The sequence below is a fragment of the Lepidochelys kempii genome, chromosome 2, assembly GCF_965140285.1.
Source record: "Lepidochelys kempii isolate rLepKem1 chromosome 2, rLepKem1.hap1, whole genome shotgun sequence".
NCBI classification, from domain to species: domain Eukaryota; kingdom Metazoa; phylum Chordata; order Testudines; family Cheloniidae; genus Lepidochelys; species Lepidochelys kempii.
This window is the reverse complement of record NC_136381.1, coordinates 20,909,380-21,486,095: the sequence shown is the minus strand read 5'-3', so window position 1 is coordinate 21,486,095 and position 576,716 is coordinate 20,909,380. Positions and strand designations below refer to the sequence as shown.

Below are 576,716 nucleotides of genomic sequence, written 5' to 3'. Positions count from 1 at the left end.
GGTAATCATCAAGTGATCCTAATCAGCTATTGGCTATTTTTACTTTACATCAGTGGAAATTAAATTGTTGCTTGCCAAGATTCTTCTTAGGCTGACAGATTTAGAAAATGGGCCCAGGCCTGCAGCACATTTTCAAGCAAAACTCCCATTATTCTCAATGGGAGTTTTGCCTGAGTAAGGACTGCACGTTGGGCCTCTAGAAACAGCTGTTACATATTCCCAGACCTGTACAAGCATGACATATTTGTTTCCCATTAAACAATTCATTGTATCTCATCTATCAGAAAACAAAATAGGTTCAAAAAGACTTGTGTGTGTTATTTATTAAAAATAAGGGGGGAAAACCAAACTCTGGTCATGGGAAATTTGCAAAGTGAGAAAAAAGGGAGCTGCGGGAAGCAGCAGCCAGCTCATCCCTGGGGCCCTCAGCTCCCGTTGGCCAGGAATGGTGAACCGCAGCCACTGGGAGCTGCGGGGGGCTGTGCCTGCGGATGGTCAACGACAGCAAAATGTCTTGTAGCCTGCAATCGGATTACCCTGATGGGCCGCATGTGGCCCACAGGTGGCAGGCTGCCCACCATTGCATTAAACACTTAAGTAGTTCCAGACTACACATATGCTTGAAGTTAGGCACCCTGCAGAAGAGGTGCCTGTGATGAGTGTCACTTTCCCAAACAGTCAGTGTGTTCTTTTTTCAAGCAATATTGATATTTTCTTTTAAAATGATGACTTTACCTCTCCAATACATCTATCAGTCGAGCACTTTTCATACAGCCTCTTCTTCCTCTTCAACCTCTGGATGCCATTTCCTACAAACACTAATTATTTGGGATGATATCAGCTTGAACTGAATTTCTTCTGTACTTCTCAGCAGGCAACAATTTTTAGAAGGTCATTTTTCCTTTACAACTGCTTTAATTGTTGCTAGAACTCTCTTTTGTGACCCATATTTATTGGTATGCACTGAAATTAACATGTTCATCCACAACTGTACCTGGTGATGTGAAGCATTATAGAATGCTTCCTCCTCTAAAGAGAGGGCTTTATTCTCCAGGCCTGTAAATCCAGCACCTTTCATGAGCATTACATTCATATGGAAACAGTTTAGAAAAAAAATAGGTGAATGTATTTCTGTGGGCAGAAATCCAGCTATACTATACATGCAATACAAATAATAATAATTAATATGCATAATTTTGGACTAAACAGGGTTATACTTTTTTTTAAACTGATTAAAACACATGGATCATGAACCTTTTTCTACAAAGCTATACACTTAAGATGTCAATAGGACAGATTGTTATCCATAAGTTACACCTGACAATTCAAGTAGATGTTCTACAGCAAATTCTACAAGAGAAAGCATTTGTAAGTAAATAAGGTCAGACCATGAGTCTGCTAGTACATAGCTTCTACAACAAAAGCGACAATAGAAACACTTTGGAATTAAATAACAGGAGCCTTTCCAAAGAGATATGGAAGATGGACAAAAGAAAAATCTATTCTAGTTAGGCAAATAACACGGGCAGTCCAGCATGTAGTGGAATTTGGGACCCAAAGTAAAGAGAACTGACATGGAGACATTCTTCAGGGAAAGAGAAGTATAGCAATGAATGGTGCTATTGTGGGACTGCTTTAATTAATTTTTGTAATGAAGCCAAAGTACTAATTTACCACATCCCAAAAGTAAATAGGAAAGGTTATTCCCATAATTTCAGAGGTGGAGAAAAAAATCTAGTTGTCAAGCAGCCGGTTGTCACTCATTATTGCAACTTGACTGATAAGTCTGTTGTATTACTTTGAACGGTACCGAATGCTAAAATAATGAATAATGTAAGTTTAGTGTTCTCTCTCTCCTCCCCAATTATAGTTTCATAGAAATCATAGAAATGTAGAGCTAGAAAGGTCATCAAGAAGTCTTCAATTCCAGCCTCCTGCACTGAGGCAGGACCAAATAAACCTAGGCCATCCCTGACAGGTATTTGTCCAACCTGTTCTTAGAAACCTCCAGTGATGATTAGCTAAGATTTGTATCAGCTGATGTCTGTATACCATGAAGACAAAAAAAAAAATGACTAGCCCATGAGATTCCAAACCAAGCATGCCTGGGCCTGTGATTATTCTTTTGGAAGAATAGTCTGTAGATGTTGACCTTTTCTATTGAACTCTCCCCTGTCAGTCTCGATCACATATGATCTGGGTCCTGAATTCTTTTTCTTCACTACAGCTGGAGTTCTCCATCCTTTTTCTCCAGCCGATTCGACATGAACAAATCTGAACTGTAATTCTGGGTTGTCTTCCCATCAGGAGTAGTGCTGGACTATATTCATTATCTTCTTGGTGTTGATCTGTAATTCAGAAGAGCAAGGAATAGATCTTCTTACTGTAGGATTTTCTTGGCTGGCTGTACAGCTCTCTCAGCCTCTTCATTAGCTTGTGGGTAATGTGGGCTGATAGTAATATGATCAAGATAATTCTTGAATGACTTAAATTCTGCTGCAGTGAATTGTGGTTTGTTGTCCTTCACTAGTTGTTCTGGAATACTAAAGAGAGCAAGAGTGCACTTCAGTTCTCAATAACACTGTGACATGGTATGTCTCTCAAGTACATTTTTTCCGTATCCTTGGAAAAATAGTCCATTATGATCTGATAATGATGTCCTCAGAATTTGCATAAATCTGCAGCTAGTCTCTTCCAAGGTCTGTCTGGTAGAGGTTTTGTTATTAAAGATTGTTTGTGTTGTATTGGTCTGTTAGTTCTGCAGTGTTCACATGCGGATACTTCATTCTTTAAGTCCTTGCTGCTGCCTGGCCACCACACTGATCAATCAGCCTGTTCACAGGCTTTAGTTAATCCTTGATGCACCATAGAGACTAACAAATTTATTTGAGCATAAGCTTTCGTGAGCTACAGCTCACTTCATCGGATGCATTCATCGGATGCGAAAGCTTATGCTCAAATAAATTTGTTGGTCTCTGAGGTGCCACAAGTACTCCTGTTCTTTTTGAAAATACAGACTAACACGGCTGCTACTCTGAAAATTAATCCTTGATATCCTTCATAGATTAGGTTTAGGATTTCTTCTCTCAATTCGTATGGAAATATGATACAATTGCATTTAATCATTAGTCCATTTGACTTGCTTATTTGTCCACAAACCGCAAAGTAGTCTCTTGTCCAGGGGTGGGCAAACTTTTTGGCCCGAGGGCTACATCTGGGTATGGAAATTGCATGGTGGGCCATGAAGGCTCACAAAATTGGGGTTGGAGTGCAGGAGGGAGTGAGGGCTCTGGCTGGGAGTGCAGGCTTTTGGGTGGGGCCAGAAATGAGGAATTCAGAGTGCAGGAGGGGGCTCCAGGCTGAGGCAGGGGGTTGGGGTGTGGGGGGGGTGAGGGCTCCGGCTCCAGGTGTGGGCTTTGGGGTGGGGCTGGGGATGAGGGATTTGGGGTGTAGGAGGGTGCTCCAGGCTGGGACTGATTGGTTCGGAGGGCGGGAGGGGGATCAGGGCTGGGGCAGGGGGCTTGGCTCAGGGGTGCAGGCTCCAGGTGGTGCTTACCTGAAGCAGCTCTCGGAAACAGTGGCATGTCACCTCTCCGGGACCTATGCGGAGGCATGGCCAGGTGGCTCTGTGCACTGCCCTGGCCTCAGGCGCCACTTCTGCAGCTCCCATTGGCTGAAGTTCCTGGCCAATGGGAGCTGTGGGGGCGGTGCTTGGGGCGGGGGCACCGCACAGAGCCCCTTGGCTACCCCTAAATGTAGGAGCCAGAGAGGGGACATACTGCTGCTTCCGGGAGCTGCACAGAACTGCGGCAGGCACGCGCAGAGCGGCTGCCGACCCCACTTTCCGGCTGGAGCATGGGACCAGGGCAAGCCCCAGGCCCCGCTCCCCAGCAGGACCTTGAGGGCTGGATTAAATCGGCTGGCGGGCCGGATGTGGCCTGCGGGCCATAGTTTGCCTACCCCTGCTCTTGTCACTTCCTTAGTGTCCTTTAGATACTTGGACCAGCTGCCCCAGTGTAAACTTAGAACTTACTGAAATTGCAAGTCTGTGAAGCTTTGCTTTTTGTAGCAGGAGTAGGCTCTTTTCCTGCACAGGTCTGTATGTGTCTAAAGCATCCATGTACATTTTTACATCATCTTTGAGCTCATGGGTAGTTGAATGTGATGCTAAGATCTGTAACAGAGTGTCTGCTACTACCAGATTTTTCCTGGGCAGGAAAAATCTACCAGGAATATGTTTAGCAAGTAGGTTAAATATCGTTAACCTTAGCAATAGATGTTGGCATCTCAGCAGTGGTTGATCCAGGTCTTTTCTGTTGATGAAGGTTACAAGCAGTTTGTCGTCTGTTATCAATGTAAACAAATCCAGTCCACATAGATATCTGTAACAGTTCTCAGATGCCCATATGCTTTCCAGGCACTCCTTTTTAATCTGTGCATATCATTTTTCAGCTTCTGTAAGTGTGTGAGAGCAAAATGTAACTGTCTTCCACATAGCGCCACGCTGTTGGAACAATGCACCCCTTAGGCCATAACTGTTTGCATCCACGCTGACCCACATTGTGGGTTTGTGCACATTGTGGTACCCAAGAACTGGAGCTGTTGAGATAATTTCTTTTAGTCTTTTAAAGGCAATTTCTTGATTTGGCCCCCATAGCCAAAATGTGCTGGATTTTAACAATTCATTCAGTGGTTTTGTCACTGTAGAAAGGTCTCATAGGTATTGACCAAGGTAAGTTACCATCCCCAGCATACATCAGAGTTCTGGTCCATTAGGTGGTGCATTCAATTCTTAAATTGCTTGTACTTTCTTAGGGCTAGGACTGATTTCATCTTTGTTTATTGTCTGTTCCAAAAACTCAGTCTGGGGTAGACAGAAAATGCATTTTCCTTGTTTAACTTCAGTCCAGACTGGCTGATTAGGCTTAGAGCTTCATTGAGGATTTTGTTGTTTTTTCATCGAAGATCCATATATCAGAATATCATCCATTAAAACTACAACTGCATTTTTGTTTGTTAACAGTTCTGCCACATTCCTTTGGAAAATTTTAGGTACACTGGTAGCAGGGGTGACGGATTTTTCCTAAAAGTATGTGGGGGGGGGGAGGGGAGGTAGAGGCATGAGGCCCCACCCTTGCCCCTCCTCTTTCCTCTGAGGCCCCAGCCAACTGGGAAGCTGGAGCTGGGCCAGGGACGCCGGGCCCTTCCACCTGCCTCGGGTGAGGGTGGGGGGCCCAAGAGCAGCCCTCGGCCCATGTCCCTGCCCCCTGTGCCCCTGCCCAGGGCAGGTGGAGGGTCCGCAGCTCCCGACAGCTGCCCGCATGGCTCTTACACTGACCCGGCTCTGGCTTCTGGCCTGGGCTAGGGACGGAGCCTCTGGGGCTGAAGAGCTGCAGATGGGCCATCATAAGAGCTGCCTGGTCAGTTGTGGGGAGCTGTGGCTCGCCATCTGCCCTGGGCAGGGGGCCCAGAAGGTGGGGACACGAGCCAGCGGCTGCTCTCGTCCTCCCCTCCCCCACACCCTGGGCAGTTGGAGGGTCTGTGGCTGCCCACAGCTGCCCCGGGTTCCCCTGGCCTCTCTTACCCAGCCCAGGCTCCAGCTTCCAGCCTGGCCAGGGGGCAAGGCCTCTGGGGGGAAGAGGAGGGGCAGGGGGTTGGGCCCGTGGCAAAAAGTGGATGTGCCAGGCCCGTCCACTTTCAAAAGTGGGAGGGCCAGGGCTCCCCGCCCCCCTGGTTCCAGCACCCCTGACTGGTAGTTCCAAAACATAATCTTCAAAAGCAAAATCTCCCAAAGGGTGTGATAAATTTAGTCAGTTTAGCACTTCCTTTGGCTAAAGGAATTTGCCAGAATCTGCCTGAGGCATCCAGCTTGGAAAAGACTGTAGCTCCTGTCATCTTGGGAAGGAAGTCGTTCTGTCCTGTTGGGAGGATATTTTTCTCTTACTGCTGCTTCATTAAGTCTTTTAAGATCCACACAGATTCATATTTTTCCATTTTTCTTTATAACTGGCACCATTAGAGCACACCACGCTGTTGGCTCAGATTTTCTCAATTATTCCAACCTGCACCATTCTCTAACTCATTCTCCACTTTATGAAGTCATGGGATAGGAATTCTGTGAGGTGTATGTACAATATATGGTTCAGCCTTGTATCTTAAGGCTATTTGTATTGGATCTCCTTTCAGAAGTTCAGGATCACCCAATATTCCAACGAGTTCTTCCACCTTTCTCACTAGGCCCACCGTGGCCGCCATGCTGTGGCCAAAAAGGCTGTTGGTCTGTGGTGCTTTGATCACGTACAAAGATAAAAGCTTTGCATTCAGAGTGTTAGTTGATTCTATGGCGAACTGGCCCATGCAACACTGTGTTACACCAACACTGCATACGTGAACTGGCCCATGCAGTTCAGAATAGCGATTCGTTGGAGGGGCACGAAGGGTCAAGTGCCCCCGCCCCCCCAGCAGCCGGCCTGGGTGGGGAGAGGAAGGGGCGGGGCCAGAGCCCCTTCCAGCCACACTGCCAGGGACTCTGCCCAGTGCAGCACAGTGCCCGGGCTGACTGGGAGAGCACCTGGCTGCGGCAGTAGCAGGCTGCCCTCCGCCCACGCTCAGCTTCTCGGGACAGTGGCCAAGTGAGCTGGAGCTACCCCCTCTGGAGCACAGAGCAGGCTGGCTGTGAGAGAGCCTGCAGCCTGGCTTGGGGGGGCATCAGCGGCAGCCCTCTCCCTGCCCACGCTCAGCTTCTGGGGACAGGAGCCAACATGAGCACGCTGCGGAGGAAGTGGGGTTGGGGGACTCCGACTTGCTCATCCCAGAAGTCAAGCCAGGATGGGAGGCAGCCCGCTGCTGCCACAGCCAGGCACTCTCAGGGAGTGGCTCTGTCCCACTCCCTGCCCAGCTCTGGGTGCCAGGAAGAGCAGCCGAATGTGCCAGGGGAGGAGCCAGCGCAGGGGGAGGACAGAGACACCACCCCCTCCAGGTAACGTGGGGTGGGGAGAGCATGGGGGCTCCGGGCTGGGGCAGAGACATGTGGGGAGGTCACATGTCCTCCCCTTCAGCTGGGGGGCACCAGTCATTTATGCCTTCAGGGATAGTCAGAGCCATGTCAGCTGACTTCAGCTCTGGGAGGGGTTCAAAGTGATTGTAAGTCCTTTCTGAGATGACTGTAATGTCAGCTCCTGAGTCAATTTTAAAGTCAACAGTCTTGCAATGAATATTCAATTTCACTCTTCGGGCAGGCTCTATGTCATCACAAATGTTTTGGTTGCCTGTAATATGAAGCAACTCTGTGACTGCTTTGGTGTGGCAATCAGCTGCCAAATGGCCGTACTTCATGCATGTGTTTTATGCTGTGTACCACTGGCTGGACATGCATCATCTCTTGGGATATGACTTTTTCCACACCATGTGCCTGTAGGCTGGAATTTGTCTCTCTTAGTCTGGGAGTTCTCTTTCCTTGCTTCAGGGGTTTTATGATTATGACTTTTAACACTCAAGTGTCTGTTTGGAGCTTCTCAGCTAGTTTCAGGTTTTTCAAGTTGCTCCTGTCTTTTGCTCTGTTTTTTGATTAATTCTGACTGCCTTGCTATCTGTACAGCTGTGTCTGGGGTTAATCTCTCTTTCACTGTAGCTGCTGTGAGAGGTTTTGATTTGTTAACCCAATAACCAGCCTGTCTCTGATATTTTCATGTCTTGCATCCCCAGAATCACAGTTTTCTGCCAATGTGTGCAGAGTCTTACAAAGCATTCAGCATTTTCCCCTGGTTCTTGAATTCTCTGGTGAAAACATGCTCTTTCATAAACCACATTTCCATGAGGTATAAAGTATGCATCAAACATAGCCAGACCCTTTCATATGACCCTTTCATAGTCATCTTCGTGACTGTCTTCACTAAAGTCAAAAGATTTAAGATATGTTCGGCCTGCTGCTCCATAGCATACATTAAATAAGATACCTGTATATCTCCAGTTTCTTTGTGCAGTTAGTATGCAAAGCGAAATCTTGCAGAATATTGTTTCCACTTTGTCCATTCTGAAGCTTTGTCAAAGCTGAAGTGCTTTGGGGCATTGAAGAGTAGAATTTAGATGAGATCCTATAGCCTTTGTTGCTTTGTTCCTTCTGTCTGCAACCTTTGTTGCAGTTTTCCTTCTGTTTCTGTTTTTAGCTTACTCCTAGCACCATGCCATATTGTTCTGTACCAGATATGGACTGATCACAGAGCTTGCTTATACACACCAGATGTGTTCATCATAAGATCCTTTAATGCTCTTCCAGGTATGGCTGAGAGTCCTTTAAATCAGGTATAGTTTATCTGAGCCTCCATTATCCATCTCTCTGTATTAGCCAAACCAGGCGGTGGGGCTTGAGCTGTCAGTCCTGCTGCCTGGGGCTGACAGCCCAAACCCTGCCACCTCTGGGGCTGACAGCCCGAGCTTTGCCCATTCTCTTTGTTATTTGAATTTTTGATGATCTGTTCTGGCCCTGGTCCCAATTACATTAGATAAATGGGGTTCCACTGTATTTTACACACAGTGCTACCTAGAGGCTGCACGATGAAACAATTTAGCATTCCATCACAATTACTCATAATCCATCCTGCCTTTTTATTCATTGTTTGCTGTGGGAATCGATTAAATTCCTATGCAAAAGACAATTACAGAAAGAGAGTGAATCAGAGTAACATGTCTGCAAGCTAGATTTAAAAAGGAGCAGAAGCAGTATTTTTCCAACCACTGCCACTTAAGAATACTTTATTTAATCAAAACTGCATTGGGTGCTGTTCAGAAATTGTCTCTGTTCCCATCATATAGACTTAGCACAACAGCTGTTTCTCTGGACTTGTCTATGCAACAGTATTATGGGGTTATTTTTATGGGGCATGAGAAATACTCATGGACAAGTCTGAAAACAGAATTCTGTAACAGGATTTGTGCGTGCACCTTCTCATCTAATGGCGATAGCTAGTTATTTGACTCCCTCTTTCCATATGCTCCCAAACAAAAATAATACAGTACCAAGCTATCACTAAATATGGGGGTTTGTACTCTGCATCTTTTTTGCAGGTACATTATGATGATTGGTATCAAAAAGTGTGGGAAATTCTGGTATTAGTTTTAATTTTTCTATCAGAATTGTACAAGGAGAAGGAAAAAAGGCAACTACTTAGAAGTCTGGTGGAACTTTTTGATGTTTGCTGGAAGAGGGTCCTCACTCGCCACCAAACCTGACAGTATAATAAAATAGGATGGGAGAAACCCCTTCAACAATAGTCAGATGTAAACACAAAATTAAGACTTTAACAAGAAGAAAATAGGAGGAAAAAGAGAAAGGCTTAGGCTTAGTATCATGCAGAGTTTGATAGGACAACTAATAAACAGGTTACACATCTAAATGTAAGAAAAACCAGAAGTTTGGACCTAAACATGAGATGATCAAAGACTTTAACACTACCAACTCACAAGACAGAAGAGGAAGACAAAGAGTAGAGAAGCATCAACCACAATATGTGATCAATACCACAAAGCTGAAGAAAGTGACTGGTAGCAGGTCTCATCATGACAGCTTTAAGGACTTCTATAGGCTAATTTATAATTGTGTATCTTTTAAGTTTATCTCCATTTAAGTTGTAAAAAAAAGTTTTATGAGATTTCCATTCTAAAATAAATGAACTGTTAATAGATAATGAGCTGCTCAGATTTGAAGGTGATGGGGGCCATTTAAGTACCACAGATACATAAAAAAGTGACTGTAAAAAACTGCACATTCATACTCATCCCATCTACTTGCTTTGGCTATTTGGAATCATATTTGCTGTCTTTAGTGCCCAGTTATTTAGAAATAGCCCCAATCTCTCTCTCTCTCTCTCTCTCTCCTTCTTTCTTCTTAGTCTGTAGGAGAAATAGTTAAAGTATAGCACTTTTTAATTGTTTGTGAGTGAATGAGTGGGTTGTGTGTGTCTGTGAGTATATGAAGAACTAATTGAGGGAAAGCTAAATCAAAGAAACTTAGTTTGCATTTAATTCTAAATGCAGTGAAGCCTGTGACGATCCTTATCTCCCATAGGAGTGAACTCCATTGTCTAGATCCAGCTCCTGTCACTCACACTTATCAGCCTTCACCCTTGGCGGACAGTTTGTGCCAGTGGAATGCAACTCTCATGAGAGGCCATGGTCACACAAGGAAAGGTGATCTCTCAGGTAGCAGGGTGGTCCCATGGAACATTTGACTATCATTACAGAGACCTTGACTTAGACTTTGTATTCATTGAGACTGAGAGAAGAATCCCGTGAGACACTCACCAAGAGAGGATGAGAGAAAGAATACTCATTGTTTGCACATACTCTAGCAGTTTAATCAAATAAGAACAAAATAATTGGAGGGCAAAATAATAAAAATCATAATTCACCTGACATCATATGCAAAGCAAAGTGAATAATACAAAAGTAGAAAAACAATGTGGCATTATTCCCCAGAAGAATAAAAACAACTTCAGAGCCAATTGCTAATTTATCAGAATAAAAAAAATACTGTCAGAAAGTAGGCTCATAATAGAGGCAAGTGTCTCCTTGGTATCAGGAGGCAGTTTTAACACCAGGGCAAAAAAGAAATAAGAGCTGACATTTCTGCACCTTATTTCTCAGTCTGTGCCTTTTCTCTTTCTAATAATAATTTAAAAAATCAAATATGCCCTTACTGACAGAGTGACTGTGACGCCGTCTCTGCCACACTCACTGAAAATCTCAGGGCAGGTTTAGGGAGATGAGAAGTCTGTCAGTCCCATTTTCCATTTCATGTCACTAGATCTGCTTCTCCCTCCCTCAGCAGAATGGTAACTGTATTTTGTATGTGTAGTATGACAAGGGCCAAATTCTCATCCCCTGTGTACAGCCTGAATAATTGGGCTCAGAGGAGAAGGGGGAAAGCTGCGTGGAGAACAAAGGAGCAGACACTTGCCCTAACTCAAACCCAGGCATAGAGCAGCCATACGGTTACTCAGCATTCATTGCCAAAGACTCCGAGTTATAATAAGAATTGCGGCCTGCTAAGGACCCTCTTCACAGGTGCTTAGCCAATGGATGCATGCAGTTTTTGGATGTATTGACCATTTTCTTGGCCCACTGCTAATTCCCCTGTAATGGAATCTACAACTGTTTTATAATGTTTAGCCTCTAGGAGGTGACATGTTTAACATAATTTACCTGATCTGGTAATAGTTAGAGCAATGAGTGCATTAAAGTGTCTTAAAAAGAGAACACATCTCTTGTATCTCTCTCTCATATCTGGTACATGACATGGTGTCAGAAGTAATGGCAACCTAACTGCCAGAGGAGAACAGAAACAGAAGGAAACTAGCAAAGGTTACAAGCAGAAGAAGAAAATAATTTAAAAAAAGCAACAAAGGTTGAAGGATTTCTCTCATCAATATGCCATTCTTAAATGCCCCCAGTTAACTAAGAAAGAAGAAGTGGGGCTGCTAAACACTGAGGATGGAGTGGAGTGGAGGTTAAGGATCATCTAGGCATGGCCCAATATCTAAACAAATACTTTGCCTCTGTCTTTAATAAGGCTAATGAGGATCTTAGGGATAATGGTAGCATGACAAATGGGAATGAGGATATGGAGGTAGATATTACCATATCTGAGGTAGAAGTGAAACTGGAACAGCTTAATGGGACTAAATCGGGGGCACCCAGATAATCTTCATCCAAGAATATTAAAGGAATTGGCACATGAAATTGCAAGCCCATTAGCAAGAATTTTTAATGAATCTGTAAACTCAGGGGTTGTACTGTATGATTGGATAATTGCTAACATAGTTCCTATTTTTAAGAAAGGGAAAAAAAGTGATCTGGGTAACTACAGATCTGTTAGTTTGACATCTGTAGTATGCAAGGTCTTGGAAAAAAATTTTGAAGGAGAAAGTAGTTAAGGACATTGAGGTCAATGGTAAATGGGACAAAATACAACATGGTTTTACAAAAGATAGATCGTGCCAAACCAACCTGATCTCCTTCTTTGAGAAAGTAACAGATTTTTTAGACAAAGGAAACAGAGTGAATCTAATTTACCTAGATTTCAGTAAGGCATTTGATACCGTGCCATATGGGGAATTATTAGTTAAATTGGAAAAGATGGGGATCAATATGAAAATTGAAAGGTGGATAAGGAATTGGTTAACAGGGAGACTACAGCGGGTCATACTGAAAGGTGAACTGTCAGGCTGGAGGGAGGTTACCAGTGGAGTTCCTCAGGGATCAGTTTTGGGACCAATCTTATTTAATCTTTTTATTACTGACCTCGGCACAAAAAGTGGGGGTGTGCTAATAAAGTTTGCGGACGATACAAAGCTGGGAGGTGTTGCCAATTTAGAGAGAGACTGGGATATCATACAGGAAGATCTGGATGACCTTGTAAACTGGAGTAATAGTAATAGGATGAAATTTAATAGTGAGAAGTGTGAGGTCATGCATTTAGGGATTAATAACAAGAATTTTAGTTGTGAGTCAACCCCTGAATCTGGGACCTCCCAGAGGGGAGTCTATGTCCACTGCCCTGGGCTACTTCCTACTGCTGTCCTTTCAGATTGGGACATGGCCCCTATAATCTAAGTCTCTGTGGTGGCTTGTCTCTAGTAATGCCCCCTCGTGGACCTTGGACAGTGTTCTGCTGTGGTCCCAGGTTCCTCTGGGCAGGGCAGCCGTAAGTTCGGTGGGACTAGAACCCTACAAGGTCTCTGTGTTTTGGTCACCCAGTTATCTCTTAAGTTGGGTGCTCCTAAGTCTCTTCCAAGGTCTCCTTTATCCAGGGAGACAGTATTTATTTCCTGGTGGCTGCCTTGGCTGACAGGCTAGTGACCCTTCCCCTCAAGTAGAGAGGCAGCTACCTCCTGCCTTGTCACTAGTCAGTTCCAAATTGAGCCAGGCTCTATCCTTTTCTCCCCACGCCAGCCTGGCATTGGCTGTAGGTGTAACAGGGCGGGACTAGCTGGACCCAAAGGCTCCTTTAACCTCTTCTGTACCAGCAGGGGTTTCTCCGCTTCATCACAGTGTATTATAATTTTCAGCCATAAGGTGGTGACATACTTTACCTGAGCTGGTGATAGCTAGAGCCACCAGTGCACTGACATGGATTAAAGAGAACACATTTCTTCTATGTCTCTCTGGAGTGGAAGCTCTGTAACCAGTCCATATCTGGTACATGATACCCCCTCTCTCCAGTTTGATATGGAAAGAGTTGCCTCAGAATTCTGCTCCTTGTGTATGCAGAGGGATGAAATTTACCCCTGTGCAGAGGACCAGCACAAGGCATAGGCACCACTCAAGCCTTCGAAATAGGGCCACGTGCTGGACTTCTGCACAGAAGCAGAGTTCAGCTAGCATGATGAATCCCCTTGCATCACCTCTCTGTGGTCTACTGCCACATACACACAATGAAGGTGAACTGGAGGGTCATCTGCTTGTAGCTTATGAGCACCTACACCAATGAGGGGCATAACCTATTTCCAGTTTCATATAATCACGCATTTTTGAGTGTTGTCCTCTGTCTTTTGCACTGTCCCGTGAGAAAATGCACGCGGTACCCAGGTCATTGCACATTTCTATCGATGTCTGAAAATATTGTCAGATGAAGAAATTGCTAGCAAACCTTAGCAGTAGCTTTGCTCAGCTTACTGAAATTTAAAATGATATAACTGAATCGCATTATCTTCTCCTGCATATGTAATTTGGGAAGCCCTTGTACCAATGTTCTTTTTTATTATAAAGGATTCTTACTTGTATATGAACCAACTTTGCATGGGCTGCACAGTGTTCTTTCTTCTGAGCAGGTATATGTTGATTAGTCTAAATCATGCACAAAAATACACATGGTACCTTCTATCCTTTAAACCAGGGGCGGGCAAAGTTTTTGGCCTGAGGGCTGCATCAGGTTTCGGAAATTGTATGGAGGGCTGGTTAGGGGAGGCTGTGCCTCCCCAAACAGCCAGGCATAGCTTGGCTTCCGCCCCCATCTGACCCCCCACCCCCCCGCTTCTCGCCCCCTGATGGCTCCCCCAGGACTCCTGCCCCATTGAACCACCCCTTCTCCCTGAGTGCCCCCGGAACTCCTGCCCCTGGCTGCCTCCACCGTCCCATCCAACCCTCCCCTTCCTGACTGCCCCCCGGGACCCCTGCCCCCGTTCAACCCCCCTTCCCTGCCCTCTGACCGCCCCGACCCCTATCCACCCCCTCTGCCCACCCCACCCCCCCGAACTCCCCTGCCCTCCAGCCAACCACCCCGCTCCCTGCCCCCTTACTGTGCTGCCTGGAGCACCGGTGGCTGCGCCGCCAGTGATGAGCTGCCGAAATCTTAACAACGGGTTCCCTCCTCACCCCACGAGGGGGTCGTTGCCCACCCCCGCCCCCCGGGACTCCTGCCCCATCCAACCCCCTGCGTTCCTTGATGCCCCCCCAGGACCCCTGCCCCATCCACCTCCCTCCCCTGTCCCCTGACTGCCCCCAGAACCGGGCAGGAGGGTCTCATGGGCCACCATAGTGGGCGCCCACCCCTCCCCTAAGAGCCAGAGGGACCTGCCGGGGGGCGAGGTGGGGAGTCCCGGCGGTGCTTACCTGGGGCAGCTCCCAGGAAGCATCCGGCAGGTCCCTCTGGCTCCTAGGGGCGGGGGAGAGTAGCTAGTGGGGGAGCAGGGGGAGCGGCTGCTCCCCCCACTGATCACGTCAAAAGTGGCACCTTAGGTGCCTACTCCGTGGGTGCTCCGGGGCTGGAGCACCCATGGCGAAAATTTGGTGGGTGCAGAGCACCCACCAGCAGGTCCCTGCCCCGCGCCCGGCCCCAGGTGACCTCCGCTCCGCCTCCGCCCCTGAACATGCCGCCCCGCTCTGCATTTCCGGCCCCCCCCAGCTTTCTGTGAATCAGCTGTTTGGCGGGAAGCCTGGGAGGGCTGAGAAGCAGGCAGCGGCTTCACTCAGGCCGAGGGTGGCGGAGGTGAGCTGGGGCGAGGAGCGGTTCCCCTGCGCGCCCCCACCCTGGGTTACCTGCTGTGGTGTGGGCGGCCCTCCTCGTGCGTTCCCGCCCCAGCTCACTTCCGCCTCCCTGGGCCTGAGTGGGAAGCCGCCGCCTGCTTCTCAGCCCGCCCTGGCTTCCCACACAAACAGCTGATTCACGGGAAGCCTGCGGGGTGGGGGGCAGAGAAGCAGGGCGGGGCGGAGCGGAGGTGAGCTGGGGCCGGGGGTGGGGTGGGACGGGGAGCTGCCGATGGGTGCTCTGCACCCACCAAATTTTCCCCTTGGGTGCTCGCACCCGTGGAGTCAGCACCTAAGGCGCCACTTTTGACCGGTTAAATTTAGAAACCCTTTTAGAACAGGTTGTCCCTCGCGGAACAACCAGTTCTAAAAGGGCTTCTAAATTTAAGAACCGGCTTCAGTTCACCACCGCGGGCCGCCCAGCTGGAGCCGGGCCACGCCACCACGCAGCACAGAGCACGGGGTTAAGCCAGGCTCTGCAGCTGCGCTGACCAGGAGCTCGCAGCCCCACTGCCCAGAGCATTGCACCGGCGGCGCAGTGAGCTGAGGCTGTGGGGGAGGGGCCGGGGGCGAGCCTCCCGGGACAGGAGCTCAGGGGCCTGGCAGGAGGGTCCCGCGGGCTGGATGTGGCCCGCGGGCCGTAGTTTGCCCACCTCTGCTTTAAACCCTGAGACTAGGCTATAAATGAATTTATTAAATCATCAGCCCAACAAATAGTTGTCACTGTGTGCTGTCTGAAATAAGATCGGGAGAGAAGTAAATTAAGGGGATTGTGATGGCTGCAAGTATGGAGGGCTTTCTGCACTAGCTTCTGATAAGTTTCTGAGTGGGCCATGAGGTGCCAGTTTTAACCTACAAAACCCTAAATACTTTGGGACCTGCTTACCTGAGAGATTGCTTCGCTCTTTGGGCCACTCTGCTGCAGTGGAGATCAGTGGAGGCATTCGAGCCAGAGCTCGTTCTCTAGAGAGCGAGCCCCTGTGTGGCTTTCTTTCACAAGGGGGTCTCAATTCTGGAATTCACTTCCCTCTATTAATCTTCTGGGCATATTGCAAGGCCCCACTTTTTTCTCAGGCCTGGCTGCCTGGTAGATGGTAGATAAGGGGCTGGCGACTGCAGGATGATTTAAGTGGCCTCCTGTGATACAACTGGGTAGAGTGTCTTCAGTTTTCTGGTCTGCAAAGAGAAGCTTTTAGCTGATCTCTGATTAAGCAAAGTGTCAGATTGAAAACTGTAGATGTTCTAGATTTGTGTATTAAATTTGGGGAGTTGTCTAGAGACCTGTAGAGGCATCAGCAAAATAACAAATATGCAAATAAAAGAGTCCAGTGAATTGGAAGGTTTCTTCTATCATCTGCCAGTCATTTAATGGCTCAGTTTGAATCAGCATCTCTGTGCTCATAGATACTGAGCTTTCCAAACAATAAATAAAAGTTTTGAGACTCCAAGCCACACATTTTAAATATTCATTCGTACACGAGCACTTAACTTGCCATTTCCCCATTCTTATTTATGTATTTACTTAAAATACTGCAGGATGAAGCAAATGTATAGTGGCTTAGTATTCACTACTCATGCATTGATTGCCAATCTACTTTAAAATATTGACAACAAAGAACAAATAGGAAGCAAACTTCCAGATTTTGTTTACATCTGTCATCCTGTGATCATCCAGTGGATCTGTTTTCCTTGCCCATCCCATCTCTACACATCAGACAAGGAGCCGACAATGACACACAGGAACAGTGCTTTAGAATTCATCTGTTCTGTGGAAGCTGGCCCTTCTGCTCCCATAGTAGATCATACAGACAGGGCACATTACACACACGGCTATCACAGGATAATTTCTTTGGAACAGCTTGTCCTGGTGATATCCTAATAAACCAGAACTTCTGGAGCATTAATTTTTCAAGACAAATATGGTTGCTTAACCTGATGCTGTAGCCTCCAGTGTTAAGTCTGTGGCTTGTCTTAGTTGATTATTATCTGACTCTTTTAGGGCTCAATGCTGCTTGCACTGAAGTCAATAGCAAAATACTCACTAATGTCACTGAAAGCAGGAGCAGGCTTTTTGTGATAGTAGCATATCGTACACGCAGTGTGACTAAGAATTTTGTGGATCAACCCATTGCTTTGGTTGATCTACTATAGTTTCCCTGGATTGACATTGATCATATCCCTCTTCTGTTTTACTTTTGAAAGGAAATTAGATCTTAGTCTAACCGTTTTCATATTCATATACTGAAACCCCAGCTTTTATGCTCTGTTTCAACAAAGCACTGAAGAATGTGTTTAACTTAAATAAGAAGTAACTTTCATAACTGATAAAAGGAAATACTTTTTCACTCAATGCACACAGATTGTGGAACTCATGGTCACAACATGTTGTTGAGGCCAATAATTTAGCAAGATTCAACCTAACAAAAATATCCAGAGTTACAATACTTCATTGTAAAAAAGAAAAGTTTTGGAAGGGAAATAAAAACTCCTTCAGGGTTTAAACAAGTCTCAAACTATAGGGATTAGGATGAGACTTTCCTGGGGGACAGGGTATCCCACCTTGCCTGTGCTTTTTCTTTACCAAAATTTCGGATTTAATCAGAAAAGGCAGAGAGATGTGAATAGGATTGATCCCACTGAGAGAGGGAGGAGAGTGCAAATGGCGGGTGAGGATGGGGCCGTGGCTGGAGCCAGAAGGCCTGCTCTAGGGCTTCCTCAGGCTGAGCCTTCAGACCAGATCACTATGAGAAAGAGGGAAAGAAGGGAACAGAAATGTGGGAGCTTAGGAAAAAAGAAACCAGACTCTCCCCCCTCAAAAAACAAGGGAACAGATAGTGCTGCATCCTTTCTCCTAAACTCCTGTGTTTTCTTTTGCTTTTCCTATGGCCCTTTCACCCCTACAATTCTCATCCCCGGCCCCACAGGGAAAACACTACTGTTAAAACAAAGCTCCCACAAGCAAAAAAGTAATAGGAATTCTTTGCATGAAGTCCTGGCTCAGTTAATGTTAATGAAGGTTGTTGCCATTGACTTCTGTGGAGCCAGGATTTCACTCTTCGTGACTATTTTTAGATCTGTATTGAATCATAGAATTATAGAAATGTAGGGCTGGAAGGGACCTTGAGAGGTCAGCTAGTCCATTCCCCGTCAATAAATGAAGACCAAGACTATCATCCCTGATAGGTGTTTGTCTCATTTATTCTTAAAAACCTCCAATAACTGGGATTTCACAATCTCCCTTGGCAGCCTATTCCAATATGGTACTTAATCCTTATAGTTAGAAAGGTTTTCTTAATGTCTAAATCAAATTAAGCAGATTACTTCATATTTTAAGACTCTTCTCAGCTGCTTAGTCTTATTTTCTCAAGACTAAATATGCCCTGTTTTTTAACCTTTCTTCACAGGGCTGGTTTCTAAATCTTTTATCAGTTTTCCCTCACCTCTGGACTCTCCCAGTAATAGATGAGGAGGTGTCAAGGAGTGGACCACATCCACCCTGATAGAATTGGCCCTGTAAACGCTGGTTCTCCACTTGTGAGGTAACTCCCTTCTCTTCATGTGTCAGTATATTTATGTCTGCATCTGTAATTTTCACTCCATGCATCTGAAGAAGTGGGGTTTTACCCATGAAAGCTTATGCTCAAATAAATCTGTTTGTCTTTAAAGTGCCACAGGACTCCTTGTTGTTTTTGTGGATACAGACTTACATGGCTACCCCCTGATACCGGATATTGTCCTATGAAATTTGCCAATTTTTTTCCAATTTAAAGGGCCTTTTTCTGCCCCTAGAAAAAAAATACAGCATTATATATCAAAAACCTCATGAGCTGTATCAACAGTTTCATCTATCATTGTGCATCATGAAGAAAAAAACAGATTTTAGTATTTTCAGAGGGAAGCGACTGGAAATTAAATGTTCTTCCAGAAGTTCTGTTTATATGACAGCAAAATTCATATCTTTCTGTGTTCCAGACTTAGTTATTTTTGGGTTGCCTTTCCATGGGGAACCAGCAACCTATTTAAATTCTGGGTTTGTGACTAGCTATTAAGGTTTAGGTCCACTGGAGTTGTGCTGAATATATTTTAGAAACAATGTCATGCTCTAAGTAGCAGACACAGCTATGCCACAGTCCATGTAAATGAAAGACTTGTGCTTCCTCCCACCCCCACTCCCCCCTTCATTCTGCCCTGTGTTCTGGCTTTTTCCTGTCTTTGGCAGTTTTATTGCTGGCATGGAACACTTCAAAACTGCTTTTTAGGAACATAGGAGATGCCATACAGAATCAGACCAGTGGTCCATCTAATCCTTTAGCCTGTGGCCAGTTCCAGGTGCTACTATTTAGGCTAAGAAAGCACATATATACCTCTTCTGCCAGGTGGTGCTGACAGCAACAAGGGCCAGGTTCAATATCTAGGGGCTCCTCTTCACATTATAAAGTAGAACCAGCTTGAACCTTCACACAGAAATGTGAGAAAGTGAAACATCACTTTTGGGCACTTCTAAAAGGCAACAGTTCCCCACTCGCAAGCACTGAGTCTGTGCATATGTAACTCTGACAGACCCCCGTCGGCAGCGTGTGGCTTGAACCTGGGTCCTCTGGAGCTTAGTGCATGAGCCTCTCATGAGCTAAAAGCCAATCAGCTGTTAGCTAAGGCTGTAGAGCAGACTTATTAATCTCTCTCTCACTAAGTGGTCTCAGTGCCACTACATGGGTCAGAGTACCACACCCAGGAGATGTGTGGGTTACACCTATCAACAACAAAAACATATTAAGAGAAGAGGGAACACAGAATTAATTTGTAAAAACATAGCAGCAATGATTCAAAAGAATGCAAACAATAAGTAAACACCGGCCCCACAGTATCTTAGGCAATAGTCCTTTGCCTCAGCTTCCCACCTTGCAGTTTGAAAGTCCCTTTAATATGCCACACCTCTTTTTCCCTCCACTGCATCCTGGTTCATTGTCCAAAGTCAATGAAGTCCCAGAATCCAGCTGTGTATTCAGGTGGGCTCCCCTCTCACCATGGAGAGGTGGTGATGGTGAAATAATGTCTCCTCCTCTTCTGCTGATAACCACTGTTGCTGCTGCTGCTGTCATTGCGCACCACTGTTGATGCTAACTCAGCCACCACTCACTGCTGCCACTAGTCATGCTATCATGTTCTGAGGTTACTCTACCTAGCCCCCTCCTTAGTGATTTCACTGGATAATAGAGAAAAGCTGCTCTAGGGGGCTGAGTCTTTGACTTAACAAGGGGAGAGTGTTAGGGCGAATGACAACATAGCAGCAGGGATTATCAGCTATTTCAACTCTAGTAATCGCTGAAAAGAAACAAGGACTTTCACCTAGTCCAATCAGCCCTGTCTGTTAAACATTGGAGGGGAAAGGTTGGTTGGTCACCTGCCTGCCATCTCCTCTGACCTTCACTAGGATTTGGCATCACTCCCCCCGTCCCGCTTAGTGAGTGAGGTTAAATGTAGGGTGATCCCCACTGCCAATTAGGACATATTAAATACAGTTCTGCCACCCTTTAGTCATACAATAAGGATAACAACATTTCCTTACCTCTGCTAAGGCTTAAGTGAATCTTAACCCAAAACAGCCAGAATTTATCACTTTGGCAAAGTAGGTATATTTGTTGGTCATCCAGACAGAATAGGTGTGTCTATGCAAATGTTGTCTGCTCCTGAAGTCTTTCCCCATCAGTAGATGGCAGGGGAGAGCTCATTCAGGCCAGTGTCTTATACAACCATTGGCAAGTGTAATGCCGGGGTACACAACAATGTGCCAAGTACAAGCTTCTTTTCACACTATGCTAGGCCAGGCTATACCTTTGAGGATCTGGGACTTAGTACCCACATCTTCAAAAATACACCGAGATTTTGATCCACAACATCAATTTCAGAAGTGTTGAACATCTAAAACATCTATAGCTCTCAAGCTGAGGGTACTTGGCACATCTACAAATCAAGCCCATGGTCTCTCAGAAATGAGACCTGAAGATTGAGGCATCTAAACCAAAGAATTTAGGTGGCTATGCTTGTGGGTAGTATTTGTGTGGAATGGAGCATGATTTCTTTCCTCTCACTCCTCTTCTTCCCAAAGACGTTTAAGAGCACCTTGCAGTAACTCCACCTTCACTAACCCACAAATGATCTAGGACATGAGAGTGAATCAGCAGAGGGAAATAGTTTCTAAGTACAGCAGCGCCACCCACCAGAACACTGAGGGGTGAGTAATCATCCTTTGCATATATTCAGCGTTATTTTAGGGTAGGCGGGATAAAATGGCAATTGGTCTTCATTCAAACAGCTTCATACATTCCTGCCACACTTGTGCCCCTGCTGTCACTGCCCGGCTGATGCCCACTGCAATATCACTCATAAACAGGCCTGCAGGCAATGAGGAAGATTCCCCTTAAGATTCTCCTCCTAGAGTCGGGGCTTCTAAGCAAGCAGCTAAGGCTTCCTCGTTCTCCCCATCTCACTGCTTCATCCGCTTGTGCCCTCACTCCCATTCTGCCTTTCTGCGCAGCACAAGTCGGGAGGAATGGGTAGCTAGCATTGTTGCTTCCTGGCCCTGACCAGCAGCATTTCCTATCCCCCAGGAGATAGCCAAGGGCTGAGGGAGACAGGACCAGACAGCCTACTAAAAAATTCAGGGAAAGAAAAGACTTGGGGAGACTGACCGTAGTGGGAAATGGTCCAGCTGAAAATGTAGAGAAAGGGCCAGGTGGTAGACACAGAGAGACATGATGGGGAAGAAGAAGAAGAAAAAAGAGAGATATGAAAGAGAGATTGGGACCACACCAAGGCAAGGGAAGAAAGGAAACGCTGCAGGACAACCAAGGGAAGGATGGGTATGGTGGCTATGGCACAGAAGTGGGAGTCAAGACTTCTGGGTTTTATTCCTAGCTCTACTGCTGACTGACTGCATGACCTTGTGAAAGTCATGGTGCCTCAGTTTACCCATCTGTAAGAGTGAGACAGCAGTACTGACCTACCTCACAGGTAGGTGAAGCCCCTGAAGATACTGTGATGGATGTCTTATTAACTGTAGTTAGAAAGGGGGAGACAGGCTGAATCAGTAAAAAGTCATTCATCTCACATGCGCTGTCTGCAAAAATGTCATATGGGAAGCTACTTAGAAATTGGCAGCTCTGAGTACAACTGCCCTCTAATTCCCACAGTCCCTGAGGCCTAAATACTTTCAAAAGGCCTAGTGTCTTACTAGCATAAGCAAAAATCTATATTAGTGGTTTGTCCTAGGAGCTCTTCCATGCACCAAGAGACACAGTTCTGAGGAAATGCACAGGAAATCCTGGCAGGTGGCTGCTGCTAAAAATAAGCGTGGTTAAAAATATTTGCAATCCACAAAGGCGATAATAAATCAGACCTTAACACAGAAAGGGCCTGGTCTTGATCACTTGGACATCAGTGGCCCAGCTTCAATTGTCTTCAGTGAGAGCCAGAGCTATTCATTTTGCAGGGCCCAAACACCCACTCTCATGGGAAGCCCTGTAGGAAGGCGGCGAAAGGACTGGAGATTGCTATGAGGTCACATGTAAACCATGACCAACTAAAGGTGCTAAGCTATGTCTACACTAAGTGCTGTTACCAGATGTGCCCAGTACTTTGGGGTATGCTCATTTATTAGGGTTACTCTTCTCGGGGGGGGAGGGAGGGAGGGAGGTTTCTGTAATTCTATTAATGTACTGCTTATGTCACTTGTATGTTCATATGGAGCTCGACTCCTTCCTTCTGCAAGTCCCCTCCCAATGGAGCTATCCTGGAGTACCTAGGTTCCCCAGGACTGGGTTCCTCCAGCCTAGAACTAGATGAACACACACACACACACACACACACACACACACTAACAGAGCAAGTCTGAGCGAACCTGGTCAATGAGCACTCTCAAGCTGTCTCCTTCATGTGCCCCTGGGCTCAATAGGCTGGGCTGAGCAGCACTTTCAGCTGTCCCCCCCCCCCATATGCCACAGATTTAACACGTCCCTATCCCACTTTCACCTCACAATTGTACTGGTAGTAACCTACTTGATGAGCAAACCCCACAGTATTTTGGGGCACTACAGGGATCTTTAGCTTAGGTAAAAGAAGCGTTGCTGCAGAGTAAATGGGGGAAGCTAAAAACACAAAAGAGTAAAGTTCCAAGAGACAGAGAGAGGCAACCAGCATAACCATAAAAGTTATTTATTGAATAATAGTCATAACGACACAAGGAGGGCTAAACCAACATAACACACATTATTAAAGGTTAATACCTAAGGTAGAAAGGAAAACAGAGAGAGAGAAAGAAGGGGATCTCACCCACTCCATGAGGCTTGAACTGGTCGGGGTTCCCAGGTGATGGGGCTAGCTCAGGGTCCTGAGTGCTGGAGACAGGCAGAGCCCCCAGCATGATCAGTCAGGAGAAGATGGATTCCCAGTGGAACTGATGCATAGTTTGGATCTAAGCATCAGAACACTTGCTTGGGCATAGGTAGGGGTTTTTATAGAGAAAATACAATGGTTCAAGGGAGAACACTAGATTTGTTTATGGGTAACCTGATGACTTAAGGGTTTTCTTTAGACTAGACAATAGGAGCTGAACACTCTTGGCTATGGGTGGTGTTTTCTTCCAGGGAGCTCACAATGCAGCTAGGCTGCTTCAGTATTTTGGATATCAATCAAAGATTTATTACTAGAATTGGTCTGATAATTGCTGAGCTGGGTGTGTACAGGCATAGGCCTTCATTAACATCTGGAGCAGATATTCCCATGATGCAGTGCGTCCCTGCTTTTAGTTGTCTCTGTTTTCCATTCTGAGTGCTAATGGAGATGTCTTAATCTTGTCACCCTTGTCAGGAGGGGTCTAGGTGCGTCTCCCAATGCCCTCCACTGCTCTCTGCAAGCCTTTTCTCTGATCGGCTTTGGTTCAAGAAGAGACTGGTGGTGCGGGGGTGTCTTTCATGAGTCAGACAGGCTAGATACTGTGCCCTAGGTCCGCAAAAACACAGAGCTGACCGGTATCAGTGCTAAGGGGTGTTTCAAATCATGTTAGCTAACTCAATTGTGTAAGGAACAGTCTCTTTCCTAGCCTAGACAAGGCCTTGGTGTTTACAGGGTGTCATGTCTTTTCTACCTGAGCTGTAGAGTGAAACAAACTGGCTTTTCTGAGCTGGTCGGCTACACCAACATCAAAAGGAGAGGCTGAGTGGTCTCTGTTCAGTTCTTAGTGGATGTCACTAAAAGCACTATGCCTCAACTGGCTGAGTATGAGGGACTCACCAAAGAGGCTAGGTAGCCAATGGTCACAGAGGCTGAATGTAAGACATGGTCGCAGCTATAGTGAGCACAGGTGGGAAGATGTGGAGAGGTGGCACTGCCTTTTCCTGTGCTGTACCTATTCTGGATACTTTCGTGCTACGAGGAGACAGAACTACTGGTAACTAGCGTGCGCCAGTTTTGTGGGGAAAATGATCTGCTAACAAATCTATCACCCTCTCACATTTCTCTGTTGTCACTATGGCTGCACACGGTGGCCACTCAGAGTGTCATGGCAACAGCCAGAGGGGACAGAGCAGAACTTCTCCTGCTGCAAAACACACAGGCCCCTGCCACTGAAAGCAAAGGAGAATCTCTTGGCTATTAGCAGCCTCTGCTAATAAGGCCGGTGACAAGCAATTGAACAGTTCTGATTCCATCCAGTACAGGGTAATGATACTAATACGCACTAGACAGTTTACTGCAATATCAAAGTGGGAGAAAGTTGGGTAGAGAATTTTAGAGTGGAAAGCAATCAGAGGTTGAGAAATTAGACATGAATGAGCAATGAGATGCTGGTGCAAAAACAAAACATAATCCCATTTGTGGATGCGTCTAAACAGTTGAAATACCTCAAAATATTTATTATTATTTGTTTTTCAGTGCCCCAAAGTGTGTCAGGTGCTTCCCAGAGACATATGATCATTAGACAGGAGCCTGCCACAAAGCACTTACAAACGAAGGCCCCTATCCAGGAAAGACTTGTGCAAGTGCCCAACTTTAAGCACATTCATTATCCCTTTGGATTTAGTGGGATGTCTGATGTGTTTAAAGTTAGGCACCTAAATCTTTCCGGGATCACGGCCTAAGTAGATAAAAAGAACGAGTGAGCTGAGCACAGGGATGCAAAAAATAAACAAATAACTGATGTCATGTTTGACACATGTCATCTTGGTCCCACTTTTTATTAAAATACTGTTTTTTCTCCGCTCGCCCCTGCAATCCCTCAGTGGATTCCATTTCCGTGTTTTCCCTCCAACTGTCAGCAACTCATTGCCTAGTTTTAATTCTTTCTCTCCACACCCTGATTTAATCTAGCAACACCCCTAAAAAAACCCTCAGCTACATTCAGTCTCAGCCTCAGTAAGCTCTTTCCAGCTCTAAAATCTATAAACCTATTTATAGCTCAGAAGCTTTGAAAAGGGATCATAAAAAAAAGAATCTTGAAGGTGCAGGACAAAAAAACCTCTTATAACCTTTTTTAATACAATATTGGCTAACTATACATAGTAATGCTTGCCACTTTGCATTCCTTTCATATGAAAATCTCAAAGCACTCTGCAAGAGAGCATTTATTAAGGCTATGTAAACTGCGTGCAAGTCCAGCTTAAAGGGGGCACAAGTCATTGTGCATCAGACAGAAGTGCTCCTTCTGGTGCTTATGCTGATACCATGTTCAGCTGTACAACGGTTTGTTCTGATGAATTCACTGATTTCTGTTCACTCTTCTTCTGTGTGCCTTCATTAATGCATCTTCTCAGTTTGTAGAGAAGTGTAACATAAATGGGATGAACCTACGTAGATTCAAGTTATATTGAAAATACAGCTCCACAGCTTTTAAGGCCGGCATTCAAGTGGAGACATGTTGATTCATTCATCTATAAAATATAATACAGTTCCACACCCAGGCAGAGAACTGGAAGTTTTGGGTGGTTTTTTTTTGGGGGGGAGGGGCGGTATTTCTTAATTTCTGGATAGCATTATTTCAATATGAACATCAAAGTCACAGTGCTCATAGTCATCTTCAGCATATTCTGAAATGAAGGACAGTTAACACTTTGCACAAATTGTGTTTTGTCATATTACACTTATCTCACCAATGAGAACAAAGAAAGCTGCAATTAGTGCCCGAGTATCAGCTTTAAGTTTGAAAATGCATACACTACGTATAGGACGGAATGGCACTTAAATTTAAAAAAAAACTTAGTTACAACATGTCTGATAGATTCCGTCTCCACATTGTGAAACCTTTACTTGGTAAAAAGGACAACTCTGAAACAGGAATCAGGTTGGGAACTGAGCCAAGCAAGCACGGTAGTGTGTCTTGTATTGCCATGTTAAGACTCTTTCTTTTCCCCATCATCCTTCAGTTATGGGTATCCTCTTGCTTCTTGTCTCTAACACTTGACAGTGATGCATGCCTGTCTGCAGTTTCTTTTCAGTGGAAAAGACAAGCCAGTGATACAGGAACAACCACATTGACTTAACCAAGCAAAACCTTCACCTAATACAGCCTGACAGTTACTGTAAGCACAACTAAGCCAGAGGTTTCAAATACTACATACATTCTTTCATAACTTTTTTGCCCCCAAACTATATTCTTGAACTTCAAGACAATATTCTGTTGACAAGTGTCTCATTGTAGAAGGGATAATGGGCCCTGAGAAGTTTCTCATTGCCAATCCTCTGCATATCTAACTCCATTCTCATGATGGAGGCTTCATCTACATCAAGTTTAATGTTGCTGAGCTCCCATCTACTAGCAAACTAAAGACTCAATCTTGCAGAGTGCTGAGCCCCCTGGTGTGGGATGGGGTATCCAGGGCACCCAGCATCTCGGAGAAGTGCTTACCAGCTATAGGATCAAGTCTTAAAGCTGAAATCAGTAGGAGTTGCATGTAGATATGAAAGGAGAATTTAGCCCTAATTATGAAATTGCTTTGGAATCCAGGCCCCACTTAGGAAACATTAGGCTAACTAAAGCATGCACTTCATTTTAAGGGATAATGGTTTCAATAAAACTACTAATCTCTTTAAAGAAAAGCATATGTTTAAGTTATTTGCCAAATTGGGGCTTTAGTGCTTTCTGACTGGCTACCATTGATATCATGGTGATATCAGTGACGCTTGCAAGGTTTGACCCTGCAGTGGTACAAATGATGCAAGTTAAATTGAGCTTGCTTGTGTGGCAACTAGGTGAGTTTTTCTGGAGGTTGCCATCGTGTACTATCAAACCTGAACTTTGTAACCCAGCATCCAAAAGGTGAAGTTAATTGAAGGGAATGTGCTGGTGCACCAGCAAAACACTGTGCCCTGCGTACATTGTGGGGCACTGAACAGCTGGTCATGAGGGATACCCTTTCCTCTGAAATACTGCTGGGTTGGCTGCTGGCACTCAGGTTGCCCTCGCTATCAGTGTCTATTAAATGCAGCTCATAAGCACACTTGAGTAGCCACTGCACCTAGTTGGCAGCAGGAGTAAGAGAGACTCTTTAAAATGGCAGCTAAGCACATCATTGCATTTGCTGAATTGTTTTTATGCATCTGTGCCCTGACCATCTGAAGTCACATCTAGAAAAAGGATGACGATGGACCCAACCTGAACTGATCAACCATCTTATTTCAGCTCCTGTTCTCCCTCACCTCTTCCCCCCACCTTTTGTTTGTCTACTGCTTTCACCCCTACAGACTCAAATGAAGCTCTTTGGGGCAGGGACCTATATTTTATGTGCTCTACAAAGCACCTTGCACACATTTATGTTCTGTAAAAACCCAACATTCTCATCAAATTGTTGAGGATTGGGAATGTTTCTTGGCCCTATCAGGCAGCCTTTCCATACAGGCAGTGTCGGCAACCAAGTCATGGGCAGTCTTGCCCAGTGGTGGCAGCAAGAGTCCATCTTATTAGTGAGAGCTGAATCCAGAGGGGGTGGGTCCAGAAACAAAGTCAAGGGTCATAAATGGGTGTCAGAAACCAACGTCTAAGCCGAAGAGTTAGCCAGAGTCAGTCAGAAGGTGTGATGGAGAGTCAGAGCTGGGAGTCAGAAACCAAAACCTAAGCCAAAGGGCTAACTGGAGTCACAGTCAGAAGGCAGATCTCAGGGTCTGAGCCAGGAGTCAGAAAGAAGCCAGGGTTGGGGCAGAAGCAAGGCCAGATAGGGCCTTGCACAGCTGCAGGCTAGAAATGCATTGAGCAGCCACTGAACTGCTGCTGCTACTGAGCTGAGGTATCAGCCTGCAGACTCCTTCAGCCAGCCAGGTGGTGCAGTCAATTGACAGCATCTGTCAGGGCCGGTCACACTCATTAGGCTGCCAGGAGACTGACTGTGCCGCAGGCTAGGCCCCTGACAGGTGCTGAGCAAATGCTGACTTGCTCAATGCCTTGGCAGCATTTTTCTGGAGAGGTTGAGGAGATTTTTTTTTTCCCCTTTCAGTTTGTGTTTTGAGGAATTATTTGTGCTGTTGGATATTTTCCTTAGGATTTGTAATGCCTATTTGGTCAATTCCTATCTACCCTTTGGTACCTATATGGACCCCATCACTGTAGTATATGAGTGCCTCTCAATCTATAATGTATTATGCTCACACCACCCCTGTGCCATGTACCAGATATGGACTGGTTATAGAGCTTCCACTCCAGAGGGATACGTGGAGATGTGTTCTCCTGAAGACATTTTAATGCGTTGCCAGCTTTGACAGTTCTCAGCATAAGGTATGTCACACATGGCGCTCCCCTAGTGGCTAAACATTATAATACAGTTTAACATTCCATTACAACTTCTCCTTTAAGTTTTACATTCATTCCATTTACAAACTTTTACAAAATGTACACTATCACACTATCTTTAAAGTTCAGTACATACCACTCTGTTAAGCATCTCTGAATCATTTTGATATTCCGACTACACAACCAAGTGCATAACAACTTGGTCATCTGGCTGCCCATTAGTTGCAACGGCCCATTAGTTGCAACTGGTCAGTTTCAAATCTTTGAGTCTTCTTCTTTTTGTTCTATATCTACCATCTGTAGAGTTTGCTCTATTGATTGGTCTTTCAGAGGAACAAACTATGGGTGTCGACAGTTTCTGTTGAACTCCCCAGTGTCGGTCTGGGTCAGATATGATCTTGGTGATTAATTATTTTTTTACAAGAGCTGGAATTGTCCATTCTTTTTCTCCATCCAATTTGTCATGAACATGGTCACCAGGTTCTAGACTCAGCAGTTCTCTAAGTGAGCGACATCTGTTGTAAGTGTTCATAAGTTCTTTTAGCCTTTTTATCAGACTTGGCTGCTTTCTTCATGTCTGGCCACGTTGGAAATAGCTTCCTTTCCAAAGTTGGAACTATAGTTCTGAATTCTCTTCCCATCAGGAGTTGTACTGCACTATATCCAGTAGCTGCTGCTGATGTTGATCTGTAAGTCAGAAGAGCAAGGAACAGATCTTCCTGCTGTAGGATTTTCTGGGCTGGCTGTACAGCTCTCAGCCTCTTCATTCATTTGTGGGTGATGTGGGCTTCTAGTAATATGATCAAAATCATATTTCGTTCAGAATAACTTAAATTTTGCTGCAGTAAATTGAGGCCATTGTCTGTCACCAGTTGTTCTGCAATACCAAAATGAGCAAAAGTGCACATCATTTTCTCCATAACACTCTGAAATTTTATGTCTTTTAAGTACATTATTTCTCTATTCTTGGAAAAACAGTCACTCTGACCAGGTAATGATGATGTCTGAATTTGCATAAATCTGCAGCTAGTGTCTTCCAAGGTCTATCTGGTAGAGCTGATGTTATTCTATATGGTTTAGCATTGTCTCTTAAGGTTATTTATATTGGATTTCCTTTCAAAAGTCCAATATCCCCAAAGAGTCTGTTGAGTTTTTCCACCTTTCTCATTAGCCCCAACATAGCTGCCATGCTCCAACTGAGAATGTTGTTGGTCTTTGATCCTTTGATCACATACACTCTGAATGCAATGCTTTTGTTTTTGTAAGTTGTTTCTGTGGTGAAGTGGCCCATGCAGTTCAGAATACCTCTAGGGCTAGTCATGACTGTGAGAGATGATTTCAGCTGTAGAAGGCATTTTAAGTCCTTTCTGATATGACTGTCATATCTGTTTCTGAGTTGATTTTAAAGTCAATCACCCTTCCATGTCAGTTTCACTCTCCAGGCAGGCTGTGTGTCATCAGGTGATAGATCCCAGAAATGATGGCTCTTGGCCGTCTATAGCATTAAGTTCCCTGATTGTCTTGGTATGGCAAACAGCCCGATTTATATCCATATTTTGTGCATTTATTACATCTTGCACTGTTGGCTGGCCATACATTTCTTGCATTATGATTTTTTCCCATATCTTGTGCATTTAGCCTGAAAGATTTGTAGTTAGCCTAGAATGTGTTCCTCTTAGCCTCAGAGGTCTTATGATTATGACTTCTAGCACTCAGACTGTGTCTGTTTACAGTTTCTGGTTTTTCAAGTTTGGTAAGTTGCTCTCAGTTTTTCTGTTTTACTAGCTCAGATTGCTTTGCTATTTGAATATCTGTGGATAGGATTAAGTCTGTTTTTAACTGCTGTAAAAGATTTTTAAGTGCAAGCCCTATGGCTAGCCTGTCTCTGATATTTTCACATTTCACAGGCCCAAAATCACAGTTTCCTGTCAATGCATGTAAAGCTCTGAAAAAAATGTTAACAGATTCCCCTGGTTGTTGAATTCTCTGCTGAAAACATGCCCTTTTATAAATCATATTTCTCTGAGGCATAAAGTATGCATCAAACAGAGCCAGAACCCTTTCACAGTCATCTTTGTGACTGTCTTCAGTGAACGTAAAAGTTTAAAGGTATGCTCTGCCTGCTCCCCCTTGGAATAAATTAAAGATGATACCTGAATAACTCCTGTTTCCTTGAGGAGTTTGGTTTCAATGCAAAATACTGCTTCCAGTCTATCAAAGATAAGTTCTCTTGGGCACTGAAGAGTGGTATGAGTGATCCTGCAACCTTTGTTGCTTTTTTTTAATGTTTGTTTACAAACTTTACTGCTGCTTTCCTTCTGTTTCTCTTCTCCTCTGGCATCGATTAGGCTGCTTTCACTTCTGATACCATGTCATGTACCACGTATGGACCCATTACAGATCTTCTATCCCAGAGACACACATGAAGATGCGTTCTATTTTAGACACTGTAACATGCTGCCAGTTATGATATGTTATGTTGCCAGGTATGGTAAGATATGGTACATATGGCACTATCTACTGGCTAAACATTATAATACAGTTTAACATTCCATTACATGCTGTGATGATGTAGGGAAGTGCCATTATCCCCATTTGACCGATGGGCAACTGAGGTACAGAAAGACTAAGTGACTTGCCCAAGGTCATACACAGGAAATCTCTGGTGGAACAGGGACTTGAAATCATATCTTCCAAGCCCAGAGCTTAACCACTGCACCATATTTCCTTTCTCATTTACTAGATGATAAGACCTGGTTACGCTTTGACATTTTCTGCCCTATAGGTACACAGGAATTGTATGAATGCATGAGGCCTGTACCAGGAAGAGGGCCTGAAACATAAGGCCTTGTATTAGAGGCCTGGTATGAGGCCTGAGGCCTGGGCTAAAGTAATGGTCAAAACTTGCTAATATAAAGCAAAGTTAAGTTGTGAGCAAGAGGCAGGCCCTGCTCACAGAATCTGGAAAGAACAGGGCTAATATTGCAGAAACACACATTCCTAAGTAGTGCTAGGCATAAGAATATATATGCAAACACATTCCAGAAGGGTGGTACCAGAACACCTCAATACCAGCACATTCCCCAAACATAACAGGAACACACTAACCCATCTTAAAGATAAGGTCAGGATGACAGCATGATGGATAGAGATGTTTTGATCGAACCTACAGGTACAAGGCAATGGGTGGCACCCTAATACGTCAGAGAGTGGCACCCTGATATGTCAAGGGTGATATGTAACTTGTTTGTATTGGTGTATAAAGATGTATCTCAGAGGGAGTGCCTTTGTCTAGCCTAGGGAGCAGTGGAAAGTCCTGCCACTGACTGAGGTGCATCCATCATCATGGGCATACATGTCTTAGTATCCTCGTAGAGTCTGCCAGTGCTATTACCGTGCTTCGTCGACAATAAGCCTGGCCGGGTGCCTTCGCACCTTAACGGATTTTGTGGTCATTGGGCAGTTTGCTCCTTCCAGATCACAGCTTCCCACCCAAACTCATATGTGGGGAGTGGAAGCCAAACGGTAGTTGTGTGACATTGGAAAGGCTTAACAGTGGATTACATGAGTCTCTCCCAAAATAGGTTTGTTTTATAAACACAGCACATCTTATGGTGGGGCCACATTTGATACATAGCCACCCTCATGTTCAACGTTGTGACTTTTGTTTAGATTTTTTGTAGGATAAATATGAAATTAAAGAATTAGGGTTAGCTCATGTTTGGTTAAGGAAATAAGTGTAGTAAAGAAAGGCCCTGACTAGCAAGTAGAAGGAAGGGCTTGAAAATAATAAGTTATAAGGCCAGAAAGAACAAAGTAGGGAGAATGTCTGGTTCAAAGAATAACTAATGAAATAAGGGGAAGTTTATAAAAAGAATGCCTCTGACCGATAGGGGTGACTTCAGGTTGTTTTATATAAGACAAAGAGAATCTGTCATAAAATGAGTCAACACGGCCCTTCCCCACCCCACATACCAGGGTTATCTCAAAAATTAGGGCCTATGTGAGCCCAGGTGCAAAGGGAAAACTGTTGGTCAGCAGAAGAAGGGGAGGAAAGAGCAATGAGAAGGAAGGAGCTTTTAACTCTTATATGGATTAAGACTGGAAATAAGGGTGAACTGCCTCTTTCCAGTGTTGCTCAGGGAAGGGGGCATAAGCTGGAAAGAGGTAGGGCGGGAGCTTAGGGGAAGGGGTGAAATGGGGGTGGAGCAGGGGCGGACTGGGGCTGGGGCTGGGGCTGGGTCGCTTGCTGCTGCCAGCACCAGGTCCCCCACTAAACCCCCAGGCCGCCCTGGACGCTGTGTCGCCCTGAAGCGCGGGGCCCCACAAAGCACAAAGATCCAGAATGTAAATTACAGTGTTATGATTTATGACTATGGGCTCTTGGAGCACAAATCAGTTCAACCTTGGGATATACACCTCTTCCTAGCGTAGATCATTCACATAATGCCAATAATGTGCAGAACTTTGTATGAATATGCTCTGTAAATACGGTTTGTTTTGTTTTAAAAACAAATATGGAGAGGTTGAAATGCATAAGAGTGTTTGCAGAGGCACACAGCACACAATACTGAAAGTCATGCACCAACCTGTATGATATATTAACTAAGTTCAGCTGTTCTGTGAGGCTGAGATTTTCAAAGGAACTGAAGGGAGTCGGGTGCTCACATCTCACAGAAATTCAGTGCACCTTGGATAGCTAAGTCTCTTCAGCTCCTTTCAAAATCCCAGAGCTATAAACTAAACTAAAAACTGTGTCAGTGCAATTTTTATGTTGCCCAATTAGGGTTTGATCCTGCTCCCATTTAAGCCAATGATTACTGATTTCGAGGGGCGCAGGACTGGGGCAGTAAAGTCACAAAATGTCAGGAAGGTAATTATTCATTAGTAGTAGTAGTAGTTATATGGAAGTAGTGTTCAAAAGCTCCGTTCAGGACCGGGGCCCCATTGTGTGAGGCACTTCACAAACACAGAGGAACTCGTTCCCAGGAGGTGCTCCAAACTTTCCCGGATCAGGTCCTACCAAGAGATATGACATTTCTAGGATTCACCGTGCCTTAATTACAGCAGTCCGCTCAGTCTGGTCTTCTGCCTCTGAGACTACATGTACACTGTAAGCGAGGGATGTAATTCCCCTATTCCTGTAACCATACTGCCATTAGCTCGCATAGAGCTCACATGAGTATGAAGAGCAACAGAGGCACAGCTGAGCTGTGTTGAATACAAACCTGCCTGAAACCAGTGGGTAGGTGCCTCTGCCACCACCAGTGCTACCGTGGCCACACTGCTATTTAAACTTGCACTAACTCGATGCGTACTGGTGCAAGTATGCGTACACAAGCAGGGAAATCGCACCCCTAACTTGCAGCGTGGAAGTAGCCTGAGGGACCAACATCTGATGCTTCAGTGGGAGGTGAACTCCCCCCACAACTGTGCATCTAGGCCATTGTGCAGTACTGTGTGTGGAAGGAGAATTCCTTCCTGACCTCTACAGCAACCAGTTTATGCTCTGAAGCATGACATTTGATTATCCTGATCTCTTGCTATGCCAGCTACCAATGTAATTTTTGTTCAGCTCCAGCTGCAGTGTTTAAGTCCAGGCGCCCTGAAGCAGTGAATGCCTCAGGCTGACAGCATGTAGTGTGAATAAGTATTTTTTTGCCACAATTATGACAAACCGTGCTGCCCAGAGCTCAGTGATACAGGTCATAGTGATAAAATTCAACCAAAGAGTAAGTAGCTGGACTCAGATTCTGAACTCATTTATACTGGTGTAAATCTGAAGTCGCTCCACTGACTTCCATGGAGGTATGTCGGATTCAGACCGTGTAAGTTAGATCAGACTCTGGACTTTGGACTGTTTACCAACCATTAATAACAGCAAGTATATTTTTATAGCAACATGCTGGTCCCTTCATAGTTAAATTTGACACTAACTTCTCATTAAAATATAAGATGATGAAAAAGGGCCAGTTTAGAATATTTTACCCAAACTGGCTAGTACCTTACTCCACAAGTAGTCCATTGACTACTAATCATATCAGGTGCTATCTGATGTAAGAGTATTGTCCCTGCCCCTCAGTATATTACTCATTTAATAAACAGCATTCATTTCAGTCCAGACCAGCCTACAGGTAATGGGACCTGATTAAAAACGCAAGATTTATGGAGCGAAATTCTGTCCTCAATTGCATCCTACTCAAACCAGAGATATACATGGGGTGGCCCAGGCATAACCAAGAGTAGAATTTTACCAGAGGATATTTATTTCACTAATTTCTCTTTCTAGGTTAACATGGTTTTGTTTTTAATTTGTAGAGTATTGTTGATGGACCATGTCTGGTTGCACCAGCCGGGTCACTTTACAACCCAGTATGTAACATTACAGAGGGATGCATTACAGAGAAAATTATACAAGTGTAATTTTCTATCTTTTTGAATAAAAGCAACCTTGTTTTTTTACCTTGCCTACATGAAGATATTGGCCAAATGTTATGAATAAATTATCTAGAGCAAGACAGTAATTTCCCACTGACTGCCAAGAGATCTACATAGCAGGATACAACAATAAGGCCCAGCTCTAAGTGTATTGTTGTAGCCTGTGGGTCAAATTATGTGTTCAAAATTAGCTTATAAATCTAAAGATAAGGTACAGGTATAAGGCAGGAATGCAAGAAGCCTATAGGCCCCAAATCCTGGAAGACATTAGTTTGAGCATTTAAGGAAGTTAGGCCTATTAAGGCTTAGCATAAGTAAGATGAACAACAATGAGCTTAAGTCGCAAGGTGGCACAAAATATAATTTTGCAATAAATCTGCTGAAATTGTGCATACTATGCTGACAGGTAACCAAAATGTCAGTTGATGCCAGGTTGAGTATTTTAGGATAGGAACATCAGCAGATGTTCGACTGCACAATTGTTATAGTAACCCCTTGATGTGTATGCTAATAAGTTTGAGATAATTCATATACTAACCATATACTAACCTATAGAATAAAGACATCCCAACAATATCAGGTTGAGGATGCTAGTTACGGGCAAAGGAGACTGAACACTCTTGTGAATATTCTGGTAGCCATCAGAACCTATAATAGGGCTAACCACAGCCTAGACCGTCTAGACCTTGACTGTTGGACTCATTTGGCACCCCTGTGGACCACCACCTGCCTCCCTACTCCTAGGTCTCCCCAAGGATTGTGTGAGTATGCATATGACATGACACTGGCCATAAAATTAATATTGCATGATTGCTACAGTCTTCTTTGGATCAGAACCTTTGTGTGTTTACTAACCTTTTAAATAAAACTCTTACCAATTCAGAAGCTTTTTCCTAAGTGTGAGTTTGGAGCCGTGCTCATTGGGGTTTCCAATGTAACTGGAATTCTAATAACTCTGGGCCTGATCTTGGAACTGGAACCTCAGAATGTTAACTGGGAATTCTTAAGTAACTATAATCAATACACAAGCAATAGATCAGGCAACACTGTGCAAGTTCTAAGGTAAGTGCTTAAAATATTTTTATGATAAGCATTATTATTTGTATTACAGTAGCATTTGTAGGACTTAATTAAGATCAGGCTTCATTGTTCTAGGCACTGTACAAAAACAGAGGAAGAAACAGCCCCTCCCTTGAAGCTATTACAATCTAAATTGATAAAGGATGGCATTACCCCCATTTTACAGACAGGGGACCTGAGGCACAGAGAGATTAAGCCCAGACTTTAAAGGGATGTGGGTGCCAATGGGAATTACGCACCTACATCTCTTTAATGATCTGGGCCAAAGTAACTTGCCCAAGGACACAGGGGAAATCTGGCAGAGCCAAAGTCCCAGTCCAGTGCTCTATGCACAATATCATCCTTTTCAAGAATGCACACATAGCAAAGAAAGTTACTGTAGTTCGGGCTTATTGCCAAGTGCCATATGCCACAGGATGTGGGGAGTGACTGAACATATGCAGAATCATTCTTTCAATTGTCTGGAGCTTAACTGGCAACCTTTTCTGTTGTTTTTCTTTGTTGGTTTCTTCCTGTTCCATGGTGATTACTTGTGTTTTATTCTTGTCTTGTGGTTAATGAGTCACCCCTGAGTGGACACGACTTTCATCTGAAAACACAAGCAAGGAGCAGGAGCCTAGCAATGATCAGCAGATAAACTCAGTTTCAGAGGAAAGTCATGTGGTTGCTTTTTTGTTTTGTAATATCAAAATGGTCTCATCAAAGGGAAAGTAACATTCTGATTTGTCTAATTGTTGGGTTCTCTTTTCTTCCATGCTGTGTCTGCTCTCTTCTTATCCAGAGAGTGTTGAAGGGGACTTCACTCCATCTTTGCTGTTATATTCCATGTCCTCATCAGCCCTTCTGCTCTGTCAGTGGTGTAAGCCTTGCGCACCCATTTGACATGGTCCCACACAAACATCTGGGGGTTTTCTCCCATGCTGCCCTTATGCAAGGAAGGACCTTTCTGAACTCATTCTCTTCACAATCAAGTTCCTTCTGAAAGTCCACCGCATCATGTCTATGAGATGTTTGCTGACAGTGACACATAGAATCATAGAATCATAGAATATCAGGGTTGGACGGGACCTCAGGAGGTCATCTAGTCCAACCCCCTGCTCAAAAGCAGGACCAATCCCCAATTAAATCATCCCAGCCAGGGCTTTGTCAAGCCTGACCTTAAAAACTTCTAAGGAAGGAGATTCCACCACCTCCCTAGGCAACGCATTCCAGTGTTTCACCACCCTCCTAGTGAAAAAGTTTTTCCTAATATCCAACCTAAACCTCCCCCACTGCAATTTGAGACCATTACTCCTTGTCCTGTCCTCTTCTACCACTGAGAATAGTCTAGAACCATCCTCTCTGGAACCACCTCTCAAGTAGTTGAAAGTAGCTATCAAATCCCCCCTCATTCTTCTCTTCTGCAGACTAAACAATCCCAGTTCCCTCAGACTCTCCTCATAAGTCATGTGTTCCAGACCCCTAATCATTTTTGTTGCCCTTCGCTGGACTCTTTCCAATTTATCCACATCCTTCTTGTAGTGTGGGGCCCAAAACTGGACACAGTACTCCAGATGAGGCCTCACCAATGTCGAATAGAGGGGGACGATCACATCCCTCGATCTGCTGGCAATGCCCCTACTTATACATCCCAAAATGCCATTGGCCTTCTTGGCAACAAGGGCACACTGCTGACTCATATCCAGCTTCTCGTCCACTGTCACCCCTAGGTCCTTTTCCGCAGAACTGCTGCCTAGCCATTCGGCCCCTAGTCTGTAGCTGTGCATTGGGTTCTTCCGTCCTAAGTGCAGGACCCTGCACTTATCCTTATTGAACCTCATCAGATTTCTTTTAGCCCAATCCTCCAATTTTTCTAGATCCCTCTGTATCCTATCCCTGCCCTCCAGCACATCTATCACTCCTCCCAGTTTAGTATCATCCGCAAATTTGCTGAGAGTGCAATCCACACCATTCTCCAGATCATTTATGAAGATATTGAACAAAACCGGCCCCAGGACCGACCCCTGGGGCACTCCACTTGATACCGGCTGCCAACTAGACATGGAGCCATTGATCACTACCCGTTGAGCCTGACAATCTAGCCAACTTTCTACCCACCTTGTAGTGCATCCATCCAGCCCATACTTCTTTAACTTGCTGACAAGAATACTGTGGGAGACCGTGTCAAAAGCTTTGCTAAAGTCAAGAAACAATACATCCACTGCTTTCCCTTCATCCACAGAACCAGTAATCTCATCATAAAAGGTGATTAGATTAGTCAGGCATGACCTTCCCTTGGTGAATCCATGCTGGCTGTTCCTGATCACTTTCCTCTCATGCAAGTGCTTCAGGGTTGATTCTTTGAGGACCTGCTCCATGATTTTTCCAGGGACTGAGGTGAGGCTGACTGGCCTGTAGTTCCCAGGATCCTCCTTCTTCCCTTTTTTAAAGATTGGCACTACATTAGCCTTTTTCCAGTCATCCGGGACTTCCCCAGTTCGCCACGAGTTTTCAAAGATAATGGCCAATGGCTCTGCAATCACAGCCGCCAATTCCTTCAGCACTCTCGGATGCAACTCGTCCAGCCCCATGGACTTGTGCACGTCCAGCTTTTCTAAATAGTCCCTAACCACCTCTATCTCCACAGAGGGCTGGCCATCTCTTCCCCATTTTGTGATGCCCAGCGCAGCAGTCTGGGAGCTGACCTTGTTAGTGAAGACAGAGGCAAAAAAAGCATTGAGTACATTAGCTTTTTCCACATCCTCTGTCACTAGGTTGCCTCCCTCATTCAGTAAGGGGCCCACACTTTCCTTGTCTTTCTTCTTGTTGCCAACATACCTGAAGAAACCTTTCTTGTTACTCTTGACATCTCTTGCTAGCTGCAGCTCCAGGTGCGATTTGGCCCTCCTGATATCATTCCTACATGCCCGAGCAATATTTTTATACTCTTCCCTGGTCATATGTCCAACCTTCCACTTCTTGTAAGCTTCTTTTTTATGTTTAAGATCTGCTAGGATTTCACCATTAAGCCAAGCTGGTCCCCTGCCATATTTACTATTCTTTCGACTCATCGGGATGGTTTGTCCCTGTAACCTCAACAGGGATTCCTTGAAATACAGCCAGCTCTCCTGGACTCCTTTCCCCTTCATGTTAGTCCCCCAGGGGATCCTGGCCATCCGTTCCCTGAGGGAGTCGAAGTCTGCTTTCCTGAAGACCAGGGTCCGTATCCTGCTCCTTACCTTTCTTCCATGCGTCAGGATCCTGAACTCAACCAACTCATGGTCACTGCCTCCCAGATTCCCATCCACTTTTGGTTCCCCCACTAATTCTACCCAGTTTGTGAGCAGCAGGTGAAGAAAAGCGCCCCCCCTAGTTGGCTCCTCTAGCACTTGCACCAGGAAATTGTCCCCTACGCTTTCCAAAAAGTTCCTGGATTGTCTATGCACTGCTGTATTGCTCTCCCAGCAGATATCAGGAAAATTATAGTCACCCATGAGAATCAGGGCATGCGATCTAGTAGCTTCCGTGAGCTGCCGGAAGAAAGCCTCATCTACCTCATCCCCCTGGTCCGGTGGTCTATAGCAGACTCCCACCACTACATCACTCTTGTTGCACACACTTCTAAACTTAATCCAGAGACACTCAGGTTTTTCTACAGTTTCGTACCGGAGCTCTGAGCAGTCATACTGCTCCCTTACATACAGTGCTACTCCCCCACCTTTTCTGCCCTGCCTGTCCTTCCTGAACAGTTTATAACCATCCATGACAGTACTCCAGTCATGTGAGTTATCCCACCAAGTCTCTGTTATTCCAATCACATCATAGTTCCTTGACATCACCAGGACCTCCAGTTCTCCCTGCTTGTTTCCAAGGCTTTGTGCATTCGTATATAAGCACTTGAGATAACCTGTTGATCGCCCCTCATTCCCAGTATGAGGCAGGAGCCCTCCCCTCACAGACATTCCTGCCTGTGCTTCCTCACGGTATCCCGCTTTCCCACTTACCGCAGGGCTTTGGTCTCCTTCCCCCGGTGAACCTAGTTTAAAGCCCTCCTCACTAGGTTAGCCAGCCTGCTAGCAAAGATGCTCTTCCCTCTCTTCGTAAGATGGAGCCCGTCTCTGCCCAGCACTCCTCCTTCATGGAACACCATCCCATGGTCAAAGAATCCAAAGCCTTCTCTCCGACACCACCTGCGTAGCCATTCGTTGACTTCGACGATTCGACGGTCCCTACCCAGGCCTTTTCCTTCCACGGGAAGGATGGATGAGAACACCACTTGCGCCTCCAACTCCTTTATCCTTCTTCCCAGAGCCACGTAGTCCGCAGTGATCCACTCAAGGTCATTCTTGGCAGTATCATTGGTGCCCACGTGGAGAAGCAGGAAGGGGTAGCGATCCGAGGGCTTGATGAGTCTCGGCAGTCTCTCCGTCACATCGCGAATCCTAGCCCCTGGCAAGCAGCAGACTTCTCGGTTTTCCCGGTCAGGGCGGCAGATAGATGACTCAGTCCCCCGGAGGAGAGAGTCCCCGACCACCACCACCCGCCTTCTCCTCTTGGGAGTGGTGGTCGTGGAACCCCCAACCTCAGGACATCGCATCTCATGCCTTCCAACCAGCGGAGTCTCCTTCTGCTTTCTTGCCCCAGAGATATCATCTGGTCCACTCTCCTCAACGGTACCTGTGGAGAGAACATGAAAGCGGTTAGTTACCTGTGTCTGTGTTACTGGAACCCGGACATTCCGCTTACCTCTTCTGGAGGTCACATGTTGCCAAGCTTCTTCACTGACCTCTTGGCTCCTCTGTGCAACCTGCTCTATATCTTTAGAGCTTTGTGCCCCTAGAAGCATATCCTGAGTTTTGTCCAGAAAATCCTCAGTTTCTCGTATGCAACGCAGGGTTGTTATCTGTTGCTCCAGACCTTCAATCTTCTCTTCCAATATGGAGACCAGCTTGCACAGTCGAAGTCTGCTTTCCTGAAGTCCAGGGTCCGTATCCTGCTGCTTACCTTTCTTCCCTGTGTCAGGATCCTGAACTCAACCAACTCATGGTCACTGCCTCCCAGATTCCCATCCACTTTTGCTTCCCCTACTAATTCTTCCCGGTTTGTGAGCAGCAGGTCAAGAAAAGCTCCCCACCTAGTTGGCTCCTCTAGCACTTGCACCAGGAAATTGTCCCCTACGCTTTCCAAAAACTTCCTGGATTGTCTATGCACCGCTGTATTGCTCTCCCAGCAGATATCAGGAAAATTAAAGTCACCCATGAGAACCAGGGCATTCGATCTAGTAGCTTCCACGAGCTGCCGGAAGAAAGCCTCATCCACCTCATCCCCCTGGTCCGGTGGTCAATAGCAGACTCCCACCACTACATCACTCTTGTTGCTCACACTTCTAAACTTAATCCAGAGACACTCAGGTTTTTCTGCAGTTTCATACCGGAGCATTTGAGAAGTAACTTGGGTACAGTTTACATATCCAACATAATGTAGCTATATATTTGTTAACATAACTGTATGTATATTGCTCCTCCTCACCTACCCCCTGTCTGTTCATTTACTGGTTCATCTTTAGGTTGTGGAGACCTCAGGGCTGAGAACTTGCTTTCTTCTCTGTTTGGGAAGCACCTCACAAACTATGGGCACTACCAGAAATAAATAAAATTGCTTCCCACTTCTAATTGCCTTTGCCTTTGTGTTCTGGGTGAGAGAGTTGGGACAAAGTGAAGGATAATCTTTGAACTGTGCAATCTTTGTCTTGTTTCCCCTAGCTGTTGTGACTTATTAAATGGAGTTTTCATCCCACAAGAATCAAATGAACCAGATTCTAGCTTTGTCAATTCATGCCAGTTTGGAGTCTGGCCCAAATATCTTTTAGGATGCAGACCCTTTAAAATTCTTGTCTATATGGTAGATTTGTAGGCTGGATTAGGACATCCAGGCAGGTATAAACAAGGTCTGATTGAGCTCTCCCCTGACATCTAGTAATGAACTGGGAGAAAAGACCTCAGGAGCAGATTGTATCTGCACAAACACACCTACTCTGTCTAGGGCAGAGGTGGGCAAACATCTGGCCCACGGGACCCTCGTGCCTGGCCCCTGAGCTCCTGACTCGGGGGGCTGTCCCCAGACCCCTCCCCTGCTGTCCCCTCTCCTCCACAGCCTCACCTCACTGCGCTGCCAGCGCAATGCTCAGAGCAGCGAGCTCCTGGGGCAGCATAGCTGCAGAGCCCGGCCTGACCCAGTGCTCTGAGCTGCGCGGTGCGTGGCTGGTTCCAGCCAGGCTCCAGCCACCGGTGCTCCAGGCAGCACGGTAAGGGGGCAGGGAGCAGGAGGCTTGGATAGAGGGGAGTTTGGGGTGGGGTGGGGTGGTGTGGACAGGGGTCGGAGTGGTCAACAAGTGGGTTGAATGGGGGTAGGGGCCCCGGGGGGGCAGTCAGGATGGAGGGGGAGTTGGATGGGGCAGTGGGGGGCAGTCAGGGGCAGGGGTTCCGGGGGCAGTCAGGGAGAAGAGGTGATTGGATGGGACAGGGGTCCTGGGGGGGCAATCAGGAATGAGAGGAGGGGTTGGATAGGGTGGTGGGGGGCAGTCAAGGGTGGGGGTTCCGGGGGCGGTCAGGGGACAGGGAGTGAGGGGGGGGTGGATGGGGCAGGGGTCCCTAGGGGTCAGGAGGCAAGAAGCGGGGGTGGGAGGAAGATCCGGGGCGGGGGCCTGGCCATGCCTGGCTGTTTTGGGGAGGCACAGCCTCCCCTAACCGGCCTGGCATACAATTTCCAAAACCCGATGCAGCCCTCAGGCCAAAAAGTTTGCCCGTCCCTGGTCTAGGGTATCAGCAGATAGATTTGTGTTACCAAAGTGATCAAGGTTGGCTGTTTTGGGTTAAAATTCACTTTACTCTATGTATCATATGACTTTTAAAAACAAGCTCTGTATTTGTGGATAATCTAAGCACTCTACCCAGATATACAGACACTCTTTTCTCAACCTGTGCGTTACATGTTTTTTTTAACTTTCGCTTTAATAAATTTTTTAAATTTGAATGCCCACGTAATGAAATGTTGTTATCCTGATGGCATGAGTAAAGGACAGCAGGACTGTACTCAATATGCCCAGATTGAGGGGTTCATCCTAACTTTTAATCTCCCTTGCTAAGCATGGGGTAGCGATGCCAATGCCAAGGGAGACTTCAGCTTTGACTCTCCCTAATACTATTTGATCTCCTTCTCTAGTGTTTGAAGACAGAGTTGGCTAATTTCATTTGAGCGTTCTGGTCCATTCTCAGTGACAATTGGAGCTGAGTTTGCTGATAGGCTGATTTAAGGGGGCTAAGCTGTAAACCTAGTATAGAGATAGCATTGTTGTGAAAAGACAATGTAGAACAGAGCGCCCCCCCCCCCCGGTCCCCTATCCAATGACATCACTGACAACTGGGCTAAAGGGTGGAACCTCAGAACACGGTATTGAAGAAAGAGGACATGGTGATGGTGGTAGCTGTGTGCAGAAGTAGTGACTACAGCAGGGATCGGCAACCTTTGGCATGAGGCCGGGCCGGTTTGTTTACCTGATGCATCTGCAGGTTCGGCCGATCGCGGCTCCCACTGGCCGCGGTTTGCCGTCCCAGGCCAATGGAGGCTGCGGGAAGCGATGGCCAGCACATCCCTCGGCCCGCGCTGCTTTCCGCAGCCCCCATTGGCCTGGAGCGGTGAACCACGGAACAGTGGGAGCCACGATTGGCCGAACCTGTGGATGCAGCAGGTAAACAAACCAACCCTGCCCGCCAGGGGGTTTACCCTGGCGGGCCGTGTGCCAAAGGTTGCCGATCCCTGGACTACAGCAATGACAGCAACAAACAGTGGCAGAGATTGCAGTGACACTGATGAGCAGAGGCACCCTTAACCATCAAGGGCAGGGAGGCAAACCCACCCAAATGCATCTGCAGACTCTGGGGACATTGCTGACTTCAGACAACAAACTGTGAGTTGGGTGCTACAGAGAGAAAAGGGGAGTGCCAGTGGCAGATTAGCCACTGGGCCAACGGGGCCCGTGCCCAGGGTCTCCAGCCAATTGGGAGGCCCTGGAAGAATGGGCACCCCCATGTTCTGCTTCGCCTGCCTGCCTGCCCGGTGCTCCTGCTGGGGGGGGGAGCAGAGTAAGGGCGCGGGAGCTTCCCCTGCCCCCCAACCCGGCAGTCTTGCTGGAGAATGGGTGAAGCCTCAGTGCCCCGACCCTGTTTCCCCTGGCAGGAGTGCTGGGTGGGCAGGCGGGGGCGGGAGAAGCCCCTGGGCCCCAACCCTGCTCCCCAGCAGGAGCTCTGGGAGGAGGGGTGGGGGAGAAGCCTGCAGGTGGAAAGGGTGGGGTGGGTCCCCCACTTGCTCTGGCCGAGGGCCCCCCAAAACCGTAATCCACCTCTGGGGAGTGGCATGTTAAAGAGACATTTGTCTCTTGAACTTTCACAGTGCAAGGTGGAAAATAGAGAAAAACTACACTGCCCAAGATGCTATTGGGTGAGAGTTTTACTTATTGGTTGCCTACTTTCAAGTCATTGTTGCAGTATTTTGCCAAATTAAAACTGTGTTTTCTTCTTTTAATAAAGGTTTTATTTTGTTATACCCAGACTCAATGCTTGTGAGTGGGGAAGTGTTGCCCCTCCCCCCATGCTGGTGTTTAGTTTTCCCAGATTGCCGAGTGGGGTTCCGTCCCGTTCTGTTTTATATTGTTCAGAGGAACCCCTGGCTATTGAACCCATCACTCCCTAGCAGAAGAGTTACATAGGTACTCAATGAGTCCCTTCCAATGTAATTCCCAGGAGCCTGATTTCCATATATGGAGATCAGTCTGGGCAGAAGTCACTGATTCTTCCTCTGGAAGACCACCAGCAGCTGACCATACAGCACAGCAGTTTATGGTGCTAGAAAAGAGGCAGCCCCCTTCCTTTGCAATAAGGAATAGTCTTCATGGGTGCAGAATACTGTAGACTAGCAAAACAGCTGTTGGCTAACAGCACCACTGGTTGGTTTCCGCTGAAAGAGCACACGTTAGCGGAGCCGCTCCCCCACCCATCACATCAAAAGTGGCACCTTAGGCGCCGACTCCCTGGGTGCTCCGGGGCTGGAGCACCCACAGGGAAAATTTGGTGGGTGCAGAGCACCCACCGGCAGCTCCCCGCCCCACGCCCGGCCCCAGCTCACCTCCGCTGAACGCACCGCCCAGCTCTGCTTCTCTGCGCCCCCCCCCCCCCCCGGCTTCCCACAAATCAGCTGTTCGTGCAGGAAGCCTGGGAGGGCTGAGAAGCAGGCGGCGGCTTCACACTCAGGCCGAGGGTGGCGGAGGTGAGCTGGGGCGGGGAGCGGTTCCCTTGCGTGCCCCCCCTCCCAGGTTACCTGCTGCGGTGTGGGCGGCCCTCCTCATGTCCCCCCGCCCCAGCTCACCTCTGCCTCCCTGGGCCTGAGTGGGAAGCTGCCGCCTGCTTCTCAGCCTGCCCCAGCTTCCCATGCGAACAGCTGATTCGCGGGAAGCCTGCGGGGGCAGAGAAGCAGAGCGGGGCAGAGCATTCAGGGGAGGAGGCGGAGTGGAGATGAGCTGCGGCCAGGGGTGGGGCGGGGAGCTGCCAGTGGGTGCTCTGCACCCACCAAATTTTCCCCTTGGGTGCTCCAGGGTTGGAGCACCCACGGAGTCGGCGCCTAAGGCGCCACTTTCGGCCGGTTAAATTTAGAAGCCCTTTGAGAACTGGTTGTCCCTCGCAGAACAACCAGTTCTAAAAGGGCTTCTAAATTTAAGAACCGGTTCTAGCGAACCTGTGTGAAGTGGCTCCAGCTCACCACTGCTTAAAGTGCTGAACCTCTCAAGGAGAGCAAGTTTCCAGCCAAAGATGGCAGCATTGTCATCACTCACATGTTATTTTCAATAATCTTGGTTTGGACAGCCACAGACCACACTTTAAAGAACAACAAATGAACAAGCAAGCAAGCAAACAAACAGATTGACAATGTCACTCACATAATGGCTTTGGGGGTAAATTTCACCAACAATTCATTCAAACCCACCACGGTAAACTATTTTCCTCTTTACAATTTCAATTTTCACAGGGAAATAAACATGAAGAAACCCCTGTTCCTGAGTGGAAAGAGGACAGAGGGCAGAAGCTCAAGCCTTATTCAGCTTCATAAGTGAAAAGAAGGTGCTGTGAATGGTTGGCTTTAAAGGTGCAATCAAAAGAAAATAATGGACGTGGTTAGCCTTTCCCCCAGGTTTAACAGATTTAATGGAAGAGGCCAGTTTGTCATGCTTACACCATGTCCCAAAGGGACCCTCCAAATTTGGGTGTCCAACCTGAGACACTTTTGAGTGTGGTTTTTTTGGTGTGCCCTCCCAGCTACTCTTAAGGTCACCTGAAGTGGCGGGCGCTGAAGTTCTCTGAAAACCAGTCCCACAGGGTTTCAAGTTAGGCATCCAAAAATCCATGGCCACATTGGGTGCCTATTTATTTTTCCTTTGTAGAAAGAAAAGTAGGAAAAACAAGAGTCTGATCCTATTTGATGCTGAGCACCTTTAATGTCCCGTGAAGGTGTTACAGTAGGACTACACCTTGCAGGATGCATGTAAGTGTAATGGTTCTTGACTTCTGGAGCTCCCTGGAATGCTGCGGAAACATGCTCCTCAATAACCTCTGAATGAGGGACAGCCTGCTGACTTCTGTGCCAAGGACCCACTCCATGGGCAGGTGGGCAGGTCCATGGCTCCATATTTTCCCTGTATAACCCCATCCCCTGCTGGGCACTATGTGCCCTGGGGGGCAGTAGGCATGGAAAAATCTCTATGGTTTCCTGAATGCAAAAGCTGCAGTTCTTCCTAGCCCTTGCATAGACAGCGCAAGGTAGAGGCTGTCGTCTTGTGCCCCACCCTTCCTCATTGCACACTCATGTAAGTAAAAGACACTGAATAGTCAGACTATAAAAAGAGGCGGAGAAACGTCTGGCTGCAGGTTCAGCCTCATAAACCCTGGGGTTTACAGCGCTGTTTACAGTGTCTGAATTTGCCATGACAATCATATGATATTTCATGTCCTTGTAGTTTCCATTTTTCTGAACTTGGTCATTGTAAATCATCTGCTGTTATGGAGATAGACTTGGGTTTTCACAGCTCTGCTCTCTTTGGCTGCAATCTCATCTGAATTTTTAAATAAGAAGGCTAGCAGATGGGTGAGAAAATTCCAGGAACACCTAGACATTGCAAGAAGTGATGCAGATGATTTTATATGCCTCACTCTGAGTCAGAGCTGAACCAGTGATGCTCCCTTTATCCATGGAGGGTAGGGGACACAGTGCTAATCAAGCTGCCATGTTTTGTATGAGATGTAAAACCATGGTACCGAACACCTTAACTGTGTGGACATAAACTTCTTGAAGAAAGGAAATTTTGGGCAGTGATGCAAACTGGAGCCAAAATATGGCCTTTTTTGTTTAGATAGATATTCCAGCCCATAAAAAAGCAAAGACAGAAATATGCTTGTAAATAAATATCACCCCCACAACGAAACAAAAACACCAGTTTATGAGATGAGGTACACAAAGGTTTGAAAATTAAGAAAAATATAAAGCTGAGTCTTAAAATAAAAAATGATTGGAAGTCAGGATAGGGTTCATAGTTAAGAAGCTGTGAACACTCTTAATTTATAAATTAATATTGGCTGTGTGCTAATACCTACTTGTCCAAGCACAATTGTGCTAGGCACTGTACAAACACATAACAAAATGATGGTCTCGGCCTCAAAGAATTTGCAATCTAAGAATAAGACGAGACAACAGATGGATACAACAGACAGACAGGGTGAGTACAATGTGACAATGATATTCTGTTTTCTAGATTACCCTTGTGGTCCATTCTAGCCCTGTGATTCTATTCTATTTAACCTAGACACTGTATTTTATCTTAGGGTTACCTAGAGTAACTCATCACTGTAGTGTCTAGGCTCAGATCCAAAAAGGGACTTGGGCATTGCAATCATCACTGTTGTAGAGCCTAACTGGAACAGTATTGGGATTCACAAAGCCTGAAGTTTGCAATGTACACTCCTGGCCCAGTGTTTGCAAGCCCAGGCTTGCAGATGGTGAATATTGACCCCCGCTTTAGAATTTCTGGACCTGGGTCTCTCAGCCATGCTCAGGCATCTACACTGCATTCCGAAAACCTGAGTCAAACCAGCCTATCACAAGCTTCCTAGCACCCTCACCAGCTGTAGCCTCTCTAGCCCTTTGTTTGTGATGCAGTGTGGGAAAACGTGTATGTCCACTCTGCATGTTACAGGAAGTGGTTGCAGGCCACCAACATATGCAGCTGAGCCGTCTTTTGGGTCTCCATGCTCCCTGCAACTGAAGCCAGCAACATGGAGGAGTCACCATTTGAAGAACTTGTCTTGCTAGAGCTTTCACTTCTGCTTCAGGAAATGGGCCGAACCTCCATGGGATGCAGGTGGATGTTTTGGTGGCGTTTTCTGACCCAGCGAAGGCACCTGTCGGAGGAGGAGGTTGAGAATGATAAAGACATGGCAGACTTGAACAGGCTGCTGTGCTCATGACTCCTGGTAGAGCCGCAGATGCCCCCTGTGTAGACCAGCATATCTGGTGCAGAGTCACAAGGACAGACTGGTGGGTTCACATCATCATGCAGCCCCATCAGTGGGAACAGAACTTTTGCATCAAGAAAGCTACATTTCTGAAGCTTTGTAAGCTGCTTTCCCTGATCCTCTAATATCACAACATATGCATGAGGGCAGCCTTGCTGGTCCAGAAACAGGTTGCTATAACCAGCTTCAAGCTGGCTACCCTGGACTGCTACAGGTCTGTTACTAACCAGTGTGGTGTTGGAAAGTGGACTCTGGGAAAAGTGGTGTCTGATGCAATCAGGTGTGTGATTGACCCAGAGGTGGTGGGCATAAACCATATTCCTGAAGTAAATGCTGGTTTTGAGAGAATGGAGTTTCCAAACTGTGCTGGGCCCATTGATCATTGATAGGACTCATGTGCCTATAGTTTGCCCTCCTCAAGGATCACATGAGTACATAAACCACAAAGAGTACTATCCCATTGTTATGTAGGCCCTCATGGACCAGAGGCCAAGTTATGGACACCAACATGGGCTGTATTAGAAAAGTTCATGATGCTATGGTTTTCCACTGATCAGGAGTGTACCTTCATTGTCAGGCTGGGACACCCTTCCCACCAAATGACAACTGGAGTTACTGCTCCACTGTTATTCTAAGGGAGTTTGTGCCCCCCCTTTTGCCTTGGCTTATGAAACCTTCTGATCTCAGAGGACCTGCCAAAAGAAGGTTTAATTACACCCTCAGTCAGCGTAGAATCGTGGTTGAACGTATGTTTGGCAGATAGAAATCCCACTGGTGCTGTTTACAGAACTGTTTGGACTCCAGTGTTGTCAATGCTGTCTGCATTATCGTAGCTTGCTGTGCTCTCACAATCTTTATGAAGCCAAAGGTGAGCCATTTTCCCCTGAGTTGAGCTATGACAGTAATGGATTACTGAACCGGTATACTCAGCCAGAAAGGGCACCTGTCACAGCTGGAGAAGAATGGATCCAGCTAACGGAAATCAGGGATGCTCTATCCATTATGGCCTTGCATGGACCAATAGAAGAGGGATGATAGTACATTTATGAATGTGTTTGTACAACAAAGTAAACAGTAAATAAGGTACTGTCACTGTAGGCAATGAATGGAGGGGTTGATTGTCATGATTTTTAATTATGGGTGAGATGACTGTGTATGAAATGGGGTCAGGTGCACTGTGTGGCAAGAAATGTGGGTTTTCATCATGGACTGCTGTAAATAGATATATGGAGAAATTGTGTTTGGAAACAGCTTCCCAGTTGTGCCGTATCATATATTTGTCTTTATTATTCAAAATACTGTTGTCAAGGTTCCTTCCCCACTCTGAACTCTAGGGTACAGATGTGGGGACCTGCATGAAAGACCCCCTAAGCTTATTCTTACCAGCTTAGGTTAAAAACTTCCCCAAGGTACAAACTTTGCCTTCTCCATCTCCAGTGCATGCTTCCTCTCTTTTTCCTTCTCCTCCAGTTCTTTTTCCCTTGCCTCCATAGCTCTCCTGTGGGCAGCCTCCTGGGCTTTTTCTGCCTCTTTCGCTGCCTCCATAGCTCTCTGATGGGCAGCTTCTTGGACTTTTTCTGCCTCTTTCGCTGCCTCCAGTCTGGTTAACTCCAGTTTGTGTTGTACCTTGGTTTCTGTCATCCTAGCCTCTCTGTTTTTAACTAACATTATACTGGAGAGTTAAAAAGAAAACCACAAAACAAAACCAAAAAACCTGGCTTGTAAAATTTTGCTGTGCTGTAATGTGATACCTGTGTTCTCTGATAGCAATTCTCAGCTTACAGAAAAATCCTTTGTTATGCCTGCTGCCCTGTCCCCCAGGCAGAGACACAGAATCTACAGCTGCAATCCTCTTTTACAAAACCTTTTAAAATTCTGCTGTGCTTCTGGTTCAAAATGATCTCAAAATGATCCCATCTGCCACCATGTCAAGGTTCCTTCCCCACTCTGAACTCTAGGGTACAGATGTGGGGTCCTGCATGAAACACCCCCTAAGCTTATTCTTACCAGCTAAGGTTAAAAACTTCCCCAAGGTACAAACTTTGCCTTGTCTTTGAACCCTATGCTGCCACCACCAAGCGTGTTAAACAAAGAACAGGGAAAGAGACCACTTGGAGACATCTTCCCCCAAAATATCCCCCCAAGCCCTACACCCCCTTTCCTGTGGTACGCTTGATAAAAATCCTCACCGATTTGTACAGGTGAACACAGACCCAAACCTTTGGATCTTAAGAACAATGAAAAAACAATCAGATTCTTAAAAGAAGAATTTTAATTAAAGAAAATGTAAAAGAATCACCTCTGTAAAATCAGGATGGTAAATACCTTACAGGGTAATCAGATTCAAAACATAGAGAATCCCTCTAGACAAAACCTTAAGTTACAAAAAGACCCAAAAACAGGAATATACATTCCATCCAGCACAGCTTATTTTACCAGCCATTAAACAAAAGGAAATCCAACGCATTTCTAGCTAGATTACTTACTAACTTTACAGAAGTTCTGAGTCTGCATTCCTGATCAGTTCCCAGCAAAAGCATCACACAGACAGACCCTTTGTTTTCCCCCCTCCAGTTTTGAAAGTATCTTGTCTCCTCGTTGGTCATTTTGGTCAAGTGCCAGCGAGGTTATCTTAGCTTCTTAATCCTTTACAGGTGAAAGGGTTTTGCCTCTGGTCAGGAGGGATTTTATAGCACTGTATACAGAAAGGTGGTTACCCTTCCCTTTATTTTTATGACTCCCCCCCGCAATCACAGATAAGGTGAAAACACGGTCTGTTATTTCTTCCTGGAGCTCGAGAAGAAAACAGAATTAATAAGACACATGCACCTCTAAATACACTTCCAACTGTATAAAGACTAACAATATTTTCCACATCTCAAGGACGATTTTAACCAGTTGATTCTGGGAAACTTTCACGGGAGAGTGCATCAGCCACTTTGTTAGAAGCTCCTGAAATGTGTTGTATGTTGAAATCAAAATCTTGGAGAGCTAAACTCCACTGAATAAGTTTTTTGTTATTTCCCTTGGCGGTATGAAGCCACTGTAGCGCAGCATGGTCGGTTTGCAGGTGGCAACGCCATCCCCAAACATATGGGCATAGCTTTTCCAGAGCATAGACAATGGCGTAACATTTCTTTTCACTGATTGACCAGTGGCTTTCCCTCTCAGACAGCTTCTTGCTGAGAAACACGACAGGATGGAACTCTTGATTTGGTCCTTCCTGCATTAAGACTGCTCCCACACCACGCTCGGATGCATCTGTGGTTACTAGGAACGGTTTGTCAAAGTCTGGGGCCCTTAGCACAGGTCAGACATGAGTGTCGCTTTAAGCTGGTTAAAGGCCTTCTGACACTCTTCAGTCCACTGAACGGCATTTGGCTGTTTCTTTTTGGTTAGGTCTGTCAGTGGGGTGGCAATTTGGCTGTATTGTGGTACAAATCGCCTGTAATATCTGGCCAAACCTAAGAAGGATTGGACCTGTTTCTTTGACTTTGGGACAGGCCACTTTTGGATAGCATCCACTTTGGCCTGTAGGGGGTTGATAGTTCCTTGACCCACCTGGTGTCCAAGGTAAGTCACTCTGTTTAGGCCTATTTGACACTTCTTAGCCTTAACAGTTAGTCCTGCCTCCCTTATACTCTCGAAGACTTTTTGTAGATGTTCCAGGTGTTCTGCCCAAGAATCCAAAAATATGGGCACAACGTCAAGGTAGGTGACTGCATATTCTCCTAATCCCTCTAGGAGACCATCTACAAGTCTTTGGAAGGTGGCAGGTGCATTCTGTAGCCCGAAAGGGAGCACATTAAATTCATACAGCCCGACATGTGTGGTGAAGGCTGACCTTTCCTTGGCGGATTCATCTAGCGGTACCTGTCAGTACCCCTTGGTTAAGTCCAAGATAGAGATGAACTGGACCCGTCCCAGTTTCTCTAATAGTTCTTCTGTGCGTGGCATTGGATAGTTGTCTGGGCGAGTCACAGCATTTAGCTGACGGTAGTCCACGCAAAAACATATCTCCCCATCTGATTTGGGAACTAGAACCACTGGAGTTGCCCATGCACTGCCAGAGGGGTGGATTACACCCATCTATAGCATATCCTGGATCTCCCGTTCTATAGCAGTTTTAACTTGAGGAGACACCCAGTAAGGTTGGGCTCTAATTGGGTGAGCATTACCTGTGTCAATGGAATGGTATGCCCATTCAGTCAGTTCTGGGGTGGCTGAGAACATCGGCACATAGCTAGTGCACAGCTCCTTGATCTGCTGTCGCTGCATACGCTCAAGAGTCAAGGAGAGGTTAACCTCTTCCACGCCACCATCACTTTTCTCTTCGTAATAGACACCTTCAGGCCACTCAGCATCATCTCCTCCGTGGGCTGTAAACTGACAAACCTTTAATTCTCTGGAATAAAAGGGCTTTAGAGAATTAATATGGTACACCTTAGGCTTTCGGTTGGAGGTGGGGAATGCTATGAGATAATTAACAGCTCCCAGGTGCTCTTGGACCGTGAATGGCTCTTCCCATGATGCTTCCATTTTATGGGCCTGGAGAGACTTTAAGACCATGACCTGGTCTCCTACTTTGAAGGAATGCTCTCTGGCATGTTTATCATACCAGGGTTTTTGCTCTTTTTGAGTATCCTTTAGGTTTTCTTTAGCAAGGGCTAAAGAGGTTCGGAGGGTGTTTTGTAGGTTGGTTACAAAGTCCAGAATGTTAGTTCCTGGAGAAGGTGTAAACTCCTCCCATTGCTGCTTCACCAAATGTAATGGCCCCTTAACCTCGTGGCCATATACAAGTTCAAATGGTGAAAACCCTAAACTGGGATGGGGTACAGCTCTGTAGGCAAAGAGCAACTGCTGCAACACTAGGTCCCAATCATTGGAGTGCTCATTTACGAATTTACGCATCATGGCCCCCAAAGTTCCATTAAACTTCTCCACCAGGCCATTTGGTTGATGATGGTAAGGGGTGGCAACCAAGTGATTCACCCCATGAGCTTCCCAAAGGCTTTCCATAGTTCCTGCATCTGTGAGGATGTCGGAGGGTCAACCTACCCTGGCAAAAATGTCCATTAATGCCTAACACACACTTTTAGCCCTAGTATTGCTTAGAGTTACAGCTTCTGGCCATCGGGTGGCAAAATCCATGAAAGTCAGTATGTACTGCTTTCCCCTGAGTGTCTTTTTCAGAAAAGGACCCAGAATATCCACAGCTACTTGCTGAGGAAGTGGTTCGGGACTATTTAGAAAAGCAGGATGAGCACAAGTCCATGGGGCTGGATGCGCTGCATCCGAGAGTGCTAAAGGAGATGACGGATGTGATTGCAGAGCCATTGGCCATTATCTTTGAAAACTCATGGCGACTGGGGGAGGTCCCGGATGACTGGAAAAAGGCTAATGTAGTGCCCATCTTTAAAAAAGGGAAGAAGAAGGATCCTGGGAACTACAGGCCAGTCAGCCTCACCTCAGTCCCTGAAAAAATCATGGAGCAGGTCCTCAAGGAATCAATTCTGAAGCACTTAGAGGAGAGGAAAGCGATCAGGAACAGACAGAATGGATTCACCAAGGGCAAGTCATGCCTGACGAATCTAATTGCCTTCTATGATGAGATAACTGGCTCTGTGGATGAGGGGAAAACAGTGGACATGTTGTTCCTTGACTTTAGCAAAGCTTTTGGCATGGATACTCTCACAGTATTCTTGCCAGCGAGATAAACAAGTATGGGCTGGATGAATGGACTATAAGGTGGATAGAAAGTTGGCTAGATTGTCGGGCTCAACGGGTAGTGATCAATGGCTACATGTCTAGTTGGCAGCCGGTATCAAGTGGAGTGCCCCAAGGGTCGGTCCTGGGGCCGGTTTTATTCAATATCTTCATAAATGATCTGGAGGATGGTGTGGATTGCACCCTCAGCAAGTTTGCAGATGACACTAAACTGGGAGGAGAGGTAGATACGCTGAAGGGTAGGGATAGGATACAGAGGGACGTAGACAAATTAGAGGATTGGGCCAAAAGAAATCTGATGAGGTTCAACAAGGACAAGTGCAGAGTCCTGCACTTAGGACGGAAGAATCCCATGCACCACTACAGACTAGGGACCGAATTGCTCGGCAACAGTTCTGCAGAAAAGGACCTAAGGGTTACAGTGCACAAGAAGCTGGATATGAGTCAACAGTGTGCTGTTGTTACCAAGAAGGCCAATGGCATTTTGGGATGTATAAGTAGGGGCATTGCCAGCAGATCGAGGGACGTGATTATTCCCCTCTATTTGACATTGGTGAGGCCTCATCTCAAGTACTGTGTCCAGTTTTGGGCCCCACACTACAAGAAGGATGTGGAAAAATTGGAGAGAGTCCAGTGGAGGGCAACAAAAATGATTAGGGGACTGGAACATATGACTTATGAGGAGAGGCTGAGGGAACTGGGATTGTTTAGTCTGCGGAAGAGAAGAATGAGGGGGGATTTGATAGCTGCTTTCAACTACCTGAAAAGAGGTTCCAAAGAGGATGGATCTAGACTGTTCTCAGTGGTAGCAGATGACAGAACGAGAAGTAATGGTCTCAAGTTGCAGTGGGGGAGGTTTAGGTTGGATATTAGGAAAAACTTTTTCACTAGGAAGGTGGTGAAACACTGGAATGCGTTACCTAGGGACGTGGTGGAATCTCCTTCCTTAGAAGTTTTTAAGGTCAGGCTTGACAAAGCCCTGTCTGGGATGATTTATTTGGGGATTGGTCCTGCTTTGAGCAGGGGGTTGGACTAGATGACCTCCTGAGGTCCCTTCCAACCCTGATATTCTATGATTCTATGAAATGGAACCTCAATGATGGGGAGTGGCTGGAGAGGGGCTTTGACCTGGTCTTGGGGTTTTCCCACTCTTTGGCACACCTCACAAGACCGGACATAGGTAGAAACATCCTTGCCCATTCCCTCCCAATGGAATGATTTTTCCAAATGGTCTTTGGTTCTGTTCACCCCAGCATGGCCACTAGGATAATCGTGGGCTAAGCTTAATAGCTTTACCCGGTATTTAGTTGGAATTACCAACTGTCTCTGAGGATGCCAGTCTTCCTGGTGTCCACCAGAAAGAGTTTCTCTGTATAAAAGACCTTTTTCTACAACAAACCTGGATCGATTAGAAGAGCTGAGAGGTGGTGGGTTGCTTCCAGACAGCCCCACAACCTGAAGCAAATACTCACCAGCAACCATACACCACACAACAGAACCACTAACCCAGGAACCTATCCTTGCAACAAAGCCCGTTGCCAACTGTGTCCACATATCTATTCAGGGGACACCATCATAGGGCCTAATCACATCAGCCACACTAACAGAGGCTTGTTCACCTGCACATGTACCAATGCAATATATGCCATCATGTGCCAGCAATGCCCCTCTGCCATGTACATTGGTCAAACTGGACAGTCTCTACATAAAAGAATAAATGGGCACAAATCAGATGTCAAGAATTATAACATTCGAAAACCAGTTGGAGAACACTTCACTCTCTTTGGTCACTCGATTACAGACCTAAAAGTTGCAATTCTTCAACAAAAAAACTTCAAAAACAGACTCCAATGAGAGACTGCTGAATTGGAATTAATTTGCAAACTGGATACAATTAACTTAGGCTTAAATAGAGACTGGGAGTGGATGGGTCATTACACAAAGTAAAACTATTTCCCCATGTTTATTCCCCCCCTCCACTCCCCACTGTTCCTCAGATGTTCTTGTCAACTGCTGGAAATGGCCCACCTTGATTATCACTACAAAAGGCTCCCCCCCCCCCGCTCTCCTGCTGGCAATAGCTCACCTTAAGTGATCACTCTCTTGTTACAGTGTGTATGGTAACACCCATTGTTTCATGTTCTCTGTCTATGTAAATCTCCCCACTGTATTTTGCACTGAATGCATCTGATGAAGTGAGCTGTAGCTCACAAAATCTTATGCTCAAATAAATTTGTTCATCTCTAAGGTATCACAAGTACTCCTTTTCTTTTTACTGGGCACAAAGACAGTGTTTTACCCAGGAATTGAAATTATGGGGGTGTTCCAATCTACAGGGGGTGAGGGCCGATGAGGGGTGAGACCACAAGAGCGCAGCTGGGCTGTATGGCACCATAGTAAAAACTGAAAAATGTTTCACGACCATTTTATTACATTTAACTCATGTTTTTAAATCATCACAGAAATTAAAATTGGCTACTCAAGCCTACTATGAAGCACTACATCTACAGGCTTCTTGGTTTCTTGTTGTAATTTTGCACAGCTCTGTTAATTAACTTCTTGAATGCAATGCGTTCATCTTTGGTGGCTTCTTGTATGTCCATTACTTCCAGTCCTTCATGATATGCTCATGATCAGGAAGGTGACTTCTTTCAGAACACAAAATTCTATTCAATGAGGAAAAAGAATGTGTTGCTCAACTGTAGCTGTTGTGACTGGGACTAGAAAGAGATGAATTCCTACTTCTTTCATCCCAGGAAACACAGCATAACAATTGGGTCGAACCTCTAGTGATGATAAAGAAGAAGTTGAAGTTAAATCTTCATTTGTTCGTCGTATGATATTCCACTCTGTGTTCAAAATTCTCTATTCTGTCCTGATCACATGGCAGTCCCATTGCTGGGAGTGCCTCACTCCACTCAACTGTAGGTGTTTTATAAGACAGGCATCTGTAAAAGCTACGTGGAGGTTGAGTAGAATCCAGAAATCGCTATTATTGATTTGTAAGAATCAAGTCTGTGTACTTTTTCAGCTGGCTTAACAAACACTTCTTGTCCTCTTCACTTAAGGATTCAATATAAGTGCCTTCTTTAGTCAACTTCTGGACTGAAGTCTTTGCTTCTTCAAGTATGTTTTCAGTGGATATCTCTCTGATTGATCCAAGGGTAGCTTCTATTGTTGGACAAAGATCTACTACTGTTGTAGCAGATTCCTGTATGGCATTAATGACCCAAGTGGTTTCAACAGTAGACTTAGAAGAGAGAGAATGGCGATAGTCTTCTCTGAACTCAGTAACAAAAGTAGTCTGGTAGCTGCACTACTTAGATCTGTCCTATGTTGGCAGATACTTTCCAAAGCCAGTAATAGCGGGTGCAGTAATTTTAAGACAACAGCCAAAGATTTGTCATGAGAAAGCCAGCAGGTTTTCCCAGGTTGGACTAATTTGACCTTCAGTTCCAGTGTATCTTCTATTTTTTTTCCAAGATGTTCCGACCTTTTGGATTCTTGCTGAAAAAAAGAGTATAACAAAGCCATTACATGTATGGCTTTTTAATGTTTTTTGAAGAGTCTGCAACTCATATTAATGCTAGTTGGAGTAGATGCCTCTGCAGTGTGTATAGGAGAGATTAGAGTTACACTTTTCTCTGAGCGCAGCTTGTACTCCACTATGTCTTCCAGAGAGGTTTGCAGCTCCATCAAATGCAATGCTCAGCGAGAAATGGGAGACGACCGTGACGCGTAACCTAAACCCAGATGTGTTTGGTACTGAATATCCTTTTTGGGATGTTATCCAGGTGTTTTACCCCCTTCCCGAAGGTGAAATTTGCAGCAGACTATGACTGTTATGCCAGAGTGGTTCAACTATTTGCCACTAAAATTGAACTTTCAAATCTGAAAGGGGAATTTACTACTTCCACGAACTTGCCTAACCCTGACAATGCAAAACTGGATGTGCTGGCTTTTTGGAACAATCATCAAGACACACTTCCCAACTTCAGCAAAGTGGCACGGTGAGCTTTGAGTGTATCCCCAGATCTGCTGATGCAGAGTGCATATTTTCCAAGTTGGACTACCTCCAAGCCAGGATGAAGCTCAACATGAATGAGATCCTTTAAAGAAAATTATGCGAGCGTACGCAAACCAGGATTTCTGGAAAAACTGCTACCTCTGAGAGAGACAAAATACACCTTTGTGCATTTAAAAAAGGTTTCAGTTATACTGTAGTAAAATGTACATATTACAAAATATTTTTATTTTTATTCCCCCCCTGATTTTTCCCGATTTTTAATTTTTTTTTTAATTTTTAAGATGATTTCATCTTGGTTTTAATATTTGGAAAATAAACACTGAAAAATTCCCAGATTTTTTTTAACAAATAAAAACTGAAAATGCAGAACCACTAATTAAATCTAGGATATAGAGTCAAAGGCTTTCCTTTGAACCAGACCAGAGTCCGGCTAACCCCCATCAAAATGTCTAATTGCTATTTGCCTTGAAGAAAGTCGCCCAGCAGCATGTAACCTAGAGTGATGTGTACAAGGCTTCTCAGAGAGTGCTTCAACAGCGCTTCAACAGCAGCCCTGGGAACTACAAGTTGTGGACTACAAACTGTGGCATTTTGGGAGAACTTCCTGATTCCTCGCAGGATGTACCCTCTGTCCCTACAGCAGGTTTCAGCACTGACTGAGCTAGGAGCAAGTGGCAGGCAAGCAGTGAAGAGGCTGCTGGAGTGTAATCCTGTTCTATGATCTTTACAGAATAAAGCCTTGTTCCTGGTGGTTTGTCTGAGTGGGTGTGGTCTGAGGTGACACACAATGCAGAGCACAAAAGGAGCCTGAGACCAAGTTTCCCAAGGTTGTGTAAAAAGTCGCAAGGCAGGCTTCCCCTATCTTGAACAACCTCACTCTGGGCCAGTGAACCCGGGGGGAGGGGGGCGGGGGAGGCCTGGGGGCAGGGAGAAAGGCTACATGAATCGTGGGACTACTGGCCACGGTTCTCCTGATCTCCACAATGCCAGGTGGGAACAGACAAAATCTTCCCAGGCAGCAGTGGCTCCAGTGGTGCTTTAGAGAAGCATCATCCATTCTTCTCCGCGTGGAGGACAATCAACAAGTGCCATGGGGACAGTAACTGTCAGACTTAGTGGAGGAACAGAAATAGTTATGAACACTATAATCCCACTATACATGTAAGCAGAGTCGGGATGAGCTCCACCCTGACATCTGGTGGTGAGGTGTGGCAAGTTGTGGAAAAGAACTTCAGGGGCCGATCTCATTTGCATAGGCACACTCATCCCGCCTAGAATGAGGCCATAGCTGCCCAAATGGTCACTTTGGCTGCTGTGGGATCCCCAGTGTCTCTGTTATTGGGGTAGGAAGAATAAATTGTTATTACCCTGATTATGGGAATCAAGGACAGTGGAACTGTACTTGGCCTTTTGTTATGATGGAGGTACTCACCATCAACTAAGTAGTACTCGCTAGGCAAGGGACATGGGTTCCAAAACTCTGTGAATTGAGAGAGGCTTGAGACAGGCATCAGTACCTGGTGGGGTGGGCTCTTTTGTGAGGGCCTGAAACACCAATTGCACCTCTGTTTCTCTCCACGGTGGAATGTCAGAGCTAATTTTGGGTCTATTAAGAGTCTTGCTACAGGTGCTGTCCTGAGTTCACTTTGGCCTTATGGTACATCAGTACTAAGGCTCCCACTACTATGAGCTGAAATCACTGAGCACTGTGTCAAGTAGTGGGGAGCCGGAAGATCTAGTGTGCAGTGGTGCTGTTCATGGATAGGCTGGTGGAGTGTCTGTGAGATGGCGAGTGGAGCAGAGCTGTTCATGAGACAGCGGAGCAGAGCCCTGTAGAGCTGTGGGGCAGTCAGCTTCAGGTCATGTAAGGTGCACCTTACCTCTTCCCCTCCCCCCACTGGCACATTTTTAGCCAGACTGGGGAGTAACACTCTGCAGATGAACTTTTGAACTCTGGGGCTGGACTTTTTGGACTTTGGGTGATTTTTTTGATTGCTGGACTCAAGAGACGTTTGGGTTGTGGGACTCAAGAACCCGAGGGAAAGGATGTGGCCCAATTTGCTGGGGTGGGTCTTTGCTCATGGTTTGGTTAATGAACACTAGTTGTGGTGTTTCCCCAATTTAGTGCTGATGTCGTTTACTTCATGTTATTAAAGATTCTCTGCTGCACCGAGACCCTGTGCTTGCGAAAGGGGAAGAATTGCCTCTTTGAGGCACCCAGGGGGTGTGTAGGATTTTCCCAGGTCACTGGGTGGGGGCTCGAGCCAGTTTTGCATTTGCTTTGATGAGAGGGAACCCCTGTGTACTGAACCTGGCCCTTGCTGCTATCAACTTGGCCTGGCAGAAGGGTTACTTACATATAAAATGATGGGGTCTAAATTAGCAGTTACCACTCAAGAAAGAGATCTTGGAGTCATTGTGGATAGTTCTCTGAAAACATCCACTCAATGTGCAGTGGCAGTCAAAAAAGCGAACAGAATGTTGGGAATCATTAAGAAAGGAATAGATAATAAGACAGAAAATATCATATTGCCTCTATATAAATCCACGACATGCCCCCATCTTGAATACTGCGTGCAGATGGGGGTGCCCCATCTCAAAAAAGATATATTGGAATTGCAAAAGGTTCAGAAAAGGGCAACAAAAATTATAAGGGGTATGGAATGGTTGCCATATGAGGCGAGATTAATAAGACTGGGACTTTTCAGCTTGGAAAAGAGACGACTAAGGGGGGATATGATAGAGGTCTATAAAATTATGACTGGCGTGGAGAAAGTAAATAAGGAAGTGTTATTTACTCCTCATAACACAAGAACTAGGTGTCACCAAATGAAATTAATAGACAGCAGTTTTAAAAGAAACAAAAGGAAGTATTTCTTCTCACAATGCACAGTCAACCTGTGGTACTCTGCCAGAGGATGTTGTGAAGGCCAAGGGCATGGCTACACTTACAGATGTAGAGCGCTTTGAATTAAGCCCGCCTTCGGAGAGCGTAGTAGGGAAAGCGCTGCCGTCTGTCCACACTGACAGCTGCAAGCGCACTGGCGTGGCCACATTTGCAGCACTTGCAGCGGCATTGGGAGGGGTGCATTATGGTCAGCTATCCTACAGAGCACCTCTTCCCATTCTGGTGCTGTGGCCTGTGGGAAGGGAGTGGGGTATGTGGGGCACTCTGGGTCCTATCCCAATGCCCCGTGATGCATCAGCTCACATCCCAGCAATCCCTGTGCTTCCGTCCACATTTGGTGCCATCTTTCAACATTTTTTGTACTGCGCACTCTGTCTTCCCTTTCGGTCTGCGGGAATGGCGCCCAAACTGCTGAGGAGTCTGCTGACGAGTCTCATCAGCACGTCATGTTTGGCAGTTGAGTTATTCCTAAAGATCCAAACTGACGGTGAGGACTCCAACGATGATATCGACTTGAGTAACGCACACGACACGAAATTGCTTGTGGCATTCATGGACATGCTCACCACCATGGCATGCTGCTTCTGGGCTCGGGAAACAAGCACTGAGTGGCGGGATCACATCGTCATGCAAGTCTGGGATGACGAGCAGTGGCTGCAGAACTTTTGGATGAGAAAAGCCACTGTCATGGAACTGTGTGATGAACTCGCCCCCACCCTGCGGCACAAGGACACGAGATTGAGATATGCCCTGCCGGTGGAGAAGTGGGTAGCTATTGCAATCTGGAAGCTGGCAACTCCAGACAGCTACCGATCGGTCACTAACCAGTTTGGAGTGGGAAAGGCGACCTTTGGAATCGTGTTGATGCAAGTTTGCAGGGCCATTAATCGCATCTTGCTCACAAGAACCATGACTCTGGGAGGCATGCATGACATTGTGGCTGACTTTGCACAAATGGGTTTCCCTAACTGCGAAGAGGCCGTAGATGGGAATGCATATTCCAATTCTGGCACCAGCCCACCTAGCCTCTGAGTACATTAATCGAAAGGGGTATTTCTCTATGGTTCTCCAGGTGCTTGTGGATCACAGTGGGCATTTCATTGACATTAACGCAGGCTGGCCCAGAAAGGTGCATGACGCACGCATCTTTTGGAACACTGGCCTGTTCAGGAAGCTGCAAACCAGGGCTTTTTTCCCAGACCAGAAGATCACCGTAGGGGAAGTCGAAATGCCTATTGTGATCCTTGGAGACCCCGCTTACCCTTTAATGCCATGGCTCATGAAACCCTACACAGGGAGCCTTGACAGCAGCAAGGACCGGTTCAACAATAGGCTGAGCTGGTGCAGAATGACTGCCGCGTGCTGTACCCTCCATAACATTTGTGAAGGGAAGGGTGAAAGATTCACTCAGGCATGGAACTCGGAGGTTCAACTCCTGGAGGCTGAATTTGAACAGCCAAGGAGCAGGGCTATTAGAGGGGCCCAGCACGGGGCTGCAAGGATTAGGGATGCCTTGAGGGAGCAATCTGAGGCTGAAAGCCACCACTAATGTTTGGTGCCCTGCACGGGAGTGAAGAGCAGTGGTTCCAATGTTAGTAGGAACCTGTGTTTGCTACGCTGACTTGCAGTGCCTGTTTCTTTCCTGGGCTAAGGTATCTTTTACTTTATGCAATAATAAAGAATATTTTCAAAGCCAAAAAATCCATTTATTGAAAAGAAAATTCATTTATTGAAAAGAAACACAACTACTTGGGAAACAGAAAGGGCAAGGGGGTGGGGTGGGGAACGGTACAATCACAGATTTGCGTCTGTCCTGTTATCGTACTCAGCCTTCCTGTCTGGAGTGCTGCGCAATGCGTGCTGCACTTCAGGATGGCGACACTGCATGGCGATGGGGGTTGAATGCAGAGGGTCAGGGTTGTAGTTTTCAGGGCTGGGTGGTGAAGCTACAGGTGTTGGAGGCAGCTGGTGGCGGTAAGAACCCGGATGTTGGGGAAAGTGGGGTGGAGGTGACCTGGGGGCACAAGGGAAAGAGTTTTGGGACAAGGGCTGCAGTGGGGGGCGGGCACAGTAGTGCTCCATCTGCATGGGTACGAGCGCCTGGCTCAAGTCTGCTTGGTGCTCCGTGATGCTTTGCTGCCGGAGCTCTGCACTTTTGTGCTGGTGCTCCTCATTCTGCTGGCAGATCTTCCTTTCACTCTCCCTCCACTCCTGCATTTTTAGATTCTCGTTAAGGGACTGCTGCATTACTTCATGCAGCATATCTTCTTTGCTTCTACATGGCCACTTCCTAATTCTTTGGAGTCTTTCGGCTGGTGATAACATGGACGGCTGAGATCTCAAGGTTGCATCTCTAAAGGCAAAATGCAACACTTAACAGAGGCTGCATTGTTCACACCAGACAGAGCAATGATTCCCCCATACTTAAGGGCAAGCACAGTCTACACAATAGCATAATTTGCCCATCCCAAAGCGAGTGCACAAAACCCATGGGAGCCCCAAAATGGTGAGTAAGCACTGGGTCAAGGGGGACTGATTGTTTCACGGCTGTGCTATCCTCTGGGTTTCTGTGCCTTGGGGAGAGCCAACAGCTGCAGGGGGCCCCTACACTGAACACTCTCCCCACATTTTCTACAGGAGTTCATCCTGGAAGATATCTCGCTGCTGAGGGTGACCTGGGAAGCAAGGGAGGGTCTTCTACTACAATGCGGCTTCCTCCCTGGCCCATATGCAGCTTGCCTGTGTGCAGCAATGGTCCTCCCACCCCCCACAACACAATGGCACGGACATGTTAGCCTGACTGAGACAAGGACCACAGTGGCTCTCCCAAGAAACCTGTGCAAGCGCATTGCCCAAGTTCTGGATGAGACCTTTGAAGGGATCACTGAGGCCAATTACTGCGATGTGAGAGAGCACATCAACGCCCTATTCCGCATCTAGGCATGCATGCAGCCCCAACCCTCCTCGCCCCAAGAGCCCGCACCAAATAACTTCCTTCTCAAAATAAAAGCCGCTTACTGGGAACCTCCTCTGGTATTTGTCCTTCCCCAAGCACCAGCAGCCACAACTGGCTACCTTCCTCCTGGCTTGAGAACAGCTCCTGGCTGCATGCTTCTAGGGATTCTGGAGTGTCTTCCTCCCTTAGCACCCTTGCTCCCATTTTCCTCCTCCTCCCCGTGCCTCGTTGAACTGAGCTCTGAAGTGTCCATGGTGGTCTTCAGAGTGGAGGTGGGGTCGCCCCCAAGTATCACGTCCAGCTCTTTGTAGAAATGGCAGATCGCAGGGGCAGCACCGGAGCGGCTCTTTGCCTTGTGGGCTTTGCGGTAGGCATTCCGCAGCTCCTTCACTTTAATCCGGCACTGCAGTGCGTCCCGGTCATGACCCCTTTCCAGCATGTCCCTTGATATCTGCCAGAAGGTATCGTAATTCCTATGGCTGGAGCGCACCTGGGACTGGACAGCTTCCTCCCTCCAGACACTGATGAGGTCCAGCATCTCACCATTGCTCCATACTGGGGATTGCCTGGTGCGTGGAGGCACGGTCACCTGGAAAGATTCTCTGAAGCATTCCATGCCTGGAAGGGGATTTTCAAAATTCCCAGAGAATTTAAAGGGCAGATCTGATGGTTGGTCATCTGAGGGCAGGGCAGTAGAGTTCAAAGTGATGACCAGAGTGGCTAGAACAGGCATTGTGGGACACTTCTGGAGGCTGATCAGAGCTCAACAGACCAGAGCGTCCACACTGGCGCTGCGGTGCTCCAGCGGGGGCGCATCAAACGTTATTCCACTCGCCGGGGTGGATTACCAGGAGCACTCGAGCCGCAGAATCCGGGTGCCTTATGTGCCTTGCCAGTGTGGATGTGTCGTGAGTTAGGGCACCCAGGGCTGCTTTAATGCGCTCTAACTCGCAAGTGTAGCCATGCCCCAAGACTATAACAGGGCTCAAAAAAGAACTAGAAAAATTCATGGAGGGTAGGTCCATCAATGGCTATTAACCAGGATGGGTGGGGATGGTGTTCCAAGCCCCTGTTTTCCAGAACCTGGGAATAGGAGCCAAGGTATGGATCACTCGATGATTACCTGTTCTGTTCATTCCCTCTGAAGCATTGATCATTGGCCACTATCGAAAGACAGAATACGAGGCTAGATGGACCCTTGATCTGACCCAATATGGCTGTTCTTAAAGTAAATCCCTTAAGCACAGAGACATAATGGAAACACACTACAGACATAAAGAAAGCCCTGGTCTAAACCCTGTGGAAAAATACTACCCAAACACATGGCAACTAAAAGCAGACAAAACACTTCATTTAAAACCCACAGATAGCACAGCTCAAAATCATCACACCCAAGCTCTTTTTCACACCCAGCAAGACAAACCAAAAACTAACAACTCAGACTTAAAAGCAAGTGTACATAGCCATAGGCTTTCCTTTGAACCAGACCAGAGTCCAGAGAAACCCTGCCAACATTTCAAATTGCTATTCATCTGTATGACCTGTGTTGTCTAGGGAAGCCTATGCTGAAAATGGCATATCTTGTAAGATTCATTGCAATTTTGTAAAATTGGTATCAATAATATTATAACTGGTCACCCACATGCCATACAGCATCACAGTCTGGAAGAAAGCTGCTTGGCAGTGTGTCACCTAGAGTTGATGGTGTGTTTTAGGCTCCTCAGAGAGCAGGAATGGTGGGCATACAGGCTACTGTCCTCCTGTTCTAAAAAATGCCAGGCGGAAACAGACAAAATCTTCCCAAGCATCAGTGACTCCGGTGGTGTTAATAGGGAAGCATCATCCATTCATCCCAGCGTGCAGGACAACTGACAGACACCATTGGGAAAGGAACTGTCAGACTTAAGGGAGGAACAAAAATCGCTCTGAAGATAAAGCAGAATAAGCAACAGAGAAAAGACAATTGTTTTATGGTAAATCTACTGACTACAAAGATTGGGAGCAAAGACATAACAAAAACACAGTACCTACACGAAGAAAACCCTTCTCTAAAGTCTTTGGAAAAGAGCAGCCCCATCATGAGAGCAACTGAAACCGGACATGGGGCTTCACTGCTGGGGTTCAGCACACCAAACCCACAAATAGCACAGCTCCTAAGAACCACACCCAAGCTTTGTTCTCCCCCAAAGCAAAACAAGCACAAAACTAACCACTCAGACTGTGCACCTTTCCCCTGCTCTTCTCAGGAAGAGCAAGACACTCTTCTACAGCAGAAAGCAGCTGCCATAGAACAGCACTCTCCGCCATTTTCATGCTCAGAAGGAAACACTGCAGCTCCTCATTGTGGCTAGCAAGATCAGCTTGTCACAGCTTTTCACTTATAACCCACAAACAGGACCGATTTAAAGAACTATACAGGAGCTCTTTTTCACACCCAGCAAAACAAGCTCAGAGCTAGCCACTTAGACTATGTTTCTTTCCCCCACGTTTCTCAGAAAGAGCAAGACACTCTTTTACAGCAGAAAAATGCAGCTGTTATAGAACAGCACTCTCTGCTACTTTTATTTTTGGAAAGAAACACCTATAACTCCTCATTGTGGCTAGCAAGACCAGCTTTTCACAGCCACTCTTCTCCAGTCACCGACTAGCGAGATGATCCCCGAAAGCATAGTTTTAACTAGCATACCCCCGGCCAGTCACAGGCCATTCTAACACATTGTCCTCTAACTGCTCGTTGCTACAATTTGGCCTTCACGAGACAGAGAGCACTACCAGAAGCCCCATATGAGCAGAACCTGGCTCTCAAGTCTGCCCTCCGTGGCTCCCTTCCGTAGGCTGCCTCTCAAAGCAAAGCGGTGCAAAGCAGCCATCCCCTTTCATTTGCATAAACTGAAGACACAGACAGGCCACTCCACCATCTTCTCCTTCTCCCTTCTCTGTGATGCCTAAGTCAACAATCCTGTAGAGTCCTTCTCACAGGCTTTCTCTGGCTCAGTGACTCTACATATTTATCCAAGGTGGATAAAGAGCTGGGCTAAAAAAGGGAGTGTGGCGGGTCACAGTGGTGTCTAAAACTGGGACTTAAGTATTTAGATCTGGGCTTCATCTACCTATCTTTGTGGATCTGGGTCTAAGTGCTATTCCTGCTCACCGTCATCTATAGACCAGTAAGAGCAGGTATATATGGTAACCCTGATGACACTGTTGCTGCGTAATTTAAGACAGGATGGCGGGGCGGGGGTTTATAACTACAGAGAAATACCTCGCTAATTTGGACTTTAATTTTCACCCTTTATAATTCATTCAAACAGTCTGATCCAAAAATCTGTGGGAGTCCCAGCTCTCCTGCCCTACCATTACGCAGACCACATGAGGGAAAATGCCTAGCAGGCACAGGGCTCCTGGCATCACAGCTTGCCCTGCTGTCTCTACACCCCAACATTTATCTGCATGGAGGAAGCAGGGCTAAATGAGAAATCTGAATGCCCGCCCCCCGCCCCGCTACGCGTTGACTCTGAAATGTATCCAGTTTCGGGGGAGCAATGCAGTTTGAGGGCACACAAATATAAATGATAATAATTAAATAGCTGCCATGTTTCTCCCTCCAAATTGGGGGTTCCCTATTATACAAATGTTTTCATCATTTTGTTAATCTAATGTTTCAAGTCTTTCTAACAATGAGAAATGATGTGAAATTCTATAAAATTTGCTGTTTAAATTAAAAGAGGTATGCATGTATTGCTCATTGTTCAAGATCCAGAGCTCTTTATACGCCAACAAAAAAATTAGCTAAGCACCAAAAGCTGCTTGAAATAGATAAACTTTAAAGCTGTGCATGAAAAAGTGGTGTTGACTTAGCAATCTAAATTGTATTCGGAAGAGTATTTTATCATCAAACCATCAGGACATAACAAAAGGCTCCTGCCATAAAAGATTGACACAAATTGACCCTTGTTGCAGATTTCCTCCCTCAAGCATATAACATGTAAAAAAAGCTACAGAAGCTATTTAAATATACATATTTTACCATGACAAGGTGTGTGAGATAATATCTTTTATTGGACCAACTTCTGTTGGTGAGAGAGACAAGCTTTCAGGCCACATAGAGCTGTTCTTCAGGTCTGGAAAAGGAACTCCCAGCGTCACAGCAGAATGCCAGATATAACAGATTGTTTAGCATAAGAAGTTAGCACATATTGTAAGCCCCCTGCCCCAGCCCAGTGAAAATGAGTGAGTAAGGGCAAGCAGCACCGGAGGGAGGGGGAATGGAGGGAGTGCGGGGTGGGGTGAAGGAGAAGGAGAAGGAGAAGGAGCAGGGCTGGGGTGGGGCAGGAGGTGGGGCAAGGGTGTTCAGTTTTCTGCACTCAGAAAGTTGGCAAGCCTATGAAAATATCATGGATGTATCTCAGGTATATCATTGGTTTCGTGGTGCATTTGTCCAGAAATTCTTCGTCAAGGTGGCCCATGAAGATTTTGACATATTGAGGAACCATACTAGTATCCATGGCTGTTCCTGTGGTTTGTACAAAGTGTTTATTGTTGTAGGTAAAATTGTTATGGTTGAGGATGAAATGGATGAATTTGGCTATGTGTTTGGGGTGGATATCTGAGGGTTGCCCATGGTCTTGTGAATGTTTGAGGCAGTTGCAAAACCTGCAGTCATATCTCCACTGCTACAATGATCAACACCCCCCAGAGCACACCTTTCAAGATCCATGTGTTCTACACATGCCTATCACAACATGCGGTGTACCTCATCCAGTGCATTAAATACCCCAATAACAATTATGTGGGTGAAACCAGATAATAATTATGCTCTCAAATGAATTCACACAGGAAAATGATAAAAGACAAAACCCTTATCACCTGTGGGTGAACACTTTTCACAAAGTGATCGCTCTATATCTGACCTATCAGGTAGGCTTACCATTTGCCCGGGTTTTCCCAGACATTGCCTCTTTTTTGAGTTTCCTTTCTCTGTCCAGGTTTTTCAAATAACAGGAAATGTCCCGGGTTTTTGCAGAGCAGACAAGCTGCAACTCAGAAAGAGGCCTGATTGGTCTGCTTCCCGAATGGTCCCTCCCCTGCATCCACAGCGGTTTGGTCCATTCCCCTGCAAGCCACAGCTGCTGGATCCCACCCACCCAGGCTCCAGCTCCCAGCCCTGGGAAGGGGTCCTGCAGGAAGGTACTGCCTGATAGCTGTCTCTGCATTTTGGGCTCCCACTTCAGCCCCTTTCCACTAGGAAAAAGGGCCAGAATGGCACAAAAGGATTCCCCAGATGTAGGCACTGTGGAACATAGCTGTAAAAGGCTGCCTTCTGAGCACCTCCTACAAAGCCTTGGTGTATGGGGCAATGCCAGGGTCAGGGGTGGGGATGTGAGGAGTGTGGCAGGACAAGGTCACAGCACGAGCTTTACAGACACTCTGAGTAACTCTGAGGCTCAGGAGAGCGCAAAGATTATTTAAAACCACTATAACATCCCCTTTGTCTAGGCTGCGGGGTGTGTACACTACCCAGCACAGAATCTCACTTCTGCATTTGTTGATGTCACTAAGGGCTTGATCCAAAGCCTGCTGCTGTCAATAGGATCCTTTCCATTGACTCTGGATCAGGCCTTAAGCCCTGACTCAGAAAAGCATCACTATTCAGGAAAGCACTTAAGCATGTGCTTAATTTTAAGCATGAACTTAAGTGACTTCCTGACTAGGGATGAATTTGAGAATATGCTCAACTGCTTTCCTTAATCAGGGCCCTAAATCCTAATGGCTGCTGAGCCCCAGTGACTCCCAGGGAAGACAGCAGGAACTAGCAAGTGCTCAACACCTCTCCACATTTAGCTGTAACTCCCATGCAATGTGCACCCACTGACAGGTCTGAGACAAGGCTCTTTTCAAAATCCAAACTCCTTCCAATAATTGGCAGCAGCACTGTAGGAAGCAGGGGGGAGCAAAGGTTCCATCTGAAAAGGTGTGAAGACTGTGCCACCCCCTCACATCATTCCCCCTGTCAACCGTCCTTTTATACTATTGTTCCTTCAACCTCAGAGTTTATTTATCCCTGGATAAAGTTATTACCAGAGAACTGGGAAGCATCCTCCAGTTATTATCCACAGTCAGTACAGATATGATTTAAGCCCAAAGGGACAAAGGTTTCAGAATCTTAAGACTGTGCCCCGCTCATTACAAACAATGAAATAATATGCCACCTGTTTTGATCATGCTCTGCATGTGCTTTGCATCATAGTTGCAGACATCTGATTGAAAGTCTTTAAAGAATCATACGGACAACCTCCAGGGTGCTACATTAAAATAAAGAATTAGCTGGATTTCATAACTTGCTTTGAGTAATTTCTTGGTATAATAAAACTTCTGACCACACCAGTCTATAACCCATCCATCCCTTCACATGTACTTCACTTCTAAGTATTATCCAGCACGTTTTACAAAATGTATGTGTCGGAATGAAGAATGGGCAAAAAGGTCTGTGCAATATGCTCCACGAGCAAAGGAAGAAAATGCTGTGTTTTTTAATGATAGCACTGCAAGGACATCGGGGGAAGATTCTGGATGTAACAGATTTAAAAAAAATCCACATATTTATCTATAATAGCATCTAGAGTGTGCTAGCCACTGTAAAAAAACAACACACATGCAGAGAGAGAGAGAGAGAGAGTAAAAGGCAATCTACATAGAACAGGGGCACAGTGACCTGCCCAAGGTCACACAGCAGGCCACTGACTGAGCTAAAAATAGAACCCAAGAATCTTGGTCCAGTGCCCTATACACACTGCCTCTCAGATCTGCCTTGCACACTATATGCTACAGGTATTTAATTTAATAGGTTTGTTTTCTTATTGTTGAGGAAGTCAAATCAAAACAAAATGAATACATTTGTAGATTTTCAGTCATGATCCTCTAGTCTGAGCTTCTGCATAACACAGGTCGTAGAAACTGAATTTTGCAACATACAGTGTCTTGGGGAAAAAAGGTGTGATTCCAGCTAAACATCGTGTGATATGTTTCATCCATGTAAACACATTTACATGTATGTTAAGTCACACACTCTGTTCATGGCTATCCTTGAGTATTAATAAAATATTTTTTGCATATAGAAAACAAAAGTTGTGCTCTCTGTGCCTCAGTTTCCCCATCCGTAAAATAGGGATAATAGTACTTCCCTACTACCCAGCTGTGTTATCTGAAGCTTTGGTAAAGCTCTTTGAAATCCTAGAATGGAAGGAATAGATAAGTGCTGAGTATTATTGTGAGACCAAGGAAACACCCAGCGTGCATGAGAGCCACACAGAACATGAGAAAGTGGTTGCTCAGACAGAAGGGGCCAAATTCTGAAACTCTTACTCAATCTTCATTTTAGGTAGACTGTCCTGTGACTTCCATGAGAATTTTGTCTGAGTTAGACCTCAGCAAAAATGGAATAAAAACATCCACATTTGATCCTATTAAATAAGTACATATGAGACATTTACTATGGGTCTAATTCAGGGATCTCAAATGCAAATCACCACGAGGGCCACATGAGGACTAGTACATTGGCCCGAGGGCCACATCACAGACACCTTTACATATAAAGATACAAAAGCTCCCCGCTTTGCCCCCGGCCCTGCCCACACCCCACACCTTCCATGAGGCCCCACTTCTTCCTACCCCTTCACCGCCCCCATCCCAACCCCTTCCCCAAATCCCCGCTCTGGCCCCGCCTTTTCTTCACCTCCTCCCCTAAGCGTGCGGCTCCATGCTCCTCCCCCCTCCCTCCTGGAAAGCACTAAGTGCCGCCAAACAGCTGTTTGGTGGCAGGAAGTGCCTGGAGGAAGGCAGAGGAGCAGGGACACAGTGCGCTGGGGTGGGGGGTGGCGGGTGAGGGGAGCTTGGCAGCAGCAGGAAATAACTCCAGGGGAGTGGGGAGCTTGGTGGGCTGTGGGTCTAATTCCTGAGCACCTGATGAGCATCTATAGTTCCCATTAAAGGAAATCCAAATTGTAGAGTTTTAGCACTTTGCCTAATAGTGCTGTGTATTATTTGTTATTTATTGACCATCATCACTGTGTTAAGAACTGGTCTCTGTAGTGAGCTTACACAGTCTAGCACTTATAAAGAGAGAGAATCAACTCCATAACTCCAAACAGTAAGGAATGACTCCAACTTAACTGTGTTTCAGAGCACATCTTTCACATGTCCACATCAAGAAGATGGAATGAATCCAGTGCTTGATATGAAGTTGCACACCACCTTTCTAACACTGAAAGGTTATTTCGATGGCTGATGTTGGCAATATGTCTCTTAGTTTCTGGTATAAATAGCCATATGTTCTGTTAAAAATATTGGAATTTGAAAGCATAGTCCCTGCAGACAAATATGTATGCAAATAATTGTTTTAAATCTTATTACAATTCGCTTATTCTTTAAATCCAACCTGTGCTGGACCAAACTTTCAAGGGACAACAATCAGTGGTGTGTGTTTTGAGGCCGGTGGTGGCTAGAGTAAGAATATCATAATCTGACTCTATATTTGCATTATTAAGGAACTAAATGCTTTTCTGTTAAAGATTTTATATTTGGAAGTTGAGCCAAGTATCTCTATGTGTAAAGGGGAAAATATTCAAAAGCATGTAAGTGACTTAGGAGCCTATGTCCCATTTTCAAAAATGACTTAGGAGGCTGAAAGTCAAGGAACCATAGGTATTTGGAAGCAGATTGTTAAAGGTATTTAGGTGCCTAAAATGGCAGGTAAGGGCCTACTGAGATTTTCAAAAGTGCCTAGGGGCTAGATTCGCTAGGGGGATTTACAGACCTAGATTTTTCTGGTGGACGTCAGTGCTTAAGTCCAACGTTTAGGCACCACTGCCATTCACAAAACCATTGATCAGCTGCCGCCTAACCCTGTAGGCACCTGAAGTCCCTAGGCACCTCAGTTTCCACTGGGAAAGTCCCTTAGGCACTTAAATTGCTTCTGCTGGGCATGTGCACAGCCACCTCAGTCCTGATACCACTGTGCACTTCGGCTCCCACCTAAGCTAAGGAAGGATTCACAAGCTGGCTGTTCTGCCTACCTCACCTGATCCAGTGGGCATGCTCAGAGGCCGCCTAAGAGCATGCCTACCGAATTGGGCCCTGGAAAAAACACTGCCAAGGCAGAGCTAGAGTTGCCCTCGGCACTCAATAGCTCAGTGGGTTAGAGCCCTCATCCAGGACATGGGAGACCCACGTTCAAATCCCCATTCTCCCTGAGAGTTAACTAGGGACTCGTACTTGTGTTTCCCAGCTGCTAGGCACATGCCCTAACTACTGCACTGCAGGGTATTTAGAGGGGGAAAGACTTCTCTCAGTTGCTTCTGATAAAGCTGTTCCACTTTGTATGAACTAGTCAAATATTCATTGGCGCAGAGACTGGGTCATATTCACTGGGCCAGAGAGACTGACTATGCAGCTTAGTGGTTAGCACAATTAGGAGATCTGATTGTAGCTCACGTAGGCATACCCTGAACCTAGCTTTGATCTAGTTAAAACCTTAGATCAAAACTAGCTTGAGTAACAATAGCAGTGTAGCTACAGCAGCAGCATGGGCTAGCCTCCCGACAGGGCTGTCCCTAGCTATTCTGGGGCCATATGCAGCCTCCTTGCAGGGGGGGAGCAGGCCTCCGCGGAGGGGGTGGCGGGGCTGGCTTGGTGGGCAGGGGGGAACTGCCCCCCAGCACTCACTGGTAGCACAGCTGGGGCTGGGTCGCTGCACTTCCCGCCTCCTGTGAGTGCAGGTCTGGCCCCGCTGCACTCCTCAGGGGAGTAGGGGTGGAGCAGGGCGGGGGCTTTGGGGAAGGGGTGGGAGTGGGAATGGGGGTGGGGGTGGAGCAGGGGCAGGGGCCATGGGGAAGAGGTGGAGCATGGACTGGAGCAGCACACAGCTGCATAGGGCACCAGGAAATTTGTTCAACACTACCCTGCATACATACTAAATTCAAAGCTATTTTGGGTACACCTACTTGAACTGCAGTCACACCTCTAAGTGCTGTGTAGACCTACCCTCAGAAGCCTAACACTTTCCATGCATCAGACAAGGAGCCGGGGCACCTAATTCAGGGTAGTGAATTCTACCGGGCACCTAAAAGGTAAGTGCTGTAATGCTGAACCCTGGTGTTATGGCAGTATAACTACATCGCTCAGGGGTGTGGATTACCCCTAAGTGACACAGTTATACCAGTTTAAGTCCCAGTGTAGACAGTGCTATGTTGATGGGAGAAACTCTCTCTCATCCGTGTAGGTAGCACCTTCACTAAGCACTACAATGGCGCAGCTGCACCCGTGCAGCCGTGCCGCTGCAGTGCGGTAAGTGTAGACAAGCCTTGAGCATTGCAGTTCTTAGGTTCCTCAAGTGAAGCTAGCCCAAGCCACCTAAGTCACCACTGGCACGTTGGTGCTTTTGAAAAACGTTGTGAGATGCTCATCTTCATCTTTAGGCATCTAAATCTTTTTACAAATCTGGCCCATAGAGGCTTCCGAAGACTTTAGCCCAACTCTGTAGCTATTAGAAAAGTGATCTAAAGCTAAACAATTATAAAGGACAGTTCTGCTCTCAGTTACACCCATGTAAATGTTAATTTGCATAGTGGTAGAGCTTAGGGGGTCTCCAGGAGGTCAGGGCCCCATTGTGCTAGGAACCGTACAAACCTATAGTAAGTGAGCATTCCCGTCCCAAAGAACTTACACATTGCCTTCAGTAAAATTAAGCAGGTGTAACTGAGCACAGAATTTTGCCTTTAGGGAGTAGTTCTCCTTAGAAGAACATCACAACTTTTTGCTAATTTGTAATAACCCAATTGCTATAAAGGTTAGAGCATGGTTTCTGTGTGCTTGTCTTTTCTACTTTTCAGGCAGGGACCCAAAATGGTCAGTTTGTCATATGTTTATCTACACCTAGGTACAAACAGGAATGTCATATATTAATTTGCCTCCAGTGGGATATTGCTTTGTTGATCCTTCAAAGGGTCCTTCTAATCCAAAACCCTAGGGGCATCTAAACTGAGTGAAAAGAGGCTTTCCAGGCTATAGTTATAAATATAGGTAATACAAAAAATAAGTGAGTTGGTACTTTCATTCATATACATTTGCCCAGAGGTAACAGAATCTACCTGCACAATTCTCATATGAAAGTTACAGGAGCTTTTGGATGAAAGGGATTGAATTCAAGCCTGGTGTAAATGGATGAAACTCACTTGACATCAATGGAGTGACACCTATTTTCACCAAGCTGAATCTGGTCTGGTTTTCCTGTTGCTTTATTCCTAGTTCAAATGTTTTCTGTGGGGCTGGAGATTATTTTTGCTCCTACTTGATAGCTGGGAGGGGGCCAGCCGAGGCTCAGAACTGCTCCTTTCTCCGGCGCCACTGGGAGTCGATAGGGACCATACTTCAGGAGCACAGCACAGGGGCCCTATTCCAGGCCCACAGATGTGCTAATCCACATGTCAGGTGAGAATTTCTCAAAACTATATTGAAACCAAAGATAAAATCCCAGATCTAATATAATCAGCCAGCACACCATGACTCACCAAACCAGCACTACCCTGGTAAGACAAGATGTTGTGAAAAACAAAACCTCTCCAGCTTGGAAAAAAGATGATGATTTTCATATAATAAAACTCTTAAGACCTGATTTTAAAGTATTCCTGCACTCTGTGTTCTATTGTCATGCAAAAACATTCCATAAATTTTAGGGATTAGCTGGAATTCCCTCTCCTCGATCTTGCCCTCATGTAAAATTTGCTTTTAATAACTTCCAGCTTCCTGAACCACAAAGCTATCTGATCTGTTGCACTGTTATTCACCATGACAAACTATAATATTCTAAGGGGAGAAAAATGCAGGTGTGTTTACTCTAAGTCAGAGCAAAATAAAATTTCACTCTAGCATGAATAGAGGGACAGACCAGGGGCTAATGTGTGGTTCTTCAGCCTTTACCTGCTGTAGAAAGGGTGCAATGGATGATTCTAGAGACTGGATCACTGGGGAGCAAGATCCAGAGCTGCACCTGCCGTCTCTTTGGAAGAGTGCAGCATGGTCTCCACTCTCCACACTGTCAGCCCAGCTGGCCAGAGTGAGGACAGGGGGTATGACCAGGGCCTCCCATCTTTCCCCTTTGAGGAAGACAGCATTTGTGTTGCTGCTAGCCTTAAGCATTCAGAGAGCAAAAGGGCTGCCATTGTGAGTAGCCCCAGTGCATGTGTACAGGGGATGGAGGGAATGCTTCTGACTAGTCACAAGCTAGCCCTAACTTTATTTTTCTGATTGAAACCTCATCAATATGCACGGGCTAAGCTTCAGAGAGAGATTTGACCATAGTTCATCCTGGAAATTAAAGGCATAGAAACAGCACAATCTAACACCAATATGTTAGACTGTAAGTGCAAAAAAAGCTCACATTGACATTAATGGACCTTGGATCAGGCTCTAAATCCTCCTTGGTCACAAGCAAAAATATCATTATGAAGGAGCCCTGTGGAATTCAATAGGGATGAAGGGACCAGGTTTGTAAAAATATTTAGGTGCCTAAAGATGCAGATACGTTTTTAGTGGGATTTTCAATCTGCATCTTTAGGCACCTAAATATTTAAAATATCTGGTCCCAAATCAGTGGGGTTCTATGGACATTACTAGAAAAGCCCACTGCATTTAATGGAGAGGGAAACTGCTCAGGTATCCTGGCAAGGGGTGCGGTTTAAGAACCTGAATAAGAAATAATAGAATTTCTATTTTGAATCATCCTATAGAATTCTATACAAAGGATATCTTTTTTGTATTAAGTTATATAGGATGGTTCAAATAATCTATAGAAAGATGCTCATTTTCTATTGAATTCTTTAGGATATTTCCATAAGAATGTCTAGTGGTCTGAGTCTAAGACCCAATTGCAAGCTTTTCCAAGTTTCCCTGTTTCTCCCATGTAGGCACATATCAATGCAATTAGCAGTGTACTCTTGTGAGAGACCCAGGACTAGAAAAGCAGAGGGTGTTGCATTCAGGGGTGAGATTCACTGGCAGAACTGGAGCACATGGAGAAGTTTACACAGCACCTGCCCTGCACTATGACTGTCTCTAATCAGCATTAGAATCTTTCTCTAAAGGTCAGATTTTCTAAGTTAAACATATATATTTACATAACCCTAATGTATGGCACAAATACCAATCTGTGCATGCTTATGAGATATTTGCATATGTGCGTTGCCAGTTAGCTGCCTAGCTATTTGAGTGTGTTAATACCTGACTAGAATGCAAAAACATTGCATTCCTTTATGTGCAAACATCCATATAAAATGTACACCCCTAATTAAAAAATTAGGCCCTAAATAATGCCCCAAATATTGTGAAGTAAAGCTTGATCAATAATAGAAAAACTTCACTTCAGTGCTAGATTCTAAAATTGTTTTTCACTTGAAAGAGCCATGCTGCCTGAGGTTAATCCAGCCATGTTTTGGCCTTCTGCTAATAGAATGGTCCAATTGTTTATGTGTCAAAGAAATTGTAATTCTTTTGATATAAAAGGTGTTTCCTACCGTTCGCTTCTCAGTGCTTATCTCCCTACCAAGGAAACACCAACCTTATTCTCTACCTAAACCATGCCACCACCTCAAAGGAGGCAGGTGTTTGCTTTGTGAATATGAGGTGCAGAATTGGGGACTTCATTTCTGCATTAAAAATAAGAAGGAAATGTGAAGATGCATGGCTCAACAGGCTAGGAATGCCTTATGCCTGTAGGTCCTTTGTTCCAACTAAGTCCTAGCCAGTAATGGTTAAAAGTCATTACTATAGTTAGAGAAACACTACAAAAATGTTTCTATGCACATGTTTTTGGCATTTAAAGAAAGTCGTGTTGACTATTTTAGTAATCTTTTCTACTTTGTGAATATTCTTGCAAATGAGTTTACTGAAATAGCAATTTTTCAGCAAATGTTGCAAAATATCCAAAGAAAAGGAATTCTGCATTTAAGTGTGAGGGTTTGCACCAAAAGCCCAATTCCATGAGTTATGCTCACGAATTCAGGCATAGAAACTGCCCAACCCAAACAGCTCAAATGTTGACTATGAAATGTTTGCAGCACACTGTTCACAAATAAGCTACAAATCAAGAATAATTTGCAGAAAATATTAAACAAAAAGTGTTAAACCAGATAAAATTATTATCTCTTTAGGGATAATTTGCACATAGAAAAAAAAGAAGGCAATCTTGTTGAATAAGTTATTCATTATAGATTATTCAACAATTACCATTTTACATCCTTCAGAGTAGCAGCCGTGTTAGTCTGTATTCGCAAAAAGAAAAGGAGTAGTTGTGGCACCTTAGAGACTCACAAATTTATTTGTAGCTCACAAAAGCTTATGCTCAAATAAATTTGTTAGTCTTTAAGGTGCCACAAGTACTCCTTTTCATTTTACATCTGTTGTCATTGGCCTCTGTGAAATGAGTTGATGGCCATAACCCATTTGTTGGGCACATTCTCAATTGACATCCTAGCTGACATTTGAATGCCAGGGCTGAACCATGCTATCATTCTTAGGGCCTGATCCAATGCACAGTGAAATAAATGACATGCTTTCCACTGACTTCACTGGGCACTGAATCAAGTTCTTGGAGCTCATCCCTTCCAGAACAAGGTTGGTGCACAGTAGGGAAATGTGCATGACACTGCCTTTGCAGTCCTGTGGTTAAATGCAGGACTTGAGCGTGATTAGTCTGGCATTTTTCAAAAACGTTAAATTTACTTCCAGTTAAAAAACACTACCTTCCAAAATGAACAAGGAAAGGCTTTCCCCTAATCAGCTGTGGAGTTCGCTAGGCTTCTCAGATTGAGATGGAGCATCTCACACTGAGACCTGTATTCTACTGGCCACAAATGTGTAAAGATGACAGCAGCCATCGTAGAACTCTGAGGGCTAGGTTGGGCCAACAGGCTGCAGTCTGATTTTTATATTTGATATATAAAATGATTTCAACAGAGGAAAAACACTGGTAACAGATCACATACAGGTAACTATAGAGAAGTCAACCTTGGCAGTTTGGCATTCCCTTTGCAGTTAGTGATGAGAGAACAGGTGACTATGAAAAGCAACTGAAATATTTTCCCCAGATCACTCAAGGACTCCCTGCTGCTTCTACTATATTCTCATGGTGGTTTTTTATCTGGGGCAGAGAAGGGAGGGAGGAAGGAAGAAGGGGAAGGAAAATGAAGATAAGTGAATACGCTTTGCTATTTCCAGTTACAGCAAATTCCTCTGTGATCTTGAATTGTTATTCCATGCAGTCTAAAAAGACATATTCCAACACATCCCACACAGAGTACAGCATTCACATGTCAGAACCAGAGTAAAATATAGAGGTATAAAAACAGGGTTTAAATGAAAGGCAGCAGATAAGATGTAAACTATAGTCTAGACAATGGTTTATGCAATTAACAGCCTATGTAATTTATGATATCAAACTGTCACTGCATGCACCCGAAAATGAATAATCTAGCACAAAGATCAGAAAAATCACCTGTAAGGGCATGGAGGTTAATAGAGAAATAGGCAAACAATGGGCCAGACCTTCACCTGATATAAATCAGCAAATGCCACTGAAGCAAATGGAGCTTTTCCAGTTTACGCCAGCTGAGGATCTGGCCTGTTGAACATTTTGGGTGGGAAGTACAATGATAAAGTCTAGACATTGTTATTCAGAACTCCTTCAATCTTCATCTTTTCCTAAGTACATTCTGTATGAAAAGAAAAAAGAAATATATGTCGCCAAGCAACATTTCACCTGGAACAGTAGGGAAAGGCTGGGCAGTAACCCAATTAAAGGCAGAGTAGAAATCTTTCAAAGACATTTATAAAGAAGCATAAGCCACATCTCAGAGTCCTCCATGTGTCTGTGACAGAATGAAAAGAGATTGCATGGAGTGCAGAATCAGGTGACTTGCCTCTCAAAAGCTGCATCGCCTTAGAGAATAAAATTCAAGTGTCCATTTCATCTGCCTTGCTCTCTGGCTCACAGAAATGATTTTCTGCTTTTATCTTCCTCAGTAAATGGCCTGGCAGACTTAACGTCATAGAAAATGAAAGTCTCGTTACTGCACACTTCTCTAAATGTGCAGGGAAACAATAACGTATTAACGTGCTTCAGCAGTTAAAGGCTGTTTCACCAGCAAGATCTCCTTGCCCCTGGCCTGCTTACTAGGGATGTTGTCTGGCGTGAAATGGGTTCTCTAATCCCTACATTTTATGTCCTTTTTGGCCTCTGATGCCTTTAGGTCTGACAATCACAAATGGATAATTATCAAAACTGTACTTTTGGCTTCATCCTCCTTATATATCATTCCTGGAAGAATTCAGCAGCCTCTTTCCACATAGAAATCTGTACTGAGGCATGAGGATACGAGGGCTTCTTTGAAAAGGAGAGGAGCTACATCTGTGAGTTCTTTGTGCTGTGGTATCCCGAAGGCCCTGGCATCCCGCCTTTTCATTTGGGGCTGCATCAGTTTCTTGTCTCTCCACATGTAGCTATTAAGTACATTTATAGATATTTGAATAGTTCGGTTTGTCTAGAGCAGTGGTGGGCAACCTGTGGCCCCGCAGGTCGCATGCGGCCAATCAGGGTAATCTAATTGTGGGCAGCGAGACATTTTGCTGACGTTGACCGTCCACAGGCACGTCCCCCCCGCAGCTCTCAGCAGCCACGGTTCTCTGTTCCCGGCCAATGGGAGCTGCGGGAAGTGGTGGCCAGCACGTCCCTGCGGCCCACTGCTTCCCTCAGCTCCCATTGGCTGGGAATGGTGAACCGTGGCCACAGGGAGCTGCGGGGGGTGATGCCTGTGGATGGTCAACTTCAGTAAAATGTCTTGTGGCCCGCAATCAGATTACCCAGATGGGTCGCATGTGACCCGTGGGCCACAGGTTGCTCGCCACTGCTCAAGAGCTTCACACTTACACTTAAACTTGGGCCATGATTTTCAGAAATGGGCGCCTAAAGTTCGGCTCCCAAGTCCATATTTAGGCACCTAAATAAGTGGCCTGCTTTTCAGAAAAACTAAGCTCCCAGGTCCAGATCATCAAAAGTATTTAGGTTCCTAACTTCCATTGAAATATCTAATGCCTTTGTGGATTTGGGTCCTATTGACTATGTTTGAAACCATTTATAGTTCAGACGAGAGATGGGCCCATTCATTAGAAAAATCCCAGGCGCTGAATGCCAAAAAACTAAAAATGTTGCACAAGTTACTGAAATCTTATCAGTAAAACAATATATTAAACAAATGTATCCCATAATATACAGATTAATGGGAATGGACTAATGTAACTAAGAGAATTTGGCCCATAAAAATCCTAAGCATGTGACACAATATGCAAACAAAGTCACCTGGGAAGAATTTAACCAACTGCTTCCCTCACTGATCTGCCAGTCACCTCTCAGTTCTACCCCTACAGCAGGGGTGGCCAACCTGTGACTCCAGAGCCACATGCAGCTCTTCAGAAGATAATATGCAGCTCCTGCTAGGAGTTGACTAGGGGGAAACAATGGTGGGTGCTCAGCACCCACTGGCAGCCCTATCACCCCCCAACTCCCCCAGCACCTCCCACCCACCGGCTGCCCCCCCAAGTCAGCGCCTCCTCCTCTCTCCCCCGTGCCTCCCGCCTGCCACGATCAGCTATTTCGCAGCATTGAGGAGGCTCTGGGGGGAGAGAGAAGGAGAGAGGACATGGTGCGCAGCCTCCCCCCTCCCTCCCCCAACACCTCCTCCTCCCTCTCTGTGCCTCCTGCCCGCCGCGATCAGCTGTTTTGCAATGTGCAGGAGGCTGGGGAGGAGTGAGGATATGGCTCACTCAGGGGAGAGGGTGGGAAGAGGCGGGGCGGAGGTGGGGACTTGGGGAAAGAGGTGGAGTGGGGGGTGGGGCCTGAGATAGAGCCAGGTGTCCAGCACCCCCTGGCTGGCACCAGTGTCTCCTTGAATAAAGCACATGGTGACTAGCTGGTGTGGAAATTTTTAATCAAAATTTTTCTTACACGATCTAACAATGGAAAGCAAGTGCAAGTGAAAAAGAAAATACACAGATGAAAATCAAGGCTTCCAACAGGAGTGGGAGAATAAGTACTTTTTTTCTGAATGTAATGGTAAGGCCATGTGTTTTCTTTGCCAGATGTGTATCTCTCAGTTCAAATCTTCAAACTTGCAGCGTCATTTCACTTTGAGCCATACACATATGGATCAAGAATTCCCACAAGGTTCTGAACTCCGCACTTTAAAACTGAAAACTTTGAAAAAACAAACAGATGTAGAAGCCCAGTTCTTCACCAGATTTGCCAATCAATTGCAGACTGTAACCTTAGCCTCCTATTGTGTGGCGCGGCACATAGCCTGTGCGAAAAAGCCCTACTCTGAAGGAGAATTTATAAAAATGTGCCTCACTGATGTGGTTTCAATCCTGTCACCAGAAAATGAGAATCTACAGAAGAAAATTTCTGGCCTGCAGCTTTCACGCCACACAATAGAATGCAGAATCTCCGACCTGAACAGTGACATCGAATTGCAACTGCACTCGCAACTTCAGCAGTGTGAGTATTTGAGCATCACTTTGGATGAGTTGTGCCATGCATAGGATAAACCTTATTATCGGTATTTGTCTGCACTGTGTCTGACCACTGTGTTGTAAGGGAAAAACTCCTTGATATCGTGTCACTAAATGATAGAACTCGTGGACAAGATCTAAAAGAGGGGCTGATGTTGGTACTTGGTAGTAAAGTGAGAACTTTTAAAAGCCAGGCAGAGCGGGACCTTGCAAAGGAAACTAAATCAATAGTAAAAGGTTCTGTAGCCATATAGATAAAAAGAAAACAAGGAAAGAAGAAGTGGGATTGCTAAACACTGAAGATGGGGGTGGAGATTAAAGATAAACTAGGTATGACTCAACTCCTAAACTTCATCTCAGTTTTTAATAAGGGTAATGAGGAGTGGTGGGCAGTGGCAGGGTGGCTAATGGGAACAAGGATACTTAAGTAGAAATTACCACATCCAAGGTGAAGCCAAACTCAAACACCTTAATGCAGAGGTGGTGAACCTGAGCCTGAGAAGGAGCCAGAATTTACTAATATACATTGCCAGAAAGCCAAAGTCATATGTAATGAGTATGTACGTATATATGTGTGTGTATACACACACACACACACACTCTCATTATATAAGTTAATCATGTATATTTATTACACATTTATAATATATAGTTAACAATAATAACAACTTGATCTTTTACTTAGTGGGACTTCTGGCAATCTTTGCTTTCAACAATTCCCTTGAAGTTTGGTTTGTGTTCAGTTGTGCTCACACACAGCAGTTCACTTAAGTGGCTATCTGTCAAAATGGTTCAGTGCTTGGATTTCACGTTTGAGTGTTGAGAAAACAGACTCACAAAGATAGGTCTAGGCAAACATCAAGATTAATTTTAGGGCTGCACCTCTGATGTTGGGGTATTTATCCTTTGGTACAGATTTCCAGAAAGTAAGGGCCCCCTCTGTCTTCTGAACAGATTTCAATCTGTCATCTTCCAGAAGTTCTATTATTTTGGTCTGGGATGTTGCTTCATCAGTGACTAAAGGGGGCTTCAGACAATCTGCTTCAGCACTAAAAGAGTCAATCAGAAATCTGATTTGAGGTCTTTTCTGCTGCAAATCTTGGAATTTTTTCTCAAAACTGTCCTTAAGATCTTCAATCACGCTCGCATACCTAGTTGTGGTCCGTTTTAGGGGTTCTACTGCATCTTCTGTTGATCTGGCTTGAAGTTGTGACATTGAGGGAAAGTGCGTCAGCGCTCCCGCAAGCATTTGTCTGTGAAACAACTGCAGTTTGTTCATGAACGCAAATATGCTTTGCACTAGATCAGACAGCACTCAGAATTTTCCTTGTGAGTTCACATTTAGTTTATCCAAATGCAGCAGCATGTCTGCAAGAAATGCCATTTGAACGTAAGGAAGTATTAGAAATAGGGTGAAATTTAAAAGTGCAAAGTGCGAGGTCATGCACTTATGGACTAACAACAAGAATTTTTGGTTTAAGCTGTGGACATATCAGTTGGAAGCAACAAAAGAGGAGAAAGGCCTGGGTATATTGCTCAATCGGAGTGGGTGGGCAAGGTTCTGTGGCCTGCAATGTGTAGATGATCGTGATGGTCCAGCCTTAACGTCTGTGAATCTAAGGGGAATCAGCCTTGGGGAGACACAGAAGCAGAAGGGTCTGTGACCACTAAAGCACACATCCTTCTAGAACCTGGAATGCAATCCAAGATTCCCATGTCTCACCATTCCTCTGCTGTCAGCAAATATTTAGGAAACCCTCTTGCAAAGTGTGTGTCTCATCTCCTGCTAGTGCTGGTCCATATAGAGGATGACAGCAAACTATGGCTATCAGTTAATCCTTTAGCTCAAGTGGAAGAGGTCAGTGTGCTGGATCTAAAGGTTCCATTCCTGCTGTTGAACCATGTGAGTATCAATATTATTTTTCAGGTTTTTTTTAAACCTAGGAAATTTCACACAAAAAATACACTAAAGGAACAATAAGGTTGCAAAATCAAGCACTCATAAATTAGGAAATTCCAGAATTAAATGTTGCCTGTGAAATCTTAATTTGGCTTTCTTGTTTGTAAGCATAATGATGCAAACTTTAATTCTATGATCACATATTTTTTCCTAGGACCCTGCCTCATTTAGTTCACAGGAGGGACTAAGCTCAGGGCATGTATCCGGGCTGTATACTAAAAAAGTCTGTTGTCTGTAGGACCCTGTCTGTCTCATTTGTTGCAGAAGTGGGAAATTATGTAGTGAGTGAGGCAAGGGATTGCAGAAAGGGAAAGGATGGCCTCATGGTTAAGGCAGTTGAAAGTTGTCCTAAAGAACTGGACTCTATCATTGCCTCTGCCACAGAGTTCCTTAGTGATGCTGGACAAGTCAACTAAACCAAGCCTCTCACAGGTAATCACTAATTCGGCGTACTTCATTTTATGAGTGGCCATCTTGAGGCCCTGGGAACTGATGTGAGCACTCACAGCTGCAAACTGAAGTCAATTGGACCTGAACTTTGAACATATGGAGTGCTACATAATGCTAAGTCCTCTGACAAATCAGACTCTAGGTGTCTCATAACGGGCACACAAAATTAGTGGATACATTTTACTTCAATTTCTGTGCCTTTTCTCCATATCTGTAAAATGAGGATACTACTACCCCTTCATCTCGGAGGAGTATGGTGAAAATAAATTCATTAATGTCTGTGAAGTAGTCAGATAGTCTAGTAATGAATGTCATAGAAAAGCCCATGAGGAAATTAATAATTCTGTCTTCAGAGCAACATTTGAATAGTGCGTAGTAAATAATGCACAGTGCCACATATTAAATAATGAGGACAATACGAAATATAGAATAGCTTCTTATAAAGTGAGCACTGTCCATTCTGTGCGCTGAAAGAGGCAGGGGTCCTGTGAAAAAAAGAAGAATGTGGTCATGTAATTAGAGACTGTGACATAATGCATATGCACAAGAGGGCTGAAAGAAGATAGAACAGACAACCAAAATTTTGACATTTCCTAAAAGTGCTTGACTATGCAACCTCAATGTTCTGTTAACATACTATTTTTGTAAAATAAATATAAGTTAGTGAAAAGGAAATTCAAAACAGACACTGGGAAATCATTTTTTCTCTGAGGAATGATATGTTCGGAATGGTCCAGTGGGCAAAGGCATAATGGTTATTCAGAAAGCAATTAGATTCTGCCCCAAGGGGAATGTGTTCTGAATGGGATGAACTTTAATAGACTAGACTAGACCCAATAGCTCTTTTTGTTCCACTGTTTCTTATATAAGACACATTTTTTTCCCCATGGAGTTGAGATTTGTGTTAATGTTGAACGTGTTATTATATATTGCATATCACGTACTTCACCATGAACTCAACATATACATGACAAATGCACCTGCTTTCTAAAATTAAGTTAATAACTTTTTAATTTATTTCTAAAGACATTTTGTAAAATAAAAGTACTTGTACATGCCTTTAACCAGAAACAGTCAATTCTGTTTAAACATCTCCAGTAAATGTTTAAGCTTTTTCATCTACAGGAACAATCATCATACAGGCAGCTGGTATTTTGTGTTAAGGGTGTGGCACAAAACAACAAAGCAAATGGAATTCAAAGTCAAAGCTACAGATTCACCTTTGAGAGATTTTAGTGACTTAGAGAGACAGATTTTTTTTAAAGGTATATAGGCACCCAAAAGGTGCAAATAGGCACCAGGGCCTCAAAAGTATTTAGGCTCCTAACTTCCACTGAAATCAAAGGAAGTTAGGAGACTAAATATCTCTGAGGATCTGGGCCCTAATACCTAGGTATTTTTGAAAACTAGGCCCCTACCTGCATCTTTAGGCACCTAAATACCTTTAAAAATCTGGCCCATAGTGGATTTTCTCTCAATTGCTCCCCCCACTCAAAAAAAAAATTAGCAAGACATTGTAGGATAAACTTGATTTGCTACTTCCCCCCCCCCTTTTTTTTTTTTGTACTAATGACTAAGAGGACAAAAACTGCTCTCACTTACAGGATGAATCTTGCTGTGAGGGCAATTGGGTTGCATGGTTTGTAACACTTCTGTCAGGTGAAGTCGGCAACAACAAGGGCTGGGTTCGCTATCTAGGGGTTCCTTTTAACGCTACAAAACAGAACTGGCTAGAGCTCCCACCCCTCGGCACTTCTAAGAGGCAATAATTCCTCACTTGCAAGCATTGTAGGTGTGTATAGAACAAATAAGAACTTTTATTAGAAGGGAAAGGGAACCAAGTATTAGTTTGAGAAAACACCACAACCACATTCAAAACCAAGCCATTATAAGCAAAACATCCACCCCAGAGTACGCTGGGCAGTATCCTTTACCTTAGTTTTTCACTTTGCTTGTGAAACTCCAACAAACAAATGTTCCCTTAACACACAACTCCCCTCTCCCTCCACTGCACCACACTCACAGTTGCAGTGTTGCCAACTCTTATGATTTTGTCATGAGTCTCATGATAATTATTGTTTTCCTTAAAGCCACTGGAGTAAGTGGCTAGGTGTTGATTTCAGCCTTCATTTTTAAAGAAAAAGGAAGTTTCTAGCCCTTGTGGCTGTGGAGAAAGCTTCAAAATGTGACCCCCCAGTGCACCCTAAAGGCTCGAAAAGCAGAAGGCAAATAAAAAGAACCCCAAATCTGTTATTTTAACATCATCTCATGATTTTAAAGCCAATCTCATGATTGTTGGTGAGCCTGACTCATGCTTTTTGAACATTTTGGGTTGGCAATATTGTCCTTGGTCAGCCAAGACCCAGAATTCATAGGTGCAGACACATGAGTTCACCTCCCAGCCTGGGGAGGGGAAGGCATCCAGTCATGCCTCTGCTGCTGCAGCTGGCTCACAGTTGCCACCATCCACTCCGCACTGCTGCCCACAGCCGCCCCGAGCCATCCATGGGCAGTGCGTGACTCCTCCAATTTGGGGAGACTGTGTACGCCTGGACTGTGGACCTGCACCGGGCCCGCTCCCACTCGGCCTCCTCCCCCTGAAGCCCTGCTCACACTCCATCCTCGGCCCCCCTCAATCCCCACCCCGCTCACCTCTTCCCCGTAGCCCCCGCTCGCAGCTCACGCCTCTTGGCCCCTCTCCCCGAGATACCCCCCACCTGCCTGCCCGCCGTGGGCATCTCTTTGCACCCTCCTCTGCCCCCCCCTCCCCGCTGGCCTGCTGGCTGGCCGCTCACCACTCACCTCTTTGCCCCCTCCCCCAGTTTCCTTGCCCGCTGGCCCGCCAGCCAGCCACTCACTGCTCCCGCTCCCCCGAGACCCCCATGCGGGCAGAGCAGGGATGGGAAGAGGTGGAAGGAGGGCAGGGCCTCAGGGAGAAGAGGACAAGTGAGAGCAAGGCCTCAGGTCGGAGCATGGGCAGAGCCACGGTCGGGGTTTACTTTCAGTGGTGGTGCACTCCAAAGGTGGCGGACTGACTGTTGGGTGAGGCTGAGCCTCCACTGGCCTCTTATGCCCACCGCCCATAGCGCCATCATTCGCTCCACTGCCATTGGCTGCTGTGCAGTCACTTTCTCTGCTTCTACATGCCTCTCTCCTGCAATGCCACATCCTGAGGTCCTACCTCTCAGTGATTTCAGCAGTTAGTGTGGAACTTCCCCACTAGCACAGACTGTGCAATCTCTTGCCCTGAAACCCCACCACACAGCAGGCCTAAGGCTTAGCGCTTACAGCTGGTTATCAGTGATGTCAGCTCTAGTGATCACTTAACAAAGCAGAAGATGCCTAGTTGAGTCTAATCAACTTGCCTTTTAAACAGCAAAGAGAAATGTAGTTAAATAATACCCAAAATTCTTAGGCAAAGCCCACACTACCAGGTTGAAACTAGCTATCACTAGATGTGTATATTCTTCTTCCCCATCCACTCCCCCACCCCCTTCAGGGGGTATTTAGCATCCCTAATCCCTGTTTAGCAAGTGCAGTTCAGATGAGGGTGACCCTCTCAGTCAGGGTAGGCTAAGCACAGTTCTGCTGCTCTTTACTCATACAATAAGGATAACAACATTTCATTACCCCTGCATTGAAATACCAAAGCAATTTGTAACCCAACACTAGCCAAAATTGACCATAATGGTAACACAGCCTGTCTGCTGAACCAGAGTAGGTGGGTTCATATAAATATGGTCTGGTCCTGAAGCCTTTTCTTCCTGGCTCATCACTAGATGTCAGGGGAGAGTTCATTCAGACCCTGCTTACAGATGAAACTGGGCTAGTGTGCAGAGCACTGTATGTTCCCATTATCACCATTACAGGATTTCCTCAGGGCTGAGAGTTGGCAGTGCACAATAAGGCTGCCATGAATTGGTGCCTGATAACATAGGCAGAGCGTGGTGTTTTCAGATACTGATATAATGACAAATTGTACAGCTCAAAGCTACAAATTACAGGCAGGTCTGTAGACTGGCCCTGACTAGCTGCTCTTTGTGGTGAGAGAGCAAAGAGCTTCCCTCTCAACTTCTTGTGTCAATGCCACCATGCAAGGGGCAGCCACATTTACAGTCTTTGGACTTTCCTTTGCACTTTCCCTGCTGATGCCCCCATGGATGCTGCCCAACCCAAAAGAGACTAAGAGCAACAGAGAAGAGGCAGCAGGAGGCCATCTCCTACCTGGACCCACCAGCATTGCTGGCCTCTTGTGGAGAGGTAAGTACATTGCACTCTCAAGAGGCATAGCAGTGATCCTCCTCTACCTGCACAGCCAGTTGTGCAGGGGACTGTTGAAACTGGCGTTCCTGCTGGTGCAATGCGGTTCTGCCTTTCCGCAACATAGGCCAGTGCCTTATGGGCTTGACTGAGCCCTACATGAGCACAGCTCATGCCACACCTCCCTGTTTTCAGCCATCATCCCTGTATTCATTTATATTCGTTACTCATGTGTGGATCAATTCATGCAGGCTTGAGTTTACGAGTTCTTGTTTGTCTTCACACAGGATCAACTGCAAGTGTCTGTAATTAGTTGATGAGATCAGGTGCTGTCAGAAGAGAGCACGATGCCAGCTCAGGTTATTGGCCCATCATGTCCGGTATCCTGCATCTTGCAGCAACCCAACGCTTGATGTGTGAGAAGAAAGTTAAAAAAAAAATCCCATAATATCTGTCCTGTTTGTGCAATACTGCACATAAGGTGGGAGAGAATGCTAAAATGTTTGGTGCAGGCTTGTGTTTAATTTATTTCAGATATAACACGGAAGAGACAGATCCAAAATGATACAGATAGAGATTCTTAAGAAGCATCCTACCAAACTAGTACAACACTACAAGGGAACTAATTTTATTGAAGTCTGTCATTGGATTAGGTCCCTATAATTTAGAATAAATGTTATGGATACCTGCCTGTGTGATTTCATTTATCCCGTATCCATGGGTTATGTATGTTAAAGTGCAGCTGTACAGTGATCAAGTACAGCAACTTCTTAGTTCCCCTGGCTGCTGGGAGGGGACTCCCCTTCTTCACCACTGCCTCCAAGCTGGGGGATTCCATTCTTTCCTCTCCATCTCCTCATCACTGTCCTCTGGTCTCCCCCCCGCCAGCCTCCCACCTTATCCCTCTGCAACCCCTAAATCCACCTCGTTCTCTAGCCTGCCCACATTGCCTTGATTCCCCCAAACTCTCTGGCTGCTGGGAGGGGACTCCCCTTCTTCACCACTGCCTCCAAGCTGGGGGATTCCATTCTTTCCTCTCCATCTCCCACCTCATCACTGTCCTCTGGTCTCCCCGCCGCCAGCCTCCCACCTTATCCCTCTGCAACCCCTAAATCCACCTCGTTCTCTAGCCTGCCCACATTGCCTTGATTCCCCCAAACTCTCCCCATCCATCTTTCACAATGTTTCTGCTGCCCCGCACAGTCCCTGTGTCCTGTCTAGCCCCCTGAACTGTTGTGTACAGCATTCTGTCTGTTGGCATGCCTTCAATCTCATTGAAACAGTGGGAGTTGGGAGCCAACTTGACTAAGAACAGCCTGACTCCCACATACAGATAGACTGTGGGAAATGGCAGCCATTCTGCTGGCTTCAGCCCCATTGACAGTAATAGTAGATGGTGGTCATTTCGAACAAGGGAGAGTTCATGAGTTGGTGCCTTTATTGTGTTTTTATGAGACAGGTAACCCACCCCCCCAATCATTTCAACTGCAATAAAATCATGAGAGTTGGCAATACCGATATTCAGTCATATCTGCTCACTTAAGTGACTAAAATAAGCATTACAGCTTTTTACTCATGTTAGCTCTGTCGAGCCAACAAAACCAGAAGAAAGAGCCTGGCTGTATTTTGGCTCATACATCAAAGGAATTGTTAAATATGTTCTGATTTCCAGGCCAAGTTTTAGCTCATTAACATCTGCTGGAGATAGTGGAGTTACATGGGTGTAACTGAGGGCAGAATCTGACCACTTTTATCTTTATTAGTTTGCAGAATATGTAAAACCCACATTGTTACTTGCAAGTCAACCTCATGTGATATGAAATTAACAATGGTGTGGGAACGAGGGGTGCTGCTGCACCTCCTGGTTTAAAGTAGTAATAACAAAGACCAAATACATGGTATCCATGGTTTCCATCATCAGCGCCCCCACTATAAAAATTGTCCCAGCTTCCCTGGAAGTTACTGAGGATGAATAACTATAGAAATCTATGATGACATTTTACAGCCACTTTTCACGGTGTGGCTACCCTTTAACGAGAAACATCAGGATTATTTAACAGGGTGCTTTGGAAGGGCCTTAGTACATACATATATAAAGCTATGTAGTCTCCATATGTACAAATCACTTCTAAGAAACATTTAAAGAACATGGCAAATTCATTTTCATTTTTCTCTAGCTCTCTGTGAAAGTGAGCATGTTTCTTTATTGCCATGTATGCTGCTTTTTCAATCCTTCCTTGCATCAGCTCTCTGAATCTCATCCGAGTAGATGTGCACATTGAGCAAATAGGTGGAAAGTTTTACATAGTCACCTGCCCTCTGCAGGGTAGACCACAAGCAAATCAGTGGTGGAGCCTTCAGTGTAGCTAATTTGGGATTTTGGAAGTTTCAGCCCCGTGCTCAAACATTTTTGGCATTGCATGGCCTGCAATAACTACAGAGGAATAAGTCTCATAAGCATTCCTTGCAAGGTATTTTGTACAGTGATTCTCGGCCAAATGAAAAGAAGGGCAGAGGAAATTCTTTGAATCAGAAGCTGGCTTTAGATTTTGACGTTCCACTGTAGATCAGATATTTACTTTTTGTCAAATCTTGGAGAGCCACAGACTTCAACAAACCACTGTTTTGTACATACATTGACTGACTTTAAGAAAGCATTTGACTCTGTTAACATAGAGGGCCTGTGGAAAGTACTTACATGGAATAGCTTTGGCAGCAAGCTGATTCAACTAGCGTGCAGCCAGAGTCAATGGTGCACTGACAGTATTTGAAGTGAAAACTGGAGTCAAACAGGGATGCATTCTCAGTCCAGTTTATTTATTTTTTTGCTATATATGTAGAAAACATCTTGTCCTACTGCCTTAGTAACACTGATGGAGGCTGCATGATGCTGGGGCAGGTTATCAATCGGCTTGACTTTGCAGATAGTATTGTAAGAATAACGCCTACTATCAAGAAGCAGCAACAAACGGTTATACAACAGACAGAGAATGGGGATTACAAATGAATGAACAAAAGAACAGACTAAAGGTAACATAAAAAAAAATCAAGAAACTGTCTCAACTAGTCATTAACAGTGTAGGCATCGAACAAGTGGGTGGCTTGAATTCCATCATAACACATGACAACGACTATGAAAATGACTTCAACAGGTGGATAGCTACTACCAGGAGAGCATTTGCATGCCTGAACCTTAAAAGTTTGATACCTTACATCAGTGTCAATGACCAGATTATATATGATGCTCATTGTACCCACATTGGTTTATAGTTGTGAAAGATGAGTACTGAAAAAGCACCTAGAACAAAAGCTGCAAACATCTGAAATGAGGTACCCGCGCCATATCCTAGGTGTGACAAGAAAGTCTAAGGGCGTGTCTACACTTACTGCACCACAGCTGTACCAGTACGTGTGGTGAAGACGCTTTATGCCAATGGGAGAGCACTCTCCTGTTGGCATAATAAAACCATCTTCGCGAGCAGCAGAAGCTATGTTGGCGGGAGAAGCTCTCCTGCTGACGTAGTGCAGTGCACACAGCCTATGTTGGTGTAACTTATGGCACTCGGGGGGTGGAATATTCTGACTCCAACCCATAGGGGGAAATATTTCATGCTGGAGTCAGAGTGAAAAGAGTCTCCTACAGTCCACATTAAGGGGCAGAGAGGATACTAAGAGCAACAGTTTTGTTCCCATAAGAAAACTTGATGCTGGCTTTCCCATTCCTCATTTCCTTTTCTCATCTCTTTCTGTCCCTCCCTGATGTCTCGCCTACTGGGCTGGCTCTGTTTCTTCTTGCAGTCAAAGGTAGGGTTACCATATGTCTGAGTTTTCCCGGATATTGCCTCTTTTTTGAGGCTTCGTCCTCTGCCTGGGTGAATTTTTCAAATAACAGGAAATGTCCAGGATTTTTGCAGAGCAGACATTGCAGCTCAGAAAGAGCCTGATTGGTCTGCTTCCTGATTGGTCCCTCCTCTGTATCTGCAGCTGATTTGTCCATTCCCCTGCAGCCACAGCTGCTGGATCCCACCCACCTAGGTCCTGGCTCCCAGCCCTAGGGAAGGAGTCCTGCAAGGAGGTGCTGTCTGATGGCTGTCACTGTGCCCTGGGCATGTGCCAGCTGCCTCTGTGACAGAGGAATGACGCTGCCCCCCACCTCCAGCTGCCCCCCACCCCTGCCACAGGTACCCCCTCCAGCACCCCGCTCCTCCTCTTCCCCATGCAAGCTCCCCCCTCCTCTTTTTGGGAACCTGAAATATGGTAACCCTAGTCAAAGGAGTTAATGCCATCCTCACTATGACTGCTTTGTGACCCCACAGCCCAGGAGCCACCTTACATCTCACCTCTAGTCACAGCTCTGAGGAAGAGATTGCAGTCTTGGGGTGCATAGAAAGCCTGTGTTAAGTAGCCAAGTGCAGTATCAGAGAAGCAGAGTGCCATACCAGAGAAGCAGCGAGCTGTTTAATTCTTGACAAGATGGATGGGTCATCAGGAGCTGAATTCAGGTAAGGGGCCCAGAGCAAAGACAGATGGGAGGGAGGAAAACAAGTAGCTGCTAACAGACACAAAGAGGGAATGGCTAGCTTGGGCCCCACTAAGTATAAGTTAGCTGCACCCCAAGAAGACTGTCATGGTTAAAGGGCTGCTGCATGTGGTTTCAAGGGATTTTCTTTTCACTCAGTTGTGTAATTAAATATTGTGTGTGTTTCTTTTTAGGGAGAACATAGCAATAATTTTAAATATATATTTTCTTTCATCTTTCCCAGACCCTTCTGGGAATAGTAGTATCTCTGCAAAGTTTTGACATGCATACGTCAAGGGCATCCTAACCTCTCTCTCTCTGTCTCTGTAAGCAGAGTCTGAATCAGTTCTCCCCTGACATCTAGCCCTGGTCTACGCTAGGACTTTAGGTTGAATTTAGCAGTGTTAAATCGATGTAAACCTGCACCCGTCCACACGATGAAGCCCTTTATTTCGACTTAAAGGGCTCTTAAAATCTATTTCTGTACTCCACCCCTGACAAGTGGATTAGCGCTTAAATCGGCCTTGCCGGGTCGAATTTGGGGTACTGTGGACACAATTCGACGGTATTGGCCTCCGGGAGCTATCCCAGAGTGCTCCATTGTGACCGCTCTGGACAGCACTCTCAACTCAGATGCACTGGCCAGGTAGACAGGAAAAGAACCGTGAACTTTTGAATCTCATTTCCTGTTTGGCCAGCGTGGCAAGCTGCAGGTGACCAGGCAGAGCTCATCAGCAGAGGTGACCATGATGGAGTCCCAGAATCGCAAAAGAGCTCCAGCATGGACTGAACGGGAGGTACGGGATCTGATCGCTGTATGGGGAGAGGAATCCGTTCTATCAGAACTCCGTTCCAGTTTTCGAAATGCCAAAACCTTTGTCAAAATCTCCCAGGGCATGAAGGACAGAGGCCATAACAGGGATCCGAAGCAGTGCCACGTGAAACTTAAGGAGCTGAGGCAAGCCTACCAGAAAACCAGAGGGACGAACGGCCGCTCCGGGTCAGAGACCCAAACATGCCGCTTCTATGATGAGCTGCATGCCATTTTAGGGGGTTCAGCCACCACTACCCCAGCCGTGTTGTTTGACTCCTTCAATGGAGATGGAGGCAACACGGAAGCAAGTTTTGGGGATGAAGAAGATGATGATGATGATGAGGTTGTAGATAGCTCACAGCAAGCAAGTGGAGAAACCGGTTTTCCTGACAGCCGGGAACTGTTTCTCACCCTGGACCTGGAGTCAGTACCCCCCGAACCCACCCAAGGCTGCCTCCTGGACTTGGCAGTCGGAGAAGGGACCTCGGGTGAGTGTACCTTTTAAAATACTATACATGGTTTAAAAGCAAGCATGTGGAAGGATTAATTTGCCCTGGCATTCACGGCTCTCCTGGATGTACTCCCAAAGCCTTTGCAAAAGGTTTCTGGGGAGGGCAGCCTTATTGCGTCCTTCGTGGTAGGACACTTTACAACTCCAGGCCAGTAACACATCCTCGGGAATCATTGTACAACAAAGCATTGCAGTGTATGCTTGCTGGTGTTCAAACAACATCCGTTCTTTATCTCTCTGTGTTATCCTCAGGAGAGTGAGATATCATTCATGGTCACCTGGTTGAAATAGGGTGCTTTTCTTCAGGGGACATGCAGAGGAGCCCGTTCCTGCTGAGCTGTTTGCCTGCGGCTGAACAGAAATGTTCCCCGCTGTTAGCCACAGGGAGGGGGGAAGGTTGAGGGGGTAGCCACGCAGTGGGGGGAGGCAAAATGCGACCTTGTAACGAAAGCACATGTGCTATGTATGTAATGTTAACAGCAAGGTTTACCCTGAAAGAGTGTGGCCACTGTTTTATAAAATGTGTCTTTTTAAATACTGCTGTCCCTTTTTTTTTCTCCACCCGCTGCATGTGTTTCAATGATCACAGGATCTTCTCCTTCCCAGAGGCTAGTGAAGATTAGAAAGAAAAAAAAACGCACTTGTGATGAAATGTTCTCTGAGCTCATGCTGTCCTCCCCCACTGACAGAGCACAGACAAATGCGTGGAGGCAAATAATGTCAGAGTGCAGGAAAGCACAAAATGACCGGGAGGAGAGGTGGCAGGCTGAAGACAGGGCTGAAGCTCAAATGTGGCAGCAGTGTGATGAGAGGAGGCAGGATTCAATGCTGAGGCTGCTGGAGGACCAAACCAGTATGCTCCAGTGTATGGTTGAGCTGCAGCAAAGGCAGCTGGAGCACAAACTGCCACTACAGCCCCTGTGTGACCAACCGCCCTCCTCCCCAAGTTCCATAGCCTCCACACCCAGACGCCCAAGAACGTGGTGGGGGGGCCACCAGCCAACCAGCCACTCTGCCACAGAGGATTGCCCAAAAAAAAAGAAGGCTGGCATTCAATAAATTTTAAAGTTGTAAACTTTTAAAGTGCTGTGTGGCATTTTCCTTCCCTCCTCCACCACCCCTCCTGGGCTACCTTGGTAGTCGTCCCCCTATTTGTGTGATGAATGAATAAAGAATGCATGAATGTGAAGCAACAATGACTTTATTGCCTCTGCAAGCAATGATTAAAGGGAGGAGTGTAGGGTGGTTAGCTTGCAGGGAAGTAGAGTGAACCAAGGGGCGGGGGGTTTCATCAAGGAGAAACAAACAGAACTTTCACACCGTAGCCTGGCCAGTCATGAAACTGGTTTTCAAAGTTTCTCTGATGCATACCGCGCCCTCCTGTGCTCTTCTAACCGCCCTGGTGTCTGGCTGAGCGTAGCCAGCAGCCAGGCGATTTGCCTCAACCTCCCACCCCGCCATACACGTCTCCCCCTTACTCTCACAGATATTGTGGAGCACACAGCAAGCAGTAATAACAGTGGGAATATTGATTTCGCTGAGGTCTAAGCGAGTCAGTAAACTGCGCCAGCGCGCCTTTAAACGTCCAAATGCACATTCTACCACCATTCTGCACTTGCTCAGCCTGTAGTTGAACAGCTCCTGACTACTGTCCAGGCTGCCTGTGTACGGCTTCATGAGCCATGGCATTAAGGGGTAGGCTGGGTCCCCAAGGATACATATAGGCATTTCAACAACCCCAACAGTTATTTTCTGGTCTGGGAATAAAGTCCCTTCCTGCAGCTTTTGAAACAGACCAGAGTTCCTGAAGATGCGAGCGTCATGTACCTTTCCCGGCCATCCCACGTTGATGTTGGTGAAACGTCCCTTGTGATCCACCAGAGCTTGCAGCACTATTGAAAAGTACCTCTGGCGGTTTATGTACTCGGCGGCTTGGTGCTCTGGTGCCATGATAGGGATATGGGTTCCGTCTATGGCCCCACCACAGTTAGGGAATCCCATTGCAGCAAAGCCATCCACTATGACCTGCACATTTCCCAGGGTCACTACCCTTGATATCAGCAGATCTTTGATTGCGTGGGCTACTTGCATCACAGCAGCCCCCACAGTAGATTTGCCCACTCCAAATTGATTCCCAACTGACCGGTAGCTGTCTGGCGTTGCAAGCTTCCACAGGGCTATCGCCACTCGCTTCTCAACTGTGAGGGCTGCTCTCATCTTGGTATTCGTGCGGCTCAGGGCAGGGGAAAGCAAGTCACAAAGTTCCATGAAAGTGCCCTTACGCATGCGAAAGTTTCGCAGCCACTGGGAATGGTCCCAGACCTGCAACACTATGCGGTCCCACCAGTCTGTGCTTGTTTCCCGAGCCCAGAATCAGTGTTCCACATCATGAACCTGCCCCATTAGCACCATGATGCATGCATTGGCAGGGCCCATTATTGAGAGAAATCTGTGTCCATGTTCTGATCACTAACGTGACCGTGCTGACGTCACCTCCTCGCCCGGTATCGCTCTGCCAGGTTCTGGTGCTGCATATACTGCTGGATAATGCGTGTGATGTTTAATGTGCTCCTAATTGCCAAAGTGAGCTGAGCGGCCTCCATGCTTGCTTTGGTATGGCGTCCGCACAGAAAAAAGGCGCGAAACGATTGTCTGCCGTTGCTCTGACGGAGGGAGGGGCGACTGACGACACGGCTTACAGGGTTGGCTTCAGGGAGCTAAAATCAACAAAGGGGGTGGCTTTACATCAAGGAGTATTTCAGGCAGGACTTCACGGAGGGTTCCAATAAGAAATGGTGCACCTAAGTTATTGTTCTTATTGGAACAAGGAGGTTAGTCTGGCCTCTGATTGATACATGGCTAGATTTACTTCGCTGCACCTTCTCTGTGAGTGACTGCAGTGTGACCTAGAGGAATGAGTCCCCTAGACAGGGGGCTGGGGGGGGGGTTTGCAAATGAGTACAAAACAAATCTGGTCTATTTCTTGTTTTGATACACTCCATCTATCTTTTACATGTTTGGCTGGCAGCAGACGGTGCAGAAGGACTGCATGCCATCTACATCTCATGGCTGCCCGGCAGAAGATGATGTAGTAGGACTGCTAGCAATCCATATCGCCTGCCTGCTCACCATAAGACGGTTCAATAGGACTGACTGAAAGACTAAAGAATATGACCTGGTCAAGTCATTCCAAATTTAGTCCCTGCGCCCATGTCTGCCCAGGCGCTCCTGGCCGACATAGCCAGGAGCACCTCGGACATGACGATGACGGCTACCAGTCGTACTGTACTGTCTGCTGCCACAAGGCAAGGGGTTGATGCTGCTGTGTAGCAATGCCGTACCACGTCTGCCAGCACCCAGGAGACATAGGGTGACGGTTACCTGAGCGGGCTCTTTGCTTGCAGTGGTATGGCGTCTGCACAGGTAACTCAGGAAAAAAGGCGTGAAACGATTGTCTGCCCTTGCTTTCACGGAGGGAGGGAGGGAACGGGGGCCTGATGATATGTACCCAGAACCACTCGCGACAATGTGTTAGCCCCATCAGAGTGCTCCATTGTGACTGCTCTGGACAGCACTCTCAACTCAAATGCACGATTGTTTGCCATTGCTCTGATGCAGGGAGGGGCGACTGAGGACACAGCTTACAGGGTTGGCTTCAGGGAGCTAAAATCAACAAAGGGGGTGGCTTTACATCAAGGAGTATTTCAGGCAGGACTTCACGGAGGGTTCCAATAAGAAATGGTGCACCTAAGTTATTGTTCTTATTGGAACAAGGAGGTTAGCCTGGCCTCTGATTGATACATGGCTAGATTTACCTCGCTGCACCTTCTCTGTGACTGACTGCAGTGTGACCTAGAGGAATGAGTCCCCTAGACAGAGGGCTGGGGGGGGGGGTTTGCAAATGAGTACAAAACAAATCTGGTCTATTTCTTGTTTTGATACACTCCATCTATCTTTTACATGTATGGCTGGCAGCAGACGGTGCAGAAGGACTGCATGCCATCCACATCTCATGGCTGCTCGGCAGAAGATGGTACAGTACGACTGCTAGCCATCCTCATCTCTTGCCTGCCTGGTAGAAGATGGTATAATACGACTGCTATCCATCCTCATCTCTTGCCTGCCCGGCAGAAGATGGTACAGTACGACTGCTAGCAATCCGTATCGCCTGCCTGCTCACCATAAGACAGTTCAATAAGACTGACTGCAGGACTAAAGAGAATGACCTGGTCAAGTCACTCCAAATTTAGTCCCTGCGTCCATGTGTGGCCAGGAGCACCTCGGACATGACGATGATGGCTACCAGTCATATTGCACCGTCTGCTGCCAGAATGCAATGGGTTGCTGCTACTGTGTAGCAATGCAGTACCACGTCTGCCAGCACCCAGGAGACATATGGTGATGGTTACCTGAGTGGGCTCCATGCTTGCCGTGATATGGCGTCTGCACAGGTAACTCAGGAAAAAAGGCGCAAAATGATTGTCTGCCCTTGCTTTCACAGAGGGAGGGAGGGAACGGGGGCCTGATGATATGTACCCAGAACCACCCGTGACAATTATTTATCCCCATCAGGCATTGGGATCTCAAGCCAGAATTCCAATGGGCAGCAGAGACTGCGGGAACTGTGGGATAGCTACCGACAGTGCAACGCTCCGGAAGTCGACACTTGCCTCGGTATTGTGGAAGCATGCCGCCGAGTTAATGCACTTAATGCACTTACAGCATTTTCTGTGGGGACACACACACTCGAATATATAAAACCGATTTCTAAAAAAACAACTTCTATAAATTCGACCTAATTCCATAGTGTAGACATACCCCTAGTGATGAACTGCAGGAATAAACTTCAGGAGCAGAGTATTTGCATAGTGACACTTACTCTGCCAAGGGGATCAAAAGACAGACCTGCGTTGCCAAAGTGATCAGGTAGGGCTGTTAAAATTCACTTTAGTCTTGAATGCAGGGGTAATGAAATGTTGTTATCCTTATGGTATGAAAAAAGGGCAGCAGGACTCTACTTAGTGTGCCCTGACGGGGGGGTGGGGTAGGGGGTGGGTTGTCATCCTGATCATTATCTCATTTGCCAAGCAGGGGATAGCAATGCCAATGCCAAGCAAGAGTAATAGAAAATAGGGATAAATGGTTTGGGGGAAGCTGGTGTTGTTCTGTCTACAAACACAACTGAGGAGCGACTTTGCTCATGTGAGAGTAGTAGACTTTTTTCAAGGATCATTAGAGCTCACCTCAAAGGGGCTGAACTTTACACCCGATATGGAGTCAATGGTGTGGGGAAAAGGCAACGCAGAAGAGGCAGCTCCAAAGAAGCCCCTACCACTGAAATAACTGAGAATGGGGATAAGTGATGGACCACAGCAGTGACCAGCAGTAGCAGAGACTGCAAATGCTGATGAGCAGAGGCAGAAGCATCACTCAAACACTCTCTTCTCTCAGGGGTGGAAAGGAACTCACCCAAATGTATCCCTGGACATTGGCGATTTTGCTGACCCTGGAAAACAAACCCTGAGTGGGGCGCAGTGAAGGAAAAAAGGGAGTGGCATGTTAAAGAGACATTCCTCCCTTGGACTTTCACACACCAGGTGGGAAACCATGAAAAAAGGACACTGCCCAAAATACTATGGGACAGGTATTTTACTTATTGATTACATACTTTCAAGTCATTGTTGCAGTGTTTTCCCAAATTAACACTGTGTTTTCTTCTTTTAATAAAAGGTTTCTCTCGTTATACACAGACTCAGTGCTTGCAAGTGCGGAAGTATTGCTCTTAGAGGTGCCTGGGGGGATGTTTAGTTTTCCCGGATTACTGGGTGGGGACTGCAGCTGCTTCTGTGTTGTATTGTTAAGAGGAACTCCTACATAGAGAACCCAGCCCTTGTTGCTGCCTACACCACCTGGCAGGTAGATAGATGTGTAACCCTTCTAACTAGCAAAAAGAAAAGGAGTACTTGTGGCACCTTAGAGACTAACTAATTTGTAGCTCACGAAAGCTTATGCTCAAATTAATTGGTTAGTCTCTAAGGTGCCACAAGTACTCCTTTTCTTTTTGTGAATACAGACTAACACCGCTGCTACTCTGAAACCTTCTAACTAGCCATACTTTCCAAGCAGAGCTTCCTTTTATCAGGAAGAGAGCGGAGCGGAGAACTTCATGCAGTCCACTAGGGACATCACTATCCAAGCTATTTTTCCTTTAGCGTGCTTAGATGCTATAGAACTGAATGCTATTATAAACCCTAGGATAGATACACAGAGCTTGTTCCGGGCACTGTTTAAAAGATGAAAGTGTTACACAAGGCCACTATTCTCTTCTCATTTGTATCCTTCCTTCACGCTGACTTCTTCCATGATGCCCACAAGACAAAAATCAACCATGATATTCAGTTTATATATATTTAAAAGAAGAAAAAACTCAACAATCAACAAGTTTGTTTTACCAGGATGTGTACGTGCCTTAGCTGAGTAACTGTGCAATCATCTTTCTGTAAGCCCTGCCCTTCTTAACCCACCCCTTCTTACTCTTCCTTGTTGAGTCAAGTTTGACATTCCAATGGTTCTTCTCACATGCATGAAATTACTCATGTGTGCAAAAAAGTTTCCAAGATCCAGGCCGCAGTTTGTAAACTCATGGGTCATGGACAACACCATCTTTTCTGTACTGTAAGAGGTCTTTCACACATCTGGGCACTGTGAAATAATAAATGATTAATGATAATATGTAGCCATGGGTGGCAGTGCAGAAATCCATGGTCCGCAGATTGCCCAACCATGATGGGTTTTATCTTCTGTGTTAATCCTGGAATATGTTTTACATTTAATTTGAGCGTCTTCATGACTTAATTTGTCGTGTGTTATTAATTCATGAGTCCAAACCATTCTTGATATTTTTTTTTTATTTCACAGCAGTTGGACAAGTTAGAAAATGTTGCAATGACATTGCTGTTCTTCATCTGTACCTGTAACCTTCTTGCTGCTGTATATTTGGTGCTTAAACTGTGTCTTTTTCTCCCCTTATTCTGCATTTATCAGTCTCTTACTGTACTTAATCCAAGAAACACTAAGAATATAAAACATGTAATTATGATATTAACTCTTTAACCTACTGAGTGATATGACAACACACATATTTCCCCAACCCTGTGAGTGTCAGGGCTGAGACACAGGTAGTTAGGCCAACCTAATTCCTAATTAGCAACCTAATTCCTGAGGATTGTGTTCAGGTTACTGGGAATCAGGCAGGAGCCAGTTGAACTTGTTCATATGGCTTCGGACACCAGATGTGTCATCCGGAATGAGACATGTCAGAGCTTTAAGCACTGGGTGAGGGAGTCAAAGCAGCAGCCAGGTAAGGCCTAGTTGTGTGGACAACTTCCTGTGGGTTTAAATAGGAAGCCCTGACCAATCAGAGATCCCAGTGTTCTTTCATTCAGCGCCCAGAGGAGGTTTCCCAGACGTAGTTTCAGGTTTCATGGGCTCTCTTCTTGGTCAGCGAGTAGCAAGCCACTGAATGTGAATAAGGAGGCAGCAACTGACTGGTAAACCCCAGTGACCCAGGTGTGAGATCTGTGGGGTCATGACAATAAGATGCTGAGTGAGTGTGGGCTCAACTCCAGGCTAGCAACAATAACCAATATTTTCAATGTTGAGTTAGGCTTCTAAATACATGTTAATGGTGCTAAATAAAAGTGACCTGATTTTCAGAAATGCTAGCCACCAACACATTCCTATTAAAGTCAATGAATGAAATTCATTAAGATCCATGAGTGGCAAATAGAATCAATGGGCTACATCTAGCCCTTGTGTCATTGTGGTGCATGGCACCTCCTTACACCATGGCTGAATTTGGCCCAGAAGCTCTTTTCACACATCATATTACAGTAAAACAGCAGCTTTTAGTTTTGGGGTTGAGACTCCAACTAGGTCACCAAGGGGCAGCTGCAGGGTAGTACCCCAAAATTCCACCAATAAACAAGATTTCAGCCAGCTCCTCAGCTGTTACAGAAAAGAATCATGGAATTTGATAGGGATGAAACCAACAGGGTTGGATAGAATTCTGTAAAAATGTAACAGGGCTTTGTAGAACTTACTCTAAACACCTACAAAATTTAATAGAGAATGTTACCCGCCTTGCAGATTTTTTGAACCAACCTTTAGAATTCTAGAGTTTGGTTAAATTCTAAAGAAAAGATGGAATTCTCTAGTAAGTGTGACAGGATTTTCCCTCAGAGGGTAGCCAAGAGAACCCAGCTGGAGAGAAAGGAAGAAGAGGAGAATTATCCCTGCCACCTTAGCCTTTCCTTGCCCCTCCTTCCACCTACATTGTGCTCAGCTAGAGGAGGAATATGCCTCTTTGATCCCCAGGCCTCTACGGCTTAGAGCACTCAACCAGCTCTTAAAAGGTACCTCCTCCAAAACATAGCATGGTGGTGTTTCCGGTATGGGGAGAGGAGTGAAGAAGAACGGGGTGGGGCAGGGCAGCAGCAGGAGAAAGAAGCAACTTCCTCTAACCTCTGCCCAACTTCTGGCAACTAGCAGCCCCCAACCAGCGCATTCATCCAACCACCCCAACACCAGATTAGCTATGTGTTTTAGCTCACCTTTGGTACCCCATACATGCAAGCTGCATTATCTGCCTGTGTCACTGTGTGTGCTGTGGCTCAAGTCCATGCATGCCAATCTCAGGGCAGACTGTCAAGAAACAGGGCACAAACCCTAAATTGGTTGTGTGTTCTATACTTCTATTTCACCAACCAAATATCAAATATTAACCCCTAAAGTGCTGGAACAGCCTTAACATAAAGTCAGACAGTCCCCTCGGGCACTCTGGTCTATCTTGCCACCCATGCAAGCATGTCTTTGTGATAGATGGTCCCTTACACCAAAAATCACATCAATATTCAGGTTACTTCCAGTCCCAAAAGACCAGTCACTTACCCCTGGTCAATTGTACCTTAGATCTCTCACCAAAGACAGTGCTTGTAGCCAGTCCTGTAATTAACTAAAGGTTTATTAACTAGGAAAAAGAAATATGAGAGTTATTCATAACATTAAAGCAAGTAAACACACACACACAAATGAGTTACAATCAGGTTTCAAAAGGTAATAGAAACTGCTGTAACATGCCAGTTCCACAGGGCTAACCCAAGCTAAACACCTTGGGACTGCTTGCTTATGCTTAGAAATCTTCGCCCTTTCAAGCAGCATAGGACCACCAGTTTCTCCTTAATAGGCATTTTTATTTCCTTCCTTCAGTGTCCAATCTGTGATGGGATGAGGACTTGTGCACGTTCTCCTATGCCCCTGAAGGTACCTCTTCAGGGGTATAGGAGAAGCAATCAACTGTCCACAGTGGTTTGTCTGGTGTCCTTCTTTTGTTAGGGAGCGGATAACACCTCTCATGGTAAGCTAGTATTTCACACTTGGCAATGCTTCTCCCCTGACTGTGGGGGATTTACAGTCTTAGGCCATGTCTCTACGTACAGCACTGCAGCGGTGCCGCTATACCTCTGCGCCCCTGGAGCATGTGTGGTGGAGAGAGCTCTCCCGTCGGCATAAAAAAAATCACCTCCACACGTGGCAGAAGCTATGTTGGTGGGAGAAACTCTCCAGCTGACATAGTGCTGTGCACACGAGCACGTATGTTGGCTTAACTGATGTTGCTCAGGGGGGTGGAATATGCACAACCCTGAGCAACATAAATTATGCCAGCATAAGTTGTATTGTAGACATAGCCTTAGCAAACATTTGTATAGTTACAGAACATACATTTAAACATTACCTTATAACATGGGATACAGATATTATAAGTAGGATTAATCCATGCAGCATCCTACAAGCATTCCATGAAGTCTAAACACATTCTTATAACTCTAATATCTATTTTAACTATACTAGTACAAAGGTGAGTCAGACTGGTTTTCGGCTAGGCATTTGTCAGTGTTCAGTGAGACCTGGGGCCTTGGCATGAGCTGGCATCAGGTCTGCGAGCATCACAGCCTGGATTTACATTTCCCTACTAACACAGTCCAGCCGGCCAGGTCTTGGTGACCTCACCTGGCAGCTCTATAGTACTGAGAGCCTTTGCTCCCATTACATAGGTATACTGTGGTATGCTGTACCTTTAAATCAAGCGCTGAAATAACAGTATCGTTCATGCAAGGGTCAGAGATTTGCTTGAGAGTTGTGATTAATTATATTTAAAGTTTTATAAAGGCTTAAAGGCAATGTAAGCCAGAGGCAGTCTTTTCATTCCTGCCTCCCTTGTGCAATTCTGATGTTCAGTTCCTTTACTTTAGTGCTAGTCTGTATAGATAGGAAAGACTTCAGCCTGTTCCCCTTCTCTGGTATAGCAAGACGCAGTAATATCTTCACTGGGTTCTGATGATTTCCTCACTTTCTAAGACAGCAGTAATCTGGGGTGTAAATATGTGACAGAATCACTGAATTATGACTGGTTTCAGAGTAGCAGCCGTGTTAGTCTGTATTCGCAAAAAGAAAAGGAGGACTTGTGGCACCTTAGAGACTAACCAATTTATTTGAGCATAAGCTTTCGTGAGCTACAGCTCACTTCATTGGATGCATTGAGTGGAAAAAACAGTGAGGAGATTTATATACACACAGAACATGAAAAAATGGGTGTTTATCATGCACATTGTAAGGAGGGGGGAGAAGAAAACTATGGAAGATCACTCTCCTCACTCCATCTCTGGAGGGGAAGAGAAGAGACTAGGACCAGTGCTGAGGTGTGGGGAAAGAGAAGAGCTCCTTGCACAGTCATTTCCTAATCTAAAGGAAGTCTGTTGCTGAAATCAGCTGGCAGGTCCCTAGGTACCCCTTGTGGAGCAAGGAGAGAGTGGGTTGTAACATCGAACACATCACCTGCCACCGACCGTACCAGGAGGTGTGAGCTGGTACGACATTGTGCATCAACTATGAGAAAGGACTGAGAGACTTTTTCCATTGGACCATATGAACTGGAACCATAAACTCACTGAACATTAAATCTCACCAAATGATGGTAAATCCATCCTCATCATCGTATCCACTCATTATACTCCACACCTGAACATAGCCATCATCTGAACAACATACCCCCATATCTCAATGTCTGTACTTTGACCTGTTAACCTTTTACACCCAATCGGGGAGATTGCAGATGATGTATTCCTTACGCCACCTGTTCCTAAACCGAACTTTGCACCCCTTGATAATCTGTACCTTATTCCCTGATAACCAGAAACTTCTATGTTTAAATTCTGTACCGTTTTCTTTTTATTCTAACATCATCTTAATAAAATTATTAAATCTGTCTTAACTCCCCATCCCTAAAGACCCACCCATCATAACAGGAGTACTTTGGTTGATGGGTTGGTTGTGTGCAGGGGATAGCCTTGCATACCATAAAGACTTGGGTTCAAGGTGAGGCTTCAGAACAGGAGTAACTTTACATTAATATGTGTAGCAATGCATTAAATGTACAAGTCCCAGCTCTTCCAGGATTTATATATATCAGCTTTTAGGATTAGCAGGGGCTATTCACTTGAGTACATTTAGGGTCTGATTTGCCACAGCATTGGCACACTGGGCATAAATGCTGCCAAAACAGAATTACCCCCTAATTTACACCAGTGGTAGTGTTTTCCAGCCATTTTGCACAGGTCTAAATGACGATACGTAGTAAAAGGCAAAACAGAATTTTGGCTGACAGTATTTGTGGCAGGTATTGGATTACTGTACACTGTTTCATTTAGATTTTGGTACTAGAAACTAAGGGTCAGATTCTGATCTGACACTGCTTTTACACACATGTGACTCCATTTACTTCAATGGAGCTACCCCAAGTATATACCAGTGTAACAATCATATCCTGGCCACTCACTCAGGAACCAATCTGATCTTTTCAGATGCTTGTTTGTGGGGCCACCTGCTGGTTTCCTTGGATATTTTCAGTGGGTTGTACAGTACTAAGGCAGCTAAAAAATTAAATCTTAAACTGTGACACTTGTTACATTTTCATTAAACAACCATAACATTTTGACTTTGAAATCTGGGAAACTGTCTTTCTTAGTAGGTCTGTACTGCTCTTTATTGACATTTTTTTCTGTCTTTCACGACTGGCTTTCCTATGAGTAGTCCCTCAAAGGACTACCAAACATTTAACAGGTGTCAGGGTGGATAAAAATCAGGGATTTTTTTAAAATCAGATTTTGATTTAAATTGGATTTTTTTTTAAAGTTTGCAGTTTATTTTTTAAAAACAAACCTATTTATAATTAAAATTGTGTAAGCAAGATCTGAATGAACTATCCCCTGACAGCCAGTTCAGGATGGGGAGAGACTTCAGGAGCAAACTGTATTTACATGAACACACCTACCTTCCTTACCTAGGTATCTAATAGACAGGAGTTGTATAGCTCTAAGTGATCAGCTTTGGCTGGTGTTGGGTTACAAATCACTTTAGTATATTGAATGCAGGGGTAGTGAAATGTTGTTATCTTCATTGTATGATTAAAGGGGAGCAGAACTGTGCTGAGCTTGCCCCAATTGAGGTGTCACCTTCAGCTGAAAGAAACTTGCTAAGCCAGGGCCTCAAATGCTAGAGGCCTGTGAAAGCAAGAAGGGCAGAGACAGGTATTCTAGTTGGGGTCCGTGAAGGGGTCCTGGTCTAGTTTAATCTCTTCCTTCCTACTTTTCAAAGGCAGAGCTAAATAGGTTTTATTAGGAGCCTTTTGTTATGTTAAAGTTCTCAAAGGAGACCTGTAATAATGTGTTTCTGCCCAGTTGGGAAAGAGCTGAAAATCACAGAAAGACTGACCTACAGAGCTCACAGCAGAGAGGTAGGTGGTAGCAGAAGGTAACTGACAGTTAGCTGATGAATTAGTGGCTAGTCGGCTAGCAAAGAGGAACGACAGCTGGTGGGGTAGCCAGCTAGAGCAAGTGCACAAATGGTGGAGCAAGTAAGATGCTTTCTTCCCTGGGTGGGAGGTGAACTCACACAGATGCACCTTGGAACCCTGGGGTCTCACTGGTGAAGGACAACCACTGTGAGTCGGGTATGGTGAGGGAGCAAAGAGGGGTACAGAAAAGGAACTTTTAATTGTAGAACTCAAGAACATGAGGCAAAAGGCACTGCCCCACGCACTGTTGAGTGGGTGTCCTGCTCATAATTTTATGATTATGAATCCTGCTTGTGGCATTTTCCCTAATTAATGTCGGGTGACTTCTTTTCTTTCATTAAAAGTTTATTTTCTACACTCAGATGCCGTGCTTGTGAGTGGCGAAGTATTGCCTCTAAGCAGCACTCAGGGGTGGTGTGTAATATTCTGAGATTACTGGGTGGAGGCTCGAGCCAGTTCTGTGCTGTATTGTTGAAAAGGAACACCTAGATATTGAACCTGGGCGTGGTTGCTGCTGGCTCCGCCTGGCAGAAGGGTTACATTTGAAATTATGACAGCCTATGTTAAGTCCTGAACTTACTATAATCTATTAATAATTTAAATTAATTAAAAATAATATTAAGTAGTACATGTTTGCTGTCAAACTTTAAAGAAAGTCAGACCACTGAACTGGTGGAAGTCACTGGCTAAGCACCTGAAATTAGGTTTTGTTGAAGTGCAGAACCAGCTTTTGACATCAGTAGCCTCTCTACAGGTGCAGAGAAAATATTTTCTTATTTTAGTTTATTCACCTAGTTCAGTTCAATGACTAGTTAGTTCAGAGTTAAGAAACTATAAGTAGGAAAGCTTTTTGTTCTCTTCAACTGCTGAATAAAAACCAGTGAGGGATCCATCGGTTCAAAAATCTTGAAGGGCATGGTGACCACAAACAATCACTAACTACAGATAGTCCTTTTTGGGTTTAACTATTCAGTTAGTTTTAAATTTTCTTATGTATCCAGCCCATAAGGTAGTTTCATTTAACTAATAAAAACATTTTAAAATGCTGGTTTTGTGTGTTTAACTTGAATTTTAAATTTCTAGACACATAGAGCTTGACAGAAATCGCAAGGAAAAAATTAATCTAGTAATAAAAAATGTAAAAATTAAGAATCTGAATAAATGTGAATTAAGCTATGTAATTGCTTAAATAAATGTGCATAGATATAGTGTATTCTTCTAGTTAGTATAACCCTTCTGCCAGGCGGAGTTGGCAGCAATGAGAACCAGGGGTTTCTCTTAACAACAGAAAATAGAACCATCTTGACCCAGTAATCTGGGAAAACAAAACACCACCCCTGGGCGCCTCTAACAGGCAATACTTCCCCTGTCACACGCATTGAGTCACTGTGTACAACAAAATAAAACTTTTATTAAAAGGGCAAAGGGGACCCAACAATAATTTGGGGAAAACACCACAACCACATTTCAAAAGCACCCACCCCACAATGCACTGGGCAGTGTCCAAGCATGTGACTTTAAGGAAACACCCACTACACAGTGCACTGCTCTTTACCTGCGTGTCTCACCTTTTAGTGTGAAAGTACAATAAATGAATGTCCTATGACACACCACACTTCTTTCCCTCTGTCGTACCCCACTCAGAGCTGGCAGCCCTTGGTTAGCAAAGACCCAGAGTTCAGAGGCGCATTGGCAGGGGAGAAGAATTGATCAATATCTGTACTGCTGCCGTCTCTACAACTAGCTCACAGCTGCTGCTCTTCCCTAGTGCTACGACACCCTATTCTGAGATTCTGCTGCTTCACTTATCTCTCAGGGCCAATGCCGCTTTCGCTGTTCCCATAGGAGATCCAAGGGTTAGGTCCTAGATTTGCTCAGCAATAAGGCCGGCTCCAAGAACCACAAACTAGAAATAAGGACTCCAAATCAAATCAAGTCTTCTTTGGAAAAAATCCACACTCACCACTCAGCTTTACTAGCATTTGGCATCCCCACCCCACCACCATTTAGCAAGAGAAGTTCAGTTTAGGGTGACCCACTCAGTTAGGGCAGGCTAACCCCAGTTCTGTTGCCCTTTACTCATGCAATAAGGATAACAACATTTCATTACCCCTGCTTTCAAATATTAGATTTGTAACCCAAACCAGCCAAAATTAATCATTTTGGCAAAGCAGCTCCATTATGCTGCATACCTAGGCTTGTCTGTGCAAACACATTCTGCTCTTGAAGTCTTTCCCTTCCTCCCCAGCGCATCACTAGATATCAGGGGAAAGCTCATTCACACCCTGCTTACATCAGCAAAATGAAGTACGAAATATAGCATAAAGACTATATTTAGTTGTATATTAACATGTTTTAATGGTTACCAACCAACGAGAATCAGCCTTTCTTTAGGAAAATAACTAAAAAGCACAAATGCAAAACAAGATTAAAATTGATGATTTACATCAAGGTTTCCTGCTTACTTATTCAAATCATGATTAAAATGGGTGATTTAACTCACTTTGATTTAAATCAGTCCTCTCTCACAAGCATTAATTAATGAAGCCTCACCACCCCCCTGCAAAGTAGATCAATATTACTATACTCATGTTGTTAAGCTGTAAAATAAAAGGACAGATTACTGGAGTGGGGGAGGAGTCCAAGCAATCTTCCCTTACTGGCATTCCCTGTGCAGGGGCATCCATTAGCTACAGCCCCTCTACTTGGAGTGCACAGAGCACTCCTTGCTAGTGCTTCTTGAGTCACTAACCCCAAAGGGAAGAAGCAGACAGATATATGCTGTGCTGATTCCCAAAGGGGTATACTAGCCTTCATGTTCCTACTGTGCACCTGGGAGCCTCTTCCTTCTCCTCTCTGTTCTTTGCCCTTCATCCACTTCTACCCTGTTTCTGATCTTGAGGTTTCTTGCCTATTCCCCAGTTCAGCCTCCATACTTGCCACTCAATGCAAACCCCTCCAGACTAACCTCCCTTGGCCCTCCCTTACTCCATTAACCTACCTTCTCCCTCACTTCTGGCTCCAGCCCTTCTGTGTACAAACAAGCCCTGGTTTCCTCCATCCTTACAAAACCCATCTGTCACCATGCCTGTCCCTTCAATTACCATCCCTTTTCCCTTTCATTTCCAATATGGTAGGAAGTGGAAGGAAACAGTCAAGTAAAATACAATTGCATAAGAAGCCTCAGTGGTCAAAACAATCTGTGGCCCCTACACTCCACAGATACTGCTCTCACCAGTGTTCCAGAAAACCATTTTCTAGTCAAATCTAAAGGCCTACATACTCCATTGCCATTTTCCCCAACAGGTCTGCTGTCCCACTGTTGATAATACTCTCCCCTTTGATATCCTGTCTCCCATTGGCTTCCATAACTCTGTCCCATCTTGATTCTCCTCCTAAACCTCTAGACACTTTTTCAGCATCTCTTCTTGATGTTCTTCCTCCAGCTCTCCACTTCCACTCACTAGTGAAGTCCCTCAAGGCTCTATCCTGGGCCCCTTCCTTTTCTCTCGCTACACCTTATCTTTGGGTGGCTACTTCTGCTCACTAGCACTTCTATACTAACGACTCAAAAATATTTTTGGATTCCTGACCTCTCTCTCATTGTCTCTCTGACATTTTGACTTTGAGCTTGAGATGGTGGCAAGCCATCCCAAGCTCAATGAGAAACAAAAGGAAGCTCATAGAATTTCCTTCCAAGCCCTCTGTCAGTTGCAATGGAGAACAGATGCAGCATAACCCCAACATGTTCCCTTACATCCAGGCCTGTAATTTAGGAGTTCTCTTGGGTTAGGGTTAGGGTTAGGGTTAGACTCTACTCCATCATTCAGACTATAACCAAGTCCTCTTCCATTCTGTCTCCACTGCCATCTCACTTGTACATGCCCTGATCATCTCTGCTTTGATAATGGAATCGGTTCCTCTTGGCTCTGTGATAATAACCTCACAGTCCTTCCAACCCATCCAAAGAGCTGCTGCTGCAATTCTCTGCATGCAACAATTCAAACCTGTCATCCTCTTCCCTTTGAGTCATTTCATCAGCTCCCCATTGTCCTAGGCATTAAATTCAAACTACTTGTCCGTGTCAGAAAAGGCCTCATTGTCATGTAGTCCCAGCCTTCATCTATGGCATTGTCACCTTTCTCATTCCCGCCTCACATTCTTTTCTGCCCTGATTAAACCAGCCTTGATACTCTCTTCATCTCCTCTCACAGGCATCTGTCTTCTTCCCTGCTGCTCCTTGTGCTTGTGTATGGCTGTGGTCTGAATTTCTAGAAAGAAGGAGCTCTCTGCTGCCATCTATTGGTGAACTGGAGAGAAACAAAAAGCCAACCTCCTTTTGGTCATTTTGTTTAAAATTAATTTACGTTTTTGGTACAGGGGTGAAGAAATATTATCCTTATTGCATGACAAAAAGGCAACAGAGATATGTCCTGAGAGAGGATATTAAATCATTCCTGCAATGTTGGGTAGTGGAACTTAGATACAAGCCAGACAGATGGGTAAAGGGATTTCTACCTTTGTCTAGGAGCAAATCCCTGGTAGCAAGGACTCTGCTCAAGGGTCCTCCAGGAAACCCACCTACCCACCTTCCACGTGCAATGGCAGAATGCAATGGCTAAGTGAATTCTGATAAGAGCCCTCCAACCTAGCAGCACTAGAGCTGTAATCACTATAGCTGGGTTAGGTGTTGGAGCTTCCAGAGCTGGTGCAGAGACCATATTGCAGCAAGAGATGATGCAAAGATGGCTGTAAGGTGTTTTGCCACAGCAGATGCTTCTGCTAGGCAAAACTTCCCCCTTCCCCCTAGCGGGGTTGGAGGGACCTGCCTGAGTGCACTCCTGGACTTTACCGGCAACAAAGCAGCAGCATTTTCCTAGAACATTTACACTGGCAGGTGGGAAAACTGAGGCAGGGGACTACTGCCAAAGACATTGTGGGAATGAATGTTTTACTTATTTTTATACAAAGGTGAAGTTGGTTTGTTGTTGTTCTCCTCTCCCAAAAATGCTGCTTCTTTTTATTCTTAATAAAGTTATTTGTTTTATATAGCAATTCAGTGCTCGCAAGAAGAGAAACATTCATTGCCTGTTAAAGGCACCCAGGGAAGGTATTTAGTCCAGGTTTCGGGGTGTATGTGTGAGGGTTCAAGCTGGTGTGTTTGTTAATTTCAAGAGGAACCCCTCGATATTTGAACCTGAGTCTTTTAGCAGCTGACAACACCTGGCAGAAGGGTTACACTTAGAATAGCTTTCCCAAACCTGTTCATCAGGTCACCTCCCTTGCAGCATTCAAATCCATCCTAAAAACTATGTCTCCTGCAAAGCCTATAAGAAATTGAGAGAAATCAAACCATAAGCCACTCCTTAACTGACTAAATGGATAATATGATTGTCATCTTTCTCTTCCTGACTCTTGTGTATCTAATGACATGTCAAATCAAGATGGTCTGCCCTTTCTGGGCAGGAGCTTTCATTATTTGTTTGTGAAACACCTAGAACTTTTTGGGAAATAAATGTCTCCAGGTACTTGTGGGGGCCTTTCACAGCACATTGGGGAAGAGAAACACACTTTAAAAGGGGAATATGATTATAAAACTGGACAAATTGGCATGGGAACTCCTAGGCAAGTGAAGTACCTGAAAATACTATACTTCTATCTCCTAGATTGGTTACTCCTGGTGGGAGGGCCTGTGCATACTCCAATGTTACTAATATTTAAAACATCCTGACATAACCCTTGGGATGCTTTAATAAAAGCAAAAAAACCAAACCAAAAAAACCCACTACCAACCAACCAAACATAAAAAACCCCAAAATGATATTGGTCTCCAGGAGGTACTTACTGCAGCATAGCTTTATTGCCATCAAATTTTAATAAGGAAAAATGAGCATTAAAGCCTTTAATCAATTAGTCATTCTGTTCTAGTAATAAAGCCAAGTCATATAATTCTAGATCTTAAATCTTATTTTTCATTGAATTTCCTTAGTTCTATTTTGAGGCAAATGCTATGAAAAATTTATTTTTAGGACCCAATCCTGCAAACACATAAGCATGTGCATAACTTTACTCACGTGTATTGCTCCACTGAGCAGTATGGGGTTATTCACATGGCTAAAGTTACGCATATGCTTAATTATTTCCAGAATCAGGGACCGAGATGCAAACTGGTAGAAAGTATCACGGCCTAGGCTAACGGTCTGATTCACAAGAAGCTTTTTGACTAGGGAATGATTTTTATGAATGACTGCAGAACACGCTCCTTTTTCTTTTTTTATAGTTATTCCACTTTTGTGCAACAAAGCTTTCCGGTGGCCTGTGGAGGGGAAATGCCTTTTTTAGCTTCTCCGAAATACCCAGTCAGGAACTGGATTAGAACACTTCCTAAAAATACAGCTTAAAATAGTTCTGTTGTAGGTGATTTGGCACACATGAAACGAATGAGAGAGACAAGGTGGGTGAGATCATATCTTTTATTGGACCAGCATCTGTTGGTGAGAGAGACATGCTGTCATAAATATAAAGGGAAGGGTAAACCCCTTTGAAATCCCTCCTGGCCAGGGGAAAGCCCCTCTCACCTGTAAAGGGTTAAGAAGCTAAAGGTAACCTTGCTGGCACCTGACCAAAATGACCAATGGGGAGACAAGATACTTTCAAAAGCTGGGAGGAGGGAGAGAAACAAAGGGTCTGTGTGTCTGTCTATATGCTGGTCTTTACTGGGGATAGACCAGGAATGGAGTCTTAGAACTTTTAGTAAGTAATCTAGCTAGGTATGTGTTAGATTATGATTTCTTTAAATGGCTGAGAAAAGAATTGTGCTGAATAGAATAACTATTTCTGTCTGTGTATCTTTTTTGTAACTTAAGGTTTTGCCTAGAGGGGTTCTCTATGTTTTTAATTACCCTGTAAGATATCTACCATCCTGATTTTACAGGGGGGATTTCTTTATTTCTATTTACTTCTATTTTTATTAAAAGTCTTCTTGTAAGAAACTGAATGCTTTTTCATTGTTCTCAGATCCAAGGGTTTGGGTCTGTGGTCACCTATGCAAATTGGTGAGGCTTTTTATCCAACATTTCCCAGGAAAGGGGGGGTGCAAGTGTTGGGAGGATTGTTCATTGTTCTTAAGATCCAAGGGTCTGGGTCTGTAGTCACCTAGGCAAATTGGTGACGCTTTTTACCAAACCTTGTCCAGGAAGTGGGGTGCAAGGTTTTGGGAAGTATTTTGGGGGGAAGGACGCGTCCAAACAGCTCTTCCCCAGTAACCAGTATTAGTTTGGTGGTAGCGGCCAGTCTAAGGACAACGGGTGTAATATTTTGTACCTTGGGGAAGTTTTGACCTAAGCTGGTAAAGATAAGCTTAGGAGGTTTTTCATGCAGGTCCCCACATCTGTACCCTAGAGTTCAGAGTGGGGGAGGAACCTTGACACACGCTTTCCTGCTACACAGAGCTCTTCTTCAGGTCTGGGAAAGATACGCAGAAGGTCACAACTAAATACATGATCAAACAGATAGTTCGGCATAAGTAGCTCTCTGTTTTGATCTTATATGTAGCTGTGACACTGAGTACCTTTCCTAGGTCTGAAGGAGAGCTCAGTGGAACAGGAAAGCTTATCTCTGTCTCCAACAGAAATTGGTCCAATAACAGATATTACCTGATCCACTTTCTCTCTAATATTCTGGGACCAACACATCTACAGCAACACTGCATACATGAAATAAATGACCATTCCTGCCAACAAACCAAGGACTTACTTCTGTTTGCCATTCAGTGTTAAGTTACATTGCTATTTATAAGCTGCTCTGAGATTTTTCAAGAATTACACTTGTTTTCTAGGTTATGAATCCTTCCTTTAGGGCACAGACTAGAGCCATGGGCAGTGCATGACACGTCCATTCAGGGAGGCTAGCCCCCAGCCCTGCCCCTTCCACACACCCCCACCGGAGCCCAGAGCTCTCCCACCAAAACCACTGGTCCTCCTGCCCCAGGTGGCCCCAGAGCACCAGGTGGGTGGGCAGTGCGGCCCCAGCACCCCGAGCCACAGCATGCTGGTGGGTGGCCAATAGGGCCCCAGTGCCATTAGCTCTGGAGCACCAGGCAGGTCGGTGGCGGGACTCCAGCGCCCCCAGCCCCAGAGTGCTGGGTGAGTGTGCGGCACGGCCAAAACTCCACACACACACACACACAGAGCCCTGGAGCGCCAGGCAGGTGGCGTGGGCTAGGGTTGCCAACTTTCTAACTGCACAAAACCGAACACCCTAGCCCTGCCCCTTCCCCAAGGCCCTGCCTCCCATTCACTACATTCCCCCTCCCGCGGTGGCTTCTCTCCCCACCCTCACTCACTTTCACTGGGCTGGGGCAGGCGTTAATGTCTGGGAGGGGGTGAGGACTGTAACTGGGGGTGCAGGATCCAGGGTGGGACCAGAAATGAGGGGTTCAGGGTGAAGAAGGGGGCTCCGGGCTGGGGCAGGGGATAGGGGTGCAGGAGGGGGTGAGGACTCTGGCTGGGGGTGCAGGCTCTGAGGTGGGGCTGGAGATGAGGGGTTTGGTGTGCAGGAGGGGCTCCGGGTTTGGGAGGTCTCAGGGCTGGGGCAGGGGGTTGGGGCTCGGGGTTGGGGCACAGGTTTACCTCTGGTGGCTCCCAGTCAGTGGCACAGCTGGGGCTAAGGCAGGTTTCCTGCCTGCCCCGACGCTGTGCTGCGCTCCGGAAGCGACCAGCAGCAGGTCCAGCTCCTAGGTAGAGGTGTTGCAGGGGGCTCTGCGCTCTGCTCTCACCCACAGGCACCGCCCCGCAGCTTCCATTGGCCACAGTTCCCAGCTGATGGGAGTGTGGAGCTGGCGCTCGGGGCGGGGGCAGCATGTGGAGCCCCCTGCCTTCCCTCCACCTTTCCTAGGTGGGGGTGGGGTTCTGGGAGTCTTGTACTAGAAGAGGCAGCAGTACAACAAAGAGAGGTAGAGTTGATATCTGGTTTGCATCTCCCTGTAGAGTGAGCCCAGGGGAATGGGGAGCATGTGGGGCAGTTTGTTTATGCATGCAGGGATGGCCCTTGTACCCTGCGGAGAGAGCTCAATGCAACTTTCCTGGAGGTACTCTACCATCCTCTCCCAAAGCTTTTTAGGGACGGCAGCCTTATTTCTTCCCCGCGGGAGGATACTTTCCCACCCCAATCGGTAATAACTTCAGGAGGCACCACTGCAATAGACAAGCTATTGGCAGACTGACCTGGGCAGCTTCAGGACAGCAGGAGCCTTTGTTACCCTCAGGAGTGAGATATCAGCTAAAATTGCCACCACCTGTGGAAAATGGGGCCAGTATTCAGTGCCATTGCCCTAGACTGCGTTTCATGCAACCAAAGAATTCCCTCCTCATTTCCCTCACCCCTGGCGGACCATACACACCATGGCTGGTGCTGAGAGTGGGGCAGTGCACAAGCATAGACGTGACAATAAGCATGTCTTGTTTAAAATTTCAGGGGAGAAAGGGCTAGGCTGGGTCCTCCAGGGTCATTATGGGCCTTTCGACATCACCAATGGTAATCCACAGATCGGGAAGAAAGTCCCTATTTGCAGCTTTCTGAACAGTCCTGCGCTTGCATAACTACAGAAAAGTAGCCCTTTCTGCTGACACATGCTGGGTGGGCTGCTGACAGAATAGGTATATGCATGCCATCTATTGTTTTACCGCAGTTTCGGAACCCCATTGCTGGAAATCCATCCACTATGTCCTCCACATTGCTGAGAGTCACAGTCCTGTGCAGCAGGAGACAATTAACTTAATTACTCCTGGGGGAATTCTGTGCCACTGTGCAATGCAAAATTCTGCAGAAATTAATGTTGGGTGCTCAGAATTTCCTTTTTTCTCCACAGAAATGGGCTGTGGAGATTTTAGCTGCCATTACAGGCCACTGGACCCAACAGAGTAGAAGATAAGGCCGGGGGAAGGGGGAGGGAACTGGAGGATTCACAGCAGCTGTAGTTGTGAGCATATCCTGAAGGAAGGAGGCGGAACCAGAACTCAGCATGTGGCTGTTTCTCCCTCTTGATCCTTGGGCTCTAGGAGTGTAGGGGGTGTGAGTGTCTGGGCTGGGGGGCCTGCAGCTGGCCTCTGGGGGTTAGGGGTGTGAGTGTCTGGCCTCCTGGCTCTGGGAGAAAGGGGGCAGAAAAACAAGAACTGGGTTGTCGTAGGGGTTTCTTTAGCTCTCTGCTCCCGAGGGGATTTTTTTTGTGGGTCTGTAGTGTTACAGACATACTTGCTGACAGATATTCTGAAATAAATTACCAAAATAATTGAAACTGGCATGGTTATATAGTCTTATTTTGACAAATAAATTGTGCAAAATTTTGCAGAATCTTAAAATATTGTGTGCAAAATTTTTAGTATTTTAGCACAGAATTCCCCCAGGAGTAATTAATGCCACTTGCATGACCCACCATAGGTGCCGCTCTGTGGGTATTCCAGCCCTGGAGCACCCACAGAAAAAAATAATGGATGCTCAGCACCTACCAGCCATAGTGGTTTTGCAGCCCTGGCCATGGATCAGCTGTTCTGGGGTGGTCCTGCCCCCACCCATCAGCTGTTAGGCATCTGTGCTTATTAGCTGTTTGGCGGGCTCCATCGATCAGTCATTTAGCAGCTCCTGGCTTCAGCCAGGTTGAGCGAGGGTGGGAAGCACAGGGCTCGCTCTGCTCTGCAGAAGCCAAGTGTGATCAGCAGCATGAGACCCTGCCCACCTGGGGCCGCCCCGCCTCCTACCTGCATCTCCTAGGCAGGCTCCCTGTGTGGCTGCAGCTCCCAGCCCGGCTACAACCGCAGGCAGCAGGTGCATCCCATTCCAGACGGAGAGAGCTGGGCTGGGGGTGGGGCCTGCTGCAGTGTTGGGAGATGGGGAGGGGAGTCCCTGGGTGCAGTTTGGGGGGCGGGGATGGGGGGCATTGACCCCCCCCATAGAGGCAAGGCATGGTGTGTGTGGGTGGAGCTGGCAAACTGACACTGCCCCCCCACTTTTGTGAATGAGGAACTGCTCCGCTCTGCCTGGGGGGTCTGTCCTCAGGGACACCATTGGGAGGGGAGTGGGGAGCTCCCGGCCTCCCCTTGAGTTTCCTACCGGCAGAGACATGCCCTAGCCCCAGATGGAACTCTTAAATGCGGCCCAGTTTGAGTGTGTGGAATGTGAGATGAGTTCTGTGCTACTGCCTTTGGAGCAGGGAGTTTGTTTATAAACAGAGGCAGGATGATTAAGCTAACAAAGGGCTTGTTATTAAATTAAATTAAGGATCGTTAGAAAACATTGCCAGGGGCTCCAGTTAAAAGATAGGAAACAAAGGGTAGGGATAAATGGTCATTTTTCAGAACGGAGAGATGTAAATAGTGGTGTCCTCCAGGGGCTGTACTGGGATCTGTGCAAATGACAACATATTCATAAATGATCTGGAAAAAGAGGTAAACAGTGAGGTGGCAACATTTGCAGGTGATCCAAAATTACTCAAGACAGTTAAGTCCAAAGCTGACTGCAAAGAGTTACAAAGGGATCTGACAAAACTGGGTGACTGGGCAACAAAATGGCAGATGAAATTCAATGTTGATAAATGCAAAGTAATGCACGTGCCAAAATATAATCCCAGCTATACATACAAAATAAGGGGGTCTAAATTAGCTGTTACCACTCAAGAAAGAGATCTTGGATTCATTGGGGATAGTTCTCCGAAAACATCTGCTCAATGTGCAGTGGCAGTCAAGAAGGCTAACAGAATGCTGAGAATCTTTGGGAATGTTGGGAATCTTATCTTAAGATAAATTGATAATAAGACAATAATGTAGCTTTCCTTAACATGCATCAAGACCATACCAATGACAGTTTCATCCAGAAAGCTACAGTCAGATGTAATGTTGCACCATATTGTGCACTAAGCACTCCTGGTGAAGGAGCCAAGTGTGCATGTGCATGAGTGATATATTGGGTCAGCTTTATGTTGACATAACTTGTGTCAGCCCAAGTTTGTGGTGCAGACATGGCCTAAGTCTTGTCTTACTGTTCTTGCCTTTGGTCTCTTATAACAAATGGGCCTACAAGTTTACCGTAATTGTAAGCTCAATTTTACAAAGTGAGTGTGAGTTCATAAGATGCCACAATATCTCATAACAAGAAAAGTTAATGGGAGAAGGTGCAAAAAAAAAAAAAGAAAGAAAGAAAGAAAAGCAAAAGACTGAAAAGGTTCAAAGGAAAAGGCCTGTTGACATAATTCAAGGACTTTGTTAAAAGCATGCCTGGTAAACAAGAAAAATATGGGACCGGAAATTAATGAATTAAAACTGGTGTATTGGATTAGGCCTAACTGGTGGACAAAATAATGAGGGGATGGGCTATTCCACTCATCACTTCATTTTGGGGTCCTTAAAGACTTCACCATCATGGCTGCCACCACCACCATTGCCTGGGACCCTCTTCATTTTATTCTGGAAAGATGTCCTGACTGGACTAGGCCAGTGAGAGGGAGTCAGATCACATTGCCACCTCCAGCTAAATCTCAAATACCACCTGAGATGTGAGACTTGGTCACACCCCACCCCCTCCTGTGTGTTCTTTTCCTTCCCTACATTTCTGTTCTTTCCTATCCTGCTCCTTTTTCCTTCTGTCTGCTAAGAGTCTGGTTTAGCCAGCCAAGACTGTATATTATACAACACTTTTGTGCATCCAATGAAGTGAGCTGTAGCTCACGAAAGCTTATGCTCAAATAAATTTGTTAGTCTCTAAGGTGCCACAAGTACTCCTTTTCTTTTTGCGGATACAGACTAACACAGCTGCTACGCTGAAACCTTTTTGTAAATCTGTGACCAGAAAGAGGTAGCTAAATGCAATGACCTAGACAGCCTGGTGCTGATACAAATTTGTCAGGACTTGGAGTGGCTGACAAGACCTGCTGTGCCTGTGTTTTTCCAGCAGTGAAAGTCAACACCAGAGACATAATCTGCATGTTTTATCTTTGCTGTTCTTTTTCCTCCCCTTTTTGGTGTGTTTATCTTTTCTTTGAAAATTGGCTTGGACTTTTAACAACAGCAATAACAGCTCCAGCCTGTGTCAACTAACTTCTTCTCTTTTCCCCAAAAGGACAGGTTTTACCATCTTTAGTAACATCTAAGAGACTGTCAAAAAAGGGGGTTTTCCTTCTAGACATTCTCTCCAGCTAAAGGGAAAAAGGGACGTTCTTAAAATGAAAGACTCACTTTATATTTTATATTTCAAATGCTTTAACCATTTTTGCTGCTTTTCCTGTATCTTTAATAACAGGTTAAAAATATGTTTAATTGTGTGTTTACCATGATACTAAGCTGGCAAGGTCTCTGTATACCAAACACAAAACTTTGTTTAATACTATTTAATGTGGGACAGTAACTGGGTTATGTTAACACCCTTGACTCTTTTAAATGCAACATATGGGCCCAATTAATTCAACAGGCACTACCTCAGCTGAGGAAAGAGACAGATTTCCTACCTGAACTGATGTCCGCCATATCAATCAGTCCAGCCTCCTAAATATACAGGAATGTTCTTGGCTTTCCTTCTCTTCCTTTAAATCTTCTGAGTAAGTTTAGAATTTTGTTTCATCATACAATGAAAATTAGTCTTGCTTTCCCCCCTTCCTGCTATTTTCCTTGTATGCGTAAAGGAAGAGAAAACAACAAATATCAATAACCCTCTGAGGAGTTAAACTCTCAGCCACAGACAAGGCCCCTACATTTCCTAAGCCCTAGACTCGGAGTGTATACTGTACCATTAGCCACAATTAAACACAACATGGCTCATGCACAAGAAGAGATGGCCAGGAAGGACCAAAAATGTATGCCCTATTTTCTTCATCACCAAAACCTGCAGTGTTCATACTCCATGGGTTGTGTGCACCTGGAGACAGGGCACACAGGAGGTGTGGTTTATGAACCTGTACCTACGCTCTCCAAATCTCTTTTGCAACCACCTTTGTTGCAATTATTTATGCTTCTAACATAAATCATCGCCACCAGCAGCCATGAAGTGAATGGGCTTCCATTTCTTGGCCCATTTGAATCTTGCTTAGGTCTGAATTCATTCATGAAAGTCCTAATCCTCCAAAGGTTTTCCTGCTATAAACTAATACAAACTGCTTTATATTACTTTGCAGTTTTATCTGGTAAATCATATAAAATATTGGTCCAGTTTAGAAAATTTATTTTGTGCTTATAATTCAAAATACATGTTAAACCTACATATTATTTCTATAAGGCTTCAAGGGAAGGTTTTATATTGTTATGCAGAAAAGTGCTAATGGCTGCCATCAGGGAGGCCTCACATCCAAAAACAATCATGGATTTGATTAAAGCCAATGCAGGTGCCACGCCCTCTTTTAGGGACAGCAGAAAGAACAATCAAGCCAGAGGCTTCCCAGGTGCAAACCCAGGAGCCAGGATATTGATTGTAGGCAGAAAGCCAGGAGAAGGCATGTGAGTGATCCTGAGAAGGAGCAGAAAGACACAGCTTCCGGGGCACAGAACTTTAGAGTGGCAGACCTGTGGATTTTTGTGCTAGGAAACTGCCTGCTATTTGTTTCTACTGAGTTTGAGGACTTTGTGTACATTAATTACAGCAAGAAAATTCATGATTTGTATCACTAATTTCTCATCCTAATGGAAAAATCTACTAGGCCCAGAATTTTGGCTAAACAGTTGAGCTAGAAGGCACTTAAGTAAGATAAAAGGAGAATCAATTTTAATGAATTCTGAAACATTTTAATGAGTTGATTAATTTTTAAAATTTTTGTTTGACAACAGTCACAAACGGAAGTGAAATATTCAATTTCCCTTACATTCTATTATTCGGAAGTCAAAACTAACTAGGGATTGATTGTTAATAACATGGGTGTGGCATTCCCCAGGATACAATCTGGACTATTGAACAGCTGTGTCCCCTTAATTGTCTGGCCTGGGGTGTCTCTTACATGACTATGCTGTCAGAACATCCACACCTGGCCAGCTCACACAACCTTCATCATGCAAGTTCACTCCTAGCTAAACACACAAGCACTCTAACCAGTCACTCATGAATTGCACATAGGGGGACACCCACAAATTCTTATTTCCAGACTTTCCCCTAGAAATGTGCATCTTGTACTGTGTAGCACACTACTGAACATTGCAAGCTCATAGAAAGTCTGTCATTTCATCGAAGGAAAATTATATGTCCATCAGCTTTGCTTGTCCCAAATGGATATTCCTACACACTTTAATCCAAACACACTTGTTAAGATAAAACAATAAGAGAAGTTTATTAACTACAAAAAGATAGATTTTAAGTGATTACAAGAATTGATGCATAGAAGTCAGAATTGGTTACAAAATAAAAGAATAATATGCAAGCTAATACCTAACTTAACAAGACTTAAAAGCAAAGGTTTTGTCTCAACATATGCTGCTGTAACTTTTACAGGCTGTATCTCCTTTCAGCCTGGGACCACTCCCCACTTACTTCAGTTCTTTGAGAGCTGTTAATGTCATGAACAGAGAGACAGGAAGAGGGGAGGTGAAGTCAAGTGTTTTCCTGCCCTCCTATAACTCCATTGCTTGTGCTAGAAACATCCTTCCTGAGTCACAGTGATAGGCAATCTGTTGTGGATGTGAGGTTTGAAATGTTGCTGTGATGCAATGTAAATTGCTTAGTCACATCTTCTCATTGCTGGAGAACGACTGCTTGTCTTAACCTTAGAGCATGTTACAACAATTATACATAATGGAATCTAATAACTTCCCATACAATGTTGATATACTAATTTTACCAGGAGAACAATATTCAGCACTTTATGAGTTTTCAAGTGATATCTTACAAGGCAACTTTGTACAAAATGTATCATACTTTGGAAAAGTGGTGAGCATAATAGGATAGACTGTCACAATGTGTGATTATAAACATGTTATAGTATATCAGGAAACAAAGGAAAATTGCTCAATCAGTGATGTGAAAATCTGGGGATAAATTCATTTTGTACAAACTTGGGTACCCAAAATAATCAAAGAAATTGAAAAAGTTGTGATCAAGAAACTAATAAAAATCCTTGGGCAGTTTGAAAATGGACTTAAAAAAAACCCCAGAATTGACGCTACTGATATGTAAAGGACCTTATGCAGTTTTAACTCTTACAAATTTAAATTTAAATACAAAGAGTAAGTTTCAGGAAAACAAAATACTGAATTACCATCATCAGTTGTGAACAAATTTCACATGCCCTAAATCCTGATAGAGAAAACAATTTTTCTTGGAGAAAGGCAATTACTCAAAGTAAAAGCCAGTTTTATTTGTGTATGATATACTTCAAAGCATGGGACTAACAAATTGGGACATACCATAGGTCACTCCACCCAGGAAGTACCAATGTGCAGCTTTTATAGAAGTCAGTGAGTTAGGATTCTCTTGCATTTTATCTCTTGCACCTGCAAACTAGACTCCAAAAAGGAATCTCCAGCTCCCAAAGAAGAAGAATAGTCAGTCAAGAAATATCTCTGGACAAGGGCATCTGCGAGGAAAACCCCATGTTTAAGACACAAGCAAGAGAGCTACACTGAAAAAACACTACAGCACAGTTGCAGCAGCTGATGTGGTTAGACAAGTTTGTGGGTGTAACCAAGTGTCCACAAAGCGCTACAAAGGGATTAGTTTGTCTTTATTCATAAATCATCCACCTGTATCTGGAACAGGTATTCTGACTTGGAGGAGGCAAATAATAGTATTACTCAGAAGGCTAGATTCTATTCTGGGATCCAGATCCTTTGTGCTGCTCTGTTTGCATGAAAAGGAGCTGGATCTCCCCAGCCTTGTATTTCCCTGGTGTATTTCCCCAGGCATAGCCAGCTCTTGCATCCCCTGCCTTCCACTACAGTTCCTGGCATAGGCAGCAAGCATATAGGCATTGTGTTAGGGCAGCCATTCCTTGCAATTCCCAACGTAGGGAGTGTGTAAGGCACATTAAAAGTGTGGCCAGAATAATAAGCTCTGGCTGTTCTTGAGTGGTGTAATGGCCTGGGGGGCCATAGTCAGCCAGCATATTGAGCAACAGCAGCTACTGGTCATAGTTGAGAATCTGGACCATAATTAATAATTGCTCTAACTACATTCCAGTTCCATGAGGTGTCTGAGGGCTTAGAAATCAGAGGACTTTGGCCCAAATCCACAAAGGGCCTTGCGTGTTGTGATGTTGTCACTGGACAATGGGTTGTTCTGCTGATGGTCCTTATCCAGCTCTCCAGCTAAATGATTGAATAATTAAGAATCAATTGGGCCAGAGAATGAGAATTGCTCTATAATCAATGGCAGTCACCTGAGAGGTTGGGGAACCCCTGTTCAAATCCCTTCTCCACATCAGGCAGAGGAGGGAATTGAACCATGGTTTCCCAAATTCTGGGAGATTATCTAGCAACTGGGCTCAAGATTATAAGGGAATCCTCCTCCTACCCCCACCCCAGCTGTTGTGTGGAGTTAGGTGCCCTGTGGGCAACCCTACCAGATCAAGCCAAGCATTCAAGATAGGGACTCCTTTGCCCATCTTCTTCCAGTTTGTGGATCACGCTGGGGCTGAGGTGGGAGATAGGTGCTAGGGTGCCTAGTGTGAGGCAGCAATGCGCATGTCCAGAATCAGAAGCATAGGTTTCTAGGGAATTTTTACTGCAAAAGTTAAGGTGCCAAGTGAGTTTGGGTACCTACAGGTTAGATGGCAGCAAAGTGGGGATTTTGTGGTGCCTAACAATGGGATTTAGGTACTTCAGTCCCTTTGTGGATCTGGACCTTTAAGTCTAATGATCCTTTACTTTGCTGACCATTTGAGCCTATGCTTTGTCTGAACTGACTAATGAAAGGGGGTTCCACCAATAATTAGAGACTCACATTTAAAAGTAGGGGTTCCATTTAAATGTCCACTTGTGAACACTGGGTTACAAGATATAGAATAAGTTATATTCAACATTAAACAAATAGAATAACTGAAGTGTTGAGTACTGAAGCATTAGCTGAAATAAACTGTACTAGCAGTCACAGTATTGGTAGTTACAGAAGTAGCTATTAATGTAGTTTCTCTTTGTCTAATAATTAGGTAATTACTTTGAGGTCAAAGAATTCACATAAATTAGTAACTGATGTGGGGAAATGATGTTGTAAGCTAGTTAAGACTTTTGTTAATTGAATCTCATTGTCAATTATTTTTCTGTATATTAAACTATCTCAAGGATGAACTCTAGCATATCTAATGTATTCTGATCATTTGCTTCAGAGGTACCTTTTAAATTGCATCTGGACAAAAACCACGGCACTCTAATGATTTTTGTAGAACTGATCTCCACAGTAAAACACCCCAATTCTCCCTGTTATTACTTTTCTCTACAGGCACAAAATTGATGCTTTCAGTTGGGGAAAACTGGTGGTTCAGAAATGTTATTCTCCCTACATTCTGCAGTGTTGTTTCACATACCAAGCCCAGGTTTTCCATCAGTGGTGCTATATATAACACAATCATAGTAGAGTATGAATAATAGATAATAATAATCTTCCTTTACTTAACACTTGTTTTCAAAAGATTTCACAAACATCCGTTAATGCTTGCAACACCCCTATGAAGTAAGTATTATTCTCATAGTAAGGCAGGAAGGTTAAGTGACTTTCTCAGCCCTGGTCTACACTAGGACTTTAGGTCGAATTTAGCAGCGTTAAATCGATGTAAACCTGCACCCGTCCACACAATGAAGCCCTTTATTTCGACTTAAAGGGCTCTTAAAATCGATTTCCTTACTCCACCCCTGACAAGTGGATTAGCGCTTAAATCGACGTTGCCGGCTCGAATTTGGGGTACTGTGGACACAATTCGATGGTATTGGCCTCCGGGAGCTATCCCAGAGTGCTCCATTCTGACCGCTCTGGACAGCACTCTCAACTCAGATGCACTGGCCAGGTAGACAGGAAAAGAACCGCGAATTTTTGAATCTCATTTCCAGTTTGGCCAGCGTGGAAAGCTGCAGGTGACCATGCAGAGCTCATCAGCACAGTGACCATGATGGAGTCCCAGAATCGCAAAAGAGCTCCAGCATGGACCGAACGGGAGGTACGGGATCTGATCGCTGTATGGGGACAGGAATCCGTGCTATCAGAACTCCGTTCCAGTTTTCGAAATGCGAAAACCTTTGTCAAAATCTCCCAGGGCATGAAGGACAGAGGCCATAACAGGGACCCGAAGCAGTGCCGCGTGAAACTGAAGGAGCTGAGGCAAGCCTACCAGAAAACCAGAGAGGCGAACAGCCGCTCTGGGTCAGAGCCCCAAACATGCCGCTTCTATGATGAGCTGCATGCCATTTTAGGGGGTTCAGCCACCACTACCCCAGCCGTGTTGTTTGACTCCTTCAATGGAGATGGAGGCAATACGGAAGGTTTTGGGGACGAAGAAGATGATGAGGAGGAGGAGGTTGTAGATAGCTCACAGCAAGCAAGCGGAGAAACCGGTTTTCCCGACAGCCAGGAACTGTTTCTCACCCTAGACCTGGAGCCAGTACCCCCCGAACCCACCCAAGGCTGCCTCCTGGACCCAGCAGGCGGAGAAGGGACCTCTGGTGAGTGTACCTTTTAAAATACTATACATGGTTTAAAAGCAAGCATGTGAAAGGATTACTTTGCCCTGGCATTTGCGGTTCTCCTAGATGTAGTCCTAAAGCCTTTGCAAAAGGTTTCTGGGGAGGGCAGCCTTATTGCGTCCTTCATGGTAGGACACTTTACCACTCCAGGCCAGTAACACGTACTCGGGAATCATTGTAGAACAAGGCATTGCAGTGTATGTTTGCTGGCATTCAAACAACATCCGTTCTTTATCTCTCTGTGTTATCCTCAGGAGAGTGAGATATAATTCATGGTCACCTGGTTGAAATAGAGTGCTTTTCTTCAGGGGACACTCAGAGGAGCCCATTCCTGCTGGGCTGTTTGCCTGTGGCTAAACAGAAATGTTCCCCGCTGTTAGCCACGGGGAGGGGGGAAGGTTGAGGGGGTAGTCACGCGGTGGGAGAAGGCAAAATGCGACCTTGTAACGAAAGCACATGTGCTATGTATGTAATGTTAACAGCAAGGTTTACCCTGAAAGAGTGTAGCCACTGTTTTATAAAATGTGTCTTTTTAAATACCGCTGTCCCTTTTTTTTTCTCCACCCGCTGCATGTGTTTCAATGATCACAGGATCTTCTCCTTCCCAGAGGCTAGTGAAGCTTAGAAAGAAAAAAAAATGCACTCGCGATGAAATGTTCTCCGAGCTCATGCTGTCCTCCCACACTGACAGAGCACTGATGAATGCGTGGAGGCAAATAATGTCAGACAGCAGGAAAGCACAAAATGACCGGGAGGAGAGGTGGCGGGCTGAAGAGAGTAAGTGGCGGGCTGAAGACAGGGCTGAAGCTCAAATGTGGTGGCAGCGTGATGAGAGGAGGCAGGATTCAATGCTGAGGCTGCTGCAAGACCAAACCAGTATGCTCCAGTGTATGGTTGACCTGCAGCAAAGGCAGCTGGAGCACAGACTGCCACTGCAGCCCTTCTGTAACCAACCGCCCTCCTCCCCAAGTTCCATAGCCTCCACACCCAGATGCCCAAGAACGCGGTGGGGGGGCCTCCAGCCAACCAGCCACTCCACCACAGAGGATTGCCCCAAAAAAAGAAGGCTGTCATTCAATAAATTTTAAAGTTGTAAACTTTTAAAGTGCTGTGCTTAAAGTGCTGTGTGGCATTTTCCTTCCCTCCTCCACCACCCCTCCTGGGCTACCTTGGTAGTCATCCCCCTATTTGTGTGATGAATGAATAAAGAATGCATGAATGTGAAGCAACAATGACTTTATTGCCTCTGCAAGCGGTGATTGAAGGGAGGAGGGGTGGGTGGTTAGCTTACAGGGAAGTAGAGTGAACCAAGGGGCGGGGGGTTTCATCAAGGAGAAACAAACAGAACTTTCACACCGTAGCCTGGCCAGTCATGAAACTGGTTTTCAAAGTTTCTCTGATGCATACCGCGCCCTCCTGTGCTCTTCTAACCACCCTGGTGTCTGGCTGCGCGTAACCAGCAGCCAGGCGATTTGCCTCAACCTCCCACCCCGCCATAAACGTCTCCCCCTTACTCTCACAGATATTGTGGAGCACACAGCAAGCAGTAATAACAGTGGGAATATTGATTTCGCTGAGGTCTAAGCGAGTCAGTAAACTGCGCCAGCACGCCTTTAAACGTCCAAATGCACATTCTACCACCATTCTGCACTTGCTCAGCCTGTAGTTGAACAGCTCCTGACTACTGTCCAGGCTGCCTGTGTACGGCTTCATGAGCCATGGCATTAAGGGGTAGGCTGGGTCCTCAAGGATACATATAGGCATTTCAACATCCCCAACAGTTATTTTCTGGTCTGGGAATAAAGTCCCTTCCTGCAGCTTTTGAAACAGACCAGAGTTCCTGAAGATGCGAGCGTCATGTACCTTTCCCGGCCATCCCACGTTGATATTGGTGAAACGTCCCTTGTGATCCACCAGAGCTTGCAGCACTATCGAAACGTACCCCTTGCGGTTTATGTACTCGGCGGCTTGGTGCTCCGGTGCCAAGATAGGGATATGGGTTCCGTCTATAGCCCCACCACAGTTAGGGAATCCCATTGCAGCAAAGCCATCCACTATGACCTGCACGTTTCCCAGGGTCACTACCCTTGATATCAGCAGATCTTTGATTGCGTGGGCTACTTGCATCACAGCAGCCCCCACAGTAGATTTGCCCACTCCAAATTGATTCCCAACTGACCGGTAGCTGTCTGGCGTTGCAAGCTTCCACAGGGCTATCGCCACTCGCTTCTCAACTGTGAGGGCTGCTCTCATCTTGGTATTCATGCGCCTCAGGGCAGGGGAAAGCAAGTCACAAAGTTCCATGAAAGTGCCCTTACGCATGCGAAAGTTTCGCAGCCACTGGGAATCGTCCCAGACCTGCAACACTATGTGGTCCCACCAGTCTGTGCTTGTTTCCCGAGCCCAGAATCGGCGTTCCACAGCATGAACCTGCCCCATTAGCACCATGATGCATGCATTGGCAGGGCCCATGCTTTCAGAGAAATCTGTGTCCATGTCCTGATCACTCACGTGACCGCGCTGACTTCGCCTCCTCGCCCGGTATCGCTTTGCCAGGTTCTGGTGCTGCATATACTGCTGGATAATGCGTGTGGTGTTTAATGTGCTCCTAATTGCCAAAGTGAGCTGAGCGGCCTCCATGCTTGCCTTGGTATGGCGTCCGCACAGAAAAAAGGCGCGGAACGATTGTCTGCCGTTGCTCTGACGGAGGGAGGGGCGACTGACTACACGGCTTACATGGTTGGCTTCAGGGAGCTAAAATCAACAAAGGGGGTGTCTTTACATCAAGGAGTATTTCAGGCAGGACTTCACGGAGGGTTCCAATAAGAAATGGTGCACCTAAGTTATCGTTCTTATTGGAACAAGGAGGTTAGCCTGGCCTCTGATTGATACATGGCTAGATTTACCTCGCTGCACCTTCTCTGTGAGTGACTGCAGTGTGACCTAGAGGAATGAGTCCCCTAGACAGGGGAGGAGGCAAATGAGTACAAAACAAATCTGGTCTATTTCTTGTTTTGATCCACTCCATCTATCTTTTACATCTTTGGCTGGCAGCAGACGGTGCAGAAGAACTGCATGCCATCCACATCTCATGGCTGCTCGGCAGAAGATGGTACAGTACGACTGCTAGCCATCCTCATCTCTTGCCTGCCTGGCAGAAGATGGTACAGTACGACTGCTAGCAGTCCGTATCGCCTGCCCGCTCACCATAAGACGGTTCAATAGGACTGACTGCAGGACTAAAGAGAATGACCTGGTCAAGTCACTCCAAATTTAGTCCCTGCACCCATGTCTGCCCAGGCGCTCCCAGCCGACGTGGCCAGGAGCACCTCGGACGCGACGAGGACGACTACCAGTCGTATTGCACCGTCTGCTGCCAGAAGGCAATGGGTTGCTGCTACTGTGCAGCAAAGCCGTACCGCGTCTGCCAGCACCCAGGAGACATAGGGTGACGGTTACCTGAGTGGGCTCCATGCTTGCCGTGGTATGGCGTCTGCACAGGTAACTCAGGAAAAAAGGCGCGAAATGATTGTCTACCCTTGCTTTCACGGAGGGAGGGAGGGAACGGGGGCCTGACGATATGTACCCAGAACCACCCGCGACAATGTTTTAGCCCCATCAGGCATTGGGATCTCAACCCAGAATTCCAATGGGCAGCGGAGACTGCGGGAACTGTGGGATAGCTACCCACAGTGCAACGCTCCGGAAGTCGACTCTAGCCTCGGTACTGTGGAAGCGCTCCGCCGAGTTAATGCACTTAATGCACTTAGAGCATTTTCTGTGGGGACACACACACTCGAATATATAAAACCGATTTCTAAAAAAACGACTTCTATAAATTCGACCTTATTCCGTAGTGTAGACATACCCTCAGGGTCTCAGCATCAGATCCAGGATTAGAACTCCAAGTTCCCATCTCATAGTTGGGTGCTCAGAGCACTAGATCATGCCTTTCTCATTATGCAATTTTAAAAGAGAAATGATCAGATATAGAGGTTTGAGGGTGGAACTTGTGTAAAGTAATGCTACTTCCCCCAGCCTCCTGTACTCTGGGTCTCATTTCTCTCACCTGTAAAAAAAAGAGAAGGCAATGATACATATCTATCTTACACAGGTATTTGTGAGACAAACTATTTGAACGGGTCGGAAGATAAGGGCCTGATCCAAAGTCCACTGAGGGTATGTCTACAGTGCAGCTCATGGGTGTGATTCCCAGGCCAGGAGGACATAAACACATTAGCTCTACTGGAGCTAACGTGCTAAAAATAGCAATGTGGATATGGTGGCAGCTCGGGCTAACCACCCGAATACAATCCTGCCCAACATATTTGGGTAGCTACACCCTAGCCACACTGCTATTTTTAAGATGTTAGCTGAAGCAAAGTTAGCGTCTGTCTACCCACCCAAACTGGGAATCTCAACTTCTATGTGAGTAGACATATCCTGAAGTGAATGGCAATTTTTCTACTAACTACGCTGTATTCTGGATCAGGCCCTAAATGCAAAGAATTATTTTTATTTATTATAATTAGAAATAATATGGAGATATAACCCTTGAAGATGTTCTACCATAAAGGAATTTCTGTCAAGAAAGCTGGAAGCAGGGAGGAAGCCATCTGGGGCTTCTCATCCCCCTTGCCCCGTTATGCAGCATCAAAGCCGTAGAGAGAGTTTAGACACTAAGGGCTAAATCCACAAAAAGACGTAGGCTTTTTGACACTCAGCATTGCAATGCCCAACATTTATCACCTAGAAGATCCGTGGAGTTCAAAAAGCCTGAGTGAGGGGCTCAGGCTTCCTACACAATGACTAGAGATTGGCACCTACGAATGGGATTCACAAAAGCCAGCATGCACTTAAATAAGTGGGGAGGGGGCTGTCCTAAGCCCCAAGCCCCTCAGAGTGTTCATCACCTAACTCCACTTCTTCAGCTGCGAACCCTCTCCTGGAGTTAAATGCCTCAGGGCTGATCTACACTACCCAGTTAGGTCAACATAAGGCATCTTAGACACTACAGCCTTCCTCCCATGGATGTAAGTGCCCTACTACACTGACATCATAACTCCGCCTCCACGAGAGGCGTAAGGCTTATGTTAGTGTAGTTAGGTCAACGCAGTGTCTGTGTAGACCAACGGTCCCCAAATTGTGGGGAGGAAATCTTGGGCGGGGCATGGTGGGCCTGATCCAGCCCCCATGAGGGGCAAGGGAGTGCCACCCAGCCACACTCTCCCTCCAGCAGCGGTCCTTGCTCCTGACCCCTGCCCAGGGCTCCTCTCCCAACCCCAGCCCGGTGCTCCAGCCAGGGCTCCACTCCCGGCCGCAGCCTCAGCCCCTGGCTGTGGCTCCATTCCCGGCCCCCTTACCAGGGGCACCATTTCAGATTTTTTTGGGAGGGGGAACTTTAACCATGATTCCAAGGGCTGCTTAGGCACCTGGAAACTCTAGGGTTTTTTTGCAGATAACTTAGTAATTAGCTTATAGAAGCACTGTATCTAATTCCTATATAAAAAAAGAGGCTTTAATAAATATTCGATCCACTCAGCTCTAATACTAACATGTTCTCACATCTTGTGTCAAGTCACTTAAGTAACACTGGTTAGGTTTTAAATTTTAATGTATATTCTTTGTTACTAACTCTTGAATATAACAATTGAAACAACTGTTGAAAATTTGGATTACTGACCCTCCCAGCCCCACCCCTTCCGCCCAAAGCCCTGCCCCTTCCAGGGGCTGGAACCGGCCCCCCGTACCTGTAAGAATTTATTATTACTTTCACCCCTGGCCTTTAGGGTGCACTGGGGTCACATTTTGAAGCTTTCTCCACAGCCACGAGGACTAGAACCTTCATTTTTCTTTAAGCACGAAGGCTGAAATCATCACATATCCACTTGACTCCAGGAGCTGGGGCTTTAAGGAGAACAATTATCATGAGACTCATGACAAAATCATGAGAATTGGCAACACTGCTTTTACTTCTGTTGAAAGGCTAGTTACTTTCCAGAAGGCTCTTAAACACAACACTACAGCGACTGAGTTACAGTTCTCACAGAATATTTAAAACCAAACACCAAGAAAATTCTATATTTTAAAGTTGAAAAAACCCCTGAGACTTCTAAGGTATATCAGGGCCACCGCAGGCAGGAAAGGAAAATAAACTGGCACAGGAACTCTGGACAGCTTTTCCTTTAGAAAAAAAGTTGGAGGGTCAAATCTTCTAACTAAAACTTCTATTGCCATCAGTGCCTCCACTCATAGATATAAACATCACAGTGACCATGTGATAACATGTTTGGTCAATAACTATACACTTCACACTTAAATATCCGAGTCATCTTACCCAGAGTTACACCTCTTATATGCATTTGGCTTAGGGACTGGATTTTCTGTCATATTCTGAACAGTGCTGAATGGTGCCCAGTGAATAATGCTAATCATGACACTAATCGTTGACTTTATGGACTCTGTGGATGCAGTTTCTGTTCTTTGTTCTGGAATTGACCTGAATACAGCTGAAACCCTAAGAATTTGAGGCATAAACACATCTGATACTTATATGACACTTTCTTATTCCTTTCTTTTCTCAAACTCAGAACAAAAAATGACTGAACAAAATGGTTTTCAGTTAAAAAGTAAAATTGCACAGCAGCCATTGCTGTACAACCCAGCATGCGGCTGAACCTACCACCCCTTGGGAGTTAAGTGATTTCCTCTCATCTGACTCTCATTCTCCCTAACTTCTGTGCTGCTTTTCATGCTGTTAACCAGGACATCTATCCTGGGACCATTTGCTGGAATCTCAGAGAACTGGCTGCCTTGGTTTTGCTCCAGTCTATCAGAGTCCTCTTCTTTTGCAGCATGCAGCAGAGAGAGAGAGTGGCTGGTCTGCTGGTTTAGGGAGCTAGCTCAGAAAGACCTGGGTTGTGTCCACCCCATGGACTTTCTGTCTGACCCCAGGCCAGTGCTTTAAGGACAGAATTTCAAAGGTTTTTAGGCACCCAAAGATGCAGCTAGATATCTAGTGGGGTTTACAAAGCACCAAACCTTCTAAGTGCATTTGAAAATCTACTAGGCACCTAAATACCTTTGAAAATCTGGCCCTTAGTCTGTGTGTGCCTCAGTGCCCCATTTGTACTGCGGGGCTGGGAGGAGAAACAGGTTTGAGATTGTGAAGTGCAGCCTTAGATACCATGGTGATGGGGCCACATAAGTACGACAGGTAGAGTGGGAACTTCTCTATACGCTGCTAGCCCTTCCCTGGGTTTGACCCCTTCTTTTCATCTATGCCCCCAAATCTCCCCCTTTTCTGCATGTAACCTAGGCTCAGCGCTTTGTGTATTTTTTCTGAGTCCCCGCAGTGTTCTCTCTAAGGCCTTCTCCACACTGGCAAGTTACAGCGCACTAAAGCAGCTTTCTGTGGTGTAACCCCCGAGGCGCCCACGCTGCCAAGCCACTCAGCACGCAGAGACTGCGCAGTTGCAGCACTGTAAAAAAAAAACCACCCCGACAAGAGGCGCGGAGCTTTCCGTGCCAGGGCTACAGCGCCGTAGTGCCACTGTAGACACCCTGGTCGATGGCAGCGCGCAACTGGCCTCCGGGAGGTGTCCCACAATGCCTGCTCTCGCCTCTCTGGTCTTCGATTTGAACTCTTCTGCCCTGCCCTCAGCTGACCAACCATTAGCCCCGCCCTTTACATTCCTTGGGAATTTTGAAAGTCCCCTTCCTGTTTGTTCAGTGACGCGTGCAGTGGGCTCTGGGCATTTTTCCAGGTGGCCAGGCCTGCTCCACGCACCAGGCAATTCCCCGCTTGGAGCAATGCCGAGCTGCTGGAGCTCATCGGCATTCGGGGACAGGAGGCTGTCCAGTCCCAGCTGCGCTCCAGCCGTAGGAAATATGATACCTACGGACAGATTTCACGATGCATGACAGAAAGGAGTCATGACCGGGACACACTGCAGTGCAAGGTCAAAGTGAAGGAGCTGCATCCGCCTACCACAAGGTGCAGGAGGCAAACCGCCGCTCCAGTGCTGTGCCCACGAGCTGAACGTGATACTCGGTGGCGACCCCACCTCCACTGTGAAGGCCCCTGTGGATAATTCATTGGCTCACATGTCAGTCGAGAGTGGACTGAGCCAGGAGGAGGAAATCTTGGATGAGGATGTGGAGGGGGACCCAAAGGCAGAGGACGACTAGGAGGTCAGAGATTCAAGCAGCCAGGAGCTCTTCTCTACCTCGGAGGAGGCTAGCCAGTCACAGCTGTCAGAGAATGGCGAAGCACAAACAGCAGAGGAGGCCCCTGGTAAGTGGTTTTGATTTTGGGAATCGCTGAAATGAGTTGCTGGGGGAAGGAGGGAGCAGAAAGCAGGCTTGTGTCTGTATGATGTGCGTACCACCACATTCCTAATCTGAGCGGCGGAACAGGGTGTTGATTGACTCTCTCACTTCACAGGAATCTGCCTCAGAGATCTCCACAAAACTCTCCTGGAGTCTAGATACGGGGCAATCCGCTGCCGCAGGTTTTTTGCCAGAGCTGCTTTGTTTTCCCATGCCACTCTGCTGTCATGGGGGGCGGGCGGAGCTGGGAGGGGCAGGGGGAGGGACCATTGCTGTACACAGGCGAGCCGCATAAGGGCCAGGGCAGAAGCCGCAGTCTTGGGGAAGACCCTCCTTTGATTCCTTGCTCACCCTCATCAGAGAGATATCTTCCATAATGAACACGGCCTGTGGAAAATGTGGGGACAGTAATGATTTCAGGCCCCCCCTACTGTGCTGGCTCTCCCCAAAAGCCATGTGCCCAGAGTACAGCAAGGTCCTGGAACACTGATTTACCCTGCCCCTGCGATTACTCACCATTTTGGGGACTTGTGGCTTATACGTGCTTGCCTGGGGTCAGCAAGTTAGTTACAGGTATGTGAATACTGCCTGTGTTTTAAATCACTGAATCAGTGGTCTGTGTGTTGCAAATAATACTGCTTCTGTAAAATGTTGCATTTTGTCTTCACAGATATGACCTTGGGAGCCCAGCCTTCCTCTTTGTTATCGCCAGCTGAACAGCTGCGCAGAATTAGAAAGCGGCCACAAAAAACTAAAGAGGACTTTCTGTATGAAGTTATGATGCACTCCACGGCTGAAAAGCAAGAATTGAAGGAGTGGCAGGACAGCAAGGAGAGGGACCGAAAGGAGAATGCGGAGTGCCAGAACAAAGCCACGGAGCGGCTCTTAAACGTTATGGAGTGCCAGGTGGACACACTCCGGGTGCTACTAGCATTGCAAATGGAGCAGCTCCGTGCCCGCCCTCCCCTGTAGCTGCTGTTGCAAACTCCCATATGCCCCCCAAACACCATCAACATGCTGTTATCAACCTCCTGGCTCCAATCTGTACCCGCTGCATTCCACTCCTGCCCCATCAGTCCAGCCCTGCGGACTCCCAGTACCCATGGCACTCAACACCCGTCCCTCTGAAGTTTAGCCCTGCTGAAGTACAGTACCTGCTGCACTGTATTCCAAAGGACAAGGTTCCATACGATACCTGGACATACACAAATCTTTAACAGTCCCAGGACTCCACCTCCTCCTGGGACCCTCTCTTCCCTCATCCCCCACAGTGCTCATGTGTTTTTTTGTTTGTCTCTCTGCCCCCAATTGTTGTTTTTTAATAAAAGAATTGTTTTGGTTTGCAAGCAATCTTTATTCCATTCATTGAAAGCAAACAGAGCCCTGAAAAGCAACAGGCAAGTTTCTTAAATCTTCACAGTGCATGGTCTGCACCAATCACAATCACCTCCTAGCATTACAAGCACTGCACTCCCAAGCATAGCAACAAATATGAGTGGCTTTCAGTTTCAGATTGCTGCCTCAAGGCATCCTTGATCCTTATGGCCTCACGCTGCACCCCTCTAATAGCCTGGTCTCTGGCTGTTCAAATTCAGCCTCCAGGGGCGGAGCCTCAGTGGTCTAGCCCTGAGTGAAGCTCTCACCCTTCCCTTCACAAATATTATGGAGGTACAGCACGCGGCTATAAGCATAGGAATATTGTCATCGGCCAGGTCCAGCCTCCCATATAGGCAGTGCCAGTGGGCCTTTAAATGGCCAAAAGCACACTCAACAGTCATTCTGCACTTGCTCAGCTTGTTGTTGAACCGCTCCTTGCTGGTGCAAGGTTCCCCGTGAATGGCTTCATGAGCCACGGCATTAAGGGATAGGCGGGGTCTCCCAGGATCACAATGGGCATTTCCACTTCCCTTACAGTGATCTTCTGGTCCGGGAAGAAAGTCCCTGCTTGCAGCTTCCTGAACAGACCAGTGTTCCGAAAGATACATGCGTCATGCACCTTTCCGGACCAGCCTCTGTTAATGTCCGTGAAACGCCCATGGTGATTCACAAGCGCCTGGAGAACTATAGAGAAAATCCCTTCCAATTGATGTACTTGGTGGCTAGGTAGTCTGGTGCCAGAATTGGAATATGCGTGCCATCTATCACCTCTCTGCAGTTAGGGAAGCACATTTGTGCAAAGCCATCCACAATGTCACGCACGTTGCCCAGAGTCACGGTTTTTCAGAGCAGGATGTGATTAATAGCCCTGCACACTTCCGTCATCACGAGTCCAAACTGTTGACTTTCCAACTCCAAACTGGTTAGTGACCTATTGGCAGCAGTCTGGAGTAGCCAGCTTCCACAGTGCAATCGCCACACACTTCTCCAACGGCAGGGTAGCTCTCATTCTCGTGTCCTTGCGCTGCAGGGCTGGGGTGAGCTCATCACACAATCCCATGAATGTGGCTTTCCTCATCTGAAATTTCTGCAGCCACTGCTCGTCATCCCAGACATGCATGACGATATGATCCCACCACTCAGTGCTCGTTTCCCGAGCCCACAAGCAGCATTCTACTGTGGTTAGCACCTCTGTGAATGCCACAACCAGAGTCCAGCGGAAGGCACCAAAAATTATTAGAGGGCTGAAGCACATGATTTATGTGGAGAGGCTGAGGGAACTGGGATTGTTTAGTCTGCAGAAAAGAAGAATGAGGGGGGATTTGATAGGTGCTTTCAACTACCTGAAGGGGGGGTTCCAAAGAGGATGGATCTAGACTGTTCTCAGTGGTACCAGATGATAGAACAAGGAGTAATGGTCTCAAGTTGCAGTGGGGGAGGTTTAGGTTGGATATTAGGAAAAACTTTTTCACTAGGAGGATGGTGAAGCACTGGAATGAGTTACCTAGGGAGGTGGTGGAAACTCCTTCCTTTGCGGTTTTTAAGGTCAGGCTTGACAAACCTCTGGCTGGGGTGATTTAGTTGGGGATTAGGTCCTGCTTTGAGCAGGGGGTTGGACTAGATGACCTTCTGAGGTCCCTTCCAAGCCTGATATTCTATGATTCTATGAATCTCATGTCGTAGCTACTACGCGTGGTGAGATCAATGTCAAGCTCCTCTTGCCTTTGTAGTTTAAGGAATAATTCCACTGCCACTCATGACGCATTAGTGAGAGCAAGCAGCATATTGGTCAACACTGCGGGATCCATTCTTGCAGACCAAAGAGGCAGAGTGCACAGTACACAAACCGTTGAAAGATGGTGCCAAATGCAGCCGGAAGCACAGGGATTGCTGGGATGCGAAGCAATGCATCACAGGTTATTGGGACAGGACCAGTATGCCCCGCGACCCCATCTGCTTTCCCACAACTCTTAGCAGCAGAAGAGGAAAAGATGCTCTGTGGGACAGCTGCCCAGACTGCATGGCTCCGAATACTGATGCAAGTGCCTCAAGTGTGAACACACATCAACGGTTTCCCTTCAGCGCTCTCTGAGCGGCAATGTAACTGCCAGCGATGTAACTCTGCCAGTGTAGACATATCCTAAAACAACCCCTCCTCCCTCCTGCCCCTCCACAGAGGGATTTCTTTTCTACAGGCTAAACTTCATATCCTTAATTTAAGTACCAGCCCTTTCTTATCTTAATCACCATGCCTCTGATTGTAAACAAAATACTGATGTAAGCAGAGTCGGGATGAGCTCCACCCTGACGTCTGGTGGTGAGGTGTGGCAAGTTATGGAAAAGAACTTCAGGGGCTGATCTCATTTGCATAGGCACACCCACTCCACCTAGAATGAGGCCATAGCTGCCCAAATGGTCACTTTGGCTGCTGTGGGATCCCCAGTGTCTCTGTTATTGGGGCAGGAAGAATAAATTGTTATTACCCTGATTATGGGAATCAAGGACAGTGGAACTGCACTTGGCCTTTTGTTATGATGGAGGGACTCGCCATCAACTAAGTAGCACTCGCTAGGCAAGGGACATGGGTTCCAAAACTCTGTGAATTGAGAGAGGCTGGGGACAGGTATTAATACTTGGTGGCATGGGCCCCTTGGTGAGGGCCTTACATGCTAATTGCACTTCCTCCTCTCTCCACTGTGGACTGTCAGAGCTAATTTTGATTCTATTAGGAGTCTAGTTACAGGCTGCTGAGCTGAACTCACTTTGGGCTAATGGTGCACCAGCACTGAGGCTCCCCTACTACAAGCTGAAATGACAAAAGAGCTGAACTGACTAAGAGCTGAAATCACTGAGTGTTGTGTTAAGTAGTGGGGGAGCCTGAAGCTATATGGTGGAGCAGTTTGTGGGATGGTGAGTGGAGCAGAGTGGCTGGTGGAGCAGAGCAGTTTGCAGGATGGCGAGCAGAGCAGTTTGTGGGACAGTGAGCAGAACAGAGCGGCTGTGGGGAGCAGAGCAGTTTGTTGGATGCCTAGAGCAGCTCATGGGGTGGCTGGCAGAGCGGAGCCCCATGGAGAGGTGGGGCCATCAGCTTTGGACCACATAGGGTGCCCCTTAACCCCTCCCCCAATCTCCACCCAGGTTGGGAGGTAAAACTCTGCAGGTAAACTTTTGAACTCTGGGGCTGCCCTGACCAGGGGCAGAGACTTTTGGGTAGTTGGACTTTCGGGACTTTGGGTGATTTTGGGTTGCTGGACTCAACAACTAAAGGGAAAGGACATGCCCCAATTTGCTTGGAGTGGGTTTTGCTCGTGGGTTGTGTTATGAATCCTGTTGGTGGTGTTTCCCCAACATAATGCCACATTGTTTCTCTCTGTTATTAAAAGGCTTTTTGCACTTGCGAGAGGGGAAGTCTTGCCTCTTGGAGGCGCCCAGCGGGGGTGGTATATATTTGTCCCAGGTCACTGGGTGGGGGCTTGAGCTGGTGTTGCATTGTGTTATTGGAATGGATCCCCTAGATATTGAACCCGGCCCTTGTTGCTGCCAACTCAGACAGGCAGAAGGGTTACACTGACTCCCTGCCCCAGGGGCACCTCTCCTCTGCAGAACTTATGTTTCACACTAATGCTGTAGTTAAGAGCTCCACCTGAGAGCTTGCACACCTCCTGCATGAAACTCAAGTAGGAGGGCTTCTGCCCTCCTCTGTCCCCCCCCCCCCAATTAGCACCCTTGCCCCTTACCCCTGTCCCCTCCCTTGAGACATGGCCATGCTCCCGGCCCCAGCTACTGTGGGGGGGGCATGACCCTGAAAAGTTTGGGGACCACTGGTGTAGACACTGGTCTTTTACATCAGCTGTCTTCTCAATTTCAGGGCAGGAGCCATGAAACTGACAAGAAAGTCCCCACTTCTGTGGAGAGCTGAATGGCTGGACCCTGCTCCCAGCTGGGAGCTGGGGTTAGAAGCCCAGGGGGCTTTCCCCGCTTGTAGCTAGGAGCTTGTAGATTTGGTCCTCCCTCCCAGCTGGGAACTGGGGCGAGAAGCCGGGCCGGCTTCAGACTCTGCTCCCAGCAGGCAGCTGGGGGAAGTTGAAATGAAACTAAATATCATTATAGTGTAGTAGAAGAAAGAAGCCTATTCTGTATTATTATACACAAGATATTATTTCAGCAACTTCCAGAATACACTAAATTGAAAGTAATTAAAATAATACTTCTGTGCTACAATTCCCTGAGGACAAGATCTGTCCAGATTACATGCCAGTTTACAGCCCCTTTGCCACTACAGAGCAGTGCATAAGGGCAATGGCAGACTGCAATGTGAATCGGGCCTTCTGTTTACTAAATTGTGAAGGGTGCTTTGGAGTATACTTTAACATAGTTACTCAAGAACTACTCACTACCAGCAAATATTTTAAAAAGGTAGCAGCAAAGATTAGCTAAATCAACCGTTCTGTGCAGAGTTTTGCAATGAAAACTATATAGCATAGTAACTTTTTTGAGAAGCAGAAAGTGTACTGCTTCTATAGCTCACTCAGGTGTACTAGGAGAAAGGTGTGTTATTGTTAATACACTAGCTGCAATCTGTTTAATCATTACTATTTTGGTGAAAAGAAAAGGAGGACTTGTGGCACCTTAGAGACTAACCAATTTATTTGAGCATGAGCTTTCGTGAGCTACAGCATCCGATGAAGTGAGCTGTAGCTCATGAAAGCTCATGCTCAAACTGGTTAGTCTCTAAGGTGCCACAAGTACTCCTTTTCTTTTTGCGAATACAGACTAACACGGCTGTTACTCTGAAACCTGTCATTATTTTGGTGAAGTAATACTTGAAAATAGCATAATATCACTCACTCCTATTTTAAAGTCACTAAGACCCAGATTCTGAATCAATGGGATAACACAGCTGTTCCTGCAAGTTGGCCCCATGTCTGCACCCAAGAGAGAAAAATGAAACCCTTTGGCCTCTGGTTAAAACTTTCGAACTTGGAAGCCTGGAGTTAATTTCATAAATCTACAGTTAGTCACCTTTGGTGTTATTTTCAGAATTGGTGAGCACTCAGCAGCTCCCGCTTTCTGTTGTTGAGAACTCATTGTGATGGGTTTGGTCACAGAGACCCCCCCTTGGGACTGTCACCTGATGTGCTGAAATTACCTCTGAGCCCATTTCCCTTGCCAGCTTGGGACTTCAGAACCCTGTCTTGTTGAGCCAGACACGCTAGCCTGCTGCAACACAGACCCAGGGTCTGAACCATGCCCCCAGAGCTGCAGACTTAACTGAAAACAGCTCAGCAAATATTCCTGTTTCCAGCATCCAGACACCCAGTTCTCAATGGGATCCAAACCCCAAATAAATCCGTTTTACTCTACATAAAGCTTATACAAGGTAAACACATAAATTGTCCGCCCTCTATAACACTGATAGAGAGAGATGCACACACCTGTTTGCTCCCCCCAGTATTAATCACTTACTCTGGGTTAATTAATAAACAAAAGGGATTTTATTAAGTGTAAAAAGTAGGATTTAAATGGTTTCAAGTAATAACAGACAAAGTAAGTTACCAAGCAAAATAAAACAGAACATGCAAGTCTAAGCCCAATACATTAAGAAACTGAATACAGGTAAATCTCACCCTTAGAGATGTTTTAATAAGCTTCTTTCACAGACTACACTCCTTCCTAGTCTGGGCCCAATCCATTCCCCTGGTACAGTTCTTGTTAGTTCCAGCTCAGGTGGTGACTAGGGGATTTCTCATGACTGCCCGCCCCCTTTGTTCTGTTTCACCCCCTTTTACAGCTTTGGCACAAGGCGGGAATATTTTGTCTTTCTAGATCCCCATCCCTCCTTCTAAATGGAGAAGCACCAGGTTTAAGATGGCTTCCAGTATCATGTGACATGTTCTCATGTGCTGTGAGTCTTCATTACCCACTCACTGGCACACACCTATACAGGACGACTTACAAGTAAACAGAGCCATTTACAACCAATTGTCCTAGACAATGGGAGCCATCAAGATTCCAAGCCACCAATAATGACCCACACTTTACACAGTTACAGTAAGACTTCAGATTTATACTTCATATTTCTAGTTTTAGATACAAGAATGATGCATACACAGAAATAGGATGAACACACTCAGTGGATTATAAGCTTTGTAAATGATACCTTACAAGAGACCTTTTGCATGAAGTATACTCCAGTTACATTATATTAGGGTGACCAGATGTCCCGATTTTATAGGGACCGTCCCGATTATTGGGTCTTTTTTTAATATAGGCTCCTATTACCCCCACCCCCCACCCCTGTTCTGATTTTTCACACTTGATGTCTGGTCACCCATTATATTCACACTCATTAGCATATTTTCATAAAACATATGGAGTGCAATGTCACACTCATCACTTCTGTAAATCAGGCCACTTGTTTAAGTGCCTAAATATGATGTAACAGGGCTGCCCCCAGGGCTCAGAATAAGTCACAGTGTAAAATACAAAGATGTTACACTCTGGGGTGCAATCCAGAGCAATGAAGAATTATGTCCTGCCCCAGCTTGCTTTCCTCCTTCCTTCCTGCCCCTGTGCCCCATCTCTCATCCCACCTCGTTCCTGCCCTGTCTCTCTTCCCACCTTGCTCCTGCCCCCGTGCTCCACCTCACCTCGTTCCTGCCCCGTCTCTCTTCCCACCTTGCTCCTGCCCCTGTAACCAACCTCACCTCACTCCTGCCCCGTCTCTCTTCCCACCCTGCTCCTGCCCCCGTGCTCCACCTCACCTCGTTCCTGCCCCGTCTGTCTTCCCACCTTGCTCCTGCCCCTGTGCCTCACCTCACCTCACTCCTGCCCAGTCTCTCTTCCCACCTTACTCCTGCCCCTGTAACCAACCTCACCTCGCTCCTGCCCCGTCTCTCTTCCCACCTCACCTCGCTCCTGCCCCATCTCTCTTCCCACCTTGCTCCTGCCCCGTGCCCCACCTCACCTCGCTCCTGCCCCGTCTCTCTTCCCACCTTGCTCCTGCCCCGTGCCCCACCTCACCTCGCTCCTGCCCCATTTCTCTTCCCACCTTGCTCCTGCCCCGTGCCCCACTGCACCTCGCTCCTGCCCATATCTCTTCCCAACTTGCTCCTGCCCCGTGCCCCACCTCACCTCGCTCCTGCCCCGTGCCCCACCTCACCTCGCTCCTGCCCCATTTCTCTTCCCACCTTGCTCCTGCCCCGTGCCCCACCGCACCTCGCTCCTGCCCATATCTCTTCCCACTTGGCTCCTGCCCTGTGCCCCACCCCACCTCGCTCCTGCCCCGTCTCTCTTCCCACTTGGCTCCTGCCCTGTGCCCCACCTCTCCTCGCTCCTGCCCCGTCTCTCTTCCCACCTTGCTCCTGCCCCTGTAACCCACCTCACCTCGCTCCTACCCCGTCTTTCTTCCCACTTGGCTCCTGCCCTGTGCCCCACCTCACCTCGCTCCTGCCCCGTCTCTCTTCCCACCTCACTCCTGCCCCGTCTCTCTTCCCACCTTACTCCTGCCCCTGTAACCAACCTCACCTCGCTCCTGCCCCGTCTCTCTTCCCACCTCACCTCGCTCCTGCCCCATCTCTCTTCCCACCTTGCTCCTGCCCCGTGCCCCACCTCACCTCGCTCCTGCCCAGTCTCTCTTCCCACCTTGCTCCTGCCCCGTGCCCCACCTCACCTCGCTCCTGCCCCATTTCTCTTCCCACCTTGCTCCTGCCCCGTGCCCCACCGCACCTCGCTCCTGCCCATATCTCTTCCCAACTTGCTCCTGCCCCGTGCCCCACCTCACCTTGCTCCTGCCCCGTGCCCCACCTCACCTCGCTCCTGCCCCATTTCTCTTCCCACCTTGCTCCTGCCCCGTGCCCCACCGCACCTCGCTCCTGCCCATATCTCTTCCCACTTGGCTCCTGCCCTGTGCCCCACCCCACCTCGCTCCTGCCCCGTCTCTCTTCCCACTTGGCTCCTGCCCTGTGCCCCACCTCTCCTCGCTCCTGCCCCGTCTCTCTTCCCACCTTGCTCCTGCCCCTGTGCCTCACCTCACCTCACTCCTGCCCAGTCTCTCTTCCCACCTTACTCCTGCCCCTGTAACCAACCTCACCTCGCTCCTGCCCCGTCTCTCTTCCCACCTCACCTCGCTCCTGCCCCATCTCTCTTCCCACCCTGCTCCTGCCCCCGTGCTCCACCTCACCTCGTTCCTGCCCCGTCTGTCTTCCCACCTTGCTCCTGCCCCTGTGCCTCACCTCACCTCACTCCTGCCCAGTCTCTCTTCCCACCTTACTCCTGCCCCTGTAACCAACCTCACCTCGCTCCTGCCCCGTCTCTCTTCCCACCTCACCTCGCTCCTGCCCCATCTCTCTTCCCACCTTGCTCCTGCCCCGTGCCCCACCTCACCTCGCTCCTGCCCAGTCTCTCTTCCCACCTTGCTCCTGCCCCGTGCCCCACCTCACCTCGCTCCTGCCCCATTTCTCTTCCCACCTTGCTCCTGCCCCGTGCCCCACCGCACCTCGCTCCTGCCCATATCTCTTCCCAACTTGCTCCTGCCCCGTGCCCCACCTCACCTCGCTCCTGCCCCGTGCCCCACCTCACCTCGCTCCTGCCCCATTTCTCTTCCCACCTTGCTCCTGCCCCGTGCCCCACCGCACCTCGCTCCTGCCCATATCTCTTCCCACTTGGCTCCTGCCCTGTGCCCCACCCCACCTCGCTCCTGCCCCGTCTCTCTTCCCACTTGGCTCCTGCCCTGTGCCCCACCTCTCCTCGCTCCTGCCCCGTCTCTCTTCCCACCTTGCTCCTGCCCCTGTAACCCACCTCACCTCGCTCCTACCCCGTCTTTCTTCCCACTTGGCTCCTGCCCTGTGCCCCACCTCACCTCGCTCCTGCCCCGTCTCTCTTCCCACCTCACTCCTGCCCCGTCTCTCTTCCCACCTTACTCCTGCCCCGTCTCTCTTCCCACCTCACCTCGCTCCTGCCCCATCTCTCTTCCCACCTTGCTCCTGCCCCGTGCCCCACCTCACCTCGCTCCTGCCCCGTCTCTCTTCCCACCTTGCTCCTGCCCCGTGCCCCACCTCACCTCGCTCCTGCCCCATTTCTCTTCCCACCTTGCTCCTGCCCCGTGCCCCACTGCACCTCGCTCCTGCCCATATCTCTTCCCAACTTGCTCCTGCCCCGTGCCCCACCTCACCTCGCTCCTGCCCCGTGCCCCACCTCACCTCGCTCCTGCCCCATTTCTCTTCCCACCTTGCTCCTGCCCCGTGCCCCACCGCACCTCGCTCCTGCCCATATCTCTTCCCACTTGGCTCCTGCCCTGTGCCCCACCCCACCTCGCTCCTGCCCCGTCTCTCTTCCCACTTGGCTCCTGCCCTGTGCCCCACCTCTCCTCGCTCCTGCCCCGTCTCTCTTCCCACCTTGCTCCTGCCCCTGTAACCCACCTCACCTCGCTCCTACCCCGTCTTTCTTCCCACTTGGCTCCTGCCCTGTGCCCCACCTCACCTCGCTCCTGCCCCGTCTCTCTTCCCACCTCACTCCTGCCCCGTCTCTCTTCCCACCTTACTCCTGCCCCTGTAACCAACCTCACCTCGCTCCTGCCCCGTCTCTCTTCCCACCTCACCTCGCTCCTGCCCCATCTCTCTTCCCACCTTGCTCCTGCCCCGTGCCCCACCTCACCTCGCTCCTGCCCAGTCTCTCTTCCCACCTTGCTCCTGCCCCGTGCCCCACCTCACCTCGCTCCTGCCCCATTTCTCTTCCCACCTTGCTCCTGCCCCGTGCCCCACCGCACCTCGCTCCTGCCCATATCTCTTCCCAACTTGCTCCTGCCCCGTGCCCCACCTCACCTTGCTCCTGCCCCGTGCCCCACCTCACCTCGCTCCTGCCCCATTTCTCTTCCCACCTTGCTCCTGCCCCGTGCCCCACCGCACCTCGCTCCTGCCCATATCTCTTCCCACTTGGCTCCTGCCCTGTGCCCCACCCCACCTCGCTCCTGCCCCGTCTCTCTTCCCACTTGGCTCCTGCCCTGTGCCCCACCTCTCCTCGCTCCTGCCCCGTCTCTCTTCCCACCTTGCTCCTGCCCCTGTGCCTCACCTCACCTCACTCCTGCCCAGTCTCTCTTCCCACCTTACTCCTGCCCCTGTAACCAACCTCACCTCGCTCCTGCCCCGTCTCTCTTCCCACCTCACCTCGCTCCTGCCCCATCTCTCTTCCCACCCTGCTCCTGCCCCCGTGCTCCACCTCACCTCGTTCCTGCCCCGTCTGTCTTCCCACCTTGCTCCTGCCCCTGTGCCTCACCTCACCTCACTCCTGCCCAGTCTCTCTTCCCACCTTACTCCTGCCCCTGTAACCAACCTCACCTCGCTCCTGCCCCGTCTCTCTTCCCACCTCACCTCGCTCCTGCCCCATCTCTCTTCCCACCTTGCTCCTGCCCCGTGCCCCACCTCACCTCGCTCCTGCCCAGTCTCTCTTCCCACCTTGCTCCTGCCCCGTGCCCCACCTCACCTCGCTCCTGCCCCATTTCTCTTCCCACCTTGCTCCTGCCCCGTGCCCCACCGCACCTCGCTCCTGCCCATATCTCTTCCCAACTTGCTCCTGCCCCGTGCCCCACCTCACCTCGCTCCTGCCCCGTGCCCCACCTCACCTCGCTCCTGCCCCATTTCTCTTCCCACCTTGCTCCTGCCCCGTGCCCCACCGCACCTCGCTCCTGCCCATATCTCTTCCCACTTGGCTCCTGCCCTGTGCCCCACCCCACCTCGCTCCTGCCCCGTCTCTCTTCCCACTTGGCTCCTGCCCTGTGCCCCACCTCTCCTCGCTCCTGCCCCGTCTCTCTTCCCACCTTGCTCCTGCCCCTGTAACCCACCTCACCTCGCTCCTACCCCGTCTTTCTTCCCACTTGGCTCCTGCCCTGTGCCCCACCTCACCTCGCTCCTGCCCCGTCTCTCTTCCCACCTCACTCCTGCCCCGTCTCTCTTCCCACCTTACTCCTGCCCCTGTAACCAACCTCACCTCGCTCCTGCCCCGTCTCTCTTCCCACCTCACCTCGCTCCTGCCCCATCTCTCTTCCCACCTTGCTCCTGCCCCGTGCCCCACCTCACCTCGCTCCTGCCCAGTCTCTCTTCCCACCTTGCTCCTGCCCCGTGCCCCACCTCACCTCGCTCCTGCCCCATTTCTCTTCCCACCTTGCTCCTGCCCCGTGCCCCACCTCACCTCGCTCCTGCCCCGTGCCCCACCTCACCTCGCTCCTGCCCCATTTCTCTTCCCACCTTGCTCCTGCCCCGTGCCCCACCGCACCTCGCTCCTGCCCATATCTCTTCCCACTTGGCTCCTGCCCTGTGCCCCACCTCTCCTCGCTCCTGCCCCGTCTCTCTTCCCACCTTGCTCCTGCCCCTGTAACCAACCTCACCTCGCTCCTCCCCCATCTCTCTTCCCACCTTGCTCCTGCCTCTGTGCCCCACCTCACCTCGCTCCTGCCCCGTCTCTCTTCCCACCTTACTCCTGCCCCGTCTCTCTTCCCACCTCGCTCCTGCCCCTGTGCCCCACCTCTCTCCCCGCTTCGGTCGGCCTGCCCAGGTGCCCCATCTCGCCCCATGGGGGAACAGATCCTGCGCCCAGGGGCAGGGTCGGGGACCGGCTGCTGGCAGGGGGTCTCGGCTGTGCGGATGGAGAGCAGGACACAGCACCGAGAGCTCGAGCCAGCGCAGATTCTCCCGGCCGCGGCGGGGCGGCCAGAGGCGGGGGGCGGCGCCCGAGCGCCCCCGCCCGCACGCGCAGCATCCTCCCTCTCCGTGCGCCTGGCAACCGCCGGGCGCAACCCCTTCTGCCTGCTCGCAGCCCCGCCCGCTCGTTTCGTCACATCGCACTAGGGGACCGGAAGGCGTCAAGCCCCGCCCTCCGCTCGCTGCCATTGGTCGCTCCTCAGTAGCGCCATCTCGGCCTAGCACCGCCGGTTGGCCCGAAGCTGCTGGGGCACCGGGCGCGCGGCGCTTGCAAGAGGATGGAGGGCGCCGCTCATTAGCATAAACCCCGCCCCTCCTGCTGGTACTGCGGCTGCTTGGCTGCTCGCCCTGAAGGCTGTAGCCTTGGCAGCGGCAGCGGTCTCCGCTGGAGAGGGCGCGCCGGGGGGCCTGGCTCCATCCCCGTCAGCCTGGGCGAGGACCGGCTCCGCCGAGGGGAGCCCGGGAGAGGGGCTTGGCCGGGCCGAGCGGGAGCCGCCACCCAGCGAGGGGGCTGGGGAGCCACAGCCCGGCCAGGGTCCATTGCCGGGCGCCCCATTGCCGGGGAGCCGCTGACCGGGATCGCTCCTGTCAGAGCCTGCGGGGGGCTTGTGGTGAGGGCGAAGAGCGGATTTCTGAGGGGCTGCGCCGGCATATTTAATTCGTCGCTGGATTTCGGGGAGGAGCCCGTGTTCAGCATGCGATTTAATCAGATTTGATAGTTAACAAGAAGGGTCCCGTCCCCCCCCGCTTCTTATAAATCCCCTCTTGTGGCTACCGCTACTAGCTTCATTTCAGGCCACATGGGATAATATGTCTGTCTAATTATTTGTGTGGGCGAGAGCACCTGCTGCTGGAGAAGAGAGCCTGTGAACCCCAAAGAAGATATAGTCACAACAACAAAAAACCCCAACCCAGCAATGAATTTGGCCCCCATGAACATCAGGCGGCAGTAGCTGAGGCTAATGTTGTAGTCCGTTTTGTAGAATTTCAATCATTTGAGTTGCTGTAACTCTCTCTCTGGTTGTTGAAGAGGAGATCTGTATTGGATTCATACCACTTTTTGGAGCATCCTTGTCTCTGGGATGCCATGCCCCAGTAAAGCTGCAGTTGCTGCCTTTTGCGGGGCTTTGTGAGGGAGTCTTCCTTCTCTGTAACCACGTACATATTTTTAAGAGGATATTTGTATTTTTATCATTTTTATAGCTTGTGCAAAATCCCTTTTTCAGAGAACTTCAGTCACAGTACAAGTGTTAAAGGGAACCACCGGCGACAGTTACTTGCCCTTGTCACAATGTGGACTTTTCTGGGCATTGCCTCCTTCGTCTATGTGTATAAGAAATGTGGAGACTTGATGACTTATGTCAACAAAGAGGTGCTGCTGACTATGTTGATGTTTTTCTCTCTTGGTTTGCTGCTGTCTTATCGGTATCGTTCTGGGTGGCTAAAACAACAACAGTGGGGGCAGCAGAAACAGTCCCACTTTGGGATGCTCTGTAGTGTTCTCTCAGCTTTGCCACTCATCGGTTTTTTCTGGGCCAAGTCCACCCCTGGATCGCCAGAGGCAGAGCAAACCAAATCCAGAAAGGTAAGTTCAGTTCAAACCTGGGAAATAGGATGGATTCCTTTCACTTTTTGTTTTTACGTTAGGGCTCCTTTGTCAGTTTGAGGGAAAAGCAGCTAATGAAAGGTTGGAGAGGATTTATCTTTGTGGTCCCCACCTAGGGATTTGTTAGATTTTATTTCAGTTTTGGGTGACAAACTCATAGATGGAGCCTGCTTAATCAAGACACTTGGGTTTCAAATTAAGTTTAAAGGTAAACCTTAGGAGAAATCTCTGTTTTTAAGTTGATTTACAGTTTCTGTGTTTGTGTAATTTCCAGTAAATTATTTTTCCCACATTGGAAACAAATTAAATTGTTAGTGCTGTGACATACATCAGCTTTCAGCATCTCTACATTTGAAAGAAAAACATTTATCAAGACCACTGGCAGACCTAAAAAAAGATCTGCAGATACATATGATGAAATCCAAAGAATTCTGTAGATAATAATAATGAAATATCACATGTATAGGGCTTTACATCTTCAAAGGCTTTTAGAATATTGGGCAGAATCTCTGAGGCAGACTGCCAGCTTGTCTGCCAGTGGTATCATAGCAGGTATCTGTTTGGTTTTTTTGAGGGGAGGTTTCAGCTAAAATGGTTCAGCCATTCTCAGAACAAGTTTGTGCAGAAATGCATTTTGACCATGTTAAAAGAAATTCTTTCAACTTTTGAGAAGTTCTAGTGCCCCTGCTTTGCAGCAGGGACTTGAAATTTGGCAGGAATGTGCTTTTTGCCATCCCTGTGAAAATTCTCCCAAATCTGACCACGTTTATAATTGGCCTCAGAAAAATCTCTGTCTCCAGACCAATGCTGTCCTGTCATCCATGGCCCTAATATGGCTTAGGACCCACTGCTACAAAACCTTTATATTGAGCTTAATGGCTACTACCAGGAATATGACACTTACTACTGTTGAGTACCCTCATTGAATTCCAGTGGGACTACTCATGTCACTAGGCTCAATAGTAATGGTTTGCAGGATTAGGGGAGTTGATATTCAGACCTAGACCTAGGAAAAAACTAACTAATTTTTAAAGCGACAATCATTCACTATCATTCAATTTTTATATTATATTGTCTATTATTATTTGTAAAATAAAGAGTATAAATGCTAGATATGTTACTTGTGTTTTTGTTGGTCTTAATTTCTACATAGGGTAAAAGAGGGGTAGACTCAAACACTGTGACAGAGCCTGCTACAAATACAATATTAGCTCCCCAGTCTGATCCAGAGGTTATCATCGTGGGTTCAGGTGTACTTGGTTCTGCTTTGGCTGCAGTGCTGTCAAGGGACGGAAGAAATGTGACAGTAGTAGAGAGGGATCTGAAGGAACCTGACAGGATAGTTGGAGAATTGTTACAACCTGGAGGATATAATGCTCTTAAAGAACTGGGTCTTGAAGGTAAGTAAATCTTAAAACTCAGATATTTTGTTGCAAAGGTATTTACTTGACAAGGACAAAAACCCCGTGTACCAAAGAAAAGCATGCTTACAAAGAAAATTTAAAAATACAACATATTCTGGACATATTTGAATTAAAACTGCTTGTTTTGATGTTTCCTGTCCACCATTTTGAAAATGTCCCCTTCTGTGTTGTTAAAGAAATAGAATATTCTCGGTGTAGAGGTCAATTTTTACAGACTAATGCATATTTCTTGTTGTTCTTTATTCTTTCACTAATATATTAGGATTTGTTTTCCAGATTCAGTGGAAGGTCTTGATGCTCACATTGTAAATGGTTACATAATTCATGATCTAGAGAGTAAGTCAGAGGTTGAAATTCCTTACCCAAACTCTGCAGATGGTCTGGTGCAGAGTGGAAGAGCATTTCATCATGGGCGCTTCATCATGGGTCTCCGAAGGGCAGCCATGGCAGAACCCAAGTAAGACAGCTGGCTTAAAATTTTAATCAACATAGTATAACAATTTTAGGTCTTGTTCCTGCATCAGGATCCAATAGCACAGTTCCCTGCACCTCTGAGATGCTCCATTTACTTCAGTGGAACTCTGCAAGGGTGCAAAGGTCTGCACTAGACAATCCTGATGCAGGAACTGAAGCATTAATAATTTTTTTTGTTTCAGTATGCACATAACATATTTTTGTAGATGTTTATAAGAGGTACATTAATTACACCATAATCAACTAAAAGAGCACATAAGTAAGCAACTGTGCATTGGTCTTTGGGACATAATTTGGTCTTGGATTTATGGGAATACAGATTTTAAACATTGAGCGGAGACAAAATATTGGACCACATGAAGGAGTATCCCAAGTCTCAGAGGTTAATTCTTCACTTGCATCTGTTGTAGTCATTTATATCTCTGCAAAGAGGTCGTAAAACACTACCATGTATCAGTAGTGTGCTGTCTATGTATGCAGTGCTTGCACTGCATGCCACAGAAGTCAGAAATGCGGTCCAAATGGTAATCTGTGGAGTGGATCTTGATTCTGATTCAATGGGGAAACAGGCCTGTAATGCATAATGTATACTTTAATGAATTGGGTCAAAATGAGCCCTGCTGCAAATGTTAGTAACTTGGATGAAGTTGTACTGGTGTACACCAATGCTGATCTGGGCTATCTGCGAAAAAGAGCCATGCTCTATCAGTGAATAATGCACAGAACTACCTGGGTTGATCAGAGAAGCAAGTGGTAGAGCTGACTCATTTCATGCTCAGGAATTGTAAATACATGGAGTTATTTAGGAATAGTCACTGTGCTTTAAATTCACACCCCGCCTTAATCTTCATTAACTTTCAAGTATAGACAGACCCTAAGCATGTTGATCTTCCTGGTGATATGATTCATGATGCTGGAAAAGAAGCTTGCCTTAGCAAGAATGAGGATAATCATGATCCTCTTTTCTCTACTCCTCCACCTTTTCCAATACTACATATACAAGTACAATTGTTGGAAAAGAGTGATGAACATCTCCAATAGTTTTGATATTCTAGAGTCTTGAAGGCAACCCCTTCTTCCCTAAAAACATTTGTAACAAACTTCTTTATATGATCACTGCCTTTATATAAGACGGGTGTCAAGAAACCTAACGTTAATTGAAAGTAAGGTCTTAAGGTCTTATTGCTTTACCATGCAACATACCACAGTAAGCTATATATTTTTAAAAATAAGAACACAGGTATGGTATGAATCATTGTTCTTTATTGAAAACCTGTTTGTTTCCATTAAATCTATTAGATTGGATGAATTAATTATTTTGAAATCATTTTTAAAATATCAACCCTGCAATACTGCTAAAGGTTGGTGCAAGCTGAGGTGATCTGCTGCATTTGTGATAATTATGAAAGTTTAAGATGCCTGGGCATATTTTTAATTTCAATGGGATTTGGGCACCTAACTCTTCTTAAAATCATTGAAAATTCTGTTATATCTGCTTTACACATTTTTCTAGCAGAAATTTAAAAAGCATTTGTAACAAGTTCATTTCTTCCTTTCTTGGTTCATTTTGAATATGTTCCACCTCTCCATGTACCAGGGAAGGGGAAGTTGAATATTTAATTATAGTTGGGAGATTTCAAACATATGTAATTTTGAGTGCCATGGAGTCTTACTTTTTCTCTCAGAAGTCTTAAAAAATGTGTCATGGGGAGTGAAAGGTTAGTGTCACTACAAGTGAATATATTCTTTTAATATGTACTAAACAATAAGTATTTATTTTCAGATGAATAAAAGTAAAATTATACACAGGGTAAAGAGGTGGTCCTTTATCAATATTATTACTGTTTATTTGTTTAGTTCTAACAATGTGCTTAGTGCTTCACTAGACTCAAAGATAGACACTCCCTGCCCTGAAGAGTTTAACTTAAAAGACAGAGCCTGTAATTGAATCTGTGTAGGTGGATCCTTGCACCCATGTAAAATCCCTCTGACAAGCCAGTTGTTGGCAATTCACTTGAGGAACTCCTTTTACTGCCATAGGACTTATTTTAGTAGGTTTATGAACAACGGATGAAACCAAGTCATGCAAATATGTATTAATTTTGGTAATGTACACACCTTTATTTTGAAGATACACTGAAAATATACTTTTAGTTTTAATATTGTTAAAGAAAATGGTTTTGAAAATCTTTTCCTAGGAAATAAAATTTATTTTAGTAATTTTATTAAAAGATAAAAGAATTAAGAAGATAAAAAAGTCTGGCTTTTTTTTTTTTTTAATCTGAAACTCTAGCCCCATGAAAATGTGGTGTTTTTTTCCCCTTCTTCCCCCATACTTATAAGGAGCATACACTTATGTGTGAGATAACGGAGCAGGAAAGCCGTGTGGTAACATAGCGACCTGGTCTACACTATGAAGTTTTACTGAAAAAACTATGTCCGTTAGGAGTGTATGAATTTCAATGGAATAAATGGGCCCAAAGAGTCAAAGGTGTTAACATGACTCTTATCGAACAACATGATCAGCTATAAACATAGTTTGGGGTTCAGAGTACAGAGACCCGCTTAGTACCATGGCAAACACATTTAAAAATTCATGCCAAAGATTAGAAGTTTATTGATTGAAACACTCAGAAGGCAAAATATCAAAACAAGCCAAAAAGCATTCAAATTGCAATTAAGTGATTATGTAAAATGAACATAATCAAAACCCATTAAAATCTCTCTTTAAAGAGAGGAAATATTGATTAAGTCCAGGCTGTTGCAGTTGCACTTTCTGGCTGAGTGTACTTGATCAGCAGTCTGTCGCTGTCATGCATCCACTGAGGGGGAACTGGATCACATTTGGCTTTACAAAGATTATGAAGAGCACAGTAAGTTGGGAGAGAAGAGATAGCATAATTAAAAATGGGGGATATTTGGCTTTTGTTGGTGTTCTCAGGATGCATGGTAGGTAGCCTATTTCCTCTTGTTTTTTCCTACCCCCCCCCAGATGTTCTGGTTTAACTTGGATTTAAACTTGGAGAGTGGTCAGTTTGGATGAGCTATTACCAGCAGGAGAGTGAGTTTGTGTGTGTATGGGGGTGGGGGGGATGTGAGAAAACCTGGTTTTGTGCTGGAAATGGCCCACCTTAATTATGCACATTGTAGGGAGAATGGTCACTTTGGATGAGCTATTACCAGCAGGATAGTGAGTTTGTGTGTGTGGTTTTTGGGAGGGGGGAGAGGGGGTGAGAGAACCTGGATTTGTGCAGGAAATGGCCCAACTTTATTATCATGCACATTGTGTAAAGAGTTGTCACTTTGGATGGGCTATCACCAGCAGGAGAGTGAATTTGTGTGGGGGGGCGGAGGGTGAGAAAACCTGGATTTGTGCTGGAAATGGCCCACCTGATGATAACTTTAGATAAGCTATTACCAGCAGGACAGTGGGGTGGGAGGAGGTATTTTTTCATATTCTCTGTGTATAAATAAAGTCTGCTGCAGTTTCCATGGCATGCATCCGATGAAGTGAGCTGTAGCTCACGAAAGCTCATGCTCAAATAAATTGGTTAGTCTCTAAGGTGCCACAAGTACTCCTTTTATTTTTAATCAGTCATGGGCAGCCATGACAGCTATTGCTCTAGACCCAAGCTCACCTCTGCAGTCAGGACATCATCTGCATGGTCTGGTTAGGTCCCTCTCCTTCACTGGTCTTTCTCAGGCTGAGGAGAACTGGATGGGCCATCTCATCTCTTGCAGGGTGCCATGCAGTTTAGCTGGTTTCAGGATATGGAGGAATCAAGAGGAGGAAGATAGTGGGGATCAGAAAGAGACACACGAGGGAGGGGAGGACAGAGCAGGATCTCACAGGTATCAGGCTGGGGTCCTTCCTGGTGCAGCAGTGATGATCAGGTGTTCCCACTGATGTGTCAAGGTCTGGATGTCACGATAAAAATCCTTCTGCTGCAGCCATAGTAGTGGTGATAGTCATCCTTCCTCCCCCATCTCTTTTTGTAGGGCCCCCAAAACAGATGATGGATGGAATAGCTAATCCCCCTCATTATTTTGTCCACCAGGTAGGCCTAATTTCTGGTCCCACACACCTCTTTTTCGCCACACATGATCTTAACACAGTCCTTGGGTGGTATCAGGATTTCTTGTTTAAATTAATTCAGTCTTTCTGTCTCCTCCTTATGTCTTTTCTTAAACAATTTTGTATAATGTGTCATTGTAGCAATTCATGACCCTTTACTCATTTTTCACTAGTTAGGCTAACCACTAAAGTAGGCCTGTTAGTTCCCAATTATTCCAACAGTGAAAAAATCACAACCCCTACCTTACTTAGCTATGCCTGAAAACCCTCTAATGTAGATGCAACTATACCAACAGAACAGTGCTCCTGTTGGCTTAGCTAAAGTCATTCATGGAGGTGGTGTGGCTATGCTGTCAATAGAACTCTTTATGGCAGCTTACACCATGGGGGTTCTGCCTGCATAGCTATACAGGCCAAGGCTCTGTAGTGTAGTGTAGACCAGGGGTTCTCAACCTTTTGCTTTCTGAGCCTCCTCACCCCCCCATAAAAAACTCCACGGCCCACCTGTGTCACAATAACTGGTTTTCTGGATATAAAAAACAGGACTGGCATTAGGGGGTAGCATGCAGGAAAATTGGCTGGGGCCTCATGCCACTGGGACCCCCGCAAAGCTACATTGCTCAGGTTTCAGCTTCAGCCTCAGGTGGTGGGACTCAGGGCCTGGGCTTAAACTCCACACTGTGGGGCTTTCTGCCCTAGGCCCCAGCAAATCTAATGCTAGCCCTGCTTGGTGACCCCCCTGAAACCTGGTCGTGGCCCCCCAGGGGGCCTTGGACTCCTGATTGAGAACCACTGGTGTAGACAAGCCCACAGACCCCAGTCTTGTAAAGGCTTCCATGTGTATTTTACGTGATAAACTATGAAGTCAATGGGACTAATCACCACGTATAAAGTTGAGCCTATGTGGATGTCTTCGCAGGATCAGGGCCATAGCGTTCAGTGACACTTGGTCTTGCCCATAGATTTCAAGAAAATACGAACCGTTTAATACTGTGTCTGAAACTGGGCAGAACAATTTTATATGTTTAAATGAATGTTTTTATATGCAGTAATGAGATCATGAACAACTTGCATTCTCTATGTCATAAGTCAGTTTGAAACTTTGGCCCTAAATATTCTTTTATTTTTTTCCTGTACTTTTAAAAGTTCTGGTTTATTTCAGCTCAAAATTCATTGAAGGGACTGTGTTACAACTTCTCGAGGAAGATGACTGTGTGGTGGGTGTTCAGTATAAGGATAAAGAAACTGGAGATATTAAGGTGAGACAACAGATTTCACTGTTCTTTGTGTTTAACTATTGTATTGTATGGTCACAGATACAGCATTTAAGAAGATTTGGATATTTCAGAACATTAAAAAAAAGTGCATCAAGCATTAGAAATAAAGGGAGGTTTTGTGGCCATGTGGATAGAGGGCTTGACTGCGTCACGGTTTCAATTTCTGGCTCTGCCACTGGCCTGCTGGGTGATCTTGGGCAAGTCACTTCACTCCCTGTGCCTCTATTTCCCCATCTGTAAAGTGGGAATATATGGTGATTTGTAAAGCATTTTGATCTATCAATGAAAAGTGCTATATACAAGCTAGGTATTTTTATTTTTTTAAACAAGGAAGCAGTGACTTCCACGTATGGCAGTACAGGATAGTACATTACATTAAGAAATTTGTACAGTCTCTTTATTTGGGGGGAAAAAACCCAGTTTCGGTCACCTTCTAGTGCTGAAGATTTTTTTTTCTTCAAATACAATCCATTTAACATTTCTGCAGTTTCAATTTCAGAAAATCATTGATGTATTTTCAGACTGTATTGTGTATTTTATTATGGCATTTTTGTGCTTTACAACTTTTTAAGCTTTGTTGCTCTTTTGCCATAGAGGATTTTAAATGTGGCCCACTGGACTGGGAGTCACTCCACCTCTCTAAGCCTACAGGGGGATAAGAATATTTAACTTTTAAGGACACACACACACACCCCCTCACCCTCACCCATGTTCTGTTAGGAGGCATGTTCCCCACTGAGAAAAGGCTACAGGAGTCATCCCTAAATCTGGTGGATATCAGGAGACTACAGCTGTCTGTGTGGAAGTCCTGTCAGTCTCTGCATAGGCTCTGGCTTCCCATGTAAAACCTTTCTGTTCCTTGGGAGCATGGCTTTTGTCGGCGGTTGCCCCCAGTAATTTTCAGAGCTCACAAAAAAGATAATGCAGCTCCAATCCATATCTCCTTTTTGGACTAATGTCCAGAGGTCCAGATAGTGGGTGATGTGCATCTTTCTGGCCCACCCATTTCTCTCTCTGGCCTGCCCACTCTGTACTCTCTCCAGCATGAACCTTCTCTGGACGGGGAGATGATGCTACAAAGGTAGCGGAGTCCTACTTCTCTGTGGGAAGGGGGAGACTGGAACCTAAAGGGGATCCTCCGTGCACAGATCTAGGGGGTATGAGCTGGTTCATTATTCATAATAAAAGAAGACATTCCTATCCAATAATAAAATATCCAATAGTATTAGCCTGGTTATCGGTCTACTTTATAGACCAATAAACGTTTGAAATGGATTCGTCTGAGGGTTAGCCCTCAAGGTAAATCTTATTCAAGCTGTGAAGTAGGTGACCTGAAGTCTGGTGGTGAAGGAAGCTCCATGTTCTTTCTTCCCCCACTTGTTAGTTTAACAGCTTTGTAATATGTAAAAATGGACCTTCATTGTCTTTGCCTGAATATCAGGCTGGTCAGAGATTCAAAAACACATTCCTTTATACTTTATTTACAAACTCCCCCTGATGTGCCTAGCTTGAACACATTTTAATTATCATTCCAGCAGATGTCCATAAGTCTTAATACACATTGTGTACATACAACACCCAAGCATATTAATATCAGTGAGTTTTTAAATGATACCTCTCAGGGCATATTTTGTACAAAGATTATTACAGTAGTGTGTAGGGTCTGAATATAGGGGTGCTTAGTGTCACAGTCACTCTTCCATGATTATTTTAACCTCAAAACCAGTAAGTGATTGAAAAATATAGGGCTTGGAGTGGTTTGTTGATATTAAATAATGTGGTATCCTAAAACAAGTAGGAGATTCTACGTAACTCATTTTGATAAATTGCCAGTGATTTGGTCAATAATTCTGGAATTAAATAAAAGTGGTGGTGGGGTATTGTCTGGAAATTACATTCTCATCTTATTTTTTGTTTGTTCCTTTACAAGAAAAATGAACTGAGGAATCTCAGCAGAAATCTTGTATTAATTTATCGGTGTGTTACTGTTGTAAAAGATGTTCCATTTTTGTTTTGCTTATTTATATATAGACTTTCCGATTCTTCAGTAAAAATAAGTTAAATGTCAAGAAGCGTTTTCCACTATAAGCTTCTCATCTTCTTAAATTGCTCATAATGTCTCAAAGTTCTTATGGGGTTGAACTCTTCCATACTTTCTCTCATTCCAAAAGTGATTTATTGTGTTTTTTTCCCTTTAAAATTGAGATAAATTAATTCAGCTATTTATATCTTAATATCAGATCTAAAATAATATAGGATCAACATATGATTAAAGAGATACTTTATCCTTTCTATCTTTTTGAGATAAATATCACATTTTCATGTTTCAGGAACTGCATGCGCCTCTGACTGTTGTTGCTGATGGACTTTTCTCCAAGTTTAGGAAAAATTTGGTCTCCAACAAAGTTACTGTTTCATCCCATTTTGTTGGCTGCATTTTGAAAGTAAGGACCTTGTATGTATAGTACAGGAAGACTTACGACTAAAAACTCTAATGTATGTTTTTTCTCTCCAAATTCAACCATATCTCCCAGTAGCTGTTATGAGAGTTATATGTATGAAATGAGAATTTATCCTTATGGAAGACATTTAAAAAAATCTATGCTTTATTATTTTCTGTTACTCAGCAAGTACTGACAGTAAAGTCTCTTGAATTATATTATTAAATGGCCTCCAAAGCATCCATTAGAAGAACATGCTTTTAAATATGCATTAAATAAGCATTAAATAAGCATTAAATAAGCATTAAATAAATGCTTTTATCTGGGATAAATACCAGAGAGGGAGAGGAATTATTTAAACTCAGTACCAATGTGGACACAAGAACAAATGGATATAAACTGGCCACTAGGAAATTTAGATTAGAAATTAGACGAAGGTTTCTAACCATCAGAGGAGTGAAGTTTTGGAATAGCCTTCCGAGGGAAGTAGTGGGGGCAAAAGATCTATCTTGCTTTAAGATTAAACTCGATAAGTTTATGGAGGAGATGGTATGATGGGATAACATGGTTTTGGTAATTAAATATTCATGGTAAATAGGCCCAATGGCCTGTGATGGGTTTTTAGATGGGGTAAGATCCAAGTTACCCGGGAAAGAATTTTCTGTAGTATCTGGCTGATGAATCTTGCCCATATGCTCAGGGTTTAGCTGATCGCCATATTTGGGGTCGGGAAGGAATTTTCCTCCAGGGCAGATTGGAAGGCCCTGGAGGTTTTTCGCCTTCCTCTGTAGCATGGGGCATGGGTCACTTGCTGGAGGATTCTCTGCTCCTTGAGGTCTTCAAACTACAATTTGAGGACTTCAATAGCACAGATATAGGTGTGAGGTCTTTTTTAGGAGTGGTGGGTGAAGTTCTGTGGCCTGCGTTGTGCAGGGGGTCGGACTAGATGATCATAATGGTCCCTTCTGACCTGAGTATCTATGAATCTATGAATCTATATTTTAACAGGAGTTCCATTAACTTCTTTTTCATTTCGGCTTTGGGAATTATTGGACCGTGGTAAGAGTAGCGACATTAAAAATTGGATTGTGTGTTTTTTACTCTTAAATTACTGGACTTGTCTACATGAAAAGTGTATGGCAACCCAAGTGTGAATCTCTAGCTCACTAGCTTGCTGCGCATTAACTGGCCATGTGGACTGTGATATTGTGCACTAAAAGTTCTGCAGTGTGCTTTGGTGCACTCTCATTTTAAATGTACTGCAGAACTTTTAGTGCACAGTAGCAGGGTCCACATGGCCAGTTAAGTGTGTGGCAAGCTAATGTGCTGTAGATTCACATCTTGGTGTTACCATGCATTAACTTTCTGTGTAGACAATCCCACTGATGTGTACCCAGACTTAACATCATTTTTTATCTGGGAACATTATAGTTGTAATGTCAAATATAATATACTAGGTACAAATTCATACCAACTCAAATTTTCAAAGTTCTCAAAACATTACCCCTATTGAAGTCAATGATAAATTTCTCATTGAGTTCAGTGAAAGAAAGATTGGGCCCATAGTCCATATTGAGGACTGGTGCCCTTACTTGGTTTGAAAAAACCCTGGTTTTTATTTAACAATATTAAAACCACTTAAAAATATTTACTATTGATTATAACCCTGATTCAGCAAGGTACATAAGAACATACTTAATTTTAAACATGCTTAACTACTCACATGCTCAAAGTTAAATACGTACCTATGGGCATTTCGTCTCCTCATCTCTTTTGTTCATTTAAACAAAATCCTAAATTGGCCACTTTACACATAAGTAATAAAGGATTTAATGAAATCTGTAGCTTAATATACAAATTAAAATGTATTGTCATAAAATATTCAGAATATGCAAAGAAGTCAAATTATCATTGTTTTTGGAACCTTAGCACTTTCATTGCCCAACCTGCAATCTTAATGTTAAATTAATGTGACTTGTTTTGCATTTAATACACTTTAAAGGATGTTAGGAAATGATTCAGCAAGAGAACAACTTTTGGCCTTTTTACTAATCAGTTTTTTCCTTCTTTTTTTAAAGAATTCACCACAGTTTAAAGCCAATCATGCTGAACTTGTTTTAGCTAATCCTAGTCCAGTCCTTATCTACCAGATTTCTTCAAATGAGACTCGAGTACTTGTTGATATTCGAGGGGAAATGCCAAAAAACATCAAAGAATACATGACTGAGAATATTTATCCACAATTACCTGGTAAGAATATAAAGATTTGTGTATGTACTCTTTAGAATTATAATGTATTATCCTCCAGGGTGTGTGTGTTGGGCGGGGGTGGGAGGGAGGGGAGGTTGGTTTGGTTTTGGCTTTGTTTTCAATTTGTTGCTGAATTGTCCATTTGGAAAGTCAGACATCTGATAAGTCGCAATGTGTATTGTCAGGGAGCTTTCTGTGGCATCCAGAATCCTTGGATGGATGGGGAAGGTGGTGATCTTACTATTGAGGGTCCTACTGCAGCCACTTGGTAATTTGCTCCCTGTTGGCTGAATGTCATTTGACTCTGGAAGTACCCAACTCTTTTTACTGGGACATTAGTGCATCTTTAGATGTAAGTCCTATAAGGTCAGGTCAACAACAGAAGCCTTTGCCATATAGTAATGTCTATTGGTGTGTGAGTGGATGTGTTTGGGTTTTTTTTTTTCTACCCCAGCATATCTATACCAGCAAATGCCTTAGCGTAGATGCAGTTATACTGGCATAAAAGTGCTTTTGCCTGTATAGTTCAATTCTCTCAGGGAACTGGTATGAACTATACTGATTTAAAGCACCCTTTTGGGGATATAAATTGCATCTACACTAGAAGGATTTGCCATTACAGCTATACCACGTTTTGTAGTGGAGAACTTTTCTAAACTTGACTGTCATATGGGCTGGATTGAGATTCTGACTCTACTCTTAGAAAGGGGTCTGTTGTGGCACAGGAAAACCATGCTGAGATCAGGGTGGGGAGTTGAGACCTGGTAGACTTAGCGTATGGAAGACCTTACTTTAACTGTGAATTCTTTGGTTTTCAGAGGTTTAATTAAGCTTTGCCTTTCCTTTCTAAAGGGGGCAGAGTGAAAGGTATGTAGTCTTAACTCTGCATTTCCTGTTTTTTCTAATGTTTTGGCTTCGTTTGGTTGAGCGTATTTCCTAGACTTCACATGTTTCTCTTTCAGCTGCCAACATCCACATTCTTGATGGGTACTAGGCATCGTTGAGCAGCTATAACACCCCTTTAACAATGTTTTTGATAGTGAATAAACCAGCGGTTCCTAAATTATGGGTTGCAACCCCAAGTGGAGTTACGCCACCAGTGGAAAGGGTCATGAATGCACCTGGATCTGATCTACAAAATGGTGTCCTCTGTGCAGTGTGGAGGATGTCATTTTATAGAACAAAATGGTGTCTTCTGCACAGCATGACCTTGCACACATTGTACTGGTGAGGTCATGCTGCAAGCCCATGTTGTTTTGTTGCTGTCTGGGGTGTGGAATAAGTAAGTCTTAAAATGGGGTCATACAGGCAAAAAAGTTGGGAATTGCTGTAATAAACCATAATACAGTGTCTACATGTAAACATAATATTCAATTATATCATGTAATGGCAGACAGCTAAAAAGTGACAAGTTTTTAAAGTGCTTATAGACCAATGCTAGAAGTCTAATTAATAAGATGGGTGAACTAGAGTGCGTCATATTAAATGAGGATATTGATATAATAGGCATCACAGAAACTTGGTGGAATGAGGATAATCAATTGGACACAGTAATACCAGGGTACAAAATATATCGGAAGGACAGAACAGGTCGTGCTGGTGGCAGAGTGGCACTATATGTGAAAGAAAGTATAGAATCAAATGAAGTTAAAAATCTTAAATGAACCAAACTGTACTATAGTATGTCTATGGATAGTAATTCTGTGCTTGAATAATAAGAATATAGCAGTAGGAATATATTACAGACCACCTGACCAGGATGGTGACTGTGACTGTGAAATGCTCAGGGAGATCAGAGAGGCTATTAAAATAAAAACTCAGTAATAATGGGGGATTTCAGCTATCCCCATACTGACTGGGTACATATCATCTCAGGAAGGGGTGCAGAGATAAAGTTTCTGACACCTTAAATGACTGCTCATTGGATCAGCTAGTCCTTGACCCCACAAGAGAAGAGGCAATTCTTGATTTAGTCCTAAGTGGAGTACAGGATCAGTCCAAGAGGTGAATATAGCTGGACCGCTTGGTAATAGTGACCATAGTATAATTAAATTTAACATTCCTGTGGTGGGGAAAACACCACAGCAGCCCAACACTGTAGCATTTAATTTCAGAAAGACTAGATACACAAAAATGAGGAGGATAGTTAAACAGAAATTAAAATGCACAGCACCAAAAGTAAAATCCGTGCAAGCTTCATGGAAACTTATAATAGAGGCTCAACTTAAATGTATACCCCAAATTAAAGAACACAGTGAAAGAACCAAAAAAGAGCCACCATGGCTAAACAACAAAGTAAAAGAAGCAGTGAGAGGCAAAAAGGCATCCTTTAAAAAGTGGAAGTTAAATCCTAATGAAGAAAATAGAAAGGAGCATAAACTCTGGCAAGTGAAGTGTAATAATATAATTAGGAAGGCCAAAAAAGAATTTGAAGAACAGCTAGCCAAAGACTCAAAAAGTAATAGCAAAATTTTTTTTAAGTACATCAGAAGCAGGAAGCTTGCAAAACAACCAGTGGCTCCACTGGACAATCGAGATTCTAAAGGAGCACTCAAAGACAATAAGGCCATTGCGGAGAAACTAAATGAATTATTTGCCTCTGTCTTCACAGCTGAGGATGTGAGGGAGGATTCCCAAACCTGAGCCATTTTTTTAGGTAACAAGTCTGAGGAACTGTCCCCGATTTAGGTGTCATTAGAGGAGGTTTTGGAACAAATTGATAAACTAAACAGTAATAAGTCACCAGAACCAGATGCTATTCACCCAAGAGTTCTGAAGGAACTCAAATGTGAAATTGCAGGACTACTAACTGTCGTCTATAAATTATCATTTAAATCAGCTTCTGTACCAAATGACTGGAGGATAGCTAATATGACACCAATTTTTAAAAAAGGTTCCAGAGGTGACCCTGGCAATTACAGGCTGGTAAGCCTGACTTCAGTACCAGGAAAACTGGTGAAAGTATAGTAAAGAACAAAATTGTCAGACACATAGATGAACAAAATTTGTTGGGGAAGAGTCAACTTGGTTTTTGTAAAGGGAAATAATGCCTCACCAATCTATTAGAATTCTTTGAGGGGGTCAACACGCATGTGAACAAGGGGGATCCAGTGAATATAGTGTATTTAGATTTTCAGAAAGCCTTTGACAAAGTCCCTCACCAAAGGCTCTTAAGCAAAGTAAGAAGTCATGGGATAAGAGGGAAGGTTCTCTCATGGATTGGTAACTCGTTGAAAGATAGGAAACAAAGGGTAGGAATAAATGGTCAGTTTTCAGAATGGAGAGAGGTAAATATTGGTGTCCCCCAGAGGTCTGTACTGGGACCAGTTCTATTCAACATATTCATAAATGATCTGGAAAAAGGGGTAAACAGTGAGGTGGCAAAATTTGCAGATGGTACAAAACTACTCAAGATAGTTAAGTCCCAGGCAGACTGCGAAGAGCTACAAAATGAGTCTCAGAACTAGGTGACTGGGCAACAAAATGGCTGATGAAATTCAATGTTTATAAATGCAAAGTAATGCACATTGGAAAACATAATCCCAACTATACGTTTAAAATGATGGGGGCTAAATTAGCTGTTATCACTCAAGAAAAAGATCTTAGTGTCATTGTGGATAGTTCTCTGAAAACATCCACTCAATGTGCACTGGCAGTCAAAAAAGCTAACAATGTTAGGAATCATTAAGAAAGGGATAGATAATAAGACAGAAAATATCACATTTCCTTTATATTAATCCATGGTATGTCCACATCTTGAATACTGTGAGCAGATGTGGTCGCCCCATCTCAAAAAAGAGATATTGAACTTGAAAAAGCTTCAGAAAAGGGCAACAAAAATGATTAGGGGTATGGAATGGCTGCCGTATGAGGAGAGATTATTAAGACTGGGACTTTTCAGCTTGGAAAAGAGACGACTAAGGGGGGATATGATAGAGGTCTATAAAATCATGATCGGTGTGGAGAAAGTAGATAAGGAAGTGTTATTTACTCCTTCTCATAACATGAGAACTAAGGGCCACCAAATGAAATTAATAGGCAACAGGTTTAAAACAAACAAAAGGAAGTATTTTTTTACACAACGCACAGTCAACCTGTGGAACTCCTTGCCAGAGGATGTTATGAAGGCCAAGATTATAACAGGATTCAAAAAAGAACTAGATAAGTTCATGGAGGATAGATCCATCAATGGCTATTAGCCAAGATGGGCAGGGATGGTGTCCCTAGCCTCTGTTTCCTAGAAGCTGGGAATGGGCGACAGTGGATGGGTCACTTGATGATTACCTGTTCTGTATGTTCTCTCTGGGGCACCTGGCATTGTCCACTGTCAGAAGACAGGATACTGGGCTAGATGGACCTTTGGTCTGACCCAGTATGGCTGTTGTTAACGTTCAACGTGGAATTGAATTTATTAAGGGTGCAGATTTAAGTGTTTTTCTCAATTAAATACTTGGGGAAATCCTAAAATATGCAGAAATGGACAGCATATATCTAGAGACAGATTAGGCTGCTGCTGGGGAAGGTAGAGCAGGAATGATTTTATCAGTCGCCCTGAAAGGGGTCTTTTTTTGGCTGATTTGAAAAGTATTTTGAGTGACCATTTTGAAGGAGGCAATTCATTGTGCTCTTTCATTGCCTGTCTTAGTTTCACTGATGTTTTGCCGTGGTAACTGTTCTATGTCCTGATCCTGCATTACCAAAGTTATTGTGAGTTTTGTCACTGATTTTTAATGGGACTGTGGTAGGGTCATTTGAAAACAATAGCTAAATTTTAGTGTGCTCATTCTGATTAAAATGCCAGAATTATTGTTTGTTCTTTTCAATTTTCCTCCCCTCTGCAAACTAAATGCCTGATGCTGCAAACCTTATATGTGATGAACTCCAATTTACTTTCACACTTGGGTACGGATCCTATGAGGTGCCGAGCATCCTGTACTCCCAATAAAAGTCAGCTGCAGTTGAGGGCACTCAGCGTATCACAGGATTGAGCCATTGTAGAGTTTGCAGCATTGAACCCTAATTTTATATTACTTATAGATACCATAACATCAAACAGTAGTTTGTTCAGTTTACATATGTAACACTGGCGATTCAGAGGGGTTTCATCTCTGAGAACTATTTATGAGTAGTTCTGTGCAAATTATTTGACTTGATTTTCATATACGTAATACAGTATAACTAAATAGAGTTTCATTACTGCAGAGCACCTAAAGGAACCATTCCTAATAGCAGTTCAAAATGATCGTTTGAGGACCATGCCAGCAAGCTTCCTACCTCCGTCACCTGTTAACAAACAAGGTAGAGTAAGAACAAAAAATATTTAAAAGTATAGGGTTAATGACCATTAAACAGATTTAGAAATATTTTTGTTTGTTGTCCGTGCTACTTTCCCAGTCAAGTTTGTTTTATCTTTTGTGAAAATGGTACTTTAAAAAACATTCCTGAGTGTGTCTGACACCTATAAACAGCATATTGATAGTGACACTAGAATTAAGGTTGTTGGTTGGTCCATTTTAAACCCCTATTTTAAAACATGCAATTTTTTGTAAAGTCTATTTCAGGCTGGTGGTTTTTCATGCTTATCTGTCAAAAGTGGCTTATTTTTTAAAGGAAAGTATAAAGAAATTCTTGAGCTGTGTGTTTAAAAAAAACATTTCCAAGCTTTAAGTTGTTCAGATGCATTTTACACTGTGATTTTAAGCTTGTGTATGGAACGGTGTACTTTTCAAGCAGCAATGCTTTCTTTGCTAAAGCTTAGCAAATTTGATAGAGAAAGAAAAGTTTTGATTTCTAAAATAGAGTACTTGGCATGTGTTTTATGCCATTATTTTTTTTCTCCCATCTAGGCGTTCTTCTTTTGGGAGATGCATATAATATGAGGCACCCTCTGACAGGTGGAGGAATGAGTGTTGTTTTGAATGATATTAAAATATGGAGAAGCTTGCTCCAGGATATTCCAGATCTTTATGAGGATTCTGCTATTCTTCAGGTGAGACATTATTTTGAAGTTAGAATAATAATTGTGCTTTTTGGGTAGGGTTGCCGACATTGTATTTCAAAAATAAGGGACTGTTTTCTTAGCACATCTACCCCACCCCTTCTCCTAATGAGGATGTTGTGAATAATAATAATTAATAACTAAACACATTCTCCTGGGGTATTTCTTGCTGCTTTTTGCAGCGCTCAGCAACTCCCGATCTTGTTGTATAGAGATGAAGAAATAAAGGACGTCCCTTCTAATAAGGGACTGTTGGCAACCCTATTTCTGGGATATGCCTAGGCTTGTGTTTATGCAATTTCTTTCAGTTACTTAAATTGTCTCCTAACTTGAGGGTAAGGCAGTTTAATAGTTCTTTGCCCACCTAGTCAAAGCTGTTTTTAGATGTTACTGTGAACCATTAAACTGTTGTGGATGGTGGGAAGGTAAAATGGGGCCCAACAGGGGCCATCCCTCCCTCCCTGTCTAGATTCAGAACCATGCAGGGCAGGCACTCCCTCCCCATCCACTCTGAGGAAATTAAGACCCCCACTCTTGCTTCTTGCTATGTGGCATTTGGGTGGGAGTGGGAAAGAAATTGGAGAGAGGAACCAGCCAGAGACTCTAGCTGGTAGGAGCAGTTGCAGAAGAAGCCAAATCAAGGACCTTTTGGACACTTAGAGAAGTTTCTAAAATTTTGACTGTACTTTTTCTGCCCTGTGGTAATTGGCTGTTTGCTCCATCCCTTCCCCTTCCCCTCTCTGTCTCTTCACCTCAGCATTGCTCTGTACCTGCACCTCTTTTCCTTTGCCCTTCTTCCTTCAGCATCTCCTCTCCCTTCATTTTTTCCATTTTTAGCTTCTCCCCTCCTAACCAAACCCATCACAAATAATTGTGGCACTAACTTGAAGTATGCCACCATCACATTGTTCACTCTGCTTGTGTGTTATATCCCATTTCCCATTCCTGTTCCTGTCTTGTCTATTTAGATTGCAAGCTCCTTGGGACAGGGATTGTCTGTGTTCGTACAGTGCCTCGCACAATGGGGCCTCATTTGGGATTGGTCTTTAGGCACTGCTGTAATAAACATGATTAATAATTCGTTTTGCCAGCATCTTTTATTTGTCACTTCATGCTGTGATCTAATCAGATCTCGCGTATATGGTGGGGTAATGAGCTCTGCAGGAGTGAGATTTCTAAAGCACACTAAGGTGTTGCACATTAATTGGTCTCTGTAGACCCTACTGGTGCACTCTAAAGGTTCCCTAGTGTGCTTTGACATAGTACTGTTTCAGGCAGCACTATGGTTAACCACACCAGAAAAATCTACACAGACCCATCTGTGTGCTTTAACAATCACACTCCTGTAGAAGGCCTTCCACCACTATGTAAGGGCTATATTTTTCAAAGTGTTCATGGGTATATTTTTCAAAAGTAACAGGTACTTCAGAGCTTAAATCTCATTGATTTTCAAAGTCGCTAGTCACCAAGGTGCTTTTGAAACTTTTACCTTACATCTCTAAATACAGTACACTCTTCAGTTTCAGTTGAATGTGATATTCTTCTTCACTTGTTCCTAAACTGTTGTTATGCACAATAAATATTGTTTTCAGTTCAGAAAAATGTACACAAATTGGGTCCAGAAAGAGTACCGTTAGAGGAAAGAATCAAAAAGTGATGGTGGGCATAGTTCTGCTGTTTTGAAAGAGTCTACCATTTTAAGCTATACATTCCCTACATATATAAAAACTAATCCAAAGCCTATTGAAGTTGATTGAACGACTCCATTGATTTCAGTGGGCTTTGGAATAGGATTATAAGAGGGAAATTATATTAAAAATAGTAGAATCATCCAAAACAGTACAAAATTTTTAGAGTGGCCAGTTAAACAATGTTTAGTTTGGCAAATCAATGTGTAAAAGAGGGAAGAGTAAATGTTTACAAATATTTGGAGGGTGTAAATACCCAGGATGGAGAGCAATTATTTAGATGGAAAAGGGGGATATAACTGGGAGGAATGGATGAATATCTGAAACAAATGTGTGTATACTATATGATATAGTCTTCCAAGGAAATAATGAAAGCCCCGTTAGTTAGAACATTCTTCCTGTTTCTTCTCTATTTTTAAGAGATACCATAAGTGTTGGCAGGGGGATGGACTTTATGATGTAACAGGTCTCTTCTATATCAAAGTTCCATGATTTTATTATCCTACTGGCTATAGCAGAATGGGGGAAGAGGAGATCTAATTGGCTTTTAAAGAGGCTGATGTCAATATTACAGTTGAGACAGATCTTTATCTTTAAATACAAAACATGTACAAAATCTGTTGGAAGATAATGCAGCAGCACCAGTATAACTTTGAAAAGGAAGTCATTCCTATACATATTTTAGAAGAAAAAGGGTATTTTCCTGTGCCCTGATATAAAGATTTTTTTTTAACTTTTACAGGCAAAAAAGACATTTTACTGGTCAAGAAAAAAGTCTCATTCTTTTGTAGTGAATGTTCTTGCTCAGGCCCTTTATGAACTGTTTGCTGCCAGAGATGGTAAGTACATTTAAGAGAACTTCTGTAATTAATTGCAACTTATTAAATAAGTACACTCTCTGTGTGTTTTCATGCATGAGCATGTATTGCATTTATAATTTTCAAAATATTTTAGAAATACTTGTCAGTGTTAGACTATACCTCCAAAACTGTGAGTAGTGCTGGTGCCTGGTGTGAGCTGACATTTTGCTGGTAATGTCTCAGCAAACAGCCCAGGGACAATTGGTATAAAGAATTCTATTTAAAAAAACTGAATGTAGTACTCACAGACTAGTAGGTGTTTTGTAAGATTATTCTTTACTTAAATAGTAAGGCCCTATCCAAAGCCCCTTGAAATCAATGGAATGACTCCCACTAACTTCAGTGGACTTTTGATCACAGCTTTATTTGGTTTTAAGTGGTTTTAGTAGTAACTGAAGATAATTTTAATTCCTTTTCTAGATTCCTTGCATCAACTAAGGCAAGCATGTTTCCATTACTTCAAACTTGGGGGAGAGTGTGTCTCGGGTCCAGTTGGATTGCTATCTGTGTAAGTTATATAAAATATCAAAACACCTACTGTACTGTATCAAGAACTAGCATATACCATAGTTAATGGATTGCGATCTACTAATGCAAACCCTCGCTCACCCTGAGTCGGCAACTGATTGGGCAGAAGGGTCCACATTAGCAAACCTCTTTAGGATTTTCATATAAAATATGTCCCAAAATGCTGAACAGTTAGAAGATTCAACTAAAACAGTTTGGAGAGGGAGTAAGATACATGGGCACAAGAGTTTCAGTGAGACAGAGGTTTAGGATGACTGAAGACTTGATGATTGCAGGCACAATTCATTCACCAAGACCTGAGTTTATATAAATCTACACAAGAGGCCAGTTCCAGATGAGTGAAGGGAGCACGGATGGGAGCAGAGAGAGGAAAGTTCTTTGAAGAAGATTGGTGTGAGTCTCTGGATGTTTTTTTTTTTTTAAATGGGACAGTTTTGAACTGCACCCTGAACTGGATAAACAAACAATAGATCGTCCTTCTTTGAGCATGGAGAAGGAGGGCTGCTGTATTCCTCACTCAGTGGAGTCATGAGAGCTGGACCTATCAAGAAGGGAGTTTAAATAATCCAGATGGGAAGTGATAAAGGCAGGGATGAGGACTGCAGCAGAAATGGAGCTGAGGCAATGGTGTATCAGGGTAATGATGTAGGAGGAATTACTTAGCACACAGCAGCTCCAAGTTATGCCAGATTCTTCCACTGTTGTAGACAGCAGGGCTGGGATTGTTTAGATCAAACAGATGTGAGTAGTGTGCTAACAAAAATCTATTGAATTAATATGTAAGACTGAAAATTCTATAGCGCTTCAAATTTCTCTTTATTAATGTGTTTTCTCTTCTGTCCATACAGCTTATCTCCTAAACCAATGGTACTGATTGGCCACTTCTTTGCCGTTGCGCTATATGCTGTTTATTTTTGCTTTAAATCAGAGTCCTGGGTCATGAAGCCACGAGCGTTTTTCAGTAGCGGTGCTGTACTTTACCGGGCTTGCTCTGTAATATTTCCACTTATTTGCTCTGAAATGAAGTATATAGTCTATTAAATATTAGAGGAAAGCGAATGGAGGAAGAATATGTGAAACTCACCAAGCCTTTACAATCTTTTGGACATATACTGTTCAATACTGTATGATGTTCACCTCTGTTTAAAGTGCAACCCCCTGTTCAGGATTTGACTTAATTTTATTCTTGTGGGTATATATACATATGTAAATATATGTTCCTTTACCATGTAAGTTTAAAAATGACTTAACTGTTTACAAGGACCATAATTAACTATTGACATGTGGTAGAAAAGGCAGAGGATAATTTCCTCACTTTATCTATTGCATAGAATGCACCGTTAAGGTTGATGATGTTAATAAAATGAAGAGTGAACAGTTTAAGTCATTTGCTGCTGCATCCTTCAATATTTCCATGGAATGTTTGTTTTCTTTATTACTGTGAAATATTGTAAGACAATTTTCATTTATTTCATTAAAAGTCTTTGCCTCTATTTTATTTCAGTTACAATTAAATAGCAATCTACTGACACTTAAGAGGACACTGTCAAGGGGTTTCAGGTTAAAAAAATACCATATATTTAAACTTCATTACTGAGGCAAATGTCATCCTATATTAAGTAGCTAATTTAAAAAATCATTCTCTTCACCAGAATTACTTTATACGAGAGGTTACCAGGTCAGAATTTGTTTAACAACTCTGTATTTCATTCAAGCTACCTTCTTCCAGTTCCACAGTCTCACTTCATTTAAAAGACTTACTTTTCATTTTGCTTGTGCAACAGAAGTTAACAGATATTGACCATTTAACAGAAGTATAGCCACAAGTTGTACACACCAAAAAAAATTCAGTCAGGAGCTATTCCAAGTGGATATTAAAAATAGTAGTAAAGATTATTTAAAAACTCATGAAAAATACTTCGAAAGTGTCCTTTTTAATACTTGGGTTTTTGTTTTTCTTCTACAAGTTATTGCATGTGACCAAAAACATTTAATGCCTTTTACTGACAATATTCCTCTCAATGTTACCTTTAATAATGTCCTTTCCTTTGCTGTGTATTTTTGTTTTGTCCCTACCTTTCTTTTGACTGTATTATGTAGCACTGGATGGCTCTTTCATTTTGGCTCACCCAAAAACCCATATATCAGCACAGCCAACAGGTTGGAAAGTAATGACATATCACTCTTTTTTTCCTCTACAATTTACAAAAAATTTGAGTATGTATCTTTAAAAAAAATGACAGATTTACATAGCTGTATATAAACATAATCAACTTTTCTGTTGGACTCTGAAAAATATTTATGGAGAGACTTTTAATACTTTATTTGATAAATATTTCAAATTACCTTTTTTCCAGTGAAAATAGAAATATGTATATTTTTCTAACCAATATCATTCTTCATACCCTATTGAAATTAAACATTGCTACATTAATAACTGATAACTTTACACAAAGGGAAAACAGTAATATTTTCAAATACGTTTATATATAAAAATTAAACAATGCCACTCTAAGGGTTTTCAAAGTTTTCAGCATTTAAAGTATTTTCATAATTTGTGGAGTCTAATTTTTGAAATATTATGGATTAGTTTAATGTATTCTTAATGTATGTTTTATATTTAAATATTCTTTGCAATCAGTCTCCTGTAAATCAGGGGTTGAAGATCCTGAGCCAAATATGCACCCCCAGCTAACTAACTTAAATAAAGTTATGATGCTTATTGTTCATTTGTAGATTTGTCACTTTCTCTGGGTAATGAATGTTGTAAGGCCCTGATTTAGCAGGGACCACTAACATGCTTAAAGTTACACACGTGTTTAAGAACCTTTCTGAGTCTGGGCCTAAGGACGGATACTGAAGGAAAATACTTATTAGAGTTTGTAATAGGGAAACAGGAAATCCTGTGTGTGCTTGTGTTGAAGAGCAACTTGCAAATGTAACTTAATTAAATGGATGTATAATTTGTCTACAGAACAAGATACAAAACATTTCTTAACAAACATAATGAGGTGTTAAATGAACTGGGATCTATTTAAAATAGGTAACAGTGACATAAACCCCCGTGTGTTACTAAAAATACAAGCACCACATAACATCCCATTACCACCTGAAAGTAAAAGCTGAACTTACTCCCATGGTTGTATTAGATGCTCAGCAAATTCAGGCTAAACAATGTAGTTGCTATAATAAAGGTTCGTATAAATCTAAAAGGTTTGAGTTAGATCATCAAATACTAGAACTATCCTATGAGAAAAGCTGAAGAGGTCTTATCTAGATTTTAAAATGAAGAATAATTTCAGTTTTGCGTGCAGTTTTGACTTGATAAAGAAAGGGCATAACTCTGCATTTTCAACTCCCCTTTTTGAAGCTGTGTGTTGGATTTAAGCACTCACCCGTGGCCTAACTTTCCTCCCATTGAAGTAAATTGAAGTTTTACTACAAGGATGAGCTCCACGCACACTCAAACAGGAAATTCCCCTTTAAGAGTGGTATCCCCCATCAAGGGGCACCAGGGACCCATACTGCCCTATCCCTCCTCCTCCTGAGCACTTTTGAAAATCCCACTTGACAGGTGAAATCCTGGCCCCGTTGAAGCCAATATGAGTTTTGCCATTGCTTTCAATAGGATCAGGATTTTTCACCCTGTAGGTTTAACCAACATCCTTTCAGAATTGCCAAAGCACCTGAGGGGTATCAGGCTGAAACTCATACCAGAGTCTTTCTCTCGGGCCTGAGGATTTTAAGTCACATCAGGATCTTCTGAGGCGAATGGCTTCAATCTTGGGTATTCACGCTGAGTTTGTGCAGGAAAATACACAGAAGTTGGTAGACATTCTGCAGTCCTTGGCCCCAGAAATGGTAGCTCTCCCTATAAATGAAGTACTATTGGAATCCGCAAAGATCGTGGCATACCCCTGCTTCCTTACCTGCGACAGGGACAAATGTACTGCCAAATGACACTATGTTCCTGTGCAAAGTTCTGAGTGGTCCTATTCTCATCCAACCTCTAACTCCCTTGTTGTAATGACAACTAAAGAGAGATTGTTTCATGGGAGATATAAATCCATGCCTAAGGACACGCATGTAAGAGGTTGGATTTGATGGGGAGGAAAATTTATTTGATCTCATCCTTACAACTGAGCACTGCAAATCAGCAGGTGCTGTTCTCCCCATTCACAAAATCATACTTTGAGATTAATCAGTCACAGACAAGTTGCCTGAATCCTCCAGAGAAGAGTTCAGGATATTCATTGCAGAAGGATGACTGGTTGCCAAGACGTCTTTGCAATCGGAATGGGGATGCAGCTTCCAGAATTAATGTCTTTCCTCCTCTACTAAAGTCCCTGTGTGACCCTGAAATATGCTGCTTCTTCCTGTTGACAGTGCCATTCTGACATGCCTCCATAATCAAAACTGCCAAAGATAGAGTTCAACACCATCACTGGCAGCTATGGTGTGCTGGTGAGATTCTGCTCCTGAACCTCCCCTTCTTACTTTGAGCCCGTATGGCTGGAGCATGGGAAGGGCAGCATGGTGCCCTGAGTAGGGGCTTTTCCATCCACAGTTCTGAGCCTGTGTAGAGCTGTTCCTTATACTTTCCACACCAACAAAGGGCCACATCACCCACATACCCAGTGCCCATATGTCAACAGTAAATATATGCAAAGGCTGCTGAGGTTGGCATTAAGGCTATGGGTTACAGAAAACTTTAATATCAAACTCAGCAATGACAAATATTTGCTGTTGATATCTGTGCCCTGGATAAGTGCAGGATGAGCTCTTTGTGTGGGCAGTATGAGTTGCTTGAATTTGGGGTGTGTGGTGAGTTGCTGTGTCTACTGGAGCCAGAAGTGAAAGGGAGGTCCCTGCAGAGGAGGGAATCTGTGGTGTGTTTCTCTTATTGTGTCATTATTTCCCTTTTTGGGTTTGTGAGGGTGTTCTTTGTCCTTAAGTTTTTTTTAAGAAACCTTTTGTTTATTGCAATGGTATCATTTAATTATAGGTTTAAATGCATTTTATTACTATTAGTGCATGGGGATAATAACTCATTATTCTTTGGGTGCTTGCTTATTCCATTTCAATGTAGGGGTGGGCTTGCCCCGAGCACTGCCGGCAGAAGGTTTTCCCTCAGTGGTATCCATCGAGTCAGTCCTGCTGCCCCCTGGAGTTGCACCCTCAGATGTTGCTATAAAGGGGCAAACACTTTTCACAATGCAACATTCCATGGTCATCTTTCAATACTTATCCTCAAAGAAAACCTGCACAACACCTCAAAAGGCGAGCCTGGGAACTAAAATTAATAACACTGTTAGACACCAAAAATCATGGACTTAACAGGAACTCTCTTTTAATGGCTTTTTGCAAGAATTTGTAACACACCAGACTGACTGGTATCCTGAAATGCCCACTTCAAGCCCTTTATGCTTAAACAATTAACCCTCAATCAACCAATTCATTACAAGTGACTGCCTCCAAGAAGCCGTACCACTCTTGGTTAAAAAACTGTCTAAATGTATATTTTGCTCAAAATCTCTCCTGCCCTCTCTGGAACTGAAGAAGAGCTCTGTGCACCTAAAAAATTAACTAATTTCATCCAGCAAAGGCTGGTACAAGAAACAATATTATCTCACCCTCCTTGCTCCCTCATATTCTAGGAACAGTAGGATAAAAAAACAAACACTAAAATTATTGTTGTCCTTTTTGTTATTAAAAATGTTGACTGGGTTTATCCAGACTCTGGTCTGTTTAAAGGAAAGCCTATGGCTATGTATACTTGCTTTTAAGTCAAACCTTCTGGGGTGGTTTCCAGAAAAACTGGGAGCTCCTGCTCCTTGGAGAATGGTAAGACTGGCCCTCAGGTTCAGAAAACACCCCTCCTTGGAGAGCCTGGCTCCCCATGGCTGACTTTCTCCAGTTTGGTCTCTGGTGCCAAAGAAATGTGCTCTGAGTGTCCCAAACTGCATAGGCTGTAGTTCGAGAGAACTCTTGGGTTGGCCAGCTAGAGGACTGTTGTCTTAGGCATTGCAGAGAAGGGAGCAGGGAGAAGATTGGTGGAGTGGCCTGCCTGTGTCTTCAGTTTATGCAAATGAAAGGGGATGGCTACTTTGAGCAGCTTTGCTTTGAGAGGCAGCCTACTGAAGAGGGCCGTGGAGGGTAGAGTTGCGAGCCAGGTTCTGCTCACGAGGCTTCTTGTAGTGCTCTCTTGCGAAGGCCAAATTGCAGCAACCAGCACTTAGAGGACAATGCACTGGAATGCCCTGTGACTGGCGGGGGTGGAGGGTGCTGGTTAAGGCTGTGCTTTATTGGATTATTTCCTCTAGGTGATAATTAGAGAAGGGTGATTGTGAAAAACTGGTCTTGCTAACTGTAATGGAGGGCTATCGTGTTTCTTTCTGACTATGAGAATAGTAGTGAGTGCTGTCCAATAACAGCCACTTTTATGGTGGGGAAGGCTATTCTTTTCTGTAGGGAAAGGGAGTCCAGTTTGAGTGGTTAGCTTTGAACTTGTTCTTCTGGGTGTGAAAAATAGCTTCGGTATAGCTACTGAGAAATACATTCCTTGCAGCTTTGGTAAACTAAGCCCCTGGCGGTCAAATGTTCTGTTTGCATTTCAGTTGCTATGTGACTGGACTGTCATTATTAATAGGCTCTAGAAAAGGGCTTTCTTTCCACGTGTACTGTCTCTCTGTCTTTGTTCCTAACCTCTGCAGTCAGCAGATTTACCATAAGAAGATTCCTTTTTCTCTTGTTGGTTCTGCTTCACCCTCATAGCTATTTCTGTTCCTCCACTAAGTCTGAGAGTTTCTGTCACCATAGCACCTGTCTGATGTGTTCCACACTAGAATGGATGAATGACGCTTCCCTGCTAACATGGCCAAAACCATTGGTGCTTGGAAGATTTTGTCTGTTTCTGCCTGTCATTTTTGAGATCAGGAGGACAGTGGCCAATATTCCCACCATTCGCTCTCCCCGAGGAGCCTAGAATTCATCACCAACACTAGGTTATATACTGCTGAGCAACTTTCATCCAGGTCAATTGCAATTAGAAATTTTGACAGGGTTTATCTGGATTCTGGTCCAGTTCAAAGGAAAGCCTATAGCTCTATATACTTGCTTTTAAGTACTATTCCTTATTTTCAGTTTTTATTAGTAAAAAAAAAAACCAGGATTTTTTCCAGACATTAAAACTGGGATGAAATTAGGTTAAAAATAAAAAAACAAACAGGAAAAATAGAAAAAAATATGTTGTAATATACACATTTTACTACAGTATAATGAAACTTTTTATATTTTGTATCTCTCAGAGCTAGTGGTTTTTTCCAGAAATCCTGGTTTGCGTATGCTCGCATAATTTTCTTCAAAGTATCCTTACTCATGTGGAACCTCTTGCTGGCTTAGAGGTAGTCCAAGTTTCAAAATATGCACTCTGCATCAATAGATACAGGGGGTACACTCAAAGCTCACCATGCCACTTTGCTAAAGTTGGGCAGTGTGTCTTGATGACTGTTCCAAAAAGCCAGCACATCCAGTTTCTCATTGTCAGGATTAGGCAAGTTCATGTAAATAGTAAATTCCCCTTTCAGATTTGAAAGTTCATCTTTAGCGGAAAATGTTGAAACACTGGCATAATGGTCTGCTTCTCCTTCAGGAAAGCGGTAAAACACCTGGATAACATCCCAAAAATAATATTCAGTACCAATACGTCTGGGTTTAGGTTACGCGTCACGGTCGTCTCCCATTTCTTGCTGAGCATTGCTTTGACTGTTTTGAACACTTTTTTGGTTTTCTTGTGTTCTGGGGTCAGAAGTATTTCCAGAAACAGCTGGGTTTTCTCACCATATGTGTCTGCTGCAGCTAGATGATTGAGCATCCCCAGCACAGACCGCCCCCCTCCCCCGCCCCGCCAGCTCTTGCTGCTGGTGGGACAGATACTTGACCGGTTCTGGCAAAGGAATGGGGTCTATTGGTTATAGCGGGGCAGGGGGGACTGGGAGTCAGGCCTGCTGGATTCTCTTCCCAGCTCTGTCAGGCATGGGGGAACTAATGGTTAGAGCAGGTTGGGGCTGGGAGTCATTCTGAGATCAAAGCAAGAGGGGCATTTCAAAGCTTACCTTACTACACACACAGCAGTCACAAGAAAGTTCAGAGCAGGATGCCAAAAATACATTAGCAGGCACCACACAGAAATCAACACACATTACCATAGGTCATTATTAAAATGTTTTGTCAAAGGCTCCCTGAATTGCATAGCTCACCACTGAGCTCTTCTAAAGCCCTGGTATCTGGTTGCTCAAAATGAGCAGATATCCTATCCGCATCTATGCCCCACCCCTGGGGAAACTTATCCCTCTTTGCTTCACAGATATTATGAAGCACACAGCAGGCAGTTATCACCATGGGGATATCTTTTTCGCTGAGGTCTAAACTCGTGAATAAATTGCACCAGCACCCCTTCAAGTGGCCAAAGTCATATTCAACCGTCATTCTGCACCTGCTGAGCCTATTGTTGAAGTGCTCCTTTCTACCATCCAGATGTCCGGTGTGTGTCTTCGTGAGCCACAGAAGTGAGTGGTAGGCTGTGCCTCCCAGAAGCATTATTGGCATTTCAACATCTCCAATGGTGATTTGGCCATCTGGAAAAAAAGTCCCTGCTTGCAACTTTCTGAACAGGCCTGTTTTCTTAAAGAAGCACACATCATACACCTTCCTGGACCATCCCACGCTGATGTCAGTAAAACATCCACAAGTGATTGCAACACCATAGAAAAATAGCCCTTTTTGTGTATGTACTCTGTGGCAAGGTGATCTGGTGCCAAGATAGGGATATGCATACCTTCTATTGCCCCACCACTGTTTGGGTGCCCCATTACAGCAAAACTGTTTAGTATCTCCTGCATGTTGCCCAAAATCACAACCCTTTTTAGCAGAAGGCAATTAATGGCCATGCATTCTTGGATCACAGCAACCCCAACGGTAGATTTCCTGACTCCAAATTGATTCCCCACTGACGAGAAGCAGTCTGATGTTGCAAGCTTCCATGCAGTAATCGCCACTCACTTCTCCACTATGAGCACATAGTGTCATTTTGGTGTCACTGTGGTGCAGGGCTGGGGCAAGCTCCATACCAGATCCAGGAAAGTGGCCTTGTGCACACAAAAGTTTTGCAGTCACTCCTTCTCATCCAAAACTTGCAAAACGATGCAATCTTCCCAGTCACTCCTTGTTTCTCGGGAGGAAAACCACTGCTCTACCGCGTTCACCTGATGTACAACTGTTAGTGTTAGAGTTTAACAAAAATAAGTACCTGAAAACAACATTGAGTGGTTTGATAAACAGGTGTAAATCAGTAAAACCTGAACTCCTTTAAAAAATAAGCCTGCTAATTTATCAGTGCAAATTGGTAAAAAAAACCAAAACACCACCCCAAAAATGCAGGATACTCCTTTTAAGTCTGTGCTTCCGGAGTGGTTCCCAAACATTTTTCGATGTCAACGCTCCTGCTCCCTGAAGAATGGTAAGGCTGGCCCTCAGGTTCAGGAAACACCCCTCGTTGGAGAGCTTGGTTCCCCACTGCTGACCGTCTCCAGTTTGGTCTCTGGTGCCAAAGAAACATGCTCTGGGTGTCCCAAACTGCATAGGCTGTCGTTTCTAGAGAGCTCTTGGCTCGGCCAACTAGAGGATTGCTGTCTTAGGCATTGCAGAGAAGGGAGCAGGGAGAAGATTGGTGGAGTGGCCTGCCTGTGTCTTCAGTTTATGCAAATGAAAGGGGATGGCTACTTTGAGCCGCTTTGCTTTGAGAGGCAGCCTATGAAAGGGAGCCATGGAGGGCAGAGTTGAGAGCCAGGATCTGCTCACGTGGGGCTTCTCGTAGTGCTCTCTGTCTTGTGAAGGCCAAATTGTAGCAACCAGCAGGTAGAGGAGAATGTGCCGGAACGGTCTGTGACTGGCAGGGTGGGTGTTGGTTAAGGCTATGCTTTCAGGGGTCATTTCTCTAGTTGGTGACTGGAGAAGGGTGGCTGTAAAAGCCTGGTCTTGCTAACCACGATGAGGAGCTGTAGTGTTTCTTTCTGAGCATGACAAGGGCAGATAGTGCTGTTCTGAGGCAGCTGCTTTCTGCTGTGGAAGAGTGTCTTGCCCTCCCTGAGCAGAGCAAGGGAATGAAACAGTCTGAGTGGTTAGCTTTGAACTTGTCCTGTTGTTGGGTATGAAGAAAAGCTTGGCTGGGGCTGCTGGGAGCTGTGGCCCTGGTGGGTTTTGTGTACTGAGCTCTCAGCAGTGAAATGCTCCATGAGCTTTCAGGTGTTGTGTGACTGGGCTGTATCTCTCAGAAGGCTTTAGAGAAGGGCTTTCTTTGTGTGCATGCTGTGTCTCCATTATGTCCTTGCTCCTAGTCTCTGCAGTCAGCGGGTTTACCATCAAAAGCTTGTCTTTTTACTTTTGCTTGTTCTACTTCATCTGAATAGCTATTTCTCACTCCTTCATGAAGTCTGACCATTCTTCCCACCATGGCACCTGCCTATTGTCCTTCACGCTGGAACAAATAGATGACGCTTCCCTGCTAACGCCACCGGAGCCACTGGTGCTTGGGAAGATTTTGTCTTTTCCCGCATGGCAAAGCTGAGAGCAGCAGGATAGTAGCCAGTATTCCCACCATTCTTGCTCTCTGAGAAACCTAGAACCTGTCACCTACTGTCCTCTAGGTCACACACTGCCGAGCCACTTTCATCCACGTGAATAGCGATTAGAAGTTTTGACAGGGATTATCCGGATTCTGGTCCGGTTGAATGGAAAGCCTATGGCTCTATAGCCTTGCTTTTAAGTAGTGTTCTGTATTTTCCCTTTTTATTTGTAAAAAGAAAATCTGGGAATTTTTCAGTGTTTATTTTCCAAAGTTTAAAACTGGCATGGAATCTGGTTAAATATAAAAAAAGGAAAAGATTGTGAAAAATTGGCTGTGGGGTGGGGGGGCGGGGGGATGTGTTGTCAGTACAAAAGAATGAGGTTTCATTCAGTTTGAAATCAAAAGAGGAAAAGAAAAGGCCAGGAGTCGGAAGGTCCAAAGCATCAGGAGGTTCATGAAAAATCAGACTAAACACTACATCTCTATCAACTCGTCCCATTATTTATCTACGAAAGAATTGTTATTCTCTTTCAGATATTTACTTTTGTCCCCAGTGGTTTTGCCAGTATTCCTGACTATTTCTGGGGCTTGCTAATTGCTACCCCAAACAGTTTTCATGAAGGTGGTTAGGGACTATTTAGAAAAGCTGGACGTGCACAAGTACATGGGGCCGGACGAGTTGCATCTGAGAGTGCTAGAGGAATTGGCGGCTGTGATTGCAGAGCCATTGGCCATTATCTTTGAAAACTCGTGGCGAGCGGGGAAGTCCCAGATGACTGGAAAAAGGCTAATGTAGTGCCAATCTTTAAAAAAGGGAAGAAGGAGGATCCTTGGAACTACAGGCCAGTCAGCCTCACCTCAGTCCCCGGAAAAATCATGGAGCAGGTCCTCAAAGAATCAATCCTGAAGCACTTACATGAGAGGAAAGTGATCAGGAACAGTCAGCATGGATTCACCAAGGGAAGGTCATGCCTGACTAATCTAATCGCCTTCTATGATGAGATTACTGGTTCTGTGGATGAAGGGAAAGCAGTGGATGTATTGTTTCTTGACTTTAGCAAAGCTTTTGACACGGTCTCCCACAGTATTCTTGTCAGCAAGTTAAAGAAGTATGGCCTGGATGAATGCACTATAAGGTGGGTAGAAAGTTGGCTAGATTGTCGGGCTCAACGGGTAGTGATCAATGGCTCCATGTCTAGCTGGCAGCCGGTGTCAAGTGGAGTGCCCCAGGGGTCGGTCCTGGGGCCGGTTTTGTTCAATATCTTCATAAATGATCTGGAGGATGGTGTGGATTGCACTCTCAGCAAATTTGCAGATGATACTAAACTGGGAGGAGTGGTAGATACGCTGGTGGGCAGGGATAGGATACAGAGGGACGTAGACAAATTAGAGGATTGGGCCAAAAGAAATCTGATGAGGTTCAATAAGGATAAGTGCAGAGTCCTGCACTTAGGACGGAAGAACCCAAGGCACAGCTACAGACTAGGGACCGAATGGCTAGGCAGCAGTTCTGCGGAAAAGGATCTAGGGGTGACAGTGGACGAGAACCTGGATATGAGTCAGCAGTGTGCCCTTGTTGCCAAGAAGGCCAATGGCATTTTGGGATGTATAAGTAGGGGCATAGCGAGCAGATCGAGGGACGTGATCATTCCCCTCTATTCGAGATCGGTGAGGCCTCATCTGGAGTACTGTGTCCAGTTTTGGGCCCCACACTACAAGAAGGATGTGGATAAATTGGAGAGAGTCCAGCGAAGGGCAACAAAAATGATTAGGGGTCTGGAACACATGACTTATGAGGAGAGGCTGAGGGAACTGGGATTGTTTAGTCTGCAGAAGAGAAGAATGAGGGGGGATTTGATAGCTGCTTTCAACTACCTGAGAGGTGGTTCCAGAGAGGATGGTTCTAGACTATTCTCAGTGGTAGAAGAGGACAGGACAAGGAGTAGGTCTCAAGTTGGGGGAGGTTTAGGTTGGATATTAGGAAAAACTTTTTCACTAGGAGGGTTGTGAAACACTGGAATGCGTTACCTAGGGAGGTGGTAGAATCTCCTTCCTTAGAAGTTTTTAACGTCAGGCTCGACAAAGCCCTGGCTGGGATGATTTAATTGGGGATTGGTCCTGCTTTGAGCAGGGGGTTGGACTAGATGACCTCCTGAGGTCCCTTCCAACCCTGATATTCTATGATTCTAAGCTCTTCTTTGGCATTAGTGTGTAGAAAACAGAGAGCGTCATTTTTTTGGTAATGATTAAGGCTCTGTGACTTCTGCAATGGCCAGTGCGGCTAGCTCCGGGACTGCCTGAGCAGATCTGGCAGCCCTGGAGTCAGCTAAATCAGCCGCTGCTCGGGCATTTGGGTGTGTGTGGGGGGGCTAAGGCTGGGGTTTGGGGCGACGTTTACGTCGAGGGGCTCCCCGGATGTGGCCGGTATGTCCCTTCTGTTCCTCGGCAGAGGGGCCAAGGGGCTCCATGCGCTGCCCAAACCGGCAGCCAATGGGAGCTGCGGAGCCAGAGGTCATGATGGGGATAGGGTGGGGAGCCCCCCTTTGCCTTCCCTCCCCCCTAGGAGCTGCAGGGACATGCTGGTTGGAGCCAGGGAGGAAGCCTGCGAGCCTCCCTCAACCCTTCCCCCCCAGCACCCGCAGCACCTCCAGATTGCCCTCCCCAGAGCACCTGAGGCCTCTTGGCCCAGGTTTTAGTTTGGAGTATATAGTACAAGTCATGGATGGGTTATGGGCCGTGAATTTTTGTTTACTGCCAGTGACCTGTTCCTGACTTTTACTAAAAATACCTGTGACTAAAACATAGCCTTACTAATGATCTATTGTTAGCGGATCTATACTCACCATGTTTTCTATCTCATTAAGAAGTCGCTAGACAAGAAGATTCAGTCTCTTTGATGATACAGACATCAATAAGGACAAGTAACCCTACTCACTCAGATATGTAAACAGGGTCTGCATGAGCGCTCCTGCATGAAGGGCCTAGACACCATTTGACCCTTCTTTTCTCCACTGTGCAATAACAGAGCTGATTAAGCATCAATTTAGAATCTTGTTATGTGTCACATCACTGAAATCACGGATAGTCAGTAACCTGCTTTGGGACAGTGTCTCTGACACAAGAAACTGTGCATTCGGAGTGAGATGCTAACAGCTGAACTCAGCAAGAGCTGTGTTGAGCGTTGGGCCCTCAAGACATCCCAGAGTGGCGGGCAGAGCAGGGCAGTGAGTGGAGTGGTGAGTTAAGGGCTCTGACAGCAAGGCAAGCCAGGTGCCACTCACCCCCAGCCAGGGTGGGAGGTGAACTCTGCAGCTGCATCTCTGAACTCTGGGTCTGCATTGGCAGAGGACAACAACTGTGAGTGGGGTGCAAGGAGGGGAGGGGCATGTTAAAGAAACTTTTGGTTGCTGGACTTAAGAACCTGAGGCAAAAGGACACTGGGGTGAGCCTTTTGTTCATGGTTTTATGTTGATGAAGCCTGCTTGTGGCGTTTTCCCAAATTCCCTCCTTCTATTAAAAGTTTATTTTCTACACTCAGGCTCTGTGCTTGTGAGAGCGGAAGAATTGCCTCTAGAGGCGCCAACGGGGTGGTGTATAATTGTCCCAGGTTACTGGGTGGGGGCTCAAGCCATTTTCTATGTTGTATTGTTGAAAAGGAACCCTTAGACATTGAACCCAGCCCTGGTTGTTGCCGGCTCCACCTGGCAGAAGGGTTACAGATAGAATAAGGAATCCCTTCCTTTTCCTACGTGTTCTTCCATGTATAGACTGGAGTGGTCCCTTAGAATATGTGTTAACTACTTATGCGAAACAATCTGTTCCAGCTGTGTGTGGCTCGAAAGCTTGTACCTCTGACCAACATAAGTTGGCCAAATAAAAGAGATCACCTCACTCACCTTGTTGCACTAATATCCTGGAACCAACATGGCTACAACTGCACTGCCTATTAACCAAACATTGATCCTGCTTAGATAAAGTAGTAATTGTTAACAAATCAAAAGACTTTAAGGACAGAGAGATACTGGGCTGCAGGCATTTGGCTTAGAGGAAGTGTAAATGAGAAGATGGTGCGATTGTGTCTTCAAAAAATATCCTCCCCGTCTCCCAAACACACTGTCAGACTAGAGACCTTCAGAGGGGGTGCTCTCTGTCGTCAATACCAGAAAGTCCATGCAGGACACTTTCAAAGAGAGTAGGATTGGTTGAATATTTTTTGACCAAAACTGTTCCTATTTCTCCCTTGCTGGAAATAATATTCTTGTTTCCTATTTTTTCCTACACGTTCTCACTGTCACAACTTTTCCCAGTTAGAGACCAATAGTGTGAAGACGGGGCTTCTCGTCACAGTCATCCTTTTTAGCCTTTTCCAGGGGGGTGAGGGAAAAAGAGGGAAAGAAAAAAATGGGAAAGAAAGAGGGGGCCAGGGGGAACCCTGAAAATAGAAAACTATTTTTTTGGTTTTCAAAACGGAAAGAAATCATTTGACGTCAAAACAAAATGAAAATATTTGTTTCATTTGATTTAGAAAAATTTTGGGGGGAAATTTTCCATCTGATAAATTTCAAAGAGGAATTTTTCTCACAAATGTTGCACAGGAAATGGAACCAATTCTATTACTGAGTGATTGGCACGGACAGACCAAGCACTCAGTTTGCTACCGGCGAGTGCTCCTTCCAGAGGGCCTGGTATCCCTGTTTGTATTCAAAGCATCCTCCTAAATGCAAAATCAAGAAATGTTTTAAAAAATTAGCTAAAGGAGGGCAGACATAGGTTGTAGGGAGCAAGAGAAGGGCTAATTTGTGGTGCTGGGATCCTGGTTGGGCATAGGGGAGCATGTAAACAATGCTAGGGACTCCAGGAGACACAGTCATTGCTCAGCTGAGTGAAACTAAACAGGTAGGAGTTTCCCTAAATTCTCCCAACTCCAAGGACCTGTTCCCAGCCTTATTAATTTGAGTGGTGTCTTAGGCAAGATGGCTGCCATTGGAAGTGTTGGGTATGGGAAGAGGGGAAGAAAGCCTGAAGGAGCCAGCACTGGATGTAGGGCTGGGTGCAGACTCTGGGGAAGGCACTGGATGCTGGAGGAGGCTGTGGTGCATGTCAGGAAGGCCAAAGATGAAAACAGGAAAAGGGAAGTTAGGAGGTTTTCTCCAAAAAATAGCAAAGGTGGTTTCCATGGCAGCATTGACTAAACTCCTAGAGACAGCTACTCACTACTATTTATGTCCTTTCCAGATGTTGCCATGAAAACAGAATTTCACGGTGTGCTAGCAAATGCAGATTCATATCAGGGAGGAATGAATCAGAGCAGATTAACCTGAAAGCCCTCCCCAATCCAGTGCTGTTCTGGAAATGACCCCAGAGTGACTCTTCAGAAGGTTCTGAAATGTTCCTTTTTCTCTTCAACATCATATATTTTGCCTATCTCAACATTTGTGGGTGAAGCTGAGTCTGTGCCCTCAAACTGCCATAATCTTGTAAGAGTGCTTGAGGAGACCTCCTCCCCAATCACCCATTCCTGAGTGAGAGACTTGGATAGAAAAGTATTCACCTGATGGTGTAGCTGATACTAATCTCCTCCTCACAATAATATCCAGCTTGCCAGCTACTAGAAGCCAAGCTTCTTGCAGTGTCAAACATAAACCTTTGCTTAACAGTTGGAGTGCATTTTCATGAGTCTCTGTTATATTGTCTTCAACCTTAGGAGTCTGTAAGACTAGTGAGCAGGGCCAGCCTGGGGGAGAGGGGAAATAGATGTGTACAGATGATAGGAAGCATATTTTAACAATCAGCCAGATCCACTGGACAAATACCTGTCAGGGATGTTCTAGATAATACTTAGTCCTGCCTTGAGTGCAGGGGACTGGACTAGATGACCTCTCAAGGTCCCTTCCAGTTCTATGATTCCCCAGTGAGATCAGTGGAAATTCTGCTATTGACTTCACTGAACTGCGGATCAGTCTCAGACTCAGGACAAACTGACAGCCTCTGCCAATTAAAATGTCCAAGCTTACTAGGGGGAGTTTCTCCCAACTCATAGAAAACGCTATAGCTGTCAGAGTGGTGAAGACCAGTCAGGGTCTCAGACCCAACAATAACAACATGGAAAGGGTCAGAGGTAAGATCTGGGACGGGGAACACTGCTGAGTTGAGCTTAGGGACTCACTTTGGTCAGCTAATTAAATTACATTTATACATTTCAGTGAGGAAAAACTGGACATATCTAAATTCTTCGATTTGAGCATTATAGAGATAATTAACATACCATACTGATCATTGATTTTAACCAATGAGATGATAAATGCTCTTTAAAGGAATACTGAATACGAGAAAAATCAATTTTGCGTTTGAGTTGAACTTCTGAATCTCTCATGTTTTTTTTGTTTTTTGTTTTTTTTGGGGGGTGGGAGGGTGACTTGAAATTAGGCACAAACCTAGAGAGGATACTATGAATATAAATAGGAGAATTCTGAGTATGAGAGACTATAGATCTCACCTGAACAAAAATTCTGTCATGGTCTCACTCTCTTGCAATAGGAAGTGCTTATGCCACACTGTGCAGGAAATGAGAATTTTCATGAGTTAACTATGATGTTATAGATTATATCATAAAGCTGGTTCAGTATTCAGAGTGTGTAATCAGCACAAAAACTGATGGTGCATATGGCAACCATGCACTAATTTATGAAAGGTGCAAACACCAAGAAGGGAAAGAAATTTGATAGGGTGTTAAAAGGGCATTTAAGTAGGAATAATGGGATGAACCTGAACAAAAATAAATTGTAAGTTAAATATTATGAAATTCTTCCTAGCAATGTAATCTGAATGAAGAATAATCTTTCAATTGGAAATCCATTCTATCCTATCTCATCAATCTACCTATCTCTTAGATAATCAACTCTGACTTCTATGCCTGCTACTTATAATCACTTAAAATCTATCTTTCTGTAGTTAATAAATCTGTTTTATAGCTTACCTAAAACAGTGTTTTTTGGCTGAAGTGCTTGGGAAAACTCAGCTCAGTTTACAAAGCCTACTGTGCGTTCTCTCCACATTCAGGGAGGGGCGGACTGGGTAATGAGCGTACACTGGTCAGGCTTCTAACCAGTGTTAGATGATACAGTTCTGGTGTGTAAGGCTGAGGAGCTGTGGGGAATTGGCTGGAGCTTCCCTATTGATGGTTCATGAGTGGTTGAAGAATCATTCATGTAACTCAGTTATTCTTCCTGGATTGGGCCCCCCAGGCAAAGGAATATTTACCTCCCCCCAGGTTGTGAATCATTCTGGAGCATAGACAGCTGGATGCCAGGCATGGGGCTGTAGTGTGCATGCCTAGAGGTAGAACATAGATGCCTTGGGAACTTTCACTGTAAAAATTTAAACTCGCTTGGCACTTAGGCACCTACATGTTTGGCAGTAGCTGAGTGGAGGATTGTGAATTCCAGTGGGGTTTGATTGTGGCATTTAGGCACCTAAAGGGCCTGCTCTCAGGCCCCCACCCACCCTGGGCAGGTGGAGGGTTCACAGCTCCCCACAGCCGTCCAAGCTCCCAGGCCGGGCTCTACTTCCAGCCTGGCTGGGGGGCAAGGTCTCGGGGGAAAGAGGAGGGGCAGGAGGGCTGAGCCTGTGGTGAAAAGTGGAGGGGCAGGCCCATCCACTTTCAAAAAGTGGGCGGGCCATGGACCCTTGGGCCCCCCTGTTCTGGTGCCCCTGTTTGGGTGGGTATGACGGGGTCTCCAGGGTGCAACCTAAACTGTGGGACCACTGAGCCCTCTATCCCACCAGCCTGGGTTATCCCTCTCACACTCTGATGCTGTTAAGCCACAAACCTCTGGCAGGTACTGCACTTACACAGACATCACAAGAAGCGTGGCCTCTAGCAGCTGGATATTATTTTGAGGAGGACATTAATATCAGCTACACCAGAGGGTGAGTACTAATGACTGGAAAACGTAAGCAGTTTTGTTCCTACCTGCTAGGGCTATCCTGCCCCTATTAATTAATGTACAAAACATTTAAATATTACAAATACCAGCTACAGTACTCTCTTTATGGAATTGGTAGTTTAATTCTGACCACAATGACAATACTGAGGGATGGTCACTGAATTAATCCCATCTCTGGAGTGCATGCAAGTGCTTTGTATTCAATTCATAAGTCACAATGAGCTCGATTCACAAAAGGACTTAAGTGCCTAACTGCCACAATCAAACCCCACTGGAATTCACAATCCTCCACTCAACATGTGTTAGCAGAGGCCACAGAAAGGTGTCTGGGATAGCACAGTTTCCCCCTTATATTTAGGAAATTACTGCAATAGCTGAGGTAACCCTGAGTGAGAACTATTAACTTTCTTTTTATGAACAATTTTATTGAAAAAGTGCATGGAGACTATAAACTTAGAACATTTTTCAGCTTTTAATATGGCATTTAAAATAGTATTTTGTTAAACCAGTTCTAATGAATGTAAACCCTAATTCCTCAAGTTTACTGAAACAAGGACAAAAAACCTTATCATTCACAGAAGTGACACTTGTTCCAAAGACCGCATATCTATACACCCGCTGATGTGTTTCTATAACTGCATAACTGCAACTGCTTCTTTACACATTTAAAAATAATTGTTTAAAGTGGAAAATACTTTAAAAATACCTTGGGACTGATTCTGATCTCACTTGTAGCAGTTTTGCACCATTTTAACTGCACTGATTTCAATCCTATTATATTAGGATAAACCAGGAATAAATGAAAGTAGAATGAGGCCACCTAGAAACAAACCAAATTTTTTAAACATATTATTTTCACAAGCAATGTTGATATCGAAGTCTTATGTTTTTTGATAAAATTATTTCGGACATTATCATCAACGGCGGTCTTTCTATTACTTAACAGCTACAGTAAAAGCTCTTTTATCCAGCACTTCACCAACTGGCAAGTTCTATAAAATGGCATTTCTGATCTGCACTGAAAGTCCGGTTTAAAGTGCGGTTGGTGCGGTGCTGGCAGGGGGCTGGGGAGGGGCTGTGGGTTGTGCTCTGGGAGGGGGCTTGAAGGAGGTTGGGACATAGGCGCTCACCTCTGGCGGCTTCCCGCAAGCAGTTCCCTGTCCCTGCTGTTGCTGGCAGAGGCACGGCCAGGCAGCTCTGCAGGCACGCTGCCTCCTTCCCCCCTCCCCAAGTGCTCCCCTTGGGAGCTGCGGGGCGCGGTGCCTGCAGATGGAGGCAGCATGCCTGCTTGCAGAGCCACCTGGCTGCGCCTCGGCCAGGAGCAGCAGGGACAAGGAGCTGCTAGCGGGGAGCTGCCGGAGTTGAGCGCTGCCCCCCATCCGGCACCCCAAGCCCCTCCTGGACTCAAATTCCCTCCCAGAGCCCGGGCCCCATAGCCCAGCCCTGCACCCCTACCCCGCACTTCAAACCCCTCCCTCTGAGTTAACCAGCATTTTTAATTTACCGGCACCCCGTTTCCCCGACATGCCCATTAAAAAAGCTTTTTCTGTATTATCAATTAAAACAAGAAGAGGTCATCATTACAACGAAACAAATATTTGAGACTTAAAATATCTGCTGGGGAATTGTGATGTGTCATTCCATACTCTTTATGAAAATATGCTTACTATATGAATGACATAACTGAGATATACTTTATGCAAGATGGTTTATGTGATATATCATTGGAAAGGATATGATTTACTTAATGTGATTATCCAATTTCTACGCCTGTATCATTTCTGTATCCAAAGTTAGGACTATTGACTATGTATCTGTATTTCAACTATGCTACTTTGGGTGACACCCACTGCTAACACTTCAGGTACAAAAATGGAAAAGCCAGACAGGACGGATGGCCCATCAGCAATGACAATGAACTGTGAAAAGCTTGGCTTTCCTGCGGACTCTCCATACTGCCACTGACTCATGGACTCTGTGATCCTACAGTCAGGTGGTCTTGTCACCTGATACTAAAACATTACCTGGAACTTCTTGTAACTTTCCAAGACAAGGGGGGGAGGGTCAAGTTTGGGAGACAAAGGATTCCCACCTTATGTAAACCCTATTTAAGGGGGGGTGGGGAAGAAGACAAACAGGACTCCTCAATATGGCCTGTCTGCCCGAGAGACTGCAAAAAGGAAGGCAAGGGGGGAGTCCAGACTGAGACAGGAGTCCAGTCTGAAAAGGAATATAAATGGAATTCTAACCCCCTGAAACATTGCAAATTGCCTGCAACAATATCTAGGGTGAGAGATACTATTTGTAACCAATTTCTTTAGTGAAACTAGCTTAGTGTGTGTGTTTGATTTCATTTGCTTAGTAATCTGCTTTGTTCTGTTTGTTACCCCTTTTACCACTCAAAATCTGCATTTTATAGTTAGTAAAATTTGTTTTATTATTGAACCCAGTTTCTGTAATTTCTAACTGGGGAGAGGGAGCGAGAGGGAAAATAAGAAGTGTATACACCTCTCTCCACCTTGAGGGAGGGGGCGAATTTCATAATCTATCTTTGGATCTGCACTCCCAGGGAGGTGGACATCTGGAGTGCTGGAGCAAGTCAGGAACCTTCACTAATAGACTGTATTTCTTTGAGGACCTGATCCTTTGCTCATTGAGGTCAAGGACAAAGCTACCACTGACTTTAGCAGTGCAAGGCCTAAATCAGGGCCTAAATCCTCTTCCAATGTGTGTTCAGCTTCAAGATGGTACTGAGTAGGGAACTCATCATACGTGAAAAAATCCAAATCCACTGCTTTCCATATTATTTTACTTGTGATACAAAAGTCAAACTTCCACAAATAGTTCTTTAGAACATAAAACTAAATGATTTTGTACATAAACAATTACATACAGCATTTATAATGTGCAGTACAAAATGTGTGCTGCTTGGATGGGATAGAAATCACATATGATATCATGATTTAAACAAGATTAGTTACATGGACTAGTGCTGACAGTTACATTTTATTCAGACCTTTGTGGTTATTCCCCTAGACACAGAAAACACATAGCTCTGAAGTGCTATTTTTTTCCTTCCTCTGCCCTCTCCAAGTTCACTTGTTTTGTAATTGCTAATTGTAATTGGCTCATTCTTATTTCCGCATTTACAGAACTGTTCTGAATTCATCAAAAATGAAATTAGGCACATGTGCTTCAACAACCTAAAGAAACAGAGAACAGTAACTCTGTTAAGTATTCCATAGCAACATCCAGCCATGAACACAGCAAACAACGCTGCCCATGGATATTACATGTAGGTCCCCCACTAAGTAAATGCCCAATGTTATCAATGTGGACTAGCTGGGTTTCTACTATATATACACACTCGGAGACCCAGATTCTTTCCTACAGACATCTGCTTGGCACAGGAGTTTGGGTACAGTTTCAGGGAGCTGTAAGTAGCTCCAGCTTAAGTTAGAACATCCCCTGAGATGCTCTAACTTATACCAATTGTCTGTTGTCCCTATGGGACATATACAGTAGTTGAGAATTGGCAGAGCATTGGAGCACTCTGCTCTGCAACCTCATGCCCCAACATCAGGGAGATCTAGGTCAGGCTATGCCAGCCAGGCAGTGCAAAGTGGCTGGAACAACAGGAGATAATCTGGAGAGGAATATTCTATATCTTTGACTCAGGAGCACTGCTTAGCAATGCCCTTTTCCAGAAACAGCAACTTCCCCACACTTTTCAACTTGTTACTGGTGTTACAGTTTATAGCAAATGGTATTAGACACAACTTGTAGTGAGATGCAGAACTGCATCATGCGATGAATAAATTATTGGAGTCATAGTAAACTGCGAAGCTAACTTTATAAATCCAAATTGTCATGGCTGCCTTTCATGTGAAACTTTAGTTTATTGGTATCAAGAGGCTGAGAAGGAGGCTTCATTGCCTTAGGTAAAATTTGTTATTGAAGAATTTGTTTTGCCAAATTTAGAAACCACCCAAACCCATGGCTCTCGATTTAGAACCCAACATCACCCAATTTATCTCATAATCCTCATTTCAGAGTGCAAAATATCCCATGACCACCACTGTCTTTCTTTTTTTAATGTAACATGTCCCTCACAAACGCAATCACTAGAAGATGGGATGAGCAGAAAGTGAATTCTTGTCCTGAAGTTCACAGAAAGCTGAAATAGTAGCTAAATGACCCTTCAAAGTGGGGATGACGTGACAGAGATGGGAGCAATGGTATAAAGCAATCGGACTGACACACAGAGTTGCTAATCAATCAATTTCTAGATGGTATGGAGAAAGGCTTCACAGTGACCTATTCGCAGACAGAAGATTTTTTTCACTTTTATATGTCCTTTAAGGTTCCTTATGCTGAGCACTGATGAGGACTTGATACACTTGTTTGACATGCCTAACTGGTCAGTCTTGACAAAGAGATACCCTGATCCTGGGTTAAACTGCTAGGCATGACCACCACTATTCCTAACATCAGCATAAACCAAAATTAGCTCTTTTAATAAAGGATTCTGAGGATTAAGTAAACTTTTAAAAAGGACAGATGAAAACGCACATGAAGGCTAGTCCCCAATAACAGGAAAAGCATCTATTGTATTGACCACCCAATTCCAGTCTCCCATTACAACTAATGATTGGAAAATGTAAGCAGTAAAAACCTACAGCCAGGGCTTTTGACTAACAGTAGAATACTTTCAAGATAATAGGCCAGATCCCCAGCTGGTGTAAACCCATGTACTTCCTTTGGTTTTGATGCCAGTTTACACTAGTTGAGGATATGGTGTATTTTAATGCTCTCCCAACACCATGCTGAATCCAAGTTTTCTTACTTACCCTTCTTGGTAACTTTGTATAACGAACATAATCTTCTAGGAACATAAGGGCACCCACTACATCAGCAGGCATTTCTGGTATCTTCTGGCTATAATACACAAATGCGCGCACACACACACACAAATGAAACTCAAGCAGCTGGACATTGTCTTTTTGACTAGCTAAGGTAAGTTTTGTTAAAAAAATACCAACCTCCCACATAATATTTATTCATGTAGGTCAGTGTACTGTGGGATATCACCACACACACAAAAAAGAGACTAGGACATGACACCTAAATATATGATTAAACATATTCTAATCAAATTACAGACTTAAAAAAAAAAAAAAAGAATGTTCAAATAAACTGAAAGTCCTACACAAAAGGGGACATTAAAATAAATGTGAAAAGAGATACCTTGTGCACTGCTCCATTGTTGAGCGAATAAACTGACCAATCAGAGCCAGAAATTGTTCAGTGTATCGTGAATGGAACTGTTTCAACAGAGTGAGGAGTCCAAGCACTAAAGGGGGCCAGTCAATTGGATCTGCTGGCTTTCTGCACACCATTCCTGAAAGGAAACCACCACATTTTCCCCTTTATTTTCACAAAAACATCCTTTATATCACAGCCAAACAAGAGTTATTCTCAAGAGGCTTCATGCTATTCCTGTTTTTACTTTTCATATGTTGGTCCCCGGGTTTGGGGGCATCAGATCAACCTTGTCAAATCCAACCCCAGCCACCCCAAATCCTGAAGGGCCCTCTCCACCTTGTAATTCATATGGGGCTGAAGACATGGCTTTTCACTCTAGTTAACAGTCATACAACTCCAAGGAACTAGATCCCAAGTTAGGTAGTTTTAAACTAACCAATAGGAAGAGCCTGAAAGAGGTAAGTTTCTAATTGGGGTGTAGCTTTTTAGAGAAAAGGGGTTAGGAGGAGGGGAAATACAGGGCTTACGGCACCTAAATCTAAAGAATGAGGAGCCATATTCTTATTTTCTCCTGCACTCTTCCCCCTCATCCTGTAGGGCCCAATCCAAAACCCAATTAAGTCAACTGAAGCCTTTCCATTGACTAAAATGGGGTTTGGATCAGGCTCACAGTTCCAAAGGTGAAGATGAAATCTCAAAACTTACCTCCCCATCTATTTAAGATGTACTTCTAGTATCTAAGTTCTCTGCCACATTAGCAGAACCCCGTAGCTAATGGACAGTAATACATTTTCTGCATTACTTTACTCATGTTAGGTGAAGCAGATGGTTGTGCATATTACCTATATTGTGTTTGGCCTTGTACATTCAATTATCACTGTTAAATATTTACAAAGAGGTCCTTTGTCACATCACGACTTACATATTGCAGTTAAACAGTAAGTTATAAATGGAGTTGTACATAGAGAGGCCAGAGAGGGTCTGGTTTGTGCTATATATAAAAACAAAAAATCTAGCCCATACATTTTAAGTCAAGAGCCGAATATCTTGAATACATCTACATTTACATAGAGTCCAACTGTTTTTATGTAATAACAATTTATACAATACCTAGATTTTTGTTGTACTGAAGTTTTGGCAGCTGGGCAATCAGAAATAGGAAGTTGACTGTGGGGAAATATGGGAGCCGTTTCGTAGTTATATATATCTGGGAAGAAAAAGGAACACACAGTGTTTACATGCTTATCAACAGAAGCTACACGAGGAAACCAAAATAACATAGACCTTATTTGTATCAGAACTTAATGTATGTATTGGCTAATATCACACAGTAGCATGCATCAGACCTTATTCAATGGGTTATGAATGCCAGCTGCTTCCAGATAGGCTGTGATTTCATACAAAAGTGTGTTGTCTTCTTTAGGGTAAGGCAATGACGGATTCTGATAATGGGCTTCAATGTCAGCCAAGATTGCTCTAAAATGGCAAAAAAGATAGAGATCAACTTTATCTATTTCATTATAAATGGACAGTTCAGTTAAAATAATAAATAATAATAATAATAATAGGCAAGCCTGAAGTCATGCTGCAATTGAGAAACAGGTCATATTAACAAAGTAAAAAGTTGCAGATATAGACTCTTGGAAATTGTTACAAGCAATAATCAAAGAAAAATAAACTGCTCTCAGTTTTTCAGATGCTCCTTTTACTAAGGGCATGTATTTCAGTGTTAGCACCAGCCAGGATCTGCACAATTAGAAGAAGTGAGAAAGCACAGAATATGGTGACATTTTTACATCACTGTTTATATCTCTTATCTAAGTTTGACTTGCATTTCAGATATATCCAAATATTGAATATATTCAAAAACTATCTTTTTATTGGCATTTAAATTAACAGCTAGTCGTGGCAACTATTGTTTCTGACTTTGCCAGTGGTTATCTGAATCCGAAACTGCCAAAAATTTGCCCACTTTTTTTTTTTTTTAAATTTGGCTCAATTCACAACAGCGATCACCACCACCTATAATGCTATCAAAGCATGCTGCTTCTTACTTATTGAGATTTTCCAGAGCGGCTGCCAAATGCTTGGAGTCGAACCTGCAGGAGTAATTTAATTCATTGGTAATTTGCCTTCTTAAAATTTGCATCTGACCAACCTGTAAAGGGTAAATAAATAAGTAAGTAATAATAAGGAAGTAGCGAAAACAATGTTTAATTTTTCAAAAAACAGAGAGAAAACATGTTTAACAGTAACCACTTACATTTATACAAAGCCTTATATCCAGAGAGACTTAATCCTTTACAAACTGATAAACTATTTTATATATCAAGCATCTGCCCACCAACGAAGTTGCACCCTGCATCTAGGTGAAATGTAGCGGCCTTTCTATAGACCAGAGCAGCTGCATTAGAGAGTAGTTTAAGAAAGAAATTTGAACTAGTGATTCTCAAGTGTTTTCATATTAGGGGCTATTTCTCAATATAGCAAGAGTTTCAAAGCACATCTACCCTCCTGTACTCTTCATCCTGATCCCTCCTTGACCTGTGCCACGTATACTGCTTGGATACATGACAAAAGAAAGTATTAAGGGGACAAGGTGAAAAGACCCGTGACGTGAGGGATGTAACTAGTTGATGTCATCTGATTTTGTATCTGTGCTATTTATTCCCTCGCCCAAATACTTAATCTCTTCTAGTTTCCTGCAGTCTTCATTGATCTTTAAGTCACTTTGCAGTTTGAGTCTCATATGTGTTTAATAATAGAGTCATGGGGTCATTGATTATGGTAAAATGTACACTAGTAAAACACCCACCAGACATATAAAAGTCAGCAAGACAGGGAAAAAGAGGTGTTTGTTAGAGTTTAGCGGGTCAAACATAAAAGCTTTTGGATACCATCAAGAGATCCCTGGACAGAGCTACAACAAACTGCAAGTATAAGCACTTGAAAACTGTTGAATGCTTCACCATTGTGATGAAAGCAGCTCTGAGAAATCCTGCTTTATGCCTGAAGCTGAAGAAGTTATTTTAAGCCAGAAAGTGTTATTGCTCAAGTTGGTATTTGGCCCAGACACCAGGGCTGAGTACCCCTCCCCTTGCAGAAAATGCCATGGGATCACTAATGACCGCAAGCGGCCAAAGTATAGGTTTTGCCTTTCAGAAACACAGCACCTCTAGCAATGCAGCTATGTGATTTGGAAATACTAACAAAGAAAAGATTCACCAGCACCACTTTAGGCAGCACCTTGGGATTTCCTTAGAGAACTCCCATCCCATTACTGACTTGGCTCAGTCCTGCTTAACGTGTAATACACTACAGGATCACTGGAAGAGGCAGAACAATTACCGATTCTACTTTTCTAAAATAATTACATTAAAATATGTAACTGTGACAGTCTGTACCCCTATGTTCACCCCTTTTACAAGACTATGATAAATATTGCACAAAGTATGTCTTATTTGAAAACTCATAATTTGCTGATCATTATTGTCCTGGTATAATATGTGCGGCAACATCGCATGTAAAGTTATAAGATTCCTCTGTATGGTATTACCAAGACTTGTTCCAAGTCTGGAGGGAGCAGCCACAAACCAGTTCCCCAAAGACAAAGGTTAGCCAATGCATCAGCCAGGTGTCAACAAAATCAAATTGACCATTGCCTGGTTAAGTGGCCATTTTTTGGCAGGAAAGAGGATGTGGGTGAAAATCTACATCTTGACAAAAAGTCAGCTGAGGGTTCCCGTCCACACAGACTTTTTGTCTCCTGAACCTCAGCTGGAGATGATTCTCAAAGAAGAGAGAAAGCTGTAAGAAAGAGGAGCAGATGCCCCAAATGATTCCTCCCTTTCTCTCTACTCATGGCATCAACAACACTTGAAGAACAAAGGAAGCAGCACTGGACTGGGGGAGGGATCCTGACTGAAAGGAATTCAGCCAGTAAGAATACTGAAATGTGGTGAATTTTGCTTTGAATTCACTTACCTTGTTAAGTTAGGGATTAGTCGTGTTTTACTTTTATTTTCATGTAACCAATTCTGATTTTTATGTCTCCTTACTTGTAATCACTTAAAATCTACCTTTTGTACTTATTAAGCTTGTTTTATTGTTTTATCTAAACCAGCGTGCTTGGGATTGAAGAGTTTGAGAAACTCCATTTGGGATAAGAGGATTTGTGCATATAATTTTCTATTAATAAAATGATGGACTTTATATGAACTTGTATCAAGAAGAGAGCTAGGCAATATAAAATTATGGGGAACGTCTGGGACTGTGAATTTGCTGGTGTTGCTCTGCTATGTAATGCATGAGTGGCTGGTTATAGCACTCAAAGTATAACTGGGAGTAACTTACATACCGGAGGCTGGGTGTGAGTAGACCAGAATTAGTAGCTCTCACAGTGAAACAGTGTAAAAAGCACCCCAGGTTGGAGAACTGAGGGGGGACAGCTGTTCATCAGTCCAGATTGTACCCTGGGTAATGTCCCAATAACAAATACCACACAGTTCCTGAAGTGCACTGTGCTCAGCAGTGGGAAAAAAAAAAAAGTTATAACAAATGTACCTTCATTATGGCATCAAGATATACAGCCCAGATCTTCTGAGTTTTGGCAACTGCTGCAGAATAAATTTTGCTAGAATTTGCTGCAACAAAGAAACGTCGAGTAAGTACATTCAGAAATCCTATAACAACTAGCTTTCCAGAAGCCTGCATCTGAGGCACTTACCTACAATTCCTTTGAGAGGGCTGACCACATTCATAAGAGATCTTAATGCTTCCTGTACAGTTCTGTCTCTTTGTATATTTTTCTGAAACATACTGAGGAAATTCTAAAAACAAATGAGCAGATATTACATACACACAAAATATGCTTTATCTTAGTAGCACAATATAGGGATTATAGCAATGAGATCAACATTTTTTTAACAGCAATTGTGTTATTATAGGGAGAGTAGGGTAGGAAAATTCTCCCGGACAAAGGCTAAAGAATATCATGGTTAATCTTTCTACTTCACTGGTATTAGGACACCAACCTGCTGCTCCCATTAGTGAATAATTCTTGAGGAACCAACCTTTTGCTTACCTTATTTAGCTTTTAAAGAAGTTCCCATTTCACTTATGCATTAAAATGTTTCATTCATTTTTTGCCAGACCATAGTATTAATTTAAGCTGCTTTGGAGTTATTTGAATAAAGGACTTGATTTCAAGTATGGATGTTGTCAGAAAAAGATTATGTAGAATTGACACCTTACTTATTTAGTAAAAACAATATATCATTCAGCTAAGCACAAAGAATCCAATTTTTTGAAGAAAAAAAAAAAAAAAGAAAAAGAAAAACATAGGCTGACCCAAGGTCAACATTAAATTATACCAGGACACGAAAACGATACCCCTCTAGTACTTACTCCCCACACGTCACCCATTTAACCTGTAAACTACTGTAACAGCACTTAAACCAAAGCAACAGCTCTGACATTTTGTCCATCTGATATCTAGGATTTTATCTTTGTGAAGAATACTTGTTTGGATTCAAATGTGTTTGACGCAAAAACTCTTCTTATAAAAGGCTGGCAAGAGTGATCAAACATTACAGTATTGGTTTTTAAGTGGCAAATGCCCACTAAAACAAATTCCCGAGCACTAAGACAGAATGTTCCTTAAAAATGGAAGCTCAAACGTTACCTGCAGCTCCTTCACAATCATGAAACAGAGCAGTCTGTCTAGACCATTCAGACCAAAAGTGCCTAAAGTGTCTTGAATCTCTGAGAAGAGACGACTGTTAGTTACTTCCTGATGAGTTTTCATATCATACCATGTGTTCATTTGGTCAATGTAACAGGTGACTCTAAAGGAAAATTCAGAAACAAAACAACTTTTTTTAGAAGTGCTAGGTGCAGTTTCTAAGAGGCCCTTGTGCCCCAGAATCTCTTGGTGCCAATTAGCACAGGGCACAGAAGTTACATGGATCCTCTGGGTCTGGTATCTATATACTAGTTCACTAAACTATGTCATGTAAGGTTTCTAATGAAAGCCTGCATCACACTGATCCTCAATTGTTGTGAAATGTATGTATGGATGATAGATAAGGAGTTGTGTGTTTATAGGCACACACAGAAAGTTATGTTCTTAAGGTCTGTGGCTTGGGGCTAATCACCAAAAGGTGAGAAACAGGTTTCTTTCATGTAGACGATGTTTCTCCATTGTCTGTCTATATGTAATTGAGTATCATATACTTTACAATGAATTTCTATTTACAGTCTGAGCAAAATGCTAAGCACATGATTGCAGAATTTCCAGGGGAGATCCTAAAGAGGAAAACAGAAGAAGCTGGGGTTATCAGTTTGTAAGTGCCGACACTGGATTTTTCGACTATAACTGCAGAGACAGAGATAAACTCTGCAGCTTTGCACTGAGGAGGTAAGAGGACAGAGTGCTTGTCTCATGAATGGAAGATCACAGCGAAGTCTGGCTGTCAATATGCTGGAAGGATTTAGGGTGAGCTTTTGCTCTATATGACATGACAGTGTCTTGTTAGTTAAGTTTAGTCTCTAGTATGCGTGTTATGATTTTATTTTACATGCAATCCTTTGTTTCCAATATTTCTGCTCACTAACATTTGAATCTCTGTTCTTGGTTAAATAAACATACACTTAATTTCTCTACAAACAAATCTAAGGGCTGTGTGTCAAGCAGAGCTGTGTTCTACAGTGGAACTGGTAAACTAAGCTGTACTCTTCCTTTGGAAACAGGATCTGGTAATTCTGTGAGTGTCCAGTGGAACAGCAGCTGGGCACTCCAGGGAGATGCTCAGAAGAATCAGGGGTTGGAGTGTGCCTACCGTTAACCTGTACAGAGACAGCAGGGCCTGCGGAGGCCTGGGAGGCAGTGCTCGTGTTGCCAGAGGCTGATGGAGCTGGGGAACTGACCCAAAGCAGGCATAAACAAGGCTTCCTCGTGCTAAGAACAGGTGGTAGTGAGGTGACTCACAACCCTGGGTACCCCCAGGAAGTGCTACAGACTTAACTTAGCAAGTTAAGTTACTCAGACAGACATTAGACATGAACTGGCCATAGGTGCCAGACGATCTCTGGGCACTCTCTCCGATGCCAAATCCTGCCACTTTTACTGGGTCTGTGTCATCTGTTTGTTTGTTTTTTGGTAACACTTTAAAGCATTGTTCCTGGGCTAATCTTAAAAGTACAGGATAGATTTGGGAAAGTTCTTTCTTCTGAATATTTAAACAGCAGAGACCACCACCAAGGAAAATGTATACGGATTACAAGGGAGCAAATACGTCAGCATTACGAAAAGGGGATTCAAATAATGCAGTGCATGAACTATAATGCAGTTTGAGACATATGGTACTCACTTCGGGTCTGTGATCCTCAGTATTTCTCTGCAAAGCCGACCAATAAATGTTATAGATTCATCCACAGGTGTGAATTTGGGTATTGGAATATGGGTGGACTGGTATATACTTTGCCAGTCTTGAATCTGAAAAACACATTTTAGAATAATTTTTCAACTCTATCCTTGTTCCCTTTCAATTTGGCTTCAGAGAATTATTTTGCTTTTCTTGAAGAACAACAGTGAACAGGAATCTGTACAAGCGAGATCGAAGAGAAGTGGTAAGGAAGAATGGGGCTAACATGAATAAGGACAAGTAACACTAGAAGATTATATCTTCTGCTTTTATACAGAGTATGCATTTGCCCTCTTGCTAGCTATGTTCACAACTGGGGGTCTCGGCAGCTGTCCAGATTTTGTCATGATGATCAGGTAGCAGCCGTATCCAGTGCAGCCTAACTATTCTTCTAGGATATGGGGGTTAAATAAGGGCTAGGCTCGTTTGGTTTATTTTCTGTTACATTTCAATTAGTATTTCTTGGTTTTTTGGGCAGGGTGTAGGGAGGAGAGGAAGGGTTATTCTTGATTTTATTGTTTTATGACTGTATTTTAAAATCGTCTCAAACTATAAGATCTTTGGGGAAGTGACCATTATTTTGCTTCGTGTGTGTACAGTGCTTTGCATAGTGGTGTCCGGATCTCTGAACAAGCCAAAAAAAGCACCAATTTTTTCCTTCTATGTGTTCAGCATATGAAGTTGATAATCAATCTCAATTTTGTCTGGATGGAGCGTGCATAATTAATTACACATTCACTCATGTGGCATGAACGTCCAAATTTAAAGACATTTATGAACTGTAACAATCTTGATCAACCAGCATCACTGTACCTTTGTTCTTAGGAAGTTATTGCACTCCTGTTCCACGTTATAGTTGATAATGCGGGACACTTCTTCTTGCCAAATCTTTAAACCATAAATGTTGACATAATCCTGGATGTACTCAAAAGATCGATGGAATCCGTCCATGGTAGCTGCCATGTCTTTCAGTTTTGGCATCAGTTCACTTGGCTGTAGAAAAGGAGATCAGTTAAAGAATCCTGAAGATGCAGTATACAAAAGGAATGGATAATGACTTGTTTTTAAGTGTTACAGTGGAAAACAACCTAACAAAAGTTCAAAATGTGGTCTATTTAGGCTTTCATACCATGCCAATCTAAAGGGCATATGGGCACCAGAAGTGAACTGTTTTAAGAAACTTATAAAGGTTAGTTGAAAATTCAATTTATTAACACAATCATAATATGAACTGAAATGTTCACAACTTCCAAGAGTCATGTCCAGATTACTAAACCTCCCTTTCCAGGAACAATTGAGTGCTTCACCACCACCTAAAGCAGCGCAGGGAACTGTTTTTCTTAGATAGACCCTTTATGTGGGCTGAGTTATATTATCAGCTGTTGCAGGAAAACAAAGAACTCTGAACTCTGGGTTGGTAGGTAAGTGAAGAAAGGAATTTAAAACAAATTTGTTGCACAAGTTATATCTACTCTTACAGATTCCCTTAATGATGTGTGATTTCAGTTAACTGTATTTCAATTTCACATTAAACTTCTTAAAGATAAAATGAAATGCTTTAAGATGTTCATTACGTACAATACACAAACCTATGTGTACAAAGCTAGAAGCTATTTGAAAAGGTCCAGTACAGCAAGTTCCACTCAAGTTCACATACAGAAAGAAAGAAACAAAACCAACTCTACTTGTACAGCACCTTGGCTCTAGGGTTAAAGGTGAGTCCCCTGTGAAGAGCCAGAGCTACTCGTTTGACTAGCTCCTTCCTTATTCCATCCTCTAACAACTGCTTTGGATCCACCTGGGTAAAAAGAAACACAAGATTCCTCAGAAAGTCAGAAAAAAGGATTTACTAAACATACAAGTATTTAATCTAAGAAACAAATTACTTTTAAATGATCATGGCTTGAAGTGTGGCAGCAAGCGAGCTTATCAAACACTGGTGAACTGTGTATTATGTGCCTCCTCTAAAGGGAGAGAATAACTTCTAATACTTTGAGCTAATAGAGTTACTTCTTTAAATCAAGGGGTTTGTGCTCAACATCCTAACTTTAAACACTGTTGATGACCTTTGGGAAGGGAATGTTATACATGTGGCGCAGCAGAGCACACATAAGAAGTTTCTATTGTCTCGACGCTGCTGGCAGTAGACTTGTTCTTTATGTAGGAAGAATGGATCCCACTCAGATGAAGAAACTGCTCTTTAAAAAGGCTTTATAGCAAGGGTTCTCAAACTAGGGGTCGGGTCTCCTCAGGGGGTCACAAGGTTATTACACAGGAGGTCGTGAGCTGTCAACCTCCATCCCAAACCCCGTTTTGCCTCCAGCATTTATAATGGTGTTAAATATATAAAAAAGTGTTCTTAATTTGTAAGTGGGGGGGTCGCACTCAGAGGCTTGCTATGTGAAAGGGGTCACCAGTAAAAAAAAGTTTGAGAGCCACTGCTTTACAATAACATTAAATGTAGAATAAATGCACCAAATACTAAAGCCCTTGGCAAGTCTGTGCTCAGTTGGAGTTGTGGGCATTCAGCACCTCTAAAACTTAGGCCATTTATTTAGGTGTCCAACTTTAGGCACTCAGGTTTGAAAACTTTGGTCAAACTATTTCCTGTTTCTCTTTGTTTTTGCCTTGTAAGCTTGTTTGAGTGCTGATTTTTGAGAATGTTATGGTTAAGTGCTAAATGCTTTCAAAGAGTTACATCCACTGTGACATTACCTTGATGATACCAACCAAAGTAGTTTTCATCATAAGGATACCTTCGGTGAAAATTGAAATGGCATGGGTTAGCTTGGCAACCTTTAATGAGAAGAAAGGAAACTAATAATTAAAATGTAACAATAGTTCAGGTACAATCACTGCAAAATGAAATAACTAATCAAATCAATTCTTGTTAAGTGCGAACTTCCTATTTTACAGCAAAGTCACTGTCACACTTTTTAATAGATGTGATTTACATCAAAATGGATTAGTTTTTCCTTTCATGTAAATTCAAGTGGGTCTTTTAAGAGCAAACCAAGAAACAAAGGTGTTTCTTAGAGGCTTAATAACTATCAGGGAGATTTTCAAAAGGCACGAATGACAGGTAGATGCCTTGCTCTGTCTAGGTACACAATTCAAAGTTATGTAAAATGGAAGCAATTGTTTGGGAGTCAAAATGGTGACACTGCTTTAAATAAACTGTTTTTAAATGTCATTTCACAGTAGTGACTGTTGCCAGCAACAGGCCCAATCCAGCAGTCCTTATTCAGACAACACTCCTGTTGACTTAATAGAATTTAGTGATTTTGGTCAATGGTACAATTTTTACATTTCTAGTGCACTACTATTAATAATCAGATAGAGAGTATGCATGTGCTTAGCACTGCATGATCAAGTAAGGCACACTTTTTCCTGAAAGAGCTTAGAAGCTAGTTGAGACAACAGGGTTGTGAAGAAATCATTACTGAAGGCTTTGCGGAAGAAGAGCATTTTGAGGAGGGATGGGAAGGAAGAGGAATTACTACTTGAAAAAACAAAAACAAAAACAAAACAAAACCTCCTCTATCTTAAGGTTTAAAGATGGTGACTAAACCCAGTATGCCAATCTGAATTTCAGCTTAATGTGAATGCACCAGACGTTTGTATAAGTTACATGAAAATAATGCAGATTTCAGATGTCAGGGTAGACCTTGACTGAAAGCATCAATCAGATGCAATGACTATGTGAGAGATTTATACTTTAGGCCACATGCTGTCGTGTTGCACATGGAACTCCCGCTGAGGTCAGTGAGAGTTTTGGTAAAAACTGCAGGAAGGACACAGTAAAAAGAACAGGAGTACTTGTGGCACCTTAGAGACTAAACAAATTTATTTGAGCATAAGCTTTCGTGGGCTACAGCCCACTTCATCGGATGCATAGAATGGAACATATATTAAGAAGATAGATAGATATACACATATACAGACACACACACACAGAGAACATGAAAAGGTGGAGTAAGAGGCTAATTAATTAAGATGAGCTATTATCAGCAGGAGAAATATTTTTTTCTCCTGCTGCTAATAGCTCATCTTAATTCATTAGCCTCTTACTCCACCTTTTCATGTTGTGTGTGTGTGTGTATATCTATCTATCTATCTGCCTACCTACTTATCTTCTTACTATATGTTCCATTCTATGCATCCGATGAAGTGGGCTGTAGCCCATGATGTAGCCCACTGTAGCCCATATTTATGCTCAAATAAATTTGTTAGTCTCTAAGGTGCCACAAGTACTCCTGTTCTTTTTGCGGATACAAACTAACGTGGCTGCTACTCTGAAGGACACAGTGTATATTACAGTGCTTATCTATAGTTATATTTTAAAGAAAGTGATTTTAGTGTTGTGAAAGTTGCCAAACTGTTGGCAGTGGAGAATTAAGTCCTCTATCCACAGAACAGCTTCGATCCAAATAGCAACACAAGTTTCTCTATGTCACATCGTCCACATGCCTCAATCTTGACTTCACATCTGAGGGCCAGAGGGTAGCTTAGTCCTGATGGCCCATTCAGTCCTTAACCTCTCTGTTGTGACCAGTGGTGATGGGTTTTTTCATGCTGGTGACTCCTATTAACTGAAAACTGAGAGACAAAGTGCGTGAGGTAATATCTTTTACTAGACCAACTTCTGTTTGTGGAAGGGACAAGCTTTTGAGCTCCACAGAGCTCTTCCTCAGGTCTGCAAAAATTAACCTGAGTGTCTGAGGTGTTTTAAACCACCACAGTTTAATTTATTCCCCTCTTCTACAGAGATCCATACTTTTAACCTTTCTATTATGAGTTTTCAATAGAACAAAAATGACTAGTTAGTTGCCAGGAAATCTGGGATTCACTCATTCCAACACTAGTCAACTTAAATTCTTACTCAGTGGACAAGTCCAGCTCTAGTGGGAACAGGTGACTTCAATAGAGTTGCATTTACTTACACCAGGGCTAAGTTTGGCTGCTATAAATTGTACTTTTCAGTATTCTGAAGTTTAACTGCACCTCATATCGTGGCCCAAGCTGAGCATAATCTCGCAGTTTGTCTTTGTCGAGCCGAGTAGGTACTTCGATAATATCGTGAGTCTGAAGTTTTATAATTTTGAGAAGGGAAGTAAACATGCTTTCTGGAATGATCTGCAGAACCTTCACAGAAGAAAGTGACACAGACTCAATGGATAATTCTTAAGTATTAGCAAAAGCAATTCAGGAATGAAACAATTACAACAAATGCATACCTTTCTTACATAGGAAACCAACTCGCCAGAGTAATACTGTGATACACTGAGAAGGTCAGGGCTGTTTGCTTGATTAATACGAAGCAGTGGCAAGTCAAGAGCAGATGCAAGCTAGAAATAAAATTTATAAAACTTTAACTGCCTCATTTTGAGATTCTGTTACCAAATATACAATTTAAAAATCTCTAATTCCTCATGAACCTCTAAAATCCAGAATTCAAGCTGTCATTCTCCTGCTAAAAAGCAATGATACACCAACATCATTTTCTCCTGCTAAAATATCTTTTAAGAAAAAACACTTTTGAAGCTGATGACCCTACATTTATTTTGTTCTTGTTTTGGTGGTTTGCAGATCACGGTCAGAATAAAGCATTTTATTTTCTTATGGTCTCGTCCTCCTGCCCCATGTATTCATTTTCCTCAATCAAGAACATTTCCCATTCTTAATACTGTGGTGAAAATGAATCCTTCTAAACTGATGTCAGATCTGCCTTATGGCAGGTTAAGTGCATCGGCAACATTGCTGCCATCATACATTCAGCCTCCTCTAGTTCCTGCACAGAGAGCCACACCTGTGTTCACTAAAAACACCAATGTCTCCAGCTAATGATACTAGATAATTGGACTGATTGTTAGGGATGCAGTGTGGCTTAGAAGGTAGAGCACTGGACTTCACCTCAGAAGACCAGGGTTCTATTCCTGGGTGTGCCACTGGCCTGTTGGGTGACCGAGGGCAAGTCATTTAATTTCTGTGGGGCAAGTCATTTCATTTTTTCCCCACCTGCAAAATGGGAATATGAGACTGACCCCATTTTGAAATCTATTGATGAAAGTACTAGGTATTATTAATATGAATAATTATTACGATGCCTGGGTGTATTCCATATATAAAATTATGTCCAACCTGTATTTAAAAAAAAATTGAGTCATTTTATTAATCTATGAAAAGTAATGGTAATCGGAACTATTCACATCTAAACACGTATGGTCACATATGAGTGGTCATGTATACAGATAAATGCTAAGGTCTAACTAACAGATGAGTTAAACATGGAATCATATTGTTGGTATATCTTCAATGCTAAAGTAGGAGTCATTCATTTCATTCACGCTTACCTTTAGAAAAGTAGCTCTGAGTTTAGTTACCATTGATGGGCTGGCTCTTATGCTTTCCTGCATGATAGATGTGAAGCTGAAAAAAAAGTTAAAATATCAGGTTCATCATCTCAAACTATTTCTCTCTTGTACCACAGCCTGATGCAGAAACTGCACATGGAGTCAGTGGAGTTACACCACGAATGAACTTGGCCAACAGAGATGCCTTTTGGGGCAACAGTTCAGTCAGTCAATGTAAGGTAAGTGGTGCAACAAGATAAGAGAGTGTCAGACACTCAGTAACACCCAGTGCAGCGATGGGCCACTTATACTCTTGTGACCATGATTTGTCCATTTGTTTTTGGTCAAAGCAAAACAACCCGGGGAAAAATCTGTATCCCTGTTATCTGGAATCCACTTAACAGGCTAAACCTTGGTCCATTTTAATCTTCAAGGCTGTTATAATGGGTTAAGAATAGATAGCAAAATTGTAACATCATGTAACCCTCTCCTAGAAACAAGCCCAACAAGGGCCCATAATTCTCATTCAAGGCAACGGGAGTTGACTGCTCAACACCTCATAAAATGGGCCCTAGGCATTGCTACTTAGAACAAGTTGCAAGAGTTAACAGCATTCACAAGTTTTGTGTGAAGTTAGGAACTTACATGCATCCAATTTCTCTTGAATGGAAGAGGACATACTTCAAGAATGATAAATGGGATGAAATTAAATAAAAGGAACACAAGATTGAATTAAAAACAAACAAACCCTGGTAACATACCTGTCAATTAACTGCCAAGCATAAGAAAGATCACCAACTATCTGCATGGTGATCAAGACCTCTTCTTTAATGTTGATTGTTCGGATCATCTGATGGAGAAACTTGCGGGTATCAGCAAGAAACTGACAAACTTGCAGATTAGATTCCAGCTGGTGAAATTCTTGGACCTGTGTTAAAACAAAGTCTCCATTCGTCTTTTTTTTCTTTCCTCCTCAGACGATTTGACAAAAAAGATTCACTAAGTTTACAATATTTTTCTTGCTAAAACACACACAACATTGATCAAAACCCTCTCTTACTTTGGAATGTCACCAAGGAAGCAGTTTCATTTAACAAGTGCCTAAATACCTTGGAAGTACTCTGAAACACCATGCTGAAGTGTCTTACTTCCTGAAAAAATGGGTAAAAGTTGTTTGCTCTTGTGTCCTGGCCAAATTCTAATATGGATATTTCTCTTTTGCCTCCTAAATTTCCCCATGCAGTTTCAAGTGGATTTTCACATCCTTTCCTAAACTATGTAGCACTACCAAGTACTGTTTAACGTTAGTTTTATTTTGTCTCAAAGGCTACTGAACTTAATGGGAAGAAAATTGATTCCTTTATAGCCCTTATCCTGCAATCAGATCTTTAAAGGTGAACTCTTATGATCATATGGAGCGGATTCAGAATCGGGGCCTGTATTTGTATAAGGGGTTTAAGTTACAAAGCATGTTGTGATCCATCAGGTTGAAAGACCAACATAAGCTTATCAAATGTGTTTTCCAAAGATGCTACACAATATGGTTCCAAAGTCCCTGTCTTTACCTCTTCCAATGCCTGTATCAGTTGTACAGTTTTTCTGCCTGCTGCAGTGGAGTCATCATAGTTTAAAGACATTATTTGCTTGGAGATCTCTCTAAACCAAGCCTGCAGGTTTTCTGTTTAACCAGGAAAAAGGAAAATTTTAAGTTAGTGATGCTTAATCCCCACAAACACAACTGAAGATCTGATTAATAAAACACATGACTTGCCTTTAATACTAAAAATATTAATCTTTTCTAAAACATATAGTAAATAAACTAAGATTCTACATTTTACTTTTAAAATCTCAACATGTGATTTTAAAGGGGTATTGTCAACATAAAAGTCTCACATAATATTTTAAACTAATTTGTAAGCTGCAGCACCAATACTAACGTAGATTGTCTTTGTTTTAATTATTTCAGGCTTTACAAACGCATTTACCAAATGATGCTGCTTGTTTAGGTTTTGCTTTATGCTATGTTTTTATAGCGAAAGTAGCCAGGACTGTTTCAGTTTCTGGTTATATGGTGTTGGGTTCACAACAACGAAGGAGAAAGTTTTTCCTGTGATTAATATCTCAAACATTTATTTTCAGTATTACCTCTCCCTTCACCCCCAGAATACAAAAACATGCTCATTCCATTTATTCATTTAATTTAAATTACCATTTTTCTCCACTCTTGTAAGAGGTTTAACTCCTGAAAAGACATCAGCAAGTTCAGTTATCCTTTCAGACCCTTCCTTTTTATAGCTCTCCCATTTAGCCTGCTTTTCTGACAGCATCTGCTTGAACATCTATTGAAAAATGAAACCTTCAGTTTATGAATTTGGCACTAATGCAAATTGCAGTATCATTCAATTTTAAATAGGGCTGGCAAGTGATTAAAGAATTAACCATGATTAATAGCACTATTAAACAATAATAAAATACCATTTATTTAAATATTTTTGGATGTTTTCTACATTTTCAAATATATTGATTTCAATTACAACACACAATACAAAGTGTACAGTGCTCACTTTATATTTATTTTTGATTACAGGTATTTGCACTGTAAAAGAAAACTAAATAGTATTTTTCAATTCACCTAATACCAGTATGGTAGTGCAATCTCTTTATCATGAAAGTTGAACTTACAAATGTAGAATTATGTACAAAAAAAACCTGCATTCAAAAATAAAAAACAATGTAAAATTTTAGAGCCTGCAAGTCCACTCAGTCCTACTTCTCGTTCAGCCAATTGCTCTGACAAACAAGTTTGTTTACATTTGCAGGAGATAATGCTGCCCACTTCTTATTTAAAACATTACCTGAAAGTGAGAACAGGCATTCTCATAGCACTGTTGTAGCCGGCGTCGCAAGATATTTAGGTGCCAGATGCGTTGAAGATTCATATGTCCCTTCATGCTTCAACCACCATTCCAGGGGACACACATCCATGCTGATGATGGGTTCTGCTTGATAACGATCTATAGAGTGTGGATTGACGCATATTCATTTTCATTATCTGAGCCAGATGCCACCAGCAGAAGGTTGATTTCCTTTTTTGGTGGTTTGGGTTCTGTCATTTCCACATAGGAGTGTTACTCTTTTAAAACTTCTGAAAGCATGCTCCACACCTCATCCCTCTCAGATTTTGGAAGGCACCTCAGATTCTTAAACCTTGGGTTAAGTGCTGTAGCTACCTTTAGAAATCTCACTTGGAACAGTGGTTGAAGCATGAAGCGACATATGAATCTTGAGTGCATCTGGCACGTAAATATCTTATGACGCCAGCTACAGCAGTGTCACGAGAATGCCTGTTCTCATTTTCAGATGATATTGTAAACAATTCTATTGTTCTTTGTGTTTTGTGAAATCTGCAGTGAAAGTGTTCTTAAAATGAACAACATGTATTGGGTCACCATCTGAGACTGCTAGAACATGACAGAATCCAGGTAAAACAGAGCAGAGGACATAATTCTCCCACAAGGAGTTCAGTCACAAATGTCATTAATGCATTATTTTTTTAACAAGTGTCATCAGCATGGAAGCATGTCCTTTGGAATGGTGGCTAAAGCATGAAGGGGCATACAAATGTTTAGCATATCTGGTAAATAAACACCTTGCCATGCTGGCTACAAAAGTGCCATGCAAATGCTTGTTCTCACTTTCTGGTGACTTTGTAAATAAGAAGAGGGCAGCATTATCTTCTGCAAATGTGAACGGACTTGTTTGTCTTAGCGATTGTCTGAACAAGAAGTAGGACTGAGTGGATTTGTAGGCGCTGATGTTTTACATTGTTTTGTTTTTGAGTGCAGCTATGTAACAAAAAAAAAATGCTGGATACATTGTATGGTAAAGTGTGCTTACGTCAGATGTACTGTTGACTTTTTGGTCACTAACAGAAAGATCTACTAATTTTGTATTTGCAGAAATACTATGAGAGCCTGATTCCCCATTGCTTTACATCTTGTGTAAAGATTCATACCTATGTAAAGGGAAACTGGGGTTCAGGAAAGCATGCACTTAAATGCTTTCCTGAATCAGTGCTGGGAGTGTAAAATACTACCAAATCAAAATAGTTGTATTTTATACCCACTTTATATAGGTGTAAGTGACTTCCTACTAGAGTGCTCTTTGCATAATCAGCCCCAATTGTCCTTTGGTTAAAATAAAGCCTAAAAGAAGAAAATACACTAAGATAAGAATTATGCAGCTTCTCCTAGTCAGCTTCTAGTTCGCCAGTTATCAGTCAGATAAACCAATATGCTTAGCAAATGTGTGTTGGCTGAGAATGAAATTTGGCAACCACTGAGAGAGACATGCACAAGGCAATTCCAAGTTGCAGAATCTGCCTCTCTTGGATTGAAAACCCAGGTCAACAAGCAGGAGACTCATTTGCTGATATTAGCGGATCATACAGTTGTAATTGTTCTATCAGCATTCAATGCCCGTTCCTCAGCACTATGTCACAGTTGAGGGGAAATAATTTTTAAAAAAATAGCTGTCACTGACATGTTACCTCTTTCAAGATGAACTCAAACTGTGCTGTATCCAAGAGAAGCTGGAAAAGGATCTTGGCGTTGTACTTGGAATCCGTTAGAATTTGATCCTTTATTTGACGGAGACGCTTGTTATTTGGGTCACAAGCTGCAAATGGAAGGACAAAAATTCTGTACCACTGGAGAATGCATCATGCTGTTAGAAATGAGCCTATTTACAAATATTAGCTTCTGAAAAGATTGGAAGAGACAGGGTAGGTGAGGTAACATCTTATTGGAGCAACTTCTGTTCATGGAAGGGACGGATACCCTCCAACTTGCCACCGAACAAGAATGATGTGAGTAATGGCAGTGGAAGCTTCCCTTGGTGCTCCACCAGTGTACCTCACCCCCGGACTTGGAGGGGCTATCTGTAGTTGAGAATATAACTGAGTCTCAAGGTACAATCAGTTTTTGTTTGCTCTGCTGAGATTACAAAAGGCACATTTGTTGGCAGGGATGGTTCTTTTGATGCAGACGCATTATTACTATTAGGTGTTTTTTAAAAAAAAAATACCTAGAGCCTTAAGCCCTCTGGTGCGAGATACTGTACAAACATAACAAAACTTTTGGTTTCTAATGATGTGCGATACCATGACATTAAAAAGTTTGATGCAACACCCTGAAAATGGTACTTTGTTAAAGATAAAGCAGAAGAAATAAGCCAGTCTCCCTGCTCATCTGGTTCAACCTGCATGGACTAGTTCCACAGAATCATGATTTCACATTAAAGCTTTTAGATCTGTGTCTGGTTGTAAGAATAAACATGTGACATGGATGCTATTCTCAGCTGAAATTTCAAGAAAGCGGTTAGTAAAGGACCACTTCTGCAAATGACTGAAAGCAATGGTTGAAACTCCACTGTCTTCCATGATGCAAAAGAAGAAAAATTAAATTAAAAAAAAGTTCCAGTCATCATCTAACATACAGAATTCTGTACTAAAAGCCCAGTACATAGCCTTACCCGAGTCAGCAGTGTGAAGCATCAGCCAACGGATTGCAACATTGCAGTCTCTTAAGCAGTTGAGCAGCTTGGGAATATTATCCAGCACTAGCTCCTCCCTCAGACAGCCCTCTTTGAGAAACTGATGAACTTGAGTGTGCACACGCTCTGTGACAGCAGCATAGCGGCTTGCCTTTGAACATACAATTCTTTCATCAATATGGAACAAGGAAACATCATTTATCTACTATGTGCAGCATTGCATGAGCACAAAGTGAGTATGAGTCAAGTAACAGATACTGTAAATTCACTATCCACATAGTTTTTCTGGGGATGGCCAGGGAACACAGTTCATGGCAGACTTTGTAATTGAGTGGTGAGAGAATGCAATCCAACATCTAGAGCCGAGGACCTATACATGAAGGACAATGTTTTCAAAAATGCCTAAGTGGTTGAAGAACCTGGATCTTTAGCTCCTAAGTTACACACTTTCAAAAATTTTACCTAAAAAATGGTAGAACCACCCAGCTGACAATGAAAAGTTTACTGTCCATCCACTAGAAAGAACAAAGCAGTAATAAAATACACTCTAGAATTGGAAATATTTGCTATAAATCAGTTGTTGGCTGTATTAACAGATTAAGGAAAAATATGTTTCAAATATTAATTTAGTCAGTTTTTTAAAGTGACCTTATAGCAGTTTCATTTAATATCAAGGCGATTATTTCTTACACATGATAGTTGGGGGCTCCATCTTGGGACAGATGTTTATATGTAGGTATCTAAACATTCAGACAGGTGCATAGGTGCTTTTGAACAGCCCACTAGGAACTTCACTGCCATTGATTCAATCTGGCATGTGATTAATTTTAAGCCTATGGATAATCCCATTGAAGTCAGAGTTCCAAGCGCATGAAAGTAATTTAACACAAAAGAGCAGCCAACTTTGAGCTATAGTATACTTTTATTTTTTTTAACCATTCTGCAGACTAATGGTTACAAACATTTCATTAAAGATAATTTCTTTCTAGCAGAGGGACACATTCTCTGCTCAGCATAGTTGCTCAGCTCCCAACAAGAGACTAAATCCCTTGGTGAGAAAAGCATCCCGAGCACTGCATAACATGATCTTGGCTGTCAGCAGCTATGAACTCAACTCAGAACACTGGAACTATGAGGAAGAGACACTTAAATATTGCAAAAGTGAAAACACTACTACAGAGGGTTCAGACTTTGTGACTTGAAGCCACTCTCAATGTTGACTCACCCGAGTTATGCATTAGAGAAAGAGAATCCATGTGCCAATAAACACATGGAATACATGTGAAAGACCCACACAGCTTGAATCTTACCATGAATATAAAACTTGTATTTAGTTACCTGCTCTTTGATGTTTGAAAGATCTAATGTGTAGTTGAGGGCAGTTTTTGCAGCCTTGTAAGGTTCCCATGCATCAGTTAGATTTACAGTGATTCCCATATAAATACTAATAACCTAAGGATGGAAGCAGAAACAACATTTAAGTTGTGGTCATATTCTTATTATGAAAGAGAAATGTTCTTCACCTAGAGGCATAAACAGAACAAGGTAGTTCATGGATTAGAATGTTAGAAATAATTAATCTGTACCCAACCTCATGTACAGATGAGCTACAGACAAAACAAATTTCTAGGCTACATCCTTCTTCTCCTCTTCACCTTCATTTGAAATCCATGATTCTTAGACTCTTCCTTTCATTTGAAAGGACAGCGTCAACTTGAAATCTAGTCAGTTTTTTAAAAAGTGAATTTATAGCAGTTTTCATTTAATATCAAAGACAAAGTGTTTTTACCATTTTCTATGACTTTGCTATCACCTTTTCCTGTTTCTCCTCCCTCTCCCCACCCTCATTCCCCTTGTTGCTGTGTGAAAGCCCCACACAAGTGACAGGGGAACAAACCATACACAACGGGCTGTCAAATGCATAAAGCAGACAAACTGAGAACACCTCTCTTTTGCTCATGCTCTTTAAGTTTATTGTGAGCTGTTACTTGTAACAGCGGTAGGCACAATGGTTTCAGACAGAGGATGGGACTTTAAAAGGAGCCAAAGGGAGCTGGGTGCCTAACTCATTTAGGCTCCTTTGAAAATCTGAGAAGCTGAAGTGTGATTAAGTTCACTGGGAGCATTTCAATTTTAGGCTCATGTAAGGTGCTTGAGTGGAGGTGGAAATCCCATGTTATTGACAGAACAGGGCAGTAGCAGCAAAACTCCACTCCACCATTCCTCCAAAACACCTCCACTCTGACCTGGTGGGATCACCTGCAGGAATGAGTGGACAGCTCTATATATTTTCCCCATCAATCCTCGGGCCTGTCCCAAGAATACAAACCAAAAAAAAAAAAGAGTTCATTAGGGCCCATTGTGACTGTGTTTTGCGTGAAGTGGGGACATGCCTAAAACCATGAGAACCAGGATGACTAATTTCACAAATTACTGAATGTCCCTTAAAGATTAAGATTTTCAGTCACTGACAACTGAGTGCTGATTTGAATCCAGCCTAGAAGTGAAAGGCTCTATCATAACTGATCGTTCCAACACAGAGCCAGCCATTTAAATATTTGTATCATTGTAGAGGCATGGTTCCCAAATTTGGTTTGCGTCTCGTTCAGGGTAAGCCCCTAGCAGACCGCAGGACGGTTTGTTTACCTGAGCATCCGCAGGTACGGCCACTCGCAGCTCCTAGTGGCCACAGTTCACCATTCCCGGCCAATGGGAGCTGCAGGGAGCAGCGCAGGCTGGACCACTGTTTCCCGCAGCTCCCATTGGCCAGGAATGGTGAACCGCGGCCACTGGGAGCTGCAAGTGGCCGTACCTGCAGATGTTCCAGGTAAACAAAGCATCTCGCGGCAGGTATACGAGCCTCTGATAGTGTGGCTGATGTTATTAGGCCCTGTGATGGTGTCCCCTGAATAGATATGTGGGCACAACTGGCAACGGGCTTTGTTGCAAGGATAAGTTCCTGGGTTAGTGGTTCTGTTGTGTGGTATGTGGTTGTTGGTGAGTATTTGCTTCAGGTTGCGGGGCTGTCTGTAGGCAAGGACTGGCCTGTCTCCCAAGATTTGTGAGAGTGTTGGGTCATCCTTTAGGATAGGTTGTAGATCCTTAATAATGCGTTGGAGGGGTTTTAGTTGGGGGCTGAAGGTGACGGCTAGTGGCGTTCTGTTATTTTCTTTGTTAGGTCTGTCCTGTAGTAGGTAACTTCTGGGAACTCTTCTGGCTCTATCAATCTGTTTCTTTACTTCAGCAGGTGGGTATTGTAGTTGAAAGAAGGACACCATCACAGGGCCTAATAACATCAGCCACACTATCAGAGGCTCGTATACCTGCACATCCACCAATGTGATATATGCCATCATGTGCCAGCAATGCCCCTCTGCCATGTACATTGGTCAAACTGGACAGTCTCTACGTAAAAGAATAAATGGACACAAATCAGATGTCAAGAATTATAACATTCATAAACCAGTCGGAGAACACTTCAATCTCTCTGGTCACGCAATCACAGACATGAAGGTCGCTATCTTAAAACAAAAAAACTTCAAATCCAGACTCCAGCGAGAAACTGCTGAATTGGAATTCATTTGCAAATTGGATACTATTAATTTAGGCTTAAATAGAGACTGGGAGTGGCTAAGTCATTATGCAAGGTAGCCTATTTCCTCTTGTTTTTTCCTACCCCCCCCCCCCCCAGATGTTCTGGTTTAACTTGGATTTAAACTTGGAGAGTGGTCAGTTTGGATGAGCTATTACCAGCAGGAGAGTGAGTTCGTGTGTGTATGGGGGTGGGGGGGATGTGAGAAAACCTGGATTTGTGCTGGAAATGGCCCACCTTAATTATGCACATTGTAGGGAGAATGGTCACTTTGGATGAGCTATTACCAGCAGGATAGTGAGTTTGTGTGTGTGGTTTTTGGGAGGGGGGTGAGAGAACCTGGATTTGTGCAGGAAATGGCCCAACTTTATTATCATGCACATTGTGTAAAGAGTTGTCACTTTGGATGGGCTATCACCAGCAGGAGAGTGAATTTGTGTGGGGGGGTGGAGGGTGAGAAAACCTGGATTTGTGCTGGAAATGGCCCACCTGATGATCACTTTAGATAAGCTATTACCAGCAGGACAGTGGGGTGGGAGGAGGTATTTTTTCATATTCTCTGTGTGTAAATAAAGTCTGCTGCAGTTTCCACGGCATGCATCCGATGAAGTGAGCTGTAGCTCACGAAAGCTCATGCTCAAATAAATTGGTTAGTCTCTAAGGTGCCACAAGTACTCCTTTTCTTTTTGCGAATACAGACTAACACGGCTGTTACTCTGAAATCTGTCATATATGTTCATAGCGACTAATATTCACAAGGGATATCCTTTACTCAATCAACATGCTCCAAAAAAAGTATAATCTAATCTCCCTAACGGAGTTACTATTCTATTCTCTAAGACAGTATTTTCTGCAAGGCACACTTCAAAAAGATACTTCAAATAAAAGTTGCACTGCAGGCTTAAATCCAGTATGCACTGTAAGAACAACAATAGAATTTACCCAGTTATCTGGAAAATATTTATCCACTATCTCTCTCATTTTTGCTTGTTGGGTGTGAAGAATAGAAGGGTCAAAATAGAGAATCACATACAGCATGGCAGCTTGAGTAGCCAGAGCAGTGCTGCGATGCTCTGGTAATGGATATGCAGAAACCTAAAACGTGGAAAAAACAAGACATATGTAAATATTAGCATGGTGCACTTAAGAGAACAGTACATTTATACCATAAGGCTATCATCTCTGTCAGCTGGGTATCTTGGGCACATAAGTCTCAAATCCATCCATCTGCTATACTGAGCCCTTTACATCCTGCATCTCACTAGAATATGCAAGCTAATTTACAGACGCTAGCCAGATTTTATAAAAATATTACCTTGATGTAAATGATTCGAAGGCAGGAAGGACCATGCCTGAAACAAAGTGCTAAAGATGGACTAGAAGGAGTGGGCCAGGAAGGAGGCATTTTGGAGGAACTGGGAGTTGGTGGGGCGGGTGAGTTTAGTATCAAAGCGAGGCAGAGACTGCAATAATCCAAGCGCAAGATAACTAGAGTATGGAGAAGTGTATTCCTTCACCTTTACATTGATAAATTGAACAAATTCTGCATATACCAATAGGGTCAAGAAAGTGCCTTTTTATTAACAAACCCTTAAGAGCACCAAAACTCACTGATTAACTCACTTGGTTATAGATGTCATCAGATCTCAAGCGGCCAATAACCATGCTGATGAATGTTTCACTTATGGGTACCCTACTGAAGTAACTTTCAGGATAGTTTAGAGGCCTTTTAGCTCCTGGTTGGCTTGAGTACCCAGTGCTTCGAAGCAGCTTACATATATCATCCATATTGGAATCAGCAGATCGAGCAGCACTAGGTTATAAAAGGAAAAAGAATATGTATCTACATGAACTGACCCATTAAACACCCCCCCCCCCCAAAAAAAACCCCAAACACATTATTTTCCCCTTACCAAGGAACGACAGCTATAGATGCCTATACTGGAATCCTAACTAAGGGCACAAAGCATGAATGAAACAGAGAACCTTATGCATAGTTCACAGAGGATAGAAACAGAAAGCATTCAATTCAGGAGATGAATCTGACATTTTCTTTTACTTCTGAATTCCCTTCCTTGCCCCACCCTCATATTCTGGAAGTGAGGAATTTCCACTCTACTTTCTTATGTCTGAAAGTTAGAAGAGGCATCAGTTGAGGTGTGAGGATTCATTTAAGGATTAAACAAGCATATCTTTTTTCCTTTTAGCGAACGTATTACTGGTGAAAGGGGTTAGATTGATATTCTTGGAGGATTCTGTGTGATTTAACAAAGATTCCTGAGTTCAGCTAGCAGCTCTATTTATTGATTGGACCTTTCAGAAGTGTGCTGTAACTGTAGGAAGTACATTCGGGGATAAATGTACTATCTGGAACTCGGCATATTTCACAAAATTGTTCTTGTGCCTTTGGAAACTTGTTATATTCTGATAGATGAGGGTTACAGTACTGAAGCTGTAGGCAGAAATATTTTAGCCAAGGTGACCAAGTCCTCATAAGGTCAGAATCAGAACAAGTCTATAGCACTGCTCATACAATTGGATCTACGCAGGAAGCAGCTGGATCTGTGCAGGCAGACCTTGGTGCATGAAAGAAGTAACCCTGATGTCCATGAGGCTCTGCAGGGGCACCAGCAACCACTATGTGGATCTGATTGCAGGAAAGGAGCTAATACCTCTACATCCCATATTAAATTAATGCCTATAGAAAGAAAAATCTTAGCTAAATATACTGCATGCTACATTTTTACTACACAAACCACATTCAAATACTTCCAAGCACAAGGATACCTGTATCTATAGTAGGAAACCAAGATTCTCTCTCTGACCTCCCCTTCAATTTTCTGGTCAATGACCAGCAACATGACTCCATACAAATAGAGAGCTTCACACTGTTGAGAAATAATATGAATTAACAAATTAATGCTATCTAAACACTAACATATTTACCATTAATATTTTAAAGTGAATTAAGTGTTTTTACATCTTCTGAAAAGTGCCAGATGACAGTGATTCCATGTTTTGTCTCATCAATCAAACAGATGTAGCTCAGACATTACTTCCACACCTGGGCTTGCCAAAAAGTTTGTTAGAAGTGGCTGCTCGAGAACAAGGCTAAGCATGAGAAAATAGTCTCCCTGCCAATCTATTTTTAGCTTTGCAGAAATACCCACTTGTCTTACTAGCGGAGCGATCTATGTATGGGACGAGGGCAACTATCTGCTAAAATGGTCTGAGATGACCAACTTATTTCAGAGTGGCCATTAAATGGTCCTCAGGTGGCAGTGAGTTTTGGATCACTAATGACCTGGATCAGATTTGAACCATAATGAAGTGAAAATGAAAACGTTTCCTTATCCTCTTACCATTTCCTACATGGATTCCTGACAAAAAGTGAGCCACAGAGCTTGAATGCATTTTGTGAAGTTAAAATATAGACAACAGACAATATGTTTAAGTTAAATTTAGAAAGGGTAGATGCCAAATTGTATCTGACGCTAATATAGTTTATATTACTGGTTACAAACTGGTAAATACTTACTAGAAGTTGCTTGCCATCTTCATTAAGGAGCACAGTTTCTATTGTTTGTTGAATGTAAATTCCTTCATTGAGATCATCCAAATATCTACAAACAGTAACCAAGAGTAGGTCACTCACCACCAGGAGTCCGTTTTCTGTTCTCAACTGATGTGCCCTTACGAGCAAGTGGGGCAGTTTCCCCTGAAGCTCAACAGAAGAGTGTAGAAGCCCGGCTTATAAGGTTATGACAACATCTCCCAGAGTATAAAGTTCACTTAGCAAAGATTCAACAAGCACAAGTTTCTCAAGCACAGAAAAAAAACAGAAAGGTCCTAATAATCTGAGGAAGGCATTGGAGGTCTGAGCCCACTAGATGTAGAGTGTCTCCTGCAACATACTGATCATGCTCTGGTTCAGTTAATGTCAATGAATTGGAGAGTATTCAGTATCTTGCAGATTTGAGGCCTTTATTCAAGTGAGAACAACTCCTTTGCAAACCATCCCCTCACCTCTGTATGGATGGAGGTAACCTAAAGAGTAGAGCATGGGAAGGAAAAACTAGGAACTAGTCAGACTAGGAGAAAAGGCTGGAATATTATGCAGAAGGTTAATCAGAGCTTCATCACTGGAGTCTAGAGGGCATTGACAGTTTGACAGGAGGCCCAGAAGTCACCTCACAAATATCAGTTACTGTAAATTTCCCTAATATAGCTCCATTCCATTTTGCAAGGGGAAAGTTGGAAGTGGAATGGTTTCATCTTAATTTTTAAGAGGGATATATCTATCTAAAAAAGGTTTTCTAGTACTCGTCCATCACCACAGTAGCTGAGCACCTTCCACATAAAATCAATAGCTAGAGCAAAGTCCCCACTGGATTTTATGGAGTCTCTGGCAATTCTACATGATTTCATGAGCCTTTTAAAACAGTAACCCTGGGGTAAGGTAGTTACTCTGAAACAAATAATTTAGGAAAGCAGTGCCATTGGAGGTCAGAGATAGAGAGGTACAAGCTAAAAATTTTTATCTTAATTCTCATACTCTTTTGCAACACCAAAAAGTTGATTTTATAATAATAGATCTCCCTTCATCCACAGATGTCAAAAACATTTTACAAAGATGGGCAAGTATCATCATTTCCAGTTTACTCATAAGGAAAGGAAGACACAGGTGAAGTAACTTGCCCAAGGTCCATCAACATGTTGGAGACAGTGACAGAAGCATAACACAGTGCTCATTACAGCAGGTCATGCTGTTAAGTAACACAGAAATATTTAGGCAGAGAAAAAAAAAAATTAAGATCATACAATTACTGGAGTCACTACACTAACAAATCTTACACACATACCTGTTTAAATCTACAATATATTTATGGACACTTTGAAATGCTAGATAAAATCTTGTCAAAATTTCTATGTTGTTTTCACGAAATTCTTCATCTAAATCCAGTAACTCAGGTTTGGCTTCCAACTTGCCTTCACAGATCTCAGGCCCCTAAGAAGAGGAAATTGATTTAAAAATTAGTAAAGAACATTGATCAGAATTATGACTGTTCGCTGTAGGAAAACAGTATGTGAATTAATTATGTATTGAGCAATTGCATCCACCTTAACTACCAAAAAATAGCATTGTCAAGGTGTGTTCAGCTAACTTTGATTTCACAATTAGCTCTTCCCCCAAAAGATATTTTGGACGTTTGTACTTATAAATCAATTGTATAATAAAAGGTTGATGGATTTTACATGTTATTAGGAATTCTTATATGGAAGCTGCAAACATAGTAATTAACACTTTGGGTGAAATCATGGTCCTATTGAAGTCAGGAAGACTTTTGCCATTGGCTTCAGTGGAGCCACAATTCCACTCTTAATACTTTTGATCCTCCCATATTCAGGCTGGATTCTATGACCTTAAGTGCAAGATTCTGCAAACAGCAGCTCACATAATTAGTTTTTTCTAATGCATATTATCTCTTTGAAGGCAGCAGAACTATGGGTGTGTTGGCAGGCCCAGGCCTCATGTTATTCCTCAAAATAAACCTGTAGAGTAGGTACGCATTTTACAGATGGAAGGGAAGCTGCAAAGGGTGCTGCCACCTTGAACTTTATAAAATAAGTAACTTAAAAATATATTTGAAGTCTGACAGCTGCCTAGATCCTCATGGCAATTTTTGTGAGTTTTTAAAATATTTCTTTTTCTCTTGGTCCTGTGTGAAAGATCCACACATGCAGGACACAAGGACTGACTGACAATACAGGTAAAGCAGTGAAATTGACAGCATATATTACACAAAGTAAACAAACAATTTTTAATCTCAAATCTCTTTCAAATATAGTGATTTTAGATGTTACTTGTATACTATGGATTTTAGACAAAAAGCATGATTTCCAAATTGATGATGTGCCTTTAAATCTATTTGTGCCTCAGTCTCCCGTATGCACAGAGGAAAATGAGGTCATAAATGGGATTAGAATTTGAGCTCCCGATTCCCCATCCAATGCTCAGAGCTCACCACTCTTTCTATAAAATACCATTACGTGATCAGAGGTCTCTTACTGTACAATTCTCGGAAACAGAAAGGCAAATTAGTCACTGTGAGGATCCCTTCCCAAACTGTCCTGAAAAACAGCAAAGTGAAAGCACTTTCAGAAGTTAAACCCAGGAAGGGAAAAAAGGGATCCTCTCTGGCCACTGATCCTGCATATGCTTGTTAGTTCAGCACACGTGAACAGATCTAATGGAGAACGAACCACCACAGAATTGTTATTAAAAGGAAGTTATATAAAGATAGCTTTCAATGCAGCAGAAGATAGAGAACAGGGTTAAGGCAACCAGAAATGTATCAGGAATCTCATGATACTACTTGAAGGGAGACAGCCATTGTTGACATAATCAGAATTTGATCGTCCTGTTGAAAGTGAGATTTTAAGTATGAAACTGTCCTTCAGATAATTAAAAAGGCCTAATTCCACTTTTTCAGCTGGGACAACCCAACAACCTTTTAAAAAAGGGTGTATTTTGGGATTTCTTATTCAAGTGTGCATTTTATACCATCCCTTTTTTCTCCCCTTACATCCTCCTTCCAAATAATCCGATAGAGCCAATGGAATTAAAAATCAAATTCCTGTTGTCCAGACACAAGATCTAGACTATACTCTGTTTTTGACTCACAGGAATAAACAAGACAGGGGAAAAGGTGTGACATGAGGTTTTTGGATTTAGTTCACTCAAGCAATAAAGAGCTAAATGTGCAGGCATATCCAAATTGTAACCTCACTTCGGGTGAATTTATTGCCAATACCAAATTCAGCATAAAATATAATTTTATTAATTACTATCAAATGTAAGAGTTTAACACAATTAATTACTCAAGAATGGCAGGTTTTAACACATGCATACGAACAGCTTAAAACACCCTAGAGCAGCGGTTCTCAAACTTCAGCAACCTGAGGACCACCACTTTGATTTAAAATTTTTCGCAGATCCGCAAACCCCGACTTACCTCCAGGTCCCGCCCACACTTCACTCCTTCCCCCAAGGCTCCAGCTCTTCCCACAACTACTCCACCCCTGCCCCTCCTCTTCCCCACTTCTTTCCCCAAGCATGCCCCATCCCTGCTCCTCCCCACGCCTCCTGCATGCCGGGGAACAGCTGTTTCTTGGCATGCAGGAGGCACTGTGAAGGAGGGGAAGGAGTTGATCAGTGGGGCCAGTGGCCCCAGACATGATTCCACCCCCTCCCCCAAGTGCGTCCCATCCCCGCTCCTCCTGCTCCCTCCTAGAGCCTCCTGCACGCCACTGAACAGCTGGTCCCTGGCATGCAAGAGGCGCTGGGAGAGAGGGGCAGAGTTGAGGTAGGAAGGGGTAGGAGTTGATCAGTGTGGGTCCACAGATGCCAGTTTGAGAAACGCTGCCTAGAGAAATAGTGCTCCAGTAAGAAAATGATGGTTCAAGAGAGAGATTTAACATGGCAGAGTAATATTTACCTTAAAGTAACTGAAATCAAATATGATATCCCCATACTTCTGTTGATCAGCCTTGTCTTTGAGCCTAAAAACACTAGGAATAAACTCAGACAGTCTCAAAAGTTCTGCAATGATGGCATTTCCACAAGAGACAATCCGAAGAATTGCCTGGCCACAGTGATTGTTTTCAGCTAGAAAATCAACCATCCTGAAGATGACTGTGACAGAGTAGTGATATTATTGCAGTCTGTTTTTGAGTTTCAATCTTCAAGTCATTTGGAGAAAGAAGTCTAACTGGAAAACTACATGCGCCATCTAAATTACCTGTAAAAACAAAAAATCCGCACATTCAGCACATTTTAAATGGCTCAATCTATAGATATTAAAGTAACTCTGGAAAAACTATAGTTATAGAACTCTATATACCCCAGCAACGGAGAGTAGATGGCAGATGAAAAATAAACACTGTAGTGTATCTTCCGCATATATACAGCACTTAGCTAAGACAACTCCAAGATCAGATGAGAAACTGTAGCACAATGACAGGTTTCAGAGTAACAGCCCTGTTAGTCTGTATTTGCAAAAAGAAAAGGAGTACTTGTGGCACCTTAGAGACTAACCAATTTATCTGAGCATAAGCTTTCGTGAGCTACAGCTCACTTCATCGGATGCATACTGTGGAAAGTACAGATCTTTTTATACACACAAACCATGAAAAAATGGGTGTTTACCACTACAAAAGGTTTTCTCTCCCCCCACCCCACTCTCCTGCTCGTAATAGCTTATCTAAAGTGATCACTCTCCTTACAATGTGTATGATAATCAAGTTGGGCCATTTCCAGCACAAATCCAGGTTTTCTCCCCCCCCCACAAACCCACTCTCCTGAGGGTAATAGCTTATCTAAGCACAATCTTTACCAAAAGATTTCTGGACAGCTGCTAAAAGGCAAAATGATCAAAGCAGATGACAGGCCAAGCAGCAGAAGCAAGATACGGACACAAGCTAGTACTTTATAAAATGAGTTAAGAATAGCACAGCCACCTTAGATCTATAAAACAACACAACCAAAAGTGCTACAGCAAAGTGGATAAACATTTAGATGAATGAGAGCTAACTGCAGCTCAGGGTCAATCATTTATTCATTGGTTTCAGAGTAACAGCCATGTTAGTCTGTATTCGCAAAAAGAAAAGGAGTACTTGTGGCACCTTAGAGACTAACCAATTTATTTGAGCATATTCATTGCTACACAGACACCTTTTCAACTGTGGTCGCACTTCTAGGTCATAGCGATCTCTCTCCAAGTCAGGAATCTTAATTGTATCCAGTTAAAAAGACCCCAAAAATTACAACTGTCCAATCACTTCCTTTTTCATATAGTTTCAGTCACTACAATCATATGTAAAGTATGAATAAGAAATCAAAATTAATTGACTGTTTGCAGCCTTGAGACAAACAATCTGTTTAATTTTTGCATGTCTCTCAGCTTGCACAAAGGAAATCAACAAAGTGAGTTTCACTTTTATTTGTGGTCACTTTCCCTAGGAGATATTTAGTGCAGCAATGTTAAAGGCAACTATTTTCATTTTTTAAAACATCTGTGGAAATGTTTGTATTGATTTTAGGTTTCATAAAAGCTTGTTTTAAAAAAATGTTGAGCTAAATCTAAGTTGACAGCTTCCCCTTTAAACCCACTCTGCCACAGCATACCTAATAAGAGCCCAATCTTTCTCCTGTTTAAGTACACAGCCCTGGAATGAGTTTTACCTGGCTACAGAAGTTTGCCCATGCCATGCTTATTGCAGGATCAGGACCTAAATCAAGGACAGCAGGACTGGGCCTTAAATGATGCCTCACCCTACCCTCCAAAAATGCAGTTCATCAGTCTAACGTGGTTTTTTTATTTTAAATGAATGTCAAATTAAAATATTTCAAACTCAAGAAGACAGTTGGTGGTCCAAAATAAGTAACTTGCAGAGTGGTTAAGTCTTACTTACAGGGACAGAGATAGGCCCTCATTTTGGACTAATATTAAAGGCTCCGTTTAGCAGTCAATGACTTTTGTACAGTATGTTTCAAGGAGATACTGAAGAACTCACTGGCTTTCATCCCACTCGTTACCTCCGGCTTGTGCAATGAAACAAACATCTCCCACCCTCACTGGCATTTACCAATTTCCCTTCACACCAAACCCACATGTCCCAGGCAGGGTTGCCAATTTCGCTTGGACATATTCCTGGCGGTTTTCATCACATGACAAGCGTCAGGGGGTAACCGCGCTAGTCTGTATCCACAAAAACAACAAATAAAATGCCACCAGAGTCCTTGCCATCACATGACATAATCTTTACTTCCTGGAGGCTCTGGACAATCCTGGGCGGTTGGCAACCCTACGAGTCCCAGGTACTCGCGCTCTAGCCTCCCCACCAGAGAAATGCCCCGAGTGCCTCCCAAACACAACCTACCCTCCTACCCAGGAAACAACACCCGCAAAATGACACCGTCACCCTCCCACCATCACAGCCGGCCCCCCACCCAGGGCGTTCCCCAGACACAGCCCCAGCACCCCCTCGCCCCAGCACCCCCCAGCGCCCCGGAATTAACCCTCAGCCAGCCACCCTCCGAAATCACAACACCCCCCGCTCCCCGGGGGTGCGGCAGAGCTCCTGCTTCCCCACCCCCACCCTAAATAGGAGCTCCCCAAGAATGCCCTGGGCCTGCCAAGGCCCCCCCCGCACTTACTGTGCCAGCCGGGCTCCCTCCTCGCCCAGAAAGGCGCTGGGCTTCCCCCCGGGCCAGGCCGCTCGCAGGCGATTTCTGGAGGCCCGGACGCCGCAGGCTGGAAGGCCTCGGTGCAGCGGCCCGCCCAGCCGACGCCAGCGGCCCTGGGTCATGTGCCCGGGCGCCGGCTGATGAGTCGGTTCCTGCTCGGTGCCCGCCTGCGCCGTGGAGCGTCAGCGCCTCCCGTGGCGGCGGCGGCGGCGGTTCCTATAGGGACGGAGGGGAGCGCGGCCTGCTGCCGGCGGAGCCGCCTCAGGCCGGGCCTGAGCCCCCGGCACCAGGTAGCGGGGCTGATGCCTTGCGGGCGCCCCGCCCGGGCAGGGATTGGCGGGAGGCTCCCCGGTGGGGAGGGAGAAGCTGCCAGCAACGGGCGAGAGGCTGATGGGCCTCCCCTCAAGCACTCCGCTTTAGCTGGGTGGATGGAGTGTGTGTGCGCGCGTGATGTTACCCAGTGAGGTTAGTCTCAGTGTGGATGCTCCCAAACCTGGTGCATATGTCGCCCCTGAGGCGTTTGCAGCTCCCTCTGGCCTGGGGCAGCCTCGTGGTGGCCCTACTGCCACCTCTGTGCCTGCCAGCGGGATGCTGTGGTGTGGCCCCAAGATGTGAAGTGAAGGCCGAGATAGCACCGCTCTTTGCTTGGCATGTTTCACCTGGAAACCCACCCCAGGGTGGTGGGGGGATCAGCACTAGGACAATAACTGACAGGCAACCTCTGGCCCGGACAAAGGGGAGCACTGAGTGTCTGCGAGGGTGGCCTTGGGAGTATCAGGGATACTTGGCATTTTTCATCCGTAGATCTCAAAGTGTGTTGCAAAGGTCTTTTTTTTTTTTATCCCTGTTTTAAAGATGGGGAAACTGAGTCATGGGGCAGCTGGGTACTGACACATTCTGCAGAATCTAAATGTTCATGTAAAATAAAAAAGAAGTTTCTAGCCATAAGGTGCTAAAATGGGTTTATGGAAAATAGATCCTCTCAAACTAACTTGATATCTTTTTTTTGATGGGTTTATAAATTTGGTTGATAAAGGTAATAGTGCTGATGTAATATACTTAGACTTTTGTATGGCATTGGACTTGGCACCATACAACATTTTTGTTAAAAAACTAGAAGCATATAAAATTAACATAGCAAATATTAAATGGATTAAAATCTGGCTAACTGATAGGTCTCAAAATGTAACTGTAGCTGCGGAATTGTCATCAAGCAGTTATGTTTCCAGTGCAGTCTCCCTGGGAGTGGTTCTTGGCTCTGTGCTATTTAACATTTTTATCTATGACATGGAAGAAAACCTAAAATCATCACTGATAAAGTTTACAGTCGATTTTGGTCAATTTCATGGTCATAGGATTTAAAAAATTGTAAATTTCATGATTTCAGCTATTTAAATCTGAAATTTCACAGTGTTGTAATTGTAGAGGGCCTGACCCAAAATGGAGTTGTGCGGGGAGGGGAAGGGTCACATGGTTATTGTAAGGGGGTTGCAGTACTGCTACCCTTACTTCTGCACTGCTGCTGGGCCCTTACTTCTGTGCTGCTGCTGGCAGGGTGCTGCCTTCAGAGCTGGGCGCCTGGTAATAGCCGCTGCTCTCTGGTTGTCCAGCTCTGAAGGCAGCACCGAAATAAGGGTGGTAATACCGTGACACCCCTAAAATAACCTTGTGACCCCCCCCCGCAACTCTCTTTTGGGTCAAGACCCCCAATTTGAGAAACGCTGGTCTCCCCTGTGAAATCTGTATGGTGTAGGGTAAAAGCACAAGAGCTGGGCCCTCAGTCAGCAGCCCCACCCTCTGGCCGCCCAGCTCTGAAGTCAACAGTGTGGAAGTAAAGGTGGCATGGTATGGTATTGCTACCCTTACTTCTTTGCCGCTGTTGGCCGGGCGCTGCCTTCAGAGCTGTGCGCCTGGTAATAGCCGTCGCTCTCTGGTTGTCCAGTTCTGAAGGCAGCACCGAAATAAGGGTGGTAATACCGTGACACCCCTAAAATAACCTTGCAACCCCCCCACAACTCTCTTTTGGGTCAAGATCCCCAATTTGAGAAACGCTGGTCTCCCCTGTGAAATCCTTATAGTGTAGGGTAAAAGCACAAAAAAAGACCTAATTTCACAGGGGGAGATCTCAGATTTCATGGTCTGTGATGTGTTTTTCATGGCCGTGAATTTGGTAGGGCCCTACAGATGACACACAAATTGGGGAACCATTAGAAAAGGGATAGATAATAAGTAAGGATATGATTCTGTCATGGAGGTCACAGGTTCCGTAACTTTAGTGGACCTCCGAGACTTCTTTGGCATCAGCCCAGCTGCAGCGGGAGGGCTGAAGCAGCTCTCAGCCACTCCTGCCCTCCTGATGGGGCTTGGAATGTTCAGTTCCCCTCCCCTATGAACAGGTTATTGGCTTCCGTGAATTTTTGCTTATTGCCTGTGATCTGTCTGTGACTTTGATGAAAAATTTCTGTGACAAAATCTTAACCTTAATAATAAGACAAAAATATATTAATGCCTCTATATAAATCCATGATATACGCACATCTTGAATACTGCATGCAGGTCTAGTTGCCCCATCTCAAAAAAGATATATTAGAATTGGAAAAGGTACAAAAAAGGACAATAAAAATGATTAGGGGTATGGAACAGTTTCCGTACGAGGAGAGATTAAAAAGACTGGAACTTTTCAGGTTGGAAAACAGACAATTAACTTATAGACGAGCAGTGGTGCGTAACTGTAGGAGCAAGCAATCCCATTACAGGTGGGAAAAGTCCCTTAGGAGCTGGTTTGGCAGCCAATGTACCAACAGAGGGAAGGCAGCGAATCAGTGAGAGAGCTAGGCTGCTGGTGGTAGAGCTGCAGCGTTACTTTTGTGACCTTTTTGGTAATAGAGACACATCACTCTTTTCCAGTGTAGGAATTGGGTAATTTTACGAGTGAATGCATTCTTGGGACAGAGTCCTGTCCTTTGTTTGATGGTCTCTAAATAAGTGACAATTGTTAGTCTGTTTCTTCTGAGGGCTGCCTGTTTGTCAGAACAGCCCTTATAATCAGTGGGCATTTTACCTTTAGTGAAACAGTGTGCACGAGAATATGAAAGCCACAAGCCACTTTCTGCAGTATAATGCTGTTCTGCATTGCACCATAGATGTTTGGTGTATCTGGGGTGAAATCTTGGCTCCAGTGGAGTCAATGACAAAGCTTCCATTGACTTCAGTGGGGCCAGGATTTCACCCCTGCTCTTCAACATGTGATTAGAGCTGTTGGGACTTTAAGTTGTATATTTGTACTTCTGTTTCTTTTTCCAAACGCTTTATCTCTAAAACCCCTTTTCTGTTATTTCCAAGGGAATTATTTCAAGATGCCTGGGGGTTCAGTGATTTCGTTCAATTGTGTGGATTCTTCTCTATCGTCTCTGAAAAACTGCCAGTCATACATAAACACTGGGATGGATATTGCTACGAATGTTGCTCTTGACCTTGTGGAAAATTGCAGTAAGTAATTGTTTAGAGTACATTATCTTGTTTATTATCACCTTTGAACGTTATAGGCGGTCCTAAGCATGCATATGTGGGCCTGGAAGCAATAAAAATCCAGCTTCTTTACAGAGAGTAGCAGCTTCTACTGTCCTGTCTACTTTAGGGAGTTATAATTTAAATCACTTCCCTGTCTTGAAAGATAAACCGAATGGAAATATAAATAGCAAGAAAACAATGCTCTAGTTCTTGTACCACAGAAGGCCAATTATATGTCAGTGTTCGCTATTCTGCAGCTTTGCAGAAGATTTAGCAGTGCAGAAAGTGGGGGGAGGGAGACCAATCCAAAAAATCCTAAACTGATTAAAAAATGACTCTGAGTTCGAATGTAGCTCCTTTGTATTTGTTCTGATATTTTCATAAGTGACTAGTGATTTTGGGTGCTCAACTTATAGCACATTTAAGAGTCCTTTCAACCAGCCACCATGTCAGAGACAGTGGACAGGATTCTTAGCTGTGTGTCATTCCCATTACATTGGCAGTGCAAAGGGAGCAAAAAGCTGGCTTAAACAGGCAGCTAGAGATTCCCCTTGCATACAGGAATCCATGGCTGGAGTAAAACTGGTATAACCCATCCTATATTCCTCTGCTTCTGGTGTCACCCCATCTCTACCCAACTTAGGGGGCATGCTGGGGTATGAGGGAAAGTGCTAGAGAATACGGCACTTCAGCAATCCCAGATGCTCAGAATGACCCCTAGTAGTCAGTGTTAGGGGGCTTATTCCTTCACCCACTTACTTCCCTGGTCCTTCTCACATGAACAGAGAGCAACAATACCTGAAGTCCAAAGGTGCAAACAATTTGATGGAGATTGGAGTGAACTTCCAGCAAGCATGATTCCAGTTTCCTTCCTTAGTGTCCCCCTTCCCAGCTCTGACACCACAGAGCCTTACCTGTGTCCCAGTTCCTATTCCTGCCCTTAGCTAAACATGATTCCAATTTCCCCATTCCCTGTTCCCATTTCCCCCACCCACACGCTTCCTGATTGACTGCAGACTATATAGTAAAACTTGAGTTCTGCTTCGCTATATCTTTACCAATCATTTTACTGAAATTTAACTAACCAATCCTGACATATTGTAACATGATTATTTAACCAATTATATCCCACCACCTTAATTAGTTTACACCCAGCAAAATTAATTATACAGCAGACAGAAACAATCACAGAACCAGACAGAGATTATACAGACAAACAGTAGGGAAATGGGGACTACAGTGATAGAACAACAAAGAAATGAGAATTTCACATCCCAGCTATGGATAAGTGAGTTCTTGCCAGACCGGATGCTATCAAACTAAGTTTCCTTTTCCATCTTCTAGGCACTTCCCTTTCTCTGGAGGCGATAGGCATTATCAGGACAGGATTGTATTCCTAACAGCCCAATAGCACCTTATTTGAATGTGACTAGGTTGGAATGTGAGGATGTGACCATTCGCTTCCCAGCTTATGGCTGCCTCTGCTGCTTAGCCAAAGGCCTTAGCCTAAGAACAGGGCCTCAGACTGTCACAGTAAGAGAAGGCCCTTACACTGGCAGACAGTGATTTTGATTCTTTCTTTTATACCTCTATAACTAGCTAAGTGATAAGAATACACCTAAAGTCTTAGAGTATAGGCCTTTACAGACAGGCCTGAATAGCTATATCCTAACAGTCAGTTATTGCCAGCACAAGTTAAAACAGCCCTGAGGTTGCACAATGTGAAATATGAATGGGAAAATGGGAAATGCCTGCCTAAGAAGGAGTACTGCAGAAAGGGATCTGGAGATCACAGTGGCCCACAAACTAAATATGAGTCAACAGTGTAACACTGTTGCAAAAAAAAGCGAACATCATTCTGGGATGTATTAGCAGGAGTGTTGTAAGCAAGACACAAGAAGTAATTCTTCCACTCTACTCTGTGCTGATTAGGCCTCAGCTGGAGTATTGTGTCCAGTTCTGGGTGCCACATTTCAGGAAAGATGTGGACAAATTGGAAAAAGTCCAGAGAAGAGCAACAAAAATGATTAAAGGCCTAGAAAACATGACCTATGAGGGAAGATTAAAAAACTTGGGTTTGTTTAGTCTGAAAAAGAGAAGACTGAGAAGGGACATAACAGTTTTCAAGTACATAAAAGGAGGAGGGAGAAGAATTGTTCTTCTTAACCTCTGAGGATAGGTTAAGAATCAGTGGGCTTAAATTGCAGCAAGGGAGGTTTAGGTTGGATATTAGGAAACACATCTTAAATGTCAGGGTGGTTAAGCACTGGAATAAATTGCTTAGGAAGGTTGTGGAATCTCCATCGTTGGACATTTTTAAGAGCAGGTTAGACAAAAACTTGTCAGGAATGGCCTAGATCAGGGATCCACAACCTTTGGTGCATGGCCCATCCGGGAAGCGGCATGGGCTGAGGGATGTGCTGGCTGCCGCTTCCCACAGCTCCCATTGGCCTGGAACGGTGAATCGTGGCCAGTGGGAGCTGTGATCGACCGAAACCTGCGGACGCTGCAGGTAAACAAAGCGTCCCGGCCCGCCAACGGATTTCCTTGACAGGCCACATGCCAAAGGTTACCAATTCCTGGTCTAGATAATACTTGGTCCTGCCATGAGTGCAGAGGACTGGACTAGATTGTTGTACCAATAAAATAAAAACCAGCAGGATCTTATTAAAGGGAAAAAGGCAAAATACCACATTTATTGTGAATACAGAAAGAATCATAGTAAGCAGTTAGTTATAGCTATAACATTCCATTCAATCTCATATTTATTCACACATTCATTCATACAAACACACACACACACACATACACACCCACACACACAGGTTCTGCAAGGTTGTTATCTTAGTTACCAGCCTTAGAGTTGCTCATGCCAAGCCACTGGCCAGGTGGCCTGGACATGAGGAGGGAGCAGGGCCTTGTCAGATGCTCATCTGATGCTCCTGGAAGTTGGTTTGCAGAATCAGACCCCAAAGTTCTCACTTTTTAGAGTCTATTTTTATAGGAATTTCTTCCTATGCCAGTCTATGGGAATTGCTTCATCATGCTCTTGCTGAATCAATCAGCAGATAGCACATTCCTGACGGCTCCAAGATGTTATCTTGTTCTTTGGTTCTCCCATCCTTGAGGCTGTTGGGTGGATTCCAGTCTGCCCTCCGGGGGGTCCTCTGGTTATTTCCACTTGACGCCTTCTTCAGCCGATGGACACTGGATTCTTAGGCTGGCACCTCCCTGATCATTCAGTTATTATCCACACCAAGCATCCATCCACATACATCCTCTATCTCTATTTTAATCACAATTGTTAATACAACAAAAGAGTGGGGAGTCTCTGGGTGCTGTTTCTGTTGTTAGAGTATTGCTTTGAGTCTCTCTCTCTGTGAATTGCTTTGAGAACAGACTCTGTCTTAGAATGTACTAACACAATTAGCAGCTTGCAAGTTTCACACACAGAGGGAGAGAAACAGTACCAAAAACCAAGAGACCTCTTAATTAGTAATACCCTGGAATTGAAACTATGGGGAATCAAACTCATTTGTGATTTTTAATACAGAATTTCTTTAATATGATCCAACATGATGACCTCTCGAGGTCCCTTCCAGTCCTACGATTCTGTGATTATGAATTATATGTAACACTCTGGACTAGAACTCAGGAGTTCTATTCCTGGCTCTGCCACTGGCCTGGTGGGTGATCTTGGGCAAGTCATGTCAATTCTGTATGCTGCAGCTTCCTCACCTGTGACATGGGGCTAATGACACTGACCTCCTTTGTAAAATGCTTTGACATCTACAGATGAAAAGTCCTGTATAAGAGCAAGGTATTATTATTATTAACACTGATCTATCACACAAGGCCATTTACATGATGAAAATATAACATGGTTACTGTTAATTTAGCTTATGGTACACCTGTGCAAGTATTTTCTGTGCATTTCATTCCTGACTTGGGGTCATTTTCTGCAGACTTGAATGTAATGGTAAGATGTTCAGTTGCATTAATATTTCACTTAAAGATTGTGGAATGGTTTGCTGGGCTTAAGATCACTCTGAAAGGTTCAGAGAAAGATGTGGGACGTGGTGAAGGGCAGAGTTAAATTTCCAAGTGTATTGTTAAGGGAAGTGTGCTTCCCCTATGTTGGATCAGAATAGGGCACGTTCCAATGAACAAAGGATCTTGAAAGACAGCTTTTTTTCCTTTTTCGATTGACATCTACAAAAATATAAAATGAACAAGTGTGTAGTCGAGCTCCCCTTGGCTACAGTATCAAAAAGTCAAATTGAGGAAGAAAAAAAGAAAATTAATTTCCAATGGAACAGTACTACTGTGAAGTACTATTTCTAGGAGAGTAATATATGCCCTTAGAGCTCCTACTTTATGCTCTCAGAACTCGGTGTGATTATGGAAGTCAGCATGTTCAGTAGTGCGTCGATTCTTTGCTGAAATTGCAGCTTGGGTAGGCTTTAAATTTTATGCACCTGTCATAAATATAAAGGGAAGGGTGAACACCTTTAAATCCCTCCTGGCCAGAGGAAAAACCCTTTCACCTGTAAAGGGTTAAGAAGCTAGGATAACCTTGCTGGCACCTGATCAAAATGACCAATGAGGAGACAAGATAATTTAAAAGCTGGAGGGGGTGGGGGAGAAACAAAAGGTTCTCTCTGTCTGTGTGTTGTTTTTGCTGGGACCAGAGCAGGTCAGAACTCCTGTAAAGGGCTAATAAGCAATCTAGTTAGATATGCGTTAGATTCTGTTTTGTTTAAATGGCTGATAAAATAAGTTGTGCTGAAAGGAATGTATATTCCTGTTTTTGTGTCTTTTTGAAACTTAAGATTTTGCCTAGAGGGATTCTCTATGTTTTGAATCTGATTACCCTGTAAGGTATTTACCATTCTGATTTTATAGAGGTGATTCTTTTACTTTTTTTTCCAGTTAAAATTCTTCTTTTAAGAACCTGATTGCTTTTTCATTGTTCTTAAGATCCAAGGGTTTGGGTCTGTGTTCATTTATGCAAATTGGTGAGGATTTTTATCAAGCCTTCCCCAGGAAAGGGGGTGTAGGGTTTGGGAGGATTTTGAGCGGGGGGAAGACGTTTCCAAGCGGGCTCTTTCCCTGTTATATATTTGTTAGACGCTTGGTGGTGGCAGCAATAAAGTCCAGGGGCAAAAGGTAAAATAGTTTGTACCTTGGGAAGTTTTAATCTAAGCTGGTAAAAATAAGCTTAGGAGGTTTTTCATGCAGGTACCCACATCTGTACCCTAGAGTTCAGAGTGGGGAAAGAACCTTGACAGCACCTCAGAGAAGTAACAATTGTAATAAACTATTCTGGATCTTGTTTGGACAAGGAATTGGGCTATTCTTTTTAGCCAGCATTGTTTCATGCATAAAAGGGATGTGTTATTCAAACAGTCTTTTTGTCAGAGCTGAGTTGGTTTAATAAGTTTTATTTCCTATATTGAAAAAATAGTTTCAGTCCCCTCTGATTCTTCCCAACCAAGCAGAAGTGTGTGTGTGTGTGTGTGTGTGTGGTTTTATTAGAACATCTTGTTTTGATGTTGACATCAGTTTAGGTTTTTTGCACATATGTACCAAAGGCCAAGTACTATCCTGAAATACATGAGAGTAAGCTGTGTCAGTTTTTTTCAACAGGGCATTGCATTGCGTATTGTGCTTGAGTGCAGAATTTGATATATAAAGGGTGTTTGGTGCTGAAGGCTGCTGACAACTTTCAGGAATAAAATGCTTTTAAGGGCCTGACTCTGCAAATACTTACCATCAGGCACACTGTTTATACTATATGCAGTACTGTTCTTCGAACCTGGAACTAAAACAGTAACATACTAACTTCTAATTTTACAGCAATAAGTGTATTATAACTAGTTTAAGACATTAATGCTAGGGATGTACCGGGCATATTTTCTACAGAAATATGACTGTTACTTTGATGAGTTCATGCTGTGTGGTTTTTTTTTTTTCGTTTTTTTAAAGATGATAAAGCAGTGATTTGCAAAAGAACATGAGAACAAGCATATGTTTCCAAGTCCAGAGTGCATTAGTAATCTTTAAAGTGTAAATTGTCTTTGATGAATCTAAAATGCTTTTATCCTATGCCGGTCTTGAGCATTTCTTCCTTCCCCCAACCAAGTAGTGTCAATTACTGCAGATTAACATTCTGAACTATTTCTTTTTTACATTTGTTAGTTGCATTTGCAGTGTTCTCCCTCCTTTCCCCGCGGAATGTGTTGGAAACCAGACAGCTTTGTTCCTTTTTCTATTTTCCTTTTTTTTTTCTTTTTTCTTTTCTCATGAGTGGAAGTTGTGAAACAGATGTCAATGTTCAAATGGAGTAAAAAACAACCACCATAACTTGCGAGGGGGAAGGCGTGGGCAAGGTGTAAGCAATATTATTACAAAACAAAATGGAAAGAAACCAGCTCCTCCCCATGCCTCTGTGATGGCCCTCACCTCTGACCTGCCATAGCTTTTTGGGAAAAATCCATACCCAACCTGGGAAAAGCTCTTTATTCTTCATATGGGAGCTGTGGTATCCACACTGCATGAAGTGGAGTTAGCAGCTATATAAATAGATAGTAGTGACCTTATGTTGAATGAAATGGGAGTGTAGCTATTTGTTGAATCGAAAAAGCTGCTGATGGGAAAAGGTGCCAGACTAGGGAGTATGAACTGACAGGATATTCAACAGATTGTACTAATCTTAATAGTCCTTTGTTTTTGACTGTCTTCAGAGGACCTCAAGCACTTCACAAGTATTAGTTAGCCTCACAACTCCCTGTGAGGTAGATAAGAGAGGTAGGAATTACTTATTCCACCACTGAAATGAAGCCACTCTTTGGGTGCATCATGACAGTTGCTTAACAACACACAATAACTACACAACAATTTAAGACAGAAAAAGTAAAGTACCATGTCCGATTGGAACAATAGAAGACATCCTATATAGGAAGAGTGCAGTTACCTGAGTTTGGAATTTCAGACAGGACAGTAGGGTTAATGTGCTTACTTTTATAATAGGAGCCCCTGTTTCTTTCATGACCATGAGCAGTCAGAGCTTTGGTTTGATGTCTCATCTGAAGGATGGCACAAGAGCAATACAGAGCTGTCTAATCCCATATTGTGATTGCCACCAGCTGAATTGAAATTGCTACTTCCCCATAGCACCTACATTTCCTTCAGGGTATCTCTCATCCAAATACGGACCGAGCCCATCTCTGCTTAGCTTGTGAGATATAACAGGTTCATGAGACAAGATAACATGGCTGCTGGTCGGCACAAATATCGGGTTAAGCTGCAATAGTTTACTTTATTCCCTTTGAGGCCCTTTGCAAAATCTGTCTTTAAGATTCTTCAGTACAGTCTCTGTAATAACAAACACTTAGCTCTGTTCAGAATTAACTGGGGTGGGGCTGTAACTTTACAAGGACACATGCTTGAGGGTTTTAGGCTAGACATTTCAAGTTCTTGTAACCTCTTTGCACATGTAAGTTCCATACCAAAGTTTTATCCATCTTTTACTCTCCGCTAAGTCTTTCACAAGTTGAAGTAGCCTGATTGGTCATAGGATTCCAGTGGGGGTGTTTTCCATTGTTAGATAGACTTTTTTTATATCTCTTACAATATATAACTTTATTGAAATTTAAGCACAGTTCACACTGTACTATACATTGGAATGCGCAGTCTGGGAAAGAGATAGGAGCAGTTCCTTTGAAGCTGTGGTGATATATACCTGCTGATAATCTGGCCCCATATGTAGGGAAGGATGATCTTGTGTACAGGAAAAGTGTGATTTAGAAGATCTGTTTCTGTATAACCTTTGGAAAGTTCACTTTACTTTTCTGTGATTCAGTTACCCTATCTGCAGAATAGAATAATATTTCAACTTCTTCAAATGTGTATTGTGAGCAGAGTCTTCCCCAGGAACTGAAATTAGAGGGGGTGTTCAAATTTGACAGGGGAAGGTTGAAAAATGACTGAACTGGCAACACTGCAATGATGTAACTAGTTGACACTGCATGTAACTGGGGCAGGGCTGGTGGAGGAGTTCAGGAGGGTGTACATGGGAAATCCCTGATTGTGAGGAGTAAGACCTTAATCCTGCAAAGACACCTGCTTCACTTGACCGGTTCTGTTGAGCTAAGTGGAACTAGGAACTACGCACAGTTTAAAGTTAAGCAGGTGCATAGGTCTTCGTAGGTTTGAGCCTAATTTTTTAACGTTTGTGAATTACTTTGGGAATCCCAGTGGAAGATACTACAGAAGTACAAAGTATTATTATTTATTGTGTTGTAGTAAAGAGATCTGCTTACACCCAGTAATCAGAAGCAAAAGAACAACAGTATCTAAACAACATATAAAATCTTCATGAGTCATTCAAGAATTTAAACATTCAGGATTACACATTTTGTATCTTTTTTTTTCTCCTTGGTGCATCTGAGCATTACTTTGCTTTCCTAACTACTGCTGCACTCTGGGAGCTCCTCATCAAGCTATGTGAATGAGGACTCCTAAGGCTGTTTCCTCTGAGAAGCCCACAGTTTGAGTCCATCTGATACATTAGATGCTTAGACTGTTTTGGCAATGAGCATTACATCAGTCATGTAAAATTTCATTAGCCATTCTGCTGCTCAGTCCCCCAGTGCATTTAAATCCATCTGAACTTTCTTTCAATCCTACATAAATGTTTACTGAAAGAAACAAATCACTATTATTAATTATTCAGGACATTTATTGCAATTTATGAATTTATGTGGCATCTAGCATGCAGCACTAAGCCTGGTTAGAGCTACTCTAATATGAGTAAAGAATAATATTAAAGCACTAATTTTGCAAACCTTCTGCTTATGTGAATAGTACCATTGACTTCAGTGAAGCTGCTGTTGTGATTAAAGATTACTCGCGTGTGTGAGCGTTGGCAGATTTGGTGTCATAGCACTGGCAATGTCCTTGATGTTGTTAAAGAGACAAAATAGACAGTCCCTGTCAGCTAGTTCAGACAACATATTTAGACTTGTAAAAACAAGTTTCTATCAAACGAATATTAAAGGGACACATTATTTTGAAATCTAGTGTGTGTGTGTGTGTGAGAGAGAGTTAAAAGTAGTGTCAAGCTCTACACCCACCCCTGATCCTCCTGGCAATTTTTATTGTTCAAAAGTCACATTTTCCTTTCTTTTGTTTTTTAATGTTTTTTGCTCTTCTGTTGCTGTATAAAAGACCCACACAAACACAATGGAAAACTATGTATAGTCAGTTCCACTGTTTCTTCTGTACAGTCATAGTGCTGTCATATGGACTCTTTCTCTGGACTGAGGCTACATTTAAGCATGTGCTAAATCTTAAGCATTCATTGAAGATAGTGGACCACTCAAGCATTTAAAGTTGAGCACATGTTCAAGTGCTTGGCTCGATGGGGGCCGTAGCAGGCAAAGTATCTGGAAGTGAAATTTGCTAGAAACTAATTATGAATAAGCATGAAGCCAACTTGTCTATGGTTTCAGAGTAACAGCCATGTTAGTCTGTATTCGCAAAAAGAAAAGGAGTACTTGTGGCACCTTAGAGACTAACCAATTTATTTGAGCATAAGCTTTCGTGAGCTACAGCTCACTTCATTGGATGCATACTGTGGAAACTGCAGAAGACATTATATACACAGAGACCATGAAACAATACTTCCTCCCACCCCACTCTCCTGCTGGTAATAGCTTATCTAAAGTGATCACTCTCCTTACAATGTGTATGATAATTAAGTTGGGCCATTTCCAGCACAAATCCAGGTTTGTTCTGGAAGTGGCCCACCTTGATTATCATACACATTGTAAAGAGAGTGGTCACTTTGGATGGGCTATTACCAGCAGGAGAGTGAGTTTGTGTGTGGGGGGGCGGAGGGTGAGAAAACCTGGATTTGTGCTGGAAATGGCCCAACTTGATTATCATACACATTGCAAGGAGAGTGATCACTTTAGATAAGCTATTACCAGCAGGAGAGTGGGGTGGGAGGAAGTATTGTTTTATGGTCTCTGTGTATATAATGTCTTCTGCAGTTTCCACAGTATGCATCCGATGAAGTGAGCTGTAGCTCACGAAAGCTTATGCTCAAATAAATTGGTGAGTCTCTAAGGTGTCACAAGTACTCCTTTTCTAGTCTATGGTATTTTCATTGCTTTAGCTCAGTGCTATGCAAATGTAAACTACATAAAACTTACAAAAACCTATTTCCATTTTAATAAACTAATATGTTCTGAGTATGCAGTGTTGTTGTAGCTATGTCAATCCCAGGATGTTAAAGAGACAAAGTGGTTAAGGTAATACCTTTTATTGGACCAACTTCTATTGGTGAAAGAGACAAGCTACACAGGAAGAGCTCTGTGTAGCTCAAAAGCTAGTCTCTTTCACCAATGGAAGTTGGTTCAATAAAATATATTACCTTACCCACCTTGTCTCTCTAATATGTTTGAGTATCAGATGAAAAAGCTTACTTTTTTAAATGATGGGTCTAGATTCTTCTGTCATTTATGTCAGCATAAATCTAGAGTAATTCTGTTCATGTAAACTGATTTACTTTGTGTTTACACCAGTGTAATTGAAAGCAGAATTTGCTTCATTTTTTTTTTTACTTGACATTGTCTTAACACTGGTCTCAATTATATGAACTACTTATGACAGGGTCAGGCCAGATGGCTACTTGAGAGTGATAAAAGGCAGATATATTAGCCCCAGGTTAAGTAGGTCCCTTTTCTCTAGGTAAGGTAACAGGGAAGGTGGTGGGTTTTTTTTTTGTTTGTTTGTTTGTTTTTTTTGGAAACAGAAAAGAAGTTTATTTGTAACACTTACAAGAATTACCAAAGGAAACAAAACAAACTATGCAACAAAACAACGCAAACAGAAGGTATAACACAGCAGCTTTCAGGAGGGAGAAGTGTTCAGGCTAGCCTGGGCCCAGAGCGGTGGGGCTTCCTCGACACTCGTGGTCTTCCACCCCCTTGAGTTACCTAGGGCCGCGCCCAGTGTCACCGATTATCCCTCTCCTGAGAGTGCCTGGCAAGATGGGCACGGCTGCAGGGTGGGCGGATTAGGGGTGGGGGGGGTAGACACCCATGTATTATAGGACCCCTCCTAGATGACAGTAATGATGGTATCCACAGCGGCAACGGCTGGGGCTGGCGTCTCTCGCTCTTCCCCTCAATTAAAGGGTCAGACGGAGGGAACCGGACGGGGTCACCGAGCAGAGAACCCCGGACAGTGCCCACCGCTCCTCGAAGGCGTCAAGGGAGTCGGTGGATGCCGCCCAGAGGAACTCCGCCCGGATACGTGAATGTACTGAGGATCGGAAAAAGGCCCTACAATCGCAGGACGCTTCATGGGCCAACCTCCCCTCTCTGGTTTTATAAATGGCTGTTTTAGCCAAGGCTAGGAGGAGGTTAACCAGGAGGTCTCGCGACTTTGTGGGGCCACGGATGGGGAGTGTATAGATAAAAAGGTGAGGGGAGAAATGAAGCCAAAAGCTCAATAGAATATTTGTGAGGAGCCGGAAAAGGGGCTGCAATCTGGCACACTCTAAATATACGTGCGCCAGGGTTTCCCTCACATTACAAAAAGGGCAAGTATCCGGGATGGGGGTAAACCATGTCAAAAACACGCCCGTGCTCACAGCTCCGTGAAGGAGCTGCCAACTGATGTCCCCGACGGGCCTCGGGACCAAGGTGGAATACAGGCTGGCCCACCGAGGTTGCTCACCCTCCAAGGGTGGCAGGAGGTCCCACCACTTTGTATCGGGGCGGAACACCAGGGTGTGGGCGTGAAGGGTATGAAGCGTGAGTGTGTATAAATAATTCCGTGATGCAATCTGAAAACTGACCAGCTGCAGTTCATGCAGTCAGCTTGCAGTGAAAGGGTGAGGGGTTTGTTGGGATCGGCACGGTAGGGGCCCAATGGAAAGGTCCGGCGGGCCTGGGGTAGAGGATGGGCGGGGTGCGCCCTTGCGCAAGGCTTGGTTGACATAAGCCCGAGCAGCAGGGGTCAAGGCGGCCTTCACCTCCTGAAGTATGAGCCTGGGGGGTACGAGGGCTGGAGAGCCCCATGCGCCGAGCGAGCGTCAGGGGATCCAGCCAGTCTCTCCGGTCATAGTCCAGGAGGTCTCCGACCCTCGTGACTTCCGCCAGGACCAACCTCTGGCACACCGAGCGGGACTCCGCCACCTGCACACGGAGTTGGGGATTGTGTAGCAGGGGCTCCGTGAGGAGATCTGCTCCCACGGTGGCCGCCATGGACCTGGTAGTTAGAAACAGTTTCCAGGTCCGGAGGAGGTCCTGGTAGAAGACCGGCAGCCCGGAGAGGTCTCGCGGAAAACCTCTCGGACAAAGATAAAAGAGCTGCCAGTCGTATCGGAGCCCTTGGAAGCGGCGCAGGAAGGCGTGCGCCAGTGTGCTCCACGCCGAACTACTTGCACTATAAAGGAGCCTCTGCAGGGCCTGGAGGCGGAAAACGCGGACCTGAGCGTACAGACACTTCAGGCCCTGCCCTCCTTCCTTCAGGGGTAAATGAAGAACTCCAACAGGGGCCCAGTGCATTCCTGACCAAAAGAACTCTATAATCAATCTCCGGAGATGGGTCAGGAAACCTGGGGCTGGGGCCAGGGTGTTGAGCTGGTACCAGAGCGTGGACAGGACTAGTTGGTTAAGCACCAGTGCTCTCCCTTGGAGGGAGAGACATCGGAGTAGCCTCGTCCATTTCCGGATCCGCTCTATCACCCCGCCCTCTAAATTTTGCCAGTGCTCCGGCGGGGAAGGGTGCGTGGTGAAAAGGTAAACGCCGAGATAGAGCAGTGGACCCGCACTCCACCGGATGGTCTGAAGCTTACCTGCCGCCAGTCCCCCACCACCAAGCCAGAGCTCTTGACCCAGTTGACTCGGGCGGAGGAAGCTGCGGAATAGATGGCCTGGCATGCCTCCACTCGCGCCAAGTCGCCCGGGTCCTGGACCACGAGGAGTACGTCATCGGCGTACGCCGACAGGACCAGCCGCAGCTCCGGCTCCCGCAGCACCAACCCTGTCATCCTCCTGCGGAGGAGACAGAGGAAAGGTTCGATCGCCAGAGTGTACAACTGGCCCGAGAGTGGGCACCCCTGCCGCACTCCTCGCCCGAAGCTGACCGGTTCAGTCAGGGTCCATTGAGCCTAACCAAACACTCCGCGGAGGCATACAGCACCCAGAGAAAACTCACAAACTGAGGTCCGAATCCAAACGCCTGCAGAGTGCTCAGGAGGTACCCATGGTCTACTCTATCGAACGCCTTCTCCTGATCAAGAGACAGGAGGGCGAACGACAGACCATCTCTTTGCCCGAGTTCCAAAAGGTCTCTGACTAGAATTAGGTTGTCAAAAATGCTGTGACCCGGGACAGTATAGGTCTGGTCTGGGTGGACAGTATAGGTCTGGTCCGCCATCACGGACCCTAGCCGCAGTGAGATTGCTTTCGCTACGATTTTGTAATCTGTGCTAAGGAGTGAGACGGGACGCCAGTTTCGTAAATCGCGGAGGTCCCCCTTCTTCAGCAGCAAGGCGAGCACCGCTCGCCTGCACAACAGAGGGAGGACCCCGCTCTGCAAGGACTCAGCCCAGACAGTGACTAGGTCTGGGCCGAGGATGTCCCAGAACGTGCGGCAAAACTCTGCGGTCAGCCCGTCCATGCCCGGAGATTTATTGGTGGGCATGCGACGGAGGGCTTCTGAGAACTCGGCCAGGGTGAGGGGCAGCTCTAGCCAGTCTCGGTCGCCCACGCTGACTGTGGAGAGTTCCTCCCAGAGCACCCCGCAAGCTCCAGGATCGGTCGGATCCGGGGAGAAAAGGCTTGTGTGGGAGGGCCCGTGACTTCTACACATCTCCTCCGGATCCGTGAGGGGGGTGCCGTCTTCCGCAAGAAGGCAGGTGACGTGTTTCTTGGCCCCCCTCGTTTTCTCCAGGGCATAGAAGAAGCGGGAGCCGCGATCCATCTCCCGAAGGAGGTGGATGCGGGACCGAACGAAGGCACCTCGGGCCCGGTGGTCCTCAAGGGCCCAGAGCTCCTCCCGCTTCTCCCGGCACGCTCCGCAGAGGGATGGGTCCTCGGGGTTGGCGGCCAGGCGCCTCTCCATCTCTAAGACCTCCCGTTCCAACTGCTCTATCGTCGCATTTCTCCGTCGGCTGGTGCCCTGAGTGTAGTCACGGCAGAAGAGCTTGGCGCGCACCTTCCCTAGGTCCCACCATCGCCACGCCGAGGGAAAGGCACGCCACTGCTCTCGCCAGGCCAGCCAAAACTCCCGGAAGGACGTCACGAAGCCCTCATCGTCCAACAGGCTGTTGTTAAAGTGCCAATAGGCCGGCCCCGGCCCCAACCTCTCTGCACGGAGGGAGGCCATTATGGTGGCTAGATGATGGTTGGAAAATGGGGCCGGCTGAATGTTGGAGGAGTGGGCCTGTGAAAGATGGAAACAGGATAAATAAATATGGTCCAACTGAGAGTGGTGTGACTGATGGGCCTCCACCCAGACAAAGGTGAACGTGGAAGTGTCATCTGGGTGGTGGTCACGCCAGACGTCCACTAGGGGGTGATGTTCAACTATTTCTCGGAGAATGTTCGCAGCGGCCGGGCTCAGCTCGGCCCCTGAGCGGTCCTGTTCCTCAAGGGTGGTGTTAAAGTCCCCTCCCAGGACTAAGCACTCGTGAGAATCTAGGATGCCGAGGAAGTCAGACACCCGCTGATAGAATTGCGGCCTCTTCGAGCTCGTTGTCGGGGCATAGATGTTAACAAGGTTGACCACGAGCCCCTCCATACGGACTCGGAGCTGCAGCAGGTGGCCCGGCACGGCCTTAGTGACCCCTAGCACCTCGGGCCATAGGTTGGGGGAGAACAGGGTCGCCACTCCAGCTTGTCGAATCGTGAAGTGGCTGAAGTAGACCCTGTCCTTCCACTCCAGCCGCCAGCTGTCCTTGGCGGTCAGATCCATATGGGTCTCCTGCAGGAAAACCACAGAGTACCCCCCTTCCCGAAGGTAAGCGAGCACCTGGGACCTGTGGAGAGCCATCCTATAGCCCCTGATGTTCAAAGTTGCAATAATGAGGGGCGTCATGCGGGGGAGTGGGGGTTCCTTGTTGGCGGGGGTGTTTGCAGCCCCCGGCGGGTCGCACAACAATCCGTGACCCATCCCATAAGTGAGTAAATCGTCACGGAAGCTGCGGGCCCGCCCGTAGGCCGCGGCACCATGCCTTCCTTTCCCTTTACCCTCCTTTATAAGGGCCCTTGTGGCCTGGAGGATGTGATCAAAGTCCCCCCATAGCTGGAGAGCTAGCTGTACCCTGTTGCGGGAGCCACGGATGTCTTCTAAAAACTGTTGCAATGCTTTTCGCAGCTCATGGGGGGGTGGGGTTGCGATTTCCGGGTTATTCCCTGGTGGGGCTCTTGGTGCAGCCTCGTGGTCCGCTGAGGCGGGTAGGCAGGGTGCAGACCACCGACGGGGCGTCTGACAGGCTAAAGTTATTAGGTCCGTCTCAAGCCTTGGGGTAGAAGAGGATGGCGGAGGGAAAATTGCAGCTCCTAATGGGTCGCGGCAGGAAAATGCAAAAACTGCTCCTTGGGGGGATCCGCAAAAAACGGGAAAGAAATAACCCCAGGGGCGGCAATAGCATTGCAGGAAGAGGTGGATTGGGCAGGGACAGGGGTGGAGGTGGGGGCAGAGGCGAGGCTCTGGGCTTCGGGAGGCAAGCAGCTGAGAGGGTGCTTCCCGAACAGATTCGAGGGTTAAGGGGGTGGGGAGGGGGCTCCCAGTGATGCTAGGCGCAGGCTCTGTGGTAGATTTGGCAGCCATGACTTCAGGTGGTGGACCACCTTCTGCAGGGTGCTCGCCCAGGAAGGCGGTTAGGGGGAGGGAGCATGGGGAAAGGGGGACTGGGGTAAGGTTGCCCAGATCGAGGCCAGCCGGCAGTAGATCATTCTCTCCCTGGGTGACCGGGGTCAAACCTAGGGCCTCAATCTCCTCATACATGGAGGAAAGGTCATCTTCTGCCACCCCGGGGGGACTCCCCTCTGGCGCCCGCTACGATGGTCGCTTCAGGGTTTGCGGGCGGTTTGGGTTATATTCGGGCAGAAGGGGCTTCCTCAGGGGTCTTGGAGGGGAGGGTCTCCCATGGAGCCTTCCAGTGCTATTTTGTCTTCCCTTCCTGACACCGGCGGATGGATCTCTCTCGTGGGCATAGCGGAAGGCTCAGTGTCAGTGCCTCCCTTCCTGGTCTTCCGGGGGGCCTCCGCATCGGGTGGGTGCAGCGGAGCTCGAGCTTTCCGCTTGCCTCACTTTCCCTGGACTAGGGTCCAGCCCTCCATAGCATCGTCTGGGGGCTGGTTAGCAGGGGTCGTGTCGGGGGGCAGAGGCGATGGTTCAGAGGCTCGGGGGGGTAACGGTGAGGCAACATGAGAGGGAGGGGCGGTTCTGCTTGGGGCGGACCCTCTCCTATGCCCGGTAATATGTTTGCTGCACTCTCCTCCATAGGCTCTGCTGGATTGTTAACAGCAAGGGCGGGGCTCCCTCGCTCGTCTGGGCATTGTAGGGGAGGTGTCTCTTGGTCCCGGGCAGGAGCAGCGGTGGATCGAGCAGGAGGAGAGATGGTTTCAGATGTTGGGCGGCCAGGGGCGCCGGCAACGACGGAGCCGATGTCCTGCCGGGTCTCGGGAGTCTCTGGTGCCCCTCCCCGCCGGGCCAAGGGGCAGTCTCTTCGGACATGCCCCGCTGATTGGCAGAGGTAGCACCGGGGCTCTCCTGTGGAATAGTAGACCCGATAGCGGGCTCCCTGGTAGGGGACTAGGAAGGACCCCTCGAGCGCCTCTCCGTCACGCGGCGGCAGTAGAAGCTGCACTTGCCGGCGGAACAAAAAGACGTGACGGAGGATGGGGTCCTTGCAGCCCAACGGGAGAGGGCTGATGACGGAAACGGTTTTCCCCAGGGTGGAGAGAGCGGGTAACCGGGCGGCATTGGGAGAAAAGGAGGGACGGAGATCAGGAGTAGGCGGACGCCCAGGTCTTCTAGCGCCTCCAGGGGGACAAACACCCCCCCCCCCACCGCCAGGCCCTTCTCCACTGCCTCCTGGGCGGCAGCCTCTGATGCTAAGAAAAAGACGACCTTCCTGTACATTTTGGAGGCCGCCACAATAGCTGTGGGTCCTTCCACCCTCACCAACGCCTGCACGTATGTCTCCACGTGGGGCGAGACGGGCACCAGGAGGCAACGGACGCCATGCTTCCTGGTCATGGTGGGAAAGGGGCCTCGGCCGCTATTGATGGTAGCAGAGGCGGTGGGTGGGCGAGATGACGAGGCGGCAGGCGGGGGGGGGGGGAGGGTGCCGGGTGCCTCCGCCTGGGCATACGCCCTGGGGGCCGGGGGAGGGACGCTCGCAGAGCTGGTGGAGGGAACAGCAGGGAGGGATGCCATGGTCGATGATGAGGCCACAGCGGTGGGGGCAGCCTCTGCCATGGAGGGCTTGGTGGTTGTGGCGGGGCCCTTCCCCTTCTTTGCACCCTGGCCTTTCCAACTAACCAGGGGGGCTTTCCTAGAATCTGGGGGGGCGGTGGGCGTAGCAGCGGTAATAGTCGCCCCGGTGCCTCCGGCTGCCGATGCCCCAGTGGGGGTGGTGGCAGGTGTTTTGGCAGCAGTGGTGGGGAAGGGGGCTTGGGCAGGGGGGTAGGTGGGGGAGGGGCCACTGAGGTTGTTAGGGGGTCCTCACCCCTCTCATTCCCCGCCATCGTGAGCAGGGAGAGACGGGGAGACACCAGAAGGAGGAGGGGGAAGCAGATTAACCACTTCTCCCTGTTGGGCTGCAGGTGAGGGGGGCCAAATGGGTCGGACTGGACAGGGGAAGGAAACAGGAGTTGGGGTCAGGTAGTAGGGGCAAACTGTGGTGTGGGCAGTCCGGGGGTGGGCAACGCGGACCCACGCGCGTTTATCCAAAGAGTCTCGTTTGGTCAGCTGTTGTGTCTGGTCCGGATGATGGAATTCAAAGCAAGCAGTTGAGGCTAGAGGCAGATGGCAGGTTGCCAGCGGGGGGGCCTTGACGGTTGTAGTAGTGTTGGGGGGGGCACCAATGGATCAGGGGGCAGCTCCGTGCCACACCCCCTGTGCCCCGCACAAACGCAGTAAAAATGCAGTCAAACTCCCCCCACACGAGAGTACAGTTCAAAAGTTACTCAGTCTTACGGCCCCCTCCGTGATGATTTGTAGCTTCCCCGGGCGATGTCTCTGTCAGCTGTCTTCTCTCCCGGTCTTTGTGGAGCATTCCAAAAATGCCAAGCAGAGATAAGAAGACTATTAATTCTGGGTCCACAAACAAACAGCAAAACGGTTGGGTCTGGGGGCGTCCACTCCCCTCCTCTGGGGAGCGGGTCGGCAGTCCTTTCCTCTCCTCCGGGGGTTGCGGCTGAAGCAATAGCAGCGTCCGAGGGCAGGCGTGGGGGGGCTGGCAGGCAAGCTGGCAGCCGACCAGCACTCGAACGGCAGCAAAGAAAAACAGCAAAAAAATCCCACAAAAAAACCGAAGAAAAAGTGTCTGGCCCGGTTGGGGGGGCGGGACGGGGGACTAAAGCAGGGGCAAAAAGCAAGGAAAGCCCAGGCCAGAGGGCAGCAGGAGAGGGTTCGAACGGAGCCTTTTTCCCTGTAGAGGGAAGAAAGTTTGCTATAAATTATTTAGAGCACCTGAAGCCAGTCACCTGATAAAACCCCCCCCCCCCACTTCAATCAGACAAGGGAAGGAGTTGAAGCAGAGTGGATTGGTGTTGGAGCAGAGAGCAGTTTGGAGGGAAGCAGAGGAGAGACCCATCAAAGTAGTGCCAGCAATTTGCCACAGTAGGTAGAAAGCACTGCAGGACATCTACATGAAATATTTGCAGACTAGATCAGGTTCTCTGATATGCTAAAATCAATTTAGGTCACTCCACTGGTGCAAACCTGCCTTAAACCTTGATCAAGCACTTTGATAATGGTGTACCGTAATCAGCTGACTTGGGTCAGCATATTGTGAGACAGGGGTCTATACCCAGCTGTGCCAGAAGTGACCTTGTGGCAACTCTCTTACCTCACTGAGGGAAATATGCTTGTCGGATTCCCAAGGTGAGGGTAGGAGGCCTTGCTCAATAAGAAGGGCTGTGAAGTACACAGAATTACTAACAGCCATCAGAACAGCTGAGACTAGAATTCTTGGGCTAATCTTGGCTTCCAACTCAGCATTTCATCTCTTAGACCAATGGTTCTCAACACGCGGGCAGCTTGCGGCCGAATCAGCACACATCTGCAGCCCATGTGACATTCTCAGAGCCATACACGTAGTATAGATTTTGTGTACATGCGGCCCACATAACACAGAGAGAGCTGCATATGTGGCCCACAATGGTAAATAGGTTGAGAATCAGTGTCTTTGACTAAAGGGGCAGCTGTTACTGCAGTATTATATCTGGAGCTGAAGATGTGTGGTGCTGGGGAACATGCTTAGTGCAGATAGGAGGTCAGTGCAGATAAAATGTTTGGAGACTTTAGCAGCAAGTCTCTAAACAGTTCTACTGAGCATTTGTAAATGGAGATTTCATCACCTGACCAAATCTAGGTGGAATTTCATGGGGACAGCAAAAGGCAGCTCCGGGAGCTCTAGGACTCTCCTCCTGCCAAATGTCATATTCCTGCCCTAAAATGTGGAAGAACTAGAAGTCTTCAAAAAACGGTGGGGTAAAATACTAAACAAAAAACTATTATCAAAAATTCTGTTTTTCCCTAAATGTGTTCTTGGAAATGACTCAACCATTTGTGCTGAAACTTTCCAAAAAAATTCATCCTGAAGCACAAACCCGTGGCAAATTTCAGCCCAAATGATTAAAGTTTGGCAAAGTTATAAATAACTGAAAACAGGAGCTAACAATTGGAAGTGATAGGCATGCTTAACTGTAGGCATTGCTGCCAGCTCTGCCTATAATTAAAGTGGCAAGATTAATGTTTTTTACCGACACCCTGTTTCCTGGCAACTGATGGCCTGGCCCTTACCCCCTGCAAGGTGAGAGCTAAAGGGTTGGAGAACAAAGGAATCAGGTGACCTCCTGGCCTAGAAAAGGGATAAAGCCCAGAGGAGGAGGGACTGGAGGGAGTTTCAGTTTGGGGCTGGCTGGGACATGGAGTGAAGCGCAGACAGGGTTGTCTGGCTCACTGCCCCCCAAAATGGACCCAGCTGAGGGGTCCTGTTCTCTTCACCTGCAAACTCTGTTTTAGACCATGTTCCTGTCGTCTAATAAACCTTCTGTTTTACTGGCTGGCTGAGAGTCACGTCTGACTGTGGAGTTGGGGTGCAGGACCCTCTGGCTTCCCCAAGACCCCACCTGGGCGGACTCGCTGGGGGAAGTGCATGGAGGGGCAGAGGATGCTGAATGCTCCGAGGTCAGACCCAGGAAGGTGGAAGCTGGGTGAGCTTTGTGTCCTGAAGACAGGCTGCTCACAGAAAGGAGACTTCCCCAGATTCCTGACTGGCTTCATGGGGAGCAGTTCCAGAGCATCGTCCAGGGACCCTGTGACAACTGGTGGCAGCTGCTCCACCATGATCATGTATTGTCCACCATCATGTGAATAAACACCACACATGTAGCTTTATAAATAAAGAAGGTAACTGTGTGTAGCTGAAAATCAGGAATGTCCTTTTTTTCAGTCCCTCTTGGATTTACAGAAATGATGTTTTTGTCAGCTTCAGCACTCTGGCCAATTGTAGGAGCTGCCAGCTGTAGGAGCTGCCAGCCCTTTGAGCTGGTGATATTGACAGCAAGCTTGCACTATCACCTTCTGCAGTTGGCTACTGGTCAGCTGAATCAGGGCAATCCTCTCTGTCAATAGCTGGGCTTGTGAAAATATTTTTGTTGTTGCTTTCCAGGTCCCAAAGGACTTTCTGGCTCACTACTATGTACAAGCCTGTGGGTGTTCCAGAACGTTAGTGGTACGATTCTTTGGCATACACCCAAGACTTAACTGGCCTGGACAGCTCTGGCTCTCCCTGCTTTTCCGCTTTGCCAGTAATGTCTACCTCCATCGTCGCTCCCCACCCCATTTGTCTTTCTCTCACAGTGTCCTTGTGCTTTCCCTCATGTTTCACACTGCACCTTTCCCAAGGACATTTTAAATGTGAATTTAGATCTCTGCAAATCCCATTGGCTTTTTTTTTTTTTTTTTGTAACTAAGAACACTTGGCTTTCCTTCATTGCCATTTTAACGTGATGTTGGAAGGGGGCTATTTCAAATGTCACTGGCCCTTTTGGTGGCCTTTCTGGAACTCTGCAATGTCACCTGTTTTAAATTTCTTGTGCTCTGTAAAAAGCAGGGCCCAATGCATGTGAAATGGGAATGGTGACCACCTGAACCTCTGAACAAAGATGATTTTTCTTTTTCTGATATGTTTTGTAATTAGAAATTCATATTTATTGTTCTTACAGCACCTATAACATGGCATGTAACTTAACACCATATACATTCAAGTAAACTTACTGCATGTGCATGAAATGGCCCATGATATGGTTACTCTGGGGACTATAACAGAATTTTCTAACTTGTGCTTTTAACATGTGCATTGCAATAGCGCAGAATGTTGAAGTATAAATCATCCTGCTCTATTATTCCTATTGCTAGTGTGTATCATTTTCTGCTAAGATATAAAAAAGGCAAGGTGGCTTCCCTGAAGGGAGGCTGCAGTATAAACGCTAGACTGGTACTTGGTTGTCTGCCCTTAGAAAGGGGCAGTACATAGTTGTGCTGACCAAGGAGCACAGCACTGGGAATTGTGACTCTTTCCCTTATGTTCTTGCTCCAGGAGGGATGTAAACTGTGTCAGCTCATTTCCTGGCACATCTTAATTCACCCTGTATACAAGCTTATTTGTGCCTGGCTCTGCCCACTCCCAGCCCTTCTGTGACCCCTTGTGTTGAACAGACTTCAGTCCCAACGGCTTTCAGTCTGGTTCCTTTAATAACTGGTGCATTTAAAAAACAATTTATGATTTTTTTTAACAAAATCAAGAAAAATCAACCCCGGCTGATACTCAATCTGCTGTTCATCTAGTTGGGCCGAGATAGTACACTGCATGTGGTATTAATGATGACAAACTGTGGGATCCTTGCATTGCACAGGTAGAGTGGGCTATGCAGGGGTAGTTCTCCCCAAGACTTATCAGTGGTATTATAATGCTGTTTCCTACTTACAGTAAAACCTCAGAGTTACGAACACCAGAGTTATGAACTGACTGGTCAACCACACACCTCATTTCGAACTGGAAGTACACAGTCAGGCAGCAGAAGAGAGAGAGAGAGAGAGACACACACACACACACACGTAAATACAGTACTGTGTTAAATGTAAATTACTAAACAAAATAAAGGGAAAGTTTAAAAAAAAAGATTTGACAAGGTAAGGAAACAGTTTCTGTACTTGTTTCATTTAAATTAAAAGCAGCATTTTTCTTCTGCATAGTAAAGTTTCAAAGCTGTATTATGTCAATGTTTTGTTCAGCGTTATGAACAACCTCCATTCCTGAGGTGTTTGTAACTATGAGGTTATATTGTATTTAGAAATGGGAAAGAAACTATATTTACTGGAACACAAGGGGGAGCTCTTGTCCAAATTAAAATCCTTAAGAGCAGTGGTTCTCAAACTTTTGTACTGGGGACCCCTTTCACATAGCAAGCCTCTGAGTGCGACCCTCCGCTTATAAATTAAAAACACCTTTAAATATATTTAACACCATTATAAATGCTGGAGGCAAAGCGGGGTTTGGGATGGAGGCTGACAGCTCATGACCCTCCATGTAATAACCTCGCGACCCCCTAAGGGGTCCCAGCCCCCAGTGTGAGAATCCCTGCTCAAGAGTCATTGGGCTTGTCTTCATTACTGGGGTAAGTCAACCTAAGTTCTGCTACTCCAGCTACGTAGCTTAGGTCAGTTTACCCTGGTGTCTTCACTTTGCTGCATCGACGGGAGACGGGTCGACTTACTTTACTCTTCTGGGGAAGCTGGAGTACCAGAGTTGACTGGAGAGCACTCTGCCAACAATATAGTGGGTCTTCACTAGACCCGCTAAATCGACTCCCGCTGCATTGATTGCAGCAGCGGATCCGGTAGTGAAGACAAGCCCATTGTCTCTGGGGAGTAAACTCTAAGTGAGATTTTTTTTTTTTTTTCTCATCCCACTATTCCTGGTGGAGAATACAACTGCAGCATGTCTCACTCTAGCTTTTAGAGACATGAATTTTTACTAAAACCTGACACATCTCTTTTCATGAACAGTGTTTACCCCAGTAGTTTACACCCTAATCCTAGCTCAGCGGAGTCAAATCATTGATGCCTGCTGACCAGAAATTAGGAATTGCTTTATGCATTTGGATCAGTTCAGTGGTCCATGTAGTCCAGTATCCCCTCTCCAATATTGGCCACTAGCAGATGCTTCAGGAGAAGCTGCAAGAGTCCTCGCAGTGGACTAACATGTCCACAGGGGAAGTTTCTTCCTAACCCCAGGCAGTTAGTGGTTAGCTTCTAGGAACTGTTTGCTAACAGACTCTCTGTTGCCAAACCAATGTGTGCCCCTAATCAGTGGCATGCACAAGCTTAGTAGAGCCACCAAATCTAGAATTCCTCTCCTGTTATCAAAGGAAACTTCTATTGTCAGGGTAACCGAGATAAGGTTCTCCCTATTGCTTTTGACAAGCGCCCTGGCCTCCTCCCCCCCTCCCCCTTTAAAATCCTTAATTTAATATCAGGAAATCTCTTCTCCCTTATTCTCATCATTAGTAACACAAAGACCCATGTTGTTTTCCTGTATCATGTCTTCTTTGTTTGCCTGTTTCATAGATGCTTTTGGGGGAAGGGAGTGTGTATTATGTGTGTTCTGTAAAACATGTCGTTTTATGCTGCTATGTAAATATTTTATAATTATTACATGGAAAATCATTGCAGGGGTTTACGTAATGCAAGTATGAATTGCCCTCTTTGTTTGGTATCTGAAAAGTTCAATATCTGTTTTTCCTAGGAATGGATAGTGAAGTATTAAAAACACGTTAATTTTTTAAAAACATTTTATTCTTTTCAAACAAAAAGACTAGGCTGATCTTCATCAAATGCCTTTCTGGCAACAAGCCATTGCCGTTTGTACTGGATACATAGGTAAAACCAGCATCATGTGGAAGTTTTCCAGTTTAATTATACATTTTACTGCCTTGCTGTAGTCAAGCTCGTGCTCCTAAAGTACTGTTTTTATATGTATTAAATAAAAATGACCCCAACACTCCCTTCCCCATCATGGATGTTGATTGCAGGGAGTTGACTTGATTACAGTCTATATAAGAGATTTATGATCATAGACTTCTCTTCAGCTAACAGAAAAAGGTATAACAAGATCCAATGGCTGGAAGCTGAAGCTAGGCAAATTCAAGATTAGAAATAAGGTGCAAGTTTTTAACAGGGAGGATAATTAACCATTGGAACAATTTACCCGGGGTTGCAGTAGTTTATTCATCACTTGAAGTCTTTTTTGTCTTTCTAAAAATATACTATCACTAACTCAGAAGTTATGAGCTTGTTGAATCTATGCTGTTGAATTTTCTAGTGGTAAGTTTTCCTCCAAGCGCCTGAAGAATCAAGTGAAAGTAGAATAAAGTATAGTGAAGGAAAAATAGAGATAACTAGCAAGACAAAAAAATATAAGTAAGACAAAACTATCCTTTGGTTTTTGTGTTAGGTGGGGTTTTTTTCTCTGTAAAATAACAGTATTTTAGTTGAAAATAACTAAATACTGAGAGAAAAACAAAATCCAGTAGATGGCAGCAAAGACTTTTTGTTCCAGTTATCCCATTGTTATTCACCTGTTACAGTAATCTATGGAATGAAAATTCACTATTAGAATGGATTTAGAAATTTCACTGATCTATTACCAGACCCTTGGAATTTTAGTAGTATTAAAATGTAAATAGGGATTAAGATTCATGGCTGAGTCAGAGAGAATTAATAGTGGGGGTCACAGATTCATAGATATTTTTAAGGCTAGAAGGGAACAGTGTCAACTAGTTTGCCCTCCTGCATAACACAAGCCATAGAATTTCACCCAGTTATTTCTGCATAAAGCCTGATAACTTGTGGTTGAACTAGAGAGCAACTTTTAGAAAGAAATCCAGCCTTGATTTAAAGCTAATGTGATGAAGACCAATTTCTCTCTCATTCTTTCTAGAACTGTTTTCCACTCACTCGTTGTTCCTGAAGAAAGTTTCATGATACAAACATCATAGTGACCTTTTGACTAAGTGTGTACTGAAAAGAACTTTTGTAATCGTTCAAATGAGCCATGTGATTTTTATTTTTCATGGTTAACCTTGAGGCTCATGAAATGCTTGGTTGATTTCAAATATGTGTTTTCTCTTCTTGTCAGCTTCCTCAGCATGAAATACAGGTAACTTGCCTCTTAAGAGCTATTGAGAGTTAGAGAGGTTTGTAGCGGGCTTATGGGTTACCTAGTGTAGATTCCCTTGTGTTCTAGACCTCACAGATTCCTAGAAAACCTCAAAGTAACTTTTAAATGGGGCTTAAGTGTTACATAGGCCTTTGCAGACTCTCTGCACGGGGGTGAAATTAATCCAGCTAGAACTAGGAACTGGAGATATTTGACTGTTGGAAGTTTTGGGCTTGAAATTATTGGGTGACGTTCTTTGGCCTGTGTTGTGCACAAGATCAGACTAGATGATGGTAATGGTCCCTTCTGATCTTAAAATCTATGAAAGATCTTCATGGTCTTGTGTGGGCCCTTTAGCACAAGGGTAAATTTCAACCTCTTTGAACAAAAACTGAAGTGAAATATTTTCTTTGCACAATCCATTAGATATAAAAAACTTGCACTACAGGTCAGAGAGTGTTAATCTATTGCATTTCCATAGAAATGTGGCTGTAAGAAAGTACAACCGACTCCTATTTAAATGTACAGGTATCTCCTGCACATGAAAAGCATCTGGGCTTTAGAAGGTGGGTTTTTTTTTTAACATTTTGAGTAAATCAAGGTTTAGCTTTTAGAGGTCTAATTGTGTGTGAAGATCAGAGCCAGATTACCTCTCCTGTGAGCCGGCAGCTATTAGATTTTGTGGTGCCCCTGTATGCAAGTCTTTTTCCTAATTTAAAACAAAATGATCACAATTATGGCATTGAGGCAATTAATGCTATACTGTACTAAACTTGCCTTTTAATTAACATAAAGCCATTCTGTGGTTACATTTCAGTCTTAAAACATGTAGGATACAGTTAAGTTAATCCAAAATAGCCTACTTCTTACCTTAGAGCAGCTGTTATATTGGTTTCTTTCTGGGTGGGAATTTGGGTGCAGGAGGGGGCTCCAGGCTGGGGCAGAGTGTTGGGGTGCAGGAGAGAGTGAGGGGTGCGGGCTCTGGGAGGGAGTTTGGTGCAGGATGGGATTCTGACCTGGAGCAGGCAGTTGAGATGCAGGAGGGGGTGCTGGGTCTGGGAGCTTGGGTGCAGGAGGGGGATTCTGATCTGGAGCAGGGGGTTGGGATGGAGGAGGAGGTGCAAGGTGCAGGCTCCAGCCGGGAGATGCTTACCACAAGTGGCTCCCGGCTGGCAGTGCAGCAGGGCTCAGACAGGCTGCCTGTCTGCATGCCATAAGCCTAGACCGCTCCTGGAAGTGGCCGGCTGCTGGCACGTCTCTGCATGCCCCTGTGGGGATGGGGACAGCGTGTCTCCGTGCGTTGCCTGCGCCCACAAGAGCCTCCCCCGCAGCTCCCATTGGCTGGTTCCCCAATGGGAACTGCGGGGATGGTGCTGGGGGCCGGGGCAGCGCGTGGAGCCGCCTCCCACCTCACCCCCTGCCAGGGACCACAGTGACATGCCAGCAGCTGGCCACTTCCGGGAGCGGCGTGGGGCCACAGCATGCAGGCAGGCAGCCTGAGCCCAGATGCGTCGGGCCCTCTCAGCCCAGGGCCCTGGGCTGCAGCCCCTAAAGCCCCTGCATTAATCCAGCCCTGGTGAAGATGACTAATGAGAAAACAAATGACTTGGAGATGTTCAGCAGGATTAAGAAACTAGAGCGGCTGTGCTATTTTTCTTAAAGCTTTCCTTTATGGAAAGAATTAACTGGTTTAAAAGTAAGCACAGCTGGCGTTTTGTCATTGTTGAGTAAAAGTAGAGAAGACTCCTTTACATAAACATTAGCACTCTGGGGCCTTTTTTAAAATTTACCATCCTGCTCCTTATAGACTTGTAGAAAGGGAGCACTGTACACTGATATTAATAGACACAAAATGACCATCACTACCTCTGTGTGTGTGTGTGTGTGTATGTGTGTGTCTGAGAAGTCAAATGACATATTCATAACTGTTCTGTCCCGTCCCGTCCCAATTTTTACATTCACCACTGAATTTTCAAACCACTGCATGTTTAGCTCTGTCACTCCTTGCCTTTTTTCCTTTTTCTTCTCTCAGTGATAAATTTTGTTGCTAAATTGAGGCTTTGTGCCAGGTTTCAGTTCACGCCAAAAGGGTGTATCTGAACTGTACTCTGCTGAAAAAGTATATACTGCTTTTCAAGTATACAACCGCAACTTGAAGAGCAGTGTTCATTTTATCAGTTAGGATTACACATTGGGGTGAAATTCACCCCATGCAGAGGACTGGCATGGATGTCTATGCACCACTTAAGTCCCTTTTAAGCCCCATTTTTAGGACATAAGCGGTGTATAGGCTTATGCTGGCGTGGGGTGAATTTCACTCTAATTGAACAGTATAACTTGGGTGAGACAGACTCCCCCTCCTCCACTTTTCTCTGCAAGGATCTCTTGTATGTGAGAGGCATGACAAGTGAGATGTTAGGCTGATGGATTGAGCTCATGGCTGGAAGCCAGGAACTGTTGTGTTCTCATTCTAGCTCTGCTGCTTGGGTGGCTTTAGGAAAGGCACTTAAGTTCTCGGTGCCTCAGTTTCCCTTGTGCAAATGGAGATGCCTGCTTCACAGCAGTGCTTTGTGAGGATTTATTAATTAACATTTCATAGAATCGTAGAATATCAGAGTTGGAAGGGACCTCAGGAGGTCATCTAGTCCAACCCCCTGCTCAAAGCAGGAGCACTCCCCAATTAAATCATCCCAGCCAGGGCTTTGTCAAGCCTGACCTTAAAAACTTCTAAGGAAGGAGACCACCTCCCTAGGTAAAGCATTCCAGTGTTTCACCACCCTCCTAGTGAAAAAGTTTTTCCTAATATCCAATCTAAACCTCCCCCACTGCAACTTGAGACCATTACTCCTCGTTCTGTCATCTGCTACCACTGAGAACAGTCTATATCCATCCTCTTTGGAACCCCCTTTTAGGTAGTTGAAAGCAGCTATCAAATTCCCCCTCATTCTTCTCTTCTGCAGACTAAACAATCCCAGTTCCCTCAGCCTCTCCTCTTAAGTCATGTGTTCCAGTCCCCTAATAATTCCGTCCTAAGTGCAGGACTCTGCACTTGTCCTTGTTGAACCTCATCAGATTTCTTTTGGCCCAATCCTCTAATTTGTCTACGTCCCTCTGTATCCTATCCCTACCCTCCAACGTATCTATCTCTCCTCCCAGTTTAGTGTCAACTGCAAACTTGCTGAGGGTGCAGTCCACACCATCCTCCAGATCATTAATGAAGATATTGAACAAAACAGACCCGAGGACCAACCCTTGGGGCACTCCACTTGATACCAGCTGCCAACTAGACATGGAACCATTGATCACTACTCGTTGAGCCCGACAATCTAGCCAACTTTCTATCCACCTTATAGTCCATTCATCCAGCCCATACTTCTTTAACTTGCTGGCAAGAATACTGTGGGAGACCGTATCAAAAGCTTTGCTAAAGTCAAGGAACAACATGTCCACCGCTTTCCCCTCATCCACAGAGCCAGTTATCTCGTCATAGAACGCAATTAGATTAGTCAGGAGTGACTTGCCCTTGGTGAATCCATGCTATCTGTTCCTGATCACTTTCCTCTCCTCTAAGTGCTTCAGAATGGATTCCTTGAGGACCTGCTTCATGATTTTTCCAGGGACTGAGGTGAGGCTGACTGGCCTGTAGTTCCCAGGATCCTCCTTCTTCCCTTCTTTAAAGATGGGCACTACATTAGCCTTTTTCCAGTCGTCCGGGACCTCCCCTGATCACCATGAGATTTCAAAGATAACGGCCAATGTCTCTTCAATCATATCCGCCAACTCCTTTAGCACTCTCAGATGCAGCGGATCTGGCCCCATGGACTTGTGCTCATCCAGCTTTTCTAAATAGTCCCGAACTACTACTTTCTCCACAGAGGGCTGGTCACCTCCTCCCCATGCTGTGCTACCCAGTGCAGTAGTCTGGGAGCTGACCTTGTTCGTGAAGACAGAGGCAAAAAAAGCATTGAGTACATTAGCTTTTTCTACATCCTCTGTCACTAGGTTGCCTCCCTCATTCAGTAAGGGGCCCACACTTTCCTTGACTTTCTTCTTGTTGCTAACATACCTGAAGAAACCCTTCTTGTTACTCTTAACATCTCTTGCTATCCAGGTGTGGTTTGGCCTTCCTGATTTCACTCCTGCATGCCCGAGCAATATTTTTATACTCTTCCCTGGTCATTTTGTCCAATCTTCCACTTCTTGTAAGCTGCTTTTTTGTGTTTAAGATCAGCAAGGATTTCACTGTTAAGCCAAGCTGGTCGTCTGCCATATTTACTATTCTTTCTACACATCGGGATGGTTTGTTCCTGCAACCTCAATAAGGATTGTTTAAAGTACAGCCAGTTCTCCTGGACTCCTTTCCCCTCATGTTCTTCTCCCAGGGGATCCTGCCCATCAGTTCCCTGAGGTTGTCAAAGTCTGCTTTTCTGAAGTCCAGGGTCTGTATTCTGCTGCTCTCCTTTCTTCCTTGTGTCAGGATCCTGAACTCGACCATCTCATTTGTACAGCAGTTTGAAAGTGAAAAACTCCTATGTAGATATTAAATCTTATGATTGCTAATGACTGATGTGTCTTGCTGGTAGAATTCACAGCTGCATGCTAGAAGTGTTTCTAGCAGTTCATATCTGATGCACTGTGGTGGGAAAAGGGAGGGTTGGAAGGGAAGGACAGGAGAAAGAAGAGGCGAGAGATGGCAGAAGAAGAAAAGAAGAAATAAAATAGCGTTCCTTATAGGAGACGGTCACTCTTTTTAGTCACATACAAGAAATGTGGTGCTCCCTGGAGAGTAAAGCTGGGTATTGAGGAAATGGTAGGAGCAATAGAGGAAGGGCTGAACTCCCTGATGCAAGGTAAGAAAAAGATATGGGACAGGTTTCCTGTTTGAGAATCTTTTAAACTGGGCAGCCATGCCAGTGTGCTTTGATTTTAATACAGTATTTGGTTAATAATACACTCTGGAAATTGGATGGCATGTTGCATCAATGGAACAGGAGTGGGGGGGTGTAACAGATACAATACTGAGACTGCTTATAGCATTAAAATTGAATTGCTAGTGTAAACCATGTAGGAACTAATGGTCCAGGAAAAAGTAAAGTCATAGACCTTTAAGGACAGAAGGGATCATCATGTTCATCTATTCTGACTTCCAGCATAACACAGGCCAGAGAACCTCACCCAGTAATTGTGGCATCAAGCCATAAATTCTGGTTTAGCAAGAGTATCTGTTTTAGAAAGACATCTGATCTTTATCTAATGACACTCCATATATCAGAGAATCCAGCAAATCCCTAGGTAAGTTTTTCAATCATTAATTACTGTCACTGATAAAAATGTGCACCTAATTTCTTAATTTGTCTAGCTTCATTTTCTAGCCATTAGATCTTGTTATGCCTTTGTCTGGTAAATTAAAGAGCTCGGTAATATCAGAAAACTTCTCTCCAGTAGGTACTCATAGGCCATGGTCAAGTCACCTTTCTCTTGGATAAGTGGGTTGAGCTCCTTTACTTTCTCTCACTCTAGGGCATACTTTGAAGCATTCTTATAGCACTCTTTTGAACCCTTTAAAAAGATTGAGGAAAAAGTCAGATGATTAGGAATGAGTTACCTTGTTCTTGTTGGCCTGGAAAAGCTTTAGGCCCCTTGTCCTGCACTGAGAACCACGTAGGGCTAGCGGTGCACCTGCACAGTCCTTCGTGCAGGAGTGGGGCCTTAGAAAAAGCTGCCTCTGTCCTTTAGACATTGAACAAGGGTCTGAGATGTATGTTCTTGAAAGTGGGCTTCATCCTCTGGCAAAACTGGACAGCTACCATGGAAAATAATGGCTCAGACAAATGAGGTGAACTTCATGGGTTTTTTATGTATTTTATGTATATTACTAACATTTTATTAGCTCTCTTGTTCCCAAACTGCAGTCTGTGGTGTACTTGTTACTGATCCCTGGAGAGCTGGTAGGTCATATGATGAGGCTGACTCTTCCTCTTTGTTCCAGCTGTTTCTACAGATGTTCAGGAAACAAAAAGGAACCATGATCCTACTACCTCCATTAGGGGCTACTTCTATATAGGAGGAAGGGAGGAAACAGGAGTTGCCACCAGAAGGACTGGAGTTGCCAGTGGGAGAAGGGAACCAAGCAGCTGGACAGCATATGCAGGAGATAGGAGGCAAAAGACTGATGGCAGAGAGGCATGTGCAAGGGAGCAGGGAGAGAGGAAAGAACAGAATGGATGGGAGGAAATGGAAAACGAAGAACAACAAGATAAAGTGTGATTGACCTTTTCACTTACTACATTCAAGACATTTGAAAATAACTAAACACTTTCCTAATGCTACTTTTCCATATAGGCAAGTTATCATGGGGATGATATACTGCTGCAAATGGAAGGGAAGGTGTTACAGGCATTCATAAATAGGAGGAGGGCTGGTCCACCTATCTGCACATAATGATTATTTACTATTTGTAGTAGCATAGCGCCTAGGAGCCCCAGCTATAGACTAGGACTCCCATTGTGCGAGGTGCTGTGCAAACACTGAACAAAAAGACTGTGTCTGCCCCACAAAGCTTACAATCCAAGTATAAGACAAGAGATAACAGATAGACTAACAGGCGAGTATAAGGAAACAATCAGACAATTTTAGCCAGAGTGATAGACTGTGGGGTCAGCACACCAGCAGCCACCATTGTTAAGTTTTAAGGAGGTATTTGAAGGAGGATAATGGATTAGTTTTGTGGATGTTTACAAGGAGCTTGCCCTAAGCGTGATGGGAAGGATGGAAGAAAATATAATGGGCCAATTTGAGGCACAAGTCGACATCTTGATAGCAAATGAGAGACAATAGGTAGGGTGGGGATAGGCCATGAAGGTCTTTGACAGTAAAGACAATTAACATATGTTTGGTGTGGCGGGGAGGAGGAGTCAGTGGAGGGATGCAAAGAGAGGGGCAACATGGTCAAAGCAATAGGCTCGGAAAATGGTCTTTGCAGCAGCATTCTGAGTGGATATGAGCAGGGACAGGAGTGTATTTGTCAAGGTCAGAGAGAAGGATATTGCAGTAATTCAGAGGCATGATGATGAGAACTTGGACAAGAGTTCTAGCTGTGTGGATGGGTGGAAAAGGCCATAACTTAGAGATGTTCTGCAGAAAGATCAGCAAGATTTAGGCAGCTTGGAGGTGAGGACCTTGAGATGAAGCCCAGGTTATAGGGCTGAGTGACAGGCAGGATGGTTGTGGTATCCAGATGCAGAAAAGAGATAGTGGGAGGGGTTGGGTGGAGAGATTAAGAGCTCTGTTTTAGTGGTGTTGAGCTTGAACTGATGACTAAATATCCATACGATGATGTCAGAGAGGAAGTTTCCTCATGACATTTGGTGCAGAATATCAAAAATATATGATCCCTTTGAATTCTTTATTTTACAGTAGCAGTGATATTTTGAAATATATGTATATTTTAGTCCTCAATAGTGTCAACCTGAACAAACCAGTCATGAGTCAAAATGCATTACTCAGAAAAGACTTACAGAGAGAGCCAGCGGAGGTGGGAAAGAGGTGTGGGGATGAAAAGAACACAACTCAGAAAGTGTTCACACATTAAGGAAGTATTTTAACATGCTTTTCCCAGACTGTAAGTGGGCTCAAAATCATCTATTACACATAAATGTCAAGTGTCTAGAATTCCTTGTAGTTAAAGCAGCATTGCAAAACTCTAGTTGCTTCTGCCATTGGTAAGCCTTCTTTATAAATTTACTCAGCTGATTTTTTTTTTAATTTGTGATTTCCATAGAAGTCATTGTGATAAATTGTAGGTGAGTAGATTTAGTGCCTGCGTGGATGGATTATCATGACAATTTTGCAACGTTGAGTTAAATTTTTAGTTTATAAATTGTTGTCAGCATGGCTCTAATTTATAAATGGTCTCCAAATGAAATCAGATATACCATCTGTTACTTGAAGTCTGCTAGTTACTTTCTCATAGACTGATTGATTTTTTTGGGTCCAAATTTCCATTCAGCTTTCATTGGAGGTGGATTATCCTTCTGATGTCTTAAGATAACTCCTCTTTCTGCCATTAAACTAATTGTTACTGAAGACTTTTCTTCAGTGGAACATATCCAAGTTCAGGAATATCCCTTTATACTGTTAATTGGGGATATGTTAATATCCCCACTGTTAATATACATGCAAAATTGGCATAGGCACTTCTATATAATACCAAAATAAAACTAAATAAAAAATTCACAACAACATGAGGACAAATGTTCTAGAGGACATATTGTTCTCTGGACACCACATATATCTTGACAAATACATCAGCCACACTATCAGAGGCTCATTCATCTGCACATCTACCAATGTGATATATGCCATCATGTGCCAGCAATGTTCCTCTGCCATGTACATTGGTCAAACTGGACAGTTTCTACATAAAAGAATAAATGGACACAAATCAGACGTCAAGAATTATAACATTCAAAAACCAGTTGGAGAACACTTCAATCTCTCTGGTCACTCGATTACAGACCTAAAAGTGGCAATACTTCAACAAAAAATTCAAAAACAGACTCCAACGAGAGACTGCTGAATTGGAATTAATTTGCAAACTGGATACAATTAACTTAGGCTTGAATAGAGACTGGGAGTGGATCGGTCATTACACAAAGTAAAACTATTTCCCCATGTTTATCTCCCCTCCCCCCCCCCCCACTGTTCCTCAGACGTTCTTGTCAGCTGCTGGAAATGGCCCACCTTGATTATCACTACAAAAGGTCCGCCCCCCCACCTGCTCTCCTGCTGGTAATAGCTCACCTTAAGTGATCACTCTCGTTACAGTGTGTATGGTAACACCCATTGTTTCATGTTTTCTATGTATATAAATCTCCCCACTGTATTTTCCACTGAATGCATCCGATGAAGTGAGCTTGTAGCTCATGAAAGCTTATGCTCAAATAAATTTGTTAGTCTCTAAGGTGCCACAAGTACTCCTTTTCTTTTTGCAAGTACAGCAGTGTGGTTCTGGACTGAATTAATTACTAACAATACAGTTCCTGAAACTCATATTATGTGATGATAATCCAGTTTGTCCTGATGTACCATCCAGAGAGAAACTTGCCCGGTGTCCAATTAAAATCTCGTGTTGTCAAACTTGGGCTCAAACTTGGGCTCAATTAATCCTCCAGATTACCCTTTTGACAGCCAGGGAGCCCCTTAAGAGCCATCTCTTTTCCCACTCGCTCAAAGAACATAGACAAACAGTGTTATCCAAAAGGAATGCTGAGAAATCAGCACCTGTAGCAATCTCCAGTGTACTTAAAGACTTTAAACAGATGTTAGTGTCCTCTGAAAACCATAAGTATTTGCACACAAATAAGGGACCTGTGCAAAGCAGTGAACTATGGTCCATTCTAGAACTAAGGGATGTAGAGAGTGCATTTTCCACAAGATAACCAGGTAGTAATGCCTCATAGTTGGAGAAGTTTTTGTATTAGGTCTGGGGTAAATGAAATTCCTGCTATGGATTTAGCCTCATCACTTACCAATATACAAGCAAGAGAATGAATACTGTATACCAGCAATTTATGTTTAAAAAAAAAAAAAAAAAGAGAGAGAGAGATTTGCCAATCCACAGAAGAGGATTTAGCTAAATGAGGGCCTCCTAGAAGCAGAATGGGGTGATGTTCTTCATTATGATTGCAATTTATGTCCAGTCTTTGCCTTTTCTGTGTAAGAGGATTGGTATGATCTAATTTTACATCTTGGGAAATTATGGGCTCTGAAAGTTTCAGCTTTTATATCGCCACATAAGTAACATTTGAGGAGTGCCACATCAATACATGATTCACACTGAATAGGATGTTTCATACATGGGGCTAGGTAATTAATTTGTCCTTTGATCAAGGCAGGGACTGGTGTTCTAGCTCAGTGTTTCTCAATCTTTTTGATACCAGGGAACGGCTTGCTGCCTTCCTGAACTGTGTCAGGGAGATCTTGGGGACTGACTGGTTGTTGAGAGACACTGTTCTAGCTTCCTTTAGGCTAAGTTAAGTACTATCTGGAAATCCACAATCAGTCAGTAAGTTCCTTTGAACGTACACTCAGAAATATCCAAGGGTCACATGCTCACCAAATAGTTCAGTTTGGATCTGATATTCATTTTTACTGTAGCAACTTTCTCATGATGAAGCAATTTCCATCTGTCTAAAAGACTGTAAATTTCACTACTAGGAAGTTACTTTCCATTATTTCCTGTAACTTGTCATTCCTATTCCTGAATATTTCATATTTTCTCTCTTTGCAGAGGGAAGGAAGACTGGTGGACAAGGCTGCAATACTGACATTGTTTCTGATTTCCTCCAGATGGTTTGGAAGCAGTAGTTCTAGAAATCCTAAAAGCAGGAACAGAAGAATTAGAATGCATGAGCAGGATGTCATCAGCCTGAATCTTTGATGAATCCTATTAACATGCATCCCATTTGTTATCTACTTGTATCTCAAGTGCCAAAGGCTTCATTGATATAATGATAATTTGGAGAAGGCAGTCCCACCTATTTACCAATATTAAATGCGTTGAGAATAGCACACTTAGTTACCACAGAAGTCATTGTTATGTTATCATTTACTACTTTTATGTGTTTACAATATGCTTTGTGCTATACTATACACAAAACAAAGAAACTACCTCCCTAATTTAATAAGAAATAGAGAAAATAGGACGCAATGGGAAGCCCAGAGGAAGGAATAACTTGAACTGGGGTGTGTGTGTGTATAGTGAGCAGATCTAATTGAAAAATGGAATTTTCACCCCAAAGGAATTTCTGATACTTAGACCTTTTATTTTCATTCCAAATTGGGTTGAAAAGTCAAAATTATTGAAACTTTGCTGCCTGAAAGTTCAGAATTTTTTTTTTGGGTGAGATGTTTTCAATCAAAATAAAATGTTTCAACATTCTCAGAATGAAATGATTCATTCAGTCTGTGAAAACGAAACAGTCTTATTGGGTCAGTCAATGTTAATCTGTATCTGAATGAGTTGCCACGCTGGTTTATGGGAGTAGTAGTTTGGGTTCCTCATGTCCCCATTATCTCCTGTGGGTTGAGCTGTCCAGCTGAACTACATCTCCCATGATGTACTATGGTTTCTTCCTCTGGATGAGCCACTGCATTGCATCAAGAGAGAATGGAGGGCATGAGGCTCCAAACTACAATTCCTATGAGACGCTGTGGTGGCTCAGGCAGATGCAGAGATTATTGTCCAATTGACCAGAAACAAAACATTTTGTTTTGATTTTCTTCCTCTGGAATATTGAAACATTTCTACATAATCAACATTTTTGCACAGAAAAATCTTGATTTTTTTTTAATTGAAAATACCCACCAAACTCTAATGGGATTTACACATGCGTATAAAAATACCTTTTGTTTGGCTCACTTTCTGTGGCAGTTATCGAAATGGTGGGTCTTCAGAAGAGACAAAATTTACATACATTTCCCTGCAATGTCTTTCTTGCCACAATGAAATTTCTTGCCACAAACCAATGCTTGTAGCATGTGAAATACACAGGTGACTCCAACATTATCACATGCTTTTACTGCATGTAGATAAAGTACAGTACTGGGGGGTATGATATTTTTAAGCAGTAAACTGATTTTTAAACCATCTTCTGAGAGTCAGTCTTTGAGGAATCCGATCTGTTCCAGATGTGTCAAATACTTTAAATCAAGTTAGGTGGTAGGGGTGGAAAAGGAAAAAGATATCTGTACTGAAATGTGTTTAGAAATACAAATAGTATGACAGAATAAACCAAGTGGAGGAATATGACCGAATTGTGTTAGTTAAAATGTAGTGGAATGATTGAACAAGGAACGTGGACTGGTAGACATCTGTGGAGGTGTAAGTGGGTTAAAAGGAGTAACGTTATTTATCAGAAAGACAGAAATGGTAAGACTTTGATAAGGACTATGATATAGATATCACATGGTTGCAAAAGAACAGGCAGAAATATAGAGAGAGGAAATCTTGAGAGGAGTTGGAGATTTAACTATTATGTCACCTCAGTCAGGAAACATGGAAGGAGGATCAATGTGGTTTTAGCTAAAGCTTCTCTCAACTGATAAAGGAAACATTTTTATTTAAAAAAGTTATAAAGGAATAACAGTTTACAAATAATGAAGAAACTGCAGGGCAGTTAGAAGACAAAATATAGGAAATAAATGCAGTGTCTTAGATAGTGGTTGGTATATATTCACTACTTAGTGAAGATCATTCTGTTTCTCCAAGCAGGAAGCTCCCATTACAATCAATGGGAAATGCACCCTATTGTAAATGTTGAAACTAAGCTGAAAAGCAGCATACATTGTAACAATTCATAGGGGAAGGATACATATTGTTAGGATGAGATTTAGGAGACTGGTCGTGGATTTATATGCGAAGATACTGTATGCCGCCTAGTTTTTTAGAGAATAAGTGCTTGCTTGTTGTCCTCCCCCCATCCCTGGCCTGCTTTCCCTCTTCTGCTTGGGCTGGGGACTGGGATGGAAGTGAACAAGGATTTCCTCACCTGTCTGCTCCTTGCTCGGTTTATTCCCACTCTGAAGGCCCTCTGATGTGCAGATCAGATATGTGATGGTGATAGATGCAAAGTAAGATTCCCAAAAGACTTGGAATATAACATTGAAACTAGCAAAGGTATCACATTCAAGCACTTAACTTGTTTACAGTACTTCTCCTTACTAGTTAAAGTGCTCTTGTTAATTCTTAAATTGGTCTTTCTGCAACAGTACATAGCTGTTAAGTAATATAATGAAGAGGCTACTTTACCTGCTCTTATTAGAATGTGACTTGGAAGTTTTAATAAAGAAAGAGGAGCTACCTGGAAGGAAAACTCTCTCCCACCCTTGGCCTGGAGGGAGCGAGGTGGCATTTGTGTAGGATGGGCATCAACATCAGATCAGGCAAGCTTAAATTCCCAGGGAGGTAAAGGATGCACAAAAGTTATCTTTGTGTGTTTCTCTCTAGTTATTGTTTATATTGCACCCAACACAAAGATGCATCACAGTAATAAAAATGATGTGGACCTCATTCATTAAGAAGGACACGTGTTTCCCATCTCTCCTGTTGATTACATCATTTGGGTGTATGAAAGACAAACTTCTTATTTATTTATTTAATTATTTTTGACAATATTATGCCACCCTCATTTGTGTTGAATAGTATTTTACTCTGTTCCTGATTCAGCCCAGCACTGCAGTACGTACTTAACTTTAAATCAACATGCTTAAACATATGATTAAGTGCTTTGCTCAATCATGGCCTCTGTAAGCACTCTTGTATATTTCAGTGGGGCTACTTACAGAGTAAGTATTATTCACTGTGAGTAATGGTGGCAGAATCTGGCACTTTATCTCCAGTGGCGCCTGATCTGGCCACTCAGATGCTGTGGGCAGGAACATCCAACAAGATGGTTTTTAGTTTCTGCTCTGAAGGTGGAGAAGATCTGAGCTCATTGTGACTTTCCAGACCCCACCTTTCCATAAAGTAAAAACAAGGTAGTTTAAAACAAGTACCATTAGGCTGTGACTTTCACCAAAAGTGCATTGGTTTAACTCTGCTCCCATTGAAGTCACAGGGAGTTTTATTATTGACTCCTATGGGAGAACAGTTAGGCCAATGCTGATTACTTTTGAAAATCTCTCCCTTAACCTCTCCTCACACACACATACCTTCCACAAATACAGACATTTAGATACACATTGACTCTTACCACAAAAATCATTCCAAATAGAGTATTCTTCCAACTGTAATCCATCTTGGTTAAGAGGGCTTGCTGCTCACTCAGAGATGATGGTAGTTTCTGTGGAAAGACTAGACTTTCATAATTTATTTAGGTAGTTAATACTTTTGGGTGAAATACAATTTTAATTAGAAAAAAATTGAATTCTGGGCATGGACAGGAGCAGTGAGGGTTAGAGACAGGCTGAGGGCACAGGAGAAGAACCACTAGAGAACACTCTCCTCCAGAACGTTAAACTGGACCCAAGAGCCCTGGGTTTTCACATACCTCTGCCAGTGGGTTTCAAGCTATTTGCTGACAGCAAAGTGTGTTTCACTTCATTTAGTGCAGAGGTCCCCAAACTCGGGGGGCATGCTCCCAGCTCTGCTTCGGCCCCGCCTCAGCCATGGGCCTGGCACCCGGCCCTGGTCCTGGGCTTGCCTTGACTGCTGCTTTGTTCCTGGCCCCAGACCTGCCCCCAGCTGTGGCCCCAAACTTGGCCCCCTTACCTCTGTCTGTGTCCCCCCTAGCCCTGGCTCAGGGGGACAGCATGGACAGGGGTAAGGGGGTGTGTGATCCTGAAATGTTTGGGGACCACTGATTTAGTGGCTTAACCGAACAGAGGGTAACAAACTACTACTTCTACTAGTTATTCCATCAGGTGATATGGTAGAGATCTGTGCTGTGCATTTAAGGTCTGCTGATGACCCAAGTTAGGGGTCAAATGTCCATCCTCAGTGAGGCATCGTCTCTGTGGAAAAAATAGTATGTGATCATGGGACTATTTAGAAAAGCTGGACGTGCACAAGTCCATGTGGCCGGACGAGTTGCATCCGAGAGTGCTAAAGGAATTGGGGGCTGTGATTGCAGAGCCATTGGCCATTATCTTTGAAAACTCGTGGCGAACGGGGGAAGTCCCGGATGAGTGGAAAAAGGCTAATGTAGTGCCAATCTTTAAAAAAGGGAAGAAGGAGGATCCTGGGAACTACAAGCCAGTCAGCCTCACCTCAGTCCCCGGAAAAATCATGGAGTAGGTCCTCAAAGAATCAATCCTGAAGCACTTACATGAGAGGAAAGTGATCAGGAAGAGTCAGCATGGATTCACCAAGGGAAGGTCATGCCTGACTAATCTAATCGCCTTTTATGATGAGATTACTGGTTCTGTGGATGAAGGGAAAGCAGTGGATGTATTGTTTCTTGACTTTAGCAAAGCTTTTGACATGGTCTCCCACAGTATTCTCGTCAGCAAGTTAAAGAAGTATGGGCTGGATGAATGCACTATAAGGCAGGTAGAAAGTTGGCTAGATTGTCGGGCTCAACGGGTAGCGATCAATGGCTCCATGTCTAGTTGGCAGCCGGTGTCAAGTGGAGTGCCCCAGGGGTCGGTCCTGGGGCTGGTTTTGTTCAATATCTTCATAAATGATCTGGAGGATGGTGTGGATTGCACTCTCCGCAAATTTGCGGATGATACTAAACTGGGAGGAGTGGTAGATACGCTGGAGGGCAGGGATAGGATACAGAGGGACGTAGACAAATTAGAGGATTGGGCCAAAAGAAATCTGATGAGGTTCAATAAGGATAAGTGCAGGGTCCTGCACTTAAGACGGAAGAACCCAATGCACAGCTACAGACTAGGGACCAAATGGCTAGGCAGCAGTTCTGTGGAAAAGGACCTAGGGGTGACAGTGGACGAGAAGCTGGATATGAGTCAGCAGTGTGCCCTTGTTGCCAAGAAGGCCAATGGCATTTTGGGATGTATAAGTAGGGGCATAGCGAGCAGATCAAGGGACGTGATCGTCCCCCTCTATTCGACATTGGTGAGGCCTCATCTGGAGTACTGTGTTCAGTTTTGGGCCCCACACTACAAGAAGGATGTGGATAAATTGGAGAGAGTCCAGCGAAGGGCAACAAAAATGATTAGGGTTCGGGAACACATGACTTATGAGGAGAGGCTGAGGGAACTGGGATTGTTTAGTCTGCAGAAGAGAAGAGTGAGGGGGGATTTGATAGCTGCTTTCAACTACCTGAGAGGTGGTTCCAGAGAGGATGGTTCTAGACTATTCTCAGTGGTAGAAGAGGACAGGACAAGGAGTAATGTCTCAAGTTGCAGTGGGGGAGGTTTAGGTTGGATATTAGGAAAAACTTTTTCACTAGGAGGGTGGTGAAACACTGGAATGCGTTACCTAGGGAGGTGGTAGAATCTCCTTCCTTAGAAGTTTTTAAGGTCAGGCTTGACAAAGCCCTGGCTGGGATGATTTAATTGGGGAGTGCTCCTGCTTTGAGCAGGGGGTTGGACTAGATGACCTCCTGAGGTCCCTTCCAACCCTGATATTCTATGATTCTATGATCATGCAATTAAAGACTGTATTATAATGCATGGGCACAAGGGGGCAAATTAAGATTGCACAGGCATCTTCAATCTGGTATTTTCTAACTTTGAGGATCTTGACTTTGCAATGGTAATAATCTTTTAACATTTTTGGATATAATATATGTAGAGAGAGAGGTTTTGCAAAATTATCCCCTACTACTGATATAAAAATTCATCAGAGGGTCACATAAGCTGAAGGTCATGAAGAAGGATGGGCATTCAGGTGGCTAATTCCAATGCCATGTAGCCAGGGCTTTGAAAAGGAATCATAGAATCATAGAATATCAGGGTTGGAAGGGACCTCAGGAGGTCATCTAGTCCAACCCCCTGCTCAAAGCAGGACCAATCCCCAATTAAATCATCCCAGCCAGGGCTTTGTCAAGCTTGACCTTAAAAACTTCTAAGGAAGGAGATTGTACCACCTCCCTAGGTAACGCATTCCAGTGTTTCACCATCCTCCTAGTGAAAAAGTTTTTCCTAATATCCAACCTAAACCTCCCCCACTGCAACTTGAGACCATTACTCCTTGTCCTGTCCTCTTCTACCACTGAGAATAGTCTAGAACCATCCTCTCTGAGGACCGTGACCTTCAAGTGGACTATGTGTGTGGAAAAAAGCATGTAAAATATTGCAAAGAATAAAATATTTAGGCAATGTGGTTAAGGTTTTGTGGGGGAATACTTAGTGAACTTAACATATTCAGTTTAGATACAAGGAGACTCAATTAACATATGCTAGTATATTTTACAGTATTTTTATTATTACTGTAATAGCTAGCAGCATGGTGTTACTCATAGAGGCTGGAATGAACTCTGTGGTTATGAATTAAAAGTCAGGTTAGGAGACATTTGGGTAAGATACCAGAAAGGCACTGATCCTCCAGTTACAGATCTGGGCCCCAAGCTTGGCCATTTGCTTCTAGAGTGAAAGGTTTGAATGCTGTGGAGGTAGCTGACCTAGCATTTGGGGTTTGGGTAGAGGGGACCTAGCAGGAATGGTAGCAGTGGTCCTTCGCTCCCAGCTGAACTAGTAGTAGTAGAGAGTGAGTTTCCTTTAGTCCTTTTCATGGGAGGGAAGATCACTTTCTGCAGTACAAGATCTGGGAATAAGAGGCGTTTGTTTTTTTTTAAAAACTGAAAGTCAAACCATGGAAAGACGGTGAAATGGGAGTGACACCCTGAAACCTCCTTGACCTTTCCCTTGAGGGAACAGAAAGACCAAAGGATTTTTCCTCTTAGTTGTCAGCTTGTGGAAACAGGCTATCCAAAGACATACTGGGGACTCCACTGCAGGTGTGGTTGCCATAAAACAGATGGGCTTCATGGATCTGTAGTTCACTCCATTTTGAGTATCTTTGTGCCTGCAATAAATTCTTCAAGGGCAGGCTGTAATCTCTGATGTGTGATACATATTGGCATTTATCTTGAAACATCTGCCACCACACGTGCATGAAAGAACAGCAGCAGAAAGACAGCTGCTAGCATCATTTGAGACTAGAAACAAGCCGATGCGTGGGTGGAACCCTTGGGATGAGAGGACTGTAGGCAAGAGGTAGTTAAAGTTAATATCCTTCTTCCCTCAGCTGGGTTCCACCTCTTTGTTTGTGTTCAGTGTTTTGTTTTTAGGGCAACTTTCAAGTATTATAATATAAAATCAGCCAAAGCCTCATTATTTATTAGGTACAGTTATTTTGAGTTTTCAGTTCAGAGAATGTTCTGTGCAAAATTGACATGGCTCTGATGCTATGTTTAACAATGTCCTCATCTTCCCTTTCAAAGTTTCAGAATATTTAGGCCAGTGAAGTTTCTGTATGTTGTGGATATGATTCATTTGGGCCATGGGAGGAGGGTGACAGTTACTTGCTACACAAATCTTTCCTGTGATTCATGAAACACCATTTGTGTCAGCCTTGTAGGAGGCAGTTCATCTGCCTCCTTGGAGGAGGGGGGAAACACTGGCATCGCTGCTGTCAGATGGGCATGGCAAAAATGGTGGTTAGACAGAAGAAAGTAGCAGGAATGCTGGGGCTCTGTCTGCAATAGTTAGTTATGTACTTAATGATAGACTGATCTGTATCAAGTGTAGATGGCTTTAAGGAGAACAGCACTGCTACAATAGCCAAAAATACAAAAGAATGTTGCTTTTTGTCATGTTTTAATTTTTTTCCTGACTTTGTGTAAAAATGTTTTTGTACTTTTCCTTCTGGTTGGCTAAAACAACTGTTGTTTCATATGGGAGAAGGCCCCTATTGATGAACTTTGTCTCAGCAAAACTTTCAGTTTCTGCTGGTGGGAGCAGGGAGGCCAAATACAGTGCTGTATGCTTGTTCTCGGCAGAGAGATTTTTTCACTTTACTGGACCAGTAAACAGCAGAGACGGTTTACCAAATTCTGTTAGCCTCCTCATAGGAAGGCATTTTCTTTGGCCCACCAAAAAGTTGAATAAAAACATTAAGTGTAACTTCCTTGCCAAAGTCAATGACCCAGATCATCCTCGCTAGATTTGCTCATGAAAGGAATACACCCTACAAAGGACCTCAATTTGGTATGGAAGATGGCTCAGCTGTTTCTGTGGCACTGTTCCAGACTCCATGGAGGTCACCCTCTCGGTCCAGGATCCACATAGAGTAGATGAAGACTGGGAGAGCTGGGGACCTGTATTATTATTTAACTGGGGGGTATTATCTTTAATACAGAGCCTCACTATCCCAGCCATCCCACAATCAGCCTTGTCCCCACTTCACCCAAGGACCCAGAAGCATCCATGAGGAATCCGTAGTAGTACTGCTCTAATGGACCTCTAGTACGCCCCTGGAGACCTGCCTCAGGGTCTGTTGTGTGGGTCTGAACAAAACCTGCCTCCCCACTGATGGGAATGATAGGTGAGGGACTCCATAAGTGTATTCCTTATGGAGGTTTCCAGCCTTCCCACCATCAACCAGGGGTAAGGAGGGGTTGAGTTGGGATAATGGTTTCAGTTGCTGCAGACCTAACAAAATTATCATTGAAAGTCAATATGACGATTCAGTATCTCAAAAGCCAGGATTTAGTCTCAGCTTCATGTATTACATGGAGGCGTTTCTACCAGCCTCAAGGCTGCCTGATGTGCTGGAGTGGAAATAAGGAGGATTTTCTCATACAAGGGAATTATCTAGAGAAAAATGGCTACACAGTACTATTTGCAATGGTACTCCATAGCTAAACTCAGCCTTTCACATAGATGGCTGGGGGGCTCACTTTAAGGCAAACTACTACATGTTATACATATAGTTTCACCCAACCTTACCAATCAAAACTCATAAAACTATAGATATAACCAAAAAGAGGGATGTATAAGGGAAGGGAAAGGTGTTTACATATGGGGGTGTGGGCGTGGTCTGCTTACACCACCGTGTCTCCCTGTTAAATGCATGTAGACTCACATGGTTCAAGAAACATTCTCTTCTTGGGGTTTTGCTTATTGACAAAACATAATAGTTAAACATCAACTCCAGCACTAATCTGCCAGCCCTTCCCCTCAGGTTTCAAGTATCAGGGGGTAGCCGTGTTAGTCTGTATCCACAAGAACAACAAGGAGTCTGGTGGCACCTTAAAGACTAACAGATTTATTTGGGCATAAGCTTTCATGGGCATCTGAAGAAGTGGGTTTTTTACCCATGAAAGCTTATGCCCAAATAAATCTGTTAGTCTTTAAGGTGCCACCGGACTCCCCTTAAGTTTGACAGTTCCTGCCTAAACCCATCTCCTTCCTAAAACCTTTCTCAGGGGAGGCTTCTACTATTGCAGGTATATTCCTCCACCTCCCAGGTCCTTCTCCTGACTCAGAGCCTCCCCCCTTTGTCTGCTCAGGCTCCTTTTATTAGGAAGTGCCACCTGTGGGCTGCTGGCACATGATTGTTGGTCACCTGACTCAGATGCTGGTCAGAGCCTAGAAGTAGGATGTTAGGACATGGGCATGTGCCCAAGAACTAGCATGCCATTACGTGAGGTTGTGTGTAGTTTTAAGAAAACAACACTCTGGAAAATATTAATTCAGCATTGTTTTGAAAGGGAGAGAGGGATGGATGACAGGGAAGGAAGATGAATCTCTCGCAGCCACCAGTACAAAGGGAGGATGACCTGCAACAGAAGACGTGATGGTTGAATTACTAGAAAATGGGTGGTGTCAGAATGCAAATAGCTGCCAGAACAAGAGAGGCCTCTAATATAAAGAGGGCTTTTGGAAGACCTACAGGCCAGTGAGACCAACAAAGGACCAGACCCGCACCTAATGTGAATTGATGTAGCACCATTGAAGTCAGTGGGGCTATGGTGACTTACACCAGGTGAGGGTCTGACTCTTGTGGCCAATCCTCTACTTCACAGGCTGCCAATTCAGGGCAGCCACAATATGATCTGATTGCTCAAACCAGTTAGGCAACGTTTTTCTGCATTCTGCACAAGCTGCTAGTGATGTAGAAGCACAGCAAGGAAGAAGTTACAATAATTGAACCCCACGGTCACAGGGGCTGTGTTCCTGTTGCAGTGTTGTCATGGGATAAGTAAGGGCACAGCTGAAAAAAAAATTGCACAACTAGAGGAAACTATACACACTTTTGTACTGTATATGACAAGTGTCTCTCCCTGAAAGGTAATGGCTGAATAAGTGAGTTTAGAATGGAAAAGCAGAGACATAACTGAAGGTGGAAGAAGGTGTTAGGAGTGATGCAGAGGGGAGTAAAAATAGCTATGTCTAACTCAACACCTGTTCTGTATTCACTACATTTGAGTAGGCAATGACTACTAACTAGATTAAAGCACTGTTTGATGCACCCATATGGCTAAGTCTTCCATTATTTCCTGTGTTATAAAATGCTGACTCCATTTGGATTTTACAATACTAATGTTTATTTTGGGGGTGGGGGGAAAGAAAGGGGACTAATTATAGCTTTGAACTCCACTACAATGAGACAGGGTTTCTATTAAATATTTCTCAGGCAGTGTGATGAGTCATGAAATGCAACTTCTGCAGAAAATATCCTGATTGCCTAATGACTAGATGTTGGTAACTGAAATTACACTCTCTCTCTCTCACGAAACCCAGGAAGTGTCTGTCTCTGAGTAAGTTGTTTATTGAAGTTACCCAAGAAATGTAAAAGGGCTTATGATTGCAAAATAGGTAAAAAAAAAATAACTGAAATTTGAGGAACATAACAAACACCTGCTGTACGATACAGTGAAATAGTGTTACTGTATTTTCATTCACAACATAGGAAGTACTTTCCATATTTTAAAGATAATAATGTATCTTCCTTGTTAGGTAACAAAGGTCAAGCACTGATGAACTGTAAAGAAAGAAAAGCATTGAATCACCAGATGAAAGTAACAAAATAGAATACTTTTAGCACAAAACCTTTATAATAAGGATTGCCACAGCATAGTATGGTGCAGAGTTCATTAAACACTTGCTCCACTAACTTACAGTTCAAACACAATGTAATATCGGAGGGACATGAAATTCACTTTCTGTTATAGATTTTTAAGTTTATAAAGAACCATTATAATATCATCTGGTCTGATATTGTGATGCCACATGCCCTAGCTTTCATTTGGGTTCTGTCCTTGGCCCTACTTCATTAGTGCTCCAACAACTTATGGTTACCTAGAGTATGTTTTAGAAAGACGTCCAATAATTGAGAGTTTAGATAAATTGATCTCCATATGTTGGAAAGACTATTGACTTCTTAAATTCTGCAGTAGAAATGTTTTCTCCTGGAGTTTATAAACTATGAAGGTTTCACCCTGTAAGCTTGTAATTCAACTTTGGGAGGCTATATCTACCTTTCAGATAACATAATTTAAATTAATTGGGATTTGAGTAATGAAATGTTCAATGTATTTTAATAATTTAATAAAATGATTGCAGATGAATTTAGCTAACTCCTATCCAGTCATGTTCCCATTTGCATGGAGGAATGATGGATACCTATGTACTTTGTTTTGCAGATGATGTAGAGGAGGTTAACAGTATGGAAAGTGTGATGTTAGAATATGCTGCAATGGACAGAGAGCTAAACCATTATATGCAAGCAGTCGAAGCTACGGTACATCAGGTAAATGATCATTGCCATGCCAAATATTGATGAGGTTTTCTAAAACACTTTTAATTCTTACAAAATTACATTAAAAGAACATTTAGTCTTCAGAGTCAAAGGCTGCAAAGTTAGGAAATGCCAGAATCAAGGTTGCCCATGCAACCTTAATTCAGCTCCCTTTGCACATGCATTGTGATACAGTGTTTAATTACATGATCACATACTACTTTTTCCACAGGACTCCTATCTCCTTCAGTGCAGAGGATGGAAGGCACTCTGGGAATGAACCAGGGTTGTGTAGTTAATAAATAGTTTTATAGGAAATGTACCTCATTTGCTGCAGAAGGTAGATGATGATTAGTGAACAAAGCAGGTGACTGTGGGAATAAAAAAGATGATCCCCTGGTTCAGGCAGTTGAGTGCCACCTTTAGGAACTGCCCCATCACAAAGTTCTATCCCTGCCCCATCACAAAGTTCCTATGTGATGCTGAGCAAATTGCTTTTTTAAAAACAAAAAAGCTAACTGGTAATCAGAAATTCCATGATCTTGAACCATGTTGACTCTGATGTGGATTCATCATCAAGGTTAGAACCTTCAAATCTGTAGCCCAGACCTCTGCCACTTGACCTAACAGAGTAAGTAATAGCAGTAGAAAGTTGTCATCTTCTGTGGAGCCAACCACTAGAGGGAGACGAGGCACACATTTTGCAGGGCTTTCACAGCTATTTGCTGACAGCAGAGGAATGTTGAGACTCTGTAATGTTAAATTCTATTTCAGGTTCTGGAGACAAGTATGCTGTAGTGGTTACAGCTCCTTTTGCACATGTCCCCTTCTTTTCCTGCCCACTCTGTTCATGTCTGTGTCCTAGTCTCCCCTCCTCATTTTGCCCCCCTCAGCTTCCCATCCTGGTCCCCAAGTCCTCACCATCAGCACTTTGTTCCAGGCCCAGGCCCTGTCCTCTATCCCTGTTCAGTTCCTCATCTCAGACTTCCCCCATCAGCTCTCTCCCAGCTCTGCTCTTCAACCTTCCTGGCAAGCTGATTGTTTTCATCAACTGCCTTGCCACCAGCAGGGGGAGCATTGAAAGCGCAGAAGAGAGAATGTCCCTGCTTTCACTGTCTGTAACTGTCTCCAGAGCAGCCCCCCAGCTGCCAGGAGAAGCAATTGCAGGGAAAGCCCTGCTCTCAGCCCCTGCCCCATGCTCAGGAGAGAGTGGGAGTCTTCTGTGAATTTAGCTGCTAAGTCTCTACTGAGCATATGCAAACTGAGATTTTCAGGGGCTCATAACCTGGCCAGTTATGGGCAGATTTTCACAGAGAGCAAAAGACACATCCCTGCAACCATAGCGTTCTTCCTGCCAAATATCGCATCTCTTCTCTAAAGCACAGAAGCCCTAGAGCTTTGACAGGTGTTTTTTAAAAAAAGTCACATGGGGAAAAAAGTCATCCTGAGCAGATGTCTTGAATCTAGGAGAAGAAGTGTAATATAGGTTACAGCCTCGCAGCAGAACAAAGTGATCAGGGGAGGACAGCAGGTGTTTTTTCTGTAGCTGTTCATGGGAAGTGGGAGTTTCTACAGCTCTACTCTTCCATCTATTACTTACTCTGCACCCATCAAGTGGGCTAATTTCAAAGCATGCAGGCGGCCTCCAAACTATACAGCATCTCTCCTGCCGACGTCTATGGCCAGCTGTCAATCTACCTTAGAAAGTGGGGCAGTTTCCCCTAAAATCTATGTAATAGTTAAGGTGAATGAGACACTGCTGCTATTTCTCCTTCATCCTTGCCAATGTTAGGGTGGCTGTTATTGGAAGCAGAACAGACAGAACCACATGTTGAATCAGCCTCTGCTGGCCAGGCTCCCTGCTGACTTGGGAAAGGCCCAACAGAGGGTCCAACACTTTCCCAGGGACAAAGCACCAGGCTATTAATTTGTGCAGACAGAGGTTACCATTTTTCATTTATTAACAAAACTCAACTTGAAGGTTAAAAAAAAACACCTTTAATCAATCTGATTTTACCAAGTGTGTGTGTGTGAGTGTGAGAAATGGAAGAGCACAGTGATTCCAAACACATGATGCATTCTGTATGCCCTGCTTTCTTGTTATAAACCACACTTAAAAATGAGTGTCCATCAAGCAGTGTGAAAGCTTCAAGCTGATAGGATAGGGAGAGCTTGCCTGCTGCCTGCAGGCAGGATCTATTCTGCTGCAGTTATCTGGAGTTCAAACTCCTGATATTTCACCTTGCGTAACCCTTGCCAGTTGCACTTACCTGCCAGTATAAGATGACAGAAGCTCACAATGAAAATAACAAGGAAGTAGTATGAAGTATAGTTATAGGTTTCCAAAAGCCAAGTCTTTGTTGACTTAATCTGCAGTTGGAACAACACACAAGGTGAAACTTAGCCGCATCCTCTTCTGGTTGAATCAGCAGCCTGTTGAGTAAGAAATGAGCAAATGCAGTGCTGTTTCCAACAATAGACTGTGGGAAATCCTTTGTCCGTGGAAATTCCCTCTGACACTGAATTTAGCTCACCTGTGTAATGACTTGCCTTGTGCCACTTCTCCTTTTTTAACAAGAGTCTGTTTCCTGTAAAGTAAACACCGCCCAGGTTACTCTCCATGCAAAAGAAACCTAAACAGTAATGTCTGTCTGTTTGGTTTGTTTGTTTGTTTGTTTTCACTTAAAATAAAGTTAAAGGCCAGATTGTTCTGTTCTGGCCCCTTTATGCTCCCTAAGTGGAACAAAGGCTGGAAACAAAGCTGGACTGGCCAGCTGAGAATTTCTTGGAGAGCTTTTATTTGATAGAGAGAGAGTGTACCCAGCTCCTGTGACACCCCTTTACCCCCTCTCAGCCCTGTCATAGAGTAGTGCTATGGGCAGGACAGGAGAGTGGCTGAAGTACTCGTCTCTTCATCTATGCCCTTCTGGTATATGGTTCATGAGGGGCTGTGTCCAGTTGGTGTAATTTAGAGCAGTCCCCAGACAATTCCAACCAAGGCATTTCTTAGGGTAGTGCAGATCTGCCCTGAGACTCAGGAAACCATAACCAGCTCCCTGATGGCTCTGCCCCTCAGACAATCTGGGCATTTATTGTGCCAGTGGAAGGAAGATATTACAGTCGGGCCAGTAGTGCTGCCTATACTTAAGGTTGCCCAACATTTCCCATTATAAGACTCTGTTTTCAGTTGCTTATAACTTTGCCAAACTTTAACCATTTGTCTCTCTTGTGATCTCACTGCAACTGTTGCTGAGCACGGGCAGCATGCAGGTGAAGGAAGAATCAGCTTGGCTGATGCAGAGTGGTGAAGAAGAGTGGAGGTGGGAATCTCCATCCCTTAGAGGTTTTTAAAGCCTGGCTTGACAAAGCCCTGGCTGAGATGATTTAGTTGGGATTGGTCCTGCTTTGAGCAGGGGATTGGACTAGATGACCTCCTGAGGGCTCTTCCAACCCTAATATTTTATGGGGTGCAGTCAGTAAGGTGGTTGTAGGAGCCAGAGACTGGGGAGGATTTGTGGGGGGGATGGCATTGTGAGGAGGAAAGGGGATGGGGAAGGATTGGGGAGATATATATGTGTAGAGGAAGAGGCAGTTGGATGGGGTGGTGGGCAGGACCCAGGAGGGTTGGGTAGGAGCTGAAGAGAGGTGGAGTGGCTGAGGAGCCATATAGGCACAGAGAAGGAAGAGGTTGGACAGGTGAAGATGGGGTAGAGGGCAAAGAAGCTGGATCAAGGTGATCAGAGCAGAAGCGGGGGGGCATGATCTGGAGAGGGGGTTGGGAGGTTAGATCAGTTGCAGAAGTGGGAATATATGTAGTGAATGAGGCATGGGACTGTAGGAAGAGAGAAGATGGTGTTATGGTTAAGGCAGATGAATGCTCTGCTGGATAATTGGATTCTAGTCCTGCCTCTGCCATAGGGATGCCGAACAAGGCACTTAAAGCATATTGTTCACAGGTGATCACTAATTGTGTGTTCCTCTTTTTCTGAGTGCCCAAACTAAAGCCAGATTGGCCCAAATTCTGTAATTGAAGTCAATGGGAGCTATGTGTTCTTTCGTTTTTTGTCTTTTTTGAAGGGCAGTAAAAATATGGAGTTCTCTGAAAAGACAGGCCCCAAGTGTCTCAATTTGGACACCCAAAATTAGTGGACAGTTTAGCTCTTAATCTCTCTGTGCCTGAGTTACCCAACTGTAAATGAGGGATAATCTGACATGGGTGTCATGAGAATCAATTAATTAATGTTTGTGAAGCACTCATATACTTTGGTGAAAACACTAGAGAAAAGTCCAGAGGAAATTCATAATTTTTTATTCACTGCAAGGTTTGGATAGTGTAAATTAAGCCACACAGTGAATAAGAAAAATAAAGAAATGTTGAATAGCTACACAATCACTGAATGAGCCTCCTTCACTACACATCCTGATTCATTCCCAGAGCAGGTCCATTTAGTGTACTGAAGGAAGGCCCCTTGGAAAAAGAGCATGTGACCACATAATTAAGAGACTGTATCATAATACATGTGTACAAAGGGGGCAAATTAAGGTTGCACAGGCAACCTTAATTCTGCATTTGCTAACTTTGGCGTGCTTGACTCTGCAACCTTAATGTTCTTTTAACATAGCTTTTTGGATGTAATTTAGAATGAATGATGTTCTGTGCTGACTGCTATCTCCAAACTATACTTTAAACAGTATTACAGTGTTACGGTTGTGTGCTCACTTCCCTACAAAAGCTAGGCTGAGGAGGCATTTCAACACATTTTTAATATTTACTTCCCTTTTGTGTGTGTGTGTGTGTGTTTGTTTTGTGGTAAACAGCATGTAGAGGCTGCCATTATGTTTGTAACATAGCCAGGCATATTTTATGTGAATTAGTTAGCTCCTACCCAAATGGTTCACTTTTGTAATATGTTGGAGGCCATGTTTCATGCAATGCAATAGAAGCTGCATTTATCAAATAGTGTGTGTAAAGAAATACAAGAGCATTGTTCTTGCTGGATTTATGTAGGTTCATATAACACATTCTCAACATGATCTCTGAGTGCCTTACCATGAGCAAAAGAATCTCTCTCTTTTATAGAGTCTAAGGGTATGTCTATACGGACCGCAGTGCAGCTGTGCTGATACAGCTGTGCCTCTGAAGCACATCCGGTGAAGACGCTCTATGCCAACGGGAGCGAGCTTTCCCACTGGCATAAAAAATCCACCTCCACGAGTGGCGAAACCTATGTCGGTGGGAGAAGCTCTCCCACTGACATGGCGCTGTGCACACGAGTGCTTATGTTGGTATCACTTATGTCGCTCAGGGTGTGGAATACGTAGACGTAGCCAGTGCTGTAGGTCCTGCAAATTCTTATTCCTGCACTTGTCTTTATGTACTTTGACTTCAGTAGGGCTATTTGCATTTGTAAAATTAAGCATATGCCTAAGTGTTTGCAGGATCAGCACCGCAGGTAACAGGGAATTTATCGGAGCAAGAGGCATAGTATCTCTGCTTTCCCAGTGCCTGGTCATGTCAGGGCTTTGGGTCCGGACAAGATGGCGGTGATGCTGATACATTGGGAGAACCTCCAGAAGAAAAGGTGAAGGTAATATCTACTCCCTCTACTTCTGAAATCTGCTTGTTGTTTGTTACTTTGTGGAATAATGAGTCCTAAATGGACTCAGGAGACCTGGATTTCATTTGCAGCTTTGCCATTGGTCTGCTTGGGTAACTGTGGGAGAGTCACTTTACTGCTGTATGCCTCAATTTCCCTATCTATAAAATGGGGATAATGATGCTTACCTCCTTTGTAAAATGCTTTGAGCCCTGCCAATACAAAGTGCTATATGAGTAGGTATTATTTTATTTTATTACTGAGGATTGTAATTGGGAGTCTTTTGGGTTCTGCAGCTACTTGTGGATTCCTAGATAACCCCAAAGGAAGGCTCTTAGTGACTTAGTGGCTTTTCTCATATGGATTTAAGCTTTGGGGGTGGGAAGCCAGGGCATTCTCAGCAGTTGGGCTCTTGATTCTGGAATTCACTCCCCCCATTTATTGAACACACCCTGAGTTAAGGCATATCTGTTCACTGGCTTTTTTCCTGCATAATTTGCTTTAGTGAGTTCTGTTTTTGTCTTGTTTTTTCCTGTTAGGAGCAGTTTTGGGGTTGGGTGGTTAATATGATTATCTCCAAATATGCAGTATGTTGTTTTAATTAGTGTAAATATTTCCAAAGATCATGATGGGTATGTTTTTATAAATGCGTCTTTAATCCAGTCATTCTTAGGAGTTATTTGTTTTTTCTGCTAGTATTAAGAATTTTTAAAATCTGCCCTTATTTATTGCTGGCAAAAATCAGTAATTTTACCTGTAGACACTCTTTTATGGCTCAGAACAATGGCTGAACAAGGAGAACATTATTTTGAATTCTTTAATATAGTCCCCCAAACCACATAGGCCAGGGGTGGGTAAACTGTTTTGCCTGAGGGCCAGATCGGGGTTGCAAAAACTGTATGGAGGACCGGGTAGAGAAGGCTGTGCCTCCCCATACAGCCTGGCCATGCCCCCCTCAGAATCCCCAACCCATCCAACCCCCCCGCTCCTTGTCCCCTGACCGCCCCCTCCCAGGACCCCCACGCCTAACCACCCCAGGGACCCCACCCCCTATCCAACCCCCCTGCTCCCTGTCCCCTGACTGCCCCAACCCCTGTCCACACCCCCGCCCCTTGACAAGCCCCCCGGGACTCCCACACCTATCCAACCCCTCCCAGTCCCCTGACCTCCCCCCCTCCTTGAACCTCCACCCCATCCAACCACTCCCTGTCCCCTGACTGCCCCCCGGGACTCCCTGCCCCTTATCCAACCCCGCTGCTCCCCGCCCCCTTACCACGCCGCTCAGAGCAGCAGGAGCTCGCAGCTCCACCGCCTGGCTGGAGCCAGCCATGCCACCGTGATGCCCAGCAGGAGCGGTGGGCCAGAGTGCTGGCGGCGCGGTGAGCTGAGGTTGCGGGGGCAGGGGGACAGCAGGGGAGGGGCCGGGGGCTAGCCTCCCCAGCCGGGAGTTCAGGGGCTGTGCAGGACGGTCCAGCAGGCCGTAGTTTGCCCACCTCTGACATAGTCATACTCCATCATTATTATTATGTATTACTTGTATTAAGGTTCGAATAGAGGCCTCATTGTTCTAGGCACATAGTAAGAGACAGTCCCTGTGCTGAAGATCTTACAATCTTTATAGATTAGCAGGCAAAGGGTGAGAGGAAGGGAGGAATATTATCTCCATTTTACAGATGGAGAACTGAGATACAAAATTCCAGATTCTCAAAGGTATTTAAGTGCCTAACTCCCATTGAGCTAAATTCCTTTGAGAATATGAGCCAAAATAATTAAGGTCTCCATTCTGCATAGTGTCAAGCATTCTGTCCCAATCCCCCATAGCATTTAAGCATGTGCTTAACTTTGAGCATGTAAGTCACTTAATTGATTTGACTGTGATTACTTACATGCTTAAAGTTAAGCATGTGATTTGGGCCCGAGGAATCGGAGATCTACGTGGCTTGCCCGTGATCACACAGGAAGTCTGTGGCAGAGCCAGGAATGGAACCGAGATCTCCTGAGTCCCACTCCAGGGCTTTAATAACAAGACTGTCCTCCTTCTCGTCATTTTCTTTATTCTGTCAGTCATGCTCCGATTAAAAGAGCAAAACATTATTGATAACTGATTTAATTTGTGCTATAATGAAACCTCTTTTACTAACATGGCAGAATGAAACACTAAGCACTTGGTGTAAGCAACTACTTGGTGGTATCTTTTAAGTACAATGAGAAGTTTTAATTTATAGTAGGTTTCAGAGGAACAGCCGTGTTAGTCTGTATTCGCAAAAAGAAAAGGAGTACTTGTGGCACCTTAGAGACTAACCAATTTATTTGAGCATGAGCTTTCGTGAGCTACAGCTCACTTCATCAGATGTTTACCGTGGAAACTGCAGCAGACTTTATATACACACAGAAATCATGAAACAATACCTCCTCCCACCCCACTGTCCTGCTGGTAATAGCTTATCTAAAGTGATCAACAGGTGGGCCATTTCCAGCACAAATCCAGGTTTTCTCACCCTCCACCCCCCCACACAAATTCACTCTCCTGCTGGTGCTAGTTTTATAGTAGATGGCCATGATCTATCAAATGGCTCCACATTGATAGGCTCTTACATTAACTCAGAGCCCAGCTCAGTCAGTGTGACTCCACCGAAGTGCAATGAATGACCCAGTTTGATAGACATGTTCTGTTCTTCAGTTAATTTACTTATTTTTTTAAAATAGGATTGGTAATATTTTGTGGTAGGCCCAGTTAAACAACTTTCTATTGCAAAATTAACTAAGTTCCACTTTTTTTGTTTTGGTGATGTGATACAGCATGGCCAGAGGGGCAGCAGAAGAGTGTGAGAAGGGAGCCTTATTCCCTGTAGAGGGAAGAAAGTTTCCTATAAATTAATTAGAGCACCTGAAGGCAACTAGAGCACCTGAAGCCAGGCACATGATAAAAACCCCCTGCTTCAATCAGACAAGGGAAGGAGTTGAAGCAGAGTAGATTGGTGTTGGAGCAGAGAGCAGTTTGGAAGGAAGCAGAGGAGAGTTTGGAGAAGTGCTGCGGTGGGCTAAGAAGACCAAGACCCTAGGTAAAGGGACACCTGGTTTGTGCAGAGGGAGGGCAGGAAGCCCCACAAGCTGAAGGGCAGGAGAGGGAAGTAGCCCAGGGAAGGAACCGCTAGTTCTAGTGGTTTACCGCTATCCCTAGGGCCCCTGGGCTGGGACCTGGAGTAGAGGGCGGGCCCAGGTCCCTCCATCTCCACTCCCCTCCTCTAGGACACTAGTGGGGCAGTTAATACCCTAATTCAGGGGCAAGAAACGGTGCCCTGAACCCGTCCCAAGAAGAGAGAGTGCGAGACCCATCATAGTAGTGCTGGAAATTTGCCACAGTGACTATTGCTATGAAGTTGTTATATTAAATTAATGATGGCAAAAAGAGTGTATTACAGTAGAGCTGAGATTAGCGTTATTGTTCACAGATGCTTCTTAAATACACTTCCCAGTTACTTTGGTGAACAACCTAGTCCTGGAGCTAAACAGTCATGAGGATGTAACATTTGTTATATGTTATACTTAAGGTGTATTTATTTTTTGTTAGACTTAATAATGTAATGTATCTTTAATCACCTTTAAATCTGTATGCTACCATCACTTAGTACCTGGGTTTTGTCAGTATAGTATGTGCAGGGTTGTTTTTTGGAGCACATTCATTTGCTCTGAAAGCCTCAACACTAAAGTACCTTCCTCCATTTTACTTGTACTCTTCCCTTTGTTTAATTAATTACTTTGAAGACTCACAATGATCCTCTCCACATAGATTTACTGTGTTTCTTCCTGTTTAAATCATTCTATTTATAACACGTTCTGCTTTGTTAAGGATGACTTAATAGTTTTTTGTTGTTGTTGTTTTTTATTTTGAGCCTGATTCAGCAAGGTACTTAAACATGTGACTAACTTAATGGATAGTCCCAGTGAAGTTAGCAGCATTGTGTGTACTTAAAGTTAGGCGTGTATGTAATTATTTTGCTGAATTGGGGCCCAAGATTTATAAAACGGACCTGATCCTGCCAAGATTCAGTAACAGGTGTCATGCTTAGTATCGTTTGTAGTCCAGTTGATTGTACTCTACTCTTAGTAATAAACCTTACACCAGGTATTAAGTGTTGGTAGACTGGCGTCATTTTGAGGCCCTTACCTTATGTACTTGATATAAATGGCATTGTCTTAGGGAATGTCTACACCAGGGGTTCTCAAACTGGGGGTCGGGACCTCTCAGGGCGTCGCAAGGTTATTACATGGGGGGTCGTGAGCTTAGCCTACAGCATTTATTATGGTGTTAAATATATAAAAAAGTGTTTAATGTATAAGGGGGGGTCGCACTTGGAGTCTTCCTATGTGGAAAGGGTTCACCAGTACAAAGGTTTGAGAGCTACTGGTCAACACTATAACCGCACAACTACAGCATTGCATTTGTGCTGCTGTAGCGCTATAGTGTAAATGCTTCCTACATCAATGGAATGTTTTTTCTGTCATTGGTTTTTACCAGCTTGTTTTTTCCCCAGCACTACTAATTGTGGATGTTTGGCATAGGAGCTGGTTGCACTGGGAGAGGGCAGTTTATAGATTCATAAATTCCAAGGCCATTATGATCACCTAGTCCAGGGGTCTCAAACACAAGCCTGCGGGCCACATTTGCTGTGGCCCACCAAGCTCCCCGCAACCCCCTCCGTCAGTTATTTCCTGTGGCCACCAAGATCCCGTCCCCCGCCACTCCTCCAGCACACCTTGTCCCTGCTCCTCTACCTACCTCCAGGCACTTCCTGCCGCCAAACAGCTGTTTGGCGGCACTTAGCAGTTTCCAGGAGGGAGGGGGAGGAGCAGGGAGCCGTGTGCTCAGGGGAGGAGGCGGGGCAGGGATTTGAGGAAGGGGTTGGATTAGGGGCAGGGAGGGGGCGGAGTTGGGGTAAGGACTTTGGGAAAGGGGTGGGAAGAGGCGGGGCAGGGTCGGGGCCTCATGGAAAGGGTGGAGTGGGGGCGGGGCCAGGGGGCAGCATGGGGGAGCAGTGTCAGTGATGTGGCCCTCGGGCCAATGTATTAGTCTTCATGCGGCCCTCCTGGTAATTTGAGTTTGAGATCCCTGATCTAGTCTGACCTCCTACATAACAGAGGGCAAAGAACTTTCACGAAATAATTCCTAGAGCGAATCTTTTAGAAACACGTCCAATCTTGATTTAAAAATTGCCACTGATGGAGAATCCATCATAACCCTGGATAAGTCGTTCCAATGCTTTGATAAAGGGTTGTATGCGGAAGGGTGGTTAAAGGGAGTGACGGAAGGTTGGTATCTCTAGGGGTCAAAGTTAAGGTGGATCGTCCGTGTTCTGTGGTAGTTGTGATAATAGTAAGGTGTATGGGTGTGAGCGAAGGAGTACTATTGAGTGGCTTATATTTCTGTTCTGTTTTTGCGGATTTGAATCAGGAAGGGTGTGTGTGTGGCAGCCCTAATTGCTTCACAACAAAGCTTTTTGTGTATTATTTCCCTAAGATTTTTAATGCTTATTTAGAAGTGGTCACTGGACGGGGATTTTTTCCCCCGCATCAACAGTGAGGCACAAATCCTGTTGTAAGATCATTTACAAAATCTGACAGTAAATTGTAGGTCCTTATGGAGAGGGTATTATATGAGCCTACCCTGTGAATCAGATTTCCATGGACCTGACCCAGTCAGTCATATTTGTGTGCACCTACCCCCCAATCTCCGCATCAACCAGTCAGGCTTGCATGTACCTGGTTCTCTTGAACAGTCAGGCTTACAGTCTTATGGGTGGCCAGCTCCCATCAATCAAGTTTGTAAGTATAGTGAATACAATTACAGTAAAAATGTTCCAAAATCTAACAACAACAACTCCTTGTTGTACCAGTTTTCCTTCAGGCGCACCTCTCTATCAAGTTTTGTGTAAATGGACGATGTTTTTGAGAGAGATCAGTCAACAATGACCAATAGGATGGCCAAGGAGAAATTTCAGCTGAAGTCAAAGGCTTCCTGTTAAAAAGAATCATAACAGTTTGTTGGATTTTTTTTTCATGTTTTTTTTTTTAATTATTTTTTAAAGAAACATTTTGTGGAAGGTTATAAAACATAGGAAGAACTTAGTAAGTATATTTTAAAAACACATTAAATAATTTTCAAAAGTATTCATGGAGCAGTGAAATGCTTATAGCGCTTGGTGAGCAGGCACATTTCAAAAAGAAGATACTGTAGTGAAAAATTATGATTATTTACTTTTTTTATATGTATTGCAGTAGCTTCTCGCACTCTGAGACATGGATAATGCATTTCATTTTTGAAATCCGGTTTACTTGAGCATTTTAGGAAAGCCAAATCTCTAAAAGGATAAACTTCCACTTTTGCACTTCGATAATTTATACATAACTGAAGTATTTTTTAAAAATCTGAACAAAGTATTTGCATGCCATGTTTCAGCGTAGACAAAATTTCTGTGATGAAGTTATATATCGTGTTTGGACTCATTGACTATAGGAGTCTCAGTTTGACAGAATATGTTGCCCTGATTTTGGAATCCTAATGTACTTACAGCTATGAGTTGTGCCTCTTTTTTTATTCCACTTATTTAGTTTTACAAAATGCACTCATCACATAATCTCCAGGGGAATGTATAATATTTAAAAATAATGCACACAACTTGTTGACCAATGTTAACACTAAGATACCCTCCTCAGGAAATAAGCAAAATACCTACCCTACAGTCACCTTCCCCTCAGCTGCTTTCTATTTAGGGTTGCCAGGCGTCCAGTTTTCAACTGAAACACCTGGTCAAAAAGGGAACCTGGCGGCTCTGGTCAGCACTGCAGACTGGGCTGTTAAAAGTCTGGTGGGTGGCGCAACTGGACTAAGGCAGGCTCCGTGCCTGCCCTGGCTCTGTGAAGCATATGGCATGTCCAGCTCCTAGGCGAATGGGCGGCTAGGGGGCTCCGTGCACTGCCCCCGCCCCAAGCACTGGCTCCACAGCTCCCATTGGCCGGGCACCGCGGCCAATGGGAGCTGCAGGGGCAGTGCCTGCAAATGGGGGCAGTGCGCACCGCTCAGAGCTGCCTGGCTCCACCTCTGCTTAGGAGTCAAAGAGACATGCTAGCCACTTCCAGGAGCCGCCTGAGGTAAGCACAACCTGCACCCTGAACCCCCTTCTGCACTCCAAGCTCCTTGGTCCCAGTCCGAAGCCCGCTCCTACACACCAAGCCCCACACCAGAGCCCTCACCCCCCCACACACCCCAACCCCCTGCCTCAACCTGGGGACCCCCCTGCACCCTGAATCCCCCATTTGTGGCCCTACCCCGGAGCCTGCACCCCCAGCCAAAGGCCTCACCTCCTCCCATACCCCAACCCCATGCCCAGCCCAGTGAAAATGAGCAAGTGAGTGAGAGTGGGGGAGAGCGAGCGACAGAACGAGGGGGGATGGAGTGAGTGGGTGGCGGGGCCTCGGAGAAGGGGCAGGATAGGACAAGAGTGTTCGGTTTTCTGCAATTGGAAAGTTGGCAACCCTATTTCTACTGCCACTGAAACCATGGCCAGTGCTGCCATTTTAGGCCCCAGTCCGATAACTGGATCTACTAATGTGGACTCTGTGCCCATGTGGAGCAGCAATAACGTATATGGGTTCTCTAATCTATGAGATTAGGGGGTCTGTCCTAGTGGTACTGATTGCAGGATTACAGCCTTAATATACTAGTTTTAAGAGCTGCTGACAAAAGAAATAATGTTTATGGAAATCCTTGGGGCATGTTAAATAATAAATGTTGGTAATCCTGGTTTATGGCTGGAAAAATGAAGATGAACTATGAAGTAAGGTACCGTATGTGCTTTCCACCCCAACCCTTCAGTTAAATAAATTTTATTTTTATTTTCCTTGTGTAAGGTATTTTCTGTAATCCTCAGTGCATTGTTTTTATTGAATGACTAATGCATCTGGTAGCTCTGTATTATATATACTGAATCACTTCTTTGTTTTATGATATATTTAAATGTTTTAAATCTCTATGGAAATGAAATATTGCAAAGGACTTTAACCTTTTGTTCTGGGGTATGTTTGTGCGTGTCATTTGTGTCAGCACAGCCTGTGCTACGGAGAAAATATTCTGACTGATGAAGATTACCAAGGTACTGTTTCACAAAATCTATCTAGAAAATAGAGATGAGATGAGCAGGTGTGTTTTTGTGGGGGGGTTTTCAGAACCTAAGTTTTGTATTCAGAGTTTGCATACAGTCATTGTAAACTGAAAATAATGCACATCTGTTGCCTCTGCTATACCACCCCCCTTATTTGTCATTTTTCACCGGCGTCAGAAACGTTGCTCCGAACACCTGAACTGATCTTTTCATTTTTCTAAGCCATTGTTTATCAACACCCATAGAGTTAACTTTTGGTTTTCCCCTCTTCTGTTCTCTGGCTGCAGTTAATTCACACTTTGAAGCTAAGGCAGGCCTTGTCTACCAGTTATATTGGTGTACTTATACCAGTATACTCTACCCCTGACCCGTGTGGATACTTTTATTCTTCTTCAAGTAGTACCCTCAGGGTCCTACTTAGGACGGAAGAACCCAATGCACAGCTACAGACTAGGGACCGAATGGCTAGGCAACAGTTCTGCGGAAAAGGACCTAGGGGTGACAGTGGACGAGAAGCTGGATATGAGTCAGCAGTGTGCCCTTGGTGCCAAGAAGGCCAATGGCATTTTGGGATGTATAAGTAGGGGCATTGCCAGCAGATCGAGGGACGTGATCGTCCCCCTCTATTCGACATTGGTGAGGCCTCATCTGGAGTACTGTGTCCAGTTTTGGGCCCCACACTACAAGAAGGATGTGGATAAATTGGAAAGAGTCCAGCGAAGGGCAACAAAAATGATTAGGGGTCTGGAACACATGACTTATGAGGAGAGGCTGAGGGAACTGGGATTGTTTCGTCTGCAGAAGAGAAGAGTGAGGGGGGATTTGATAGCTGCTTTCAACTACCTGAGAGGTGGTTCCAGAGAGGATGGTTCTAGACTATTCTCAGTGGTGGAAGAGGACAGAACAAGAAGTAATGGTCTCAACTTGCAGTGGGGGAGGTTTAGGTTGGATATTAGGAAAAACTTTTTCACTAGAAGGGTGGTGAAACACTGGAATGCGTTGCCTAGGGAGGTGGTGGAATCTCCTTCCTTAGAAGTTTTTAAGGTCAGGCTTGACAAAGCCCTGGCTGGGATGATTTAATTGGGGATTGGTCCTGCTTTTGAGCAGGGGGTTGGACTAGATGACCTCCTGAGGTCCCTTCCAACCCTGATTATTCTATGATTCTATACCCCTACGTGTGCTCCACTTCAGATGTGCATGAGCCCCTGTATCACTGATCAGAGATTTTTGTTAGCAGTGCCTGTTAGGCCTGCACATACACTCTACACATTCTTGTGGCTGGTATCAAGGAGATAGAGGTCCGCACAGGAGAATTGCCCTCAGTTCCTCTCAACCCACTTTGGCCTGAGACTGAGTATAGAGTGTGCCTGTTCTCTTCACATATTCATTTCCAGTATAGTTAATATTTTTAGTGTTAGTTACTTTAGCTTCTTAGTATTTATTGGGAACTGTTGGTTCCTTTTTGTTTTTTGACGGTAAGGGATTGTTCTGAATGTGGTTTTGGTATATGCCAGGATCCCTGAGTTCTAAGAGTTGTCTTTTCTGCTGGGAGGTTATCCCAGTCAATGCTGGGCCTCTGCTATTTGGATATTACAGTGACTGAAATCTGCAGAGCTGCAACCTGATCCTCTGTACATACTTTCCCCAACCTGTATGCTGTGGTTCCTGCCTGTAGATCAGATACTGCAGTTGGCAACGCAGTTCTGTTTTCAGTAATGGAATCTGTTCTGAAGCTCCCCCCTCCTTAGGGGATACTGCTTGGGAGTCACCAGAAGTTGGGCAGCCATCAGGACACCACTTGAGGAAAGAGGAGAGCTTACTCACTTTGTGGAAAAATTGGAGTTCTTTGAGATGTGTGTCCCTACAGATGCTCCACTATCTGCCTTCCTTCCCCTCTGCATTGAAGTTTTCCTTGTGGGACTTTGCGGTAGAGACGAAACTGATGGTGGTTCACCCATGGAGCCCTATATATCCTCGGTGTGGGGTATGAGGATGTATTGAGTGCATGCTTGGGCTAAATGGGCACTGCTACCAAATATCTGTGATCAAAGGCACACCTGAAGTAGAGCACCCATTGGGGGACACACCTCAAAAAACTCCAGTTACTGTACAAAGTGAGTGACCTCTCTTTCTGGTGTACCCTCCCCCATGCCCTTGTGTGGACATGCTTATTCCAGTATAAGAGAGGCTTTTTAACATTTAGCTTAAGCCCTTTCACAAGTGACACAAGCTAAACTGAAAAAAGGCACACTTATACCAGAATAAAAGTGTTTACATTGGGGGTTATACCAGTATAATGATATCAGTTTAAATTCACACCTTATTTTATACTGGTGTAACATTCCTATGTAGACAAGCCTTTATATCTTCCTTGAATTACATTTTTATATCTACTGCTTCTTGAATTTATTCTCTGACCTATTCTTTTGCTTCACCCTCGCCGTCACTATTTTGGACACCAATTCCTGCATAGTCCTTGCACAAATATCTCTTCTTTCATGTTGCCCCTTATGTTTGAAATGTCCTACAAGCTTTTGCTTGTGCTTCGCTATCCTAGATCTGTAACCTATCTTCTTTCTGCTGTCTGGTGTACATGGCATCCCGTTTGTCTGCCTGATCCATCATTTTCATTGTGAGCTCTTCAGGGCAGGGAGCTCTTGTGCAGCATATGTACTCTGAAGAACCTTCCACACTTGTGGGCTCCATGAAATGATCGTACACCATCTTGGAAGGCCAATGTTTGCTCATTCTAGTGTCCCCTGTGAAGGGTTTGGGGCCTTTCACTGCATCCTAAAGCCACAAATCAAAAACAAAAAGCATAAGTGGTTTTGGTTTTTTACTTTCAAAATTGAAATACAACGACAAAGGTTTTGCAAAAGCAAAATGAAAGCCCTGCCCTGTTCATTCTAGAAAATAAAACTGATGCTGTATAACAGAAGCACTGGCATTTGATTCAGTGCTTCTCAAATAAATGCAACTTATGCTTTAGGAATATTTGTACATAAAATATAAAGTGCATTTTTTCAAAAGTGCCTACATAATTTAGGAGTGCAAGTCCCATTGACTTTTCACTGGCACTTGAGCTTCTAAGTCAGGTTAGGTGCTTTTCTAAGTTAGGTGCTTTTGAAAATCCCACCCTGAGTTTATGTTGGTCCTGTATTACATTATTTGGATAATCACAGACTGAATAATATAGACTGTCACAAAACTGGGTAAATCTACATACAGTAAATGAGAAGAAAAGCATTCATCGTCAACCACAGGTGGACATGGATAAGTGCCTGGATGGGTATGGGGGAGGGGAGAAGGAACACAATAGATTGATGGGAGTAGTTAGAAAAGAGAAGAATAAAGGAGACGGGGAGAAGCCAGAAAAGAAGAGACAGAACATGTACAGGACAAGGTAGAGAACACAATGTGGTTTGGAGGGAAAGAGGAAATGGAGCCTGAAGACTTTTCAGGAAAAGATATTCAATGATCTGCTTTAGGTAATACAAGAGAGAACAAATGAAATGAGGAACGGCAAAGAAGGTAATGCAAAATCGAGAGAGGTTGTAGATCTGCCCAGAAATAATTACTCCTCAAATCATTCAAATGCTACCACATGGATTGCAAGGAACAATTTCCTAAGACAAAACTTTGCAATCACAATGTAATATAGGATAGATAAGAGTTCGGCAAAGCTTGTGCTTTAGGGTATGTCTGCTGAGCATTTTGGAGCCTGTGGGAGCGAGTCTCCAGCCTGGGTCGACAGACTCAGGCTAACAGTAGTGCTCTAAACATAACTCCATAGACACCACTTTGAAGTTGCAGCTCAGGCTGGAGCTTGGGCTCTGAAGCATAGGGAGGGTTTGGGTGCAGAGCCAGAGCTCCAACCTACGCTGCAACTTCAAAGTGGTGTCTAGAGAGCTATTTTTAGAACACTAGCATGAGCCCCGTTGGCCTGAGTCTGTCGACCCAGGCTGGGAGGCTCATTCCCACAGGCTCCAAAATGCTGCGTAGATGTACCCTGAGGTCCTCTCATGAAATACACACCTCGAGTGGCAATGACGCCCTGGGTGGGCAGGTCAGGTGAAAAGGCAGAAAAGACTCAAGCAGGGCCAGCATGTTACACAGCACACTCAAAAGCGCACACATTTTAAACTACATTTAGTGCTAAAGGAGTAAACCACGCCTATACAATAATTGCATTTACTTCATAGACTGCTAATTATCTCAACAGGATTTAGTGAGCCTGTATCCACTTGATTCATCCTAATTGGGAGCCATGTCATCCTAATCCGTAATTTCCTCTGCAGTTTGGGTTTGGAAATCTATACAGTCTCTTTTAAGGTGCCTGTCCCGATGGTAGTTACAATACTATTTCAGAGCAGCAGCTTCTGAAGTGGGAGTTGTAATTATTCCATATGAGTTAGTGAATCTGCTAAAGTCTTTTTTTTCCCTTTGCTTGTGAGTTAGGTGTTTTTTAAACACACTGATTCTGGTCTCCCAGCTCTGTAGGCAGCACCTCTCATGTTGGCTGTAGCATGAGTAGTGGAGTGACTGGATACAGCCATGGGCGGCCTGTAACTTGTTGTTCAATGATCATGATCCATAACTTCCTCAGGGAGGGGACATCCGGCACATTCTTAGGTCCTTCTGCATACTCTGGTGTTTTACAACTGGAGAGTCATGCCCAGTCCTGCAAATCTGCCATGGATTCAGAGACCAATGGCTAGATATCAAAGTTCTGTGGACAGGGCTGTTTTTGCTGGTAAAACTGAGAGCATCTGGAGAAGAGGATGCAGGAAGAGAGTGGGCTGCGGGGAAGAGGCTGAAGGTAATGCCAGGAAAAAGTGGTTGTGTAATAATAATGTGTGGCTGGACTTTACTCCACGGTGGAAGAGAGAAACAAGAGCATGTGACACCAAATGTACACAGGTAATGGTGTGAAATATGAAGCTGACATTGGTGAGCTCACTGCATGGAAGAAGGCAAGGACACGTGGTGTGGGTTTTAACCAGGTTGCAAAGTTAATAGTCAAACTATATCCCAGGTTCCTGTCAGTGGACAGCCCAGCACAGTCTCTTCCACCCCATTGATCCTTTGCCAATTCTTGGGGATTTCCACCACACGGGGAGCCAATCATCATGCTAGGAGGTCTCTGGATGCCTCTATTCACCCGCTAGCATCTCTCCCCCTTGTGGGGTTGAGGCAAGAGGGGACCTCTATCCCCAGCCAGCACTGCATTCAAGCACATTGGCAGGGCAGTCTCCTCGAGGTAGTGCCCTGGCCCCTGGTTCCAATTTGCCCCCACGTGGTTAGACATGATTGACCCCTCTCAGTGTGCATCCCAAGGGCATCTCCTTATGTTACCTTGCTGGACTGGGAGCTTATTTCAGCGAGTTCCTGCATTAAGCACTTGCCACATGGATGCACCAGCATCAGCTTCCTCCCCACCCATCACAGGCTACCTAAAAGTTCAATAAAAGTTCAACCCAATACTGAGATCATACAGGAACAAATCAGCACCTTTATTGTAGCACTGCACTCTGTCTTTTCACACTCTGGGCTGATAACCGAACCACCTTGGGACTCCAGTCATGTCAGTATTTCCCAGCTGGCCTATCCACCTTTTTCATTGTGGGGCTGCAGTCTGCCAAACCCTGCAGGCTAGTATCTCCAACTGTGCTGTCTCTACGCCAGAAAACGTCCATCAGTCCTCCAGGATCCTGCTTAACCTTCCATATCAGTTGTAGCCTGGAGCACCTTCCCAGGTCGTTCTCCCGTAGGTGGATAAAAGTGATGTCTGGTGTGGCCTCACGGGGCACCAGCCTATGCAAAAGAGGCATGAGCTGGTCCCAGCACATGCCCCATCTGCTGCACCAAGACAAAATTTTCATCGAGCCTGAGGCTCGGCTGCGAGGCCCTTGTTGATTTATATGTCCCCTTGTGAGCCCAGTGCACAATGCTGTGCCCATCAATCCATACCCCCAGCCATAAACATGCTCTGATATATTCTATATGATAGACATGGGGAAGGAAGCCAATCTGATTAAAACCCATGGTGCTTACAGCCCACCACCTGCATCAGCCTGCTCTCAGCATCTGCACATAGGACTTATAGACCCTGGATCACCTGCACCCTATAGCCTGGACCTCTGGTGCCCAGACCCAGCTTGACAGGCGCTGTTGCAGCCTCTTATATGGAATGAGTGGAAGCCATATTCTCCTGGTGGCAGCCCCCTCCTAAACACTACCACAAATTGTAATTGGTTAGGAAGGCACGGTTCCCCATGCAGGATCAGGGGACCCTCACTGGGTGGCCGTTGAGCCACATATGCCTGCAGTGCCCTTATAGGACACAGGTCCCTCCCACCAGAGTGGTGCAACCTCGCCCATCCCAATTCTATCAGTTTTTGATGTGTGGACCTTGAGCTATAAATAGACTGTGAATTTGATATGGCCCTATTTTGGTCAATTTCACAGTCATAGGATTTTAAAAATCGTTAATTTCATGATTTCAGTTATTTAAATCTGAAATTTCACTGTGTTATAATTGTAGGGGCCGTGACCCCAAAAAGGAGTTGTGGGAGGTTTGCAAGGTTATTGTAGGGGGGTTGCTACCCTTACTTATGCACTTCTGCTGGCGGTGATGCTACCTTCAGAGCTGGGCAGCTGGAGAGTACTGGCTGCTGGCTGGGATCCCAGCTCTGAAGGCAGAGCCGCCATCAGCAGCAGCAGTGCAGAACTAAGGTTGGCAAGGTATGATATTGCCACCGTTACTTCAGCCCTGCTGCCCGCAGAGCTGGGCCCTCAGTCAGCAGTTGCCACTCTGGCTTCCCAACTCTGAAGGTAGCAGCGCAGAAGCAAGGGTGGTATGATATTGTATTGCCACCCTTACTTCTGCACTGCTGCTGGCAGGGCACTGCCTTCAGAGCTGGGTGCCCGGTTGACAGCTGCCGCTCTCCAGCTGCCCAGCTCTGAAGGCAGCGCAGAATTAAGGGTGACAATACCGTGACCTTGTGACAGCCCCCCCCCCACGCAACTCCCTTTTGGGTCAGGATCCCCAATTTGAGAAATGCTGGTCTTCCCCAATGAAATCTGTATAGTTTAGGGTAAAAGCACACAGAAGACCAGATTTCACAGTCCGGGACATGTTTTTCATGGCTGTGAATTTGGTAGGGCCCTAGCTATAGAAAGTCACCGTCCCACTGCACATGCTATAGTTTTGAAAACCCACCCTGAAGAGTCTCCCTTGGCTAAAGGGAACAACTCACTGACTTGCAAGGCCCCAAAGAAAGCCAACAGAAAGGCTTCCTTGAAGACAACAGCCTCACTGCCTGAACAGTAGACCGAAGGAAGAACCTCAACTAATTGCCTAAGGATCTGCAAGATTGCTGGCTTCTTGATGTTGCGCCACGTCCTGGCAACCTGGGCCCAACTCTCCTGCATCCTGCGGATCATGAATCCCTGATAGGGGTCCGGGTAACCCGCAAACCTTCAGTAAAGGCCACTCCGGACAACCGGTTATCTCTAGCAAGACCATGAACTGCCAAATGCCCAAGGCCCTGGGTAGACCCTCGGCCTCCCCTGAAATGTCTCAAACACAGCTGCGTAAGCTAAAAAGGTGTGTGGTGCAACTGCTCCCTTGGCTGTGGATACTGCTTTTAGCAACCAAGATTCCAGAGGCTGCCGGCATTTGTACTGGCACTTTCTTGGCCTCCGCTGCTAATGCTCTGAATCTGTAGATCTGGAATCGAGACAGCATCGGCTATGCTGTTGTTAAGCCCAGACACATGCTTGGCAGTGAAATGAATATTGCATGCACGTTGTTAAACATCTCTAGGTAGAAGAGAATGCTATGTGAGCCTTAGTCGCATTAAGGAATCCATGCAGCTGGAGTCGCTCCTTCCCCTCCCTGTGAAGAGCTGCTGTGCTCCGTGCTAAGAAGGGAAATCTCTCTTCCACAGGGCCAGGGTGGTAGTGAGACATGATAGAATAAGCCCTGGTGTCCTGCCCTTAAATCATTCCAGCAAGAGTGGAGTTAAGTGCATTCCAGTTCCTGTCAGGGAGGACAAAGGAGACAGGCAAGCCTCAGTTCAGAGTGTAATATGCACATTTCAGGAAGCATGGACCATTTGGGGCAAGTAGGATTCCATCCCAGAGCTGGCTCTGCTCATCTCAGCATCTGAGCTGCACTCCCCAGGCCCACTTGAGAGCACATGGAAAGAGAGGGAGAAGTTGAACCGTTTCCCCCATTCAGGAATCTGGTAATGAGTGTTCCATTCCTCCAGTGAGTGACTGGTGCACTCACATTGTAGCCAGTCTGTGGGTCCATGAAACACCCATCTGACTGGAAGAATTCTGCACTGGCGCTGACTGATGTGCTTGAGCAGGACTGGTATGCAAGGACCGAGATGAACACACTGAAAGCCATTTAAGGCGTAGTCTAGTAAATCAGACATGGGCTGAAGTGGGGGGTTAAGCTCCCTCCTACACCAATGCCTTGTCTTGAGATCCCAGTTAGGACATGGAGCTCAGTGGAGCTGCCTTCAGATTCTCCCATTTAATAGACCAGATTGCAGCCCTGCAACACTGAAGGCCGCATCATGATTTGGGGACATGTCTCAGTCTCATGATTGCTGAGGGACAAAGGTGTGTCAGTGGCTACCAGGGTCATCCATACCCACAGCATGGCAGAGATTCTAGCATAGAGGTGGCTCCTTACTCAACAAGAAGAGTTGGTTTAGCTCTATAAGTGAGGGTTCATTGGAGGGAAATGTCTCTATTGCAGCATTACACCATTCAAAGTAAGCTAACAACTCAATCCATTCTGCACAGCCTTGCATACAAGCCCCGTCCTGCACCTCATACCAGTGTTTACTCAGTGCATAGTTATCACAGGGCTTTTCAAGCATCTTTCACGAGATGAGCCTCCTCATACCCCCATTTTCTTGGGTTCCCTTGGGAGGGGAGGAGCTCAGCAAGATGTGGGAGTAGTAATTTGCCTTCCAATCACAAATGATTGTCCTCCCCCAGCTTGTACTGTGCATTAGAATTTAAAAGGCTGCGTTCTCATGGACAAAGACTTCTGCACTCCATGGGGAGGAGCACAGGAGCTCTGTTCTCCTTGCCCTTCAGTGCTTTGGAGCTCTGTAGACTCCCAAAGTCCGGAGCTCCTCATACCTTGCACTTTCTTCAAGAGTTTGAGTAATTTGCAGGATTCCCATTTCTCTTCCACTCTTCTTGCCTTTCATAGACTTTAAGTTCTGTGGACATTACAAAGCTTGCATTCCTATAATAAACTACCTCAGTTTTTACAAATTCCTCTTCTAAAATTGTCATTAACTGTTCCCTAGATTTTAATGTCCTCTAACAGTATATAAAAATTAAACTGTTGTTTAGATTAGAGGGAGCCAAAAATGGTTAGGTTTTGAATAACATTTCAAAAAGTGTCATTTTTATTTATCCATAACCTAACAAGTTATTTGACCAGTTGCCTTAATAAAATATGTGTAGTGCCTTGAAAATAACAATAAAAATACTTATAGGAAACACATTTTTACTTAAAAGTTTTGACCAGTTCTACTTATGTGCTTTTTAAGCTGCAATAAGCTATCAGAATGCAAACTGCTCAAGCACACATTATCTGCATTATAATTAAGTACTACTATTGTTAGTAAATCTTGCTTAATTACAATCCGTTACATACATTTTGGAGGAGATCTGACTGTAGAGAGTTTGAAGGGATAATAACCAGTCATTTTTGGTCACAAAGAAAGCTAAGAAATATTAGACACTAGTCAATTTCAGGATAATTTTTAATGACGTGTAAGTGAAAAACTTTCTTCTAACTTTTCAGAAAAAAAACTTCAATCAAACTCATTTTCCCCCGATAACAATCTAACAATTTTAATTCAAGACTGCACGATTGTAACTCACTGTTCTATGTAAGGCTGTCAATAGAGGTCAGTCAGAAACTGGGGGGTGTGGATCAGCGTTCACATTGCACTTCCTGTCAATACCCAGCCCAGGCCGGGGAAGCTAATGATCCAACCAGCAGACCAAATTTGGTGATGAATCCTGGTCACATTTGCTCATATGCTAAGAAGAGTCAGAAACTCCAGCATGCACAATGTGCAGCAGCTGGCTTTTTTGAGTGGGTCTAGCTATTAAAAGCACATCACACCAGTGCTCTGCCTTCTCCTTTAGTTTGCTTCTGGGTAGAGTTCACTTTCCTGGTCCTTGTCTTTAAGGCTCTAAATGGTCTGGAACCAGGTTACTTCAGAGACAACTGTTACAAGTTGGGTCACAGAAACCCCCTTGGGACTGCCACCTGATGTGCTGAGACTACCTCTGAGCCTGTTTTCCCTGTCAGCTTGGGACTTCAGAACCCAAGCTTGTTGAGCCAGACGCACTAGCCTGCTGCAAAAACAGACCCAAGTCTGAACCACGTCCCCCAAAGCTGCAGGCTTTAACTGAAAACAACTTAGCAGGTTCTCCTGGTGCCAGCACCCAGATACCCAGTTCCGAATGGGATCCAAACCCCAAATAAATCCATTTTATTCAGTATAAAGCTTATACAGGATAAACTCATAAAGTGTCCACCCTCTATAACACTGATAGAGAGATATGCACAGCTGTTTGCTCCCCCACGTATTAATTATTTACTCTGGGTTAATTGATAAGCAAAAAGTGATTTTTATTAAGTATAAAAAGTAGGATTTAAGTGGTTCCAAGTAATAACAGACAGAACAAAGTAAGTCATCAAGCAAAATAAAGCAAAACACGCAAGTCTAAGCCTAATCCATTTAGAAACTGATTACAGATGAAATCTCACCTCCAGAGATGTTCCAGTAAGCCTCTTTCACAGACTGGACTCCTTCCTAGTCTGGGTCCAGCAATCACTCACAGCCCCGTAGTTACTTTGTTCCAGTTTCTTTCAGGCATCGCTTTGGGGTGGAGAGGCCATCCATTAAGCCATCTGAAGAGAAAATGGAGAGGCTTCCAGGGCTTTTTATATCCTCTCTCTTGTGGGCAGAAACCCCTTTGTTCTTCTGTGCAAAGTCACAGTAACAAGATGGGGTTTGTAGCCAACCAAGCAAGTCACATGTCTATGAATGATTCAGCTTTTTGAAGGCCAACACCATTGTTTACATGTTAGTTTGAACATTCCCAGGAAAGCTCAGATGCGGATAAGCAAACCCCAAAGTCCATTGTCAGTTAAGTGTTTCTTGATTGGGCACTTACTGAGAATAGTCCTTTCTCAAGAAGCTGACCAAATGCTTCGCTGTTGCTACTTAGAATCAAACATATTGAGATACAAGTACATAGCCAATATTCATAACTTCAAATACAAAAATGATACACCCATACAGACAGCATAATTATAACCAGCAAACTACAACCTTTCCATGGACCCCCCACTTGGCCTCCTCTGTACAAGAACTGGTGCAACCACAGGACCCTGATTGCAATAATGATCTATACGGTCATAGTTCATGTCAATAACATCACAACAACCTCTCCAGTCACAAGCTGCTGAGACAACCGCACTCATGAGGGACACTGAAGCTGTCAATGACCAGCACAAAACTTTCAAGAGCTGCAGTCAAAGCATTTTCAGTGAAGGGGCTCAGATGTAGAAGATATAATGCAGGAGTTAAGAGTGAGCCTTAGTTTGACTGTTTTCAGAGCCCATTACATAACATGTAGTCTTATCCAAAATAATCTGAAGACTAGAGGGGAGGGGAGTAAAGACAAAGTATAACCGGCCTTTGAAAAGCGGTGGAAAAGAAAGCGTTACAGATGGCAAACAGGAAACAGTGGCCGAAGGCATTCGATGAAGCAAAGCTGAAGAAAGCAATTTCTGGGTTTGACTGGAGCCAGACAGAAAAGTGGGATGAGGACTATAGTATCTTTGCTGACAAGCTGAGACGTTGCATAAAAGCAGCTGAAATTGAAAAGCTGAAGAAGGTGAAGGGAAGAGATCTTGAATGAAACAAAAAGTTTGTTGGAGAAGCGGAGAAATATGAAAAGGAGCTCGGATAACAATCTCGAGTACTCCATTCTGTGCAAGCTTATACGGCGAAAACTGAAGGACGATTTTGAGAACTTCCGGAAAGAAAAGCTCCTCAAAACAGCTGAATCATGGAAGAGCATCAGGACATGCAAGCGGGAATTGATGCAGTATAGATTGAGCGTAACAGCATTGAAGAACAAGGACGGAGAGACAGTAATCGACAGAGCAGGGATGGAGGAGGTCTGCAAGGACTTCTATACAGAACTGTTCAAATCAAGAATCAACGTCCCTCTCCCAATGCTCCAAGAGTCAGAAGAACACGTCCCCCCGATAATTATCAGTGAAGTCAGAAGCGCATTACACTAGATGAAAAAGGGAAAAGCTCCATGCAAAGACGGAATAACGTCAGAAATGATTTCTGCAGGAGGTGAAAACATTTGGAAGGTCCTTGCTTTAAGATTCAGTCAATATCTTGAAGAAGGAAAAATACCATCAAGCTGGAAAGAGTTGAATACCATCTTGCTGCACAAGAGGGCAGTTGAGAAAATCTTAAGAACTACTGCCCTATATGCCTGCTCTCTCACATTTACAAGCTCTTTACAAAGGTGATAATTAACCAACTCTTGCAGAGTCTGGATGAACAACAGCCGAGAGAGCAGGTAGGGTTTCGAAGAAATTTCAGCACAATTGACCATATATTTACTCTTAGCCAGCTCCTAGAAAGAGCGAGGGAATACAAACTCCCACTGTGCATTGCTTTCGTCGACTATGAAAAGGCCTTTGATAGCGTCGAGTTTAACGCAATATTAAAGGCACTTGCAGAGCAGGGCATTAACACGCAGTACATCCGTTTGTTGAAGGAAGCGAATACTAGATGTACAACAGACATTACTCTCCTCGAAACTCCCCTCTGCATCCCAATCAAGAAAGGCATGAAGCAAGGAGATATGATTTCACCAACACTATTCACAGCCTGCCTCAAAATGGTTACGAACAAGATCAACTGGAGGAGTGGTGTCAACATAAATGGAGAATGAATCTCATCTCCGATTTGCGAACGACATCGTACTAATTGCCAAAAGCACCAACCAACTGCAGAGCATGCTACGAAGACTCGACAAGAAAAGCAGTCAGGTCGGCCTGAAAATGAACCGCTGCAAAACGAAATACATGTGATCAGACATCTTACGAAAAGCCCGAATAATGGTAACAGGAGAAGAAATCGAAGAAGTGGAACAGTACGTATATTTGGGCCAAGAAGTTAATATGCACCAAGACCTGAAAAGTGAAGGATTCTGGCAGGATGGTGTGCATTTAATTCCATCAAGGATGTCCTCAAAGGAAAAATCAACAAGACCACATGTACAAATATCTTCAATTCAACAGTGCTGCCAGCCATGGTGTATGGCAGTGAAACATAGGCACTGACGAAGAGAGAAGAGCAGCGGCTGTCGGTAGCTGAAAGGGCAATGGAACAAGCTATGTTGGGAATTTCCCTTCTGGATTGCATCCCAAATTAAACTATCAGAGAATGCAGTGGTGTAAAAGATATTGTCATGGAACTCAGACATAACAAGATGCGATGGGCGGGCCACACAGCATGGCTCATGGACAATAGGTGGACTGCAATCATTGCTGAGTGGTACCCACGAGAATAGAAAAGACCACCTGGTCGGCCTCCAAGAAGATGGGAAGATGACATTGTTAAACGTTTCGGATGAACGTGGAGAAGAAAGGCAAGAGTGCAAGAAGAATGGTGGACTTGTTGTGATCGACGCAGTCTTAATGACAGCTGAAGACCAACTGATCCAGTGATAAGCAGCTGAACCTAGTATCGCAAGAGCAAGGCCACTTCTAATTTAAATGTTTTGCTAATCTTAATTCTGTTTTTGGCACCTAGATACTACTGTGACTGGCACCTTATAAATAACTTAGATGGGAGATATATATCAAAGGGGAAGGAGAGAAGGTATGCAACTGAGTCATCTGTGTACAAATGGTATTGTCCTCCCATGAGCCAATATTATGCGTATAGGGAGATTGCAAACAATAGGGGATTGACATAAGGACCCCAGGGGACCCCTGTGAAGCAAAAAAGATGATAATATCTGTGAGTATCCTATAGGATCTGTTAGAAGAAAGTCACTGGCATACAGACTGGGAAAACTACCCAGTGCACACCACACCAAGGTGAGAAGAGAAAGATCCACAGTGACAGGAAGAGCTGATAAATTGAAGAGGGTGAAAATAGAAGTGAGACCTTTGGAGCATAGTCGCTAATAATTCTAGTGATGGATGTTGTGGTAGAAAATGGGATTGGAAAAGTAGGAACAATAGGTAAGGAAGAATGTGTAACATTGTATGAGACACCTAGTACAGACATATATATATATATGTGGGGAATGCTCAAAGAGACAATTATTCCCTAAGACATACCCAGTGCTCCCAAGGAGGCACGAAGGAAATGAATCCTTAGTCCTGCCTATACCCTGCACCAGTCTACAGAGTGGGACTGGCAAGCAATGGGGAGTATGCACCCAATAAAGGTGTGTAGTCAGTCATAGGCTTGCTCCCTGTGCTTGTAGGGGAGCTTGTGGAAGTGTTTTGTCCTAAAATGCCTTGTGGTGTTCCCCCTGGGCAGGGCTGGTTGGCACCACCCCCAGTGCAGTGTTGTGCTTTAAAAGCACAGCTGAGCCTGAGTGGAGCATTGTCATCCTGATATGCATATATGCATTACCTCCGTTAGTTTGGGCTGCAAGTGTCAGTTGAGGGTGTACACATTTTAACTAATGTCAATTCAAATAAAGCATGAGTCTGTTCTTAGCAATCCTGGTGTGGCTTCCAAAGAAAACTTTAAAGGTTATGTTTGGTTTTAATGAAGAATGACAACATGAGTCACACTGCCTGTTTGGAAAGTGCAGAGAAGAAATGCTGCCAGTAATGAAGAATTGCCTGGGAACAAGAACCGCATCGGATGAAACAAAAAAGTTCAACCAGAGTGGCAAATGAAAGGGTCCTGTTGACTTTTAGTTGAGGTATAACAAGGAAAGATGGAAGAGCGATCTTTTGAATATTTAAAGCATTTTTATACTTTGTTAAAATCAATAAAGCATTAGCATAACATTATGGACTATATTTTGCAGCTGGTATAAATCAGCATACCTTCATTGATTTCAATAGAGTTAAGTCGACATACACCAGCTTAGGATCTGGACTTCTATCCCTACATTGTGCAAAACATTTGGTTTCATTTAGTCAGCTCAACAAATGAAAGAAAATCATACAAGAGCGAACAGGTTGCTGAATCTGAAAGGTCTGATATTACTACCTTACTAAAGGTCTGATGTTGCTACCTTAAGGCCTGCTTCTGTTCCCTTTGAAATCAATGCCAAAACTCTCACTAACTTCAGTAAAAAGAAAAGGAGTACTTGTGGCACCTTAGAGACTAACAAATGTATTTGAGCATAAGCTTTCGTGAGCTACAGCTCACTTTCGATGAAGTGAGCTTTAGCTCACGAAAGCTTATGCTCAAATACATTTGTTAGTCTCTAAGGTGCCACAAGAACTCCTTTTCTTTTTGCGGATACAGACTAACACAGCTGCTACTCTGAAACCTGTCATTAACTTCAGTGGGACCTTAAAGACACTAACTCCAATATATCTGTGTTAATTCATAGGGTTCTGAAAATACATTAATCAGCAGCTTGGTAAACTGGTTGAACAGCCCGATACCTTTGCTGAATCATCCTTGCTAGGAGATGCTCCTTTGCGTTACCATTTCTAGCATGTTGTTAAAGCAAACAGCATTTCTGATAAGAAATAGTTATTTTTCTGTGATAGGGCATCACTTACGTTTAAACAAAACTACTTTGAACAAACCACGATATACCCCAATCTGCTGAAATTAAGCTGGATATTAAATGTGTTTGGGGTAGATTGTTATGGGCCTTGTACAGAGGATATAAAGGAGGAATAGTATCAATGAGCATTTCATTCACCAACCCCTCCTACCTGTCATGAAGCACAATTAAATTCAAGAGCAATTTTTAAGACCATTGTTTTGTAGGATTTTTTGTTTTGGCTTGTTAATATATCCAAGAGTCTTAAAGAAGCAAGCTCAAAAGAAACAATCATTTGGATGGTGCCAGAAGAGAAACCCAGTCCGACACTTTTTGTAAACAGGTAGGGATGGGGTTTTCAAAGGGAGTTAAGTGCTTGATTCTCATTGACTTTCCTCCTTTCTGCACTTTAGGAAACCCCACCTGTAATGCCTGTGTTTATTGCAGTTTCTTGTAATCAGGCACTGTCCCATTAGTGGCAACTATGTCCAATGCAAGTATTTAACTTTGATCCCACTTCCTTTCCTCCTTGTCAGCCTTCCATCCTTCCCAAAACAGTGCCCAAAGAGACAAGGAAGATGAAAAATGTTCACAGGAATAGACTGTATAGTTTGCCCAGATGCCCTCTGTACTAAAGACCACTTGACATGTTCAAATATGTGCAGTAGGGAAGTACAATCTACACCATAAGCTTTTTGTCTGAGTGCTATTCCTATCTCATAAGAGCACCAAGAAAAAAGCACATTTAATCCAGTATAGTTCAAAACATAACTTTTGCATTTGCACCCAAAAAATGGGCCCGAGCTGAAGGGGCACAATCTGCCTTGCTCAAAATCAGTATACACGATCCCCTTTTACATCAGACAAAGGCAGGAAAGACAATGGACGAGAATTGGCTTGTACTTACACCAGTGTGAATCCAGAGTAACTCTATTGACTTCAGTGGAATTTCTCTGGATTTACACTGATGTCAATAAGAGCAGAATTTGGCTTAGCATCCTTAACTTAGCCCTGGTCTACCCTGGGGGAAGGAGGAGCTCGACCTAAGATATGCAACTTCAGCTACGTGAATAGCGTTGCTGAAGTTGGCGTATCTTAGGTCAACTTACCTGGCCATGAGGAAAGCAACAAGTCGACCGCTGCCGCTCTCCCGTCGACTCTGCTTCTGCCTCTCGCAAGCTGGAGTTCCGGAGTCAATGGGGAGCACGTTTGGGGATCGATATATTGCGTCTAGACGAGACATGATAAATCGATCCCTGATAGATCAGTAGTGAAGACCTGTTCTTAGTTTTGAGGTTAAACATCTCCAACTGTGTGTGGAGCAGGGAAAAGTAACAACGTGGGCAGGTCCTGAACCATTTAATTATGGGTTTAGTGGCAACCATCAAGAACCAGACCTTTGAAATGCTACATCTGAACTTTTCTCCCCTAAGCTGTCTCCCCATCAAGGCTGCTGGGATATTGTTAACATGTGAACATTAATTTTCTGTTGTGCAGGCTCAGTATATTAAGTTGTGTGTCATAAATGTGGGTCAGCTTCTATAAATGTGCCTGTCTTGGTATTTCACAATCACTGCGGAAGGTTTTGCTCAATATGAGTCCCAACCCTGGAGCCGTGATGTAGAGAGTGTTCAGTCTCCTGAGTCAGATGTGGGCCCTGGAACGGTTTTGACTGTGACAGAGCAATGTTCAAACTAGTGCAAATCCAGTTGCTGAGTGACAATATTCTTTGAGGTTGCCCTTGTGAAAGTTTCCAAGCACTGTGTTTTATTTGCATAACAACAAACGATATAACATTAACTAAGGTTTTAAAGCCAGCCATTGAAGAATACTGTTTAAGTTGATCTGAAACTTAGCAGCCTGATTCAGTTACAGTGGTGACTCACTTAGAGTTGGTTCTCACATGATTCAGAAAGTATACAGATGACTCAACCAACAAAGTTACTTAGCTCCCATGCTATTTCCTCGCAATGAAAAAATGCTTATCAAAAAAATAAATAAAATTTGCAGCAGGAGCGTTTGACTTTGCCCTGGGGTAAAATCAATGCATATGCTGAGTGAGTGCACATTTGTAAAATATTGTTTAGCAAGTTAAGGCTGACATGAGACCATGTAGTATGAAAAAAATGGGCTGTAAATTTTTTAACTTGTTTGACTCTGTAGCATTGCTAAGTAATAGAAGAACAGTCACCTAGACCTGGTGGAAGGACTGAGCAAGGCTGCCCCAACTCTGACCATTGTTAATTTATTCTGTCCTAACAGTCTCTTGGCCAAGATTTTCAGAAGTGAAAAAGTGATTTTGGATGCCTCAGTTTTTGGGTTCTTAACTTGAGACACTTTAAAAGGGCTGCATTGCATAAAATGCTGAATACCCACCCTCTGAAAATCAGGCCCCTTTAAGGTGTCTCAGTTTGGGCACCCCAAAAACTGAAGAATGCAGTATCAGTTGGCACTTTTGAAACTCTTGGTTGAGCCACATAACAATACCAAACCCACTGAGGTCAGAGGTCCTGCCCAATTGGTAGATCTGCATGATGGTGGGCATTCATCAAGTATGCTGTCAGTCACAGAGTCAGTCTTAGAACTGCTTCCAACTTTCCCTAAACCACCTGTGGTGGCTGGCTGTAATGTAAATATAGCATGAATCTTCTCTGATAGTTCAGACTTAGCAGGAGGCACACAGGAAGTCCTTTTTCACATTGCCCCAGAAGAATATGAATACCTGGGTATCTGCATATCTCTTAGCTTTGTATCACTCTGTGGTCATCCTCACTTTTTTCAATAAAGTAACAAAGGATTTGGAAAATGGAGAAGTTCTGCCCATCAGCAGGCTTGGCCTAATACATGTCATTAAAATGACTGTCGCTCTGCTTTGTACATCCCAGGCACCAATGATTTCCATTAAATTTCTAAACAGTGTCTTTAAAAAAATAAAAATCCAACTTTTATTGGGAAAAGCTCCCCAGACTAATGGGAACAAATAATAATTAATTATCTGCTTTCTCCTTTAGGTAATTGAGGGAAAGTTAAAGTTAACATTTGCAGATTGTTCACTCTCTGAAACAGGCCTAAAATAGCGTGTGATAAAAGAACTGCATTCTACCTACCGCAAAAATTCCACATTGCTCTCTGCTTTGCAGTGGTTTAGCATATCACATCTCCAGGACTACTTTCCTGCCTATTTTTCTCTCTGTGTCTTTCTCTCTTTAAATTGTGGAAGTCCCATAGGTCCATGTCTTAATCTGCTCACTGTTTATGGCTACCTTTCCGTCAGTTAACCTAAAAGAGAAAGCAGAAAGTTGGCTTTGAGCTTAAAGCACAGGACTGGCCTGTTTATTCCTGGCTCTTACAATCTCCCTTTGCAGCCTTAGACCAGAGCCTTCATCTCTTCATGCTTCAGTCTCCTTATCTGTAAAATAGGGTTGACTGTGGTTACGTGACGCTAGTTTGGAGCTAAATTCGTTAATATTTGTAAAGTGCTTTGAGATGCTCAAGGGGAAGAGGCAAGGTCCGAAAAACTGAACTGGTCTACATGGGATTTCACTAGTTAGTGCCTTTCTAGATACTGATCCCATACACTGTGCGGGCAGTTCTTAAAGCTGGCTCCATTTAAGTCATTGGCAAACTTGCATTGACTTCACTGGCACCAGGATTTGGTCTTAATCAGTTGACTTCCTTGTCCTTTGATTATGCTATTCAGGGAAGTAAAAACTGTCTACTTACTCTCCGATACAATGTCTGGCTTAAACATGGTACATAAATGCATATGCGCTAGATCGGTGGGATATGCTGGTTTCTGGGGGCAGAACTCAACTGCCTTTCATGTGATACTCACAATAGCAAGGAGAGGGTCCATAGCAGAATACACTGCTGAGCCAAGACACTTTGTTAAAATGCAGCCAGAGAAACCAGACATGTAACATGCAGCATTGGTATATCTTGGAAACCTCACAGTAAACAAGCACTGCCCATTATTATTCATAGCAGCCGTTTTGTCACACCACAATTTAATCTACCAACAACAGAGTCAGGAGGTATGGTCTGTCACCAAGGGGGAGTGGGTCTGCTGGCATGTGAGTTGAACCTAGGTAGCATGCATAATCACAATTTTTTGTTGCAACAGTCATAATAAAACTGCATTGTGTTTCTAAATATACATACCCAATAGGAATGCTGGTACAACATGCATGAGGGTACAGTGATGAAATCATTGGCCTGTGCGGCTGTTAATGTATGATTTGTGTCTTCTTCACCCAAAGCCAATGATGCATACAAATGTGGCTTTTCTCTTTTGGGGGACTATCACTGTTGCCTTTGGTACTGCTGTAAACAAGCTGTTGTAACCAACACCTCTGCTCAAATGTGTCCTGACCGCTCCCAGTCCATCATTATATGTCATTTCCAGGTTGTTTTGGAGGGTGTACTTGCCTCCACCCCCCATTTCAAAATCATATGCATCTCTCAGTGTATTGACTCATGGCTCTGCAAAGTGTTGCTTAGCATGCTCTTATGTAAGAACATAAGAATGGCCATACTGGGTCAGACCATCTAGCCCAGTATCCTGTCTTCCGACAGTGGCCAATGCCAGGTGCCCAAGAGAGAATGAACAGAACATGCAATCACCCCATGCCATCCCATGTCACCCATTCCCAGCTTCTGGCAAACAGATGCTAGGGACAACATCCCTGCCCATCCTGGCTAATAGCCCTTGATGGACCTATCCTCCATGAATTTATCTAGTTCTTTTTTGAACCCTGTTATAGTCTTAGCCTTCACAACATCGTCTGGCAAAGAGTTCCACAGGTTGACTGTATGTTGTGTGAAGAAATATTTCCTTTTGTTTGTTTTAAACCTGCTGCCTATTATTTTAATTTGGTGACCCCTAGTTCTTGTGTTATGAGAAGGAGTAAATAATACTTTCTTATTTACTTTCTCCACACCAGTAATGATTTTATAGACCTCTATCATATCCCCCCTTATTAGTCTCTTTTCTAATCTGAAAAGTCCCAATCTTATTAATCTCTCCTTATGCTCATCTTGGCTGACAGCACTACTCTAAGGTCATTCATCTAACATACTTTGCGTGGTTCCTGTGCAAAGTAACTTGTACCAACATTTACAAGGTGTGAATGGCTCTAGGTTTGTCTGGGGGAATTTATCTGACATGCTGCACAGACTGAGAATTAAATACGTCACAGAATGGGTGTCACTTTGCCACCCCCAGTGTTCATGTAGTCCCCATTCTTCTTTTTGTTGTGTTGATAGTTCTTGACACCTTACATCCCTATGAATAAGGAGTGGGTTGGGGGTACTACCGTGAGCCAGAATGTACCTACTGTGGTGTACTGCTGACACAATATATGTTGTATTGCAATCCTGTCCTCCCAAGACGAGTTGGGACTGATGTCAAGGTTCATGTGCATTTGTAGTTTTGTGTATCTCTGTATTACACCGCTTTCCACCTGTTTCATGGGACAGCATAAGCATCAAAAGAGAGAAACTGCTTGTGCACAACAAGCTTGTTTACGTTGTTATTATCAGGGCTCAGAAATCAGTTTGTCACAGAAAAACACGGAATACGTGTTTTTACAGAGAGTCTTATTTTTACATTTTGTGAACAAATGAAAACCTATACAGTAGAACCTGGTTTATCCGAGCCTCCATTATCCAGCCCTCTGTATTAACTGAACCACCAACTAACTGCCTGGGGCTGACCACCCGAGCCTCAGCTGCTGTCAGCCCTGGGGCGGCTGGTAGTTCAGTTAATATGGGGAGCTGGATAATGGAGGCTTGGATAAATGGGATTCAATTGTATATCGATAAAACATTGTGTTCAACTGATACTCAAGTGATGAGAGGGATCTCCCTCCCTTTGAACATGAACCGGACTTGAATTTCACCTTTCAGATGTGTGAACTAAGTGATTGTTGATCTACACATAAAGGAATGTCCTTTTGATGTCTGTCTAATCTGGCCCTCTAGGTGTCAGCCACTAATCACGGGCAGTCTGACCTAGTGTTTTGAGCAAGAGTCCCTCCTACCAGTTAGAGCTGAATCCACATGAGGGAATCATAGAATATCAGGGTTGGAAGGGACCTCAGGAGGTCATCTAGTCCAACCCCCTGCTCAAAGCAGGACCAATCCCCAACTAAATCATCCCAGCCAGGGCTTTGTCAAGCCTGATCTTAAAAATATCTAAGGAAGGAGTTTCCACCACCTCCCTAGGTAACGCATTCCAGTGTTTCACCACCCTCCTAGTGAAAAAGTTTTTCCTAATATCCAACCTAAACCTCCCCCACTGCAACTTGAGACCATTACTCCTTGTTCTATCATCAGCTACCACTGAGAATAGTCTAGATCCATCCTCTTTGGAACCCCCTTTCAGGTAGGTGAAAGCAGCTATCAAATCCCCCCTCATTCTTCTCTTCTGCAGACTAAACAATCCCAGTTCCCTCAGCCTCTCCTCATAAGTTATGTGTTCCAGTCCCCTAATCATTTTTGTTGCCCTCCGCTGGACTCTTTCCAATTTTTCCACATCCTTCTTGTAGTGTGGGGCCCAAAACTGGACACAGTACTCCAGATGAGGCCTCACCAATGTCGAAGAGAGGGAAACGATCACGTCCCTCGATCTGCTGGCAATGCCCCTACATATACATCCCAAAATGCCATTGGCCTTCTTGGCAACAAGGGCACACTGTTGACTCATATCCAGCTTTTTGTCCACTGTAACCCCTAGGTCCTTTTCTGCTGAACTGCTGCTGAGCCATTCGGTCCCTAGTCTGTAGCGGTGCATGGGATTCTTCCGTCCTAAGTGCAGGACTCTGCACTTGTCCTTGTTGAACCTCATCAGATTTCTTTTGGCCCAATCCTCTAATTTGTCTAGCCCTCCTTATCCTATCCCTACCTCTCCTCCCAGTTTAGTGTCATCTGCAAACTTGCTGAGGGTGCAATCCACACCATCCTCCAGATCATTTATGAAGATACTGAACAAAACCAGCCCCAGGACCGACCCTTGGTGCACTCCACTTGATACCGGCTGCCAACTAGACATGGAGCCATTGATCACTACCCTTTGAATCCGACAATCTAGCCAGCTTTTTATCCACCTTATAGTCCATTCATCCAGCCCATACTACTTTAACTTGCCGGCAAGAATACTGTGGGAGACCGTGTCAAAAGCTTTGCTAAAGTCAAGGAACAACACGTCCACCGCTTTCCCCTCATCCACGGAGCCAGTTATCTCGTCATAGAAAGCAATTAGATTAGTCAGGCATGACTTGCCCTTGGTGAATCCATGCTGACTGTTCCTGATCACTTTCCTCTCCTCTAAGTGCTTCAGAATTGATTCCTTGAGGATCTGCTCCATGATTTTTCCAGGGACTGAGGTGAGGCTGACTGGCCTGTAGGTCCCAGGATCCTCCTTCTTCCCTTTTTTAAAGATGGGCACTACATTAGCCTTTTTCCAGTCATCCGGGACTTCCCCCAATCGCCATGATAACTACATGAGTTTTCAAAGATAATGGCCAATGGCTCTGCAATCACATCCGCCAACTCCTTTAGCACTCACGGATGCAGCGGATCCGGCCCCATGGACTTGTGCTCATCCAGCTTTTCTAAATAGTCCTGAACCACTTCTTTCTCCACAGAGAACGAAGTCCAGGAGCAAAGTCAGGGTTGCAGAATCAAAGCCTAAGCTGAAGGTGTGACTGGCGTCACAGCCAGAAGGTGTAGCAGAGGGCCAGAGCTGGGTGTCAGAAACCAAAGCCTAAGCCAAAGGGTTAACTGGAGTTACAGTCAGAAAGTGGATCTGAGGGTCTGAGCCACGAGTCAGAAATCAAGAAGAAGCTGGGAGCTAGACCCAGGCGTGGGACCAAGCACAGCTGCAGGCTAGAAATGCATTGAGCAGACACTGGACTGCTGCTGCTACTGAGCTGAGGTATCAGCCTGCAGACTCCTTCAGTCAGGCGATGCAGTCAATCAGACAGCTTCTGTCAGGGCCTGCCACGCTCATTAAGTTGCCAGGAGAGGGATTCTGCTGCAGGCAAAGCCCCTGATACTAGGTTTATATATTATGCGTGGTATCTGAGCACCTGTCGTTTCCCAACCGTATATGTCCTGCTAGTAAGGTGATTTCAGGCCACAGCACGAATTAATGTGTCTCAGTCATGAAATGACTCTTGGGAGTGGAATTATATTGTTGCTTTTGAAGATCTCTAGAATTGCTCACCTTCTCTTTAGAAAGTAGTTGCTTAGTTCTTGCTGATTTGCTAGATTTACCAGAGTGTGGTTTTGCTGTCACCGGGTGAGGGAATTGATCTATTGGCCTTTGGTTGATACAGATGATAAAGGTGTTGTATCAGGGGCGCTGGAACAGGGGGGCCAGGAAGCTATGGCCTCCCACTTTTTACCAGCTATAAGGGTGAATGGTGGTGGGGCAGAGAGGAGTGAGCAGGGGGTGGGATGTTGGGGGGAAGAGGTGCTGGGGGTGGTGTGAGGGTGGGAGCATGGGGAGAAGGGGTGGTGTGGGGGTGGGGCCTTGGGGGAAGGGGCAGGGTGAGGGTGGGGGCTCAGGAAGAAGGGGTAGCAGGGGGCGGGGCCACAGTTCGGGTGCCTGTGGCCCCACCCACTTTTAGGGACCTTCTGCGGCTCCTGTCTTGTCCTGTGTGTAGAAGCCATGCTAATTCTGCAGTCATTTACCTTGGTCAGCTGTAAGGTCCATGCTTGCTGCAAGTTATCCAAATGCAATCTCTCAGATAACAAACACCAATCCTTGGTAATGTAATGATGCAAGTTCTGGCCCTTGGTTTATGTGGTTTTCTTGCTCACATTCATGTCATGCCCTTGTTCAATGCCTCATCTGAAGTGCTTCCACTGCTGGAGGTTGGGAGTGGGAGAGACTATCGTCCCGTACGGTGAGATAGGTCCTGTTATACCATCACGACTGCATTTGACCATGCCACGCATCTCAGTTATGGTTCTGGTGTATTGTTTAAGGACAATAGGCTGACAGTGCCTTGAGCACAGAGCTGTGCTCTCGACTCACGTGAGTCACAAACAGAGCAGAAAGCGAATCACATGGTCCTCAGTGCCTTACCTCTGACTCTTTTTTTCCTGTGATAACTACATCAGTGTGCGTGGTGAGCTCCTGTTTGCTTGTGGGATGATAATCTGTAGAGAGGGACAAGTGCTTGTGTAGCGTGACTGGCATTGTCTCTGTGGCACATAGCTGTCGGAAGCTTTATTCTTTGCTTGTTGCGTGAGCCTCAGCAACTTTGGGATCACAAATGTGGGCACGGCTTGTGGTCTGCCTGACTGTATCTAGCAGAAGCTGCTGCTGTTACATAAGTTATTTAGTCACTGTGCTATCGTTATTGCTAGGGTGTAGGTCCTAGCGATTGACTGCTCTTAGGATATGACTCAGGGGTGCAGGCATACATCCATTAGTTACATATCAAGCAATGAGAGTGATAGCAGTCTGGTGAAGTTGCTGTAGAGAGGCATATATGTGAAGCATACACTGTCTGAATAGTGTGTCCTATTGTACTGGTTTTTACATGTGTTTCAGCTTGGTAACTGTTTTCTTGTGCTTACAGTTTCTGAAGGCCTTGAGTTTTGCAACTGAGTGCAGAACAATGATGCTTTCTGTTGTGACTGAGCCTCTCCTGGAGCAATTTGCCGGGCTGAGTCCTAAATTTGTCTGTTAATGCAGCACTTGCATACTGCCGATTAGCACTGCTTGCCCTGGGCATGGGATGGCTATTTTTAGTTGGCTCCTTTGCCTCAAAGAGCAGGTGCTAGGAGTACAGTCACCTGCTGCTTGGCTGTTCTGTAGCTATCTGTGCCGTGGTCTAAACTAGGACTTTAGGTCGAATTTAGCAGCGTTAAATCGATGTAAACCTGCACCCGTCCACATGATGAAGCCCTTTATTTCGACTTAAAGGGCTCTTAAAATCGATTTCCTTACTCCACCCCTGACAAGTGGATTAGCGCTTAAATCGGCCTTGCCGGGTCGAATTTGGGGTACTGTGGACACAATTCGACGGTATTGGCCTCCGGGAGCTTTCCCAGAGTGCTCCATTGTGACCGCTCTGGACAGCACTCTCAACTCAGATACACCGGCCAGGTAGACAGGAAAAGAACCGCGAACTTTTGAATCTCATTTCCTGTTTGGCCAGCGTGGCAAGCTGCAGGTGACCATGCAGAGCTCATCAGCAGAGGTAACCATGATGGAGTCCCAGAATCACAAAAGAGCTCCAGCATGGACTGAACGGGACGTACGGGATCTGATAGCTGTATGGGGAGAGGAATCGGTGCTATCAGAACTCCGTTCCAGTGTTCGAAATGCCAAAACCTTTGTCAAAATCTCCCAGGACATGAAGGACAGAGGCCATAACAGGGACCCGAAGCAGTGCCGCGTGAAACTTAAGGAGCTGAGGCAAGCCTACCAGAAAACCAGAGAGGCGAACGGCCGCTCCGGGTCAGAGCCCCAAACATGCCGCTTCTATGATGAGCTGTATGCCATTTTAGGGGGTTCAGCCACCACTACCCCAGCCGGGTTGTTTGACTCCTTCAATGGAGATGGAGGCAACACAGAAGCAGGTTTTGGGGACGAAGAAGATGATGATGATGATGAGGTTGTAGATAGCTCACAGCAAGCAAGCGGAGAAACCGGTTTTCCCAACAGCCAGGAACTGTTTCTCACCCTGGACCTGGAGCCAGTACCCCCCAAACCCTCCCAAGGCTGCTTCCTGGACCCAGCAGGCGGAGAAGGGACCTCCGGTGAGTGTACCTTTTTAAAATACTATACATGGTTTAAAAGCAAGCATGTGAAAGGATTACTTTGCCCTGGCATTCGCTCTCCTGGATGTACTCCCAAAGCCTTTGCAAAAGATTTCTGGAGAGGGCAGCCTTATTGCATCCTTCATAGTAGGACACTTTACCACTCCAGGCCAGTAACACGTACTCAGGAATCATTGTACAACAAAGCATTGCAGTGAATGTTTGCTGGCGTTCAAACAACATCCGTTCTTTATCTCTCTGTGTTATCCTCAGGAGAGTGAGATATCATTCATGGTCACCTGGTTGAAATAGGGTGCTTTTCTTCAGGGGACACTCAGAGGAGCCCGTTCCTGCTGGGCTGTTTGCCTGCAGCTGAACAGAAATGTTCCCCGCTGTTAGCCACAGGGAGGGGGGAGGGTTGAGGGGGTAGCCACGCGGTGGGGGGAGGCAAAATGCGACCTTGTAACGAAAGCACATGTACTATGTATGTAATGTTAACAGCAAGGTTTGCCCTGAAAGAGTGTAGCCACTGTTTTATAAAATGTGTCTTTTTAAATACTGCTGTCCCTTTTTTTTTCTCCACCAGCTGCATGTGTTTCAATGATCACAGGATCTTCTCCTTCCCAGAGGCTAGTGAAGATTAGAAAGGAAAAAAAAACGCACTTGTGATGAAATGTTCTCTGAGCTCATGCTGTCCTCCCCCACTGACAGAGCACAGACAAATGCGTGGAGGCAAATAATGTTAGAGTGCAGGAAAGCACAAAATGACCGGGAGGAGAGGTGGCGGGCTGAAGACAGGGCTGAAGCTCAAATGTGGCGGCAACGTGGTGAGAGGAGGCAGGATTCAATACTGAGGCTGCTGGAGGACCAAACAAGTATGCTCCAGTGTATGGTTGAGCTGCAGCAAAGGCAGCTGGAGCACAGACTGCCACTACAGGCCCTGTGTAACCAACCGCCCTCCTCCCCAAGTTGCATAGCCTCCACACCCAGACGCCCAAGAACGCTGTGGGGGGGCCACCAGCCAACCAGCCACTTCGCCACAGAGGATTGCCCCAAAAAAAGAAGGCTGGCATTCAATAAATTTTAAAGTTGTAAACTTTTAAAGTGCTGTGTAGCATTTTCCTTCCTTCCTCCACCACCCTTCCTGGGCTACCTTGGTAGTCATCCCCCTATTTGTGTGATGAATGAATAAAGAATGCATGAATGTGAAGCAACAATGACTTTATTGCCTCTGCAAGCAATGATTGAAGGGAGGAGGGGAGAGTGGTTAGCTTACAGGCAAGTAGAGTGAACCAAGGGGCGGGGGGTTTCATCAAGGAGAAACAAAGAGAACTTTCACACCGTAGCCTGGCCAGTCATGAAACTGGTTTTCAAAGCTTCTCTGATGCGTACCGCGCCTCCTGTGCTCTTCTAACCGCCCTGGTGTCTGGCTGCGCGTAACCAGCAGCCAGGCGATTTGCCTCAACCTCCCACCCCACCATACACGTCTCCCCCTTACTCTCACAGATATTGTGGAGCACACAGCAAGCAGTAATAACAGTGGGAATATTGGTTTCGCTGAGGTCTAAGCGAGTCAGTAAACTGCACCAGCGCGCCTTTAAACGTCCAAATGCACATTCTACCACCATTCTGCACTTGCTCAGCCTGTAGTTGAACAGCTCCTGACTACTGTCCAGGCTGCCTGTGTACGGCTTCATGAGCCATGGCATTAAGGGGTAGGCTGGGTCCCCAAGGATACATATAGGCATTTCAACGTCCCCAACAGTTATTTTCTGGTCTGGGAATAAAGTCCCTTCCTGCAGCTTTTGAAACAGACCATAGTTCCTGAAGATGCGAGCATAGAATCATAGAATCATAGAATATCAGGGTTGGAAGGGACCCCAGAAGGTCATCTAGTCCAACCCCCTGCTCAAAGCAGGACCAATTCCCAGTTAAATCATCCCAGCCAGGGCTTTGTCAAGCCTGACCTTAAAAACCTCTAAGGAAGGAGATTCTACCACCTCCCTAGGTAACGCATTCCAGTGTTTCACCACCCTCTTAGTGAAAAAGTTTTTCCTAATATCCAATCTAAACCTCCCCCACTGCAACTTGAGACCATTACTCCTCGTTCTGTCATCTGCTACCATTGAGAACAGTCTAGAGCCATCCTCTTTGGAACCCCCTTTCAGGTAGTTGAAAGCAGCTATCAAATCCCCCCTCATTCTTCTCTTCTGCAGGCTAAACAATCCCAGCTCCCTCAGCCTCTCCTCATAACTCATGTGTTCCAGTCCCCTAATCATTTTTGTTGCCCTTCGCTGGACTCTCTCCAATTTATCCACATCCTTCTTGAAGTGTGGGGCCCAAAACTGGACACAGTACTCCAGATGAGGCCTCACCAATGTCGAATAGAGGGGAACGATCACGTCCCTCGATCTGCTCGCTATGCCCCTACTTATACATCCCAAAATGCCATTGGCCTTCTTGGCAACAAGGGCACACTGCTGACTCATATCCAGCTTCTCGTCCACTGTCACCCCTAGGTCCTTTTCTGCAGAACTGCTGCCTAGCCATTCGGTCCCTAGTCTGTAGCTGTGCATTGGGTTCTTCCGTCCTAAGTGCAGGACCCTGCACTTATCCTTATTGAACCTCATCAGATTCCTTTTGGCCCAATCTTCCAATTGGTCTAGGTCCTTCTGTATCCTATCCCTCCCCTCCAGCGTATCTACCACTCCTCCCAGTTTAGTATCATCCGCAAATTTGCTGAGAGTGCAATCCACACCATCCTCCAGATCATTTATGAAGATATTGAATAAAACCGGCCCCAGGACCGACCCTTGGGGCACTCCACTTGATACCGGCTGCCAACTAGACATGGAGCCATTGATCACTACCCGTTGAGCCCGACAATTTAGCCAGCTTTCTACCCACCTTATAGTGCATTCATCCAGCCCATACTTCCTTAACTTGCTGACAAGAATACTATGGGAGACCGTGTCAAAAGCTTTGCTAAAGTCAAGAAACAATACATCCACTGCTTTCCCTTCATCCACAGAACCAGTAATCTCATCATAAAAGGCGATTAGATTAGTCAGGCATGACCTTCCCTTGGTGAATCCATGCTGGCTGTTCCTGATCACTTTCCTCTCATGCAAGTGCTTCAGGATTGATTCTTTGAGGACCTGCTCCATGATTTTTCCAGGGACTGAGGTGAGGCTGACTGGCCTGTAGTTCCCAGGATCTTCCTTCTTCCCTTTTTTAAAGATTGGCACTACATTAGCCTTTTTCCAGTCATCCGGGATTTCCCCGGTTCGCCACGAGTTTTCAAAGATAATGGCCAGTGGCTCTGCAATCACAGCCGCCAATTCCTTCAGCACTCTCGGATGCAACTCGTCCGGCCCCATGGACTTGTGCACGTCCAGCTTTTCTAAATAGTCCCTAACCGCCTCTATCTCCACAGAGGGCTGGCCATCTCTTCCGCATTTTGTGATGCCCAGCGCAGCAGTCTGGGAGCTGACCTTGTTAGTGAAAACAGAGGCAAAAAAAGCATTGAGTACATTAGCTTTTTCCACATCCTCTGTCACTAGGTTGCCTCCCTCATTCAGTAAGGGGCCCACACATTCCTTGGCTTTCTTCTTGTTGCCAACATACCTGAAGAAACCCTTCTTGTTACTCTTGACATCTCTGGCTAGCTGCAGCTCCAGGTGCGATTTGGCCCTCCTGATAACATTCCTACATGCCCGAGCAATATTTTTATACTCTTCCCTGGTCATATGTCCAACCTTCCACTTCTTGTAAGCTTCTTTTTTATGTTTAAGATCCGCTAGGATTTCACCATTAAGCCAAGTTGGTCGCCTGCCATATTTACTATTCTTTCGACTCATCGGGATGGTTTGTCCCTGTAACCTCAACAGGGATTCCTTGAAATACAGCCAGCTCTCCTGGACTCCTTTCCTCTTCAAGTTAGTCCCCCAGGGGATCCTGGCCATCCGTTCCCTGAGGGAGTCGAAGTCTGCTTTCCTGAAGTCCAGGGTCCGTATCCTGCTGCTTACCTTTGTTCCCTGCGTCAGGATCCTGAACTCAACCAACTCATGGTCACTGCCTCCCAGATTCCCATCCACTTTTGCTTCCCCCACTAATTCTACCCGGTTTGTGAGCAGCAGGTCAAGAAAAGCACCCCCCCTAGTTGGCTCCTCTAGCACTTGCGCCAGGAAATTGTCCCCTACGCTTTCCAAAAACTTCCTGGATTGTCTATGCACCGCTGTATTGCTCTCCCAGCAGATATCAGGAAAATTATAGTCACCCATGAGAATCAGGGCATGCGATCTAGTAGCTTCCGTGAGCTGCCGGAAGAAAGCCTCATCCACCTCATCCCCCTGGTCCGGTGGTCTATAGCAGACTCCCACCACTACATCACTCTTGTTGCACACACTTCTAAACTTAATCCAGAGACACTCAGGTTTTTCTGCAGTTTCGTACCGGAGCTCTGAGCAGTCATACTGCTCCCTTACATACAGTGCTACTCCCCCACCTTTTCTGCCCTGCCTGTCCTTCCTGAACAGTTTATAACCATCCATGACAGTACTCCAGTCATATGAGTTATCCCACCAAGTCTCTGTTATTCCGATCACGTCATAGTTCCTTGACATCACCAGGACCTCCAGTTCTCCCTGCTTGTTTCCAAGGCTTTGTGCATTTGTATATAAGCACTTGAGATAACCTGTTGATCGCCCCTCATTGCCAGTATGAGGCAGGAGCCCTCCCCTCACAGACATTCCTGCCTGTGCTTCCTCCCGGTATCCCGCTTTCCCACTTACCTCAGGGCTTTGGTCTCCTTCCCCCGGTGAACCTAGTTTAAAGCCCTCCTCACTAGGTTAGCCAGCCTGCTGGCAAAGATGCTCTTCCCTCTCTTCGTAAGATGGAGCCCGTCTCTACCCAGCAGTCCTCCTTCATGGAACACCATCCCATGGTCAAAGAAACCAAAGCCTTCTCTCCGACACCATCTGCGTAGCCATTCGTTGACTTCCACGATTCGACGCTCCCTACCTAGGCCTTTTCCTTCCACGGGGAGGATGGACGAGAACACCACTTGCGCCTCCAACTCCTTTATTCTTCTTCCTAGAGCCACATAGTCCGCAGTGATCCGCTCAAGGTCATTCTTGGCAGTATCATTGGTGCCCACGTGGAGAAGCAGGAAGGGGTAGCGATCCGAGGGCTTGATGAGTCTCGGCAGTCTCTCCGTCACATCACGAATCTTAGCCCCTGGCAAGCAGCAGACTTCTCGGTTTTCCCGGTCAGGGCGGCAGATAGATGACTCAGTCCCCCGGAGGAGAGAGTCCCCGACCACCACCACCCGCCTTCTCCTCTTGGGGGTGGTGGTCGTGGAACCCCCAACCTCAGGACAGCGCATCTCATGCCTTCCAACCAGCGGAGTCTCCTTCTGCTTTCTCGCCCCAGACATATCATCTGGTCCACTCTCCGCAACGATACCTGTGGAGAGAACATGAAAGCGGTTAGTTACCTGTGTCTGTGTTACTGGAACCCGGACATTCCGCTTACCTCTTCTGGAGGTCACATGTTGCCAAGCTTCTTCACTGGTCTCTTGGCTCCTCTGTGCAACCTGCTCTATATCTGTAGAGCTTTGTGCCCCTAGAAGCCTATCCTGAGTTTCGTCCAGGAAATCCTCAGTTTCCCGTATGCAACGCAGGGTTGTTATCTGTTGCTCCAGACCTTCAATCTTCTCTTCCAATATGGAGACCAGCTTGCACTTTGTACAGACAAAGTCGCTTCTGTCCTGTGGAAGAAAGACAAACATGGCACATCCAGTGCAGGTCACAACAGCTGAACCCCCCCCTTCCATATCACCTTCCTACTATGAGCTTCCTCAGAGCAGTTTGCAAGACGTAAGCCTCACTGGGCTCCCTCCAGGCGAACTCCCAGGCAAACTCCTGCTGTGTGCTGCTCTGCTGTACCTTTCCTGGCCATCCCACGTTGATGTTGGTGAAACGTCCCTTGTGATCCACCAGAGCTTGCAGCACTATTGAAAAGTACCCCTTGCGGTTTATGTACTCGGTGGCTTGGTGCTCCGGTGCCAAGATAGGGATATGGGTTCCGTCTATGGCCCCACCACAGTTAGGGAATCCCATTGCAGCAAAGCCATCCACTATGACCTGCACATTTCCCAGGGTCACTACCCTTGATATCAGCAGATCTTTGATTGCGTGGGCTACTTGCATCACAGCAGCCCCCACAGTAGATTTGCCCACTCCAAATTGATTCCCAACTGCCTGGTAGCTGTCTGGCGTTGCAAGCTTCCACAGGGCTATTGCCACTCGCTTCTCAACTGTGAGGGCTGCTCTCATCTTGGTATTCATGCGCTTCAGGGCAGGGGAAAGCAAGTCACAAAGTTCCATGAAAGTGTCCTTATGCATGCGAAAGTTTCGCAGCCACTGGGAATCGTCCCAGACCTGCAACACTATGCGGTCCCACCAGTCTGTGCTTGTTTCCCGAGCCCAGAATCGGCGTTCCACAGCATGAACCTGCCCCATTAGCACCATGATGCATGCATTGGCAGGGCCCATGCTTTCAGAGAAATCTGTGTCTGTGTCCATGTCCTGATCACTCACGTGACCGCGCTGACGTCGCCTCCTCGCCCAGTATTGCTCTGCCAGGTTCCGGTGCTGCATATACTGCTGGATAATGCGTGTGGTGTTTAATGTGCTCCTAACTGCCAAAGTGAGCAGAGCGGCCTCCATGTTTGCCTTGGTATGGCGTCTGCACAGAAAAAAGGCGTGGAACGATTGTCTGCCGTTGCTCTGACGGAGGGAGGGGCGACTGACGACACGGCTTACAGGGTTGTCTTCAGGGAGCTAAAATCAACAAAGGGGGTGGCTTTACATCAAGGAGTATTTCAGGCAAGACTTCACGAAGGGTTCCAATAAGAAATGGTGCACCTAAGTTATTGTTCTTATTGGAACAAGGAGGTTAGTCTGGCCTCTGATTGATACATGGCTAGATTTACCTCGCTGCACCTTCTCTGTGACTGACTGCAGTGTGACCTAGAGGAATGAGTCCCCTAGACAGGGGAGGGGGGTGAAGCAAATGAGTACAAAACAAATCTGGTCTATTTCTTGTTTTGATCCACTCCATCTATCTTTTACATCTTTGCCTGGCAGCAGACGGTGCAGAAGGACTGCATGCCATCCACATCTCATGGCTGCTCGGCAGAAGATGGTACAGTACGACTAGCCATCCTCATCTCTTGCCTGCCTGGCAGAAGATGGTACAATACGACTGCTAGCAATCCGTATCGCCTGCCTGCTCACCATAAGACGGTTCAATAGGACTGACTGCAGGACTAAAGAGAATGACCTGGTCAAGTCACTCCAAATTTAGTCCCTGCGCCCATGTCTGCCCAGGCGCTTCCGGCCGACGTGGCCAGGAACACCTCGGACATGACAATGACTGCTACCAGTCGTATTGCATCGTCTGCTACCAGAAGGCAATGGGTTGCTGCTACTGTGTAGCAATGCAGTATCACGATTGCCAGCACCCAGGAGACATATGGTGACAGTGAGCTGAGCGGGCTCAATGCTTGCCGTGATATGGCGTCTGCACAGGTAACTCAGGAAAAAAGGCGCGAAACGATTGTCTGCCCTTGCTTTCACGGAGGGAGGGAGGGAACGGGGGCCTGACGATATGTACCCAGAACCACCCGCAACAATGTTTTAGCCCCATCAGGCATTGGGATCTCAACCCAGAATTCCAATGGGCAGCGGAGACTGCGGGAACTGTGGGATAGCTACCCACAGTGCAACGCTCCGGAAGTTGATGCTTGCCTCGGTACTGTGGAAGCACTCCGCGGAGTTAATGCACTTAATGCACTTAGAGCATTTTCTGTGGGGACACACACACTCGAATATATAAAACCGATTTCTAAAACAACAACTTCTATAAATTTGACCTAATTCCGTAGAGTAGACGTACCCTGTGAGCCTTGCTGCTGACGGTTGGTCTACTGTTGGTTTTTCCAGCCTTCTTCATATCCCAGAGCCTGTTTCCTGCCTGTGGGTGTGGTCACTGTGCTCTCTTGGGGTATGCCTCCACCTAGGGGCCGGACATGGTGGCCGCTTCCAGGAGCTGCGTGGAGCCAGGGAAGGCAGGAAGCCTGCCTTAGCCCTGCTGCGCCGCCACCTGAGAGCCACCTGAGATAAGCATTGCCCGGTTGGAGCCCGCACCCCTGCCCCAGCCCACAACCTGAACCCTTCATTTTGGCCCCTCCCCAGAGCCTGCACCCCCTTCTGCATCCTAACCCCCTGCCCCCGCCCAGTGAAAGTGAGTGGGGGGGACAAGCAATGGAAGGAGAGGGACTGGAGTAAGTGGAGGGCAGGGCCTTGGAGAAGGGGTGGGGCAGGGCCTCGGGGAAGGGATGGGGCAGGGGGCGGAGCAAGGGTGTTCGATTCTGTGCCGTTAGAAAGATAGCAGCCCTCATTACACCAGGGGTCTCTAGCCTCTTTGTACCTCTTGGAACCAGTAGGGGATATGGTATAACGGCTTGACCTGGCTGATGCACCAAGTAACTTCCTTGACAGGCCTCTGTTTTCTCTTTTGCAGCCCTATTGCATGCATGGGGGTATGGTTAGGTCTAGCATGGGAGGTAGAGTAAGGTTGGCTCAAGTGAAATGTTGTCTCTCCCTTCCTCTTTCAGATATGCAACCTGTTGGTCTGTCTATCCCCATTTACAATTGGCTGGGGGCAATAATCACATGGCACAGTGTTACAAAATGAAAGAAAAAAAAATCTAAATCTCTTTTTTTGGATTCTCAAAATGCTTTTCCTATGGTTGGGACAGGGTGTCTCTCACTCATCATATAGTGAGTGCCCTCACTTTCAATCTCCAAAATTCTCTTCTTCCATCATGCCCACATGTAAATACTCTGAAGGGTAAGGATCACAACTCTTCACCAGCCTGTAAAGCACATTGCTCACTGTTGGTAATATGCAAATAAATAAGCTGTGTTTCCTTATATATTAGCTTTTTGTATTATTTTGTTTGGTACTGTGCTCATTCATGGATATAGATTGTAATCTCCTCATCAGAGCTGGTTGGAAAATGAGAGGAAAACATATGCAAAAATGTTCATGAAATTTCAGCTCCATTTTTTGTAGAAATTTCATTGTTCGTGAAATTTTCCAGCCAGCTCTTTAGGGCAGGAACTTATTGTTTGGAAAACTTCACATATCTTAAGTCTGGCCTAGTGGATAGAACACTGGATTAGAGCTCAGGAGACCTGGGTTCCATTCCTGCTTCTGGCTTACTCAGAGACCTTGGGGAAATCCCTTCACCTCTGTTTCTCAGATTCTCAATCTGTAAAATGATGATAATGTTATTTACCATTTTTGTAAAGTTCTATATAAGAGCTAGATGATAATAGTATAAGGTGCCTATGTAATAGGGTGACCAGATGTCCTGATTTTATAGGGACAGTCTCAATTTTGGGGTCTTTTTCTTTTATATGTTCCTATTACCCCACACCCCTGTCCCAGTTTTTCATACCTGCTGTCTGGTCACCCTCGTATGCATGCAACATTACCCTGGATGCCATTAAAATCTTTATACTCAGGGTTGTTAACTGCATACCTCATACTACAATTTTTCTCTATTCTGAGTAGAGGGAAGACTGCCTGTACAGCAGCACAGGTAAATGTCTCTGTGCATTAATTGTCTAGATTTTAAGGATGACCACTGGATATATAAATAATTGCCATGGGGTTATGGTTCCAGATTGTTACAGCCTTTGGTTTAGTGGGAGACTGGAGAAGATCTCGTTAGATTCATATTATTGCACCTACTCTCTCTGCTTTGGGTTGGGGGATTATATTATAGAGAGTAACAAAGTTGCATTTATTTTTCTTTTCAGATAAAACAAGACAAACCAGAAAATATACCAGATCTAAAAGATTTAGTAAAAAAAAAATTCACTGCATTGGAAAGCAAAAACGATGACTCAGATTTGCAAAGAAATGAAAAATATATACATTTTATGGAACAGCTTAAAAGAATGAGAAAACAGTGTAAGTCTTCATTTTTTAAAATAATGGTTTCCTGGAAATACAGTGTGGTTCTATATACATATAATATGTTGGTTTATTAATAGAATGTTTTAAAATACAAACCAGCCAAACAGAACTCAGATATTTATGCATTCCTCATACAGGACTTATTTAAATTTATCATTCACATAGTTAAGTGAACAGCCCAGTAAGTAACAACCTTATTATTTTATTTAATCTGTCATAGTGCTGGTCTTATTTGCATACATATGCAATGCAAAGCTTCTTTCACATCCCTTTTTTCTGTTTGAAGGTGGGTTTTTCTTTTAAAAATACTCTTTTCTCTGAATTGGTAGGATCTCCAAAAAGGAGATCCTAGGTAAGCTGTTTTCATTTGTTGTTTTAACAAATTGCCCCTATTTCACAACTTAGGATATGTTGCAACCCTAAAGAGACCTTTGCTTTAATCGTAGAACTATATTGCTGGAAAATGCTTACTGTGTGTGTTCTCAGGTTTACTGCTTCTACACACGCACTGTGTAGCTTATTAAAATCTGTCTGGCTTAATTCATGTTGATTGACCAAGTGGTAAAATTGTAAATTATTGCGCTCGAGCTGTCAGAGAAGTGAGGAAGTTAGCAGTTCTAATGTTTATACAAGACAACAAAATTGTGTTTGGTTTTTTTTATTGCACAGTGACTGTAATAGCTATTAAAAAATTATTCTGAGCAGCCATGCTGGGAAAATTCATAGGTCCTAAAATCATATGTATCATTCTCACCCTGTCCCATCATGATTACACTTTAGAATCATATTGTTTCGCTTTCCATCCCTTGACCCCTGTCCCTGTGTCGTTCTCCCACAACACACACATACTTGGATTTCAACATAAACTGATAGCTCAAGTATTGCGGGAATCATAGATTAATGATTTACACACTTGAAAGCTGAGACGCTGGGGGCTTTCATAAAGCAGTGTTTTTCAACTTGCAATCCTGGTCGCTGATCCAAAGCCCATTGAACTCAGTGGAAGGACTCTCCTATTGACTTCTATGGGCTTTGGATCGGTCCCCTAGAAAGACTTATGGAGTGAGAGGATGATGATATTGAATTGTAGGTCTGATCGCTCAAGACTTGTCTGGAGTAGAGATGAATGCTGTGCATTATTTGAAAATTGAGACCCCAAGTTCTCCAGTGGTGTGTGACGTTTGTTTCCCATCCTTATGATTTACAAGATATTGGGCTTCAGAACGATCACTGGTCTATCAGCCTATCTGTGCTCTTGGGACTGAATATAGCAAGACGCAGACCACAACCAGTGTAACCTTCAGTTCCTGCATAATCATCAAATTATTTCTGCCCCGCCATTACGTTGTAATTCCAGATTTCCAGGTGTTAGTTTCTGAATTACAAAGAGCTTGATAATAGAAACTGGATTTGTTTCCCACCCTGTAATTGGCTGTAGATTGCCTGCCTAAATATATTTTATCTATGGCCAAGTGACCAAGTATTAACCAGTAGAATTATTAAACATCACCCAAATTAATCAAGCATAATAGGAATGGCTGGGTTTTTTTTTTTATAGGAGGGGAATATTTTATTGTTGCTGTTGCCTGAAACCCAGCTGATGTTTCTCTTAATAGCTATTAGGATTTTTGTTTTGGTTATTCACTGAAGACAAATTAGGAGGGTGCCAGCAGATGTTGATGTTGGATGGACCAGTGTGCTCTGTACGTGGACTGTTGATCAGTTGTGGCAGTTTGGGAGCAGTCGCACACATGTTGGTTTTGATCCGGTGTTCCATCACGTTTGAGCCTATCACAATGTTTAGAATAATCCGAAAGGTTGAATGGAAAAACATTAGATGAACTTTACAGGCAAACTTGAGTACACTCTAATGATCCTAAATTAAAATAAGCACACTGGAACCTCTCTCTTGCTCGTTCGCTCTCTCTCTGTGTTATCAAAAGGAAAACTAAATGCCTCTTTATGGCTGAGAATATAAGTGTATCAGAGATGGGAAATGCAAGTTATACTCCACAAAGCAACCACAACTCTGCTGCCTTGTGCACCTGTCCATAGCATGCACATATCCATGCCATCTCTTGTTCATGAACACCCTCCCTGAAGTGGACTGTAAAGCTAATATTCCTTCTTGCTTCTGTGTTTCCTTAAGAACCACTTTTGCCATAGAGCCTACAGGACATTGCCAAATGATAATGGTTAGGTAGAGAGCCAGCAGGGATTGTTCATATTCAATTGATATATAGAATTTCTATAATTTAATTGAATAATGATTTGGAACCATCAAACTGTGCACTAGCTAATCGTGTAGCCATGCGATCTTATTGCTGATACTCTTGTCCTTCACCCTCTTTCTCTTCTATTGTTTGTTACCCTCACATGTCACTTGTCTTAACCCCCGCCCCCCCCCAAAAAAACCCCTGAATCTGCAAGCACATGAGTTGAACTCATTGAAACTACTCGTGTGCTTAAAGTTAGGCACATGTCTAGATTTTTGTAGGCTCAGAGGCTAAGAATGTAAACTCTTTGGGGCAGAGACTGTGTTTGCCTATGTGTTTGTACAGTACCTAGCACAATCAGGTCTTGATCCTGATAGGAACCTCTGGGCACAACTGGTCTATAATCAGTAAATATTAATAGTATTCTAAAATGTAAGATTGGACCTATAGAATAGTGTCAGAATCTACCTAAGTGCAGTACCTGTGCACTGGGACCTAAGCCAGTGTGTCTAGAGAAGGAATGAGCACAGGGATGGGAGTCAAGAAGTTCTGAGTTATAATCCCAGCTCTGTTGCTGATTTGGGGCCTAATTCAAAAATCACTGAGGTAAGGGGCAACACTCCCATTGGTTTCAATAGGGCGTTAGATCAGGCCTATTGGGCACCGTGGACATACTAAGTATTGTTGTTAGAATTATTTGAGGGGGTCAACAAGCATGTGAACATGGGGGATCCAGTGGATATAGTGTACTTAGATTTTCAGAAAGCCTTTGCCAAGGTCCCTCACCAAAGGCTCTTAAGCAAAGTAAGCTGTCATGGGATAAGAGGGAAGGTCCTCTAAGGTAGCTAAAAGATTGGAAACAAAGGGTAGGAATAAATAGTCAGTTTTCAGAATAGAGAGAGGTATTTCTTCACACAACGCACATTCAACCTGTGGAACTCTTTGCTAGAGGATGTTGTGAAGGCCAAGACTATAACAGGGATCAAAAAAGAACTAGATAAATTCATTGAGGATAGGTCCATCAATGGCTATTAGCCAGGATGGGCAGGGATGGTGTCCCTAGCCTCTGTTTGCCAGAAGCTGGGAATGAGCAACAGGGAATGGATCACTTGATGATTACCTGTCTGTTCATTCCCTCTTGGGTACCTGGCATTGGCCACTGTCGGAAGACAGGATACTGGGCTAGATGGACCTTTGGTCTGACCCAGTATGGCCATTCTTATGCTCTTATGTTCTTATGGTTAATTTAGCAACAAATTAGAAGATCTGGTGAATTCTCTCTCGTTCTAAGGTATGATCTGATATTGAATCTGTAGTACAATGTGTAAGTATTCTTTAACATGTACTTGTAATATAAATGACTACAAATGACTTTGCATTTGCAAAAGGGTAGTGTTAAGGTTGTACATGGATCCTGAACTGCAGCTTCACTGCTGATTGCTTAGCCATGCAACTTGATCAACACTTTCAATAAAGCTTTTGGTATGGAATTTCCTGGATTATAAAAAAGAAAGAAAGAAGAAAGCAAGAAAAGTATAAAAAGGAGATAATTTCTGTTGGGTTTTCAAAAACTCCAGAACTATTTGGCTAGGCACCACTGGACCATGAGGTACCATGCACTTCAGAAAATTCTGCAAGAAAGAGACCCTTTCCTGTGAATCTTTGGAGCTTGTCAGATGGGTAAAGTGCAATAAACCCTCCACAGCAGCAGAGGTGATAGGGTGCCTCAAAGCAGGATTCCTTACTGCATCTCTTTCAGACTGCAGGTACTCTCCCTCAACCCCTTGTTCAGCACTGTGCAGCTAAGTTAGGCATGCATGATCAGGTGCACAGTGATGCATTCCTTAGCTGCACGTTGCATAAGCTTAGTGAAGAATGCTGCAAAATATACTGTGAATGAATGACAAGTGATTTTCAAAGATGCCTAAGTCCCTTTTCCAAAATTGACTTAGATTCTTAAGAGAGACAATGGTAGATATGTACCACCTTCTGTTGGTTTAAGGAACAAACTTTTGAGCTACACAGAGCTCTTCCTCAGGTCCCTTAGATTCTTAAGTCACACAATCATGACTTAGTCTCCTAGGTCACCTAGGCACTTTTGAAAAATGCACCTGAAGTTAATTCCAAACCAATTATAACTGGAGCACTGCTAAGCACTTCCATCACTGAAGACTATTTCATCTTTCTACTCTTAGCTGCTTAGGTTGTCGAGCAGTTTAAAAAGAAAATACAATTATTTCTTTTATTATGGCAAAATTACATTTTTTACCATTTCCCCCTCTCAAAAATGGCTGAGTTGTCAGTGTTCAAATGTTTAAAAGAAATCACTTTTGGACACAGATGAATTGTGGAAAATGTAATAAAGTGTGGAAATTTCAGGAGGTTCTAAATGACTGCAAATGGGGTTAGTAAGGAAACTGCTCTACAGCCTTAACTATAGATATGACTCCCACTATAATGCATACAGGTCTCGATTCTTCAAAGTGCTGAGTGAGTGATCTGTCCCTGATTCAGTGAAATACTTAAGCACATGCTTAACTTTAAGCACATGAGTAGACACCTTGAAATAAATGGGATTACGCATGTGCTTGAATGTTTTGCTTGCTTGTGATGAGAGCTCAGCCCCTTGCAGGATTGACCCCAAGGGGACTAAGTCATGGTTACTTTGGAATCATAACTTTGCATTTTGTGTCTCTTGTATGTTGTTAAAATCTCAACTACTGTATAATATTGCACTAAAGTAGCCTTTTCATTTGATGCCAGTGTATATCAAAGGCACCCTCTGGAATGCTATATGAGATTTTACCTGCCTTTAAGGAAGATAAAAATGAAGACCTTATTTAATTGAGAGTGTTAATTTAATGCTGATCGTTCCTAGAAGGGATAATCAGGAGGTACAATCTGTACCTCTGTGACCTATGTTACTCATGTTATTAACTTTTATCGTTCTAAGGTTATTTAGTATCCCATTTAATGTTCAAAAGATGCCAAGTTTCATAGGTTTTTATAGAAGCTGGTAGCATGCACTTTAGAATTCTAGTACTTGTGGCACCTTAGAGACTAACCAATTTATTTGAGCATGAGCTTTCGTGAGCTACAGCTCACTTCATCAGATGCATCCGATGAAGTGAGCTGTAGCTCACGAAAGCTTATGCTCAAATAAATTGGTTAGTCTCTAAGGTGCCACAAGTACTCCTTTTCTTTTTGTGAATACAGACTAACACGGCTGTTACTCTGAAACCTTTAGAATTCTAGCTGCTACATTTCACGCACGCACAAAACAAAAGCAAAACTTCCGTACTCATTTTGTAGAAAACATTAAGACTGAAGTGAATGACAAAATACTGCTGCCAGTGCTGGGGTCTGCCAGCCAATTTAAGGAGTGCATTTGGAAGGATGGGAGAGATAAAATGTTGCTGGTAGGGTAACACATCATTTTTAGATGCACTATTGGTTTTGGCATTCTTTTCTCTGAGCAAAATAAGCAATGGGATATAGTTTGGAATGTAGCAACATAGCATTTGTAATGAACCTCCCTGCCCTCTCCACAGGCAGAAATCTGCTTCGGAAGCTTTGGAAGGAAAGAGTTGATAGCAGAGTTGACATTTTGCTAAGATAGATTCATGGCCAATATAAACAAGGAGGTATTTTCAAAAGATACAGTTTTAATTGTAGCTGTTCAAATAAGGATGCCAAGGAATCAAGTTGTCTGATGTTTTTATTTCCAAATCATGCATTTAGCAGGATTTGTAATTTAGAATTTTTTCTTTTAAATTCAATTTTGGATAGTAAAAAAATGCTATGTAAGGAACTCCCTTTAGATTAATAAAACAGGAAGTAAATGGATTTGCCTCTAATATGATAAGGAAACAAGCACTAACACAATATACTGCAGATTGATAAGTATCATCTAAATAATCCTCACAACACTCTAGTGGGGTAGGTAGATAACTATTATTATCTCAATTTAGCCGATGAGAGACTTGAGGCACATGGGTGAAGCTAGTTGCCCAAAGCCATACAACTCACTGGCTGACCTGGGATTGCATTTTGGCAGTTCTTAACGTCCAGATCTGTGCTTATTTCTCTTCTCTTTAGTCTCAGCCATCTTGGCATTAAAGCAGTTCAAAAAGAAGGTTGCAATCTTCTTAAAAAAATATTTTTATTCTTATAATTATAATGGTGAAAGTATAATTTTAATTAATTACATGGAGACCAATTATGGGAAGTTTCAGCTCAAAAGGTGAAAGTTATAAGTGATTTAAAAAGGGCTTAGAATGGATATTGCTATGACAGTCAGTGCTGAACATGACCTGAGGTTTTGGTCTCAGTAAAATTCCTAGTGGCAGGTCATCATAATATATCAAAGAGAAAAAGAATGGTCTAGTGGTTAGAGAGCTAGCCTGGGACCTGAGACACCCAAGTTCAATTGCTTGCTCTGCCACAGACCTCCTGTATGACTTTGGGTAAGTCATTTAGTCTTTCAGTGCCTCAGTTCCCCATCTGTAAAATGGGGATAATAGTACTTCTTACCTCACAGGGTGGTTGTTGTTAGGGTAAACACATTAAAGATTATGAGATGCTCAGATACTACACTAACGAGGGCCATGGAGGTATCTAAGATAGATGCCTGAATCACAAAATTACCATCATAGTTGGCAATCTCAGCTGAAAGGCCAAAGACAGAATGAACTATGGACTCTGAACTCTCCTGACACCCTCTGAGGTGGTCCTTCCAGGTCACAGCTGAAGTACATTGGCAGGATATCTCAGGAAAACAAGCAGCAGTGAGTTTACTCATACACTACATACTTGGTGGATTAACAGAAAACTTCAGTCTCAAGGTTGTCAGACTGGCACTGAATACATATGAAGAGGAAAAAAAGCATTTGAGTGAGTAGGTGTTTTGTACTGAGAATAAATGGTTCAGCCTTCAGTGTACAGTAAAAATGTCTTATTTATGAATTTCTTGGAAGCTTTTCTGTCCTCTGTTGGCCTTAGCTTTTCTTTAGAAGTTAGGTAACTGCTGGTGGCCATCACAATAAACAATAACAAATAATATTTTTGCTCATCGTTTCAGTCTGTTCCCATATTTCTTGATGACACAGTAATCCATGTAAACAATTCACAGAATTACAAAAAATCACATCATGTCTTATAAATTTCAGATAAGTAATATACATATCAATGATCACTGCAGTTTACATCTAAATTTCTGAAAACTTTAGGAGATTGCAAAGACTGACCATTTGGGTAATATCATGTTTCACATAAAGCACAAGGAACATGTGATTTCTGGTCCTCAAAAGCATGACAAACTACATCAAAAAGATTTTCTGTTCACTCTTGAGGTGTTTGGGTTTTTTTACTCTTTTTCTGGAAAATTAAACATTTTCTTTTTGATTAAATTCTAAGTGGTTGAAGAAAATATTTTGGCCCTTTCTGCCTGATTAGTATAATTTTGTATTCCATTCTCAAAGGCAGAGAGAAGGAGAAATGGGGGTCTTGATGATAGCAGAGGCAGAGAGAGGTTGAGATGCATGGAGGTAAAAAAAAGAGAAAATAGCAGAAGGGAGAGAAAATGAGAGAAGAAGAGAAGTGAGTGACTGATAGAAAGAAATAACCAGTTTAGTATTAATTATTTTGTAGCACTCAGAAGTGTGGTAGAGGCTTCACAGCAAATTTAGAATGATGCATTTCCTACCTAAAGAGCTTACTGTCTAAATTTTAGACACGATGAAATGTACACAGGTGACAAATTGTAAGGAGAGAATGGACCAGAAAAGAATAGGGACACAGTACCTCAGTCATGTTTTATTCAGTTTAGATGTGCATTTCTTAGCAGTTCAAATAAAGGACTAAAGAAATTGATGATGATGGTGGAAAATCAAGAAAACATCCATGCAGCTGTAAAGTTAATGAACTGTATTTTATTTGGCTGCTTGGAAAGATGCCTCTCTTCCCAACGGGGTCTTGGCTTTCTTTTTATCCCTCTTACGGCTGTGTGATCACTTTGACACCTTTATGTTTTGGGCTCTATGCCCCCAATATGGCAAGGGAGTGTGAAGAAGATGCAGGAGCTCCATTGCAGCCAAGCATTTGTGCTGAGCGGGTTGGCGGGTAGTGATCGATTTATTGGGGATCGATTTATCGCGACTCGTCTAGATGCAATAAATCGATCCCCGAACTGCTGCCTGTACTCCACCTTGGCAGGAGGAGTAAGCGGAGTTGATGGGGGAGCCTCCGCGGTCGACTCATCGCCATGAGGACGGCCAGGTAAGTCAAAGTAAGATACTTCAGCTACGCAAATATCTTGGTTCGAACCCCCGCCCTAGTGTAGCCCAGGCCTAAGGCCAAGCAGACCAAACGATGATCCATTAGCATGAGTCAGCAGCACTCCCTGTGGCAATTTCACAGAAACTGAGTTTACTGAAAGGAAAATATTTATATATTTACAGTACATTAAACATATTATCTTCCTTATAGACCACAGTGTATCTTTCAGAACAATTCCAAGCTGTTCAGCCAATGCACATTGGGCCCAATGCTCAGCTAGTGTAAATTGGTGTAGTTCCACTGAAGTCACCAGAATGTCACTGATTTACACCAGGTAAAGATCTGGCCCACTATATTTAGAACACACAGTAAGCTTAATAAACATCCTTTAATTCCTTATGAGAAATAGTTACCCTGCATTTAACACAGATTTTAATATTTCAGTGGTTTCATTTCCCTCTTGAAAGTGTCAGAAATGAGTAAATTATAGTAAAGAATGCGTTCTTTCCAACTTAATATTTTATCAAGGGTGAAATGCATCTAAGATCAGTGAAGTTATTTTTCTTTGCTATAATTTGGTTACTTTTTTTCTCTTAATATATGATTAAATATGTTTCTCCTTCCCCAAATGCACAATCTGAAGCTTTATGGACCTAATCCAAAACACACTTAAGTCAATGGGAGTCTTTCCATTGACTTCATTGGCTTGTGATCAGACCCTATATGCCAAGTTCTGGTACAAAGTGAATTTTTTGACTGATTTAAATCAAACAAGAAACTAGGAAAAGAATTCCCCGTGTGCCAGCATACCATATGCGTGTCAGGCTTCAGGAACAGAAAGAGAGGCTTTTCACTGTGGGAAGACCAATGCCAGCCTGATTGTTTTATCAGACTCAACCCATCAAATAATAATTGCTATAGCTGAAGTCTAATGAATAAAGAACTGTATTAAAAGGCAAAACAAGAATGATTTTCAAGACACAATCTAGGTAATTGTTCAGCAACTCCATTATTACGGTAGGCAAAGTAAACTATCAGCCTACCTTACGGTTTTCTGTAGCGCCCATCGCTACAGTTCTTGCTTATCCCTGCAACTCAGATAAAACCTTCCCCCGCCCACAACAAGCTTTTAGCGTGATATGTTCTATGATGGGGATAGAACATATCATGTAGGATAGCTCAGTGGTTTGAGCATTGGCCTGCTAACCCCCAGATTGTGAGTTCAATCCTTGAGGGGGCCATTTAGGGATCTGGGGCAAAAATTGGGGATTGGTCCTGCTTTGAGCAGGGGGTTGGACTAGATGACCTCCTAAGGTCCCTTTGAACCCTGAGATTCTATGATTCTATATAAGTCCAATACAGCTGGGCTCAGATCCTGCAAACACTGACTGAGTAATGTCATGCATGTGAGTAGTCCTACTGAAGTTACTCACCTTCATAAGTGTAGTATCTGGGCCGTGGTTTATGAAGACATTTTCCAGACCCTGCGCACTCCCTTTACCACTTCCCTCATTTTACCCACCTGCTCCCCACTCTGAATCAGCATCCTTCCTGGTCCTTCTACAGCTGCTTTTCCTTTTCAGATGACCAGGCTGCCTCCTAATCTTCTCTTCAGCTTTCTCTCTGGTAGCTCCTCCTTAGGGAAACCTTATGCCATAGAAGATGGTATTATTGTAGGCAAATACATAATACAGTTGTCTGGGTCTGAATATTTTTTTATTGATTTCACTTGCTTTTTGGTGCAGAATCATTGATGTGACAGTAAGCTAGGCAGGTCTGATTATAACAGGTAGGAAAAGCAACAATCTAGAGGAAAGTAGTAGTTATACAATACTAACAGTATTTTCATGGTGCTGTAAAAAGTACTGTTAGTGGTATGCTGGCTTTACATTTTTGCTAGAGATGGAAAAACTAGTAGCTGAGGGAGTCATGACACCCAGTGTTTCAAACTTCAGTTGTAAATGAAAGAGGAGCTTTTCCATATCATTTATTTGGCTTAATTCTTGTGCCTAATGGCTGCATATATACCATAAACATTGTGAAGGAGCAACCATGGAAACACTTGTTTTGTTGCGTTGCTAAATTTACTCTGGGTTGAATATTAACACAGTGCCTGGCAGTACTTTAAAAGCAAAAATAGCTTAAGCGTGACTCACTATGAGTCATTTACTGCGAGCCCTGCTATATTGCCTAGAGCTTGACATTGAACAAGTTGGCAGCCTGTATTGCTACATTTTTTTTCTAGGAACTCTGAACACATTTCATTCTTTTGAATTCTCTTGTGCAACAATATTAAACACAGAAATGTGTTTGTTTTCCTTTCAAAGTCAAATGAATCAGAAGATGGGGAAACAAAAGAGTATTTTTCTTGGCGATTCTCGAAAAGTTGGATTCTGAGAATTATCCTTTAGCTACAAGAACAAAATGATTGCATGTATGTTAAAAGTTAATATCACTTTGCCCAGGTTATGTGTAACATATACTTTCAACATTTTAATCTCTGTTGAAGGTACTGTCCAAACTATGCTTTTTTTTTTTTTGAGAATATTTTGTTTTGAGACTGAGTAGCTGTGTCGCTTAAAAACCTCTTTTCTTTTGCTGGCAAAGGTTTTATAATGGGAAGTTTGTCAACTCTAAGAGGCTGACAAAACCGTCAACAGTATTCCTATTGGCCTCTGTATTTCATAGGCACACCCTAAGTGGGACAGTTGGTATCTGACAGCAGGAAAGTGAATAGCTTGCTCGCTAACTGTGGGAAAGCCTACAAACGATCAGCTGATGTCAGTCAGATGGATGGGGTGGTGATTGTTGGCTGAAAGCAAAAAAAAACTTTGCTGAGGCAACGATGACACGATATCCTGAAATATACTGGAAAGGCCAAATTCTGCTCTCAGTTACACCAGATTTAGGTGCTTTAAAGGGCATTTCTCATGGAAATGGATAATAAAATGTCGAACTAATGAATAATTTTCACTAAGCAAGTTTTTAAAATCATTACTTTTTTTTTTTTGGTGGGTGGGAATTCCCTCATGGAAAAATCACTTTTTGTCATTGACACATAATCCTTTGCAACTTTTTAAAGTAGACACCAGAAACCATGTTAAAATAGAAATAAAGTCCTATCAGGATACAAAAGTAAGGGCATGTCTACACTACAGACTTAATCGACCTATGTTAGGTGGACTTACAGCCACCACAGCGATTGATGTCCACATTATCCTCCTCCTGTCAGTGGTGTCTGTCATCACCAGGAGCGCTTCCACCCACTGAAAGGGGCAATGTTGGGGGATGAGAGCCAGGGCTCTCAGCTCCATGCAGCTCCCTGCTGGGAGCCCAGCTCCCCTCTGGGCTTTCGGCTCCCTCCACCCAGTTGGGAGTGAGGGCAGCTGCCCTGGCTTCTTGCCTCCTTATTTCCCTTGGGAATGGGGGCAGCTGCCCAGGCTTCTCGACTCCCTGAGTAGGGAGCAGGGAGGTGAGCAGACTCAGGACGCTTGGGAGCGTGGAGCCGGTGGCAACTTTGCTTTAGCTGCCCAGCTTTCAGCCAACAGCTGATGTAGGTATCCCAGTGTCTAAACAGATACTGCATCGCCCTAACTGCACTGACCATGATTTCTGTTGAAAGTATTTACCTTAGAAATCTCTCATAACGAATCAGAAGACGGAGATAGAAAAGGCCTTTAAAACTTAACAGTGACATCATAACCAGTGTCTTGATAAAAATTTGTTGTTATGCAATAGATTTAGCATAAAAATACTACGTTATAAATACTGGCCTCACATAACAGTGCTGGAAAGTCTCAGCAAACTTGCTTAAAACTTATCAGAGAATCAGAGAAATATAGGGCGGGACCTCGAGACTTCATCCCTCTAAAATGAGGCAGGACCAGGTATACCTAGATGACCTCTGACAGGTGTTTGTCCAAGTTGTTCTTAGTAATCTCCAATAATGATGATTCCACAACCTGCCTTGTTAACATATTCCAGGTCTTCATTATCCTTACCTTGTAGTATAACTTTACAAATGGTGGTCCAGTGGATTTACTGAAATCCGTACAAAGCCTGTTGCCAAGGCCATGATTAGCTACAGCAGTCCACAGTATTTCCCTATCTCTAAAATAAGAAACAATTGTGCTGTCTCAAGTAGTGTGGAGTGGGCACTGTTTCTTCTGCAAATGTTAACTAATCAATGGCAAAATGGTGACCACTGAAGTTTTGGTAGTTACTCAAGTTGCATGCCCTTTAACAGCCTTTTCAAAGTTAACGTATATATACTGTACCTCAGCTACAACTCCAGACTCATGCAGAATACAGAAATGTGCTAATTCATATTAAGAATGAGATTGTGGCTTTTAAGACACAGCTATATGGAGGAGGCAGTGCAAAGCCTTGCAGCTCTGAGAGGATCCCCAGAAGGATTGAGCCTTCCTGAAAAATGGTCTCTCCATACACATGATACATTCAGTTGGAGTGAATTGCTTCCACACACAGTAAAGAGTGGGAACAGGGTCAGGGAGTCAGCACACCAGATCACAGGATGAGCAGGGACTCTGGTGTACGCCCCTTGTTCAGAGGCACAAAAAGCTTTGTGTTCACCTCTCTGTCCCTCGGCAGCTAAACACAAGCTACGCAGTCTGGCACTAAATGTGAACCAGTGACAAAGCTTTTCCATAAATACTTAAGGAATACATTGTTGAACATAAACCAGCACTCACAGGTACATGTATATTTTAGCATTACAAATGGAAACCTTTCCCAATCAAAACATTATAAAATCAGTCCCTTCGTTTACTTGACCAGTCTTGAATCCAGATGTGGTTGTCTTTTTTTATAGTATCAACTTGTGAAGGAAAGACAAACACATAAGGCAAAGCAGGAAAGCCACATATACAGTGTTCGAAGTAGTAGTATAAATCAGACCAATGTTTTGCAAAATAAGAACCAATAAAGTCAGGGTTGTGGCACATTGGTGGACTTATGGTACCTTCTTGCTGATTAAAGACTTGAACCTGCAAGCCTTTAATCACACAAGTAGTCCATGTTCATTAGGGTTTGCTTGAAGTCAGTGGTACTGCTTACATGAGCAAAGATTTACTGCATCCAGTAGCTGTAAATTGTTGGAATGAATGTTGATCACTTTCCCTACCTTGAGACACTGAAAATAAGAAGAGAACATGTCTAAATTGCTGGTTCCTGGGTGGTTGCCAGTTTCCTTTTTCTGTTCAGGAGCTAAGCCACCCTGTTACCGTACCAGGTTGCCCTCCTTCTTGTATGCTGGTACCCTCTAACCCTTTTATATTTTTAGTTAGAGGCCTCTTTGTAAGGAAAGACTTGGCAGCGAAATCCATCTGGGACAGATATTTCTCAGAGACCAAAGACTGGTCATAAAAATTAGAGATGGAAAAGACCTTCCATATTGTGAAGTCCTTCCCCTTTGAGAGGAAGAGATTTGCAGCTTTCATATAACTTGATCACAAGAGTATTGGAAAAAATGTGCTATTGAGTACACATTTTAAGCTACTAGATAGAAAGCTTGGGTGTTTTTGGCAAATGAGCTGTGAGAATGCTGCTATTTTGAAAAATGTGTGCTCTCAAGTATAGGTAGCTGATTCTCTACCTGCTGATATTGAGGAAGTTAAAAAGGAGTGAAAAAAAGAGATTTCAAATGGAAGAGCTCTTTCAAGGGTGGAGATTTTCATCCCATAGTTGGGCTTATCTACACTTAAAATGCTGCTGCAGCACAGCTGCGCTGCTGTAGGGCTTCAGTGTAGACGCTGCCTACACTGACAGGAGGTATTCTCCCATCAGCGTAGTAATCCACCTCCCCAAGAGGCAGTAGCTAGGTCAATGGAAGAATTCATCTGTCGACCGAGCGCTATCTACACCTGGAGTTAGGTAGGTAAACTGTGTCTTTCGGGTGTGGATTTTTTCTACCTCTGAGAAATGTAGGTATACCGCTGTAAATTCATAGAGTAGGCCAGGCCTTAGGCACTAATGCCATGGAGAGGTTCCTAAATACAAGGCCTGGCTTTTAAAGAATTGTTATCTATGACTATTGAGTGGACACTTATTTTTAGTACCTAAATATGGACTTAGGAGCCTAAATCTTGGTTCCCATTGTTGAAAATCTTGGCTATAGTGTTGTAATGTCACTCACAGAATAACAGGGTAAGTCCGTAGCTCATTTCTCAGGATTCCAGGGACTGAATGTTTGTTCTAATTACATTTTTCAGTGTTTGAGACAATGTGCTCTTTCCTGTGCTTATATACATTAATTTGTTTCTGTTGCTTCTTGCTGATTTCAAGTTAAGCCTCTGTGTGATACATGAATATAATTAACATTACATCTGATATTGAAAACAGCATCATTACTGTACTTTCAGGTGGAAAATAAGCAGCAAAAATTGACAACTCTTAAGAAACAAAGAACCTGTAAATATGTTAAGATTCTTTGTGATCATGAACAAAGGTCAAAAATAGAAAATGTGATTGATGTAGGATGTTTAAGGGTTATTATGAAATTGCTTAAAGAGAATATTTTAAGGAAAATTAATGATATGTCATCAGTTCATAGAATCATAGAATATCAGGGTTGGAAGGGACCCCAGAAGGTCATTTAGTCCAACCCCCTGCTCGAAGCAGGACCAATTCCCAGTTAAATCATCCCAGCCAGGGCTTTGTCAAGCCTGACCTTAAAAACCTCTAAGGAAGAAGATTCTACCACCTCCCTAGGTAACGCATTCCAGTGTTTCACCACCCTCTTAGTAAAAAAGTTTTTCCTAATATCCAGTCTAAACCTCCCCCACTGCAACTTGAGACCATTACTCCTCGTTCTGTCATCTGCTACCATTGAGAACAGTCTAGAGCCATCCTCTTTGGAACCCCCTTTCAGGTAGTTCAAGCATAGTTCTTTAGTTTAGAAATCTACTACAGTGATTTGAATGTGAATCAGTTGATTTTTATCAGTGGCTAGCAGGTAAACAAGAGATTTATTTCCCAATGGCTTTTTCATATGATGGTGACAAACTCCATTGCACAACAACGGTCACATTCCGAAGTTGCAACCAGGTTCTGAAAGGCTTCATTTCACAATTGCTTAATATGTCATATTGCAGTACAGTGACCTTTTAGTGAAGAAGGGAGAAGATTGCTTTTTAAACTTAAAATTGGATATGTCTCCAGTGTAATGCCTTAGTTTTAGATAACAAAATTCTTGTCTTTGGTTTGGTGTGTCTGGGAACCTTTAGATGATTAAAACTTTTGTTACAAGCATGTCAGGATACCTAAAAATATTAATATTGCTTCAGGAGTGTAAGCCGTAATGTTAACATATTGTCAGTTTATTTAAAAAAATCTGGCAACCTCTTGATTAGACTAGAACTCACCTTGGGAACAGTGTTAGCAATGTATGTTTAAAGGCTGTTATTTGTATCCATTTATTTTGTTTGTCTTTTTTAGCTAACTCCCTTCATGAAATATGAGAAATTTATCTTATGTAGAAATAGGTTTTCTATCTTTTATTTATCTTAGTAGATACTGATCTACTGATGATATGTGTTTACAGTGGCAATACAGAAAAGTAAACTTTGGTAACATCTTGGATGTAGACATTTTTAAAATAAAAACGATATTCTTTCTTAATTTTAAATTTTATATAGCATCTTTCTGGCACAATGTTAGAACAAATTTATACATTGCCCAGGTTATGTGTCAGGATTTCTAGTTTTAATTTAAGCAGAGAACAATTTATCATGTCACATCAATACTATTTTTTAAAAAATAATTAGTTTTAAGAAATAAATACAAATTAAAAAAGAAAATGGTAATATTCCTTCAAAGAGATATCTAATTGCTAGATACTTTCTGTCCATTACAAATCATATCCTAGTCACACTGCCTACTGTACAGTAACTTATTTCCTGGTCAGGGATTTCAGTAATTTGGGAAGCACTGCATGAAGCATTCTGCTTACCTGTATGTGTGCAAAAACAGCTAGGTACTGCTCAGAACAGCCTGTCTGAAAAAATTAATTTAAAGCTACCATATTATAACAGTAGCAAACAATCCTGGGGAAAAAGATGGGGATCTGCAACTGAGAATATTCTGTCACTGACCCTGTAAAGATGAGTTCAAGGCACTAATAAGAGACGTCCCAGTGGAATATCAGAAGGGAGATGTTTTTTTGGTCCCAGCAACTTAGGGCTTTAAAGATGATTGTTATTGCATCCATAACTGATCAGTTATTATGTGGCTAAGACTAAGATTTATCCAATGTCTACTGAGGACCACAGGAGTCTTTCCTCTGAATTCAGTGGGTATTAGATTGGGTCCATTGTGTTCATAGTTAGAGCTGTGTGAATAACTGATTTTTCAGTACTGTGGCAATTCTGAAAAATTGACAAAAAAATTCTGTTTGAGTCAAACTGAAACTGAATATTTTCAGAATTTTGAATGAATTGAAAAATTTGGAAAAATTTTGTTTGTCATTTTTAACTGTTTTTAATAAAAGTGAAAGTGATGAAGGGCGAAAGTAACAAAATGGTGGTGGTCCTGCCAGTACTGCTTTTATACCCAATGGCTTAGTGGTTAGGGCACTCCCCTAGGATTTGGGAGACCCAGGATTAAATCTCTGTTCTGAAGCACAGATTTGAACCTAGGTCTCCCCCATTTCAGGAGAGCACCTTAGCCACTGGGCTCTAAGTTATTCTGTGGTGAGTCTCTCTCCATCTCTGTTGTTAAAACTGGTCCACTTCGTATAAATAATTAAATATTCATGGAGACTTTGGACAGGGCTCGGCGTCAAAGTGTCCACAAAAAGCCAAATTTACAGAGCCATTGTGCTCCCTTGTCTTCTACACTCATTAGAGACTTCCCCCTCTATCGTCGCCATATCCAAAAACTTAATTGCCTGCAACAATGCCACCTAAGCAGCATAAGAGGAATCAAATGGTCTGACATAATCACAAAAAATGAAGTCCTATGTCAGACAGCCGTACTAAGCCTGGAAGCCAGGCTGGTGCCAAGGCAAATGACCTGGGTCAGCCACCTCCTACATATGGATAACAATCGACTGCCTAAGATAATTCTGTACAGTGAATTTTAAAAAGGCAATAGGAAGATTGGCTGTCCCAAACTCCGCTACAAGGATTGCATGAAGCAGCACATATGGTGTGCGGGCTGGTCTTAATGACCTGGGAGGATACGGCCCATGACAAGCGAGCTTGGCACTTTTCTACGAAGGAAGCAGAACGTGCAACAGAAAATTGTTGCACCACCTCGACAAACAGTAGGAGGGAACATAGACACCAGCGTGCCCTGGCACGTTTCCTGAGCCCTACATGTGGAAACTGATTTCCAGTCGGAGTCCTACTTGAATTCAAGTGACAGTCATTATTATTACTATTATACAGTATTATTATTTTAAAATCATCAAAGCAGGGTCTGGAACCAGCATGCTGTGCCCCCACACATACTCCCCTCTAGGCGATGTCCTAACCACCCGGAAAAAAAATCTTTTTTCCATTCAACTGAAACAATTTGCTAAAATCTACTTCTTCAAATGTTTCAGTTGACCTGAATTTGTATTTTGCAATAAAAAAAATGTTTTGGCCAAAATTTTTTACCCAACTCTGCTTATAGGAACACACTCCATTTGGAAAGGGGGTTGCTGCATTCTGTACAAGCTGACGTCTCCAGCGGCATGCAGAGCTGTAGTTTGGTCCCTAGTTGAGAGAAAAGCTTAGTTGCAGAGGGAAGTGGTGCTATGGGTCACCACTGCTATGCCCACATCAGAGGGAAACATTCTGAATTCTTCTACGCTACCAGCTAGACTGTCCTCAGTATAACTGATTATCCCAAAAGAGCATGAAAACACCAAAGCAAGAAACACAGTTATTTAAGACATTCTGGATTTTTCCGCCTGTTCATCGTCATTCTCTGCATCATCATTCTCAGATCATCTGTATGCCATATTGAGCTGTGTGGATGATGCATAGAGAAGGTGTGATTGTGAGCCAGTCTGTTGACGGTTGTGGATATGAGTGTGGGAACGTTCCTCATTAAACATTAGAAGAGTGATCCAGTGACTGAGTAATACAGCCCTCAGAGATGTCTGTCTGGGCCCAGAGAGTGGACCATCCAAACTTGTGATTTGATATTTGGTATTTACTTTACAATGTAATGGAACCAGGGGTGACCTAAATATAAATGGAAAGAATATACAGGTGTTTGTAATGTAAAATATCGTCATTTTAGTTGATACTCTCTATTTTGGCATGTTTTCTCTCTCCTTTTCACTATAACAAAAATATTCATGACATTTGGCTTGTCACAGGCAGTAAGATGAATTCTGGATGTTTAATACTGTTGGGAAAATAAAAACTGGGCATCAGTGTATTTAAATTAACTCTTCGTTGTAATAACTACAAAAATCTCTGTTAAAGCTAATGGAGCGTATTTTTTGTTCTGGGAATTATGGTAAAAGACAGCAGTTTTGATTATACACACTTTTCCAGACAGTTCCAGGAAAGTAGTGTCTTAGATTTAAAGTAATGATACATATCTTTGGGGGGGAACATCATTCAGGTTACACTGTTTTAAAAAAACAGGCACTTACCTAACAAAAAGGCACACTGAATTACTGTAGTTCCTTCTGCTTTGTTCTCAGTCATTTATATTTAAACCAGTAGTATTTTGAGACCCTTGCACTAGTGATTAGTATTATAAATTAATACCTTAATGTCCAGACTCATACAAAACATAGCGCTAGAGTTCAAATTACAAAGAATTTAAATTCACATCGGGTGGAACAAGACCCAGTGCAGGGACCTATTATAGAAATTAGGTGCCATATAAGGCATTTAACACCGGGATTAAGTGGTGCATAGTGTCACAGTTTTAGGGTAACTGCACCTGTATTCCCTCTCTGTGGTCAACCTAGGGCACCCACTTTAGGCTCCCAGCTGTTAGCTGTCACATCTCTTGGGCGACAACCTGTGTCTTTCTCCCCCCAGACCAGGGTTTTAAGGATACCCAGCTCCCCAGACCAGGGTTTAAGGGTACACAGCTCCCTGGATTACATTGCAATATCTCCAGCAAGCCAGACTGCCTAAACAGGCCAGTGCCTGTGCTGTGTTTTCTCTTTGCGGGCTATAACCAGTGTACTGCCTGCAGTGATAAGTTACCACACAGCTCCTTCTAAGCAATCATATTTATTCTTAAGCTAAAAGCAGTACAGAGAAAATATATACAAACAAATAAAAGTTGCTGCATGCCTGCTAAAAAGTTTACCAGCTGTCAGCCATCAGTCTTATGGAGTCCTAGTAGGTCAACCCTTACAACCCTTCTGCAAGGATTGGGCCCCCCTTGAACAGAAGGTTCCATCCATTTGCTGTATCAGAAAGCAAGCCCTGAGTCAGTTTAAGCTAAGGCTATTTATCCAAAAGTACTTTCTTTGTCCATTGATCTCTGGAGACTCTAGTTTGAGCCAGTATAAATGAGCCTCCTCAGGAGGTGATACCTCTTGCAGGGGAGGGGTCACAGCCTGGCTGATTTGCCATAGGGCAGGTCTATAGTTAAAATGCTGCGCTGGTGCAGCTGTGCCTCTGTAGCTCTTCCGTGAAGATGCTACTACACCAACAGAGAACTTCTCCCGTCAGCATAGTCAATCCACCTGTGCGAGAGGCGGTAGCTATGTCAATGGGAGAAGCGCTGTTTTACACTTGCGATTAGGTCAGTATAACTGCATCATTCAAGGGTGTGGATGTTTCACAGCCCTGAGTGACATAGTTATAGCGATGTAAATTTATAGTGTAGACCTGGCCTTAATCACCACCCACCAGAGGACTATGGTAGCTCTCCTCTGTGAAGTAGAACACAATCATATATAAACCATTCATTTAAAACAATGAACCCTTAAAGATATTGTGTGGTTTGCAATATCTGTTACATCACCCTCCTAGAGAGGTTACATACAGGAATACATAAACTTAATAATACATTATGTTCTTTCAAGGATTTTGCAGAAAATTGCCAGATCTGTCACACGTAGATCCTTGTGCAGGCCCTCTGCACGGAGGTATATTTCACCCCTACTGAATAGTAGAATTATTCCAATTGCTATGTTCCATAAGCGGTTAGGCTTGTTTAGACATTGTTTTACCCAACTCTACTCATAGGAACACACTCCGTTTGGAAAGGATCAGCTGACGTCTCCGGAGGCACCCAGAGCTGTGTAGTGAGGTTCCTAGCTGAGAGGAACGCTCAGTTTCAGAGGGAAATGGTGCTATGCATCACCACTGTTATGTCCACAACAAAGGGAAGCAGTCTAAATCCTTCTATGATGCCAGCTAGACTGTCCTCAATGTAAATAATTATCCCAAAATAGCATGAAAACCTGGTTTCAAGTGAAAGTGAAGGCTTAAATCAACCCAGATGCCTGTAAAGCATGACAGCTGGGTTGGAGAAGCAAATGGCTCATTCTTTTTGAAGTGAACATCTTCCAACTCAGTGACTGAACATCCGAGGATAAAATCGTATTTCCCTTTCGGGCCAGTTGTGACCATCAATAGTTGTTCAGGATGTGTGGGCTTAGAATTGAGATTTACTTCAAAAAGGTTTACTGAGAGCTTCCTTGCCCTGTTACTAGAAACATTGCAGTGTTGTGGGTATAGGTTAGCGAGTAAACGCAAAATTTGTTGGTTCTTAGAATGCTTCATTGGAGGTTTGAATTTTTAAATTCAGAAAAAGTTATTTTAAACAAACATCAAAGAAAATTCACTGGAGCTGTACTGTCAGAAAAAGCACTCATGGTAGACACTGTATAAAGGAATCTTAACCTTCAGTGTTAGATTGGATTACAGTGACACTAAATCTGCATTTTTTTGCCCCCCCACCCCCGCAGAAAAAAGGAGAAGAAAAAAGGGTTTGAGTAGAAAAACTTTGCCCAGGTCTACCTGGAAAATCAATTGCAGAGATCAGTCCCGCACAGAGAGGGAATAGAAAATGGCCTAGAGCAACTTTAAGAGATAGCAGGGAGTGCACTAGTGTAGAATGCTTTTTGCCACCCAAGATGCCCATTGGTAGCCTATCTATGCACAACATAGCACAGGTAATGGCTGTCAGGGCATGACACATGCACATTGAATTTAATTTGATCGAAAAGCCATTAAAATAAACAATGATGGGGAAAGGGATTTTATATTAGATATACTCCCAATAGAAAAATAGTTTATGGTATTAAATCAAGAACAAAAGTAGAGAAAACTTATAAAAAAATGTTCTACTGTTTTTAATTACCTTTTCTAAGTGTTTATTTAATGAGTCCTTTGGAACCCTTCTCCCTTGTCCTACACACTATCAGCCAATGCATAAAGACACACTTTCAAAACAGTCTGAGATCCAGCGACCAGCTTTTTTAATTCACCTCCCATTACACAAACTAAGCTGGAAGCATTAAATGGATCCCAGTGTAGGTATTAGAATAGAAAGAGAACAATAACAAGGGGCCACAGCGCACTTCTGGAAGGTCAGCTGGGCTCATGTAAGGCAGCTAGAAATTGTTACACCCCCACAGCCCGTCTATCATCACCAGCCCAGCTGCAGAACTTGGCATGAAGCTGGGATCATATAAAGTTGTACTATTATATATAGATAGATAGAGGGGTGGACATATATACAGATATGCACATTGTAACCTGTACAGTGTATTTTAAAAGTATTAGATAGACATATTAATCAAATTAAAACCTTATAAACAACTACAAACATAACATTTTAAAAGGAAATTATACCATAGCTGAGCTCCCATATTTCCCATTCCTAAATGTCTCTGGGTGGACTCGGAATTAATAGGTATTATATTCCAGTGGAACACATGCCTTCATGCCCTTAATACAATCTAACACTGATAGTTAAGATTCCTTTATACAGTGTCTACCATGAGTGCTTTTTCTGACAGCACTGCTTCAGTGCATTTTCTTTGATGTCTGTTTAAAATAACTTTTTCTAAATTTAAAAATTCAAACCTCCAATGAAGCATTCTAAGAACCAGCAAATTTTGCATTTACTCGCTAACCAAGTCTAGTATCAGTCTCTGGCCGAGGCCACAACCAAATGTACCTGAGGAAGGTACAAGAACTTCAGCATGGACAATTACAGAATAACCTGCTCATAGGAAAAGTTTCTTCCTACCATCCTCATTTAGTGAGCGGCTTATGCTCCGGAGCATGGGGTTTTATTTTCCTATTTGCCTATTCCTGTAAAAGGAATATGTTTGTTGTGTTAACATAATTCTACCATAAGTCTTCTAGTCCTCTTTAAGTCCCTCCTTTGGCTCCTCTTTTCATCTTCCTTCCTTCCAATAATGTTGCCATTCTCGATTGCCTGACAAGTGCCTTCCTGCTTTCTGCCATGGCACTTCTCAGGCATAGGAAAAGCTGCAAAACAAAGTCCATAAAACTACCACCTTATTGTCCTCCATGTCTCTCCTCAAAACTCTGCCGTAATGTCTACAGAGCACTACAATCTAATAATGTCTAGGCAGATAGCGAGTTATGCTTACTGCTCCTGAGTGGCTAAGAATTATATACATTGTATTATTTATGTTACCCTGTCTTTGCGAACACCCCAAAACCAGCCCACCCTAGTTGTTTGACTCATCTACTGCAGGCAAAAAGCGGATATCCACAGATTTGCAGGGCTCTACTCATTTTCTGTGCTTGTAAAACACCTATCACAATGGAGCCCCAGTCTGGTTTGCTTCTAGGTTCTACTGAAATATAACTATAATTGTAATAATACTTTTGGAGACATTTAACAAATATATTAAATATAAAAAGCCGCCTTCGTCTCCAAAACAAATCACATGCAAATATTTTGTGGTCTTAGCTATGGGCAAAAGCTTATATCACATACATCCAACTGAGTTACTTTGGCAGTCTCCTTGTGACAAGAGCTAGCATTTTATTAATGTAATTTAATCAATGAACTGTGTTTAAACCACTGAATTTTATTCAGTCTAAACAACTGAAGACTTTCTCATGACAAATGCTTAATCCTTCAAGATTGCATAACTGGAGGATTTAGGGATTAGTTAGCTTTGAAAATAGGTCAGGAAAAACATCTATATTTGGTTAAAAGCTAATCAGGTGAAGAAATAAGTAAAATAGTATAAAAGCTTTTCAGACAGGCTTTTGCAAATTAGTTTTATGTAATGGTATGAAGAATATTTTCTATTGATATAACAGACACAGGGCCTGATTCTTCTCTCGCTTACACTGGTATAAATTGATAGCAACTGCACTGAAGTCACACTCTTATAAAAATGGTGCAAGTGAGAGGAGAATCAAGAGCACTGTGTGTGTGTGTGTGTGTGTGTACATATGTATTTGTTTCATACCTAGCCAGTGTGATGGGCACTTACATAAACGTTATAATTTTATAAAAACTTCAGAATAACAATTAGGACCACTGTCCTAAAGCTAGAACTCTCCCAAGCCAACTAAAACTAAACTCAAGTTTCCAATCTCCTACTCATCCCTCCTCTCTACCCCTAAAACAACCTGTCTGTCTGTTGTCTAAGGCTATCTGTCTCGCTGCTTATAATGACATATGTTTCCCACACAATCTCAATGCCTGAGTTCACCCCTGCATCTAGACTGTCCCAATTAAATCAGGGTCTGTTCAGTTTATCAGCTATTCTCCACTACTACAGTATCACAGAAAAAGAGAGTCTGTCTCTGTAGGTAACTCATTTAGGGCTTCATAAAGTTATTCCTTAAAGTGCACCTGGAAAAAACCCCACACAACAATAACACTCAGTGCAGATCACAGGTAAAAATGTGTTTCCAGCAGCAAGCAGCCCTTAATAAATGGGCAGACACATTCGGCACCAGTTGAAATTTCTGTGAGATCCACTAAGCATGTTGCAATCTATCCTCAAGGGAGCTATGGATGGATTACAGTGGCTAGGTCCACATCTGATAAAAAAGGGCACAACCTTGTGTTTGAGAGCAGATGATAACAAGTTCTCTTGACCAGGGCAGTTGCCTGAGTATCTGAGCCCAGATTAAGAATCCAACAGGATTCACGACTGACTGAGAACATGAGTAAAGTCAGGCAGCCCCCTCAGCCTGCATGCCAATGTTATCTATTTATTTTCCTTTCCTTCTTTTCTTTTAATGAAAGCTTAGAGCTTGCAGAAGTAGGTGACATTTTTCCAGGAAATCCTCTTTTTTCCATAATATGCAGTGTGTGTCTATGAAGATGATGACAGTGTGAGTATGCTCTACCTTATTTATAGATTTGTATTAAATATTAAATGGTATAGCTCAGTGGTTTGAACATTGGCCCGCTAAACCCAAGGTTGTGAGTTCAATCCTTGAGGGGGCCATTTAGGGATCGGGGCAAAAATTGGGGATTGGTCCTGCTTTGAGCAGGGGGTTGGACTAGATGACCTCCTGAGGTCCCTTCCAACCCTGATATTCTATGATTCTATTCATGTAGATCCTAATCCGGCAGCCCTTACTGAGGCAAAACACTTATTTGTTCTGAGAGAGGACTGTAGAATTTGTCCTATAGATAGTTTTGGAAAATTGTAAAAGTTCCTGGATCCAGGGTTGGCTGAGTTCAACTAACCAATTCATCTCTCAACTTTAATGTTTACCCTTGGAATGCAGCTGGAGTTTTATCTTCTTTCTGAAGAAGAGTTTTCAATAGGTGACAATTTATACTGTAGGCATATCACTTCCAGACAGCTATTCTAATATGGGAACATGCTAACCACTTGCCTGACCTGTGCATTTTGGACTTACCTAACTTAAGAATGAAATGGTGCGTTGGTTTGGGAAAATGAGAATGAGAGACACCACACCAATTAATCATTAACTTTGGTCCAGAAATCAACACCCAAGCCTGATTATAATGATACAAGAACCTTCTGTTCTGTAGCCTCTATTGTGTAGAGCAGACTTCCTCATCACTCTTCATTTGTTTTCCAATCTCATCTTAAAAGCTATTATTTTTCCAGTCTATGATGTTTCAGTTCTCTCCCTCTCTTATTAGGCATATGATTGAATGCTTTAGTTTAATAAATACTATCTGTTGCCGTTCTTATTTAACTATAGAGAATATTGAAAATAGGTTCAGATTCTTCATTGTGGTGAATAAGCACTGGTAGCAGCTGAGAAGGGGTGTGTCAGGGTAGGAAAAGGAAGTTATTTGTAAATCTCCAATCCTAGGCTCAATTCTGCACAGCCCAGATCCTCTGAGTCTGCTCTAAACTATCCTTGTTGCTGACTATCCCCAGGGCCCATTCCAGCAACCACGAATCATTGGAGCGCAATGGTGATCCAACCTAACCCTCCCTGCTCCCACCCGAGCTTCTCATGCTGAGGTCTGGGAAGAGAATTTACCTATACCCAGTGAGATCTTCTGGATGGATCTTCTGTACAAAAGATGCACTGCTAAAAGGAGTGGCATTGAATTACCTCATGTTAGCTAAGTTAACAATAAAAAAGCGCACCAGAGAGTCTTCCTGAATTGAACTCCTTGAAAAAACCTACATAATCATTTGTTTATTTAACTCAGCGTAAGGTACAGTGTTGATAGTTAAACTTTCTTGGGTTCATAAAGCCCCCAATCTTGCTCACAATGCAGTTGATAGGTAATCTCCTTCTGAGCATATCCAGACCCATGGGGCAGTTTGTAGGACATTCTGCTGAGCCCTGTGAGAGTTGATAGGATTTATGTGAAATTACCGGATATTGCTGGAGCACAGAAAGGCTTGTACAGATTTTCATTTTCCTTTCTCCACACAGCTAGCATCCAACTGATTTGTCACAGAGGCAAAGTACCATTCCGGTTTTTAGGTTTTGCTCTGTAATAAAGCCAAACCCAAATATTGAAGTTTGAGGAACTCCAATGGGGAGCTCTAGTGTTCTGTGCTCCAATCTCCATCGCTATATCTTCATTTCCTGGAGTTCATCTGTAAACTGCAGTGCTCTCTAAGAACATTTCACCAGGTTAAGTCTGTGAAGGCCAAGAATGGCAAGGCCAAGAAGAGTCTGTTATAGTCATCCACCAAGCCACCACTGGCTTCATGCAGTTGCATCATAGGTTAGCTCATTACCAGAATGAGAATGGCTTGGAAGCAAAAACTCAAATCTTAGAGATTGTATTGAGAGAGAGTTCATGGGTCAGCACAATCTCAAATTGGCCATGCTCCATGAAAAGAAAAGGAGTACTAGTGGCACCTTAGAGACTAACTAATTTATTTGAGCATAAGCTTTCGTGAGCTACAGCTCACTTCATGGGATGCATCTGATGAGTGAGTTGTAACTCACGAAAGCTTTTGCTCAAATAAATTGGTTAGTCTCTAAGGTGCCACAAGTACTCCTTTTCTTTTTGCGAATACAGACTAACATGGCTGCTACTCTGAAACCATGCTACATGGGCGATCCTAAGCCCTTCCAAATTTAGATTCATTTAAAGACTAGATCCAACCTATAAAAAACCCTTATCTACATTCACTCTATCTAACTGTATAAATAAAAGTTATGTGCACCATATAGCATCAGGGAGATTGCGACATTTGGAACCTGCTCTTCAAAACAATTCTTGTAAAAGCTGCTTGTTGACACTATGACCTAGATATGTTTTGGACTCCACTTTCAAGGAGTACTAAACCTACCAGCTTCGATGAGTAGGGAATGCTCTATTTTATATTATATGATAATATTCCATCCTTTTAATATTGACCTTTATTGTTAATTTAACAATTCAGAATCCAGATTTTTGTTTGTTTGTTTTCAATTGCTTAGTAGCTCACTGTATTCTTTGATGTGCTGCAGAACACAGAAGCATACCTGTAGTACAAATAGTGGCAGGGAGAATGGGGGGTGGGGGGAGGGAAGAAAAAATTGTGTTTGTTTTAAAAAAAGTTTTTATTCTGAGGAGAAACAAAGCAACACAAATATGTCTGTCGCAGTTTACTGATACACACTGGAAAGAACCATGCTAACTTTAACTACTTGAGTTACTATACTATAGCAAAGAAGCTTTAAGCACAGTTATTCCTGTTACGCAAAGCAGATACCAGTTTTTTATTGTCCTTTGTCAAATATGGGAATGTAATCAGAATGACAGGTCAGTCATAACTAAATGCCATCCAAAACACTATAGTTGCGTTACAGTAAACTTTTTATATTTGTTGCGTCACAAAGATTTATTGAAGAGATAAAAATTGTTATGGAAAACACTGTGCAGTAACTATGGCAACAGTTATTTGATCTCACAATAATTAGCTAAGCATTTGGTTGCACAATACTTTCACAATACCTCCATGGTTAGTTCATTAAACAAAATTAGCTTTTGTTTGAAATTTCATCATTCGTTGTTCTAAGCTTGGTTTTAAGTTCAAAAGGATTGGAAAATGTTTTTTCAAAGTGCTGTTATACATGGAATATAACATACATTGTTAATGAATTTGTTAAATTTATTAGTCAGTAACACTGAATACATTGAGTAGTTTTGAAAAATGTATTTGTTTGAACTCTAAATTACTTCTCAGTGTGTGTATATATGCCTATACAGAAAATACTGTATGAGTGTGTACTTGTATACTATATACGCACACCCCAAAAGTACGTTAAAAGAACATTATTAAGGTTGCAAAGTCAAGCATTCACAAGTTAGGAAATGCCATTATTATGGTTGCTTTGCAAACTTGATTTGTCCCCCTTGTGTGTATGAATTATGACACAATCTTTATTTACATGATCACATACTATTTTTTCCACAGGACTCCTGCCTCATTCAGAGCATAGAATAGACAGTGCTCATTTAATAAGAAGCTATTTAATACTTTGCCTTATCTTCATTGTTCAGTGTGTGACCCCGTGCCTCATTTACCACATACCATTCAAACCTTTTTCTTAAGACAGTATTATTAATTTCCTCATGGCCTTTTTCATGGCACTTACCATGATAGTATCCAAGTGCTTTATAAACATGAATTAATTCGTTTTCATAACACCCCTGTGAGTTGAGTAGATTTTATCCCTATGACCTGATTATTTCCTTAGCATTATATAGCACTTTCTATATTCAAAGCACAGCTCCTGTTCACCTCAGTTGCACCTATGAGTGCTCAGCACATCTGCAAATAGGACCCCAGAGTCAAGTCCAGCACCCAGAAAATGAACACATCATTAGTGACCACCTGTGAAAAGTGTGGTTTAAATTTTGTTCATTTGCCTAGCATCACATATTTGCTGATTTGTTCAACTCTGTAACTAGTTAGAAGAGCCATAATTTAAAACCCCTTTTTATTCATTAGATTTGGATGGTTATTTTTCTTTTGCTAACTCCCAACCCCTTGATAATTTTATTTTTTGGTTTAATTTTTTGCGGCACAGGGGCTGTCAGGTAGGGAGCAGGAAAACAATTTGTTTTATGAACCAAAAGTTCATGCATGAAACTCTTTTTTTTTTCTTTTGTGAAATGAACATCACAGACAATGCCAAAAAAAAAAAAAAAAAAATCACATAGGAATTCTGTGGCAGAAGCAGGGATAGAATCCAGTTTCCCTATTAGCATTCAACTGCTTTAACCATGAGAGCATCCTTTCTCATTTTGCAATCCCCAGTCCTATTTACTACATACCTTTCAAATGCATGGATCCTACAGACAACAGTCTCATTTATTACACAGCCCTGATTCATCCTGTGTGTATGTGTGTGTATTTCCTATGTTTTAAAAAAAGCAAACTGAAGACACAGAGCTTCTATCATGAGGCATCCTACTGACACCTACATGCTTCATCATCAGGGTTGGAACCTTGAGATCCACTGCACAGACCTCTGCCACTTGAGCTAACAGAGTAACTGATAGCAATAGTAGGTTGTCATCCTCTATGTGGACTGGCACTAAAGGGGGATAGGATACTTTGTCAGTTGGTTTCACAGATATTTGCTGACAGCAGAGGAATGACAAGACTTGGGAATCTTCGCTTTCATTTCAGGTTGTGGAGGCATGTCTTCTAGTGAACACAGATTCTTCTGCCCCTTTCCCCTCAAGCATGATCTTGTTTCCCCTTCCCCTCCATCCAACCTGTCCTTGTCCCAATCCTGACTCTTCCCTATACCTGATTCCTCATGCCAGTCACATTATCCTCACCTAACCAATCCCAGTCTCCACACCTCAGGCATCTCATCCTATTTCCAGTCTTCTTGCCCAAGAAGTCGTAGGCTCACCCCTCCAGTCTCCTTGCCTCAGTCTGTTGCCCATTCCCAGTCTCCTTTCCCAGCCATTCCCAGCCCCCTACCCATCCTCCAGCTCTTTGCTGAGCCATTCCCAGATCCACCCCCAGTTCCTTGTCCCAAACTCTTTGCCCAGCTAGTCTCAGTTCTCCCCTAGCATTTTGGCTCTCCTCATCACATCTCTCTCCCTTCACCTCCTTCTAGGGTGACCAGATGTCCCAATTTTATAGGGACAGTCCCGATTTTTGGGGTCTTTTTCTTATATAGGTTCCTATTATCCCCCCACCCCCAGTCTCAATTTTTCACATTTGCTGTCTGGTCACCCTACCTCCTTACCCACCACACTATGGGGTCTCAGTCTTCTTACCCAGCCAGTCCCAGTCTCCCCCAAACTGCTGGCTTCCATTACCCCCCTTTCTTATTTCCCTTTCCACACCCAGTCTCTTTGCTCAGCCAGTCCCAGTCTACCCTGCCCCTCCTGTAACTCCATGTCCCAATTTCCTCCACCATCACAATCACCACCACCGGCAGCCTCTAATCCCAGTTTCCTCCCCCAAGCTCCTTGTCCCAATCTACTTCCCCCGACAGGTTCAGCTCCTTCGCCTCCTGCATTCTTATCAGGCAGTTTCCTCTCCATTCAGCCTGTCCCCAGCAGGAGATCAGTGAGAGCAAGCTTTCTGCTCTCAGTTCGGCACAACATGCAGCAGCACAGAAGCTGCAATTGCAGGGAAAATCCTGCTCAGTCCTGGGCCGGAGCATGCCCAGTGCAGACAGAATCTTTGGGGAATTTAGATGCTGAAATCTAAAGTCTCTACTGAGCATGTGCAAACTGTAGTTTTTCAGAGGCTTATAACTTGGCCAAATTTTGGCAGATTTTCACAGAGACAGCAAAAAGTTCATCCCTGCCACAAAGACCAAATCAAGTCCCTGCTTCAAAGCATCTGAGTGCAGGAGTTGTTCAAAGAAAAGGTCATCAGCATTTAACGTAGGCAAACCAATATATTTTTTGCTAGTCTTTTCTCAAAAACAGTTGAACTGTTTTTTTCAAAGTATTCAGCCTTAGGCAGACACCCGGGATGGAAAATTTCAGGCCAAACAGTTACAATTTGGCTAAGTTACAAGCAACTGAAAACAGGATCTTATAATGGGAAGTGTCAAGGAACCTTAATAATAGGTGGTGCTACCAGCCTCACCTATAATAGAGTATATGGACTGGTTTTATATGTAGTAAATATAAGATTTTTATTAAGCTCAAAAAATTTGCTAAATTAATTGAGCAGAACATAACATAACTATACATTTTCAGTAGCTCCCCGTCTGGATATGTTAGACATATATCGTTTTCCTGAAGCACCGTTCCTAAACTTTCATGATTAAGAACTCTGGGAATAGAATAATGGGTGAGTTATATATGTAGTGCTTTTCATAATTCTAGGTACTAAAGTGCTTCACAATATTTAAGTTTTCTCACTGTCTTAATCTACTCTTAGGTATTTACATGGCCCACGTTACTGTAGTGTGTGAGCACTTCATAATCTTTAATGTATTTCTCCTCACAATGCTCCTGTGAGGTAGGAAAGTGCTTGTATCTCCATTTTGCAGATGAAGTACAGACTCAATGACTTGCACATCACACAGGAATTCTGTGGTGGAGTAAGGAATTATTTTCTCTCAATTTCCAAGTTACCGCCCTAATCACTAGATCATCCTTCTCCAAATTACTGTATATACTGGTTCAATAAGGATAAGTGCAGGGTCCTGCACTTAGGACGGAAGAACCCAATGCACAGCTACAGACTAGGGACTGAATGGCTAGGCAGCAGTTCTGCGGAAAAGGACCTAGGGGTGACAGTGGACGAGAAGCTGGATATGAGTCAGCAGTGTGCCCTTGTTGCCAAGAAGGCCAATGGCATTTTGGGATGTATAAGTAGGGGCATAGCGAGCAGATCGAGGGACGTGATCGTTCCCCTCTATTCGACATTGGTGAGGCCTCATCTGGAGTACTGTGTCCAGTTTTGGGCCCCACACTTCAAGAAGGATGTGGATAAATTGGAGAGAGTCCAGCGAAGGGCAACAAAAATGATTAGGGGACTGGAACACATGACTTATGAGGAGAGGCTGAGGGAGCTGGGATTGTTTAGCCTGCAGAAGAGAAGAATGAGGGGGGATTTGATAGCTGCTTTCAACTACCTGAAAGGGGGTTCCAAAGAGGATGGCTCTAGACTGTTCTCAATGGTAGCAGATGACAGAACGAGGAGTAATGGTCTCAAGTTGCAGTGGGGGAGGTTTAGATTGGATATTAGGAAAAACTTTTTCACTAAGAGGGTGGTGAAACACTGGAATGAGTTACCTAGGGAGGTGGTAGAATCTCCTTCCTTAGAGGTTTTTAAGGTCAGGCTTGACAAAGCCCTGGCTGGGATGATTTAACTGGGAATTGGTCCTGCTTTGAGCAGGGGGTTGGACTAGATGACCTTCTGGGGTCCCTTCCAACCCTGATATTCTATGATTCTATGATTCTATAAGCCGAATATTTTTGGTAAAAAAGTGACGCATCAAAGAGCGGGGGTCGGCTTATAAACGGGTCTACACCAAAATTTGATGATTTTAAACTCTATGGAATCATTGAATTGAATATCTAATATATTGTTGTTTTGTTTACCTGGAGCATCTGCAGGGTTGGAGCCCCTCAGCTCCCTGTGGCCCCCGTTTGCCGTTCCCAGCCAATGGGAGCTGCAGGAAGTGGCAAACCGCGGCCACAGAGAGCTGAGGGGCTCCATGCCTGCAGACAACTCCAGGTAAACAGGTATCGGGGGTAGCGGTGTTAGTCTGTATCCACAAAAACAACAAGGTGGCACCTTAAAGACTAACAGATTTATTTGAGCATAAGCTTTCGTGGGTAAAAACCTCACTTCTTCAGATGCATGGGGTGAAAGTTACAGATGCAGACATAAATATACTGACACATGAAGAGAAGGGAGTTACCTCACAAGTGGAGAACCAGTGTAGACAGGGCCTATTTGATCAGGGTGAATGTAGTCCACTCCCAACAATAGATGAGGAGGTGTCAATTCCAAGAGAGGCAAAGCTGTTTCTGTAATGAGCCAGCCACTCTCAGTCCCTATTCAAGCCCAAATTAATTGCGTAAATTTGCAAATGAATTTTAGTACTGCTGTTTCTCTTTGAAGTCTGTTTCTGAAGTTTTTTTGTTCAAGTATAGCTACTTTCAAATCTATTATAGAATGTCCATGAAGATTGAAGTGTTCTCACTCTGGCTTTTGTGTTACCGTTCCTGGTGTCCGATTTGTGTCCATTTTTTCTTTTACATAGGGACTGTCCAGTTTGGCCAATGTACATGGGAGAGGGGCATTGTTGGCACATGATGGCATATATAACATGAGTAGATGTGCAGGTAAATGAGCCCCTGATGGTGTGGCTGATGTGGTTGGGTCCTCTGATTGTGTCACTAGAGTAGATATGGGGACAGAGTAGGCAACGAGATTTGCTACAGGGATTGGTTCCTGCGTTAGTGTTTCTGTGGTGTGGTGTGTAGTTGCTGGTGAGTATTTGCTTCAGGTTGGAGGGCTGTCTGTAAGCGAGGACTGGCCTGTCTCCCAAGGTCTGTGAGAGTGAGGGATCATTTTCCAGGATAGGTTGTAGATCGTTGATAATGTGCTGGAGAGGTTTTAGCTGGGGGCTGTACATGATGGCCAGTGGTGTTCTGTTATTTTCCTTGTGGGGCCTGTCCTGTAGTAGGTGATTTCTGGGTACCCGTCTCGCTCTGTCAGTCTGTTTCCTCACTTCCCCAGGTGGGTATTGTAGTTTTAAGAATGCTTGATAAAGATCTTGTTGGTGTTTGTCTCTGTCTGAGGGATTGGAGCAAATTCGGTTGTATTTTAGCGCTTGGCTGTAGACAATGGATCATGTGATGTGTCCTGGATGGAAGCTGGAGACATGTAGTTAAGTATAGCAGTCAGTAGGTTTCCGATATAGGGTGGTGTTTATGTGACCATCACTTATTTGCACTGTAGTGTCCAGGAAGTGGATCTCTTGTGTCGACTGGTCCAGGCTGAGGTTGATGGTGGGGTGGAAATTGTTGAAATCCAGGAGGAATTCTTCAAGGGCCTCCTTCCCATAGGTCCATATGATGAAGATGTCATCAATGTAGCGCAAGTAGAGGAGGGGCGCTAGGGGACGAGAGCTGAGGAAGCGTTGCTCTAAGTCAGCCATAAAGATGTTGGCATACTGTGGGGCCATGCAGATACCCATAGCAGTGCCACTGACTTGAAGGTATAAGTTGTCCCCAAATCTGAAATGGTTGTGGGTGAGGACAAAGTCACAAAGCGCAGCCACCAGGTTTGCCGTGGCCTCATCAGGGATACTGTTCTTGACAGCTTGTAGTTCATCCTCATGTGGAATAGTGGTATAAAGAGCTTCTATATCCATGGTGGCCAGGATGGTGTTTTCAGGAAGATCACCAATGCATTGTAGTTTCCTCAGAATTTAGTTGTGTCTCAAAGATAGCTAGGAGTGCTGGTAGCGCAGGGTCTAAGGAGAGAGTCCAAATAGCCAGATAATCCTGCTGTAAGAGTGCCGATGCCTGAGATGATGGGGCATCCAGGGTTTCCAGGTTTATGGATCTCGGGTAGCAGATAGAATATCCCTGGTCGGGGTTCTGGGGGTGTGTCCTTGTAGATTTGATCCCATGCTGTAGCAGGGAATTTCTTGAGCAGATGGTGTATTTTCTTTTGGTACTCCTCAGTGGGGTCAGAGGATAGTGGCCTGTAGAATGTGGTGTTGGAGAGTTGCCTGGCAGCCTCCTGTTTATAATCCGACCTGTTCATTATGAATATAGCACCTCCTTTGTCAGCCTCTGTGATTATAATGTCAGAGTTCTTTCTGAGGCTGTGGATGGCATTGTGTTCTGTACGGCTGAGGTTATGGGGCAAGTGATGCTGTTTGTTCACAATTTCAGCCTGTGCACATCTGCGGAAACACTCTGAGTAGAAGTCCAGTTTGTCATTTCGACCGTCAGGAGGACTCCACGCAGAATTCTTCTTCTTGTAGTGTTGGTAGGAGGGTTCCTGTGGATCAGTGCACTGTTCAGTGGTGTGTTGAAAATGTTCCTTAAGTTGGAAACGACGAAAGTAGCTTCCAGATCACCGCAGAACTGTATCATGTTCGTGGGGGTGGTAGCATGTAGGAGTTTAAATAGTTTACTGTCCTTTTTCCTCTGTAGAGAAGTGAAGTGTGTGTTGTAAATGGCTTGTCTTGTTTTTTGTAAAGTCCAGCTACGTGGAAGTTCATGTGGAAGGTTGGTTTTGTATGAGAGTCTCCAGTTTTGAGAGCTCATTCTTGATCTACTCCTGTCTGCTGTACAGGATGCTGATCAGGTGATTCCTCAGTTTCTTTGAGAGTGTGTGGCCCAGTCTCTCACATAATCAGTGTAGTATGTCGATTGCAATGGATTTTTTACCTTCAGTCCATTTGGTATGATGTCCATCTGGCCAGGAGCCAGAGTTTGCCAACCCATTTATTAATGTCAGTACTGCAGCCTTTTAAAGTTGCAAAGTCTTTGTTTAGTGGACTAGATTGGCTTGAAAGGAATGCTAAGAGCAGTGCTGCAGATCTGCATGACATTTAACCCATGCATTGAAATAGCCTGTTATCCCCACAGACATGCGAATCTACAGGGCTGCTTTGAAATAAACAAAGAACAATAATAATTTGGCAGTGATAAAGCAGGTGACATTCCTATATAAAGTCCTACAAAATCTATAATTACAATAATAATAATCTATTTTCATACTAGTATTTAAAATGAACAATGGTAAAATCAAAAGAAAAAGGTCTGCTTATCGCGCAGCGTTCAAACTTAAAGTTGTTGAATGTGCAGAAGCAAACAATAATTGCGCCGCTGCTTGTGAATTCTGTATCAATGAGAAGCAAGTAAGACAATGGCGAAAAAATAAAACACTAAAAGACATGCCAAGAAGCAAGAAAAAATGTCCAGCGAGGTGCACTTCATTTCCTGAGCTGGAGAAAGATCTCAATAATTGGATTGTTGAATGTCAACAAAATGGGTAGATTGTCACTAGAACTGGAATTTGTCTGCGTGCTCTGCAAATGTCAAAAGATGACAAATACAAGTCAGTTAAGCCATCAGTGTTTGTCACACCAGCGGGTTGGTGTACTCGCTTCATGAACCGTCATAGTCTCTGTCTTCGTCAGCAAACAAAGATAGCGCAAAAACTGCCGAGAGATCTGGAAGAAAAAAAATCATCTTTCCAAAGGTTTATTATAAAATATTGAAAGGAATATGCATATGAACTGTCACAAATAGGAAATATGGACGAAACACCTATGACATTTGATCTCCGAGCAACAGAACGGTAACCGGTGTTGGTGAAAAAACAGTTTTAATTAAAACCACTGGCCATGAAAAAATCAATTTTACGGTAGTTTTATCGTGTTTGGCAAATGGATCAAAGCTCCCCCCGTTGTTATTTTTAAAAGAAAAATCTTGCCTAAAAACAAGAAATGTCCTGCTGGTGTCATCGTATGTGCACACGAAAAGGGATGGATGGATGAAAGTGGGATTATTGAAAGTGTGGAATAAGATATCAGGAGCACTTTTCAAGAAACCTGCTATGCTCATTTGGGACATGTTCAGGGCACACAAGACGGATGAGGTGAAAAATATGACCAAAAATATGAAAACTGCTTTTTCTGTAATACCTGGAGGCCTAACTTCAGTTCTACAACCGCTTGATGTCTGCCTGAATAAACCCTTTAAAGACAGGCTACGCAAAATGTGGTCTGAATGGATGTGCTCAGGCATGGCGAAGTTGACAAAAGGCGGGAATCTTATGAAGCCCGAAATCAATCTGGTCGCCCACGTGGGTGTCCATTCCCTCAGAAATGATAGAAAAATAATTTAGGAAATGCTGTATCAGCAATGCACTCGACAGGTCAGAAAATTATGCCATATTTGATGATGACACAACAGAGGTTGATGATAAGAAGGAATCTGAGTCTGAAGACGACGCTGCCGACATCTACGATGACAATGCAGGTGCGGCTGTGACTGAAGCCGAATGAACAGTTAATGAACTGTTTGGTGAATCAGAGACTGATTCAGACTTTGAAGGATTTTAAGACTTTTTAAAGTCTCATATTGTTCTAAGTTACTTGTTTTAAATATCCATTTACTGATTTTAAATATTGACTGTAATTCTGAAGGTGAATACATATTTGTTCAGTTATTATTATAACAACAGGTTTTTCTTTAGATTACGTTAAAATAATTCTAGCAGAACTTTTGAGTGTTTCTTGTGATGCCAGCTTTTAAAATGTAGCAGGGGTTGGAAAACTTTGGCTCCCGGCCCATCAGGGTAAGCCGCTGGCGGGTCGGGACATTTTGTTTACTTGGAGCGTCTGCAGGCACAGAGCCCCTCAGCTCCCAGTGGCCACAGTTTGCCGTTGTGGCACCACTTCCCGCAGCTCCCATTGGCTGGGAACGGCAAACCACAGCCACTGGGAGTTGAGGGGCTCCGTGCCTGTGAAAGCTCCAGGTAAATAAAATGTCCAGGCCCGCTAGCGGCTTACCCTAACAGGCCAGGAGTCAAAGTTTGCAAACCCCTGAAATATAGGGTCGGCTTATGAAAGGGCATACAGTTTTTACTCTTTTTACCTATCCATCTTGGGGGGTCGGCAGATGAACGAGTATATACAGTACTGTGTGACTGCGACTGCTGAGTAAGTAGGAGAAGCTGGTTGAACCTCAGTAGAGGTAATGCAGGTGGTATAGGAGAAACACAAGAGGATTTCCCTTGCTCATTGGTGACCTTATTTGTTGATAGGATATGCCCAAAATGACTGACAGGTTTGCTTTTAAGGGTTCTCTTTTGATTACAAGGTGAACACAGAAAATCAGGTTTTAACAGTGATGACTGGCATTTTTATCCCTAAATATTCAGAAATCAGAGCCTTTTCTTCCAGACCCTTATAATACAGTGCTCCATGGCTTGTTGCCTCACAGGCTGACTTGTCCTGTGTTGAGTTTGTGCTGGGAGTGAGAGGTGACAAAATGAACAGAGTTTGGCAGAAAATGTGTTTGTCACTTGCCTAACTAATGCCAGATTAGATTGAAATTTAAGAATGATTTTAAGGAGGAATTTTAAAGAAGTAGGTATTAGCTTTAGGAATTTTGATGGGGAGTTTGTCCCATACAAAGGGGCAGCATGGCAGAAAGCATGGAAGTGCTTTGGGGCTGATAGAGGGTGAGACTAAATGAGGAAGGGCATTAAAAGTGATGGGGAGAGTATTAGTAGAAATTGAGGGCACTCGGAACCTCTTGAGAGGCTCTCAGCTCGTTGAAAGATTGAGTCCCTAGGTCCCAATCCTTTGTCCATGCATTTTTCTATGAGTAACTTTCTATGTGTCCTCGGTCCACTACCTAAACTCACTCACATATGTAAGTGTTTGTAGTATTGGGGCTTACATTGGAAACCCTTGAAGGCAGCCATGTTGTCTTTTTCTTTATTATTTGCAGAGGAGTTTGTGTGTGCACCACTATAAATCAAAACAACTGAAAAAAATGGTATTGGGAAAAATGTAGGTTCCAATTATAAATTTTCCTAAACAATAACTGAATATTTTTCAGAGCATAACAAAGTGTTTTATGTAAAAAGATTATTATAGTATTTATGGTAAATTGTTTGAAATGTTATTGTTTGTGTCGAGGGTGGGACAGGGAATTAAAGGAAAGTGGCGTATGGCAGTACATCTTGTACCTCCATCTGTGGTACCTATCTAGGCCTCAGGTAAGTCTGAATTCACCATGTGCACAGATTCACATTGATTAAAGTATTTACCACCAAAATAGCTCTAGCCAGAGTGGAATGCACTTTCAGATTAGCTATTTTTTTAAATGCATTTGTACATGACAGCACTGGCTCAAATCCTTTGAGGAAAGCTGTATAACTTGAGTGACATAACTACATATAATGGAGTTGAGAGCATTCATGACTTTCAGGGGGCACTCAGATTTGGGTCCAACTCTGATCAATGGTACAACAATTCTGGCGCAGAAACATCAGAGAGCAGATGAAATGCTAGATTTCCTTGAGAAAGAAGGAGGAGAGGGAGTAATGCTTAGTGCTCCAGGAGTGGGAGGTCTGTCTTCTCATAAATTAGAATTGAATCTGATCTGCTGAGACTAAATCAGTATGGAGACTCTAACTTACATCAGGAGCTGATTTCACAAGAAGCAATAATGGGTTTACCTGTACATCAAAGAGCTATCTCTATCCATACACTTGATACATACTATTTTAGTTGCTTATCAACATCGGAAGAACATATCTGTGCCCAGAACACATTGTGATTTGAATTTTTAGTTGCCTTTGTGTTCTGGAAGTTGAGGTAACTAATGTATGAAGAGGGGCCAATGATTTATAGTTCAGAGGTCTTAAGCAGAATGCAGCATTTTCTTGCAAAAAGGGCCAAAATTTCAGACTTGTGTGTATGGAAGTTTTTTGGGTTCCTCTTTCTTTTTAAAATTACATTTCAAAAGTATTGAAATGAGGTACATGACACTTTCCTTTTGATTGGCCGCCTCTTTAGTTTCATCTTGGGAGAGTCAAGGTGATTGGTGAAATGGGTAAACAAGAAAGACAGAAAAGAGAGTAATTTTTTTTATCCACAATGGTGAATTTTTCAAATAAGCCAAGAGTTTGGGGATGCTGGAAGGTTTTATTGGCATTTTGTTGAATTTGGGGGGTTTAGGTGCTTTTTTTCATTTTGCCCTGCTAAGAGGAAATTTAGACAAAAATTCAACAAAATGTATACATGATCCTCCAGTGACTGGATGCTTAGAAACTCATAAACATACATCTTATTAGACAAATTATTGGGCTGACAAATATTTTCACATGTTGCTTATTGTAGAAGTATTTAACCATGATTTTAAAATTGTAGGGCAAGGGCAGTATAACTGAGAGCTATAGTAGGTGTTGTGCAGTTCATACAGTTGTAGTACAAGGGATATGGCATCAGTATCTCTTGTAGAGAACAGACATTGGGCTAATTGTGCTTTCACTTACACCAGTGTAAATCAGGAACAGACTTGTAGAGAAAGTGGATTTGGTATCAAGCCAAATAAGTCAGTGTCATGAGACTGAAGATTTCTTACTTGTCCTTTTCACTGAAAACCTAGGAGAAATATAATTGAATCTGCTCTTTGCAAATAGTAAAATAAGGAAAAGGAATCCTTAGCTAGATAGTCCTCTTATATCTACGGCTCCATATGTGTACATAGTACTTTACGGACTGGTTAAAAATGACAGGTCCAAGCAGCTTACAGTTTTAATACTTGTTGGAATGTGGAGTGCTAGAGAACATTCACATTGCTTGCTAATGCGGGAATATTATCTTTGGTGCATTTATGTAGGATAGTTATGTATTCAATATCGACGCATCTTCTGACTGATGTGTTAAGTTGTGCATAAGTCTGTTATTTGAAGCAATAGTACTTAATTTAATTTTCTGTAAGATGGATTTTTTTTTTTACAGCTTTTTCTTTGATTTTGAGCTCTGCAGGCAGGGATTATGTGAAAATCTGTGGAAAGCACCTTGCACATAGTTGGTACTACCAGAATACAAATAAATTAGGATAACAACAACTAGTAAAACTACACACTCCTTTCCAGTTGCACCAAACAGGTGGAAAATATTTCAGCTCATAAACGTTCCAGTGTGAAATGTTATCTTTCTGTAACCAAAATGACCCCCGGTTTGAAGTCCAGCAGTTGACAGGATAATAGAATGTTCAACACATCATGCTGTCAGTGTGCTCCACACTTATTTATAAATCCTTTAAGTCTCATATTTATTAACTAAACAAAACTTATAGCATAAAGAGATTATTGATATAAGTAGCAAAGCTGAATGTCTATCCGTTGAGTAATAGAGGAAGTATTTTTATTGCACTGTAAAACCTGGAGTTTGGTAGGTGAATCAAGGTTATAAACACATGTAACTTACTGTGCCACTCTCTCTCAGTTGTTGATACTCTTATATAATATATATAATATATAATATTTTATATTTATATTTATATTTTAGACTATCAAGTCTATTTTTTGCTATACAAAGTCTGTGGGTGTCCAGGGCTAAGCGGCTGTTGGGCGGGTGCACTCTATTCTAAGGGGGTAGTGTCCCCTTAAAGTGCTGTTAATGTTGATTTCAGCATTGCTTTACTGTTGCTTTCCAGGGTTGGAGTCACAGATTCTATTCATCCTGATTGCCATATGAAAATGGCATACACTGAGGATGCCAAGTGCATCCTTGAAGTAATATCCTGATTGTGGATTCTTCCTGTGCTAAAAGCATGTTTTTTGAGCAAAAAACTGTAAAACATTTGGATGGCCTGAAGCATGTTTCTCACTAAGAGCTGTCAAATGAGGAGCCCTGCAAAACTAAAGGGGTGGAAAAGTGGGGCCAATGATATGGGGAATTTCTCCACCTAGAATAGGGGAGCTCCTTCATGTGTAGGTAGGTCATTCCTCCAGGGAGCTACTGTAGTCTTACATGTCCTGAATAGAGAAGATTACTGGAGATCTGAAGATTGCTTTGTCATGCTCAGCTGTTGTCACAGGTTTCAAGGGTCACCAGCATACTTGATACTAGGTTTCCTGACAGTTAACAACCTAAGGTGAAATCCTGGCCCCATTTAAGTCAATGGGAGTTTTGCCATTGACTTCAGTGGAGCCAGGATTTCAACCATTGTCTCTAACCTTCCCTTCTTGGGGAAGGAGATAGGGAACATTTTGTTTTTTCAGTTCCTTGTGCGCTTGGACACCAATGCCGTTCTGAAAAGGTTACAGCCCAAATCCTGACAAATTCCTTTTGTTTTGATCCCACATGTATTATGGTCATTCATTAATTTCTTTTACTTTTAGATCTAGGTCTGCTAGCCACTGTGGATGTGCTGCATATGTAAAAAAAAAAAAATCTGACCATAAGTTCATTGGTTTGGTGAATAAGGGACATTGCTGCTGTGTCAAGAACTACTGCTTAGTGGTAGCAGTCATTCCTGAGAAATGGTTCATTTGGTGCTGACAGACAGTTTATGTGTCATCACCAAAGATTTTGAAATGCAGCAACCCTCGAGGCTATATTCTGTCTCCCATGTTGCTCAATATGATGCCTCTTGGAGATAGCGCTTCTGAACATGGAAGAGAGCCTCATCAGTGGGCTGGTGATACACATCAGTGTCTCGGTGCTCAGGAGAACCTGCAAGTTCAGCATCTATCATGAAGAAATGATGGGATGATATTGCAAGCTGGCTGTGTTGCAGCTTCCTTCTTCTTGATCCTTGGGAAATTGAGGTGTTACTGCTGGAGTAAAGGTTGTTGACATGGGAGGTTTGCTCCATATTTATCTCCTTGTTTATTAAGAGGATTTGTCCATAGGTAATGAAGCCACGTTAAGAGTTTTAGCATCTCTTTCAACCATGCCCATCTCACAGAAAACCCCATGTGTTGGATGTGTTCTGAAATATTTTTTATAGTTGCTCAGTTTGTATACCTATCCTTTGTTTAGCCTGCGATCACATCACAGTAACAGAATATCCCTCATGACCACAAGGCTTGATTATTGTAATTTCCTCTTATCAGTGCTCAGAGGAGGACTTTTCCATTGCTTGCAGTATGTTCAGAATCCAGCAACACAGCCGTTCACTGGTTTGAGCACACCTATGGGCATATTACTCCAATTCTTTACAGTAGGCGTGTATGAAGATTGACTGTAAGATTACACTGTTGATTTCTAAAAGGCTGTAATAAAGTTGACATTGGCTGTATTTTTACCTCTCTTTGGCTTTTGTACTGGTGCTTATGATCAGTGTCTGAGCACCTAAATACTTGAGACCTTTTTTAGCTTCATCCTAGAGGTATGCATTCATGTACCACCTGCTAATTAGGCAGCCTACTGTGATGGGTTGCCCCCCCTTCGGGGTGCCACCTGATGTATTGGGGTACCACTGCGCCTGCCTGACCCACCAGCCTGGGTTCCCTTAAGACTGTACAGCTGTGCAGTCTATCAAGCCCTTCCCCAGGCTTCAGACTGCACTTTACCAGCACACTTACAGATAGGGACACACACAACTGCAGAAACACACAGACGCTGAGATCAGCTCTGCATGGGAAGGCTCAGCTAAGGAACTGCCCAGTTACTCAAGTGCACATACCTCTCTGGAGTGTAAAGCCAAAATTATACCATCTTGCACTGCACAGAGAACAGTACAGTAGCTCATAAAATTTGCCCTCTCCCTCAATGTGGAGAGAGATATGCACAGCTTTTTGCTCCCCAGTTATGAATTCCACACACTGGTTTTAAAGAAAACTAAAACAAGTTTATTAACTACAAAAGACAGATTTTAAGTGATTATAAGTGATAGCAAACAGATCAAAGCAGATTACCTTAGTAAATAAACAAAACCTGCAAACTGAGGTTAACACACTAGATAGGTAGGATACAAATTAGCAAATTCTCACCCTGAGTGATAAGCAGGCTGGTAGATTCTTCAGGCACAAGTTGCCTTGGCTTTCCCAGGTTTTCATACACAGGCTAACAATCCTTCTAGCATGGGACCATCACTTCCCACAGTTCAGCCTTTGCCCTCAGGTGTTTCCAGAGTTTTGTCTGCACTAGACAGCTTTTAGTGACATGGCTTTGTCGCCACAGCCATGCTGCTAAAAGTCGTGCAGTGTAGCCGCTGTTTGTTGTCTCTCCTGCTGACACAAAACTTCTACCCCCAATGAGTGGGTTTAGCTTTGTCGGTAGGAGAGCACTCCTGCTGACAACACGCTATTCACACTGGCACTTGTCTTTTGTCTTTCAGGGAGGGGAGATTTAACACCTCTGAAAGACAAAAGTTTTGTCGTTCAATTGCCAGTGTAGATGGCAGATGTGTTGTTGCAGGGAGAGTGAGGTCCCCTCGTGATGTCATTGTCCCCCTTTTAGATCTTCTTCCCACTTGCTGGAAAGCCCTTTTGCTGTGATCTGGGTCAAACAGTTCCCATTGTGTAGTGCTAGCTCCGAGCGGTTTCTGTTGTACACAGTTCCTAGGGTAATCCTTGTGCTTGTGTGAATTTCCTTCACATTGTTTGGCCTTTTTACTGTTGTACCTGAAAAGCTCCTTGTGGGAGGTTTCAACCTCACAACATGTTTCAGTAGCACGTACGTAGCCAAACTTCCTAACTTCACATACGATGATAGCACACACCATCCAACAAGATATCAATGCCTAGCAGATCAAGACTTGTACAATGATACCTCACAAGACATACTTTGTACAAAACATATCCTAATTACACGACAGGGGTGAATATTAGGGTGTCAGGGTGTCACACCTACTATGACATCTTAAATTGTCAAATGATTGCAATTTTACTATTTTGGGACAATTAGCATGAAATACATTAAACTAACAATTTTAGAAAGGAAACAAGAGGTGCAAGTTAGAATGCTAAAAGTCCATGATGAAAATGGGGGTTGCAGTACCACAAGCTGTTGCTCTCAATTTGCTGCTGTTGAAGATAGATTACATCCTAATTACTTTATAGTCTTGAAGCCTTCAAATTCCAACCATCCTGCAGGATATTTGACAGGATGCAGGGTAAATTCCATTGTATGTTGTTGAGCTCCCGAATAATATTTATATATCTGTATTAGGGCTGTCAATTAATCACAATTAACTCACGCAATTAACTCAAAAAAATTAATCGTGATTTAAAAAATTAATCGTGATTAATCACAATTTTCATTGTACAGTTAAACAATAGAATACCAATTGAACTTTATTAAATATTTTTGGATGTTTTTCTACATTTTCAAATACATTTATTTCAATTACAACACAGAATACAAAGTGTACAGTGAAAAGAAAAGGAGTACTTGTGGCACCTTAGAGACTAACCAATTTATCTGAGCATGAGCTTTCGTGAGCTACAGCTCACTTCATCTGATGAAGTGAGCTGTAGCTCACGAAAGCTCATGCTCAAATAAATTGGTTAGTCTCTAAGGTGCCACAAGTACTCCTTTTCTTTTTGCGAATACAGACTAACACGGCTGTTACTTTGAAAGTGTACAGTGCTCACATTATATATTCTTTTTATTACAAATATTTGCACTGCAAAAATGATAAACAAACAAAATAGTATTTTTCAGTTCACCTCACGTAAGTACTGTTATGCAATCTCTTTATCATGAAAGTGTAACTTACAAAAGTAGATTTTTTTTAATGACATAACTGCACTCAAAAACAAAACAGTGTAAAACTTTAGAGCCTGCATGCCCACTCAGTCCTACTTCTTGTTCAGCCAATCGCTAAGACAAACAAAAAGAAAAGGAGTACTTGTGGCACCTTAGAGACTAACCAATTTAGTCTCTAAGGTGCCAGAAGTACTCCTTTCCTTTTGGCGAATACAGACTAACACGGCTGCTACTCTGAAATAAGACAAACAAGTTTGCCTACCTTACAGGAGATAATGCTGCCCCATTCTTATTTACAATGTCACCATAAAATGATGCTTGTTAAAAAAAAAAAAGTGTTAATTAAATTTGTGACTGATCTCCTTGGGGGAGAATTGTATATCTCCTGCTCTGTTTTACCCACATTCTGCCATATATTTCATGTTATAGCAGTCTTGGATGATGCCCCAGCACATGTTGTTTGTTTTAAGAACACTTTCACTGCAGATTTGACAAAACACAAAAAAGGTACCAATGTGAGATTTCTAAAGATAGCTACATCACTCGACTCAAGGTTTAAGAATCTGAAGTGCCTTCCAAAATCTGAGAAGGACGGGGTGTGGAGCATGCTTTCAGAAGTCTTAAAAGAGCAACACTCCGATGCAGAAACTACAGAACCCGAACCACGCAAAAAAGAAAATCAACCTTCTGCTGGTGGCATCTGACTCAGATAATGAAAATGAACATGCGTCCATCTGCACTGCTTTGGATTGTTTTCTGGCAGAACCCATCATCAGCCTGGATGCATGTCCTCTGGAATGGGGGATGAAGCATGAAGAGATATATGAATCTTTAGTGCACCTGGCATGTAAATATCTTGTAACGCAGCTACAACAGTGCCCTGCGAATGGTTGTTCTCATTTTCAGGTGACATTGTAAACAAGAAGAGGGGAGCATTGTCTCCTACAAATGTATACAAACTTGTTTGTCTGAGCGACTGTCTGAACAAGAAGTAGGACTGAGTTGGCTGGTAGACTCTAAAGTTTTACATTGTTTTATGTTTGAATGCAGTGGTTTTTTGTACATAATTCTAAACTTTTAAGTTCAACTTTCATGATAAAGAGATTGCATTACAGTACTTGTATGAGGTAAATTGAAAAATGCTATTTCTTTTGTTTTTTACAGTGCAAATATTTGTAATAAAAATAAACTGAGCACTGTATACTTTGTATTCTGTGTTGTAATTGAAAACAATATATTTGAAAATGTAGAAAACATCCACAAATATTTAAATAAATGGTATTTTATTTATTAATGTTTAACAGCGCAATTAATCGCGTGATTAATTGATTGATTTTTTAATTGCTCGATTAATCGTGATTAATTTTTTTAATCGCTTGACAGCCCTAATATATATACATATATTCCTTTTTAGCAGGGGGTGAGATTTTGAGACTTCAGGACTCTATCCAGCCTATGTATGCCTTTCTAATGATCTTGTCACCATGATATCTAAGCACCATTTAGATATGCGGTTTTCCAACAAACTGAAAATATGGTGATCAAACTGCAAAATCTGCTCACATAAATGGGGGAGTTCATAGAAAGAGAACTTTTTAAATAGCTAATGTGACAACTGACTTCAGCACTAGCAACTAAATAATTTATAAAACTCACTCAGCTTCACTTCTCTGTGAGATTCTAGGAAGTAAGAGCAGAATAAATTCACACATTTCAGTCAGTGATGAAGTGTGGAACAGATACTAAAAATAAAGGAAACGTGACTCATAAGTTAATTCTGCATTGTGCTGCAGCTACTGTACAAAAGTGTAGACCCAACTGCATTAGATCAATAGCTTCCAAATAATGTTCATGTATATAATTTTATTTTTCTGTTCAATATTTAAATATTTACTATAAATAGCCAGCACAGCAAGCTGTTGGAAAGACTTAATGTAATATTGACTGCATGCCTGCTGGAAAGGGGAGTTTCAATGGGAGCAGCAGGGAGTATAATAAATCAAATGTGTTTGGAATGTAATGACAGTAATATTCTGGCAGAAAATCTTTGATTCTGTTTCCAATGCAAAAATGCTTATCTCTGTTAATCTTTAAGAGGGATGCCATGCTGATATTCCCTTGTTGGTGTATTTATCCTCGTAACACGCCTGTGAAGTAGCACAGTGCTATTATACCTATTATACAGATGGTCAACTGAGGCACAAAGAGACTAAGCAACTTGCCTAGGATCTCTCGGGAAATCTGTGACAAAACAGGGAATTAAACCTCCGTCTCCTGAGTCCTAGGCTAGTACCCTAATCACTGAACCATCCTTCTTCTTTACGTACCTTATCCTTTTTTCCCTGGGCAGTCTATGACCTGATATCCCTGAAGACATGAAAACGTATCTAGGCCCAGATTCTGCCATCCTCACTCATGCTGAGTAGCACATTAGTCCATGGGAACCCCTTTAAAATTCATCTTTCTCCTCGAATAAGGCCTTCAATGAATAGAGATTTCATCCCTGCTTTATTTGAATTTTTAAAAATTAGATTGTTGGCAACTTGTCAGACATTTCAGAGTGGAGCCTTTAAAATGTTTCTCTTCAGGAAGTGAATATCTTAGATGCTGCTGAATCTTATAAATAAGAGGGTGTTTTCAATAGACATACAGAGTAAATATGGAATTAATTTATTTTCTTGTCGCACACCACAAAATCTGATGATATAAAGATCCAGTCAGAAAAAGTGCTTACTATCTTTGTTAATGATCTGGTGGGAATTGGAAAGGTAAACAGAACATAAGAAATTATTTAGGATAAGCAAGACTAGAAAAGACAAGGAACAGCACTAAGCAGCTGGGTAGCATTGTGGCAGATTAAATCTAACTACTTGAGGGGGTAAGATTGAAGGGGTGTGTCAGCATGCACAGTGCACGCAAAACTGAAATGAAAGCATATAAAGAGGCTTGCTGATTTTTTTTCAGCCAGCATAATATAAACTTCAAAACAAGGTCTTCATTTTATGCTGTTTAGTCAAATAGAGTCTACAATGCAAAGGATTAAATCAAACTACACACACATTCCTGAAAAATCCCTTTTAGTAAGTGGAGCACTGGTTTTTCCAGCAGCTGCCTGCAGTCCCATACAGGCTGTCTTATATAAGACTCTGCTAACTGGATACAATCTTTTTTCCCCTTGAGCACCTGAGAGGCTTTCCTGGGGTTTAAGTTTCCCCCTGCTAGCTAAATGTTGCCTCACTGTGCTAGGAAAACTGAGGCCGGGGATAACCAAGATGATGAGATCCCCTTTATGGGTCCCAGCACAGCAGTGGAAGAAAAAACCAAACAAGATGTTAGACTGTATTGAGAAATGAATAAAGCAAGAATAATAAACAAATTGTACATCCCTATTGTGTCCTCATCTTCAGAAGAATATAGCCATAATGGAGAGGTTCTGGGGAAGGGCAACAAAAATTATTAGAGACATCCGAGGAGAAATTAAGATTAGGGTCATATAGTTTAGGAAGAAGGTGACATAAGAGAGAGCTGTGAAATAATGAACTGTGTAGAGAATGTAAACTGGGCATTCCTGCTTGTTCTTACTCATAATAATTCTAGGACAATTAAGTTAAAGAACATCACAATTAAAATTGATGCAAATAAATACCCATTTTTCCCTTCAAAAATTTGTTACCAGATGATACTGAGGCCAAAAGTAAACTTGAGAAATATACTTTAAATTCCTCCTATTCAAGTAAAAAATGCTAAACAGATGACAGAAACCAGTGCAATTAAATGGGGAAACAGAAAAAATGTTTAAAAAATTGAAACAAGTCCTTTTAAAAAAAAACAGAACCTGAAGAGGGAGAAGTTTGTGAACAAGATTTTCAAAAGTGATTAGTGGTTTTGGATGTCTCATTTTGCATGTCCAACTTGAAACACCTTACATGCCCTGATTCTCAGAGCATGAATGCTCAGCACCACATCTGAAGATCAGGCCCCCTTAAAGTGTTTCAGGTTTGGCACCCTAGAATGGAGGCACTAGTGATGTTGGGTCATTTGTGAACATCTTGACCTGTGAGAGTTATATAAAAAATTAAAAAGCAGAAATTAGTCAAAAAGGTGTTTGGAGGAGCTGCACATAATACAAGGCATATTGCAGCAAACATCAGAACTATTGATAATGATTTTTAAAATATGAGTAGGAGATAAAGGAGGAGAGAGCATAGTGTTTTAGAGTAGATAGGTGCCTTGTGTTTTGGGAGGGAGGCCGGAGATGAGTAACAGGATAATGATCACCTCCAATTCAGTGATGGCTTTTCCATGGGTGACAGAAAGCAAGCTAGATAGTGTACAGTTAAGACTTGGTTATGAAAGGGTTAGAGGCACTTAAAGTACACAGAGTAATTGGTTGAAATGACATGCTGAGTCACAAGTTTTAAAGGAAATTAGCATGGAAATAAGTGAACCTTTAACTGACATTTTTAAAACTTCACTACATTATGGGAGACTTTGGAGGATGGAAAGTGGGAAACGTTAACATTTAATATGTTGTTTTTAAAAGGCTTATGAGTGAAGCTTTTCAAACTGTACACTCAAGAAAATTATCTAGCATCCTAGGTTTTATTTTCAAAATTGGAAACAATATAAAAGCTTTGAGCTTTAGAAATAATCCTATTTGTGCTGTCAGTATTCTATACTTCAGTACTCTGGCTAATAGCTATATTCTTAAAGACCCCAAACCTATAGTTTTCTGACAAACCCTTAAGATTGTTTTCAGTATTTCTTGCTGTGTGATTATGTTGCTGTTCATAGAATCATAGAATATCAGGGTAGGAAGGGACCTCAGGAGGTCATCTAGTCCAACCCCCTGCTCAAAGCGGGACCAATCACCAATTTTTGCCCCAGATCCCAAATGGCCCCCTCAAGGATTGAACTCACAACCCTGGGTTTAGCAGGCCAATGCGCAAACCACTGAACTATTCCTTCCTGCAAGGAATGTTCTTATTATGTCTTTTGTCGAGTCCTTTCCCCACCCCAGATATGCAGTCACAATTGCAGTATTCTAATTTACATATGTGTTCTGGCAGTACCTAGAGACTTCAACCCAGACTGGAGTCCAATCATGCTGGGCTATGCACATGCACATAGTAAGAGACAGTCCCTGCCCCAAGATACTTACAGTCTAAATCAGAGGTGGGCAAACTACGGCCACATCCAGCCCGCGGGACCGTCCTGATCAGCCCCAGAGCTCCTGGCCTGGGAGGCTAGCCCCCGGTCCCTCCCCTCCTGTCCCCGTTCCTCCGCCGCCATGCGGGCAGCGCTCATGCAGGGCAGTGCGGCAGTGTGTCTGGCTCCGGCCGGGCAGCACGGCAGCCAGACATACTGCTCTGAGCGGCATGGTAAGGAGCCAGGGCCGGGGGGGGGTTGGATAAGGGACAGGGAGTCCTGGGGGACAGTCAGGGGACAGGGAGCAGGGGATGGTTGGATGGGGCGGAGGTTCTGGGGGGGGCAATCAAGGGACGGTGAACGGGGCGGTTGGATAGGGCAGAGTTTCTGGGGGACGGGGCAGTCGAGGCGGGGAGCGGGGGGGTTAGATAGGGGGTGGGGTCCCGGGGGGTGTTTAGGGGCGGAGGTCCCGGGAGGGGGCAGTCAGGGGACAAGAAGCAGGGGGGTTGGATGGGTGGGAGGTTCTGAGGGGTGCGGTCAGGGGATGGGATGTGGGAGGGAGTGGATAGGAGGCTAGGGCCAGGCTGTTTCGGGAGGCACAGCCTTCCCAACCCAGCCCTCCGTACAGTTTTGCACCCCGATGTGGCCCTTGGGCCAAAAAGTTTGCCCACCCCTGGTCTAAATAGAGAGGTTAAAGGGTGTTATCCCAATTTTACAGCTAGGGAAATGAGACACAGAGAGCTTAAATGACTTCCCAAAGGTCACATGAAGTCTGTGGCAGAGACCAGATCTCCTAATCCAGAGCCTTAACCATAAAACAGTTTGCTTTAGTGGTTCTCCTGGTGAAATTGTTGACAGTGTGTATTTCTCCTCTTCCCATCCTTCTTTTGGTTGTTTAAAGGTTGGAAAAGAAAAAGAATGGAAAAAAATGAATAACCTTTTATTCATTTGCCTGTAGGAATCAACTTCGACTTGATATTACATACTTCATTAAAATGGGCCTTGATTCATAAAGTGAGTGTAGTTACATATGTGCTTAAAGTTCACATATGCTTAAGTATCTGCCTGAATCAGGACCATACAGATTAAGTGTTAGTTTGATGCAATGTTTTGGATTTAGTAAAAAAAATGGTGACTGGAAGATCCAGATTTAGAGCTTATCAAGCAAAAAGCAGATTGTATGTTCTATAGGTAAATACACTCAGCTGTGAATATAATTTCTCAGTTTATTTTTTAGATTCACAAGATTTGATGAAAATAGAGAACCCTAGTGCTATCATGTTCCATTTACTCATTTTCAACAGTTTCGTTAAACTCCCAGCACAGTGTCATTTCACAAATACTTGCAAGTGGAGTTTCACGTCCTTTCTGTGTTCTCAGTATGTGCTCAAAGTGGTTTGTGACTAATTGAATTTTAAGTGGGATCTAGAAAATCTTGACAACATTCTGGGACAATACTCGTATTTTTAGCTACTTAAAGTAAATTGAAAAGGAGTACTTGTGGCACCTTAGAGACTAACAAATTTATTAGAGCATAAGCTTTCATGAGCTACAGCTCACTTCATCGGATGCATACAGTGGAAAATATAGTGGGGAGATTTTATATAAACAGAGAACATGAAACAATGGGTGTTACCATACAGACTGTAACAAGAGTGATCAGGAAAGGTGAGCTATTACCAGGAGGAGAGCGGGGAGGGGGGGAACCTTTTGTAGTGACAATCAAGGTGGGCCATTTCCAGCACTTTACAAGAACAGTAGGAGGAGAAATAAACAAGGGGAAATAGTTTTACTTTGTGTAATGACACATCCACTCCCAGTCTTTATTCAAGCCTAAGTTAATTGTATCCAGTTTGCAAATTAATTCCAGTTCAGCAGTCTCTCCTTGGAGTCTGTTTTTGAAGTTTTTTTGTTGAAGAATTGCCACTTTTTGGTCTGTAATCGAGTGACCAAAGAGATTGAAGTGTTCTCCGACTGGTTTTTGAATGTTATAATTCTTGACGTCTGATTTGTGCCCATTTATTCTTTTATGTAGAGACTGTCCAGTTTGGCCAATGTACATGGCAGAGGGGCATTGCTGGCACATGATGGCATATATCACATTGGTAGATGTGCAGGTGAACGAGCCTCTGATAGTGTTGCTGATGTGTTTAGACCATCCACAATGCCATCCACAGCCTCAGAAACAACTCTGACATCATAAACAAAAAGGCTGACAAAGGAGGTGCTGTCATCATCATGAATAGGTCAGAATACAAACAAGAGGCTGCTAGGCAGCTCTCCAACACCACTTTCTAGAAGCCATTACCCTCTGATCCCACTGAGGGTTACCAAAAGAAACAACACCATCTGCTCAAGAAACTCCCTGAAAAAGCACAAGAACAAATCCACACAGACACACCCCTAGAACCCCAACCAGGGGCATTCTATCTGCTACCCAAGATCCATAAACCTGGAAATCCTGTACACCCCATCCCCTCAGGCATTGGCATCCTGACAGCAGGACTGTCTGGCTATGTAGACTCCCTCCTGAGGCCCTACGCTACTAGCACTCCCAGCTATCTTCGAGACACCACTGACTTCCTGAGGAAACTACAATCCATCGGTGATCTTCCTGAAAATACCATCCTGGCCACTATGGATGTAGAAGCCCTCTACACCAACATTCCACACAAAGATGGACTACAAGCCATCAGGAACAGTATCCCCGATAATGTCATGGCAAACCTGATGGCTGAACTTTGTGACTTTGTCCTCACCCATAACTATTTCACATTTGGGGACAATGTATATTTTCAAGTCAGTGGTACTGCTATGGGTACTCGCATGGCCCCACAGTATGCCAACATCTTTATGGCTGACTTAGAGCAATGCTTCCTCAGCTCTCATCCCCTAATGCCCCTACTCTACTTGCGCTACATTGATGATATCTTCATCATCTGGACCCATGGAAAAGAAGCCGTTGAGGAATTCCACCATGATTTCAACAATTTCCATCCCACCATCAACCTCAGCCTGGACCAGTCCACACAAGAGATCCACTTCCTGGACACTACGGTGCTAATAAGTGATGGTGACATAAACACCACCATATACCGGAAACCTACTGACCGCTATACTTACCTGCATGCCTCCAGCTTTCATCCAGACCACACCACATGATCCATTGTCTACAGCCAAGCTTTACGATACAACCACATTTGCTCCAACCCCTCAGACAGAGACAAACACCTACAAGATCTCTATCAAGCGTTCTTACAATTACAATACCCACCTGCTGAATTGAAGAAACAGATTGACAGAGCCAGAAGAGTACCCAGAAGTTACCTACTACAGGACAGGCCCAACAAAGAAAATAACAGAACGCCACTAGCCATCACCTTCAGTCCCCAACTAAAACCTCTCCAACGCATCATCAAGGATCTACAACCTACCCTGAAGGATGACCCATCACTCTTCCAGATCTTGGGAGACAGGCCAGTCCTTGCTTACAGACAGCCCCCCAACCTGAAGCAAATACTCACCAGCAACCACGCATCACACAACAAAAACACTAACTCAGGAACCTATCCTTGCATCAAAGCCCGTTGCCAACTCTGTCCACATATCTATTCAGGAGACACCATCAAACTGGATACAATTAACTTAGGCTTGAATAAAGACTGGGAGTGGATGTGTCATTACACAAAGTAAAACTATTTCCCCTTGTTTATTTCTCCTCCTACTGTTCTTGTAAAGTGCTGGAAATGGCCCACCTTGATTGTCACTACAAAAGGTTCCCCCTCTTCCCCCCCCACCCCCGCTCTCCTCCTGGTAGCTCACCTTTCCTGATCTCTCTTGTTACAGTCTGTATGGTAACACCCATTGTTTCATGTTCTCTGTTTATATAAAATCTCCCCACTATATTTTCCACTGTATGCATCCGATGAAGTGAGCTGTAGCTCATGAAAGCTTATGCTCTAATAAATTTGTTAGTCTCTAAGGTGCCACAAGACCTCCTTTTCTTTTTACGGATAGAGACTAACATGGCTGCTACTCTTAAAGTAAATTGGTTTTCTTCAAAATCATTATGATGTGTTTTTCCCCCCAAGGTGATGACACACACACCCTGTGGGGCAGAGATACATTTTTGAATAGAAAAGATTAACTCAGGCACTTGCTACAGACTTTTAAGGGAAATATCTATAAAGCCTTCAATGACTTTATTACCGGCCATGTTCTTTTGTGCACAATGAACTCCATCTGTAGTCCCATTGATATCAGTGAGACTCCTGGGACAGCATGGTAGTCTTCAACAGGCATAATGGTGGTAGAATCTGCTCCTTAATTTGCTGGTTGATGTGCTCTGTTTGACTTTTTCATGTTATTAGTTTTGATATATCTTTTTGCTTTCTATTGATTGTATGTGTCAACTCCATTAATTATATTTAGTATATTTTGGAATTTCTGCTTATGTTTTTAAAATAATCTGCAATACATTATGTTTTTTGGGGAAAATGAAAGTAGTTCACCCCCATTTAGTACACAGGTTGGATGGTGTTAAGGCAATAAATCAGGGTGTATAATGAAGGAGGCTGTTGTAGGGTCCCTTCCTCTTTTGTTGCAGAAATTGGAAGGTGTGCGGTGACTAAGACATGGGATTCAGGGTTAAGGCATTGCATGCCATCCTGGAGAATTGGATTCTCTCCCAACCCCTGCTTCAGATCTCCTGTGTGATACTGGGTATGTCACTTAAACTAAACTTTTCACAAGTGGCCAGTGAGTGTGCTCCTCATTTGCTGGTTGCACAATTTCAGACAGCCAGGGCCAGATTTACAGAAGGGCTAAGCACACACAGCTGCAGCTGTAGTCAGTGGGAGTTGTACTTTAAATGTATGGATCTGGTCATTTTCTTTTCTTTTCTTTTTGTATACACATCTCATTACATAATAATAACACTAAGAAACTTCTGTAAATGCCAGATGCCTGTGTAATTGACTTCTGGCACTGGTGCTGTGTACAGTATAAGCTGCTAAAGTTTTGTCCTTGTGGTTAATATGGCCAGCAGAAACCCAAATAAAAATATATCCTTACATCATACTGCTATAGTTTATAATTGGTATGTATTGTGCAATCCTAACAAAGGGAATTTCCCTTTCTTTCCTGTAAACTGTAATGTTTCATGTAAGCAACATTTAGACACTCTTCTGTAAACCCGAGGCTTATCAGAATTATTCAGGGTTTCTCCCAAGTTTTCTACAAGAATTAAGGGGTGGCTGGCAGGAATGGTTCCATTGTTTTAACCAGAAAAGGGAGACATTTTGAAACATTAAAAAAAAAGAGTCTTAGTTCTGATGTTTTAAAGACAAACAAAGGTAACTAAGTTTCACTGAAGGGAGCACATTTTGTAGCATAAATGTAGTTAGGCTACTTCCTTTTAGGGATGTGAGGAATCCCTGGTGAGTTTATTCATATTTGCTTTAGCAATTGTATAAATACTCACAGGTATTTTATCAGTTTTTATTCATGTCAAAAATGAATTATTGGCATGTCACAGAAATAACCTTATGAAACATTTAAAGAAATATATAAAGTATTATGGTTGCCCCCTCCCTCCTCTTCACCCCTGCTGTGCCATCAGTCCAGGAACTCTAACAGGGGTCATCCGTTATATAAACAAACAATTTTAGAGGGTCAAAACACGAATATGATTAGTTTATTTGATTTGGAGAACCCTGTTCTTTACCAGTTACTACAGGGCAAGGGGATGCACTGTTGGTCCCATGCTCAATACAATATTTAAAATAGCTGAGTAACAAACACTGAACCCATACAGAGCACACAATACTCTGATTTACAATGTCATTATCAAGTCAAAAAGAACTACTCAGGGAGCTTGCAGAAGTTGACAAGCTTGTTTAAATAAAATCTTAACTCCCATTTGGCTTTCTCTGGCAGGCATCCACACTTGGCAAAGAAAAATTATTTCATGGCCCTGCTGAGGTTAGTCAGAAAAATTTGGCTGAATGCAGATCCTTTCAGGAAGAATCAGTAAGAATAATTAATGTCTAATTTATATTACAAGCAAAAATATTTAAAGGCTAAGAAGAAGCTCAAACGTTTTTTAACTAAGTTTTTGAAAGTATAGCAAGAATACATTTTCCTTTGCAATTCTTCATGTAACTTTTGGCCTGATCCAAAACCCATTGAGAGCAGTGGCAGTCTTTCCAGTGACTTTAGTGGGCTTTGGATAAAAGCTTCTTTTCCTTAGCTAATGTCAAATTCCCTTCTCTCTTCAAAAACAGTCAGTCTTATTTTCTCTTAGAGCTTTTATTTGTTATATTCTCACTAATTCTGGAATCATAGACATCAGAGACAAAAAAGTCCTATGTGTATGTGTGTCCTTCCTAGGACTTTTTTGTCTCTGATGTCTATGATTTTATATATATAGACACCAGAGACAAAAAAGTCCTAGGAAGGACATATATATATATATATATATATATATATATCACACACACACATATAATCCAGTACATCTCCTTGTTAATGCAGAGCTACTTTTCTTACTACTACTATCATCAATGCTTCTCTCCAAGTGCTCACAACAACCTGTGAGGTTGGGAAGTATTATGATTCCCATTTTACAGATGTAAAATGGAGTCCAAGAGTGAGAAATTGACTTGTCCAAGGACACAAAGGAAGTATTTGGCACTGTTTAGAACAGAAGCCACTACATAAATTAGGGTCAGTGTGAAGAGTAGAATGTAAGTTATGGTACAATATGGTTTTTAGCCCAGAAAAGATATGAGATCCAGATTTAACTGGTCAACACTTGTAATCTTTTGTAATGAGAAAGGATAAACATTGAGGAATTGTATTTTAAAAACTACATACTTAATAGAAAACCACTTTCAAAGGAAGACAGAGAAGGATTGTTGGATTTTTCTTCAGATTACATGGCAGAAAAGCTTTCTTGGTGTCAACAACTAGCTATGTGTGCTTGGTTTGAAACTCACAGTTATCTGCAGAATTTGGAGGTCAAGTTTACATTTTCCAGTGGAGACAAAGTCACATAACCAGCCAGAGAGCAGAATGTCTGTGTTAACCTCAAACATATTACCTCAGAGGATTCTGAAGCAGATTGACTAACTAAACTTTGATGATGTGTGACTTCATAATGTTTGAAGACAGTACTGCTATTTTGAGTGTTTATTTTTTGCCATGACTGCCTTTTAAAAACATTCAGCACAAAGGGATTTGTTTTGTCCCTGTGAAAATACGATGATTTGTGAAAGCAGAAAGATGTTTGATAATATTCTTTCTGGGCATTAAATGATGCTGCTTCTGTTGGCAAGTTCCTTGGGATGTTAGGAAGATAGTATTCTGGTACAAGATTTTTTAGAGTATGGTGAACTTGCTGCTGCCTCAGTTTCCTCTCACCCAGGATGGATCTCCAGGCCTTCCTAGGAAGGACTTACTGCTACACCCAAGACTCCTTCCAGGCAGTTTTATTCTTCAAGAGTAAAACTTAGGCAAAACATCAAACACACAAACAGTTCCACAGCCCCCCCTGACCTGCAGCTCCAAAAGGCTTTTTGCTTTTTGCCCTTTGCCTCCCGCAGTCCCTCCTATGTCAGGGCCTACTGTAGGAGCCCAGCTTCTTCCTGCAGCTCCTCCAACTGAGCTCTCTTAGCCCTTTATAGAAAACACCTGATCCCTTCCCAGCTGGGTCTGATGAATTGTTTCAGGTCCCTTGGTTCTTAAAAGGGCAGGCCATCCTGTTACAATCCCATTCAGTAGATTAGGTAATTGGTAAGGCCATTTCTTAGAAGAGATACAGATTCACTACAGTGACATTCACTGGCTCCTAAACCGTTGTTTAACCACTTGAATAAAAGAGCACCCTGATTTTTGGAAGTGCTGTGCGCCCAGAGATCCCAAGCCAATGGAATTTGTGGGTGTTCTGCCCGCAGAGAATCAGACCATTTTTTTTAGGCTCCTAAACCGATATTTAGGCAGCTAACTTTAGGCAGACAGATTGTAAAATTATTGGTTTCAGAGTAACAGCCATGTTAGTCTGTATTCGCAAAAAGAAAAGGAGTACTTGTGGTACCTTAGAGACTAAGTCTAAGACTTAGTCTCTAAGGTGCCACAAGTACTCCTTTTCTTTTTGTAAAATTATTGGTTTTAGTTGCATTGTTTTGCTTCTGCACTAGCACTTCTCACTTTGTTTTGCTTGCCTGCTGACTTTATCTTCCATATATGCTTGCTGGACAGTCTCTCTCACCCTTACTTCCCTCTCCCCATTAGTTTTGTCATTGGCTGAGCTCAAAGGTCAACTGAGAGGGAGGAGTCAAGGAGTACAGCCAGATTATCAGCCTGAATGACAGCACGTCGGCCTTGTCACCAGTGACAGAGAATGGAAGGAGTGAGAACATTTGAGAAGAAAGATAAGGGGCCAGATCCTTGCTACCACTCTAGTGGCATAAAGCAGCCATAAAAGCCAAAGGGTTCAGGGCCTGAGGTTCTCCCTGCAGAGGGGATTCCTTGGGTAGTGTAACCGACCTCCCTCCCAGATCCAGAGTGCACATGGCTGAGGAATCCCTTTGCTTTGTCCATACCCAGCTGCTTGGAATAATCTCTGGGAACACGGGCAGCCAGGTGTAAGACAGAGCAGCCTTTTGGCTTTTCTAACTTTTGTCTGTCACCTGACTAGCCCCAGGATAGGGAGAATATAAAGGTGGCTTAAAGCCTTCTTTGTCTCCTTACTCTTCTGCTGTGCACAACTTGGCCAGATGAGAGAATCTGGCACAAAGAATCCAATTTTGGCTGTGTTAAGTTTATGTTAATGGTGACGTGTCTGGGACATAGAGGTATCAGCTAGAAAAATAGGCTGAGACAGAGATTAAATGAAGAGAACCAGGTCAAAAGTAAAAAGGAAGATTTGAGAGTCAAAGGCATACAGAAGCCACGTGAGTGATTGAGGTCACTGGAGAAAGAGAGCAAGAAGACAAAAGAGAAGATATGGATTGTACCTGTGATATAACTATGCTGAATTAATAGTGTTCTGTGGATAGCTTTGTAAAAGTTGTATGTCTCTCAAGCTATTTCCAAAGTGGCTATCTGTGTGCTAATGAAGCACTCTCAAAAGGATTGAAGGTTGAGCTTTTTGTGAACCACTTGACAATACACTCGTTGCATATTTACATCCAAAAATGCCCTTACAGTAAGGCAAAACCTTTTATTATGTGCATACCAGTATCCATGTAATCATGAAACAGGAAAGGAGATAAGAATTTTCTACTGTAATCAATTCAAAGAAGGCAATCGCTGTAGCTAAATTTTGGGTGCTTTCCACAATGAGCTACTAAGCAAGCAGTTTTGATAATTAGCTTTTTTCATGCTTTTCCTGTTTCTGTAATCTGCCTGTAAAATTTGCTTTTTCTGTCAGACCTGCTAAAAATACATAAAATAAATCCAACTCTGTCCTAAGAAGAATTTTTACCCCCAAAGGGGAAGTGACAGAAATTCCATGAAATCCATTAAGGACCTAGTTATTGCTTTCAACTTTACATGGCAGCTACTCAGATTTGATGGTGATGGACAGCAGAATAAACCCTAAAACAGAAAGGCAGAACAAGTATATCTTCTTAACTGGATACAGTCACTAATGGGCACCTCGGAGAGAAACTAACTCTGACTACACAGCAAAATCCAAGTATTTGGTTCAGTTTATAAAAATATACCGTAGTGGCAATCAGGACACACCTCCAATTAACAATTATGACTTGGTGTCCACAGCAAAGAACATTCCAGATTCCCCTGTACCTAGACTTACCATCACTTCTGTACTAAACTCCCTTCCTCCCCACACAGAGACGCTCCAGGAAAGAGCCCCAGCTTGTGATCTGTGTTCCCAAAAAGAGCCAACATCACTGATGAATTAGCAGAACCTTGTAAATTGTACTGGATGGTAGACGTTGTATTGTATATTGATTGCAGCAAAAAGTGATGATAGGTCATGCTTGAAGCCAGACTTTCATAAAACTGAATGAAAAGTCTGATTCATTTCAGGAGGATCCACCCACCCAACCAGCCATTGAAATTGATTTATTTTTTTAGTTTCAAAGGGAAAATTAAAAGTCCTGAATGTAAGACCTGCCTGAACATATTCCTTTTTAGTATTTCAGTCTAACTTGTAAAGTAATGTTTTGATTATAAGGTTTCTAAATGCAATTTTCTGAATGCTAATAACTCTACATTTCCACACATCTCCTTGTGTCATAATTACCACCACAGGCTCAGCTCATTATGTCTGATATTGGCCACAGATAAAGTGGGTTTTTATCATTTCAAATAATATTTTGCTTTGTTTAAATTGCTAGTTGCATTTAGTTCAGCAGCATTGCTTGGGATATTTTATATGCATAGTTAGAGTCCCGTGTCATTTCTCTGCAGTGGGACTGTGTGATATTTTCAGTGCTAACTAGGATTTTGTTTAGAAATTGGCTTTTGCAATGTTATAATGTTAATAACTCAGTTTAAAGTTATGAACAGCAAAGGTCCTGATCCTGCAAGTTGTCCTGTGTGGGCTGTGGTCCACCCATGCTTAGAACCTTGCAGGACTAATGCCTGAATGTGGTGATGTTTCTAGTGTTAGAGGTTCATACCTAACTTAATAAATTGTCACTATCTGATTCCTGTACACAACTGCCTTAAAGTCTGTCTGTCTCTGTCTGCCTTTCCTTCGGGTTCTGTATTGGTGCCTATCAGTACAGCCTGAGCACTATAGTATTTCCTCTGGGATTCCATGAACATACCCCCTATAAAAGTCACCCACCATTCTGAAGGTACTACCTTAGCCAACCCCACACCGATATTCGTTGATTCTTAGTTGAGGTGAGTTAATAATTGATTGTTTTGTTTTGGGTCAACTCAAAATGAAAATGTTTTAGTTTTTCTTGCTGAAACAACCCCCCCCCCCAAAAAAAAGTCTTTTGGGTTTCATCTGACCCTCACTTTTTTCTTTTCTTTTTTTTTTTTTCATTTTTTTTCATTTCATTTTGGGTCTTCTTTTATCCCTTTTTTTCTTTAAAATAATCTAGCTAAACTTCACAATGAAACATTATTTTGAAATGAAAAGTTGAAATGTTTCATTTCAAAAACATCAGGACAAAACATTTCAACTTCAAAAAAGAAAGGTATTAGGGGGGTTTGTTTGGCTGAAATGGCATTTTTTGGTGAATAAACTATTTGTCCAAAAAAATTCACTCAGCTCTGATTCTTAGTGCACAGATGGGCCTTATCTAGGTAGATATTCCTGAAATCCTGTTTGTCTGAATTTCTTTCAGGTCTACAGATGACAAAATTTCTGTCATGCAGTAGGAACCATGAAAGCAGCACATGCAAACTATAGGCTTCCATCCTGCTGTGAGCTCTTTGTCCATATGGAGACCCTTTAAATGCAACAATTCTCATGGTCACAGAGGTCAACCCATGAGTAACTCTTTGCAGGATCAAGGCCGTACATTGCATTAAAATTCTCCAATGAAGTAAAAATGGGCATTCCTTTTCTGATTTTATTGGCAGCAGAAGCAATCATTTCATCAGAACCTTAGCAGAAATACAGGGGAAAAGCAAGCTTGTTTACACCCAATCATAGTTGTCAAAACATGAAATACTGAGATAAGGAATGTTGTAAGAACTACTGCTGTGTCAGTACATCAGCTACAGGGCATTTAACAATAAATATAATGCAACACAGATTTACCCAATGTTGCCTCAGTTTACCAACTCCTAATGAGCAAACCTCCCAGTTAGCCAAAGATGTCTCAAGGGTTGCACTTAACTAAAGCCCTACTCCTATGGAGCCCTTAGGACTGAAGCTCCTACGTGGCCCCTTTCTGGTGGGGTCTAGTTAGGGATAGGCTGATTATCTAAATTCACAGGTTTACAAAAGTTTTAGATATTCCCTGAGGTGTTGGTTAAATTGGGGTTCCACTGAACAGTTCAGTCTGCACTAAAGGTCACCTCTGATAGGGAACTTTTAAGGAACCGCTTTATATTAACCCCAAGATTTCCAGTAATTATTGTTCTTATAAAGAATCCCTCTCCCAGACAAACTCTATTTGGTGGTTGCCCAAGAGGTCTCACTTGATCTACTGCATAAATATTAGTGATAACTTATATATTTCCAAAAAATTACACAACTCTTTACAGATATAAAGACAGATGCATTCCCTGTCCCAAAGTGCTTACAATCTAAGATAGGCAAAATAACGGGACATATGTTCACACAAAGGAAGGTCTGGAGAGATTGTGTGTGAAAAAAACAAAATAGATAGGATTTCCAGAAGAGTTAGTTCCAGGGAGGAATTACCCTCAAGGCCCTTCAGAGTTTTGCCCCACCATCTCTATTCATTGAATCATCAGCTGCCCCCTGCACTCTGGCAATGCTTCATCCCTTGATTATCTGCTTGTCTGCTTCACCTATTAGCACTTTCTTCTGTGCTGCCCCTTATGTGAAAAATGCCCTTCTTAGGGGGAAAAATAGTAAAATCATTCCCCCTCTCCTTCTGCAACTCCTTCCTTAATTCACTTCTGCCATAGCAGCTATAGAACATCCCAGCTGATAAAGACTGGGCTGGTAATGAACGGATCTGCTTATTAATGAAAAACAAAAATATTCTCTATACCTACAAATTATGCATATAGCTAGTCTATGAAAGAACATATTCCCTCTCCCCCCCTCCTGTTTTTGATTCACGTATCTTTACCTCTTGAATAAAGTTTGTAAGCTCTTTGGGACAGAGATGATCTATCTATCTATCACAACCTGGTTGGGGCTAGAGTAATAAAAATAATAACAATAAGGAATGAAGAAGAGATCTTTGACAGAGAAGTGAGATATTCTTCCAAATATGAGGATCTGCATAGTGGAAGGCAAGAAGCCAAACATAGAAGTTGGATTTGAAGGGAAGATTAAGGAGAGAGGACTGAGAGGAGCACAGGGATCAAAGATGTGGGAAGAAGATGAAATTATGTAGGGCCTTGAAGAAGAGAATTTTACACTGATGTTGTAAAACACAGAAAGCCACTGAATTCCAGAAAGATGAGAAATGATCAGAGAGGCAGAAGAGGAAGAATAAGGGTATTTTGGATTGCATGGAAGGGAAATATCATGAAAACTAAGGGCCTGTATCTGTTACCCTTACTTACACTGAGTAGTACCTTACTCCGTGAGTAGTTGCACTTGAAATCAATGACTACTCAAGAGTAGGTACTACTCAACATGAAAAATGGTGACAGAATCGGACCCTAAAGTAGGATGAGGAATATTAAATGTGTAAGGCCTTCGGGCTGTGAGAAAAGAATTAGGTAAAATAGAAAGAAGAGCAAGGAGGGTGCTAATATGTAAGTGGATTGCAAGGACCAGTAACATGAGTGTGAGGAATGGTGAGGTGGATCAGCAGCCTAAGTGCTAAAATCATGCCTGGTAATGAAGGTTGGGCATCCAGGAAATGATTCAAATAAAGCAGTTCTGAAAAGAGTGTAAAGTAATGATAAAAATAAAAAAAAAATCAGATGTCATCTGAGGAGAATTTGTGATAGGATGATAAATGCACTCAGATCTGTGAAGCGAGTGGGATGTCAGGTGACTAGTACATTTGCTTTCATCTGCTCATTTGTGATATATTGAATTTTTTTCACAGAAAACATATTTTTGGGCAGTGAAGTAGAAGATCTCTTTTCTTCTCCCTTCATTCCCTACCTATTTTACAACTCAAGTGCCTCATTTTTTTTCCACACTGTAGTGTTAAGCATTTCTGGCTGAGAGGGCAGCAAACAACTGTCAAGGCCCAGTGTGCTCTGCGGCAGGAAGCAGGGGTGAAATTCTGTGGCAAAGTATCCGTGACACTCAGGTGCAGCAAACTGAAAATACCTCAGCAGATTCACAGGAATTTAAAAGCCATGCAGAGCTCAGGGCCCTATTCTCAAGTGCTCAGCATCTACATCTGGGGCCAGATTTTCAAAAGTGCTTGGTATCCAGTGACTCCCATAGTGACACTTATGGCTAGGTTTTCAAAAGAGGTCAGCAATAAATGTGCTGAGCTCCTCACTCTCTCTGTGCCTCAGTTCCCCATCTGTAAAAATGGGATGGTAATACTTCCTTTGTCTGTCCTCTCTATTTAGACTAGCTCTTGAAGGTAGGGACTGTCTGTTCTGATTGCCTAGGACAATGGTGCCTGATCTCACGTAAGGCCTTTAGGCACTATCGTAATAGTAATAACAACCTGTGATATGTCTCAGAACAGAAGAAATTTATAAAGTGCAGTTTCTCAAATCTAGAAAGGAGGGATGATGTGGGGATCCTGCTCTGGAAATGAATATAACCTTGGCAGCATTGTAATGTCAGAAGACAGTTTCTTCTTCCGCTTTTGTCTTGGTATGTAAACTGTTTCCAGTATTTACTTCAGCTCTGGTAATTTGATTCTACCCGGTCATTCGGACACTTCCCAGTGCGTCAGTTAGCTTGTGTTGGTGCAACATCACCTGCCTACGAATGACAGAGAGCCTGTTTCTGGTAGGATGGAACTGCTCTATCTTATTTATTGCTTCTGTCTCAGTCTTTTCTCTTCTTTTCCCATTTTTCTCTTTTTTGAGTACTCTTCACCTTTTTTTCTAGTTCTCTTTTTCTCTTTCCTTTATTCCCGTTTCAATATTCTCCCCTTGACCCTGTTATGTCTGCCCCCTTATCACCTTAGCTGTGTCCTGCACTCATTCTCACTCTGCCTTTCTCCTTGCATCCTTCCATGAAGGCCCTCCTCCGGCTACATCACATACACACACACAAATCTGCCCATGTGATCCTCTCTCTAGTTCCCAGCACCAGCTGAGATTGCTAGTGCTGCTTGCATTTCTCCCACACTGCTTGGCATGTTCTTACAACACCTCTGAGTGATGTAATACTCCCTGCTGGCAGAGGTCTGGAGTTCCTCTTAAAAAAAAATGTTTTCCTTCCCTAGTCCAGCTACAATTCATTCCTGACATTCCCAATCACTATTATCAGTGATAATCAGACTCTCAATTTCAAGCTGTATGCTACGCAACACAGAAGCCAAGTGTAGTAACCCAGGAATGCATAACTGAAGATGGTGCAACTTCATAGGGAACTCTTATTTGTAAATGATTCTCCTTTGTGTTTCTTCACATCTTTAGGTGTGGGTAATGGCAGAGAGTGTGTGTCCCTGTCAGCCATTTGGTAGGACAGCACTTTGGCAGGAGGAAATCTTAAACTGAAATTTTTTCCATATATATAAAACTGACACATGACTAAGGGCTTGTCTATACTACCCGCCAGATCGGCAGGCAGCGATCAATCCAGCAGGGGTCGATTTCTAGATGCGATAAATCAACCCCTGAGCACTTTCCCGTTGGCTCCGGTACTCCACCAGAGCAAGAGGCGGAGTCAACGGGGGAGCGTCAGCAGTCGAAGACACTGCGGTGAGTAGATCTAAGTACATCGACTTCAGCTATGTTATTCACGTAGCTGAAGTTGCGTAACTTAAATCAATCCCCGCCCCCAGTGTAGACCAGGCCTTAGTCTCATTTTACAGACCCACTCATTCTCTCCCACTGGAATTTTTTATTCTTCTTCAAGTGATTGCACTTGTCTATTCCACTGTAGGTGTATGCCCGCCTTGTGCACAGTTGTGGGAGATTTTTCTTTAGGAGTAACTGTCAGGGCAGCATGAGCACCCACTGATGCCTCACACCATTGCACACAGGTATAAAGGGCTGCACTGCCCTCAACCTCTCTCAGTTCCTTCCTACCACCAGTGATGGGTGTTGGAGCTCCAATTTTTGTATCTGTGAGTCTTCCCTCTTTTAGCGTATGTAATACCCTTAGAGTTAGTTTTTAGTCTAGTGTAGTGTGTTTGCACATATTTAGATACAGTAACTCCTCACTTAAAGTCGTCCGGGTTAACGTTGTTTCGTTGTTATGTTGCTGATCAATTAGGGGACATGCTTGTTTAAAGTTGTGCAATGCTCCCTTATAACGTCATTTGGCAGCCACCTGCTTTGTCCACTGCTTTCAGGAAGAGTAGCCCGTTGGAGCCAGCTGGTGGGGGTTTGGAACCAGGGTGGGCCGGCAGCCCCCCTAAGTTCCCTGTGCAGCAGCTGCCCAGCAGGCTATTGCCGGCAGTTCAGCTGTCCCTCCCCCCACTGCCATGTGCTGCCCCTGCTCTCTGCCTTGGAGCTGCTCTCCAGAGCCTCCTGCTTGCTGTGCTGGGTGGGGGAGGGGAGGGGGGAAAAGGGGGGCTAATGTCAGGGTGCTCCCCTCCCCCCTGCTCCTGCACCCGCTTACCCCTTCTCCATATAGAGCAGGGTAGGGACACAGACGGAGAGAGACAGAGAGAGCTTGGGGCAGCAGCTGCTGTCTCAACTTCCTGATCAACTTAAAAAGACAATGTACTTCAGAGTGGGGTCAGCATACTTAAGGGGCAATGCGCCTCTCTCTCTCCCACAGACAGGGTGTGTGTCTCTGTCTGCCATGCTGTCTCCCCTCCCTCCATTCCTGCACCTTTGTAGAGTGTGAGGCTACATTAACAACAATGTGTTAACCCTTGAGGGCTCAGCCAAAAGCTAGTTCATCATTTAGCAGTAAGGCATTCCCTGGGAAATATCCCACCCTCAGACTTCACCACCTCAACCAAGCTTCACAATCATCATTGCTGTGTACTGTATTAAATTGTTTGTTTAAAACGTATACTCTGTGTGTGTGTGTGTATGTATATATATATAAAATATGTCGTTTTTTGTCTGGTGAAAAATTTTTCCCTGGAACCTAACCCCCCCCACATTTGCATTAATTCTTATCGGGAAATTGGATTTGCTTAACACCGTTTCGCTTAAAGTCGCATTTTTCAGGAACATAACTACAACGTTAAGCGAGGAGTTACTGTATAAGGATAAATTTAGGATAGTGCATTTGTAGAGTGGGGTTCCTAGTTGGGTACTGCGCTCAGTACTGGATTAATGACTCGTTCTCCTGGCTTCAAGGCCTGTAACTTATGTAACAAGTCTATGCCAGTGAGCGACCCATATCCCAGCTGCCTTAAGTGTCTGGTACAGGTGCACATGAGTGACAAATGTTGCATTTGTACAGTGTTCAAACTCCAATTGAAAAAGGACAGGGCTGCCAGACTCAAGTACCTGCCTATGGAGTCTGTGCTTTACCCACCAATGGAAAGGTACCAAGCATGTCCGAGTCAGTTAGGAGCACTATACCTGTTCTGACTGAGTCCAGAAGCAGATCCTCATCGCCGGTACCTAGGAAGAGACAATGTAGGTCTCCAAAGGACTCAGTACCGGAGCCTTCAAAGTCTATGGTGAAGCCACTGAGCAGAGTCAAGCACTTGGAGGTGCTCTCAAGGAAGAGGCAGCCCCAGATGCAGTCCGTAAACCAGGAGAAACTGCTGACACCAGAGCCCAAGAAGAGTCCACTGATACCAGTCCCTCAAGGACTCGTGAACCCTTTGATACTGTAGTCTCAGGAGTCTTTCCAGTGCCATCTACATCCAAGGCTTTTGAGGCAGCCATAGAGTTGCTTAACCTGTTGGTGCCAGCTTCCCCCACTGTTCATGAATCTTGCCTGGTACCAGGATTGGAAATGCATGGTCCCAGCATCAGTCCCAGAGCACCATTTGGTACCAGTTGCGGCTTCTCTCTGTAGGGTTCCCTCTAGAGGGAAGCCAGTGATGATCTCACCTGTACTGCCATCTCCAGACTCAGAGATGGTCTCCCTGGTACCGATGGGGTCTGCTCCACCATGGGTTTGAGGAAGTGGACTCCTCATCAGACTCCCAAGATCAGATCAAATGTGTCTTCACCCAAGCATATCCAGCAGCCCCAGTGGGGTGCCTTCCCACTATGATACCAGCCAGAGCCTCAGCACTCTAAGCACCAATTTCCTGTGCATAGCTTGGTCCCACGTCCATATCCCTTGGGGCTTCCCTCCACATTCTAGAGCCTCTCCACTCTCTCCCCACCCTCTCTATTGGAGTCTTTCCAGTAGGAAGGAACTTAGGGGAATCGGGGGAAGTGCAGCCCTTTATACCTGCGTGCAGCAGCACCAGGCACCAGAGGGCGCTCACTCTGTCCCGACAGGTACTGCTGAAAGAAAAATCTCTGACAGCTGTGCACAAGGCATGCTCACACCTACAGTGTAGTGGACATGTGCAACACATCTTGAAGAACAACAAATATGGAAAGGTAAGTAACCATTTGTTATTTATTATACACACCTAAAAAACAGAGAATAACTGGCTGGGCAGCAGTATTGCAGAAAAGATCTGGGGGTTATACTGGATCATAAACTGAACATGAGCCAAAAATGTGAGTCAGTTGCAAAAAAAAGGTTAATATCATTCTGAGGTGCATAAACGAAGTATTGTATGTAACCCAGGCACCGACTCTGTGGGTGCTCTGGGGCTGCAGCACCCATGGAAAAAAAAATAGTGGGTGCTCAGCAGCCACTGGTAGCCTTGCTGATCAGCTCCTTCCTCTCCCACCCAGCATCTCCAGCTCGCTGATGCACCCTGCCGATCAGCTCCTCCCCCTCCCTCCCAGTGACTCCCACTCACCATGATCAGCTGTTCAGCAGTGTTCAGGAGGTACTGAGGGGGAGAGGGAGGAGTAGGAAGAGGAGGCGGAAGGGGGCAGAATGGGGCAGAGCAGGAGGCAGGAAGAGGCAGGGTGGGAGCTTGGAGAAAGGGGTGGAGTGGGAGTCAAGCACCCCTTGGGAACTGAGAAGTCGGTGCCTCTGGTATGTAAGACACGGAAAGTTTGACTCTATTCGACACTAGTGAGGCCTCAGCTGGAGTACTGTGTCCAGTTTTGCGCCCCACACTTTAAAAAAAGATGTGGACAAACTGGAGAATTTCCAGAGGAGAGCAACAAAAAATGATCAAAGGTTTATAGAAACTCACCTATGAAGAAAGGTTAAAAAACCTGGGTACATTTAATCTTGCACAAAGACTGAGGGGGGTGGGGAATCTGATAACAGTCTTCAAATATGTTAAGGGCTGTTAATAAAGAGGACTGTGATCAATTGTTGTCCATGTCCACTGCAAGTAGCTTGAGAAGTAATCAGTTTAAATCTGCAGGAAGGGAGATTTAGGTTAGAAATTAGAAAAAACTTTCTAATTATACGGATAGTTAAGCACTGGAATTAGGTGTGTGGCTAGCTCAGCTTCATTCAGTATCACCCTTAGGGACACCCCCACCCCCAGATGTAGTGCGTCTTTAATTTGTAGCTCTATCCCTCCACATTTTGCATGAGCTCTTCATTGATCGCATACCAAATGGGTGAATCTCAGTTACCTGTACAAACCAGGGAGGCCCAGTGACACTGACGCCTTATTGACCTAGCCTCAATACTGGGTTGTAAGACTTTATTTTGGTGCCTTGGTTACTGATTTGGAAGGAGTGTTGACAAGCCAGTCATGCCTCACTTGATATCAGCACTGGGCCACCTGTTGTGAAATGCTGATACATTGGAGGGTGTGGCCTTTTCTTTCCTTTTTTTTAGTTCACTCTCAGTGTGTATAAGCACAAGCAAGAACTGATGACTCGGGCAGGGAGTGCAAGGGAATACAGTGGTGCATTAACAAAAAAGTAGCTGCAATTTTACTCCTGCACACTACAGAAGTTAGAGTAAAATGGGAGCACATCGCTAGCAGGCTCATTGGCATGATTGGGACTGCTCAAAATCCCATGGGATTTAGCAATGTGTTCCCCTTTTTGGTTTTAATTCTATTTCTACGCAGGAGTAACTACAGCTGATCTCTGATTAATGCAGCATTAGCTTCCCCTGCACCCCTTTCTTGCTCATCAGTTCTTGCCTGTGCTCGTATGCACACACAATGCTCTGCACCTTTTCTGTGAAGGATCAAGCTCTTTCTCCACTCATTACTCTCCCCTTTTTTAATCCTGCAGTCTGGAGAGTAGGAGAACTGGTATAGGAGGGCCTTGAGATTTTGCAAGACTAGGCCTAGTATTGAACCTTACTTGAGCCAAATCGTAGGCTCCACAGAAACACTCAAGCACAGTCAACTTGCCCTGCACCTGCAGAGACTGGTAGGGGAGGGATAGCTCAGTGATTTGAGCATTGGCCTGCTAAACCCCAGGCTTGTGAGTTCAATCCTTAAGGGGGCCATTTAGGGATCTGGAGCAAAAATTGGGGATTGGTCTGCTTTGAGCATGGGGTTGGACTAGAAGACCTCCTGAGGTCCCTTCCAATTCTGTGATTCTGTGAAGACCAAAATGGCAGTGTTGCAATGCAGGTGGCAACTATAGAAATGTTAACTTTTTACCGAACCATTGGGGAGGGAGAATGTGCAGTTTAAGAAAAAGAGAGAGATCTTAAATAAGTTGTTTTAGGCAGATTTAAAGTTAACCATTAGGATCAGAATCAGCATCTTGCTGCAATAATAGTCTATGTGCATTTTTAACTCTGGGTTTTAGCTCTAGAGTTTTCTACCTACTGTTATTCAGGGTGCCTAATCTGTTTTGGGATGTAAAGAGAAGGTTAAAAAAACAGTACTGTACATTCAGCTGTTCCTGAGTGGTGCTGATATGTCTAGCTGCATACCCCCTGTGACATTGTTGTGAAGGTCACTATATAAACTGGTGAGAGTGTTGATTTGTATTTCTTTCTGGAAACAGCCTAATAAAGATGACTATAGTGAAGGTTTTGTTCAATTTGCACAAGCTTAATATAACCACAATGCAGTATTACACAGATGGAGGCAGAATCACAGCTCTGGTCTTAACCTAAATGAAAAGTTTGCAGTTTTAAGATTGAGCAATGCCATGTCTTAAAACTGCTAAGTTCCTCTTTTTTCTTTTTTCTTTTTTTTTTTTGAATGAGCCAGAAGGTTTATTTCCTAACTTGTTTCAATATGACATTAAGTGAACATTTCTTTCCATTTCCCATGCATTTTAGCACCATTTAAAAAAAAATGCCTCAAGAAGAAAAATTGCCCTGTTCTTCAAGATATTCCAATCCATGACATTTTCATGAAACAGGGAACTGGCTATTATGCAATTACCAAAACACACTAGTTTCCCTGTTGCATCAGTTTCTTTTGGCCTGGAATTGATGCACATTCTAAGAATTCATTTGGTGTCTATGTGGGGGGTCAGTGTGGCTAGTGGATAGGGCACATGAATGGATCTCCCATGCTCTAGGTTCTACTCCTGGCTCTCCTGCTGGTTTGCTTGGTGACCTTGGATAAGTCATTACCCCCCCCAGGGCCCCAGTTTCCCCATCCATAAAATGGGGGTTAATAAAACTGACACCACCATCCTTGCAAAGTGGTGAAAGGGCTAGGTATTATTATTATTATGATTATTTCTACAAATGGTTGATATTTTTACAAGCACTCAGGTATTACAGTGGTGTGGGCTATGTAAGTACCCAACTAGACAGAGAACTATAGTACTCCAGGCATGGAAAAATAATGCAGCCCCACCCCAGACTAGTAGAGGAGGTGTCAGCGGTGGGTTGAGCTTGGACAGGTATTTCTCTTCCCCATCTCCTGTTTAGCCATATGAAACTTGTGAGGGCCCCTATTGGTTAAGTCATTTTCAAGCCTGTGATGGTTCCTATTGGCCAAGTCCACCTTTCTATCAAAGGAGGCGGGATTAAAAGGGTCTTTGTGGGCAAGGGCAATGCCCAGCTACAGGAGGGCATGGTTAGGCCACAGGTTAGTGGCCAAAGACGAAAATGGAGTTGGAGTCATGGTCACAGCGTGGCTGCAGTGCCAGTCATGGCAGTGGCCATAGCCACCGGGGCACAGGCAGCTCCTGGAGCATTGGCTGCATTGTCAGCAACAGTAGCCACAGCAAGGGCCCGGGTGGTGCCTGGAGCAGTGGGCATGGCAGTGGCAATGGCTGGGCCATCTGGTTACCCTGTTCTGGTCTCTGGTGGGCCCAGGGAGGCCTGGCTGGAGGCTCTGAGGGCAGTGGCATTTCAGGCTTTGCAGCTGACCACAGGGAGGATGTTGAGCCCTTGGTTTGAGGTTGCACCATTTCTGGGGCCTGCTTTGACCATGTTGCCCCCACCGTTGCCTGTGACAACTGGTGGAGAGGCCCAAGAACAGAGGAGCGAAACATCCTCTGATCTAGAGGTGAGAAGTGAACAAGAGGAGTGTCCTGAGAGCAAGGGAGCCATTATGGGGGTACCCCCACCGCAACTGGCTGGTGAGTTTTGCTGGGGCCCTTTCCCATTAAGTGACCCTTCTGTAGTGAATGGGGTCTCCCAGGATGGTGTGGGGATACTGCCTCTTTCTGAAGGGGGGTTGTTTTTCCTGGGGTTGGGGGCCTCCTCAGCTTCCTTTGGCTGAAAGGGAAGAAGGGGTTGATTCCTCTGTTGCACTGGGTAGCCCAGTGTTTTGTCCCAGTGGGGCCCCTCCTCTTCCTACCACCCTTTTACCTATATCAGTATGCTGCATGTTGCTGCATCATTGACATTTAAACAATCACAGCACCAACAAAGGACAACAGAAATGATGAGGAGTACGGAACAGCTTCCATATAAGGAGAGATCAAAACAACTGGGACTATTCAGTTTGGAAAAGAGACGACGAAGGGGGAATAGGATAGAGGTCTATAAAATCATGACTGCTGTGCAGCAAGTGAACAAAGAAGTGTTATTTACCCCCTTCACATAACATAAGAACCAGGGGTCACTTGATGAAATTAATAGGCAACAGGTTTAAAACAAACAAAAGGAAGTACTTCTTCGCACAACGCACATTCAACCTGTGGAACTCATTGCCCAGGGACATTGTGAAGGCCAAAAGTATACCTGAGTTAAAAAAAAAAATTAACCAAGATGGTCAGGAATGCAACCCCGGGCTCTGGGTGCCCCTAAGCCTTTGACTGCCGGATGCTGGGACTGGACAACAGGGGATGAATCACTGAATAATTGTCATTGAAGCATCTAGCACTGGCCACTGTTGGTAGACAGGATACTGGGCTAGATGGAACATTGGTCTGACCCTGTGTAGCCATTCTTGTGTTCAAGATCTTAACATTTAGAAAATAAAGAGTTACGGTCTCACACCTTCCGTCCTATCCTCCTCCATGCCAAACTCCCTCATTACATGTGAAATCATCTAGCCTACATCTGAAATCACAATTTACCTCCACAACTCAAAACACTCATGTGCATTTAACCACTATCACAATGCTATGCCTGGCAGTATTATCTCAGACTACTTTTTTGGAATAGAGCTGCCCAGAAAAGAGAATTTCCATTTAGGGGGAAATTCTGGATTGTTACCAATTCATTTTATTCTACATCAGAATGAAATATCAACATCCCAGAATTTCTGGTGAAACAGAACAATTTGTTTCAGGGCCTGCCAGCCAGGGTGTGTCTTAGGCTGTCACGCGGCCTGTCTAATAGGCCTGCTTGCTGGGGAGCTAGGCTGGTCTCCTGTCAGCCCACCCATCAGTCAGCTTCCTGCCTGGTCTCAGTCTAAAGTTTTGATGGAATCCACGCATTCCCAGGGAACATTCTCGTTCTGTTGAAACAGGATTTTTCCGACATATACTCTGGTTGGAACACTTTTGACCGGCTCTAGTTTTGAAACAAGTGTAGACTAAAAGGGTCCAATGATGGATGGTACGTTGAAGGTGGGGAGGTGATTTTTGGTTATATTAGTTCCAAGATTTATAAAGTATTTGGGTTGAGGGATGTGTTGGGCAAGGTTTTATATTTGTAAGCTCCTTATTCAAAATGTGTATGTTTGGATTAGACTTTTTTGGGGTAGTTAGATTTACGGCTGTAGGGTGGCTTGAACAATAGGAGCAGAGCAAAGTACTAAAGATCCACTTCTCAGATTTATTCGTAGTGTAGTTTCTTGTGGCTGGTGTCATGTTTTTCCCTCAAATTAACTTTTTAATCTTTGTGTTCCTTTGTCCTTTCTGTGGCATATCTGAGACTTCTACTCTGTAGTCATGTAATTGTTGCAGTTTCATGTAGACCTACTGTTTCCAGTTAAATGGTCTGGATTGTAATTATCAGGAAGGTTTATTTTCCACAGGCCTGTTTATTTGAATTTGTTTGGTAATTAAAATGGAGGAATCTGATCTCCTCAGATTTTCCAGGTTTCAGAGTAGCAACCTTGTTTAGTCTGTATCTGTAAAAAGAAAAGGAGTACTTGTGGCACCTTAGAGACTAACAAATTTATTAGAGCATAAGCTTTCGTGAAGTGAGCTGTAGCTCACGAAAGCTTATGCTCTAATAAATTTGTCAGTTAAAATGAGATAAAATGAGAAATTGAAATATAAAGTGTCAGCTTTGAATGAAAATTGAGTAAATCAAAAACAGACATGCGGTGGCAAAATTCATGATAGCATGTTACCGAAAACAGTTACCTTCGGGCATGATGGGAACACATTTTTAATACAATAGTGGGCACTAATTAGCTGATTAGCTTATTGCTGATAACAAGATATTATGTGTATTACAAATGAGAGACTCCTAACAGATTTTAGTAGTGATGAGAGCCAGGATGTGAAAAAGTTTAACCTCAGAAAGGTTCTTAAATGCAATAACTTAGAGCACTAAAAGTAAAATATATGTATATATTTTAGTTGCTTCTGTCAACCTTTGAAGTTCAGCAACAATGGCAAAGATTAGATGAAATTATTACTTCCTGTAACAGTGGCTCTTTGAGATGTGATGCAGACAAGTATTCCACTTAAGTGTGTGCACGCCCAGCACACCGGAGCCAGAGAAATTTGCCTAGCAGTATCCATGGAGAGATGGTGCTCGGACTTCATGACAATAACCTCTTCCTCCCCCCGGCTACATATTGCAGCGCCGCCCTGCCCCTCTCTCAGTTCCTTCCCACTGAACACCTGTACCTGAGTAGATGCAGCAGGGTCTTCCACTTAGGTGGCTCACAAGCAGTACCCCCCCAAGAGGTGGGGCTTGGAGTCTACCTAAACAAGGACTGCAGGACCGTTCTACCAAAGCTTGCATCTGCCATGGAAATGGAGTTATGGCATAATGGTTCAGGAACGTATGTACTGGCGACCATATAGCAGCCCTGCAGATGTCCAATATGGAAGCGTCACTGAGGAATGCTATGGATGTAGCTTGCACCCTCATAGAATGAGGTCAGGCCCCGCCAAGGGGGTGCAGCTGAGGCTATTTCATATGCTATCTTGATGCAGGATGTTCTCCATTTGGAGATCATCTGCAAAGAGACCGTTTGACCCTGCATGCGGTCTGCATATGACACAAACAAATGAGGCGAAGCATGAAACGGTTTAGTCCTGTCCAGATAAAAGGCCTGACATTGCCTGACATCTAAGGTATGGAGATGCTGCTGAAGGTCCAGAGCAGCAAACCAGTCATTCTGAGACAACACTGGGAGGATAGTTAATAAGTGAACATTTGGAACCTCATGTACCTGATATATTTGTTGACGCCGTGAAGGTCGAGGATGAGTCTTACTCCTCACTTGGATTGGGTACCAGAAGTCATGACCCCGGTATTCTGGTGGAACCTCCTCCTCCACTCCCAAAGCAGTATCTCATGAGAGGGATCCCTGAAGAGGGATGGGGAGGGAGGAACCGGATGGCATAATGTGATCTAACCATGCTTTGGACCCAGCTGTCTGTAGTGATTGAGACCCAAGTATTGTGAAAGCAGGCCAGCCTGTCCCCAAAGCAGGGGGATGAGGAGAGAGGAGCAACGACTGGAACAGTGCTGTGGACCAAGGAGTCAAAATGGGTACTTGAAAGGCGATGAGGAAGGCGCATGGATTAGCTGAACCCCAAGCCCGCCTGCTTTCTCCTATGGCATCTATCAGTCTTTCTGGGGCAGTTCCATTGCCTTGGAGGAAGGAAAGGCTGGCCAAACGTGCACTGCAGATGACAGTGCTGCTGCTGGATGCCGTAGTGGCACTTCTGCGTTGTCGGCATGTACGCCCCCACCAACTGCAGGGTAGCCCTTGAGTCCTTGAAGGAGTGCAGTATTGAAGGGCAAATCTTCAATGGCTTGCTGGACATTGGTGCACTATCTGAATTCTGGAGCCAGGATGCTCTTCCCTTAGTGATCACAGAGGCCACCACACTGGTTGAGGTGTCAAAATCAAGCGCAGACTGCAAGGACATCTTAGCTATCAAGCAGCCTTCAGGGACAAATGCCCAAAATTCCTCCCACAAGGCCTCAGGCTAGCTGGTCTGCAAACTTTGACATAGCTGTCCAATTAACAAAATCTTACTTGGATAGCAAGACTTGTTGGTTAGCAGTTCACAACTGCACGGAAGAGGAGGTGTAAAACTTCCTGTCCATGATGTCCCTATCCTTGGGCCAGACTTAAACATTTCTGCTGGACTCTATCGTTCACACTTACGTCTAGGGGATTCTGGGTCAGATGGGAGTAAAACCCCACAAATCCCTGCATGGGAACACAATAGTGCTTCTCCATGTGCTTAGCCGCACAATGTGAAGCCAGTGTGCTCCAGAGGCTTCAGATGGTTCAAGGAGCCCAGTGTTGATAGGGAGAGTGACTCTCCCAGGGGAAGATAGCCGTAAAATGTCCACCAATTTGTGGGTGTTCCCAAGGGAAGAAGCTACCTGCTGCAAAAGGTCTCGGTATGCCTTAAAATCTTCCAGTACTGAAGGGGAGGATGAGCCAGGCTGCACAGCATTGTCCAGAGATGAAGATGAGGCCCTTAATTGAGCCAGAGCTGTATCCTGCCCCAGGGTTGATGGATCTGGATGGGCGGACGCTGGAGGCTCTGCATGGAGAAGGACTATCAGTGCCTGGGCCTGTAGCAGATTGACAGTACCACCACAGACCTGGCCAGTTATCTTGCCTTTTTGAGTGAGATGAAGAGCGGGAGCATTCCACAGACTCCATGGAGGTCACCGTCATGGATAAGGCATTGGTGGCTAGAAGGTGCTGGGCTAGAGACCTCCGTCCCAACCATGAGATGCACGCCAATCCTGGTATCTGTAACAGTCCATTAGCAGCCCTCAATGCTGGTCGGATGATGGAGAACAGGATAATGGCAACCCGGACTCAGATGCAGAAGAGCCTCGGGATCCCAGAGATAAGGGCAGAGCAAGACCAGAGGGAGGGAGCAGGCAGTCTGACTTGTCCATCGCCCAGAACAAGGCAGGAAGTGGCACTGCTGAGGGAAGTGGTACCGCTGGTACCGAGCATGCCGGTGCCAAAATCTGTCATGGTCCTGAAGTGAACAGCAGTACCAGGGTGTCTGATGGTACTGACCTCAAGGGTGGCAAAAGCCTCCACGGAAGCCTTTGTGGTTCTGACTGTAGTTGTGCCGAGTAAGTTCCCGGTACCAGCCCTACTTCCACAACCTGTGGAAGGGGAACATTGGGGTGCAGTGCCAACTGGCCTGAGTGTTCACCAGCTCGTTCAATCAAAGGGGCTATAGTTGACACAGCCCTGGCAAAGTCCTGGTCCAAGGGAGAGGTTGGGACCAAAAGGTAGAGGAGGTCTGTAGCTGCCTGGTATGTCACCAATGTGGAAACGCTTGGTACTGGCATCTCCCTCATCGGTACAGAATTCAATGGATGCCTGGAGGCTGGAACCGGAGTCAAAAGTGGAGGGTTTCTAACCTCCCTACTAGGTACCGGGCAAGGGTTAGAAGTACCCTTGCCATCCCGGGTACCGGCACCCCATCTCTACAAGCCCATGCTTTTCCTGGGAGAGGCAGAAGAGTCACCCTGAGCGGTCTCGATTGGTCTTATGCAACCTTTGTCCTTGGTGCAGTCGTCGGCAAACGGCTCCTCCATTTCTTCAGAGAGGCACCCGCGCTGGAATCTGAAGCAGCTGTGCTCTTGGAACCCAAGGACGATCTCCAACCCAATGAGGTTCTCAGCACCGAAGCAGGTCACCTGGCCTGTTTGAGTAGGTGCCGCTTCAGGCAAAGGTCTCAAGCCACTTGAGTCCATTTCTTAAACAATCTGCACATCGCACAATGCTCCTTGACATGGGCCTTGCTGAGACAGAGCAAGCACCATGTGTGGGGATTCTGGTTGGGGATCACTCCCCACCCGGATGATCACATTTAAACCGCAGTGAAAGCATCACTGAGAGAAACAAACTACTAAACTAACACTACTCTAGCTAACCCTACAGGTACTACTAACTATACACAAGAGAAAAAACTGAGAAAAATTCTTAGATGATGTTTACTTGTGAGGTTGAGACCACGCGGTGCTCCGACTCCGGCCATAGGCAGTAAGACAGAACTGAAGGAGGGTTGGGGCTTCATGTAGCCAGGGGAGGGTCTACGGCCATTAGGAACAAGTGCCGCCCCTCTACAGGTAGCACTAGGTAAATTTCTCTGGCTCCAGTGCACACACACACCTATGTGGAACACACGGCTGCATCTACTAGAACAATCAGTATTTTATTCGTGCAGTCCTAATTCATGAGGAAAACATTTAATATGGTTTACAGAAGTATGCATGGCCCAGCATTTCTATTCCTTCTTCACATAGCAAATTCAAATTTATTAGCATAGGCCTTGCAAACCTTTATTCACATTGCACTTAGTAACATGAGGAATCCCTTGATGTGAAAGAAACTGTTCACGTTAGTAAGAATTTGCAGGATTCAGTCTGTAGTTTAAAACGTCTGCCTTAGGGCATGGTACTAATTCAAAGTCTGTGTGTGACTGAGACTGCAAAGACCTATGTGCATATTCTCCTACGTAATCTCTACAGGACGTACCTTGAGTGGAAAAACCTATTTTCCCTCTCCCCTTCCATAATCCAGAGCAACAGCAACAAATCTGTGGGTGGTTTATCCAAAGTATGCTAAAATTCTATTGGTTGTTTTTTTTCTTAGATGCTGTTTACTTACCCCACTCTTACAATATCTTTTAATAATATTAATTGCATGTGGGGAGATACACCTCCAGAAACTATTATAAATAGTTCTTTATTATCATTATTTGTATTGCAATAGCACTTAGCACAATGGGGCACCGGCCTCTAGGTAGCATAAAAACTTAACAAAGGGACAGTCCAAGTCCAAAAGAACTTAGATGTGATTGATTGATTTTTTTTATAGGTCTGCTCATCTCATATGTGGGTCAGGGACTTTTAATCATTATATAAATGGCAAATAAAAGGGCCTGCCTAGACACAAGTCAGCTTATGTGCAATTACATATGGTAACTGTTCAAATTGAACTTTGAAAATCCATATCAATTTAAGAAAATGGGTTCTTCTTCACATAACTTAGTAGAGGTTCCCTGTCACTGATACAGGGTTAAATAAAATGGTTGGTGGGTTTTTTTTTTTATAGTTTTGTAAGGATTGTTTTGGCTCATGGAGAAAACCTAGACCGCATTCTACTTTCATTTACACCAGTGAAAACCTGCAAATCTCCACTAAAGTCAGCAGTGTTATTCTGGATTTACTTTGGGGCAAGAACAGAATTTGTGTCTCTGATTTGGTAACTGCAGAGATTTTTTAATAGAAGTAACAAATCCCACCACCATGTAGGATTTTGCTGAATCAGGCTTCCATTTCCCTCTTTTGATATTATCTAAAAATCATGTCTATAGTGGTCACCATTTAAAAATCAACATTTCCTAGCAGATACCACACAGTTATTACAATTGTTTCCTTTTCCAGGGAAAAACTGTGGCATCTCAGTTACCACTGTACCTGACCTGTACCTGACACATGCTGATTTTTTTTAATGATGACTAGATATTAAAAGCAAGATGAAAATCAATAATTTGTCTTTTCTCATTGTAGTTGGTCTCCAGTCAGGTACTGATGCAAATGAGTCCATTGAACAAATAGATGAAGATATAGCAGTGACTCAGAGTCAGATGAACTTTACTTGTCCTATCACACAGGTATGCTATTACTACGACTGTAGTAGATACATATTTCCCATCTTTAATTACTTCCCTGCATCTTCATAGCCATTATAATCCTATTCACATTCCTACCTACATAACATACTTGTTAGCTATATATGTATATTGATTTTTTAGAGACCAGATAATGGCAGTTGCTAATATGATCATAATTGGGTCATGCTGCTGAAATAAAACCTCACAGGAATAATGCAGTTTACCATGTGGGGCCTGATCCTGTAATTTGAGTAGTACAGCATATGGACCACGGGACTTCCTGCTGCTTTAAGCAAGAGACTTTCATGTGTGGGGCTTGGAGTTTAATTATATTTTGTTGCCAGAGGACAGTATTGCTTCCACATGATAACACCTGTCTAACATATGGGGGCCTGGATAGTTGTGAAAGTTAAACTTGATTGTAATAATAGCTAGAGAGAAGGAAGGGCGATACCTACAACCTGTGTTCTATACAGTGGGGTGCAAGATAGTTGGGAATTTTCTGTCAGAATGATTTTCTGTTTGAAAAATGCTCTTTTTTGCAAAATCCAAAATTTTCCATTGGGAAAATCAAAATGACAGCTGCCCATCTAGAAGGTCCTTGCCAATTTCATTTTCAAACAGAATGCAGAATTTTTCTGTAAATCCGTTCCCACCAAAAACATTGCGTTTTTTGTCTTTTTGTCCTGTCTTGGGATGATTTTTTTTTTCAAAAATTAGGTTGTTTTTTCTTGTTTTTTTTTTTTTTTTTCAAGTAGTTGATTTCCTTTTACCAGTCAGCTCTAACTGGGGCTGTTAGCAACATCCCACGACAGGTCTGAGAATGTATTCAAGTTGATCATTAGTTCTGTTAAATACAGTCATATTGATTGCAGGTGGAAATGCAGAAGCCAGTTCGAAATAAAGTCTGTGGCCATACCTACGAAGAAGAAGCCATTCTAAAAATTATCCAGCGTCGAGAACAGCAAAAGAAAAAGGCATGGTAAGCTAGCAAGAATGTGGGGGAGGGAGAGGGGCGAATACTTGGCTTGCTGTGTAGGTGGAATCGTATTCTACTTGTTCTATGAAATTTATTTGTGTTGGCAAGGCTGAAGGAAGTAATTTTTAAATGTCTGCCCCAAATCAGACTCATAATTAGTACTGTGCACATGGAGGATACTTTTTAAAAAAAAATAAATAAAAACAATATTTAAGGAAACCTTCAGGAAGTGTATGGGGAAGTAAGAGCCATTCACTGTCCCTGCATAACAAAATAACAGAGATCTAGTACAGTCATTAACAATACAGAGACATTTTAACATCTTAAAGTTGCTAGTTCATTTTTTTTCTTACCTTGTGTTTTTTAAAACTGTCAAAGTTGATGTAAAAAATAAAATAACTCCTTTGCAAATGGAAGGGAAAAGATACTACTGCCCTCCCTTTTATAGCTTCTATATCATACTACAATAAGAAAAAGGAACTAATACAGACAATTATAAATCCCTAGATAAAGGGAAGAATGTTCAGCCAGAAAAATAAGCTGTACAGTCCCTTCCATAATTCAGGAAAACACGTTTTACTATAGATAACCATAGGCAATACTACCAGCATTAAGGTTGCCTGTCACTTTCCATAAAAAGACCCTATTTTCAGCTGCTTATAACTTTGTTAAATTTAGGGCATACATTTTTCCATGCCGGGTGTCTAGCTCAGGCAGTTGCTGCTGCTGTTATTATTGGTGTTTAATTTCAGCATAAAGGTGTTAGCCATTTGTGAATGAGATATGGAAATATGGATGAGTTTGCCTATGTTTAAAACCTATATTCTCTGTCATATGGTGAGAAGCAGGGACATGATATTTGGCAGTGGGGTCACCGTGATGTCGATGAGAGACTGATTTTCACCAAGCAGCATATGTTGGCCAAGTTATAAGCCTCTGAAAATGTTGCAGTTTTGCACATGCTCAGGAGAGGTTTGTAAGAGGTTGATGGCATTATTCTCCAAAGAGTTTATCTGCACTGAACATATGTAAGCTGCACACAGCTCCCGCGTGATGACTGGCTGCTCGTGCACCATCCCCACAGTGACTGTGCATGCACCATCCCAGGACTGCAAAAGCTGAGTAGGACTTTGCCTGAAATTGTTCTTCCTGACTTCAGGAAAGTTGCTGTTGTGCTAGCCACTCAGATGGATAACAGGGAGAAAGCAATCTGACTCGAATGCAAATGGGTGAAGGGAGATGGGAGCGATAGAGATCAGAGGGGATGGGGAGGCTGAGGCACAGAAGCTGGGTTGGGGGATAGGAACAAAGCGGGACAGCAGTTGGGAGGTGGAAAGAAGAGCCAAAAGAGGCAGCAACAGGAGCCAAAGGGTGGGAGCAAAGGGGAACAGGAACAGGCTGTGGGGATGGGGCGGAACAGCCTATAATCACTAGACACACTCCCCTCCAGAACCTGGAGATGAACAAAATAGTATCAAGTCTCAACATTCCTCTGCTGTCAGTAATTAGCAGTGAAATCCACTAGAAAAATGAGTCTCTTCCTCCTCCAGAGGATGGTCCAAATGGACAATAATATCCTGCTTCTCAGATAGGTCAAGTCACAGAGGTTGGTGCTGTGAATCTAAAGGTTCTAATCTTGCTGATGACCCACATGGGAGTCAGTATGCTTCCACATGATAGAATCTGTTTTTTCCGTTTGCTTTTTAAGAAACTAAGGAAATTACATGGAAACACACACTCCTATATTAAGGTTGCCAAGTCAAGCACTTAAAATTTAGAAAATGCCAGAATTCAAATTGCACTTCTGGCATTTCCTAACTTTTTTAACTTTTTGTTAAAGCAAAGTTAAAATAAAACTTTAACGTACTACATTGTACCTTACTTATTCAGTATCAGGTTACTATTCAAAGAACATGGGTAAAGATTCTGGCTTGCCAGCTTGAGAGCCCTCCTCCTCTGAGTACACTAGAAAGAGTGACCAAATTTCTAAATACCTATCCTCTTTTTGGCACTTCTTTTCTATGTACTTGGTATGGAAGCTTTTCCATTACAAGAACAGTCCATATTTTATTGTAGCCCGTTCCATAGGAGATGGAGTCACATTTTTCCAATAACGTGAAATACAGAGTCTACCTGTTAGACCGATACATTAATTTATTTTTTATTGCTTTTTAAAATGCAGCTCCTTTGCTGGAGCACTAAGTAAGCAGGTCAGGGGATCTCTTGGAAGCCAGCATTTTGTCATAAGATGAATCTCTTTAATAATTTTCTCCAAAAAAACAACTAATTTCTGGACACCACTACCACATGATCAAGTATGTTCCCCTTTTCCGGCAACCCTCCACCAGAACACCGCCCTACTAACAAAAACATGATGGATCTTAACTAGAGTCAAATGCCATCTATACAGTAATTTATACATTTTTCTTTGAGTTACACAAATTGAAGATGTATATCCCCTTTCCCATAAAGAAACCTAATCAAGGTCAGTTTCTTTGTCCAAATCCCTCAACATCTTTTTCAATCAAAACTGTGTATATCTTATAAATTTAAACCTTTGTTTCCAGCTTTCTCCTGGGTCAACTCCCCACATGTGGTTAAAGGTCTTGAGAGTCTCCTCATGTCCAGATTTCACAATAAAATGTTTGACTTGTAAATATTGAAAACACAGGACCTTTGTATTTACATTATTACCTTGGTGTGACTTCAGATCAGGACCCAGAAACAGCTGTCTGAATTGAGAAATCTCAGTGCTTACCCACAATGAATGGTCACTTTCATATTTTCTAGGTATGAATTCCCGATAGGAAATGGCACATTAACAAACTTTTGAGTGCTTGACCTGCAACCTTAACATTGTTTAATGTAGGGGGTATTTTTGATGTAATCCTATGTATGTTAGAAATGCACATGACCGCAATAACAGGGTTTTGCTCTAATTAAATTTAGAAAGGTCAGTTAGGCATGCTACATGTAGCTCTAAGTTCTGCGTATATCTGTCTGTTAAAGTGAGCTGAGTTGCTGGGTAATTAACATTTATTCTGGAAATACAGAATGGGTTTTTGAAATGCCACAACCTGCTAGGTCTATAGAAACCATTCAGTCCTACCCTCTCAAGCTCCCAGCTGGAGTAAACCATTTTCTATTGTGCTGCTACATGATTGCATTCTTCACAGCAGTGTTCGAGTGGGAGCAAACATTCTTAACGTGGTTTAAAGGCAAAACCTGGTCTGTCGGGTAAAGCCCAATTTAATGCACTTTGTCAGGGAGATGAATATGTAGCTGAGGGAACAGGGTGAGGAACGGAGTCCTCTCCCCATCCTCATCCTAGAGCTACAGCCATTGCTATAGGCAAAGCGATGTAGTACTTGCTACAGCAAGCTGCATACTCTTCTTTCCTCAGGGCCTGTAGAGTTGATTGCTGGACTTCACAGACCATTGGCTGTCTCTCAGCCACTCACCTGGCCTGTCTGCAGCCTCCACCTTCTGTGTTCCCACAAAGAAACCTGCTAAGCAGCTGAGCTCCACTGCACGTTAGGGGACTGCTGCCTACTGCTGTGTGGCTTTCCCAACACCTTGCACTGAGCCTTCCACAGCCTGGGAGAATTTCATGCACTGGTCACAGTGGTGCTAACACTTACAGGAAGTGTTTTATATGAGGCTTTCAAGGCACTTGATAAACATTAATTAAGCCTTGCAACACCTCTATCAGACAGATAATTATTATTCTAACCAGTTTATAGATTGAAAAACTGAGGCACAGAGCGATTAAGTGATTTGCCCAAGGCAGACGCTGCAAGCTAGGGACAAAATCTGGAATAGAAGCGATGAGAGCTGACTCTACATTCCAAGTCCTAGACAAAATTCCTTCTCAAAAAGAAACTAGGTTCCAAAATCCACAAATGTTTTAACTGGGGGCATTATCCATACACATCTGGCTCCATTAGCAAGGGAAAAAGATACCCCATCCCTGAATATCTTTCACTGTAGAAGGAATATGACTTTACCTGTCTACCTGCAGCCAAGTATCAAACTCTGTATTTGTCCTATTTTTAGAGATCACTAATATGACACACAATCCTCTCTCCCTCCGTTCTTGTGAGGACTCATGATTTTTCATAACCCTAGCTCTTCCACTGACTCACTTGGTGGCTCTGGGAAAGTCACTTAACCTCTTTAATCTGTTTCCCTGTCTATATAATGAGGATAATACTTATTCACCATAGATTGGTGGGGGGAGAATACAGTGCTTTGAAGATGTAAAGCAATATACAAGGATTACAGTAAGTAACTGTATTATTGGTAACACAAGCAACTCGCGTTGGATTTAAGACAGTGGTCAACAGGTAAAAGTCTCTATATCTCATTACACTCCTTCCCTTTAGACATCAGCTCCCACCTATTAAGATAATTAGACTTTTTTCCCCAACAGAGATTTATTATCCATCAAGGAAAAGCTGCAGTAAGTCACTGACAAAGTTACTCTGTGGGGCGGGTGGGAATTAAATATAAAACAACAAATGCTACATTCAGATGACTAATATCATTCTTCTGATTTATTTATTTTTCTTTTTAACAGCTGCCCTAAAATTGGCTGTAGCCATTTAGATGTTAAGAGATCAGATCTTGTGCCAGATGAAGCACTTAAAAGAGCGATTGACAGTCAGAATAAACAAACCCGACCAATGCCGTAGAAGTCAGCTGGACACACTGTTACCACAAAGAAAATTTGTTATTGGAGGTCTTGTGAGATAAGCTGCTGATTGTAAGCAGGTTGTGTAACTGATTGTTATTTGAAGGCAAAGTTGAAGGTGTCAGCTATAACTGAAAGCATTTCTTAGACTGCCAAGTGTGAAGCATTCCAGGTTAACTTGTTTGTTTTTCTTCCGCAACCTCTAAAATGTTGCGTTTTGTAAATAAAATGTATGTGCAAAATGTAACCTTCTTTGTCGGTAGTGTGCTCATTTTCAAAGCATTCTAAAGATATCAGTTTAGGTCCCAACCTGCAAAATGCTTGCTACTGCGTGCACTGTTTCCTACTGCGAGCCATCCCAGTGAGAAGTCTGTCGTCGCTGGAGCTACTCGTGGTAGGAGGCACCGTGACCAAGATTTTCAAAGTGACATGATCTGGGGTGCCTCTATTTTTGGATGTCCAAAACAAGACCTTTTAAGGGAGCCTGATTTTCAGAAAGTGCTGAGCATCTGGATCTCATGTTTGGGAATGCAAAATCATTAGTTACTTTTGAAAGTATTGGTCTATGTCCAGTATTAATCACAGGTCCTGGCCCTTAATCACATTGTACTTATATTCAAAATCTTTTATTTCAGACTTTATGAATTTGGAATTCCCAAGGGGGTTCACATTGATATTTTAGGTGAGAAGAATTGTCTTATTTATAAACCACTTTAGTTCATTAACCTTATGTATAATAACAATACAAATATTATAGGATATCTGCATACCTTGAGTTGCAAAGACTGAGTTGCAAGAGGTTGAGGAAACTGGGGTTATTTAGTCTGCAGAAGAGAAGAGTGAGGGGGGGATTTGATAGCAGCCTTCAACTACCTGAAGGGGGGTTCCAAAGAGGATGGAGCTAGGCTGTTCTCAGTGGGGGCAGATGACAGAACGAGGAGTAATGGTCTCAAGTTGCTGGGGGAGGTCTAGGTTGGATATTAGGAAACACTATTTCACTAGGAGGGTGGTGAAGCACTGGAATGGGTTACCTAGGGAGGTGGTGGAATCTCCCTCCTTAGAGGTTTTTAAGACCTGGCTTGACAAAGCCCTGGCTGGGATGATTTAACTGGGAATTGGTCCTGCTTTGAGCAGGGGGTTGGACTAGATGACTTCTTGAGGTCGCTTCCAACCCGGATATTCTATGATTCTATAATAACAACAAGTTTCATGCATGCATTGTTACTGTTGCTATAAGCGCTACTTCATTAGACCTTTATTAACCCAATTTATACTTAGCGTATAGGCCATATTAAACTAACATGCAGTTTTGTAATTGTTAAACTATAGTTTTTAAAAACATGGGGAGGAGGATGTCCTGAATTGCCTTACGTTTTTCCTTTCATCTTCAAGTCTGCTTAGATTTACTCCAACACTTTTTTAAATAAAACCCCAAAATCTTTGAGAAACACTGTTGGAAAAATCTCTCGCAGCTTTTGATCCAATTGCACTAATACTGCACTTCCTGGGCCAAATTTTACCCTTGTGTTTAATCAGGCCTACCCAGCAATTAAATACCTGCAGCGAGCCTGTGTCAGCTGACTCGGGCTGTAGGGCTGTCAAATTGGTGTGTAGATGTTTGGGCTTAAGTAGGAGCCTGAGCTCTGGGACCCTGTGTGGCAGGGGAGGGTCCCTGAGCCCATACTTCAGCCCAAGCCCGAATGTCTACACAGCAATTTTCAGCCCCGTAGTCTGAGCTCTGCAAGCCAAAGTCAGCTGATCCGTGTCAGCCGCATCAGTATTGTGGGTCTTTCATTCCACTGTAAGTGCACCCCGTCAGTATGTCTACACTGTGAAACAAATCCCGAGGCAGCAAATCTCAGAGCCCAGGTCAACTGACTCAGGCTCACATTACGGGGCTACAAGCAGCACTGTAGATGATCCCACTTGGGCTGGAGCCCAGGCTTTGAAACCCAGGGAGAGGGGAGGGTCTCAGAGGCTGGAAGGTCTACACTACTCGTTTTAGCCCGGTAATGCAAGCCCTGCGAGTCCAAGCAGGCTGACCTGGGCTCTGAGACTCACCGCTGTGGTTTTTTGCAGTGTAGATGTATCCTGTGTTTTCAGCTGCAAAATTGTGGCACCAGTAATTTTGATCACTAAGATGTCAGGGTGCTTGAATGTGTCTGCAAATAAGGAATTTGGACATATAAGGGAGATAAATACATGTGCACAATTGTATGCAGAGTGATGTGTACCTGCAAAATGGAAGACAGTTGCCGGACTGAACTAGCCCTATTGTTCTCGGCAGCCTGATCCAGTTTGCTATAGGTTGGGGTTCAGATTAATATATTCTCAGATAGCTACATGTGGATATTCCTGAAGTTCATTATCCTTGCATTCCTATGAGCGATGCTAGACGAGAGATTACTTTCTTGGACATGTTTGTTTACCATATTTTAAGAGTTAGGGCTTGATCCTGAGATCAAGTTGGAGGGTTTTAATTGGAGCTGCAGGTGCTCAGCATATCTCTGAATCAGGCACTTTGCGTATATGTACCCAGGCTCTAGTAATTAAAGTTCCTGGGTAAGTTAGTAAAGATATGAGAAATACCAAGCAACCCTGAAGTTCAATATTATAAGGAAAAGGAAAACAAGTAGGTCAGCACCCAGATCACTTTATGCAATAAGTGGAAAGTATTCTTTGAATGTTCACATTCCTGTCTCACAATAAATGATTTTTCCTTCCTTTCTTCCCTATCTTGGGTTAGGCAATGTCTATGAAGTCCTGAAACTTGAATAGCAAGTTCAGCCTGTAAACTCTAAAATCCTTTTACTCTTTGAAGGAAAGAAATTTAACAGTTTGGCAGAAGATACCTGCCTTACTTTAATAGCAATTACATATGATGTCTGAAGCATCATTTAAATTGCGGCTGGTTTCTTTTATAATCAGAAAGATCTTTTTTGAGAATGTCCAGGACTTGCCCTATAAAGCCAGGACTTAAATAATTATGGGATCCTTCCAGATACATTATAGTATTTCTGATAATACTCATTTGTCAAGGTTCCTCCCCCACTCTGAACTCTAGGGTACAGATGTGGGGACCTGCATGAAAAAACCTCCTAAGCTTATCTTTACCAGCTTAGGTCAAAACTTCCCCAAGGTACAAAATATTCCACCCGTTGTCCTTGGACTGGCCGCTACCACCACCAAACTAATACTGGTTACTGGGGAAGAGCTGTTTGGACACGTCCTTCCCCCCAAAATACTTCCCAAAACCTTGCACCCCACTTCCTGGACAAGGTTTGGTAAAAAGCCTCACCAATTTGCCTAGGTGACTACAGACCCAGACCCTTGGATCTTAAGAACAATGAACAATCCTCCCAACACTTGCACCCCCCCTTTCCTGGGAAATGTTGGATAAAAAGCCTCACCAATTTGCATAGGTGACCACAGACCCAAACCCTTGGATCTGAGAACAATGAAAAAGCATTCAGTTTCTTACAAGAAGACTTTTAATAAAAATAGAAGTAAATAGAAATGAAGAAATCCCCCCTGTAAAATCAGGATGGTAGATATCTTACAGGGTAATTAGATTCAAAAACATAGAGAACCCCTCTAGGCAAAACCTTAAGTTACAAAAAAGATACACAGACAGAAATAGTTATTCTATTCAGCACAATTCTTTTCTCAGCCATTTAAAGAAATCATAATCTAACACATACCTAGCTAGATTACTTACTAAAAGTTCTAAGACTCCATTCCTGGTCTATCCCCGGCAGAAACCAGCATATAGACAGACACACAGACCCTTTGTTTCTCTCCCTCCTCCCAGCTTTTGAAAGTATCTTGTCTCCTCATTGGTCATTTTGGTCAGGTGCCAGCGAGGTTACCTTTAGCTTCTTAACCCTTTACAGGTGAGAGGAGCTTTCCCCTGGCCAGGAGGGATTTCAAAGGGGTTTACCCTTCCCTTTATATTTATGACATCATTAAATAAATCCCATAGAAATCACTGATATATAGCATAGGATTTTCAATTGCCTAAAGCAGATTAACTGCATAGAGTGCAGTCCTTGAACAAACTCTATCATTACAAATGCATGGAACAGCTATTGGCCTCAGTGTTCCCACCGGTCAGCTTATTGGAGTTGAGATGAGCAGGGCCAAGAGTAGACCTTTGCCCTTTTTGCGATAGAATGGATGGCTCTTTATTGATAAGTTTTACTAAAAACGATTTACCAATTGATACTGAAGTATTGAGCGTCCAATCCTCAGCTGCCATTGACGTGCAGCAGCCCTGTTAGTCTGTATTCACAAAAAGAAAAGGAGTACTAGTGGCACCTTAGAGACTAGCCAATTTATCTGAGCATGAGCTTTCGTGAGCTACAGCTCACTTCATCGGATGCATTCAGTGGAAAATACAGTGAGGAGATTTATATACATACAGAACATGAAAAAATGGGTGTTATCATACACACTGTAAGGAGAGTGATCACTTACGATGAGCTATTACCAGCAGGAGAGCGGGGGGGCGGGGAGAAAACCTTTTGTAGAGATAATCAAGGTGGGCCATTTCTAGCAGTTAACAGGAACGTCTGAGGAACAGTGGGAGGTGCGGGACAGAAATAAACATGGGGGTAATAGTTTTACTTTGTGTAATGACCCATCCACTCCCAGTCTTTATTCAAGCCTAAATTAATTGTATCCAGTTTGAAAATTAATTCCAATTCAGCAGTGTCTCGTTGGAGTCTGTTTTTGAAGTCTTTTTGTTATAATATTGCGACCTTTAGGTCTGTAATTGAGTGACCAGAGAGATTGAAGTGTTCTCCGACTGGTTTATGAATGTTATAATTCTTGACATCTGATTTGTGTCCATTTATTCTTTTATGTAGAGACTGTCCAGTTTGGTCAATGTACATGGCAGAGGGGCATTGCTGGCACATGATGGCATATATCACATTGGTAGATGTGCAGGTGAACGAGCCTCTGATAGTGTGGCTGATGTGATTAGGCCCTATGATTGTGTCCCCTGAATAGATATGTGGACACAGTTGGCAACGGGCTTTGTTGCAAGGATAGGTTCCTGGGTTAGTGGTTCTGTTGTGTGGTATGTGGTTGCTGGTGAGTGTTTGCTTCAGGTTGGGGGGCTGTCTGTAAGCAAGGACTGGCCTGTCTCCCAAGATCTGTGAGAGCGATGGGTCGTCCTTCAGGATAGGTTGTAGATCCTTGATGCGTTGGAGAGGTTTTAGTTGGGGACTGAAGGTGATGGCTAGTGGCGTTCTGATATTTTCTTTGTTGGGCCTGTCCTGTAGTAGGTGACTTCTGGGTACTCTTTTGGCTCTGTCAATTTGTTTCTCCACTTCAGCAGGTGGGTATTGTAGTTGTAAGAATGCTTGACAGAGATCTTGTAGGTGTTTGTCTTTGTCTGAGGGGTTGGAGCAAATGCGGTTGTATCGTAGAGCTTGGCTGTAGACGATGGATCGTATGGTGTGGTCTGGGGAAAGCTGGAGGCATGTAGGTAGGAATAGCGGTCGGTAGGTTTCCGATGTAGGGTGGTGTTTATGTGACCATCGCTTATTAGCACCATAGTGTCCAGGAAGTGGATCTCTTTTGTGGACTGGTCTAGGCTGAGGTTGATGGTGGGATGGATGGGTGGGGTGTGCGGAGCGTCTTTTGCACTGTCCCAATCTGGGGGTTTTATGCAGTGGGCTGGTGCCCAACACAAGTGTTAGAACAGCCTTCAGGGTGTTCTAACATACACCAGCTGCTAACAGCTCCAAGGGCCTGTTACAGCTATGTGAGGAAGGGAAAGCCTTAGTCGTGCCCCCTCAGGCTGAGAGTCAAGGAGGCATAGAAGCCCCTACAGCAGCTCCTATACTGTCTCAGAATCCCCCTACACAGGGAGTATCCTCTGGGAGGCCAGGCCCACAAGGTTTACAGGTGCTCAGCACTGGTGGAGCAATGCAAAGTGGCTGGAGCATGGGGTGGAATTGAGGCCTAGGAGTTCACAAGAAACCCAATGTTGTTTATTCTTGGTAGTGGGTGTTTATTGTTCATTTGCAAAAAGATTTCTTGAGCATTGGTTTTGTCTATGCAATAGTGAATAGGGGAGAAGAGACAACCACCCTATTTCAGAGTGGTCCATGTTATGAAGAAACCCAGCTCTAGAAGAAGAAGAAAACTTCAAGAAATTAAAGCACAGAAATGAAGTATTGGCAATGAATAAACTAATCACTATGATTCATGGAAGTGGACTCTTAAGCACAGTTCAAGTTTCAACTCATCATGTGTTTTTGCTATAAGCTATCATATATAAGCATGCATACATTAAAGGATCAAAGAGTATATTTTATCTCACTATTTGATGTCAAGTAATTTTACAACAAGATTATAGGAAGGAGAATCAAGGGCATTTTTCTGTAAAGAGATGCCCTAAAAAAAGTAAGAAAAGTCACACATACCTAAACCTGTTTCAGGAAGGAAGCAGGAGGCATACAAATCAATGGCCTGTTCCTAAGAGATACTGAGAGCACCTGTCACGCCCTCTAAAATAAAGGATCCTCTTGGGGTCAGGCCATAAGTGATTAAAGATATAGCTGGTTGAAAGAACAGGCAAAAGAATCCATGCAGCCCTACCCTAGAGCTTTCAATAGTGCCCTAAAGTGGGTGCCATTTAAAAAGTTCTCTTACTTGGAAAGGTTCTTCTGAATTAATAGAATTCCCTATTTCAAAGTTAGGGGATATCTGACGTTTCCAAATTGGTGTAATCCGTGAAGTGTGCCCACAGTGTGATTAGGAAAGTAATTATGCCAGGATTTCTTGGAAGAACAAAACAGCACCACAGATTTATGCTGATAAGAACATGCATCTGAATGAAAGATATGTTCATCATTACCACTCCTGAGCTGTGAGCTCAACCAGCCTGGAAGAATGCTTGCTACTTGCTATCTGGTCATCCTATTGTTGAGGAGATGTCAAACAGAGGTTCTGACTACCTGTGATCACTAATATTCCATGTCACTTTGTTCAAGAGTAGAGGGTTTAAAACTTGGTATCACGGCCTAAGCTCTAACTTGAGAATTTACTGAATCCCTGTCTAAAGTCCACTCAAGCTTTTGCTTGATGTTCATCACCTCTTTGATTAAACATCTGTGCATACTGATCTCGGGCTGTATGTTTTGCTGTACTGTGGTCTATACTGGTTAGCAGCATTTCAATAATAGGTAAAATGCAGTAATTTAGAGAGGGAAGTACCTTAGATCTGAGGTCCTTCTGAATGAAAAGTGCTGTGTAATTGTACGTAACTTCCTACTTTCTTCTCCTTACAGTCAGTAGCTTTGAATAGAAGGCACCCCATTGCAAATACATATTTAGTCTGCAAAGGAATCAAATACCATGTCTGTTGATATAAATTCTGTGATTGCAAGTAAGATCATAGAATCTCAGGGTTGGAAGGGACCTCAGGAGGTCATCTAGTCCAACCCCCTGCTCAAAGCAGGACCAATCCCCAATTTTTGCCCCAGATTCCTAAATGGCCCCCTCAAGGATTGAGCTCACAACCCTGGGTTTAGCAGGCCAATGCTCAAACCACTGAGCCATCCCTCCCTCAAATGGTAAATGCTTGCATGGATAATGAGTTATTTTTCTGGCAATGAAATACTAATGCGGGGGGAGAGCTTTTTAATGGTATAATCAATGGGGTAAATATTGCCAAATTAATTCTTATAGTAAAATCACATGCTTAGATGGGAAATTCTGCTACCAGACTCCGAGTCACTGATTAATAAATATCAGAAGTGAAAAGTAATTGATCATTAAGCAGCCAAAATACAATGCATGTGCTTAACTTTATACAGTCTGAGTAGTCTCAATGACTTCAATGGGATTACTCATGGGATGAAATCTTGGCCGCACTGAATTTTGCCACTGACTTGAGTGGGGCCAGGATTTCACCCACAGTGTACAAACTTAAGCTTGTGCCTAAATCTTCCCAGGATCACGACCTAAATAGGCAGTTTGTTTTAAGAGATTATGTTAATTTTATTCCAATTCATGAAACAGAGGTTGAAAACATGCGTGTGAATTGAATTGCACAGGGAGTTTATCAAAGGAACGGTCTGCTTGTAAACTCAGTATGAATAATAATATCTTGACCAGAAGGGAAATGGAAAGACACTCTCTCACTGTTCTAACTTATGCAATCAACTTCTGGAGCAAAATTATGATGTGAGGTTTAAAATCTGAACCTCCAATGTGAGAATTTCAAAGAGACCTCAAATAACAGAAAAAGCTTTCATGCTCCCTAGACCGGAAAGGAGCAAAGTCAGAAGATGCTCTTCATGAGACTCTGCATCATTGTGATTTGATCCCTAAAGGGGACTGTTTATATTTCCTGCCAATGCCATCTCTAACAACACTTCCAGATAGTGTGAGAACCACTGATTTACAGCCTTTTTGAATTGATGATCCCTTTCACACAGCAAGCCTCTGAGGGCAACCCCCCTTACAAATTAAAAACAGGGATTTTAAATTTAATTGAATTTTAATTTAATGTGGGCATGGGGCTGGCAGCCCAAGCCCCACCAGGCACGTGGCTGACAGCTTGTGACCCCCAGGTAATAACCTCATGACCCCCTGAGAGGTTGCGACCCCCATCTTGAGAATGCCTGCATATATCGAGGCAGTACATAAGAATGCCATTACATTTAAGTTTGTTGATTTTGCTTTGTTTTTCTGTTGTGTGTGTTAAATCTTGTTTTAGCATAAAATCTGTTAATAAATTCTAGTATCTATAATTCTAGTATGTTTGCCATGCATGTGATTTCCATGGCAGAAAACATGATTTATAGTCTTTATGTCCGCTTCTGTAAGAAGTCATGGTCTTTATCACTCTGAATAAACCAACTCCACGCATTGTTACAAATGTGGCTCTGTATATGGCCAGCTTAGTAGCGTATGGAGATTTTGCTATTACAGTAGTTTAAATATCATTACATGGCTTGGAACAATTTCTAGTGTTAAATAAGATATTTGACTTTTCATATTTTGAATGGCAATTTAATATTAGCTAAAATAATTGTGTGCCATGGCTTTTTTGGCTGATCACTGAAATTATTACTTCATTTTTTGCCATGACAGTCACTTTAATTGTAAGTGACCTGCTCTAATTTAGATTTATTCTGTCCATCACGAGACACATCATTGAATGAAACATGTCTGTCCCAAGCATTTGAAAAGGGAGACATGACTGGTCATGCAATAGTCATTTTGTTGTCTTAAGCAATACTACTTAAAGATAAGGGGGCTGGAAATTGGATTTGCTGAGATAATTTCTGAGTCTAGGGAAACATGACAAATCCATCATGGTGGATGGGAGAGGGCAGACCAAGAGTACCTGCTGCAAAGGACTGCCCACAGAAGTTACTGTAAATAAATAAAATAGCAAATCAAGGTAAGGGAATTGTAGACAGAGCACTACCCACCATAGAAATCTCCCTCTGCTTTTTAACAGTGTGAATCTAGCAGATGCAGGAAATGTAGCCAGAAAAGCCAAGCAAGAAAAGTGAAGAATCTCTATTTCAGTTAAAAATACATGTTGGTGTGTTCATGGGAGTAAAAGGCAGCGTGGAGCCTTTCACCTGTGCTCTGAACTTTCTGTGTTCTACTAGATCTTTCCTTGCATTCGGAATGTATATGCCACGGTCAGCTGGAAGTACTAGCTGGCTGCTGGTTGAGGTGCAGCGTGCTTCTTCTCCAGAGAGCGTCAGCATGAGTTCCATAGCATATTACCCCAGCTGCAAGTGAAGAATCCTGTCCGAGCTGTCAGGATTCCCAACAGTCCTAGCAGAGGACCCAGCAGGCAGCATGCTTTACTGCCTGTTTCCAGGGCACGATTTTGTCTTTACAGCCAAGTTTTGTCATGTCCTCAGACTGTGAGCTCCTTGGAGCTGGTACCTTAGGTATTTTCCAAACATTTATTACACAGTGGGTGCTTCCACAAATAAATGATAACATTGTTTGCATTTACAAAGGGCATGCATGCCAATTTAGGTGCACAAATGCCCCTATCTGGGTACATAAATCTGGGTATGTGCATGAATCCTTTTGAGGATTTGGCTTATACTGTTTAATTACTATGGTGTGTGAATAGTAAAACTAGTCTACAAATTCAATATTTCTTCCTGGCATCAGTGCATTCAGTTTGTATATTCTCTTTTGCACTGACGTATGTTTTATAGCATTACCCACCTTGATGCTCACAGGATTAAATAAATCCTCTGGGAATGTTCATAGATGCATTTGGAGTGAAACTCATCCCTGTGCAAGCACACAGGCCAGATGCATCCTTAGCCTAGTTGGACGTTGCCAGGGCCCGATTTGGCAGACTAGAGCACTCTCACTGACTATGCTCATTTTATGCCGCTATGACACTGAAGTGGCACAGAGGGGCACCAATCCCTACCTCAGCCACTCGCCTGTCTACACCTGACCCATCCTGTAATGCCCCAATGCCAGGGCTTTCTGTAGGGCCTCGTGTGCCAAACTGGGCTTGCAGCTACTTTGCTGCTGCATTAGCCTGCACAAAGGGTTCATAAAATGGGTAAATAGCCCAAAGGCCTGTGCACCTCCTAAGTCCTTAAATAGTTCTTAAGTGGAACATAAATGCCACCTGGGTGGAACGCTGGCCCTCTGAGCAAGAGTGAATTTCACCCTTGGTGTTTACTAAGCAGGTAAAAATCTATTTGCTGCAGTATTCTTGGAGCTGACTAAGGAGAATGTAGGGAGAGGAAGTAGAACTCTTGTTAATAATGTCTTCTGATTTTTAAAGCAAGGGAACATGACCTAATGATTTTAAAACATGTCATACGATATCTAAAAATCAATCACAAAAGCTAAAGGAAAGGCCGTATTATGAAAAACCTGTGGGCCCCACATTCTGCAAATGTGTAATGCTCAAATGTTGTGTGTAGTTCTTCATGCATCTTTTCTTTGAATTTCTCTTATGCTTAGTCATCTTATCAGACCCCCCGCTGTCAGGCATGCATGCTACCATTCAAGTCCACTGCTAAGCACGGCAACCTGTCACCCATTGCACGCTCCCCTGCCATGGCTGAAAACCATGTTGCCTCGTGGGTTCAGTAAACAGCAAGGATTTGCATACATTTTTCAGGCATTTCTTGAACGGTCAAAACAGCACAAGTGTACAGAAATAATTTCTAGTTTTACAATGCAGCATGTGGAAAAAACATTGTGGGTCAAAATATAGACCTTTTCTGACAACTCTATGGTGGCACCCAACAAGTATGACTCATACTGCTACTGATGGTTTTTTAAATGGGTTTATTAATGTCTGGCCTCCTTTTACTGCTACTATATGCTTGTTAATAATATTATACTTTGAGTGCCCAAACCTATGCTAGGTATATCACAGAAATAAGGAAAGATACATTCCCTGCCCTGAACACTTTACAGATCTAAGGCCCTGAGTCTGAAAAGATCCTTCCATATGCATTAACTTTTACACAGCGTGAGTAATCTCATTGACTACTTGGGGACGCAGCGTGGTCTAGCAAACGGAGTGCTGGACTGGGAGGCAGGGATTTGGGTTCTGTTTGCAGTTCTGTCATTTCCCTTCTGTGCTTCAGTTTCCCCTTACACCCTTTATCTGTCTGTCTAGACTGTAGAGAGACAAGGGGTTAAGGTAATATCTTTCATTGGACCAACTTCTGTTGGGGAGAGAGACAAGCTTTCAAGCTTACACAGAGCTCTCTTCAGGTCTGGAAAGGTACTTTCAGCATCACAGCTAAATGCAAGCTGTAACAGATTGTTTAGTATAAGTAGCTAACACATATTCTAAGGGACCATTCAAGGTGACTGTAAACTCTTTGGGACAGGGACTGTCTCTTACAGTGTGTTTGCATAGTGATCAGCACAATGGGACCTCTTGGCACTACTGGAACACAAATCAACTATGATGATAATCACAGTGCATAAACTCAGGCACATACGTAAGTCTTTGCAGGATCAGGACCTAAGCCTCCGATCCTGCAAGCAAATCTGGGCAGGTGCCACATGGAGCTGTCTGCAGGACTCCAGCCTAACTTGAGACCTCATGCAGCAAGTGTGGGTCACAAGAAGCTACAAAAAGATAGGGGAGAGGCAGGAGAAGAGATCTAATAATGAGATGAAATGGTTGCTCAATGAGGCACTTCTTCTTAAAAGAGATATTGAGCTCAGTGCTACTTTGTGCAGGCATAAAGGGGCCATATGGGTGGATCCCTTCGCAGGCTTGGGACTGAAGGCATGTACACATCTTGTACACATGGCTGCATAGTGAGGGTTTTGATTCAAAGCTTTATTCCACTTTTAGTAGGCGATACAGTAATTTCTTTCACTGTCTGAGTAGTAAGGAGAATAAACAGTATACATAGGAAAGGAGCTATTCGTCTTGTGCAGAGTGTCCACACATATTAGAACCCCACCCAAAAAACTATTGTAAAACAACACTATTTCAGATGTAGAAAATAACCTCCTATTTGTTTAAGCTAAATCCTACAAGCCAAATGAAACTTGCAAAGTTCCCAGAATTAGAAAAGACAAAGGTCAGATTCTCACTTAGGAATATTTCATCTACAAGAGAGAGAATATAGAATAGTATGTTTTGAGGGATGACGAGAACTGCTTCAGAAACAATCTGCAGACCTTTAACAGAACCGTATTTCTGAAAAGAGAGAAAATGCAGCCCCTGGGAAATCCCTTTTTGACGTATGCTTCCTATGTTCAAACAAAGTAATGGGCCTGCTATGCTATGAGTCATCCAGCACAAGAGTTACATGTGTTTCTTTAAATACACTGAAAGTAGCTGAAGGCATATAGGAAGCTACAGAGTGGTTATCTATTAAGAATCGCAACAAATACCTGCATTCATTGAACTGTAGCCTTTCCTGACGGAAAAGACCTAATCTAGTTTATTTGCATATAGTTTAGTAGACGAGAGGCCCATTGTGTTGCTATCCAAATCTCAGTGCTGTATTACAGAGCATTTGTGTGTGTGCAAATAGCACATTTTGGTTTTTCTTCCTCCTGAAGAATTCTGTCAAAACTAGAGCTGGCTGAATTATCTGTAGGGAACATTTCTTGGCTATGTTGCTCTTTTTTCCATTTGCAAATAATCTGTGAGCTCCTCCTGCTTTCTGCCAATCGATTTGTTATTAATTTGGAGCCACCATTTTCAGCCACCACGTAGTTTGCAAGCTGCTTAGTTTGACTCTGCAATTCACAGGGTATGATCAGTCACCTAAGTCACAAGGTGCTATTTCTTCTACCCGATAGGATCAGTGAAATGTTTTTAAACATGACAAATAGTGAATATTTTTGGTCCTAATCAAAGACACATGTAAATACTGGTCAACAGATGAAACACCTATTCTACAATAAGTTCAAATGAATATTTGCAAACAGTGAATAACAAAGGCAGGGGATGCTAATATAGTTACGAGGAATAGAGAGGGACCTGTATTACACTACAGTATGTATAGCTGTGATCACAGATCCACATTGACTGGGTTAGCCTTTTTTTACTATCCCATCTATGCACTAAATCTCAGTGGTGCACAGCTGGGTTATCAAATGCAAAAAAAAAATTAAATAAAAAATAAAATAAAAAAAAATCCCTATCTCCAATATATTGAATGGGTGAAGAAAGCCATTAATGGGGAAAAAGAAAACAGAGGTAGCTGAGAGAGGCATGGGCTGCAGAAGGAAAAAGTGACGTTTTCTCTACTGCCTGCATGGGTCTCCACCCTTGGTGAAGCTCATCATGGGGTTATATGTGTCTTTTGTGGGGAGGGTGTTTGTGTGTGTCCTGTCCGTCTCTTGTGCATCCACTCTGAGCAGGAACTCAGCCGTGTCCACTGGTCCATTTTTAGGGAAATCTCTGTATCTCTTTTATTTTGTAAGAGCAGTTTTAGGAGAGTTGGCCTTTGGGGGGATGTCTTGATGTTTTGTGGCCCCACTAGGCCTTTCTTTCCTTTAAGTTCTGTGCAGCCTCATCCACTTTGTTGCAGGACCCCGTCTTTCATTGCGCTTCAGGATAGCACAAATTAAACCCACCAGCATCAAGTTATGTCCCTTCTGTCATGTTGTTACGTCTGCAGTAGGACAAACCCACTCTGCACCTGTTCTGCCTCAGGGAGAGGGGCCCTGAGGGTTGGGCTTTCTCCAAATAAACATCTCAAGAAAGCTGTTTCAAACGCCACCTGTTGGAGGCAGACAGGCAGGTCTCATCTCCCAATAGCAAGGGGCCAACGACTGAGTACTACCAAGGTCTCAGTTCCAGTCCACCAAGTCCAGCATTACTAGCCAAGTGAGTTCCATGTCTGCTGAAGTTTGGATATGTAAGAACAAAATGATGATTGATGGCCCATATGGCAGCTAACCACTGCATAAGCTTTTGAAATTTCTGGCAGTTTCCCAGAACTGCTGGTAGAAAAAATGTTAACACCACTTTTAGGGACACGTTTTCAAAAAGAGTGGTCTCCATGCAACTTTTTCACACATGATCCAGTTTTGTCTCCATATCTGTCTATTTGTGCCTCTCACTCCTAGACTTGGACTCATAATCAGGTAGTAAGGGGTATAAGTATTTAGACTTCCACTTACACGTTCATTGTGGGGGTACAATTTTTGTATGTAAAAATTGCACCTTTAAAAAATGGAAGATCGGGTCTCAGTTTGTATCAAAAGTTCTCTATGATCGACTTGTTGCTGCATTCTGAACTTTGGCATGAAAAATATCAGTGCTGCACGGAATGGCACAGTGATCTGAGAAAACAATGCTGTAATCCCTAGTTTAATGCATTGCCACAGATAGTACCACCACTTTAAATGCCTAGCTGCCCGCATTGTAGGAATGTGACAGCAGAGCCATGCCAAACTGCATGCCTTACTGCTAGATTATATCTGAACTGCATGCAAAGCCACATTGCATACACTGTTGCTAAGTAACACAGCAGAATCCTATGCAATGCAGCTGTGTGCAGTGATGGAGATTTACACATGCAACGTTAGTTTGTGCGGGGCAGGGTGGTCATGCAAGGGGTAATTCCAAGGTGTGAAGGGGGTGGTCTTATGGTCAGGGCAGTGTCCAAAGATTTAGGAGATCTGGATTCAGTTCACAGTTCCTTTCTGCATGTGTTTTGGCAAGTCACTTGATCTCTCTGTGCCCCATTAAAATGGGATTAATAACGCTGCCCTGCCTCACCGGAGTTTTGTGAGGATAAATCCATTAACGTTTGAAAAGCTCTCCGACAGGTGGGGGGTTTGGACACACAATTATATGCGCTGCGGGAGTGTAACAGATCAGAGCCTCTGGCAATAAATACCCAGCTGCAGGCACTGCTGGGGTCTGACAAGGAATGGTATTTACTGCTGGAGTGGGACACAACAGAGCTGCACACACCCTGCAACACACACTGCATGCACTGCTGGAAGGTAACACAAAGCTGCATGCACCCCCCCCCCCTCCCCAGACTGCATGCACTGCCTGCTGGAGGGTGACACAGAGCGGCAAGCACACCTGACCCCCATGCATTGCGGGAGTCTGACACACCAGAGCTGCACGCGCCCCCGCGCGCACACTCCATACTCTGCTGGAGGGTGACACCGAGCCGCACGCGCACACACTGCTGGGGTGTGACACACCACAGCTGCATGCCGCCCCCCCCACCTCCCGTTGCATGCACTGCTGTGCGATACGCGAGAGCCGCTTTGGCCCGTCCCAGTCTCCCTCAGTCATCCCCTGTGTCCTGAATGAGGCGGGAGCACCAATGAGAGCGGGCCTCGCTCCTTTGGCTCCTGCCCACTTCCCCTTGCGTCAGGGGAACTTTTAAGCTCTCCAGCTCCGGTCTTTGGCAGCGGCCGTGGAAAAAGCTCCCGGCTGCTGCTCGGCGCGCTGTGCCTGGCTGCTGGAGGCAGGCGCCGGGGGGGGGGGGGGGGGAGATGCGCCCTCCTCGCCATTGCGCAACCCTGCCCTGTTGACAGCTAGCCCGCGCGTGAGTGTGCGGGGTGAGTCACGCCGGGAGGGCACAGTCCGGGCTGGCCGCGCTCGCTGCACACACGCGCGCCGAGCAGGGAGGCGAGAGGCACCGACCTGCCCGCCGCTCCAGCCGCCTCTGCCCCCGTCTGGCTCTGGGGGGGGGACGCGCCGCGGAGCCCTTCCCTGCAGCCGCCGCCTGCCCTGCCCTGCCCTGCCGCGGGGACCCGCCGTGGGAGCCACCCCTCCCCACCGTCTATGTGCCTGGGGCGCGCCCCAGGCCGGGGACAACCCGCTGGGAAGCCGCTCGCCCGGCCGCCTTCCGCCGTGTGCCGCCGCCCGCTGCCCGCCTCTCCGTCCCCATGAGCCGCAAGGCGCAGCCCCGCAGCCCGGGACTCCTGCTGCCGGCCGCCCGCTGCCGGAGCGCCCCTTCCAAGCGGCTGCTGCTGCCGGACGGCTCCAGCGAGGACGCCCCGGCGGCCAAGGGCCCCCGGCTCTCCGAGTGCCCCAGCAGCCCCCAGGACTGTCTCAGCGCGCCGGGCTCGCCGTGCGCCCCCGCCTCGCCGGGCAGCGGCCCCACGCCGGGCAGCGGCCAGAGCCCCAGCCTCATTGCCGGCTACCTGCTGCTGCCCCTGGCCGACAGGGAGCATGTGTCCCGGGCGCTCAACATCCACACGGGCCAGGAGCTGCGCTGCAAGGTAAGCGCCAGGCGCCCGCTGCCCCGGGGGGATCAGCCGGCTGCGGGGGGGGGGGCGGGGGTTGGAGGCCAGCTGCTGTTCCCTCGCCCAGCCCGGGAACTGCAGGCTTTGGGCTCCCCCATAGGTGCTGGAACTCGGGGTGCGGGGGTGCTGCTGCACCCCTGGCTTGAAGGGGTTTGCATCAGACACAGGGGCTCTCAGCAGCCCCCCCCACACACACACTATATACATTGTTCTGCCGCCACCGCCCTCCCATTGATCTGTGCCAGCCACAGAGCCTGTGGATGGGCAGCCCGGTGGGATGGGGAGGCGGTGGCAGGCAGGGACTGGCCCGGCTGAGGTCTGGTGAAGCGGAGCCAGGCTGGGGGAGTTCTGGTGACTTTCGAGCCGGCTTCGCTAGTGAGAAAAGTTCGATCTGCTCTCTGAGTGGCGCTGCCTCCCCCGCCTAGATCCGCGCTGGGGCGGTATCGGGCTCCCCACTCAGATCTCATTGGATTACAGTGACTGTCGCTATAGTTAGTAGATGTGGAGAGGACTGTGGCTTGTAAGGTGAGAAATAAAAAGATGAGAAGCAGACAGATTCAGGAGAAACAGGCAGTCTTCCATGCAAATGCTTTAGATTAAAAAGAGAGGGCCAAATGGAGCCCCATCAGCACTGCTCCCTCCCTCTGTTCCCTGCTGACAATGACACACAGCAGAATTGTTCCTGACTAGCCCTGCTTGCAGAGTTTTCCATGAGATGTCAGCAGGGCTTTTAAAGAGCACACTATGCTTGTCTGTTCTCTTGGACCTATTTCTGAATGGGCTGGTTGCTGACTCTGAGTTTACTGCTGCCACCTGCTGCCTGGCTCGAATGATGATCAGGACTATTTTCTAACCCTTCCTTGACCGATGGGCCAAAAGGGGGAGGTTTTAATGACTGTAATATTGGGTAACGAAGGATGTGAAGTGGGAATTGTAAGTTGTGTACCCAAGTTTCTCCATGGAGATATCAAATGAATAGAAATTATGACATTCCATGTGTGTCACTGATTCCAGTCAGGCCTAGGATGTGAGTAACTTTTAACGAAGTTTAGCAGGTCACCAAGAGAACACTGTCAAATCCTTACAAAACATCCGCCTGCCTGCCATTCCCTGAATTAAACATCCATGGGTTTAATCCTTTTACCTATTTCAGTTTGCATACTAGGACTTTACAGTGTAACCATGATCATCACCCTGCAGTGAAACCTCAGAGTAACTGAAAGGCAAAATCATCAGTTGTTCTTAAAGTTTTCTTCTCTTTCAGATTAACAATATCTGAATATTTTTGGAAGTTATTTCAGTAGCGGCTTTTAACATAGTTGATATTGAGGGCTGGCTCCCATCTAGTTGTCTCAGCATTGTCTGTGGAAATTTGTTGTATGGTAGACCAGCTTTAGCACTCCTGGTAATGGAGATCCTTTTTTTTAAATTTTGTCTTTACAGGTGTTCCCTCTCAAACACTACCAGGACAAAATTCGACTTTATGTTCAGCTGCCATCTCATAAGAATATCACTGGGGTAGTGGAAGTGATTCTGGGCGACACCAAGGCCTATGTTTTCCTTGAGAAGGACTTTGGGGACATGCACTCCTATGTGAGGAGCTGTAAAAGGCTGAGAGAAGAGGAGGCTGCCAAGCTCTTCAAGCAGATCGTCTCAGCTGTAGCTCACTGCCACCAATCAGCCATTGTGCTGGGTGACCTCAAGCTCAGGAAATTTGTCTTTTCTACTGAAGAAAGGTAAGTCATGCTCACTGAGTGGCCTTTATGGAGGTGGCGGGGAGGAATAGCCCTTCTAGAGGAGAACTCTATCCAAGTGAATCAAAGTTCTGCAAAACCTTCAGAGCGGACTAGAGGAAAGGCAGCTTCTTTTGGGGGGAAACACTGTAGAGAAGTGAAATAGGGTTCTAAACCAGCTGTCCTCTGCAAATTGTCCTGTGTACAACTTGGTGTGGAGTGGGGGCTGGGAGAGGGGTGCCTGCGCATGCCTAACGTCATGGCTCTGATTTATAAATATTTATTTTTCCTCTGAGTTTGTGTACAACTTACCTTGCATAGGTTCCTGTCTGATTCAGCAGCTGTTCAGATTAAATTGTTTGGTGTACAAACAGATAATGAGTTGAGAACTTATTAGCTTCAGATGTCAAAACACATTGCATTTGAACATCAGATTCAAAGTGAAATGAGAAAAAGGCACAGACAGTAAATGAAACGAGGTTGGGGCATTATAAAACAAAGGGAAAACAACTCTGATTTAAAAACAAACGTGTAAGGAATCTAGGCTGCAGTACTGTAATTGGACCTTTGCGGATAGACTCTTGTCCCTTTACAAAGCCCCACTGAAATCAGTGCAGGGATCTACCAGCACAGATCTCATAGCAGGATGAGGGCTTCGGTTTTCAATTTCTTTTGCAGAAGGGATCTGTAAACTCACATTTCCGTCACTCTGTTAGTATAGTTTAGACTCAATTTACTCAAAGTTACACTTACAGTGAAAGTAGAAGCTTTTATCTCTCCTCCTCTACAGAGGACAGGGTCCCTATTTTAAGACCTAAATGCCACATAATGTGATGCACTTTGCATGTGGTCATAGCCACACACACATACACAGAAATGAAGGGGTTAAAAGGAGGTTTACATCTTATGTTGAGAACCCAAATGTTAAATGAGCTCCTTGTAGAACGTACGGCTTAAAGAGACACTGTCTAGTCAAATTTAGCCCAAAGTATAGGCTTTATAAAAATTAGATTTATAAAATCTAGGTTGGTAGAACTATTTCTGATTTTTTTAAAATTATTCAGACAGGGAAAAAATCTTTACGCAAACATTTCTGTGCAGTGTCTGCTGCCCTCGTGTTGCAGCATGGCACAATGCAAAACTGAAAGGAGCTACTTTATTATTCTCATTAAAACTGCAGTGAGTAAACAACATTAACCATGAGAAGAACATTTTTAAAATTCTTTCACTAGTAATAACTAAGGTCCCAGTAAAACATAAGAACATTTACTTTTTAAAATAATTTTAACTTGGCTAGTATCTCTTAAGTTTTAATTTATTGAAGCACAAAGCGAGATAGCTGTTCCAACAGTGCCTCTTATATTTTTCCAGCTTTAAAAAAAAAAAAATGTTAACTCTCTTGAAAGAAACTGTGGCAGCATTTCCCACCTATGCTAAGATAAAACCCTTGCTGAAATGCTACATTGCATGCAGTCTTTCTAATTTGGAAATGTGCATTGCACAGGCTAATGTCATATGCGTCAAATTTGGTAACAAGAGGGTTAAGCAATGTTAGGAGACTCTCTTAGTCTAAGAAGCACAGGTGCAATGTTTTAGTGCTACAGCAGCCAATCAGAGGCCAACAGCATAGGCTGAGTCATATTTTCCGTTTACAGAACCGATGGGTATTTTACATTATGATAGGAAGTCACATTGAGGACACACCGCAGTTAATGCATTTACGCACCATTAAGCTGTAAGGCAGAACAGAGCCATTCAAGAGCAAAGGAATGGCTGCTCAGCTAATGTAAAACTTTTCTACTTAACCTGTGTTAGGAACTAGGATGAGCCTATACCTGCAGAAAGACATGGCCATTGAAGCATGACATGTGATGTCATCTGGAAAAAATATAAGTGAGCAGGAGGATTAATCATGATTATGTGTGCAAAAGGGATCTGGACTTTGAGATTTAAAAAAAGCATGCTGCTATATGGTGCATTCTCATTGTTAAACTGGAAATAGTAATAACACTAGTAAATTAACCAAGCACAGTTACAGTACAAGGTAGGTACTAGGTAGAATGGCACTCGGTGGTATTCCTCGATTGTGGAATTTTAACAATATATAGGTTACAAATAACATTATTTTCCCCATAGTATGTGGTATTGTGTGACATTGATACTGTAGCTGTACCTTTGTTGTACTTGGGTCAGGTCTAGCACTCTTGAGTTTCTCTGCTACATGTTCACAACTAAGTTTTTCTCTCTTTGGTCACAGTACTGCGGTAGGGGTTGTAACAGCAGACAGCCTTGTGTGTTAAATTATCTCTGTGCTCATTATTAAAACAGTTTTGTAACCTGTACGTCTGTTTCTCTCTTCCTCAGGACTCAGCTGAGACTAGAAAGCCTAGAAGACACTCACATCATCAAGGGGGAAGATGATGCCTTGTCAGATAAACATGGCTGCCCAGCATATGTCAGCCCTGAGATCTTGAACACAACAGGGACCTACTCTGGAAAATCAGCTGACGTTTGGAGTTTAGGAGTAATGCTGTATACCCTCCTAGTAGGACGCTATCCCTTCCATGACTCAGACCCTAGTACTCTGTTTTCTAAAATCCGCCGTGGACAGTTCTGTATTCCTGATCATGTCTCTCCCAAAGCCAGATGCCTCATTCGTAGCCTGCTGAGACGGGAACCCTCGGAAAGACTCACTGCTCCAGAGATCTTGCTTCATCCTTGGTTTGAAGCAGTTTTGGAACCTGGCTATGTAGACCAGGATGTAGGAACTTCTGATCAGATTGTTCCAGAGCATCATGGAGACGGTGATGATATAAGTTCCTTCTTCTGTTAGTCCTGAAATCTCCAAAAACCTCATACAGTTCTCACACATGGCATCTTTTTAGGGTTTCATTTTTCCACATTACAAATGCACAGCATTCTAAAGTGTCATTATAATCAGAAAAGTGACTATGTTTAAAAAACAAGTAAATAAACAAGGTAGGCAACTATTTACTCAGCGGATCCAGAGTCATATCTGCTTACTCTGCTGGCAAGTGCTTACTATTAGCACTGCAGGGCCAATACAGCTGTGGAAGAGCAAAGCTGGAATCTATTCTGCCTCATGCATCATCATCAACCACCCAATTGCCAGGTGATCTTTGATTGCAGAATCTTATTATTGGTGATGTAAGAGACAGACAAAAAGAAGCTAGGCCTCCCATTTTCCCACATAGGTATTAAGTGGAATGTGTAGCCCTGATGGTGAAAAGACTAAATGGGGGAAGACCAAATCTGACATGGAAATTAATAAGAGAGGAATCAGTAAGAAGCATGTTGTTGCCAGTTTTATAGAGTAATTTTCTGACTATAAGTGCACTTTAATGGTGGAGGGAGGTCTTGACCCACCAAATCCAACAACCTGCTCACTTGTCAGGTAGATCCTGCTATTAGCAGGTATATTATATGAAGCTATTAAAGATCCATCCATAATTAAATGTACACTATTGTCTTCCTCTACTGCTTTTGGCAGATTAGTCCAGTAACCCTTTAAGGAGGAGAAGATACCTGACCTCTCAGTTGGATTTCATATAATACCGTCTCCCTGAACATAAGATGCATTTTTAATTTATTTAAGCCTAACTGTGACAAAGAATATCTAATTCTATACTCTTGTAAGCTCAGGGTGCTAGCACATGTTCGTGTACCAAAACACAACACCATAGGTTGGAGCACCTTGTCTTAGAAAAGAGAGAGAAGGGTCTTGTATAGGATATGTGAACCCTTCTGTTTCCTGTTAGCTTAGTTTTACAAGGCACTGTCTCTTAGGTTTAAAATCCTGTACAAAAACTTGGTTGGTCTTGAAACTTAAATTCTCCAGACATCCGTACTTGACTGTTCAGGTGTATCGTCTGCCTCTGGCTACATTTGTTTTTCTTAATTTTTTTACATGATTATGCATAATATTTCAAATTTATGTGGATAATGAATACACCTAAATAATCATTGCTTTCCTGGGTCGGGGATAAGTAAAGCCTAGTCCTACCTAAGATTTCTGCTTTGTTTCATGTGTGTGCCTGGCTGATTATGTACAGAAATATCAACTTGTATTAAAAGTGGTTCACTAAGATGACATATAAACAGTTCCTAAAATGAATTTGTTAAACGGGTAAATGACTGTGCTGTACATTGACAGAATAGCACTATAATGATGCAGTTATTTTAAGGACTAACCCCTGGCAAGCTACCATACCACCATGCATTGTGAGAATGCCATGTATACCTCATGTACTGTGTACTTTGTACATATATCCTACTGTTTTGAGGGGGGAGGGAGTTGCTGTTGTTTGTGCGTCTTAATAACTGAGGTGTTGAAGAGCAGTTTAATGTGAATTATTGTTGGCAATACTAACTTGACAGAATCATGAGCATTAGAGAAGGGTGAAGTACCTGTATTGCACTAAATCGCTCATGATTGCTTGACATTTGTATCTGTGATACAGTTTAAACCTAAAAAAAGTAAATCTGTATATATTGGTGGAAAAGCTGCCACAAAAGCTAAAAACACTATGTCCAACCTGTACATATGTATATATGTGGAAACCTAGATGATAAAGTCTGACTTGTAGAAAAGTTTTAATAAACCTGATTTCATAAATGTTTGTTCTCAGTTTTATGTTTTATATGTCTTGTAGTTAAATTTATCTACGTATTTAGACTTAGATTAATCTAAAATATATTTGGTCTCGAAGATACTTTGTTAACCTACAGTTGTGTGGCTGTTTGGTCACACAGGAGATAATGCTTTCCACTTAGTGCCAAATCCTGCAGATATCACTCAAGCAAATGTCCCATACACCTATTGGAAGCTGTGCCTGAGTAAGGACTGCGGAATATGGCTCGTACCACCTTTCTCCAAAGATTTGAAGGGCCTTTGGGGAAACAGTAATTCAGTATATCTCACAAGAGCCCTGTGAAATAGGTTAAGTGGTATTAGACCTATTCTTCAGATGGGGAAACTTAGGCACAGAAAGGTTTAAGGCTCAGATTTTTCAAAAGCAGCTTCTAATTTGGATGTGTGTGTATTTGGATACCCATCTTGAGAAACAAGGATCTGAATGCCATTACTTCGTACCTTGCATGGCTATTTGCATCTGCACTGCGGGTGTCAAGCACTACCATGTCAGAAAACTCTCATTTTTGCACAGGTGGACATGGCTACATGAGGTGCAAGCCACTAGAAAATCAGATCTGAAGTGTCTGAAACAGAGCAGCTGAAAGTAAGGGCTGATTTTTGAAAATGTAATGTTTAATCATGTGACCAAGGCCACGTAGCAAGTCAGTTGTAAATTAAACCTGGGAATCTTGCTTCTAGTTACGCTAGATGCAGAAGATGGTTTGTGGGCCTATGAAAATGAAATGAAAATACAGATAGATGTATTTCTTGAACACAGGAGGATGAGGAATATGAATAGTAACTGTATCAAGATTATAGAATGCACCTTCCTCAGAGAGAGCTGTCCTTGTGACCCCCCCAGGAATGGTGAGGTCGCCATTATCAAGTATAGAGGAAGAAGGGATTCTTAATTTTTATTTATACCTTTCACCATTGTTAATGGTGTCCTTGGAGTTTAAATCTGTTTACCAGTGCAGCCACTCTATGGAAAATCTTTGTCTGTGTCAAACTATACCAGCTTTTACAGGTCTCCCTTCTAAAGAGTAAACTGAAGGGGAAAAGAGGTGAAGTAATTGGTCAATACAGAGGAAAGTGTCTCTACCTTCATTGCTCCTATTCTCCCATTCTGAGAGACTACTTATATATGCAGTCAGCATATTTTCCATGTGCTTGCTGAGTGTACGTAAGGCACCAAAGTATCTCAAGTTACTTTGCTAAAGTTATCCTCATAGGACGTGTATAAATATACACACTACCTAGGTAGTCTGATTAAATTACCCACAGCCTTACCATGAGTTGTATCTTGGACAGAAGCCCTGATGCATCTTTATCAAATAATTGCAGGAGGTTTGGGCTTTGATAAATGCTTGAAAGCTTTCAAAACATTTTTTTCTCCCACAATTAAATCACCCTGATTAGGCCAGCATCTGGGCCGCCCCAGGACTTTTTCTCACATACATTGCACTGTTGAGCAACTAGAATAAGCGCAAATGGTCACAACGTCTGCAAACAACCTGAGTGTTGCTTTAAGGATTATAACATAACATCCATTCTGACAGCAGAATAAATTGTTGTTGCTTTGTAACCTCATGGTTCATGCATTACTGTACATGAAGTTTCAGAGCATGTCGAAAGACAATGCATATTAAGTAAGTAAAACTTCCGTGGTGAGTGTGAGAAACTTTTATTTAGATGAGGCATAAAATATTTTTCTTTAAGGGTGCCACAATTCATGCATTTCCCAATGTGACCTTTTGGGCAAGGACTGGATGAGTCTCTTTCTTTTTCTTAGCTAGTCATCGCATTCACCCTGAACCTGCAAAATGATGAGTGACTCCTAGGTTGTGCTGAGAGCCTTCAGGTGCTATTGATTTTCCACAGAGTATAAGCGGAGGTGAGATTGCTCAGGAGCTTGTAACATTGGCAATGAAAGCTTTGTTCCCATTGAGTTTGCCAGTATATGGTTCTTTATACAGATTATTCTTACTTTCAGTTCTAAATTGATCCTCAATTTTAACTAATTTGGAATTAAAAAAAATAAACAATGGCACAGAAGTGTAAATTAGAATAGTCGAAGTGCTTTGGCTAAAACCGGCAAAGAGCGGCAAATACAGAGTTAAGGGTAAAATTGCTTATCCCAGCCACCTGTTCCAGGATCTTTGAACAGCAGGTGATATTTCTCATACTATACATAGACATGGTTGGACATATTAAAACATTTTCAGTTTTATCTGTTTAAAAAAAAGTGCTGATATTTTTAGGAGCAACCCTTAGTGCTCATTAAATATATTTTTGCCCAAATTTGTTGTCAACGAAAAGAATGGTGTTATTTCATAAAGATGCACAAGTTTAAAATTAATTCCACTTGACTGAATTCTAAAGCTGTGTAATGTGCTCTTTTTTATAGTTCTCCTTTTGCGGATTAAGTCCATGACTGAGAGAGAATTTTAAAAACACGTTTTTCAATTGGCATTTTATTACGCACGTTTCTATTCAGATTCTCTTTTTATACAAATGTGTATTTTTCAACTTCTTTTTTTATGCTGTTAGGTTTCATCAGAAAAAAATATTGCTTAGCATTGCACAGTATATGTACAGTACTGTATGACTGTGCTGTGCAAATACTTTTTTAAAAGAATGTCATTTCACACATATGAAAAATATCTAGACTATTTAAATTCTGTTTTCTCGTTACCTTATAAGGTCACATTCTGATTAATCTGTTGCCAAAGTTCGTTGTTAAATGAAAACTCTTTTTGACCTATTGGTGGTAAAAGTGCAGTAAAATTTGCAACATTTTTTATAATATGTTCATAACTTACAAAATATTTGCTCTCAGAGTGAAATCCCTATGCGACATTTCAGCCTAGGTCAAATTGCTACCACAAAATTAGAATCCTTCAGGATGAGAGTTTATAAGGAGAAAAACATAATGGAACCATCTCTTTAAAAAATGCCTTAATGAAAACTTGATAGTTTTCTCTGCTCTGTATGTATTTATTTACAGTATTTAACCAGATAACCAGGCTGATGTGCAGCACTCCCCTTCCAAATTTGGCTTTGAAGCAGGAGCAGCAGACATATCAATTACATACAAACATAAACATAACTGTATGAAGCAATCATGTTTCTAACAACAGTAAGCAGTGCACAGAAGACCAAAATAACTAAAATTCATAGAACAAGAGGTAACACTTTTCTTTACACTAAAGTTATGGGCCAAAAGGGTGCAAATGCACTTTCAGCTCAAGGGATTTCTACTCGTCTTGCCTGATTATACAGAGACAAATGGAGTTTGCCTTCTCACACTGAAATGTGGATGATTAATATCTTTGCTGAACACCAAGGGCATAGTCTCATCACACTGGGTGTGGATTTCTGCATGCAACTCCTATTATTATTAATGGCTAATTAATGTGTAATTTGCGGAGGGAGGTGAGACTATACTTTAGCACATGTTGTGAGCTCATAGGTGAGTTTATCACTCAAGGAACCATCAGCCAGATATGGAGTGTGGGTGATGGAAACACAGCATGAATCAAGCTACCCTCTGTTTATTTTACAGTTCTGTTGCAGGAAAACATTCACCTCCACTAACGAGAGCCAACAACAAAAGCTGAGTTTGATAAATTATTAGTGGGGTTGTTCTCAGTGGCTTTGCTTGGATTTGACTCCTCTTGCGCAAATTGCAGATTAGGAAAGGATTAAGTAACAACAGCGTGGCTAAAGTATTACACAGGCTATTAGCCAAGGAATGTAGCATGCAAAAGCTGACATTGCCTAACAAATCCAATATAGCTCTGGTCATCATAGAAAATGACTCTGGCCATCGCCTGAGGTAGCAGGTCAGTTTCTACTTTGTTACTCAGTGTCTTGCTGCAGCAAAGTGTTCACGAAAGAGATTTTTTTTTTATTTCTAAGTAGTGACAAATCCGTGAAGATGTAGATGAGTCACAGAACCCATAAATGTAACTAAGTGTAAAACCATTGTTGGGCCTTACAATAATATTCTTGTCAAGTCTCAACATGTCAGGCTTGAAGAGCTGCTGCTGTTTAAATGTTAAAGGTTTTCACTGTGCAACCAGCCAGTACAAAAAAAAAAAAATCAAAATAGCTCGGGGCCCAATCCTGCTTCCTAACTCATGCCTGCTTTTGCAAGTAGTTAGTGGGACTATTCCTGTGAGTAAATGCTATTTGTTGCGAATCAGGGTTGCAGAATAAGGCTTAGAGCCCCAGAGTCTCAACGGATTTCAGTGGAAGTTAGGAGCTTAAATACTTTTGAGAAAGTAGTAGGTCAGAGAGATACCATGTGTGTGTATAAGGCAAGCAGGATTTGGTGCTCAGTATCCAGATGAAAGTTTAGGGTATAATCTAGGCCAAGTTCGATGCTAAATGCAAACTGTAGGCTGTAAAACATGGAGGTCGAAATCTTGGCCTCATTGAAGTCCATGACAAAACTCAGTGGGACCAGGATTTCACCCAGAAAGATTATGAATAGAAAGCAAACTGTAATTCAATCACATTAACTATCAGAAGACAAGGTGGCCTGATTCGCTTTACCTTAAATCTTGTGTAGTCATTTATACCCGTGCCTAGCAAGGGAAGTGTGGGCGAAAAACATGACCAGATTGGCATGGGAATGGTCTGCACTCATTTGGCACTGGTGTAAATGGTTGCACAAAGTGCAGGGCAATGGAGAATCAGGCCCATAGACTGCAAACTAGTGTTGCCAACTCCTGCATTTTTATGCTGAGTCTTGTGCTTAGTGATGTCTTAGTTAAAACCCCAGCTGCTGCGGTTGAATGTTATGTGAGTAGCTCAACTTTTATTTATAAAATAGAAAAAAGTAAGTTTCTGCTCTTCCTGGTTTTGAAGAGATGCTTGAAAAAATGTGACCTAAGTACACCCTAAAGGCTCAAAAGTCAGAAGGTGAATAAAAAAGAACCCAAAATGTATTTTTTTGACAAGCTCAAGATTTTTAAGCCAATCTCATAATTCTGGGGGCCTGACTCGTGCTTTTTGAACATTTGGGGTTGGCAGTCCTGTGGACTCTATGTATCCATTCCATGCTCATTACTTTACTAGAGGCCAGGTCCTCAGCTGACGTAAATGGCCGTCTGGATGTTAATGGGATAGCACCTATTTACACCAGCTGAGGATCTGTCCCTACATCTGAGCAGCGGACCAAAAAAAAAAAAAAAGAGAGAGAGAGATAAAGTCAGTAAATAGTTCTTCTTTCCACAGCACGTGTTAGAGGAACTTCGCCTCCTCCTCTAGAATTATTTACTGACTTAGTAACATTTTTCTCAAGCATTTCTTCTTCTTCTTCTCCTTCCCCCAGGGTTGTGGGGAGGAGCTGGAATTTGCATTTCATCTTGAGGGGGCAAGCTCTCATTCTTGTGGAAGGGCATTTCACATATGTGTACAACCCACTGAGAAAGTGTGGTCCTTCTGTTCTCACCAGTTTCAGTCTAGTTCTCGACAGTCATTTTGGATGAATGTAGTTATCATGGATATGGGGCAGGGGGCAGCCGGGGGGGGGGGGGGCGCTCAAGATCAACACAACGAACTTTTGTCAAAAAATGAGATATGGAGGAAGGTGCGGGGGTGGGGCACGTGGGCGGTGATGCCAGCCCTGCGCACGGGGGGTGGGGGGGGCAGGGCTCCGGTGAGCAGCGATGCCAGTCCCAGCCTTTGGGAAATATGGTCACCCTATCTAGTATGTCCATTGCTGCTCGCCCAAGCCCTGTCTGCTGCCCATGTGGGGAGAGGGGCTCGGGCAAGTGGGTCAGGCCAGTCCTGTGGGTGGGGCCTCAGGCCAGCCGCACACAGTGTCCCATTTTCCCGTTGGGAAATATGTTCAGCCTAGTCCAAAGAGCAGGAGGCCCCAGTTGGGTGACTGGTGGGCTGAGTTGTTTGCTGACAGAGATGACTGTTGTTGATACAAGTGATTTTTACAGATAATGGTGCTGGAGGGATTCCTGGGTAAATCCCTGCCTCCCCAAAGACTGTAGGAAGCATCTCCATTTCAAGGGAGGTGGGTCTCAACTCATTGCCAGACAGAGGAGCTCCCCCAGCACCACCCTTGGCCTGCATTATCTATTTAGGTTGTGAGGTTTTCAGTGCGAGCTCCATAGGTCAGGTTGACCAAGGTATTTAGGTGCCTAGAGTTGCAGATAGTTGCCAGTGGGTTTTTCAAAAGCACCTGGTCCCCTGACTCCTGTTGATTTGAGTGGGAGCTGGGTACATAGGTGCTTATGATAATCCCACTAGACAACTGTCTGCATCTTTAGGCACCTCAGTACCTTTAAAAATCTGTCCCTCCATGTCTTATGATGTATTTGTACAGCACCTAGCACAATGTGGTCCCGACCTCTAGGCAATGCAAACAGTAATGGAAAAGCATTGAAAAGACTAGAGGATGTGCTCATTTGGAGGACCGAGGCCTTCAGTTAAGGGTGATATTATATTAGCCCACATTCTTTAAAATATTTCCTTTTCCCCCACCTGTGTGACCTCCATCTTGTCTAGCTTCAGCTTCACTCAGCTGCGCTGCCCTTCATGCAGGGGCTAGTCTCTCTTGGGCCCGGGGACAGTGCAGGGATGGTGACAGGTAAAGCAGTGGCCTTTGTAACCCCTGCAAAAGGTTTTGTTTGACATTGTTGGACATTTGCAACTAATATGGACTGTCATATAGATTCCTCCAGGAAGCAGTGTCCATTTTTGGAAGAGGTCATAAAGTGTCTGTGCCAACTATGGCAATTTCCTGCAATATCTTTGAATGACCTCATTGTATGAAGCTTATGTATTATTGGGGCCAGGATTCTACGTAACCAGTCTAGAGGGGAGAGGTGACAGATATTGCAACATCTTTGGGGTCCATTGCTTTAAATTAATGGTTCATATATGATTGTGATATATGATTGTGTTCTACTCCATTGGCGAGGGCTACAACAGCTCCTCCAGGGTCTAAAAACAGTGCATGGTGATTAAGGTAAATCAGACAGGTTGTGTCCCCCCAACCCCGTGAGATACTTGGGAGGCTTGCATATTCTAATTCAAAATACAGTCTCCAGAGACCAACAGACAAAGAAAGGACCTTTCGATAAATTGCCTCCATTTAAACTCAGGGCCTTCTGTCTGATACAACAAACAGACAGGACCTGCTGTCCAAGAGGGGGCTTCCAATCCTTGCGCAAAGGTTGGCAAGGAAAGCCTTGACCTCCCAGGGCCCCATAAGGCTGATGAATGACCACTGGTAAGCTTTTTAGCATGTGTGCAGATTGTTTTATTGTTTTTAATATGTTTTTTTCTGTAATGTTTTCACCTCAAGAATAAATGTGCTTGCTTAGAAAGAGATGTGCAGTAACTTGTAACTGCTGGCATTACTCTGGTCATGGCCTTCGGAGAGAAAGCAAAGCACAGACGCTGGCCTGTTTAGGTGTCTGGCTCGCTGGGACTATCACAGTGTAGGTAGGGAACTGTTGTGCTGTCTGGAAAAAGCCCAGGTCAGGAGGGAGAGAGTTGCAGGTCTCTGACCAAGAACAGCGATGGCTGAGGAGCCAGGAGCCTAGAGTGGGTGCCCTTGCTGGATCATGCAGGGGGAATATAGGTGCAGTTGCCCTGAAACTGTAGCTTGTCTTACTTGGTTGAAAGACCCAAATAACCTGTTTTGCAAAGCATTCAGGCTATAATGCGCTCACAATATTCTGTGTTTGTGTTGGATGGTAATGACCTCTACTGTAACTCCTGTGACTTTCACACCAAAAGTTTCAAAGCTGGGTGACTAGCATTAAGTGCTTACATTCAGATTTAGGCACCTATATACAAGTGGCCTGATTTTTCAAAGGTGCTGAGCATCCACAACTCATATTGAAGTCAATGGGACAACTTGCATAGAGTAAGGAATATTGAGATGATCTTAGATCCTTTATAAAATGAATGGTTTATAGCCTGTAGGCTATCAGATATAGACCATACATAATTAGCTACTGTAGTTTTTAAAAGCGCATAGGTGAGCAATAGGTATGAGTGACTCTCCAATAGACAGAATTGCTTATTTGCACTGCATGGTTCCTGCGATGCCACACCTACATACATACCATACATTAGCCATTAGGGTACAGATTCTTCCAAAAAGTTACACTCAAATTAATTGATCCCTAGGATATATACCTTCAATATGTCTGCAGAGCGCCCCGCAGCCCAATCATGAGTGAGTAAAATCAAAAGCAAAAGGAGAAATATGGTTGTTTATAAGGTAACATGTATTCAGAGTCTGTGAAATACCTAAGACTTTAATGACAAGCAGTAAAGAAATAAAGTTTGCAGATAATGATACAACTATGAGTCAAGCTACTGCACTGGCTGGCTGAGTAAGGAAAAATAAATATTACTGTGAACATAGTGTGACAGGGTCGGGCCAGATGGCTACCGGAGAGTAATAGAAGGCAGATATATTAGCCCCAGGCTCAGTAGGTCCCTTTTCCCTAGGTAAGGTATCAGGGAAGGTTCCAGAACAATCAGGAACCTTCTGGAGACAAAGACAGGCTGATTAGAACACCTGCAGCCAATCAAGAAGCTGCTAGAATCAATTAAGGCAGCTAATCATGGCACCTGGGTTTTAAAAAGGAGGGCTCACTGCGGTTTGTGGTGTGCATGTGAGGAGCTGGGAGCAAGAGGTACTAGGAGCTGAGAGTGAGAACGTGGACTGTTGGAGGACTGAGGAGTACAAGCATTATCAGACACCAGGAGGAAGGTCCTATGGTGAGGATAAAGAAGGTGTTGGGAGGAGGCCGTGGGGAAGTAGCCCAGGGAGTTGTAGCTGTCACACAGCTGTTCCAGGAGGCACTCTAGACAGCTGCATTCCACAAGGCCCTGGGCTGGAACCCGGAGTAGAGGGTGGGCCCAGGTTCCCCCCCAAATCCTCCCAACTCCTGGTCAGACACAGGAGGAGTCGACCTGGACTGTGGGTTCAGAAAAACGGCCAAGCTGAGGGCTGCTGTGAAGCTCCAAGGCGAGCAAATCCGGCAATAAGTGGAAGACCCACCAAAGTAGAGCAGGAACTTTGTCACAGCTGGTGTCGGAAGCGGGATCTTGTGTCCACAGCGCGGCGGAAGAAGAAGGGTGTTTGGAAGGAAGAAAAAAAAAAAGGGAAGAGGGTCTATTTTTATTTTTTTTCACCACAGTGGAGGAGGTAGTGTGGGCACTGACACAAGCCACGGCTGCCCAGCAGGAGGCTACTCGTGTCCAGGCAGCTGCCCAACAGGAGGCAGTGCGGCTGCAGCAAGAGACTAATCGCCTGCTGATGGACCAGGCTGCTCAAGACCGGGCTATGTTGCGGGAACTGGTAAACTAGGTAAAGGCCCTTACAGAGCTGAACCGCGGCCATGATGGGACGCAGATCATGCGGGCCAGCAATTGGCTGCAGAAAATTACGTGGGAGGATGATGTAGAGGCATACCTCCTGGCCTTTGAGAGAGGAGGGAGGCTTGGCCCCGAGAACAGTGGTCTGGCATCCTCGCTCCATTCCTGTGTGGGGAGGCCCAGAAGGCCTGCTATGATTTGCCTGAAGAGGCTGCGGCAGACTACCCCCAGCTGAAAGCAGAGATCCTGGCCAGATCTGGAGTAACGACCGCAGTGCGGGCCCAGCGATATCATGAGTGGAGGTACCAGGAAAACAAAACCCCGCAGTCCCAGTTATATGACCTCATCCATCTCGCACAAAAGTGGTTACGAACTGAGTCCTGGAGTCCGGAGGAAATACTAGAGTTTCTGGTCATCGACCAGTACATGAGAGGACTACTGCCAGACCTTTGCGCCTGGGTAAGCCAGAACGAACCCTCCACCTACGAAGAGGTTGTCGCGCTGGTAGAAAGGCAAAGGATGGTGAGGGAGCTGACCCGACCAGTTAAGGAAGAAGCACCCCGGGTTAAACTAGCTCCACCAAGCCCTAGAGCTCGGGTGACTGGGCCACCAGGAGACCCCAGGGGGAAAAAGAGAGGGGCTGAAGGCCCAGCAGAAGCCACAAAGAGTCGGAGCACTGAGGGGGAAGAGGATCATGATGTTAGACTACCCAAACCAAGAGACCGGGGAATGCTTAGGGCTCCATACAGATGTTACACCTGTGGGGAGTGGGGACGCATAGCTGCACAGTGTCCCAATGCCAAGGAGCCTATGCAGTGTAACCTGGGGAACTGGGCAGACCCATGCTCCCTAATCCACCTTGTGGGGGTCTCACTAACCCCACATATGTACACTAGACCAATGAAGCTAAATGGGGTAGAGACCGCAGCACTGGTTGATTTGGGGAGTGCTATCATGCTTGTCTCAGGGAAGCTCGTGAAGCGTAGTCAGCTGCTGTGAGCTAAGGGTACAGAGATAACATGCGTCCATGGGACAGGTTGGTTATTACCCCACCATCTCAGTAAAAACCGAGATTCAGGGGAACACTACTGAGGTAGCAGCAGGTGTAGTCCCTAAACTCCCATATCCAGTGCTCATAGGGAGGGACTTCCCAGGGTTTGGAGACTTACTCTCGGTAGGGGAATTGGAGAAAGGGGGAAGCCCTGAAAGTAGTGAGGCATCCACAGTAGACTGTCAACCCCCAACCTTCTCTGAAATATCCCCAGATTTGTTCTCCACTCCCAGGCAGCACAGAAAGACGAAAAGGGAAAGAAGGGCAGCTAAGGCCTTGGGAATCCGAATACTGGCCCAAAGCCAGAGGGTCACTTTCGTAGGTAGGCGGACCCGAGCAGCTGAAAAGTATGCCACTCAGGAGGGAGAAGCACCCGAGTCTGACCCACATCCTTACTCCTCTGAACCAGTAGAGGCAACAGAGACTGGCCCCTTAGATCTTGGGCAGATTAGCCGCAGGAGAGGAAATTTTGGACGGGACCAGGCTGAAGACCCAAGGTATGACAAGATTAGGAAGGAGGTGACCGAAATAGATGGGGGCCCCGTGGAAGGGAAAACCCAGGGACCAGGACCCTACTTCATAATGAAGAAGAATCTCTTATACCGGGTTGCACCAGTACAGGGGCAGAACGTACAGCAGATCCTAGTACCTCAAAAACACCAGAATGCTGTATTAAGTCTGGCCCATAGGCATCTTTTTGGGGGGCATTTGGGGGTAGAGAAGACCCTGGCTCGGGTTCTGCGACGATTCTTCTGGCCCGGAGTACATGAAGAAGTGCGGAGGTACTGTGCGTCCTGCCCGGAGTGTCAGCTGCACAGTCCCCGTCCCCACTTGAGGGCACCTTTAATACCTCTTCCCATCATAGAGGTCCCCTTCGAGCGAATAGCCATGGATCTAGTGAGACCCCTGGAGAAGACAGCCCAGGCCACCAATATATACTTGTCATTCTGGATTATGCTACTCGCTACCCAGGAGCCATCCCCCTGCCGAACACAGCCTCTAAAACTATAGAGAAAGAGTTGGTGGGGATCTTTGCCCAAGTGGGGCTACCAAAGGAGATATTAACAGACCAAGGTACCTCATTTATGTCAAAGCTAATGAAGGACCTCTGTATACTGCTCCATATACATACCCTGAGAACTTCAGTCTACCTTCCACAGACCGATGGGCTGGTAGAAAGGTTTAACTGAACCCTCAAGGCAATGATAAGGAAAGTGGTAAGTCGAGACGGGAAGGATTGGGACTCCCTACTACCCTACCTTATGTTTGCAATCTGGGAGGTACCTCAGGCCTCAACTGGGTTTTCCCCTTTTGAATTATTATACGGATGCCACCGCCGTGGCATACTAGATATTGCAAAAGAAATCTGGGAAGAGGAACCCAATGAGGGGAGAAATATAATTGACCATGTGTTGCAGATGTGAGAACGGATAGCCCGGGTCACTCCTATTGTATGGGAACATTTGGAAAAGGTGCAGGAGGCCCAGCGAACCCATTACAATCGCCAGGCAAAAGTCTGACAGTTCCAACCAGGGGATCGGGTGATGGTGTTGGTACCCACGGCAGAAAGCAAGCTTTTGGTCCAATGGCAGGGGCCCTATGAGGTGGTTGAATCCATGGGGGAAGTAACCTACAAGGTGCGGCAGCCAGGACGCCGGAAACAAGAACAAACTTATCACATTAACCTCTTAAAGCCTTGGCACCAATGAGAGGCTTGTGCAGTGGCCCAAGAGACCCCGATCCAGGGAAATAATATGCAGGAGCAGATCAGGATATCCACTGATCTGACACCAAACCAGAAGAAGGAGGTAACTGAGATGATCAATCGATACCAGGACATGTTTTCAACCAAACCAGGCTGGACCACCGAAGCATATCACCATATTATCACAGACCCTGGGGCAAAGGTAACTTTAAGGCTCTATTGGGTCCCAGCGGCAAAAAGGGAGGAGATCAAGGCAAAGGTAAAAAGGATGTTGGAACTGGGAGTCATCGAAGAGTCCCACAGTCAGTGGTCAAGTCCAATTGTGTTGGTGTCCAAACCCAATGGCACCACTTGGTTTTGTAATGACTTTCGCCAGCTGAATGAGATATCCAAATTCGATGCATACTCCATACCCCGTATCGATGAGTTAATTGACCGCCTGGGCAATGCCCGATTTTTGACCACCCTTGATTTAACAAAGGGATACTGGCAGATTCCCCTTGCCAAAGATGCGAAAGAAAAGACAGCATTCTCTACACCAGAGGGTCTGTTTCAATATACTGTTCTTCCTTTTGGACTGCATGGGGCACCTGCCACCTTCCAGCGTCTTATGGACAAGCTCCTACGGCCCCATACCAGTTATGCAGCAGCAGACCTGGATGATGTGATTATTCACACCCCCAACTGGGAAACCCACTTAGGAAAGGTGGAAGCGGTTCTGGACACCCTAAGACAGGCTGGCCTCACAGCCAACCCCGCCAAGTGTGCTATAGGGCTAGCCGAGTCTAAATACCTTGGCTACATTGTAGGAAGGGGCATGCAGCCAATCAAGAAGCTGCTAGAATCAATTAAGGCAGGCAAATCAGGGCACCTGGGTTTTAAAAAGGAGCTCACTTCAGTTTGTGGTGTGTGTGTGAGGAGCTGGGAGTAAGAGGGTGTCATAAATATAAAGGGAAGGGTAAACCCCTTTGAAATCCCTCCTGGCCAGGGGAAAGCTCCTCTCACCTGTAAAGGGTTAAGAAGCTAAAGGTAACCTCGCTGGCACCTGACCAAAATGACCAATGAGGAGACAAGATACTTTCAAAAGCTGGGAGGAGGGAGAGAAACAAAGGGTCTGTGTGTCTGTCTGTATGCTGGTTTCTGCAGGGGATAGACCAGGAATGGAGTCTTAGAACTTTTAGTAAGTAATCTAGCTAGGTATGTGTTAGATTATGATTTCTTTAAATGGCTGAGAAAAGAATTGTGCTGAATAGAATAACTATTTCTGTCTGTGTATCTTTTTTGTAACTTAAGGTTTTGCCTAGAGGGGTTCTCTATGTTTTTGAATCTAATTACCCTGTAAGATATCTACCATCCTGATTTTACAGGGGGGATTTCTTTACTTCTATTTACTTCTATTTTTATTAAAAGTCTTCTTTTTCATTGTTCTCAGATCCAAGGGTTTGGGTCTGTGGTCACCTATGCAAATTGGTGAGGCTTTTTATCCAACATTTCCCAGGAAAGGGCGGGTGCAAGTGTTGGGAGGATTGTTCATTGTTCTTAAGATCCAAGGGTCTGGGTCTGTAGTCACCTAGGCAAATTGGTGAGGCTTTTTACCAAACCTTGTCCAGGAAGTGGGGTGCACGGTTTTGGGAAGTATTTTGGGGGGAAAGATGCGTCCAAACAGCTCTTCCCCAGTAACCAGTATTAGTTTGGTGGTGGTAGCAGCCAATCCAAGGACGACGGGTGGAATATTTTGTACCTTGGGGAAGTTTTGACCTAAGCTGGTAAAGATAAGCTTAGGAGGTTTTTCATGCAGGTCCCCACATCTGTACCCTAGAGTTCAGAGTGGGGGAGGAACCTTGACAGAGGGCCTAGGAGCTGAGATTGAGAACGCGGACTGTTGGAGGACTGAGGTGTACAAGCATTATCAGACACCAGGAGGAAGGTCCTGTGGTGAGGATAAAGAAGGTGTTGGGAGGAGGCCATGGGGAAGTAGCCCAGGGAGTTGTAGCTGTCACACAGCTGTTCCAGGAGGCACTCTAGACAGCTGCATTCCACAGGGCCCTGGGCTGGAACCTGGAGTAGAGGGCGGGCCCGGGTTCCCCCCAAACCTCCCAACTCCTGGTCAGACACAGGAGGAGTCGACCTGGACTGTGGGTTCAGAGAAACGGCCAAGCTGAGGGCTGCCGTGAAGCTCCAAGGCGAGCAAATCCGGCAATAAGCACAAGACCCACCAAGGTAGAGCAGGAACTTTGTCACAATAGATATAGGCACTTAACACAGGCAAGGCCAGATTCTCAGCAGTGATTTGGTTGCTTTGCACTGCTCCGGTAGTACAAAGGAGCTGGAAGAAGGAAAGACACAGAGAGAGGGAGTAGGGTGGCACTCTGCTTTGCTGTTTTTTGGCTGGCATATAGTCCCTTAGAGACCACACACTGCTATGCTACCTCACTTGGGGATCTTGGCCAGTGCAGCCAAGCCCATAGAAACAGAGAGCTGTAATCAGATCTGTGGAAGTCCACCTGTCCCTATCTGTGTCCCCCCACCAATCCCTCCTATGCTTAGCAGATCTCTGTGCAGGAGAGAACCTGGCCTTTAAGGGCTCAAACAAAGACCATTTGCATGCAAATCCTCAATAGGTGTCCAATTTTTCTGGTTTTATACAAAATGTACTGTAACTGCTGCACACTGGAGCAAACTCATCCCTGGTTTAGCGCCATTGAAGTCAATGGTATTAATAAGGGAGTCATTTGCCCCACAGTGTTGCTGCTGAAGCTGGCCAAAAAGGGGGAGGGGATTCCTTGCCATGAAAATATTAGTCGTTTAGAGACAAAGTTTAGTCCCAAAGCAGGACGAAACATGAAAACTCTGAATGTTTTCGCCTAAAGGGATTTAAAGAAAAACGCTGTTCTTGGCTGCCCGCAGGGAAGGCTCTTCTTCAGTTTCTTGTGAAATTGACAAGATGATTATTATTTGTTATTTGTATTACCCATAGTGCCTTGGAGCTTTAGTCGTAGGCCAGGACCCCATTGTGCTAGGAGCTGTACAAATACAGCCCTGGCCCCAAAGAGCTTACAATCGAAGAATGAGTCAAGAGACAACAGATTACTTTAGTGTACTCCTCCCTCTGTCTGTATCAATGAGACAATATTGTCTAAATAGACCAGACACAGGGGGTGGGGATGAGGGTATAACATACAGGCAGAGTGAACAATGTGGTAGCAGCAAACTTCATGTTCATTCCATGACTGTTTTTTTTTTGGGGGGGGAGAGGAATTGGGTTTAGTTAGGAGGGGATAAGCTAAATGGAAAGGGAAGGGGGTTGAGGGGTATAGGGCTGGGGAGAAGAGGATTGAAGGAGCAGGTGAGGAGTGAAGCTGAGGAGAAGAGACTGTGAGGGAGGGGAAAGGAGAGGGTTGGAGCAAGCAGCCAATCAGCACAGGGCAGACTAAGTCCATTCACAACTGTAGAAAAGTCTCTGAATGTCCAGCAGTCCCTGCTTTGGCTACTGGTGCTCCTACTGGCTGGAGTCTCTGGTAGGGGTGCCAGTTTTGGTTGGATGTATTCTTGAAGGTTTCGTCACATAACATAAACTTTAATTAAAGATTAATCTTTAATTCCAGGAGACTCCAAGACGATCCTGGAGGGTTGGCAACTCTAGTCTGTGGGTGCTTTTCTTCCCCTCTTGGCAGAGAGCTCAGATGCTCTGTCTTCCCCCTCTCCAACTCCAGGAAACAGAGAGGAAGAACCTATTTTCCGGAGCTGGGTGGGATTGAGCTAACCCCCTAAAAATAGCAGTCTGGCCAAGGTGGCATGGGCTAGCCACCCCGAGAACATACCTAGGACAGGACTGTACTCGGATGATTAGCCTGATCCACCACCCTGGCTACACTGCTATTTTTAGCACTCTAGCTAGAGCAGAGCTAATGTGTGTATGTCTACCCAAACTGGGAATTACATCTCCCAGGTGCAGTGGAGACTTACAGAGTGCCCCCGAAAGGCACTGCCTGTCTCGTGGAGCTAGGGGGAGGCCAGAAGGCAGAGAGCTCTGTGTCTGTGCCTTGCAATCTCCTCTGGAGCTGGGGAGAAGGAGGTGGTGGTGGGCAAAAGTTTCATCAAATCTGACAAAACATTTTGTTCTGCTGAACTGGCATTTTCTGACTAAATTGCCTTTTGTCAGAAAATTTCTGACCACCCTAGTTATTATCTAGCTCAATGCAGGCTGAGTGGACGCTGGAGGCCCTTACTCAGATTTCACTCAGTAGAGAGAGACCCAGATTTTCAAAAGTCTTTAGGTGCCTAACTGTCATTGATTGCAGTGGGAGTTAAGTACGTATATACCTTTGAGGATCTGGGCCTGTGTAACAACTGAGGGACAAATTCTATAGTTCTTAATCATGGAAAATTCCTGTCTAACTCAATGGGAATTTTGCTCAACTGTGGACTACAGAATCTGGCTCCCAGTCAGAATCTCCCGATTTGACCCTTGGCAGAAGCAGTTACCCAACTCCAACTTTTGTGAGGCTCAACAATTAACTTTCAAAACAGCTTTTAGAAAAAGCAGCGCTGGTTCAGAAGTGCTGCGTTAGCTGGCAATGCTTTGTCAGAGTTACTTCCACTATTACGGTATCTGTTAACATCAGCACTTTGTGCAAAGTAAAACACTGCTACATGTTCACTATTGGATGGAGATTTGCAAGAGCCCAATGCAGCCAGCATGACTGTTCCCACTCAGTAGTTCCTTTTGCTGGATCAAATTAGATATTTACTTATTGTGGGTAAAATTCAACAAAGTGCACCACTAAAGTACAAATTAAATCCTATTTTGAGAGCTTCAGTGGGAAGTAAGTGGCCTCTACAGAGTGGTGAATTTTACCCTAGGTATTGCAAGCCTATGTGTTTTGCCTAATCTTTGTAAAATGAAGGGCTACAATTCCCTGGGAAACCATTTCAAAAGTTGAAAGAGATACAAGTTTTTTTACGTTACCTACTCGCTGCAAAAAAACCAATCAGTTTAAATGATTTTATTGTTTTTATTACTTAATTGAGTTTCACAGTTTCATATGTAATCATTTGTTCTAGTAATTGGAGTACATGGGTATACCAATATGAGGACATTTTGTTCCTGTAACTGTGCACTCAGCATTTCTCAAATGCGCATGCGGCCACCAGGGGCTTTTCTTGTGGCCACAGCCTCCTGGGAAGTGACTGGGGGTGGGCAAGCAGCTGTCCCTCCCTGTTGCTTCTGGATGTGCCACCTTGGTGTTGGTTGCTGGGGCTGCTAGCAGCGGTTGGGGCCTGCCCCCCTCTGGAGATACCTGGGGCACAACGCTGGAGGAGCAGATAGCCTGTGAGTTCCTTCCCAGGGGTAGTGGGGCCTGGGCTTCAGCCCTGGGATGATGGGGTGGCAGGCTTCAGCCACGGGGCTTCAGGCTTCGGGTTCTGTCCCCTTCCCTTAGCCGCAAGGCCCCATCTCCTGGCTGCAGGGCTTCAGGCTACGGCCCTGGGGCTTCAAGCTCCTTCCTGGGGCCCCATCTCTCAGGTTTCAGGTTCTGGTTCCCCACTGCCTCCCCCACTCCTCATCGCCCCTGGCACCTGCTGCCTATCCATCCACCACTCCATCCAGGGCTTAATTTGTCCCCAGGCTTCCTGGGGCTGTGTAAGTCTGCTGTGAAAAGTGTTAATATCCCTTTTCACAGCAGAGACTTGGTAGCTAGCTGGGAGGCTGTGAAATTAACAAACGTACACAAATCGCTTTTCACAGCAGCAGACTTACTAGCTAGCCATAAATAAATTACAAGGATTTTGATTGGCATATTTATTTGTTTCTCCTGAAGTTAATTAAGTATTTTAGGAAAAATGGTCAGAGCGGCCACCAGTCAGAGTTGGTGGCCTCACTCTGAGGCCACCAAAAATGTGTCATGAGAACCCCTGCACTAGATAGGTCCACTGTTTAGAATTGGACCTGTCCAGGAGCTGCTATTCATGAGTGTCAGAATACCATGTGACATGCTGTAATGTCATCTACTGAACAGTGAGAACAAGTTTCATCTGGAATCAAGACAGACCTAACTCCAAGAAATCTTTAGCAACCTTGCTAAACCCGTTAGACAAAACTAAGCGTATGTTTATGGAGGAGGGAAATTTATTTTTATTTTCCTTTTGCGGAAGTACCGGCACCATTTCTGATAAAAGAAATATTAAATTTTTAATCCCTGTTTTTACTCTTTCCAAATGGCCCATTCAGACTCCAATTCCAGGGTCCTGACGAGGGATGAACTTAAATATGTGCTTAAGTGCTTTGCTGAATTGGGGCCTTAATTCTCAAACAACCTGCTTCAAAAATTCTGCTCACCTTGACAACAGCAAAAATCCAGTGTAACTCTGTAGACTTTCATAGCATTACTCCAGATTTACACGGGTCTGACTAGAGCAGAACTTCTCCTGGCGTCTTTCCAAAACAGCTGCAATTTTTGGCCCTAATCTTGCAAACACTTACACACACCAGGAGTCCCACTGAGTTTTTTATTTTGCTTGTATCTGTCAAAAAGGTTTTTTTAAACAAATATTTATTCTAGAAAATGGCACTTTTTTTCTGCTAGTGTTTTGCTAGGCTGAGAACAACTGAGGATTTAATCAATAAAAAGAACAAAAAACAGTGTAATGAGAACAACTCACGCCTGTTGAGCTTGCCCTATTGAATGTAATTTTTTATAGTTGTGCTTAAAGGATTGTGTTACCTTTGTGTGCGCTGGTAGGCCTGCATTGGGAAGCTATCAGTATTTAGGGGCTGCTCCATCTACCATTAATGGAAGGACTCCCACTGACTTTGCTGAGAGCTGGAGTATGCTCGCAGTTAATGGGGAGTAAAAGACTGGCAACTTTGTGTACAAAGGTGAAGTCTCCAGCTGCACACCTGATTAGAATTTTGGTTCTCTCTGTGCTAATCAGCCAGTTATGGCTCTACTCATTACCTGAATTAATTTAGTCTAATGGCCACTCACTAACTTGCAGTCTCCTTTCCTAATAGACAGTTCCATCTCAGACCCTTAGATTGTAAGATCTTTAGGTCATGTCACGTTGTGTACATTTGCATGGCAGCTAGCATACTTTGGGGCACCCACTGAAATTAACGGGGTGCCTTTCAGGTGAGTTCTCTAGGTTTTGGATCAGTCCTGTGTGGAAAAAATAATAGGTCTAGTTAACGGTGAAAATAACAATTACAAAAACAGACTGGAACTTTTTTTCTTTTAGTCTTTGATTTTTCCTCCCCTTCTACGACTCAGCACTGTCTCCACCCAGCAATGTAATTCTTGAATGAGCTTGGCAAAGGAGATTCTTAGCTATTACTACTGTCAGGCAAATAGATTGCTCACTCCACCCCGCAGTCTGCAGAAAGGATTACAATACAGATTAGGATCAGGAGAGCCTGTCCAATGCTCTACATCTTAAAACAGGTGTAAGGGGAAAAACACATGAAGGAAATTATATGCTACAGGAAAATTCGTCAAGGAGGAACTCACCAGATAAATCTACTCCAGAAGCTGAAATCTGGATTACGCAGCTGCTGAACAGGGATTGTTCCAATCAGGGGCAATATCTGGTGCAGTGTTACAGGCCATAACGCTGTGCTAAGCAAAAATGACATCACATGCTGACATTATGTGTTTGCCCATTCCATCCTAATGGGCTAATTAAAAAAATCTCATTGAAAACTTCAAGTAACACAGTAACCAAAAGCATCTTATAGGAAAAAGAATGTTTTTGCGTGCATTTGAGTAGCTGAACAATAGAGTCAGAAGCATGAACCGGTGCAACTTCCTACAAACAATCCTACAACCTTCTGCTCATTCAAGCAATCCTATGTACCCATGTGTATAAATGGTTGCGGACCCTTAATAACTGTATAATTGACAAGTGTGTGTATTTGTTACCATAAAATTAACCAGAAACGAGACTGGTATTTTATTAGGGTTCAAATCCTCTTTTGTAAATGGACTAGTTCTGGATGACTTGGATTGGATGTAGCATTTGCCTCTCACCATTCCCCCCCCCAGCTAAATTGACTGGAGCATAAGACGATCACGTAGACTTGCCTAAAGCCACCCGCTAAGTCATTGGCTCAACCTCGATTAGCTCGCAGGAACTTTCGCGTTACCAGCCCTTTGATCAAGTCACAGGACCACATGGCCTGTTCATAGTCCGTTGATGGAAGACAATATAAATAGACATTAGGGAGTTTACAAGAAGTTTTTTTAAAACTTTTGAAAAAAAGTTTTTTACCCCAAGGCAAGGAGAATTGGAATGTGTCATAAATGGGTTTATTGTGTGTACCAGCTGGGGTAAAATAATCAAAAGGAGGAAAGGTTTTATAAGCATATGTCAAAGCATCCCTTAAGTAAGTCTCTGAGCAAAAGACAACAGGATACTAGGGGTAACAGTGCAGTAAGTTTTGCACACAGCATATATACACCTCCTCAAGAGTGGTTACCTTATAAAAAAGATTTCGGTGACTTCGCCCTTTATAAATAGAGAATTACAAACATACGAAACAATGTTGTTTTCAAAAAAACTTTGAAGGTACCCACAGTATAGTAAAAAGCCATTGTTGCTGTGAGGGGCTATTTGTCACAACCAGTTTATAACCATCCATTGCACTGAGGCTATGGAAACTTCTAAAAGATGCTTCAGCGTCTAGACAAGGATCTCTGGAAATAAGCCTACAGGTTTGTTTTGTCGGCATTCCATTACCTAGGATAACCTTTTAATCTCCTTTGTAGGCAACCAGGCTCCCTGGCTGGTACAGATGTTTATCCCCTATTACCATCATAACACGGGTCTCCCATATCTGATGATCTAATTTCTGCTTCTTTGAGGAATGGACAATACTGGCCTTTCACAAACCTGCCCGGAAAACATTTTAATACATTCCACACAAGAATGCTTCTTCTGTCTGGGTGCTCCAGTGACCCAGTCAAGTTTCTTATCTCCTGAGTACAGGGAAGAAGAGAAATGAGCCAGGTCAAAAGAAGAACCACACCAAAACCCTAATCTGGGATGGGGAGAGAGGGACACGTCCTCCTGAACGGACAAGGGCTCCTCCCTGTATTGAAAGACCAGAACAGTGCTGAGATAAAAGCATGTTCATATGCTGCCTTTCGAGTCCTCTTTGGAACAGAATTACAGGTGGATCTCCACCCCCTGCCTCAGGAACTGCACCAGGTACCAAAGGGGCAGATAGCTGAGACAGAAGGAGTGAGGCATTGGCCTGCCTGTGATTTCAAGGAGGCTGCAGGTAGGAAGGAAGATAGCAATGTGGTGATTGGAAGTGATAGGGTCTGTGACTTTGTTAAAGGTGTAAGGGTGGGGGGATGAAAGGGAAGCAGAGACCCCTGTTACCTAGCAAGGGTGGGGAAGTAAAGAGCCGCTGACATTTTTTTCAGGTGGGAAGTGGGAGACAGGGCCCAGAGCTTGTTTTCGGGGGTCAGATATAATTTTTTCCTGGGTGACAAACGGCAGGCTCGTCGCCAGTCTTAGCATGTATTTTGGGCACCCGCCGCCACTGGTGGGTAACCGGTTACCCAACCTCTTCAAGGCACAGGCCATGCCTTCTTTGCACAGTGCCTAGCCCTTTGTGGGCACTAATAATAATAACATGCATCGTCCCTGGCTATTTCCTAAGACCGCAAGTGACGACAATATTTCCTGTGAGATCAGAACGTATTGGCAGAGAGAATCTACAAGGCAAGTTGCATTTTTATGTGAATCGTGAATTTAGCTGGAGAGACAGCAAAGCAAGTGAAGTGACATGTTATGGGAAAACACAAAACGAGGGCATTAGCGTACATGACTCCTTTCATTATTCTTTTATTAAATGTGTAATGCAAAGCCTATTAAGTATTGAGAGCTCTTCTATTAAGTGTTGCTTCTATTACTGAATGAGGGAGGTTGAGACACACACTGGGATAAGGGGAACATATTGGTCTGAGGGAAAAATTCTACTCTCCGATCTGCACTGATGTCAGTAGCTGTTGCAGATACAACAGACATGAGTCAGCATGGGCCAGTGAACTGAGCCTGGGGTGGGAGCCAGGAACTTTTGAGCTCTAATCCTAGCTCTGCCTCTGTGTGGCTATGCCAAGTTACTTAGGCCAGAAGTCTCACCGTTGAATGTGCCCCTCAATGATTGGGCTGATTTGTGACATCTGCAACTCCCATTGACTTGTAGGCTCTTGAAAAAACAGCCCCCTTTTATTCTCTCTCTGCATTGGTTTTCCCATCTGGGAACAGGGATAATTGGTTGGTTTCTTACACCAGCACAGAAATATACGGGCCATGCTTCAGGAGATAGGTCCATTGGGCTTCAGAGGATCTCACCAGGCCCAATCAGTGTGTGCCGTTTGCAAGGTCACTCCTAGGATTCATCTAACTCGGCCTTATAATACTGGAAAGAACCTGAGCACTGTTTCAGGAACTCATGAAGCCTAGAAGAATTCACAGGTTTCTGGTGAGTGTTTGTTCAGAAAGACAGATTCTGCCTGAGTGCAAAGACACCCAAAGTATGTCACTGCATGTGTTTTGCTGGGCTGTGCACGGCCATATTTCTTAACAATTGCCATTTTGATGAAGCTGCGTTTCCTCCGAGCATTGGAATTAGAGGGTGTAATGACCAAATTTGAGCGTTACCGTTGTGTTCTCATTGTGATATGCTGTAATCCAGGCTTAATTAACCCGCATTCATGAGCACATAAATGGAGGGGGGTCCAATGCAGCAGAATAGAGCTTTGAAGCAGAAACGCAGCCAGAATGACAGGGAAAACAGCTCTGCCCTGCACTCAAACCACCCCAAAAAAGCTAGGGAGCAGGAGAAGACCTCAAGGGTCAAGATGTGAGCTCAGATCTGCTGGCAGAGCTAACATGAAAGAGGCCTTCCTACAGAAGCAGCAGCTGGAAAACAGAGCCTTGCACGGTGGTCCCAGGGTTACCAGTCCCTGGGCAGCAGAGAACAGAGGCAGAGGGCTGACATCAGTCAGTACCTTAAGAACATATGAAGAATTCATTTAAGCACCTTTCACTGTCCTTGCCCCAGATGAGGGTTTTGAATAAGATGCCAAGGATCATGAGTTTCATCTGAGCTGTTGTGTAAATATAGAGGGCTTAATTATCCTCTAACTTGCAGTAGATCAGGCAGTGTGGCCCACGGAGTGGGGCATTGGAACAGGGCTCAGGAGACCTGGGTTCAGCCACTGACTTGGTCTGCAAATGGCTTTATTGTTCTGCATGGTTGTTTTCCACCCCACCTTTGGTTTGTCTGTTTATAGTGCACATTCTTTAGTCCAGTGACTGTATGTTTGTATAGTGCCTACCACGATGAGGCCCCGATCTCCACTGGCATTACCGTATTACCAATATTATCTCCATTGAAGCCAGTTAAAGTGGCATGTTAGGATATAGATATTCAGGCCTGTCTGCAAAGGCCTATTCTATAAGAATTTAGGTGTGTTCTTATCACTTAGCTAGTTATAGAGGTATAAAAGAAAGAAAGAAAGAAAGAGAATCAAAATCACTGTCTGCTGGTGTAAGGGCCTTCTCTTACTGTGACAGTCTGAGGCCCTGTTGTTAGGCTAAGGCCTTTGGCTAAGCAGCAGAGACAGCCATAAGCTGGGAAGCGACCAGTCACATCCTCACATTCCAAACTAGTCACACTGAAATAAGGCAATCTGGGGCTGTTGGAAAGGTGATCTGATCTATCACCTCCAGAGAAAGGGAAGATCCTAGAGGATGTAAAAGGAAGTTTAGTTTGATAGTTTTCTGTTTGGTAAGAACTCACTTATCAATAGACGCAGGTGGGAAACCCTTATGTCTTTATAGATGTAGTTGTGAAATCCTCACTTCTGTATTGTTTTGTCATTATTGTTCCCACTTTGCTATTGTTTGTATAATCTCTGTCTGGTTCTGTGATTGTTTCTGTCTGCTGTATAATTAATTTTGCTGGGTGTAAACTAATTAAGGTGGTGGGATATAATTGGTTAAATAATCATGTTACAATATGTTAGGATTGGTTAGTTAAATTTCAGGAAAACAATTGGTTAAGGTATAGCTAAGCAGACCTCAAGTTTTACTATATAGTCTGCAGTCAAACAGGAAGTAAGGGGGGGAATGGGAACAGGGAATGGGGGTGGAGAAATTGGAATCATGTTTTGCTCAGTGGGGGAATGGGAACAGGGACAGAGGTAAGGCTCTGTGGTGTCAGAGCTGGGAAGGGGGACACTAAGGAAGGAAACTGGAATCATGCTTGCTGGAAGTTCACCCCACTAAACATCGAATTGTTTGCACCTTTGGACTTGGGGTATGGTTGCTCTCTGTTCATGCGAGAAGGACCAGGGACGTGAGCGGGTGAAGGAATAAGCCCCCTAACATGGCGTAGAACCCGTGTAAAAGAGAGAAGAATCACACTCAGAATGGATAATACTTTCCATTTCTTTTTCACCTTCCAGCCAAGTAATTCAAAGAATTATGGACACTCACACTAGGTCTCACTGAGAGTACAAACAGCAGTGTCACCATGTTAGCATGGGTAGCCGCACTGGAGGCTGAGCTGTGCTGAGTACATGCCCGTTGGGTTCAGGTGGGTTTGTGTTCCTCACGGCTAAGCATGCCTCTACTGCCGTTACCTGTGCTCCTGTGGCCACTCCGCTGTTTGTACTCGTGGTGACTCGGTGCTACAAGAGCAGGGAAATCACACTCCTAGCTCATCCTGTAGCCACAGAGACATTCTCAGAATACCCAGCTGAGATTGCATATGGACTAAGTACCCCCATTTTACAGATGGGGAAACTGAGGCACAGAAAGGTTAAGTCATTTGTCCAAGGTTACAGAATGAGCCTGTGTCAGAGGCAGGCACAGAACCCAGAAGTTTGGACTCTCACTGTAACAACTGGACAATAAAGCTGGTAGAAAAGTTGGAGTGGGGGGTGCGTATGCTACAGTTCAGGGTGACAGCACCTGTATTCCCGCCCCATGGTCACTCATGGGCACCCCCTCTAGACTCCCGTCTTCTCAGCCACCACCGCTTTTGGGCACAGACCCACGTCTTTCTCTCTCCTGTCCAGGGTTTTTTCCAGGCTTCTCAGTTCTTTGACTAATATTCCCAGCAAGCCAGACTGCCTAACAGGACAGTGTCTGCACGGTGCTTAATCTATGAAGGCTATGAGCAGTGTATTGCCAACACTCACACGTTACCACACAGTAAACACATTTATTCTTAAGGTGAAAGCATTACAGAGAAAACATAAAACCCAATCAAAGTGCTTATATGGATGCTAAAAACGTCCTCCCCCACCCCCTTTTGGGACAAAAGGTCTTGTTTTTTCTGACTTCCCCTGCCCATTTTTTTTGTTGAATTTTCACTTAAAAATGTTCTGACCATCTCAACTAGCCAGGACCACACTATAAGAGTCTAAAACTTCCAACGTCTTTTTGGAAAAGAAACCCACCAAGAACCTTTATGTGGGTTCAGCAAAGGGAAAACAGCACTTTATAAAGTACATGCATCACGTGATATTAAAAAATTCTAATACTAGCAATAAAAGACTGCCCTGATTCACTCGTGTGACACTGCCAGAAAGAACGGCAGTTTGTACTTACGTCAGAGAGATCAAGCTCTCTTTAAATATGCATGCAGCCTCACAGCATTGTAAACTCACCTGCATTAGCTGTGGACTCTTTCAGATACTTACAATAAGAAAAATGAGGTACCATTGCAACACTGCTAGATATTGAACTTTCAATAGTATCCTTAGTATTAGGGTCGTCAAGCGATTGAACTGTTAAACAATAATAGAATACCGTTTATTTAAATATTTTTGGATGTTTTCTACATTTTCAAATATATTCATTTCAATTACTACAGAGAATACAAAGTGTACAGTGCTCACTTTATTTTTGATTACAAATATTTGCATGGTAAAAAACAAAAGAAATAGTATATTTCAATTCACCTAATAAAGTACTGAGGTGCAATCTCTTTATAATGAAAGTTAAACGTATAAATGTAGAATTATGTACAAAAATAACTGCATTCAAAAATAAAACAGTGTAAAACTTTAGAACCTGCAAGTCCACTCAGTCCTACTTTAGCCAATCGCTCAACCAAACAAGTTTGGTTACAATTTTCAGGAGATAATGCTGCCCACATCTTGTTTACAATGCACCTGAAAGTGAGAATAGGCATTTGCATGGCACTGTTGTACCGGCATTGCAAGATATTTACATGCCAGATGCGCTAAAGATTCATATCTTCATGCTTCAACCACCATTCCAGAAGACATGCGTCCATGCTGATGATGGGTTCTGCTCGATAACGATGCAAAGCAGAGAGGACCGACACATGTTCATTTTCATCATCTGAGTCAGATGCCACCAGCAGAAGGTTGATTTTCTTTTCTCGGTGGTTCGCGTTCTGTAGTTTCTGCATAGGAGTGTTGCTCTTTTAAGACTTCTGGAAGCAGATTTTGGACAGCACTTCAGATTCTTAAAACTTGGGTCGAGTGCTGTATCTATCCTTAGAAATCTCACATTGCTACCTTCTTTGCGTTTTGTCAAATCTGCTGTGAAAGTGTTCTTAAAATGAACATGTGTTGAGTCATCATCCGAGGTTGCTATAACATGAAATATATGGCAGAATGTGGGTAAAAGAGAACAGGAGACATACAATTCTCCCTCAAGGAGTTCAATGACAAATTTAATTAATGCATTATTTTTTAACGAGCATCATCAGCATGGAAGCATGTCCTCTGGAATGATGGCCGAAGCAAGAAGGGGCATATGAATGTTTAGCATATCTGGCACGCAAATGCCTTGCAACGCCGGCTACAAAAGTGCCATGCGAATGCCTGTTCTCACTTTCAGGTGACATTGTAAATAAGAAGCAGGCAGCAGTATCTCCCGTTAACGTCAACAAATTTGTTTGTCTTAGTAATTGGCTGAACAAGAAGTAGGACTGAGTGGACTTGTAGGCTTTAAAGTTTTATATTGTTTTGTTTTTGAGTGCAGTTATGTAATAAAAAAAATCTACATTTGTAAGTTACACTTTCACGATAAAGAGATTGCACTACAGTACTTACATGAGGTGAATTGAAAAATACTATTTATTTTATCATTTTTACAGTGCAAATATTTCTAATAAAAATAATAATATAAAGTGAGCACTGTACACTTTGTATTCTGTGTTGTAATAGAAATCAATATATTTGAAAATGCAGAAAAACATCCAAAAGTATTGAATAAATTTCAATTGGTATTCTATTGTTAAAAGTGCGATTAATTTTTTTAATCACAGTTAATTTTTTTGTGTTTAATTGTGTCAGTTAACTGCAATTAAATGACAGCCCTACTTAGTATACTTAATAGTATACTGGCATTGCAATAGTATACTTTAGATTGAATAGTTGACTCAGATGGTAAGCTCTATAGGCCATAGGCCAGGTCAGTCTTTTTGTTCTCTCTGTGTACAGCACGCAACACAATGGGGTCCTGGTACATGACTACAGCTCCTAGATGATACTCCAGTATAAATAATTAATATTAAATAATATTCCCTGTGAGTATAAGACACAATTTTTAGGGGCTGACCCAAAGCCCATTAAAGTTACTGGAAAGGCTCCCATCAGGCCCTTTATATTTTTAATACATACATAAATAACTGAAATAAGTAAATGTAAAGGTGACTCACCCTGGTGGATGCTTTGGTTCGGGCCAGTTGCTGAAGGGGTGTACATCTGTAATTGGGATGCCTCGCTTGTGTCTGTTGCATAAGCCAGAGCCCAGCACCCTATATGGGATCTCGTTTGAAAATACAGCCCCTGCTGCGTGTGCTGAGCGCTTGAAAATCTGCTCCTGAAAAGCTGGCCCCGTGTATCTCTTGTTATCGCTGTCCCAGGAGTTCACATGGATTCTGACATTAATGTTTGCGGCGGTGGGGGGGAGGTTAAGGGTTTTTGGGGGGTTTTTTTTTGGTCTCCAGGGTGGCTTGTGACATTTGGGGATGGGTAGGTGGATGTGATAGTCAACTGCGCTGCTATTTTCCATTTTTCACCCAGAACCTAAGGAGCTGCCAAGTTAAAACCTGGGCTGTATCATCAGTGTGTGTGTGTGTGTGTGTGTGTGTGTGTGTGTGTGTGTGAGAGAGAGAGAAAGCGAGAGAGAGGGAGAGCCTGCAGAAACTGCCATAAATTTAGGTTAGTGGTTTGTCACTGGGTCACTCAGGGGTCAGGCATTCCAAGGGTTGGGGCAGAGTCAGTGGTGCTCATGCAGGGCTGGGACCGCACCACTGGAATAGCACTGGTAACTGGTTTTAAACTAGTATTTTAAAGTTACAAATGGCTTGAACAGTTTTTATTGCAGAACAAAGGACTGTTTAATAAAACCAGTGCAAGTCTGGCTCTTCTGATTGGACATCATGACTTCTTCCCCATGATCAGATCATGCCTGTTTAATATAATCTACCAAGGTAAACTGCTCACTCAAATAATCTGTATTGCCCAATTTCATTTAATCTACTTCGGGTTTATGGCGAAGAAGGATTTAAATGGAAGTAAGTGAACTGTGCGTGGCTTAAGGCAGTGGTTTCAAACTGTGGGTCGTGACCCAGTACTGGGCCGCGGAATGTAAGGCACTGGGTCGAGGCGGCTCTGGTCAGCAACACCGACAGGGCCATTAAAAGTCCCCACGGTGGTCGTGCCCGGCTAAGGGAGGCTAGTCCCTACCTGTTCTGACACCGCGCTGTGCCCCAGAAGCGGCCACCAGGTCCAGCTCCTAGGCAGGGGGACCACAGGGCTCTGCGTGCTGCCCCCGCCCCGAGCACTGGCTTTGCACTTGGTGGTGTCTGCAGGCGAGAGCCGCACGGAGCCGCTTGCGCGCCTCCACCTAGAAGCCGGACCTGCTACTGGCTACTTCTGGAGCGCAGCGTGGTCCCTGGTGCCAGGACAGGTGGGAAGCCTGCCTCTGCACCTCAGCTGCGCTGCAGACCGGGAGCCGCCAGAGGTAAGCCCATGCCCCAACCCCCTGCCCCTGCCCTGAGCCCCCCCTCAAACCTGGAGCCCCTTCTTGTACCCCAAACCCCTCATCCCCAGCCCCATCCCAGAGCCCAAGTTCCTAGGAATATCCTAAACTCAGCCCTTCCACTGATTTTCACTGTGTCTTTTGTCTGGTCACTTCAGGGTCAATTTTCTGAAAGTTTTAGTTTTAGCTGCTTCTATTTTTGGGTGCCCAACTGCGGTTCAGGTTTCCAATTCGAGCCACAAACTCTCTGTGCCTCATTATACCTGTCTGTGCAATGAGGATAGCAGGTTTTGCACAAACAATAGTGCAATAAATCTTTTATGGATATACTGCCTTTTTTTCCTTGAAGGATCCCAAAGCCTCTTTTAAAATTAACAAACAGTTCACAGGGGTCACTTTATCTACCACTGAAGTGCAGCAAGCTTTGGGGTGATCTGTGGCAAATATTTAACATTCCATAGCAGCAGGAAGTGGAGAAGAGCCCCTTATCCAACTGAAACTAAAGGGTGGTTTTAAATGGGCAGGATGTAGATAGCTATATTGGGATTTTGTTAATACTTGGCTACCTCACAGGGCTGTTGTGTAGCTTAGTTACCTATTTATAAGCACTGCAATCCACAGAGGAATGGCACTATAGAAAAGGAATTTCAGAATCTGCTCTTGCAAACTTGAATGAGTTAAACATTATCTGATAAGAAGTCACTGTTTTGGGTTTTATTTTCAAAACACCCCATGTGCAAATGAATAATGCAACATTCAACCTGTTGAGCAAGTGGCCGTGTACATAAGATGCTGTTTACTCAAGATACTTCCATCAAACACAAGCAGGTTGCCTAACTTAAGCTTGCAAGCAAACGTTACAAGACCACCATTGCAACAGGTACTGACCTAAAAGGCTGCAGGCAAAAGGTTAGGCATGGATTAGAGCTACACAGGTCGATCATAAACATAGGGGACCCCTACAAAAATGCTGTCTTTGCGGGGGGAGAGAAGGGATTTAGGTGCTGCTGGAAATAAAACTCCATAAGCAGCCAGCAGCTGTAACACTGCTAGGGAATAGCTGCAAGCAAGGGGCAAAGCTGAGGGAGAGTTAGATGTTGATGAGAAACCAAATTCTGTGTCCTTTCTGGAGTATTTGGGGTGGGGGTGGGGAGCACGGGGCCTGGAGGTTCATTTGATCATTGCTTAAACCAGTCTGTCCTGAAAGGTCATACACACTTTTACCATGTTGCACAAAATCCAGATCTGACAAAAGAAGCTTTTTATAAGGCCTATGATATAATATATCAGTTCCTCTCGACGAGAAAGCCATAAACCTGAGAGGTAATCAGCCGACATGTCATAAGGAAATGCCGCTAGGGTGCATAGATTATTGTGAAAGCGCTGGTACAGGAAATCTAAGATGCAAAGCTAATAAAATACTTGCTCCACACAGGAGTCATCAATCTGTCATGGCTGGACACCATTCCCACAAGGACTGGCTGTGGAAGGTAGTAATTTTGAAAGTAACGTTCAAAGTTATGGTGCTAGCAGAGAAGGCAGTGCAAAGCCCTGTGTCCTGTGCAGTACATCACACCTAAATGATACTTCAGAGGCCCTGAATTAGATGGCAGGAAACCCAGTTTATACACTGCTGCACAACCCCGGCCCTTAAGCTCTCTCCCCTTGTCATACCAGGGTCGCTATATACAGGAGCCCTAGGGTAATATTAAGTTTGAGGTATTTTACTTTACCTGCAAGATTTTTGTATTGAAAATGCATCAGTGTATCAGGGGAACCTGGAGGTTTTGATACCTGTTTAGGCAGCCAGGAAGGCATGGCAGTTTTTTCCCCCTGACAGCCAGGGTGTCCTTGAGGCTCTTGGGACCAGAGGAAGGATTGAGCTCCTCTTTTCTTACCAACCCCCTCCCGCCCCACTTTGGATGGAGGCCGGGAGAACCTGAAATTTATGAAAGGGGATTGACTTCCTCATTCACAGCCCTGCCAAGCTTTGACATGGTTGTCCCGCTGCTCTCTGTCCAGTATCTGTCCTGGCATGCAGTGCTGAGGAAGTGCATTAGCTTCAGTCTGTGCTCAAATGGATCAGCAAGGCATGTTAACCAAGTGTCCTCATGGGGCTTCAGCGTTCTGGCCTAGAGAGCCCTCTTGCTAACCTGCTCCAGAGGCCTCAGGCTGAACCCGGGCCAACAATGGGGGATTGTAAACGCAGAACCGATGGGAGAGGAGCAAAAATATGACTTGTTTTGAAAGGGGGCTGGGAGCAGGGAGGAACAGGAGATGGAGAGGGACTGAGTGAGGGGAAAATGCCCGAGAGGGCTGTGAGAAAAGGGAAGAAAGACTTGCTGGTTGGGTGGCTAGGGCAGTGAGATTCAGGTTCTATTCCCATCTCTGTCACTGACCTCCTGTGACCTCCGGCAAGTCACATCATCTCTCTGGGCCACTGTCTCCCCTACCGCCCATTGTCTGCCTTGCCTGGCTAGAGAGTAGGCACTTCAGGTGCATCAGGTGTTTCCTCCTCTTTGTGGTATAGAGCCTAGCCCAACAGGGCCGTGATCTCAGTCCAGATTCCTGTGTGGAGCAGAGCCTGGCTCTCAGTTTCAGTCAGTAGTGGTGCATGTCAGATTGACATTTGGTTTCCCCATGGTGTGACGCGACCTTGGTGTGACCCACTGGCTTTTCTTCCCTGCCTTGTAGAGAGTGGGGCTGTTTGGGAGGCTGGGGAGTGGTGGTGGTGGAGGTGCAGGAGGTCTCTGTTAGGGAATGTCAGAAATAAAAGTTTAGCTTCAGTTTTGCGGTTGCCAGGAAACTACTGCATTTGTTTCCTTTGAGCAGCTGAGGGAGGTTGTTTTTCTGTCTGTGGAACTTTGTATGTTACTTGATTGTAAAGGGAGCCTGGAGTTTGGGGTAGCTGCTCTCAGTTGGCGTCAGATACATCAAAATAAATTACAGATACTTTTCGCCCTCCAGCCGAATAAATGAGGGGGAGGAGGGACGGGGAAGAGGGGAATATCACTGGTCATATTAAAAATGCACAGCACAGAGAGGGGCTGTATGGGGCTCTCACACAAATGAGTGTTCTCGTTTGTCACTGTAATCAAGTGAGCACTACAAAATCAGTGTTATCCAACATGATTATGATCCACAAAACATCATTAAGGAGCAACAACAGCACACAAGATAAAGCAGGGGATGGTTCCCTGAAGGAATCTTTCCATTGACTACAGAGGGCTTCGGATCAGGGTGGGAGGTGTGGATTGGGCCCATTGGCAGATGAATGACATTGAAGTCAATGGGATTCTTGAAACTGACTGCAATGGTAGCAGGATTGGGGCTACACAACAGAGGAGTTTATACACGGGGATTAAGTGTATTGCAGCAGTCTGCACTGGTTCCAGCATGTGAATAAACAAAAGAAACAAGTTGCCATGCAATGAGCAATGGACAAGTATTTACCACCCCAAAAGTCAATATTTTACTAGAAGTAGGACTGGGAGAGCTTACGAAACCAATATATTTTGTTTGTAAACAAGCTTCAAAGCTTTTTTTTGTGTGACGTTGTCAGCTACTAGTATTTACATTTATTTTACTGGCGAAACAGTTCCCAGAAGGATGACTATGATGAGTTTACGATCCTAACAAAGAGGCAGAGTCACCGCCAACACCTGAGGGTTCAGTGCATGTTAAACATCACGGAGCAAAGTTTGTTGGCTGGCATACTGGGCCAAGATTCTGAAAGATGGTGGCTACCGTTACGCTGCTGAGTCTGTTCTTAGACACCAAAGTAAGTGGCCTGATTTTCAAAAGGGCCCACCAGTTCCCATGAAGGTCAGTGGAAGGAGCTGTTTGGGGCTTGCCACTTTTTTGCAAGTCATGCACTGGAATGTGGATCCAAGCTTTAGGCACCCATGTTTGTAAATCTTAGCCCAGATAAACAACACTGTGTGCTCCTCTAAGGATCTCAAAGCACTTTCAGAGACGTTAACTGTTTAAAGCTTCACAGCACCTCTGTCCAGAAAATAGGAATTAGACCCATTTTACAGGAGTGGGTGGGTGAGATTCCGTGGCCTGCGTTGTGCAGGAGGTCAGACTAGATGATCATAATGGTCCCTTCTGACCTTAAAGTCTATTATTCTATGATTCTACTGAGGGATAAACCCGGGCAGGAAGGGGTTAAGGCCAAGATCCTCAGATACATGCATAGATAAGTACTGAAATCAATGGGCATTAGGTGTGTAAATGTCTTTGAAGATGTGGGACTATGTGACTTGCCCAGGCCACACAGCAGACCAGTCGCTAAGTCTGGAAGAGAATTAGGAGTCCTGTCTCCCAGCTTTTCTCCTAGCTCCTCTTGTTAACACTCCCTGCTTATCAGCAGAAAACTAGAAAGGTACTTGAAGCTCCCACTCCAGCCTCCATAATGCCTCATTCTCATTTTCAAATGCTAAAATGGATACAGACATGTGGTTTATACTCAACCCTCCTGCCTAGCCAGGAACTGAAATAAAAAAGATGAGGTACAAAACTGAAAGGTCACGGAAAGATCACCAACTGCATGTAACTCTAGAGTCGGCAATTTTTGTCTTTCCCCGCAAATTATTTGTTTCCTGACAACTTTGAATGGGCTGTTTATTAGCACTGCCCTCCTGGGCCAGGGCATCCACAAAGATTCACCTGCCCCAAACATGTCAGTTTCTGGGAAACAGATTCTGTGACTTGACCTTTTTATATTTTTGCTTTCTTACTATTTCTGATAAGTAGGACATCACTGCAGCACAGCTTGAGGCAGCATGACCTTAGCAGCTCTGTGTAAGCAAATCGTCGTTGTTTGGCTGTTGCTGAATGCTGTCCTGCGGATGGTTAGTGTGACAAGGATTGCACTTTCCAGCTCTTTTCTAGAAAAGCAGTGCGGTTCAGTAGACAGGGCAGGAGGCCGTGACTCAGGCAAACAAGTGCCTAGTTCTGGCTCTACCAGTGGCCTGTTGTAGGACCTTGATCCACTCACATTTTGATCACGATAATGATCTTTGTAGAGCTCTTTGAAATAACTGGATGAAAAGTGCTATATAAGAGCTCAGTGTCATTCCCTGCAGTCATTGCTACACAGCAATTTTGTGATGCCAATGGCAAAGGTTTACACTGATAACACCAAACTTATTTCATTCGGGAATTCTGGTAGCCCTTGAATCCCAGGGGCACAGCTGAGCGACTTTGTGCTGACTCCAGGAGCCCTCTAGCCTCTGCTTCCACCCCACTGAGTTGTCATCTCCTGTGCTAACGTGTTATAATCTCACACTAATTTTAAAGGAAAGCTAATCTGTACGGCAAGGGAAAGGGTAGTACAATGGAAAGCATGCCACCCTGGAGGAATGGCATGCAATGCGGAAAAGGGAATATGAGGCTGGATTTCAGAGGAAAACTTCCTGACAGTGAGAGGTGTTATTGGAATGGCTCTCAGACAGCCAGGGCCCAAACCATATAACAGTGTATGCCCTGATTTTGAGAGGTGTTGAAATCAGTGGGAGTTGTGTGGAGCCAAGCATTGCTCAGGATCAGGTCTAAAACAGAGCCAGCACCATGACTGTTGCCAGAAGTGACTAAGAAGCCAGTGCGGTGGGTGCTTTACTCAGTATTTTCTCAGCTAAACTGTGCTGGAACTGGAACCTACCCAACCCTCCTCCACAGTCTGGGGCATGGCTCAGATGATGTGATATTGGCCTTTTCCATCTCTAGTGATTATGATTCTATGAGTCATCTGGAAAGGGGAGATCTCAGCTGTGCTATTTCCTTGGTTTTATTTGCTTGTTTGCTAAAATGGAATCTGGTGGGACACAAACAAGGTCTCTCCTCCTCTGTCAGTTTGTCTCACGTATGGCTGTATTTTTACACCCTCTCTTCACAGATGGACTTCTGGCTCTTTGTTTCTCCCTTACTTGCTTTCTCTTGCTTCTCTCTTTTTCCCCCCGTGGTTCTCAAGGTTTTCGAAGCCACTTCTTCTTTGGATGTCTTCCAAGAGGGGGATTGCTTGCAGTAGGAATTGGTTATGGGATATGAGAACCATTACCTCTGTACTGCTACTTTCCTCAAGCCCAGGTCGGTTATAGCTGCTACCATCTGAGGTCTGTTCAATGGCCTAAGTGAAAGGGCAATTTCCCAGAGGACAAGTGCCCACATCATGCAAATCACTCAGAGCAGAGGCCAAGGACTGAATGGGCATGTAGATGGCCCATGGTCATCCCTCCATTTCATTATCATCAGCAGTTGAATGTGAAGAAGTTTGCACTGCTGCTGCCTGTCTTTAATTTGTTCTTGTATTTGTTTATCTGTGGATAAATAGCAAACTTGATTGTCCAGGGATAGCTCCTGTCAGCACCCTTAACAAGCACCAATTCCAATTCCAATAAAAGGGCAAACAAACTGATCAGAGAAGGCCTCTTTTCTCCCTAGCCTCCACTGCCTGGATTCTGGCTCCCTCTGCCATTACTCATTTTAACTCCATAGGCTAATTTCTCAGCTCTTGTAAATTGCTGTAACTTCAGTGACGTCAGTGGTGCTATGTTGAATTATACCTGCTGATTACATTTGGCCCTGTAATTCTGTTATCTAATGCTGACAGTTGTTTTAAGATGTGTGAGAGGTGCTTTGCATGATTAAGTTGTAATATATTGTGCTGGTTGGGCTAGTTACCTGCGTTTCTTTTTCTGCTTTCCCAAATTGGTGTTTGTTAATATTGCTCCTAAGTTGACTGATTTAGGCCTGATTTTCTAAAGCAGCCTGTAATTTTGTGTGCCTCTATTTTAGAGTGACCAATTTTGTGCCCACTAATTTCTCAAGTTGGGTACCCAACCCTAGTTAATGGGAAATTTGGAACACTTTAGCTCAAGGATCTGTTTTTCAGATGTGCTGAGCCTGCAGCGATCCTGTTGGTTTCATCGCAATTCCAGCTGTCTTGAAAAATAAGTCAGGGGAAGAAGGGGACTTAGCTTTACTGCTGTATTACTTCACTTTTGCACAAGCAGACAGTGTAAAACTGAGTAATACAGTGGTGACTCAGACCCAATAAGGTTCAAGTGACGAATATGCTCTTGTCTTGATTATGTAGAAGCATCCTACAGGCGATTTTGTGAGCGCCTTACACGGGGAGAAGTTACTGTCAGAAATAAGCCATTGGAGTCAATGGGGAGTATTCATGGGAGGAACTTTTCACCAGTATGAGCCAGGGGTTCACTCTGACGATAAAGCACTTAGTTTTAAATCTAGTCACCTTTCAAGGATGCTGTAGTTAAAGTCCAATGCGTTAATCAAAACCTCCACTCTTACACATAGGCTTGAAGGATCAGATTTTATTGGAAAATGTTGATTTCACTGTACACACAAAAAACACACACAATTCACACAAAAAACATATCCATCGCTAATAATCAAAATTCACAGATAGGCCAGGTAAGAAAAATGCTGCTTGAGAACTTATTAGAGTTTGATTTAAGGATATTGACTTTGCATGTCATGACTTGCGATGTTGACTATGTTTTAAGAATTATGAAGCTTCGACTTTTTGAATCTCAAGTTCTATCATTAAATAATTATTGTCTGCCATCCTGATTGTCTGACCTTTCCCCCACAACTTCTTGTAACTGTGAACATTTAAATCAATGCACTTTGAAAAAAATGCTTAAAATATATATAGAAAATTATTGGTCAAAATTATAAAAAATAAATAAAAAAATAATTCTGCCAAGCCTATTTATATACAAAAGGCTAGATTCTGCTGCCCTTACACAGAGAGAACTCACTCACCTGACTAGTTCTATTGAGGTAAATGGGGTTACTAGAGTGACAAATGCTAGTTTCCGGAGTATAAAATTGAACTGGGCCCAAAAGGAGCAAGTGAGGGATCAAATAGCATTGATATAAAATTGGAGAAAATGCTTTTTAATTGGATCACATGCTTCGCTGTGCCTGACAGCCACTTACCTGTCTGGTGAAAAAGAAATGAGAAATATCAGCTCCCCCGCAAAAAAAGAAAACGCTCTCCACAAATTTTGTCTCCCTTTTTTCGTTGAGTTTGCATATTTCACTTCTACAGGGGGAATAACAGCTGCGATCTTGCCTCATCACAATTGCAAAGAAACGATGATCCCCTTTTGCTGCATTTCCTAATTCCCCCAGTTCCTCTTTCAGGTTTATGCCTTTCTGTATGAAGCTGTCTTGGTAGCATGGAAATTAATTGAAACGAGTATGACTAAGAGGGGAAGACCCGAGAATGTCAGGATTTCAGTAGTAGCTCCTGAATTGCGTAAGTGCTATTTTTAAAGTGATTGCAGACAATGTTTTGAATCATGGTAAACGTACTCAGCTAAAGACAGGCCATTTCTTCTCAAAGGCTGAGCCTGACCATTTAGCATCTGACTTTAGTCTGACTGTGACAAAGCTTGCAAATTGATACAGCCTGGGTCCTAATAATAACCACCACAGTTAGATGGTGCCGTTAATTTGATACATTACAGACATGGGGCCCAATCCAGAGAAGTGCCATGCAACCACAACTCCCATTGGAGCAAAGCTCAAGAGAGTACTGATTATTATAGCCTGCTCTTTTATGGCCTCCTTGATAACCACAACACTCTTTCAGTCCACTAAAAATCCCACAGCTAGGAGATCACACTCCATAGCCATCAATCTGACTAAGCCCCCATCTCTTTATATCATTCCACTTGTTCTCCCTGTGCCAAAATACCAAATATGAGCTTCTTGTCCTCACCTTCAGGTCCCTCCATATCTCTTCCCCTCTCTACTTATCCAACCTTCTGGTGTCCATCCCTGCCTTTGCCTGTCCACCAATAACACCAGGCTTGTTTGTCCACTTTTTGTGGACTGTTTGTCCACTTTTCCTGCCAACAACTTTGGACTTTCTCCCATGCTGCTTTCTATACGCAGGATACCCTTCTTGAGCTGTTCAGAAGGAGTCTTTTTCTCCTCCTGCAAACTTGCTCCAAAATGAACCGTCTAAGATATTTCTTCTGTTCAAAAAGCAAAACAAAAAAAAAAAGAAACAAAGAAAAGAAAGAGGAAAAGAAAAGTCATCCTCTTTATTCCATCATGCTATGTGGTCGCCCACACTAAGTAACCACATTATCTTATTGGCGGCTTCCCTCTCCTCTCCTTTCCTCCCTTCCTTCTTCAAGCTAGAGCTGGTCAGGAATTTTCTGTTGGAATACCTTTCCTAATGGAAAATCAAAATGAAATATTTTGTTTTGGACTGGGTCAGCATTAATATGTGTGCACTTGAGGTGCTGCAGTGCCTCATGGGAGTTTTAGTTCAAGTGCCTCATACCCCCATTTTCCTGTGTGGGCCAAGTCCTCCGATTGGACTACATCACCCAGAATGCACTGTGGTCTCCACTTTGGCTGAACTGCCATGGTGCTTCATGAGATCCAATGACTGCAGTGCATCATGGGAGATGTAGTTTGGCGTAGGACCCAAGACTGTCAGGAAGAACGAGGGCACAAGGCACTCAAGTAACATCTCCCTTGAGGTGCTGCAGCAGCTCAGGCAGTTGCAGTTTAACATCAAACCTATCCAAACAAAAAATGTTTTGACATTTCGGAGCAATTTTTTTTCTGAACTTTCCATTCCACGAAAAATGTCAATAGTTTGGTTTTTTTGGTCATGATTTGGAATGAAAATAAATGTTGAAATATCAGTATTGCCAGCTCCAGGTAGTCAAAAATCATGAGTCAGGCTCCAGGAATCCTGTGACTGGCTTAGAAATCATGAGATTTTAAGACTTTTTAAAAAAAATAAATGGATTCTTTATAATTACCTTCTGTTTTTTGGGCCTTTAGGGTACATGCCACATGCATGTTCAAGCGTTTCTCAGCAACCATGGAGGCTAGAACTGAATTTAAAAAAAATAAAGCTGAGAGTCTAATAAAATTGTGAGAGTTGGCAACACTGAAATATTGACAGTTCCTCTGGGATGGTTATTCTTATTATCAACCTGCTCTAGTTTCAACCCTCTTTTCATCATGTCTAACGCACTTTGCAAGCTCCTTGCAATACGGTTCATCATTTCGTTCTGTTTAGGGAGTAGCGTCACACAAACTGGGGTACTGATAAAAATAATAAAGAAAAAAATATTAATCAGGCCCATTGCTAAAAATACAGTCTTTGCCTTGACGAGCTTACCATCTGAATAAGGCAAGATAAACAAACGTAGGAGAACAGCTCAGGCACAGGAAGGTGTGGGGTTAGCTGACAGAAAGAGAGCGGGAGGATTGCATGAAGATCGGTTTCGAAGAGGAGTGGATGAGGACAGGCATGAAGTTGACTTCAAGGGAGTTATGATGGTTTGCTCCAGCTGAGGATCTGTCCCTGAGAATGGGAAAAGAACATGGAAGGAGACAGGTGAAAGCTCTGGAATGATACAGGAATCAAGAAGGTAAAGAGGAGAGGGAAATGAAATCAGAAATGCTGGTTGGGGAAAGATAAGCAGGGAGTTATAAGTGAAGGTCTTGAAATGGATGTGGTAAAGGGCAGGGAGCCAATGGAGTGAGTCAAGGATAGAGGTGAAGTAGCTGGTGTTAGAAGTGCAGAAGATGACCCTAGCAGGGGCATTTGGCACCGCTAGAAATGGGGAGAGATGAGGCAATTGCTTCCATACCAAAGTTTCAGGTGGCACTGTCCAAATTTCTATGGCATCGTGGAGACACTACTGGGTGCAGGATGTGCCTCTGTGGGCCAAATTCTGCTCTCATTTGCATCACTGTCGAAATGCTCAGTGGGAAATGGAGATAGTTTTGTAATGTACGTTCCCATCCCTCCCAGAGCATTTGTTAAGTACTCAGGTGCATACTAAATATGCTTTACATAGATAACATGTTCTATACACATGTCCTTCTAAGCATTCAGGGTCTCATTGATTTCAATGGGTTTTTGGTCGGGACCCCATTATCCTGCAAGTTGCGGCGGCTTGTGCTCAGAGGTATTTTGGTGCCTAACTCCCATTGAAATCAATGGAAGTCAGGTGCCTAAACACCTCTGTGGTTCTGAGCCTGAGAGCCTATGATCTGCCGAGCACTTTCATCTCTCGTTGATTTCCCATTGTAGTCAATGAAGCGGAAGGCACTTGCTATTTTGCATTCCGCACCTTTCAGGATCAGGCCCCTTGACTAGCAATCTGGAACGTGCCAGACTTCCAAGGTTTAAACCTAGCCCTGAAAGTGCAAAACAGACTCCTCAAGTTTTAGTAATAGTTAATTATTGCACTTAAATGGACTGGGTTTCCTGTTTCCTATCTGACAGGTCTGGTTTCGAATGGCCTAGTCTGCCTGTGGTTAGCCCATCAGTATTGCAACTTGTTGCTGTCTTGTTTACTCTCTGCATTTGTGCTGGAGAGCAAGAGAAGGAGCATATGGAAATCCCTTAAATCCAAAAGACTGAACTAGGCTGAAAATTGTCTCTTCTAACCCTATTATTAGGATTAGTAGAGTGACAGTTAGCTATAAAGGATGACAGATTGCTTTTCCAAAGGAAGATAAGATGTGTAGCTCTATTTGTGGAAATCAGAGGTGTTTTGATGGCATTGAAACTATGCAGCACAGCCAGATCCAGAAGCTGGCACTGGATTTGAAATGGAGTGAGATATTTCATGTCCAGTCATAAAATGTATAGTTCTGCCAGCTACTGCAAGATAAGGCTAATCCAATCTCCTGGTGTAAATTATTAGCCGCAGGTTACAGGGAGGATTTTTAAAGAAAGCGCAAAATACAGACTATACAGTGAACACGATGGGGCATTTTGCCTTCCTCTGAAGTATCAGGCAGTGTGGTTCAGTGGATAGAACATGGGCCTGTGGATTAGGTGACTTGGGCTTTAGTACCAGCTTTGCAATGAATGCACTGGGTGACTTTACACAAATCACTTAACTTCTCTGTGCGGGATGATAGAAATGTTGGGGGGTGAAATCCTCAAAAAGATTCAAACCCAAATTTTTCTACTTTTTAAATCCATGACAGACCTCATCTCAATGTTCTGAATTTTGATGCAATTTCAAAATTTTGAATTGCAAGTAACAATGGGAAGGGGAAGGAATCAAATCTTTTCGTGACCAAGTCTGCCCTCTGTAGCTCAGTTTCTTCATCTCTAACCTGTGGACAGTGCAGTGGTCCTGTAGTAGTCGTGGATGGAAGAGGACCAAGGGGGAGATCAAAGATTTGGTCCCTGGACCGGATCTCAGTGTGTCGCAGAGAGACCAATCTACATGACAGCCTGGCATACGATCACAGTCATGAGTTCTGAAAGAAGGCTATAAAAGGCGCCAACCCTGAATAAGGAAGTAGCAAGAAAGAAAAAGGAGAAGAAGAAGAAGAGATATTTTATACAGAGATAATTGAGATCTATAGATAACAAGCATAATGTAAAGGCTAAGTGTTATTACCATGATGCTTTTACAGAGACCCATGAGATCATAGTGTATCTGGTGACACATCACACAGGCACAAAGCTTTATACAGGTTTGAATAAAAGTATTTTCATTCAGTTCCATGCTTGGCTGCTGACAGTTGATTTTCTTTGCTGTGCTAATGAAATCCAGAAATATTAAAGATAATGAAGACATAATGAATAACAAGCCTTAAATATACCATATTTTAACATTTGAGATACATTCCTTCCAGGATCTCTGAGAATTTCTCCATTGAACAGCTCATAGTAACACAGTTTTATCAACCTCCTATAATATTAGCATCCAGAAACCCCAGCAGAGGCAGGGGCCCCTTTGTGCTTGACACTATCCAAACACATTACAATAGAAAGCCTTTGCTCCAAAGAGCTAACAGTGTAAGTGAAGGAAGCAGGACACGCTCTGGGATGGGGTATGAACCTGTGTCTCCAAGGGAGACTATTTGATCATCCTGCCTCACCTCACAACAATTTAGGACAGGAAGTAAAGAAGAATCCCATATTCAAATGAAACTGCAAGGAGATTGAGCTAGCCAGTATATAGGCCAATTGGAATTTGGCCAGTTCACTGGGATTAACACCCATTAACATCATTAATGAGCCCAGGCAATCAGGGTTTCAGGTTTACAGGTCAGGAAGACAGAATTGTGCTCTTCTAAGACTGGGGTTGGCCATTAGTCTTGATGGGAAGAGTGCCTGGTACCACCTGTTGAATCACCACAACTTGTGCTTTGTTGTTCCTTGGAAGTCTCCCAACCAAAGACCAATCCATTTTCCTTTATGGGACCTGCCAAGATCACAGCTCAAGCCAGGCCAAGGGCCTGATCCTTTTCCTACTGAAGGAAACCACCCGTCAGTGCTGTGCCCTGTGAAAACAGCAGCTGATGTCCATTCACATGTATGTATTTCAGAAATCTAAACAAAAGGAGAGTTTCAGGGTTTCTTTCCATACAATCTGTTATTCACAACTTGCTAGAACAAAGAATCATAGAAATGTAGGGCTGGAAGGGACCTCAAGAGGTCACCAAGTCCAGCCCCTTGTGCCGAGGCAGAATCAAATAAACCTAGACCATCACTGACAAGGGGTTGTCCAATGTGTTCTTAAAAAACAAGGACCACATGGCTTTGAACCTAGTGCTGAATCCTGCAGCCCTGGTTCAGTCCTTACCCAGAAAAAAAAACCAATAGAAGTTTCAGCCCTTGGGGCATTTTGCTTTCACAGTCTCATTGCTTCCCTATGTGTGGTGACTGCTGAATGTTCCTAAACCTGTACAAATAGAGACGTTGGCACTCACAGCAGAAGGTGGGAGGCGTAGTCACCTGTCCTTGGACATCCTTAGGCACATTTTACACACTCTACCTGAAGGAAAATGCATAAAGTGTAACATGGGCAGCAATCTGATCTGCTGTGCTCATAGAGAGAGGGGCACAGTCCTGCTTTCAGAAGTCATGCTGCCTTCCAAGCCTCCGCAGCACACAACGTAAAATTCTCCTCTCCTCTCGCCAGTCCTGTCCCTTGGCACGGATGTCACACTGGGTCCAATCATGCGAGAGACAAAGTGTGCCCTGAGCGCCCTCAACGCGCGAGGAAATCAATGGGGCATAGCTCCCTTTGTGCTGCTCCAGTTGCTCTCACATGTGCCAGCACTGTGCAGAGAATCTGGAAGCCGCTGCCAGCTCTGTGATGGCCACTCTGTCTTAGAATCATAGAGTCATAGAAGATTAGGGTTGGAAGAGACCTCAGGAGGTCATCTAGTCCAACCCCCTCCTCAAAGCAGGACCAACCCCTTGCTTTGTGAAGCACACAATCTAGCCTGGTGGGAACCCTGCAGGACCAAGGTCACTATCCACAGTGCAGATTAGAGAGGGGAATTTGACCTGTAGCTGAGATCTCTCTCCTCAAGACTAGGAACGCTTAAATACATGAATAATTGGGTCTTCTGCTGTGGGTTTGCTACCCTGCCAGCTTCTCCCGCATTCATGCATTACACAATGAACGCAACTATGCCTGTCAAGCGCAGCCCTAAATGCAAGGTGGTGCAGAGCTGCGCTACTCCTGGGGGCGCTCTGGGTGGGCTTGTGCATCGACGATGCTCCCTCCTGGATTGGAAAGAGATGTGTGCCTCTGTCTTCCCCCACCTTGCACACTCATGCAGGGTTCAAGCCTTCTCTTTCTTTGGTGTTCTTCCAATGTTCTAGGGCAGGGATCTCCTTTTCCTGACACTAACCCAGCTCCGCAGGATGTTGGGGGGAGTAGTATCTTGTGTTCTTGTGTGCATGTCTCTTAGCAGATTCAACTTTTATATGACTGGGCCGGGCAGCGGACTTCTTTTCTGGATGAAGTCCATGCCTATTTTAAGGGTGCGTAGGCCTTTTGCTGGCATTCAGCACGGGGTGAATTACACCCTCTGTCGATGCAGGAATTGTTTTTCTGAAATGCTGTGCGACGATGTCCATTTCTCTGAATTTCAGGCAGCTCTGTGCTGTTAAACATGAGAGTGGAAATGACATGTCTGGTAGTCCACAAATTATGACAGAGAGAGACAGTCATTTTGTTTAATGTGTGGCATGACAGGAAATGTTTCACTATCAGCGGACACAGTCCCTACAGGTAAGAAATCCCCCAGGAATGGTGGAGAGCTGGAAAGGGCCAGTTTAAATGGGGTTTGTTGGGACCATCTGCAGAATGAAGAGACAGGAGGTTCTGGGGCTTTGCAATGGGAAGGCCAATGTAAAGTCTGCAGATACCATCTGAGCAGTTTCCTGAGCAGTTTCCCAAAGAGATGCTAACACACTGAAAGAGGCAGGTGGGATTTCCCTGCTATCTTGGTGTCCAGTTTCAGCAGTAAATAGAGTTGAAAAGTCCTGATGCCAGTGCTGGAAATGTAATCTTCCTTCATTGATCTGTTGCTGATGGGAGCCCCTGATGTGTACTCTCTCTCACCACATCTTACTTGTATGTGAAATGTTAGGTTTCAACAGGCAGCCCTCTTTCTTAATGTGGACGTTACTCCATTTCAGTTGCTTTATAACACCATGTACGGTGGAACTTCTGAAATGCTTCAGGGCCAACTGACTGTTGCTTAGATTTGCTCAAAGGTCAGGGCATGAAGACATACCGACTGGTTCTTTCAGTGCCACTTGCTTTTTATTTTCTGGGAGGGAAAAAATGTCATGATTCTCACCCTTATTTTTTTTTTAAAGTTTCTAAACCAACCACATTAAAAACAATGGGCACAGATGATTTCCCATGTCTACCCTGATGTGACACACTGAGGCAGGTTACAACAGTGCTGGTCGGTTATGTCACACAATATGATGTGGTAATACAATGTGACAGCAAGACAAAACGCAAGACTCTGGGTCAAAAAAGGGTTGCTTTCAAAAGTAGCCTGTTTCTACCCTTCCCATGGTGCAAGAAACATTTCACCCAGAGTTAATGTCACAGGTGCCAAACCAGCCCTCTAGCCCCAATCCCTGTTTGTAGCTCATTTCTGTAGCTTTGGTTGGCATTGCTGATTTCGATCTTTCCTGGGCAGTCAAGGAAAATTGAGGGGAGAAAGGGAGACAGGAGATGCTATTTTTGTGCCTTTACTTCCCACCCTAATCCCTTTCTTTATTAATGCTCATAGAAGGGGCCCGATTATCAGTTCTAGAGATTTAGGCTGGCACTTTCAGAAGTGCTCAGCATTGGCCTAACTCAGCTCCCATTGAAGGCAATGGTAAAACTCCACTTGGTTTCAGTGGGAGCAGAGTTAGGTCAGTGCTGAGTGCTTTTGAAAAGCCCATCCTCAAATCCTCTGTGTAGTATGAGCAACAGAAATACAAATTTCCTCAGCCAATGCCCCCAAACCCTGCACTGGAGATGTACTCCTCCACCCCCCACCCCTGCCAAGGGCAAGAGGATGGTTTTAACTATAGTTATCAGGAAAAATATTGCAAATGTGTATTATTTATGTTATTTGACTGTAAGCCATTCATCAGAGAGGAGGAATGATCCAGTGGTTAAGGGATTAGCCTAGGACTTAGAAGACTGTGGTTCAATTCCCTGCTCTGACACAGACATCCTATGTGATCTTGGGTAAGACCCTGAGCCACTCTTTGCCTCAGTTCCCCATCTGTAAAATGGGAATACCTCATAGAGGTTGTGAGGATAAAGACTATGAAATGACTTGAGATCTACTGATGGAAAGATCTACTTAACAGTTGGGTGTTTTCATATGCCTCTTGTCTTATCTTGTAAGCTCCTTCAGGAAGGGACTCTGCCTTCAAATGTGTTTTTAAAGCATACAACACAATGGTGCCCTGATCCTTTTTGTGAGTTCTGGCCCAGTTGTAGCCTAAATATTAAATGGTAATAATCATTTCCTCTCTCTGGCCTAATCCACGGTTGAGCTCACTGCCTGCAAGGGGAAGAGGAGACGAGATGAGACCAATATTGATTAAACTACACAAAGAACCTCTGTAATACAGCAAGGTGCTCAGATGTTGTGGTGATAGCTAGCTAGACCAGGTCTGTAAAGCAGGGAGCTGGAAGATTTAGAGGGATGGAGCTCTCTGCTCCCTCTACAGGGAAGGGTGGGGGGAAGCCAGCTACGATCAGCTTCATGTTGCTTACCCATAGTTCCACCCGCTGAGTTACATTGCTTTAGTTGGAATTTATTTATGTTCTGAATGAAAGGAACGGCTGTAGGAATTGTGCAGGATATGCCCTGCAAGGGCTGGGTCCTCCTGAGTTTACAGGTCGTGGGCTTTGGGTTGGTAACAAAATTCAGGTTTAATAGAAAAGAGTTTGTTTTCCAGACCAAGGGTGTGTCTCTCTCTCTGGGGTAATTGAAGGGGTGATTACAAGTTGAGTTGTCATATCTGTGCTAGCTGTAATGGCTAAAAATAGTACTGAAGATGTGGTAGCACAGATTACAAGGTATGCACTTGTATTACTAGCCTGTGCGGATGGTTTTATTGCTGTATCTTTGCTGCTGTTTTGAGCCATTAGCTAGATTAAAGCTAGCCTAGGTAAGCCTTCCTGAACTTCAGTGACACCTTTGATTGCAGGGGACTGGACTAGATGACCTCTCGAGATCCCTTCCAGTTCTATGATTTCTATGATTCTGAGGAGCAGGCACTCTCGGGGTCCTGGTTTGCTCTGGGATCCTTCTCTGGAGTTTCTGTGCCCTGCGTGGAGAGACTTGGCATGCCTTGAGCAGGTCAAACCAGCAGCAGCCCTAGTTCAGAGCTGATTTCGTAACACTACCTGACCAGAGCAGTATTGCAGAGCTGACTTTGCAATGTGGCCTGAGTGGACTAGCAGACCGAAAGAACGGATTGCTCAGTGACTTGACACATGGTGGCAGTGCTGAGCTGACTTCCTGACACCCCAAAGTACCAGGCCAGCAGAAGTAGGGCTGAAATTACAGAACTGGACTAGGCAACTGTCCACTGGAGTGGGACCTGGCAATACCATATCTCTAAGGGCTGGAGTAGATCAGCAGAGAAATGCCACCCCATTATATCGTTTGACTACCACTGAGACTAATTTGACCCATGAGTGGGGTCTGCAGTGGGAGTAAGAGTTCTGGACCTCTATAAGATGGACATTCATTACTTTGAACTATGGTGTTGACCAAACTCCTTATGCACTGATTTGGGTGGCTTGTTTTCTTGTACGTAGATAAGGCTTGTTTTGTTTCTTTTGGTTGTTTTATCTCTTTCCTCCCCAAATAAAAATATATATTTGGGGCTCCATGTTCACCAAAGCGCCTTCCTGTGATTGGGGAAAAACTGCCCGCAAAGGTTGACCAGGGAGGTTTTATTTCCATTTCCTGGAGCCAGAAATGAGTATGGGGACTCAAGCTACAGTTTTATTTATTTTAGAACAAAATAAATAGAATTCTAGTCAGACTGAACCCAGCCCTTATTGGCCCCTGGCAGAAGGGTTACAGCTACATAGAGGTTGCCTGTTAATTTCTACGGTGGAAGTAGCTCTAATAAATTTGTTAGTCTCTAAGGTGCCACAAGTACTCCTGTTCTTTTTGCAGATACAGACTAACATGGCTGCTACCCTGAAACCTTTGATGTGGACTATAACTGAGCGTGCTGGCTCCTCTAAGAGCTAGCAGGCTGCCTGTAACTGGAGTTTGGTACTTTAAAGCAAGGGAACTCTGGGAGATGTAGTCACCAGAGACACGCTGGGAATTGTAGGCTGCTGCAAGGTATGCTGGGAAGGAGTGAGTAAGACTACATGAGGAGCTGCCATTTGCTCAAAACAGATTAGAGAGTTGCAAGGAGGAAAAAAAAACCCATCTTGGGAAGGGGGGTGAAGGAAAGAGGCCTGAGGTAATATACTATTGATGATTAGAAGCTCAGTGTGAGTTATTATTTAGGGGCTCCAGGTTGCTCAAAGGTGTGAGGGAGGCTCCTTTCAATCCCTGCTCCAAAATGGGAAGGATCAGTGCGGAGAAAGACTCTGGAACTACAGAGCCGGGGGTGGGTGTAGGAGCTGTTTAGTCCTGTGTTATCAAGACCGATTAGCAGAGCTTCATTTGTGTCAGGGCTTGCCAGAGCTGAGACCTGGCACCTCTGGGCTGGCTGCGTCAGTTATGAAAGTAAAAAAATTGCTTGAGACCTGGCACCTCTTTCATTACAAATTAAACACTGCTGTGAAGCCTGAGGAGGATGAAGAACTGTTGTGTGTTAAGACTTCCGGTTTCCTCTTCAAAGGGGAAGATTTCACAACTTCGCAGGAGGTCCCAGCTATTCAACCAGGTGGGGACACTGAGTCAGTGAACTACTGGCCATGGGGTAAGAGTCTGCTATGTGGATGTTTGTGGGAATGGACTGGGATCAGCATCCTGTATTGCCACCTATCTGGAAGATTGCTCAACAGTGCTGGAGCTGTTGCATATCGATTTGTCTTTCTTCCTGTAAAATGGCTGGGCCAATAGCTGATCTTTCAGGGAGAAGGAAATCATATAAACTGCTCTAGTTACATCTTCAATAAAAACAGAGATAGGCAAACCATGGGGTGGTTCAGATGCAGATCCCATTTAATCCAAAACCCCAAAGCTGAAGAGGTGGGAGGCTCTGCCTAACTGGTTCCCGTTTCTGCTCATTGCTGTTTGAAGCAGAGATCTTCAAAACAAAACACTTTTGGTTTTGCAAAGCCTGTTGGGTTTCTTGTGAAATTAAATCCTAACAGAGTAACTGGGATTGGGTATCATAGCATCAACTCTGTAAAGTGTAGGAGCAGTTGAGAGAAATACAGGTTGGCTTGGGCCAGAGCTAATCTAAATCCCTGATGTCTACAGGGAAACAACAAGTTCCTTGCTAGGCCCACTTCCCCATAGTCCTTCTAAACCTTTGTGTAATAGGTAGTTCTCACATGGTAGCCTTCTGCAAAAGCTGGCAATTCTACCACCGTCTCATTTCACATAGATCACTGAACAGCTACCTGATGGTAACAGCCTATGACTTGTGTTGCTTTCAATTCAAGAAACTGCAGGTGTGATTCTTCACTTATCCCCTAATCATCCAGTCCCCTCTTCTTTGCAGTTTCTAAGGAGTAAAAACTCATTATAGTAAAAACTCTGGATATTTTAAACATTTTGCCAAGTTTTCCTACCAGTCTTATAATTCTCTGGTTATCCAGTTTATAGTGGGGGTAAATTTCACCCTGTGAAGAGGGCCAGCATGATATCTGTGTATCACTTGAGTCTCACTTAAGCCCTCACACAAGGACTTTGGTAGCATATAGACCCGGTACTTGCTGCAGGAGTGAATTTCACTCTGCACGATTTTATAACTACTCTGACTCTAGGAATCAAGGACACTTGTGCAGAGGACACATTCTGAAGAGCTTATTACTTAGCACTCATCATTCACTTAAGCCTTTGAATCCTTTGTAGATACCTATAGAGGGAGCATATTCATGAGCTTGAAGACTTTTATGCTGCATGCTATTCATTTCCAAGGGAACAAACAGGAATGACTTTGAAAAGCTGAATAGCCTGTGAGCTAAATTATGGATTTTTCAAAGTCTGTGGGTTTTTTTTTAACCACTTGTTTAGAACTCATCTATGTTTGGAGAGATTCCAGATTTCAGTCAATAGGGGATAGGATTTTCAAAATTGCTCAGCATTGGCCTAAATGTTCCCATTGATGTTCAAGGGGAACTTTACCATTGACTCGAATGGGAGAAGAGTTAGGCCGATGCTGAGTGCTCTTGAAAATCCCAACCTGCCTGTTCTGTGAGCCCTGAAACTTGACATGGGAGTCTTACTTAGGACAGGTCTACACTCAAAATGCTGCCGTGGGAAGACACTACTACACTGATGGGAGAGCTTCTCTCCTCAGAGTAGTTAATCCACCTCTGAGAGAGGTGGTAGCTATGTTGTCAGGAGAAGCCCTTCTATCGACGGAGTGCTGTCTATACCAGCAGGTAGATTGGTATAACTTTGTAACAGTATAACTTTGGGGGATTTTTCACACCCCCTAGTGACATTGTTATCCCAAGGTAAGTTGATTGTGTAGATGTGGCCTTAGAGTCTTATAGAAAAGAATGGACCAAACTCTACTGTCAGTGGGTTGGCACAGGTGGATTTGATTGCAGAATCTAGCCTAGTAGATTCATACAAAGTTCATTGTATCAAATTAGGTGTAGGAATGTGATAAAGAAGTCAGAAGAAAATTGGTATTGGAAAACCTTGGAAACGCAGTTTGTCTTGTGATCTGACATGAAAAGAATGTTGCTGGGGGTCGGTGTGTCTGGAGGGAGCTTTTCTGGAGTACTATGTAACCTAACTGGAGTCCTCCTAAGGTACTATTGTACTGTGTTGAGACTGGTGTGTAACCTTTCCCATTGCCCTCTGGTATATCACTACCAATAGCAGATAGCATTATGCAATGTTTTGTCATCCTGAATCGTTAGGTACTGGCCAATGCCAGGAGCATGGTACTATTAATTGCTACTGTCAAGGTTCCTCCCCCACTCTGAACTCTAGGGTACAGATGTGGGGACCTGCATGAAAACCTCCTAAGCTTACTTTTACCAGCTTAGGTTAAAACTTCCCCAAGGTACAAATTAATTTTATCCTTTGTCCTTGGAATAACCACTGCCACCACCAAACTCTAAATGAGTTTACTGGGAAACTTAGTTTGGACACGTCTTTCCCCCCAAAATCCTCCCAACCCTTGCACCCCACTTCCTGGGAAAGGTTTGGTAAAAATCCTCACCAATTTGCATAGGTGACCACAGACCCAAACCCTTGGATCTGAGAACAATGAACAAGCATTCAGTTTTCTTACAAGAAGACTTTTAATAGAAATAGAAGTAAATAGGAGTAAAGGAATCACCCCTGTAAAATCAGGATGGTAGGTACCTTACAGGGTAATTAGATTCAAAACATAGAGAATCCCTCTAGGCAATACCTTAAGTTACAAAAAAGACACACAGACAGAAATAGTCATTCTATTCAGCACAATTCTTTTCTCAGCCATTTAAAGAAATCATAATCTAACGCATACCTAGCTAGATTACTTACTAAAAGTTCTAAGACTCCATTCCTGTTCTATCCCCAGCAAAGCAGCATACCGACAGAGAGACACAGACCCTTTGTTTCTCTCCCTCCTCCCAGCTTTTGAAAGTATCTTGTCTCCTCATTGGTCATTTTGGTCAGGTGCCAGCGAGGTTATCTTTAGCTTCTTAACCCTTTACAGGTGAGAGGATTTTTCCTCTGGCCAGGAGGGATTTTAAAGGGGTTTACCCCTTCCCTTTACATTTATGACAGCTACACATTTAAAATTAGATTCTGCCAAGTGCTGATCTTTGTCCCCAGTCTAGCAAAATAATTATAAATGCATACAAGCTTAGAATGTGCTCAGCTGAAGGCATTGAGATTAGTATATAAAATTAAGTATGTATCGAGAACTGAACCTTGCAGACAAGGAAGACTAACACAGAGAAGAAAAAAATATGTGCAAAGGGAGAGTATGGGAAGATAACTGGTGAAGAGATCGGTGTTGGGAAGGTTTGGGGGCGGGGGGAGAAAGGGGTTTTTAAGAATTGATATAAAGAAGGCTAGCAAATATTGGCCCTGTTTGGAATAGGCTGCCATTGTACCAATGGGATGTGTGTTCTTACTGTGCAGACAGTAAAATAAAGGACAGGGTAAAATGAATGTCAGTCTGTCTTGTAAGGTTCATGAACAGATGTTTCTGGGTTTACCTGAAGATGTAATTCAACCACTAGGGCTGCAGTACTGCTCTTGCTGCAGAAGTAGTTAGGGGTTATTATGTCTTTGTCGTTGTTTTTTTGCATTTAGCTGTGTCTCTATTGCAGGGGTTGGCAACCTTTCAGAAGTGGTGTGCCGAGTCTTCATTTATTCACTCTAATTTAAGGTTTTGCATGCCAGTAATACATTTTAACGGTTTTAGAAGGTCTCTTTCTATAAGTCTATAATAGATAACTAAACTATTGTTGTATGTAAAGTAAATAAGATTTTTAAAATGTTTAAGAAGCTTGATTTAAAATTAAATTAAAATGCAGAGCCCTCTAGACCGGTGGCCAGGACCCGGGCAGTGAAAATCCGCTTGTGTGCTGCCTTTGGCATGCGTGCCATAGGTTGCCTACCGCTGCTCTATTGGGTGATATTGAGGAAAATGGCAGCCCAATAACCAAAAGAGATTTAACAGACAGGATATCTTGAGCGTGACTGTGTTCTTCTTTCCTTTTTTCATTCTTGGAATCTATACAACTTTTGTATTGGGAGCTATACTTTGAATACAGTGTTCTGGAGGAATGGCTCAGAAGGCCCTGAGTTCTAATCATGGTTCTGACATTGGGTAACCTTGAACAGATCTGTTTCCATTTTCCTATCTGTGAAGTAGGGACAATAATACTAACCCACCAAATTGATAGGGGTGTCACAAGGTTAATATCAGTACAGTGCTTTGTTCACACAAAAGTTATATATCACTATTCAAGAAGACACAAAACATGGAAAAATAGCATTTTTCTGAAATGCTTCGTGGTCTTCCTGGCGCATTGGAAGTGAAAGGCATAATACTTCCAATGAGACTGTCAGCCAAATAGCCAATTTGATGTCTCAAATTCAGAACAAGCAGTGCTTGGTTGCCTTTTAGAGTCTAATTGTTGGGGCTTTCTCCATTTATGACTGAACAATTGCATTATCATATTAAAAATCACTCCCTATTTATGCCATTCTTAATAGATTTTAAATGCAGGTCTACTTTAGGAAAGTGGATTATAATAGAACAGATTATGCATTTTTCTCCAGCTTTTTAGGTGTACTCGTACCGACGGCTATTATTGTTGATGAGACCGTTGCAGAGCAGTCGTGTAGCAACCACCTCTGAATAGCTCAATGTCGAAAGCTTTAATTCTCCATTTAATAATAGTGAAACTAGTTAATACTAATTCTATACAATCATTTCCAAAGCTGCTTAGAAAGCATGAATTCATGGATTTAGTCTGTGACATGAGGGAATGGCATGCGACATAATTACAAGGTCAAGAAAAGCAGAATTATAATAGTGATTAGAACTGTATGGAATAGGTGCATCAAGCCTTGGACCCACACAAAGCCAGTGCAGATTCAGGTCTGTGAACATGTTCTGAGGTTCCAAAATGTTTTCAAACAGCCTCTCCTCCCAATCTGACTTCCCTCCCTGCTCCAGAGATCCCATTACTCGCCCCTGATTTGTCTGAGAGGCAGTGGAGTCTGTATTCAGGCCAGCCCCATCCCTTCTGGCGCTGAGTGACCCCAGAGATTTAAGAAGGTAGGATGCAGCTATTCCTCCTATCAGGCTCTCAGATGGGGAACGCACAGAATGGGATGACAACCCCACAACATGCTAGTCTTGGTGCGTGTCGGGAGGAGGAATGCCTAATGGGGACGAAATTCATTCTGTGCAGGGGGCTCTTCATACATGTTGCTTAACCCACTTTTTGAGGCTTGTGCGAGATCTTCTTCGAAAGCAAATTGCAATATTTGGCTGTAGATTTCACAATTTGCTCTTCACACTGAGTTGGTTAGTTACCTAAGACACTCAGTCAAGGAACAGAAGCAATACCACATAACTTGTGTAACTAGTGAAGGCTTGTGAGGGACTTGGTGTTGAATAAGTGTTGTGCCAGCCCTCTACAGAAGGGAAAAATTTCATCCACAGTGACTAACTTCCTGATGCCATGGGGCTCGGATTTGGAAATCCTGGAACACCAAATAACAAGTAAATGGGCACGCTCATGTGCTTTTAGAAAAGCACACATTTAAGTGCTTTGCTGGATCAGCACTAGGGTGCCCTGCACCTTACAAGATCGAGGCACAAGTACAGTCTTTTATGGGACTTTCGTCTACACCATTATAAACTTCTATAACTCTAGCCAAAAAAATCATCTAAGGAAAAAAGGGCTGGAAACCCTTTTTCCAATAATAAATAATAGTAACCAATAATAACTTTCAATCTGCAAAGTACTTTATAAAACACTATCTAAGGAATCCTCACTACATCCTTGTGCTGGTAGAAAGGATTGTTTCTTTAGCGGCTGTAGCTGGGGTCCCTGGGTGCAATTACACCCCCAGAATTCAGGCCTGGCTCAATCAATGTGCGCTCAATGCCCTTGAACAGAGCCCCCATCTCAAATTTGGCCTGCCCCCAGCCAAATCTGGCAGAGTGGCATTGCAACCTGGCACACAGGATCGTAGTGCTTCTCAGGTTTGGCATGTGCCATCAGTAGGGTGGGGAGCAACTCGCCTACCTCAGCTGGGCCCAGATTTCACTGTCACCACCACTGTTAGTGCACCAGGTCTGAGGCCAACCCTCCCCGCCAATCTCTGTGGGGAAGGCAATGACCCACCCCAGGTGGGGGCCCTCTCCGACCTCCCAGCCCCTCCCAAGCCCCTTGGGGAGAGCAGCAACCCCACAGTGGACTCATTGATTTGGAAGGCTATATCCACCCCTGCATTTGCTACTCCTGGGGGTATTCTGCGCCACTGCGCAATGCAGAATTTTCAGAAATTAACATTGTGTGTGCAGAATTTCCTTTCTCCCACAGAAATGGGCTGCAGTGTTGCTGGCTACCATTAGGGGGCTGCTGGACCCGGCAGAGCCCAGCTTGCACATAGAAGACACTGCCGGGGGGATGGGGAGGGAACTAGAGGGTTCCTGACAGCTGGAGATGGTGGTGCACAAGACACTTCATGTGAGCCTGGGACCAAGCATCAGGCTGTTTCTTCCTCTGGATCCCTGGGCTCTTGGGGATGGGGGTGGGGGGTATCTGGGCAAGGGGAGGCCCATGGCTGGGCTCATGAGGGTGGGGGGGTTGGGTATCTGGGCCAAGGGGGCCCTGCAACTGGACTCTGGGGTGTATTGGCTGGGGGGGCACCATGGCTGGGCTCTGAGGAGGAGGGGTTGTAGTTGTCTGGCCCCCTGGCTGTGCTCGGAGGTGGGGAGGGGGGAAAGGGAGGAAGGGTGCAGAGAAACAGGAACTGGGTTTTCATAGGGGTTTCTTTAACTCTCTACTCCGGGAGGAATTTTTGTGTTTATCTGTATTGTTACTTGCTGAGAGGTATTTTGAAATAAATTACCAAAATAATTGAAACTGGTGTAATTATGTAGTGATATTTTGATAAAATGTGCAGAATTTTAAAATACTGTGTGCAGAATTTTTAATTTTTTGGCACAGAATGTCCCCGGGAGTAGTTTGCAATAAAGGAGTTGTAGGCAAGTCCCATGCTGAGGCTCTAGAGTTCAAAATCTAGCAGCCTACCTCCAGTTTGGACTGCTGACTCTGGTGTCACGCTGCTCAAGGTCCCTCCTGACCCTTCCTCCAGTTCCACTCATAGTGAAGATGCTTCAGGAGCAGATTAACTGAGGAAGATGGTGTCATTGTTGTACAAGAAAGACAAGGTGGGTGAGGTAATATCTTTTATTAGACCAACTTCGGTTGGGAAGAGAGACAAGCTTTCGAGCTATGCAGAGCTCTTCCTCAGCATGTCTCTCTCACCAACAGAAGTTGGTCCAGTAAAAGATATTACCTCACCCATCTTGTCTCTCTTGTACAACATTGACACCATCTCCCATATCCTCATTGTCTCTCTCATATCCTGGGGCCCACACAGTGACACCAACACGTCAGTTTTATAAAGTCACTGTTTAGACAATCATTACCCTTTAAATTGTTCTGTAAACTTCGACCTTTATTAATTTGTTGTCTGACAATATGTGACCTTGACTCTACAGACTCTAGCACCATTCCTTCAAAGCATCACACCCATTAAACAAAAGGCCTGAAAATAAGGGCATGCACTATAAACCGACCCTCAGCTCAATTAGAGCTGCTTATCCTGTTGGAAGTCACTTATGCGATGTACGTACCACAATAGAAGAAGAGTCATGAATGTGTTTTATTGCTACATTAGGTTGCTTCCTTCAGGATTTGTGACTGTAAAACAATGCTAACCTTGAGACTGGGGGCGCTGTGTGTGTGTGTGTGTGTGTGTGTGAGAGAGAGAGAGAGAGAGAACAGTCTTTAGCTAGCTAGGATGTAAAAATTATTCATGGATTGAGCAAGACCTAACATTGTCATCCTTCATGAAAGGAAAGCATGCAGTGTTGCATTCTGAGGTTTTCAATGACAATACTTATTTGTTTTGCTGCCCTGAGTGGTAGTAACTACAGCAATACATAACAAGCATGGGAGAGTCCAATACACTGAATCTGATGGCTCATTATACAAGAGGGACACTGAATCTAAACTGGGTTTTGCTAAGGAAATCAGAACTTATTCCACTCATTAAGAGAACTCTACAGCAGGCATTCTAAGTCAAAGTTGTCCATGTTAATATAAATATCATGTATTTGCAGAGCCCCCTCAACTCATATTGAAATCAATGGGAGTTAAAAGTATGCTCAGAAACACCTTTAACTTGGCTTGAATTCTGTAAGGTGATGAGCATCTCCTGTAAGTGGAAAGATACAACTCACAAGACAGCTGATTTTGAGAGATTTTTATCTGCCACCTTCTTCTGAAATCTAACAAAGCAAGATTTTGGCTGCTTTCAACCCAGAACTGGAAAACTGAGTCTTTCAAACACCATGGTAGGAGCAAGTTCAGATCTTGAGATTTCTCCAGAATTTGCTCCCTTTAAACTCTCCTGATTAGGCAACCACATCATTATTTAACTATTTTTATTACACTAAAACTTCCCAACTGAGAGCAAGGTTCCACTGTGCTAAGCTCTAGACAGTCACCTAGTGAGAGACACTTTCTGCCCTGAAAGACTTACAATCTAAATAGACAAGATGCTCAAAAGGTGGGAAAAGAAATAGAGGTGAAGTGACTTGCCCGAGATGTTACAGCCGATCAGAGACAGGAATAGGTCCCTGTGTCCTCCCCACTACACCATCTTGCCTTCAGCCTCTACAGGTCGTTGCTTATTATTTTGAAAGAAGCCATCAGACAGATAAGAGCACTCATCTGCTTTGCTGATTTTTACCTGATAATTATAGGGGTTTATCTATGAGAGAACTGTATGTGATGAGCAAGGCCATTTCCTCCCCATGACAGGATAATTAACAGTGTTTACAGTAAAATCTTCAGTCTATAGATGAAAATGTTGCTGTCTCAAGATGGATGTCATTAGAGTGCCAACGTGGCTGGTGCTTAGGTTCACGAGTAGTTTTTCTCTCTCGAAACCAGCAGTCTCTGCAGCTTGTATTGGCGTATGTTGCAATGGTTAGAGAGTTTGTTCCATTTGTTTGTGAAATATCTCTGAGGCATTTTTTGCCTTGAACCTCCCTTCCCCTCCCAGTCCAGTTTTACCATGGTCCTTGCTACCTTAGTTCACCCTGCAGACAATAAATAAAACTGATGTATACCAGAAAACTCAGAAGGATGGAAGTCTTAATACCACAATCTGGGCAGAAGGAACCTCTTCCCCATAAATTTAAAAGGCACCCTAATTTTTAGAGAGAGTTTATAGCTTAAGCTAAAGGGCAAACCACTGTTTTGAAGTTGAACTAGGTGGTTATAAAATGATGTGCTTTCCACATGCAACCTACACACCTCCTGGGTGTGGTGTTCTGGTCTGTCTAATGGCATCGAGACCACTTAAAGAGAGATAAATGAGTCTGCGCTAGAGGCTTAGCTAAGAGCCTTGTGGCTTTTAGCTCCTGCAGTAGAGGCTCATGCACTAAGCTCCCGAAGCCCCAGGTTTGATCCTGCCCACTGACGACCAGGGTCTGTTGGTGTTACACATAGAGAGAAAGATAGCTGTATTGCATGTGATAGGAGGATAGTCTCTACATTCCCTCTTAGAGAGGTACTATGGGTAAAATGAAAAGTTCTCAAACCTAACACTGAAGGTGCAGTGTTGGTTTACAGGCTGGAAACCCCTGATTGCAGGGAGAAGCTTCCATTTTCAAGGAGCTCTGAGAGGTGGGGGTTCCTAATGATGGGAGCTCTGATTTCCCCCACTCCCTTTCTACGCTGCAGCTGACAATGTTGATGTGCCATGTGTCTTCAGTGGAATAAGAAGGTGCACTTACAGCCAGATCCCTGACTGTCCATTTCTCTGCACCATGTGCAAACGTTTATCGCAGGGCAAAGTTGCTGTAAAAGGCTGTTAGCAGAATGGAAACGCTTTACATCCACTCGGCCCTAGTGTAATGACTGTACAAGGTGCAGGGAAATGGAGAGTCAGACAGAGATGTGGAATGATCTAGAGTCAAGAAAGTGACTCTCTGAAACAAATAGGTATTAAAAGCAAATACATAATAGGCAGGAAGCTAGCAAGTCGGGGAAAGCAATGCTTGATGAAGGTAATGACTAATCCACAACCACAGGTGGCTGCAGGTAAGCAGTCTTGGAAAGGAAGCCAAGGACTGAATGGAGTGATGTTTCCTCAGAGGTACTTCCACATCTCCCTGCTGTTGTATGAGATCACATTACTGAGGGCATCTAGCCTGAGCTGAAAGTGAAGGGAATTGGACAGTTGCCAGAATGTCAATAAATTCAGATGAGCATGTCTAATAAGGAAATGAAATATAACAGACTGGCAAATGTATTTGCAAAAACCCTTATGGACTGAGTAATTACCCCAATAGGTGTAATGACAAAGTGGAATAAGAAAAGCCCAGACTCTCTGGCAGATTGTGCAAGAATATCACTGATACAGACACGTTCTGAGATAGAACACAGATCATGTCTCAAAGTTTGCCAACTCAGTTTGGGCTAGTTCTCATTGTTAACCTAACCTGGTAACTTCTTCAGCTCCCCAGGGCTAGCTCCAAACTATTTCTTACCCCCAACCAAGTCAGCTTCAGCCTAATCCACTAATGCCAGCTTCTTTAGGATGCTGGAATCACTTTCCCAGTAGGCTCCTACCCACAGTCTTAGACTGTATCATTATGAATCAATATTGTCAGATAAGTATCTTTGTCCACCTTGGGCTTTACTTCCCAAGCTAAGCCCACTGACTCGACCACTAGAGTATCCCATAGAGAATGTCAGGCACCATTTCACACACTTGTCCACCCTTCCGCACAGATAGCTACGTAGCCAATTTAAAGCACGTTCCTGTCAAGAACACAAAGAAACTGCAAGAACTTTGAGACTACACTGGAGTATGGGACAAATGTGCAAATTGAACTGGTCCATCCACATGTAACAGCACCTTCAGTTTCCCTTTCTACCTATAGAGGGAGCCAGAGGGCTTGTGTTTCCTGCAAGACCACTCGCTCTGTTGGCTTTCAACTGATGATAATAAATATTATGCAGCTACTTCTGATTTACAGTAGTGTGAGTGAAGAATCAGGCCCAGATCAAGGCTCAAATATCATAATTTTGCAGCACTGTGCTACAAGAGTCCTTTTTGACCTGACCCTAATCCTGGATTGCAGGGAGGAGTACGAGTTTGGGAAAACTTGTGGCCAGAGGCAGTGTATTTCTGTATTCAAACAGCCCCTAATTATACTGTTCTTTAAAAATATTAATAAAACATAAAGAACCCACATCTGATAATGCTGGAAATGCAAAGAGCAGCAACAAAGGACCTGGGGATTGAGGGTGAGTGTTTTTTCTTTTGTTTTAAATCAGCTATGTGTTTGTTGAACTGTTCCTCAAACATTATTTCTGGTTCTGCTTTTTTATCCTCTGTTAAAGGAATTGTAATGTCCTTTGATTGTGTTAACAGCAATGTATTGAACGGGCAGGATAGAGGGGGAGGGAAAAGCTAAGCAGGGCAGCATGATGGAGATGGGAATGAAGAATTCCCACCCACACACTCAGCATGCACTTCAATAATGGAATAATCATGTACGGTTTCTTTATAGCTGTCTTCCCATAGCATTTACCCCCTCTGGCTAGAGTCAAAGCAGGGTGGGTACTGCAGTCAGTTTTTACAGTCGTGTTTGCATCATGATTTACATTTTATTATCCCCATTAGAAAGCTGAGATGCATAAGGAGAGCTAATGCAGTAGCTTCAGCTCACAGGGATTCTGTTGATTCATTTCAGTTTGCATGGACTTCCACCCTTTGATTTTTTTCAGAATCCTACAACTCCCAAAAACTTGAAACAAAACATAGTTTTTTCCCCTGGTTTTACACTGATGTTGCCTCAAACTGAGTCTTACGTGTTTTTGACTCAACTCTCTATATCTGTCCAGATTTTCTCAAAACAAGATCAACACTGGCCCAAAAGAACTGCCAACGTTTCAAGCAATGTGTGCTGGGTTTTGGATGAAAACCAAAGCCAGATGGCTTCATATAGTGGATGTAACTGCTACTAGAATGAGTAATACGGTAGAGTTCCCTTACTGGTGTTTCTATATTTATAGCCAGTTACAGGATGTTCTTGTGTATTCTCCATGCTTGTTGCTAATAAAGTTGAAGACTGGTTTTATGTGTCTCATCCTGCACTCCGGAAAGAAGCCGAAAGGTGTTTGGTATGATTTTCCGTGTGCTGCACCTTTACATTATTAGCATACTGCTGCCTTCTGAAATCAGTCACCAGTTCAGGTCAGTTGCAGGGTATCAGATACATTGCCCCCTCTGACATTTGTTCTTGTTTTTGCTCTCTTAATCTACACTAAATGACACTTAGACTGAGTCTCTGACTGCTCTTGGTGTACAGGAAACAAAATATTTCATTTCCCATGGTGCTTGGGAAAACATTTCCCACTGCTCTGTATAAAATAACAGCTTCCACCTGATGATCGTTATCTCTATTGCAATGGATGTCATACTGTGGTCCACATAGTTGAGAAGAGAAATGGGAAGTACTTGCAGATTCAGTGCGAGGAGGTCAATAAATAGAAATATAAGGGGAAATATATGCAAAATTACCAAATCATACTTGACTCTATAGCTACACCTTTTGCTCCTTGTCTCTCATATAGGTTGTGAGCTCTTTGTGTCAGATGTTGTCTTTGTTACATGTCTGTACAGTGCTTGGCACCACAGGGGCCTTGAGTGAGGTTTCTAGGCATGACTGTAATATCAATCATATTAACGCTCCTTTCATCTTAGGCCTCAAAGCACTTTGCAGATATTAACCATGAAATCTCATAATATACCTGCCAAATAGGAAAGGTGTATATGCAAACATTCATCAAGGCCGCCTTCTTTTCTAAAAGAAAAGGAGTACTTGTGGCACCTTAGAGACTGCCACAAGTCCTCCTTTTCTTTTTGCGAATACAGACTAACACGGCTGCTACTCTGAATCCTTCTTCTCTGAAATTTAGCCACCTTTTGGAGTAGAACAGAGTGTACAACATCTTGGATGAGTTTAGGAAGAGAAATGTTATCTACTATATAGCACCTACGTGTGCTAGAAGTTTTGCAAATAAGGAAATAAGGCCTCTCTCATGAGGATGTTGCAAGCTAACAATAGTAAAGATTACCCCTAGCCAAGTGAAACAGCAAGGGGAATCTAGAGAGGCATAATGTAGATATTAGAGCTGGACAAGACCCCAAGTTACTGAATCAGAAAGAAAAGTCAGATATGTGATTTTTTCCACAGGAGGTACATTATATTTAAATAAAAATTCAGTTTCAGAAGCACCAAAATGGAATTTTTTAAAAAACTGGTCTGGGCTTCATGGCTCCCCAGGCACCCAGCAGCGAGCCAGTTTGGCTGCTGCAGAGCTGGGGAGCCTGGAAGCCCTGGCTCCCAGGTTACTTGCCAGGGGGACTTCTGAGGAGCCTGGAGAGGTGGGTGCAGGAAACCAGGCTGCCTGGGTCTCCTTCAAAAGTTTCAACAGATTCAATGTTTTTCCATGGAACATTTAGATTCCATCAAATCTGCATTTTCTGATGGAAAAACTCTTCTATTGAAAAAATATGTCCAGCTCTCCTAGTTATCTAACGCGGACGACATGATGAACAATTGCACAAGGACTTTAACACCTCCTTCCCTCCCACCCCCATATAAAAGACAAAGAAAAGGGGATGGACCTAGATTAGACATCCTGGTCTAATGGACTGATCCTAGGTTTGGGAACCAGGAACTCCTATTTTTTTAAATCTCAGCTCCGTCTAATTTACTATGCAACCCTGGGCAAGTCGATTCTCTGTAATTCTGTTTCCCTGCACTATAAAAATAGTGGTAGTACTTGATTGCCTGCTTCACTAGGGTGGTTTAAGGTTTAATTTAGTTTCATTTTAAAGTGCTTTGAAGATCTAAACCACTAAGTATTATGGGAAACACATGGAGAAATAATAATAAAAAAGAGGCTACACAAGCGATCAGAGCCAGTGTTGCAACCAGCAGTACAGTCATGAAGCCTAAAGTAAGAGGCTTAGGCCTTGGTTCAACAAAATACTGGAGCACATGTTACAGTCCTCCTCTGAATCAGGGCCTTCGCTGTGAGCTCGTTGGGACAGGGACTGTCTGCAGTTATCTCTGCCTGGTGCCTAGCACAATGGGGCTATAACATGGTTGAAGCCTGTACGCACTAGCATAATAAGTAAATTATCAAGAGAAATGTAAGACTGAAGATGATACCAATTGCCATAATGCTACAAGTTCCTTAAGGACCAGAGAAGAGAGATGCAGTCTAAAGTTTCATATTATCTGCAAATGTATATACCTTCTTGCTTACGCTGTTCTCTAGGACGAGGTCATTAAAGCTCAATCTTGTTCACTATAAATAAAGACTACAAAAGTGTAGGGAATATGTATACACACTAGCTAGGCAGCTGAATGGGCATGAAAGGACTTGGTTTCCTTCCACCTCAGAATCTTGTTGTGTTACTATGTAATCAAATAAATGAGTTCTTAATCAGAGTGATGTCAACCTAGGATTTACCATAAAAAAATCCTGTTGCAATCAAACTGTATAATTAAGCAGTGAGGCACAACAGGGCATGAATTATGATCTGACAACTTACACCTCGGAGTGTTACTGATGTGGTTGTGGTTTTATGCCACGACACTACCTAACTGTCATTTGCTATACAATAATCCAAGCACTGACAGGGATTCTACAATTAAAAGTTCTCAAGACTAACACTGAAGGTGCAGTGTAGGTGTACGGGCTGGACACCCCTGACTGCAGGGAAAAACTTCCATTTTCTAGGAGCCCTGAGAGGTGAGGGTTCCTACTGATGGGAGCTCTGATTCCCCCACTCCCCTCCCTTTCTATACTGCAGCTGACACATGTTGATACAGATGTGCCATGTGTCACTCTGATTAAGAACTCATTTTTTTAACCTACCCTTCCATAATGAAATACTAATGGCAGAAGGAGGAAAAACAAAATATAACTTTGGCTTACATTGTGGAGCTAAAAGTCATTGTGTAGACTTATGAGCTCAGGCTGGAGCATGAGCTCTGGGACCTTCCCCCCCTGGAGGGTAAGCTGCAGGATCTTGCAAGAAATAGGGTTGTCAGGTGTCCAGTTTTTGACTGGAATGCCCAGTTGAAAAGGGAACCTGGCGGCTCTGGTCCGCTCTGCTGACTGTGCCGTTAAAAGTCTGGTCAGCGGTGCTGCAAGGCTAAGGCAGGCTAGTCCCTACCTGTCCTGGCACTGCACTGTGCCCTGGAAGAGGCCAGCAGGTCTGGCTCCTAGGCAGGGGAGCCCTGAGACTCTGCATGCTGCCCCTGCCCCGAGCACGGGTTCCGCACTCCCATTGGCTAGCGATTGCGGCCAATGGGAGCTAAGGGGGCAGTGCCTGCAGGCAAGAGCAGCGCGCGGAAACTTGTGCCCCGCCCTGCCTAGGAGCTGGACCTGCTGGCCTCTTCCGGGGTGCAGCGCGGTGCCAGGATAGGCAAAGAGCCTGTCTTTGCCCCGCTGCACCACTGACTGGGAGCTGCCTGAGGTAAGCCCATGCCCCAGCCCCAACTCCCAAACCCCTGCCACAGCCCTGAGCCACCCCCAGCCCACAGCCCTCCCCCCTGCACCCCAACCCCCTGCCTCAACCTGCAGCCCCCTCCCATCTTCCGAATCTGTCAGCCCTACCCCCCAGCCTGGAGCCCCCTCCTGCATCCCAAACCCCTCATCCTCAGCCCCACCCCAAAGCCCGCACCCCCAGCTGGAGCTCTCACCCCCCAACCCCCACACCCAACTCCCTGCCTCAGCCCAGAGCCCCCTCCTGCACCCTGAACCCCTCATTTCAGGCCCCACCCCGGAACCCACACCCTGACTTAGAGTCATCACCCCCTCCTACACCCCAAGCCCCTGACCCAGCCCAGTGGAAGTCAGTGACAGTGGGGGAGAGAGAGCCACCGAGGGAGGGGGAATGTTGTGAGTGGGGGGCGGGGCCTCAGGCAGGGTCAGGGCCTCGGGGAAAGGGTGGGGCTGGGGTATTTGGTGTTGTGCGATTAGAAAGTTGGCAACCCTAGGAAGAGGGTAATGACTTTGAGCCATTGTTACGATTTAAGCTCCAACTATGGGTTTAGGCTCAGATTCTCATAGGTATTTAGGTGCCTAACTTCCATTGATTTGAGAATCTGGGCCTAAGTGTTGTAGGAGACACCCATAAAGACAGTTTCTGCTCACAGATGCATACAAAACCATACATGAGACCTGAGGTCTGGGAGACCCAGAGGAGCAGTTAATGGCCTAACATTACATTTCTCTCCTCCTCCCTTCCCCATGCTTGGAGTAGACCAAGTATTGACAGAGTTAGGGTATATCGACCCTGGGAGCTAGGGGTGTGACTCCCATCTCACAGAGACAGCCTTGCGTTAGCTCTCATTGAGCTAGCATGCTAAGAACAGCAGTGTAGCTGCAGCACCATGGGCAGTGACGAGGGGAAGGTAGCTGTCCTGAATATAAACCTTCCTGGATCCCGCTGGTACGTACTCAGGTGGCTAGCCTAAGCTGCTGCCTCACGGCTATTCAACTATTTTTTAGCATGCTGGGACTCACAGCCCTTGCTCCAAGGGTCGGTATACCCTTCGGTGGGCGGTGTTGAGCCTTCCAGGAGCAGAGTGCTTGGGAAGGAATTGAAAAGGGTGGGCTTTGGCTGCACATTCCATGCACAGGGAAGAATATAGCTGGTCAATTAAAGTGACTTTTCAAAGACCTAATTTCCTTTGTAATCTGAGGCTGGTGATAACTGCAGAACATGGCCTTTTGGTACTCAGGCAAAGCCCCCACTGAAATCAATGGGAGTTTGCCTGAGTAGGGACCTCAGACTTTGTTCCGGGTATTTTAGCAAAACTTGGTTTTGAGGCGAAACCAAAAAACACTGTGGTTGAAAATCTTCCCTTTCAAAGGAAAAACAGGTCATTGGAAAAACCAAACATTGCTGCCTTCTTTCTTTCTTCTTCCTCCCTCCATGAAGCATTGGCTCTGAAGAGGGGTATTAAGTAACTGACTCCGCCCCGACCCAAACTTTCCAACGGCAGCATGTCCTGGCTGCTTCCTGCACAGGAGTAGCAGTGGCAAAGTGCAGGATCTGTTCCGTTGCCTTTCCAGCACACCTGCACTGGTTAGTTTGGCACTAAACATGCCATGGGACAGCAACTGCAACAACGTTTTCAAGTGCCACTGGGGAAGGGGAACACGTCACTGAAGGTGACAGGGCAAGGAAGAAGAGAAGAGTGGTTAGTCCTATAGGAAAAGGGGAAGAGTTAATAGAGATTACACCAAATATGAGCCCCAGGAGGATACAGGATGGGTTAAAAAGGATTACAAGGGAGAATGGGAATGGAAAGAACTTGCAGCCAGAGGGAACAGGGGATAGACTGGAGAATAGCACCGTCACTAGGAAAAGGCAGGTCTATGTGATTGGGGACTCTTTACTGAGAAGAATAGATAGGCCTGTAACCAGAGCTGATCCAGAAAATAGGAGGGTGTGCTGTCTTCCAGGTGCTAAGATACGGGATGTAGACCTGAGGTTGAAAAGGATTCTAAAGGGAGCGGGAAAGAATTCCCTAATTATCCTTCATGTGGGAACAAATGATACGGCTAGATTCTCGCTGGAAAGTATTAAGGGAGACTATGCTAGGCTGGGGAGGACGCTTAAGGAAATTGAGGCTCAGGTGATCTTTAGTGGGATTCTGCCTGTTCCTAGAGAAGGGCAACAAAGGTGTGACAAGATTATGACTATCAATAGATGGCTTAGGCAGTGGTGCTATAAGGAGGGCTTTGGGATGTATGGCCATTGGGAGGCATTCATGGATAGAGGACAGTTCTCTCGGGATGGACTTCATCTGAGTAGGGAAGGAAATAGACTTCTAGGATGGAGGCTGGCACAACTGATTAAGAGAGCTTTAAACTAGGAATTTGGGGGAGATGGTTGGGAGATGTCCAGGTAATCTCCACGCCAGAATTTAGCATAGAGTGGAAAAAAAATGAAGTAAGAGTGGATACAGCTGTAGGTAGGAGGAAGGGCAGTGTAGATACAAGTCTAATAGGTTATACTGGTAGTAAAATAACCGTGCCTAATAGGGTACAGAATGTGAGTGAGGCCAAACAGCAAAAATTAAGATGTTTGTACACTAATGCAAGGAGCCTAGGTAACAAAATGGAGGAACTAGAGTTACTGGTGCAGGAAGTGAAACCAGATATTATAGGTATAACAGAGACCTGGTGGAATAGTAGTCATGACTGGGCTACAGGTATTGAAGGGTATGTGCTGTTTAGGAAAGACCGAAATAAAGGTAAAGGTGGTGGAGTAGCACTATATATCAATGATGAGATAGAATGTAAAGAAATAAGAAGCGATGAAATGGATATGACTGAGTCTGTCTGGGCAACAATTAAATTGGGGAAGATAACTATTAGAGCCTCCCCTGGGATAGTGCTTGGGGTGTGCTATAGACCGCCGGGATCTAATTTGGATATGGATAGAGCCCTTTTTAATGTTTTTAATAAAGTAAATACTAATGGAAACTGTGTGATCATGGGAGACTTTAACTTCCCAGATATAGACTGGAGGACGAGTGCTAGTAATAATAATAGGGCTCAGATTTTCCTAGATGCGATAGCTGATGGATTCCTTCAGCAAGTAGTTGCTGAACCGACTAGAGGGGATGCCATTTTAGATTTGGTCTTGGTGAGTAATGAGGACCTCATAGAGGAAATGGTTGTAGGGGATAATCTTGGCTCAAGTGATCATGAGCTAATTCAGTTCAAACTGAATGGAAGGATTAACAAAAATAAATCTGCAACTAGGGTTTTTGATTTCAAAAGGGCTGACTTTCAAAAATTAAGGAAATTAGTTAGGGAAGTGGATTGGACTGAAGAATTTATGGGTTTAAAGGTAGAGGAGGCCTGGGATTATTTTAAATTAAAGCTGCAGAAGCTATCGGAAGCCTGCATCCCAAGAAAGGGGAAAAAATTCATAGGCAGGAGTTGTAGACCAAGCTGGATGAGCAAGCATCTTAGAGAGGTAATTAAGAAAAAGCAGAAAGCATATAGGGAGTGGAAGAAGGGAGGGATCAGTAAGGAAAGCTACCTTATTGAGGTCAGAACATGTAGGGATAAAGTGAGACAGGCTAAAAGTCAAGTAGAGTTGGACCTTGCAAAGGGAATTAAAACCAATAGTAAAAGGTTCTATAGTCATATAAATAGGAAGAAAACAAAGAAAGAAGAAGTGGGACCGCTAAAAACTGAGGATGGAGTGGAGGTCAAGGATAATCTAGGCATGGCCCAATATCTAAACAAATACTTTGCCTCAGTCTTTAATAAGACTAAAGAGGATCTTAGGGATAATGGTAGCATGATAAATGGGAATGAGGATATGGAGGTAGACATCACCATATCTGAGGTAGAAGCGAAACTCAAACAGCTTAATGGGACTAAATCGGGGGGCCCAGATAATCTTCATCCAAGAATATTAAAAGAATTGGCACAAGAAATTGCAAGCCCATTAGCAAGAATTTTTAATGAATCTGTAAACTCAGGGGTTGTACCGTATGATTGGAGAATTGCTAACATAGTTCCTATTTTTAAGAAAGGGAAAAAAAGTGATCCAAGTAATTATAGGCCTGTTAGTTTGACATCTGTAGTATGCAAGGTCTTGGAAAAAATTTTGAAGGAGAAGGTAGTTAAGGACATTGAAGTCAATGGTAAATGGGACAAAATACAACATGGTTTTACAAAAGGTAGATCGTGCCAAACCAACCTGATCTCCTTCTTTGAGAGAGTAACAGATTTTTTAGATAAAGGAAACGCAGTGGATCTAATTTACTTAGATTTTAGTAAGGCGTTTGATACTGTGCCACATGGGGAATTATTAGTTAAATTGGATAAGATGGGCATCAATAGGAAAATTGAAAGGTGGATAGGGAATTGGTTAAAGGGGAGACTACAACGGGTCCTACTGAAAGGTGAACTGTCAAGTTGGAGGGGGGTTACCAGTGGAGTTCCTCAAGGATCAGTTTTGGGACCAATCTTATTTAATCTTTTTATTACTGACCTGGGCACAAAAAGTGGGAGTGTGCTAATAAAGTTTGCAGATGATACAAAGCTGGGAGGTATTGCTAATTTAGAGAAGGACAGGGATACCCTACAGGAGGATCTGGATGACCTTGTAAACTGAAGTAATAGGAATAGGATGAAATTTAATAGTGAGAAGTGTAAGGTCATGCATTTAGGGATTAATAACAAGAATTTTAGTTATAAGCTAGGGACGCATCAACTTGAAGTAACGGAGGAGGAAAAGGACCTTGGAGTATTGGTTGATCATAGGATGACTATGAGCTGCCAATGTGATATGGCTGTGAAAAAAGCTAATGTCGTCTTGGGATGCATCAGGAGAGGTATTTCCAGTAGGGATAAGGAGGTTTTAGTACCGTTATATAAGGCACTGGTGAGACCTCACCTGGAATACTGTGTGCAGTTCTGGTCTCCCATGTTTAAGAAGGATGAATTCAAACTGGAACAGGTACAGAGAAGGGCTACTAGGATGATCCGAGGAATGGAAAACTTGTCTTATGAAAGGAGACTCAGGGAGCTTGGCTTGTTTAGCCTAACTAAAAGAAGGTTGAGGGGAGATATGATTGCTCTCTATAAATATATCAGAGGGATAAATACCAGAGAGGGAGAGGAATTATTTAAACTCAGTACCAATGTGGACACAAGAACATATGGATATAAACTGGCCACTAGGAAATTTAGATTAGAAATTAGACGAAGGTTTCTAACCATCAGAGGAGTGAAGTTTTGGAATAGCCTTCCGAGGGAAGTAGTGGGGGCAAAAGATCTATCTTGCTTTAAGATTAAACTCGATAAGTTTATGGAGGAGATGGTATGATGGGATAACATGGTTTTGGTAATTAAATATTCATGGTAAATAGGCCTAATGGCCTGTGATGGGTTTTTAGATGGGGTAAGATCCAAGTTACCCGGGAAAGAATTTTCTGTAGTATCTGGCTGATGAATCTTGCCCATATGCTCAGGGTTTAGCTGATCGCCATATTTGGGGTCGGGAAGGAATTTTCCTCCAGGGCAGATTGGAAGGCCCTGGAGGTTTTTCGCCTTCCTCTGTAGCATGGGGCACGGGTCACTTGCTGGAGGATTCTCTGCTCCTTGAGGTTTTCAAAATACAATTTGAGGACTTCAATAGCACAGATATAGGTGTGAGGTCTTTTTTAGGAGTGGTGGGTGAAATTCTGTGGCCTGCATTGTGCAGGAGGTCAGACTGGATGATCATAATGGTCCCTTCTGACCTAAATATCTATGAAATCTATGAAAACTTCTCCAGTGTATAAACAAAAACCTCTCTTGGCAATACTAACAGGCAACAAAATGCTCCAGGAGCTAAATGTGTAACAAATTTCACTGCTGAAATACCCGCCCCCACTCCAATCCTGGATGCAGTACCAAAGTGTTCCAGGCCTGTAAAATTAAGTTGCTAGCAGAAGTGATTCTGTGTCTGTTGGTGGATCTGTAAATCAGTTCAGATGAGCAGCGCTTTGAACCCATTTCAGCTGACGTATATGCTCCTGAGAATGAATGAATTTCCGAGTTGTTAATGCTGCTGTACTTCATAAGTCAAATTTCTTCACAGGATAGTCGAGTCCTCGGGTGATAGTAAAAACAGAGTTGACAAGATGCACGAGAATCAATTCCTTGAGAGCTTTCACCTTGAAAGACGAGTGGCGTCCTTGGGTTTTAAAGACTGTCAAACTAAAGTGCTCACAACTGGAATCCATGGAGAGATGGATTTAAATTAACTTTGCTCTTTTCTTGCCCTTCAGGTGAATTTGTGGCTGGTGGGAGGAGCTGGCTTGACAGTTGGATTCCAATGTCCTCCATCCATCAAAAGAACGGGTACAGTATTAGCAGCAGCAGTGCACGCTTTTCTAAACTATCTGTAGCATTACATTTATTCTGGAGGGGGCATCCCTCAAGGTGAAAGGTGTCCCTGGTGCTTGCGATTTACCTTTCCTCATCTCTGAAGAACAAGGGGACATCCAATTAAAATTAAAGGCAACCAATATGAAATTGATGAAAATGTCTTGCTCTTATTGTTAACATAATGCATGCTTAATCTGTGGAATTCCCTACAACAAGATGTTACACAGACCAAGAACATAGTAGGATTCAGAAAAGGGTTAACACTTCTTGATAATAAGAACCTCTGAATAAAAATATACAACCCTCATTCTTCAGAATATAAATCAACCAGTAACTAGGTGGGATTAAGAGCAAGAAAGCTCCCCTGTAAACATGTTGTTGAAATCTTGTTAGCTCAGGGGTTTTTTGCTGCTCTAAAGCACCTGGTACTGGCTTTGTCGCAGACAGGATAGTGGGCTAGAGGGCTCATGGGTCTGATCCAAAATAGCAATTCATATGCATTGCTTGGCCATCATGTTGCCCAGTCGGTCATCTGACTGGATGGTACTGTCCTCCTGTCCACTGCCTGGTGTTGCCCTAGTGCTGGCCAGTCTACCTGCTGACTGGGATGTTGCCATCCTACTAATGGTGTTTCAACAGATTTTAAGGGGGAAAATCTTGTCCCCCTCATCAACCACCATGCATGTAGAGACCAATTATGGTTCTACTGTGCAAGGGCTAGAAGTCAGGATGCCTGGAGGCTGTGTAGGGGATTAACAATCCCATGTGAGCCATAGAGTTCGCTATATGGATTCATCTCCGTTGCTGTTCAGGGAGGCTTGGGACCTCTTGCCTATGGAGGAGGAGAAGGGGAATGGCCAACCACCCTGACCAAAGGCAAAAGCTCTGTTGCACTGCCATAGCTTGGGAGGAGATTCTGACTGTCCTATCCAGTCTACACCAAGACTTGGTATTGTAGTTTGATGCAAAGATCAGGATTTGCCATTAAAGTATGGAGAGATGAAATGTCTTGAAGAGCAAATTCTACCCTTTCTGTCTTCTGACACCCAGGTATTTTGCTGCAGGAGTCTGGTTCTGAGGACTCTGGGCAATTTGTTCTTTTTCCACTTCATTCTGAGCTATAGATTGTGACTATTTAATTAAGTAAACAACAAATCCTGTGTGACATGAGATTCTGCCTTAAAGCACAGGCTATCTGCCCCTGTGATAATAGAAAGCTGTCCCAGGAGTGGTTTGGAAACTGTTCTAGATTACATCTGTCATCTTTGTAATTAAATCTTTACCCCTAATAAACCACATTGAACTGTTTCTATAATATACCCTGCTTCTCTTTAAGGCCACCTATTCCTAAAATCAAGCTCTATGGTCTCACTTTGCAATGTTGTAACTCCATTGATTTCAGTGGTGTCGCTCCTGATTTACACCGCAGTAAGTGAGATCAGAATTAGGCCCTATAGGTAAAAAGGAGTTTTCCTAGACCCCCCTGTTACAACTTGAATGGAGCTTGGTTTAGTCATGCATGAGTGTAATGAATCAGACCTTTAATCTAAAGGTGTTTGAAAGGTAAGTAGCCAGTGCTCCTTGGGAGACAAGGTTTTCATTATAGTAAAACCACTTTAGCTAAGATTTCCAAATAAACTAAACAATCCCATTGCCATATTTAATGTACAGTGGATAGGAACATAAGATATTCCTTCAGTCAGGATCACATTCCCTCCTTGGGGACACATATGAACCAACTCAGGAAAACACTTAAGCACACGCTAAGTCCCATTGAAATCAAAACAAGTCCCTTTAACTTTGCGTGCATGGTTAAGAGGTTCCTGAGTAGGGGACGGACTTAAGCCAAGCTTTCCTAAATCCAGGTCTATGTGATTCATAGAATTCAATGAGATGCATCTAGACTTGAATACCAGTGGACATATGTTACCCTCAATTCACAGCAGTGTTGCTGGCATAAGAAAATACTATGCAGTGTGAAGACTTCTTGTGTGCCATATGCAAATTAAGAGATACATACTAAATGCTGGGGTTGCAGAGTGTGTCTAATGTATCTACATACAGAAGTGTAAAAGGGAAGTAAAGATGGTAGGGAAACCTTAAAATCTAAGCCCCAAGAGGAAATGAGACCCTGACTTTTATTTCTGTTCAATTTCCTAAAGGAAAGGAATTAAACACTTGAATGAAATGAATGAATACAGGGCCTGATCCTGCATTTCTTTTACAGGCAGAACTTTCACTGACTGCAAGGAACGCAGGATCAGGCCTGGAGTCCCCTGTGTCTAATTTAGGCATGTTGCTGTGACAGGGAAATGATGTGTATGGTTTAACACTGATACTCAGATAAGATTACTAATTAACTCTAGAATTCAGTCAAAGTGGGCAAAATTCATTTTTGTTTTCAAACTTAGCAGTGCCATCTGCAGGAAACTCTGTGCATGTAATCTATGCAACCAGAGGGCAAACCTCTGCTCTTGGAGCCGCAAAACAGATTTCACTGTCCATATTGTGCTCTCCGGAGATGAGCAGAATTCTCACTGATGATGGTGGGAGATCTATGCATGCAGATAATGAAGAATATCTGAGTAGAGATCCCCTGAGTACATAATTTTGCCCAGAAATTCCACCTGTGGTCACTACTATCTAATCTGACAAGCTTTTCCAGCACCCTGCAGTGCATTTAAGGCTGGATCCAACTCCCAGTGAAGTCAATGGAGTCTTTCCACTGAGTTGGATCCAGCCTTTAATGCTGTGGTGTATCCCATGGAAAGCTCTTTACATCTGTGCACTAGGGCTCTTTAAAGGCACTCAAGTAGATAGACAGATTACATTATTAAGCCCCAAACAATGCTGCATAAGAAGTGGTGCTGGTGAGTCATTACATGGCATTCTTCCCTCTGACTCAGTATCGAGTCAATGCCGCAGTGTGTTGCTAAGGGGCCCTGTGTTGCTGGAGGTGCTCTCTTTCAGATGAGAAGTGAAAACCAAGGTCCTGGTCCCCTTCTTTATTATTATTTATTGACAAAGACCATTTGCTTGTGAGCCACTTGGGTGTACTTTATAGAATACTAGCCCTAGAACAAATTGTCTTTAGTTTCCAGTAGAGAACTGGGGATTTCAGTGCCAAGAGGGATCAGTGTTTTTGAACGATCCGGAACAAAATGTTTTATTAAAAAAACCCAGCAACACGAGGCTATTGCACATTCACTGCAGGGTGTGAGTCCTTAATACGTGAACATTTACTGCGCATAAATGTCAAGCTCTCTCCACTTCAATGACTGCCTTCAATTACTGTTGCCTGCATGCAACCAGTTTACTTATGCCTACTGCATATGCAGTAGAGCTGAATGGAGAATGACAATGCTGTTTCATGGCAACTTTTGAGGTTTTATGAATTTGTTGTCATTCTGCATTGGAATGAAAACAAAACTGTGTGTGTGTGTGGACTGGTCTGGGAAGTGGGAGACCCAGATTGAAGTCCCTGCTCTGTCTGATCAATGCCATTCATCCCAGATCACCTTGAGTTAGGCAGAGAAGGGGCTTCAACTTGGGTCTCTCACATCCCAGCTCAGTACTCTAAGCACCCAACGACAGAGTGTATGTTGTTGTTCTCTAAAACCTTCCAAGTGAAAACTTCATCAACATTGATATGTCTCCACAAAATGTCTCCCCAGACTCCTCTGCTGGTTTCAGTTAGATAAGTTAGTCTCCTCTTTTCCTCTTAAAAAAAAACAGACAAACATCCCCCACCCCCCAACACTGCATGAGGCCGGTAGTGCAGAATGGCTGCCATTCAAGAGATGGCTTCATTTGGATGGCTGGTCAGTGAAGCCTAGCCATGACTTTTTTTTAGACTAGATTCTAAGCTCAGTGAAAGTGTTGTATATCCAGAGTAACCGAGATCACAAGTCCATGGAGTTACTCTGGATTTACATTGGTGTAAGTGAGATCATAACTTGTCCCTGTTCTGTAAAATATGATGGCACCCTGCAGGCTGAAAAGGGCTATAGAATTGTAAAATGGTTCATAGTGGAATAACAGCATCTGTGCCACAAAAACCCAAGGAGAAAGAGGCAGAGAGAATTCAGAATTGCCTGGCTTTATAGTTAGATGTTGTTTTTATTATTGTAACACCAAGGAGCCTGGGCACTGTATAAACAAGCTTGGGTTCTCACATGTGCAAATCTTTACATAAAGGAGACTAGGTAAAAAAGCCATACTAAAATAACACCTCATCTGCGACTCCATTATTTTTATCTGTAACTCCTATTAGCATCCATTAATGGGAGTTATGGGGAATGAAGTCCAGAGTACACAGAAATCTAGATTTTGTAAATTAAGATGCTTTAATTAAAGCACGTAAAAAAAAACTAGTGAAAGACTTCAGGTTCTGCAGCTGCATTTTACTTTAAATGGAAACAGGTTTAAGTGGAAAATGCTGTGTTGGGGGGCTCTGTGTTCATTAGTAGTTGGATATGAATTGTGAAGTGTTAGTCAGGGTTTCCCCTCAGTCACTTGAAGCATACGCTTAGCTCTGCAGACATCTCCTCGGGAGAGAGTAGTTTTCTCATGAGTTCAGAGGAACAGAGATAACTAAGTTATTTTAATTGTCTAGGAAGGCATTCGGGGCTCCAAATGGGAGTTTTATTTCAGGAAGGTCACAAACCCCATAATTCTCACCCGTAAATGTACTCTTGACAGCTTCCAAGTATAAATTAGGCTGACTAAGCTGAGAATAGCAGAGAGATCAGATTATTTTTTTTAATGCCAGTCATGTCACGTCAGGGACTCGTACTTTCAGTTTATGGCACATTTTTATGGCCAGCTACCAACCTGATGCTGTTCCATCCTCCTCTTTCAACTGGGCTTGGGGCCATCTATGGCAGAGAAACTAGATGGGCAGACAATACCAAAAACACAATTCAAGTATCTGGGTTTCAGAATCCAGGGAAATGAAGGATGAAATGAGAGCTAGGTTAATAAACGCCTGACTCAAATGCAGAGAGATAAATAGTATGTGAGAAGAGGGTACCAGTAAGATTAAAAGGGATAAGCCTATAAAACGGTGGTCTGTCCAGTTGTAATGTATGGCGCTGAGTGTTGGGTCACAAGGAAGAAACATGAGCAAATGATCTGTTCCACAGGAATATGAATGTTGAGATGGATAAGTGGTATAAGCAGGAAAGACCACATGAGGAATGTATATGTTAGAGACATGCTCAGAGTAACACCTATAACCAAAAAAAATGAGGGAGTACAGGCTTTGATGGTTTGCTCATGTAAAATGCAGTGCTGAAAACTGTGTGGGTAAAAGAGACCAACAGATCAAGATTGAAGGGCAAAGAGAGTGAGGCTGACCCAATAGGAAGTGGTGGGATATCGTAGAAGAAGACATGTTAGTGTGTGATATGATAGAGGATATGGCATTGAACAGAGCACTTTGGAGGGAGAGGACTTGTAGAGTGAACTCCTTTTGATGGGATTATTGCAAGGAAGAAGTCATATGCAAGGATTAGCATGGATGTACTGCACATGAATGCATATAAATCACTCAGTTTTTCACTTTGGTCCATGATTTACCAATGGAGAAAATATACGATGGCATTGAAATGCTTCTTAAAAACTTATTTTACAGTTTTAATTAGTGGATGGTTCTCTCCACTGCTTCTTGGTGGTATTATGTTTCATTTCAATGACATGTTGCAAAGGGATGTTGATAAATTGAAATTGTTTGATGTGAGTGTTGTTACTTACCTCAGAATTCAAACTACATGATACATTTTGATAATTCTGGCAAGTAAATGAAATTAGATTACAAATTAGTCATTTAAAATTACTTAGATTTCTTAACTATTGTTTTTATTACAGAAGCACCTCAAGATCCTAAGAGACCAGAGCCCCATTGTGCTAGGTTCTGTACAAACAATCCCTGACCTGAAGAGCTTACAGGAGATGGAAAGGGTGAATGAACGGGAAATCTCTCTCTTACAGAGCTGAACTACTGAGATCAAAAGAGTTGCAGGGCAGGGACAGAATCTATGGCACAGCCAGGAATCAAAGGCAAATGTCAAGTCCAGTCCTAAACTTGTTTAGATCATCCTTCTTCCTTAGATTCATTGATCTTTGGCTGTGTTTGTTAAAACACATGTATTGGGCTACCTTCTGCTCTCACTTACCTGGGGTGTCAATCTGGAATAATTTAACTGAAAACATTAGAGTTCCTCCAGACGTACACAATTGTAACTGAAAGCAGAATCTGGCCTCTAATGCCCAAGGGTGAACTTCCCCACCGAGTTCCAAATGATCAGGCCCAAAACGTAATGCACTCCATTTTTCAGTGCCAGTTTTCTAACACTGTACATTCCCTGTAAAATGTTCTGGGAGGCCTGGCATACAGGGTGATAAAATAGAAGCTTGTTTATCAGATCAAATTTTGTTCACCTCTGCTTTCATTCAGAAAGAAAGGTGAGTGTGAGGTGATTCCATGCAAGTAAGCTCAACATAATAGATTTAATTGCTTTGGAAGTGAATTGCAAATAATAGTTTCTAGAAACTAGATACCACAAGAGCAAATTCTACTCTCCATGCCTGAACACCTCCTATTGACCTCAGTGGGAGTCACATGCAGGCATCTAAAGGCAGAGTTTGAACCACAGGGCATTACAAGAAGAACTGGTAGTTGTAAAAGCTAAAATGGAATGCATTCTGTGTTTTGAACATGAGTGGTCATGTCAATATCAGTGGAACTACTTGTGTGCTTTCATGATGGTTGCCATCTTCATGGGCATTGAGTATTGAACTGGAGAATCTCCAGGGCTAAAAGAACGCATCTCTACAGCTTTAATTAAAGAGCAGCTCTGTCAAACTAAGAGCTGACACAGATTCCCCTCCTCTGTGTATTGGGCACAGATGAGGACATGTAACACAACTGATGTGTGAGTTACCCTTAAAGGCACATGCTTCAGTACCTTGCTGAATGGTGACTGACTGGTCTCTAATAACTCAGGTTAGGACTCAGAATTGGTGTTAGGAAGTAGGCACAAACCTGGGAATGAATGTAAAATTCCAGGATAAATTGGGGGTGGAGTGGGTGGGGGAGAATAACAACCTAGTTTGTATACAGGACTGGGTTTTCCCTTTTTTTAAAAAGATCAGAAGCAATTACACTACGCTAGCAGAAACTAGAACAACTTTTTGGACAAACTTTCCCACAATTGCTTGTGGCCTTACTTATGAGTAATGTTTCCAGTTGCTTGGCTTGTGCAGTACACAATGAAATATAAATACCATGTGGAATGCTCTTCGTCATAGAAAAATACTTATTAAGAGCAGATTTGTGTTCATCATCCTGACTTTAATTCAAGCAGGATTTTTTTCTCAGATAAGGTGCTTGTAGTCTGCTGAGCAGTGACTGATGTGTGTGTGTTTATTTCAGTTGAGTCATCAGTGTCATTAATATTATCTTATTTACCAATGTTTGTCATTTTATAGCTTTTGACTGTGCAGGGTGACTCACCTTGCACAGAAACCGAGAACAAGAACATAAGAGATTTTTTCCCTTCTACTTCTTTCTTTTTGGCTTGGGATAGGAATTGAGAATGACCTTTGAGGCATAGTCTGAGTCATGCAGTTATTATATTTACCTCTGCTGTTGTGAAACTAATATAATAACTACAAACATTCACCCCCCCCAACATACACCCCACAAGGAAAAAGTTTGAGATTCAGGGCCCACTGGCTCGGCACAGAGATGGATGCTCATAGTCAACTGCCTCCCACTGCTCACATGGAAGGAAAGGTTCTAAACACAATTCACTAGGCGGAGGAGATGCTCAACACCTTTTTATTGTTGCCCTCTGCACTATGATAGGGGACACTGGGAGAGAAAAGATAGAATAAAGCAAAGGAAGAACACTCCCAGAATTGCCATTCCACTGGCCATCATTGAATGAAGAGAAATAGCTTAGGGCTACGTAAAATGTTTGCAACTAAACCCAGCGACATGCAATCACTTTTCATTTTGAATGTGGGAACAAACCTAGTAGAACTTGATCCAAACCTGTTTCTTCAAGCCTGGAAACAACCTTTTCCTCCCCATACCTGTTTATTAATTACCACTGAGCATTATTTGCATTACACTGGCACCTGAGAGGCCCTCACCAAAAACAAAAAACATACGTGGGTCCATTTCAGATTTAGATTATATTATGTAAACTTCTGCTGTGCTGCTTTAATAAGATGATTATCTGAGCAATACTATGCCTTCGCACAGTAGACAGAATCTCATACACTAGAATTCACAGGTCAACTCATGGGCTATCTCTACGAAATCACAGGACCATGACTGTGCTGTTCTACTAGATTTATCTAATGATGTAGGGAGACCTTTTGCTCTGTGTGCCTTCAGTTGCTAGAGGTTGGGGTGCTCAGCGGCTGCAATGGAGCCAGAGTGCCCAGAAGGAATATTGAATCAAATTCTCCCTGGGGTCTCCCAAGGCAAGGAATTCTGTGGAGGGGGTGGAGTGTTCTGTTCCCCCCTGACCATATCTACTGACAGTTGTAAAGGATGGACTGTGAGCCAACCCTGCCCACCTCTCTCAAGCAATGGTACTTAGGCATGTTGGAGGCACTTAGTTAAATGCCTAACTTCCAAAGCTCGAGTGCCTAAAACGTTGGCCTTCCCATCTCATCCAGAAAGGAAATGTTTGCTTTGGGGTCTTTCACCAACTGTTAATAGCTGCTACTTAACTCACGTAAACTGAGGTTTCTAGAGGCTAATTCAAGGTCCGTGGTTTGCCCTAGGACTGAGGCCTGTCTGCAGCTGTCCTCACTATGCAATTCCCAGGTAGTGTGACCAGACGTCCCGATAAAATCAGGACTGTCCCGATTTTTAGGTCTTTGTCCCACGTCCCGACCGATGCACGGTCGGGAGGCCATTTGTCCCGATATTGCGGCTTTGGCAGCTCTGGCATTGTTGGTTTTTTTTTGGTTCCCCCATGTGTCCCAATATTTTCTTCATTTCATCTGGTCACCCTACTCCCAGGTAGGGTTCTCTCTTTTACTGTATTTCACCCGGAGTATTCAGCAGCATCCCAGGTAATCCCTCTCAGGATTATGCTAATTATCTTAATTTTGCTGACCTATTAAAGATTCATTAGCCAACAGCAATGCAGAGGCTGCAGATAATTTAGATAACCAGGCGAAAGAGCATTCTGTAATGACCTGCAAAAAATGCAGATCTAGAAGAAACCAAGTATCCTGGTAGTTTTCGGGACATCTGGACACCAATCTCCCCTAAAGGAGGAGGCAGCCTTCAGGCCAGGCACAGTTGGGAGAAATGTGACTAAAAGCTGGTGCAGTCTGTACAGGCCTCCGCATGCAGCAAGCGTCTTGGAGAGGATTTGAGCTCCCTTACCCTGGAATGGTGCAGCACCCGCATTATATTGCTCCCTAGTCAGACTGGTGCCTGACAGGCAGATCCGTCCCATGTTAATATTTGTAAGCAATAAACGCCGAGCTTTTAGGCCACTGAGGGCTGATTACTGCATGAGCCCTTCCTCCAATGCACTCAATTCCACTGCACTCAGCACATTTCAAGATTGTGGGTCTCTATTAAAGCACTGGGGACACATTCAGCATCTTTATGAGTAGGCACAACTCCACCCGTCAGGCCTCCGGGCTGAGAGCCAGCCTGCCTGGCTTTCATCTCCAGCTCTGCTACTCACTTTCTGGGTTCTTTCCATGTGCCATTGATCTGCTGTGGGGTATGGAGCTCACAATGCCTAAGTTTACCAGTCTGTAAATGAGTGAAATACTACTGACCCAACAGGAGTGCACTAGTCTCTATTCCCTGTCTATACAGCACATTGAGGTCCATTGGTGGAAGACACCTAGAAGAGCAAAGAATGTTCTCGTGTTAAGAATGCAGATCTGGAAAGAGGATGCGCTGTCCCTTATGTTCCTGTCTGTCACAAAGTTAGGCACCTAGACTTCATGTCGTATTTAGACATAATTAAGCAGAATATACTCTGACTTGTAAATTACCTGGTTCTTTGATGGAATGAACAGGGTGAGGGAAGAATACCTGGCTGGAGACATAATGATTCTTGCAAAAATCAGCATAATACAACTTAACAGCTTGTTTTTGAGCCTAACAGTTCTGACAGTTCCTTATAAATACAAAGATCACCCAAGTGCAATTCCGATCAACAGAATCGGTAGAACAGGTTGATGTATATGTTCAGTGATAGTCTGTCTGGAGCTTACGCTCTTCAGGGCAGTGATTCTGTCTTTGCAACCATTGCAAAGACCCTGCCACACTGCTAGCACTCTGAAACAAATAATTCATAAATGAAGAACGTCAAGGTCATTGGGCAAGCATTAACAAATAGAGCAGCAATGCGCTATTGACTCATCTTTCCCAGTCATCATCCAGCTGCAATATCACTGGATTTTATTTTTCGCTAGAGAACAGCTGGCCTGGCAATAGACGATCCAAAACCTGGAGGTTTTCTTCAGTGCTACTAGTTTTGGCTTTCTGGAAACTATAGGAGCTTTTAGGAATATCAGCAAGGTCAAGGTCACACTTAAGCCCATGGCTTCTTGGACAGATCAGCTGTTCCAACCTAAAAGCAGAAACATACACACTTTAATGCTAGGAAAATGGCTAAAGGTTCGCCATTGGGGCTCTATATTAGAGGAGCCTTAATTGGGGTTTTTTGATCTGTGATAACACTTTTGAAAGCATCTAAGTGACTTAGGCTCCTAAGGCCCCATTTTCAAAAATGACCTAGGCGCCTACATCCTATTGCAAAGATAGTCAAAAGCATCTGATTATTTTAGGTGCCCAACTAGAGATACTTTAATAGGGGCCTGATTCTCAGAGAGTGGGTGATCAGCACTTTCTAGAAATCCCCTTTCAGGAGTGTCTAATTGGGTACCTTTTTTGGGGTGCCCCAAATCACTAGTTGCGCCTGAAAATCTTGGCCTAGACAATTATCATCTTAGTGCAGTTTTGGTTGAGTCATCTCCTTCTCTCTTTCCAGCCATAGTTCAGTCTACTACTTCACAGAATAAACCAATCATTCCATTAGCCTACTTACAGTTTTGTGCACTAAAATATAACATGAGTACCAGCATGTGACACTTCTAAATTCTGTTGTTGGCCTATGCATGCAGTCACTGACACTGCCTGCTAAAAATCGACTGTGTACCCTTGCTTTACAGATGGGCCCATTGAAACAAAAATCAAGACTAGAACATGGCTTCATATTAGGAACTTTTTTGAATTGTTCACAATTCTACACTTCAGACTCAAAACCAAACCTTTTCTTATTCATATTTAGCTACCTAAAAAAGAAATATCCTTTCTAAGGTGATGATTTGCTAAATGTTTCCTTTCCTCCTATGGCAGGGGTGGGCAAACTTCTTGGCCTGAGGGCCACATCACGGTTGCGAAACGGTATGGAGGGCTGGGTAGGGAAGGCTGTGCCTCCCCAAACAGCCTGGTCCCCGCGCCCTATCCGCCCCGTCCCACTTCCTGCCCCCTGACTGCCCCCTCAGAACCCCCGACCCATCCAACCCCCCCTGCTCCTTGTCCCCTGACCGCCCCCTCTTGGGACCGCCGGCCCCTAACCGCCCTTCCAGGACCCCATCCCCTATCCAATCCTCCCTGTCCCCTGACTGCCCCTATCCACACCCCCGCCCCCTGACAGGCCCCCGGGGATCCCCGACCCATCCAACGCTCCCCCCCACTCCTTGTCCCCTGACTGCCCCCTCCCGGGTCCTCTGTTCCTAACTGCCCCCCCTGGGATCCCACCCCCTATCCAACCCCCCCACCCCGTCTTCTGACCGCCCCCCCGAACCTCCGCCGCATCCAATTGCCCCCTGTACCCTGACTGCCCCCTGGGACCCTCTTCCCCTTATTCAACCCCACTCTCCCCCGCCCCCTTACCAGGCTGCTCAGAGCGGCAGGACAGGCTTATTGGAAAGCCTGGCAGGTGGGCGGGTGGCACAAGCCGCACTACCTGTGTGGCAAGCTGAGGCTGCTGGGGAGGAGGGATAGCAGGGGAGGGGCTGGGGACTAGGCTCCCCGACGAGGAGCTCAGGGCCCAGGCAGGATGGTCCCGCGGGACGCAGTTTGCCCACCTCTGCCCTATGGTCACCCAAAGGTAGTGTGTCTGTCTGTCCATCCCAGGTAGGATTTGCTGGTTATAAATCCATTCAGGCGAGAGGTGGAATAAGACAGATAGTATCTTTGGGATCTAAGCTGTTGCAGGGGAACCTGTGGTTTAGGTATTCCACTAGAGAATGAGTGGCCCAACTTTATCCTTGGATATACACAGCTGAAACCCGTGGGAGTTGTGGGTACAAATCTGAGGTCAGAACTGGGTCCATGAGTTTGTGGGGTGTGGGAACGGGAAGTCAAAAGCCTGCACTAGGGGGTGCAATGATAACCGGGAGGACTCACCTATTCAGATGAAAGGGGTTAGGCATAGGAGTCAATTTGTGAGACAGAGGTTAGAAAATCAAGGGGTCCATGGAAACAGAATTTTTGGTGGGTCTAGACCCCTGACCACTGTTAGATCATTTAATGGCAAAGGCCTTTTCAACACTGTTCCTCAGGTCCCAACCACCCTGTTTATACAGTGGTGGGACTTTTATATATAATTACATTGATTTTATTTGCAGACAGCAGGGGGAGCTCAAGTTCTGCCAAAGAAGAACTCAAAAGGGAATTTGTTACAATTCTTTCTTTTTTAACCAGAAAGAATTTAGATGGAGGGTTTTGTTTTTGTTTTAAAAGACTCTTATATATGCCATAGGGAGACTGTGTAAAACAGCTGATATATAATTAATTTGAACAGGAACACTGCCTGAATGGCTCTTAAGAGTTACACTGAAACACTAGAAATATAATCTTAAAGGAAATATTTCTACAGACCTGGAGGAAGGTCAAAAGCAGTTTTATTACCTGTTTCATAGAAGGGGCAGGGGGCAGTGAGCAGACCTGGTGAGTCTGTATGGGAAGAATGAGATGTTCCTGCCCTCCACTAGTCTTGGGGTCACCTTGGTTAAGTGTGAATAACTCCTAAGCCATCCTGCTTGGGTCAGGGCGAAGTCTTCATTGGCAGACCATGCAGACGAACACACTGGTGTCAATAAAGCGGATGGCGATGAAGCATATGCCTTGTGATGGCAAGGGCAACCTGCATTATATACGTAGTCATTGGCCAATCACTACACGCGTAGGTAGATGAGGCTCTTTAGCTCAGGTCAGCCGCTCATCTAGGAGAAGGACAACTCTGAACACAAGTCCTGCACCCAGGCCAGCTGCCGTGCTTGTGGCATCTATTGCAACAGCCGCTTGAGCAAGAGAGTGGGAAAAGCTCTGCACAAATCTCTCTCACTTAAATCCATTCATAGTGCAGGTCATTCAGCTAACCCTACCAATGCATCAGAGTCGTGTGGCAATGCAGAAGTGGTGACGGGGACAGGCAGAAGATGCTGTTGGCAGTCCTTAGTCACGACTTCTGCATATACGCGGCCTTAGGGTGACGGTTGTTCCCACAGATCAGGGAAGTTAAGGCGCTTGTATCCTCCAGAGGTGATGGAGCACAGGACTGATCTCCCCAATCTGGCGATGGGGGGCTGAATAGAAACCCAACACAGCCCGCCCTTTCTGTGTCTATCAGGCTGCTGCTCCTGGCCGGTCATCCAACTCAGCGTTCAAAATAAAACAAAGATTCTCAGACTGACTTTTGGGTCGTGGAATGTCAGAACTCTTCTTGACAATGACCAAAGACTGGAATGAAGGACAACCCTTATTGCTAAAATACTGAAGAGGTATAACATAGATATTGCTGCCCTCAGGGAAACCAGACTCGCTGTCCTGAGGAGGTGGGAATGGGCTATACCTACTAGTGGAGTGGCAAGGGCAAGGATGACCCAAGACAGTCGGGGTTAGGGTTCATCAGACAGCCTAACATTGCCTGCAAACTTGACTTGCTCCACAAGAGAATCAATGGCCAAGTTTATGGTGCACTGCATAAACTTGTCCAGAGATCAGTATGCCACCATTATCATTGCCTATGCACCCAACAGTGACTTATACAGATGAGATCAAGGAGATGTTTTATGAAGATATCAGCAGGGTCATCAGAGGAGTGCCACACCAGGACAAACTCATTATCAAACTCATAAAGTTGGAGACTTTAATGCTCATGTGAGAGCTGATGCTGGCATGTGGAGCAGTGTACCATGGCATTGGAAGATCAAACTCTAACAGCCAACTACTTCTCTCCAAGTGTGCAGGGTTCAATCTCTATTCCCAATGCAGTCTTCCAACAGGGCAACAAATATATGTCACCGTGGGTGCATTCCAGGTCAAAACAGTGGCACATGCTGGACTATGTAATTGTATGGTCTAAAGATATTAAAGATTTGCACATCACTCACGCTTTGAGAGGCACTGAATGCTGGTCAGACCGTTGGCTTGTGAGAAGCATCATGGCGCTACACTTCTCACCAAAGTGCCCTAGAGGACACCTCAAACCACCAAAGAAGATCAATGTGTCTGCCATGAAAGACCCCAGCAAACAACCAAAGCTGTAACAGGCACTGGAGACTGCGTTAGTTGAGGTCCTAGAGAACTACACAGACATTGAGATAACCTGGCAGAAGCTCAGACATGTCGCATATAATACAGCATCCAAGGTTCTTGGATTTGTGAGGCGGAAACACCAAAACCGGCTACTGCAGACCATGCACACCATACACAAGTCCTACCTCTTGGACAAGAAATCAGCAATGAAGAAGGCCAGGTACCATCAGGCCAAACATACACTTCAAACCTGATTAAGGCAAATGAAGAATGATTGGTGAGAGCAGAAGGCTGTGTAACTGCAGGAAGAGGCTGGCAAGCATGACATGAAGGCTTTCTGTGAAAGTCTCTGTGCTGTTTGTGTCCCAATATCCAGTGGTATAGCCCCTGTCTTCACAGCAGATAGTAACTGGCTGCTCACAGATAAAAGTGATAGTCTCTCTTGCTGGGCAGAGAACTTTGGTATTCTCCTGAACTGTCAATCCACTATGTCTGCTGAAGCCATTGACTCACTCCTGCTGTGTCCTGTCCTGGAAGAGCTGTCTGTGGCCCCTTCTCTTGATGAGATTACTGAGGCCATCAAGGAACTGTCCACACACAAGTCTCCATTCCCTGAAGACATTCTGCCTGATGTATACAAATGTGGATGTGCCCACCTGGTCAGGAAACTCACTAGCTGTTTGAAGACTATATGGGAACAAGGTACTGTGCCCCAGGAGTGTAAGGATGCTTTCATAGTCCATGTATACAAAAGGAAGGGAAGCATACCTAGCTGTGACAACCATTGCGGGATCTCACTGCTGTCTATAGCGTGGAAGATCCTTGCACTAGTCATCTCTCACCTAGTTGACTTGATCTATCCAGAGTCACAATGTGGCTTTCATGCTGGCCGTGGTACCATGGACATGATTTTTGCAGCCCGACAAATACAAGAGAAGGCTGGTGAACAGAACAAGGACCTGTACATGGTGCTTGTTGACCTAACCAAGGCCTTTGACACTTTGAATTGTGAGGGCCTATGGAAAACCCTTCATAAATGTGGTTGCCCAGAGAAGATAATTGCTGTCATCCACTCATTTCATGACAGCATACTGTCCAGGGTGATGGAGTGCGGTGACTCATCAGACGCCTTCCCTGTCACCAACAGTACCAAACAAGGATGCGTAATGGCTCCAGTCCTCTTTGACATTGTCTTTTCGGCCATGCTCTTGTTTGCATTCCAGGACTTTGACAGAGAAGTACATATCTGGCTTAGATTGGATGGGGGTCTATTCAGTCTACAGCGACTCAGGATCCACACCAAGGTAATCAAACAGCTATGAAGAGAGTGCCTGTTTGCTGACAATTGTGCCCTCCCTTGCACACACGCTTGAGGACATTCAGCTCATTATGGTCTACTTTGCCTATGCCTCAAAAAGCTTCAGTTTCACAATCAGCCTGAAAAATACAGAGATCATGTAACAGCCAGCACCAGACCACCAGCATCACATGTACCATGATCACAACTGAGAACCCATCCTGAACTCAATCAGGAAATTCTGTTATCTGGGTAGCATGCTTTCCAGCAATGCCATGTTGGAAATTGAGATCATTTAACATCTGGCAGAGGCCAGTTTGACATTTGTCAGGCTCGCCCACAGGCTCTGGAGGGAGCATGGAGTCTGCCTCAGACCCAAGATAAAAATCTACTGTGCTTGTTATACTCATCGCACTCCTGTACAACTGTGAGACATGGATGCTCTACCAATGGCACATCAAACAGCTGGAGAGCTTCCACCTTCTCTGCCTAAGATCCATCTGCAACATCAAGTGTCAGGACAGAGTCTCCAACACTAACATCCTTGAGAGGTGCCAAATCTCTGGTATTGAGAGCATGCTCATCAGGGCTCAACTTCGCTGGGTCAGACATGTGGTCCACATGGAAGTTTCCCACATACCAAAAGCAGTGCTCTACAGACAACTGAGCAGCGGAATCTACTCAATGGGTCGACCCATCCTGAGATATAAAGACACCCTGAAAGTCAACCTCAAAGCATGCAAGATAGACATTAAAACCTGGGACTTCATTGCAATGGATAGATCCCGATGGATAGCTTTGTGCCATGAGGCAGTGTCCACTTTTGAGGAGTGGCATTTCAGGTCTCTGCAGAAGACAGCATGTTGTAAGGCCAACGCCTCAAACTCTCCCCACAGCAATGACTACACTTGCAAGATATGCAACTGCATTTTAAAATCCAGGATTGGACTTCTCATGTGAGAAGCTCAAACAAATAAACCCAGAATTCAAGTCAAGCTGAATGCGTATCTGTCAAAGCAACAGGAGACTCCATCCACAGAATGGTTGCACAATACATTCAGCATATGGAAACTACTAAGAAACCATTGCCATAGTCATAATGCATGCCACAAGTGATATTGGTTAGCTATAATGGGCCAGATTCATCCCTCTTATAGCTCCATTGAATTCAGTGGTGTTACATCAGGGATGGCTTTGGATCGAATATGCTTAGTACCATAATCATGCTTTACACTGTCAAAGTGGTGTACAAATGCCAATTAATCCTTGCCATCTCCCCATGAAATAGTGTAGGTAAGTGATTATTGTCATCCTTGTTATGGAGCTGGGGGAACTGAGAAACAGAGGGATCACTGCAAGATCACAGTGTGGCAGAGCATGGGTAGAGCTCAGTACTTCCCACTTCTTAGCCCTGCCCTCTCAATGACTAGAGCGACAGTTCTCAATCTCTTTTTCACCTGGCACCAAAATCCATCTGTAGTTGCTTGCCAGTACTCTCATAGATCCCACAATCCTTTGTATCTCAGCATGAAACGATAGGCAGATTTGCATGTGGACTGGTGAATAGTGGTAGGGAATGAGTGGGGCCCTGGTGGAATCTGATTTGGAGGATGCCGGAAGCATGTTGATCCTTCCCTCCTCTACTTCTGCTCCTGCAGTGTCCAAGTGTCTATGGATTCATGTTGCTTTTCCTCCATGTAAAGCAGTGCCCAGTGAGCATTCCCCGTTGTCCCACCTGTGGATCATGCTCTGTGTGTTGCGAAGTGCTCAACTCACTTGAGAAGCTTCCTGTGCTATCTTCAGTTACCTACAACTGTGGGTGTTCAGAATCTCTCTGGCAAAGTGGGTGCTTTATTATTTGTCTAGCAGCTCCTGAAAGCAGCAGCGTGAAGAGTCTGGAACCCCATAGCCACAGAATTCTACCCAACCAGAAAAAGGAACGAAGAAACATCATGCTGGCTGTCAAGTCCTTTCATAGCCTCTTCTTAACTGGGCAGGATCATGCTTCCATTGTCTTCACTGTGACTTTTTCCTTGGGAAGTGAGTGCTGGATAGGGTCGTAAGGGTTGCTTACTGCTAACCAGTAGTAGAAGTGGCTAGCATAGAACTATGGGGATATGAATGACAATAGCTTGTATCTGCCATTATAGCCAACATGAGTAAAACACAACTGGCCCATCCAGGGTTTGGACATCAAGATATTATGGTTATTTATTTAATTACCACAGTAACTAAGGAGTTAAAAAATGCTGATAATACTTCAGCCCTGTTTAATCTCTTCTAGCTTTGTCTTGTATCTGTTGTTTCACTATAGTGAAGTACGTAAAGCAATATCAGGGGTATAGAAGCCAAAATAATGACTGTATTATTACTAGTTTCTATTACTCTAATGCCTAGAAGCCAGAACCAAGATAAGGGCCCCACTGTGCTAGGCACTTACAGAGAACCAGACCATCTCTGCCCTGAGGAACACAATCTAAATAATCAAGAAAAACAAAAGGGAAGGGAAGACGATGTAACACACAAGTAGATTGAACATTGAAAGGTTACAAATGTCATCTAAATGGCACTTTTTAAATGGAGGAGTTGGTGGTGGTTTTCTTTTTTCTCTTGGGGGGCAGGAGAGGTGGGGTTTAGGAAGGGATTAGCTAAATGGAAAGATAAAGGAAGGAAGGGGAACCATTGAAGGGGGAGGTGAGAAGGCAGGAGAGGAGCATGGAGGCAGAGTGAGACTGAATTGAGGAGGTAATGTGTGGGCTGGTGGGGGAATGGGAGGGAGTTGGAGCAAACGCTCAATCAGCATTGGGAGAGAGTGTCCACCATCAAAACTGTAGAAACCAGCTGCTTCCAGGTTTGCTGCCTGTTGAGTCTTCTGGGCTGGTTCTGCCCATGCTCTCTCCCTCAAACATAATTTTGATGCCCCCAGTGAGGGGAGGTTTCCTCGCAGAGCACTGGCTCCAAGGGGTGCTGTGTGGGAGGGGTAACCTTGGCTAAGACTCATTTTTCCTCACCCAAGGTGATGCTTTACCTGCTGCAAGTGCTGCTGTGTCTGCTTCTGGCACAGTAGTCTCCTATGTGCCCTGTTGTGTCCATCCCACTAGAGTGCTCCTAGTGGCCAGGCACAACATAGCAGTTTTCTCCCCTTCTGGTACCCCTTGCACACAGCTGCTCTGGTCCTCCAGTGGTCCACCAATTCCCCTTGACAGCCTTCTGGCCGGGTCATGATTTAAGTCCACCCCTTCCTGGTTAACAGGAAGTCCAACAAAATAAATCTAGTGTCCTTATATCAGGTCTCTAGCCCCAACTCTGGGCCCAGTGATCCTTGCTTTGCTTCTCAGGCATCCTTGTCCCCTTCTCCAGCCTCATGCCTTCATAACAGTGACATGTAGGGGAACCCGGGCCTGCCCACTACATAGGATTGCCAACTTTCTACTCACACAAAACACCCTTGCCCCACCCCTCTGCCCCCCCTTCTCTGAGGCCCCATACCCTGCTAACTCCATTCCCCCTCCCTCTGTTGCTTGCTCTCTCCACCCTCACTCACTCATTTTCACTGAGCTGGCTCAGGGGGTTGGGGTGCAGGAGTGGGTGAGGGCTCCAGCTGGGGGTGCGGGCTCCAGGATGGGGTCAGAAATGAAGAGTTCAGGATGTGGGAGGGGGCTCCGGGCTGAGGTAGTGGGTTGGGATGCGGGTGGGGGTGAGGGCTCTGGCTGGAGGTGCGGGCTCTAGAGTGGGGCCAGGGATGAGGTATTTTGGGTGCAGGAGGGGGCTCTGGGCTGGGGGGTGGAGTCAAGGGGTTTGGAGTATGGGAGGAGGCTCTGGGCTGAGGCAGGTGGTTGGGGTGTGGGAGGGGGCATGGGTTCTGAGCTGGGGTGTGGTTTCCAGGGTGGGGCCAGAAATGAGGGGTTCAGGGTGCAGGATGGAGCTCTGGGCTGGGGATGATAGTTTTGGAGTACAGGAGGGAGCTCTGGGCTAGGACAGGGGATTGGAGTGCAGGGGTGTGTGTGAGGGCTCCAGCTGGGGATGCAGACTCTGGGGTGAGGCTGGGGATGAGGGGATTGGGGTGTTGGAGGGGGCGCCAGGCTGGGACCTAGGGGTTCGGAGGGCGGAAGGGGGATCAGGGCTGGGGCAGGTAATTGGGATGCAGGAGGGGGGTCAGGGTTGCAGGCTCTGGGCAGTGTTTACCTCAAGCAGCTCCCGGAAGCAGTGGCATGTTTCCCCTCTGGCTCCTAAGTGGAGGAGTGGCCAGGCAACTCTGCGCGCTGCCCCATCTGCAGGCGCTGCCCCTGCAACTCCCATTGGCCACAGTTCCCGGCCAGTGGGAGCTGTGGGGGTGGTGCTTGGGGTGGGAGCTCCCTGGCTGCCCCTAAGTCTAGGAGCCAGAGCGGGAACATGCCGCTGCTTCTGGGGGCCACACAAAGCCACATCAGGCAGGGATCCTTCCTTAGCCCCACTGTGCTGCTGATCGGACTTTTAATTGGTCCCTTTTCAATCAGGTGTTCCAGTTGAAAACTGGACACCTGGCAACCCTACTACTGTACTGGGTTCCAGTCCAGGGACCCTATAACCAGCAGCCAAGGACTGTCCGACTCCTTGCTACTGCCTCCCTGGGCTACTTCCTACTGAGCCTTTCTAAGGCCTTCCCCCCTCACAACCTCTGTAGGTGTACCTTCCTCTCACGGTTAGGCCTCTCAGGGCTGTCCCCTGGAATTCCCCAACAAAATCCCAAACTAACAGTACAAACTCATCCACCTTTCTTGGGCTTGGTCTTTCATGTTTCTTCAGTTCCCCTTGCTGTTCCTTCATTGAACACCTCCCAGGGCTCTCTCTCCGTGTAAGTCTGGATCACACTTTTTTTAATTAGGGGTTACCACCGGAGCTCACTCCACTCCCAGTGGCAGTGTCAGCTCTCTTGGCCTCTTGTGAGCCTTCTCTACTCAAGCAAGGATCCTGGGCCTTCCTCCTCACAATCTCTCTATTCCTAGAGAATGACTGCAAACTCCTCCCTTGGCCCTGGGCTTCTTCTGTCTGTAGTCCTCTCCCAGTCCCTCCCCACCTGCGATCCATCCTCAGTTAGGCCTGGCTGTCCTTCCAGGTGCAGCCTGGGATGTTAATTGGCCCCTCAGGTGCACATTAACCCTTTTGAGGCCTGAGTGTGTGTGTGTGTATGGGGGTGGGGCACCCCAGATCACCTATGTATTGACTGAAAATCCTGTGTAACTTCACTATGAAAACTAAGCACTAAATATTTCTCCTTGCAATGTGTCACAGGGCTTGGGGGTGAAATCCAGACCAATAAGGTGTAGGGTCATCACTTGTCCTGCAACTCTGGGTGCCTTACAATGCTTTGCTACTGCAGCTTCCTACCTGGGATGCTTACAGTCACCACCGAGCATGCAGGTCACACCCTGAGTGTCAAGGTCCTGGCTTCCCTTGTCTTCCTAGGTGAAAGATCTTTGTTTAATCAGGTCTCATCTATGTTCAGTTTTCTGAGACTACACCCATCCCCAGATGAAGGGATCCATCTTTCTCAGCTTGCAAGTACTCCGGCCTCTTGTGTCTGTCTAGTGATGGAGGCAAAGATGTTTTCTCTTTGCTTATATCTTCCAGAGTTCATTAATTTTATTTCAAGAGGTAGGGTGACCTCATGCTATTTCTCTCTTCCTCTGGGCTTCCCATCCCCTGTACGAAAATGGGTCTTCCATTGTTTTGATTCCACCGTGATTAATTTACATAGGAGACAGCTAGATAGCTGCCTTCTTTCCTGTCTGGGAAGGAAACTGTTTCTCCTTGTTTGGTCACAGGCTTTAAATCATAATATCATGAAGTATTCATATTTCCTCATGTCATGTTAATACATACTTTTCACAATGACATTAATCACCAGTGTCATCACCTTTTAGAAAAGTCCTCACTCTATGTACTTTTTAATACAGTAATATTGTTACAATCAGTTGATTCAATTGCTTATCTTCAGTCACCTCTGTTTTTATAGCCAGTAAACCTTTGAAATGAATTCTTCTGAAGCTTACCCCTCAAAGTAAAGTTTATTCAAGCTGTGAGGAAGGTGACATGGAGTTTGGTGGCAAAAGAAGCTGCATGCTCTTCTTACCCCTGCAGGTGTTTGCTCTGTTTCCTGCAATCTCCCCTGCGCCTTATTAACTTGATGGCTCTGTTCACTGCTTATATGTAAACAGAGGTAAATCCACATTCCTTTTTCTAATGCAGATTGTGCTTACGCAGTGCTTGCCAAACACATTTTAAGAATATAATTCTAGCACATATTCATAACTTTTTGTACTCACACTGTGTGACATCATACAAGAAAATTGATGATCCGTGGCTTATTAGTTTTCCAACGATATCTTACATGCCTGCTTTTAGATACAGATTATGTCTACAGTGCGTGAGGTGTAGTGAGCATGTCCAGACTGACAAAAGCAGCTGACAAGAGTGCTGAATTACAAATGGGCCACTGTGGCACACAATGACAATCAGAACTATATTAATTACTTCGCCTTCTAAGTACTGACATTGCTTCAGGCATAATTTAGACGCAAATTCAGCAAGGTACTTACGCAAATGCATAATGTTCAGCATGTGCTTAAGTGGCCTGCTGAATGGGGGCCTCAGGTAGAATAGATTCCCTCCTAGCATAGCTTTTCAGTTACATGCCCAATGTCTGCCAGTCTCTGTGGTATTATAGTGTAACTCATGTTACCAAGTATGCTTTTGCAAAAGAAGTAATGTACTTCGTTTTGATTAACTTCTCCCAACATAAAAGGGCTATTAACTATGCCCTCAAGTCATATCAGTATCATTGAAATAGCACTTTAAAATATGTGACCGCACCACATTGTTCTCCATTAATTTAGGGGATGGCATATAGTTGAAGTCACATTGAAATTGGAATCTAGCTCACTTCTCCATCTATCACTTTGGTTAACACAGCGGTTTGTTATTTGGATAAATTACTCTGGTGGTGCAGTGTCCTAGTTGCACAAGAATATATATTCTCTGGAGATTTGTTGGCAGACCTGGTTTATTACTTACTTCAGTTCCTGTTCAGTTCTAGAAGTTAATACGTATGATAGTTATTGCAAACATCAACATTTCAGCAAGACCAGCCATCTTTTCTAAATAAGGAACTAGAGTGTGACTTTGAATAGATCTGTTGAATTTAATATGAAGTTTTCAAAAAAGGGTCATCCCAACCTTTTGTTGAACCAACATATTAATACTCATTGACTTTACTGGATCTATTCACTGAGTGAGGGACGTGACTGTGATTATTTCCTCCTTTGTATTTTGCTTAACTGAAGCAACAGAGTCAGTTTCAGGGTGAACTAATGGAAGGCATTTCACTGAAACATGATAATTCTTAACAGGACTCTATTTGTTATTGTGGTACTACTAATAATTAATTTCCATGTTATATGGTAACATTAATCCTTTGTTTCCCCCCACTTAAAAAGATATAGTGAGCCAAATTCTGTCTGTCTTGTGAAAGATTTGGGAGCAGAACTTGAGAATCTTCATTCCAATCCATTATTCTAACCACTAGACAAAACTCCCTCCTTATAGACCCTACTGTTTTCTTCTCCAGAAGATACTACTCACACGTCTATGCATTGCAAAATGAATGCCAGTTTCACATTTGTTACTACACAAATCATGTAATATAACATTAACATGTCAAAGAATGTGATGCTGCTTGTATACAGACAATACCAATACCACTGATAAATGGGAAACCATATTATTTGAGCACCAGTATACTTGGGAATATACAAGAAACAAAGAAAGAGAGGCTGTTCCCCAAGGATCTTGCCAACTAAAGGACAGACACAAATGAGACAAGACCTATGGAGAAAACTAGAGGAAGACATGAACATAAAGTTATTTTTTCTTAAGGTAGACATACATTTTGTCTAGTTTTGAACAGAGATTGGGGAACTAGCATTCTTTAATGTTGTTAGCAAGCGTGCAAGTCCTTTGCGCCCCACCACTGTGTGAGAGGGAGATGAAAAAGTAGATTCAGCAGCAAATTTGTTGCTGTCAAATTGCAGAGTTGGTGGAGCTCAACTTCTCTTTTGTTGGGCAGATAGGTATAATCCCCTGTGGCCCTACTTTCCATTTGACTCCATTTTTCAGCCCTGAGGCGTGCCCATAGAATACAGTTTCAGTGGGAGCTACGCCCAGAGTCAAAGTTAGCTATACGTGTCTCATGGACAGTAACATGATGTGTCACCCTAGAAGCCTTGAACAGTGATACATAAACAAGTACATGTAGTCATTTCATCCATTTTCACCAGAGGCAGTAATCTTTTCTTTGAATATTTGGCGTTCTGATCACAAGCACTTTAGAGATGGGCAATGAGTCTGTTTACATCAGATGATATCAGAAAACAAGTTGGTGTGTTTGAAAGCCTACGGCTGGAAGAAGTAGGAATCCTAGCATTGTACATATCATTTAGACTTTAAGTATATATCACTTCAATAGACAAGCCTCTCCAGCATGAAGAAGCAGGTTTGGAGATGGTCACGTTATGGGCTACAGGGCTTTCCTAGACTGTGATAAAAAGGACAAAATTCAGCCTCATTTACACCTATGCAGTTTTATTAGAGTCAAAAGGGGGTTCTATGGATGTAACTGAGAGGAAAAATCTGGGCCACTGGACTTGAGCTTCTTTATGGACAGAGGTGACAAATTAAAATAAAAATAAAAATTGTATTATTTTGCCTTGACAAACTCCTTTTCAAATTAACTATCCAATAAATACAAGGGAAGTGACCTGGTCTTGGGGCCCCTTTAATCTAGCAGGCAAAAGGATAGCAAGATCCAATGGCTGGAAGCTGAAGCTAGAAAAACTCGGTTTGTGAAAGAAAAAATATCAACTTTTTAAACAGAGTGCAACGAACCATTGGAACAGTTTACCAAGGGGAATAGTAAATTTCTCCTCCTCATCATCATGGAGTCCTTAAATTGAGCTTGGATGCCTTTCTAAATGATTTAGTTGAGTTAAATTGCTCATTTTGGGGCGTGATAGTGTCCACATGCATAACAAGGAAGAATAATTGACCTGCATGGGGTGAAATTCTATGGTCTGTGTTATGCAGGAGGTCAGACTGATGATTTAATTGTCCCTTCTGGCCATAACGGATGAAACGGTCAGGGTTATGTTGTATTTTTTGGCAATCTAAACTCCTTTTGCATAACACTGTGATGGTGACTAAGCTAAGTCAGCCAGAGTTCTAAGCTCAGTCTGCTAGCTTTCCAGACAGTATAGCTGGAAATGGATCATTTGCCAACTAGTGCAGGGAGTCAATTACTCAGAATGCACAGCAGGTAGAGAAGCTTCGTGTTTTATTTTTCCACACTGCGCTATAGTATTGGAATGGGGATTCAATGTCCAGCCTGTCACTCTGACTTTGGTGCCACATGAAGCAGAGGAAGAAGTACAGCATTATCCTTAAGCCATACATCAATATTTCACAGCAATGGTTACAGACAGTACCGGGACAGATCCTGCAAGCCTGAAGCCCCATTGAAATGAACGCTTCATGATTGGGCCCATATGGCACCTAGCCCTTGCTCTCAAGGACTTTTCCCCAATTTGATGAATTCCCCTACGCCAGGTCCAGACATAATCACAGCCTCTGTGCTCTTATACTAGTACCCCTTGGGGGACGCTCAGCCCACAAGAGGCCATGCTGAATGGGATGGCCCATTATAGGCATACCCAGTCCTTATTAACAATTACACTGTAGAAGATCAGGGTTGGAAGGGACCTCAGGAGGTCATCTAGTTTAACTCCCTGCTCAAAGCAGGACCAATCCCCAATTTTTGCCCCAGATCCCTAAATGGCCCCCTCAAAGATTGAACTCATAACCCTGGGTTTAGCAGGCCAATGCTCAGGCCAATGCTCAAACCACTGAGCTATCCCTCCCGCACATTGTTAGCTGCAGTGCACTGGACCACTACCACAAAGCACTATAGTGGTTTTTATGTAGAAATTGATATTGGAGGGTGCAGAAAATATTGTTTACCTTCACACTGGCATATGAATTTTGCCTAACTTTGAAGCCACTAGGGAAAGGGACTCAGAACTTTCTGAAGCTTGTGTTGTGTTAGAAACTGGCCTTTTGCCAGCTCCTTTCCAGTGTTGATAGCAGCAGGCTTTTACTGCTGGTGACAGAAAGCCTGATCTGCTTGATGCCTGTATCTCCTGGCACAGAGAGGGGTTTTCGCACCATGGATGGAGAAAGGAAGAGAAAATTCTATAGATCTGAATCTTAAACTTGATTAGTCTGGAGGATGTAGTGATCACAGAGATGAAAGCCAACTTTCTTTCCTTTCCCATGTGCCCCAATCACAACAATAACTCAGAATCAGCCCCACTTTATTACACAGTACTTCTGTGAGTGATAGTTTTTTTCTGGATGTTGAGTTTCATTGCTACATTGTTGAGCATTTTCTTGAAGTTAAAATAGTTTAAAAAGCCCACATGCATGCCATTTAAAGAAAGTGACTTTTTAAAGCTGGCTGTATATTGCATTCCAAACAAACAAACATTATTTTAATTAAAAAAAAAATAGGAGCTATTTTAATTGTCTCCTTCCTGGAACACTGTAGCCTCTCACTCTGGAAGTGGAATAACAGCCACCAGCGCATATGGGTGTTGCAAGATAACCACATCTATCTGGTGCTGGAAGCCCTTGGCTTGGACTTCATGGCTCATTATGCACCTGATGTGTTTGGTTATCTGACAACAGCTGCATGCCCCTGGGTGTGTGGGCCCTTAATACTTTTGTAAGATGTACCTCCCTTGTAGGAGGATGTTTAACTCTTTTACTGTACATTTCATATATGGTCCAGGGTAGGGAACAGTAGCTTTTAGCCAATATTTTCTATGGGGAAGACATTAGTAACCCAGTACAATATTGGCAAATTCATTGTACTCATTCATCTACCCATGTAGAAATCTCCTACATGTATTCCAATCTGCTACTGCTTTTCTAGGTAAGAAAAGACATGTGGAATTGCATTGGTCTGGAAATGGGGCTAGAAATATAGTGGTATCAGCTGCCTAATGAGATTTTCAATGCTTTCCAGTTTAGGTCCTGGCTGAATTGAGCTGCATGGATTTGAGAATATTCTTTTAAATTACAGAAAAATTTAGGAATGTGGTTAGGAGACTGGAGGGGCTGACTGAATTAAATAGACATAGCTCATCTTGACTAATGGCTAAGAGCAGGAGTAGGGAGAGAAACATCCACTTACCTTGGCACGGGGAGCACTATACAGCATTAGCTTCTGCAAAGCCTAAAAAAAAGTTCAGAACAGACCAAATCCAGAAGCCCTTAATTGGGATGGGATCATCTCTGTCTCTCCCAGATTCACATGCAAAAGTAATCAGGCACCTCTGCAACATCTTCTCCCCCACTACGACCTGGTTGAGGGCACTGCATTGATCTGGGGTAGGGCTTGGTGAGAAAGCATAGATTGGGCAGCCTGGGGCCATGGAGTGTGTGTGTGTGTGTGTGTGTGTGTGTGTGCACGCATGTGAGACACATATCTCATTCTGGATCTGCAGAGCAATGGCATGCAGAATATGCCTTCTTACCACATGGTGAGAACAGCCAGGTGTTGCCTGAACTTGGTGGATCACCATAGTAATGCTGAACACTGGCATCCCTACAAGTCTGAGGATAGGGTCATTTCTGGAGAGAAGGTGCAAACCTAGGATTGCCAGGCGTCTGATTTTCGACCGGAATGCCTGGTCGAAAAGGGACCCTGGAGGCTCTGGTCAGCACTGCCAACTGGGCCGTTAAAAAGTCCGGTCGGTAGCGCAGCGGGGGACCGGGGCTAAGGCAGGCTTCCTGACTGCCCTAGCTCTGCCCGGCTCCCGGAAGTGTCCGCCAGGTCCTTGCAGCCCCTAGATGCATGGGTGGCCAGGGAGGCCCTGCGTGCTGCCCCTGCCCAGAGGGCCGGCTTCACAGCTCCCATTGGCCAGGAACTGTGACCAATTGGAGCTGTGGTGGCGGCGCATGTGGACATGAGGGCAGCATGCAGAGCCTCCCTGGCCACCCCTATAGCTCCCATTGGTTGCAGTTCCTGGTCAATGGGAGCTGCAGAGCTGGCTCTCGGGGCGGGGGCAGCGAGCTGCACCTCCCTGGCCGCCCATGTGTCTAGGGGCTGCAGGAACTTGGTGACCACTTCTCAGGAGCCATGGAAAGCATTGCTGGGACCCCACACCCCGAACCCTCTCCTGCATCCCAATTCCTGCCCAAGCCCGGAGTCCCCTCCTGCACCCAAACTCCCTCCTGGAGTCTGCACCCCCCCAACACCCTAACCCGCTGCTACAGCCCCCTCCTGCACCCAAAACCCCTCATCCTTGGCCACACCCCAGAGCCCACACCCCCAGCCAGAGCCTGCACCCCTCTGCACCCCAACTCCTGCCCCAGCCTGGAGCCCTCTTCCGTACCCTCAACCCCTCATTTCTGGTCTCACCTGGCGTCCTCATCCCCAGCCCAGATCCCATACTCCTTGCACCCAAACCCCTTGCCCCAGCCTGGTGAAAGTGAATGAGGGTGGGAGGCTGCGAGTGATGCAGGGAGGGGGGATGGAGTGAGTGGGGGAAGAGCCTCAGAGAAGGGGCAGGGCAAGGGCGGGGCCTCGGGGAAGGGGTGGGACAGAAGGTGGGGAAGGGATGTTCAGTTTTGTGTGATTAGAAATTTGGCAACCCTTTGCAAATCACATCTTCAATGTCCCTTGAGGAACAAATAGAGATGAACTTCCAATGGGAATCCCAACAGAGGTTTCAAAACCCACTCAACCCTCCTTTAGGCTTTCCCACTGGAGGGAAGATTTACTCTGTCCCTACTGGAGAGGGTAACTTGTTTTTGAAAGATAAGTTGCTTTGGTCCTCCCGTCTCCAAAATGGCCTTTTTTTTAAAAAAAACAACTTCATTTGGAAATGTTTGGCTTTTTCAATTGTTTTCAATTCTATAACAGTTTTTATCAAAATATTTCTAGCAAATGAGAAAAAGAGTTCTACAGGACATAAAAAGAAAACAAAACAGAAAACATTTCTAAAAAAAATTCAGACCCCTCCTGAAAGAGAAACCAATCTGAAATTTCAAAAGCTTTTAGAATATTTTTTCCTTAGGCAAAACTCCTATGGCTTCCTGTAAAGAATACGTGAAAACTGAGGAAGGAGTCAAGGATTTGACTCAATGTTAATGGAAAGAAAAACTTTCCTTAAAGCAAGGCTAAGAATAGATGCATCATGATCTCCTGTAATGCTGCAACTCAGATTTGAGATGGAGAGTGGAGTACAGGGGCGGAGAGTATATAGAGCAATATAGGAAATTAGTCACCCAAACAGCTCTGATCAGATGCTTACAGCTCTCTCCTCTCTCCTTAGCCTTAGTTACTGCAGCATTTCTGTTTTAGTCAAATGAAACTATAAGAACTTTGAGTCTGATCCAGGAGAAGACCCGATACTTGGCTTCCGGAAGGGAAAGGTGAGCAGGAACTCAACTTTGTTCACGTTCATGTTACATATTGGATGTAAGCTAACTAAAGAACCAACCCTGGTATCTTTCTGCAGGTGAGCCGGTCCATTGATGTCAATAGGATTATTTGCCATAGTAAGAATTTTTCACATGAGTAAGCACTGAAGGACTGAAGTATAACCATTGAATCCATTCTTGTCCCTCCTCAAAATCTTCTGTCAATAACCGACCCTACCCGTCCCCGCCACCAGTCATATCACTCCCAAATGTGAAAGGCAGTGATGGACTTAATATCCATATTAACATGTACATATCAGTTAGAGCTAGCTGAAAAATGAGGATTTATCCTATGGAAAATTTTGACTTTTTTCCATAAATACTGAAAAATGTTGATTTGGAAATGCCACTGTGATGCTTCATGGGAGTTTTAGTTTGGGTGCCTCATGCTCCCATTCTTCCCTGTAGGACAGGCTTCTTGGTCAGGCTACATCTCCTAAAATGCACCACAGACACCTCTCTTGGAGAGGGGGGGCAATGGATCATGGGAGCATCTGGCCCTGGTACATCATGGGAGATAGGAGCACAGAGTACAGAGATAATGGGAACACGAGGCACCACAGCAGCATTTCCAGATTGAAATATTTCATTCTTTTTTATTAAAAATTGAGATCTTTTATGGTAAAGCAGACACTTTTCAGAACCCCCCCACACCCCCATCATTTTGTCAAACAGCCAGTGTTCAGTCAAAAAACAGTTTTGACAGAAAATTTGTGATCAGCTCTACTACGGATATTATCTATAAAGAACAAACCTGCATGGTGATTCTGATGGAATCTGCAGGTTTGTCGGTGCTACATTTAAGGTTCTTGCAGCCCTGGACAAACTGGAAAATGTACACCTCTCTCCATTCATTAGACTCAGAATATCAGCAGTTGATAAATGCTTTGCAGTTCTAGGCAACGTTTTTTTGTATAGAGCTAGCCCTGTAGAGAGAATTGCATCACAGCCTTGTTACTGTCCCTCCCTCCTCTCCAAAATGTAAGTGAGTTTTGCTCATAAATAGTCTGAGGCTTACAGATCTGGAAACTGAAGTTCTGGTTACAGAAAGAAAGGGGCTACTCACTAGATCCCTGTAGTGGAAGCAGCTGGACCAAGAAGAAGAATTCTTCTAAAATGCTTACTCCCCCACTCTAATATTACCTGTGCAGGGGGCTGGTCAGAGGAGCTCTGGCAACAGCGTGTGTCTGTGTTTAATGATTTAAGAGAAAATTATAAAAGTAAATTAATAAAAATTAATTGGAGATGCCAGGCTCTTAAGCTTATAGTGTTTGCAGAGAATGGCAGCTGTAGTCCCGACCCTGGCATCTGTTGTGCCAGCCTTGTTGAATTAGTTATGTCTGGGAGTTATTTAAAATTGAATAGATGGATATTTCAACACAGACATTTTGAAAGAGGTAAAACTCCTGTCTTGCCAAATGTCCCCATGTCACCAAGAACCAAGATCTCTTCCTCCATAGGTGCCTTTTCAGGGTCATCCCTGGAGCGTGAGCGGTTGTTCTGAGCAGCGTAGCTGACGAATGTGAGAACACAGGATTGTTATTTGAGCTCATGAAGGTGGAATGCCAAAAGGATTGCCTCTCTGCCTTGCTAACAAATGCCAAGTGCTACAGCAGAGCCTGGTGCGGTGTGAAAAACATAAGGATCCTTCCATGTAAATCACACTTACCTGGAAACCCAGCCTGTCTGTTAGATTCACAGGGCTTGATTTTGATCTTGCCCTTGTGTAATTCCATTGGCTTCAGTGAGGAAACTCCAGGTTGATATTGCTGGAAGTGAGATCAGAACATGGCTCAGATTCTGGAGAAAGCAAGCTTTAATGTAAAAATGTCTAGCTCTTATGCCCATGAAGACAGTCTTCTGAATGTAATCCTTAGACAACTAATGCACACACAACTTCATTGGGAACCAAATAGGGTTTCTGCCCACACTAGAGTGTCACCCACTTTGTTGTTTCTCTAGGCCAAGATCATTGCATTCCTCCATTCCACCCTACCCTCCCATCTCCCTCTATTTCAGGGGCATACGAAAGAGTGAAGCCTGTATCATTTGTAACTGGTTAAAATATTTCCTTGCTTTCTGTCTGGAGAGAAGTCATTCAGGGTAACCATCTTTAAAATTCCAATGGGCAGAGCTGAGAATGGAATGTTATTTTGTGGAAGGTGTTAATGGCAATGACAATTGGAGAGCTGTGGTGAGTGTGCTAATCAGATGTCAGGGGTGTGGTGTGTCCCCCTTTTCCCCTTCTGGTTTTCTGATTTCCATTAAAATCAATGGGGTTGTTCTTATTGATACCTAAAACTTGAAATTTTGGAGTTGATCAGATGCTGTGTTCAAAAGTTATTGCGTTACATCCAGCTAGCCGGAGAGATGCCGTCAAGCTCAGTGTAGGACAGGGGTGGGAAAACTACGGCTCAGTTTAATCTGGCCCTTGAGTTCCCACTGGGGAGCGGGGTCTGGGGCTTGCCGTGCTCCCGCGCTCCAGCCAGGGACTGGGGTCAGATGCCGCTCCGCGCGCATGTAACGAGGCTCCTGAAAGCAGCAGTATGTCCCCCCTCCTGCTCCTACATTTAGGGGTAGCCAAGGGGCTCTGTGTGCTGCCCCTGCCCCAAGCATCACCCCTGCAGCTCCCAGTGGCCAGGAACTGTGGCTAATGGGAGCTGCAAGGGCGGTGTCTGTGGACGGGGCACCGCACAGAGCCGCCTGGCCGCACCTCTGCATAGGAGATGGAGAAGGGACATGCTGCTGCTTCTAGGAGCTGCTTGAGGTAAGTGCCACCCAGAGCCTGCACCCCTGACCTCCTCCCGCACCTCAGCCCCCTGCCCCAGCCTGGACCCCCCCCGCACCCTGAAATCCTCATTTCTGGCCCAACACCAAAGCCTGCACCCCCAGCAAGAGCCCTCATGCCCCCAAACATGTCCCAACCTCCTGCCCCAGCCCTGATCCCCCTCCCACTCTCTGAACCCGTTGGTCCCAGCCTGGAGCACCCTCCTACACCCTAAATCCCACATCCACAGCCCCACCCCACAGCCCACACCTCCAGCTGGCGCCCTCCCTTCCCCCCCCGCACCCCAACCCCCTGCCTCAGCCCAGAGCCCCCTCCCACACCCTGAACTCCTCATTTCTGGTTCCACCCAGAGCCCACATCCCCAGCCAGAGCCCTCACCCCGTCCCGCACCCCAACCCCCAATTTTGTGGGCATTCATGGCCACCATACAATTTCCTTACCCAGATGTGGCCCTCGGGCCAAAAAGTTTTCCCACCCCGGTGTAGGACCTCACTTTGCTCAGCTGACAACATACCTAACATAAACCCCAAAGAGAAGGAAATGCAAAGTTTAAGCCCCCTAAGAGTTCATTCCCCAATTCATTCCACCCACAGCACATCCCTTCCACACGGAATCACAATTACTGTATACCACAGACCACGCACCTCACCTCTGTGACTCCTTTTGCCTTTCTGCACAACACCCCTTCTCTCAGGTTTCTCCAAACTGTGGCTGTTTGGTGTTGTAGTTAGTTATGTTGAGTGAGGGTGCTCTGGTGAAGGATTGTGTACACAAGGGTGGTTAAAGGGGCTGATGGAAGCCTGGTGTACTGGTGTTGAGCTGTGGTGCACAATAGTTGTGGTAACAGTAAGGTGTATGTTTTGGATGGAAGAGTAGAGGGAATGTATTGTTAGGTGGCTTAACTTTTCATTCCTTGATTTCTGGGTTTGTGTCAGGCATGTTGTGCCTATAGCAATCCTAACTGCTTCACAATGATGCTTTCTGTTTATTCATTTGTGGAGGGGTGGGGACAGAGGTGGCATTAATGCTTAACTGCAAGTAGTTGTACAAAGGGGTGGAGGATGGACCAGGGGAGGTGGGGCTACTCCAGCTGCTGCGGGAGAATATTTTATCTATTAGCAGTTATTCATGAGCCCTTGGCTGGTGTAGGGTAAAATCTGACAGAAAAGTGTAGCTCATAATGAACAAGGTTTTATGTGGGCAGAGCTCGTAAGCCCATCAACCTTGCATATCCCGAGCCCAGCAGCTATTCAGGGTTGTGTGAACAGGGCATTAGATTTCAACTAATTAGAATAATGGCTAAAAATGACTCTTAAGCCAAACTTTTTGTTAAAAAAGGTCCCATTGCACCAGGCGTAGTCAGGATCCACCTCTCTACATAGTCTTTTGTTAGACAATCTTTTTGAGAAATCAATCAACCATGACAAGTGGGATGGTGAAAGACATATGTCATTTGGAGCGCAAATTCAAAGATTGACTATTTAAAAAATCTGAAAAGAAACTCAACAAAAACTGCCTAGAATACTAAAAGGGCAGAAACATTAACCCCGTGTGAAATTTCACATCAATAGGCCACCTACTTCAGAAAAGCAGGAACTTATGCCCCAGTTTAGAAGGCAGCCTCAAAGCACTGCCAGGCATCTTTAATATAACGGTAAAAACACCCGAGCCCTGTTTGCACTACTGCGTCCACTACTGCTGGCACCAGGAAAGCCGTACCCCTGGTGAATTAGGTGTCTGATGGCCGGTGGTATAGTTGCACTTGTTGAGTCAGTGGCAGAGTGCAGGGAAGTGGTAACTGTTAACTTCTGAATGGCCACAGCTATTCAGCTATTCAGAAGCAAACTTTGAAAAGTGGCCACTGCACTTGGTGCCCAGCTTGTGACACAGGGGACTGGATTCTTAGATGGCTGAGCTGTCCGATGCCTGCCACGGTTTCAATTACAGCTGCAGGCGCATGTCTGAAAATTGGGCTTTAGCCTGAGACAACTAAGCACATAAAAAACGGAGGCACCCAAACTAGAGACTATGGAAGGAAAGTTATTGTGATGTGTGATGAGGTGTCTACCCCACACAGGATTAGAAGGGCTTAAGGTGGCCGGGTAGGCCAATTAACTGCCCTGGCTGCAGCTGGAGGAAGAGCCAGGGAGCAGGGAGTTGATTAAAGGAGGCTCAGCTGGGCAGGAATGGGTGGGGCCTATAAAACTCAGGAGCTGAGGGCAGAATAAAGGCTGCTGGGAAAACCTGCAGGGAGGCAGGCAGCAGTCACTTCTTGGGAAGCAGGAGGAGTGTTTAGGGGCTGCAGAGAGGTAGTCTGAGGCCAGTCCCTGGAATGAGGGATGTGGTTTGGAGCTGGTATTCCCAGAGAAAGGGGATGGGGGACCAGAGAGTGTAGGAAGCAATCCAGGGAAGGAGCAGTGAGGGCTGACAGGGTAGAGCCCAGAACTGCTAAGCGGAGGGTCCCTGGACTGGAACCTGGAGTAGTGGATGAGCCTGGGTTCCCCTACTGGCCACTGGGGAAGTACAGGGCAGCACAGGAGAAGATGGCCTGGGGCTGTTTGCATAGAAGGACATTAGGGCAAGCCATGAAGGGAGAAATATGGATGGTGACCCGGCCGGAGAACTGAGTCATGAAGAGGGTGCTGCCATTCCTGGAATGAGGTAGGTCCACAGGGTGAGAGGAAGACAAGAGAGGCACCACCTGAAGAGGGCGCACCAACTGGTACAGCTAATCCCCAGGACGGCCAACGGGAGGTGCCACTGTGGTGAGTGGACCCTGTCATATGCTGAATGAAGAATTAGCTGAGAGCTGCTTTGGCCCAGTTTGTAATTCAGGAGAACTGGTGACTGACTCCACCATTTTGCTGCCTTGTGAAGCACCAGTCCACAGGGCAAATGTACCTTCATTTCCACTCCAGCACGATGCCAAGTACTGCAATACTGACATTTCAGTTTTCATACACTGCAGTAGGGATCTGCAGGGAAAGGCTTAAATAATCTATTAGATTAGAAACCACTGTCAAGCAGAGGAGAAGGATTTTTATTTTTTTCAAATGCTGTATCCCTTGAGTTGCTACGAGCAGCTTCCTCGCGGGCCACTGATACGACCTGAAGCTGGTATTACAATGAAAGGAAAGCCCTTCGATGTTGTACATGATATCAACAATCCTCAAACACTAAGCAGTGCAAAGTATTGTGTCTGCTTCTGGAGCGTCCTCGTTTCTCTTCTTTATTTAATTAGGGAAATAAATGCATCTCTCAGGTAACCTTGCAAATCACATGCAAATTCAATATATCAGCTCTCTCCTTGCTTCAGGGCTTTACCCAACAATCAATACAAGGGTAATACATTTGTGCAATGTTAGAGATATTTTTGAATAACACTTTGATATGTAGCATTAGGTTTTCAATTTAATCATCCTCATGCTCTCCTCTGCAGATGATGTGGCGAGGACCCTGAGCTTGGCAGACATCACAGTGTGGGGGAGTGCCAGCCTCAGAGCATGATTTCCCTTCCCTTGCCAATCTTGTGGATGTCCCTCCATGAATTCACTGTGGGTAGGGCAAGAAGGACCAGTCTAGGGTCTTCTGACTTCTCCAGACCTTCAAGCAAGCTGGGCACGAGTTACCGTTGACAGAATCTGCAGTAATTTTGGTGATTTCCCCTCCATGCCTTGAGGGGTGGCTCTAAGGGCATCTGTGGTTGAAGGATCAGCACGTGTGCTGCTTGAGGGCATGGTGAGGAATGGGAGGGTGGGCAGAATGGTGATGTGGAGCTCAGGGTAATTTTACAGGGGCTTGGAGCCTGTGTAGTGGCTTACACATACCCTCCTACTGCCATTTCTGCTGTCATGTAGGGGCTGTGGCAGAGCAAAGGAGGTGTGGCTTACTTACACCCTTTTGGACCCATGGGGCCACTGACAACTGGGGTAAGTTAGAGCAGCTTTCAGGCTGTTGTAACTTACCATGGGGAACCCCCTGTAGTATGTAGCCAGTGCAGGATCCAATAAGCACAAAGGTAAGCTGTGTGCCACATTTTCACCCCTACCCCAAGCTGTGCTACACACTCCCCCGTTCCTGCATTCCAGGGGCAAATCTGGAATGTCGTCAATGACACAGCAAATATCTGGGAAAGTGTGAGGAGACTTACAATTTCTATTGCAGCAGAACTTTCCATTCCTTGACAGTTGAGGAACTTTGCCTTCCCGTTTGGTTGATTCTATCAGAACAGCCTATGCAGTCTCACCTTTTCCAGCAGGTAAAGAGGTCAGTGTGTATGCCATTCAGCTTTCTAATAAGGAGAGCAGTGAGTGAAGGTGCCACAGTACCTTCATTCTTCACTTGCACTTCAAAAGCAGAGTGTGGAAAATCTTGAACATTTGCAGGCTGCAACCTACATCTGAAGGCCAGTTTTCTCCATGGGATGCTGCTTATTAAGGTTCTGCTGTTTAACACTGAACTCAGCTTGCTTTAAATAAGTTAGAGTGCTGGGGTAATGACTGTCCTGTCAAATACTTTATTCATTTGTTCATAATCAGTTGGACTATTGGTGGAGAGCAATAATGGAGATCTACTTGCAGTAATCCATGTCTCATGGCAGAAAGCACAGGTATGTATGTGACCTTTAATCAATTCAGTGGATTAAAAACTGGCTAACTGCTAGGTCTCAACATCTAATTGTAAATGGAGAATCATCACTGAGCAGGTATATTTCTATTGGGGTCCCAACAGGATCAGTTCTTGGCTCTAAGCTATTTAACATTTTTATTAATAACTTGGAAGAAAACATAAAATCATCATTATTCAAGTTTATAGATGACACACAGATAGAGGGAGTGCTAGATAAGAAAGAGGAGAGGTCACTGATATGGAGTAATGTGGGTCTCTTGGTAAACTGATCACAAGTAAACAATGTGCCTCTTAATAAGGCCAAATGTAAAGTCATACATCTAGGAACAAAGAACATAGGCCATACTTACAGAATGTGGGACTCTATCATGGGAAGCAGTGACTCTGAAAAGGACTTGTGGGCCATTTTGGATATTCATCTGAACATGAGGATCTAGTGTGATGCTGTAGCCACAAGGTTAATGCAGTCCTTGGATGCATGAATAGAGGAATATCAAGTAGGAATAGGGAGATTATATAAGCATTTGGCACTGGTGTGATCATTACTGGAATACTATGTCCAGTTCTGATTCCACAGTTCAAGAAGAATGTTGATAAATTGGAGAGGGTTCAGAGAAGAGCCATGAGAATGATTAAAGAATTGGTAAACAGGAAGTACTCAAGGAATTCAATATATTTAGCTTCTTAAAGAAAAGGTTAGGGGGTGACTTGATCAGTCTATAAGAACCTATGCGGGGAACAGAAATTTGATAATTGGTTGTTCTATTTAGCAGGCAAAGGTATAACAAGATCCATTGACTGGAAGTTGAAGCTAGACAAATTCAGATTAGAAATAAGGTGCATGTTTTTAACAGTTAAGGTGATTAACCACTGGAACAATTTATCAAGGATTGTGGTAGAGTCTTCATCACTGGCAATTTTAAAATCAAGATCAGATGTTTTTCTGAAAGATATGCTCTAGTTGAAACAGGAACTAATTCAGAGAAGTCCTGTGGTCTGTTACACAGAAGGTCAGATGAGATGATTACAGTGGTCCCTTCCAGCCTTCATAATCTATGGATCTATACATTTAGCCTTCTTTACAATTTCAGTTGGAACTTTGGAACTCTCTCCAATTCTTGCTGAACCTTCCAGGCTACTCACCTTTAAGCCCTTCCCACACTCTTTGATCTCTCTACGGAATTGGTAGGTCTCATCGTCTACTTGTTCTTTGGGCAATTTCCTGGCTACTTCGAGCACTTTCATATTCTTTCCAACAGCTCCCTGCTACATTCCTGGATCACCTTTCTGATGCTTCTGGCTCTTTGCAGTACTCCTTGGTCACCTGTGGAAATGATGTAATGACTTTCTCCATTCACCCAACTGCCCTTTTGGGCTGTTCCTGAAGCCTGTCTCTTGTAGGGTTTTTTGCATGCTGTTCTCTCTCCACAACCGTCCTTCCTTCCCTAGGTGTAGTCCTCAATCACTGAGATTTCTATGAAAGTATGTAAGGCTTCTTAAAACAAGGGAGGAGAAAAAAGCTGAAACTATTCATTAGTTTTGCAAACAAAACCAGGGAGAATCCACTGTTTTCCTCAACATGCCCCAGGGTCTTTGGAGATTGAACACCACATATATCTGGCTATTTGTTCTGTTATCCTTTGCAACATGGTTCAAAAATTCAGATGTGTAGTATTATTCTTTGGCCAACTTCCATTATATAGCAAATCTGTAGGATTGCTCATGGTTACAATGCTTCTCAACCACCAGATGGTATCCTTGACCAGCAGATGATGGAGCTCTTTCACTACTGAAAGTATTAGTCCTTCATTGAGCCTTGTGTCATGGAATCATAGAATCATAGAATATCAGGGTTGGAAGGGACCCCAGAAGGTCATCTAGTCCAACCCCCTGCTCGAAGCAGGACCAATTCCCAGTTAAATCATCCTTAATGTCAATGTCATCCTCAGTGTCAATCCCTTGCTGCTTGAGAAATGGAAACATTGCTGCTGTCCAAATATATGCTTAATGCCAAATCACCCATGCACTTTGCTTGGCATATTCTGAGAGCCATAGCCTAGATTTATCTTCATGATGAGGGGTTCTATCATGTATTGGCAATTAGTATGGTAAATGCTGTTTCTGAAAGTAGCATTGGAATACCAGCTCTTACCAGGAATTTATGTTCTTCTTTAGAGAGACAAGGTGGGTGAGATAACATCTTTTATTGTACCAACTTCTGTTGGTGAGAGAGACACGCTTTCGAGCTTACACAGAGCTCTTCTTCAGGTCTGGGAAATGTACTCAGAACATCTGTCTACACTGCAATTAAAATCCTGAGGCTGGTCTGTGACATCTGACTCAGGCTTGTGGTGCTCAGACAAAGTGGCTATTTAATTGCAATGTAGACATTCAGACTTGGGGTGCATCCTGAGTTCTGGGACCCTCCCACCTCACAGGGTCCCAGAGCCTGGGCCCCAACCCAAGCCCAAACATCTACACCACAATTAAACAGCTCCTTCGCCCAAGCCTCGCAAGACTGAGTCAGCTGGTGCAGGCCACACTGGTTTTTAATGGCAGTGTAGACATACCCAGAGTCACTGCTAAATACAAGGTAGAACAAGTTATTTAGCATGTATAGTTACACATTTCAAGGGACGATTCAAGGGAAACGGCCCATTGATACCCCTACAGGAAGGGGAAAAAAGGCAACGGTGGGGGGCCGGAGGAGGTTGTCAGTGGGTTATAGATTGTTGTAATAACATAGGAGCTGATCTGCCAATCTGACCTGGGGGAATATTCCTTCCCGACCCCAAATGTGATGGTCAGTTAGACCCTGAGCATGTGGGCAAGACCTACCAGGGAAATACTGGGGAAAGAATTCTTATTAGTAACTGAGGCCTGGTGTACACTAATGCGGTAACTCAATCTAAGCTACGCTACTTAATTTACGTGACTAACTTAACTGAAGTTGATGTAGCTAGATCCACTTACTGTGGTATCTACACCGCACTGTGTTGATGGGAGACGCTCTCCCACTGACATACCTTACGCTTCTCAGGGAGGTGGAGTAGAGAAATCAACAGGAGAGCGCTCTCCCATCAATTTAGCATGTCTTCACCAGACCCGCTAAATCAATGCTGCAGTATTGATTTCAGCAGCGCTGATTTAGCTCTGTAGTGAAGAAGTGCTTTAAGAGCCCTCCCCTGCCTTCCTTTCCCCCCCTGTGACTGAAGTGGTGTTAATGCATCACTTCACCTTGAAAGGTCCCTTGAAATATGTGTAAACTACCTATGCTAAACAATCTGTTTTGCCTGGTATTTTGCTGTGATACTCAGTACCTTTCTCAGGCCCGAAGAAGAGCTCTGTGTAAGCTCAAAAGCTTGTCTCTTTCACCAATAGGAATTGTTCCAATAAAAAAATATTACCTCACCCACCTTTTCTCTCGAATATCGTGGGATCAACACAGTGACAACACCACTGCATACACTGTTCTTTAATCTGTCATGATCATGATGACTGATACAAGTGCAATGTCATCTTGCATCTTGCAGAGACCGACTTTCTCCTCCTGCCCTCAACATGGGCTATACCTGATTTAATATTGCATTACTGCTGTGACTTATGTTTTCTGACCTATTGACATATCAAATAAGTTTTTTTCTTCCATCCTCTACATTACTCTTCACTTAACTGAGACAGTCGCTTTATTGAGACATATCCCAGGAAATAATTTAAATGTAAATAGTTATGGGTGGAATTTTCAAACACACATACATGAATTTGGAGCACAAATCCTATTGAAAATTGATTAGCCTTGTGCGCCTAAATCACTTAAGTACTTCTGGAAAGTCAACCCTATATTAATAATGAAAACGAATGGCAATGGCTACATTTTAATTGGGCGATAGGCCACTATTAGCATAAATTCAATTTACTAGGCATGCATTGAGTCAATTCCAAGGGTATGTATGGTATTTAAATAAGAGTTAAATAGGTATGAAATTCTAAGTTCTATTCTCACAACACTGAGGTTGCCAAATAAGATGTGAAGCAGAAGTGCAGAACATACCATTGCTCTTGGTTTTTATTCAGGACAAGATTTGAGTACTTTTTAAGCCTTTTCCAAGCTTTCTTTTCAAATGACCTTCCTTCCTAACTGGGGCAGCTGCTTTAACCAGGATAGGATGCTGGATTTATACCCTTGTGTATCAGCACACCCAGATCAGATAACATATGCCCATAGGTGATCTTAATTATTTTTAGTGTCTCTGCATCTCTACAAGGAAACTGAAAAAAGAAAACTTTTCCTCACTCAAATGTTGGAGTTACTGTCATAAATATAAAGGGAAGGGTAACCACCTTCCTGTATACAGTGCTATAAAATCTCTCCTGGCCAGAGGCAAAATCCTTTCGCCTGTAAAGGGTTAAGAAGGTAAGGTAACCTCGCTGGCACCTGACCCTAAATGACCAATGAGGGAACAAGATACTTTCAAATCTGTAAGGGGGAAAAAGTTTTTGTCTGTCTGTGTGATACCTTTGCCAGGAACAGATGAAGGATGCAAGCCTTCCAACTCCTGTAAAGTTAGTAAGTAATCTAGCTAGAAAATGCATTAGATTTCCTTTTGTTTTTTGGCTTGTAAAATTTGCTGTGCTGGAGGGAATGTGTATTCCTGTTTTTATGTCTTTTTGTAACTTAAGGTTTTGCCAAGAGGGATTCTCTGTTTTGAATCTGATTACCCTGTAAAGTATTTATCATCCTGATTTTACAGAGGTGATTCTTTTACCTTTTCTTTAAATAAAATTCTTCTTTTAAGAACCTGATTGATTTTTCATTGTTCTTAAGATCCAAGGGTGTGGGTCTGTGTTCACCCTTACCAATTGGTGAGGATATTATTATCAAGCCTTCCCCAGGAAAGGGGGTCTAGGGCTTGGGGGGATATTTTGGGGGAAGATGTCTCCAAGTGGTCTCTTTTCCTGTTTTGTATAAATTGCTTGGTGGTGGCAGCACACTGTTCAAGGACAAGGCAAAGTTTGTACCTTGGGGAAGTTTTTAGCCTAAGCTGGTAAGAATAAGCTTAGGGGGTCTTTCATGCAGGTCCCCACATCTGTACCCTAGAGTTCAGAGTGGGGAAGGAACTGTGACAGTTATAAAATTAGGGTATTTTATTTTACAAAACAAAACACCCTACCTAAGTGTCCCATTGATGGACATTTCCAAGGATTTTCATTATTGTGACTTTTATAGTTGATACGATTAAAAATTTTGTTATAAACACCTTGCTGTAGTATTTAAGTACATAAAAGACTGAGGGGATGTCTGTGTTGTGGTACAGAACTTGTTCTGCGAGCATCCGCTGTGATTGTTTGTTGTGACTCTGGCCTGATTCTGATTTCACACTAATTTAGTTAACTTGAGAAGAGTTCCTCCTGATTTTGTAAGTGAAAGGAGAATCAGGCCCATTGTATCTTACTCTGTGTAATGATGGGCTCTATCCCTCAACCTTTTGTGCAAGAAGACAACTTGCATGAGTATCAGACCCTATAGTTCTGAACTCTCTCTAAATTCCTTTGCAACATAAGAATGCCCATACTGGGTCAGACCAATGGTCCACCTAGCTCAGTATCTTGTCTTCTGACAGTGGTCAATGCCAAATGCATCAGAGCGAGTGAACAGACCAGGACAATTTATCGAGTGATCCACCTCCTGTCGTTCAATCCTAGCTTCTGACAGTCAGAGGTTTAGGGACACCAAAAGCATGGGGTTCCATCCCTGAACATTCTGGACCTATCCTTCATGAACTTTGTGATGCTGGCAAACCAGATGCCAGCTCATGCCTAGGCCTCAACACTGAGCAGTACATAGCTGGAAACCAATCTGGCTCCCCCATGTGTTAGTGTTATACCCCATAAGAACCCGTGGTCACCCAATGAAATTAATACAGTAGGTTTAAAATAAACAAAAGGAAGTACTTCTTTTATTACCTTTTGGGACCTAAGCTTGTAACTCATTTGTGTGTGTTTATTTACTTGCTTTATCCTTGTAAATAACTCTCATTTATTTTTCTTAATTAATAAATCTTTAGTTAATTTATTACAGGATTGGCTACAAGAGTTGTCTTTGATTTAGGATATAAAGTGCAATTGACCTAGGGTAAATGACTGGGAGTAACCTGAATGTTGTTGTGATTTTTGGTGTAAGGGACCATCTATCACAATGGCAAGCTTACCTAGGTGGCAAGGTAGATCAGAGTACCCAAGGGGACTGTCTGTGACTCCCTGTTAAGGCCCTTATAGTGCTTGAGGAGCTCACGCTTGATAATTGGGTGGTGAAATATAAGTATAGAACTCACGACCAGTTTGGGGAGTGTGCCTGCTTCTTAACAATCTGTCCTGAGGCTGGTACTCATGCTCCTGAGCCACTCCAGACAGCTTTACAAATTTATCTAATTCTTTTTTGAACCCAGTTATATTTTTGACCTTCACAACCTCCACTGGCAACGAGTTCCACAGGCTAACTGTGTGTTGTGTGAAGAAGTACTTCCTTTGGTTTTAAACCTGCTGCCTATTAATTTCATTGGGTGACCTCCAGTTTGTGTGTTATGTGAAGGGGTAAATAACACTTCCCTATTTACTTTTTCCACACTGATCATGGTTTTATAGACTTCTATCATATCCTCTCCTCAGTTGTCTCTTCCAGGCTGACCAGACCCAGTCTTTTTAATCTCTTCTCATATGGAAGCTGATGGGGTGACCAGAACTGAATGGAGCATTCAAGGTGTGAGCATACCATGGATTTATATAGTGGAATTATGATGTTTTCTGTCTTATTTCTCCTTTTTCCTAATGGTTCCTAACATTCTGTTAAGTTTTTTGACTGCTGCTACACATTGAGCAGATGTTTTCAGAGAACCAACCAGAATGACTCAAGATCTTTTTTTAGTGGCAACAGCTAATTTAGACCTCATCATTTTGTATGAATAGTTGGGATTACAATGCACAATACTTTGCATTTATCAATATTGACTTTTCTCTGCCATTTTCTTGCACAGTTTTGAGATTCCTTTGCAGTTCTTCACAGTCTGCTTTAGACTTAACTATCTTGAATCATTTTGTATCATTTGCAAACTTTGCCACCTCACTGTTCATCCCATTGTCTAGATCATTTATGAATATGTTGAGCAGCACTGGTCCCAGTACAGATCCTTGCGGTGGGCCCGGCTATACACCTCTCTCCACTGTGAAAACTGACCATTTACTCCTACCCTTTGTTTTCTATCTTTCAACCAGTTATGGATCCAGGAAAGGATCTTCCCTCTTATCCCATGACAGCTTATTTGGGTTTAGAGTCTTTTGTGAGGAACCTTGTCAAAGGCTGTCTGAAAGTCCAAGTACACTAAACTCACTGGATCCCCTTTGTCCACATGTTCGTTAATACATTCAAAAATTCTAATAGATTGGTGAAGCACAATTTCCCTTTACAAAAGCTGTGTTCACTCTTCTCCAACATATCGTATTCATGTCTGTCTCTGAGAATTCTGTTCTTTACTATAGTTTCAGACAATGTGTTTAGTACTGAAATTAGACTTACTGGCCTGTAATTGCCAGGATCACCTCAGGAGTCTTTTTAAAAAGTCAGCATCACGTTAACTATGCTCCAATAATCTGGTACAGAAGCTGATCTAAGTGATAGGTTACATACCAAAGTTCATAGTTCTGAAATTTCATATTTGAGTTTTTTCAGAACTCTTGAGTGAATACCATCTGCTCCTGGTGACTTATAACTACTTAATGTCTCAATTTGTTCCAAAACCACCTCTACTGACACCTCAGTCTGGGACAGTTCTTAAAGATTTGTCACCTAAAAAGAATGGCTCAGGTGTGGGAAGCTCCCTCACATTCTTTGCAGTGAAGACCAATGCAAAGAATTCATTTCGCTTCTCTGCAAAAACCTTCTCTGAGTGTTCCTTTAGCACCTCGATCATCCAGTGGCCTCAGTAATTGTTTGTCAGGCTTCCTGCTTCCGATGTACTTACATTTTTTTGCTGCTTGCTTTTGTCTTTTGTTAGTTGCTCTTAAAATTCTTTTTTTGGTGTGCCCAATTATACTTTTATTCTTGACTTGCCAGAGTTTCTATTCCTTTCTATTTTTTTCAGCAGGATTTGACTTCCAATGTTTAAAGGATGTCTTTTTGTCTCTAACTGCCTCTCTTACTCTGTTTAGCCATGGTGGCATTTTTTTGGTCCTCTTACTGTTTTTTTAAATTTTATTTGGGGTACATATATGGTGTGAACGTCTATTATGGAGTTTTTAAAAAAGTTTCCATGCTGCTTGCAGATATCTCACTCTTGTGACAATGCTACTGTGGTGGATTTCTTTAACATTTTCCCCCTACAAGGATGTTAAATTTAATTACATTATGGGCACTGTTAGTGAGAGGTTCAGCTATATTCACCTCTTGGATGAGACCCTGGGTGCCATTTAGGATTAAATCAAGAATTGCCTCTCGCCTTGTGGTTTCCAGAACTAGCTGCTCCAAGAAGCAATCATTGTGACTTGAAACACCTCCCACTTTATTCCAGTTCATCAAGTAAATTTCATTAAAGGACTGATTAACAACCCATCCCTTTTTCAGATCCTTAATGAAGATGTTACATAAGAATAGACCTAACAGCAATGCCTGCACCACCGCAATGTACATCTCCCCCCACAAATGGATACAATCAGTTAACATTTATTTCCAGTCCTCCGGCTGCTTCCTGTTCCCTATGACAGCTCCTGTTATCTAAGCTAATTTGAATTAATTTTTTTCAAGAAAGATTTCATGAGACCCTAAAAAATGCAGTAAGATTTGTAAAGACCAAGTCATGCTAAAAACATTCCATTACTTTTTCTAAAAGAACTATAATGTATTGATGCTGTAAGGGAAACAGTGGGGTGGGAACTGCTGGGGCAATTGTCCTGGGTGATCATTTCCCTGGTGGCTAAGGTCTTCTAGAAAGTGTGTGAGAGAGATGGACAAGTTCCTATAAGGTCATCTAGTCTGTCTGTCTGTCTATCAGCAGATATCACTGTAATATCTAAGCATCTAGACCATCACTTGCCAATTAAGTGTTGTTCTCTACTGTATATTTTCCAGTCCTTTGTGGAGTCTTGATTTCCATGTGTCAAGCAATAGGCTTCTAACACTTCCCTTAGTCTTGCATTAGAGAACTCTGTGTTTGAATTTTTTTCCTTATAGCATAATTTTTCCTTTGCTAAGCAGGGAAACAAAGGGATGGGAGTGAAACTGAAATGACTGGAGAGAGGCTGATTGACATGCAGACATTAAGAGTGAGGGAAGTGTGGGAGGGGAAGAGACTTGGAAAAGGAGGAATATGAGGGAAGACCTACTAATAGCTGGATGGGCACGTAAGACATCTGCAAAAATGAAACTCTCCCTCTAAAAATTTCCTGGGTCCTTTCTAGAAAGAGAATCTCACAAGAGAGGGAAAAGGAGATTCCCCCCATTTCAAAAATGAAGTGAACTCTCCAAAGAAGTAATTTCAATGGGCTACAGAAATTGAGACAAACCAATATGAAAAGGGGTGAAAAAAAGACAGACTGGTTAATCTTTGAGGCAGCAATCTTCAAAGGAGCCTCAGGGACCTGGATGCCTAGCTTCCACTGAATTTCAATGGAAGTATCTAACTCTCTTAGGTTCTTTTGAAAATTCTGGCCTGACAGGCCTTAGAAGAACAGAAGCTAGAAGCATGAAGCAGTGCATGCTAGTGTGGATAGGTGCATCAGTTAGTCCTGAAGTCAGTAGTACTAAACATAATAGTAATTATTTGCACTGTGGTAGCACCTAAGGGTCCCAATGATAGACAACTTCACACTATGCTAGACACTGTACAAACACATAAGAAAAGAGATGGTCCCTGCCTCATGGAGCTAATGTAAATGTCGTATTCATTGTATTCATTTATGGTTGGTTAAGGATTTTTTCTTGGGGGGGGGAAAGGGATTTTTGAGAGCCTTTAAAATATGTGGTTAAGATTTTGAAATTAGTGCCCGGGACTTAACTATACATCTACTTCTAAAATTAATATATGGTGTATGGCTAAATCCCTGCACTGCTTTGAAAATTTCAACCCGGAGATGCATCAGGGCCTGGGGTTAGAAATAGAATGATGGCAGCAAATCAGGTTCCACCGGAACCACAGAGTTGCTGCTGCCTGCATTAGGGGAGTCTTGTTGAAGAAATTTGTAAAAGGGGGGGACCAGCAAACGAGCTGCTCAAAATATTGGTCCAAATCCAACAAATGTTGTTGCCTTTTTTTTCATTAGTTGATGCTCAGAGACCAAATGCGCTTTATAGTTCACCATAGGCAGAAATGTTTTGAAAGTCAAACAGGGTTTTTCTGGTACGTTCTCCTTCCAACGTGGGGGTAGGACTCAAGGATATGGTTGCTCAGATTGGGGTAGAGGGGGATATAACAGATTGTTTTGAAGTTGTGGAACAGTGTGAATGCAGTAAGGCACCAGTGTCTATAGTGAGAAGCTTGTGCAACACCAGTCACCTGTTAGCTTTGTCACATTGCTTTGGTTGACACTTCCCATCTTAAAAGAAAAACCCCTTTGATAGTAAATAGGGAGATTTTCGAGACCGGAAACTGCACAAATTTGTGTTTTGATTGAGGAGGCATGCAGGAAATCTTGTGGAGGGGAGCAAGATGACAGTATATCTAAAGGAATACTAGCTACAAGAGGGGATGGATTTGGAGGAAATGTGATCTAATGGACAGAGCACTGGACTGGGTGTAAGAAGAACTGGGGTCTGTTCCCAGCTGTGCCACTGACCTGTTGTGTGACCGTGGGCAAGTCACTTCTCTTGTCTCTGCCTCTGGGTCCCTTCCCACCCATTTTCAGTCTTTTCTATTTAAACTGTAAGCTTGTAGGGGCAGGGATTTTTTTATTTACAATGTCTACAGTGCCTAGAACAATACGGCTCCAATCACTGCATATCAGTATTAGGCAGCACTGTAATACTAAGAAAAAAGGAGAATTTGCTTTTCAGAGCTCATGAGGATTGAATTTCCTCCATTCTTCTTAGGCAGAATAACATCTGAGAAGTACAGTGGTCTAGGAAATGGATCGCAGTCCTCATGGCTTTACAATATCAAGTCTTAGAATTCCCGCTAAATTAGTCTTAATCTGTTCTATTGTCTTTGTCAGTTTCTTCTCTGCTTATCATGGCCCACCTCCCATCTGCACTGGCCAACAAAGCAGGACCACTGCTGTAGGGAGCCCTGTCAAAGTTCCTTCCCCACTCTGAATTCTAGGGTACAGATGTGGGGACCTGCATGAAAACCCCCTAAGCTTATTCTTACCAGCTTAGGTTAAAACTTCCCCAAGGGACAAACTATTTTACTTTTTGCCCTTGGACTTTATTGTTGCCACCACCAACCGTCTAATAAATATATAATAGGGAAAGAGCCCACTTGGAAACGTCTTTTCCTCCAAAATCCTCCCCAAACTCTACACCCCCTTTCCTGGGGAAGGCTTGATAAAAATCCTCACCAATTTGCATAGGTGAACATAGACCCAAACCCTTGGATCTTAAGAACAGTGAAAAAGCAATCAGGTTCTTAAAAGAAGAATTTTAATTGAAGAAAAAGTAAAAGAATCACCTCTGTAAAATCAGGATGGTAAATACCTTACAGGGTAATCAGATTCAAAACATAGAGAATCCCTCTTGGCAAAACCTTAAGTTACAAAAAGACCCAAAAACAGGAATATACATTCCATTCAGCACAGCTTATTTTATCAGCCATTTAAACAAAACAGAATCTAACGCATATCTAGCTAGATTACTTACTAAGTTCTAAGACTCCATTCCTTTTCTGTTCCCGGCAAAAGCAACACACAGACAGAGAGAGCCTTTGTTTCTCCCCCCCCCCTCCAGCTTTGAAAGTATCTTGTCTCCTCATTGGTCATTTTGGTCAGGTGGCAGCGAGGTTATCCTAGCGTCTTAACCCTTTACAGGTGAAAGGGTTTTTCCTCTGGCCAGGAGGGATTTTAAAGGTGTTCACCCTTCCCTTTATATTTATGACAAGCACCAATTATGGAAGGTGTACATTTCCCACACTCAAAGCTCCCAAGGCATTCTGGGTGAGTCACTCAGAATACTTTGGGGCAGGAGGGTGGAGAAGGGGGCTGCACCTTCTGGTGCCTGGGGCTGTCTTAAAAGGTCCATGCTGTGAACTGACTTTAAGTAGCTTAGATGTGATACAAGAGCCTTCTCCTCCTTGGACATAACCCATAATTATAACTGTTGTCACTGCATGACATGCTACAATTAACATGTGCAAGCTGTTTCAGATTGATTCAAAATACTAAGAATTTTAATGTTTTTAATCAGACCAACTGAAGTGCTGCCTTTGAATGAAGCCCAGTTTTAAATACAGGGCCAAATGTTTTCCCTCTTGTGATTAGTGCTAATCTTTGTGATCCAGACAAATAGCACTCCCGCTGCCTTCTAACTCAAAGCAGTGTAACCCTTTAGTGTATGACATTTCTAAATTAATTCCCTGAGCAACAAAGCTACATGAAATAAACAGATGTTAGTTTAAAACATCTTACAGAGGATCAAAGACCCACAAATTACAAAGTAAGTTTCTGCAAATGTGCCAGCTCCTGTAAAATTCCACTTTGAAGCAAGTGTAATGGCCAAGAAAAACATTAGTGTTTTCATGTAAAAAATTGTTCATTCTAGAAACAATCAGATGGCCTTGGCTATCAAACCTGGAGATAAAAACAGAGGAGCAGACTGTCAACTGGTGTAAATCAGCATATCTCCACTGTCTTCAATGGACCTACACTGACTTGCACCAGCATATATAATTTTAATCCTATTAATTTTAATAATAATAATACCTAGCTCCTTCTGTAGCACTTTTCATCTGTAGATCTCAAAGCTCTTTACAAATGAGATCAGTATCATTATCATTAGTTTAAACACTGGGAGAATGTGGAGAAAACAGAGCGAACTTGAATGGATTCATTTTGTTAAGCCCTCCATGTTTCCCAAGGTAGAAGTAATAAGGTTTAGATGTTGCCTTAATTTGTATGGATTCTTAAGCAGCAAACTAAGGGGGGATTTTTTTCATGGCTATCCTTTGTTAAACTATTGGCAGTACATCATTAAGTGCAACTATCCGCAGATTCAGCCCTACGAGTCTTAATTAACAGAGCAACAGAGAAACCCTTAAGTAGACCGGTTTGCTATTATTTAAATGACAGGTTTCAGAGCAGCAGCCGTGTTAGTCTGTATTTGCAAAAAGTAAAGGAGTATTTGTGACACCTTAGAGAATAACACATTTATTTGAGCCTAAGCTTTCGTGAGCTACAGCTCACTTCATCGGATGCATTCCGTGAGCTGTAGCTCACGAAAGCTTAGGCTCAAATAAATTGGTTAGTCTCTAAGGTGCCACAAGTCCTCCTATTATTTAAATGTTATATATTGTACAGCAGGACCTTGAAGTGCAATCACTGAATAACAGGCTGCTAAGAGAGTTTCTCTCCTCAAGACAATTGCCTGACAAGGTCTTTCCCCCTTTCTTCCACCCAGATGCCCTTCCCAGATGATGAGATTCCCACCTTACTTTCTGAAACTAGCTGTTGCCAGGCAGTAGGCCAGCTGTTCCTTTTGTCTATTGCCTTACTCTAGGCAGCTTCCAATGATCTTCTGGGCTTCCTAGAGGTAAGAAATACCTGGGTTAGCATAGTGGGGAAGCACCAACCCTAATGCTGAACTCCATGAACAACCAGAGTGAAAAATAATAAAGTTCCTGTTGATGTTGTGGATGAAGAATGTAAATGAAGCAGGATACACAGCTTGTGACATGTGAAGATTGTGTTCTGTAAACATGTTATCACCAGTCCTTAACTGTCATCCTTACGCATTTAAAGAAGCCCTTCAATCTTTTCCTCTGAGGCTTTTCTCTTGGCTCCCTTCTCTTGCTTGGTCACTGATGCTTTTTAGAAGTCGGGGAGAGGGAGAGAACTTGTGAAGTGCTGATCTGCTGCTCAGTACAATTCCCTTTCCTCTTTACCTAGTTGATTACAGACACCAGAAAATGGTTGGTGGAGAAATGAATAAAGCTGTGAGAGCAAGGTGTCTGATACACCAGTGAACAGCCTCAGTCAAAAGAAAACGAGGACTTGTGGCACCTTAGAGACTAACAAATTTATTTGAGCATAAGCTTTTGTGAGCTACAGCTCACTTCATCAGATGCATACAGTGGAAAATACAGTGGGGAGATTTTATATGCACAGAGAACATGAAACAATGGGTGTTACCATACAGACTGTAACAAGAGTGATCAGGAAAGGTGAGCTATTACCAGCAGGAGAGCGGACGGGGGGGGGGGGGGTCCTTTTGTAGTGATAATCAAGGTGGGCCATTTCCAGCAGTTGACAAGGACAGTAGGAGGGGAAATAAACAAGGGGAAATAGTTTTACTTTGTATAAATACACATCCACTCCCAGTCTCTATTCAAGCCTAAGTTAATTGTATCCAGTTTGCAAATTAATTCCAATTCAGCAGTCTCTCCTTGGAGTCTGTTTTTGAAGTTTTTTTGTTGAAGAATTGCCACTTTTTGGTCTGTAATTGAGTGACCAAAGAGATTGAAGTGTTCTCCGACTGGTTTTTGAATGTTATAATTCTTGACGTCTGATTTGTGTCCATTTATTCTTTTACGTAGAGACTGGGAAATGGCCCACCTTGATTATCACAACAAAAGGTCTCTTCCCCCACCCCACCCCCGGCTCTCCCGCTGGTAATAGCTCACCTTTCCTGATCACTCTTGTTACAGTCTGTATGGTAACACCCATTGTTTCATGTTCTCTGTGTATATAAAATCTCGCCACTATATTTTCCACTGTATGCATCCGATGAAATGAGCTGTAGCTCATGAAAGCTTATGCTCAAATAAATTTGTTAGTCTATAAGGTGCCACAAGTACTCCTTTTCTTTTTATGGATACAGACTAACACGGCTGCTACTCTGAAGCCTCAGTCAGTGGTTTGGAAGGGGACAAAGAGGCAGAGGGGATCATGCTCATGATCAGGGCTGAGAGATGATGAACACATGGAATAACAATTTCAGTACTTTGGAAGTCTGGCTAGGAAAAAAAATCAAACTACAAATCAGTCAGAGAGGCGACCTTCCCCTAGGGAAGGATACTAGAGACGGAAAGGGAGGGAGGCTTAGAGCAGGAGTTCTTGAGAAGGAGGAGAAACAGAGCAGTCTTGAGGGAAAGGGGGAGCAGAAAGTTTAGTGTGTTAACTGGGGACCAGTAGGCAACACTGGGCAATTATGAGCTCGTATCATTGACTCTTAGCATTAAGGAGGAAGTACATTTTTCAGCAGAGTTCAGTGACATTTCAAGCTCTTGAGGCTGATGCCTGGCTTAGCGAGGCATGCTTGCTTCTGAAGGATGGCTGCACAGTGTGAAAGGAAGGGATAAATTGGTTAAGCGCAGAAGAGAAGACCAAATTGCAGGTGATTTACACTGGGGAAGGAGGTAAATTCTTCAGAAAAAGAAGAGAAAACAGAGAGGGATTTTTGCTGATAGTTTGCCAGTTCTGACACACATGAGGGTCAGAATAGGAAGAAATCCCATGTCTAGGGAAAGAAATTAAAGGCAATTAGTGGTTACCAACAGTGAGGCCATTGGGCATGTGATAGAATGAAATGCTGATGATGAGGTCAGAGATTCATTATAGAGGTGTCTTAAGCTGGCGATTTCTTGACTGAAAGATTCACAGGCAGTATCAGAGGCTATAGGGTCATGGAAATTCACAGTTTAGATATTTATATCGGCACTGATGATTCTGCCTGAAGAGGAAGACTGATGCGCAGGAGGAGATATAAGACTTCTTGAAGGAAGGCAAGTTTCCCTCTTGTCGTATGATGGAAAAGTTGACAGACATTTGAAGTCTATGAATCATGGAGATTAATCGGTTGCATAAAGGAGATGAACTGGAAAGAGAGGGCTGAGAATGTAAACTCAGATCTACAAATTGTAGTGCCATGTCCCTGGGCACTCCCTGGGAGCTGTAAAGATGGTATCCCAAGGGAGTGACTTCAGTGAATAACTGCCATATTTGAAATAAGAGAAAATACTGTCACATGACCTCATGGTCTCCTTATTTGTGGATGAATGCTTTCAACTTTCCATAGCGCAAGTTCAAGTTATTCCCTCCAGTATGTATCACCTTACTCTCGATTACAGTGAATTACAGCTGCTGTTTTGCCCAACTGCTTAGCTTTGCTATGTCCGCCTAATTCTTCACATAACCCTCTCCATTGTTGTTGAGATCATTTTGTGTCATCTGCAGGTTTTGCCACTGCATCGTGCACTTCCCAAATGGGGAAAGCCACAATCCTTTCAGAGTTGTGTCTCTTGTCCTGCCCCAGCCAGGACAGTAACCTATTACAATATGTGTGTTTACCTGCTAACAGCTTAGGAAAGTGTTTAACAAAACTTTCTGAAAAAGCCACATTCAGGAAACAAAGATGCAGGGCTAGATTTGATCCTGGCAGTTCTCCCATTCTGTGCTAAGTGACTTGCTAACGAGTCACAGGGTGATCACCCCAGGAGCATCGGAAGCGTGTGATTATCAGGAGGATGTGATGATAGCTCCATGCGTGCTTATTCTGTATTTCAGTTACTTGGTTTTCCTGGCTATTTTAGAAATGTTTTACACAGCTGATGCATCTTCTTCTTTTTTTTTAAAGGAAGAGACTGTGTCCACTAGTTAAAGCATGAGATTGGGAGTCAAGACTCTAGGCTTCTATACCCAGTTCTGCCAATGATTTGCTTGACTAGAACAAGTCACATTAGATCAACATTTCAAAAAGTGTCAACTTATTTGGGGTACCTCCAGATGTCGGTGCCTAGACCCTCAGAGCACTGAAGACCCATCGCTCTCAGTGACTTGGAGATGGGTTGCTCGTCACTTTTTGAAAACAGGCTATAGGTGTCAAGTTGGACAACAACAATACAAAATGGAAACACCCCAAGTTCCTGGAAACTTCTGAATATCTTGACCTGAATTTCTCTGTGCTTCAGTGTGCCCCAAAGAAAATGAGGGTAATGTTATCTCAGTGGAGCTTTGTGATGCTTCATTAAATAATGAATGTTAGGAAAGTGCTTTGAGATCCTTAAATGAAAGATGCTGTAGACGTGCACATGATTATCATTATTATAACAGAAGTCCAAATAAGGGAGGAAAATGAAAGGGGTTTGCTGGGTGTGGACAGAGGTTGGAAGTTGTGCTCACAAGTATAATGGCTGAGCTGCCTCTGAAATACAGCATCAAAATGCTTATTAGGAACACATTTCAAAAGGTGTCTCATTTGAATTGCTGTGCAATGTAAAGAACTTGATAAGTTGTTAGAGGAATAGAGAGTATTTTACACAGGCAGCTCTAATTATGCCTAACCGTGAGTTTTAACTGAGCAAGTAGCTCCATCTGCTTTTACAATACAATTTATGACACTGTAGCTTGGCATGCTCAGAGTGCCCCTGAACAGTAAGATGCAATAGCATATGTAAATACTTCCTAATTATGCACAGCAACGGGAATTCACAGATGGGCAACACAAACACCCATCAAAGACCTGCTACCTATCATTCCTCCTTGAAACAGTCCCTTGTTGCAATAGATTTTTGGAATGGAATACTAAGATTCCATTATCTAAAGTGGGTTTCAAGCAAGTGTGAGCTCTCGCTTGCTTTTATAGGAGGACATATTTCAGATGACAGCAGCGCTCAACTACATTGCAAAATACTCATGCGCCTCTCCTGCCGCAAATGCAGTGTATGCTCTGTAATGATGGGAATAAGGATTACGCAGATGCAGAGTTGCTGTGCTTTAAACAAGAAGTAGAGTTCAGTGAATTTGTTTCCTTTCTTTTGGAGTCAAATAGTCCATGGTGTGCAAAATTCACTGCTGTGAGATATGCTCAAGATAATGAGGGGTGAATTGTTAAAGCCACATGCAAGATTTCCGCTAACATCAATGGACCTGCACAGAGAAATACCCCATGCATTGCATGGGTAATGCTGATATAGAGGTAAACCCTTTCAGTGTCTTGCCTAAACTTCATAGATGGCTATCATTTAACAGGGTGAAATCTGTCACCTATTCCACCGTTACAGCCTTAAGTGAAAAATAAGAATTAAAACTGGCATTTTCAATGGCACATAAGGAATTCTTATTCCTTTGAAAATCCCAGCCCCAAGCCAAGGTCTTTAGGAGATCAGTTTCTCTTTCTGTCTCTGAAAAATAAGAGCCTTTTAATATGGATTATGTCATCAAACCTTTACTGGGCTAATTTCCAAATAGATGCACATGCTGAATGGGTAAAATGGATAAATGCATGCTGGGTTATTTTTTCCATGGGTGACACTTAGGACTGTGCCCTAATTTCTGAGCAAAGAGGAAAGTGAAGTAGTCAAGCCTGGGGCTTAGCCATCTGTTAAGTGTGTAAGTGAATTTTTATTTTATAGGAGGTACACATTTCGATCCTGAATGCAGTCAGTGTAAATGCACCCTTCAAGGAATTTGACGCATCAGCATGCAGAGTGGAGTTGCATGCGCAAAAACATAACCAGTACCTTATGGTGGTGAGACCCTCTGTTGCACTTCTGAAGATGATACAAGATTTTGCTCACATGCATTTACATGCCTAACCACATATTGATCAAATAGCCTTTGAAAGTAGCTCGTTATTAACCATTTACCTTGATGGAATTGGACACGGATCTACTTACCCTGGGTATAAAGGGAGCCTGACCTATAAAGGAGTCTGAATTCACAGCATAGTCTCATTGAGATGAATCAAGAGTAAGTGTTGGCAGGATCAGGTGCTCACTCTATTGTGGGGCTGTAGGTTGGAGGGAGAACACCATTTGAAAGCTGTAGAGTCATGATGGTTCTTCTTCCTCTTCATTTCCAGAAAGTGACACAAACAGGCAGTGCCCTGATCTTCAACAATGTTTAGTTAACTAAAAGCAGACTTCTATGTAGCATAGAACTTCAATACATCTATTAACCATGGAGGAGGATGTGATAAAAATATAATGAGTCTTTGCAGTGCCAGTGTGCCTTTTTTCAAGGCTATCCAATTGCTACAGAAATAGTGATTAATCCTCTCAGCATCTGGGAGGTTGGTATTATGGTACCTATTTTATTATACTTACTTGTGAGCACCTATTCAACACAGGTAAACAGAGGATAAGTGACTTTTCTCAAAGCCACTCAGCAAGTCTGTGGCAGAGATAGACCTTTTCCTATCTTCTCACTTAGGGGTAGTCAATAGGCAGACCACGGCCCGCTCCCCAGCACAGGGCCCTCCTAGCAGGCAGCAGGTCGGTTGGGCTGGGCTGTAGGGTGCAGGGTGTCCCCGGACAGCTGCTTCTGTAACCACAGTCCCACCAGCTCTGTCCTCCGCTGGCTGGCAGCAGCGCAGGGATGGGGAGAGTGGGCCGTATGGGTGAATAATCAGGAGCTGGCATCCAGGCTCAGTGCGTGGGGTGGCGGGATCCTCTCCGGGTGGAGCGGGTGGGGAGCTGGTGGTTGGTCGGGAGTTTTTGGAGAGCTGGGCCACCTGGTCCCCAGGTAAGTGAAACTGCCAAGCACCTCTTGGCTGGGCCGCCTGCCCTGCCATGAGGCCTCAGAGTCCGGCGGGGAGGGGTGACAGAGCCAGGCCCCAGCTCCCTGCCCTGAGTAGGGGAAAGGCCCACAGGAAGAGGCTGTGTCCTGGGCCTGTGCCAGCTGCCCTGCCACCGTGATGGAGCAGCACTGCCCCCAATCTTGAGAGTGAGGCTGCAGGTACCCCCTCCAGCACCACCCAAATACGCCCTCCAGTACCCCTCTAATACTCCTCCCAGTACACACTCATCTGTCCCCCACCCCCAAACACCCACTCCCAGTATACACGTACCCCTCATTCACCCCAAATGCCCCTCCCACATCCCAAATATACCCCCCCAGTACACACACACCCATCACACACCCCAATTATCCCCTCCAGAAACCCCCCAAATACCCTCTCCCAATACGTACACACCCACCCCTCCAGCACTCCCCAAATACCCCCTCCCAGTACACACTACCCATCCAGCACCCCCAGTGCCCCTCACAGTACACCGCTCTCCAGCTCCCCCACCCTCTCCCTCTCCACCCCCAGCAGTGTCCTTTTTGGGGGGAACTCAAAATATGGTAACACTAAGCTGAGCGGTGGATAATTGGGGGGTTGGGAAGGGGAGCTAGGTGGGGGCAATCAGGGGCTTATATGCCTCCAATAATTTTATTTGACAAAACCAAAGTTAATACTCTTTGTAAACTCAAAACAAATTCAGAACTGAAAACAGTTGTCTGAAAGTGTGTTCATGCTAATATTTGCATTTATTTGACATTTTATCTATGTACTTTCTCAACGTCTCAGATGTAGTTTATTACATCTTTCTTGAAAATTATTTTTGGGTTATACAGTGGTTTGATTTTATTTTTCATTTAATGCACTAAAAATAAAAGCAATAAGCCCTGGGTATATTACACAGGATTGTATGTTGAACAAGGGCACTTGCAGTGTAAAAAAGGTTTTTCTGGGATTTGGATCTTCACTATACCTTGACCAAGAAATTTGGACATTGACAAAATTAATTGACTACCCTGTCTAGCTAGTAAACAAACACAGGCTTCTCCTACATATCTAACTTGATTTCACAGGGACTCTTCTTCTCCTTCTCAAATGTGTATTTAAATGAAAACTGTTCTACAGGTACTTTGGGAGACAAGGTACGTGAGGTAATAGCTTTTATTGGACCGACTTTTGTTGGTCAAAGAGACAGGATTTTGAGCTACATCCAAAGAAGACCTCTATGTAGCTCGAAAGCTTCTCCGTTTCACCAACAGAAGAAAGTCCAATAAAAAATATTACCTCACTCACCTTGTGTTTCTAATGTCCTGGGACCAACATGGCTACAACAACTGTGCAATCTACAGTTACCTGACTTTCTGAGAAAAATGATTGTTTGACATGATTCACTATAGGGGTGCAAGAATGACACACGGACAAACCACAATCATAAAGGTAACTACTCACTGATATCAGTGATATAGGATACAAACAGGTAACTATGTCAATGACTGTCCTTGTTTTTACATTTCAATTCACAGTCTCAGATGATCCTTTCTCCTTGGATTTGCATGGGTGTCATTAGACCCAATGAAGAGAGCCCCTTATGGTGAGTAGATATTGCTAAAGCTGATTTATCTGTGACCATTTAATAGAAGACTCTTTGCTTGGCTATTACTTTTTAAAGATACTCTTTTTCTTTCTCTTATCTACCAGATGCGACATTTTGAAGGAAGACAGTTTTGTCTTGACATTTGATGATGAAATGCAAAGTGTTTGCTTTAGGTTAATAAATGATCGAAGATTAAATCCATTTTAAAATCTTCATAGAAATTCCAGGTGTGGTGTTTGACTGGTGTAATCAGTCAGATGAAGCACTCTATTCCATCTTCCTCATCGGTAACCAGTCCTGTGAGTGACATTTAAAAATGCACCTTCAGAAGAATGTGCACTAACAAACAAGAGAACATTGATATGGTGTCTGGGTAACTCCATGGATGGGCAATGAGCACTGCAAACTTTTGCCTATGGGTCACTCACGTCAATTCACTGCAAACTGGAACTGAACAAGTGTTTGACACTTTAGTGATGTTAATTAATGGCCTCAGTCCTACTGCCAGCAGAGAGATGGCCACGTCACACACCTGCCATCACAACAGGTACATTGGGGTGGAAAACAAACTACATTTTCAGCCCTAGAGGTGATCACTTCTGGTCAGGCTCGAAGGATATTGCTGTGAGGGAGCTTTGGGGCTATAATTCCACCTGTAGATTCAGTCCAAGTTGGATACGGCAAAAGGAATTATAGTCTCAGAATAGGCACTTGGATACCATGATGACGGGAAGGGACACTCTTTGTTCACTCTTTGTACAGCGCCTGGCACACTGGAGTTCTGGTCCATAACAGGGACACACATAATTGAGGCTAACTTGTGTGGATCCTATGAAGGTCATCTCTTTCAGAATATTGGTGTTGGAATCCCTCATCCTTATTGCTCTTGCTTGTGAGAATGACACCTCTTTCACATGAAATGTAACCCTATGCATTCTAGTACCATAGCAGAAGGGAGTGGGTGATCAAACATGTATATGACTTTTGTTCTTGGTGACATAAAAGAAAATGAATGTAATTTTCACCTACATGCTTTTATCTTTTTATGAGTAGAGCTGCTTATAAGCAAGAAGGCAAGGTGAAGTATTAAGGTGATAACTAGAAAGAGAAAAACCACCCTTAATATTTTCAAAGTAATGAGTTAAATTTGAATACGTTTAATACTCAATGATACATACAATTAGTACTGGTTTCCGTGGTTACACAGCAAAGATACAGAAATTCTAGCTCGGGTTCTTGTAATCAGAACTCTAAATGAAATAAAAAACAGGGCACATCCAAATGGAAAATACTTGTATGCTAGAATATTGTGTCCAATCTGGCAGCCAAACTTAAGCAAGTTAAAACATGTAAAGATTTGTGGCAGTTAAGAAGATTATTTCCCTGCCAAGTCAGAACATACCTAACTAAGATCAAACTTGCATATTCATCACTGCAGAGAAAACAGTATTTGTTCTTTTTTTAAAGAAACAATTCTTTGTTCCACCGAAATGGCACCTGTATGACATTTTACGTCCTTCTGCTTTGTAATTTTGTTGGCTGATGCATTACCACAAGCATGTGTAGCATGGAAGGAGTTAAAAGACTGAACTACGATTTCGTTACACTAAATTACATAGTTAACATGCACAGATGGGTTGTTGCTAGCCAAAGCAGGTGTTCAGTGATGTAGTGCAGATGGCTATGTGACAGCTGTGTTGCTTGGCGAACACACATGGGATTGAACTGGGGACTTCTAGAGCTAAATGCATGAACTGCTACAGCTTGAGCTAACGAGCCAATGCTCTGCAGCTGGTGGCTGTAACCATTCATATCCTCTGTGGATTGGCCCAGTGCAGTACCTGCAAAACACATTCATCAGTGGGTTACTTACAGCCAACTGGTGAAGTAGACATGATGTGGTGGTTTCCCTTCTGACCCCATATTTTTGAATTCTTGGGGGTGTTCCCAGAAGAGAGGAGAAAGGGATGGGGGAGAAAGTGAAGGAAAAAAAGAGGAGATGGAAGAGAAATGGGAAGAATTGATGATTTTGGGGGAAGGGGGCACTAGTGTAGCTGGATGCAACTCAACTCAGTTTCAGTATAATGATACTGGCATGAATTGGCATGTTACCAAAGAAAGAGACCCATCAGGTCTGTATGAGAGATGGATGGGCTCCAACCAGGGTAGGGCTAAACATTGTGTTTGGGATTTTATCATTACTGTCCATTCCTGATCTGGTGGCCCTCAAATCACTGGAGTTTCACCCACTTATACCAGGATTTGGTCCTTTTATCTTCTCTCCGTCCTGTCCACTTCCCTCTGTCCTTCTCCCTTCAATATAACTTTTCTCCTGTTTGTATTCATCTTACAATGCTGCTGTAACCTCTCTTCCTTGTGTCATTCATACTTTTTAAGAGTTCAGATAGCAGTTTCCTCTGTCTCTAACTGGCTGGTACCCTGCTTTGCCAGCTGGACTGTTTTGAAGGCATTGCAACTGATCAGAGTGGTACATTAGGCACAGCAAAGGTAACTGCAGAAAGGAGCTTTAGAGAGCAGCAGTGGAGGAGTGTTCCTTGTACCAGACATGAGTGGGCAGCAACAACTTCCATTTACCTTCTCTTCAGTGTCTCTTTTCCTTTCTTCCTGCCATGCTCTTGTAAGCAGAGTCAGGATGAGCTCCACCCTGACATCTGGTGGTGAGGTGTGGCAAGTTGTGGAAAAGAACTTCAGGGGCCGATCTCATTTGCATAGGCACACCCACCACGCCTAGAATGAGACCATAGCTGCCCAAATGGTCACTTTGGCTGTTGTGGGATCCCCAGTGTCTCTGTTATTGGGGCGGGAAGAATAAATTGTTATTACCCTGATTATGGAAACTGTGCTTGGAACTGCACGTGGCCTTTTGTTATGATGGAGGGATTCACCATCAACTAAGTAGCACTCGCTAGGCAAGGGTCATGGGTTCCAAAACTGTGTGAATGGAGAGAGGCTGGGGACAAGTATTAATACTTGGTGGCATGGGCCCCTTGGTGCGGGCCTTATATGCTAATTGCACTTCCTCCTCTCTCCACTGTGGAATATCAGAGCTAATTTTGATTTCATTAGAAGTCTAGTTATAGGCTGCTGAGCTCACTTTGGGCTGACAGTGCACCAGCACTGGGGCTCCCCTATTATAAGCTGAATTCACCTAAGAGCTGAAATCGCTGAGTGTTGTGTTAAGTAGTGGGGGGAGCCTGAAGATATATTGTGGAGCAGTTCGATGCGGCGCAGTGTGTGGATGGCAGGAGCTGCTTGTGGGCCGTGGAGCTGAGCGAAGGAGTTCGTGGGGCGGCTGGCGGAGCAGAGCGGAGCGCAGCTGAGCGAAGGAGTTCGTGGGGCGGCTGGCGGAGCAGAGCGGAGCGCAGCTGAGCGAAGGAGTTCGTGGGGCGGCTGGCGGAGCAGAGCGGAGCGCAGCTGAGCGAAGGAGTTTGTGGGGTGGCTGGCGGAGCGGAGCGCCACTATGGAGCTATGGGGCGGTCAGCTTCAGATCACGTAAGGTGCCTCTTACCCCTGTCCCATTTCCACCCAGGTTGGGAGGTAAAGCTCCGCAGATAAACTTTCGAACTCTGGGGCTGCCCTGACCAGGGACAGAGACTTTTGGGGCATTGGACTTTTGGGACTTTGGGTGATTTGGGGTTGCTGGACTCAAGAACCAAAGGGAAAAGGGCATGCCCCAATTTGCCTGGGGTGGGTTTTTTTTTGCTCATGGGTTGTGTTATGAATCCTGTTGGTGGTGTTTCCCCAACATAATGCCACATTGTTTCTCTCTGTTATTAAAAGAGTTTTGCTACACTCAGACTATGTGCTTGCGAGAGGGGAAGTATTGCCTCTTGGAGGCGCCCAGCGGGGGTGGTATATATTTGTCCCAGGTCACTGGGTGGGGGCTCGAGCCGGTTTGCATTGTGTTATTGGAATGGAACCCCTAGATATTGAACCCGGCCCTTGTTGCTGCCAACTCTGACGGGCAGAAGGGTTACATTTTTGGGGGCTCGTCCGGGATCACCTGGGTCAGTACCCCTCGCAAGCACCTGTTGAGTGATCCACTACATTGGGAAACAATTTATATTTTTTTTGTTTGTGCTTATATTTTGAGGAAATTACTGTTTGTATAATGGCTAATATGTCAGGTTTGTTGGGCCCTGGCTCAGCAGCTTCTAGCTCAGAGGCTGCAGCCTCGGCTGATGATTGGACAAAAGCTCTGGGGCAAATATTGGAAAAGGTTGTGCTGCCCCATGCTGAGTCAGACTCTTGTTGTAAGTTAAGATTATTTGCTGGGGAGGAGGAGTTTGAACCCTGGTTAGAGCATACCACTGAAATGCTGCAAGAGTGGGCCGTACCAGATGCAGAAAAGCGAAGATGCCTTATAGAGAGTCTTGGCGGCCCAGCATTAGATGTGATTCGCACCCTGAAGCTCATTGACCCTGGGGTCAGTGTGAAGGACTGCCTAGAGGCCCTTGAACACACCTTTGGGAGCGTAGAGGGCCCTGAAGACAGCTACTGTAAGTTCCTTAATTCCCGACAACAAAAGGGCGAGAAGGCTTCAGCCTACATACAGAGACTGGAGAGACTGCTTTAGAGAGCTGTCATGAGGGGAGCAGTGACTGCTGAGCAGATGGATCAGACCAGACTGGCTCAAATTGTAAGAGGAACTCAGTATCAGAACCCGATTCTACTTCATCTCCAGCTAAGAGAACGACGGGAACATCCCCCAAGTTACTCCCAGCTGATAAAAGAGGTCCGAGAGGAGGAAGAAAGGCAGGCTGCCAGTGAGTTTTGGGAAGCCCAAACATCGGAGCCAGCCAGCACAACACCACTGCAAACGGCCAGTGTACTGATGGTGAGCACCAGAGAGGAACTTGCCCAACAAATGCAGGTCCTGACGGAACGGATAGCTGAGCTGCAAAGTGCCGTTGACCGAGTTAAGACTTCCAGGAATAAGAAGCCTCAAACTGTGGCGATTGAGAAGCCCGCACTTAGAGCCACCATCCCCCCCAGGCGAAGGGGGAAAGGTCAATTCTTCTGCTACCGATGTGGTCAGGATGGACACAGTGCTGCCAAGTGCCGTAATGAAGAAAACCCCTCCTTAGTGTATGGAAAGCTGAGGATCAGTTGGGAGAGATCCGGTAGCTGCCAGAGGGTCTGGGGTCGGGGACCCCCCAGGTCTGCAGGATTTGAAGGTTCCCCCAGAAAAGACTGTCCAGCTGGGATCCCTGCAGGACTGATAGGGCCTCGAGCAGAGGTCATGGTGAGGATCGAAGGGGTGGAGTGTAAAGCAGTGCTTGACACTGGATCTCAAGTGACTATTATATTTCAGTCATTCTACCAACAGATGCTTAGGCACCTGCCTATACAGCCACTGACTGGCCTTGGCCTGTGTGGCCTCAGCATGGATGAATACCCCTATCAAGGGTATGTCATAGTGCCCCTGGAATTCCCAGAGGAGGTTGCTGGGGTGAGAGAAGAGGTAGACACAGCTGCCTTAATATGCCCTGACCCTAAAGGGACTTCTGATGTGTCTGTGCTGATAGGGACCAACTCCAGTCTCTTCAAGGTACTCGCGGATTACTGCAGAAGGCAGGCTGGGGACCAATACCTGAATACCCTGATGATCCATACGCTTTGTGCTGAAGCCTATAGGAAAATTGAGAGCGCTAAAAGGGACACATCTGAGCTACCGCTTGGGGCACTGAAGTACGCGGGCACAACCCCCTTAGTAGTGCCTGCAAGGACGGAGCAAGAAGTGCTTGTCATGAGTACCTGTCTGAAAGGCAGTAAAGGGACGTTAGCAATGATAGAGCAGCCGATGGGAGGAGAGCTCCCTGAAGGAGTGCTGGTCCCCAGTGGAGTCATAACCCTACCTGCTGAAGCCCAGGAAAGGGTGACTATACTGATTGCTAATGAAACGAGTCGTGATATTTTTGTGAAGCAAGGACAAAAGATAGCAGACCTCTTTGAGCCTGAGTCGATTGTAAAACCCCAGTGTGAAACTCAAGTTCCGACAATAGACCCAGCAAAGTTTGACTTTGGAGATTCACCAGTGTCCGAGGACTGGAAAGATCGCCTGAGGAAGAAACTTTGTGAAAGATCCAAGGTGTTCTCACTGCATGAGTGGGATGTGGGATGTGCAAAAGGAGTAGAGCACAATATCAGACTACATGACTCTCGACCTTTCAGGGAGAGATCTAGGAAGATTGCTCTCTCTGAGATGGAAGATGTGCGACATCATCTTCAGGAGCTGGCTGCGAATGGCATCATTACAGAGTCCCACAGCCCATACGCCTCACCCATTGTGGTAGTCCGCAAAAAGAATGGGAAAATCCGGATGTGTATTGACTACCGCACCCTAAACAGCCGTACTGTGGTCGACCAGTACACTATGCCTCGAGTGCAAGACGCCTTAGACTGTTTGCTGGGAAGCCAGTGGTTCTCTGTGTTGGATCTTCGAAGTGGATACTACCAGATCCCTCTGGGAGAAGAAGATAAGGAGAAGACAGCCTTCATTTGCCCATTAGGGTTTTATCAGTTCGAACGCATGCCCCAAGGGATTTCTGGAGCACCTGCCACCTTTCAACGTCTCATGGAGAAAGTTGTGGGAGACATGAATTTACTGCAAGTGTTAGTTTATTTGGATGACCTGATTGTGTTTGGAAGAACCTTAGAGGAGCATGAAGAAAGACTTCTTAAAGTGCTTGATAGGTTGGAGGATTATGGTCTGAAGCTTTCAATTGACAAATGCCAGTTCTGCAGAACCTCAGTGAAGTATGTGGGTCACATTGTGTCCCAAGAAGGTGTGAGTACTGATCCTGATAAAATAGAAGCACTCACTACATGGCCACGTCCAAGTAACTACAGAGAACTCAAGACCTTCCTTGGATTTAGTGGCTACTACCGCAGATTTGTGAAAAACTATGCTACGATTGTAAAGCCTCTGAATGATCTTACCAGGGGACATAGAATCATAGAATCATAGAATATCAGGGTTGGAAGGGACCCCAGAAGGTCATCTAGTCCAACCCCCTGCTCAAAGCAGGACCAATTCCCAGTTAAATCATCCCAGCCAGGGCTTTGTCAAGCCTGACCTTAAAAACCTCTAAGGAAGGAGATTCTACCACCTCCCTAGGTAACGCATTCCAGTGTTTCACCACCCTCTTAGTGAAAAAGTTTTTCCTAATATCCAATCTAAACCTCCCCCACTGCAACTTGAGACCATTACTCCTCGTTCTGTCATCTGCTACCATTGAGAACAGTCTAGAGCCATCCTCTTTGGAACCCCCTTTCAGGTAGTTGAAAGCAGCTATCAAATCCCCCTTCATTCTTCTCTTCTGCAGGCTAAACAATCCCAGCTCCCTCAGCCTCTCCTCATAACTCATGTGTTCCAGTCCCCTAATCATTTTTGTTGCCCTTCGCTGGACTCTCTCCAACTTATCCACATCCTTCTTGAAGTGTGGGGCCCAAAACTGGACATAGTACTCCAGATGAGGCCTCACCAATGTCGAATAGAGGGGAACGATCACGTCCCTCGATCTGCTCGCTATGCCCCTACTTATACATCCCAAAATGCCATTGGCCTTCTTGGCAACAAGGGCACACTGCTGACTCATATCCAGCTTCTCGTCCACTGTCACCCCTAGGTCCTTTTCCGCAGAACTGCTGCCTAGCCATTCGGTCCCTAGTCTGTAGCTGTGCATTGGGTTCTTCCGTCCTAAGTGCAGGACCCTGCACTTATCCTTATTGAACCTCATCAGATTCCTTTTGGCCCAATCTTCCAATTGGTCTAGGTCCTTCTGTATCCTATCCCTCCCCTCCAGCGTATCTACCACTCCTCCCAGTTTAGTATCATCCGCAAATTTGCTGAGAGTGCAATCCACACCATCCTCCAGATCATTTATGAAGATATTGAATAAAACCGGCCCCAGGACCGACCCTTGGGGCACTCCACTTGATACCGGCTGCCAACTAGACATGGAGCCATTGATCACTACCCGTTGAGCCCGACAATTTAGCCAGCTTTCTACCCACCTTATAGTGCATTCATCCAGCCCATACTTCCTTAACTTGCTGACAAGAATACTATGGGAGACCGTGTCAAAAGCTTTGCTAAAGTCAAGAAACAATACATCCACTGCTTTCCCTTCATCCACAGAACCAGTAATCTCATCATAAAAGGCGATTAGATTAGTCAGGCATGACCTTCCCTTGGTGAATCCATGCTGGCTGTTCCTGATCACTTTCCTCTCATGCAAGTGCTTCAGGATTGATTCTTTGAGGACCTGCTCCATGATTTTTCCAGGGACTGAGGTGAGGCTGACTGGCCTGTAGTTCCCAGGATCTTCCTTCTTCCCTTTTTTAAAGATTGGCACTACATTAGCCTTTTTCC

The 576,716-nt window shown here is 44.1% G+C and overlaps 5 protein-coding genes, 2 long non-coding RNA genes, 2 other non-coding genes and 2 pseudogenes across 23 annotated transcripts; 8 read left to right on the top strand and 3 right to left on the bottom strand.

Moving 5' to 3' along the window:
- Positions 1–66,729: 66,729 nt before the first annotated feature.
- Positions 66,730–66,927, bottom strand: LOC140907972 (small nucleolar RNA U3; annotated as a pseudogene).
- Positions 66,928–66,978: 51 nt separating this feature from the next.
- LOC140907973 (small nucleolar RNA U3) lies at positions 66,979–67,196 on the bottom strand. The gene has a single exon (XR_012157687.1). It is a non-coding gene; the product is annotated as a small nucleolar RNA U3 (small nucleolar RNA).
- Positions 67,197–136,077: 68,881 nt separating this feature from the next.
- On the top strand, positions 136,078–137,865 carry LOC140905848 (uncharacterized). The gene is made up of 2 exons (XR_012156963.2): positions 136,078–136,484; positions 137,190–137,865. It is a non-coding gene; the product is annotated as an uncharacterized LOC140905848 (long non-coding RNA).
- Positions 137,866–149,869: 12,004 nt separating this feature from the next.
- Positions 149,870–174,937, top strand: SQLE (squalene epoxidase). The gene is made up of 11 exons (XM_073330156.2): positions 149,870–151,174; positions 152,349–152,595; positions 152,896–153,076; positions 158,331–158,427; positions 160,776–160,889; positions 162,965–163,136; positions 168,339–168,434; positions 168,983–169,125; positions 171,565–171,661; positions 172,103–172,190; positions 173,059–174,937. Exons 1-11 carry the CDS (start codon positions 150,881–150,883, stop codon positions 173,249–173,251), a joined length of 1,722 nt encoding a protein of 573 aa, XP_073186257.1. The 5' UTR covers positions 149,870–150,880; the 3' UTR covers positions 173,252–174,937.
- Positions 158,449–229,464, bottom strand: WASHC5 (WASH complex subunit 5). Of its 14 annotated transcripts, XR_013635284.1 has the most exons (32): positions 229,187–229,457; positions 226,467–226,769; positions 223,830–223,975; positions 222,506–222,590; positions 221,755–221,855; positions 220,591–220,780; positions 219,910–220,062; positions 216,714–216,827; positions 215,355–215,526; positions 214,372–214,499; positions 212,032–212,161; positions 211,388–211,500; positions 210,584–210,750; positions 209,823–209,898; positions 208,707–208,817; positions 208,474–208,614; positions 206,185–206,265; positions 205,166–205,267; positions 204,283–204,462; positions 203,416–203,540; positions 201,729–201,891; positions 200,772–200,874; positions 200,609–200,688; positions 198,100–198,203; positions 197,392–197,521; positions 197,156–197,252; positions 196,028–196,181; positions 195,631–195,718; positions 191,487–191,600; positions 175,925–176,081; positions 174,557–174,616; positions 158,449–158,679 (listed from the first exon to the last, which is right to left on the bottom strand). XR_013635284.1 is itself a non-coding variant. In XM_078851423.1 (31 exons), exons 2-30 carry the CDS (start codon positions 226,650–226,652, stop codon positions 174,593–174,595), a joined length of 3,558 nt encoding a protein of 1,185 aa, XP_078707549.1. In that variant the 5' UTR covers positions 226,653–226,769; positions 229,187–229,448; the 3' UTR covers positions 158,449–160,637; positions 174,557–174,592. The 14 variants fall into 14 exon arrangements, 13 of the variants coding, with proteins under 13 accessions (XP_078707549.1, XP_073186252.1, XP_078707550.1 ...); XM_078851423.1 differs by lacking the exon at positions 175,925–176,081 and having other exon boundaries at positions 158,449–160,637; positions 229,187–229,448; XM_073330151.2 differs by lacking the exon at positions 175,925–176,081 and having other exon boundaries at positions 229,187–229,448.
- LOC140907976 (small nucleolar RNA U3) lies at positions 178,502–178,706 on the top strand (annotated as a pseudogene).
- On the top strand, positions 182,178–182,389 carry LOC140907970 (small nucleolar RNA U3). Its single transcript, XR_012157685.1, has one exon. It is a non-coding gene; the product is annotated as a small nucleolar RNA U3 (small nucleolar RNA).
- NSMCE2 (NSE2 SUMO ligase component of SMC5/6 complex) lies at positions 229,151–416,867 on the top strand. Its single transcript, XM_073330157.2, is given in 8 exon segments — positions 229,151–229,231; positions 229,233–229,506; positions 232,559–232,705; positions 280,328–280,434; positions 330,697–330,850; positions 410,845–410,948; positions 411,824–411,930; positions 416,507–416,867. Coding segments are annotated over 8 exon segments (1,089 nt in total). The 3' UTR covers positions 416,622–416,867.
- Positions 319,772–322,478, top strand: LOC140905847 (myb/SANT-like DNA-binding domain-containing protein 7). Its single transcript, XM_073329340.2, has 2 exons — positions 319,772–320,800; positions 321,387–322,478. Exons 1-2 carry the CDS (start codon positions 320,218–320,220, stop codon positions 321,467–321,469), a joined length of 666 nt encoding a protein of 221 aa, XP_073185441.1. The 5' UTR covers positions 319,772–320,217; the 3' UTR covers positions 321,470–322,478.
- A 15,644-nt stretch (positions 416,868–432,511) lies between the features above and the next one.
- On the top strand, positions 432,512–439,720 carry TRIB1 (tribbles pseudokinase 1). Its single transcript, XM_073330143.2, has 3 exons — positions 432,512–433,327; positions 434,795–435,087; positions 437,449–439,720. The coding sequence occupies exons 1-3, from the start codon at positions 432,992–432,994 to the stop codon at positions 437,915–437,917; spliced, it is 1,098 nt and encodes a 365-aa protein (XP_073186244.2). The 5' UTR covers positions 432,512–432,991; the 3' UTR covers positions 437,918–439,720.
- A 48,350-nt stretch (positions 439,721–488,070) lies between these two features.
- LOC140905846 (uncharacterized) lies at positions 488,071–568,506 on the top strand. 2 transcript variants are annotated; one of them, XR_013635251.1, is made up of 4 exons: positions 488,071–488,128; positions 510,038–510,110; positions 568,248–568,315; positions 568,423–568,506. It is a non-coding gene; the product is annotated as an uncharacterized LOC140905846 (long non-coding RNA). The 2 variants fall into 2 exon arrangements; XR_012156962.1 differs by having other exon boundaries at positions 488,096–488,164.
- The last annotated feature ends 8,210 nt before the right edge of the window (positions 568,507–576,716 follow it).

What these genes read in the sequence shown, in the direction of transcription:
- WASHC5 (XM_078851422.1), bottom strand. Translation starts at nt 226,652, where the DNA reads ATGGTTGATTTTCTAGCTGAAAACAATCACTGTGGCCAGGCAATTCTT. An exon ending in GTTTCCTACTATAGATACAG is followed by an intron (nt 220,781 to 221,754) that starts GTATCCTTGTGC and finishes TTTATAACCTAG; the next exon opens with TGCTGCTCGATCTGCTGATT. An exon ending in ACAATGGAGCAGTGCACAAG is followed by an intron (nt 195,719 to 196,027) that starts GTATCTCTTTTC and finishes TGTGTATTATAG; the next exon opens with CCAGAAGATACCAGAAATGC.
- SQLE (XM_073330156.2), top strand. Translation starts at nt 150,881, where the DNA reads ATGTGGACTTTTCTGGGCATTGCCTCCTTCGTCTATGTGTATAAGAAA. An exon ending in TAAAGAACTGGGTCTTGAAG is followed by an intron (nt 152,596 to 152,895) that starts GTAAGTAAATCT and finishes TTTGTTTTCCAG; the next exon opens with ATTCAGTGGAAGGTCTTGAT. An exon ending in TATTTATCCACAATTACCTG is followed by an intron (nt 163,137 to 168,338) that starts GTAAGAATATAA and finishes TCATTACTGCAG; the next exon opens with AGCACCTAAAGGAACCATTC.
- LOC140905847 (XM_073329340.2), top strand. Translation starts at nt 320,218, where the DNA reads ATGCAGAGCTCATCAGCAGAGGTAACCATGATGGAGTCCCAGAATCAC. An exon ending in AGGCGGAGAAGGGACCTCCG is followed by an intron (nt 320,801 to 321,386) that starts GTGAGTGTACCT and finishes TTTCTCCACCAG; the next exon opens with CTGCATGTGTTTCAATGATC.
- TRIB1 (XM_073330143.2), top strand. Translation starts at nt 432,992, where the DNA reads ATGAGCCGCAAGGCGCAGCCCCGCAGCCCGGGACTCCTGCTGCCGGCC. An exon ending in GCCAGGAGCTGCGCTGCAAG is followed by an intron (nt 433,328 to 434,794) that starts GTAAGCGCCAGG and finishes TTGTCTTTACAG; the next exon opens with GTGTTCCCTCTCAAACACTA. An exon ending in GTCTTTTCTACTGAAGAAAG is followed by an intron (nt 435,088 to 437,448) that starts GTAAGTCATGCT and finishes TCTCTTCCTCAG; the next exon opens with GACTCAGCTGAGACTAGAAA.